This window comes from Emys orbicularis, chromosome 9 (assembly GCF_028017835.1).
Source record: "Emys orbicularis isolate rEmyOrb1 chromosome 9, rEmyOrb1.hap1, whole genome shotgun sequence".
NCBI classification, from domain to species: Eukaryota; Metazoa; Chordata; order Testudines; family Emydidae; genus Emys; species Emys orbicularis.
In genome coordinates this window covers 65,009,149-65,585,864 of record NC_088691.1, presented here as the reverse complement: position 1 = coordinate 65,585,864, position 576,716 = coordinate 65,009,149, and the positions used below count along the sequence as shown (strand labels likewise).

The following is a 576,716-nucleotide window of genomic DNA, read 5'->3' as shown; positions in this document are numbered from 1 at the left end:
GAAGGCATGTTGCTGAGAAAGGCCATCCCATTGGAGTAGGGATGAAATTCGGCAGTGTATGGCAGTGCTGGAGCTGTTCAGAGAAAAGGTCACCAGGTTTTTTTTGTTCACTATATAGGTAAAAATGTGTCTTTTTCCTAGGAATGGCTGAAAACTTCCAAAAAATATTCAGCCTGAGGCAGATACTTGACGCAAAATTTTAGTCCAAAAGGTTCAAGCTTCGCGAAGTTTTTTTTTAAATAAGCAATTGAATTCAGGGCTTATGATGGGAAGTGTCAGGCAATCAGCCCACCTGTGCACTAGCTGCACTTGTATTAATAAATATATTTTAAAATGGCTAGTTTGAACAATTTTTGATTTTTAGTAACCAATTTAAGCTATTTGCCAAATTCATGAAGTAGTTTTTGGATATTAGTTATCATGTCCCATGGGAAACTCTTGTATTTTACCCCATGCTATGTTTACTTAGAAGCATCCTGCAATGCAATTCTAATAGAAATAAATTGTGGGCTCTGCAATAAAAGTCAATTAAGAAGATTTTTTACAATAATAAAATATATAACAAATAAATCACATGCACATAAATGCAGACCTACAGTATGTTTGCTCTTACATAGGAAAATACAATTCAAGTAGCATCAACTTTACCTGGAATACTGCGTCTAAGTCTGAGCATCATACTTCCTGAAAGATAACAATAAATTTCAGGGAGCTGAGATGTACAGAAATTACATGGCAGGTGGAGGGATTTATTTTTAAGTGAAGATTAGAATAACCATGGGACTGTTTCTGTGTGATTCTGAGCACCTGCAACTCCCATTGTTTATTTTTACTTGGTGCTGATATCAAGATGAAACTGTGTATAATTTTAGTTAAGAAACAAAAAGGGAGTACATAACATCCTACAAGCACTGGAGGGATGTAAACTCCAAAGAGGGAAAGGAATTATTTATTGTCACTTAACATTTATATTGTGGGCATGCCTACAAGCCACAATTAGGTTGAGCCCCATTGTGCTAGGTGCTGTACAAACATATAAGTAATGACGGTCCCTGCCCCCAAAGAGCTTGTGATCTTGTGTGAAAACAGGGAAATAGTTAGAAGCAATGGGATAAAAATGAGAGAGGAATTTAGATTGAATATCAGGAAACACTGGCTGATAGTGTTGCAGTGGGAGTTTCCCAAAGAAGTGCTGGCACTCTTAAAACTAAACTGGTCAAAACAGTAGACAATGTACTGTAAAGAATAATGCTGCACAGGCAGGGAAATGAACCTGCTTCTCCAATGGGTCTTTCACATGAACATAGGAACTGCCATACTGGTCCATCAAGGCCAGTATCCTGTCTCCAACAGTGGTTGCTACAATTTGATGTAAGATAATTAGAGACCCTTTACATTATATTTCCTGTTTGGTTTGGGTAGATATCCCAGTCCTGTCCTCACTGTTAACTGGAATGGAGCAACACACTCACTAAATATCCTTACGAACCAAATTCTACCATCTGTGACAAGCCCAAGCAACCAGACTTGGTGAATGGATTGGAGGGTGGGGGTCCTGTTGTGGTCCAGATGGAGGAAAAGGGAGGACCTCTTCTCTTCAAGCCATGGAGGTAGGCTTCAACATGTGCATCTGTGTATCTATTGATCCGGCAGCCCACTCCTTCCCCTGAGTCTGACCTTTGCTGTAATAATACTTAGCTCCTATATAGCACTCTTCAACAGTAGATCTCAAAGCACTTTACAAAAGTGTCGTGTGACTATCTCCATTTTACAGATGTGGAACCTGAGGGACTCAGCTGAGAAGTGAGTTGTCTAAGGTCACCCGGTGGCAGAATTAGGAATGAAACCAAGGTCTCCTAAGTCCCAGTCCAGTGCTCTGTCCACTGTCTACATAGAGTGGAAGAGTCTCTGCTGTGTAGTGCACAGTTCCTAGGTAGTGTGGACCCTCTGCTTGGGATCCTCACAGAAGACCTGTACTACTTCTGCCATCAATTCATTCTTCCACCTCAGAGGGAATGGTGAAGTTTGATTTGACCCTGAATGCATAGCCATACACCTTACCTATAGTTTTAATTCCATATATATATTTCTGACTTTATTCCCCTAGATAATTTCTAGTTTCTTTAAAGTTGGAAATTGCATGTTCTCAGTTACATAGAATTTGTGCTTCAATCATCTTGTTATTTTACTAGTTTCAAAATTCATAGGAAAATTTGCATCCTTCCCTACCATCTTTTTGCTATATATATGTTAAGCAACCCTTCAGAAGAACAGCTTGAATGTCAGCAACTCTCCCAGCAATGCATCAATCTTTTTAATAGAGTTCAGAGTTTTTTCCCCCTCCTCCAAACTAGTAACTAACACAGACTCTATAAATTCTTGGGGATTTCAGGCTGCAAATAACAATCTTCTGGATGTGCATTTGCATTTATAAAGGTGTTAGTTGCCCAGGGAGTTTCCTGCTATTCAGCATCACCAGCTCATGGCAGGAAGAACACCTCTTAACAATTCAAAATCAAGTTACTATCTCTGCTGGGGCACATTAATGGCTCTTCAAATACTTCACACAGTGTAAGGACCAAGGTTTTAAAATTGCCCTCAAAAGTATGAATACCCATAATCACATACCACAAACACGGGCAGCCAGTTTGTTGCCAACATATCAAGTGGGGTTGGCTGAAAAATGGTATATTTTGCTGTGGAAAATTTTTGACAAAAACAATTTTTGTTGTCATCATCAACATTTTCCTTGGAAACTTTTCAGGTGGTGTGACTGGAAATTTTCAGCCAGCTCTGCTGTCAACTCAGTTTTGCATGTGAACAATGTAGGGTGACCAGATGTCCCGATTTTATAGGGACAGTCCCGATTTTTGGGTATTTTTCTTATATAGGCTCCTATTACCCCCCACCACCTGTCCTGATTTTTCACACTTGCTGGTCACCCTAGAACAATGTCACTGATTTGTGTGGGCAAATCTTATTTTGGAGGCAAAGAAAAACATATTCATGCAAAGGTACCTGCTTAAATTCTAGGTGGGCTCTTCTATAGTTTTAGGAGTAGGATGTGGGCATTTGGAAAATCAAACCATCCAGACAGGAATTTTACCTTTAAACACTTTTTGAAGCTTGGAAGAAGATGTAAGCTATTGAGGCAGTACTTCTAAATATACAGTAGCTGCTCAGAGAACTGTTTGTAAGAAAAAACAGAGTAAGCAAAGACTTGCGTGCTTCTATTTTGGGGGGGTCTGGCAGAGACTTGTAATTCACTTGCTGATATAATATAATATAATTATAATAATAATAATTTGAAGTACCTCTGTGATAGGATACACTAACTGATCTTTCTTTGGGAGCAGGGGCAGAGTCTGGTTGGTCCCTGCCCAATCACATTAGTTCTTGATGCCTCGATCAACTGCTTAATCAACTACACATATACTCATACATTTCTGACGTTGCACTCCTTATGTTTATGGAAATATGCTTATCAATGTAAATATGACATAACTGGAATATGCTTTGTGCTAAATATGACATGTAATATATCTTTGCAAAGGTTATGATCTACTGAATATATTCATCCTATTTGTAGGCATGTATCATTTTTATATCTGAATTTATGAGCGTTGGAACTATGCTTGTATCTGAAGTGTTTGCTGTAGGAAACACATAAGGGAGGTTTGGCCAACATATTGTGAAGGGTCTGTTCAAGTAATAGGGAGTACTTAACTAACAATGGACTTTGGGAAATGCCAATCCACATCTGAGCTTTCCTGGGAACGTTCAAACTAACATGTAACCAATGGCGTCGGCCTGCAAAAAGCTGAATCATTCATGGACATGTGACTTGCCCAGGTGGCTACAAACTCCACAGAAGAACAAAGGGGTTTTTGCTCACAAGAGGGAGAATGTAAAAGGCCCTGGAAGCCTTTCCATTTTGTCTTCAGTTGGCTCAAGAGATGGCCTCTCCACCCCAAAGAAATGCCTGAAAGAAACTGGAACAAAGTACTGTAACTACAGGGGCGTGAGTGATTGCTGGACCCAGGCTATAAACTAAAGGATTGTACCTGAGATAACACCTAAGGTGAGAAATTAGTATTTGTAACTAGATCCTTAGTGTATTAAGTTAGCCTTGCGTGTTTTGTTTTATTTTGCTTGGTAACTTACTTTGTTCTGTCTGTTATTACTTGAAACCACTTAAACTCTACTTTTTAGACTTAATAAAATCACTTTTGTTTATTAATTAACGCAGAGTAAGTAATTAATACCTGGGGATGCAAACAGCTGTGCATATCTCTCTATCAGTGTTATAGAGGGTGGACAATTTGAGTTTACCCTGTATAAGCTTTATACAGAGTAAAACGGATTTATTTGGGGTTTGGATCCCACTGGGAGCTGGGTGTCCAGGTGCTGGAGACAGGAGCACTTCTTACGCTGTTTTCAGTTAAGTCCACAGCTTTGGGGGCATGGTTCAGACCCTGGGTCTGTGTTGCAGGCTTGTGTGTCTAGCTCGAAAAGGCAGGGTTCTGAAGGCCCAAACTGGCAGAGAAAACGGGCTCAGAGGTAGTCTCAGCACATCAGGTGACAGTCCTAAGGGGGTCTCTGTGACCAAACCCGTCACAACGTTGTTTCTGACTGAACATATATTCTCCTTCCAAAAAAAGCCTTCAACCAGGTAAAAAGAGTATTTCTAAACTCCAGCAAAAAATCATGAATTAATTAATATAAACCACTCACAGTGCCTAATAGGAGTACCAAGCGAATCTAGGCATTTCCATTGTTAAAAACCTGATAAGCCTGAATTTGTTCTGTTATATTAAAATCTGTGTCTTCTTGAGAGAAGAAATAATGATAATAAAAATACGTAAACGCCAAGAACCATGTCTGCTGCTGGCAGTTTCTTCAGCATACTCAGTACTGTTTCATTTCTAGTGTCCTGCACTATGGATTCTGTGACTTCAATAGAACTATTCATATGCTTATAGTTAAGCATGCTATGTAGTGCTTTGCTGAACTGGTGGTAGGAATCTCAACTCACTGCAAGACTGCTCCCAAACAAGACTGTTTGTGCTGCAGTAATGTATGCTGTTCTTGGTATTTGTTGATTTACTCTAGTGTAACTAACAGCAGAATTTGACTTGTATACCATTTTAATGGGGGGAAATTTGGAAATTAAAAAAAAAGCTTACTTTGTTTATTGATAGAATTCTGTATCAGTATTCCATCATTATTCCTGGGATTGATATCAAGCTAAATGGCCTATCATTGTCTTGGTGAGCCAGTTTACTCTTTAAATATTCACACCCCTTTTTCTTTCTTTCAGTCTGCTGGAACCTTCCCAATTTTCCAAGATTTACTAAAAATTAACATCAATGGTGCAGAGCACTCCTCAGCCAAGTCTCTGAAATAATTTAACACATACTATTATCAACCTCCATAGTTACTATTGAAAAAAGTATTTTGTCCTCATCGTGTTATATGGACACATTGTTCAGATTGGTTCCATTTACAGAAAAGAAATATTTGTTTGACACTTCTGCCATTCTGTTAAATGACAATTTTACCATCTCCAGCTATTAATGGACCTATGCCATGATTAGGTTTCCTTTTCCTGATGTATTAAAAAAATCCTTATTAACCTTAAAGCTATTGGCCATCTATATTTCATTGATATCTGCAGCTTCTTAACTGTTTATGTTTATATATTACAATGTACCACATCACTTCCATTTGTAGTGTAATAATTTTACTTTTACCGAGACTTTCACATCCCCTATATCCCTGGATGATTTTTTAACCAAAGTCAAATTTTTTGCAAAGTAATTTTGGCTTTTCAAGCATCTAGCAAATATTCTTAACCAATTCCCATTTTTCACTTTTTCTCTCAATCAATTTTGATAATAATTCCAGTTCTGGGATGTTTCCCTTGAACTGTGCTGTGTGCCTGAGTGTGTCCTTCTTTGTTGGGACTGTATTCTGTTTGCATAAACAATGATGTAATCACTTGAGTTTAGGCAACTTTTTAATTTTAGTTCAGTAATCAAGTCATCTTTATTTACTAGCATGATCGCTAATATGAACTCCCCATATATTGGGTGCTATATCAGTATTAGAAAATTATTGGAGATGTTCAAAGGCACAAGTGGCAGTTAGTTACTTAACATCATTGACTTTTATCGCAATTGGTCTCATTGAGAGGTATGAAAAATCCACACCCCTAAGCCAACCTAACCCTCAGTGTAGACAGCACTAGTTCGATGGAAGAATTCTTCCATTGATCTAGCTACCGCCTCTCAGGGACGTACTGGCCGCTGCTTCCAGCAGCTCCCATTGGCCTGGAGCAGTGAACCGCGGCCACTGGGAGCTGTGATCGGCCGAACCTGCAGACTTGGCAGGTAAACAAACCAGCCCGGCCCGCCAGGGGCTTTCCCTGCACAAGAGGCGGAACAAGTTTGGGAACCACTGACCTACGCTGATGGGTGAACTCTCCCATAGGCACAGGTATTCTTTACACTGAAGTGCAAGAGTGGGGCTGCTGAAGCATTTCAACTGTAGACAAGCCCTTAGTTGTGCCTAGAAGAGTTATGCAGCAGTTGTGATAATAGAATCCTTTCCTACTCTTGGCTGTAATGGGGCAGCAGATATACCCTACTGTATTCTTGAGTTGCAGTAGCATCCACGGGAATTTTGGTTTCGCCAGTGGATATGGGTAGTCACAGATTAGTCAGCCATATGCTCTCCATCCCACCCTATCTTCCAGAGGCCTTGTAGAGTAGGAGAGATGGCGATCCCATTAAGAGTAGCTCTGTGTATAAACTGCGGCTTATCTCACCTACAAAGTAGAGGTGGGTGCGGAGACTTTGTGAATAGACAAATCTTAAAACTATAAACACAGAACTGAACTCAGATTTATTTTCTTTCAAACTGGTGTTAATTGATTCAGGCCAGCTGTATCCTCTGGTAAGCTCTTGGCTGTGAAGAAGGTGATTTGACAGCCACCTTTATTACCTGATGTCTTGTTCAGCGTGGTTGGTTACAGATATTTCAAATAACAAATGGTTAGGAAATGAAATGATGGCTCATCTAATATTTAATTACATATATGTCTTTCATTTTTTCACCTTGGCAACTCACCTAACACAAATGGATGCTCATTATTCCCTAAAAAAATATGTGGTCCTAAACTGCAATGCAATTTGATACTTACAGGACCTCTGTGTTTATTTACCGGCACAGACTGCTTTAAAGATATTCAGCTTCTGTGTTTCGGCTTCTGTCACACTCATTACCTTGAGAAGTAATTATGTAAATATTGTACTGCATTAAACTCAAATGGGGTTTTATTTATTTATAAATAATCTCAAAATTTCAATTTCAGGGCATGCAGCTGAAAAACCTGTGCATGGGATAAGAGAGTGAGCCACTCTCCCCCACCCCCACTGTAACTGAGCAGTACGCATTATATAAGCAAAATTGTCCCATTCTTTGCCTTGCCTGTTTATAGAGGGAAGAAATGCAATAAATTGGGCTGTAGACATCCAATCACTATGGGATTTGGCTGTACTTGCAGAAGGCAGGCACTGAATGATGTGTAAGGAATTTAACACATTTTTCTTTTTAAAAAGAGGCAACCCCGGAAAAAAAGAAAGAAAATGGACCAAGATAGAATAAGTGAAAGGTGTTCGTTTTTAAAGAAACGAATGCCTCCACCAGCCCCACAAAATTAATCAAAAACATTAAAGCCTGCAGGGTGCCTGATCCCAGTCTCACATGGGTATAAATCATATGTGGCTGCTATAAAATCAGTGGAGTTGCTCAGGTATAAAACTGGTTTTAGATCAGAATTGGGCCTCTGTTTGGGTGTGCTGTTGCATATTATGTGAGGCCCGATGCTGCAAGGTGCATCTCTTGTGAACTGCTAAGCACGTGAGCCTCAATGGGAGCCAAGGGCTTCCAGGAGCTCAAAGAAGATTTTCAGCATCTTCCAGGCTTGTCAGGTCTTTTTGGTGTAATTTATACACTTGAGTCTCCTAATAAATGATCTCTTACTCTCCTGTAATGAAATCTGCTCACCTCATTATGTGTCCTAGGGCTACAGAAGCTATACAGTGAGTACCACTGATAAACAGAAGGGATGGAGGGAAAATAGTTGAAAATGAACCTGTCCTGTGCATCTAACTGCCCTTCAATTACCATGTTGTGCCCATGCATCTTGGGAAAACAGACTCCCTTCAGTGTTGTTTGCAGGCTAAAAATGAGGGGGCTATAGCTCCATTGACTTAAAACCATTGAAAATCTGGTGCAAAAAAGTGTGCTACTGAATCAGCTTCAAGCTCTGATGGAATGGTTATATATTGTCCTTGCACTTCATGTCCAGCTCTTATCTGTACAAATAAATGTAGTGCACAGATTGAGAAAAACATGGAACCTGTGGAGCTGATTCCCCTGTTTCCATCCAGCAGTAACTTATAAAATAAAACCCATGTCAAGGAAACACTATGGCTGCAAAGTGAAGCACTCAAGTCAAGAAATAACAAAGTTACGGTTGCATGCCCGATTGTAGCTGTGCCCTATGGTGCAGAGGTATTATAATACAATCTCTAATTATCTGACCGTATATTATTTCCACAGGATCCTAGCCTCATTCATTGCACATAAATGGTGCATAGTCAGTTTTGCCACCTCCTTGGGAAAATGTATTATCCATCAAACTTCATAAAAAGAAAAAGCAAACTCTTTCATTCTTAGTTGTAATTAATGTATAAGTTAGGCTGAATATATGCACTGAATTACAGGGACATCAAAAGAAATTACGAATGTCTAATTGCAGTACAAAAAAGTCAATCTACTTCTGACATTGAATTAGTATGATCTTTACTTTTTCCCCTCCCCTTACAAAAATCACTTTTGAAATTTTTTTTCGGGACCTTTCTTCTGTGAATCCTAAGAGAGTATGTGGTCTATGCCTTTCACAACATATTATGCACACACAGCAGAAGCAAAATAATGTTACAGGACTAAAACAAGTATTTTTTGTTAAATATCCATTGGCTTTCAACCCTCTGTAATGGGAACATGCATGTTATTACCAAATTGTTATATTTCAATTCAGTTGTTCAGTACACCCTGGGTTCTGCTACGTGGACTTGAAAAGGGAGTGAAGCTTTGTATGTAAAATTTACTACTTCTTCTTCTTTTTTTTTATAAAGACATTTTAAAAATATAAGGAGGAGTGTCCAAGAAGTTTGGTGCTGGAGAAGAATAGATGCAGATAATCACTAGGGTGGCAGGAACCCAGGAAGTCATATGCCAGTGGAGAAGGTAACAAGTAATATCAGTACTGCAGGTGATGGGTGCTTAAAGGGTTGTAACTAAAGGAAGGATAGTTATGTTTTAGTATCCGGGGGGGGGGGGAGGAGAGGGGAGAATGAATAATAGTCTTCAGTGGTCCAGTGAGGGACCATATTTAACACCTCAACTACTCCCTTTGACTTCAAATCCTGCTTCAAGGAGGGCTGTATGAATAAGAAAAACCTGTTTTGGCACCTTGTCTTAATATATGTTACAGAATATAATGACCTAATTTATATAGGCCAAAAGTGATAAAGAATACATTCTTATTTTTAGAGTAATTAGTGATTTTAGAGGCCTCGATTTTTTGGATGTACATCCTGAAACATCTCTGAGGGCGGGTTCTCAGCACTCCTGAAAATCAGGCCCCAGTAAGATGTTTTGTGGTGAGCACCCAAAACCAGAGGCACTCAAAATTACTAGTCTCTTTTGAAAATGTAAATGTTTGCAAGTAGTATCTCTAGACGTTGTCCACATTGAAATGATCTGTCAGAAAGGGGATGAGCCCAGATCATGTACATTATATTAAGTATCACTAATGGTTTAGTGACTGGCAAAAAAGGATGAGAAGTTGGACCACCTGAGGTCAATTTTTGGCTTTGCCACTGACCATATGTGACCTTTGCAGATACTTGCCCATGGTCTGCAGCTCAGGCTAGGTCTACACTACAGCGGGGGTCCGACCTAAGATACACAACTTCAGCTACGTGAATACCGTAGCTGAAGTTGCGTATTTTAGGTCGGCTTACCTGGCGGTGAGGACGCGGGAAAGTCGACCGCTGCCGCGCTGCCGCCGACTCCGCTGCCGCCTCTTGCCGAGGTGGATTTCCGGAGTCGACGGCAGAGCGATCAGGGATCGATTTTACCGCGTCTTCACTAGACGCGGTAAGTCGATCCCCGATAGACCGATTGCTACCCGCCGGATCGGCGGGTAGTGAAGACATAGCCTCAGTTTATACATCTGTAAAGTGGGTATAGTATTAGTATTACTATCTTACTGTAATGAAGTGAAGCTAGTGAAAGCTTCACTGTACTTGACTCTAATGAAAGGTGCAATAGAAATACAAAATATTAACCACACATACAAATAAGTTATTGTTTGCCTTAAAGTAAGCCAGACAGTTGCATGGAATGAAATAGACATAGTAGATACCTAGGAGCTGTGTGCCTGTGTGGTGAATGACATTTTTTACTCCAGCGCTGTAACTTGCTGTTAATTGGTGTCGTTTCTCTTCCTGCTGGTATTTACCAGGAGTTACTATTTTTTTCAGCAATATACAAGATGCCTGTCTTTTGTGACCTTCATGTAAAGGACCTTCAGGTAAAGTGAGCATGATCCTCAGCATGTGACTGAAGTGCAGAAGGACATAAGGGAGGAGGGATAGCTCAGTAATTTGAGCATTAGCCTGCTAAACCCAGGGTTGTGAGTTCAATCCTTGTGGGGGGCCATTTAAGGAACTGGGGTAAGAATCTGTCTGGGGATTGGTCTTGCTTTGAGCAGCGGGTTGGACTAAATGACCTCCTGAGGTCCCTTCCAACCATGATATTCTATGAAAAAATTCCCCTCTTTGTCCCAGCTTTTGTTACTAGGGATGAGTACCTTTGTGGTCATGCGCTCCTACATTCATTAATACCAACCCTGTGCAACCTATCACCTTGCACCTAACACTCTCACTCTGCACTGTGCAGGATTAAGGTTCAGGAATGACATCAGCAGGGTGAGATATGAACTCCTGGCACAAATCACAGATATTTGTAGAGTGGGCTTTATGAGGTGCATTAATACCATGTAAAGTGTGTTGCTGTATAAACAAGTTCAGAATTGGCCTCTTAGGAAGTAATAATCAAAGTATTAACTTAGCAGATTCCTGCAATGAAAATGAAGACATCAGTCTGTATTACTTTTTCTTTAAAGGTGCTAAGCACCACAGAGCTGGCTTCTGAGATTTGCACTTTATATTTTCATGTAGAGCACAACATTTTCCTCATGTTTTGGTGATATTTCTAGACTAAAGAAGGCAAAAGACAATGTTGAGATATTTATTTATTGGATGGATCTGTTATTTTGAAGAGTTTACTTTCAGATCTTAGGCTGCAGGTTAGCTTCAGTCAAAAATATAATCGATTTTTTCAGACCTTTTCTTTAAAAACAAAACAAAACATACTGTCTTGTTTCTTTGAAGCTTAGAGCTATTTATAGAAAGCAGACTGAATACTCCGCAGCAAGCCCCATCTGCCTCTGGCTTTCCCATGCCCATCCGGAGTAACTACCTGGAATTGGAAAAAATTAGACAAATTCAGAATTAGGAATATTTTAAAATACATACAATTTTCAGTGACTTGGTATCTCAGATGTTAAATGATAGGGTAATAGAGTTTCTCAAAATGTGGTCTACATTTTCAATGGAGCTCAGGGTCAGATTTTCAAGTACTCAGCTTCCACAATAGAGGGTAGATTTTCTGAACAGCCCAGCTACCACTTATGGCCAGATTTTCAAAAGAACCCATTTTGAGCTCTTTTGAAAAATCTAGTCACTTACTTTGCTGCCTAAATGGAAGCTGAGCTCTTTTGAAAATCTGGCCCTTAGGGCAAGTAGAAAGTAAGCAAAAGACATCATCACCAGATGGCTGCTGTTTGGTATTCTGTGTACAATGTAATGATTTTTGAAATGTACCTAGCACCAGCCTTTAAGTGCTAGGAGCAGGTCAGCGAGGGAGAGATTTTTAAAAGCCCTTGGGCCCAGTTCCCCAAAGGTATTTAGGCACCTATTGCCTATTGAAGTCAATGGGAGTTAGGTACCCAAATGCCTTTGAGGATCTGGGCCCTATGGCATTTAGGAGCACAAATCCCATTGAAAGTCATTGAGACTTGTGATCCTAAATTCCTGAGTGCTTTTGAAAAGCTCCTCCCTAGTTTTTCGTGGACAAGTCACAAAAAACGCTATCAGAACTCAAACAAATTAGTTTCCAAGTTGGCTGTCTCATCAGACAGGTTTAAAAATGGGCATGGCAATTGAACTTCATCCCTAGAAGCAGTCTTGCCAGAACGGGGTGGAATCATATCTGCAGCCTTTCTTACACTACCACTGGCTGCATTGCAGTTGTTCTGTTCACAGAGCAAACTTAATTTTCATCGTTAACCTAGGAACTTTCTCAAGGACTAAAATAACTTAAACAAGCCACATTTCTAATTAAGGACTGGACTGGGCAATTAAAGCACAGCTGTGATTGGGGGCAATACAGAGTGATCCCGCCCCATGGTTCCTAATGTGCAAGGGTAGTACGCAGTCTGTGCCATTCTTCAGGACCCCCAGTGTGCCCAACCTGCCCCATAGGCTTGAGGTGTGAGATGAGTGCCTCACCTCTGGGACAATGTGCTTCCCAGAAGAGGTGTCTGAAAGGAGCAGATCCCGTGCTCCTACAGCTTAGACTTAGAAACTGTGATTGTCTGTGACTCTTGTGTGGGCATAGAGCCTGGGATAATCTGGCCCTGATATAATAAGTTTGATCAATTCCTTTTTGGATAATTGGATATGTCAGAAAATATTGTATTGTTTTGTATAAATAAAACATCTTACATTCTCACGGTGCATTTACATTAAATGTAACTCTTCTGAAGTTTCCATGCAGCTGGTAAAGTAAAATATTCTGATTTTATGCAAAAAGAATGGCAGTAAGTTATTTTTAAAAGATCTATAAATGTCTGTCAAACATGCTTTCTCATTTTCATTTGCCATGGAACTCTTTGCTTATGTAAATTACAGCAGATGTTAAGCAAATCTGTGTTTCTCTGGAATATTAATACAACTCTTCTGCCTGTAGAAAGAACTGTTTTCAAAAGAAAAATCAATATAGTACTCCAGTGTGTCAGATAAAAAAGAAAATACTGTGCTGAATATGTTAAGTATGGGAAGTAGAGCTGTCCTGGTGGCCCATAGGTAGTGTTATTATTAGCACTCACCTAGTGAATTATCTGAGTGCCATTTCAAAGCTAGACTCTTACTAAATCCAGGTGACAAGGGACTTGGAGCCTTGGAGGGATAAAACTCAGTGTAAAGTGAAACCGGGAAGAGAGAAGTGAGATTGTTCTGCATGGAACTACAGAGTGAAATCCACCCTTTCACAGAGAACTTATGCAAAGGACTATGTATTGAAGTCCCACATAAACCCTTTATTGGGACTCAAATGGTGCATAGAGCCTTTTACTGGCTCTCTGCACTGGGATGATTTGCTCTTGTATGTATAATGGTTCCAAGTGGGGAAAAAAATGGACTAAATATATGTTTTTGGCCAAGATTTAGAACACAGAGGTGACATCAGTGTGTGGTGCTGGGTGTGCAGCACTTGTGATAATTAGGTGTTTATTTTTGAAAATCTTGCTTTTGTTTAATTTTTTTCTTTAAAACCATAATAAGAGAGGCATTTGACAAGGGTGCTGAGGGACATTCTGAAACTTCCTCTTCCACTCCAGGTCTGTCTAATTCTCTTTGATTGTAAACGCTTTGGGGACAGGGACAATATCTCTCTGTGTGGCCATACAGCATGTAGGACACTGGGCCCTTAGTCACTGTGATAATTTAAATATATTATATACTTGAATGAAGGTTGTAACCATGATGCAGCTCTACTGTTGGGAAAGACAGAAACACTCTAATGATAGCAAATTTGGATGGGAAAAAATAATCTGTGGAGAAACCCAGTACCTCTCAGGATTGTGGGCTAGTATGCTGAATCACTTGCCTGAGACAGCACCAGATGGCATGTATTCTTGTTCATGTGTAGAGACAAAGAAGAATTGGAACTGCATATAGGAGGATGGAAAGGCAAAATAACTACAGAAAGAGGGACAGAGATTCTACTGTACCTTACAAATGTCACTCCATTGACCTGGACCATTTATATTGATGGCACGAACTTTAAAGAGATATTCTGTGTTGGGATCCAGATTATGTATCTCAAGGTTCTGATGCTTTATCCCATGCAATTCTCCAGCTAATTGTGTCTGGACAATGTTATCAGGACTAACAGAAACAACTTCATAGAACTCTACATCAAAGAAATCCACGTCTTCTGTGGGACATGTCCAGTAAATCTGTGGAGAAAAAAGATCTACATTGTCCAACTATATGTTTTTGTTTTATTTTCTTACATTTTCATTTCAATTTTTTTGGAAACAGGCCAGTATGTTTTTTTCTTATTTATTACTGCTGTTTCTGCATCTAAAAATTGAAACATGCCTAACAAAGCATGTAATAAGTGAAAGGCAATGACAATTGGGATCGCATTTTGAAAGATGGTAAGTACCTTCTGGGATGTTCAGAGCACACTCATCTCTCACACTGAAATTGATGTCTGGTGTAAGCATTTAGCACTTTCTATGACTTATTTGGCATCTCATCTAACTGGGCTTCTAATAGGCGCTGAGAGACGATTAATATATCAAACATAAAAAAATAAAATAAAACATTTTTTTTTTTAAAAAACACTCAAATAGGACCCAATTCTGAGATATGCTGAGCAAAAAATTGATTTTGTATGAGCCACAACATACAATGCCCTATTATGCCAGCATTTAATGTTAAAATACATCTACTTCCTTTGTACTGGAACTTTCATATAGTAAGTACCCACAATGGCCCTATTGACTACAATGGGTTCAGTGGTCTTATTTATTATCTCACAATGAACTTTATCAGCATTACTCATTCACAAAATAAATGTTTTAAGCTATATTAAAATGAAAACCAATTTGGCTAAACCAGGACCTAGTCTACATAATTTTTTTATATTTATAAGTCTTACTTTTGCCGCCCTTGGATATACAAGAGTCTGGTAGATGACAACTAGGCCTGGAACCATAGATGATCCATTGTCAAATGGTTCTGGATTGTGACTGATACTGTAACTTTGATGGTTTCTTTCTTTTCTTGGAACTTGAGTAGATGCATCCCAAAATGCAAAGATTTCATTATGCTCTTTACGATGAGGGGGAGGTGTGGAATTTGGTCTTCCACACATTTCTTGCCTCATAACACTCGATTCATACTGTGAATTTAAGGTTGATAAAGATGGACTTCGGAGCACAGTTGGATGTTTTTCTGCATGGGTACTGGACATTTTCCTTGGAACCATTATGTCTGAATTACAGGGATAAGGAGCTTTGTTTGCTTTATCAGCTGATTGCTTCATTCTAACAGGTGATTGGAAAAGGTCATGCAAGTTGGCTGAAAGCTCTTCAAAGTTGAGTTTAAGGTTCTGAATAGGGTCTTCCCTGAGTCGTGCACTGGGCTGATAAATATTAGTAATTGCATCTTCTATTTCATTTACCAAAAAGTTTGCAGACTGCAGAAATGCAATCTGGTTTTCCTCCTTCAAAGCCTCCTTAGAATATTGAATAAGGCTATCCATTTGAGAGATTTTTATGGATGTGTGTGACACATACTCTATAATTCCCTGCTCTTTTTTAAGTTCAATGTTCTCAAGCAATTCCATCATCTCCTTCTCTTGTTCACGGAGAATGTTCCGTAATTTGAGGAATCCATTTCTGATCTCCTTCCTTTTAGTTTCTTTGTAGGTCTTAAAATTGTTCTTTAGCAAAAGGATTTCCATTAGGTCATTATCAACCCCATATCGGACTGTAAAACAAAATCAAGCCAATAATTTCAACATCACATTGAAATGTTGTGTAGCAGTTAGCAGGACTCAAGCTGGCCTAGTATAGCATAGAGGGACTTCAGGATTGGTAGAATATAAGACAAGGAATCAGAATTCTGATGCTCTACTCAGTTGTGCCACTGCTTGCTAAGTGTCCTTGTAGTAATTATTAATTACTTTTCAAATTTGAATGGATAAAGTTAGGAACCTTAATAGACGTGACCTAATTTTGAGAGGTGCCAGAGCTCGGCACTTCTGAAAATTAGGTGGCCACTTCTTTAGATGACAAAGTAGGGATTTAGATGCATAAATTTACATATCCAAATTCAAAAAAATTGGCCTGATCCTCTTAGTGCCTCAATTTGGTCTTCTGTAAAATAGATCAGATAATGCTTATGTACCTCACATGGGATATTTTCAAGCTTAATTTATGAGTGATCATAAAGCCCAGAGTAATCTTTGTGAAATTTACCATGTTAATGCAAAGTATTACTTATTATGAAAACTATACTAGCAAATAGCAGCAATTATTTGAGTTTCTTGTTTTATTTTTTATTCTGTCCCTCTGTCTTTTCAAAGGTTGTTATAGGGATTTAGCCATGCCACTCCTATTTAATTTAGAATCTGGTGCCAGGGTAATATCCTGGTTAAAAAGTTTATACACATAAATTCACTTGTAAGCTGGAGGGAAAAGGGGAGGACAGGATTCTGGGAAGGGTCAGATGAGGGAAACAATAACTAGGAGGAAGAGGCATACAGTATCTGGTCTTGAAGTGGGGAGCATTGGGTAGGCAAAGGAAAGGGAGGAATGTCAGAGATGCAGGGTACCTGATGAGGGGTGCTAAGGATAGTGAGGTGGATGGAGGGTGATGCAAGGAAATGTGGGGAGGTGGGAAATCCATAAATTCTTATTTCTTTTAAACTGTAAGGGTCAATTTCTGGCCCATACTATAAGCCCTTTGTGGTACTTTGGCAGTGTAAAGTGACTGTAAAGATGCCACAACTGTACAGCTGAAGAGTCCTGCCGTGTGAGGGAATATCTGACTTGGCTGTCTCTAGACCACGCCAGGACAGAAGGCACATCTGGGGGAGAGAGCACAGCCATAGTGCTGTGGAACTCCAGTAAATCCTGACTGGTAAAGCACCCAGGCATGACCTGTTAATTACTGCAGCAGTGAAGCCTTGTGTTAATAGACTTCATATCTGGCACAGAACAACCTTGCAGTGGCTGTCATGTGTTAATGTGCTTTAAACCTGTGTATATCTATCTATCTATCTATCTATCTATCTATCTATCTATCTATCTATCTATCAATTAAAATAGTTGTTGTTGAAAGTGTGTTTCAGGGGAGTCCAGCTGAAACAATATTACCCCTTCTATACAAAAATAACACAGCCAGTTGAATTGTGACAAACAGCAGAGTTTTTAAAAACAGCACAAACAAGCAGAAAAACTGAAATAGGAACCTTTTTTAAACTTGGCAATAGCACTGAAGAGTGAAGCAGCCTCATTTGAACATGCCACCGGCAAGGGTAGCGTCTCATGATCGTTGTGCAGTGAGTCACTGCAGAACTCACAAATTAGCTCATGGTCATCTAGACAGTATTTAGAAAGGTTTGAGTTGGGATGGAGTAAACAACAGCATTCTCCTTGATCTTCTCGATAGGCTTTGGTAAATATGTGGTCTTGAGTAGTGATCTCGCTGTGATATAACCTTAGACACTCGTTACAAAAATTCAGCCGGCATGTGAGACATCTCTTGGATGCCTTCTTTGTCTTCTCTTTGCAAACTTGACAATAGATTGGTGCTTGGGTTCTGTCAAATCTCCACCTCAGAAAGCCATGTCTGCGCATGTATCTCCTAGCCAGTTTGGCTCTCAGGTAATTCATCCTCAACTGAGTTTTATTAGTGTAGGGGAGGCAGTGTGCTTTGACACACACTGGGCATACGATGATGAAGAAAGTTTCAGTTACTTCAGCCTGGGCTTTGCTTTTACTTATGCATTTCTCACAAATGCAGTGGTTGCATGGCAGCATAAATGGGTAGAGATACAGTTGTTTACACAATGGACAAATGAGTTGGTCACGAAAAGCATGTCCTGATGCATCCCTCTCCAGAGTAATGATTGATGTGTTACTTTTATTTCCAAAGCTTGTCAAGGCAACTTTTGAACTGAAAACAAAAAAAATTTGGATACTCACTAAGAAACAGATTCTAATGTACACAATTCTTCTGTACAACCGCATCAATTTTTATTCTCCCACCTATTTTTTGTTCCATCTCTTTTTCTTGTTTATATGCTTTGCCTGTTAAAATTACTATAATGAGTTATGATTCATGTTAATAGTAAAATAAACATGTATCTTAACCACTGTATCTAACTATCCCTTGCCTTACAAGGGGAATCAAAATCCGCCTTATAAAGGAACCTTATTGCCATCTCAAGGATCTTTGTGGACAAAAGTTTAAAAAGTGGCTGGTGATTTTGGGTGTCTCAATTTTTGCAGTGCCCAGCTTGGGATGCCTTAAAGGGGCCCGATTTTCAGAAAGTGCTCTGTAAATCTCTCTGCTCTGTAAGTGCTTTTGAAAATCTTGGTCAACTGTCTCTCCATGATAATTCCAATGAAGATGACATAAGCTCAAGTGGTTAACATAGTCACCAGAAACATGAGATAAAATTACTGCTTCCATAATACTGCCTTCACCACTACATTTCTTTGCTCCACTCTTGTTGCTGCTGTTTTCAATCCCATATCTTCCCCCCCCACACACACACTAGGGCCGGCTCCAGGCACCAGCTTAACAAGCAGGTGCTTGGGGCGGCCAAGGGAGAGGGGCGGCACCTGCGGCAATTGGGGGGCGGCAGGTCCCTCACTCCCTCTAGGAGCGAAGGACCTGCCGCTGAACTGCCGCCACCGATCGCGGCTTTTTATTTTATTTTTTTCCCAATTGCCACCGATCGCGATTGCAGCTTTTTTTTTTTTTTTTTGCTTGGGGCAGCAGAAATGCTGGAGCCGGCCCTGCCACACACACACACTCCAAAACTGCTGCTCCTCCCCCCTCAGTTGTTGCCCATCCCCTCCCCTGTATATAAGTTAATGTGTGTAATATCATAAATGAAATAGATTCTTCCCAGCGCTGCCCTTGTTCCACCCACTTGTCTCCCCCACTTTCAGAGCCAGAGTTACATATTTTAAAGGCAAGAATCACTTATGGGTCATGTATCTCTGGAGATCGATTGGTTCTTCTCCACTCACAGTCTAAATCTTTATCATCACTACCATTACTTTGGTCTTAGAGCCCCAGGCATACCATTGCAGTCATTTCTTTTCACTGTCTGCTCTTCAGTTTAATCTATGTTTAGTACTGAAGTTTTTCCATTCCCTCTCCCCGCACACCAAGATCATTATCATCCCATCTTTCCACTCTTTTCAGAACATTTTTTGCAGTTGACTTTCAGTTTTCTCTAGTCCCCTACCCTGACCACCATTTTCCATTAGTCTGAATTTTTCTCTTACATCTCACTTCACATTCCTCTTTATCAAACATGTGTCTCTTCTCATTGTACACTCCTCTTTCTTTCCTTTTCTCAGGCTTTCACTCAATTAGAGCCGGTGGGAATTTTTCAGTTAAACATTTTTTCACTAAAAAAAAATGTAAATTTGTCAAAACCCAAACTGTTCACAAATCAATGAATTTCCTGCCTTGAAAAAATGTCAAGAAAAAAGTTTTGAAATTGTCAAAATATTTCATTTTTATATTTTCTAAATGAAAAATTCCAGTTTCCTGGTTCATAATAACATTGTTTTGAAATTTATGCTTAATGGGGGTTAAAAAAGAAAAGAAAAGAAAAAGTCAACAGTAAAATGGAGCATTTTGAAATTATTGAAACAAAAACATTTCAATTGACCCAAACTGAGATAAATCTTCAGGGTCTGGGTTTTGTTTTGGGATTCCCAAACATTTTTTTAGATTGTTTTTTCTTTTTTAATTTTCCTCTTGATTCAGGCAGAGAAAAATTTTGCTGGACGGGAAAACTGTCCTTCCACTACCTCCGCTCTACTTTCCATGCCCAACTTGGCCATACTGAGAATAAGTGACAATTTTTGATTTGCCAAAAAAAAAAAAGGCAGCATATCCATTGGAATGTAATATTTAAAAGAAGAATCAAAGAATCATTCTTTGAATGCACTTACTGACGTCTCCTTGTGGCTCTGGGAAGGTATGATGCGTAGATGGTATTCCTGCAGCATCTGCTCTCATAATACTGACAGCTGGTGTTCTCATCAGTGGCACAGCAACAGCACTTGCAGTCTGGGTCATTTGAACAGGAGCAGCAGCACCAACGACAATTTGGGTTCTCTGAACATGAGCAGTGACAACATTGGCAAGCTCTGCCTTCTGCATATGGGCAGGGGAAACAGTTGCAATTCCGCTCCTGAGTAAAAAGGAAATGCCAACACGAACAGCATTCTTCATCAGTCCTTTCCAGTGGCGGGCAGCAATGGCAGCCCGGGCAACATGGCCAACTTAGGCATAAAGTATTGGCCATCGCTCCACAAGACACTCGGAAGATGGTTCACTGATCCTTTGAACCTTACACAGTAGCACTTCTAAAACACATGAGACCAGTTTGATGTCTCAGGCTTTGTGTTGGGATAAATGGTTCTCATTCCAGTTAGGAATAATGATGTCACAAGGAGCTATTTAACTAAGGACAATCATATTTGCATATGTAAGTGATGTGCTGATTACATCATGTATATGTCACAATTACTAAGATCTACCTTTGCTGTTACTTGTATTGGCACCCAATACAACTGTCTCTGAGCTTGCAGAAGTTACATCTTTTCCCAACAGCCAATGGCGCTTATGAATTTCCAACAGAAAATTCTCTAGTGTGTTGAAAATTTGGGAGCCGCATGAAATAAATAAGAATACAATATAAAATAAACACAAGTAATATTGCACTGGTTGTATCATTCATGCCCATATTTAGAGTCAGTAAAAGCCTATATTATGAAATAATTTGCCTCAGAATTTTTAAGGTATTTTTTGGGTGTCTTGCTGCACAATGTAGATCCAGCTTGCCACAGCGAACATGAGGATTTTCCACCAACCTTCTGAAAGGTATGAGAGAGAGAGAGAGGCATTTTATGAATGCTTGTCTTTTCCAGGGCAGATAACCAGCCATTCTACCCCCACCCCACTCTCCAGAAATAAGGCAGGGTCTGGTCCTGTTTAACTTCCTTCTCTTCCAGTTTCTTCCCATCACTTTGGATGGTGATATAAAGGCTTTAGAAAGAGCAGAGGGGGATGCCATGTACTTTTCTAGAGGGGATAATTTCAGCATCTGCCCTTTATATCTGCATGATACCCAGTCATTTCAGTGCCTCATATTGACAATTAGCTTTCCTTTGCCATCTATCGAGGAATAATCCCACAAACTTTTGATACCAAAAAGCAAGGGCAATGTGGTCCAGCCTATTAAAAAGTTTGATACAACAAAGCAAGGAGCTCTGGAACCAGCCAGCTTCAGTTATTACAATTTATTGCTTGCATTAAAGGCATCATCTAGAGGCCACATCCGAATATGGGGCCCCATTATGCTGGCTGCTGTACATATACAAAACAAGAGACCCTGAAGACCTTACAGACTAAACATAAAAACAGACAAAGTGTGGGAGAAAGGTAAAATACTGATATCTCCATTTTACAGATGGGGAATAGCAGGATTTTCAGAGTGATTAAGTGTTTTATCCAAGTTCATGCAGGAAGTCTGTGGCAGAGCAATAAATGTACCTAGGTCTCCTAAGTGCTGGCCCTGTGCCCTCACCACAAGGCCATTCTGTTGTAGAAAACTTTTCCTTGCAAACTTTACAAAGCTGACAATTTTTTATCATGGTTCCCATCCTGAAATTTGGTTTCTTCTTTAGCTAGCCTTCCCCAAGCTCCTGGAAGGACTCTGCTACCACAGACAGACCCCCCAGGGAAGGTCTTCAGTTCTGTTCTACAGGATGACCATGAAAGCTGGTGTAACTCATATCCATTGAGGCTGCAGAAATTTTGTGATTTCACACAAATATTTAACAGATTGATCTACATATTTAATGAATATGCATTCTTGTTTACATAACCAGCAAAGGTCCTGATTACCAGACATTAAGACTGACATGACTGTACTGCTCTTAGGAACACAGGAATAGCTTTGCTCTTGAGAGGCTCCAGGTAATTATAGAGGCTCCTGAAGACTCTGCCCCGCCCTACTTTTCCTAAATGGATGGCGACCTATGGCTGGATCAATGAGCTTGGTGAAACATGCTTTTGATAACGTATGATACTTCTGATGCTGATGTCATTCACTGGCATGGGAAGGGAATTGTTGACTTTGCATTGCCAGCATCTCTCAGGAAATACAGAAAAATGTCAACCTCATCCCCTACAAACCCATGCCAGGGATCTTCTACATTCTTCCCAAGATACAAAAACAAGAGAACCCTGGCCAAGGCACTCCTCTGGAAGGAATACCAGGACTCATAAAAACCATCCTCAAACCATTCAACACACAAAGGGACAGTTTACTCCAGGACACATCTGACTTCCTCCAGAAACTCTGCAACATTAACAGCCTCCCTCAGAATACCATCCTTGCTACCATGGATGTCTCCTCCCTATACACCAGCATCCCTCACAATGACGGAATCACTGCCTACCTCAAATATCTACAGGAAAATAGACAACACTCAGATGTCCACTCCAAACACATCCATTCCATCCTCACCCATAACAATTTTACATTCAACAACAAACACTTCCTCCAAACCATGGAAACAGCCATGGAGACTAGGATGGCTCCCCAATATGCCAACCTTTTCATGGATTACCTTCAGAAAGAAAATGCACCACAAAATCAATGATATACCTGAGATACATTTCATCCTCTAGACAGACAACCTAAACTTCATCATAGATTTCCACCACAACTTCAGCAACCATCACCCATCCATTAAACTCTCTTTCTAGAACACTCCCACACTAGCATCACATTTCTGGACACCATGGTCAGCTTCAGCAGTGGAACCCTACAACCATCTCTACACAAGGAACCCACAGATCACCACACCTACCTTCACAGATCCAGTAACCACCCAAAACAGACCAAGAAATCTATCTACAGCCCAGCACTCAGATACCACAGAATATACTTCAAAGAGAATCTGGGATAACACAAAACCACCTTCACCAAACAAGGACACTCCACCAGACAAGTAGATCATATCATGGAACAGGCCATCCAAATACTCAGAATCTGCTTCAATACAGAAATAACCATACACCCCTAATTGGCACCTACCTCCCAACAGTGGAATCCATATTAAACTATTACAATCCATACTAGATGGGGACCACATCCTGAAAATCTTCTTTCCTGAACCCCCTCTTCTGGCCTTCAAACAACCCCCAATCTCATCCTCAGAAGCAAGCTCCCCACAGACCAAGACCTGGCAATTCAAAGCTGCACCAGACCCTGCCAGAATAACAGATGCAAAACCTGTAGATATAGCTCCACTGCTCCAACACCTCTCACAACACATCTTTCAAGATCTGTGGTCCTACACACGCCTATCACAACAAGTGGCGTACTTCATTCAGTGCACTAAATGCCTCAAGAACTATGTGGGCAAAACAGACAATCGTTCCACTCTCGAATGAACTGAAACAGAAAAATGCTAAAAGACAAAAACACCATATCACCTGTGGGTGAACTCTTTTCACAAAGCAATCACTCTATAACTGACTTCTCAGTCCTCCTCCTCAAAGGAAGCCTTCAAAGGATGGCTTTGCTAGACACTAAAAATCATGAACTGAATAGGGACACTGAATTTATGGCTTATTACAACAATCTGTAACCCACTCAACTCCCCTCCTCTAGCCTTCCCCGCCTCTTTTCCCGCTATGACTGAAGTGGTGTTAACTGGCCACTTCACCTTGAATGGTCCCTTGAAATGTAACTACTTGTGCTAAACAATCTGTTCCAACTTGTATTTAGCTGTGGCATGCTGAGTACATTTCCCAGACCTGAAAAAGAGCTCTGTGTAAGCTCGAAAGCTTGTCTGTGTCACCAACAGATTTTGGTCAAATAAAAGACCCACCTTGTCTCTCTAGGTAAATATAACAGTTACCATTAAACAATCAATAGTGTCCAACAATTACCACAGAGAGACATCTGAGATAGTGCAGTCTTTTTCCTTTATTTGAAAGTGAAGACAACAGTAAGAACAGTATAGTATCTGTTGGCGATGTTGATTTTTAATGGCAACCACTCTGCTGTAGATAATTAAGAGTTTCTTTAACATGCAGAATATTCATCAGCTTGGATTAATGGGCTAATGAATAATTTGGGAGTAATTAAGACAGGAGTCTTGACAAAGTTTATTATTATGGCTACTGTGTAGTCATTATAGGCTATTTGCTTAAAGCCTACTCTACTTAGAGATTTTTCTAATTCACTGAACCATAACCCAATAGACCATAATGGTGCATCCTTATGGGAGGCCATTTACATGATGGACCATAATAGGTCCTATGGAATGATTATGGTCTATTGTGTCAATCGATTTTCATGAATAAGCCCTAAGTCAGCTGCTAAAAATAATAATAATTCTAGACTGTGGGGAGGGGTGAGAAGAATGGTGTTATAAATACTTTGAACCCTCAGTAGCTGCTGGTTTTCACATTTTGTTTTCCCAGCTTACTTGAAAGCAATATTTTATATTATTGTGATATTTAATTTTAAAAAAGCCATTTGAGTTACATGGGTTGTGGAAAATAGTTATTACAGTACTAAATTCTGCTTTTTTTTTTTTTGCACTCCTAAAATGAAGATATTCCTAGGTAATTAAAAAAGGCGGCGGGATGCAGCTCCTAGGCTTGTATGCCAAGTTTCAGATCAAAGCAAAATTTTATACCCAAGTTTTGAGTGCCCCAACCACCTCCCTGACACCCATGTCAGCACTTTCCAGTCTGTACATAACAGACTGGACTTTTAAGATCTTCTTCCTTGCACGTCACTCTGACCAAGACTCCCCTTTCTTTGGCCCTCCCCACTACTAGATATTCCTTCCCTAATGCACTTCAAGCTTCTCATCTTTACATTCTTTGCATCTTTGCTGACCATATGGTGAGCCCTGTCTATCTTCCCTTGTCTTTTACTGTTCTACTTTGAATGCCACCCTCTCCAGCACCCTCATTTTGATGCAGCCTCCAAAATCATTTAATTTTCTTCTACCCTAGACCCTGCATTTGGACAATAATTCCTATGATCTTTGTTTGGATATACAGCCAGTTCTGCTAAGACTGGCCCATTTTTGATTAACGTGTTTGTTCACCTCTAGCAGATACTGAATGATCAAATCATTCTGACTGCCAGAGGAACTGAATTAGAGGCAACAACTGCAGCCAGGCTGATAGAATTTTAGCAGTGTTTCCAGCAATGTTTCTTTTTTTCTGTTGTGACTTGGCCCAGCTGCCACTTATATCACACGGCATAGCAGACAGGCTGTAGTTTTGTTGGTTTCAAACACTAATAGGTCCAATCCTGCAAGATGCTGAACACATCACAGAGTAAGGACTTGCAGGGGGGTTTGTGTGTGTGTGTTACTTAGCTATTGCCCCAGTCAAGCAAAAAGAAGAAAGAATAATATAAAGGTTGAGAAAACAGAATAATGCAAGAATAGAATTTCAATTTAATTTAAACTAAATGAATTAGGAAACCATTCAGTCTTCATTAGCTATCAATTGGTTTATTTTAATTTGATGTCTTCCACACACTGATTCATCTTGTTCATTCTCCCCCTCCCCCACACACACACCACCACCACTTTTAAGAGTGTTGTTTTTTTTCTTCCTCCCCAAACATCTCATTGATATTTACAGATGTAGGAAAAGCGGCTGACTGAAATGCACACATTATCCAGGGCTTTTCACATGACCAGTATGTATACTGACATCAGATGAACTCAGATGAATAATATGTTATTCATGGGGATGCCTGCTGTTTCCATGTTTACACAGCTTAGACTAAGCAAAGCACACAAAATAAAGAGGGGAAAAATACTGAAAATAACTCAGAATTGCTTTTGATTTTAGCCTGGATTACTTATCCAGGTGTCTATAATTGGCACCACTCCATTGTCCTTCTCCATGCCTGTGCTGTGCATCAGAGTATGTAAGTGCAGTCACACTGTTGGTACCGTGCACCTAAATTTTGACTTTCTGGTATTTGGTCAATGGATGTTCCACTTATATGTCACAGCAAGGAGGCAACACTAAGCCCACAACCATTCCTACTTCCAATGCCCCACTGTGGGTTTTACATAGTGTAGAAAGACAACCCAGCACTGGTGTTCCACACTTGGGCAAATTTCCCTAATAGGCCCCAGTTTGTTATCCTTTGTCACCACTACCAATTCTCACAGTCCGTGCAGTTCAATAGGGTTAGCTATTTCCATATGACTCTCAGCATTTTTACAGTTAATGAGATGCTTTCCTTGGCTGGTGGTGGTAGGGTGTTAGACGCTTCAGTGTCCTTGGGGTGTGGGACATTTGCCCTTCTTGTTTCAATGTTCATCTTATCACCATTTTAACATGTTTTGTCTAATGTTGTAATATATGTTTTAGCTTAGCAGCAGGGAAAGCTGGGGTGGGGCATGTCTGGAAATGCTGTATATGTGCATGTGACCATCACAAGGCACATGAGTAACTTAGGCGATATGGACAATGGGGGAGGGTGTTCAGAACTTCTCTTTGGGGTGGAGAGGTGACAGACTCTGAACACAGAGAAAGGTTCATCTGCCCGCAACTGGTACATCTCGCTGGTAGCAGGGAGTGAGATTGTTTACTTTACTTGCTGTACTGTAGCCTACAATCATATATTTGGATTCTATTGTAGTTTTCAATAAATGGTTAAAATCCACCTGGTCTCTTGAACCTAACTGAATTGCTGTAGTGGGAAGGGCAGTTCATAACAATTGGTGCCCCCTGTGAGGACCAATGGATCTTGCTAGATTTGAGAGCAATCTGCAGGCTGCTCAAGCCTCCATCTTGATCTCCTTAGTAACAATGGGCATGGTCACTAATGAAAAGGAGGCATTGTCAGAGAAATGCCAACAACCTGGGCAAAAAGCAGGGGAATTAGAGAAAGAATTGGAAGATGCTTTATCTGCCCTTCAAGCTGTAATGCAGGAGAACCAGGAATGGAAAAGGGCAGCCTCCCATGATCACTGCAAGTGAATCATTGCTAAATCACAAGCCTAGTTACAAGTGAGACAGGATAAGATGGGTGCGATTACAGGTTGCTGTGCAACTCAGTACTCACCCTTCTCCTCAGAGGAAGCGCTTGATGAGGGAGATTGCATCGGGCGGAGACCTGCCGAGGGAGGCAATCAAAATGGCAACCACAAAGAAGTGGTAAATGAAACCACAACCACTTCACTTTCCAACAAACAAATTTGAGCCATTGCTCAGTCCATGGGACCTTCAACAGGGGAAACCACCTGCAGCTGGATTCCATATTGGGAAAGGGAAGCTAAAATAAATGGGTGGACAAATCAATATATTTATTTAGTGGTTGCAGCTTCATTGCCACCCAATCTCAAATCACCTATTCCTGCCAAGATTATAGATAAGCACGTAGATGAGGAACCACAATCAAGAGAAGCTAAAAAGAATCTAGCTGCTGCACTCTTAGGGGAAAATCATTTATATCCTAGTGTATGATGCTGTATGATTGAATATGGCCATTTATATCATTGATATTACCACTGTTATACAATTGCAACCATTCTTATACAATGTTTGTCATGTAAGGTATCAATGGAAAAGTTGTAATCTGCTAGGTATGATAATCCTGTTTATATGCATGTATCAGCTTTGCACCTGAAGTTATGAATATGTATTTGTATCTCAAACATGTGTTTTGTTCTTGGATGATACCCACAGGTTAGTTTAACATCCAGTCTAGCCAGCCCCTTGTTGCTGAACCATTAAAATGTTTGATGGGCCATTCAGGTGGTGATGGGCCATTAAGGGAAATCAGCTCAATAACGAGTCTTCCTGTGGATGCCTCAGACAGCGTGGAGCCAATGGCTATCCCTGTGATTCAGCAAAACATGTAAAGACATGTGACGTGGACATCTGACCTAAGACGCCATCTTTGACAGTAACTTTCCATGCACGGGGACTATGGGCCTTGTTTGGGACTGTAACTTCCCATGCACATGGGAGAGGGTATAACGTGCAACTGGACTATCTCCATTTTGCCTCATTCCTGCTCCAGTTCTCTGGACTGTGGATTTACTACTAAAAGGAGTATTTTGAACTAGGGACTGAGGACCTTCCAATCTTTTGGAAGTTACCAAAGAGACTTTTGCAAGCCAGCAGTCTATTCCATCATTGCTACAAACCTGATTTAAGGACCTTTCAATCATTTGTATATATATGCTCTTTTAACCATTTTAACTCTATTCTTTTCTTTTATTAATAAATTATTAGTTTGTTTACTAATGATTGGCTGACAGCATGATATTTGGGTGAGATCTGAAATCTATATTAACCTAGGGGTAAGTGTCTGATTTTTCTGGATCGGTAGAACCTCAGGTATGGTGAATTGGGTTTTCAGTAACCTCTCACTGTACAAGACCAATTTTCTGATGGGAATCATGGGCTGGAATGCCGAAAGGGGACTGTGTTTTGGCTTCTTGTCAAGCAGTGTGGTACTGCAGAAGCTCTTTTGTCACTGGTTTGCTGAATCTAACTGTAGTATAAACCATCAGTTTTCAGGTGTGCCTGCCTTGTTTCTTGCAGTCTGCCCTGAGTGTGGCATTCTTCGTGTGGTCCATTCTAGGCAACCGGTCATACCTAGAATCATGAATATAAAACAAAGGGAGCATGAGACCTCCTCAGGGTTTTGAAACCCACTTTTTTGGAGATTATGATTTAATCTTCCTGGGTGCCTCACTATGTGGAGGCACAGTACATTAAGCTGGAGTAGCTGGGATGGAGGGGTGGGGGGGGAGGGACAGGGAGGGGGCTGAGCTACCCTCAACACAGGGCTATGCCTGACTTTGGGTGCCCAACTTGCAGGATATTAGTGTCTCACATTGCATGCCCAAAAAGTGAGGCACCCCACATTAGTTGTCACTTTTGAAAACTTGGTTGCATGTGGCTCACCCTCAGCACCTGTGACAGAGCCAAGAATAGAACCAATGTCTTTTGCCAATAAAAAGGATATTTTTTTTTTACCCTGTCAATTTCACTAATACTTTACAATAGGCGTAGCAGTGTCTGTTACGTGGCTGCTCCCTGGCAATGAGCCCGCCTGGAAGATAGTTGGTTTTATTTCATTTGTTTTTTGCTTGCTTGCCAGTCCTGCTTGCTTCAGCACCTGATTGGGAGCCAGCCCTTTCCGCCCAATACCTGTGATGTGTCAGCCCCATTCAGCTTAATTCCCACCTGACAAAAATGTTTTGCTGGATCAGCTTCTGTTAAATGAGAGAGATTTGAAGTATTAAACCCTTCCAATTTCTTGCTCTGATAATATAAAATTGAAATTCAAGATGGCTCAGTTGCCAGTGAGGTGCATTGGAAATAGCCAGACCAAAGCTGGGCTCATGAGGAGAGGAAGGCTCCAGCTAAAGATTAGCAGCTGGATAAAGCAAGAGAGCAAAAACCATATTGTGAACTTAAGGCTGCTTCATTGCCCTAAAGCTACAGCAGGAGTTTCCTGCACTGAGCACCATACACCATTGAATAAATAAATAGGAGGAAAAAATAACATGGTTTCCTTTACTACTTTTTCCCTTATGGTTACAAGAGAGTGTAATTTGCCTCATTTAATGTACAACCACCCAGTTGCACTACCACACATATGGCAGTCATTCAGCTTGTCCTTTCCATCAATGTTAATTTCTGAATACTATGTAAATGCTAGAACTGGACGAAGTACCAGGGATAAGTATATGTGGAGTAATTTATTTGACAGTTATTGCAGTTACCTGCAGAATAGATTATACGCAGGCAATGTTCAGCCAGCTTTAAAGGTGGTTGAATGATGCCAAAAATTAATTGTCAAATCATGGCAATATTTATCATGAAATAATATAATTGACAAATGAGTTTTACTTGCGTAATCATATGGTCATGATGCTGTGAAATCAGACTTTCAAAGTAATATACATGTGATTTATAAGTTTAAAAATATCAAACAGAGAAACTGCCATACTGAATTTGATTGGATGGCCACTAAGTCCAATATCCTGTCTCTGACAGTGGTCAGTACCATATGCTTCAGAGGAAGGTGTTGGAAACCCTGTAATAGAGAACCATTTAATAATTTGTCCATAAGGGAAGTTTCTTGCTAAATCCAGGCATTTAGGCCTCAGTCCTGCAACGTACAACATGCTCTGGCCTTGATGCACATACTTAACTTTACACATGAGAGTACACCTATTTGTGCTTAAAATTAAGCACATGCTTAAGTTCTTTGCTGTATTAGGGCTGGGATGCTCAGCACTTTGCAGGATTGCTCCCTTAGTTGGTGACACATGAGCTCATAGAATATCAGGGTTAGAACGGACCTCAGGAGGTCATCTAGTCCAACCCCCTGCTCAAAGCAGGGCTAATCCCCAGACAGATTTTTACCCCAGTTCCCTAAATTGTCCCCTCAAGGATTGAACTCACAACCCTGGGTTTAGCAGGCCAATGCTCAAACCACTGAGCTATCCCTCCCTCCTGAAGCATAGGGTTTATAGACCTCATATTTCTTACCCTATCTTTATATAACTGCAGCTGTTTTCACTATGCACTTGTCCAAACCTTAAAAATCTTGGCCTAATGATTTCATGTGGAGGGGAGCCCTGCATGTTAATTATGCACTGTTTAAAAATGCATTTCCTTTGAGTTTCATTTTGTTGTATTTCAGTTTCACTAGCTGCTCCTTGTATCATGAGAAAGGGTAAATAGGAATACCTGATTTACCTTCTCTATATCAGTCATCTTTTTATATACTACCTTTAGTCCCCACTTATTCCTCTCCTCTCCAAACTAAACAATCCTAATCTTGTCACTCTCCTTACACAGATGATGTTTCATCCTTCTAACCCCTTTTGTCACCCTGTCTATTTCAGCTGTTATTAGGGGTACCATATTTCAGATTCCCCAAAACAGGACACTGCTGGAGGTAGGGGAGGGAGGAGGAGCTGGAGGAGCCCAGGACACAGCATCAGTCAGCACTTCCCAGGGCTTGCAGCTGGTGCCTGGGTGGGCAGGATCCGGCAGCTGTGGATGCAGTGGAGGGACCAATCAGGAAGCGGACCAATTGGGTCTGTTCTGAGCTGCACCGTCTGCTCTGCAAAAATCCCAGACGTTTCCTGTTATTTGAAAAATCCGCCCAGACAGAGGATGGAGCCTCAAAAAAGAGGCAAAGTCTGGGAAAACCCAGATAGATGATAATCCTAACTGTTGTATGACCTAGCTGCTCCCCTGTGTGTAGGAGGCAACCATCCTATGGAAGAGGTCCCTCTCTCTGGTGCTGTTGAGGCAGTAAAATGGTGACATTTTATGCCTTTCCCTTGCTATATGTTGGATTGTTGTGCCTCATTTATACTGTAGATATAAAGAGCTTTAAAAGCTCTTTATTTTTTGTTCAGTGTTGCCAACTCTTGTGATTTTTATCATGAGTCTTGCAATATAGTGTTTTTCTTTAAGCCTCAGCTGCTGGAGTTATGCGATTGTGTAAGAATCTCAGCTTTCATTTAAAAAACCCAGAAGGTAAGTTGCCAGCTCTCATGGTTGCAAAGAAAAGCTTGAGAATATGACAAATGCACCCTAAAGGTACAGAAACCAGAAATCCAATACAAAAATCTAACCTTTTTTTATTAAAAACAAACCCCATGATTTTTAAGCCAATCGCATGATTTTGGGGGCCAGCCTCATGGTGTTTGAACATATGGGCTTCCCATTAATATAATCCTTCATGATGAAAGATGTCATATGCACATAAGTAATTATTATGCATAATAAAATGAGCAGCCTGTCCTTGCTTGCCTTCGTATAGTAACCATTGCTGTGGTGGTCATGTTTAAATTTCAGTTTTAGTTCTACACCTCACTCAGGAGTTGTGACTGTTTCCAGTTTGTTTTGAATCAATTTCTCGTTGCACCTATAGAAACTCATAGGGTTGGCCCATAAAGAATCCCAGCCTACCAGCTACCATAACAAGAGAGGGAAAAGAGACCTAGTGCTAACAGTTTCCTTTCAATTATTTGAGACAGTGTGAGAGATTGCACACTTCTGTCTAAGTGCTTAGGTTGCTATACCAACTACTTAGATTTTTTTTCTGCAGTATTTTTATAGTTAAATTACTGTTGGACCTGACTGCATTAGGGCTGAATTTTTGTTGTCAAGTGAAGCGTGATGCAACATTTACATTCATTAAGTATCAGAGGGGTAGCCGTGTTAGTCTGGACCTGTAAAAAGCAACGAAGAGTCCTGTTGCACCATATAGACTAACAGAAGTAGTCTATAAGGTTCCACAGGATTCATTGAGTTCACATTCAAAACTAATTTTTTTTAAATGGAATTCACAATCTGATTAATGGCCAATAAAAATACCTGGTATTGTAGCCCCCTGATTAGTGGGTGTTCTGTTTCTCATTCTGTATCTGCTCCACAAAGGATGTGAGCCTGTTGCAGCGTTCAGCCTGGCGTAACTATTTGTAGACACTGGACTTCTTTGCCTCAATCTTCAGTGTTGGTCAAAATGGTTGCCGTCACCCTATAACGATAAAGAGCTTGGAATCTTCAAGACAGAAAGAAAATAAGATTTGTTTTCCCACAATTTTTTAAAGACTATTTTATAATACCAACATGATACTAAAGAACATAGTAATGCTGTCCATATATCTAGGCTGAAGACATTGAGGCCAAGTTTCTCAAAAACAGGAGCCCAACTTTTAACTTATTGAAAAATCAAGAGTCCACATAAGAATTTAAGGGCCTAACATTTGACACCCAGTTTTGAAATTCTTGGCCAAAGGCTCCAAATTATTTGGTGTTTTTCTGTTTGAGTCTTTCACAGACTGATCCCTATTCATTAGTTGTATTTTCCAAATAGTTTATACAAACAATTGTCAGCCTATGGTCTGTTTGCAAGCTATTGACTTGCAAGTGCACTATTTATTTATTTATTTATTTATTTAAGTGCTGTGCAATGAGTCGCCTTTGACATATGTTATAGTTTCTGCTCCCTGATTGGATAATTGAAATGTTAAAACAGAAGAATAGTGAATAGCAAATGTCAAAAAAAAAAAGAGTAGCAAATACTCTTGTTTGCATATGAAGCTGCTTATTCTGGTGCAAATGTTGGTATTCATACAAGGAACAGACATTTGTGTGACCACAGACCAGTTTACTCTAATGCTCATTAACAGCAAACAGTAAGGGGTATGAACATGGTCAAACAACCACACAGTCAGAATTCAAATGACCATTCACAAATGCTGTTTTGCAGCTTTTAATCATCTCTATTGACAAGATCTCCTTGATTTAGTGGTATTATCCATCAGCACAGCCGTTTAAGTTACTAAGTTACATTCAGGCAAAAAATAATCATAAGAAAGCAATCTTAAATAATACCAGTCCAAATCTCCCAAACATCTTACAGTAAGATCCATAATCAAGATGTCAGTTAATCATTGTGTTATTGTCCTAGAGATAGGAAAGGTTCTTGGTGGGACAAATGACTTGTAGATTTCAAAAACGGAGTATAAAACACTGACAGTTACCAGATCATGGTACAGCTACAACATTACAGAACAGCATGTAGCACATACATTTATACAAAATGTAATCAGCTATAATATCAATCGGCTAAAGAAAGACTTAGAGAAGTGGAGAAATTAACGGATGTTATATTTTGTGAGTTAGTTTGTGGAGAGGAATAGGGAAGTAAGATTCTGGTTTTATTCATGGCCCTGGGCAAGTTACTTTGTCTTTCTGTGCCTTAGATATAATTCTTACTGTTTTTCTCAGTGATGTTGCTGCTGAGGCTTAATGAATTATTAATAATTGTAAATCACTATTAGATCCACAGATTAAAGAGTCTCTATATGTGCAGTTATACCATGCGTAAGTGTAAATTGTACCATGAAAGTTCCTTATGCTGTTGAATCATCCCCCACCCTCCACCTCCCATATTTAATGATGAATCCAGGCATTAGGCAATTCCATGTAATTAAAATGTTGTGCACTAAAATTGTCCCCTGAGTTGCAGCTCTTGTTTTCATGGGGATTCCCATGGAAGACAATAGTCTTCCAACATTAGCTGAGCACACATGAGAAGAATACAAACAGTGTAATGGAGGATATTGTCTAAAATAGCACCAGGCACTTTAAGCAGCCACAATTTCAGTTAAAATGACAGAGTATTTTCGATACTCAGGACTAACCTGTCTTTGAGCTGGTGTGAATGCTCTTCTTAGCTAACAACCCAGACATTCAAAGGCTGCATCATATTATTTTTTAATATTAGTAGATTGAATTCAGAATTGAATTCAGAATTTTGCATTGTTGCTCCATTTATAGTCTTAGCACGTCACACAAAATTAAGTGGTTTCACATATTCTTAGCCTGTAGCCATTCCATTTTTTGTGACCCCATTAGCACATACAAAAACTGAATAGGTTTGAGCCCAGGGCATAACTAGCTATATATTTGTGGGGGCCGAGAGGAATTCAGTTTAACCATACACATCTAACTATATACACTCCTCACTGGTCTCCTCACTTCACCACAACCCACCAGTCCTTTCTAGACTTTCCAGCAACAAAAGAACTGGATTTCTAAAAGATATGCTCTAGGAATTATTTGTTGTTTGTGTTATACAGGAGGTCAGACTAGATGATCACAACGGTCCTTTTCTGGCCTTGGAATCTATGCATTTCCCTTCCCTCCCAAACCATCATCCCTTACCTGACTTTCCTCCTCATCCAATTCTCAGCCTTAGGCCATACAACACTAATGGCTTCAACGCAGGGTCTGGCTGGTTGACCAGGACTTGTAGCAGCATTGATTGGGATCTGTGATTATTTACTCTTTGCGATAGAAGATTGGCTCCTTACTCCCCTCTGCCATATATCTGTCATATGGGAGACTTTTTTCTTCACTATAGGGGGTCAGGGTTGGGGGTAGGACTAATGATTCCATTAGCAGCAACTCCTCCCTTCCCTGAATACAGCAGTACTAGCAGTGTGGAGATGCTCTTTCCTTTCCTCACCTCAATTCCTGTTCTTGGCTAACTTTCTCTGATGATGACTTTTCCTGAAGTGAGAGCACTGCAGACCAAGCAAAGGAGGATTCATGGTACTGAGAGAGTCCTCACTAACCCCCAGGCAACAGCCAATCTGTAAAAAGGATGCCTGTCATACTACATGCCAGTGACTGAAATTTGAGAGGTTTATGCTCCCCAAACATTTGATCAGTGCCACCCTCATTGGACTCTGGAGGTCAGCATTTGAATGGGAAGCCTCCAGGGGATGCCTACAATGAGATCTCCCAGAAGCATTATTGGTGATCCAGCAGCTTCAGACTTCCCTGACTATAAGAATGGCATCACTGCTGCAACACTCAACTCTGCAGCTGACTCTGAAGTATTTTGGATGAGATGTAAAGACTTTGTATACCCTCCCTTGATTTAGTCATCTACAATTCCATAGCGCTGTTAGTCCTGAAAGCCTGGTCACGATGCCAAGCTGAATAAAATACATTATGCCTATCTAAATTACCCCAGTGTTTTCAGTTGGATTCATCTTCAGTTCATTGTTGTCTAGCATTGATGTATGCCACTGAAAAGCTGCCACATTTCATCCCAGAAATAGCTTCATTTTGATGCAGTTGAAGCAATTGCCTTGTATAAGCTGTATTTTAGCATGTAAAGCTCTTTTGGAGCCTATAGGATGAAAGCTGCTGTGCAAATGGAAAAAATAACATGCTTTCATCAATACCCGCATTATCATGATTAACTTGCCACAAATCATCAAAGGAAATATGGGAATGTCATGGAAGTTCTAAGTAAGTCATGATTCTTATGTCAAATTGAATAAGAAGAGCATGTGAGGAGAGGTCCACTAGCTGTGATAAAATTACAAGAAGAAAAGAATCAATCCTCATGTTTCATGTGGTAAAACTAGTTGTGGTCAGGAAGACATTTCCATCTATTGTATAATAGGGCACAATTAGATACATTACACTTCTGAGGCATTTGATAGTAGCCATTGTGGAAAACAGGATATGGCACCAGTATGGCAATTTCTGTGGTCCTACAGTTACCTATCTGGCCTACGCTAGCTATAAATATAGACCAATATTTTGTCTTATTCCTCTTCTTTCAGTACTTACTTATTTCTTCAACTGCAAACATTTAACACCAACACAGAGGTATCATAAATAACTTATTATTTTAACCAGTTATGTTGGTTACAAGCTACTTTGGTTATATCGTGGACACCTGGTGGAGCAAAAGAATTTGCCAGCAATCCAAGAATGTAAATTCCTCCTAAATATCATCATTGTATGGTTCTTGAAGATGAATGTTAGGACAGAGTACTCATTCGCTGACATAAATAATAGACCTAAAGGCAGGCCAATAGCAGTAACACATGACTGCCTGAGTCCTTCTTTTTTTTTAAAAAAATGGGTATTTTCCCTCCTCCTATTACTCTTACTGTAGTTTAGAGGGCCTTTGAAAATGGGTGTGTCTAGTTACCATGTTCCAGTTGGAAAATCAGATAGGTCCAGCTAAAGAAATAGATTGAAATGACTGTTCAGTCACATCTCAGAATTTGCTAGGTCTAGTTATCTCCTTTTGAATAACATACCTGAGGACAGAGGCTTGGTCTACACTACCAACTTATGTTGATATAACTAGATTGCTCAGGGATGTGGAAAATCCATACTCTTGAGCAACGTAATTATCCCGACCTAATCCCTTGTGTAGACAGCACTATATTGACAGAGGGCTTCTTCCATTGACATAGCTACTGCCTCTTGGGGAAGTGGAGTCTTCACTAAGTGCTAGAGCAGGGCAGCTGAACAGGTGCAGCTGTAAGTTGCCCTCCTAGCCTGCAACTACTTTATGTCTTATCAAGCAAAACACACAAACAAGGTGTAAACCAAGAGGTCTTTTTTATGCAACATGAAATGAGAAGTAAACAGCTGCTCTGCCTCTATAACGCACACCAGCTCTTGGAAACAGGAGTGGACCTGTTTGAATGGCATCTGCCAATGGTGGTGCTTAAACTGTGTTTGTTTTCTTTCAAAAATGCTGTTTTACTACAAATGTTCATTGTTTATGGCTAAATGGCCTGCAGGCTGTTTCAGAAAAAAATGTTGTTCTCTATAGAAATATACATAATAGCAGGAGGGAACATAGACTATCATTCTAAATGAATGACCATATGCCACCCCTCACATGTGGGAAGTAGCTGTCAGTGCAACTGTAGATCTGGTCTCTGGGTTCTTCTCAGAATGTGCTGCCAGTGAGTTAAACCAGCCAGTCTAGAAACATGATAGTGCTGTGTCAGAACAGGAAGGATTGTCTTATTAAGGGACTGGCTGGACATTTGAGTTCAGTTCCCAGCTCTGTCCCAAGCTTTCTCTATAACCTTAGGCAAGTCACTTTATCTCTCTGTGCCTTAGTTCCCCAACTGTAAAATTGGGATGATCATACACCCTCCCTTGTCTGACTTGTCTGTTGAAATAGTAAGCTCTTTGAGTAAGCTCTTTGACTATCTCCTACTATGTGTTTGTACAGGTCCTAGGACATTAGGGTCTCTATCTTTGCTACTGTAATTCAAACAAGATATAGCTCCACACAGAGAAGGTAGTGTCCTACCAAATACTATGTTTATCTAAAAGTCAAATTTATTTATGTTTAGCAGACTGTACATAAAACCCCATGATGAGCTGAGCTGAGGAGGTTTTACAGTGTTTGATTGAACCACAGCTGTTCCTGCATATTGTCCTTTCAGAAATCTAATGATCACTTTAAAAGCAAGATATGAACATGGAAAAATGTAACACCAAGCTGGGTGGCATATGCATCCTGCAATAGGGTGCACCATACTTCTGCAGCCCTGTAATTTTTGTGGAGAATGAGGGCTGAATTGTGCAGCAACTGGAAACTATTTTGCAGTGTGTGTGATACATAGGAAAACAGTCAAAGCCAATCATTTTTAGGATTTAAATATAGATGACAGCATTGATAGCAGAGCTGGGCAAATGTTTTTGACTGGATTTTTTTCCACAGAAGTAATGCAGATTCAGGCCAATCAAAACAATTCATAGATTCATGTCAGTTTAAAAAAAAAATCAAAACTTTTCTTTTTGACATTTTCAAAACTAAATATTTTAATTTTTTATTCAAAATGACTTTTCATTTCAAAATGTGCTTCAAATTTACTAGAAAATAAAAAAAAATAAAAAAGAAGAAATGAAATGTTTTGCTTGACCTAAAGCAAAATTTGTTGCTTTTCAGTTTGCCAAAAAAATTGAAAACTTTTTGTATCAGGTTGACTCAAAATGGGTTTTTTTCTTCTTCTTTTTTTGTTTGTTTGTTTGTTTTTGGAACAGCCACTAAACTGAAAAAAATCAGTTATCCATATAGCTCTGTTTCTGGGATTAGTGGATACAAGATTGAACAGCCCAGGGTAGAAACATGTAGACAGCTCTTGGCAAGTTCAGGTGCCATCTTCTCAGTGTGTGTTTCACAGTAAGTTTCAGTTTATGGTACATAAAACATAAATGTCACTTGTGATCACCGTAAATCTTTTATACAAATTATTCAAAGGTCAGTCTGGATTTTTTATCTCTCAATACAATATAGACATACTATAGTGGTTTGAAAAGGAAAGAGATTTGAGAGTACATAGGCTAATCTTTGCCAAAAAGAAGTGCAAATTCCAGTGCACTGAGCTATTGCAAATTTGTGATAGATTACAACCCTTATACTTCAGTTTTCTATTATGGAAAGCAGAGTAGCTAAATTAGGAAATAAGGTCACCTGTTGCTTGTGGAAAAAAATTTAACTTTTCCATATGCTAGTATTTTAATATGAAAAGACTTTATCTGATCTCCTTAGAAGGTGGGCACCCTTAGGCAATCGTCGGTAAAGCAGTGTTTAAAATCATTGTCTACTTTTGTCATTCTCAGATGAGTATCTTTTTTTGATCTGTGGCCCCAGTTAAAGCTTGCATTACAAGAAAGGAGAATGAACCTAAAGAGCCTAAGGTGTCTTTACAAAACACATGCGACACACTGGCAGACCAGGTGCCATCTCTTGCCAAATGCTTCAGCCGAGCACTGACAAATTCATTGCTGAAAATCAGTCTGTTTCACCTGTCTGTTAAGATTTTTGAATTTATATTGAATTTATAACAATGTGTTTAGTTTTTGTGAAATACTTGTAAATTGCTGCCTACATTAATATCACATTAATATCTTCTCTCAAATCTTTATCTCGTGCTATAAGGTAATGTTTAAGTTTTTGCTTTATGACTGTAAAAAATGTTTGCTCTGAAACTGTGAACTCAGTCAGGAGGGATCATCTCCTAACCACCAAGAAGGCTGGTTTGGGGAGATGAAAACTATACATGCACCTTTGTCAGGCTGACCCCTTGTGAGCTAGTGTGAATTCACCTCAAAGGTGGGCACCTGCCTTTCCTAAGGGGTTCTATAAGGAGGTGGCAACTTCAAAACCTTCCAGCATTTCCATAGCAGCCATTCTGATGGAGGCCTGGTGGGACAATAACAGAGACATTTTTCCACTGCTTTCTGGTGTGTTTAAAAATTCATTAACAGCCATAAGATAATTCTGAGGAATTGGTCCCACCTTCTGAGTATGGCACCCAGGGCCGGCTCCAGGCACCAGCCCACCAAGCTTGTGCTTGGGGCGGCACCTGGAGGGGGGCGGCGCAGCGCTCTGGCTCCCGCCGCCGGGGAGAGCGGGGCCACGGCCGGGGCTCGCCGCCCTCCCCCCGGCGCTCTGGCCGCCGGGGGCTCGCCGCCCTGCTCCCGGCGCTCTGGCCGCCGGGGAGAGCGGAGCCCCGGCCGGGCACTCCGCCCTCTTCCCAGGGCTCCGGCCGCCCTCCCCCCCAGCGCCCTCCCCCCGGCCGCCGGGGAGAGCGGAGCCCCGGCCGGGGCTCACCGCCCTCCCCCCGGGGCTCCGGCCGCCCTCCCCCCCCCTGGGGCGGCAAAAAAGCCAGAGCCGGCCCTGATGGCACCCTCATTAAAAATAGGGCCTTCTGCAGAAAAGTATGTTGTGTGTAAGGACAGGAATAATTGGCATGCCTTAATTTACAGTAAAGAATGCTTAGACACTAGGGCCGACATCTTCAAGTGTACAGTTTTCACCTCCCAAATTAAAAGGAGGTAGGCACCTGTAACAGGGTGCTGGCTAGAAGAAACAAGCCAAGTTCCTGTTAGCCCTGTTCCAGAGGAAAAAGGGTTAGTTGGGCTGGCTGAGGAGCCACGCCCTAATTACCAGAGGGGATCCACCTGCAGGCCTGGATAGCCAGCCTGCCCTATAAAGTTGGCTAAGAGACAGGAAGGGGGGAGAAACAGGAAAGGGAGGAGTGTAGGGTCTAGATTCCTTCTGGCTGGGAAGCTAGTAGTCTCCAGGAGTGTTGGTCTCTGTAAATACTTGTTAATAGTAGGTGGTGGGAAGGGACACAAATAATAAAAGGACATGGGTGCTGCACCTCCATTGGTCTCTGGGTGTTTTTGGGGCCTAGGCCAGCGAGGGCCAGGTTACAGCACCTAATACCTTTTGAGGATCTGGCAAGAGCCAAATTCTACACTCAGCTGCACCGCTGTAACACATTGATATCAATGGTGCTGGCTAAGAGTAATACACAGCAAATAATCAGATATATTCATGACCAGAGTTTAGCTTGTACAATTTATCCCCAAACTGGGGTTATGGTTGCCATTTCCCCTATGCAATCAATTGCTAAGAAAGCTAATAATAATCTTAGAATAACAAATACAAATAATTTTAAAAGACTATTGCAGTGTGCAAAATCATATATCATTTATTTTACCTTAAAATGAAATAAATTTTGTGCTTTAAAATCAATTTCATGTTAAAATGGTCATTCATTGCATATTAGTAATTAGGCCTCAGACCAAAATTTTCATATGTGGGTGCCTAAACTTAGCCATCTAAGTCCATATTTATGCACCTAAATGCCTTAGGCTTTGGTTCAGCAAAGCATTTTAAAATATGTTTAATTCCTGTTGATTTCAGTGGGAATAGACTACTTACATTGAGTATATGTCTAGGAGCTTTTCTGAATCAGGGCCACCTTCCTGATTATGAGAAGTACTGAGCATGCATTGCTTCCATTAATTTAGGTGCCTAAAAGACATCTAACCCTTTATGACAGTCCGACCCCATTTGTGAGCAATAAACTTTTCTTGAAAATGTAACCCTTTGACTACAGTTGGATGTGGGTGTTCAGCATCTGTGAAAATCATTTCACTTACTGAGATACCTCGATGTGGGTTTTGCTGCTCAAATTTAAAATATATTTACCAGTAGGTTTAGTTAAACAAAGTATCACTACAGCCTACTGAAAATGGCTGCCATTCAGACCAGTGTTCAGTTCACTTTTCTGAAATATTTGTACAAATACAAATGGTTAGAAAATAGCACAAATTGAATACAGTAGCACAAATCAAATACTAATTGAATTTTCTTCCCATCCTTACCAAGAAACCAACCATATTTCTTTCCTAAACTGTCAACAATCTGGCAAGGAGACTATAGACTGCACACCAAACAATGGGAAAAGAGCCAGTTCTGATTTTCCTAGGTCAGCGGTTCTCAGACTGTGGGTTGGGACCCCAAAGTGGATCATGACCCCTTTTGAATGGGGTTGCCAAGGCTGGTTTAGACTGGCTGGGGCCCGGAGCTGAAGCCCGAGCCCCACTACCCAGGGCCGAAGCCAAAGCCTGAGGGCTTCAGCCCTGGGCAGCGGAACTCAGGCTGCAGGCCCCCTTCCTGGGGCTGAAGCCCTTGAGCTTCAGTCCCCCCACCCCTCCAAGGCAGTGGGGTTTGGGTGGGCTCAGGCTTCGGTCCCCCCTCCTGAGATTGTGAAGTAATTTCTGTTGTCAGAAGGGGGTTGCGGTGCAATGAAGTTTGAGAACCCCTGTCCTAGGTATTATTATTCAGCCAGTGGAAACATCTCTGAATGCCAGCGGGGATAGTATTGGGACAATGCCCACCAATCATTATTGGCTAGAGAAGGCAGGAAAGATCATATATTCTGTTTATTTTTACCTATCAAATGTCTTTGTTTTGCACTGAAATGTGTGGATTCCATTCCTTTTGGATTCCATCCTGTGCCCTCTATGATAATCAGTTAATCTGTCTTGGATATTGATGACCGTTTACTTTCCACCAGACTTGATTTTAAATATTTGCCATGGAAAAGGGCAAGACCTGGACCACGCTTCACAACAAAACAACATTTTAGCTTCTAGATGAGGAAGTTCCAATGCCCATTTGTGATGGACATGCTTGTCTGAAATATGTATTGGCTACTTCATCCAAGCCTAGTAATTCACAACCACAACTATAGCAGGACTCTCTCAGCATTGGTAGAGAGTTGTAAAATTCAAACAATCTCAAACTGGAATAAATCAGCTGAAATATTAAAGATACCCTTTGGCTTTTTAAGCAGGGTCCAAAATTTAAATTAAACTTGCATCTGACTGAACAGGAGTGAGATCCTGCTTCATTTGCAGATTCAATCCTACTAATTCCTTGTGCCCCAAATGGAACAATATAAGACATAAACTCCCTTTCCCCCCTGAAACTGCAGGAGATTCCTTCATAACAACCTGCATTATGTTTTTAACTTTTGAAAAGTCTTTCCATGTGGCACCACTTAGTATCATAGGGCAGCTAAGGCCTAGATGAATCTTTGATATTATTGGTACTGCAATACTGCCAGGAGGCAACAATTGTATGGTTCTACTGTGCTAGGTGCTGTACAATCACTTAAGAAAAAATCCCTACGCCAAAGATCTTACAACCTTAATAGACAAGACAGACAAAGGGAAGTAGTATTATCCCCACTATATAGTTGGGAAACAGAGAGACCAGGAGATTAAGTGACTCACACAAGGTCACATAGGAAGCCTGTGACAGAGTCCAAAATTGAACCCAGATCGTCTAAGCTTTAGCCCAGTGCCTTAACCACAAGATCATCCTTCCTTTTAAACTTTTTACTCTGTTCTACAGCTACCAGTCTGATGAGCAAACAAGGTATTGTAATATGAGTTTGTTATATTTTTGTTCTAATGTAGGTGGGTGTGTTCTCATGTAGCTGAGAAAATTAAGGACTGGTTTAAAAATAAAATGCCATTGTTTTCACTTGGATCAATACCATTCCCTGAAACTAAAAGAACCACTGAAAGGGTTTCTCACAATAGAAGGCACAATTTATTGTTTTGTACTAAGCCCTCTAATGTTTGACTTTCTGTATATAAAAGACCGTACAACGTAAGCCACTCCTCCACACACTCACACAATGCAGTGGTAAAGAAAACGAGTGGGGAGAGAGTATAAAATGCATATGGAATATAGCTAGCATTCACAATATTAAATACTACATGTAGTTTGGTTAATTATATATACATGTTGCCTGAATATTTTATTTCCGTGCATTATAAAAGTAGGAAGATGTGTACAGTACCTGGACAACCAAGCAATCCAGTGCTAGTTCGCATGAATTTAGCCAGGCTATAATTTAGATAACATATATAATCTGTGTTTTGTCACCATTGCACTGCTTCCATTTCCTTTCTGGGCTCATGCAGCTCAGACATTCGACTTATAGCCACATAGTCACCAGAAAAATAAACTACTAGACATTCAAATCTCCATTCAAATCAAATGCTTCAAAGCTCACTCTAATAAATAATATCAACCAATTTTCAGTTTGATTCCACATGTTCCTCACACAAGAAAAAGTAAAGAAAGAAAGGCAGAGAAGGAAGCAGTTTAACAACATATAGATTCACTAACAGTCAGTGAATAAAACAATGAAGGCCAAATTCTGTTCTCAAGTTTGCATGTGTTAGGAAGACAGACTGACACCCTCTGGGTTTTTACATGATGATAATATGAATTTATAATTTTAGGACCATTTGTATATAAAGTCGTTTTAGATTGAAAATTTTCTAGTTACTGTAAAACCAAATTAACTAGCTTTTAAACACTTTGTTACTCCTACAAATCATGGTAAGCAAAACTCAAAAGATCTAGAGATTTGGCTTAAACCCCTAAGAATCATATTTGTATCCAGCTCCTTGATTGTGATTTCCTATTCTATAGTCAAATAAAAGTGCTACTTTCTCTGGATCATTCACTCTCCCTTCCAGCTTCCCCATGCATAGTTTTGATCTGTTTACCCCAAAGAACTGTTTCAGCTGGAATTCTTTTTTACCTACCCACCTGACTATCCTGTGCCCTGACTATGTCTTTCAGCCTCAACATAATTGTCCACAATCTGATCCATCTTGTTTTCTCTACTATCTACTCTACCTGTCCAGATTTTTCCATGCTTTTAATGAACCCTTCTAAAAATGTATATATTTCTAGTAAAAACAGAACACTGAGTATGCTTCCCCCTTTTATTTTATTGTAGGTAAAGCCAGTTGTTCCTGGATTCATCTGCTGCTCAGGTCACGCATCTTTGCATTTAGCACTAACTGACAACACAATGTACCCTCTAAGGCTATGTATGCAACAGTGAAGCACACACTGTTTGCCTAAGTATTTGTTGTTGTTGTTATTATTATTATTATTATTATTATTATTATTATTTATATATATTTAAGTAGAGCCTAGGAATCCCAATCCCATTTTTCAAAGTGGGGTACAAACGTGTAATAAAATTATAGTCCCTGGAGGAGCTTCAATCTAAGTAGTAATTCATAACTAAACGTGGGCCAAGACACCACAATTCTCCTCTGCTATTTTCTGAAATTGCCATGAGCTTTTTAATCTTTCTTGCATTTGGATAGATACCATAGGCTGTACTGACTATGCCTTAGGAAGCCACTTCCCTGCTACCAATGAGTGATCCAGTAATTTTGAGGGGGAACAGGTAATCAAAAGTTCTAAGAGTTATGGGGGAAGTGTTCCTATAATTAGCTGGACATGCTGCTTTGCTAAGACTATCGTGGAGCAAAGTGATTGAAATAAGGAATGGAGCTTTTGCATAAGAACAGAGATTTGTTCTAGGACTGCAGTGTCCATCAAGCTTGCCATACAGAAATGTTCCTTGCTTATCTAGCATGGGTAGATTACGTTTGTTGTGTGAGTAATCTCAGGTGGCAAACTAAAATTTAGCCAATAAGACACTGAGTACTGTCAGACTGGTGTGGGTGGTTGGAATGTTTTCTCTCTCTCAGACAAGTCTATACATCATCAAAAACTTGTTGTTTTGATAAGATGCACTCCTTTTCCTTTCTAGTTTCTTACCAATATGTTCTAACAGAGATGTTGTCATAGAAGTTGATAATAATGGGAACAAATCAGAAGCTACGGATTGTAGAAAATTGATAAGGGAAGCAAAGAGAGACAAGGAGAAATCTGTGGCCAGCAGAGTTAAGGACAATAAAAAGGCATTTTTAAAGTATATTAGGAACAAAAAGTATTGGTCCATTAATAGATGGAAATGGTAGAATTATCAGTAATAATCCAGAAAAGGCAGAATGTTAATTAAATATTTCTGTTCTGCATATGGAAAAAACAGATTATGTAGTCATATCATATAGTAACACTCTTTCCATTCCACTATTATGTCAGGAAGATGTTAAACAGCAGCTACTAAAGGTAAACATTGTAAAATTAGCAGGTACAGGTCTTGCATCCAAGAGTTTTAAAAGAGCTAGTTGAGGAGTGCACTGGACCATTAATGTTGATTTTCAATCAGCCTTGGAACACTGGGAAAGTTCCAGAACACTGGAAGAATGTTAATGTTGATCCAATATTGTAAAAGGGTAAACAGGATGATCTGGGTGATTATAGGCATCTCAGTCTGAAATGGATTCCTGGCAAGATAAGAGAGGCTGATATGGGACCTGATTAATAAAGATTTAAAAAGGGTAATATAATTAACATCAGTCAAAATAGGTTTATGAAAAAGAGATCCTGTCATACTAACTTGATATTTTTTTGACAAAATTACAAGTTTGGTCAATAGCGATAATAGGGTTGATATAATATACTTAGACTTCTGTAAGGCATTTGACTTGGTACCACCCAACATTTTGATTAAAAAACTAGAACAATATAAAATTAACATGGCACAGGTTACATGGATTAAAAGTTGGCTGGTAGGTCTCAAAACATAATTATAAATGGGGAATTTTCATTGAGCGGGTGTGTTATTAACGGGGACCCATAGGGATCGGTTCTTGGTCCTATGCTATTTAACATTTTTATCAATGACCTGGAAGAAACCATAAAATGATCACTAATAAAGTTTACAGATGACACAAAAATTGGGGAAGTGGTAAATAATTAAGAGAACAGGTCACTGATACAGCACAATGTGGATCGCTTGGTAAGCTGGGCACAAACAAACAATATATGTTTTTTAATACAGCCAAATATAAGGATATATCTACATTATGAGCTAGGATGTGACTCCCCTGCTTTTGTACACATACTTACACTAGCACTCATGCAGCTAGTGCAAGTATAAATAACATAGCTGTAGTAGCATGGATAGTGGCAGTGGACACACAGCTGAGCCATGCTGAGTATATACCTACTGGTTTCCAAATTACATTTCAATACTTTGCTAATAAAAATCACAATAGTTATCCCTTAAATAAAGTCTTTTTGATTTATGAAGAGTAAAGAAACTGTAGACTGAATCTCAGCACCTTGATATTGTGGAGTTCACCACCCTGCATTTAAGCAGGGAGGAGTTTGTCTGGCTGGCCGGGAGAAGAAGGCAATGCTTTCTGGCTTGGGGGAGGAGGGAAGACGTAAAGCTGCTGGAAGAGCAGTCAGTGTGGTGGATGACTCACCACATAGGAATGTGGGGTTTAAAAAGGTCAGCTGGGCCTGGCCCCTCCCTTCTTTACTCAGAACAGGCTGGGCAGCACCCACCCTTCCTCCCTAATTAGGTCACAAATATGCCGGGTGTTTAGCTATATATGCTGTGGGCATTACGCTAGCCGCCCCACTAAGGGGGGCTGGGAAGGAATTTTTCCCTTCCCATCATATTGGCCAGGTGCCGGGGGGTGGGGCGGGGCAGGGTTCGCCTTCCTCGCAGCAGGTTCAGGTAGGCTCAGTTCATGCATAGCATGATGGGTGGTAGGCCATATGTCACTGTTTATTTAAGTGTATAGCGGATGTTCAGTGCAGGTACTCCATAAATTAAGGCACGAAAGAATTAAAAAATGGCTTGGAAAAGGAATTAAGGAGAGGTGCTTGGTAACTGAGCAAGCCGGGGGCAGTTGGGGACTCCTATGACTAATACAGGAGGGAGCCAAGCCCCGCATCATTATAGTTCACCTTAACCCCTCCTACAAGGAGGTGTGGTCAGTAAGGTCCCAGCAAGGGAATTGCTGGAGGGACCTGGTCCCGGCAAGAAAATTGCTGGAGGGACCTGGACGAAGGGGGGTGGGAGGGAGAGCTGGTGAAAGCCCCCCCACCCCCCTGGAATTGACTGGAGTTGGTAAGATCCTGGCAAGGGAATTGCTGGAAGGACATACATTTTGCACCTGCACTGCTCACATTTTATCAGCCGGGTTAGTCCCAGACATCTGTCAATAATAAAGTTGCGGCCTGATTAAACCCATATCTAATGTCTCCTGTCATTCTTTCGGCATAGCCAGACAATGCACATAGAAGTGGTTTGGTTTCACCAGTCTGCTCTTTCTTCTCCCCTCTGATTCATTGTAGCTAATTATGTTTTTCCAAGCTAGGATCACTGGATTCTTTGAATGTTTAGTATTGCTTGCCTGGTAATTTACATGCAATATGTTTGCTCAAGCTGATAACCTAAAGCTAGATACAGTAAATTACTAATTGTCTACAAAATAATATTCCAAAGCTGCACAAGATTTTAACTCACAACATTTAATTGGAAAAAGTACATACATTTCTACTTTATCTTCTGACAGAACTAGTAAAGCAGAGCTAAAAAGCCTTTCCTAAGCTACTTCAAGAGGAATTTAACTTCCCTGAGGTTTATGTTTACTCAAATAAATTAAAAACAAACTCTCACTCACCTCTCACTTGACTGAGGACACTTCTCTAGACCACATATCATATGCCAGCTACTGCAATGGGAAAAGTGATGTGACTGAGACTGCTTCTGTGACTTCTGCCCCTGCCTCATGCAGTTTTGAAGATGTTGCTGAAACACTTTCCTCTCTCCTTTCCCCATTCCTACCTGAACTTTATTCACTTTGGGGCACAGCCATAGCTGAAGTCCTGGAAGTCAATGGACATATGACACTTTACACCAGCTGAAGATATGTCCCTTTCTCACTACATTTGTCTCTATTTTATTCCATACATTCTATAGAGCCAAACCTTCCAGTCTTATCTCAGTCCTTACTGAGGTAAAACTCCCATTGGCTTCAAAGGTGTTAAGTAAGGACTAAGGCCCAGGTCCTCAAAAGGATTTTTCAGTGGTTTCAATGGGAGTTAGACACCTACCTGCCCCTGTGGATCTGGGCCTTAGGCCCCAATCCTGCAAAGAGAGAAATAACTGGACAGAACCTTAAATTTTCCAAGCCTAATGATCACACCACCTCCTGAATATCTAAAGTCTAGCAGATCTGCTGTCAGTAAGACTTCATTGTGTTTATTTGTAAATACAATATTGACTTGGTCGAATTATCTCTTGTTAAGTTTCTAGTTTTTCAGCATATTTTTCTTAATGAATTTCTGTTCGTATGTAATGTTAATGTCCCTTTACATTTATAAACATTAATAATTACATGCTGAATTTCTCATCTTGTCAAACTATTTTAATTAGTTTTACCTTCCAGGCTGGAACAGCTGCTACCCATCTACCAAAGGGTAGAGCCATCTTATAGAAGCAGGTCACATCCTCCAGCTTTTCCTCATCCATCTCACGCAATGTGACATCACCACTAGTACTCAGCCCAGGCTAGGCAGGATCATATCATTGGTATCCAAAGCCTGAGATCTTGTATTAATACTTCTGGATGAAAGAGGGAATCTATATTTCAAAGAGTAGACATCATTCTGAAACTCAGAGTTACCACAGCTACCTCTCTGGCCCCGCAGCGAAGCTGACATTTGCTCTAATTTCCAGACTGACTATTTTTTCATCCATGAACTGTGTGTATCTAGGACACCACTCTGTAGTTCCCACTGGATACACAGCCCATAGACCCATACTGTGAAACCAGACTCCCAATAGGTTATATCTTCATCTGAGGTTGGGTATTTGAAACTAGAAGGCTCTATAGAGTGCTTAACCTCTTGCTCATCAGCATCAATCAAGACCAGTTCTGTAATGATCAAAAGTCCTTTAAAAGTTGTTTTGGGGCCAGTGTGGAATGAATACAACTGGTCACTGGAATTTAAAATGTAGCCCTTCTGCCAGGTGGAGCCGGTAGCAACCAGGGCCAGGTTCAATATCTAGGGGTTCCTTTTCAACAATACAACACAGAACTGGCTCAATCCCCAACCAGGTAATCTGGGAAAATTACACACCATCCCTGGGTGCCTCTGAGAGGTGATACTTCCCCTCTCATAAGCACAGAGTCTGAGTTAGAAAAGAAACTTTTAATGAAAGGAGGGAAGTCACCCAACATTAATTAGGGAAAATGTCACAAGTGGGATTCATAAACCTAAAACTGTGAACAGGACACCCACCCCAGAGTGCGTGGGGCAGTCTTCTGCCTCATGTACTTGAGTTCTACAACCAAAATTTCTTTTACAGTGCCCCCCTCTGCTCCCAAACCATACCCCACTCACAGGGGTTGTCCTTGGTCAATGAGGACCCTGGGTTCAGAAGTGCATTTGTGTGAGTTGACCTCCCACGGGGGAAGAAGGCACCTGGCTTGGTCCACCATCTGAGCACCCATGAGGCAAACTGGAATCTAGTGTAACTCACAAATATTAAAGGAGGGCTACGAATTCAAATATGTAATCAGGACATGGAAACACTTAATAGTGTTTAGTTCATTGTCCTTCACTTTCTTGTTGTCCAGACTCTAGAATGTAATGTGCCTGGTTATCAACTGTGCCTAATCCATGCTAGATACAGCTGGAAGGGCACAATGGAGCTCTTTATAATTCCCTAATCCAATGATCGGTTCCACACAACGCAGCCTCTAGTGCAGGGCCGACTCCAGGCACCAGCTTACCAAGCAGGTGCTTGGGGCAGCCACTTCGGAGAGGGGCGGCGCGTCCAGCTATTCGGCGGCAATTCGGCGGACGGTCCCTCACTCCCGCTCAGAGTGAAGGCCCTCCCGCCAAATTGCCGCCGCAGATCGCGATTGCGATTGCGATCGCGGCTTTTGTTTTGTTTTGTTTGTTCGGCTGCTTGGAGCGGCCAAAACCCTGGAGCCGGCCCTGCTCTTATGGGTGCTTTAAACTGTGCTAGTGTGCCAGGGTTGAACTTTTCTTCTGGCCTCACCCCTTATGCTGAGACTGTTGCCATACATCTGATCATGCCACCCAGGGATTCTCTATACCAGGGAATCTTCAGCTGGCTAGATCAGTTGAGTTTCCAGACCTGTTTATCTGACGACTAGCACAAAGGAGAATCTGTCTCATGGCTTTTATTTTCCATCACAAATTCATAAAGACTTGCTTAAATCTAGACACACAAGAAACAGCCTTTTATTCAATCCATTTTGGACAAGTTATTAATGGCTACGCAGAGGCTGGGCCACTTGCAGTCTTCATTGCTGCCAGCAATTATAAATTGTGAGCAAAGAATTTTTGGACTAGTAGGAATAGAGTCACTCGCTGGGTCAGTGAGAATTTGAAATGATCTGATATATTTACAGCGAGAAGATAAGAGTGCATGAGTTTTGCTCAGAAGTGGAGCAGGCTGTTTTACATAGTGAAGAAGGGTAGCACAGTAGCTAGGGTAGTAGCCTGAAACTTGGGAGAATTAAGCTCAATTCCTTGTCCTGCCAAAGAATGTCTGTGTGGCAAGTCACTTAATTTCTCTGTGCCTCTAAAATGGGGATAATAGAAATTCTTTACCACACAGGGGTTTTGTGAGGATAAATACAATAAATATTGTCAGATGTTTTGCAAACAACAACAATGGGGTTGCATAAGTACCACAGAGTGAAGGATTTACTATGTACTGTATGGCGAAGATGCAAATTGGCAGCTGATGTGTGGCAAAAAGGTATATCTCTGGTGAGGTTTCAGCCAGTTTTGTTTTATCAGATCCTGGGAGTTCAGCCTGTCACTTGAAAGTTGAATCCATACCTTCATGACCTGTGTTGGGCCTATGGTTGGTTGTACATAATTTTGCTTTAAACCAAGGTTAGGATGACCCCTAATGAAGTGTCACTCTGAACTGTTACAGTTGTAAGATCGCTGATAAAACTAAACATTCCTTAACCAGAAATAACTGTAATTTGAGACAGGTCCTTACTAGAGCAGCCTTGGATTGTTTTCCTCTTCCTGTCATTATGAAGCCATCTGTGTGTGGGTTTGCAGTTCAGAACAATCAGCAATTAAATCCTGCTGAGTTGCAGCTGCCTAGGAAGAGGTGACGTGGAAGAGACTGGGGTACAGTGTTTGCAGTTAACAGGGCTGCAGTGGGGAGTATAAGCCTTTGTTTCAGCTGCCAGGGAGTTAGGGGAACAGGCACTAATTATGGCTGATACCTTCACAGTTGTCAAGCCAGTGGGGCAAAGAGAGATGTGTAGACCATTATTTTCAGGTGATGGGCAGAGCATGAAAGTGAAGAGTTTTGTGTGGGGTTGGTCCAGAGCACAGACCAAAGGGGTGGAGGTCTTTATGGTAGAGTGAATAGTTAGGATGAAGAAGGTAGCTTGGGTAACAGGCCCGATGTTGAGGGAAGTGAAAAACAGTCTTGCAGTTACAAGGGCCTTTCCCAAGAACAATGGACCATGGGAGAAGATTAAAGAGGAGGAGAAGTTAACAAGGTAGGCCATTGTAGGAAATCATATAGAATATATAAAAAGTGGGAAGGAGTTATTTAATGAACACATAACCAGTCAAAGATTATTTGTTTTTGGAGAGATGTATATTTGCAACAGACATAGCAGATATTTTGGAACTAAAAACATCAAAATTAGAAGATGAGAAGTGAAGGTTAGAAAAAATGTGGAGAGATAAGTACATGGTTCTATTTTGTGTCTGCTGTGAAAATAAACAATAGTTCTTCCCAGAAAATACATTATCAAGGGACAATCCAGTATTAAACACAGCCGGTATGAAATACAGTTCAGTGTCCAGGTGATCATGGCAGAGGGAAAACTGCTTCTGTTGATCACACGCTTCTAGCCAAGAGAACCTGTTGAAATGGGCAAGCTGAAATTGCCAGAGAGGTTAAATTCCTTCAATGTTAGCAAAGAAGATCAAAGCCTTCCACCAAAGATGATATCAGAAAACCAAACAGGCTGTTTCAAGTGTAGAAAATATGCTTGAATCAACACAGAATTTGGGTGTGAGTTAAATGCCACCAAAGACCAACTGATTTATCAGATAATAATGTGCTGATGATCCAAGCAGCAACAAAGAAATTTAACCACTTTTCCCTTTCCTAATAACAGGCAAATTTACTGACTGAATGTCTATAGATCAAAGTATTTTTTCCCCATGGGATAATGGCAGACCTTGAAGAGTGTCAAGAACTTGCAAGTCTGGTTTCAGTTCAAGGACAAAAAAGGGCTTTGAGCTTCCCAATAGTCTTCGAGGAACATGTGAAATATTGGGGTTTGGATTTAGGAGCTTGCTGGCTTCACAACAGAACTGCATTTCTTCACTGGTCAGAGCAGAGAACTGGATAGTATTCGTATTATCCAAATGGGCACAGAAATTAAGAAGAACAATTCATCCATTACCACTGTTTCCATGAATCCTGCAAAGAAAAGATTTAGGTGTCAACGATTTAATTGTTGTTATGACACTGAACCTCATTAGATCACATGGCCTATATTATTGCTAGTTGTTATTATTCGTATTTCAGTAGCAGCCAGGAGGGTCCAATTGAGATAATGGACTCATTGTGCCAGGTGCTATAAAACACACAGCTCTGCAGCGCTTACAATCTAAATAGATACAACAGACAACAGGTGGGAGGGAAAACAGAGGCACAAAGAGATGAAGTGACTTGCCTATAGTTACATAGCAGGTATGTGGTAGATCCAGAGTCAGAACCTAGATTTCTTGATTGCCAGTCCAGAGCCTTTATGCACAAGCACATGGATTTCCTTGTTGAACTCACATCTGAAAAAAATGATTTGCTGTGCTACTCTGAAATTAGACATTTCAAAGGAAGGAAGATTTTTGTAAAATGTCTTGTATTTCTAGACGAGATCAAAGATTTTTAACTGGGAATGGGAAATATGTTGATATGTCTGAAAATTACAAGTAATAGCTCTTTGATCTTGCAGAGCTCATGGATATTAAATCACATCTATATAAAAATAATGTAAATTTCCCTCTTCAGGGCTAGAATCTGAGGCTGGATTTCAGGTTCAGATCTACCTTCCAAACAAAGCAGACTTATTTCAAGCACACCTTCAGCAGAATAACATTTCTTACTTATGCATAAAGACTCAAAAATATCAGTTGGATCACACATTCCTGTACTGACCATGGATCAACAAGTTTCATGATTCATGTGTTTGGTGGTTCAGGACAGAGATGAGAACATTTTGTTTTTAGTGGAATCGGATGTTGCTGAGACTAAAGCAGAACTCAGTTACATTCAATACTCTGAAATTTATTAAGGAAATTCACAAATACTAATCCTACTGGGAGTTATGAAATTCAGTGGGAGGGGACTGGGACCTTAATGAATTCCTATAAATGCCTGCTGATTCCAGATAACAAGAATTAACATAAGGGAGATGCCACTTGTGCAAGCAACTTTGGAAAGACTTGTAATGGTGAACAGGGCTTTTCCATTACAAATGGGAACAAATAAAATCACTGCAATCCCCTAACAGACTCAAACCTACATTTCAAAAAGTGTATAGGCACCTCAAAGATACAACCACATATCAATAAGTTGGTTTCAAAGGAGCCGTGCCAATCTTCCTTTCTATACTACTTCTCCTATAGCCTCCAGCAGAGCTGAAGCTAGGCATAAGCTGACTAAGCAATTGTTTGGGGCCCCGAGCAGCTCAAGGGGGGGTTCCCCTATTCAGTTTTTATGTTGTGGTGTGGGGCTGAGGGCCCAAATTATTCTTGCTTAGGGCCCCCAATGGACTAGCACCGCCTCTGGCCTCCAGTCAGTATTTTGCCATTTTGTGTGTTTTGAAATCTTTGTATACTCTTCCAGCTCTTTATATTTTGTTTAAATGTGCAATTATTTTTGCTTAAAATCATATGCATGTTTAGTTGTGGCCCTCAGACTCTTAGTAAGTTGCCTATACAGCTCTCAGCACCGCCAAGATTGTGCACTGCTGACATAACATATGGATTATTTTAGGCAATCACATTATGTGACTAAAAATAGGATGAAATCTCAAGCATAACTCTGACCCTTTCATCTTATATTATACTCTCTCAGTTCCAATTGCTTTATTGAAACAACAAGGTTAATATATATAAACATGTTGTTTTGTCCAGTGTATGTGTGTCTTCAAACAGTTCAGTTGTTTTAACAACCCTTCCTCTTCTAGCCTCACTTTAAATGCCTCTGCTGCTAGGTCCTACCTATCTCCATTTGTTACTCAGATTGTGTCCTGAGAATACACAACTCCATACCACTATTGTATGTTTCACCTTTGTAATTATTCCAGCTGGCACACACAAATGAGCCAAAGAGAGTTAGGTACCCACATACCTTTAAGATTCCATAGAAGTTGGGTATCTAGCTACTTTGGGCCACTTTGAAAACCTAAGCCTATAATATTGAATATTACTATTATTTATTAGAGTAGTGCCTAGACATGCCAGCTGAGAACAAGGCTCCACTGCTCTAGGCACTGTACAAACACACAATAAATTCCAGCACTCAGACATATGTAATCTAAACAGACAGCAAAGGGTGGGAAAGAGGAGGAATAATTCCCCATTTCAAAGATGGGGAATTGAGGTTGAGATTTTCAAAGCTATCTAGGGGATTTAGACAAAGATTTTTCAATGGAAATTAATGGAGGATCTGTGCCTAAATACCCTCCTTGTCTTTGAAAATTTCAACGTTAGAGATTATGTGACTTGACTGTGGTCACAGAAGAATCCTGTGGCAGAGCAGGAACAGCACCCCGATCTTCTGGGTCCCTTTACCACGCAACCTTAACAATGCAACCATCTTTGCTCTTAGCAGCAGAGCTTTGAATAAAACAGAGAATGTTTTTCTTCATATTTTTACTCTTTAAAAGGGAAACTAAAAATTCCCAATCAATTCCCTGGTCAGAACTAATAAAGCAAATATAAAAACTGCAGTGAAAACTCATCCCTTTTTAAATATCTGTGCTTTAGCTACAGAAATGAGAACCAAACCTTCCAAGAAAAGGGAGTGCCCCCCCTTTTGTATGTGTGTGTGTGGGAGGGGGAGGCAAGGACCACGTTCCCTTTTAGAAAAAGCAGTCCAAAAGGTAAGTCCCAGCCACGATGATAGCCAATGAAATGGATACTTTCTTAGGCCAACTCTATTTTATTGCAATTGCAATTAATACTGTTATAAAAGTATTATCTTAAAATAATCTCTGAGTGAGGAAATAAATGGTGGCTACAGATGGCATCACTGTCAGTAGAGTGACAAGCATTCCCTCTTCTCTTTTCATGCTAATTGACCAGCTTGTGCCTGTCTCTCTTGTGGCAGCTCAATTGTTTCCCTATTGCTCTCTGACCTTTCTGTCTCTGTGCCTGCTCTCTCTTCCTTGCTTGTCCATTTTTTCCCCTCAATCTTTCCTTCAATTGTAAAGCAAGGACATTTTTCCACTGTCAAACTCAGCATTATCATGCACAAGAGGAGCTGAGCCCAAGGCACACTGCAGGGAAGTGATTGCATGAAGCTGGGCACAAGATAGTGATTTGTTTGCTGCTGGTACTGCAGGAAGCATGAACAAACATCTCAGTGACAGCAGCTGAAAGCATTGCAGCAGCAGGACTGAGAGTGCTCACCTGCATGCAGCTGTGAAGAAACAAAGCATTTCTACTTTGTACTGAGTCCAAAAAATCCCACTCAATTTTCTATGTGGGCCAGACAGGAAAATACTGTCATTTTCATTTCATTTCATTCACACTGACAACTGAGTGGGATGTAGTGTTTTGGTTTTTTTAAAAATTCCTGTCCATTAATGTATTCATTTCTTTCTCAGATGGAAATATTGCTTAATTTAGACACAGACACTGGTTTCTCTTATTTCATCCAGCAGAAACTCTCAATTCTGGGCTGTTTAATACAGGAAGAATTATTACTATACAAAGGAACTTGGCACCTTTTGATTATTTCTATTTTAAGAGAGAAGGAGGCAACAGGATTAAACTGAATTCTTTATTCAAGCAAATCCATATGCTGTAAGAGAAAGAGCTACCAAACCTAGTGTCTGTCTTCTCTTGATTCTATTCTTTAGGAAAACAGGAATTACCAGACTGGAGCAGACCAGTGGTCCATCTAGTTCAGTATTCTTTTTCTGACAGTGACCAGGAAGAGAGAGAACTGGGCAGGAAAAGGTTTTTCCCATCCTGAGAGAGTTTTTGAGATTTCTAATTTTTTCCCCCATTCTGAAGCAAGATGAAAAATTGAAATCTCAAATACTTCCATGAAGCATAAATCAATTAAAAGAAAGAACAACTTAGCCTCAGGTCAATTCAAATGTTTCATGTCAATAATTTCAAAACATTTAATTTTAATTTTGATCTTTTAAATTTGTTTTTCATTTTTTATTATAAATTAACTTAAATTTCAAAATGAGAGGACTTTTCAACAAAAAAATGGAACGGTTTAGTTTAGAAAATGTCAAAATGATATGTCTTGACAGAGCTTAGGGTATGTCTACACTGCAATTAGACACCCAGGGCCGACCCATGCCAGCCGACTCAGGCTCAGGAGCTGATTAATTGCAGTGTAGACATTCAGGCTCGGGCTGCAGCCCAAGCTTTGGGACCCTCCCACCTCGCAGAGTCCTAGAGTCCAGGCTGCAGCCTGAGCCTAAATGTCTATGCTGCAAGTAAGCAGCCTGATCCCCATGAGCCCGAGTAAGCTGGCACAGGCTAACTACAGGTTTTTAATTGCACTGTAGACATTCCCTGAGAACCAATCCTTTCCTGCAAACCATTATGGTTTTTCCATCACAAAAACATTTTGTTGAAAAATGCCCAACCAGCTCCTGTACCTAGCTGCTGCAGAGGGAGGTCCAAGAAGCACTGTAGTAGGAAGGTATTGGAACAATCTGCCTCCAGGTAAAGTTCTCTCCTAATCCCTAATAGGTAGAGGTTGGTTTATACCCTGAGGCAGAAGAAGATATAGCCAAATCTTTTGTTTGTTTCTTTAGGTCCCTACAGCACCTAACGTATGTGTTTCATTTATTCACTCTTGTTCTATACCGGAGGGGGGGGGGGCAAACCCCGGCTTGCAAGCCATGTGCAGCTCTTTTACAGTTACAATGTGGCTCGCAGAGCCCCCCAACTCTTCACCATTCTTGCCTACCAGACTGTGGGGTTGGGGGAAACTCGGGGCTTCTACCCTGCAGTGGGGTGGTGGGTTTAGGGGCTTCTTCTGCCCAGTAAGGAGGGAGGTCTTGGGGCTTCAGCCCCACAGGGGCACCTGCTGGAGCAGGGCTGAAGCCCCGAGTCCGGGCAGGTGCCTCTTGCTGGGCAGAAACCCCAAGACTTCCCATCCCGCAGGGCAGAAGCCCCAAGCCCTGGCAGATGCCTGCCACGGAGCTAAAGCCCCAAGATCCCCACCCACCCCGTGGAGGCTGGGGCCCTGAGCATACCCCAACTCTCTAACTTCTGAAGATTGTCATATGCGGCTCAGAGGGTCAGTAAGTTTGGCCATCCCTGCTTTGTTCAATCAGCATTAGAGTCAACATGTGACAACTAGATAGTGATGAATATCAAACGATTAAATAAATCACAAAAAAGGTGAGTCAAATTTGTTGGAAATGGTGTTAAAAACTGCTTTATGTTTGGTCCCATAGTACAGCACTGACATATTTTGATCTTTATATTAAAAGTAATTAAAAGTAACAAAGCAATTGTTATCACCATCATAACATATAGCAGTGAGACATAGCAACTTACCAAGAAAGGTATTCAAAAGCTGGATGCATTTTATCACAAATGGCTGAGAACAATATTGGGAATAACATATAGAGATAGGAAGATGAACAAAGAAGTCAGAAAAATGACAGGACAAGGCACCCTCTCACAAATCATCTACAAAAGAAGACGTAAGTGTCTGGGACATGTGCTGAGAATGGAAAAAGAACGCTTACCAAATACCGCCCTTGAATGGAAGCCAGAAAGAGAAGAAGACCACGAATAACATGGAAATGAACAGTTCTGAACGACATCAAGCACCTCAACATGAAATGGGAAGATTTGGAGAGAAGGGCAGTTAGACGTGCCTCCCACTTCCAGACCTCTAGGACACAACATCCCTGCTGGCTTATCATGACCCATGACACCACATCTTGCAATATACATTTTAAGTCTGAGCTCCCTAGCAACATCCCAGTGACGAACGTCCCCCAATCCAAACCCTACTGCCTACCAACCATCCCCACACCTACAGTGGCAAACCCACCAATCGCTGTGCCATCAGAAAAAAATCCTCCCTTTTCCCCATGTGGATTAAAGGAGCCCAATTAGGGCCTCTGCAAATCTTACTCCATAATGAGTCCTGAAAACCTAAAGGTCAGAACTGGGTTTATTTATACATACTGTCTCTGATCCTGCAATGACATCAAATTCAAAGTATATACCATTAAAGATGTGTGTAATTTGTTGCAGGACTGAAGCCTATGTCACTAACATCTGTATATGAGATTAATTGGTAGAGGTGGTCCAAAAGGTTCCATAAAAACATTTTTTTCAAAGAAAAATAGCTTTTTTGACAAAATGGACATTTTTGTAAAAAAGCTTCCATTTTCATTCTGTGTGTATGTGCGCGTGTGTGTTTTGCTTTTCAGGAACGGAACCCCTCCTCCCCTCAAATTTAAAGATTTTAAGCAAAGCCAGACATTTTTCAGCTTTTGACTATAAAAACATGAAGTGTTTGTTGTTCTGGTTTTCAGTTCTTTGAAAACCCCAAAAATGTTAACAAAAACTGAAAAAACAAAAGTTTTCATCAAAAATATTTTACAGAGAAAAAAAAATGATTTCCTGGTGAGCTCTGTTAATTTGCTTTATGTTATTTAATATGTCATAAGAAAAAATCACTTTCCCTATTTTATTTATCATCTTTTCCTCCTCTCAGTGCATCTCAGGTCCCATTTGGCCACTTTACATATAAAATAGTAAATACAACAATGTGTCTTGTGATGCAGAGCCAACAAAGAGGAGGACATAAACTTCCTAGTCACAGTTTAGTACTGTTTTCCTGCAGGAATTTGCAAGATATTAAAATAAGAAAAACATGTTGCTATAAAATCATATTTTTCCTCATCCTGAGTATTTATTATATTTTATCCAGTTTCAGAAGTACAATTATTAAGAAAACCTATAGAAGAATCCCCCCCCCCCAATTATTTAAAACAGAAAGTTTGATTTCAAGACAGACAAGAACAGTTTGTTGTCAGGGCAGATGTCTAGTGGGGCAGACTGAAGAGTTTTAGAGAAGGGAAAATGGGGCTAGTGGATCATAATTGTATGATCTTCATGGCAAGGACTGGATCTGCATATGTTTGAAAAGCACTTTGCATGCTGTGGATGTTATCTTAAATAAATAATAGATAATATTGAAGATATGGGAGAGATATGTGGAAACAAGTTGTGAGCTGTTGGGGCCTGTGGGAAAGCTGTGACAAGGGCTGATCAAGCCTGGAAGGGCTATTGGAGGCCTATGCTGAGGGGCTGCCACAGTCTGGGATCTATTGGAGTGTTCTGCAGAAGATAAGGGAAGGGTGACTGGCCTACTGGAGTGTTATGTGGATGGGATAATGAGACTGGTGACATCTATTGAATGCTATTTAGAGGGGTTGGCAGAGAAACTGGTGAAGGACCATAGAGAGAGGAGGACACAGTTAATGAATATTGTGATCATCTAGTCCAGTTGTGGACAAACTTTTTGACCTGAGGGCCACAATGGGGTTCCAAAACTGTATGGAGAGCCGGGTTGGGAAGGCTGTACCTCCCCAAACAGCCTGCCCCCCACCCTCTACCTGCCCCCTCCCACTCTCCACCCCCTGACTGCCCCCCTCAGATCCCCTGACCCATCCAACCCCCCCCCCGCTCCTTGTCCCCTGACCACCCCCCAGGACCTCACCATCCTTTTCAACCTCCCCTGCTCCCTGTCCCCTGAGTGCCCCAACCCCTATCCACACCCCCGCCCCATGACAGACCCCCCTGGGACTCCCACTCCTATCCAACCTCCCCCTGTTACCTGTCCCATGACCACCCTGCCTCCAGGACCCCCTGCCCCTTATCCAACTCCCTGCCCCCTTACCATGCCACTCAGAGTAGCATGTCTTTCAGCTGCGCCACCTGGCTGGAGCCAGCCACGCCACACAGAGCGCTGGCGGCATGGTGAGCTGAGGCTGTGGGGAGGGGGACAGCGGGGGAGGGGATGGGGGATCAAGGGCCGGCCAGGACAGTCCCACAGGTCTGGATGTAGCCCGCGGGCTGTAGTTTGCCCACCTCTGATCTAGTCTGATCTCCTGTATAACACAGGCCATAGGTCTTCCCCAAAATATTGTAATATAATAACAATGACCACATAGAAGCCCTTTCATCTCCTCTTTGAAGAATGCCTCTTTGAACTTTCCCAAACCATGTAAAACATTTAGTCTCAGTTCAGTACGAGGGACAGTTGAGAGTCTGATCTGTTGTTTATCACCATTGGTAAAATAGCGTTTCATATATACAGTACTGAACTGACCGATGTGCATTTTATCAGTGTACCATTGCTGTCTGCTGTATCAGAATCATTCAGCTCTGTGGCATGGGTCCCATATTAATAAAAACTAAGGAATATTCTACTGAAGGTGAAATGGTAGGGATGCCCGGTTTGGGAGCTATCCCCATTACCACTGATATGAATCACCATAGCACACAGTACAGTTTTAACTATGGAGTGCTAGCTGGCCAAGGATTAATGTATATATATGTGTGTGTGTATGAGTGTATATATATATATATATACACTCATATACACACACGAGTGAGAGACATTTCATATAGAAGTAGAGGGACATGATGGAACACTGGAGAGGTTGATTGATTGAATTGGGTGCCAGAGAGACACGGATAGACAACACATCCAGAGAGGGATACAAATGCAGTCAGCTGTGGGGGGGAAATGGCAGAATACATTACAAGAAGAGAATGGAGTAATTCCAAGAAAAGCAGTACCTGATAATGACTTACATTTCTACATCACCTTTCACCCAGGACTCTTTACAAACATTACACAGTGATCTCTTCACTCATCCCAGAAAAGCAGTTACCTCTTGGGTGAAGGTGTTAAAAAACAGGTTAGAGGAATGTCACAAAACAAGGAGAGAAAGAGAGAGAATGATAACATAGCGAAAGAGAGAGAGGCAGAATAGTTAAGGCTGATATTTCACTTAAAATATATCCCATTCAAAACAAAGTCATGCCCTTGGACCAAAGTAAAATACACTTCAATCAAAACAGCATGATAATGAACTTATAATTGTGTGCTGATTAATGTCTATATTGTAACAGACAAAAGCATTATCATTTCAGTTACCCTCTGAACTTTTATTTTTAATTACTATGTTTTATCATTTAAAATGAGAAAAATATTAAATCATCAATACCTTTTGCTTATTGTTTCTCTATCAATAAGAAATAGAACTAATATTTAAGGTTGGAAGGCCTAATTTTAAAACCAAACATCTAGTTTTGCAGTTTTCATCCTTAATTGTAGCCACAACTTTGAAGTTGCAGTGAATTGCCAGGAAGAAGCCTGAGTGAATTGCAGATGCAAAAAACGGTGGCCCAGTTTGAAAAACAGGCATATGTACACACCTACACCCACCCATACCCACACACCCCTTCTAAATCTGTTCATTGAACACAAGCACTAGGACTCTTTTCCTTTTTGAACTATTGTCTTACATTCATTATGCATGTTTGTATTTTGTAACCACAAAGACAATCAGTCTGCCCTACACTAAAAGCAAGAGAGAACATTATATTACAAGAAACAGCACTTTAGCATCTATCAATACAAACAGAACGTAGCTGGAATATTACACATTTAACTGAGAATGGCTGAATATAGCTGCACACTGCCATGATGGCATATGTTGGGGTACACTACTGATCTCCAGCTATATTGATTTTGTATTTGTGGTGTGCAGTGTGCAGGGTTGCAGTAGAAAATTCTCTTTCAGCTGTTGCACAGTCACGTCTGAAAGCTGACTGATTATAGCTTCCACATTTCATTTTCAGACAGGTTCACATTAACTTCCTCCACTACGAAGTGTGGTCCCATTTCACTGTGTATCTGATTATGTTCCTGATTATGTTACCCTCACCAAAAAGTAGAATGAGATGGTATATAACAAGGTGATGCAATGCGATTTGAATCTTCTCCACATGTCCCCTTGTACCCTCCACCCCAAACAGACACCACCACTCCTCCACCATCAAGACATATTCTGGTGAGTACCGCATATACTCATTCATAAGCCAAATTTTTTTAGTAAAAAAGGGAAGCACCAGAGACGGGGGTCGGCTTATGAACGGGTATAGAGAGGGAGAGGTGGGACACAGCCCCTCCCCCCAACAGAGGGAGCAAGGAGAGGCAGCACAGCCAGCAGAGCCAGAAGGGAAGAGGCGGGGCCAGAGTCTCTCCACTTCTGGCCACGCTGCTCTGCCCCCAGCCTCCGAAGCAGCTGCAGCTCCAGGGCTGGCAGGCTGCAGCTGTGCCGCTCAGCCCTGCCCCCCCAGAGCAGGCTGTGGCCGCACCGCCCGGGCATCAGAGCACGCTGCGGCCATGCCGCCTGTCCCAGCCAACTGGAATATGCTGTGGCTGTGGCCGCGCCTCCCGGTCTGGCCCGCCGGAGCAGGCTGCGGCCGTGCTGCCCAGCCTGCCGGAGCAGCTCCAGCCAGGTCAGAGACATCCTCCCCTGGCCCTCCCCAGATAAGGTGGGAAGGGATGGGATGGGGAGAGTGTGGGGATCCCGGGTTAGGAGTGGGGTCATGTGGAGGTGGTCACAGGGGTTACTCCCCTGACTCCCAGCTTCTCCCCCCAAAAAAATTTCCCCACCAGTTGCTGTACCGGCCCGTCAGGGTAAGCAGCTGGCACACTGGGACACTTTGTTTACTTAGGTTTACCTCTGTGCCTGCGGATGCTGGAGGTAAACAAACCATCTCGGCCCACCAGTGGCTTATCCTGATGGCCCAGGAACCAAAGTTTGCTGACCCCTGAATTATAGGGTCAGCTTATGAACGGGTTATAAAAAATTTCCATTTTTACTTATCCATCTTGGGGGGGTCGGCTTATAAACGAACTGGCTTATGATCAAGTATATATGGTAATTCAATTTTTAAAAAGTAGAAGATACGCAGCTCTCAGATATCGTTGGCTACATGAAATAAAGATATATGAGCAACTCAGGAGATGCATGCAAAATCCTTTGCAAACTGCACCAGAGAAAAGCAAACACCGCATACTGACTGAGCCCTAAACTTCCAAATTACATTTCACTCTTAGCAAATTCAGATTAAAATACTCCCCTCCAACTTTATACTTGGCTTCACAATAGGTGTGCTTGATCTTGTCTGCAATGTATCTATTTCAGCCTTGCTTCTTGATTCTGGGATTTATTCCCTTTATCTCATATACTCTTGTTTTTTGGTATTGGTACTCTACATCATTCGAGATGACATCCTATTTCTTTGCTCTGCTGTAGTTCATTTTTGCTGATTTCATTCTTATACCCACATCTGTCTATACGCTTAACTGAGCATTTTCATGCCTGCCAATGTTTCAGAATCTTTTAAAAGTTAAAACCATGACATTAGACTTTCTCAATGTTTGCAAAGTTTAGATGTTTTAAAGCAACACAAATAAATGTCTAAGGCATCAGGTGGGGTAGGAAGTGGCCCAGAAGAAGATGAGTAGGAGGTGGGCTGAGTGTAGGCCATCCCATGCTATCACATTTTCAGGGCCCTGAACCAGGACCCAATGGAGTAGGAAGGCCCAGGTCCCCCTACCCACCCCAGATTCCCCTATGCCTAGCTCTTTAATGGGCAGACAAAGGGGGTTGCTGACAAGGAAGCTGACCCAGCTGAGCCCCATTTGGGGGTTCTTGCTACATGGAAGTAAGAGAGAGACTTGAACTGCAGACCCTGCTGACCAAACAAACCATTCCACATCAGTGAGGAAGCTGTTAACAGTCTTGGTTAGCTCTTCACCCTCTAGAGCAGTTGGCTTATGTTTTATTCTTTCTTTCTTTCCTAATATATATATTCTGTGGGTTCTTCTGAGGAGTCTAAATATGTGTTTATGGGGAGAACAAAAACCTATTTTTTTTTCTTAAACATGCAAATGTTGTTTTGGTTTATTCAGATGCTGAGCCAGAACACCTGAAGGGAGGTCAAGAGTGTGAACCGATGAAGGTCTCTCCGGTCAGAGAAATGACAATACTGATGTAGAATGATGAGAAATCACCTCTGGAAAAATACAACTGAATCTTTTGAAAAATAGCCAGAAATTATACTTGTATCTGAAGTGGGGGCGTTTTATCATTATTCTCGCAATAGCAGGAAAGCTTCATTATGTATTTTTAGATGTCTTGTTATCTTGAATAAATCTGCTTATTATTACATAAAAAGATCACATTCAATTGTTCAGGGATGTGTTTTCTAGTAGACTCATGGTTGTGTAATAAATTGTGATGTGAGATTACTCTTATTCAGACCTATTTTATCTATTGGAAATAGATAATGGATAAAGCGGTAGCCTTTTTAGATGTTACCCCACGTGCAGAGCTTCAGTTCGGTGCAGTGAAAAAGAAGAGTCTTGTATTCACAAACAACTAGATCAGAGCTAGCACACATAAAGTTACCAATATCATCAATGGGGTGTGTTTTATTGCGGGCAAATAATCAACATTTGTCAGAGCACTCAGAAAAAAGCAAATGAGTGTAGATAGACTGGTGGTAATTGTCACATGCAGAGATTACTTCTAGTACAGAATGGAGTATTGCTCAAGTTCTAGGTTAGTGAAGTAAAGAAGTTGAGCTAAAATGAATGAGATAACTGATTTAAAAATCATACATAAATATATATATATTTGTTGTGGCACTAATCAATCTACTGGTCAATGAAGATTACAGGAACTGAAGTGATCAGTTTCTTCTTGGTTAACGGGACTTTTAACTGAGTTCAGAAAAATCTGCAAAAAAGGATGCTAATGAGTCATCAAATGCTGTGTCAGGGTCAGTAAAGCCATCCACAGACTCAGAACTAGACATCAGAACTTGTTTCACTGACTGAAAATCAAACTGTTGTTACAGAATTTATAAAGGGAACAATCATTATCAGCATGACCTACTCAGTGGCCACATTCACCCGCCTGTTAAGTCTGATTTGAATCACTCCAGTAGAGTGGAATAGACAAAGTCAATGCAAGCGATTACCTGGGAAGTGCTGCAGCATAGGGGAATCCACTGTTGTTGTGGTGTTAGCAGATTGATTTCTTTGCCAGTTCACGTACAGGGAATGATTGGAGAGCCACTACTGTTGCCCGATACCTGGCTGCTGCAAGTGACCCTTGGACACATAAGCAGCCTATGTAAGATGCAGCACCCGTGAGGTTGCTCAATTGTTTATACCAATGGCCCAGGTCTTAATCATGTCAGTGCCAGGATCAGGACTTAATGCCAGCTTTGAACTACACAATTTGTACCTAGAGCAGCATGACCAGTGTGGTGAATTTGGCCCTCTGTCACGTGGAATAATCATTACAGGATTACCATTAGTGGCGCTGGAACATTTTTAGTAGTGGAGGTGCTGAAAGCCAGCCCCCTTACCCCTGTGCACTCTCTGAGCATGATCAGGTCCCTCAGGAGACTCATTAGTCTCCTGTCAATGTTCTTGGGGATATGGACATGAATGATGATGCTATTGATGACCCATAAAACTGGAGACTCAAGATTTATATTCTATTCACTAATTCAGCTATTGCCAGTAACTATCCATTACTTAAAATCTGCTAAAATAACAACACTTCAAAAGATCTTCCACTTTTAAACTGGTCTTTAGCTCTTGCTTATACTTCTATTCTTCACCTGCTCCCTAGGTGTTACTATTGCTGACGTAATTATCATTTGTGAATAAGTTAATTTACTGAGGGGAGTGTTGTGTTTACAAACCTACAACGATTTCTCCAAATATATGCATTATTCACAACTTTATGCAAACAAGTCTAAGTGGGTTGGAAAACTATTCATTTGAATTATTTGTGAGCCTTCTTTCATTACATGGCTTGATCACTCAAGTCACATGACATAGTTTCAGGTCGTTGAAGACTGAATGCTTCTGTACATCCAGTAGTCTTGAAAATGACTGACAGCTACAGGCTTGATTTTCAAAATGGTGCAGGAGCAATTATAAATCCAAATATGTGTCTGCAATTGTGTGCCTAAACTGCAGGTGCAATTAATATGACTGCACATGCAATCAGATCACTTCATGTTCAAATGGCCCTGCCCATATAACGCATGAGCTGCACACACACGTACCCATTTATGTGCCCATTAGTTATACAAGTGCATGCACAGTTTGACGTAGGTTGCACTCCAAGACAATGGTCTTTTTTAAATTGGAACATTTTATTAAAGCTTTTGTCAAAATGCAAACAAACACAACATGCACAAGCCTTGCTACTAGAGAGTCTTCAGTGGGGGTACTAAACTCTGCTTGCCACTCTGCTCTGTGGAGCTCTGTGTCTGACTTCTCCAGCATGGGCCCATCCCTCAAAGGGACCATAAGGAAAACTTCCTCATAAGGAAACTTGCCCTGGCTGGCATTTCAGCCTGCTCTCTCTCTCACACACACACATACTGCATTTACATTAACATACTCTAACATTTATATTCTAAAGTGTGAGAGCAACACATACATAAGGTGCCACAAGACCCTCTGTTGCTTTTTACAGATTCAGACTAACACGGCTACCCCTCTGATACTTAATTAATCTAGTTTTGAGACTCATCTGCCCAGCTCTCAGCAGCTGTATTTGCCTGATTGCTCAAGGAACGGGTTTTTTTCCTTGGAACACTGTTCTCATCTAGCCCTCTTTTTTTCATCCAAGTGTCTGGAACAAAGTTGTTCCAAGTGGATCATTTTAGGCTTCTGATAAGGAGACATTGCACTGACCTTTCAGGATAAAAATCAGCTAAGCCTTTTATAACTCAGTTTACAAATAAATTGTATCCTGTACTTTGGCAGTTGGGGGGGCATGTACAGTTCAAAATATCCCTAGGGCATCAAACAAAGAGAAGGTTAAACTAAAGAGCTACTAGAATGGCAGTGGGAATTGCTACCACCATTCTGTCAGCATCCTGTCAGCAGGAAGGGCTAGAATGCAAAGTGCAAAAATGCCTCTTATTGTGTTGCTCAGCAATCTCCGTGACCAAAGAATGAGACAGTTTGTAGGGAATTTACCGTTTTGATAACTCTCATTGCCTAATCAAAAGATTTTAATGCCTTCATCTGTTTGTGTGGCTTTCAACCTCAGCAAACAGAGTAACTATAGGAACTAGGGGAGGGAGAGGAGGAGGAATCCTGAAATAATAAATGCTACTTTCTTTCAGAATCCCAAGAGACTTCTATTTGGTTTGTGTTCTTAGAAAGTCTTTCATGAGCTGCAAAGTATGCTTAGACTAACGTCTTACCAGAAATGACGTTTGTAAGTCTCCTAAGCACTTACAGTGTAGGAAGATTTTTATAAAGTTGGTGTTCTTTGCCCAGCAGATGATTTGAGAGAGAGAAAAGAGAGACTTTAGGGGAGAGTAACAGTCACCAATCTTGCTATTACACTCAGGAAAATATCAATGAATTCCTCTTGCATTAACTATTGATCTACCAACTGGCCATAAGATCCCCTTACAGTCTAAAACCATTCTGACTAATATAGCAGAGCTTGGGTTCTGCTATGTACCTTATCTTTTGCTCACCCTAACAGCCTAAGCATAAAGTTATGCGAATCAGTCAGGAAAAGATCCCCAGCTGCCTCTGTGCACAGAACCTGCAAGGAAAGAGCACTAAAGATGAACTGAATGTGGAGGAATAAATCATGAGTTTAACAGACAGTTGTGCAGACTGAGGTCTCCTATTTCAAAATGAACAAGGAACTCAGATTGTGCTTTTGACAATTTTAGAAAGGTTTCAAATATTTTATTATCCAGTGGTTGTAAAAATCTGTTAGAATAATCAGTTTGTAGAATGATTCCATTTGACTTGGTTGAAGATTCAAGCCATTATTTGTGTTACACTGATGCCTAAATGCCTCAGCCAGGATTGGGGCCCTGTTGTGCTAGGTACTATGTGTACACATATTGAAAGAGAGTCTCTGTCCCATAGATCTTGCATAAATAAAACAGCCAAAAGGAAGGAGAGGAAAATAGAAGCAAAGTGACCTGCAGGTTACTGGTAGGGGAGGGATTAGAACCCAGGTTTCCTTGCTCTCCATATTGTGTTCTATCCATTAGATGAAATTGCCCCCACTTCTTATTTTATCCCAGTCATTTCACTTCTTTCTCTTATAAATCCTGGGCTCAGTTTGGCACTTACCCTAGGGGTACCCTCAGGGTAACAGTTTGTAGCATGCATGTTCTACTCCATCTCTGCACACACATGTTGAGCAGCACCCGGGCAGTTCTTGTTCACAGCCCAGGACCTGGGATAATTTTTCCATTTGATTTGATGTTGCTATGGTCCACTGGATGGCTTCCTCATTACTTGGACAAGTTTTAAACATTTCCAGCTAGACCCCATTTGTGTAGCCCAAGCCTAGAAGGGGGATGTCCCTTTCATAAATCTCACTTACAACTGGATACATTGCTATGGGCCAATGAGTGAAGTGCTTACTTTGGTTTTGCTAGGTCCTTACTGAAGTCAATGGGAGTTTGTCCCAGTAATGTTTCAGTAGCAGTAAATAAAATATTAAAAAAGACATCAGGATATGCCCTATGTAATTACAATACATTGTATAATGTACAATGGATGCCATTCACTATTCAACATTCACCACAACGTGGCATTGGACCTTACTGTGGTATTTTTTATAGTAATTACTATGGTGAAGCCACATAATCAGTATTTTCCATGTCACAGTAAGTAACATACAGAGTATTTCCTTTAAGGCTCTCAAAGCAATTTATAAATGTAAAGAAGTCCCCCTGGAGATAGGTTGTACCAGAAAAGAAAAGCGAGGAACAATCGCAATGGGAATTACTCAACACCACACAATGCAGCAGTAGCAGTGCAGAAAACAGAATGCAGGAATCCTTCCTCCCAGTCCTCTGCCCTAACCAATCTCCATTCTCCGAGAACATTCATTATAGAATCCTGCTTTGCCAGGCCAATGAACTAACAACGTAGTCTGCTAGCACTTCCTTTCTAATATCCCTGATTTTAATGTGAACATGCAAGCGCAGTTGATAATTTTCACTTGGAAACAACTGCAATTGAGGGCTTAGTGAGCCACACAGTTGTGTACACTAGACTCGCCTACTTCCACTTGTACTAGGAGCTTATATTGCTTTTCTGAAAATGCTTCTATTGTTTCGTGTGTGCATCTGCAGCTCACTAGATGCTTTAATGGAGGGTTTGAAACATGTGGATTGAAATTTGTGGCATCATGTTGGTTTGGCCATTTGATTTCTGTTCCTTTCTTACAGGGCCGGCTCTAGGCACCAGCAAAACAAGCTGGTGGCTTGGGGCGGCACATTTTTAGGGGCGGCATGGACGGCGCCAGAATGCCGCCCCTAAAAATGTGCCCCGGCTGCCCTAGCTCACCTCCGCTGCTGCTGCCGCTCACGCACCGTGGCGCGCGAAACAGCTGATTCGCGCACCGCTACTCGCCCTCCCTCCCAGGCTCTCAAACCTGGGAGGGAGGGGGAGATCCCAAGTGGCCGCGGCGCGCGAAACACTGCTCCCCCTCCCTCCCAGGCTTGAGAGCCTGGGAGGGAGGGGGAGACTCCGAGTGGCCGCGGCGCGGGTGCCGCTTCTCCCCCTCCCTCCCTCCTAGGCTTGAGAGCCTGGGGGGAGGAGGCAAGGCTGGGGATTTGGGGAAGGGGCGGAGTTGAGGCGGGGCCGGGGGTGGGGTAATTAAAAAACGGGGGGGCGGCCAAAATTGTTTTTGCTTTGGGCGGCAAAAATCCTAGAGCCAGCCCTGCTTTCTTATGTGTTAACCAGAACGTTAATGAAACTTTGAATCTTTTTCATGCCATAATGAACAACACTATTATGGTACCAACAAGTGAAAAATGTAGCAAACGATACTTGGAGTGTATAAGTCTATGGGCCATATCATGCAAGGTTCCAAGCCCCATTTGACTTCCATGGTATCCAAGCTTTCAGGAGGCCCTAAGCCAGGCCTGAATGCACAAAAGGAGTTAGGTGTCTAAGTCCCAGTTTCAGGAGCACTGCAATGCACACAACTCCCATTGAACCGTATAGGTGCTTAAACTTACTTGGTGCCTAACTTTTTGCAGTAAAAGTTCCCTATGCACCTATGTTTCTGCCTCTTGGCATGCACACTGCTACCTCTTTCTAGGTGTCTGGATGCCTATGTCCTGCCTATGCCCCAGAGCAATTCACAAACTGAGGAAATTAGGCATTTGTCTGCCAAAGTCATGTGCAGGGCCTAACCCAATAGGCACTCTCTGAGCATGCCTATCAGATCAGGTCCCTCAGGTGACTTCACATAAAACAGCCTTGAGTAGTGAAGGGGAGTACGATGGGGGGGCCCCCCCATACTTGCCCGGAAGGGGTTAATGTAGGCTAGAAAGGGGGCCAATTAACCAGACAGGCCACAGTTGAGGGGAATCAGATGGCTTACGTAATTACCTGATTTAATAATGAGGGAGTCCAGCTGATGAGGAATGAGCTGGGCTGAGGTTATACAGACATGAAATGGGCAGAAGAGAAGTAGGCTGCAGTCATTCCTTCTAAGATGGGAGGTGTGTTTAGGGAGCTATGGAGCTAAAGTAGCTTTCAGGTACTCCCTGAAAGGAGGGAGTTTGGGGGCTGGCAAACCCAGAAAAGGGGGGAGAGCCAGAAGATTAGAAAAGTCTCAGGGAAAAGGCAGTAAGGTCTGGGATGGAACAGACCTTGGCTGCTGACTAGAAGATCCCTGCGCTGGTACCCAGAGTGTAGGGAAGGCCTTGGTTCCCCTACCAGCCACTGGGGAAGTAGCATTGGCTGGGCAGTGAACAGGAAGACTGCCTATGCCTGCTTGTAAGAAGAGACTTTCCTATCTTGGATGTAAAGCAGTATAGTTATATTGACTTCAAATTATTTGAAGTTCTGGCCCTATGTATTGACTTGGAGTCCAATTACTAACACTGAGCTTGTCAAGGCTGCTTCCCCACTTTGAACTTTAGGGTACAAATGTGGGGGCCTGCATGAAAACTTCTAAGCTTAATTACCAGCTTAGATCTGGTCCGCTGCCACCATCCCCAAAGCTAATTCCCTTCCCTGGGTAGCCTTGAGAGACCTTCACCAATTCCCTGGTGAATACAGATCCAAACCCCTTGGATCTTAAAACAAGGAGAAATTAACCATCCCCCCTCCTTCCTACCACCAACTCCTGGTGAATACATATCCAACCCCCTTGGATCTAAAAACAAGGGAAAATCAATCAGGTTCTTAAAAAGAAGGCTTTTAATTAAAGAAAAAGGTAAAAATCATCTCCGTAAAATCAGTATGGAAAATAACTTTACAGGGTAATCAAACTTAAAGAGCTCAGAGGACCCCCCCCCCCTCTAGCATCAGGTTCAAAGTACAGCAAACAGAGATAAACACTCTAGTAAAAGGTACATTTACAAGTTGAGAAAACAAAGATAAAAACTAACACGCCTTGCCTGGCTGTTTACTTACAAGTTGGAAATATGAGAGACTTGTTCAGAAAGATTTGGAGAACCTGGATTGATGTCTGGTCCCTCTCAGTCCCAAGAGCGAACAACCCCCAAAACAAAGAGCACAAACATAAGCCTTCCCCCCCCTCCCCCCCCAAGATTTGAAAGTATCTTGTCCCCTTATTGGTCCTTTGGGTCAGGTGTCAGCCAGGTTACCCGAGCTTCTTAACCCTTTACAGGTAAAAGGATTTTGGAGTCTCTGGCCAGGAGGGATTTTATAGTACTGTACACAGGAGAGCTGTTACCCTTCCCTTTATAGTTATGACAGAGCTATATTCCCTACATTTCTTGCACACTCAAAACTCCTGTGTAATTTGGAGGAAAATTTGGGTAAGTAAGGAATGTGGGACTAAGTACACTATGTGTACAGAACCTGATGAAAAATATAGCATATACTAACTTGTCAATGCCAAGGATAAATACTCTTATATACACTTTCAAAGGTTTTATACAGATTTCATCACTATTGCCCTGATGCAGCAAACAACATACACACATGCTTAACTTTAAGCATGTAAATACTCCCATTGTAGTCAAAAAGACATGAAAATGTAAAGCTAAACTTACTCCACATTTTGGTTCAACAATCAAAATGTGGGAAGATGATGAAACTGAAAAATGAGTATTTGGGTAATGGTATAGGTGACAATCCAGCAAAGCAATTAAGCATATGCTTAAATTTTTAAGTACACAAGCAGTCCCATTGACATTTTCTGACCTCTTCATTTTGGCAGAACTGTAAGTGCAGCTATGGCTGTAAGTAGGATTTACTTATCCACGCTTGGGGAACATACCACTGTTCAACCCAGATCTATGGCTTGTCCAGGTCAGGGTCTCCATTTCAGCATTATTTTCCACCATGTGTGTCTCTCACTATCCAGAAGATTTCCTAGTCATTTCTTTACAAGAGCAACTATAGCAACTGTGCATGATGAACCCACTGAAGCATTATGATCCCAGTTCTCCAAGGCCTCTACACATGGATCTTTCATTCTGTGCACAGCAGGTTTATAGTATCCGAAATAAACAATCTTAGCCACAAATGGCGAGCTCCCAACATCTTAACTGACTTAGGATAACTATTAGAATATATATCCTACTTAGCTTTAGTATTATACAATAGAGAACCCAGAGTATTACTTACCTTTTACTGCATTAAGAGGCATGTCACATAGCAAAAATGTTGCAATTGCTTTTCACATTTTGTATAAGTAATTTTCATTTGGTTGTGGTCTCATATATGCTATTCTGAAACAGCTAAAGAAATCGAAGAATATTTTAACTTGAACTTGCTTTATATTGAATTATCTTAGGATTCACCTATCTTAACTTATAATATACCTGTCACAGACTTAGACAAAAAACAAGTAAAGGCTACATAGATGAAAGAGTGTAACCAGTTCATTGGTTTATGGACACTGAAATCCCAAGAGTAATCTATATAATAACCCCAAGTGCTGAATTTTCCATTTGGATCTGAGTTAGCTGAAAATTACAAAGACAGAGACAGCCAAACAGCTCCCTCTTGACTACTCCTCTGAGGAGGCTCATATACACAGTTTATCCCAGCTAGTGTAGAAAATGTGCACATATGAAACATGCTATTGGTAAGCTACTTTCAGAAGTGATTGTATGAATCTCTTATGGACAGGGATAAAACCTCCCACTTTTATTTGCTTCCAATTCCTCGCTTTGGACATTGTCAAACACAGATACAGTACACAGGGAAACATTAACTGAACAGGGCTTTTCGATAGCTGATTCAAAGCAGAGCACTTTGGGGGAGAGGGGGATTTGCAGCGGGGAGAAGAGGCTGCTGGGAGCCATTCATATCTATAGATAATTCTGCTATTTAGTGTTGTGCTATTTACATACTTAAGACAGAGAACAAGCCATGCGTGCTTTCGCTCTGTATTTAGGGTCCAACAGTTTAAGCACAGGGCTGTAATCAGGAAGTCCTGTATTCTAATCCCACTGCTGATGTGGTCTCTCTCTCTGGCCTCAGTCAAGTCACTTCTGTCCCTAAATTTCTCCATCTATAAAATGAGATTGGGAGGCTTTATAAAATTAATACCTAATTCTTCCCTTGGTTATTTCTAGAGGCACTAGGACCAAGGCTGGCTGCTAGCTAGGAAAGGTTTTATGAGCTAGAGCTGACGTCTACTGACAGGGAGGTTGGCTATGAAAACACTGTCTGCTATGCTGTTGGGTTGAATCTCATCTCTTAAGGTGCAGTGGCTGATGGGGACTCAAGGGTACAGTATCAGCAGGGGTGAATTGAGACCACTAAATACCTTGAATGTGAAAAGTGCTATAAAGTACAAGCTATCCATATCCTTTCAACTCTCATTAACAATAAACACTCATAGGTGTCCTCTTAATATGTCCCCCCATCAATGTTCTAAGTCCTGGACACAGGAATCAAAACCAAAGAATAAACTCTTGAAAACACCTCGGAATCAAAATGGCCACATTTAATGCAGATGTAATTAAAATTCTGTAGCACAACATGGGCTTAGATTCAGAGAATCTGAGTTAGTTTGGGGGCTGATTTAACACACTGTTCCAGCTTTGATGCTGGATTAATCATGAATAATGGGTTTTCTGTTTGTTATTTAAATAAACTATTTAATGTTGAAACAATAAATAAAGTTCTTCCAGCTATTCCACCAACAGAGTGCCACACAAACCACACAAGATTCAATGAATTTCCAAACTCTTGGGTATGCAAAAGCAGGGCTGGAGATCTAATCTAATCTTCTACTCCCTGCCAGAACCAGAAAGAAAAAATTACACACCCTTGGGAGAAACACATTTTTCAAACATTTTAAATACCTCAAAAACAAGTTTAGGTCAAGTTTTGTTCTAAGTATGGGGGAGAATTTGGGATTGAGGTGGGTGGTTGATTTCATGATTACCAATTCACTCTTCCTCATCTAAAAATCTTAAATTCAAAAATATTTCATAGTTTACATATGGAGAAATAGGCTTCTCACCACTTGCCATTTCAGATTCATGTGAGCAAAATATCGTTAAAATATCATTTAGATTCACCTACAATGTTTTTCTTTATACAAAGAACAGCTGTATGTGCTCTGTCTGAATGACTTAGACAGAGCTAGCATTAGCATTTTGAGGTGGCCCTGTCCTCTTCACACCAAAGCTAACAAATTCTTGTTCCCTGTTAACGTACCACTGTGCATAGGGCTGATTTAAGGCCTTGTCTATACTACAAAGTTTTGTCGGCAAAAGTTATGTCGCTTTAATTAAAGCGCTTTAATTAAAACCGCTGTTGCATGTCCACATTAGCTCCTTGTGGCAGCAGAGAGCATCCACACTAACAGCTCTTGCATCAACACAGAAAGCAGTGCACTGTGGTACCTATCCCACTGTGCAACTGGCCACAGGGTGCTTTGGGAAGGGTTGCAATGCCACATGGGGCAGGCACAGCATCACATGATGCAGGTTTCTCAATCCCATCGTTTCAGGGGCATCCTAGATTGTCAGCAGCTTTTTCAATTGAAGTGGGTGGGGGGGAGGGAGAGGAGACTGGTGTGCCTGGGGTGGGGGAGACAGCAGGCTGACTGACCTATCCTAAGGCAGGGGGAGGGTGAAACCCCCGCACATGTCAGCCCCCGACTCTGCTCAGCACAGTTGTCTCTCCTGAAGCAGCCCACTCTGCCTGCCTGAGGTTCTGTGATTCCCTCCCAAGTTCTCCCACAGCCTCCTCAGCTGCTGGGGGAGCGGCATCCTGAGCAGCTCTTTGAGCTCTCCGTGCTGGGGAATGTCAAAGCAGCGCAGACCTCCCCCTCCCCCGCTCCTTGCAGCAGCAGTCTGCCTGCAGCAGTGTTCCCAATGCAGGGCAGAACAGGAGCATTCCATGCTAATGATTTGCTCTTTGTTCCCCAAATGGAGCAGCATGCTCGGCTGTCATATATTTCCGGGAGCTTTGAAAGGGGAGGGGCACATACCTGCAGGGCAGCAGAGATCAAAACAGTGAGCAGAACAGTCACCACGGGCATTGTGGGATACTGATGGAAGCCAGTTATGTCAACAAAACAAACAGCAGTGTCTACATTGATGCTTTGTCACTTTAACTTTGCGGAAAAAAGCTTTATGCCTCTCGTTGAGGTGGTTTTATTTGGTTGGAAATACAGCAGAGTTTTGCCACCAAAAATAGCTTTGCAGTGTGTACACCTCCCCTGTTTTGTTCGCAAAAGCTGCCTTTTGCCGACAAAACTTTGTAGTGTAGACAAGGCCTGAGGATTTGGGGGACGCTCACAAGATGAGTCTTTCAGATACACCCCTAACTTAACAAGCATGTCACATAAAGAGCTTCATCCAGAGAGAGTTCTATTTACCTGTTCCTGGATGGCCAATTAATAAATGTCTCCTTTCTGATAAAGTTGCTCTGAAAGTATCAGCCTGATTACATCCATTGGCTCCGTGTTCTTTCTGAGGCATGGCATGGAGGGAAGGAAACTCATAGAAAAGCCATGGTACTGGTGCTGAGGGAGCCACACAGAGGGCAAATTGATTTTCTCCTCACCCTTTCATTGGGGCCACCACTTTCCCTCCCACAGGAAAAAAAAAGCTGTCGAGGGAGCAGTCAGCAAACTGCCACTCATAGGGTAGTTCCACATAATGCCACTCAGCTTCCACAATCAATAAGACAGAGTTAGCTTAATAGCTGGTTAACAGAGCTCTTCCTGTAGGCTGTCTGACGGCTACTACATGAAGATAATCAAGCCAGCTAGGCTGCCTTTACAATGGAGTGTCCACTTTAAACAGACAGCCACAGACTGCAGATTGGGTTCCCCTCTGATCCTTGGCTATTACAACTCCATTCCTTCTATTTCTCAGCTAGGCCGCCCCTGAAGAGGGACAAAGGGGAAGCTGCCCCACAGCCATGGATATTTTGGACAATGAGGTTTTATATAAAACAGGCAGACAGGAGAATATTGTTGGGTTTGTGTAACCCTTTGTTTCAGACTAGACAGATTTTCCAATTTTCCTCAAACCTGCCCTCCCCCCCGTACAAGTATGAAGCTGTTAGTCTGAAATTGTTTTTTAGAGAAGGGATCATCTGTTCTAGTGTGATGCATAAGTGTGTGTATCTGTTTATGACCAGAAAGTGGCATTTTAAAAAATATAAAATTTGAAAAAATAAATTATATGACAGATTATACCATTCACTGCTGCTTTTTTAAAAGTTCCCTAGCGAAGATCCTACCTCTGTTGAAAGCAATGATAGTTTTGCCACTGATGTTAATGGAAGCAGGTTTGAAAATAGAGCCAGATCTTCAGGCTGGTACAAATCAACATATCTCCAATTATTACAGTGATTTAAACCCATAAGGATTTTATGTGATGTTGATTTATATCATGTCTCTATACCAGGGGTCGGCAACGTTCGGCTCGCCAGGGTAAGCACCCTGGCGGGCCGGGCCAGTTTTATTTACCTGCTGACGCGGCAGGTTCGGCCGATCGCGGCCCCCACTGGCCGCGGTTCGCCGTCCCGGGCCAATGGGGGCGGCGAGAAGCCGCAGCCAGTACATCGCTCGCCCGCGCTGCTTCTCGCCGCCCCCATTGGCCCGGGACGGCAAACCGAGGCCAGTGGGGGCTGCGATCGGCCGAACCTGCCGCGTCAGCAGGTAAATAAAACTGGCCCGGCCCGCCAGGGTGCTTACCCTGGCGAGCCGCGTGCTGAACGTTGCCGACCCCTGCTCTATACATTTAATTTCCCCACCCAATTTTTGGCATCTCCCGTGCTGGTTGTTAATTATTATAAAAACTATGGTACTACAGATAAACTTATCTCTGTTTCCCAAATCCCTTACTCTCATACATTAATGTTTTCTTCCAAATTTGCAAGAAAACTGTGTGTTTCCAAATTCTGGACTCTCTGTTCTTGAGTGCCTAGGAAAATAAAAACAGGGAGCCTGGGGAAATGATCATTACTGAACTGATTTGTGCTGGCAGCTTCTTTTAAATACAGCTGCCATGCTGTTAATTGTATGGGGATTTCTTTCTCTCTCTAGGAGAAAGGCAGTTTTCTTTTCCTGCAAGAAAACCCAGAACATGATGCAAAATGTCAGGAGTAATTAATTAATTAGTTGTGTCAACCATCAGCAAAATCTCTCTCTGAGAAGGTCATTGGTTATCTAAAGCAACCACAAAGGAAACCACAAGTGTATTGTAACTAGAGCTGGACTAATTTATAAGATGTATTTAGCCTTATTTTGCTTATGGAATACCTGTGTGTCACCATGAGTTCCTTGAACCTGTTCATTTCCTGAATGTCTTAGACAAATTCGGTTTGTTTTTTTCCTCTGTGGGCTTATCACAAGCAGTCCTCTGTGTATTCAATATATGCTATTTGAGCTGTGTTGCCTAGTTATCATTATTCAGAGACATCACATGATGCTGTTTCTCTTGCTTGACTGGATGAGTTCATTTGTGGTGAAAATACATGCATGTGCAAATTTAAACTTTGGTTTTCATCACCATTCAGACCAATAATATCCCATTCCTTCCAATATTCATGGAAAGCCATTGTGATAATACAAAAGAATGGTGAGCTCATTCCAAAGGGAATTCACTTAAAAAGCTGGAATGAATATTCAAAGGCAAAATTCACTCACTCTCACATTTTTAATAGTGATTCCGCAGTGACTTTTTTTTACCCCTGTCAAGGCTGTATCCCCACTTTGAACTTTAGGGTACAAGTGTGGGGGCCTGCATGAGGACTTCTAAGCTTAATTAACAGCTTAGTTCTGGTCCGCTGCCACCATTCCCTTCCCTGGGAAACTTTGAGAAACTTTTCACCAATTCCCTGGTGAATACAGATCCAAACTCCTTGGATCTTAAAACAAGGAGAAATTGACCCTTCCCCCCTCCTTCCTTTCACCAACTCCTGGTGAATACAGATCCAAACTCCTTGGATCTAAAAACAAGGAAAAATCAACCAGGTTCTTAAAAAGAAGGCTTTTAATTAAAGAAAAAGGTAAAAATCATCTCTGTAAAATCAGTATGGAAAATAACTTTACAGGGTAATCAAACTTAATGAGCTCAGAGGACCCCCCTCTGTCTTAGGTTCAAAGTACAGCAAACAAAGATAAACACTCTAGTAAAAGGTACATTTACAAGTTGAGAAAACAAAGTAAAACTAAGACGCCTTGCCTGGCTTTTTACTTACAAGTTTGAAATATGAGAGACTTGTTTAGAAAGATGGGGAGAACCTGGATTGATGTCTGGTCCCTCTCAGTCCCAAGAGCGAACAACCCCTTAAACAAAGAGCACACCAAAGCCTTTCCCCCCTCCAAGATTTGAAAGTAACTTGTCCCCTTATTGGTCCTTTGGGTCAGGTGTCAGCCAGGTTACCCGAGCTTCTTAACCCTTTACAGGTAAAAGGATTTTGGAGTCTCTGGCCAGGAGGGATTTTATAGTACTGTACACAGGAGAGCTGTTACCCTTCCCTTTATAGTTATGACATGCCCCCCAAATCACAGATAGTGTTGGACGTCCGGTTCCACACTGGCTGTGATTTCTTCCTGGAGCTCTGTGTCAATGGAGTGGTATGCCCGTTCGGTCCGTCCTGGAGTGGCTGAGAAAATCGGTGCAAAGCTTGTGCACAGCTCCTTGATCTGCTGTCGCTGCAGACGTCCAAGGGTCGTGGAGAGGTTCACCTCTTCCACGCCACCATCCTGTTTTCCTTTGTAGTAGACACCTTCAGGCCACTCCGCGTCATCTATTTCCTGGGCTGTAAACTGGCAAACATTTAATTCTCTGGAATAAAAGGGCTTAAGAGAATTAACATGGTATACCTTAGGCTTTATGTTGGAGGTGGGGGAGGCTATGAGATAGTTAACAGCTCCTAGGCGCTCCTGGACCGTGAATGGTCCTTCCCACGATGCTTCCATTTTATGGGCCTGGAGCGCCTTTAAGTCCATGACTTGGTCTCCTACTTTGAAGGACCGTTCTCTGGAATGTTTATCATACCAGGCCTTTTGCTCTTCCTGAGCATCCTTTAGGTTTTCTTTAGCAAGGGCTAAAGAGTGTCGGAGGGTGCTTTGTAGGTTGCTTACAAAGTCTAGAATGTTAGTTCCTGGAGAAGGCGTAAACCCCTCCCATTGCTGCTTCACCAACTGTAATGGCCCCTTAACCTCGCGGCCATACACAAGTTCAAATGGTGAAAACCCTAAACTGGGATGTGGTACAGCCCTGTAGGCAAAAAGCAACTGCTGCAACACTAGGTCCCAATCATTGGAGTGTTCATTTACGAATTTACGTATCATGGCCCCCAAAGTTCCATTAAACCTCTCCACCAGACCATTGGTTTGATGGTGATGAGGGGTGGCAACCAAGTGATTCACCCCATGAGCTTCCCACAGCTTTTTCCTGCCAGGAAATTAGTTCCCGAATCTGTAAGGATGTCGGAGGGCCAACCTACCCTGGCAAAAATGTCTGCTAATGCCTGGCACACACTTTTAGCCCTGGTGTTGCTTAAGGGTACAGCTTCCGGCCATCGGGTAGCAAAATCCATGAAAGTCAGTACGTACTGCTTTCCTCTGGGTGTCTTCTTTGGGAAAGGACCCAGAATATCCACAGCTACTCGCTGAAATGGGACCTCAATTATGGGTAGTGGCTGGAGAGGGGCTTTAACCTGGTCTTGGGGCTTTCCCACTCGTTGGCACACCTCACAAGACCGGACATAATTAGCAACGTCCTTGCCCATTCCCTCCCAGTGGAAGGACTTCCCCAACCAGTCTTTGGTTCTGTTCACCCCAGAATGGCCACTGGGATGATCATGGGCTAAGCTCAAGAGCTTTACCCGATACTTAGTGGGAACTACCAACTGTCTTTGAGGATGCCAGTCTTCCTGGTGCCCACCAGAAAGAGTCTCCTTGTATAAAAGTCCTTGTTCTACAACAAACCGGGATCGGTTAGAAGAGCTGAGAGGCGGTGGGGTGCTCCGTGCCGCCGCCCAAGCTTTCTGAAGGCTGTCATCTGCTTCCTGCTCGGCCTGGAACTGTTCCCTTGATGCTGGAGACATCAGTTTCTCCTTGGACGGTGGACTGGGGCTTGGTTCCTCTGGAAGCGATGCAGGTGCTGGGGCTGTTTCCATTGACTGTGAACCGCTGTCCGCTGGTGCACTATGTGGTATTTCAGGCTCTGGCTGAGCCTCTTGGGTAGGGTTATCTGCTGCTTCCGCCAGTTCAGGCTCGCTGGTGCCCTCTGGCGTTGGAGTTGTAGACGGGTTTGCAAGCGCTGGACTCAGTGCTGGCAATGGTTCTGGTGCTGGCTGCGTTGCCAGTTCCGGTTCTGGGACTGGCTTTGGCTGGGTCTCTGGGATTGGATCCACTACGGCTGTTGCAGTCGTTGGCAGGGGATCCAGTTCCACCACCTTTGTTTGGGTCTCTGGTAACACAGACGGCGCCCTGGTGGACGGCTCAGGAACAGGGATGGGGGTGAAAGCTTGCTTAGCCTGGCTGCGGGTGACTATTCCCACCCTCTTGGCTAGCTTCACATGGTTGGCCAAGTCTTCCCCCAGCAGCATGGGGATGGGATAATTGTCATAGACTGCAAAAGTCCACATTCCTGACCAGCCCTTGTACTGGACATGCAACTTGGCTGTAGGCAAGGTTACAGACTGTGACACGAAGGGTTGAATTGTCACTGTAGCGTCCGGGTTGATGAGTTTGGGGTCCACTAGGGATTGGTGGATAGTTAACACTTGTGCCCCAGTGTCCCTCCAAGCGATAACCTTCTTTCCGCCCACTCTCAAGGTTTCCCTTCGCTCCGAGGGTATGAGAGAGGCATCTGGGTCTGGGGATCTTTGGTGTGATTGTGGTGTAATGAACTGTAATCGGTTGGGGTTCTTGCGCAGTGAGCCTTTATATGTCCCAGTTCATTACATTTAAAACATCGCCCTGCTAAGGTATCACCGGGGCGATGTTGGTTGGTGGAGACTGGTGGGGTGGGGTAAGAAGGCGTCTGGGGTTTCCCTTGGGATGTGGGTGGGGCCTTGGGTTGTCCCCGGTGGTAAGGTTTTGTTTCGGCTTGCCCCTTCTGGTATTCGCTCCAACTGCTACTGGTTTTTTTCTTTTCTGCCACCTCCACCCATTTGGCTCCAATCTCCCCCGCCTCGGTTACAGTTTTTGGCTTCCTATCTAGGATGTACCTTTCTATTTCCTCAGGAACACCCTCTAAAAACTGCTCCATTTTTACTAGGGAAAGCAGATCTTCTAGAGATTTAACATTTGCTCCTGATACCCAGGCTTCACAATTTTTGTCAATGTGGTAGGCATGCCGGGTAAATGACACATCTGGTTTCCACCTTAGGGCTCTGAACCGCCGACGGGCATGCTCGGGTGTTAGCCCCATTCTGAGTCTGGCCTTGTTTTTAAAAAGTTCATAACTGTTCATGTGCTCCTTAGGCATTTCAGCCGCCACCTCTGCTAAGGGTCCACTGAGCTGTGGCCTCAGCTCTACCATGTACTGGGTTGGAGTGATGCTGTATCCAAGGCAGGCCCTTTCAAAATTTTCTAAGAAGGCCTCAGTATCATCGCCTGCCTTGTAGGTGGGGAATTTCCTGGGATGGGAAGTGGTACCTGGAGAGGAGTTGCTAGGATGGTCTGATGCATCCTGCCTAGCCCTTGCTACTTCCAGTTCATGCTTCCTTTCTTTTTCTCTCGCCTCCTCTTTGGCTTTTTCCAGCTCCATCTCTCTCTTGTGGGCCTCCTCTTTGGCTTTCTCTTCTCTTTCTTTCTGCTCTGTCTCAAGGTTTTTAATTTGAAGCAGTCTCTGATGTTTTCTTTCATTTTCTTCTGCTTCTAGTTTGGCCAGTTCTATTTTGTTAGCTACTTCTTTGGTAGTCATTTTCCTGTTTTCTTGTGCTGGGTCACACCCCTCTGCAGTTGACTGAAACTGGGATGCACTTAGCTCAGGCTGCTGCTGAGTGCTGCTGAGGTAACAGAGAGTTTCTAACTAGCTACTTCCGAGGATGTAAAAAGAAAAAAAAAACAATTCAACTTGTAAATTCCTTTTACCAGTCAAAGTTTGCTCATTAATTGAACCCTTCTCTTAACAAAGGCTCTTGTTAAAAAAACTTAACACCTCTGCCTTCAGGCAAGGAGAGATAAGATATGCATCTACCTTCAGCTCTGCTTTCCAAGCAGCTAGAAGGAAAAAAAAAATCTTACTGGCTTTTGGGTTTAAAACGATCTCCACCGCTCTGCCACCATGTCAAGGCTGTATCCCCACTTTGAACTTTAGGGTACAAGTGTGGGGGCCTGCCTGAGGACTTCCAAGCTTAATTACCAGCTTAGTTCTGGTCCACTGCCACCATTCCCTTCCCTGGGAAGCTTTGAGAAACTTTTCACCAATTCCCTGGTGAATACAGATCCAAACTCCTTGGATCTTAAAACAAGGAGAAATTGACCCTTCCCCCCTCCTTCCTTTCACCAACTCCTGGTGAATACAGATCCAAACTCCTTGGATCTAAAAACAAGGAAAAATCAACCAGGTTCTTAAAAAGAAGGCTTTTAATTAAAGAAAAAGGTAAAAATCATCTCTGTAAAATCAGTATGGAAAATAACTTTACAGGGTAATCAAACTTAAAGAGCTCAGAGGACCCCCCTCTGTCTTAGGTTCAAAGTACAGCAAACAAAGATAAACACTCTAGTAAAAGGTACATTTACAAGTTGAGAAAACAAAGTAAAACTAAGACGCCTTGCCTGGCTTTTTACTTACAAGTTTGAAATATGAGAGACTTGTTTAGAAAGATGGGGAGAACCTGGATTGATGTCTGGTCCCTCTCAGTCCCAAGAGCGAACAACCCCTTAAACAAAGAGCACACCAAAGCCTTCCCCCCCCCCCCAAGATTTGAAAGTATCTTGTCCCCTTATTGGTCCTTTGGGTCAGGTGTCAGCCAGGTTACCCGAGCTTCTTAACCCTTTACAGGTAAAAGGATTTTGGAGTCTCTGGCCAGGAGGGATTTTATAGTACTGTACACAGGAGAGCTGTTACCCTTCCCTTTATAGTTATGACAACGCCTTTCATCTTTTACAGGAATAACTGGCAATTTCATTTCTGATTAACATATTTTTAATAGAATCTAGGTGCTAGTTGTTTTTCCATTTTATGTGCCCATGTCTAGAATACTCATCTCACGAATTTAGATAATTTGAATAGAAAAAAAAATTACGGGCTAGGTCCTTAGGTATGAACCACCTCTGAAGGGAGGACAAAAGTGGCTGTATGTCACCTTTATGCCCCCTAATTCTGAGGCCAGCATCCCCAAGCACATCTTAGACCAGCCTCAGGACTACTTTAATTTGCACCTGGCTACAACAGCTTCCAAGGAGCCATTCTGGAAACTGAGAGTCATTGTAGCATAGCAGTGTTCTGGTCATGCCACAAGAGGATTCCGCTTGCTGTGCCAAGGAAATCTTCAGTTTGGCCACTTAAACCAGCACCGGAGAAGCACAAAATACTTATTCTGGCCCAGGATCTGGCCCTCTGGATCCAAACACCTCTTAGAATCTGAAGCATTAGAAATTGTGACAGGATCCAAATTCTGCCACTCACGTCTATCTATAATCCTGGAGTACAGCATTATACAAGCTTAGAAGAACCTAAAGACTTGGCCTCCACTGTTTCTGAATGTGTTATTAGAGGCAAGGGCACATTGGTCCTAGCAACTAGGGCAGACCACCAGAGTAAATCTTCCCTCTCACTGCCCGTAATGCCTACGGTAATACTAGCAGAAGGGATTGGTTGTTGGACATTTCTTTTTGAATGTGACATCACTATCCAGTGTTTCTGTGGATGCTCAAGGGTGGCTTCCACAGCATTATTAGCAGTTCAGTTGGCAGAGAGGGCATCCATTCCCAAACAAGAAGAGGAGAGAGAATGTCCTGTGACTTATCTGACCAATTACAACTCACCAGTGCAGCCCAGATAGTAAATATTGTATACTCAGTGAACTTTTCATAATCTATAGAGTTAACAACATTTGTTCACTTTTTCAAATTAATTTCTAATGACTAGGTTAAAGGAAACTGAAATATTCCATAGGGGATATAAAATGTCAATGACTAAATTCATTGTGAGATTTAATAGATTCGATCTATAAAGGAAAATATAAAAGGAGAAAAGCACGCATTTTGATGCTATTCCAGCTTTACAGTCCAGCACTGTTTGCTTTGAACCAAAACCTTTTTTATTTAGATAGCTGATTTAAAACAGTCAGTTCTAAATCAGCTATTTTATATTTTTACTTTGAGTCTATAATTCAACAATATAAAAGATTGTTGAGTTACAGACTCAGGGTGACAATACAATAATCTTTGATTGGGGTCTTAAAAGCAGTGCTTTTGTTCATACAAAACTTGAATAGAGAATTTTGTATATTCATTCATTCATTCTGAAAATAATAGGTAGCATTATATTTCAGAATAAAAAGGTATTTGATATATTTTTCCAAACATCAGCACAGTTACCCAAACAAGAAGCTTTTTACACAGAATTTTTGTCTCTGGGTTATCAAGCTTCTATATTCTTCGCGAGAAAATGTACACTTTTATAAGTATATGGAATAATTTCATTACAACTTTTCAGGATCCCAAATGGGTAAAGAGGATGATTTGCTTAGTGAATAAGTGAAGAAGCTGGCAATTAGCTTGATGATGATTTATTGACTAGCTGTGCTGCTCGATTATGAATAATTATCCAGTTACTTGCTATACATGTCAGTGACTAAGTTTACTTTTCAACATATAGCTTTATATTTCATAATGCTAAAATGGGTATAATAATCACTAGAGATACTCACCTATTTATTTTCTTTCTTTATCCCATGGTGACTAGCAGATTTTGTGACAAGAATTACAAAGCTCTCTCTTTTCCTTGTGTAAGTAGTTAAAAAAATTAACATAATTATCATTTGTCTGAATCAGTTTTATATGCTAATTTTATTTAAAAGATACATATTTTTTGAAGAGAGAAGTAAAGAGAATGTTGCCATTTTAGAGTGTCCTAATGAACTTTAATACTTGTAAGTGAAGAAATAAAGTTCAAAACAGCTGTTGACATATTAGTCTGAATTCTCATTTACTCTGAGGCCCCTTTACATCACTCCGGCAGTGTAAAGGGGCCTTTAAAATGGGTGATAATTATAGCTATATCTACTTCAAGGTCAGTTTTCACTAGTGTTAAAAGGCCTTACTATAAATGAAAACCTGTTGAACATATTAGTAACTTGTTTAAATACAGAACTTCTATTGCATAAACTTTACCAGTATAGTTAAAGTGGTACCACCCTCCTAGTGCTGATGCAATCGTATTGGTATAAAGATGCTTATGCCAGTATTACTTATTTCTATACGGGAAATGAAATAAATTATACTAGTATAATGCATCTTTATGCCAGGGTAATAGTGTCCACTCTAGAGGTTATACTAGTTTAACTATTTTGGTTAAAAATAAAATACATCCCTATCCAAAATACCTGCACAAAAACTGTGTGTAGTTCAGTCCCAAGGAGTGCAGTGGAAAGGGATTGCAATTACAGTACTCAAAATAACTCTGACCACCTGTCAAAGTCATTAGCTAATAAGGTAGCCTGCTCGATTGAGTAAGATTTTAATAGTGCTATTAACAAAAAAACCCAAGAATTATGCTATTAAATAATTAGCCTCCCAAAATTTCTGATTGTGAGGTAGTTTAGTAGATAAATTAAGACGGTACAAATTGCTTAGGAGTTTTCTTCAAACCAGGATGAAATTAAGCAGTATACTTGAAAGCTGATTGAAACCATAGATTGATTAATGGTTCAGGGTTCTTCATAATGCTACCTTCAGTTTGATTCAGTTCAGGACACTAGATTCAAGGTTAAGCAGACTCTTTGTGAAGAAAATAGTTGTAAAATGAAATTATATTTTATTTTCAGAAGAAATTAATCAAATAGTGGTTGGTCCTAATGGATTCTGCCCCTGCTGCCTCACGCACCCTTATCTGGTCTGCTAATTACAGTACATGTCATGAAGAGATGATCAACTCTGCTTCAGAAGAGAGTCCCCCATGGAGACTGCCTAACTGCCTAAGGTTTTGACGTTTTCAGTGCCAAAAAATGAAAACTGACAATTAAGTCAACCTTTCACTGAACCAAAAGAAAGGATAAAAGGTCCTGTCAGTCATAGTCCAACACATATATGAACGTTTCAAAAACAATTGGGGAGAATGGCGCAAAATAAAAGGAACAGAGATGTGAATTAGCAAATAGGGACATGGATTGTCAAGCAGTTTGTCCTGAAATCTGGGCTTCATAAAATGTTTCACTAAACCTCAAATGAACAGAAATGTTTTCATAAATTCCCTTTTTAAAGATGTGACATTGAAGTCAAAGTTCCAAGATGAGGCTCTAAGGGCCAGATTATTAAAGGTATTTAGATGCCTAAAGATACAGATAGGTGATTATAGGAGTTGGGCACCTAGGCCTCTTGAAAATTCCAGTAGGCACCTATGTACCTAAATATCTTTACAAATCTGACCCTAAATCAATTAAAAGAGTGTTCTTTTTCATTTCCATTTCCCTTGGGTGGGTGAAACCTACCATGACAGGAGTTTAGTGAATCAGTTCTAATAGCTTGGAACCTCAAAATTCTGTTACTACTAAAATAACTAAACTGATGTATGAATAAAGTAAGGAGTTAGTGTACAATTAACCTCATCTGCTTGAGGACAAAGATGAAGCTAGCAGCACAGGCTTCTTCAGACTTTGGCCTGCACCAGACCCAATGGAGACAATAGGGCAAGACCGTGTCCAGTCACTACATGAGTGAAAAGTAGGGACAGGGCGCAAGTATCAGTGCCAGGCTCAGTGGCAGTCCTTGCATTCTTGGGCTGGGATTCTAAAAGCTACTGGAGAACTTATACACCCATTTTCTATTCAAATTAATGGGAATTGGATGTTCAAATCCTCTAGGTGACTTTAAAAATCTTATCCTTGAAGTGCAAAGACTTCGTAGGGCTTGTATCCCTGCTGGCACTGTCCTCTCCAGGGCAGGTAGGGAGAAGAGCCATGGTCCCACACTTGTCAGCAGAGATGGCCACGGAAAGCTGGGAGTGAGTACCATACCTGCTTGAAGGGTGGCACAGCCACCATGTCCTTCTAGTACCCCTTGAAGCCAGGGAAACATTGTGTCTGCTGCAGGTCTATTGCTTTCCAGAGCAACTCGTGGGGTGGTTGCACTTCTGCACCTCCCTCACCAAGAGACTGCTAGAACCCACGCCAGAAACTCTGCCAGCTCATACCACCAGCACTTTAAAAACAGTTGCTGAGAATAGCCACTCTGTAAAAGAAATGCTGGAGCTGATCTCTCTTTGGACAAATTAAATTTAAAGCTTCCTAGAAGGGGAAGATTAACCCCTTTGTGGCTGAACAAGTGAAAGACTCCACCCTGTAATGTTGTAGGGAAAGTAATTACCCAAACACTAGTGAGAAAAATAATCTCAAATGAAAATTCTTACCCAAAAGAACAAAGCTTCTCCCATTGGATAGGAGTCTAAAAGGATAGAAAATAAAGTCCAGTTACAGAATATAGAAGTTCTTGTGCTTATCTACTCTATTCTGGTTCTTATGCCATACCTAGCATTGTGGTATCTTAGCACCTTAGCATCTGTTACATACAATTCTTTCCTTCTTACTCTCTTCCTACCCACAATGGAAATTTCATGTGGATTTTCTTGATTTGCATTTTTTTAAATTTTATTTTTCAAATGTGCTGTTTTATGAGTTATTAGTGAAGGCAAGGGCAAAGTAGCACACTTTGCATTCAGTCTTCAGATCTTTCTGTCTTCATGGAAAAGTCTCTGACTGGTTTACCCGGTCTTGAGTGCTATAGAATTCTTATTGTACACACAGAGATGGAGTACATTACAAAGTTATCTGTGCAGAAAGATCAAAAAAGAAATTAAAAATTATGCTATACGTAATCACATATGGTTGCAATGAACATGCTGGCCACATGTTTTTATTTTGTCTAAACTTCTGTCAGTGTTACACAGTCAAGCTTCTCTTCTCTTACCCCCTTCCTCCCCCACACCCAGAGGAGACAGTTTTTTTATGAGTTAGGGGTTAGTTTAGTCAGACACAGTTTGGATGCACTGGGTCTGATTCTCATACCAGGATGAAACTGGGATGATGGGGTGAACTCCCCGATACAGGCATAGAATGGAGAATAAGGGTCCCTGTTTAAATCTTGGCAGTGCCCCTTTAAGATAACTGCATTAGATTCACATCACTTTACTGAGGCAGAAGTATCATTTTTGGTTTATTATCTGAAAGTTTCTTTGGTCTGCTTGACGACACATACATGTCAAGTGATTAAGAGCATTCCTTAGAGGCAATGATGACTTTTAAATTTGCCTGAAAGCAGTGCCACTTGAATCACCCAATTAATTCTTACCATTCCATTTTACATACTAATGTGGAGTCCCCAGATACTGTATTTTCATTATCAATCAGTTTGTGTACACAATGAATGCAACCTATCCACAAGAATTAAGCAGCATACTTATTTTTCTTTAACAAAGATATTTTCAGAGCTGCAACAAATAGAAGCCTATCTCAGCACTAGCGGGCACCTCTGTAGTTAGGCACCAAGGGCCTGATTTGTAAAGGTACTTAGGCGCATAAAGATGCACATAGTTGCTCTGTGGGATTTTCAGAAGTGGCTGGCTGTGTATCTGTATCTTTAAAAATCTGGCCTGAAACACCAACTACTCTCTTTAAATTGTTTAAATGTTTAAATTGAAAAACAAAATCAGTGCAATGCAGAAACACCCAGGTGTTGGCAGGAGAGGGATTAATTAGAATGTTACTTGTAATGTGGCAGATTAAAATTCTGCATCGTTTTCTGGAAAGTGGATCTCTATATAATGTTGATTCAAACAGTTGTGAAGTGCAGTATATTACAATGCTGTTCCTGCACAAAAGAACCCTCTCTGACTTGACACAACTTCACAAATAAGAGTTGTCCTCAGGTATAAAAGGCAGGGAGTTCAAGAATGCTTAGAGCTTCCCTCATAAAAGACCTGATTTTGATCTCAGCCATGCCCATTTAAAGCTCTTGACCTCAGTGGCATTCACACTAATGTGAGGTAAGAATTGGGTCACAAGCTGGGTTCAGAACAAGGATCTGAAAAAGGACTACGCAAGAAATGGGAATATTTGCTGTGCACAAATATATGAAGAAGTTTGGCAATTTCTCAACTAGTGATCAAAGAGAAGCATGTCCTGGCTGGAGCTATGGTTTTTAGAGTCCCTTTATACCATTGCAGCCCTTTCACCAACTGCAAAGGGGCTAGAGCAGGGATGAGGATGTCACAGGTATTTTCAGAGGCCCAACCTACTTAGGAAAGGCTGCCAGGAGAATTAAACAATATAGCTTAGCTACACTACCATCAGGTAAATGATGACTAAAATGAATATTTGGCCTTCATGACAAAATGGAAAAGAGGTAGGATAAATATTTAATTTTCAGAACAGAGAGAGGTAAGTAGCAGGGGAAAATAGTTATCCTGGTTGTTAGTAATGGAGTGGAGTTGTCTGCAGGGTGCTATTTTCCCCCTTAAAGTAAGTAGTTGCAAGCAACACATAATAAATATGAGCACTTGAGTTGTGAAAGTGATGAGAGCCCATGTGAATTAATAAGTAAAGTCTTTGCCTGTAAAAAAAAAATGTCTCTCACGATTTCACTCTTTCCCACTTATAAATCTTGGGATGTTTGTTCCATCTCCCCTTACTTCCAGCTCAAGTAGCTTATCAAGTACATTATACACTGTTCTTTCAACCTTGTTATGGTCTTTTCGCTTCGGAGGTTTAACATAAGAAATGTCAAAAGAAAAAATGCTACACATTAGACCTGGGTCTAGTACTGTAACTGACTGATGTTTGCATAGCTCTGATCATTCATGATGAAAACAATTGATTAATCAGTTCTAGATTCATGAACTCCAGCCTAATCATGAAGGTACATCTTTAAGAAACACAGTAAATTATTCCTAACTTCTATACCTCAATGTAATGAGTGTGTAGTTAGAGTGGAGTTATTTACCTGTTTTTTAGACATTACCTATTTTTTAGGAGCCACATAGTTTTGGTTATAATGTTGATTCCTTCAAATCCCTCCTCAAAGGTCACTTCTACCTTAACACATGCAGAAAACTGCCATCTGATAACAACCAAGCAGGTGGTGAGTGTGATCAGGGCTACCGATTGGCTAACACAACTAGCCTGTGCTAAAACATCCTATCATTTTTGTTACCCCAAAACCTGTTTCTCACTCACCTGTTCTGTCTGGTCTTAAGCTCTAATCCTCTGTTGACTTCAGTGGGGTTACATGTGGGGGCAGCAGTTAGCCTATATTTTATCAATTGCGGGATCAGAGCTATAGATTGTAAAATGTTTGGGGGTAGGGACTATCATTCACTATAGCTTTATGCAGTGCCTAGCACTCTGGTGCCCAAATCTGTTTGAGACCTCAAGGCAGTGCAAAAATTTAAATGTTAAACAACAAAATATTAATGATGCTCATGATTCCCAGCCTTTTATATATCTCAAATCCAAATACACACAGCAAAGTTTCAGCACGCAAAGGAATTATGCAAGTCACTTGGCTTAAGGCTGGTGAATGTTTCTTTTCTGAGAATTCACTAAATGGAAGCATGCATATTAGGGTATGCCTACTCTGCACTTGAGAGGTGCAATTATGGATATCTTTGATGTAGTTTGATCCCAGTTGCAGTGTTGACACACTCTTAAGCATCTATCTCCTTTTTTTGTCTTCCTTGACATGTTCTTATTTAATAGGCTAGTTTCTCCATCACCACAATCTATCAAACTTTTTTTTTTATGCTAAACAATCCTAATGGGTGGTTCCTTTCTTTTCCATTATTTAGCCCTATTTAATGCTTAAGAACATAAGAACATAAGAAAGGCCGTACTGGGTCAGACCAAAGGTCCATCTAGCCCAGTATCTGTCTACCGACAGTGGCCAATGCCAGGTGCCCCAGAGGGAGTGAACCTAACAGGCAATGATCAAGTGATCTCTCTCCTGCCATCCATCTCCATCCTCTGACGAACAGAGGCTAGGGACACCATTCTTACCCATCCTGGCTAATAGCCATTTATGGACTTAGCCACCATGAATTTATCCAGTCCCCTTTTAAACATTGTTATAGTCCTAGCCTTCACAACCTCCTCAGGTAAGGAGTTCCACAAGTTGACTGTGCGCTGCGTGAAGAAGAACTTCCTTTTATTTGTTTTAAACCTGCTGCCTATTAATTTCTTTTGGTGACCCCTAGTTCTTGTATTATGGGAATAAGTAAATAACTTTTCCTTATCCACTTTCTCAACATCACTCATGATTTTATATACCTCTATCATGTCCCCCCTTAGTCTTCTCTTTTCCAAACTGAAGAGTCCTAGCCTCTTTAATCTTTCCTCATATGGGACCCTCTCTAAACCCTTAATCATTTTAGTTGCTCTTTTCTGAACCTTTTCTAGTGCTAGAATATCTTTTTTGAGGTGAGGAGACCACATCTGTACACAGTATTCGAGATGTGGGCGAACCATGGATTTATATAAGGGCAATAATATATTCTCAGTCTTATTCTCTATCCCCTTTTTAATGATTCCTAACATCCTGTTTGCTTTTTTGACCGCCTCTGCACACTGCGTGGACATCTTTAGAGAACTATCCACGATGACGCCAAGATCTTTTTCCTGACTCGTTGTAGCTAAATTAGCCCCCATCATGCTTATGCTTTCCTAATCCTCTCTGCTGACCATTGATGCTGTTATGGATAATTTCACAGCCTAATGACATAGCTTGTCATCAATAAAGCTTGAGAGTTTGTGGGTAAAGTACAATATTCGGGGACCCTTGGAGCTTAAGAACTTGAGCTCTCTGTCTAATTCTGCAACAGGCTTACCTATATGACCTGGGCAAGTCACTTAATCAGCTTGTATTACAGATTATTCATTTGGAAAGTTGTGATAATTGTGGAGTTAATACCACACAGTTCTCATAGAGGATGTGTTGTATGAGGCTCTTAATAAAGTGATGGCTTTCAGGGTAATACAAAATAAAGTATAAAAAATTAATCATATCGAACTATCTGCCTTGCTATTGTATAATGGGTGATGTGGAGAACTGAGTATTATTAGTGCATTTCCATAGGCAAGGGAGTATGACCAGGATATGCAAGGTGACATTAGTATAACACTATAGATGAGGTATTAGAATGAGAGAACAGGCATTATGACAAATGTATACTATAAGAAAGTCCACATTGGTTTGAAGTGTTTGAATTTAGTGTGTAATGAGTGAGGTTACTTTATAATATAAGGTAGTATTAAACTAGAAAAAGAGAGACAGCACTTTTGTGGGAAAGCTTGTAGGTATTAGTGCAATGAAACAGAGAGATGCAGTATCTGAAAAGATGCACATCAGAAGATATTGGTATTTGGCCCATTTAAGGGTAAAAAATTCTCTTACAGCTATAATAAAATGAATGATTTGATTCAAGTATTCCATTAAAATAGATCATAAATCTTCCTCAGCTCACAAGAGAGAAAGTTAGACATAGCTGAAGGAAGTGTCATCCCACATAAATGGGATCCGACAAACTCGATGTGGATTTGGCACTTTAATGACTAGACAGGAGAGGGGCAAAGTAGAAAATATTCTGATACTTATAAAAGCTTTCCGCAGAAAGTGCCTTGTAAATAAGCAAGGCAGAACCAATTGACATCTCCCCTTGTTTCTAGACTTCATGTGATAAACTGATAAGTTTATCCTGGCAAACACATCTTGACAAACCAGATAAATAGAGATGTGAAATGAAGCTATATGGGAAGGAAGGACTTTCTTTTGCTTAAGGCACAGTACTGGGAACTCAGAGAGCTAGTTTGTGTTCCCACTTCTGCAACAGATTTCTTGTATGTCCTTGGGCAAATCACTTAGCCTCTCTATGCCTAGGTTTTGTCACGTGACTCCTTGAAAACTCAGGGGCACTCCTTGTACACAAATTCAAAGCAGGAGTGCATTCATTCTTAAAGAGAAACCTTCATGATTTGATTAATCAGTTCTAGATTCATGAACTCCAGCCTAATCATGAAGGCACATCTTTAAGAGACAGAGTAAATTATTCCTAACTTCTGTGCCTCAATGCAATGAGCATGTAGTTAGAGTGGAGTTGATTTTCCAGTCCTTTAAATCCTACCTTTTCCTGTGACATCTCTAGAGAACTGTTTTAGAAACAAATTCACCTCTTTTACACCTTGAATATTCATCTTTCTCTCCTCTAGTTTTACTAAAGAAATGTGTTTTTATATCAGAGATCTTCTGACTATTCATATCCATGGGCTAGCAACATTCATTGATCATAACAGCAAAATCTGTTGTGAGGCCTTTCTCCGGTTGACACCATTCTTGCTGTATATGTTATGGAACACAAAGAAAAAAGCTGAGATAAAGATTGTCTTGAGTTTATCTGCTCCACAGGCCATCAGAGGCTGCAGCATTATGATGAAGACTGTCTTGGACTGTAGGTGTCCACATATATACATATGCACATGGGAGAACAGGGCTGCAGGTTACTGAATGTAAGAGATTGAGGCCTCGTGATGTCCCTTGTAGCATGTATGCCCCCTGCAGGTCTCACAAATTACCACTGAAGCCAAAAGGTTACATCAAAAGCCTATTGTTTAACCAGAACTGTGTGGTCAAGTGGATGCTAGGACACTGTATAAAAAGACCCTCGAGTCCTGATCCTATTCATCTCAGATCTGCTTAGGCTCCATCAGGGGAAGTTTGAATTGCAAGACTGAGGTTCCAGTTATGCTGGGATGCCCTGAATATGATATTTGGAGACTGGACTATGAACTATTTCTGAAAGAACTCTTTGCAACTACAAAGCTCACTATCTATGCTGTGAATCTGCACCTCAATGAATTGAACTCATGTCTGTATACATATTGATCTTTTAACCATACTCTCTCTCTTTTGCTTTTTAATAAATTTTAGTTTAGTTAATAAGAATTGGCGGTAGTGTGTATTTGGGTAAGATCAGAAACATTCATTAACCTGGGAGGTAATGTGTCCAATCCTTTGGGATTTATAAAAGAACCTTTTCTTTTATATGCTGAAATAAGATTTACAGAAATTTTCAGCATATTTGATGTGGGTACCTGGATGGGGACCTGAGGCTGGATCACTTTAAGGGATCTGTGTTGTTTGGACTTCTGAGTAACCAGTAAGGTAATAAAGAAGCTGTTTTGTGCTGCTTTTTTGAAAAATCTAAGTATTGGAATATCCACCAGCTTTTTGGGTATTATCTGCCCCATTCTTTGCAGTTCACCCTAACTGAGTGACCACAGCTGGCTCCCCACTAAGACCCTGGTCACAGAGGCGCTTACACAGTCCTTCTCACCCCTGGGTTAAACCAGAGTTCCAAACAATTATAAACCTGCCCTGCCCGGGCTTCTATAGCTCTATGGAAGATTTTGGCAACCCTTTGTGTCTGCCTCTGCATGAGCCTCCTTTCTCCTCCTGCATTCTTCTTTATATGAGGGGTTCCTAGGCCTTCCCCAACTGGGACTGATAGCTCCAATTGACTTAGCCCCTGGTGTACTCAAATGGGCCAAATCGGTCCCCCAGAGAGGCAGTTACCTAGTCACAGGTACTCATCCCAATCCTTCTTAAAGGGAGCATGTACCCTATGACACTCTACACCAGCAATTATTCCCTACCAATTGATCTAAGGAGTAGCTAGGGAGTTGAAGAAGATTTCTATTTACTTCCCTTCTGGGTGAGATTTTTCAAAGGGATTTAGGCATTTAAAGGGATTTAGGCATCTAATTTCCACTGACTTTTGAAGGGCATTGGGTGCCAATCTCCTTTAGGTGCTTTGGAAAATCTCAGCCTTTGTCATTCATAACAGCATGGAGGGGGAAAAAACTTCAGTCTTGAATTACATGAGACCTGGTGCAAAGCTTATGGTGAGTAAAAACTTATGAACCCACTCAGAAGGATCAGAGCATATGTATTATGTTCATGGCATATACACAGAGGAGTTAAAAAACAAACACAAAAATACTCTTTCTGGAAGGTCGCAAAGTAATATTGCTTTATTTCTTAGAATCCAGAACCTTAACATACAACTCAGTCTACCTTGCTGTAGTCCCACTGAAGACCCAGAGCACACGGTGTCCCTCAGACCATGCGATTCTGCAAACAGGACCAGGATACGCCTTACAATTTAAAGTGATCACTTGTAACTTTCACACTGCTTTCAATACACCACAATATGTATTTAGTCACGGTGGTGAGCAAGGGCTAACCCTTGTTCAGGTGCCTTAAAGTGTCTGACCGCATCTGTGTGGACTCACAAAAATCTTAATATGCTACTGCAAAAATAGCTACTGTATGATTTCACATAAGGAGGGTGATGACTTTTCTGTGTGAGCAAGTGAAAGCTGAAGTGCAAAATAAGATTGGAAGGAAGGACGTTCTATGATCGGGACTGGCAAGGAATCATATGTGAGAAAATAGGTTTGTATCTCAATGCCATTTTCATTGCCCTTTGACTGAGCCTGAAAGAAGATAAGTTTATTTAAAAAAAAAAATCAATCCATGAGGATTTTATCATTCTAAAAAGGCCTCCTCAGGCTCAGGTGGATGCACTGTGGAAACCAATGTCCTTTCCCATCCTGCTTACACCTCTAGGAATAAAAATAGTTGTTCTATTTGTCCTTCAGCTCTTTATTGAACCAGGCCTTCAGAGTATGGCTCACTTTGAATTCATGCTTAATGAAGCATAAGTTGTATTAATAGCAGCTATTAAATCTAGATAGCTTAATAGGTTATTTGGACTTAACACACTGAGTCAGACAATGCTAAGAGTGGCAATGTCCAGTTGGTGCTGCACTCCAGAAATTTCAATTCAGTTCCTAATGCCACTGGCTATGAATCATAGCCCACCACGGAAGCCTCGTCCTGTAGAAGTAGTCTCCTTTACAGGGAAGAAAGGATGCTCTTAGAAACAGTTATCAGTGAATTATGAAGCACACAGGTGCTAAAAGAAGCAGGATGGAAAATAGGAAAGAAAAACTCAAACGAATATTGTGACGTTGCACTCCATAATGTTTTATGGAAATATGTTTATGAGTGTGAATGTAATGGAATGGAATATGCTTTATGCAAAAGGTCTCTTGTAAGGTATCATTACAAAGCTTATAATCTACTGAGTGTGTTCATTCTATTTGTATGTATGTATCATTCCTATATCTGAAGCTAGAAATATAAAGTATAACTCTGAGGTTCTACTGTAATTATACAAAGTGTGGGCCGTTGATGGTGATTTAGAATCTTGATAACTCCCATTGACTGGGACAATTGGTTGTAAATAGCTCTGTTGACTTGCAAACCTTCCTGTGTTCGTGTAAACCAGCCCAGGAAGAATGGTGGAATCCATCTTAAGCCTGGTGCTTTTCCATTTAGAAGGGAGGGTGGGGATCCAGAGAGACAAAAGATTCCCACCTTGTGCCAAAGCTATAAAAGGGGGTAGAAGAGAACAAATGAGACTGCCAGTCATGAGAATACCCCTAGTTTCCACCTAAGATTATGTCTGCTGTAACTCACAAGGACTGTACCAGGGGAAAGGATTGGGCCCAGACTAGGAAGGAGTCTAGTCTGTGAAAGAAGCTTATTGGAACATCTCTGAGGGTGAGATATTACCTGTATCAGTTTCTTAATGTATTAGGCTTAGACTTGCGAGTTTTTGCTTTATTTTACTTGGTGACTTACTTTGTTCTGTCTGTTATTACCTGAAACAACTTAAATAGTACTTTTTATTCTTAATAAAAATATTTTTGTTTATTATTGAACCCAGAGTAAGTGATTAATACTTGGGGGATCAAACAGCTGTGCATATCTCTCTATCAGTGTTATAGAGGGTGGACAATTTATGAGTTTACTCTGTATAAGCTTTATACAGAGTAAAACAGATTTATTTGGGGTTTGGATCCCACTGGGATCTGGGTGTCTGAGTACTGGAGACAGGTAATCTGCTGAGCTGTTTTCAGTTAAGCCTGTAGCTTTGGGGGCATGGACCAGACCCTGGGTCTGTGTTGCAGCAGACTAGCATGTCTGGCTCAACAAGGCAGGGTTCTGGAGTCCCAGGCTGGCAGGGAAAATGGGCTCAGAGGTAATTTCAGCATGTCAGGTAACAGTCCCAAGGGGGTCTCTGTGACCGAACCCGTCATAAATCTTATAACATCTTGCCAGCTAAGAAAAGGTAGGATATTATTATTAACTATTCAAAGAATATAATAACTGCCATGACAGAGCAGACTAACAATAACTTATATTTACATTGTGCCTTCTACTCAAAGGATCCAAAAATGCTGCATAGCATTAACAAAATAATATATAAACTGCATTATACAATCTATATGCAAAACTCACTTCCTCCATTACTGAAGTGGTATCACTCTCTGCATGAAACATACCGAATGCTACACTATACTTAGGGCCCTAACAAATTCATGGGCCATTTTGGTCAATTTCATGGTCATTGGATTTTAAAATTCATAAATTTCATGATTTCAGCTATTTAAATCTGAAATTTCAGTGTTGTAATTGTAGGGGTCCTGACCCAAAAAGGAGTTTTGGTGTGGGGATCACAAGGTTATTACAGGGGGGTTGCTGTACTGCTACCCTTAGTTCTGTGCTGCTGCTGGTGGTGGCGCTGCCTCAGAGCTGGGCAGCTGGAGAGCGGCGGCTGCTGGCCAGGATCCCAGCTCTGAAGGCAGAGCTGCCACCAGCAGCAGCGCAGAAGTAAGGGTGGCATAGTATGGTATTACCACCCTTACTTCTGCACTGCTGACTGCAGAACTGGGCCCTGAGTCAGCAGCCACCACTCTCCAGCTGCCCAACTCTGAAGGCAGCACAAAAGTAAGGGTGGCAATACCACAACCCCCCTAAAATAACCTTGCCACCCCCCTGCAACTCCACAATGACTAATTCACCTAACATATTTAGACATTTTTTTCTGCTCCTGAAAAATTATTCTTAGTGAATTTTACCATTATTCACATTTTTTCATTGAAGTTTTTTACTCTGTGAATTGATCAAAGTTACCGTGCTTCCTTGTTTGAAATTTGAGCTTTTGTGTCCAGTTGTGATTGTTTCTGCTTCCTAATTGGATACATATCACTCTTATAACTAGGATAATGGTTTGGAGAGGCCACTGGGACAGGCAGCAAATAAGCATGATAAAGGAATTTTAGAAATATAAACAATTTTCCTTTCTGGGCCTTTGTCTTGGGTATAATTCCTAGATAGAGTAATGTACCACAGAGTTTCTTGGCAGAGTATAAATTTAGCCATGTCACGTTAGCACAAACTGCATGTGATCATAGTTGCTCAGGGGACAGTCAGATGCACGTGGGGTCCCGTTAATTGTCTCATTTCTGCATTCTGGAGTTGGCTTTTGAGAACCCTATCCCCCTCCTGTGTCAAGCAGCATCACATCTCATATGGAGTTGTCAAGGCTGTATCCCTACTTTGAACTTTAGGGTACAAATGTAGGGGCCTGCATGAAGACTTCTAAGCTTAACTACCAGCTTAGTTCTGGTCCGCTGCCACCATCTTAAGAATTCCCTCCCTGGGAAGCCTTGAGAAACCTTTCACCAATTCCCTGGTGAATACAGATCCAAACTCCTTGGATCTTAAACAAGGAGAAATTGACCCTTCCCCCCTCCTTCCTTTCACCAACTCCTGGTGAATACAGATCCAAACCCCCTTTGGATCTTAAAACAAGGAGAAATCAATCCAGGTTCTCCCCATCTTTCTAAACAAGTCTCTCTTATTTCAAAATTGTAAGTAAAAGCCAGGCAAGGCATCTTAGATTTACTTTGTTTTCTTCTCTTTCATGGGCCTCCTGTTTGGCTTTCTCTTCTGTCATGTTTGGCTTTTTCCAGCTCCATCTCTCTCTTGTGGGCCTCCTCTTCAAGTTTTTTAATTTGAAGCAGTCTTTGATGTTTTCTTTCATTTTCTTCTGCTTCTAGTTTGGCCAGTTCTATTTTGTTAGCTGCTTCTTTGGTAGTCATTTTCCTGTTTTCTTGTGTGGGTCACACCCTCTGCAGTTGACTGAAACTGGGATGTATTTAGCTCAGGCTCCTGCTGAGTGCTGCTGAGTTAACAGAGACTTTCTAACTAGCTACTTCCGAGGATGTAAAAAGAAAAAAAAACAATTCAGATTGTAAATTACCTTTACCAGATCAAAGTTTGCTCACTTATTGAACCGTTCTCTTAACAAAGGACCTTGTTAAAAAAACTTAACACCTCTGCCTTCAGGCAAGGAGAGATAAGATATGCATCTACCTTCAGCTCTGCTCTCCAAGCAGCTAGAAGGAAAAAAAAAATCTCTTACTGGCTTTTGGGTTTAAAACGATCCCACCTCTGCCACCATGTCAAGGCTGTATCCCTACTTTGAACTTTAGGGTACAAATGTAGGGGCCTGCATGAAGACTTCTAAGCTTAACTACCAGCTTAGTTCTGGTCCGCTGCCACCATCTTAAGAATTCCCTCCCTGGGAAGCCTTGAGAAACCTTTCACCAATTCCCTGGTGAATACAGATCCAAACTCCTTGGATCTTAAACAAGGAGAAATTGACCCTTCCCCCCTCCTTCCTTTCACCAACTCCTGGTGAATACAGATCCAAACCCCCTTTGGATCTTAAAACAAGGAGAAATCAATCAGGTTCTTAAAAAGAAGGCTTTTAATTAAAGAAAAAGGTAAAAATCATCTCTGTAAAATCAGTATGGAAAATAACTTTACAGGGTAATCAAACTTAAAGAGCTCAGAGGACCCCCCTCTTCTGTCTTAGGTTCAAAGTACAGCAAACAAAAATAAACACTCTGGTAAAAGGTACATTTACAAGTTGAGAAAACAAAGTAAATCTAAGATGCCTTGCCTGGCTTTTACTTACAATTTTGAAATAAGAGAGACTTGTTTAGAAAGATGGGGAGAACCTGGAATGATTTCTGGTCCCTCTCAGTCCCAAGAGCGAACAACCCCTTAAAACAAAGAGCACACACAAAAGCCTTCCCTCCCCCCCCCCCCCCCCCAAGATTTGAAAGTATCTTTCTGGTCCCTCTCAGTCCCAAGAGCGAACAACCCCTTAAAACAAAGAGCACACACAAAAGCCTTTCCCCCCCCCCCAAGATTTGAAAGTATCTTGTCCCCTTATTGGTCCTCTGGGTCAGGTGTCAGCCAGGTTACCCGAGCTTCTTAACCCTTTACAGGTAAAAGGATTTTGGAATCTCTGGCCAGGAGGGATTTTAGTACTGTATACAGGAGAGCTGTTACCCTTCCCTTTATAGTTATGACAGGAGTACATCACTCCAAGTACAAATATATCCAGTGTAAACTTAACAATGCTGTGACGGATTGGATCACAGAAACCCCATAGGGAATTGCCAACTGATTTGCCCCTGCTTTCCCTGCCAGCCTGGGAATCCAGCACCCTGTTTTGTTGAGCCAGACACGCCAGTCTGCTCCAACACAGACCCAGGGTCTGAACCACATGCCCCAGAGCTGCAGACTTAACTGAAAGCAACTTACAGAAGTGTTCCTGTCTTTAACACTCAGATGCCCAACTCCCAATGGGATATGAACCCCAAATAAATCTGTTTTACCCTGTATAAAGCTTATACAGGGTAAACTCATAAATTGTTCGCCCTCTATAACACTGATAGAGAGGTATGCACAGCTGTTTGCCTCCCCCCCCCCCATATTAATACAACTCTGGGTTAATTAATAAGTAAAAAGTGATTTTATTAAATACAGAAAGTAGAATTTAAGTGGTTCCAAGTAGTGACAGACAGAACAAAGTGAATTACCAAGTAAAATAAAATAAAACACGCAAATCTAAGCCTAATGCAGTAATAAAACTGAATACAGATAAAATCTCATCCTCAGAGATGTTTCAATAAGTTTCTTTCATAGACTAGATGCCTTCCTAGTCTGGGCACAATCCTTTCCCCTGGTACAGCCCTTGTTCCAGCTCAGGTGGTAGCTAGGGGATTTCTCATGATGGCTCCCCCCTTTGTTCTGTTCCACCCACTTATATATCTTTTGCATAAGGTGGGAATCCTTTGTCCCTCTCTGGGTTCCCACTCCCTCCTTCTCAATGGAAAAGCACCAGGTTAAAGATGGATTCCAGTTCAGGTGACATGATCACATGTTACTGTAAGACTTCATTACCCACTTGCCAGCACACACGTATACAGGAAGACTTACAAATAAAACAGAGCCATCTGCAGTCAATTGTTCTGGTTGATCGGAGCCATCAAGATTCCAAACCACCATTAATGGCCCACACTTTGCATAATTACAATAGGCCCTCAGAGTTCTATTTTCTATTTCTAGTTTCAGATACAAGAGTGATACATTTATACCAGGGGTAGGCAACCTATGGCACGCGTGCCAAAGGTGGCACGCAAGCTGATTTTCAGTGGCACTCACACTGCCAGGGTCCTGGCCACCGGTCCGGGGGGCTCTGCATTTTAATTTAATTTTAAATGAAGCTTCTTGAACATTTTAAAAACCTTATTTACTTTACATAGAACAATAGTTGAGTTATACATTATAGACTTATAGAAAGAGACCTTCTAAAAATTTTAAAATGTATTACTGGCACGCGAAACCTTAAATTAGAGTGAATAAATGAAGACTCGGCACACCACTTCTGAAAGGTTGCCGATCCCTGATTTATACAAATATGATGATCACACTCAGTAGATTATAAGCTTTGTAATGATACATTACAAGAGACCTTTTGCATGAAGCATATTTCAGTTACATTATATTCAAACTCATTAGCATATTTTCATAAAATTATATAGAATGCAACGTCAGAACTGCTTTCATGTAAGCAAAACTAATTTGCTTGAATTTGCACAAAAGGGATGTGAATGAGATCTGAGCAAAATTCACTTTTCAATCAGATTGAATTGTCATGGAAAATTCTTTGCTATATAAGCCCTACTCTAATAACAATGAATATAAGCTGTAAATATCAGTCCATTTATTTAAAGTCAAGCTGTGCTATCTATGTTGCTAAAGAAGCTTAAGAACGTAAAGGGGAGTCTTCCCTAACACAGAGTTAGATTAGCATGGCCACATGGGCCAGTATCTTATGTCCTGTTGGTATCCAGGAAGTGGGTGGTATTTGCCCGCCCACTGCTAATGGACCTCCCCCCAGCCTAAGGGGTGGATCCACAGGTCCATGATACCAAATAATTGCGAGGGACAACTAATTAAATAACAGGAACGGGAGTGAGGTCACAGGGCTAAATGAAGGCAACAACACTGGGGAGTGGAGGGGAGGGGAAGGGGTCAGTAAGTCTGCTCCCCAGTGCTAGCCCTACTTTCCCCTCCCCAGATCTCCAACTTATTGCCCTAGTACAGATTCTTCGCATCTAAAGAGACACATTCTTTCCTCCTTTAAACCCCCAACCATCCAGCTCCCCAGTAAAGCCAGGCATCCACCTTTATTTCTTCCTAAGTGCTGGTCCTGACTGTCTCTGGATGCTGGTGAGAGGTGATGAGATAAGGTAGTTAGGAGGCAAGCATGAGCTGTCTGTCTCAGTGCTGATCTAGCCTATGGCCCTCTCCTAGAGATGGAGCTCACTAGGGGATAGAGAATGCACTGCAAGTACAGATGCCTATGTCTGCATCTGCCCAGTGTTTAGAGCTGCCCAAAGCACAGACTGTTACTATCTTCCATATTTTATAGTTATAAGATTAAGATTTTTGGGAGGGAGTAGTGATTTTGAGTGCTCAACCTGAGACACCTAAAAGGGACCTGATTTTCAGAGGGTATGTGCTCAGCATTTTCTGAACATCAGCCTCTTTAAAGTGTCTCACTTTGGGCACCTAAAAATCATTACACCCTAAATCACTAGTCACTTCTGAAAATCTTAGCCACCCTCCCATACCATTATTAGCTACCTTTAAAGAAAAGCTGTGCTTAGAATGGATTTGCCTCAACACAAAGATGCTATTCACAGCAGAGATCTTTACTAAATGGTACAATGAACATCTGTCTTTCACTTTACTAAAGCCCAACAGACAACATAACACTAGACTTTTGATATAACAGAAATGAAGTTGATGTTTCTCACTTGAAAAGGCTTTGCCTCAACATTTATTTTGGCTAAATGCCTCCGCTTTGCCTTGGCATTTTACCGAAGCAGCAGAGGAGCAATATTCTATGTCACTGTTCTGATCCACTGACTAACTCTCTTAATTATTATTCCAAATGGAACTGAGACCAGCTAATCAGGGATCTAGAGGATGACTGACCTTTATTTATTGCTGAAAGGAATCCAAAACCATACTGATACCATTAAACAGGGGCAATCTCTAGGATATATACTCAGATATCTGATGGCTTTTCCTAATAGTAATAAAAGCATTTTTATAACACTTCTCATCTTCAGAGCACTTTACCGCCTATAATTCGCTCGGCAGCCATGAGGTTATTACTGTCCCCTAAGCTCGAAATGCATTTGGCTAGTGGACAAAAAAAATGTTAATTTTAGAAGTGAATTCTGCTGCTAACATTTCAGCAAACTCACTATACTGGTGTGCCAAGCACATCCCTTCCTCCTCCTCCTGCCCCCAACCCACCCAGGATTGGCTCTAGGTTACTGTGTCCTAGTCAAAGGCATGAATTTTCCATGTCATAGACTCATAGACTCATAGACTTTAAGGTCAGAAGGGACCATTATGATCATCTAGTCTGACCTCCCGCATGATGCAGGCCACAAAAGCTGACCCACCCACTCTTGGAATAATTCTCTCCCTTGACTCAGCTGTTGAAGCCCCCAAATCATGATTTAAAGACTTCAAGTCACAGAGAATCCTCCAGCAAGCGACCCCTGCCCCATGCTGCGGAGGAAGGCGAAAAACCTCTAGGGCCTCTGCCAATCTACCCTGGAGGAAAATTCCTTCCCGACCCCAAATATGGCGATCAGCTGAACCCCGAGCATGCGAGCAAGATTCTCCAGCCAGACCCTCCGGAAAAAAGTTCTCTGTAGTAACTTTTAATATCCCATCATTGACCATTGTTACTAATTACCAGCGATGGCACATTATTGACCTATTGACTAAAATCACGTTATCCCATCAAACCCATCCCATGTCCTATTGCTCCCCAGAATAATGAGCCCTGTCTGCAGTGGGGAATCTCACTCTCAGATATAAAGAATCATTTGCTATTTAAACTTTGCTTTTTTGTTTTGTTTTGCTATGGGAGGACTGTAAAGAGCAAGTTCATGAGAAGTATCCAGATCTGTCCCTGTCCCCCTGCTGCTCTGCCTATACAAGGAGGAGGGTGATAAATTGTTCTCCTTAACCTCTGAGGATAGGACAAGAAGCAATGGGCTTAAATGGCAGCATGACAAGTTTAGGCAGGACATTAGAAATAGCTTCCTAACAGTCAGGGCACTTAAGCACTGGCACACATTCCCTAGGAAGGTTGAAGATTCTCCATCATTGGAGGTTTTTAAGTACAGGTTAGACAAGCACCTGTCAGGAATGGTGTAGTTATTATGTAATCTTTATGTACAAGTGACTGGACTAGATGACCTATTGAGGTTCCTTTTGGTCCTACACTTCTAGGATTCAGGTCTGGGAAACTTACTAGGAGTGTCATAGCTAAATACAAAGTGGAACAGATTGTTTAGTACAAGTAAACACATATTTTAAAGGACCATTCAAAGTGAAGTGACCAGCGAACACCCCTCCAGTCATGGGGAGAAAAGGAGAGGGGAGCAGAGAGCAGCTTGGAAGGGGAGATTATTATTGAGTTATACATGATTATAATAACCCATAAATCCAGTGTCTGTTTAGTCCATGATTTTTATGACTGTGATAGAGTGCTGGATGTTTACAGGTGAGCCAGCACTCTGATTACTTTGGGCGAGTCTACACTTAAAACGCTGCATTGGTGCAGCTGCACTGATGCATCTTCACTGCTATAGTGCTTTAATGAAGATGCTCTAAGCCAATGGGACAGAGCTCTCCCATCAGCATAGTTAATCCACTTCCCAGAGAGGTGGTACCTACGTCGGCAGGAGAAGCTCTCTTGCCAACACAGTGCTGTCTCCGCGGGAGTTAGGTCAGAATAACTATCTCGCTCGGGGGGTGGATTTTTCACACCCCTGAGTGACGTAGTTATACCGATACAGTGCTGTAGTGTAGGCCAGACCTTAGGCACCAATCAGTTCCCCTGGAGAAGGCAGAGTGAGGGTGTGCAGCTAATTAGCTGATCAGGCAGGATAGGCTGGTGAACCAATCAGCCATCAGCTGAGGGATATAAAGGATGGTTCCAGGGCATCCAAGGACGAGGATAGAGTGTGCCCCATTACAATGACACATTTGGGATGGAGTCAGCTAACCAGTATGGGTAAAACAAGCTCCAGTCTTGAGCTCTCTCACTCTCCGCCATATTGATCTCTTATCTTGTCTTAAACTTAGATTATAAACTCTTTTGGGAATGGCCCTTTGTTATACATTTTCACAGTGCTTTTGGGGCTCTGGCCTCTAGGCACCACTGTTATACAAAACAGTGCCAGTGCTAGCTCATTGGGGGGCCCAAACAGGAATATTTTGCCCCCCCAATACAGACTAATTATTAATAGGGGCCCCCTTGAGCTACTTGGGGTTCTAAACAATTGGTTAGTCTGCCGGCTCTGTGTAAATAAATAAGTAAAAACTTTTAGTTTAAAAAATGCCACCTTTTTTCAGTGATTTTTCTCCTTTCCTTGCTACCATGGCTCAAGTTTGAAGATGGGGCTGGGAAGCACACTCTGGAAACATTGTGAGTCTGTCTTGGGACCTTTCCACCAATTAAACCAGTGGTTCTCAAACTTTTGTACTGGTATCCCCTTTCACATAGAGGCTTGCTATGTACGACTCCCTCCCCCTTATAAATTAAAAACACTTTTTTACATACTTAACACCATTATAAATGCTGGAGGCAAAGCGGTGTTTGGGGTGGAGGCTGACAGCTCGCAACCCCCCCCCCATGTAATAACCTCATGACCCCCTGAGGGGTCCTGACCCCCAGTTTGAGAACCCCTGTGCTAAATGATCAGAGTTCAACATTTTAGCATCTGAATAACTAAGGCTCTTTTTTAACTGAACCAAACCTCTGAATCTGGTGGGAATTGCGCAGAGCCAGGAAGGGTGAACACTGATTGTGTTAACATGGTATATACAGCCATAATAAAAGTATTGAAAATAATTAACAGAAATTGGCTTCTGATTGAGGATGTATGTTGCCTCTTGCAGAGATATCTATAGCTGTATATTAAAAAAATACTTACTAGATCATATTACAGCTGTTTGTTCAGATTCACTAAAATTTTGCACAGAATAGAATTAATACATCTTCATGCAACATGCTATGACATCACCTCTTACCTTTTATTAGGAAACAAAATGAGTTCTGGTAATCACGTCTGAATCGTCAATTAGGATGAGAATTTTACACATATTTCAGTGGGAGCAGTTAGGCTGAGGGCTTTTGACTATCCCACTCTGAAGAACTCATATTCGTTACCCCAAAATTTAAAGTGTTGCCGATAAAATGGGTTCAGGGTTTGAGTGAGGTTCATATCTCCTCTGAGTTCATTGCTCAATGGACTAAATATGTTTTATTAAGCAGGAACAGAAAGTTAATGGTTATTCTGGGGAGCGTTGGGATGCAATTCTGTATTTTTTTAAAAACTAATGAAAAAAGGAATAAAAACCAATTGCTTTCAAGGGATAAAGGAGGAAGGAGTTGCTTTCTAAGGAGGGGAGGATAATTCGTTTTTAAAAGGGGCTTTTTCTATTAGAAAAACATGCTTTGGAGCTATGTCCTTATGCCAGTTTACAAGGCTTTGCTCAGGTGATATTATAGCCTGACAGCACAGCTACTGCTAACTAATATTCCAGGCTCTCATGAAATCATGTGGTGTGCTGAAGGGAATAAGCTTTCAGGAATGCAGAGAAGAGTTATATATGCCACACCTTCATAACTAAAGAGAAAATGGAATCTTAAACCAGCAAGCTTGGCCAAGCCTAGGTTTCATGAATTAGAGTATGAAGGAACCCATCTAGTTCTGGCTACTGTAACACCATGCCCCTATGTAGGTTATCAGCAGCAGGGATTGAAGCTTGGACTTCTGGCTCTTAAAGCATGAGGCTTTACTACCTGAGCTAAAAGACTCACTATGTTAGCCACAGCTGTAGCTGGCCTGTTGACCTCTGTGTGGTCCAGGCACCCCTAGAAAAGGACAGAGCAGCATCCAGAGAAGGTGTGGGGTACAGCCCATAGCAGCCTTCATTAATCTATTACCTGCCTATCACAAACCCGAAGATGTGATGACCCCCTCCCCCACTCACTTTTATGTGAGGCTCAATAACCTCTTCAAGAGACACTGGTGGTTGAAGGCAGCATCTGGAATATCAGTTAGGATTTAGAAGACAGGATTAGAAAATAACCAGTTGAGAGAACAATCCAGAGAAAAAACTATAACATTTGGAGACATTGTGGCTGACAAACCAGGTGTTAATGCATAAAACCCTAGCAAAAGCAGGAACCTGGGTCATCTGACAAAGAACACGGCCCACAGTTGATACTGCTGGTAGTATCATTTTCTTTAAAACGTGAAAAGTGTGGATATCGTGAAAACTGAAGAGCTTTAAAAAGTAAAACAATTGGAGTTTTACAGGTCCTTTATGGTCTCTTCAAAATTGGAAGCAATTGCTCAGATATATTTTTCTCCTCCTTTTACCTACAAAATAGGCTTTATTATGCAGCCTAAATAACAACAAATCAATATAACAATGGAACTAGTATCCCTGAATTGATTATACGAGCGCGTTTTCTCCAAATGAACATTAATTATTTTCACTGTTTACTGTGGGAGCTTGAAGTATGGGGAGGGGGTGGATAAGTGAAGAGTGGTGTGCTCTGGGGTTTTTGTAGATGTTTGTTTATTCTTAAGTGTTGTGGTGGTTTATATGAGTCACACACATGTAACTATAGTTGGTAATTTTAATCTTCTTTGTGTGCCATAATTGTGTAAGCAAATGGACTTTTATATTTTAATCAAATGGTTCTCTCAGTACAGGAATCACCTGGTGTTACTATTTTTTTTTATTTATCTGGGGTTATCAGTCCATCTTTTGCAGTCTTGGCCCCTTTGTCAGATATCTGTTGTGTAGTGTCCCATCTTTCAAAAAAAAAGAAAAAAAATAAGAAAAAAACAATGGATCCAAAATGTTCATCAAAACAATTGTCTTTTGGGATACATAACAGGACAGGACCCTGTTGAAAAGAGTTTGTATAGATTATACTCTATAGTCTGAATGTGAAAAGTTGGCATAAAGGTGTTTTCTCATTCCTGGTGAAGGAAACCAGTAAAGAAATTCTAGTCAACCAATAAAGATGATGAGTAACAATTCCAAAAGTGCGTTATGCACTTAGGACTTTCAATGAGACTTTTGAAAATTTTACCTGATATAAATGGCTTGAATGGACACCTAAATATCCTTGTTTCTTCTTTATTACTAAAAATCAAAGTGTCTATAAATATATATTCAGCTTGACTATAATCTTTCCTCTCTCTTTCTTTTGAAAATGTTAGCACATGTTCTAAGCTCTGGGCACTTTACAGTAATTTGTAAAAAATCAATATTTAATAAAAAATTTAAAATGTACAACACACTTAAGTGAATCTAACTCCCATTAAGTGCCCTAATTTAGCAGAACACTTGAACACGTGCTTAAAGTTGAATAGATGCTTAAATTCTTTGCTGTATCAGGGCCAAGTGAACAGAAACACTCACTGACTTCAAAGGTTGTTAGATTGGTCCTTACTGGACTATCCGACTAAACAACAGTAAAGCCAGCTCCCTCAATCCCAATAACTAGAGCTGGCCAGAAATTTTCCAACAATAGGTTTTGCCAGTTCTCAGGGCTTCTAGGTTCCTCACTCTGTGTGAGAGAGCCTAATAGCTCCAAAAACGGTTAAAGTCCTGTCTCAAGCCTGGGCTTCCTGTCTCCGAGCTGCGCTGCAGGGAGCCTAGAAGCAGAGCTGCCAGATCTCCAGGTTGCTTGAAGAGCCTCATCAATTTTATTTTGAAAAGTCAAAACAAAGTCTTGTTTCGATTATTTCTAAATGAAATTCCCATTCTGTGGAAAATTTCGATGTTTCATTTTTATTTGGATTTTCCCCTCCAGGTTCCAACCCGCCATAGCACTAACCCTTCAATAGACCCTCCACATTACCACCTCATATCCTTACCAAATGCATGAAAAAGTGTTGAAGTATTTTATAACCATACTGAGTCTTTTCATAAAGGTCGCATTACTTCATAATATAGATTAAAAGGTGTAGCCAATTGTTTGACTAGCTACATTCGTGGTTCGTTCTTAAAAGTGTTCAAGAGAATACCCAAACTTAGCCAAATGTATTGTCTAAAGACAAAACAGTACAATATGAAAAGGAGACATGCATACCCCTTCTTCTGAGAAGCAATTCTTATCTCGCAGCATGTTCACCTTATGCAGAAGATGTGCTTCAAAGATATGCATTTGAGTTAGTAGTATTTATAGTAAGATTTTACAAGTTATAAAACTTTACACATCACTGAAAGTTTAACCCACTAATTGTGCCAGTTTTGTCCTTCATATCTCCCCCTATACTTGTCTCATATCTCATTTTGAATATTACATTCAAAGTGTTGACGAGTCATGAAAGTATTCCCTAACTCTACTTGATATCAAGTATTCATGCATCTTTGTTTTGACAAGTTTCCTATTTTCTGATGGCAAAACAAACTTCAGCTTTTCAAAGTATTGTGGGATGCTTGACATGGATGAACAGAATTGTGGGAAGAACATAATACATTCAGTTAGTCAGTTAGCATAAGTTCCCAACACCACACACACATATATATACACACACACACACATATATATATACACACACACACCATGCACATAACACCTATCAATGTGGTGTTTACTATGCCTAATATATAGGCATACAATCTATATGGTTAACATATAACAATATGGCTAAGGACCATAGAGATACAAACCTATTCTTTTTTCTTGCCATAAAGGTCTCTCATGTTCCTCTTGAATGGGGGTTACTGCTCATACAGTGAGACAATCCAAATCTTTATTTGGTGAAATAAAGACTACAGAACATTACCTTTTATGTGAAATTCTAAAATCATATTTATTGGCCAATTCACAGAAAGTGCCATAGTGACCACAAAAATGAATCTGTTTTTAATACATGTACAGGCCAAGTTTTAAAATAACAGGTCTATTTTCAATATGCATTTAACAAATCATGTGGAAAATGCCAGGATTTTAGCAATCTCAGAATCAGAAATGATTGTTCAAAGTGACATGGTTTCCACGGATTATACCCAGGGCCGGCTCCAGGGTTTTGGCTGCCCCAAGCAGCCAAACAAACAAACAAACAAAAAAACCAACAACAAAAAAGCCGCGATCACGATGGCGATCTGCGGTGGCAATTCGGCAGGAAGTCTGTCGCTCCGAGCAGGAGTGAGGGACAGTCCGCTGAATTGCCGCCGAACAGCTGGACGTGCCGCCCCTCTCTGAAGTGGCCGCCCCAAACACCTGCTTGGTAAGCTGGTGCCTGGAGCCGGCCCTGATTATACCACAATGTCAATGGGGGGAAGGGAACACAACTTATTCCCACTACATATAAAGTTAATTTTCAATGCATTTTCCCGTGTATGAATTTTTACTGAACAATTTATTAAAGAAAAGATGAAAAAAATCAGTAAGCAGATTTGAAGTAAATGTTCAAAAAAATCAATAAGAATGAAAACAATAAGGAGTCTAGTGGCACCTTAAAGACTAACAGATTTATTTGGGCATAAGCTTTCGTGGGTAAAAAATCCACTTCTTCAGATGCATGGAAGAAGTGGGTTGTTTTTACCCATGAAAGCTTATGCCTTAATAAACCTGTTAGTCTTTAAGGTGCCATCGGCATCCTCATTGTCTTTGTGGATACAGACTAACATAGCTGCTCCTCTGATATGCTGCTCAATGTCAGTTCATATTCAACTTTTTAATTGCATATAGTTATTTAACTCAACATCCTGCAAAAATTGTATAGATCTTCTCTTCCATACGCATTTAGCACTTGCAACAAGACATTTCTAGGTGTGGTTTTGATCACTTCATCTGTACAATAATATATTTAATATAATGAGCATCTGTCCTATGCCGAAGAGATTGTTTGAGACATAATAAAAGGCTTAGAACAATCATACAATATGCGTCTGACTCATTTGTATCCCATCTGGTATATTCCATATTGCCTACAAATATGGTCATAGTTACACAGAGATTAAATTGTCTAACTGCTAGGAAACCTCCCAAAACTGGAAAAAAATTGCTACTGGCTAGAATTATTGCTTACAAGCAAGAACTAATACACCAATATGGAAGCAAATCTTACAAATTAAAAGTTTTATGCAAAAAAGTGCATTTTCCAACAAGGAAAGGTTATCTTTTCCACTATCCGGTTATTATGAAATATAGTGACTATGGAGAATATGAAATATAGTGAAATGAACTGACCCAGTCAGCCAATTAGAGAATAGGGATATTGAACTCAAAACAGTGTGGTTATCTCCTGGTTATGCAAAATCCTGCACTCTGATTGGCGTATAGGTATGATTTGCATAACTACATTGTTATATCTGAATAAAAAATGCCCACAACAAGCACAGATGCCTGAACTTTTCCTCTCAACCTATCCATGCATCCCAGTTAACCCCATTCTTCGCTGTTCCTCCCCTCTTGTCCACTTACGACCCCTCATCCAATAAAATTAATCCTTTTTAAATTGTATTTAATGTGTGGGGGTCAGATGGGATGAAGAGTCATAAGAAGCTGGAAAATGAAAACAAATACCGTTGAGAATTTTCTTACCATTTTCCAGCCAGCTCTAAAAGTGGCCATGTTTGTTGTAACTTGGGAATTCTGAAGCCAATAGCAGCTGTAGGAAATATAATAGCCGGCGGTGATTTGCACTTTCACTGCAAAAGGACCACCCATGGCTAGATCCTGCCTGTTAGGGACAGACCTGCACTAGGGGAAGAACAGAGCCACTTCACACCCAGATGAGCAGTAGAAGGCCTTCTGCTTCACTGGGCACAATGCCACTCTGACCTCCCAAGCAACCAATGGGGTGTGAATCCACTATTGTAGCCTTTATGGGGTGCTCTCTGCTTCCCCATTTCACACCACAGATCATAATGGGGGAGGCATGGTTCCACCTCCTCCTCTCTGCCTCTATTGGAGCTCCATATGTGCCTGGAGAAGAGGGGATACAGCAATCTCTACTCTCCCCTGAACACAGACTGCAGACCCTTTTCTTCAACTGGGTCACACAAGGTTGGGGTGGGAGGAAACACTCCTTGTGCCCTGCCTTCTCCCTTGAAGACCCAAATAAGAGCCAGGCATAATTTGGCCCATGGTGATTATACACAACACTTGACTCTGATTGGCTAATAACTCCAAACCAGAGAACAGGGAGTTGCATGTTCCATGGTTGAAAAATAACCATACAATTATTATGCCATATGTACAGATTTGGGCCAGTTGTAGTGTCCCAGCGCTCCATTTCACTACAGTACTTACTACATAGGGAGCAACCTCAAGTACTCATCTACATAACCAAGCACATTCAGCCAATCAAATCACATGGATGGATGAAAGTTTTAATGTCTCAAAGAAATAATAACCATGCACCAGTAATGACAACTCTTGACCGTTATTGTTCAGAGGACAGGATATTTCTTTCATCCCTTTTACAAATTAGAGTGTTTAATAACAATCATGTGCACCAACGATGCCTTTCTTTATATTTCACAGTCTAAGTTGTGACAAGCTACAACTGCTTAACCTTGCCTCCTGACTCTTTCAGTCTTGTGTCAAATACACATTGATATGAAGAGAGACTCTGTCAAGTTCATATCTGGCTCTCTAGTTATATATAGTAGTATCAGAGATTATCCCTCTGTTACTGTCTAGCTTGTTAAAAGAGAGTTTCATTATAGGTTTTGTATTTGTTTAATCTCTGAGATGACTACACAGTAGTACACAGCACTTAGAGAGTGAACTGACCATAAGTAATAAAGGGAAATATTGGGGTTTTTTTAGGTTTTGTGGTAAATAGAACTTCATAAAAAAGTCAACAAAAATGCTCTAGGGATTGAAGACCATGAATAAAGAGACATAATTAAAAGAACTGTGAATGACTTGTCTAATAAATGACCAATGGAGGAAATGTGATAACCATCTACAAATATGTGAAGGGTATAAATAATAGTTAGGGAGAAGATTGATTTAGCTTAGGTTAAGAGGGTGTAACTAAGAGTAATGGGGGAAAATTAAGAAAAGAAGAATTTAAACTGAATACCAGGAAAAGCTTCCTAACGATGAATTCTATTAGACTCTGAAACAGTCTCCCATGGGAAGCAGTGGAAGCCCCAGCCTTAGAATCATTTCAAAAACTAAACTCAGGGGAGGGGAAGCATTAGAAAATATATTATAAGGAACAATCCTGCACTGCTAGGATGATAGAAAATGGGAAAAAATAGTCCAGCTAGTCTAATTTCTATATCTAAGATTTGATGAGCTAATATATGTTCTAAAAGTAACCTTTAAACATTTTGGTATTTTTCTTTCTTTCCTACAGTTTGATATCTTTGTACAGGGCCACGTATATCAACAGGAATCACTTGAGTGTCTGTTACTCTCTAAAGCAATGATCCACTTCAAATCCATGCTCTTTTGTCAACGCTGGTCTTATTTTTTGAACTACTGAATTGCCAATTAGGTGCTAACTGATATTACTCAGATTGTGGTGGTGCAGTATATACATTGTAGCAGGGCCATTTCAAACATTTTCAGAAGAGACCACTTATTTTTGATGCCTCCGTTTTTGGGTGCCTAACGTAAGACATTTAGGGGCCTTATTTTGTGAGGTGCAAAGTATCTTCATCTTCCCCTGGAATTGTGGGTAATCAATATCCCTGGGGAAAAAATTACACCTCAGGTTTTCAAAATTGTAGCACCCAAAATGAGTGGATACTTGGACCTCTGTAGCAACTCTAGAACTGTTTAATATAGTAGTTAAGACCTTTGTATGATTGAATGCAATCTTTATACAGTGCCCCCTGTTCTTTATGTAACATGATTTTTTCCCATAGTTCTCTGAAATGTCTTAACACAAATCTGAGTGCTGAAATGTCTCTGCATCTTCCCTTAATTAAATTTTTCAGTGATTGTGTTATTAAAATTATCTGTGAATACCTACAGAATTTGCATTCTCACAAATCAGAACAGACCTACTTTGACCATAAGGCATTCCCCACACAATGCAGGCATAGCACAGTGACATTTGTCATGGTTCTTTTGCCTTCCTGTCTCTGCTGGACGTGTTGTAACTAATGTACCAAACAAGCCACGGGCAGCAGCAACCAACCTAAATCACTCAGTTTTAGTTCATTACCACAATAGCCTCCATGCTGTGAATGGTTAAATATTAAGCAGAAATATATGTATTGTCATCTCAGAACACCTCTCAATTTGACATTCAGCTTCCTTCCTAAAACTACTAATTGCAGATACCTGTCAATCCAGAAAGGATTATAGTAGATGTTTCTATTCTCTCACCATCTGATACTCTGAGGCCTTGAGCCTCCAATTCTCGTCTCTTTCACACCAATCTGATATCCCTCTCTAGCTCTGTGTCCACTATTTACTTTCATCTCTGCTGTGTCACCACTCACTATTCATTTCTTAAATATTAATCCTCTGTTTCCTACATTGCTCACCTAACATTAGACTGAATTCTTTTCACATTCCAAAAGATCATACAGTTAAAGCATCCATATAAATCTTTTCCAGCACCACAGGGCCTCACTCTTTTCAGCCTACTGAGAATTATGTATCACCAGTTTTGTTTCCAGTGTGAAACTTCACTCTAGTGAGTAATATGGTCAAAGTCATCTGAGTAAGCCATTTGTTCAGTCAAGATGGTGTTTAATACTGGAAAGAATGCAAGGGGAAAGACATTGGGGAAAAAAAACCTTAAAAATAATCAAGCCCCGCACAGCTTAGCAAAAGGTCTGATAAAGGATAAGATAGTCAAAGGAGCCTAAAGAAGCTAGGTGCCCAACTCCCATAGACAGGTTAAGTTCTTTTGAAAATCCCACCCAAAACCAATGGGTTAGAAATTTGCTCTATATTCAGACATATTTCGAAGAATGCACCATGTCATTTTACAGACATATAACACACTGCACAGCCTGACAGGTTCTGCTATATGAAAAAGGTCACAGAATTTGCCACCTAAAATGAGATCAGATTTTAGCTGACAAAATTAAAGTCATACTTCTGTGAAAGAAACATGAAAAACTTATGCTTCTTCCCTAAAAATTCTTACCATACTGTACCTATTGGCCCCAATAGAAGTTTTGCTTGAGTTAGGACTGTAGAATTGGGCCCATATTGGGACCAATATTTTCTAGCTCAGGCATCTAAAGTTTATTGTCTAAATCTATATTTAGGCACCGAAGGGCTAGATTATCGCTTGCTTTCAGGGAGCTGCACAAAGGAATTGAGGAGCGCAAGGCTCCCTGTGCTTCTCCATTAGGCTACCCAGATCTTGGGCTGGGGTCCTGTGCAGAGTGTAACACAGTCATTGCTCTCCCTCACAAGCGGGATATGAGTGGAGTCATCTGTCTTCTGGAGCTGGCTGGATGTGTGTAGGGGAAGGAGGGAAAGCAAACTGATTGTCCACTGGGCTGATTGTCCACTACCTCATGCAGCCATTTATACCAGTGCAAAATGAATACAGTGTGGGTATAAAGCACTACCAAGTCAGAACTGTACTGTTTTGCATTCATTTTGTAACAGTGGAAATGACTGCAGCAGGCACAGGGTTAAGAGAATCAGGCCAGATGAGTCATAGAACCTTCGGGGACTCCCCTGGGACCAGCACCCCGTATTCAGAGCTTCATAGGTTGCTAGATTTTCAGTGGTACTCACAAATTTTTATTTTCCACAAAAAGAAAAAAAAAATCCATGAGACATTCCTTTTAAAACAATAAATAACCTCCCCCTCCATCCAATGTTTACCTTTTTCTACAGGATCAGTATAAGCTTTTAGCATTACATACTTTCTCTTTATTTTTATTAGTATTTTAAGTGTATTTTTATTAAATATCCTCTTCAGAAAATCCAATTAAAATGGACAAGAGAATAGCCCAAGGACACACTCTCTCTCTCACACACACACTCACTCTTCCTTGTTTGTGGCAGGATTTGTGCCTACTGTGCCCAGAAAAAAGTTCTCATCACACAGCATACATAATTGCAAATTCATTCTTCTGTCCCTCCTCCCCCACTTAGTAGACACACACACTCCAACATGTATGCAGTTAATAGAGTCCTTATATCTGCAGTTGGTAAATGTAAAACCTCTAAAGAAATTAGGAAAGTTAAAAAAAAAAAGGTCTTTAGTTAACCTTGTTGTAAATGTGCATTTACTACCAAGGTTTCAATAGCCCAAGTTTGTCTGGGTTATGGTTTCTTTTTAGAGAGCATAAAATTACTTCTAAATAATTATTATTTCCCCTACAGTACTTAATATCAATATATAAAAATAAAAATTATAATAACTAAGTTCTCATGAGGCCTGTTCCAACACCTATTGAAGTCAACAGAAAGACTCCCTCCCAATAGACACTGCGTATCAGGTCCACGCACAACCCACTTTTTCAATCCCCAGGACTCTTGGAAACTCTTGTAATCCCTGTGTAAGAATGTTGACAAATCCTTGTGTCATTTTTCTACTTGTTATGTAACAGAAGTTTCAGATAAGATGGTGGTGGGTTTTTAAAAGTATTTTCTGTGGTATCTTTCACCCTTAATTACAGTCAAGAACTTTGTGGAATGAACATGAACTGTTTTTATGCAATTCAGGCTCTATTAATTTCTGTTTAATCATCATGGCTCTTTTCCAGAATAATAAAACACAGCAGCTTGCTAGTCATTCAGAAACAAGGAAGCTTAGTTGACTTGCTAGACATCACTGGTGAAGTTTTGCTGGTACATCAATGTTATTTTAGCAAAAATATTTCTCAGGTTTGATGCAATGTGCTGTAACAATAGTGGTTGTCTCTTGGAAAACTCGGTCCAACAGGATGTCTTTCCGCCACTCTCCAATCAAAAAGGATCATGCCTCCAGCTAGTATGGGCTAAAAGAAGAGTTAAACCAGTCCAGCATGTTCACAGACTTGCATTCAATCCTTCTTTCCCGGATGCCATTTCCGTTATTAAAAATACTATAATATTCTACAGCAATGGTCCTAGCCCACTCTGGCTTATAACTGTGTTCCTGCTGTGTTTACACTGTTAACCGCAGGAAACATAGCAATTCTTAAAGAACATGTTGGCTCCCTATTTGTTTTTAGTGCAATTCAAGGCACTGTTGCTGATTTGGGAAGCTCTATTCAGGTTGGGCCTGGGCATAGAAGTCAAGGTCAGCTGGGGGTTCTTTTGTTGTCAGTCCTTAGACATGGATTTCCGAGGGGTAGTGGTTGAAGGGGTCCTCAGTGGAAAGCAGTTGGATCTGGAACTTTTATGATGTCTGGTGTGCAGAGCCAGAGTCTCTGGTGGACATTCAGGCTTTGGTGTACGCCATATGATTTTATGAAAATATGCTAATGAGTGTGAATATAATGTAATTGGAAAATGCTTCATGCAAAAGGTCTCTTGTAAAGTATCATTACAAAACTGATAATCTACTGAGTGTGTTCATCCTATTTGTATGAATGTATCATTCTTGTATCTTTCCTATCCAAAGTTTAGTTCTCTTGCTGTTGCTTCTGCCACGTTGGCTCGTTCTGGAAGGGGAGTAGAAAGCCACTATACAGAAAACATTAAAGGAAAAACATGACCCACAAAGGTGACACAATTATAGTTGGAGAAACTAAGATGTTAATCATGTGTTAGACATCAAGATTTACAGCACTCGGTTCCTTTCCCTCAAGCTAGATTCCTACAAATTGGGTACATGAAAATTAAATTGTGCTACAAGGTTTATATTGTCATTTTCAATAAACATATGAACAACTGGCACAGGTATGCTTAATCTAATCAGCAATTATGTACTGTAGTAGGGAGGATGGGATTTCTACTGGCTTGTAGATTATCAAGACCTCAAGACCCGTATTTCTCTTCTCTATAAACAATCAAATGCTTTCTAGATGTTTTTTTAATTTCTGTGATCTATGATGTATTTCCCAGATAGCATCATCTGTTTGAATAAATGAATATTCAGAACGAACACTAACATTTTATTTTAGTTAATACTAAGATTTAATGAACCCTTATTTGAACTGGTGTCAGCTGGTGCAGTACATCTTGATATTGATCTCAACAGCCATATGTCTTTAGAATCACTTGTAGAGATCTAATACCTGTGGTACGGGTGGAAATAAAAAAGAAATCTGAGCTATTGACCATGAAAAGGAACATAAGCAGCAATATTAGTTCAGATAACACATTGTACAACTGGATTGAATTTGCATTAGTAAATTTTGCAGCTTTTTCCAACCTGCCTCTATCCTCAAAATGTCGGAAGAGAAAATGTAAGTATCTATCTTAGGGCATTTTTAACACCCCATCCCCACAACAGCCAGATGCCATATGAGGAGGTCTCGCTTTTGCAGTTTTTCAGGGACTTTGGGGGCCCAATCCTGCTGCTTTTAATAAAGTAAAACTCATCTTAATGACATCAGTGTGAGTTTGGCTGAGTAAGGGTCACAAGACTGGGTCCATTTTAACACTTGCTACTGGAAAATGAGGACTTCTGTGTGGCTTGATGGCCCAGATCTGTATCTGGAGTAAGGGGATATGCCTCAGGCAGCCAGATTATTCAGGGGAGTGCCAAAGAGTAAGGATATTATACTGCCCTTTTAAGAGGTTGTACAACACAGTTCCTACAGCAGGGGGTGGGGAGTGGGTACCACACAGCTTCCTGAGGGCGAAGATTGCAGTTTTACCTGTCTTCTAATAGGAGATACATGGATGCTCCTTGTATACACTCTCCTTGTCACGAACCTGTTCAGATCTGGGTACAATCTGGCCTTGAATGAAATATAGTCTCTAGTCCGCCACATGATCAAAGTGATAAGCTTGAGGGTGAGATCTCTTACACATACTTAGAGATCTCTAAGGAAGTGAAACTGAGAGAGCACCTATTAAGAAATATTATATAGTACTTTTCATTAATCAACCAGTACAGTTATGTAAATTTTAGTGTGTTGTAGAACTGGTTGAAATTTTTTAATCTAAGCATATTTTTGACAAAAAATACTTTTTCAATCAAAGTAATTTTGCCCCCCATTTTTGGGTGGGGAAAAATGGCAACTGAAAACAAAACAAAACAAACAATTCAGCAAAAATGCTCTGGCTTTCATAAAGATTTTCTACCTTTGGGGAAAAAAAATCTAGTTTTGGTTTCAGCAAAAGTGAAATATTTTTATTGAAAACACTTTTTGAAAACCAAAACATTTTTGCTTTTTATTAATTAAAAAGAAACTAAAAAAAATTGTAGAAATGTTTGGAAAAAAATGAAATAATGAAAAAAAAAAAAATCTGTAAAAACACACTGTCATTTTACAATCTTTTTCAGTGTTTTGGGCAATTGCTACAGAAAACTGGAGTGATGTTTTGCATGTGTGTGCGTTTTATAAAGGAATATCCAGTTCTCACTTAAATTTTGTAAAAATGACCCTCCTGATCATTTGAATGAAAAATGCTTCATAACCTACTCAGATGATTAACCTAAAATAAGTACATTTTAGTGTATAGACTACAATTTTGTAAAACCAATATAGAGATAACACAGGCTCTGCTTTTACTCATCTTACTTCTATAAATTAGACATATTTACAATATAGAATATAAAATTATTCATGTTTGCTCCTTCTGTAATGTACCAGCATGATCTGAATAGATTTGCATCCAATAAACAAAATATTTAATGAATATTCATATATTATCAAGTCATGAATAAATTATAAAATAATTAGACTATTAACGTTGTAAGTTGCTGTTTTCAAACAACATAAGAATGGTGAAAATCATTGACAAAAAAGTTGATTTTTAATTTTTCTATACAATTTTAATTTTGAGATCGATTTTTAAATCTAATTTTTACTTTCTGTCTGAGCAGAAAGCTTTGTTTAGTTGTGTGCTGAAAATAACCACAAATGAAAGGCCTGCTTCATATTATTATTGGGGGGAAAAAAAGGAATTATGCCTTTTCACCAGATTTCCTTACATCATACTCTGGAAGGAAGAAAACACAATATATATATTTTAATAGTGATTTGTTTGTACATACACCATCTAGAATACAAAACACTGAGTGGCCTAAAGAACATCTTGCTATTAGTGTGAATATAAAAATAAATTAGGGGACCAATCCGGCTGTTCTTACACCCTCAAGTAAATGGGACTGTAACACATGAGAAAAGTTCTGTATTGCCAACACCAAGCATTCAAAAATCATGAGTCAGGCTCCCCCAAATCATGAGGTCAATCTAAAAACCATGATTTAAAAAATAATAATAAATAAATAAATAAATTTGGGACTGTCTTCATTTACCTTCTAATTTTTTAAGCTTGTAGGGCCCACTCGGGTCACATTTTCAACCTGTTTTTGCAAACATAAGAGCTAGAACTTTGATTGTTTAAAAAAATGAAAGCTGAGATTTTCTGTATTCACATTAATGTAAGAGCTGGGGCTTTAAGAAATATACCAAGTAGTGAGAGAGCTGGCAACTCTGAAAGTTATCCATATGAACCCAGGGTCAGTAAGGGTTGCCCCCTGCAGGATTAAGTGCCATGACTGTGCATGGAGTGATGGCACCCTATCAAAGAAAAGATTTACACACATACTTTTTTGCTCAGTTACACTCCATACTGTACTGCTACTGAGCTTCTTGGGGGCACACAGGAAATATAGGAGGAATGGCTCACTCCAAACAGCAAATTACAAAAGCAAAATCCAACAAACAAAATCTAAAGGAAAGAAGAGGGTTGGAAACAGGTGAAAAGTCACAGGGCAGCATTCACTGTCATGCCAATTGGTTTGTCTGTTATACATTAAAATCGTTACCCTAGGAAGTGCTGCCTCATTTGTTATTCATGTCATTTTGAAGATGCAAAGGATATTAAAGGGAGGAGGAAAAAACAAAAACAGACTTACCAGCATATTTTGTGTACTTTTTCTTTGAACAGTGTTTAGGAAAAAATATGCTGCGTTAAACTAATACTTGCTCAAGCTCTAATTGTTCTTTTACTTCTTTTGGTTCCAGGTGGTTTTATCTTTCCTTGTTCCTGTTTTATTTTATAGACCCCTTTTCTCAAAAAATAAAGGGTTCAGGAAGAGGAGAAAAGGGACAATTGTAGGTGCAAAGGAGAGCTGGAAAGTCTAGGTTATGTCAGTTTTTTCCTGTGCCACTGTTTGGTTGGTAAACGTATAGCAAAAATGGGGGACGATATTTTATAGAATAAAGCCTGACATAAATTCCAGCTGGCATCATTTAATCAGTCTTTCTACAGGCAGAAGGGAACATTTCCCCAAGATTAGATTTCATTTTCATGCATACATATAAGTACTTGTCTAAGTCCCAACCAGAGGCAACTTGAGTATACTGGGGTTCATTGATTTTCTGTTACTGCAGTAAGATACTGCATCAAGATAATGATTTACAATGCAGATTACAAAACACTGATTTGCAGCAAATTACTGAATCTGTGGCTAATGATCAGCCCCACAGGTTTCAGCCAAAACCAAGTTAAATTAGAATTTATGTTTCACATAAGATAACATTACTTAATCTGTGGGCAGAAGATCTTTGAAAGCTAACAAAAGAAAAAAGTTTCATTTTCTGGGGGTTTTACATGATAGTAGTCAGGTTTCAATAGGTGGACTGGATAAAGATTTTATCTTCAAGGTCATGACACCTTCGCAGAGAAATGTATTACCCATTCCTATTCTCACATACACCCTACATGTGAAGTCTTAAATATCCTTCTGTAGAATGCAATTAACGTCCAAGAAGGCAAAAAAAGAGGAGGTGGTAAATGGCATTCAGCCTTTGACACCTGTAGCACTAAACCTCTGCTCTTATTGGAAGGCAGATTTTTTTTAGACACACAATAAAGTGAAGCCAAATGGCAACAGAATTATTAGGACCCACAGAAATAATCATCATAACAAGCTGAAATCTCTCCTGTATGAAAAAATAGCAAAGGCAAAATCTCTATGGATTGAGTGACAGGACTTTTATTGGATTATTTGGAACAGAAACTGGAAATTGAGGGAATAAATTGACAGACCAAGCTCCAGACTAGTGTCATTACCATAGAGGACATTAAAGTTGGTACCCTGTATTTCACAAGGCATTGTAAGGAAAGGGACAATTCTATCAATAGCAACTGATACAACTATATCAATTTGGGCAATAGAACTATATCTATTTTAGGCAATAAATTCAAATCCTGTCAGTTAATTCATAGACAGAGATTAACTTGACTCAGAAATAAATTGTATTGGTGTTTACAAAAGGAGCAATGGGACTGGCAGGTTCTAGTAAGGGAGTGTTGAATCATCCCACTCCAACTGCTGTTGCCTAGTGGCATTCTGTTTGACTCCCTCATTTCCAATTTCTTCTTCCTCCTCCTCTTCCTCTTCCTCCTCTTCTTCACTTTCACCTGATTCATCACTGGTCGTATCTTCCTCCTCCTCTTCCACCTCCTCCTCACTTTCCTCTTCTACATGGTGAGGCTCTTCATATTTCTACATTAGGTTAGAAAATACAGAGAAGGAAAAGGACTTGTTCATTAACCTAGCTAGGGGAACATAAAGCAATTGAACCAATAGTTTAATACCTCCTGTAACACCCATGAAAATAGCTATGTAATGGATTGCTCCAGAAACTAATTGCTAATATATTGGGACAGCGCAATTTACATGGCTACCTGGTTATTAGGGGATATATAGAGTAGAGTAAAGTAGCAGGTAAATTCTAAAGCTTGAAGCTATTGTAAAAAAAATGGAATATTGGTAAATGACTCATTGCTTAGCAAAGCTACCTATAGTTAGCTCTTTTAACTTTTGATCATGTGTCAGTTTCTCTAGACAGGTTGCTCTTTTCTGAACCTCTGCCCTGGATTGCCCCTTGCCTTCAGTTTGTCAATATTTGGTATAAGCACATTTTAAAATGGACGAATTGCATTGTTGTGGGTGCTTTAAATTGCAAGTGTCTGTGCTGGGCAGGAAGTGATAGGGCAATGCTCCTTTCCCCCTTAAGCCAATTCTTCACCATCCCATCAAATAACAATCATATACAGGATGACAAATAAAATAAAATAATAATAATTAATAATAAATAATAAGAAGCATAATAATAATTATCATTATTTGTATTAGAGTCATGCCTAGAGGCCTCAACTGAGATCGGGGACCATTTGTGCTAGATGCTGTACATACATATAGTAAGAGACAGACCCTGCCTTGAAGAGTGATCAAACAAACAAAGTAGCAATCTAAATAAATCCATCTTTAAAGTGTTTTTTAAAAACAGTAACTAAGCAAGCTACCACCCAAAATGCTAACTCCTGGAAGTGTCATGGCAATCCAGCTTTTTTGCGTACCTCCATGGGGTTGACAGTAATGGTTAGAGCAGAATCGTCCCAATCCATTTCATTTTCTTTACTTCCTTCATTTTCCGTAGAGCTGTGCTGATGAGAAGTCCGAACTCTGTAGATGCCCAAGGCTATGATGAAGACTAGTATGCTGACACAGATTATTATAACAATAGTAGCCACGCTTGGAACAACTGAAAAAAATAATGGAATAATTTCTCTACAGATTTGCCTACACACCACTAAATACATTCTTTCCTTCTCTGTTCTTTCTTTCTTTATGCTGAGATTCTGCAACCAGCACATCACTCGTAATATTTCCTATAATTACATTCAGTGATGACAAATGGTATGAACAATGCAGAACAACTCAAAGTCAGACCAGCTGTCTGTTGATGCCAGAAGGTTAAATTGTCTTTCATCTATATTGTCCCTTTCTGCTAAGGGACAAATATTCCCAGATATTCCCAGGAACACAATTAGAGAATTAACTCCATTGTGAAAATAATTGATGTCTGGAATTCTGCCATTTGCCAGTTTTAATTTTTCAACTTTCTGGTCTCTATATTTTTTTTAAAAAAACTGGCCACACAATTTCCAATAGTGTATTTTTTAACTAAAGTGCAACTCCTCACGAAGACAGAGGGGGACAAATGTTGCTTTCTCTTACACCTATGCAATGACTTCTTTTGGGTTGCCCAGGGTATAAGTGGGGATTCTATGTCTTCATTGGTTTACTGAACTGAATCACAACAGAAAGACTGACAACACCTTAAGTATTATGAGCAATTTCTGTATAGTTAATACCTGAGCCATGAATGCTGTTTATGCTTTCCTCTGGGTGATGGATAGACTGGAGAAACTGTGGCTGTATTACCATGTGATTTACATGCTCCATAAAATTAGAGTTGGAGTTGTGTAGGATATTAACCTGGAATAACAAAAGAAAAAGAAGTGTGATACTACAAAGTGCTGTAAATTCCAATACCATGCTTTCTGGTGTCTGAAACTGTGCTGCAAAGTTCATCAGATAAGAATATTATATAGATCTCAGTAGAAGATTCAAGTTCATTCTGTAGGAACTGGAGACAAGATCAAGAGTCTCCCAAGCCAGTTAACCTATCCTGGGTTATTGTATGGCTTGGCTGGGCCACTTTGTTATTGGTAGCTCTTGAACAGACTGGAAGAATAAAGACGCTCTCTCTCTTTTTTACCTGTATGAACCAGCTCTCTCTCTCTCTCTCTTTGTTCATCTTTCTATCATAAGTTAGATGCACTATTGAAGTCACTAAGAGTTTTATCATTGTCTTTAACAGGTCTGGACATTTGTAGAGCCCTAATGCCATCTGTTCAGACCAAATAATTCTCTCTTCATCCAATTTCTCTATAAATATTGTCACTTCCTTTTTTATGCTACTATAAGATGCATTTTCTTAGCAAGTTGTGGTTTCAAAACTTCATATGAAATAGAGCTTACCTTGACCTGCAACTCTGAATTTGAACAGCCCCAAACATTATGGTATTTGAAATGCTAATCAGGATCCAAATATGCAATATTTGATATAACTTCTACATTTACAATGGACTGAATAAAAACCCCAGATCCAAACACCTCAAACTTTTGTGATAATAAAATTTTAGATGTTAATCTAGATCTAGTTTTGTGGCTTGAGCCCATATTTAGTAATTGCTTGCTTTTATTCATTTTTCTCTAGGTTTACTTCTTATTTAGCTATCTTTAGGATGTCTGTTTTAAATAAAGTTCACTTTGAAAAGTAACCGTGTAAAAATGGCACCCAGTTATTCAGGCTGTTCCCTGAATGTATTCAGTTTTATATCTGCTGACATTAGTGACTAATACATTTTATTACTCTTGCTTCTGTTAACACACTAGAGCCATGCCAGGTGTGGGAGAGTGGGCTGAATTCTATTTTGGCTCATGCATTAACATAATTGTTAATTAAGTTGCAAAGGCATGGTCAAATCCAGCCTTCATTTACTAAAGTTAGGCATAGAAGAAACTGTAGAGAATCTGGCCTAGAAAATCTTTATGGAGATGATCAATGAGCCAGAAGGAACAAAGCTTGATTTTCAGAACCCAGATTACATTTACAGGGCCAGCAATTAGACTCAACCTTTTTACTTGTAAACCAAGACAAATTGTTCTGAAAATCGTTGAGACCCCAACACAGAACTCTCCAATGACATATTTAAAGTCAATTTTCACAGTACAACTGCACTTGAAAAGTGTCCAAATGAAAACCCAAAGAATCACCAACATGGTGTTCAAGAAAGTGTTTCACAAATGTAAGTATTCATGGCAATCCTGACTATGCAATGTAGCATGTGTGCATGATACTTGTGTTCCTCCTTTTTGCCTGAAAATGAGATATGAGCCCAAGTTAACAATTTTTAAACACTGAGTAAGATAAGCAATATATCCAAATATTGATTATATGTTCCATTTAGCCATGGCAAATAGCATCCTTTGTAATAAGTCCCCAGGTTTTAGAAAGGACAAAGATTTTTCTCACATGACAGCACATGTTGTACATGAAAAATTCTATTTGTTTCCTATCACAGAACGTACTTCTGTAAAGGTTCCTTCAAAGGAAGGAAGGAAAGAATGTAATTCATAGCACAAAGCAACTCTGCTAACCCCTTCTTTTCTCATAGTCCATATAAATACCAATAATAAGCCAGGAGGAGAGCTGAGAAAGGAAAGCAAAAGGCAGAGCAGAGGTGACAGGAATTTGTTTTTTTCAGAGCTCATGCATGCATTTTTTTTAAAATTTAATTCACTAATTTATTTTAAGGGCCTAATTATAGGATCTCTGGGCCTGGTCCTCTACTGATTTGCAGTATGTTCAGTCATTTACACCTATGAAAACTGGATATAAAATGTTATCAATGCCAAAAAAGTCACTCTGCAACAAGGTGCACTCATCCTTTAAGGAAACTACAGGCTCAACACAACATACTTCTACTTTTATCCCCAGAACAAGAGAATTCTGGGAAAGGAAGCACCCAGATGGATTCTGGGAATTGTAAATTGGACAGAATATAAGAGGCAGCCTTTCCTCACTCAGTGTGAGAAAGAGATGTGGAGCGAGGCGGGGAGGGTGGCATGCTGGGGAGATTCAGCAGAAACTGGTGAAGCTAGCAGTTTAGAAGGAGCTATGGAAGCAGTCTAGAAGAGGTGGGTGGATAAAAACATAATGAACCCAAGGGAGATAGGAGTTCTGTGACTTTTGTAAAGAGCCTTGAGGTGGACAGAGGTAGAGGATGGTACCCAAGGGTTGTGAAGTATACACATAGAGGGGTACAATTACAAATAGCCAAGTCCCAGCTGGAAAATCAAGGGATTACCAGAGTGAAAGAAGAGGCTGTGGGCAAAGGGAACATACAAAGAACGGGGCACTAACTGATTGATAAGTTACTGATTTGGGGCCCACCACTGGAGCTTCCAGACAGTGAGAGCACTCCCTGGCTTCAGTTCCCTGCAACATGAGAGGGGAAGAACGATGGACCCTCAAAGAAGGCCTGTGGTTCAAAAGGAGAGGCTGGATGAAGGCTACTATATTCCAGAGAATGGAAAGATGGACAGAAAGGCTCATGACCCAGTAATGGGACCGCATTGAGCTTTTGTGTTGGTTTTTAATTTGGACTCTTGTTTGGGATTTCAGTTACCCCAGGAGATATGGAATCTTTCTGAGTTAGCTGGAGGACTTAATTTAATCATTGTACCAGCTCAGAGAGAAACTGAGGCACAGCTAGGAAAGGGAAACCGATGAGGTTACCACATTATAATAGGACACCTCTGACCACAAACCCCAGTCCTTATTGCATTCCTCCCTCCCCTCAAAAGCCTGAATAAATATGCCTTGTAGAGTGATCTAAAGGGAAACAAATATGGGCTATTTCAGATGAAGGGTGGGTGTTAGTTGCAATTTAAGGCCCCTTGTGAAAAATATCACGCAAGTAGTTCCCTTTCATTTATACTGGGTGCGCTCCAGCTCTTTAATCTCCACTGACCAACTGTAGCTCTATTGTGCAGGAAGAGAGGCAGTCTCTCACGTAGGCAATCCTCATGCCATTCAAGATCAATGCCAATACTTTAATTTCCTTCCAGAAACCAAGAGATATCTATTGCAAATCATGGTGCAGAATTATCCTGTGCACTAGCTTTGTCTCCAGTTTGGCTGTAGGTGTAGCTCCAATGCTGACTGTATTGCAGTAATCTAATCTTGAGGTGGTGTGGCCATGGATAACAATCACAAAGTCTGTCTCCCACCAGTAAGGCCACATTCTCCTGATCAAGCTGAAAAACGGCCTTCCTAGACATGTTGTTATATGGCTGTTTAGTAGCAGCTGGGGATCCAGTAATTGCCCCAAATTCCAAATTCTATTTTAAAAAAGTAGGCATACAACATGAATAAGAAGACCAGGTATAATCCTTGTTCGAACTTCCAACAGCTTCCCCCAACCTACCAACAGCAACTCAGTTAGCTGGCTGTTACCCATGCTCCTTTGCCAGAGGGTGTGACAGTCAAGAGCTGCTGCTGTTCTTAACTGAGAATCTGGATCCATGGAGAGTGGCAATGTTCAGGGAGCGACATAGAAATGCTTAAAGAGAAGTGTTGAATTAGTTCAGTGTCTGTGAGAAAAGCACTTAAGAAACTTTTGAGAAGAGGTGAAGCTGTAAACTCAGCCAGACTTGATAAAAGAAGAAAAACAGAATATAAGCACAGCAGCAGCCTGAATTCGCCACATTTTCTAAATGCAGGATTTCATAAGAGCTTAAAAATTAAAAAGAAACTAAGCCAATTTTGCCATGAGCTGAAAGAAATGAAGTTCTTCATGGCATTAAAACAGCCATACAAAGGAGACACTGGAGAACCATGTATCTCGCTGATTAGATGAACATATTGGAGCATCCTGCGGCATATTCTGCCATAGCAACCCACTGTCAGGCTAAACAGGCATTCAGAATTCCAAGAGAGGACCCATTCCAAAGACATAAGGAAGAGAATGGGACAGTCATTCCATGAAATGGGAGATAAGCGGTGAGCAGAAATGATTTCAAGTATACAGCACTTCTGGAATTACTCCCAGCAGCTGTTGCCCCAGTCAGTTTGGGTGACAGTGGAGCAGACAACCAATCAGTCACCAGCTGAACAGCTCACTTATGTGTGAATTTAGTGCCTCTAGGGGTATGTCTACACTACAGGATTAATTCGAATTTATATAATTCGAATTTAGGAAACCGATTTTATAAATTCGAATGTATTCGGCCACACTAGGCACCATTAATTCGGTGGTTTGCGTCCAAGCTACCATAGTAGCATCGATTTCCAGAGCGTGGCATTGTGGGTAGCTTTTACATAGCTATCCCATAGTTCCCGCAGTCTCCACCCCCCTTGGAATTCTGGGTTGAGACCCCAGTGCATGATGGGGCAAAAAACATTGTCGCAGGTAGTTCTGGGTACAGCCTCCCCCTCCCTCCCTGAAAGCAACGGCAGACAACCATTTCGCGCCTTTTTTCCTGAGTGAACTCTGCAGACTCCATTCTGCATCAAGCATGGATCCCGTTGTGCTCCAGAACGCAGTCTTGAACATTATAAACACCTCACGCTTTCTCGTGGAGTTTATGCTTACACAGGACCAGAAAAAAGAGGCGAGGAGGAGGAGGCGGCGATTGCAGCGCAGCGACCAGCGTGATGAGGACATGGACACGGACACAGAATTCTCTGAGACCGCGGGCCCCGGTGCTTTGGAGATTATGATGTTAATGGGCCAGGTTATAGGCTTGGAACGCCGATTCTGGGCCCGGGAAACAAGCACAGACTGGTGGGACCGCATAGTGTTGCAGGTGTGGGACGATTCCCAGTGGCTGAGAAACTTTCGCATGCGTAAGGGCACTTTCATGGAACTTTGTGACTTGCTTTCCCCTGCCCTGAAGCGCCAGAATACCAAGATGAGAGCAGCCCTCACAGTTGAGAAGCGAGTGGCGATAGCCCTGTGGAAGCTTGCAACGCCAGACAGCTACCGGTCAGTCGGGAATCAATTTGGAGTGGGCAAATCTACTGTGGGGGCTGCTGTGATGCAAGTAGCCAAAGCAATCACGGAGGTGCTGCTACGAAAGGTAGTGACTCTGGGAAATGTGCAGGTCATAGTGGATGGCTTTGCTGCAATGGGATTCCCTAACTGTGGTGGGGCAATAGATGGAACCCATATTCCTATCTTGGCACCGGAGCACCAGGGTACCCAGTACATAAACCGCAAGGGGTACTTCTCAATGGTGCTGCAAGCACTTGTGGATCACAAGGGACGTTTCACCAACATCCATGTGGGCTGGCCGGGAAGGGTTCATGACGCTCGCGTCTTCAGGAACACCAATCTGTTTAAACGGCTGCAGCAAGGGACTTACTTTCCGGACCAGAAAATAACCGTGGGGGATGTTGAAATGCCAATTGTTATTCTTGGGGACCCAGCCTACCCCTTAATGCCATGGCTCATGAAGCCATACACAGGCAGCCTGGACAGGAGTCAGGAGTTGTTCAACTACAGGCTGAGCAAGTGCAGAATGGTGGTAGAATGTGCATTTGGCCGTTTAAAAGGTCGCTGGCGATCCTTATTGACTCGCTCAGACCTCAGCCAAACCAATATCCCCATTGTTATTACTGCTTGCTGTGTGCTTCACAATCTCTGTGAGAGCAAGGGGGAGACCTTTATGGCAGGGTGGGAGGCTGAGGCAAATTGCCTGGCTGCTGATTACTCGCAGCCAGACACCAGGGCGATTAGAAGAGCACACGATGAAGCGCTGCGCATTAGGGAAGCTTTGAAAACCAGTTTCATGACTGGCCAGGCTACAGTGTGAAATTTATGTTTGTTTATCCTTCCTGAAAACCCGCCCCCTTTATTGACTCATTCTCTGTAAGGAACCCACCCTCCCCCTTCCCCCAGCTTGCTTTCAAAGGAAATAAAGTCACCATTGTTTAAAAATCATTTATTCTTTATTAATTGATTATAAAAAGAGGGAGAGAACCTGAGTGGGGTTTGGGAGGAGGATCAGCGGGAAGGAAAAGCCCAGTAAAAAAAGGTTAAGAAAATGGCAGCCTTTTGCTTGGGCTGTCCACTGGGGTGGAATGGGAGGGTGTACGGAGCCTCCCCCCCCGTGTTCTTACACGTCTGGGTGTGGAGGCTATGGAACATGGTGAGGAGGTAGGGGGGTTATACAGGGGCTGTAGCGGCACAGAACCTGAGTGGGGTTTGGGAGGAGGATCTGCGGGAAGGAAAAGCCCAGTAAAAAAAGGTTAAAAAAATGGCAGCCTTTTGCTTGGGCTGTCCACTGGGGTGGAATGGGAGGGTGTACGGAGCCTCCCCCCCCCCGTGTTCTTACACGTCTGGGTGTGGAGGCTATGGAACATGGTGAGGAGGTAGGGGGGTTATACAGGGGCTGTAGCGGCACTCTGTTCTCCAGCAGCCGTTCCTGAAGCTCCACCAGACGCCGGAGCATGTCTGTTTGCTCACGCAGCAGCCCCAGCGTTGCTTCCCGACTCCTCTGATCTTCCTGCCGCCACCTCTCATCTCGAGCGTCTCTCCTCTCCTCACGTTGGTCCCTTCTGTCCTCACGTTGGTCCCTCATGTCCTCACGTTGGTCCCTCCTGTCCTCACGGTCACTGGCTTCTTTCCTATACTTGCAAACCGTCTCCTTCCACTCATTCAGATGAGCTCTTTCATTCCTGGTGGATTGCATGATTTCGGAAAACATCTCTTCTCTCGTCTTTTTTTTACGACGCCTTATCTGGGATAGCCTTCGGGAAGGAGGAGGGAGGCTTGAAACATTTGCACCTGCTGGAGGGAGTGAAAAAAGGAGAGAATTTTTTTAATAGATACATTTTTCAGAACAATGCTTATACTCTTTCACGGTGTATACTATTCACATTACATAGCACATGTGATTTCTGTGCAAGGTCGCATTTTGCCTCTTAATATTGAGTGCCTGTGGCTTTGCTGCTAGAGATCACAGACGCAGGTCGGGGCAACAGAATTCACCTTGCATGCTGCCATGGTAAGCCACTGTCTTTAGGCTTCTGCGCCCTGCTTTCCCACATACCAAGCAAAGCCCGTTGTGCTGCAGTTTTCCTGTTAGCTTGTTTTCTGCTGCTGAAGGTTAACACCCCCCCCCCCCCATCCAATTCTCTGGGATGAGTGCTTTCTCCCTCCCCCCACCGCGTGGCTGGTATCAGGGAAGATCCCTGCAGGAACCAAACTAACACCACCACCCCCCACCCGCCATGAATTCTCTGGGATGAGTGCTTTCTCCCTCCCCCCACCGCGTGGCTGGTATCAGGGAAGATCCCTGCAGGAACCAAACTAACACCCCCCCCCCACCCGCCATGAATTCTCTGGGATGAGTGCTTTCTCCCTCCCCCCACCGCGTGGCTGGTATCAGGGAAGATCCCTGCAGGAACCAAACTAACACCCCCCCGCCCCACCCGCCATGAATTCTCTGGGATGAGTGCTTTCTCCCTCCCCCCACCGCCTGGCTGGTATCAGGGAAGATCCCTGCTAGCAAAACGCGAAAAGCTCTGGGCCAATCCTCCCCCCCCCCCTTTGCACTTGGCTAAATGCAGGGAAGGATTTCTTTTCAGCCACAGGCAAACAGCCCAGTAGGAACGGCCACCTCAGTCCCCTTAATTAAATTCCCTTATTTCAACCAGGTTACCCTAAGCGATATCACTCTCCTGAGGATTACACAGCAAGATAAAGAACGGATGTTGCTTGAATGCCAGCAAACACCGGGACCATACGCTGCCAGGCTCTGTCAGGCAATGATACCAGATTACTTGCTACTAGCATGGCGTGGTCAAGTGTCCTACCATGGAGGACGGAATAAGGCTGCACTGCCCAGAAACCTTGTGGCAAGGCTTTTGGAGTACCTCCAGGAGAGCTTCATGGAGATGTCCCTGGAGGATTTCCGCTCCATCCCCAGACATGTTAACAGACTTTTCCAGTAGCTGTACTGGCTGCGAATGCATCCCAAGTGCTCAGGGCAAATTAATCATTAAAAATGCTTGCTTTTAAATCATGTTTTCTATTTTAAAAGGTAAACTCACCTGAGGTCCCTTCCATGGGGTCATGGTCTTGGGTGCTGGCTTGGGAGGCTTGGGAGGGTACTTCAGTCAGGGTGAGAAACAGTTCCTGGCTGTTGGGGAGAACGGAGAGCTGGGTGCTCTCTGCCAGCTCGTCCTCCTCCTCCTCCTCTTCCCCTTCCACGGAATCATCAGGTGTACCTGATGAGATTATCCCCAGCTCGGAATCCACAGTCAGAGGTGGGGTAGTGGTGGCGGCCCCCCCTAGAAATGCATTTAGCTCAGCGTAGAAGCGGCATGTCCGCGGCTCTGACCCGGAGCGACCGTTTGCCTCCTTTGCTTTTTGATAGGCTTGTCTGAGCTCCTTGACTTTCACGCGGCACTGATCTGTGTCCCTATTGTGGCCTCTCTCCATCATGCCCTTGGAAATTTTTTCATAAGTTTTGGCATTTCGTCTTTTCGAACGCAGTTCAGCTAGCACTGAATCCTCTCCCCATATAGAGATCAAATCCAGTACCTCCTGTACGGTCCATGCTGGTGCTCTTTTTCGATTATCAGCCTGCATGGTTACCTGTGCTGATGAGCTCTCTGTGGTCACCTGTGCTCTCCACGCTGTGCAAACAGGAAATGAAATTCAAATGTTCCCGGGGCTTTTCCTGTCCACCTGGCCAGTGCATGCGAGTTCAGATTGCTGGCCAGAGCGGTCACAATGGTGCACTGTGGGATAGCTCCTGGAGGCCAATAACATCGAATTGCGGCCACACTAACGCTAATTCGAATTGACAAATTCGATTTTGGCGCTACTCCGCTCGTCGGGGTGGAGTACAGAAATCGAATTAAAGGGCCCTTTAATTCGAATTAAATGGCTTCGTTGTGTGGACGGGTCAAGCGTTAATTCGAATTAAGGCAGCTAAATCCGAATTAAAGTCGTAGTGTAGACCAGGCCTAGGTATGGTTTTGGTATGCAGCCTCCAACTCCATAGCTGAAATTTTTGCTAGTAATTTTGACTCCATAATCAGTTGTGGGCACAATTTGTTCCATTTCTACATTTAACAGATTTATGGGTGCAAAAGCAGGAGCAACTGTTTGTAGGTGAAAAAATATGTACTCAAAACTGGAATGAATTATTTTTAAAGTATTGACCTTTCCCATAATACTGTCTATTTAACCTATTTTATAGGTATAATTTGAGATCCTAATGTGGGAAAACAAAAATGGAAATACCCAGCCCTGGAACAGCTATGAATTACATCTGTAACTATCAAATAAAGATGCATCTTTCAAAGTGCATGAAGTCAAAACCCAAAGGTTCAAAAAATTGTAGAAGGGAAAAGGATCAAACAGAGTGACTGGTCCAATGCAACTGCTAGTGTAATTCATATTATCTCTATTAAAACAGATTTTGAGTTATTAAAATGCAATATTTCTGTTGGCAGGATTGGACTTTTTCTGTGAAATTCATATCAAGGACTACTGCCTCCATTTGTAGTAGATAAACCTGGATGTACATGTGAGCAGAACCTATTCTACAATCCTATTAATCCAATTCCAGTTCCTAATGAACAGGTAGCCGTATACGTTACAAGTTGCCATATCAGATTGGACCTGAAGTTCAGCGGGTCTTATATTCGGCAATCTAGCAATCTCTAATACCTGATCATACCATGTAAAAAAGCACCACCACAACTGGCACCTGGGTTTGGACTAAGGAGGATTAAATCAGCACGGAAAATGAGCAAAATTGCCCCTCTCACTTGTGAAGGTCTGGCTTGAGCCCCATTTCTGGGATAAGGTAAGGAGGCTTGCACCACCCCAGCTCATGCTGCGCTTGTTTTGTGCCTCTACAGAGAACTTAAGCCCTGGGATATTAATCTGACATATATACCAGCATGGAGTTCACTTTAAAGAAAAAATTGTAAACTAGAACAGATGCTGGTGGTGTTGAGTGTTAGGATATAGATATTCAGGCCTGTCTGCAAAGGCCTATACTTCAAGAATTTGGGTGTATTCTTATCACTTAACTAGTTATAGAGGTACAGAACAAGAATCAAAATCAGTCTGCATGCTTACAGGCCTTCTCTCCCTATGATAGTCTGAGGCCTTGTTTTTAGGCTAAGGTCTTTGGCTAAGCAGCAGAAGCAGCCAGACTGGGAAGCGAACGGTCACGTCTTCACCAGTCACCCTGAAATAAGGCAGTTTTGAGCTGTTAAAAAGGTGATCCAATCTATCACCTCCAGAGAAAGGGAAGAGCCTAGAAGATTTAAAGAAAACTTAGTTTGACAGCATCCTGTCTGGCAAGAACTCACTTATCAATAGCTGGGGTGTGAAATCCTCATTTCTTTGTTGTTCTATCACTGTAGTCTCCATTTCCCTATTGTTTGTCTGTATAATCTCTGGTTCTGTGATTGTTTCTGTCTGCTGTATAATTAATTTTGTTGGGTGTAAACCAATTAAGGTGGTGGGATATAACTGGTTAGATAATCAAGTTACAATATGTTAGGAATGGTGAGTTAAATTTCAGTAAAATGGTAAAGGTATAGCTAAGCAGAACTCAAGTTTTACTATATAGTCTGCAGTCAATCCGGAAGTGAAGGGGGGAAATGGGAACAGGGAATGGGGGTGGGTGAATTGGAATCATGTTTTGGTAAGGTGGGGGGGGAATGGGAACAAGGAATAGGAACAGGGACACAGGCAAGGCTCTGTGGTGTCAGAGCTGGGAAGAGGGACACTAAGGAAGGAAATTGGAATCATTGCTTGCTGGAAGTTCATCCCAATAAACATCAAATTGTTTGCACCTTTGGACTTGGGGTATTGTTGCTCTCTGTTAATGCGAGAAGGACCAGGGAAGTGAGCGGGTGAAGGAATAAGCCCCCTAACATTGAGTGAGGTCTTTGAAGTAATGCTGCATACAAGAATGAAAAGGGCTTTCTTTTTCATGCTGGAACAGCATGCTGGTTACTAGGCAGAGCTCGCTGGCCTGTGATTTCTGGAGACACCTGCACTATCCACATCGCTGTGCATAGGAAGCGACAGTGTTCTGCCTCATTTCCCTGAGACAAAAATATGTGGACTCTCTGCTTTATATGCAATTATATAATTGTGACTGACTCTGTGTGAGCAGCGAATGCTGTAGAACAGAGTATTGATCCTGAGGTTGAAAGATGCAGTCCATCTGATGTGTTATACTATGATACTGAAGATCCTCTATAAAAAAATTGCATTGAACCCTATCCTCATACTGATTAAGGAGGTGCAAACTAAGCTGGAATGATTTCCTACTGATGAAGAATACATCATTTCACATGGCACAACCCCCCGCCACCCAGCGTTGACAAAAAAGAAACCACAAATGAAGTTGGAAAGCAATGAGCTTGCAACATGGTGCTTTCAAGCAGGACATAATAGTTGGGACATAGGTTGGAGCCTGAATGTGGGAGGCAATTCATGGAAAAGGTAAGGATGACCTACACCTCAACTATGCATGGGAAGGAATGTGGTTTTGTATATTAGTATCAAGTGAGAGTTCATCTTGTCATTACATACCGCTGAGTAGGCTAGACAGAGCAACATCCATTCGGTATTTCCAGCTAGAGAGGTTAGTCTTTCATTTTGTATGGCATAAGACATATGTAGAAGTTTTCCTCTCGTAAGTTATTACTACTCTTTGATTATAGCACCCAAAATGTGCTAGGTACTGTCCAAATACAGGAACACTCAGTCCCTGCTCTGAAGGATGAGGGAAGAAATGTAGCTCATCAATAGCAGAGGGAAAGTTTTGGTAAAAATGCATCTTTTCATTACTCACCTCCAAGTTAAAGTCATTACTGGTGTATCGGCCATTCAGCTCTGAGCACTTGATCCTGAACTTTCTATCAAAGATGTTGAAAGTGTGCCAATTGCGATATCGAACCTGTCGAAGCACCAGTTCATAGTTTCTCATTGTGTCCACACCTGAAGCAGTAACACAACATGAATAAATACCAAAACATGCTTAAGAGGCAAGCATTGTAGAAACCTTTTTGTGTTTACTACAAGAGTACTGAACAGGGAAATCACATGTTCTAAATAATAAAATTAAGTGGATAGAACAATCTGAATTTGTCAAAGATCCCAGTTCATAGCAAGTTAAGTGAGCAATGTTAGGACTTCAGGAACTGTAATAAAAAAACCGCTTATTTTCATACTAGAGAAAAAATATACAGACGTGGAGCTAATAATTTAGTTACTTTAAAAATTACAGTATGGCCGTTAGTGGGTCAGGAACTGATCAGCACTTGTGTGAGAACACTAAGGAACACCCTCACGGACATATGCCATATACGGGCTTGTCAAAGGGAGAATATGTTCTGTGTCCCCATTTGCTCCTGGGGGGTTCACATCACCAATTGGGGTATAAAAAGGTGGGGCTATGGCCATGCTGACTCCTACAGGATGAACCAGCTACCCGGTGGAGCAGGCTTCCATCTGGGAGCTGAGATGGAATTGTGCTTTTTTGAGGCACAATCCCTTATTGAGCTTCCTCCGGATAGCGTGGCTCAGGTCTGCTCTGTCCCTAACACAGAGTGGTACCTTAAAGGCAAAAACCTAGCCCTTTCCTTTTAAGAATGTAATTAAAATGTAAATGGCCCATTAGCATACCATAGATAGAATACCCTGCTGTGGAGTTGGTGGCATCTAGATGTTTTCCTTGAAGCTCCTTACGATCCAGTTCTAAACACTCCTGTCTGGGATCTAGTTCCACACCAATGACCAAAATGTCACAGAAATCCAAGTTGTGAACCATTTCCTCTAACACAACTGGCTTATGGACTGTAAACACAAGGAATAGACCATACAGAAATAAGAAACAAAATCCGAGAAAAAACAGTCACAAAACATATTTATACTCGAACCTGGTTTGCACAGTGTTGTCAGCTTCCAAAGGGAATGGCTGAATAGTTCTAAGCATGTATTAAACATTGACTAAAGCATGCAAGTCAAAAGCAAGAAATCTCCAATACTCAGATGTGATGATCAGGGGCATATAAGTACTTAGATGAATCCAAAATATAGCAAACCATAATATATGTCAGAAATATAACACTGAAACATGATTTTGGAAGTAAATTCACAGCTTAACGGTTTTGCTTTTCAATACTGTATTGACATCAGCCTGGTACTACTTCATTCAGTACATTACTACATGTGGCAAGGAGCTGTGAACATAAAGCTTTTTTTCTGTGATTGCACAATTCTCTCAATTATTCTATGGCCCATAAAGAATTTTGCATTAGAGAGGATGCTATACTAATCTATCCAAGAACTAGCATAGTCATAAACTGGAATATCAAATGATCACGCGTTTCCCAGCTCAAAGTAATTGAGTTGTAAACTGACTGTCTTTCAGTGAGTAGTATAAAATCTATCCTGTCTCACAAGAGAGAGTCAGATGCATATTTAATATTTTAATTCTCTGGTCCACTTGGCACAAAGCGGCTGGAACACTGGCTTAACTGGCTCCCTGTGGATACCCTTTGCATAATATTAATCGCTGGAATCACAGCAACTATCACCCCTCCTCAGGCTCCCAACTTAGGGTACATCTATACTTACCTCCGGGTCCGGCGGTAAGCAATCGATCTTCTGGGATCAATTTATTGCGTCTTGTCTAGACGCGATAAATTGATCCCGGAAGTGCTCGCCGTCGACGCCGGTACTCCTGCTCTGCGAGAGGAGTACGCGGAGTCGACGGGGGAGCCTGCCTGCTGCGTCTGGACCCGCGGTAAGTTCGAACTAAGGTACTTCGACTTCAGCATAACGTAGCTGAAGTTGCGTATCTTAGTTCGAAGTGGGGGGTTAGTGTGGACCAGGCCTTAGAGGGCACTCCCAGAAGGAAGGGATTAAAGTCAGAACCACCCTATTCCCTGGCAATCTTCAGCTGCTGGAATAGCCCATGAGGGCTGTGGATTAGCAAAATAACTAAAAAGTACAAATGCAAAACTAATGACTTAAAACAAGGTTTCCTGCTTGATTTAAATTACCATTCAAACTGGTGATTTAAATTCTTTGATTTAAATCAATCTGTCCTGTTTAGGACTAGATTTTCAATGGTAATTCAGTGCCTAAAGATACAAATACATGTCTAGTGGGATTTTCAAAACCATCTAGGCACTTAACTCCCAATGGGAGTTAGGCACCTAAGTACTTTTGAAAATCCCACTGATCACCTAAATACATTTAAAAATCAGGCCCTTAGACATTTTTACTCATAATGCACAGGGACATGAATGAAATATCATCAGAGTTCCTAACATGCAAAATGAATGATCATCTCTTTTCTGAAGAGGTATCCTTTTATGTATTACATTGCATGCAGTGCACACTATGATCTAGAATACTTTCTGGCCTTTGGAGGGCAGATATAGTTTAAGGCAACTGATAATTAGGATTGTTACAGAAAAAATGCTTTAGAGAACCAGTGCCCCTAAACCAGTATATTATTAACAATTTCAGCTTTTCTGAGAGATGTACAAATAGTTGCCTATTATTCTGGTCGAAGAAATGTACCTGAGGACGATTCCTAAAACAGCTGGTTAATGGCTTTTTAATTAAACTTCATAAGAGCAGCCAAAAGGAAGACTCTTTTTTAAACAATTTTTGGTGATGCCTTATTGAAATTTCCTAATGTTTGCCTACCACTGAAAAAGTCAGGATATTTCATGTTAACTTTGTTGAGCACCTCTAATAAGAAGTAGGCTCTTCAAAAGCACAATGTAAAAAAAAATAATTTATGGTTTAGAGAAACTGTACTTAATGAACATACACACAGTAGCCCTGTAAACTTGTGCCTGAGGATCTGTCCGTTTGTTTAAAAAAATGTTTGAAATACACATTAAAATAGTCTCAATCCTAGATTGTGAGCTCTCTGAGGCAGAGACTGTCTGTGTTATTTCTGTGTACTGTATCTTGTACAATAAGGCCTTAACTCCTGCTTGGGGCAAATGTGGAAAACAAATGCACAAACCTCCATCATTTTCTTTAAAGTCCACAGAATGTTCCACTTTGGTGACTGTGCTGACAATTCTGATATCTGGTAACAGAGTCACTCCCCTTTCACTTTCAAATTGCGTAGCTGGTCTAGCAAAGTGGTCCATTCCATTTATTGTGATCTTGGGCTCATTGGCCTGAAACACCATTACATAGGCATCTATATCTGGGATGTTAATGCAGACATCTTCACCAAAACACCTGAAAAATATATTATTCTTTAATTGCATGGAATAGTTGCCAGGTGAAATTCTTCCCTTGCTAGAGGCATGCAGTATTAAGCAAGCTAGCTTGGCTACCTCACCCACTCTTTCTGTGCATGTTTCTGTCTTCGCTTTCTTTTGCCCAATGTCCAAATAATTATTTTTTGTGCTTATTTCTCCTTGTTATTTAAGCTGCCTTTGCCCCAGATAAGTCCATTTCATACTGTGATCCAGCAGTACATATGCACATCTTTCTGTACTCTTACTGCCATGTGTAAAACTTAGCAATGGTACTAACAGTTCTAGGTTGCAAAGTTCACATGGGCCTACATGCAAATGTTCACAATTACTGGAATTACCTTTGAGTAATTTAACACCTCAGTGGCACGTGCAATCATTAGTAAGGTCAGTATGTAGGTAACATTTCGACACTTAATTAGCATTAACAAAAGAGTCAATGGTTAAAAATTAAAGTTAATTAGATAGAAACTAAACATTGTAAGCTTAACATTAGGGACCTAAATTGATATAACATAGTTATCTTGTTAAATGTGAATCAAGAACCTAACCATCCAATTAAATTGAATGCATCATGGGCTCAGCGCTTCATTTCCTGAACACCAACAACTCCAACTGAAGTCAGTGTGTACAAGGAATGGAAGACTGGTCCTTTACCATGGAGAAATGTTATCATTGTTGCTTAAGCTATACACCTCTACCTCGATATAACACTGTCCTCGGGAGCCAAAAAATCTTACGGCGTTATAGGTGAAACTGCATTATATTGAACTTGCTTTGATCCACCGGAGTGCGCAGCCCCGCCCCTCCGGAGCACTGCTTTACTGCATTATATCCGAATTCGTGTTATATCGGGTCACGTTATATCGAGGTAGAGGTGTACTGTGATAATTGTATGATAATAGTAGGACACAGTAATTTCTACTTTGTCCAAGATGCCACAATTTTACAGTGATTGTGGCCCTATCACAATATAGGCAAAGGCTATTTCTAGCAGAGAGGCATTGCCCCTGTAGATGTACCCTCTATTCATTATAAAAGGCCTGATTTAAAAGTTATGGCTTTTATGTCAGAAGAAACCTTAATCAATTGGACAAATGGGAATAAGTACTCTATTGACCTTCAACTGATGTATAACATACACGCAGACTCTTCAATATAGACCAAATGCTTCACAAACGGTACACAACTAAATTACATTTACAAGAAAGACACCATAAAAGCAAAACATAAGAAACCTACAAAGTAATTAAATATAAAAGCAAATGCAACTCATGCCTTATACTCGATAATTTAAAGGTATAGTTTATCAACATATTTTAATTCAAATTCTATTTTTACATTTCCAAAGAAAAAATAATTAATTTATTTAAAAATATAACTAATTTAATCAGTTTAACTGAATGTAACTTACTGGACTTTAGATGAGACTTTAAGACGCCGTACGCCCGCGGTAGGGAACTGTCTAGAGTTGATATATGAGACCTTTTGGAGAGCTTGATTTATATTCTCAAAATCATCTCCTTCCATGACAAGGACTGACTGGGAAGGGTTGAAGTGATGCTAGGGAAAATGCATATAATTAGTATTTAGGGTAACAGGTAGATAATACACTTCTAAGGAATTATTTAGAGAGACTGGCTAAAATCTAATAATTTAAGAAACAAATGCTGTGAGTAGTCAATATTAATTATGAACATATATAGCTTTTAGGAACAAGTACCCACCAGATGCTCATCTATCACACATTTTAGTAATTGTTATTGCTATAGTTAACCGTATAGTAAATTAGGAGCTAGTCGAACTACTGTGAATCTACACTATTTACTCAGCTGCTCATATTTTTGAAATTCGACTTTTCATAAATGCATCATCTTATTATTATTATTACAGGATATGCTAGGAAAAATTATTGCTGGTAGAAAATAATTGACTTTAATAAGAGTTATGCAAGAAGCACATTTGTCCTGCCTTGTTTTTACTTCCTCTGTGTATTTTTATTCCAGTCCATCTTTGAGATATTTTTCCACGAGTGAACAAAGCAATTAAACTTTCCTTACCACAACCCCAGCAATGGCAGTCACAGCCAAGGGGATTCTCCTCCCTCTGTCTCATGATCACTGGAGGGATCACTATGTAAACTGGGGCTTCCTCCTGCATAAAACCAGCTGCTCATCTGAATGGACAGGTCTTATTAGAGGATCATCGGTTGTCTTTGTAGCTGTGCTAACCTTTCCAAAGCTCATAAGACTGAAAACAAAAACTTAACAGCCTGCTGACAGAGGCCAGCCTATTTATGTGAATTGTAAATGCTGATTGGTTTTATCACCATCAAGACCATGAGGCTAGTCTACACGATGGGGTAGTGCACACTGCAGGGGTGTGATTTCTAAAGCACACTAATGCATTACATATCAATTGGTTCATGTAGCTCCCACCCACGTGCACTAAATCTTCCTGACTGTGCTTTAAATGTCATGCTGTGTGAAACAGTACAATAGTAAAGCACATTAGGCAACCTGTGATGTGCAGCAGCAGGGTCTACACGGACCAATTAAGGTGTAACACATCAGTGCACTGTGGAAATCACACCCCTGGAGTGTGTACTACCCCACTGTCTAGACAAGCCCTAATTCTGAGCTTCATTTAGACACAAATAAGTTTGTTTTCTACCTTTTTTGTTTGTTTGGTGTATGTGTGTGAGAGAGTGAGAGTTTGTTGTTAATTTCCTTCTGAAAGATGTCTGTTAATCAGGTCAATGAGCCATTTGTGTTGCACAGAAAACCAGATCAACCTTCTGAGTTTACATCCTCCCACTTAGGCTCTATAAAACATAAGGAAACTAATACCAAATGCACTTTCATTCCATGCAGTAGTTTCCTGAGGCTGACTGTTGATTATGGGAACATTTTATATGATATTTTATAGTTTATGTCACACAAACATCTACATTTTAAAAGAAACAGGTTTCGAAAAAGATGAAGATTAAATAGTATGTGCACATGAGCGAGACAGGGCAAGCTTTGAGCTGAGTAGGACAGGGAGACTTAGGTTCAAACCTTGTGAATAACATCATGAACAGTTTAAGAGGTTTTCTGCAGAAGAATGTAATAACACTACACGTGATCATGCATATCACTCTTTTTACCTGTAAACTAGCAACAGCAAAGAATGACTTTAGCAAGGGAAGACTCAAGCTAGCTAGTTAACTTAATGACTCAGATGCAAGAACTCTGGAATGCTGCCGAAGGGAGTGGAAGAAAATCCTAGCCCTAGTCTACACTACAGAGTTAGGTCGACATAAGGCAGCGTATGTTGACTTAACTATGGAGGTGTCTACACTACAATTTTCCTCCCGCCTCTTTAACTTGCCTAATAAATCCAATCTAATAAATCCATGATGTGGCCTCCACGAGCTGTCCCACAACGCCCTACCATGACTGCTCTAGTCACCGTTTTGAACTCCGCTGCTCTGCAGACAGATACACAGGTGCACGCCCCTCCCCTTTTAAAGCCCTGGGAATTTTTGAAATTGCTCTATTTACTTGGCATGGAGAGCTAACATAACAACTGCTGAGCTGACCATGCTGGCTCCATGCAGCACTGGAGGTGCTGGATCTACTGGGTACAGGCATAGCTCCGATCCAGTCATAGGAACTTTGACATCTATGGCCAGATTCTCCTCGGGGCATGGAGGAGAAGAGCTACAATAGGGATACACAGCAGTGCCATGTAAAAATCAAGGAGTTACACCGGGCATACCAGAAGGCAAACGAAGGCAAATAGTCGTCTGGTGTGGAGATGCAGACATGCCACTTCTACAGGTAGCTGCATGCCATCCTCGGTGCCTACCCCACCTCCACCACCAAGTGCCCAGTGGATACTTTGGAGGACCTAGAGTCACAGGCCACCAGAGTGAACCCGGAAGATGAGGTGCTGAACAAGGAAGAGGAGGAGGAGGAGGGAGGACGGGCAATACGGGGATCCGGTGGAGTGGCAAGCCAGGATCTCGTTTTGACTCCTGAGCAGTTAAGCCACTCCCAGAAGTCCAGCACTGGAGAGCCTGATGCAAGGGAAGGAACCTCTGGTAAGTACTCAGTTTGCTTCAATATTGCAGGGCAACATCTGCTCATGTACTATTTTTTAAAATCAGGCTAGAAGAGGTAGTGAAATAACCAATAGAGGTAGAGTCGCTATCTGCTTCTTATTCCCCTGTACAGCTAGGCAGGGGGCCCTACCGAACAGTTTGTATATTCACTGGGATATCCTGTGAATCCTCCATAGAGATCTTTAGGAAACTTTCCTGGAGGTAGTCTGCAATCCTCTGCCAAAGGTTTCTTGGGAGGGCTGCCTTGTTTCTTCCCCTGCAGTAGAACAGTTTGCAGCTTTCTGTACAGGTCTGTGCTCCTAAAGATGCGCGCATCATGCACCTTCCCTGACCAGTTCATATTGATGTCAGTGAAACAAACCTGGTGATCCACCAGCGCTTGCAATACTGTAGAAAAGTAGCCCTTTCTGTTGATGTATTCCGTCACAAGGTGGTCTGGTATCAAAATAGGGGTGTGTGCGCCATCTATTGCCGCACCGCAGTTCAGCAATCCCATTGCTGCAAAATCATCCACTATTTCCTGTACATTACCCTGAGTCACAGTCCTTTGTAGCAGGATACGATTAATGGCCCTGTATACTTGCATCACAGCAACCTCCACGGTGGATTTCCCAACTCCAAACTGATTCCCCACTGACCGGTAGCAGTCTGGCATTGCAAGCTTCCACACAGCAATCGCCACTCACTTCTCCACTGAGAGTTCAGCTCCCATTCTGGTGTCGCTGCACCAGAGGGCTGGGGTGAGCTCTACACACAGTTCCAGGAAGGTTGCCTTGCACATCCAAAAGTTCTGCAGCCACTGCTTTTCATCCCACCACTGCATAACGATGCATAACGATGCAATCCCACCACTCAGTGCTTGTTTCTCGGGCCCAGAACAGACAGTCCACCGTGTGCAGCTGCTCCGTGAATGGCAACAGCAATCTTGAATTGTTTCTTTCCCTGGCACACAGCAAGGCAGACACCAAGGCATCGTTATCAGACTCACAGCTCAGGAAATACTGCTGGATCAGGCATGTTGTGTTTGTGACGCTCAGCACAATACTGAAGAGCAGTGCAGGATCCATGATTTCTGACAGAGATGGTGGGCACGCAGGTTACCACAGCTGTTGAAAAGTGGTTGAAAAGTGGTACAAACCACTAGAATACCCATGGAATGGAGAAAACCTAATCATGAGATGCTGAACCTGCCCCCATGAGGCATTACAGTGGGCTGGCTACCCATGGTGCACTGCTCTCTGTGTCAATGCAAGAGCTACTACTGTGGATGCACTCCACCAACACAAGGAGGTAGTGTGGACAGGCAACAGTGGTTTAATTATAGCGGCAGCTGTACATTGACATAACTTAAGTTGACTTAACTTTGTAGTGTAGACAAGCCCCTAGTCTGGGCTGTTTACGTCTCGCTCTTGGAGAGTGTGGAGAGGGGAGAGATAAGTTAAAAATAGCATAGACAGTGTCTGCAAGATTTGTTGTGTATATATGAAAATTAGACGGTGGAAGAAGCAAGAAGATAAAAATTGCAACATAAGAAATCTTGCAACAGTATTAAACTGTTCTTTCCTAGATACATATAAAGAGACCAAAGAGACCAACTGACAATCCTACTGACTTTTAACATTAGCTAATGTCCTTTTCCTTCAGGCAGTGGTACCACTCAAATATCCATATTGTACATATCCATGGGCAGTCACATACAATATCTGATGTCATCAGGTGTGTTTATTTTGGGACAATGGACACTATCTTCCTTTATTAATTTTCAACCCAAAGTCAGGTGCCAACTGTGCCTCTTTTATCTATTCCTCTCCCTCTTGGCCCAACCAGGAAACCCTGCCTGGAGTATCTCCGACTGCTTTTTTCCATTTTTGCCTTCTGCTGTCAACTCTGACTGCCAGACTGGCTGGGGAGGTAAAAATGAAAGAAGCACCTTTAAAGAAACACCATGCCACTGTTGTAATTCTGAAATTGAAAACGCTTTGAAGTTCAGTGTGGGAAGGAGAAAAAAATTCCCTCGGCTTCATTTTTCCTCCACCCACTGCTGGTTCATAGAGAGAACCATTCACCCATGCTGGAGCAGCAGTGGGAGGCAAAACCGAAGAGAGTATTTTTTCACCCACACCTGAAACCAGAGGCTACTATAATAATGTCAATTTCAAAATGACAACAGGGGTGCAACAACTAAGTATGTTTTTAATCAGTATGAGCCAAATATAAGCTGACTTATGACATACAAATTCCAACATACATTCACTGGTATATATTTGCGAGGAAACAGGATTTTCTAGTAAACAGCCTTACGTTACATTCAGAATCTTAATTTGTAAAGGGCATTGCTAAGAAGCATGTCATTATAATTTACTGAATTGCTGGGATGGAAGTCCTATGAAATCATTAACATTCTCACTATAATAAATAAAACATGAAAATAGAGTAATTTTGGGGCTCTTTGTTCAGTATTTAAAGGCTAGTACCACAAACAAAGAAGGTTTCATGCAATATGTTTTACCCAGGAAAGAATGAGGTGGTGAAATAGAGCCATCCAATACTGACATTTATGAGGGTTAAATTAGAACAAGGTGAATAACTGGGGTTTTTTTAGGTCTCTGGAAGTTCCAGAAAAAAAATTGATTTGACCCAAACTGAAGCCAAATTTTTCAGTATTTTCAGCAAATCAAAAAAGTTGACAAATTTCATTTTGGGTTAAATGAAACAAAATATTTCATATCTGGGTATTTTTAATAAAAGCAAAGGAAAATGAAGGGCTAGATTTAGAAAAACTACTGGAGAAAGTGGTGGTGGTGGTGGTGGAGGTAGTGGTGTTCCACTTTAAAATGCTTGAATGTTTTTGGTCCAAAGAAAGTCAGAATGAGGACACTCACCTGGAATGTGGGAGACCCAAATTCAAGTCCCTGATCCTGTGCCTACTTAATTATGTATACAACAGGAAAGACAGAGAATGCCACCCCAGAATAGCCAGTAGCCTAGTGGGTAGGGGCACTCACCTAAGAGGTGGGAGTCCAGCGTTCAAGGTTACTGGATAGAAGGGGCTGCTATGACTACCTTCTCTTCTGGTAATTTTGTGATTGGCATCTAAATTCCCTTGTCAATCTAGGGTCCCCCTCCAAAAAAATGTGTTTTGTTGGAAACTATTCAGCAAATTTGTATCAAATTTGTGAATAGCTTCGGGCAACCTGAAACTTCATTTTTCAGCGAATAAATTATTTGTCCAAAAACTTTAATCAAACTCAAGTTTAGACAGTGAAACAATCTTACCTTTACCACATAAAGCTAACTCCTGTTGCTGTTACTCATATTGAGTATTACCTACTCTCACAAGTAAAGGTTGAAGAATCTGATCCTAAACTTGCACATGCAACTTAAATTTTGCCCTCTTGTCTGCAGATACCATAAATCAAGAGTACAACATAACCTCTTGTCTAGATTTACATGTGTATCCTCTTGCAGCTCTGTGTATTACTTAGTATATGCCAGATTTGGCATATGCCAGAGCCCACACAAGTAATTTCCCTGAAAAATACACAGTAAATAGTACCTTCACAACATTCTCTAGATTAAAATATAACACCACAGAGTAAAAATGACAATTTATTACCAGGTGGAGGCCACATAAATTTGCAGCTAAATTACCTCCCTAGTTAATTGTTTAATTCTCTGTTCTATTCCAAAGGAAGGTTGTACTGTGATGATCTATACTGCCAGAATAGCTCAATATTAGTGAACTGGCTGAACCCCAAAAATATGCCAAAGCAAGATTGTGCTGCTGATTAAAAAGAAAATTTATAGTACTTGGGAACTGACAAATTTGTTAAAATATGCAGTTTAGAGAGCAGTATTTGTTATCTAATAAATCTCTCAGTAACTTAGAACTGTTCTGGAATATTCTGACAAATTTGTGTAAGCATAAAAGGATGAAAATTACATTCAAGATGCTACATATGCTGTCATAACTATAAAGGGAAGGGTAACAGCCCTCCTGTGTACAATACTATAAAAGCCCTCCTGTCCAGAGACTCCAAAATCCTTTTACCTGTAAAGGGTTAAGAAGCTCAGGTAACCTGGCTGACACCTGACCCAAAGGACCAATAAGGGGGACAAGATACTTTCAAATCTTGGTGGGGGGAAGGCTTTTGTTTGTGCTCTTTGTTTGGGGGGTTGTTCGCTCTTGGGACTAAGAGGGACCAGACATCAATCCATGCTCTCCAAATCTTCTGAACAAGTCTCTCATATTTCAAACTTGTAAGTAACAGCCAGGCAAGATGTGCTAGGTTTATCTTTGTTTTCTCAGCTTGTAAATGTACCTTTTGCTAGAGTGTTTATCTCTGTTTACTGTACTTTGAACTTAAGGCTAGAGGGGGTTCCTCTGGGCTCTTTGAATCTGATTACCCTGTAAAGTTATTTTCCATCCTGATTTTACAGAGATGATTTTTACCTTTTATTTAATTAAAAGCCTTCTTTTTAAGAACCTGATTGATTTTTCCTTGTGTTAAGATCCAAGGGGTTGGATCTGGACTCACCAGGAACTGGTGGGGGAAAAGAGGGGGAATGGTTAAATTCTCCTTGTGTTAAGATCCAAGGGTTTGGATCGGTGTTCACCAGGAAATTGGTGGAAGAGTCTCTCAAGGCTACCCAGGGAAGGGAGTTAGCACTTGGGAGTGGTGGCAGCAAAACCAGATCTAAGCTGGTAATTCAGTTTAGAGGTTCTCATGCAGGTCACCCACATCTGTACCCTAAAGTTCAGAGTGGGGAAGGAGCCTTGACATATGCATACCCAAGAAAGTAGAGAAAACTATGAGTGAAGTCGGGCCAGGAGTTTGCCCTATATTGTATTACTTTAATAACATGATTATATCATTAAAGACCATAAGATAATTCATATGTACAAACACAGTTAAAGTTGCACATGCAAATTTAATCTTTGCATTTTCTGACTTTTGCATGTTTAATTGTCCCATCTTAATGTCCTATTAATGTTGTTTGCCTTGTGAAATACATGTTGAATCTAATGGCACTAACACACACAGCCCAGTTTGCTGAGTTGAATTGATATTTCACTTATGTTTTCTGTTGCTTTAAAGCTATTTCAGATCAAAATTCAATAAAATTCAACAGTCTGTAGAAGCATGCCTATTTTTGTAAAGAGTACCAAAACAGGGCTTTGACAGCATGACCTGGAAATTCTTAGGGACTGTGAAATACCTGCGGCACCTTACTTTCTAAGTGTGTTTTGTTGAAATAATGGAAATATTTTTCTTTGCAGTATCATGGCTCCTCTCCTGTTATGCTTTTTCTTTGCATGACTTTATAGGAAATTATATTGCTTCTAGGAGTACATTTGTACTGTGTGTACTCTACCTCGGGCTCTCCACTTCATAAATCAGTTCTAAATTTTATCAAAGATGATGTCAGTTCATCCCTCACCTTTATTCCTTGGCCAAGACTCTCAAGAGAATTAATATCCAGACCTTCCTTGCAGGCCTGCAAACAGGAAATCACTTTCTGACTCTCAATTTTCCCTGGCCGGATAGTGAGGCTGGCAAGGCTGCCATGGAAATACTGAGCAAATCTGGGCTTAGCGACTTCCCCTCCTAGAAGAAACAGAATGCAAAATTATTCTGTTGATAATACCCAAATACAGATATTCTAATAAATCATCTTACAATATTGTAACATACAAATATAGGTTTGATATCCAATTTAGTCAAATGCTGTTAAACTCCTGCAATCCCAGTTACTACGATCAAGTGAATGGAATCCCAACTAGAATATGCTTTATGCATTGTTGTGATGGCATCCAGGAACACCACTATATTTAAGGTTTTGTCAGTATTTCAATTATTGTAAACTACTATTTTCAGTGGTTTCAAAAATGTACTTGTTGTTGAAACATAGCACACAAAATCCCTGCCCAGGAATGTATTGTTATTTCAGAATATGGGAATAAAAAACTATTTGACCATTTTTTAATTTAAACAGAATGCAAACAAGCTAAACTAAATAAAACATTTTAATGAGATTTTGTACACCATTTTATGCTTGCATAGACTAAACATGGGTTTCAGTGTATTTGTACATATATTTATTTGTCCTTTTTCTAAACACTTGTCCATCACAACATTCTCTGGCAGCATGTGCATTTAAAAAACAAACAAAAAACAATGCAACTTTATACAATGTTAATTAAAAGTAGACTCCATCCAGAAATTTTGCTTAGCTATAAATTAACATAAGCATTGCCTGACCTCATCCCCTCAGGCAAATCCTAAAGAAAAGGTAGGGCTAGCACTGTATTCCTGGAAATCAACAAGACTTGGCCTCTTGAGAACTAACATGAGAAGTGAATTCCAGAGTTGAGGTCCTTCCTCTGTGTACATCCCGCCTCTAGCCCCCAAACATGCTAACTATCACTAGATTTGATTGAGTTGGCTAACCAACTGTCATGAACGTGAGGAAATGAACAGAGGAAAAAGAGGCATTCTCTCCAAATTCAAATCCTACAGGAATTCAAACATCATGAATTGCCACCAGAAGTGAATAGAAAGTCATAGATGCATTGGCATACTATAGCCAACTCATTAGGCAAACAGGCCACTTCACTCAAATGCAGCATCTGAGAGGTATTCAAGTATAGCATCATTTTTAGTGGTCAACAATAAATGTTAACAGCCACCACTTGCAAGCAATTGGAGTTACTGAGCTACTCCCCACACTTTGTATAGATCTCCTTATTATCTTCTGGGTACACTTATAGACATTGATGACTAAAGCCTGAGAACCCTCCTCCCCACTCTCTCTCAACACTGTACTCACTACAAAAAAAACTAGTTATTTCATATATCTATGTATCTATCTATATCTATATCTCTATATATGAAATAACTAGTTTTATAGATATATGAAAATACACATTGGAGTAATGGGGTGGGGGGAAGGTTTTGTAGACATAGGTTTGGTATTGTTTCATTGCCCAGTCATGGAAGCAGACATCTCACCATGTACTCTTAGATGCTTTCCTCAGCCAAAAGGCATCACCCTTTGTCTTCTCTGATGGCATCACATATAGCATCACTATTTATCTCAAAGAAAACTCCCCACAGTGAGAAAAAAAATCAGTCTTTTTTCTCCAAGCTGCCCATCATGTAGAAAAGTTTCTCCGGATGGATTTTTGCAAAGTACAAGAAAACCTTCATTTTTTTCAACATTTCTAGTTCAGGATTAGTTTCTACTGCACTTAGGCCTTTCAGTATTTACCAAGTTCATAACAACATTTGGAAAATGGTTAGTGTACCAAAAATACATTCAGTTTTCCCCCCAAAAAACCTAGCAATAGCGACATCATTTTTAAGAACACCTACTATTATTTTAGCAGCTAAGTATTTATTTACAGTCAATATTTTTAAAATATAAATTATAGTACATAAGAAAACATTGAATTGAATTAACATTCATTTTCCTTTTGTCAGGAATATCCTCAAACAGAATATAAAAGCAAACAAAATACCCTCCACGCCCTTCCCCCAAAAATCAGATAAGAGCTAAAAAAATAAATAATAAGTGCCTCAGATTGTGCTTTGAAGTTTTGCATGTTCAAACTTTAGCAGACTCCCTAAGAGATCAAGCTTCACAGATGAGGGCCTCTGGCTAAAACCCCGACACTGATCCTGGAGTTTTAAACTTCAGAAACCAATAGCAAGAGTTTGCCAACTGATCTGAATTGTTGTAACGTGATGCAGGATGAGAAGTACACAATTCAAGGATTTAAAGATTACAACCAATTCCTTAAATCGTATCAAGAAACAAACATGAAGTTAGGGCAATGGTTTCAGTGTAAGTGATCTCCGCTCACAGGGGCTCAGTAGGTAGGCATTCATTCTACACTAGATGGAGTTTCTGGGGAGATTTCAAGGAAAGCCATGCCCACTATTTAGGGTGAACCACCGTGGTCTGAAGGTGACAACACTAAAGATGATCATTGTGTGGTCAGTGTTATAGAGGGATGATTCTAGCATCTTGGCCAGGTTGTAGAGAATAGAGTGATGCACAGATTTCTTTGCTTCTTATTAGTCTGGGTTCAGACCATTCACTTTGTAGTTGGTCACTACTGGTTTGCCAGCTTCCCAGAGATCAATCATACAGCTTCATAGTCCTGGCCAACACTGAAATATGGACACTGAAGGGAAACAATAATGAACTTGCAGGACCAAGTTGGGGGGGGGGTTACAGAGAAGGATGAAGAAGGCATGATAGAATAATATTTCCTATCATCTTTTCCCATTAGATTAGCTGGAATGTCTCACTGGGGTCCTTCCTTGATATTCCCTTACCCTGTCTGATACTCCCTAAGCATATATAAGGAAATACAGTAGTAACATCTACAATCCAACTGAAGCTACATATTGTGATTGATTACAATATATCATTTGAAGAAGTCTTTATTGCGTCATTTAAAATTACATAATTGACCATGGACCATACTGAATACACATAAAGAGAATGTGCCAAAAACCCATTTGTAAAATCCATTTAAACTGGTTTACAAGAAAGAGCAGAATGACCATCTGAAGCTGTTATAATCTCTGAGGTATAAAATTCTTGTTTTAAAAATCAGCTGTCATGCTGGGAATCAATGAACTTCCACAAACCTTATATGATTTGCCCATAACTATTAAAATAATTATTGTACTGCAAGTCTACGGTCAGCAAGTGCACGAATCTGACAGCCGGCCAGTGATTAGCTTCTAGAGGTGCAGAAGGGGCAGGAAGGGTGAGAGGAGCATTTCCCCCTTTAACCTCTCCTTTTCCTCTATGCAGGAGCTGCTTGCAATGGCAGTGATTGCATTCACTTGATTGCATGGGGCTATGATTATTAATGGAGCTAATCACCCCAAAAGGGGGACAGGGAAGGCCCAGCAAAAGAGGGGGTCATGCCTCCCCACTATGAACTGGCCACCTGTGAAAGGAAGCTTGTGTTTTCCCTGTGGGATGTAGCAATGGCTGTGCTCTGCCCTGATTGCTGGGGAGTTTCAAGATAGGTTGAGAGTCTGCACAACTCCCTCCTCCCCCCATTTATAAAGGCATAAAACCAAGAAGTTGGTTTTCATGTAAGAAGCCATGACCATTTCCTAGAAATGGCCTATTAGAATGCTTGATGGATGCAGAAATGCCAGAGGCACCAAAAATATTTGAAGCAATATGCTCAGATACTACTCTGGTGCTTACACACAATGATTTTGGTGTCTATACAAATATATAGCTATTTCAGATAGATCATTTCTGGACTAGAACAAGCCGATTCACTGTAAACTATGATGATGATATCAGGTACTAGAACAGAAAACCAGGAACTTTTAGAGTTATGGATAATGAGATTTAAAAATGAGCTAGAAACTTCATGAAACAAAAGTTCAGGCTATGCCTTCTGACATAACTGACACCACCATCTCTGAGTGAAGAAGAGCTCTGTGTAAGCTCAAAAGCTTGTCGCTCACCACCAGAAGTTGGTCCAATAAAAGTTCTCACCCTCCTTGTCTCATCACAGTATAAATCAGCAAATTATGCCCACAAGCCCCTAAGTCAGATAAGATTGTTCATTTAAGCTTTACATTACTGCAAAGGTGGAGAATTGTGTCCTTCCTGTTTGCTTTCATTTACAGAGGCATGGTGTTTTCTTCATAGGGTGGGGTAACTTCCACTAGAATAAACAGGAATGATTGTACACGCATGCTTAGAAAGGAGAATGCATCTCATAGTTTGTTGAAATAGACCAATGAATAAGCCTTCCATATATTATTAAGCACTATTTAGCAGAGATGAAGAGAAAATGATGTTCCTGTCATTCTTGTCCTCTCATGGTAAATACCAGTAATTTTAACTGACCACCATCATGGGTCTCATAGCACATGGACATTTTGTAATATTTATAGCTTGATGTTTCAACAACTCAGACATCTTCTCAGACCAATGAGCCTATATCAACTTATTGTGCACTTCAAAAGCCAGTAAGTGCCACTGCCATGCAAAATGAACAAAATATACAGTAAAACAAGAACCAAAAACCAAAGCTTTCCCCAATTCTGAAGGCAAAATTGATGGGATGGGTGAGTGCTGATCTGTTATAACTCTGTAGTTTTCTGTTTTCCAAAGGTACAAAATAAGAGTTCCCCACTCTGTGAAGAATAAAAAGTGTCCCGCGTTTCTATAAAATATTGCTAACTGGTAACACATAAAAAACTTGTTGCAAATGGAATTTCCAATAGCAGTATAGAATCAGTATGTGATTATGGACAGTAATGGTAATAAGAACAAGCATTTTTATTTGGGAGCAGGATATTCTTCTTCTAAAGACACCTCTAACTCCTCTGGGGCTCATTGTGATCTAGTTTTATCCTTGTGTAACTCCATTTAACTTCGGTGCTTTTGCTCTTGATTATACTGGTACAACTTAGATCAGAATAAGACCTATTTACTTCAACAGAGTTGTATCCAGTTACCTGATGACTGAATTTGACCCATAATACCTAAAACAAACTTACTTCAACAGAGTTGTATCCAGTTACCTGATGACTGAATTTGACCCATAATTCCTAAAATAAACACATGCTAAGAAACATCCTGTCAAAATAAAATTTAAGGGTTAGGAGGGTGAGTTGCTTCCAAGAAAGTTCCCTGTCTATGACCCTTTTAACCAAAACTTGAATTTCTCTTAAAGTGCTGAGTCCAAGCAATAATCTTTTGCATTTGGATGTATGTATGGTACCCAAATGCATTACGCTGGAAATCTCCTGAATGATAATATATATATGAGGCTAGCAGTAACCATGAAGAAAGGGAAAAGCTTTGGTGATAGAGGTCTGGTGATGAACCAGATCACCTTCAATATAAGGAATTTTTAAACTCATATGCCATTGTGTGGCAGAAACGAAGACATTCTTCTTCTCTGGCATAGCATGTGCAAATTCCCATCCTTCAGAGTTGTCCTGGAGTGAGGCTATCTAATTGATCTAGATTACCTCAACCAATTTCAGTGTCAGAGGTTCCTCATAGTCAGATTCTCCCAGCCACTTCACAGTTAAACTCAATCAGATATAGATATTCTCTTCTGAGAGGCTGTAGTAGTATCAAGGACTGAGAGAATAAGGGCACTATCTTCTCTGATAGAGTTTCAGTCAGTGTTCCAGCTGGAAACTCTACAGAGGGAGATGATGAATGAGATTCATGCCCCCATGCACTAATTCACCTAGGGAAATAGTTAAGGTGGGGTGCTGTATGTTGGGTTGCATGACAGAGAATAATAAAGGGAACTCTTGCAATTAGCTTCCATGCTGTCAGCCATGGAGTGCTGTTGATATATCTGCAATCCATGGAGGAGTGGAATAACTTTAGAGTGGCTCTGCTCATTCCCCAGAGAATGGTGATGGGCAACTCTCCAAGTGCTTTTAGTTTCAGAGTGTCACCCCTCTTCTTTAATGTGTATGTTCAGTTCAGTGAGGCAGCAGGGGGGCCACTATCTTTAATATGCTGATGATACAACTGTGCATCACTTTTTTATCAGCCCCAGATGAAGGCAATTACTTGCTTTCCCAACGTCTGGCAAAACAGATAGACGGATGAAGGCTATCTGGCATGAACTCAACTCATATAAAATGGAGGTGAGGACAGTTGGCTATGGGAGACATCTGGAGAAACTGGCAAAGTCTATTATTGCTCCCTGTATTTGAGCATGTCAGCTTGCTCACTGTCAGAGTGGGTTGCAATCTCAATTATGCCAGACACCTCCCAACTCCTGGATTCCCAGATAACCAGAAGCACTTTTTCTATATTGGGATGTGCAAAAAAATCTTACTTTCTCTGCTGTGGTCCAGATCTTGCCACAATCATCCATGCCTTTACTGCCTCAAGCTAGATCAGTGCACTGCAAGAATCTATGCCATCAAAACAGTTGATACATTACTGGTGTGTGTCTGTAATGAGGCCAAAACCACTGACACAAATGATGTCTGATGTTTCAACAACACAACACAATGTGGTGGAGGACCTTCGTATAACAAGCATTTTGGTAATGTGGACCCACCAGTAGGTTTTACCGAAAATGGAATCAGAGGGTCTGGGGAGAACTGAAGGTCCTTGAAGTCATCAAGACGTATGAGCGGTTAAAATGTGGCTCATCATCAATACAGGTAGGTCTCTACACATATTTCAAGGAAGGTTTAATTGCTTTCCCTTGTGAATTAGAATCAAGTGACACACTGTGAAGGTAAGAGCACTGATGTGTCCGGGCAGTTGCTTCAAGACTGTCAAAGTGCCACTTTCTCTATAAAAAGCCAAATTTGCACTAAAGTGCCAGCTTCCAATGCCTAGCCTCAGCCCTCAACCGAAATATTTGATTCAGCTAATCTCAAGGACCTTCTCTTTGGGGCTGCCATGGTAGCTCAGCAACAGACATACTGAAAGTATCAAGGAAGGCCAGACACAATGATAGGTTTTTGCCTGAGTTGATGGCTCAAGACAACATCCAACTGAGTTGTGATTCTTTTGAGGTATTATAACTACTGGTCATGCTGTCAGTGTCAGGCATCTTCCAGGTTCATGGGGGCAGGGGGAAAGTTACAGTCAGACAGCAAATGTAAATAAAAAAGGAACTTGAATTGAAACTTATTTATGGGTCAACAGACAAGACAAAACAACTTGCCTCATTAAAAAAAAATAATGGTGAGTCAAAGAATTGATACACCAGTGGAGCCCAGGCAAACTTTGTAATACTTTTTAGGGGGCTTTTAAACAAAAAGGAAGTTAATAAAGAACAAATAAGACAACTTCAGCAGCTAGCTGATTGTTTGGGATGCTGAAACACCTGATGGGGGAAATGGAACAGTATCAGCTGAGAGGAGCATCCAATCCTGTCCATGAAGAGAAAAGAAATAAGAAGCGGCTATTTGTGGCCCTGACTGGGATGATTCTAGCAAATCTGGGGCCTGCTGCAAAGCTTTCTGATTGTGGATTGGAGTTTGATGTTTAATTCCATAGTGAGAGAACTAGCTGTTGACTATTGTGTCAACAATGGGTGTATTTGTGAAGGGATTTAGGAAACTAATAGTTAGGGTACGTCCAGACTACCCGCCGTATCGGCGGGTAGCGATCAATTTATCGGGGATCGATATATCGCGTCTCGTTAAGACGCGATATATCGATCCCTGAACGCACCCCCCGTCGACTCCGGAACTCCACCGGAACGAGCGGCGGTAGCGGAGTCGATGGGGGAGCCGCGGCCGTTGATCCCGCGCTGTACGGACCCAAGGTAAATCGATCTAAGATACTTTGACTTCAGCTACGCTATTCACGTAGCTGAAGTTGCGTATCTTAGATCGATCTCCTCCCCCCCCAGTGTAGACCAGCCCTTAGAGGCTTCTACTAAACAGGAAGAGGCAGAACCTACAGTGTATCCCAAGAAGGGTCCCAATCTGATTCCCTAGCAGTTTAATTTATCACCCCAGATCTCTGTCAGCACAAACCATTGTATGCCATACCACTCAACACAAGAGCTAATTTAATGAACATTATGCTACCATTTCAACCTGTCCTTGGTGTGATGTTGGGGCCTTCATGACTTGAAGTCTGAAAGCAATATCCGAATTAGCCCTAGGTCCACAGAACACCTAAGGGCTACCTGCCATGAGCTATACAAATTCCAACACTTTATTCTATTTTTGCTGTGTATATAATGCTAACAAAGATTTGGGAAGAGAGGCTGCATTTTCCTGCATCTTGTCTGGTCCTAATGTGATGAAAGTTGAGCAACACAAAAGGAGAGTGTAGAGACTCCCCTGCTACAGTAGCAAATGCACCTGTGTACATATATGCAGGGCCAGACTCTCTGCTGCATCTGAAATCTGCTTGACACAAAAGGAAAAAAGAAGGGTTTATGACTCTTTGATTCTTTTCCAGCTCCATCCCAGCCCCAGTTTGGAGCAACCTAATATCTGTTCTAACATATATCAGCTGGCAATGATCCTCAAGTCATTATCCATCAAGATGGAAATAGAGGTTTTGCACCATTCTCCAACACATGCCTTATGCCGGGGCTGCAGGGATGGGGCTAGAATCATAGAATCATAGAATATCAGGGTTGGAAGGGACCTCAGGAGGTCATCTAGTCCAACCCCCTGCTCAAAGCAGGACCAATTCCCAACTAAATCATCCCAGCCAGGGCTTTGTCAAGCCGGGCCTTAAAAACCTCCAAGGAAGGAGACTCCACCACCTCCCTAGGTAACGCGTTCCAGTGCTTCACCACCCTCCTAGTGAAATAGTGTTTCCTAATATCCAACCTAGACCTCCCCCACTGCAACTTGAGACCATTGCTCCTTGTTCTGTCATCTGCCACCATTGAGAACAGCCGAGTTCCATCCTCTTTGGAACCCCCTTTCAGGTAGTGGTAGGCTGCTATCAAATCCCCCCTCATTCTTCTCTTCTGGAGACTAAACAATCCCAGTTCCCTCAGCCTCTCCTCATAAGTCATGCGCTCCAGACCCCTAATCATTTTTGTTGCCCTCCGCTGGACTCTTTCCAATTTTTCCACATAGAAGCTGACTCTACACCAGGGGTGGGCAAACTTTTTGGCCCGAGGGCCACATTGGGGTTGCAAAACGGTATGGAGGGCCTGGTAGAGAAGGCTGTGCCTCCCCAAACTACCTCCCTCCCGCCCCCTCCCACTTCCCGCCCCCTGACTGCCCCCCTAAGAACTCCCGACCCATCCAACCCCCCCATTCCCTGTCCCCTGACCGCCCCCTCCCAGGACCCCCTGCCCTTAACCGCCCCCCAGGACCCCACCCTCTATCCACCCCCCAGTCCCTTTCAGAATGTGGCCCTGTGAACATGGGCGGAGGACTCAGGAGGAGCTGGGGCAGCTGCAGCTGGAGAGAAGTGGCGGTTTCCCCTTCAAAGCACCGCTTCTCTCTGGCTGGCTGCGCGGCCGCCCGGTGCTCCTCCTGAGTCCTCCGGCCGTGTTCCCTGCGCTCCCGCCACCCACACCACCCGCCTGCTCCCCCGCCCCCACAGTGCAGCCCCTCCCTCTGCGGGGGGTGCACCGGTGCTGAGCTGCCCGAGGGCCCTGCCCTAGGGCCCCCTGCTCTTGGGGGGGCCCCGTGCCAGGGCACCCTGTGTTCACTGTTAAATCTGCCCCGATCCACGCTGCCGGCATGGTAAGCTGAGGCTGTGGGGGAGGAGGGACAGCAGGGGAGGGGCCGGGGCTGGCCAGGGGCCGGGCAGGACGGCCCCACCGGCCGTAGTTTGCCCACCTCTGCTCTACACCCATTGGGGTCACCCTAGACACTTAGGGGCCTGGTCCCCACTAAGCCCCCACTTCGGACTAAGGTACGCAAATTCAGCTACGTTAATAACGTAGCTGAATTCGAAGTACCTTAGTCCGAACTTACCGCGGGTCCAGACGCGGCAGGCAGGCTCCCCCGTCGATGCCGCGTACTCCTCTCGCCGAGCTGGAGTACCGGCGTCGACGGCGAGCACTTCCGGGATCGATCCCAGAACATCGATTGCCTGCCGCCGGACCCTCCGGTAAGTGTAGACATACCCAGGAAATCCTGAGAGATGCAGGCAGTTTCTGCGCCCTTCTCTCAGTGTTCTTAGTCTGCCTTCTATTGCACTGCTCCTAACATACTTTCACTGACCTGTGTAATTAGAAATCAGTTCTCATACTATTGTCGTGGAAAGAATCACCCACGCATTGATTTTAGTTCACAGACTCAAGCCCGAGGCTTTATTTATTGCAATACATACCAAACGCGTTGGGGTGACAGTCCGAAAACTGACACACCTAGGACCGCACGCAGGCGGCTTTTATTCCGTCAAACCGCAAGCAAAGTACAAATTATACGTCATTTGCAAGAAATTAAAGCTGGGGTCAGCCCCCCTATTCCCGGTACCTTCCTTATTATTTATGAGAATTGGGTACATATTAGGCAAGGGGTCACTTGGTGTTTTTCCTTTAGGGGTGTTACTTGGCACCAATTTAGGGGTATTTCTCGTTAGAGTACATATCATTTTTCCAGGGTTTTACGGTTTTGGGCGTAGGGGGTTAACACAGGACGCTTAAAGAAGATACATGATTGGCTGATTTTGCAGATAGCTGGAACTACAGGAGAAGTTGGCCTTTGCAAAAGCAATTTCTTCATACAAGCAGTTATTATATTTCATAAACAGGCGGTTATTATATTGCTAAAGCGGTTATTCTGTGTAGAGGTTTTCTTGCTTTGTTTACTCCCCCCCCCCCGCCTCCTCTGGTCATAACCCTTGACCGAATTTGGCAGAGAACCGTGCAGTTCAGTCTTGTTCAGGCCAGTCTTGTTCAGGCCTTGGCCTGGGCTGCTTTTTGTAAAGGCAGTCAGCATAACAGTCCTCTGTCAAAGGGTCTGAATGTAGGCCTTTAGAATCACTCTGGTCATTAAAAAGAAGGCCCCCTAGTTCTTTTCCCCCACACTATATATACATTTTGGTGATTGTTATGTCAATTGGATTTCTTGGAAAGTGAGATTATTCCACAAAAGGATTCTATGACAACAATTCAGGTATTCATCTGAACTGTGGGAAAAGGAAGAAATAAGAGAACACAAAACAAAAGAACCAGAATTACTTCAGTCGGCGCTTTCTATTGTATTTATGCTTACATAGTTTGCTTGGTGACAGGCTTGTCCTAAAGAATTTGCCCTTCTTAAAATGTACAGTGTAGTCAACCCGAGTTAATTACCTCATCTCTCACCATGGATTCCAAGATACCACAACAAGAATAGGTTGTAGTATTGAAAAGAATGACTTTCAGCTATGATAAACTACAGTATAACCTTGTGACAGTAATTAACTTGTGTCACCACTTTACTGACAAGAGGTGGGGAATGATACATAAAGAAACAATCAATTCCTGAGAAGAGTATGAAAATTGGGACCTGATCTTTTCAAAGAAACCTGGCTGAAGTTCACAGTCTGTGATACAATGGCTGATTAGATTACCAAGTTTTTAACTTGCTCATTTTTCTCACTGGCTTTGCCATAGAATGATTGCTAGTAAAGAGGGGATCAAAGTGAGAACCTATAAACCTTTGTTTAATGGAAGTAATTTCTCACCCTGGAAAAGGGTTCATTTGCAACATCTTCAGATAAACTGAATCACAATATAGTGGGCTCATTCCGAAGAAACTTTTTACCAGGGCAGAATGATAGAAAATGTAACTACAGGACAATCTAACCTCATTTGTTTGGACTGCTTAGGAGCAAGAAACAACAATTGCAGAACCTGAAAGGGGGAAGAAGAATAATCTTGTTGTTAAAGACCAGGACTGGGAGTCAGGCAATCTGGTTCTATTCCCTGTTGTGATGAAGGTTTGCTTTGTGACCTTGGGCAAATCACCTTTTCTCTCTGTGCCTCAACTCTCCCATCTATAAAGTGGGGCAAATTATAATTCTCTGTCATGGAAGGATGTCATGAAGCTTAATTCACTGGTGTTTGTAAAGTGCTTGGAGAGCCTTGGTTGATGAGGCTATATAAGTACAAAGCATTTATTAATTATTATTATTATAGGAGAGGAGACTGGCACTGACATGGCAAGCTCATGAACAGTAAATGATTGGTGGGATGGCTCATCAGCCATAAAACCCACATTCTTTGCTTATAAAGTAACACATCAATAGAAGTAAGACTAAATTTCCAATTTAGAAAACCCCAAACACTTCAGGTCCTCAAGAACCTGCACCACACAAGAAATTACACCCCCAGTCCTAGGAAATAAAGCCATATTAATATCACTAACTGATTTTTTTAAATGAATCTTCCTCCACTCACTGCACCCTCCATTGCTTCTAGGATTTATTTTGAGTTTGAGAGGGCATCATTTTTTACTTGCATTCAGTTAAGTTTGGCTTGCATATTTTATCCTAATAATTATTATAATCAGTCAAACAATTTTTCAGGTGCACAGTATTTTAGATTATTTAAAATGTCTTTTTTGTATGTCTGTTAGTTGAAAGATATTTTTAATCCAGTCTGATTTAAATATGGCTAAATTACAAAACCAGCACTGTGCCCCAAAAATTCCATGGTGTAATTCCCTGAGGGCTCTAGCATGGCTTTATGGTGCCAGCCCTGCAATGTGGAGCTGCACTGCTGAAGGGGCGCTCTCCGTTATGCAGGGGAAGCATGCCTACTGCTACACACCTACAGAGTGGCTGGTGGTGTGTTGGGAGCCGAGCCATAGTCACATCTCCTTCCTGGATGAAGCAGTGGTCCCCACTGAGGTCTCCCTTGTGCCCGTAAATGTCTGTGAGATGTCAATCTCGCCCTCAGTGAGAAAAGTGAAATGGATTTCCTTTAACATTAAAGGCATAACAGCACTTTAGACTTAAAATAACACCACCACTTACATCAAAGTCACAGCTTTGACAAAAAATCATCAAACCACGGCTTCATCCAGGAACAGCCTTTTGAAGAGTTGCAATTGAGTTAAATCCCCTTCCCTAAATGTTCACAGGGAAAGTTATTACAAGTACACAAATGTATCATTTAAGGAACAGGTATAACTTAGAGAATATTTTTTCACTTCAAGATCCCAGAAGCAAAGAGAAGGTTTTCATCTCGAGGCCAAAAGACCAAAAACATCAAGACATTTGATCACGGCCTTGGATAGACCAAGAGACTACCTACACTTGACCAGAGCTCGTATTCACAATTTATCATTAGGGTCCAATTTAGTTACCCTTATATTGAGTAGTAAATTACTTCATGCATATTCTCATTGAAATCAATGATCCTACCTAAGAAGGAAGGTACTACTCATCACTAGGGCCCTACCAAATTCACAGCCCATTTTGGTCAATTTCACAAACAGGAGTTTAAAAATCGTCAATTTCATGATTTCAGCTATTTAAATCTGAGATTTCGCGGTGTTGTAATTGTAGGGGTCCTGACCCCAAAAGGATTTTTTTTGAAGGGGGGGGGGGCTTGCGATACTGCTGCTGGTAGTGGCGCTGCCTTCAGAGCTGAGCAGCCGGATAGGGCAGCTGCTGGCTGGGAGCCCAGCTCTGAAGGCAGAGCCACCACCAGTAGCAGTGCAGAAGTAAGGATAACATGGTATGTTATTGCCACCCTTACTTCTGCGCTGCTGCTGCCCAGCTCTGAAATCAGTGCAGAACTAAGAGTGGCAATACTTTGACCCCCTCCTAAAATAACCTTGTGACTCCCCTGCAACTTCCTTTTGGGTCAGGGCCCCCATGAAATCTGTATAGAATAGGGTAAAAGCACACTGGTCTCCCTGATGAAATCTGTATAGTATAGGGTAAAAGCACACACAAAAACAGATTTTATGATGTAAGACCAGATTTCACGGTCCATGATGCATTTTTCATAGCCGTGAATTTAGTAGGGCTCTACTCATCACCAATAAGAACGTCAGAAGTGGCCCCTTTTCAATTGCAAAACAACAAAAATGGCTGCAAAGAAGTTATTTATTTGCAGATAATTCTGATTATATTTTGGACAGGTGGAAATAAAAGTATAAAGGGAATCTTTATATGTTCTACTCTGTATATGTTCTTATAATGTCCTCATTGCCAAAATATCTGACCACCATCAATACATCATAAAGCAGAATGAGGGACAGAAAGGACAAAACAATGGGTGTTTTTTTTTTGTCCATTTGTCCATTTGTCTGGTTAGTTTTTGCTTTGTAATTCTCTTTAAGATATGGGAAAGATGTATTTGCAACTACACTAATACTTTATGCAGTGGTTCGCGGACCACTTTAAAATTGCTCAAGGTCTCAGTGGATCACTTAATGATCTTTCCAAATGTTGTTTGTACTGTTAGCTAACAATTGTAAAGCGCTTTGGATAAAAGCGCTATATAAAAAAACCCTTAATAATAATTAACTACAAATAAAAGCACACAACTCATATTTTAATATCAGTAATCTTACCTTTCTAATGCAATGGATATGCCCTCTCTCTCCCACCATGGCAGGACCCGAGCTGGGGCTGGGAAGGAGGGGGGGGTCTCTCCCCCGCAACAGCAGCCGCAGAATTGAGGCTGGGAAGGAGGAGGTTCTCTCCCCGGCAGCCACAGCCCTGGAGCTGGGGAAAGTCGCCTCTTTCTCTGGCCGCCACAGCCCTGAATATCCCAAATTCCCCCCACCCCCTCTTCTCATCCCCTCCCACCTACACCCTTGTCATAAACATAGAAATAAGGGTAAAATAAAATCCCTCCTGGGAAGCTGTACTAAATCGTTTTACCTGTAAGGGGTTAAGAAGCTCAAATAACCTAGTTGGCACATGAACAGAAGGGCCAATGGGGAAAGAAGATACTTTCAAATCCGGGCGGGGGGAGAGAGGTTGTTTGTGCTGTCTTTGTTGTTCCCTCTCCAGATGGAAAGAGAGACCAAGCAGGGACAACATCTCCTAAAAACATACCTAAAATGATCCATCTAAGATTACAAAAATTGTAAGTAAGGCAAGGAAATGCGTTAGATTATCTTTTGTTGTAGATTGTGAATTTTCCTTATGCTAAGAGGTAGTTTTATTCCTGGTTTTGTAACTGTGAAGCTGAGTCCGGAGGGGAGTCCTCTGTGTTTTAAATCTTTTTATTACCCTGTAAAGTTACCTTCCATCCTGATTTTGCAGGTGTGATTCTTTTACTCTTTTTCTTTATAATAAAGTTCTTCTTTTAAGAACCTAATTAATTTTAGTGTCCTAAAAATAAAGGGTTTGGTCTGTGCTCACATTGCTAACCGATTGGTTGGTATATTGTTCTCAAGCCTCCCCAGGAAAGGGGGTGAAAGGGTTTGGGGGATATTTTGGGAGGATAGGGCTCCAAGTGATCCTTCCCTGAATTTTTGTTTAAATCATTTGGTGGTGGTGGTGACAATACTGTCCAAGGACAAGGAAAGGCATTTGTGCCTTGGGGAAGTTTTAACCTAAGCTGGTAGGATATAAGCTTAGGGGGTCTTTCATGCAGGTCCCCATATCTGTACCCCATAGTTCAGAGTGGTGGGGGGAAACCCTGACAGCTATTCCCCCCAAGGCCACCACCTCACCTTACATGTGCGTCTTCTCCAGGGTCCAGGCACCTAAATAGGTGGGTGGCCTTTCATTCTCTTGTGTGCGGCCACCCAGACGCTCACCTTAGAGGGAACTATCCATGGACCACCTGAATGGAGTTCGCAGACCACTGGTGGTCTGTGGACCACAGTTTGAGAACCACTGGTCAACAGCATCATCATTTGGAAAATGTAGTGAACTCATCATTTTGCATGAATTCTCACTGCAAATGTTCAGAAGGATTCAGCAAAAATTCTCAGTAGAAACTGGATCAAATCTTGTTAGAAATCCAATTACACTTGTCAGGACTTCATACAGAGCACTTCAGGATTCCACCTGTTTTTAGCTGTTGATATGATTGCACCCATTAAAAGAATCCTGGAAAAAGCATGTGGACATAAACAGATTGGCATAAAAATATCATGGAAGTTTACTTAATTTCTCTGTGCACTTTGGCAATAATAAAAACAAAATTTGGATGGTGTACATTGCAAAAGATTTGTGTATCTGATGAAGAAAGTGAAAAGTGAACATGGAAGTGAACTACTGAGAATAAAAGCCCCTACTTAGGTACTCAGTGAAGAATAAAAAGTGTTCTGCGTTTCTATAAAATATTGCTAAATAGTAACACATAAAAAACTTGTTGCAAATGGAATTTCCAATAGCAGTATAGAATCAGTATGTGATTATGGACAGTAATGGTAATAAGAACAAGCGTTTTTATTTGGGAGCAGGATAATATTCTTCTACTGAGAATAAAAGCCCCTACTTAGGTGCTAATTCTTAAAGCACTACTAAAATTACTCACAATTCTTCCATGATTTTCTCACCGGAATGCAAAATTAAATGAAATTCCTGAAGACTGACAAAAGCAGGGAATATAGTAGTATTCATTTAGACTACGAGGATGCGTTGGAACCAGTTCTCACTTACACTCTAGTAAATCAGGAGTAATTTCTCTGATGTCACTGGAGTTTTGTTAGAGTTAACCTGGTGTAAGATGAGAATCACAGTCAGGCCCATGATGGATGGCTATCCATGTCTTCCATCCCCATGAAGACCTAAAGGAATACAAATTCTGGAAATTTGATCTAAAGTAACCTAGTTGGTGCAGATAGGACACTTGACGTGTCGAAGTCTCAAGCTTAACTTTATCATATCGTTTAAGTCCAAGAGAGCATAAATTTAGAAGATCTACAGCTGCTTTTGAAGCAAGACTCAAGAAGAATCCACAGTGGAACTTTGGCACTTCCTGTATTCCATCAGAACAACTGAAGGGAGAAAGAAGATTCTCTGTGTGTCTGTAAGGACAAATAACTCCCCTAACTCCTCAGAATGGATGTGATAAACAATATCATAAAAACAGGGGGAAAGAATTACTGTGAAACTGAAATGTTATTAGCAGGAAATATTTACGACAAAGAGCAAAATTCTCTCTGTCTGAGTCTCCTACATCAGATCCTAATGTACACCTTTCAGGAATCTGATTTGTCTTGCATACCCCAAGTTTCACCTCACCTAAAATCTACAGACACAAAAATACAAAAGTGTCACAGCACACTATTACTGAAAAATTGCTTACTTTCTTATTACTTACTTTCTTTGCTTACTTTCTTATTTTAAACATATAAATCAACTGGAATATAAATATTGTGCTTATATTTCAGTGTATGTATATAGAGCAGTATAAACAAGTCATTGTTTGCATGAAATTTTAGTTTGTACTGACTTCGCTAGTGCTTTTTCTGTAGCCTGTTGTAAAACTAGGCAAACATCTGGATGAGTTGACATACCCTCTGGAAGACCTCTGCATACCCCTAGTGGTACACGTACCCCTGATTGAGAACCACTGTCCTACATGATGTGCCTCGAGGAAAGACAAGACTAGCAAGCAAGTGGGTGGTTCAATTTTAAGCAAGCTCAACATGGATCCCAAAGTAGATGATGAAAAAAACTGTGGCTGAAAGAGACTCCCCTCTCTTATAACCTGGACCAAGCTTGGAAGAACAGCTCCCATTTTCCAGGCAAGAAATGAAATGCGTCATATCAAAAATGTCAAATCTTCCATATGAGAAACAGATGTTCCAGTTAATGCTAACACATTAAATTAAAAACTTTTGTCCTAGATTTTTATTATGCTCATCAATTGCAATTTTTCTTCTCCTTATCCTCAATTTTTAGATTGCCATTCTTTTACATGACTATGGATACATTTCAGTTATGGCAATCAGCAAACAGCAGCCAATCCGGTAAGAGAAAGGACTAGATTGTTTTTCTTCAGGTTATTCTGACTGTGTTGGCCTGGATACCTTTTAAAAATAGTTTAACTTTGATGAATAGCTACTATGCATACAGAACTATAAGAAGACAGGCGTTACAAAAGGCAAAGCAGAAAAAGATGAGTGACTGATACTTTTTGAGGCAAGAGGTTAAGATTTGAGTTCTGATACTGCTAATTCCTGTTGTTAAAAGGAAGGGGAGGGGAAAAACTGAGTGTAATTTAGTCCACAGAATAAGCTGCTATAATGGCAAATGAAAGAGAAGTACTGTCTGGTGGTCTGAACCCTGGACTAGGGAGTCAGGAATTTCTGATTTATATTCCTTGCCTTGCAACAGATTCTCTTGTGTGGCCTTTAGCAAGGCACCAACCTCTCTGCCTTTTACCATCTGCTCTTAAGTACATCACGCATTGCTATGAGACTATGTTTTGCAAATGCTTTGAAAATGAAAAGCACTACATGAAGGTCAAGCATTTTTTGTTATTGGTATGAATGGATTATTCTTAGCTCAGTCACAGTAGCAATAATGTGGTCTTGAAGTGAACATTAACAAGTGTGGTAGAAGCAGCAGTTGACTTTATAATATTAGCAGGTGCTTCACTGAACAAAAGGATGAACATTGGCAGTGGGAAATGGAGTGCCTCTTTATTCCACTTACAATCCACTGAGCCATCAAGCTCAACAAGTCACTGGATAAAATCCAGTCCAAGCCAGAAATAACTGAAAACTGTTACCACTAGCTGTCTATGTATGTGAAATAACTTTGTGGTCTCAACAGAGCTGTTGGGAGGTTGGACAAATATCTCTATCAAAAATCCATGATGACATTGCACTTTAATTTTCACCCTTGCCAGCAATCTCAGACAAGGGGTCAAGGTGGCCAGGAGACTGACCTATCCTCATTGCTACAGGTGGCCAAACTGGAACTAGGTTGAGGCACATGGATTACTTCTGGAGGAATTCTGCATCCCTGCGAGGGCACAGAATTCATACCTTCTGCAGATTTCTTGGCTCCCCCACAGAAAAATGGGGGAGCCAAGAAATCTGTAGGGAACACACGCCCCTTCCCCGGCAGCCTGGGCATGTCTGCTGGGAGCAGCTGGCAGCAGAGAGCAGATCACCGAGGGGGGAGGAGGGAGGCTGGGTGCCTCCCTCAATCTGCAGAAAGGCCGTTTTCAGCTTGTGCCTCATCTACTGCTCCATCTGCTCGGTGCAGAGGTCGTCATGGTCCTGCATATGCTGGTGCTTGCCCAGGTCTGTGGTGACCTCGCCCACCTCGGTGTAGAACTGCACATCCGTGTGCCGCTTCTTCCCAAATATGATGGCGTTCTTGAGGTGGAAATGCAGCATGATGATCATCTCCCCATCGCAGGGCTGGAACAGCGCGTGTTTGATGCTGTTGTACAGAATGTCGACCTTGTCTCCTCGCATGGAGGTGAAGCGGAAACCATTGACATGGGCCTCCAGCGAGCCTCGCATCCTCTTCTGGGTGATGTTGGGCCAGATGTACAGGTCCTTTAGCTTGGGGTTGCTCTGGTTCAGTTTAATGATGAGCGAGTCTTGCTTGGCGATGCCCTCCTTCTCCTGCACCCCCTGGGTCTTGTAGCGTTTCTGCACTTCCTTGATGATGCGGAAGGCATTCTAATGGGTTGAGGGACGGCACCAACGTTAAGGGGGTGGGGCTGGGCCTGGGCCTGCATGCGAACAAGTGAGAGAGCCTAACTCTGTCTCTCTTGCTCGCTGTTGCTGCATCCCAAGGTTGGAGGCGTAGGGCTGTGTGAAACAGGCTCTGTCCCTAAGGCAGAGCAGAAATGTAACAACTAAGCAGGCAGGCTGATAATGTTCCTATTGTTAGTTAATTGTTCCCATTCTTAGTCAATTAAGGCTCCTTTACCTTGCCAGAGAGGTGTAAAGGAGCCTTATTGTAAATGACAATAATGGAATCCTAAACTAGGAAGGTCTATGTGTTTTCTGGCTTTTTTTCCTGTGCCAGAGAGGCACAATGGGGTTAGATTACAGCTCAAGATCTATTTTACTTATCCATTAAAAAAAAAAATTCAGGACAATGATTAGCAAAACTGTATGACTTTCATGTGTGAAAGTCTGAGCAATTTAAACAACATTCTACTTTACAGAACACCAAACAAAATAAAAGTAATGTAATTTAAATGAAAATCCAGGATTATAACTGGAATGCAGGGTATTGGTTACCAGATATTTGTAATTTAACTTTCATGTATTTAGGAAATGCTGAACAGTTATTGTGATTTTTTTCTGTATAGCAGTTTAAGGAAATTACCAAAATAAGTGAAACTGGTGTGATTATATTGCATTATTTCGACAAATTTAATATGTAGGATTTTGCAGACTTTTGCATTTTTGGTGCAGAATTTTTTTTTTTTTTTGACACAGAATTCCCCCCAGGACCAATGGAAGTTAGAGTGTGAAGATCCCTGCATGCCTGCTACTCATGCAGTATCTCTTCTGTGGATAAACATAGGATTTCATTTTCCAGAACTGTTAACATTTAATATTGTTGATGAGCACAAAGGATGGAATTGTAGGGAAAGAGACAAAGTAATAGTAGAAACTAATGAAAAGAGAGAACTGAAAAAGGATAAATGCAACTAAGGGGATGCACAAAAACATATTAAATAGTTCTGCTAAGAAGGATCCAAGATTACTTGCTGATGAGTGCAAACATCCAAAAGAAGTTTCTTCATCAAGGATTCTGGAAGTATTTGGAAATGCAACATCATTCTTTATTACTGATACCTACTTAAAAACCCTAAATTCACTGGATCTTTGCAGATTCCATACACCCAAGGAAAGAATGGAAGGAAGTTGAGTTGAGTTATGCTCCCAAACTTTACGGAAAACATATAGTAAATGACAACAGACCAAGCTGGTAAGGTGGATATAGGAGGAGGTGGGAGTTATGCCCCTAACTTGACATTACTACAGTCAGCCATTTTGTGTGTTTAACCACTACTAGCTAAAACCCAAATACCAGATAGCTAGAAATAATTTTAGGGCTCTAAAAGGCAAGGCCAAACAGCTACATAAATGCAGTTTTGCTAATTGAAATAAATAAATAAAAAGAAAACAAAAAGTTAATATACACCATAAAAATAAAAGAAAATGTTTAAACAGCTGATCTTGGTTTTAAGTGTCCTTGTCATATACATTTTGTTATTGTTATAACTAAAAATACTAAAAATGCTTTAATAATAAAAAAATAACATGAAATTTCTTAAATTAAAAAAAATGGTAACCCATTGGAGGTGGCTATAATAACCCACTAAAATTATTATAAATTATGTGCTTTATTTAAATTATCTATAAAAAATTAAGAAAAAAAAAACACTTTGGAGCAGTCCAAAAAAGCTTTTCTTTGGGCACGGAGTTAACACCTAAACTCCCCATCAGCTGGACAGAAGGAGGGCCCCCGAAGACGGGCTGGTAATTACTCAAGACCATCTCAAACTGTGGGTAACTATAATGTCTGGGGTGCTCTAAACCTATTGCTATAGCATATATGCATGTTTATTTAAAGCCTAATAAAAAAGTAGTTTTACGTAAAAGCACTCTGGTTTGCATTAATTATTTATTAAACAAAGAAGTTGTGTTCCCATTGATTTATTCCTAACATCACCTTAAAACAAAACAAAACAGTTATGTTACCATTGCTTTGGGTTCAAAAAACCCTGGGTTACAGGAGAGAGAAAACATTTAACAACAGAAAGGGAATACATCCCCTGGGAAAGTATTTTTCCCTATGTTGAGCAAATTGTACACGTTGTTCTATTTCATATTAGCAAGTTGTTATTTTTAAAGTTAGGTTCCTGTGCATGAGTAGACAGCAACAGAGGGAAGGTTAACCATGGAAATCTAACTGAAAGAAGTGAACTTTAGAGGGAATCTGATGGAGGAAGTTCCCAGTGCATGAAAAAGATGTGAAATAAGAGACAGAAGTACAAGTGCCATAAGGACAGGAAGGAGGACTGGGAAGAATTCACGGCATAAGAAGGGGAGAAGGAGGCAAGTAAGGCTAATATATAAGCAGGGCAAGCTGTGTAGGGTTTTGAGGACATGAACAATATTTGGAGGGGCTTGAAGCTGGAGACCAAAAAGAAGGAGGTTAGAGAACTCAAGACAAAAGGTAATGGAGATTAGCCTCATCTCAGTACATGCACAATGCAAGCCAAGTACATTATTGGATAATGGAAATATGGGGCCTGCTTCTGCTCTCAGTTCCACTACTTTTACCACTGTGGAACTTCATTGATTTCAGTGGTGTTTCTTCTGTTTTATACCAGTTTAAGTGAAAGCAGAATCAGCTCCCGTCAGCCCCACAATTCCTTAAAAAAAATTATTCTTGGTGCACTTCACGTGAGAGAGGCAGACAGGGGGGAAAAAACACTCTTTAAATGGGATTTAAATACTTTCTCTCAGTTTATGCACCCTTGATTGTGTTACCTTGCCAGCAAGCACCAACAGTTAGCTGCATGGCTATGTGTGATGGATGAATAGGCCAATCATTTGTCACAAGGTAAGGCTCATATGTCGTGCCGTCCATATATAAGGTAACCACAGGAAACTCAACATTGACGACGTAGTAGTGCCATTCTTTATCACAAATCTGAATAATAAAAGAAATGAAAGAAGATCTTTAGACCCCTTTGTCCTGCTGCTATTTTCATGCAGAATAAATTCTTTTGATCATGTTATTTCCAAGACCTGGAATTCTACTGGTAGAAGGAGATAACAATTACTGCACTTTAGGCTGGAAAAGAGCAATGTTAACATTTTCATGGATAATTTTTTGACACAATGCTATGGTATTTAGCCTGTAACTCTGTGGTTACATCTCTACACACGCTGGTAAAGAGGAGACCTCTCATTGAAATTAACAAAAGTCAAACCAATGCTGACAAATATCACAACTGGCACACATGTGTAACACATTTTAAACAAATTCCTCTTAAAACACATTCTTTAAAGCGATGGAGCAGAGTGAAAATTCAATGAGTTTCGCACTTGTCGTGCATCCTTACATTACTTAAGTCAGATTAATTAGTTAATACATCAGAATAGTTAATGTTTGTACAGACTTTCAAGAATACAAAGCTCTATAAAAGTGCTCAATAGTGGTTTTTGTATCTGACCATGATTATTTTAGACATCCCTTTTTTCTTTAAATTAGGAAAGAATTTATTGCTCAGGGTGTTGATGAATTATTAGCACTTGTTTGACCCAAACATTATTATTTATTACTATAAATTGTATTGCCTTGGTGCCTAAGGACCTCAGTCCATTGCCCTAGGCACTGTACAAATGGAACAAAAAGATAGGCCCTGCCTCAAAGAGCTTTCAATCATGGTTTGGGCAGGTAACATGAACGTTTCCTCATGCAAATCTATCAATGCAACTCAGTCCCAGCCAACATTTTAGCTGCTATTTCAAATGCGAGATCCTATGCTGTTATGCTGTACCTCTGTCTTGAACAGCAGTGCCCTCAGCTAATTCCATACTTCAACTTCTTTTGAGAAGAGAATGCCAGCCATGCCAAAACTTATGTGATCATTTGTGAGATGGACAGGGGTTAAAATGAGACTACCACACCCATTTGCACTTGTAACAAAAATGGAGATTTGAAACAGGCCTCCAGATATGAAGGTCTATGCAAACCCCGTTGCATTCCTAGCTTCCTGATCCCTTCATGAAATCTTTCAGATTTTCAAGTTCAAAGGCATAACTCACAATAAAGTGAGAGTGTAAAAATGTGTTTTTAAACATGAAACAGGTTCAGTCATCACTTGCAACTTTGAAGTCTGTACAGATAATTATTTTCATGTTTTAAGAAAGTGAAACACTTGAATGCAGATATTGTCCCTGTTTCCCTGAGGCGAGCAGAAAGGTAAGCCATGTTAAAGGGTAACAACTTTGTCCTCAGTTGGGTTAAATGTTATCTGTAGCAATATCTGCCCTTTGAAAGAAAAGCTAATGTTTTGTTCCAGAAGACATTTCAACAAGAGCTTAATCACTTCCATTTCAAATGGATACATTTATTATTGTGGACATCGTAGCCAAACAGCAAGAGATAAACGCAGCAACGTGCTGCTGAAGCCTTCCTTTCCTAAGCAATATAGAGCACAAATGTTTTCTGAAGGTTACATGAACTAAAACCAAAACTGAAAGTAAATAAATTGGAAAACTGAAAACTCTTTTGAACAAACAGCAACAACAAATAGGATTATTCAGTCTGCCCCTTCAAGGAAAAGCAGTGTTTCAAGATTCCTGAACTAATTGTGATGCATCATACCTACACGTGTCTATCTCGTTACATAAAAGAAAATGATTGATGTGGCTGGATATGAGATACTGTTAACACATGACACAAGCCGCAGAGGTTATAGTCTACAAATTTCTGAGGGCTCCCCACAGGTGCCTCTTTTTGCTGTTATAAACAATACTCTTTGGGAGATATCAAGTACCACTGCAGATGAGCAATCCTTGCTATATCCAAACAAAGAACAAGGACATTTTAAAATGATAAAGAGAAACACTCTGGGGAACTCTTGTGGTATATTATGACAACCTGTGAACATGCAGCTAGTTGGATTGCTCAATTGATTGAACAATCAGATAATTATACAGAAACACAAGATTAAATCACTGCGCTGAACCAGGAGAGGATTCCACTTAATCTAGTACCCTGGGTCTGATCAGTATTGGATTCTTCAGAGAAATATGTAGGTGTCCGTCATGTACAAAATAACATGTCTATAGGGAAATTTATAGACCATATGATGTGTTATTTTTAATACCTTAGGGGTAAAGGACTAATAGTTCAAAGAAACCACGGCCTAAGTAACAGCATCTGCTTCTTCACTATGCTAACAGGAGTGTAACCAGCTCTGATCCTAAATTTGCACTGGAACACAAAGTATACACTTTGGTAGTCTATGTATTTTGTGTCCTTGATTCCGATCTCACACCATTACAAAGCAGGAGTGACTCCATTGAGAGCAACGAAGTTATGACCGTATAAAATAGCCATGAAATGACAATGGGGCCCAGCATGCTTCACACTCATGCTCTCAACTTAGAATTGTGTCATTCTCACTGCAGTGGGAAATCACAGCGGAGAAGGCCTCCTAAGACTACAGACTTGACAATGTGCTAGACTGGGGTGGACAAGGCAGAAAGGTCAAATGGGCACACAGAAGTGAATGGGCTTGCATAGAATTTGGTCAAAAGAACTTTATAGCAGTTTAGCACAATATGAATGTTTCTTACGTTTCCAAACAAACAAACAAAAAAAGACACCACATTTTGGGGGTTTTTTTTATATATATATTAACACTTTTTAGTCTCTGGACTACATCAGTCACTGATTTTTATGGCTAATTTTATTTCTGCTGCATTCTGTTGTGAACCTAGAACTGACACGTGCCACACTGGCTGTGAGGAACTCAAGAAACACCCACCCACCCTTTTTGAGGGCCATTTAAATGCTCCTAATTTGGCAAGCACCACTATTATGGTCACCACTTTTACAAGACTATGATAAATTTTGTTAAAAGTATGCCTTATGAGATGATATTCGAAAAGCCATAATCTGCTGAATATCATTATCCTATTAAAATGTGTGTATCAACATTGTATGAGAAGTTATTAGATTCTACTATGTATCATTGTTATAACATGCTCCAAGGTCAAGACAAGCAGGCACAAACCAGTTTTTTCAGAGAGTAAGACACACTAGCACCCTCCCAGGAGTTAAAGAGCTATCATTGGCTTAAATAGCCCTTCGTCAGCAACAAGGTTTAAACAAGAAATTTACATTTCAACCCTCACAACCCTCCAACAAGAGACTAGTTGTCACCTGCACCCCAGTTGGTGGTAATCCTCAAAGAGAGGAGGGTGGTCTAAGAGAGAGAGAGAGAGACAGTGCCCTCCATTTCACCTCTCCTCCTCCCAACTCTCTGCTCATCTCTCAAATGCTGAATTAAGGGGGAGTGATCGCAGGCTGGAAGGAGACCCAGCCTGTGAAATTTACAGCAGTGTATGGTGAGACAAAACCTTTGCTTTTAAGTTCACTTAGCTTGTTAAGTTAGGTGTTAGTTTGCATATTACCCTTATTTTCTTTGGTAGCCAATCCTGACTTTTATGTATCATAATTTGTAATTACTTAAAATCTTTCTGTAGTTAATAAACTTTTCTTATTGTTTTATCTTAACTAGTGTGTTTGGATTGAAGTGTGTGGGAAACTCTATTTGGGATAACAAGGTTGGAGCATATATCATTTTCCTTTGATGAAATGATGGACTTTGTATGTGCTTGCATTGTTCTGTAGTGTGCTGGACAATACAAGACACACATTTTGGGGGAACAAGACTGGGACTAAGAATCTGCAGGTGTCTCCCTGTATGTAATTGAGGAATGACTGGTCAGAGTGCTCATGGGTTTAGCTGGGAGTGAATTTGCATGCTGAAGGTTGTGTGAGTAAACCAGCAGTGGATGTTCTGACAGCAAAGCAGTGTAAAAGGCACCCCAGGCTAGAGAGTTAAGGGAACACTGCTGTTCAGTGGTACAGACTGTGCCCTGGGGAATGTCACAACCACCTACCTACATTTCAGAACATTAGATAGCATATTTTATATAGCCTGGACAAATCCCAGCATTATCAGATGCATCCATTTCATTGCACTAACAAATTTAAGAGCCTAGGGCCAGATTTTCACAGGTATTTAGACACATAAAAATGCAGGTTGGTGCTTAGTGGAATTTTCAAAAACATCTGAGCAGGTTAGGTGCCTAACTCCTGTATGATTTCAATGGGAGTTACGTGCCTAGGTGCTTTTGAAAATCCTACTAGGCACTTATTTGCATCTTAAGGCACCTAATAACCTTTGAAAACTTGCTCTGGGTCCTTTATAGAAGTGGGTACGTTAGAAGAAGCTAATGGAATTATCCAAGACAACAGGACTTAATTCCAATCACTCAGAGAGCAGCCGCAGTGGGTATTTCATGCGTGGCCACGTTTCAAGAAATAAAATGATGAAATAAATAATGGCAGCATGTAATTTGTTGTGTAGCCATTTCAGACACCTTTTCTGAACCTGTTGAAGCCAATTTGTTTTCCCACATGCATTCTACTGTGGCAACAGAACATAATGCAACCACTACAATGAAGCCGTTAAAGTAAAATGACAAAATATATTGGTTTGGCAAATCAAGATTTTTTAATCAGATCTGGTAAGAATTTTTTTAATACCCTAATTTATAACACTATCCTAGTGAGATATTACAGATGAGCAAACTTGACCTTAAAAGACTGCTGGGTGGCCAGGGTGGTCTAATCACTTTATCATGTCAGTCTGCCTCTCCAGTTCATTAATCAAATCACAACTAAATAATCAGCTTGGAGGCTCAATGGTATTTATAACCATCAAGATGCATTTTATATAATAGAGAGCTGAGGAAGCTGACCTGGAACAACACTTCCTCAGCTCTTGTCCACTCACGCCCCTTCTCTACCTACGCTACATTGATGACATCTTCATCATCTGGACCCATGGGAAGGAGACTCTGGAAGAATTCCACCACAATTTCAACAGCTTCCACCCCACCATCAAACTCAGCCTGGACCAATCTACACGGGAGGGCCACTTCCTAGACACCATGGTACAAATAAGTGACAGTCACGTTAACACCACCCTATACCGAAAACCCACCAACCGCTATGCCTATCTTCATGCCTCCAGCTTCCATTCCGGACACACCACACGATACATCATCTACAGCCAAGCGCTGAGGTACAACCTCATTTGCTCCAACCCCTCAGACAGAGACCAACACCTACAAGATCTTCACCAAGCATTCTCAAAACTACGATACCCACACGAGGAAATAAGGAAACAAATCAACACAGCCAGAAGTGTACCCAGAAGCCTCCTGCTGCAAGACAAGCCCAAGAAAGAAACCAACAGAACTCCACTGGCCATCACCTACAGTCCTCAGCTAAAGCCTCTCCAACACATCATCAGTGATCTACAACCCATCCTGGACAATGATCCCTCGCTTTCACAGACCTTGGGAGGCAGGCCAGTCCTCGCCCACAGACAACCCGCCAACCTTAAGCATATTCTCACAGCAACCACTCACCGCACCATAGTAACTCTAACTCAGGAACCAATCCATGCAACAAACCTTGATGCCAACTCTGCCCACATATCTACACCAGTGACACCATCACAGGACCTAACCAGAGTAGCCACAACATCACCGGTTCCTTCACCTGCACATCCACCAATGTAATATACGCCATCATGTGCAAGCAATGCCCCTCTGCTATGTACATTGGCCAAACTGGACAGTCCCTACGTAAAAGGATAAATAGACACAAGTCAGATATTAGGAATGGCAATATACAAAACCTGTAGAACACTTCAATCTCCCTGGACACACAATAGCAGATTTAAAGGTAGCCATCCTGCAGCAAAAAAACTTCAGGACCAAACTTCAAAGAGAAACTGCTGAGCTTCAGTTCATTTGCAAATTTGACACCATCAGCTCAGGATTAAACAAAGACTGTGAATGGCTATCCAACTACAAAAGCAGTTTCTCCTCCCTTGGTGTTCACATCTCAACTGCTAGAAGAGGGCCTCATCCTCCCTGATTGAACTAACCTCGTTATCTCTAGACTGATTCTTGCCTGCATATTTATACCTGCCTCTGGAAATTTCCACTACATGCATCTGACGAAGTGAGTATTCACTCACGAAAGCTTATGCTCCAATACGTCTGTTAGTCTATAAGGTGCCACAGGACTCTTTGTCGCTTTTTACAGATCCAGACTAACACGGCTACCCCTCTGTCACTTTAAACTGATATTTTTCTCTTTCATTCAATAAAAGCCATTTATCTCCTCTTCCCTAGTAACTGCTGCATTCATCGTCCTTGAAATGTAACCCACCTCTCCAAACACACACAATGCAGCATCCTTGTGGAAAATCAGTAATGTTTAAGGGACACACACATTGCTTTTTTTTAAAAACCCTACTAGTCCTAGTCCAACTAAAATTACTGCCAAGGAAGTGAGGTGGAGATGGAAAATGATCCCTTTTTGAAAGATGTTTACTTTGTGCATTTGGCAGCACTTTGTATTTGGTTAGTATCACTGTTCCCTTATATGGTCAGTCAGTCATGCCTCCCCCAACAATTTATTTGTATGGGAATTTCCAGGACAGGGAGTCCTGGGATTTACAGCACAATTCGTTCCTTGGAATTGTGTTGTAAGATAAAACGTTGTAAGTTGAAACCACTTTTCCCATAGGAACCAATGGTATAAAGGTGGGATTGGTTCCTGAACCAAGGCTTGATACACTATTTTCACCATAATAACCCAGATTTTTGTACTAAATAAATGACTAATGTAGCAACATCAATGTAGTTATTTGGTAAACTGCATTCAAATAAACATATAAAATCGCATATGCTTTGAGTGTACCCCAAGGGCCAGGGAACCTGACTGCAGAGGCTTCAGCGAACCTGGCCAGAGAGGTGTCTCAGTGGGGGAGGGTGCCTAGGGGACGGACTTATAAGTAAGGCTAAGATTATATCACGGAGGTCATGGAAGTCATGGAATCTGTGACTTCCAGAGATCTCTGTGACATTTTCCGCTTTAGCCCCAGGGCGGTGGGGCTAGAGCTGACAGTCAGCAGAGGCCCTGGAGCTCTCACCTACTATGGGCGGCGGGGTCCCTGCAACTTCCAGCTGCCAGCCCTGGAGCTCTGAGCCACGGCAGGGGGCTCCACACAGCTCCCAGCTGCTGTGGGCGTCGAGGGACCCCAGCATTCTCAGCCACTACCCCGGATCTCTGAGCCACCACAGGTGCCTGGGGGACTCCAGAGCTGCAGCAGTGGTGGGTGCTGGATCCCCCCATACCAATTTTGTCACCGTTATTTTCAGTAAAAGTCAGGGAAAGGTCACAGGCTTCCATGCATTTTTATTGCCTGTGACATGTCCATGACTTTTACTAAAAATAACTGTGACAAAATCTTAACCTTACTTATAAGAGGTGGATTACAATAATCTCGACTTCATCCAAAAATATTGTTCAATCATCATCCACATATGCGGCATGTAAATATTAAACTGAGTTACAATTTTTAAAATAATGTGGTTATTCGGGGCTAGCCTAGCCGTTAAAGCAAAGGACTGGGGAGGTCGGAACATTTGGGTTCTAGTTTCACCTCTGCCATTGACTTGCTGTGTGATCCTGAGCAAGTCATTTAACCTCTTTGACCCACATCCACAAAGGGATTTAGGCATTGCAATGCTCAGCCACTGGAATATAGAGTCATTCTCACTCTGTGTCTGGCCCAATGCACATACATACCAAGTGCACCAGCTTCAACGGGAGAGATAGAGAAAGACCCACTTCAGAATATCCCTTAGTCCAGTGGTGAAGGCACACTCACCTGAGAGGTGGGAAATCCCTGTTTAAATCCCTTCTCCACATCAGGCAGGGAACTGAACAGGGATCTCCCACATCCTCAGTCAGTACCCCAACCACTAGGCTAAAGGTAATAAAGGAGGTCACCTCTATTGTCATGCTGTCCTGCAGTGGCTCAAGAATGTGAGTACCAACCTCAGGGCAGGCTGTTAAGAAACAGGGCACCAACCCCAAATTGACTATGAGTTCTATATTTAGATTTCACCAACCAAGTACCAAGCATAAACTCCTCAGGCACTACAGCAGCCTAACCATGGAGTCACAGACAGTACCCAAGGGGGGTACTTCAATCTATCTTGTCACCTTGGCAAACTTGCCTTTGAGATAGATGCTCCCTTACATCAAGTATCAGAGGGGTAGCCGTGTTAGTCTGAATCTGTAAAAAGCAACAGAGGGTCCTGTGGCACCTTTAAGACTAACAGAAGTATTGGGAGCATAAGCTTTCGTGGGTAAGAACCTCACTTCTTCAGATGCAAGTAATGGAAATCTCCAGAGGCAGGTATAAATCAGTATGGAGATATCTCCAGAGGCAGGTATAAATCAGTATGGAGATATCTCCATACTGATTTATACCTGCCTCTGGAGATTTCCATTACTTGCATCTGAAGAAGTGAGGTTCTTACCCACGAAAGCTTATGCTCCCAATACTTCTGTTAGTCTTAAAGGTGCCACAGGACCCTCTGTTGCCCCTTACATCAAATATCACAATAGTATTCGCGTTATTCCCAGTGCCAAATGACCAGTCACTTACCCCAGGTCAATTGCACCTTAGATTTCACACCAAAGACAATGCTCAAAGCCAATCCTACAATAAACTATCTATGGATTTATTCATTAGGAAAAGGAAATAAGAGTAATTTACAAGGTTAATGCAGGTAAACATACACACACAAGTGAGTTACAGTCTTAAGTTTCAAAAGGCAATAGAAGCTTCTCTAATAAGCAAGCTCTATCCAAACCCAGGCTAAACACAGGATCTCTTGCTTATGCCTAGAAAACCTTGCCTCGAGAGTCCAAGCAGCATAGAGATACAGCTCCTCCTTGTTAAGGCTATTTATTCCTACGCTTTCTGCAATCTTAGCTGATGGGAGGAATTCACTTGCATGTGAATTCATGGGGTGGTGGGAGAGCACTCAACAAAGTCTTTTGTCCTCTGATGTTCCACAATAGTGTCCATGGGCCTTCTCTGTTGGGCAGGACCTAACACCTTCTTTTGGAAGCATTTCACACTAATTCATGTCTCTTTCCTGTCTGGTGAGTTACAGAGGCTTACAATGCAAATGCTCAAGTATTACCCTACAATATGGGATAGAGATGTTCTAAGTGAGATTAATACAGGCAGGAACTTACAAGAATTCATGAAGTCTAAACACTAAGCACATTTTTATAACTCTGATACCTATTTTAACAATACTAACACACAGGTGAGTCAGACTAATTCCAGCTATGTATTTATTGTTCAGTTGAGGTTTTGGCATGATCTGGCACCTGGTTTGCCAGCATCACATCCACTTCCTCCTCTGACACCACCTCCCTCATGCAAGCTGTTTTGTTTAGAGTTCAGTGTGATCAGAGCATACCTACCAGATCAGGGATCCACAGGCAAGACAGGCATTTCCCTGCTTGTTCTTCACCTGGTTTGAGGATCATGCTGGGGTTTAGGAATGAGATAGATATCTGGGTGCCTGCTTGAGGCAGCAGTGCACATGCCCACAGACAGAAATGTAGGTGCCTATGAAACATTTACAGTAAAAAATTAGATGCATCGTGATTTTAAGCACCTACAGGGTTAGGCAGCAGTTGAACAGGGGTTTTATGGATTATAGTAATACCTAAATCTATAGGTCTATTATGGGAGTTGGTGGGTAAGGTTCTGTTTTCTGAGATGTGCAGCAGGTCACACTAGATGGTCCCTTCTGGTCTTAATGTCTATGACTCTAATTTTGGGGTTTAGGTGACCAAGTCCCTTTGTGGATCTGGTCTTATGTGATTTAATTTAGCCATCTGTAAAATGAATATAGCAATAATACCTATTCACATGGGAGAAGTTATGAAGTTTAACTAATGTTCCAAAAGCAGTGCCTTTAAGATGATTGGCTGAAAATGCTACATACAAGAATTATCATTATTAAGGCTATGATTTAATCATGGGTGAGTCATGGGCAGAAAACAAAAAAAATGACAGCCCCTGACCTGTCCATGATTTATGCCATAAATACCCCTGATTGAATCTTGGTGGGGGGGGGGATGGTGTAGGGGAGGAACCCTGGGGAGGGGGGCCACTGCTGCTACAGCCATCACCAGAGGAGAAGCCCCGGGGAGCCCACTGCTGCTCTGGCCCCTGCCGTGGAGGGGGGGAGCCCCGGGTGGCCCGCTGCTGCTCCAGACATCACCAGAGTGCGGGAGCCCCGAGGGGCCCACTGCCACTGCCCCAGCCTCCCCGGGACCGCTGCCAGGGCCAGCCGCATCAGCCACTACTCGGGCGGTCTCCGGTGCCAGCTTCATTGGCTGCTGCTCGGGCGGTCGGCCTGGGGCTGCCAGAGCAGTGGCCAGTGCAGCTAGCCCCGGGGCCAGGGCCGCTCCAGCAGCAGCTGGTGCGGCTGGCTCTGGGGCTGGGGCAGAGCTGCTCCAGCAGCGGCCCACGTGGATCCGTAACTTCCGCAAACTCCATGACAGACACGGAGCCCTAATCATTATTGAACATGACCATTCTTCAATGAAATAGTTTACTTTTACAATCTCATTGACATCAACACAGATGGGCCTGTATAGTTCAGGAAAGTCTGGGTACTTTTAACAGGGTAGTCCCACCTAACCCTACAGAATGTAGATCATGTCTCCCAACTGATGTATACCACCACCTGGAATGTCACTCCAAGATGTATTAGCCTTACAGCAGCATGTCTGTTTGCAAGATCATGCAGGAGTGCTTCACTAGCACTTTTCTTCCATCATTGTCACATTCTTCTTGGTGACCTTTCAAGCTGCTGATTTTCTACTGCTCAGCGGTACTGCAAACTTTTGTATTTTAGGCCACTGTTTACTATCAAGACTATAATGGAGAAGGTTATTATTGTCAATTTACAATAAATCAAGATCATTAATAAAGGAGCAACCAAAACCAGATAGGCATTGGGATGCCTAAACTGCCTGAATAATGAGAGATATCTCTACTTCTCAGTAAGACAGGTATGCTGGGGACTATGATCGTGAATTACATCATTTCCTACAGTAACACATTAGAAAAGGAGTACTGCTGGGAGTAACGTTACCTTGTAACTCTGAAAATGCTGTTCTCCCTGTATCAGTATCATAGGCCCTTTCAATATTTTTGCACATCTCTAGAAGAGCTTGTAAACTGTATTGAAAGGGAGGAAAGTCTTTAATGGCTTTGTTATTAATGAGTTAGAGGTATCAAGCCTCTTCCTCATCAATAGGACAAATATTGATCTTAATAATGTTCTCTTAACTCAGTATATTTACTGTATTTATTATGCAGCAGGTCATACAGTGAATAATATATTTACCTGAATCCCGCTAGATTTCGCTATACGATAAATGTACATGGCTTATACATAAATTTCCACTGTTGTACAGTTTTCCAATTTGTAAGCATGTCTCTATAGAGTTTATAGAGGTCATCATTGTGAAAAGTTGGTAAACATGCAGGGATGGTTCAGGCTCTGCATTTTTATTTGACTTTACTAGAGAAGATAACAAATGCAGCTAGGAGAATTTCCCTTTGATCCTTTGCTTATGGGAATTAGCATTATCCACTCAGCCACAGCACCCAGATCAAACATTTTGCCCTGCTGTGAAAGAGGCGACATGCTTTGTAAATCTACTTCACAGTTTTTCACCCTTATTCTACAGAATATAAACCATAGATGTTAGTTGGGTGGGGGAAGAGATATTAATCTGGGCTTAAAAAGAAATACCACTTTTTTCAATTTATAAAATAATCCTTTTTGAAAGAGCTTTGTTAAAATTTACATATTCTGACACCATCCTTTTATGCAGATGACAGAAGACAGATAGTTAAATGGATCCAATATATTTTAATGAAAAAAGATCTCATTGTTAGAACACTCAGCACCAAGTACATACTATGTGTCATCACTGTACTGCATACAAACTATGGCTCCCAGGGTAATAGAGTCTGAAGGTTCCAAAAGACAGCTTCATCTATATCTTCTATGGGTAGTTTATGCCTAAAGCACAGAACCAGTATTTGAAAAGAAATCCAAAGGAGGAAATACCTGTTATTAATTCAGAAATTCCTGTGTCTCTGGATTTAAATTGAATTTCCCAGCCTGAAAATATTTTTTTCTACATATGCCACCTAAGTCAAATGTGAGAAGAACTGTAGGTATTCTATTTGGGAAATAAGTCATTGTGCATGAGATTGATGAATTTTGCATGAATGTGACCCAAAAGGTGAGCTTTCCCTCCATCCTGCTGTGGATTAAATGTATTGTTCCTTATGAATAGAAAACACTATAGAAGAAATCAAATGAGCTTTTAGATTTTATTTTATAAAATAATTTATTTTTTAATTGTTTTCTTTTCTTATTGTCGAGTCTCATCTATTAGAAAACTATTGTTAAAGCATGTTAATGTAAAACAAGCTGATGAATATCCAAATATCCCTAGCTGATAATCACAAGGGGTTAGTTATATAAATATCTACAAGTCTTCTGTTTATTGCAATCCTTTTGTTATACTTGTGCTACTCTTTCTTCACATAAATCTCTTCTCTGTTAAATCTCCTTAGCAGAGAGGTTCATGGGTAATGCTGACTGATTAATGTGAGCAAATAAATTATTCAAATGATTTCACCTCTATTTCCTTCCCCGTATGGTCAGTAAGCAGCTTATGATTTCCTCTGATTTCTGTTTCAGAAATATTTGCCGAATATTTTTGGCAAATACATCTCAGTCTGTAGATTTCTGTGAGTAATTCACTGCATGCATTCCATATTCAAGCTGACAAGCTGGTTAGTTTTTCATTGGAGATGGGTCACATGGTATATTTCTGTTCTCTAATAGGATGAGCATAGCCATTAGAATCAGGTTCCAGGGATGAATAGACAGGTCTATAAATGCCAAATTCATTTTTCAGAGTATTACCCAATACACACTTACAATTGGCTGGCAAGCATATTAATTTTCTGGAGGAGTCATTGAAACACAAGAAGGGTGCAAACAATCTAATCAAATCCGTCTAACAAATTAATCATTGCAGAATTGTTATTTTTCTTTGTTTCAGTAACTGATCTGTGTCTATTCCCTTTCCGCATTCACATTTAACATCCAGTTATTGGCTGCATATGCCAGCCTTATTTAATCTAAACATTACTGCCCTGAAAAGAATTTTAACTGACTTTTGTGGCAAAGCCTCAGCCCACTGTTCATGATTATGTCGAACTGTTTAGATTGCAAAAAACAAGTCACTAATAGCTCTACAGGCTCTTCATAACATTTATAATAAAACTGTAAAATATATATATTTTTTTGCTTTTTTTATAAATTTCCCTTTGGTTTTCCCTTCACTACATTTATATTTTTGCACCTACCTAACATGCCGCTTTGCTTCTGGAACTGTGAAATGAATATGCTTGCCCCTCAACTGACAATAGATAAAGTATGAAGGCAATTGTTAAGGGAGGATGGAAGAAAAATATACTGTATAGGGGTAAAGAAAGAATCAATATACCCAAACCAGTTAAATTAATGGACTGTGGACTGAAAAGTGGCATCATATTCGGCAAGTTCAATGGTTTTCCATAATAAAGGATACTATCGTGTACTTATCCTCCACATCAAACCTTCAATTTGAATCTTAGCTTTTATAGCCCTGCTTGGATTCATACAATCTCTCTGAGCAAGTTTCTGAATCCTGACAGCTGGTGGCAGGCAGTGAAAGGAAAAGCCAGATTGCTTTGCTCTGGACCAGCGCTTCTGAGCTTATGAGATGGCAATACCAATTCTGTTCCATATGTTAGCAGCAGAGGGGGTTATTAGGTGGTGCAGTTTGTACCCCCCTCTCAGGAGACTGAGTTTCCTATGAAAAACATGTTTCATTTTTGCTTTGTCCATAACTAGTATCTTGGGGCCATACCACAATCTAGATTTCAACAATACTGCAGCAGCACAATAAGCTGATGCTGTACAAGCTTCACATATAGGTAGTCAATGTGGGAAATAAACTTCTTTCTGGGTTCATGGACTGCTTCAAAAATAATTTCTAAATCCTGCTCTTAAAAATTGCAGGTAGCATGATTACCGTTGCCCTTTCTTCTAACAACCTGTATTTTATTGTGATACCAGTGTTGCTCCTCTGCAGTGTCCCCCTCAAGTCCTGGAGCAGAGGCAATCAAACAGCATGCAGGGCGATCTTTCTTAGGAATCTCAGCCCAATACCAATGCCCAGTTCCCAAAGAGAAACTCTAATCAGAGACCAAGGAAGACAGCAAATTCATTCTTTCTACCACTCTCCAAGGACCACAGCCACTACACAGCACTTTGTGTAACAGAACTAATACCACAGTATGTCTCGAAATGTTAAGTTCCTCACCTTATACAGTATTATAATTCCCTGCCACAGTACAGAAATAAGCTAACTGATTTGGAAGTTATGGAAATCAAACAGCATCTAGAACAGCCTCACATTCTGAAGAGGAGGAAACTGAAGATGTGGGGCAGGGGAGGCCTGTGTCATCATCTTGATCTCCCTAATTGAAAAGGGTAGTGCAGCTTTACACTGACATTTCTGAACAGGAATTTGAATAATTATTAGAGTTATTCCATATACATTATAAAAATGTGCAGGATTATATTGTATACACTGCTCAGGTAAGTTTTGTATGCAGACTGTATATTTCTACTTAATCGCAAGGAATATCTGTCCTCTTGAAGTTTTCATTTTTCAATTACAGTTACTTTACTCATACAGGATTAGAGTATGCTCTTTCCTTACTGTTTCATATTTATACTATTTAGGCATTTAGTTTAATTTAAAACTAATCTGCATCCTTGCTCTCATTTTTAAAGTATATTCATTAGTGTTATCTGGAACACCCATCTAAAGTGTCCATGGGCTGTTTAGAAGACAACCATAAGGCTTGTTCAGTATCATTTTGGAAGACATGATTAGAATATATTGAGATGTCTCTAGCTAATGTTTATTGTATTATGTATTAATGATTTCCCTCATCAACCCACAAACTGCATCTTTCAAAAACCGAATTCTCCTCTCCTACCAGCACTACATATTTCTTAGCCGCAGTGTGGATGTCTGATGCATTTTTTGAAAATGCTGTGATGCACTAACATACATGGAAGTTCCGCTTGTTAAATAAGTAAAGATTATACAATAATATAGCACTGAGAAATTTACTGTAAGAATGACCATTGGTCCATAATTGCTCATTTAAACCATATTTATTCTACACATACATCTGTTGATTACACTAGATATTTCTCCTCATATCTACCTGATGTTTTTGCAGGCAATGCATGGTTAATTTTTTTTTAATCAGTTAGTGATCTACCAAAGAAATCATCCTCTCTGTCCTCCCCCTCCTCACCACACATATCCAAGCAACCTTCAAACAGAGATTTCATCACAATTAGCACATTTTGGCTAATAATTTCAGTTTCAGTGAAACAGCATTTACTGATGGAAGAAAGTGTCGTCATTTTTTTTTTTACCAGCTCTAGTAACTACCCAAGTAAGTTGGCTCTAACTTTGATATCACACTCGTACAAAAAAGACATGCTATGCTCTTTGATTTTTCTGTGACAAAGACGTGATTGAATCCAACAGAACTTTCTGTCTAATATATTTTCAAAGCTGAGTGACATAGCAAATGTTTTCTAGAGAAGGAGATGAATAAAAATATTGCAGTCACCCTCTGTCAATTGGGGCAAATATTTTATTACTGTGATTAAGTTTTAATCTGATTTGTGCACTGTTCTCAATTTACAAGTACCAAAAATAGATTAACTCTGAGTTTTCAAGATTTATTTTCTTGCTTTGTCTAAACTGCCTGCCTTACATGCTATAGGAGAGAAGGTTAATTGTAGTATTGACCTCTTTGCTAGATAGATTCGCTTAATCTTCATTCTTCTGATGACATTCAGCCAGACTGATTTGATAACTGTCTTCTAACATAGGGCTCTGTGCCCAACTTTGTTAATTCCTCAGTAGGAATATATGTTTTAGTCTTACTCTGCCATTTAATAAAGAACATTTTACTCCAACCCTAGATCATCTGGAACGCAGAGGTCAGAACCTAAGAACTTCAAGGAATTCAAAGATAAATCCCAGTGCATTATCAACAATAGAAAAAAAGAAAATCAAGCACAACTCATGCCTCCAAAATGGGTCCCCCTTATTATGCCCTAGGTCCCATTACTTCAATGCCAGGCTTCTTTTCTTCCATCAGGGACTGTTCCAGATTGACATATATCTGGTAATTCATATTTTGGAGAGGATTCCCAACTTACCCTGCTCTTAAGGGAATAGACTATCACACCCTACAAACACAGTAGACCTAAGAACTTTTTTTAAAATAGTATCTACACCACTGATAAGAAAAACTATGCTTAATTATTTAAATATATTTTTCTGATACATTTTTATTGTAACATAATGTAAATGGATTTAAAACCAGGTTGTACAGCAGTTTTGGATTTGCAGTACATTCCTGCCTTTAATATTATTTTCTCACAGCCTAAAAAGAATTCAGACAGAAAAATATTTATTTTTTTCCTGATAAAATGAATTAAAACTATTGTCAAAATGCTGCCTTTGTCAGACAATTTTCTTATCATGGTAGGTGTTCCAGATACAGGAGGAATAAGAATAGTGATATAAGAACCTCAAAAGGTTCAGGGTTTGGATCAGATAAGGATCTGTACCATTAAATGGTCCCTTCTTTCCAACAAACATCATTTCCACAGAGGTATGATAGCAGTTTAAGTCCCCTGATATTTTATAATCTCATTCATTAGCCATTTGTAAACTTGTTTTTTTTTTAGGTTCCCACCCATGAAAAATGCTGAATCCATTACACCAAGCATAAGTGATTCAAATCTCGTGTCTCACAGGTTTAAGATGGAGAATGTGGTATTCTAGAACATACAAACAAGTGTTACTGAAACTAAATATTGAGCAACTGAAGTGTTTAATATTGAAACTAAACTATTAAACTGAAATATACTGGACAAGTAGTCATGTTTACTGGTAGTTAATAAAAGTAGTTATTGAAGTTCCTTCTGTTGTCAAATAACACAGACTAGGTAATTGATAGAAGGTTAAATGATTCCCATGAACTGGTAATTAATGTGGAAAAATGACTCTGGGATTACAAATAACACATTGGTCGACTGCTTCTTGCTGTTCTTTTTTTTTTTGAATTATACTCCCTCAAGGGTAAAATAGTAAATCTAATCTATAATTTCTATTAAATACCCTTCGAACTGCATTTGGACACAAGAGCTGAGGCACTCCAATGCTCTTTATACAAATGATCTCTAAAGCAAGAGACCCCTAATCTCCATGCTCTGTCTTTGAATAAAAGGTACATCACTGATGCTTTCACATTGAGACGTGTTCATTCTCTGCTCATAAGACTGTCTGAAATTGTCAGCCCCACTGAGAACACGGGACTGATTTCAGCAAAAGTTGGAAGGCCTTTTGGAAGGTGTGAGGATAAAGCCTGTACTCAGCCACAGGTTTTCAAACAAACAAAAAGGGTGAGATTTTGGCTGAAATCTGTGTTGGTTTTATTTTATCCATAACACTCTACCTATCTTTAACTAGGAGCACTAGTAGATGTTGACTTAGAGTGTGGTTGTGTGTGTCTTTCTGTTAGCACACAGTCTGATCCATACGCTCATGGTCTGTCAGCAAAAGGTAACTGTGACACTGAGGCCTATTGGAGGTTAACTATTCTGTGTCAGCAGCTCTTGTCAGGCTTGACGTATTCATTACACCTCACAGACTACTGTTAATCTGTGTCTAAAATGTGTCATGTAAGATATCACTGAAAACGAATAACTCATTGATCATTAATATTCATGTGTGGTGTTATGTACTGAGTGTGTACAAAGAGTTATGGATGGGTGTTAGAATTATCTTCCAAAAATGTGTTTGGCAAGCAACACATAAACCCAGTCTGTCTGAGACAAAGGAATGTGTTTTTGTTTGTCTGACCAACCTAATTGTCAAAGACAACGAAGATATATTTACATATATACATGTATATACAGACATACAAGGTGAACAAAGCCATAAACCAAGTGAGTGGGGGAAATAGCATCTTGGGAGGGTCATAACCTCAAATGCTAAGTAATTTAAAACTGATTATAGACAATATTATCATATTATAAAAGTTTATATGAAACTTATAAAAGGTCTTTTATGAAAACTAATGATACACTGTTAATTATCATCATTGTTAAATCTATGCATTAACATTATATGAGGAATTATGAATACTCAGTGATATTATGCTTTAATATCTGCGACCAAACAGGAACAAACAGATTTTTCTCCCCAGGCAGGAGTGAAGGTAGCATTATGGAATGTAAACAATGGCAGCCCCATTTACATACAAAACAGCAGGGGAATGGGATGTCCAGAGGAAGGAGAGAACAGCGTGAGGTCATCCTGCCTCTTAAAACAGAGTCAATGAATACTTAGAGATATAAGGGGAAACAGAGAGCCATTTTGGCGTCCTTCACCTAGGAAGACAAGGGAAATCAGCACCTCAGAGTTCGGTGGCAGCTCCTGACTGAGCGAAAGTCAGCCATGGCTGGAAAGAAGAAATTTCTCTTGAACCAAGACTGTAGCCTGTTCAGTTAAGTCCTGGCCACTAGAAAGTATATTCTACATTTGTTTGCTTGTAATTGTTTTTGTCTTTCTCCCTTGAACTTGAATTCACTTAAAACCTCTCTTTTTTGATTGGATAAACTTGTTTTACTTTTAATCTAAACCAACCCTGTGCTGTGTTGGAACTGAAGTAATTGTTGACTCCAGAAAATGGAATAAACTGTGCTTTTGTCTCTTTAAAAGAGCAGCAAACCTTGTTACTTCTCTGAGTATTCCAGGAGAGGGTTGGACACTTCAAAGTACATGGTTTTGGGGAAATTCAGGCCTGGGAATTTGTTGGGGTCAAGCTGCAAGTAGTAACCACAGCTGCTGGAGACCAGGGTGGGGTTGTTGTGTTATAGGCAGGCTGCTGGGGTCACAGTGCTGAACCAAGGCAGCATAGCACAGAGACATTAAGGAACTGCATGTTTGTCTGATGGCTGTTGGTGTCTGGGTTGTGATACACAGCAGCAGAACATTTAAGGCATTCAGAGTTAGAGGGCAGGTAGTGACACAAACTCTCACATTAACATAGAATCCTGAAGCTAGCTGGCAGTATGGTCAAGCAATCTCAAACAGGCCGAGTGTTTGATAGTGCTGATGACCTCTGAGATTTATTGGATAACTTTTCAGCAGCAGCAGCAAAATGCCCACTGAATATTAAAAAATCTGCTGTCATATGGAGAATTGCCACATTGGACTGTCTAGCTTCTCATGATATTATGTAATACTCCTTTTAGTATTTCATAAAAACACTAAACCCACCCAGAAATTCAAATTCATCTTTTCCATACATGTGTGGATTTCCCTGTCTCTCATGGGAAAAGCAGTTCAAAGTCTGTGTTCCAACCCAACTATGAATGATCAGAAAACATAAGTGCAAACCACTCCATATCTTCCAAACATCCAAAAGCCTATGGCCAATAGTGGACTTTATGACTTGTTAGCCATTTAGATAAATAAAACAAGACAAACTGAAAGCTAAAACCAGGCAGATGAGCATTGGATAACAATCCACACCTCCTACAATATTGTCCCATTTGCCCTTAATAAACCAGAATTTTTCAGTCTAGGATTATTCAGAATGATGTTCTTGAATGGCAGGAGATTCAATCATTTACACTGTATATTTCTGTCTATTATGTTAAGGATAAAAATAAATGTTTGGACCACAATTTTTATACTGCATACTTCCTTCTTCTCTTGGAGGAGTACAAAAATGAATCAGAGGTCACAAATTATTTCCCTTTCTTCTTTGAAAAGAAGTAGAGTGTAGAATGAAGAAATTAAATAATCTGTTTACATTCATTACACAGTGAGGAAGCTTCTTGCTATTCAGCTTTAGAATTAAGGCATGCCTGTGAATTCTGAATATGCCACTATCTGCAAAACAAACAGAAGGAGCCTTTTTTCACTTTCACATTGGCATATTTGAACGGAATGGGGAAAAAATTATTACCCTAGTTAAATATAACATGTGCAGTCCTAACAACAACATGGTCTCAACAGGTCATAGAAATACAATATAGCTCAAGTTTTCAAACTAGATTCTTTTCTTTTAAATGCCAACTGAGTGGCATGATGAAGATTTTTAGGTTAGGAAAAGATATAGGGCTTCAAATCCCCACATGAGAATTTAATAAATCCTGCACCACCTCAAAGTTTTCACAAATTAATAAAATCCTAGCAACACATGGTCCCTTTCTTTCCTTAGAGTTGTTCTGATTATCCTGGTAATGTCTGCTCCATTACTTTTACCTACCTTATAAATGCTATCATTAGTACTGATGTTACACTTGGTGACAGATATGGCAATTTCCTGCAATAAACTTAATTCAATGAGATTTTTCAAGGATAAGAATCTTTGGAGTCCATTTCTTAAATGCAAAGGTTATGTAATATTGAAAGCCCCAAGAAGTGTTATGAATTTCAAAGGACTATATTGAACAATGGGTAAAATAAGAAGGGACTTTGGGCCATTCTCAAGTGATTTGCCTGAGGAATCTCCAGGCAGAGGTGAATGCAAATTCCCACCTCCAGTTATGCGAGATCCAGCCTTGGAAGCTACATTCTGAGGAGGGGACCATTGTCTGCTGATTAGCTTCTTCCTGGACTCTAAAGATCAAAGGCCCAAGATGTATTCATGAGGGTGCTTATTCTGAGCTAGAGCTGTTATGAACTTGTAACCACAGAAAATCCCTTCGGTGGGGTTTAAAGGACTGACTCCTGCCAGAGCCTTTGTTGGAGTTGAGGTGATCTCTGGTAAGCTTATTAGCATGTGTTTACATTCCTTCATTGTTTTCAATATTTTTTTTTCTGTAACACTTTCACCTTCAGAATAAATGTGCTTGCTTAGAAAGAGCAGTGTAGTAACTTGTAACTGCCAGCAATTATGTTGTTCATAGCTTCAAAGATTAAGCAAAGTACAGCTGCTGGCTTGTTGGGAATATCACAATGTAGGCGGGGAACTGTGCAGTCTGGAAAGACCTCAGTAAGGAGGGAGAGAGACACATGTCTCCACCCAAGAGAGGTGACAACTGGGAGTCTAAAAGTGGGTGCTCTTCGTGGACCATGAAGGAGAATACAGGTGCCCTGAACTGTGACACACTTTTACAGAAATTATTATAATGGCTTGAGGCTCTGTGAAATTTCATCTTACTCAGTCAATTAAACACAATTCTGGCTAAAATGTTCCAGAGACAATCAACATCAGTATATTTCAGGAAAGGCAAAAAAAGCCAAGTTATGACTACACTGGATTTATGATGTTTAGGAAAAAACAACTGATGCTACACAATTACTAGAATTGGTAAAATCTGAAAGAAAAAAAACATGTTTTATGGTTAATGAATACCAAGTTTTTGATTAAACTCAAATAATTTGTTATTGATTTATTTGTGGAGCTAAGAAGGCAAGAGTATCATGCAAAATGAATATGCATTTTGGAACACACCAATTCTCTTCAGTGCTTCAAAGACACACAGACACTTTTCCTATCCTTAGTTTATATGTTCATGATTTGGAAACACTATACAGGACACAAGTTAAGTATGTATTTAACTTTAATTTTCAAATAAACACATACTTAACTTGTGTCTTGAATAGGAGGCACTTAAGTTCTTTCCTATATCAGGTATCCTATATTTTATATACTGATCCTGGGCCTGATTCACCACATTTCATTGAAGCCTATGCAATTATTCACACTAGTGCAAGTGGGAATCTTAAAAGAGACTTCTTTCCTTTGAACCTCTCCACTGGATTTTTCTGTGGGACAGGGGATGATTTTGGTCCATGGGACTTGGACCATCAATTTCAGATCACAAATGACTGCCAAGTCCACCTGCTTTTTCAAATAACCCATTATTTTTCCTTTTGTTTGATTTTACTATTCTGGGAATATTTTCTAATGTTGAAGACATTCAGTAAAAAGGGTATTGACCTGAGAAGGATTTACCACTGGCCAAAGTAGTTGACAAATACTAATTATTTCTGTCACTAATGCTAGTACTTGGACTGAAATACCAATCTGTATTTCTCTCCCATGGTGCAGACAAACAATAGTATTTGTCAGAATGGTCAGTTGATTTGTCGAATAGTATTTATGGGATAAAATAATCACAGATATCTCAAAGTAATCAAACTAAGTTGTTAAATTATAGCCTTGCCAGTTATACAGTAAAAGAAAAGAAAAAAAAAACCCACAAAAAACCTGTGGCCCTATTTATTCACACATTGTCAAGAGATATACTAAAATTGTTATCCTCTCAAATACAGTCTCTCTATTTGAACTTCAGACCATTTGAAGTCTGCAAATGAATTATTTATGTATGTGGCAAAATTATCGCTCAGTACATAGATAAAAGAGATAATTCAGTCCCCCTCCCTTTGAAATGTAACATGGCAGTCTTTAATGTGGATTCACCTTTTAAAATCTATTTCTTTAGGGGTGGTGGCGAAGAAGAATTCTACCTGCCATTCATATATACTTGCACAGTTTGCTAAGCACAACAGAATATCTCCATGGTCTCGCCTCGATGTTACTCTCTGAATGAAAAGATCAGTCAATATTGTGAAATGAAGGTGTGCTCTGCTTATTAATTAATCTTGATAACATTGTTTTTTTAATCCAATTGAACCACGTCTCCCACTGCATTGGGGGGGGGGGGGGGAAATGACCCTCAGTAAATGCTGCAGGTTTTAATTTTCTGTCTCTGTTTTAAAAGGCTTTTAGCCTTTCAGCATTTTAAAAATTATATTCCAGATGATGGACTACATCATGATTTATTTGTTAAAACAACTTTCCCATCAAATGCCTAAAGGTTTAAATTCTGGAGAGCACTATGGTATATGGTATTATCCTATTGCTTATGTGCGATCTGTATGAGACACAAGATCTTAAGACTCACAATGAAAGCTTTTCTGAAACATAACATCTGAACAGATTATTGGCACTTAAATAATAATAATGTAGAGTAAAGAAAACAACTGCATAATTAGAGCCTCTAAATAGTCCCTATTCCTCCTGTCTAACTCTAATCTACCAAGTATTTGGCCTAGATCACGCAACGAGACTTTACAGTTAACCAATATTACTGAAACATTGCATTTTCCCCTGGATATTTTATTTTATCATCTCTTAAAAAAACATGTTATGGTCAGAAATATGTTGACAACAAATGCTGAGACACTGGAATAATGTATTCATGTAAACTGTACTGAAAAATGTACTAGGCTCTTATATTCTCTTGTTATTAATGCATATACTAAACTTGACGTGCAAGCAAAATGGAACAGCAGTTTGGGCTTTGAGTAAAACATCTCTGAAGATAACTGGAATGAGCCTTTATCTACACATTCATTCTCATTTAATAGTGAGCAAATATGGAATTCCACTTTATTTCATTCATAGGCTATATAATTCATCTTTGAAACTAGCTGGCATTTAAAACACTTTCCATGATGCATGGGATCTGTCTTCTACTCAGCTGCTATCTCTAGGGATTCTTCCTGTAGACACCATTATTAAGGGATTTATGATAACATTATTTTTCACTCTTTAGAGGCCTCAGTAATATGTATAGTCTACAAATTGGTTTTTGGTGGTGAACTAAATAACTACATATTTAAGTAGCTTTCTGAAACATGTATTATTCACTCAATAGGCTGGGAGAGAGACTCTTTCAGGTCTACTCTTTCAGTTACTTAGAATATATAATATGAGTATTAAAACTGTAGATTACCCCCATGCAAAGTAGCCCCTTGCATAGTATGAAAGGGGTGAGTTTTGCAGGCAGATGTCTATGGGATGATCTGGGCTAATGATACAACTTTTAACTCCTGATGCCAGGCCAGAAGTAACCAATAAATAGGCCACAGTAACCAGTACTTTGTTTTGGGGAGAGGTTTTATTTGTTTGTTAAATAAGCATTCATCTTCTTTTTATTAATAACACATCCTTTTAGTTGCTCAGAGTTTGCAGCAAGACAGACAAATGATGCTACATTCTCCAAATTCTCCTGACTTCACAGAGAGTATGCTTATCAATGGAATTTCGTATCTGGGCCTCATCCCACTTGGTTCTATAGAGAACCAAAGTCTTGTCTGTACAACCTGGTCACTCCTAAAGAAAGAGTACTAATGCTATGATTTATTTAAGGAGTCTGTGTAGGTTATTAGCCATATATTAAACAAATAGATTACTCAGATAACATTATATATTTTGTAGATGTATTCTAAGAAATTTTCTATTTAACCTCCCTTGTTATGGAGCCTGGCTATACATAAATATAATTTTAGAAACAATATTACATGAATTGTCTTACTCCTTCTTACAAAAGCAAAGCGTTCCAATTAAATATCTTCTGGGTAATATAATAATAAATTAGTTGGCATATCACAGATCTTTGTACTTATATATAAGCCTCCCATGAATAATTTAAATAATAAATTCTGCCCCTTTGGAAAATAGAACTCATTCCACTGAATTTGTTAAATGTTTTCATTTCCAGAAACATGTGCTTGGAAATAATGCTATAAATTTGAAACCTTGCTATTATCTCTTTGGGTATTAGTTATGCAAATCCTCACAAGCAGGGTTAGCAGAGACATTTCCGATACTTGGCTAATGCATGTGTTTACTTGCTCACTTTCTGGAGAATATTCTGGGGAACAAAATCAGAATTTTATCCTGAGATTTAGCTACTCCTCTTCTGAAACAGAATATACATGCAGCTTCCCATTTAGGGGCTTTGAGAGCAAAATCTTTAAATAAAAGACTGGCTATAGCAAGACAGACGTTATGGGTTATAAGCTCCCCTTTTGCATAAACTGGTGCAGAGGGAGCAGATATCTGCCAAAAAACTCTGATCTCAATGCTGGCTATCAAATACAGGATTAAGTTTAAGACCAGAATGCCTTGATCTCCGGTGCTCTCAGGGCTTAATCCTTAAATTGCTGAGAACTCTGGCCCCAATCCTGCAACGCACTTAAGCAAATGCTTCTCTCCTTGAGCACAGCAGTAGTGCTACTGAAGGGAAGTAAGCTGCACCACGAGGGAAGTAAGTTGCTGTAACTCTAGTGAGAGTTCAGCCTATTCTGCCCCTGATGGTGGTACATGGGTGAAAGATGGCAAATCCAAGGCTTGTTTGTGAGGGGGAAGACCTGGGACATATCTCCTGCTCTCCCCACACCTCTCAGAGCTATGATCCAGGCAGCAATAACATGACTGTGCAGTAGGGCAAGATTTTGCGCTCCCCTACCCCCACCACTTCAGGGTGCAGCTGTGTCAGTCCGGGGCACAGACTTGCCTTCTATTTGTTAAAACCCTATTGGAAGTACAACATGCTCCTTTTCATCTCTTTGATAAGTATGTAGTCTTTATATCTCAGTTCTCACCTGGTAACCTGAAAATATTTGGATTCCCACTTTAGTAACAGGTACATAGAAAAAAAGAGCTCCAGTAATATCCCACGGGGATGATGACCTCTCTCACTGTAAATTATATTTGCTGCTTCTTTGAAGACTTTACATCATTTGGCAGGGCCTTCTGCAAAGGCTTGCTATCTCTTAAGGTGACATTGACTTTGCCTGAGAGGGTTCCTTTGAATACCTCACAGAAGGAATGTGGAGTTCAGACAGGCAATGTACACACACCCTTTTACAATTTTCACATGATTGGGAAGGTGACTTACTTGAAGGATTTTTGCTCTCCTGAAGGGACAGGGTGCATATCAGAGATAAAGGCTTCTCTGATCCTTCAAAACTTTAATGTTATATTGAGAAAAAGTCCCCTGAGAAACCTAATAGTTATTCATGTGGGAGGTCTTATTCTAAATGATACTTTTGTCTAGATGAGATGAAGATACGCAGAGAGAGACATGTACATGATATGTACACCTACCCTCCCAAATTAGTGTTATACATTCCTCTGAAGATTGGGCCCTAGAGCTCCATATTTGCAAAGAGACAGTGAATGCTAGTTTGTTTTGACCAGATTTTGATCTTTAGTGACGGAAGGTGGCAAAGATTCATATTTTGCCACCTTCTTAGTTTCTGTAAAATGAAAAATGATCATATTTTCATCCTTCTGAGTTTATAATAAAAGATAAATGTGTAAGTTACACAACCCCAATATTATGCATTGTCTCTCGACTTAAATGAGAACTGCTGGCCATTTAATTACACAGCTGGCATTATGTAGAGACAGATTATATGTTAGGTACCATACAGAGACAAGTTAATTAAGTACCCGTTATGCCTGAAATACAGTCAGAGAATAGTGTTATTTAGTCAGTAGATGGCATTCTTTCAGTGCTAACTACAACCATGCTAGCTTTGCTTTTGTGAGAAACTGAGTAAGCAGTAAGGGTCACATTCGGTCCTCTTCGGAGCTACTCTGGATTTATATCGGTGTCACTGAAGGTAGAATTGATCTCGAGTGTCTAGATTAGTTTAGTGATAGGCAAAGTTTAGAAGGTTTATAGATTTGGTTAGGCTAAATATCCAAAAGTTCTAATGCTTATCCAGAGAATTGAGCTGGTTGAAGTTTTGCTACTGAAATGTTATTCAACAGATTAAAAAAAAAGCCATTATCAGACATTTTTATGAAAAAAATTCTATTTTTGTCAAACATCTTGGGGCTCTTCTGATAAAAACAACAACAAAACAATTGTTTGGGGGGTTCACTAAAAATTAAAAAAAAATCAGAGTAAAATTTTTAATGAGATTGAAAGAAAACAGTCATCCACATTTTTCATGGGGGAAAAAAACAATTTCCCAACCAACTCTACTAAAGCATATACAAATTTATCTCAAACCTTTCGGTCTGGAAATCTTGCAAAGTGAAAATTCTCCCCTAACTTCTTCCCAGATATATCTTTGTCTCAACAGGGTCCCATTAGAAGCTGATGCCCATCTCTAATGGCAGAGTTTTCAGCTGCTCACCCTGTGAGGGTATGCAGTGATACTAAACCTATTGCTACAGAGAGGCAGGAGGTGCTTGCTCCTCAACACCCTCCTAGTCAGCGGACCGACCCACAATAGCTCAGGGCAATGCTTCTCTCCATATTATAACAGTACTGCCCTGATACCTCTAGCTGATAACCTGCCATTAGCAGCCTCCAGCTCTACCCACTGGCACCATCCCCACTCCTTCCAGCCCCCCCCCAGCTTCACCTCTCTTTTCCATCCCCACTTTTTGATGGTCACCATCTCCCTCCAGTCTGTTCTACCAGCAGTCCCCAGCCCTACCCCACCTTTCTTCCTTCTGTGCCCTCAGCCCTGTCCTTTAAGCCCCCCACCAGCACCACAATCTCCAGCAGCTCTTCTCCCTCCCTAGCTGCCACATACAAGGAACATAAAAGACCCCCCTATATCTATTTTATGTGCAGCCCCTTTCCCTGAGAGCCCCCTGCTCTTTCCCTACCTCTTCCTCACCCACTCAGTCCCACCCCCTCAACACATTCAGTCAGACCCTCGAGTGAACTATTTGTTATGATAGGAATTCAGGCAGCACCAGAGATGAGGACCTTGACACAACAGCATCTCCTTTCATAAAGGACGAGATCTTAGTGAAAAAGCCCTGCTGGTTCAGCAGCTTTGATAATATTTTAGTTTTTGCTATAATGTTTCATTCTTTGTGTACAGCTAGTGAGCCTGATAATACATTTATAAACACCTATCAAGTGCACATAGGGATAAGAAGTTATGAAACTGTGCATGTGTATCACACAACTGAGCATTCATCCCATTAGGTAATAAAGTAATGATGACCATATGTTTATAGGTCAAAATTAACCCTGATCAATAACTTCCCCATACACCATTAAGCATGTACCCATCTTACACATCGAAGTGGCCAAATTACATGCTGATTGAGCCTTTCCCTAGTCATCAAGAACAGGCATCCCATAAAGCATTATGTGTATTAGTCCAAAGGATAATTTTGGGCCCTTGGGTTCCAAATTCTAATCTTAGACAGAGGACTTGCAAGCATAACCCATATACTCTACCTCATAAAATCAGGTACCACACATGCATGAGATAAAGTTTTAGTTAGATGACCTTCTTCCTCTATGCAACTGAGATTAGAATCAGATTTAAGTATTTACAACTTCATGTAAAGGTAGCCCACATGCTACAATTGAAGTATATTTAAAATACCTATGTTTAAAGAACCATCTTGGAATCTTCTGTAATTGCCATAGTGTTATCAGTGCTCTTCAGATTTATTATTAATGTCCAAGCTTTAGATAAACATTCCAAGGAGTAGTTCTGATCAATGGCCTCAAAATCTTTGTATCATCTCACAAGAAATAAATATTTCTTAAATCTAGCTAGGGCCTCATGCCCTTTACTCAGCCCTAGCTTTTATTTTATAAACAGAAGTCATGTAATATTGCTGAGGTCTTTGATAATGATGTAGAAATTAAAAAAAAAAAAATAGAATGTGTTAACTTAAGTACACGAAGCTAAAGTTTGTTACAAATTATTTTCATATATAAAAACATATACTCCCTATGTGTACACAAACACACCCATGTGTATGCACAACCTCAGCATGCACACAAAATGTAGCTGAGCTATTACAAATAAATGCATATTGATGAAAAAACAAAACTTCCTCAATGAAAAATAGAACTTTGCTCTCTTCTTCTTGAAGTTTTCATAGTCCTGCCATTTAAGAAACATGGTAAAAATTGCAATGATTTAAACTACCAGTACATATTTAGACAGGTAGAGTCTATACAATAATGTACTTTAAAGAGACACATATTGTATAGTTTTCTGCCACCAAACTACAATTATATAACTGGCTTTTGGTTTATGGATCTCATATTGATATTTATTTTTCCAAGTAATTACTCTTGAAACATGACAGGGTATATTGTGAACTATTACATTATATTAATATTTTTATTTTATACTTTTTTCCCCTCTTACATAAAAAGCAGACACATTCTGGCTTTATAGAAAAGATTCTGAAGTCCCTGAATGGGTTAGTGTATCAAGTGTTTTCTCAGACACTTTTCACAATGATGACTAAAAGTGTCTGTAGGGTGTGAAGACAGGATGCACACAGTGTGAGCAATCACATTTATGCTACATCTCTCATACCAAAATCACAGTTGAGGACATAGCTAATTTATTATCTGAGAAAAGGCAATTCTCTAGGGCAGACAACTATCAAAGTGAATCTACAATAGCATCAAATAGAGTTGGACGCTTCTATTCCCTCAAGTGCACAGCAGACATAAACCCATTCGTTAGCACATAGGAATTGTTCACTTTCATGTAACATTTCCATCTTCATTTAGGTTACATTAAGAGAATGCCAAAATTGGCAAAGTGAATTAACAATTTATTTTGAATTTAGTCTACACTGCACACACTAACATTTTTTTTAAAATATCACTTGTGCTATCTTGCTGATAAAAAAATTAGTGAATTAGGAATTTCAAATAACTGGCTAGGGGTTAAGATAGCACTAATATGTTATTAAGTGAGCAGATTTGAAATGCTAGGCTACTTTCAAGATAATCTTCATTTTCAGCATGTATGAATCCATTTCATACATTAAAAGACACATTGGGTAATGCAGTGATAAAGCTTACATTAAGTTTTCTAAATTGATAATTAAGATGATCAGATATACTGCAACAGCAAATGATGGGCAATAAAGCAAAAATTGTTCATACTATAACTGATCTGTTACATTTTATACAAAATAGGTTTGTGGAAAATATTCTACAAGGTTCAATATGACTATACATTTCCAAAATTTAATACTTATGCATCCTATGTTCACCGTTCATAGCAACTGCATTTGTATTCCCCCTCCTTGGTCCAGCAAGGGTGCCCATTGCTTCTGGCTCCTTAACCATCACCTCTCTTGGGAAAGACATGTTTCTCTCTCCCTCTTGACCAAGTTTCGAGTTTGCACAGTTCCCCGCTTACACTGTGAAATTCCCAGCAAGCCAGACTGCCTAAACAGGCCAGCATCTGCACTTTTCTTACTCTTCAAAGATATGAACAACATAATTGTCAGCAATTATAAGTTACCATACAGTTGTTTCTAAGCAAGCACATTTATTCTTAAGGTAAAAGCATTCCATAGAAAACATTAAAAACAATAAAAGAACCTACACACATGCTAATAAGCTTGCCAGAGATCATCCCCCAACTCCAGCAGGGGCTCTGGCAGGAGTCAGTCCTTCAAACCCCAGCAAAAAGTTTTCCTGTAGTAATAAGTTCGTAACAGCCTCAGCTCAGAGTAAGCACGCTGACTGTGCAGATCTTTATACAGCTTGGGCTTTTGATCTCCCAAATTTGGGAACAGGTAATCAGCAGGCAATGGTTCTCTTCTCAGGGTATCAAAGGGTAGAGTTTTTGAATAACTGGGGGGAGGAGAAGGGATTTGCATTCCACCTCTCCCCAGATATTTCCCAGGAATCCACTTCATAGGCATTGTCCCAAAAGACGGTTCTTGTCTACCACATTGTTCAATGTAGTCCTCTGATCAACCAGGCCCACAATAATACATAACCTTTAACTTTAATACAACGGACTCCAAAGATACTTAAACTTAATTCAATAAGGATATTGCAGGAAATTGCCACATTGGTCATACTATGTGTGATTTATTTGACTACTATTTCATTTTAAATTAATTTTGTAAGATGCCCTAAACCAAAATTATTTAAATAATTTTGCTGTTCACCAATGTACCTTGACACTGGAAGTTGATGGGTAGGATTTACCAAGGCAAAAAGTCAAGAATTACATTTTTCAATCAAGTGGGATCAATAGGGATCAGACATTCAAAACTCTGATATGAAAAAGTGGCTGTGATTGTAGGGATATAAAAGAAGGTACTAACAGTGATTCCCCCAAGAGACAGTGACCCCCTCATAATTTGTCCCCCACACTTTAAAATCCAACAGTTTCACCAAGTACAAAAATGTCTTGGGTCTTCTGTTAAAACTTGTAAGCTACTGTCTGTAGAAACCATTGATTATATCTATCCTGTGAAAGATATTTTACTACTATGTAAAACTTACAAACAAGTTAACTGACTTTGTTCTTGAAGTAATTGATACAATGTAAACAAATACTATAAGCTGTTAAGTGACTTTCACTTCATTCAACTGCTCCTAGGACAGACCCCCACCCTCTGTGATTAAAGGGCCGGGAGTCTCAAATGAATTAGCACACACCCCGAAAGTGGTGGAGACAGTAAATTAAAATATGGTTAAGATATGGAATGTATGCTGATGAATGCTTGATATACATGAATGGTTAGGGAGGTGCCAGCCTAGAAAGGGAGTATCCATCGGCCAAAGAATGTGTCAAGTGGATGACCAGAAAACCCCCGGAGGGTAAACTGGGATCCACCCCATCACCTGGAAGGATGAGAAACACAAACTTTGGACAGTGTGGAGCCACCAGGAATGTGCCACTTTGGACAGGAATGTGTGCCATCTGCTGATTGAGTCAGCAACAGCAGGATGAAACAGCTCCCATAGACTAACATAGGAATTAAATCCTATAAGAATGGACTCTCAAGACTGAGGACTTGGAGTCTCTGGTTCTGCTGCCAACCTCCAGGAGCACCAGGTGCATCTGACACAGACTCGGCTCCATCCTCATGACCAAGATACCTGGCCAGTAACTTGGCATGAGCAACTTCTAGGCTGGTAACTATAACAACTATACAGAACTTGAATGAATGATTGTGTGAATGAATCTATCTATCTATCTATCTATCTATATATGTGTGTGTATAAGGAATAAGTAGTGATAGGAATAAGTAGTCAAACAACGTTGTTTACTTTTATCTTTTGCTTTATCATTATATTTACAATAAATGTGGCATCTTTGCCTTATCCCTCTTAATAAGATCCTGCTGGTTTTTATTCTATTGGTATAACATGATCGGCCCGTTGTGACTTGGAAACCATGTGTTTTCATGAGAATTTGAATGCCTCTAGTATGTGTTAGCAACTGGGATGTAGGAAGTCTGGCCAACTGGTTAGAGCAGGAAACAGGTCTAGTGGTCAGAGCAGGCATCCACATTGGGGAACGGAAGCAGGGGTCAGAGCCGGAGTCAACAGCCAAGTATCAGAGCCGGGGGTTGAGCCAGAGTCAGGACCAGAGTCAGGACTAGCAATCAAAGCTGAGGATCACAGCTGGGCTCAGATACTTAATGCCACGGCCAAAGGGCTGAGCCAAAGGTCTGGAGGTCAGAGTCAGGATTGGGAGCTGATGGTCGGAGCAAGGGGAAAGGGTAGGAACCAGAGAGAGGCAAGGATCAGGCATGGAGCAAGAGCAAGGTGGGAGCTAGAACTGAGGAGCAGGTCAGTAGCAGAGCAGGGATCAGGAATAGGGTTGGATCAGGACTGGAGGAGGCAGGCAAGTGCAGGGTCCAATGTGGCAGTAGCAGAGGTCTGCACACTTGCTCAGATGGCTGGTCACTTCCTGGCTTAAGTAATGAGTGTGAGCCAATTACATGGTCACAGGCCTTGGGTGCTACAATTGAACTGTCTGTGGAGCCTGACCTACCAGGTATAGTGAGATGCTGCTTCGCCCATCTCCCTTGGTGGTGACAAGGGAGTGTCAGAGATCCAGGGATCCCACAGGTCCAGGCTCCATACAGTTTCATAATATTATAAAACCAGTGACCTAGGTTTCATGAAACCATTAACAGTTACAATAACATATTTCAAAATATTATCCATTAATATAGTATATAGAGGCAACATGTTTTAGTGGTTTGAACCCAGAAATGGGGAGTTAGAAGACCCAAGTTCTATGCTCTGCTCTAACACTGGCAAGTCATTTAACTTACCTGTGCTTCAGTTTCTCAATCTGTGAAACGGGGATGATGGTCATGTATAATAATGTGACAGAGGGAAAATTCCAAGCAGACTAGCAAGCTTTCTGTGTTATATATCCCTTGAACAAGCCATTCAATTGAGCTGTTCCACTGAGTTCATTGGAATTAGGACCAGACCCTTAATATAGTCTGTCACTTGCCTCTTCATTTACAAGAATTTCATTATTAGTAGTACTATGCTCTCTTCCCTCATAGCACCCAGCACTGTCACATCTGTCCTCTTGCTGTGAAAGAGTATGTCTACACTCTGCAATGAAAAACCTGTGGCTGGCCAGTGCCAGCTGAGGTTAGAGGGTCCCAAAGCTTGGGGAACAGCCCAAGCCAGAATATCTGCACCAGAATTAAACAGACCCTGAGCCTGAGTCAGCTGGCACAGGCCAGCCGGGGGCGTCTAACTGCAGTGTAGACATTGTATCCAAAGTGGCCTCCTGATGCCGTTAATTCTGCTTTAGAAATTGGCCAGCAGGAATTATACTACAAGGTTATAATCATCTTCTTACCAACCACCAGTCTCTCTCTGCCATGAATTGAGACTTTACTAACCTGAGAGGAATGCAAGCCCTCTTGAATGCAAGCACTTACATGACAACGTAACTTTCCACGTCCTGAGGCTGAATGGATTTCAATAATTGGACAAACATCATGATATTCATAACTATGGCTCTTATCTAGCACTCCCTCAGCACAATGAGGAAGCCTTAACATGAGACAAAGAGTCAACGGTGGCAAGAAAATAAATGCAAAACTTATAATAACTTATAATTGCTGTGAAGTAGAGAAAAATATATACATATATTCACTGTTGTACATATATTCACTGTCAAATACAAGAGTTTGCAAACTTGTTTCCAGGTGAATTGTGAGTCATTTTTGTAAGACTTAAGAATTGTAATATGCAGATAGCACAGTAAGTTCACATTCCCTTTCAAAAAATATGGATGGTTTAATTACAGCTTTAAATAATTAAACTGCTTTATCATATTGACAGTCACAGCACCTGAAAGCCCTGATTATTATGTACTATAACTGCAGCATGTCTCTATGCTGTCACACTGTAACTTCAATATGTCCTACTAAATTAGGTCCATAGTACACACATGATGAAATAATGTTATAATACACTTTTCTTGTCACTAAATTGCAAAAAGGCCATTAACATTTGATTAATTCATATAGGTAGGGACTTGTGTATTTTGCAATTCTGCAGCTACAAAGATAACCAAGAAATACACCCCTGACACAGAATTTGCACAAGGAGCTACACATTTACATTGCTAGGCCTTATTGTTGCCAAGAAAATCTTCCAGACATTGAATAAGTGGAAAACTGATATAGAATTTTCTTTCTGAGCCTGGAGACATTCAAAAACAATAGCTCTAAGACAGGTGTAAACTGCTCCCCTTCATCTAAATGCAAAACCATACTCTGAAGTGTCCCTAGCTCCTGTTTACCAGAACCTGGGAATGGGTGACAGGGGATGGATCACTTTATGATTACCTGTTCTGTTCCTTCCCTGTGGATCACCTGGCACTGGCCACTGTCAGAGGACAGGCTACTGGGCTGGACAGACCATTGGTCTAACCCTAAATGGCCGTTCTTAGGTTATGATGTAAATGGGTTAACACACACTTATTCATTACAGTTTCAGTGCCAACATTGTTCATTGTTTCAACGTTACAGAAAAATCCATCTCCAGTAAAATATCTAACCATTATATCTAGATAAAATGGCAGATAGTTGTCTGGTTAGAGATGCTGGTTAGTGACTATGGTAAAGAACCACACAATTGCTTTAATCTAACATTGAACAAAGGAGCTTTATGTAGTAGAATTAGGATAACAATATTCTTCCTGAAACTTCTTTGTCTCTGATTTATGGAGGATTTTCTACCTAAAACTTTCCCCATTCTGCTCCTTCCCAATATCCTGCCAGAGTTTTAAAGAAAAATACACATTTTCATACCTTACACCCAAACTACATTTAACGTCACTTTTTTTAAAAATCACAAATGGGAGGGGAAAAAATACATCTATCATTTCCCCCTTGCCAAAAAAAAAAAAAAAAAAAAAAAATTAAAATGCCTCTTGAATCTCCAAAAGCTAAACTGACTTTCTGTGAGCCAAGAGTCACATATGTCCCTACCCAGCTGCCCAAATCTCCAACTTTGCCGATAACTTCCGCAATACAGTCATGCACATTCTATAAAACCTTCAGTGGCATAACTGGAAATCAAGGGACAGCACAAAATAAATGCAATATAAAAATAAAGAAGAATGGACTGATTCTATTATTCACTTTCAGATTTAATTAAACAAAAATCTTAAAAAAAACATTCCTGAAGCTCCAGGAGAATTTCTACATGAATATTTCAGAAAAAAAAACAAGGCAACTTGATGTGATAGGTCCAGCTTATTGCAGTATATACAGGTCCCAACATATACAGCAGAGATCGGCAACCTCTGGCACGCGGCTTGCGAGGGTAAGCAACCTGGCAGGCTGGGCCGGCTTGTTTACCTGCCGCGTCCGCAGGTCCAGCCGATCGCGGCTCCCACTGGCCGCAGTGCGCTGCTCCAGGCCAATGGGGGCTGCGGGAAGGGCGGTCAGCACATCCCTCGGCCCACGCCGCTTCCCGCAGCCCCCATTGGCCTGGAGCGGTGAACCGCGGCCAGTGGGAGCCGCGATTGGCCGAACCTGCGGACACAGCAGGTAAACAAACCGTCTCGGCCCGCCAGTGTGCTTACCCTGGCGAGCTGCGTGCCAAAGGTTGCCGATCCCTGATATAGAGTCTGCTTGTGTACATTCTCCATGTATGGAACTCCCATTGACTTCCATAGAGTTACTAGGAGAGTGTGTACTGTGTTCTTCCTCCATTGTTTCCTGATGCTGTACCTGATTTTAAACAATATTTATTTTCCATGGGAGTTTTACCACTGACTTCAATGGGACCAAAGTTAGACAACACTGATTGCTTTTGAAAATCCTACCCTGTAATAAAATTACAATACAGTTTATATTCCTGGGAGGGGGGGAGAAGGGGGGGGGGAACTGTCGCAAAAGGCAGCACACAAACATCCATAGAAATATCTCCTGATCACTGAAATTAAATGCAAAGGGGTATTTCTGAATGCAGCTCAATGCCTCTTCAAGGGTCATAGCAGGTTTACAAAGGCACAAAGCAATATTATGGAAATCAGTTGGCATAAAAAGAGTTTTCAGGCTCATGTAGCACAATTGGTCTTGCACAGTACAAAATCTAATTCATTTGTCAAGATTGGTGGTTAACTGGGATAGTACAATTACATTAAAAATGCCTTAAATTGGGATCTCAAAGAACATTTGCAGCACTTGCACATTTTTGTGCTGGCAAAGGCTGCTTTGAAGCAAGATGCTACATACAATGGATCAAAATAGCATTCAGAATGAGAAAGAAAAATGGTAAATAAACTGTGTTAGATAAGACATTAGAGGTTAGAATGTAATAGACTAGGGGTGCTTTGGATGCCGCAGAGTCTGTCTGAGGCCTGGGATAATTTCTTCTTAGTCACAGGATTAGCATGATTCATCTATCATTTTTCTCCTGCTGGCTGTGTAGGATGCAAGTTAGGTGTTTTCTAATTTTCTGTCTGTAGGAGGCTTATTAAGGATGTATGCACAGTGCACTACAGGCCTGCATACCAATTGCTGAAGAAATAGTTATGTGCTTAAGAATTGAAACTCTTTTGAGCCTCAAATAAAATGATTAAAGTCACTAACTTTTTTTAAACTGTCAATGAAAGGTGCCAGATTTACACACACACACACACACACACACACACACACACACGTACGTACGTAATGGGCAGTACAAGTTTATGCCACACTGTCCCATCAATACACCCCAGCATTCTAGGGTTCAGAGGATAGTTCAGTCTCAATATCAATTCACTCATTGTCCTCTCTGCGGAGTCTGTCAATAAAGATGCCTTTTATGATTTTCATGTTATGGTCATTTGTCCTCTAGGAAGTAGTCTCAGTCTATTTCCTAATTTCATATAGGCTAAACAGCCATCATATAGTAACAACTTTCAGCTACTACTGACAAAACTAATTCAAACTATTACCCTGGATCTGAAAGGCTATATATCCGATTCCAATCCCTTTAGTTTTGCCCTATGATAACACAGCATGCATAGCTTGGAAAATCAGCTAAAGCACTATCATACACATGCATAGTTGCTTACTTTCCAAGGTAAATAGAAATGCAGTGTATTAAAGGACAAGGGAGTGTACTATCAAGTGTAAGCTCCTATTCTACATTGTAAATGAGTCAGTTACCTGTAAATGGAGGCCTAACCAACACCATGTGCACTGCACGTGTGATAGACAGATAGAACACATTATATTCTGATTCATTTGAATAACCTACTCTCTTACTATGAACAATCACTGTTTTCTGTATGATAAAACTAAACTTGAGGCTGTTTTAGTACAATTTGTGCTTTAGACTCACTTTGGATTATTCAGAGCAGCTTATCTTGACTTTGAAAAAAAACCTTTTCTGCATCTTTATCCATTTTTGCCAATTTAGAATGACTGCATCATGCTCCTAGATCCTGCAGTGCAGCCATTTTTGCAGGGACTCAATGAAGATTTTGCCAGTGGGCTACAGGACCAGATTCAATATGAGCAAAATAGCAAGAGGCAGAAAATAATTAGAGTTTGAATTAAAAATTATTCTGTCCCTGTCTGAAAGATCAAAATAAGATTACTGCTTTAGATGTTGATTTAGGGGGGAAATGTCTTGGCTTTGATTAAGTCTTGCATACTAGCATGAAAAATGCAATATCCATGGTGCACAGAGCGTGAAATATATTGTGCATTGGCCTATTTAATGCTATGTCCTCCACTGTTACCAAAAGGCTTTAAAACTATGGCTCATTATACAAATCATTATTTGGACTCAATCCTGTATGGGTCAGAGGAAATCTGGCAGGAGCAGTAGTATAAAGTAGATTGAGATGGGGGGAACTCTTCCCACACCAGCCACGGCTCAAAAATTATAGCCTATAACTCTAATATTAAGCACCTAACCTCCCCAAAATAACTGCAACTGCATGATACACATTAGGCACATATGGAGTTTCTAAGCCATTTGATGTGATAGTTGCCTGAAATGGCTATATAGGCTAAGTGCCAATTTAGGTGCCATTATATGGACGCTGTGATAAATCAGCTCATAATATATACTAAAGTTTGAAAATTGGGCTCTATAATTAACTCTGAGAAAAGAAAGAATTTAAAAAGCTCTGGAAAATGCCTCACAAGTGTCCTTTTAAACTTCTGTATAAGAAATTTACAAAAATAAACAAACGGTTTGATTTTGCATATTGAAATGAAGGAAACACCTATGCTTCACAATAAGCTAGAGTTGCCAGAAGATAGGGAAGCTGCTACCTACTGAGCATCTGTCGCTCAGTTGTTTAGGAAATGTTGCAGCTATGCTAACAGTGTGTGCATATGAGATTCACACTGATTTTCTTTGTATCGGGGGTAGCCGTGTTAGTCTGTATCTACAAAAACAACAAGGAGTCTGGTGGCACATTAAAGACTAACAGATTTATTTGGGCATAAGCTTTCATGGGTAAAAACCTCACTTCTTCAGATGCACCTGAAGAAGTGAGGTTTTTACCCACGAAAGCTTATGCCCAAATAAATCTGTTAGTCTTTAAGGTGCCACCAGACTCCTTGTTGTTTTTACTGATTTTCTTGAAAGTTATCTGCACCTTATCTTCTGGGTCATTACTAATGGGCTCACTTGCAAACTATACTGACAGCTGCAATAAATTTCAGAGATGATTAAAGTGGGGATTAAAAAAAATCAGTGGTAGTCTGTATTCATTTTTTTTAATGTTTCTTATGAATAACAAGAGTCCCTTCAGTTTAAAGTCCTACAGTCTTGTCTATTCGTGTTTTGGCACATATACAGCTAAGAGGTTAAATGTGCTCTGCAGGTACAGGCCCAAGGTTATGACACTTTCAGGTCCGTGGAGGAGTATAGAGTGAATGTTCATCACCATGTGCAAAAATTTAGCTTTGTGACTCTTCCATTAACTTTAATGGAAGGCATAGGATAAATACATACCATACTGAAAAGAACCCCATCAACCTATGAATAGATTTAGCAGCCTAACCTGCCCACAGCTAACTTTGCAGGTGCTACTGTGTGGAGGTTTCCAAAGCTCCCTGTGTGTTATAACTATGCCGGCTGCATCATATTCCAAAAGGAGGAAACACTACAAGAAGAGTAGCTATGTAATGTCTGACATGGCTACCTGTGCTGTGCCTTTACCCGAGGATGGAGTTTGGGACTCAGTTATGTCTTCCTGCTATAGATATAAATGGAGTATAAGGCCTGGTCTACACTGGGGGCGGGGGTGTCAATGTAAGATACGCAACTTCAGCTACGGGAATACCGTAGCTGAAGTCGACATGTCTTATTCCGACTTACCTCCAGTCCTCACGGCGCAGGATCGACGGCCGCGGCTCCCCCCGTCGACTCCGCTACCGCCGCTCGCTCTGGTGGAGTTCCGGAGTCAACGGGGAGCGCGTTCGGGGATCGATATATTGTGTCTTAACGAGACGCGATATATCGATCCCCGATAAATCGATCGCTACCCGTCTGGACGTACCCTAAGAAATTATATTCTAGATGAAAACGAGCTGCCTTCTGTGATCTTTGCCTCAGAACATCAAACATCTTGTGGGCTAAATAGGGAACACTTAGAATCTGGTATCATGAATTCTATTGCTCCACAGCACTAGTGAAAAATAATCCATGCGCCTCTTGCACCTGAGGTCACTGGCCTCCTCTCAATTCAAATGAGCACCAAATTGTTGTCACCGCCATGTAGTACCTTATGCCCAATAAAGTATCCTCCCACCGTTTACTTTCAATTAACAGATGCTCTGTGCTGGGCCCACTGTATCAACCTCTGGTTTTTCTTCCTGAACTGTGTACAAGCCATGAAGTCTGCAGCTTTCCACATTACACTGTGCTCCAGGTTGTGAGAATCTGGTTAATAATCCAAAACAGCCCAGGTTCCATCACACTAGCACTTAAAGTATTCATTTCAAAGACTGAGAGGTCATGTACTAGATCCTGGCCTAACTGAGCTCAGAGGGCCAGATTTTCAAAGGTATTCAGGTGCCTTAAAAAAAGCAGAAAGTCACCTAGTGGGATTTTCACCTCAGTAGATTAGGCACCATTGAAATTGTCTTTGAAAAGCTTTCCCAGAGTTTCAATCTGGTTGGGTTCTATAAGAATTTGCAGAGAGTGCTGGAAGGCCAGAGGGAATAGCAACAGGGAGTGCATTTACATGAGAAGTGACCTTTCCTAGTTGCCAAAGCCTCCTGAAGTACGATTGGGACAATAGTAAGTAAGGGTCACAGAAACCTAGTCGCCCTAACCATAAAAAACGTTATGTATACTTTACACTTACCCTGTTGTTTCAGCAGGGAAGAGCACTAGAAAATATATTGTGGGTATCATCCTACACTAGGAGAGAAAAGAAAAATGAACTAGTTGATCTAATAAGTCTCTTCTATCATTGAATGGTTTTTAAGTAATAGGGTCCCTGTCCCCTAAATAAAAAATTTCAGTCCATCTTCAATGTTGGTCAATGCCTGATACTATATGATAATATGGAGGGCATATTTTAAGTATAAAAATGGTTCTCTACTGACATTCAGGCTCATAGTATTTCACTGAGCACTAAATATGGAAAGATAATATGCCAATTACTGGTTTGGATTCCCTTCTAATGGTATCTGCTCCTGCAGAGATCCTTCAACTGAGTGAAGCTCTTCAGCTCTCTCCAGAGACATAACTCAGAGCATGGCCATGTTAATCTCAAACTGTCCCTAAGGGCTCATTCAATTGTCTCTAGATGAAATCCTCCAGCACCTTCAAGATACACATCAAAGAACTGTAGCTAAATAGCTGGGATGATGTTTAAACTTCAGTTAAAGATGTGAGGCCAGTCTGCTCCTGTAAACTGTCATAGCTCCATTGACTTCACAGAGAATTTGACTCACAGCCTCAGGCCCTCATTCACCCCTTGTTGGACACTGGATAGCAGTTGTATTTATCCAGTTTTCACACACACACACACACACACACACTCTCTGATTTGGCTCTACGTATTGTTCTGAAACAGCAGCATATAATACCCTAAACTCTAAAAGGAAAGGTGTACCAAAGCAACTGGAAGGTGAACAGCACTCTGCCCTAGGTAGAGGGAGGAAATGTTAGCATCAAAATACGAACCTGGAGAATGTATGTTGCCTGCTAATCATCATCTATGTTAATCACAAGCAAAAATATGACTTGATATGAAAAAAAGAAAAGAATCCAGAGTCCAGTTAAAGATATACATTATTTTTGAATGTAAGAGGGAAATATAATTGTAAAGTCGTTGCCATTTCTATATTTCCAAGTGTGTCTAATTTTTAGCCTAATATCTGAAAAAAGTGTGGAAGTGAGAGAGAAAGTGTGTGAAGCAAAAAAATCACAGACTGTAGTAGAGATGAAAAAGTTCTCTCAGACTATTAGACATCTCCCTATCAATGGAGTATTGTCGCCTACTGCACATTTTCCAGTGCTTTGTCATGGCTAAGTTACTGGAATTTCATGATAGTTTACTTATTCAAAGATACTGTTCCTCCCTCTTCAAAAGACAAAAAAAAAAAAAAAAAAAAAAAAAAAAATCTGCTTCAAAACAAGAAAACAAAGCAGCACACAAGGTGATTTTAATTCAGCTTTCCAGCTCAAAATGGTACACATAAGTTTCGAATAAATATCTCTAAAATCTTTAATGCTTATCAGAACTTATCTTTTACTGTAGCAATTCAGTTCCATGGCATTGACTTATAAATATTTCTATAGCACTCAGCACAATAGTATCAAACTAAACCATTTTTACAAGACCTTTAAGGTTCACCATTCATTAGTGTAAATTCATCCTTTGAGACATGTTAAGGCTTCTTCATTTCAAGTATACCAGAACTAACCCTCATCTGGATACCAGAAGTGAAAAAACAAGTGCTATGTCCATTAAATGGGTTCCTGTTACATATATTTGACAATCAGGATTCAGGGCAACCTTCTGGTCCATTTTAACAGGAACGTAAGGGATTAAACAATTAGCATAATGCTATACCTGTATGTGAACTTTACATTTTGTGCTCAAAAATATGTTACAAAAAACTCAGTTTAAGCAAATATTAGTCTGTAAAAATGTGTGTTTGCATCATCCTTATCTTAACTAGAATTAATAATTATCTGGAAGGCAACTTTCGGCTACTTAATATTTTCTCCATAAAGTGTTCTTCATAATCAAGCAAAATTAAATACAACAGCAACTGAACATAGGAGTCTACAGACTAGGAAAGACAAGTCAACATGCACCATCAGGCACTTGTCTCCGCGTCAGCAAAGTGCTGATTGGAAAGGTCTAAATCAGTTCTGTTGTGCAAATAAAACAGGCTTCTGATGGTGAATGGAGGACTTTTTTAGGAACTACATGTAATGTGATGCCCCTGTGTGGTTGTCAGCAATGGGAATCAAACCCAGGACCTCTGGATCTAAAATTACAAGCCTCTACCACACTGAGATGAAAACAGTTAGCTCAAAGCTTGCAGCAACCTCTTCAACCTCTATGAGGTTCTTCCTTTACAGGGGGACAGAGAACCATCCCTTGTAAGTGCAGGTTACATACAGATAATAAAAGTAGCCCAAGTACCTGATCCAGCTTCCAGTGGAACTCTGCCGGGCGAAACGTATCAGCCTGGTCAAAATCTTTACGCAGCAGAAACACCAGACGACAGTTGTGCACATAAAGTGCGTAATGGTGTCGATTCATTTCTAAAAATATATAACAAATAAAGAGGCTTAAACCACTGAAGTGTCATAATTGCTTTGTCTAGCTGAATTTGCCTCAAATAAAAATTCTGCCTGTATAAGGAGGCAATATACACTTCAAACAAACCAACAGACATAACATTCTACTTTATTTCAGAATTGTACCTCCTCATGAATTTAGTGAAAGCTGCAGGTGCTTAGCACCTTTGAGGATTAGGTCCTATCCATTTAGTTTATGGATGAATTGGGTCAGCAGTTTTCCAATTAATATTTAATCTGATTTCAGTTAACATAACACTAATTTCCCAAATCTAAATCATGAAAAATTAAAACTAATTTTCCCCATTTTGTCAACCGCTCTCTACAAAATCCTTAGATGAGTTTTGAGAAATGCAAAAGTATTGCGGAAACTTTCACTGAGCTCAGTTATCACCCAACTAAGGAATGTGTAAAACTTTCAGAGACACAATACTCAAGATTTATGGCTTCCTTTCAAAATATATTAACTGATAGGAAGAAAAACTCCACCCATGCCACTGTGAGCTCTGCCAAAAAGATTTAAAATAGACTCACCTGTCTTGTCAGAGTTGCAAAAAATGGTTTCTTTTTCAGCTCTCAGTCCTGGACTAGGTCCATGTTTCATCCACATAGTGATAGTGAATTGATCAGTTAAATTCTTTGGTACTATTCCATCAGGAATTTTGGCTCCTTGTTTTCCATCAAATTTAAAAATCATGTCATTGTTGTCTATCAGAAGCCCAGCTGTCCAGTTAGTTGCTGCACTAGGAGTCGGTAATAAGTCAATGGCACCTGAGGATGCTCCTGCAGATGACATATAATGATGAGGTAGTGATGAGAAAGCTATTCTGTTAAATTCATTATAGGCCAGATTCAGATACCCTTGCTCCTGTTCAGCAACATCTTACTCCACAAATGGTTCCATTGACTTCAGAGTCAGAATGCCTTTGTACAGTACCAACACACAGTGTACAGAAAGGTGCGTTTTGTTTTTGATGTTGTGGTTTTTTTAATTGGTGCTATTAATGAAATCCCTCCCCTAGATATATTGGTCATGCTGAGTACAACTTTACAGGCACTGGAGGGAGATGAATGTCTTAGAAAGGTCTCATTGTTATTTTAAATAGCTTTAACATTATCTTATGTTTCACATCTGGCATTTCAGAAACTACAAGAAGCAAGTATTCTGTGTCCCAGTGGAAAGCTCAAAATCTCCCCTTCCTGCTGGTGTGTGTACATAGTTCATGGTGATGTGTTGTGATATAAGATTTTATAGGCATGAGTTTGAGATAACTGCATGGATTTCCTTCCATGGACACATCATAGAAATTCACAATGATGGTAGAATGTTAGTAATGCTATCTCTAGAAAATAGGTAAAGATTCATATCACTGTAGGGTGACCAGACGTCCCATTTTTAAAAGGACAGTCCCATGTTTAAGCCCTCCTGCAGGTGTCCTGACTTTTTCTTAAAAACAGGCAAATTGCCCCATATTTTCTGTCTCCCCCGCATAAGTACTGGTGGGTCCTGCTGCTGGCCGGATCCCTGCTCACCAGCCACCAGGGTGAGTGGGGGGGGTCCAGTGGCCAATGATGGGAGTGGGTGTGTAAGGCTGGTGGCGGGGTGAAGATGCAGCACATGGGGTCAGCCACTCCCCCTGCTGGTCCATCAGCACAGCCCCCGCTGCATGCCAGCTCTTGGCCAGCAGGGCCCCGCTCCCCATCCCCTTTCTGGCTGGCACTGGCTGCGAGCTGCGGTGGTTGGTGAATGTGGTCAGGCCCCAGACGGCGGACAGTTACATGTTGCCTCTGCTGCCCACCCATTGGCCTTTTACGTGCTTCCCCTCTCGCTGTCGACTATCTACTTTGCCTCTCCCCCCACCCCCAACCCCGCTGCTCCTCCATATCCTCCCCCCAGCAGGGCGCATCCCGCACCCAGCACTGTGCGGAGAACCAGCCCCTGGTTGAAGCACTGAGCTCACCAACAGCCTGGCCAGCAGGCTTCTTCCTTCCCCCACTGCCTCTGGCTGGGCCAGTGCCCTGGAAAAGCCCAAGACCCTCCGGCCCAGGGCGCTGACCAAGAGGAGCCGAGCCCTGCATGTGCCAAAGCTCCAGACAGCGCTGGCACGGGGAAACCTCTCCGCCCCTCAGCTAAGCTCTGGAGTGGCGGTGGGGGGAAGGAGGGAAGAGAAGCGATTTCCAGCCTCTTCGCTCCCCAAACCTGCAGGATCCACAGCAGCCCCCGGGCCGGGGCTTAGCACCCTCTTCACCCCTCCCCCCGCCCTGGGTCCTGCCCCCAGGGGGCACAGGGCTGCTCTACACCCTGCTGAGCCACTTCTCTGGCCCGGTTTGCTGAAGCTCCTGCAGTCAGGTTCCCTGGGCCCTGGTGCACAATGCATCCTTAGGGCTTAACCCCTTCCTGCCCGTGCTGTAGCCGGAGGCGGCTAGGTTATGTCAGTGGCCAGCAGCAGACTGGAGGGGTTAGCTGCCTTTTGACACTGTGCGTGCAGGAAGGGACAAGCAGCTTCCAGCCACATGGGAGCGGTGGGGGGTGGGGCCGGGGAGGGCAGGGAAAAGATGAGCTCTGCAAAGACACAGGCCAGGTCATCCCTTTCCCCCCACCCCATCCTCCTCCCCTGCAGCTGGAAGCAGCTCCCATCCTTTCCCTTCTGCACAGTGATGAAAGGCTGCTGCTGGCCACATTCTGGTGTGAACCCTGGCAGAAATCTGGAGGGGGGGCATGTGACCCTGCGTGTCTCTTCCCCCCACCCCCAATGTGTCACCTCAGGAGGGCAGAGAGCATCAGGCAGGGAGGTGTGTGAGAGAGGTGTATGGGAGTATGTGTGCATCACCCCTCCCCGTATGTGTGAGGGGCAGGGGTGTGTGTTACCCCTCCCTGTGTGAACCCTAAAGCCCTAAAGATAAGTAGGTAAATAAAAAGAATCCAGCTGCACAATATTTGTTTCTAACAGGGGCTCAGTCAACTTGATGTTAATTTGAACATTTCTATGACCGATTGCCATTTGACTCGGAAGTAATTTTACCAGGTGTCCTGTATTCAGCATAGGGAAACACAGTCACCCTATATCACTGTAATACTCTTGTAGTCCCATGGTAAAACCCTTAGGCCCCATCTACACCTAAAGTAAATAAGAAAAGTGGTGTGTCCGTTGTGATGTAATTAAGTGGAACTGACCCCCACAATAGTTGCAAGTAGGTTGATGGAAGAATTTTTCCACTGACATAGCTACCAAGTGGATATACTATACCAACAGAAAGCCCCCTTTCATCACTGTATCAAGTATCTACACTACAGTGGCATAGCTGCAGTGCTGCAGCTGCAGCACTTGTAGTATAGACATACCCTCAGTATCATACAATACATCCTTGATAGCTGTTACCATAAGTACCCTAATGATTGCAGAGAGCGTGAAGGGATGCTCATGACTGAGGTCAATCAGTCGCTTTCTAAAAAGTGAATGATTAATGAAGTGGCTATAAGCTACCCAGCATTTTTTTGAGAGACAATTTGAAAAACAAAAATGGAAAATGCTACAGTGTAGAAGACCTTAATAAGTTAGCAAAAATTTTTTGAAATGAAAACTCAGCATCCTTAAGGTTTACCATTCTCAGGCAGCTTTTTGAGATAACTAATGGCCTGTCGTGGTGGAGCCTTTACTTGGTAAGGTTAGCAAAGTCAGTATTTAGCATGGGTTAGGCATCCCTGAAGAATTCGTACATTCCTGATGGTGCCTTTGTCAAGAAAAAGTGTCAAGAAAAAATTCCAGAGTGAGCCAAAACAACTCAAACTAATAAGATACCACCACCTAGAGGAGAAACACCCTAACCTCTAGTGTTGCATTAAGTACTCCTGTTCTTTTAGCTTTATGTGGGGACTGTAACCTAGCCAACAGTTTTGTTATCTAATTACCATACTGTAATAATCAACATGCAGCTTTGTGATGGCATTTGTTGCATTTAATAACTCTGAAGTTCTTGGATATTTCCCCACACTTACGTTATTTCTAACAGCTTTTCTTTTTTAAAAAAATCTCATTTAAAAGTAATTTCCAAGTGGCATCATCATCAAACCTAAAAATATATATGTGGAAGCTGTGCACAAGGACAAAATGTGTTTGTTTTATAAGCACTAATTGTGGATAACACACCAGGTTGCATTGCCTAATACACAGATGTTATCTATTGGAAAACATCAAACTCAATTTATCCAGATGGCACAATCTATAATAAACTTTGTAAATTTGTTTTTTTTATTGCTCAAGCCACTTAAAAAATATTTTACTTGCACACAGCACAAGTAACACTATCTTTTTCTAAAGGAATCAGCCTTTGTTTTATGGATTCTTTTTAAACTTAAAGAGCATAGAAGTAATTTGCAAAGAATTGTGTATTAAAGAAAAATAGGTTTTTAAACTAAAACAGATTTGTACTAAATAATTTATGGGATCATGGAGAAACATTTCTGTTTCTATTAATCCTGCACTATGGTCAGAGGCAGCAATAAACATTTAGTAGGGTAATCATGCTAAGATCTAATTTTTCAGTTAGAGTGAAACTGTGAGAAAGCTCCCAAATGAACAAATACACTTCCTAAATAGCTTACTAAGGCTCCAGTTCAGCAAGGTACTTAAACTGGAGCCTAACTTTTAAGTGTCTGATAGCACTGTGGCTTCTCCAATGCTTAAAGTCAGACTCCTGCTTAAGTACCTTGGTGACTCAGGCCCCAGACTGACAGGTTCCTACTCAATCCCTACATAATTGTGTGGAGATTTACTCCAAAAACAATGTTGGATTTGGATGTTCAATATGCGGCATGTCATGGAGTTTTGGCACAGTTTATACAGGGCCCCTGCTAAGTAACTGTTGGACCCACATTCCTGAGATGTTCCCTTCTTCAGTATGAGATATTTAATTCTCAACAATGACTTTGTCAGTAGCCTGGAATCACCTGATTTTACTGTAACCCTACAGAATATAAAAAACATGACTGGTAATATGACTTTATATGCAAATTAATATGTAATTACCATTTGAAGTGCTCCTTTTTGCGATTAATTTTTGTTTCTGTATTAGAGAAAACAAGCTAAAGTCATAAAACTTTCACTATTCGGGAGTAAATCCCGTCTGTGCTTATGCAACCATGTCAGGGATAGCGTGTCAAATAAGGAGGGCAAAGTCAACATGCAGGCAAGAATATACCTGCTGAAGGGACACAGCTGCAATCCTGTCACATTGTTTTTGAGAGCATTAGCAACTGCTCTCTGCTACAGCAACAGGATGCTCACCATAACTACAGTGTGTGAGGTGGAATAAAAAAAGGGGCTTGGCTGCCCCAAAACAGCATAAAGTATGTTATCATCTATTGCAAGAGCTAGCAGCTTCCAAAAATCACAAAGCACTTTGTTTCACAAGGCAACAGCAGCAGACAGCTGCTCACTGAAGCACCTCAACATTCTGCTCAGGGTATCTTTTGTATCAGATTTACCACACAGAGAGTCCACAATGCACTGCTGCCTAGGGTTTCGCAAGATTTAATATGAACCTTTAAAATACTTTTTGCTGTTTTTCTGTGGGGGGAGACAGCAGTATTTCATTTTATTGATTAAAAATAGATGTAGATGATTTCACACTACGCAAATGTCAAGATATGTCATTCCTCCCTTTATTAATGCTGCTTAGAGGCCTAATTCCCTCCTCTGGTGTCCATAGATCTCGTTGACTTTAGTGGGTGCTGCACAAGTGCCACAGAGTTTAAGGCCAGAAAGGACCAGCAGATCATCAAGTCTGACCTCATGCATATCACAGGCCTCCCACAGCACCCCCACACTAAGCCCAATAACTGAAATTAAACCATAGTGCAGGCCTGCACTCACTGTGCGGCCCGCAGGGGGTGGGGTTGTTTTGGGGGGGCTGGGCGGCGCTGGGGTGGGGGGTTCGGCAGCACTGGGGGTGTTGTTTCCACGGGGCAGGCGGCGCTGGGGGTGTGTGTTGTGTTTCAGGGGGGCTGGGTGGCGCTGGGGGAGGGGGGTTCGGCGGGGCCAGGGTGTTTCGGCCCTCAGCTGTTTTCTTTGGAGTAATATGGCCCTCGCCGCTTTACGAGTTGTGCAGGCCTGCCATAGTGTTACAGCCCACAGGAGATTAGACTATTATGTGCCACAGGCAGAGAATAGAAGGGACCAACGTACACCAGTGCCTGGCAGGGAAATGATTAAGTGAGAAACATCCAGCTAATCTGGGCAAGTCACTCACACTCACACACAGCAGAGGATGGTGAAAAAAAACCCAAGGCCACTGCCAATCTGACCTGGGGGGAAACTCCTTTCTGACTCCACATATGGCGATCAGTTAGCCCCTGAGCACATGTGCAAGAATCAACCAGCCAGGCATTTGAGACAAAGAACGCTTGGTGCCCTGCCCAAAGTCCTATCTTCAGCCGTGGCCATCCCTTATGCTTCAGAGGAAGGAGATTAAAACAAACAGAAACAGAATACATTTGGGGTATGTGTGTGGCAGTGAGGAGTCCTTTCCTGACCCCTGCAGGTGACCAGCTGAAACCCTGAAGCATGGGCTTTTAGGAACTGAAGATATAAACCAGAAGGGAGCCCCAGGGCTGTTGGGCCTTGCCTCTTAGCATCACAAGCAACCTCATCATACTCCTAAATTTGTCCAGCTCTTTCTTAAAACTAATTAAGTTGTTTCCCCTCACAACTCCTTTAGGGGGGTTGTTCCAGTAACTCAACCCTTTGATGGTTAGAAACCTTCTTCTAATTTTCAGCCTGAATTTGTTCACAACCAGTTTATATCAATTTGTTCTTGTGCCAACACTGACCGTTAGCATATAAAGGATATCCTAGTGCTTAGAGCACTAACTGGGACTTGAAAAGCCTGGGTACAACTCCCTGCTCTGCCACAGACTTTTGGGTGGTCTTAGGCAAATCAATTAAACTCTCTGTGTCTCAGCTCCCGATCTGTCAAATGGAGCTGTTAGCAGTTCCCTATGATTTTATTTTTATACCAATATATTGGGGAGAAGGGAAACAGCAGCATGATCATTAATCCCCTGTTGTCCAGCCTTAACTGATTTGTTTAGTCTAAACGTTATTTTAGTAGGGGTGGGGGGATGGGAAGGGGTACTTCACCTTTGCAGAAGACTATAGATTTTTTTTTTTCCAAATTCCCTATATTTTCAAATGAGTCAAGAAGCATAATTTCATCATCGGAGCTGAGGTTTTGCTTTTTTTTTTTTTTTTTTTTTAAAGCTCCTGTTACACCAATCTTTTCTGGAAATTACATTGCATACCTTGATTGTCAAAGTGGGAGTGAATCACTGGCACGTTGAATGGCAAGTATAAATGAACAGAAAGACAAATGACTGCATTTTAATGTCTTGTCCTTCTTCAGCAGTTGAATTCACTGGATGTCCACCAAAAAGCACATGATTTATCAATTGGGGCCTTTAATTACAAAGGCTTGAGAGAGTCTTGTGCTCGATGTGGCACAAGTGATCATTTCTCTGTAATCACTCAACATTGCACTTTCCCTGCAATCGCACAGTGCTTCTCTGACATCAAGATACGCAGGTTGTTCCTTTCCAAGAATTTATTCCTCAAACCATTACACACTATCAGGTCATTTCTGGGAGAAAACAGTTTTCTAAACAAAATTAACCTGCTTTTCTATGAGCTCTCTCTGAAGTAGGGATTGACAGTAAATACTAAATACAGGCATGTAAACCACTCCAGATGCAATTTTGATGCAAAACTCATTTTCTTTTATAACCCTTTCAAGGAAACTCCTGTCATCAGTATCTATCTGTCTCTCACACTTACTCTTCTCTATGAACATAGGAATTCCAGACACAGGAGACTATCCTTGAGTCCATTTGAATTTTTCCCATTTTACAAGGATATTTTGCATTCCATCTATTTTCTCTTCTGGATTTAAAGATTCTATTCCTTTATAGATGCACTGGGAAGAGCTCTCACCTAAGCAATAATACAATATTGTTAGTCGTTGTGTCTGTCCATCTTCCCAAACACTTTCCTCTACTAGATACACTAACCATCATAAGACCTGCTGAAGTGTTTATGCTCATGCCTCTCTCTATCAATTTTAGCCTGCAGATTTTCTTCCTAGGAAAAAAGTTAACCCAGAATTAAGATTGCAAATACTTATCAGTTACTCAAGGAGAAAAAATAGCCCTTTAAAAACATAGTTTACTCAAAAAGCAAACAGAAAGATTGGAATTTTTTTTTCAAGTGTCACCTGAACTAGAAAGCCTAGAAACTCACATCTAACTTTAACTCTACCCCTTGCACCTACCAACCTTCCACCTTGCATCCTTGCTGTACCTTGACTAACATTCTGATAAAATTCTTATCAAAACCTAGTTTAAGTCTAAAGTCTGCCTTGCCGAAGTAGTTTCCTCAGAGTGTTGAGCTGAGAATCTCTGCTTCTGTATACATGTATCTGTGATACTGCATGTATGTATGATCCCCGTCATCCCACATTCCTGGCATATAACTTACCTAGTTTGGGTCCTTCCCTTAAAAGATTCATATCCCCAGATATGGTTGCTACATATCTTTTCTAAATCTTACAGAGTAATCCTTCATCTGAAACCATATGTATTTTGGTGAAATTTGTCCTGAATGATTACGCAAATGAAGTCAATTTTTGTTGAAGAGACATAAAAACCTATGTTTTTGTAATGCCTGCATTGGGTCTTGAAAAAGGCAAGAATATTTTGCTGCAATGTGAAGACATGTTTATTTTTATTAAAAAGCTAAAGTTGTACACGATCCTCTATCAATGTGGTTTTCAACCTTTTTCATTTGCAAAACCCTAAAAAATTTCGAAGGGAGGTGCGGACCCCTTTGGAAATCTCAGGCATGGTGTCCACAGACCACAGGTTGAAAACTACTGTTCTATGTTAATGACAACCTTTCACAGACCCCTGAGACATAGTCTGCAGACCCTCCGGGGTCCATGGACCACAGGTTGAAAACCACTGATCTATCAACAAGAGTAAGGTTGCCCAGTTAGATCAACGTCTCAGTTTTAATATCACTGATTGATGAAGATGAGTGCTGCTTGTAGACAGATTTTCTCCTGCTTTTGTGGTATCTCTGTTAGTTGGATTATGATACAGGAGTAAATTTATGGTTGTTTGTGTTACCTTACCTGTGCAATTTCCAGGGTAATATCTGTAGATTTTATGAGGACAATAATATTCTTTTACTTCTTGTTTACCCCACAAGTAACTGATAGATATTGTGACAAAGCTCTGTCCTTGTTTCCGTGGGTCCTGCGTTTCCTGATGGATTTCGCTAGCCTCAGAGGCTCACTGTGACCCTCCACTTAACTCTTCTCTCTCTAGAGACAAGGGTCACAGTCTACTGAGCCATTTTCATCATAAGCCAGTGAGGTAGGTGAGGAGAAGCTATCCTTCCTTGCACAGTCTCTGTTGTCTCCCAGTCTCAGTGATTAATCAGGGGGACAAAGGGGGGGGAGCCCAGGCCCACCCTCTACTCCGGGCTCCAGCCCAGGGACCCTAATAGTATCAGCTATGGTAGCTGACCTTTTAGGAACAGGACACGTACAATTCCCTGGGCTACTTCCCCACAGCAGCCCCCACTTCCTCAAGCTCCACTTCACCCTTACCTCAGGGCCTCCTTCCTTGTGCCTAATATGGTGTGTACAGCTCAGTCTCTCCAACAGCACAACTTCTCACAGCTCCTGACATGCACACCCACCTGACTAACTGGGAGTCTTTTAACTAGTTTCAGCCAGCCCCTGATTGGCTTAAGGTGTCCCAATCAACCTAGCATCCTCCCTGGCTTCTGGAAAGCTCTTAGTTGGCCCCAGGTGTCTTAATTGACCTGGAGCAGCTGCCATTTACTTATCCTGGTACCAGGGATTTGTTTAACCTGGGGCTAATATATCTATCTCCCATTACTTTTCTATAGCCATCTGGCCTTGCCCAATCACAATATTTATAATCTTAACTCCAAGTAAAAGTTTTTTGGCCTGGGAAATGCTTTAGATTTTTAAAAAATGTTTGGTAAAGTTGCCTGAGACATTTTCAGGCCCAAAATTATTTTCTAAAAGGTTAGTTTATTGATCTGTACATCTGTGCAGTATTGCAGTGGTGTTAGCAAAGCAAATTTAAGCCAATTAATAAAGCACAACAGAAAAGTTATGAATTAAAATGGAAAAGTTGTATTGATTGTGGGCATCCTAGAACACATGTCATAGAAGCTTAGACATGAGTCTTAGGAAAGATGCACTCTGGGGCTGTAGACTGCCTAACTGTACATTGACAGCAGTTCAGACACAAGCCTTAAGAATGACACACTCTGGGGTTGCAGATATCGTAAGGTAAAGTGTACATAGCTCTAAAGTGTGGCTTAGTCTGTGGACATCCTGAAGTGCAAATCTTACACAAGCCTTTAGCTGGAGTGCTGGCCACTCCAATGCTCAGAAACTATACCAGAGTCCACACGTAGAAATAAAAATTTCAGGTCAAAGGAGTATCAAAGTACTTTTTTTCTTAACTAACTAATAGCTAACTAAATAGTCCTCTTGCCTTCCAAGAATAGCAAGACACTTTTCCTGTTGGTGATACCTGCGCAGCAAAACAAATTTGGAGCATCTAGTTCAAGCCTATATTGAGCTACTGAATAAAGGGGCAAAACACATTTGGAAACTCTTCACTGAATCAGAATATCTTTTGTAGAAACTATCCATCTCTCAAATACCTTTTTTCCATAGTATCCCAAACTTTCCATTTTTTAAAAAACTCTGGCAAAGGACTGCATGACATTTCTTAAGTGGATTTGTTTGGTGCAATGAAATTAGAAAGGGTCATTGGAATAGGAGCTACAGTTTCATGTGGGTGAAGTGCTAAGGTCTTCATAATAATCTGTTATTTGTTTATACAGCTCCTGGTATGATAAACATGGATCTGAGCCCTAGGTAACACCACAATGGAAATAATAAATCATCCACATCATAAATGAAGGGAAGGGAGAAGGATGAGAAGAAGAAAAGAAGGAAAGAAGATAAAGAGGAGAAGAGAGGAAGGAGAGGAGAACTGAAAGTAAGAAAGTAATGAAGAAAGAGTGGAAGAGAAAAGCAAGAACTACCTCTGATGTCACATCATGCCATCTTGTTAATTCCTATGGGTACCAGCCAGTTAGCTATAATGGACATTGTGCATATGTAAAACCACATCTACAGTAGCGACTTGGTCTGTGTGTTTATGGAAAAAGTGCTTTAGCTGGACAAAAGGAATTAATAAGTAAACTGAAAACCAAGCACATACCACATAATTTTTGCAGTGATTTCTCAGAGTATGTCTCTCGGTCACAGCCCTTTCCAATATAATTGGTTTGCAGTTCAATAGTGGTCTGGATTGAGGAAACAGGTCCATCACAGGTTTCCAGATGAATGCTGGGAAACAAAGGTATGCTGCCAGAGCCAGGCTTATACTCAATACGCTTGTTCCAGTCTGAAAAATAAAAATAAATACACAGTACAAAGTAATTAAAAAAAAGAGGGCTTTGGTGATGAACATTGGAAGAATTTCCTGAATTGCGCTGGGTAAGAACAGAGAAAATAGAGAGGAGAGGCAGTTGGAGAGCAGTGCTGAAGACATGGTGATAAGACCAAAAACTCAGCTCAGGTGCTATGGAGACAATTTTGTGTCTAAGATACTTGTTTTAGCAGAAAATAAATGCACCAGATTGTGCTGTGGAGATCCAGGAAGAGCTGTTTTTTGGCAGGGTTGTCAGCTCAGGAGAAAAGAACTTCAGATTTGTTTGCTTAACACAGAGTTGTGTTTTAGTTGAGTTATACTGAACCACATGTCACAGGCACCTAACTGGAGACCCGAATGGACAACGAATGAATAGTGTGATGTGCACATTTAAAATAAGCCACATTTTCTAGTATTGATCAGGTAAACTTGATGGGCTTCGAAGACTGAATTCTTATTGATTTGTAAAATGCCACTGCTTTGCCCCGCCAGTTCAATAAGTTCATTGCTGGGAAAGAGACCATAACGTTTGAACCCAGGCATCAATGAGTTAATTGCCCTATTTTTTTTTAAAATATGTTACTCTATTTGTAAAAGTATTTTGTGCACAGTGAAGTGAAGTAATAACATCACTGGCTAGCACCAGGCAAGCACTGTGTAAGTCTCCTGACAAGAATTGTTAATACATCTCAGTCCTGATCTGCAATGGCGTTGCTTATATCATATTCCTTGGAATGAGATTGTCAATGTGGAATGAGATATGTCAATTGTCATATGATTATGAAGTTCTGTGATATGAGCAAATGTCCGCTAAGGACTAGGATATGACCACCGGCCTCATTTGACTCATGATTAAAAGTTTTTCAACTCTAGTCTGCAGATGTGAAAGGCCAGTGTACCCATCCACAGCACCACCTCTCTCTCTCCCCAAATGTTGTTCTGTGAACTACTAATGACAGAAAGCTACAGATGAAGGTGCTCTGCAGGCTTACAGCCAGACCTGGCTAATCCATGCTTTGTTTATCCAGCTGTCTCACAACTGAGAAGATTTGAGCAGTTACCAATCTTACAGCACATGCTGTATGTGCCACTGACCTTTTCAACTGGAATGTTTAGTTTCTAAATCTGAATAAATATGGTGTTTTCAAACTGTTTTAGGGATTAGTGAGTTCTGATTTACTGATCCCACCAAAGCAATGCTGTATTAAAATTAAGAAAAATGAGTGTGTTTCAGCTATATTTCCAATTTATATTTAAGCCAAGTACACATTTTTTAGGTACATAATTTATTACAAAACAAAGCAAAGGTGCCACATTAATGTTGAGATTAAACAGTTAATTCTTTTAAAATCACGGGCCTGCTTAATCTGTGTCTGCCTAATCTGCACATCTGGGTATTTGGAAGATTTTTTAGACAGAGCAATCTTGTAATGTGCATAGCTCCAGCTTCTCGGAAGTATTTTTAGCCACAATAAAAGTGGGTCTTTGCTAGTAGAATAAATTCATTACGTCCGAACATTCAATCAAACCTGATTAAAGGGAACGTACCATCCAAGGAAGTTCTCTTGATTGGGTGGTGGAGACAAAAGTCTCCAATTCAGTAATTAAATAGACTTCTACTTGCTTTATAGTGAATATTCACTCTGCTCATGCTGAGGTTTTACTCCACTGTAAATAGGTTGTACCAAGACAACTCTTTGGCACCAGATCTCACTGCAATTGTTTCCAGAAGGTGAGTAAAGAAGAACTGAGCCTAGAACTGCTCTCCACTATGTACTATTCAGAGAGCTTTTTGCTACTGCTGATTTGGGATGCCCAATCTGAGACACCTTAAAAGGGACTGATTTTCAGAAAGTTCTGAGCATTCACCCTCTGAAAAGCTAACCCTTTTAGGGTGTCTCAAATTGGGCACCCAAAAATCACTGGCCACTTTCGAAAATTTGGCTTAGTCTATCCAATTTTCTGTCAAATACTTGTTTTCTTGCCAGAGAAAGAGATTAATCATGTAATGCTTTGTTATTAACTGCCTGAAGCTGTGACTGTGGGGAAATGAAGGTTTCACATGACGTTCCACACCTACTGTAACAAAAGCTTTTAGGATGTGTTGGTCACTATTCAAAATTATTAGAAGGCAATCATGACTTACTCACTATAGCTATTCTATAGGATGTTTAAAATAACTACATTAGCCTGCAACTCCTCCCTCTAACAGATAACTAATTCCCTAGAATGCCTTAAGACATTGTCAATTGTATATCAGTATATCAACAGATTTGCATTCTCTACTCTTTCCAAAATACTTCAGGTTTACACTCTCAGACTGCTTAGAAAATAATGTAATTTACTTCCTAACATTTCACTTCAAAAATATGAACATTTGCTGTTATGTATGTGCCATGAGGACAGATGAATTATGGCTCCTTCTATTCTCACATTCTCTAGTTACTTACAGACTATTCCCACACCCACAAATCATCAAACAGTGTGAGTTTCAAACTATTTAAAACGTTTCAGACTAGTTCTGCACTTCTCTGATTTTGGCCACTTTTTGGTTTCTTAGCTACCTTAGATTAATTGGCACTCATGCAAAATATTCATCACTGGATGTGTGAAATGTGACTGAACCATTAAGGCTGACACATCTGTCTGCAAATCCACAATCTTTAAACATGTGTGAGGTATTGCTTATAAAATAGCCATAAAAATGTCAATACTCTTATTGTAGAATAATGGAGGGCTTTTTTTCTTCTGTTTTGTTTTGTTTTTAATTGTCACCTTAATGTCCCTTGGGATTTAAAGAGATGCAGCTTCATTTATTCCTGTTACTTTTCCAGTTGGCAAACTAGATCACTTATGGCTAGAACTATACAAACCTTCATAGTTTTAGCTATTCACATTTGTCCAAGCTCCACTGTAAAATCTCAACTAGAATTCAACCACTGCTTTTTCATGCTGTCTAGCATTTGAATCACAGTATGTGTTGCTGCTAGTATTTTCATCAACATGTGTAACACTGGGGCCAGATCCTCAGTCCTGCCTAAGTCCCAACTGCACTGCCTCCGCTGACACAAAAGGGATTTAATGCCGACTTATTAAGGTCAGCATAGCATTCTCCCTCACTGTTCGTGGCATTCTGGGGCAGGAAAGGGGCAGCAATGGAGTGCAATGTAATCCTGAGCACCCAGTCTCTAAGGTGACGGCTATGTTAAAAATAGATCAGGTTGTTTACATAGTCCTCATTCCTATGGTATTTCCATACCCCAGAGATCTTAAAATTGAAGTTAACACTCTTACCCTACCCCCTAGTAAGAGGCAACTTGAAAAGTACATAGAAGTTGTGAAAGTGTGAGAGAATGAGTGAAGTATCTGTGTGAAGAGGTGACTGGGAGAAAGCTAAGTCGAAGAGATGAGTATTGCATTTCATTCTGAATGGTGCAAGACGCATACTTGTTCTGATCTCTTGCAGAAGAAAGCTCCATTGACTAGGTCTGGGTCCCGTAAAAATCCCATCCCTTGTCCTCAATAGGCCTGGTTGGCAGGGTCACAGTTCCATGGAATAGTTACTGCAGGAGGTCATGGGGAAAGAGGGGATCACTTACATAACTTGAACCCAGGGAAGCTTTTGAATTGCAGGACAGACATTTTAAATTGGGACAGACAAAATGCAACTAATTTCTAAGGCTGAATAAACAATTAGACAAATTAAGATATCTGAACCCATCTGAAATGGATGGGTTGGTATCCAATAAGCTAAATCCAAATCTCCTGGGTTCTCCTTTGGTAAACTCTGATCTGTGACAATATATTTCCAAAGTAACTCAGAGCACCACACACTCTGCAAACCCATGCCAGCCATGGAAGAGTCTGGATGAGAATAAGTCTGCCCAGTTCCAGAGAAGGAAGATGCTGTCTGCACCTCCTCATTCAGCTGGCCCTATTCTGCCACTTGTGCTATAAAGCACTGGTAGGTAGTCCTGGGCAGGCCTCACACCTAAACATCACCATGTCATATATTTGGGTGTGAGGTTCCATGGACTATGCAACTAAAATCTGAGCCTAGATCCAAACTCTTGAGTACCTCAAACTAACCCAGTGCGATCCTGTTCAGATCAAATTTCAATAACTAGCCAATCTTTAAAAATAAATAATAATGATCCCCATGCACAAGGATGGAATGATTTTTCCTTTTAAGTGATGGGTAATGTAAATGTTTTAAATAAAATATGGGGCGCTTACATTGACCTTTATAGGGGTATTAGCTAGTTTTTCTTTCCCTTTGGTATATACTGTAATGCAATATATTTCTAATTTCTATTTACTCTATCTGCTAAAAAAGGCAAATTCTGCCTCCACCTTTGTGGCTAGAGAGGGAGCCCTGGTACACTAACCAGTACAGTTCCCCCTGTGCCGGGGAAGATGCACAGAACTCAGCTCCCACTGAAATTGCTTCTGTGCCTATGTGGAAAAAGGCAGTGGGAGCTATGTGCAAGGGTGGGGTGGGGTAGAGCTACCTGGAGGATTTCTCCAATCTCCCCTGTGGAAGGGATGTCCCTGCAGGCAAGCGGGGCCTATTGCAGCCTCAAGGGTTTGGAGCTGCATTTGGCAGAGTAGAAGGGGTTGATTGATTCTCTCTGTGCATAATCCCAGCACCCTTCTCAGCTACTGGCCCCTAACTGATTTGTTTGACAAGTATCATCTGTATTCAAATATTTTACTTTGTATGCACTGAAAACCAATATCATGTTAGAACAAATAAAAAAAGCCAGTACACCCAGAGTTACAAATTGAACAACTGTGAACAGCTCAACATCCTCACTAAGTGCCCTAGAAATCTCATGATTGATATACTGCACGATACTTAGATGAAAAGAAGCCCAAGGGCAGAGGTGAAAGTAAGCCGGTACGGTGCGGCCGGACTGGACTGGCTTCTCTGGCGGGGATTGAAAGGGCCCAGGGCTCACCGCAGCTGCCGGAGTCCCGGGCCCTTTAATTCGTCCCTGAGCCCTGGGGCTCCCAGCTGCCTCTGCAGCTGGGAGCTCCAGGGTCATTTAAAGGCCCTGGGGCTCCCAGCCACAGCCGGAATCCAAGGGCCTTTAAATATTGAAAGGCCCCACTTCTTCCGGTTGAGGCCACACCTCTTCCGGTTGAGGCTATGCCCCCCTCAGGACTGCAGCGTACCGGTAAGTCCTTTAAGTTACTTTCACCCCTGCCCAAGGGCTAAATAAATGACATCTCTGGATACCTACCATATGGAATCTGGGACGCACAGTGCAGTGACATTTGGGATGTTCAGTGCAGTACAGTCAGGCAAGGCATGGTTTTGTTACAACATCATTTATTTCAATGGAATGTGGAGACATACTACCACGTCACAAGCTGGTGCTGCTTTGCTTAACTTATACACTTAGGGAATGCTTAAAAGGTTAATGTTCAATGAAGATGCAACATTTCTGAGGTGGTCCTACTTTTGATACCTGTGCTGCCCTTAGCATTTGAATACTGTGCTCCATGGAATGCCATTTTAAAGGCATAACATATATTGTCAAAATTATAACATCTCAGTTTACACAAATAAGATACAAGGTTCCTTCCATTGTTTTTCAAACATTGAAGTGAATGCACCAAGCCATTCAAAGGATTAAGAGAGAAAATGGTGATTTTTTTTTTCTCTGCAGTAATTTGTTTTGTTACTGTTACACCTGCTCTGAATTCTCAATATCCGAAATAGTCTCTGAATGCTAGAAAGCCTCACTCATATCTTTATTAGCATTCAAGGTCTTTCCTAGTTCTATTAGTGAATGATACTTTTCCATTAATATTCTGTCTTCAGGTTACACATGCATTTGTGTGACTATAATTCTTTTGTATATATGTTGTGCACGTACACACACACACACACACACGATCACTTCCCCTTCCACAGTTTTCCATTCATTTTATAATCAGTTGGTAATGTAATTCAGTTGTTCTTTATAGTCGAAAGTTAATTTTGAGAGAAATCTTGAACTGCCACATCATAATGATTGGAATAAATAAACTGAAATTTACTTAAAGAACTTGTATATGTATATCTTTATGACTCTGCTCCTGAAATCTGATCTGTATAGGTGGATCCCAGCAAAGCCCCATCGATTTCAATGGCATTCTTCAGGATTTCCCCAGGCAGATCCAACTGCAGGATCAGGGCCTGAGCTGCCAGAATTCAGACTAGTGCAAGCATAGGAGTAAATCATCAGATTTGACCATAGCAAATTTCACTTTTGGCATGGCCTCATTTCATAGAACATTTAAGAACTGGCATTCTGTTGCACTCACACACCAGCAAGAAAGAGTGGTTAGTGGTGTCACTGTTCCCTTCTCCCTTTTCATGTTTTCTTTGTCTATTCCCCCATCCCCCTCCTCCCCGTAACAAATAATTTAGCTTGCTTTTTGTTTTATACTCATCAAATTAGTTTAATGTTTAAAAAAGGGCTTCTCTCATCTGTATTTTATTTCTGCCAGGTAAGTCTTTGAATATCACTGGAGACTGGTTTGAAGAACAGTGATTGATTGGTTATAGTTTAGGCCTTGTCTATACCTAAAACTTGTGTTGACCTAACTACATGGCTCAGGGGTGTGAAAAATTCACATCCTTCAGAGATTTAGTTAAACCAACCTAAGCCTTGGTGTAGAACAGCTCTAGGTCACCAGAAAAATTCTTCAGTCAACCTCGCCATGGCCTCTCAAGGGGGTGGATTTATTACAGCAAAGAAAAAACCTTCCGTCACTGTAGCAAGTATCTACACTAAAGCAGCATACCTGCAGGTTTGCATCTGTGCCACCATAGTGCAAGTAGCATAGATATAACCTTACAAACATATCCTTAGAAATGTATGATCACATCTTTTCCAAAATGCCAATCCAATTTCAGAGGGTCTTGAAGGACTTCACTTCCACGGAGTGTCAACAACTGGCTTAGTATTTTTGACTGCTAACGTTGGCTTTGTGATGTTAATGCTACCAGAACTATGGATATATGAGTCGCATTTTTGAATCTGCAGAGACTTCTGAGAACCAGTTAATCCACCCAAGGACGGAGATTGTGGACACACATTTTGAGGAGGTAGAATCAGTGTAGAAAAGTTAAAAAGATGCCTTTTTAGACTGACTGTATTCCCCTTTTAGTGACCAAGTGAGGCCAATGCCAATGCATTCTGCTGGCGTGAAAACCCTCACTAAGAGCACAAAAGCACTGGCAGAAGACATACTACATTGCAATCTAAACACGTTGACTCAGATGCTCTTATCTCACATCTGCATTGATCCCAACGGATTGTCAAAACGGGGTAAAGTCAGTTCTTTATAATCTGTGAAAGAAAGGACAGACTAGCACTGCACTGAAAACACCACCTCAGCCTAAATAGTGTGCTATTCACACATTCAGTGACCTGCCTCATTCAGCATTGGTTCTGCTACCCAGGGAAGTAAAAACACACTGCATAGTTCTTATCTTCTATTACATACCTTTTATAGGACAAAAGTACCTACAGTTTGGATGTTGACCATAGATGGAACTAGATTAAGGGGGAGGGATAGCTCAGTGGTTTGAGCATTGGCCTGCTAAACCCAGGATAGTGAGTTCAATCCTTGAAAGGGCCATTTAGGGATCTGGGGCAAAAATCTGTCTGGGGATGAGTCCTGCTTTGGACTAGATGACCTCCTGAGGTCCCTTCGAACACTGATATTCTATGATAAACCTCAACATGTCCTGTAAAGGATGCTCAGTATTCTTATAGAAAGCATCATGGTGATACACAATTTATATAAAACCTAACATAAAGTGAAGCCACACAGCATACATGCTCCTGGCCACTGCCTGAAAACCTGCATCCAACTGTTCCATCACAAATATGTTAGCCCTGAGCAGCAGGGTGCTTCAGATACACACAAGTTAAGAATGTTCACAGCAGCTACTCACAACTCCCACAGTCAAGATGCCAAACAGCCAAGACATTCTACCAGGTTAGACGCTGTAATTATTCCAATAGATCACACTAACTTGTTTGTCTTTCACCTGAAATGGTACTTTCAAAGTGGTTTTGTACATTAGTCACATCACACACATCAGGTAGTCATTCTGTACCCCTTTCTTTTGTCTGAGTACATGGTATTTAGCCAGCTGCTGTACAGCCTTGTTTATTTCCACAGAAATATTGTAGAGTCCCTCTAGAGTGGTGCATATATAGACATAGGTTTGCGTATGGCCATTTCCATTTTTGTGAGTTTGCTTTCTCCAGCAGTGGGTGTATTTGTCCCCTCCCCACCTCAAAAGCACATGCAGTGAGAATGAAAGGTTATTCTAATGGCACAACTCTGTATGATGGCCCATGCCCATTCTGCCTGGGCCAGCACTCTCTGCATGGGGTTGCAAACAAATGTAGATAGAGGGCAGCTCAGAGAGAGTTATTTCCAAAGCATTTTCAGCTCCATTTTGGAAACAGATATATGAAAACATGAGCCATTCCACCTGATCATTTCATCTGTTCCTCTTGGCATAAATGCCAAAAACTTTTGAAGGGGAGAACTTTTCTCTTTTACCACTTTCAAAGGCCACGCATGCATTGAAGTGACCTTTCCAGGGAACTCTGGATAGAGCTTCTTACAGGATCCGTCAACAGCATCACTGTGCCCTGGCCAGAGTTTCATTTCTTGAGATCATGCTTTAAACAGATATAAGCCCTTGATGGTGGATGAAAGAACCTTTTTCTTCCTAAGGACCTGAGTGTGCTGCCTGCCAGGGACTCTGAGCAACTTCAACTTCCAGCATCTGATGGACAGCAGGTATTATGCCAAAATGAAGCAAAATTAAAATTGCAGCTGGGCCTCCACAGGAACCCTGCCACTGGTGGTTGCCCCCAGCAGGAAAGGGCCCACGACGCAATGGAGCTGGGGATGAGGGGTTTGGGAGGGGCTCAGGGCTGGGGCAGAGGATTGGGGAGCAGGGGTAAAGGCTGCAGGGTGGGGCCAGGAATGAGGGGTTCAGGGTGTGGGAGGGGGCTCTGGGCTGGGGCAGGGGGTTGGGGTGTGGGAGGGGATCAGGGCTCTGGGCTGGGGCTGGGGATGAGGGGTTTGGGGAGCAGGAGGGGGCTCCAGGTTTGGGGGGAGCTCAGGGCTGGGGATTGGGGTGTGGGGTTGGGGCACCGGCTTACCTCGGGCGGCTCCTGGTCAGCTGCGCAGTGGGGGTGCTAGGGCAGGCTTCCTGCCCGTCCTGGCACCGCAGACCGCGCTGCGCCCCGGAAGTGGCCAGCAGCAGGTCTGGCTCCTAGGCGGAGGCGTGCAAGCAGCTCTGCGTGGGACTCACCCGCAGGCACCGCCCCCCCCCCAGCTCTCATTGGCGGGAACTGGCCAATGGGAGTCCGGAACCGGTGCTCGGGGCGGGAGCAGCGCGCACAGCTCCATTACACCCCCACCTAGGAGCCAGAACTGCTGCTGGCCGCTTCTGGGGCGCAGCACAGTGTCTGAAGAGGTAGGGACTAGTAGCCTGCCTCAGCTGGGCAGCACCGCAGACGGGACTATTAACAGCCCGGTCAGCAGTGCTGACCAGAGCCGCTGTGACCCAGTGCCTTACATTCCGTGACCCAGTACTGGGTCGCGACCCACAGTTTGAAACCACTGGCCTAGGGGAAAAAAGGACCAAAAAAGTGCCACCATGGCTAAACAACAAAGTAAAAGAAGCAGTTAGAGGCAAAAAGGTATCCTTTAAAAAGTCTAAGTTAAAACATGTTAAGGAAAATACAAAGGAGCATAAACTCTGGCAAGTGAAGTGTAAAAATGTAATTAGGCAGGCAAAAAAAGAATTTGAAGAACACCTAGTCAAAGACTCAAAAAGTAACAGCAAAATTTTTGTTTAAGTACATTAGAAGCAGGAAGCCTGCTAAACAACCAGTGGGGTCACTGGATGATCAAGATGCTAAAGGAGCACTCAAGGAAGATAGGACCATTGCCGAGAAACTAAATGAATTCAAATCTGAGGAACTGTCCCAGATTGAGGTGTCTTGAAACAAATTGATAAATTAAACAGTAATCAGTCACCAGGACCAGATGGTATTCACCCAAGAGTTCTGAAGGAACTCAAACCTTTACGAGGTGCGACTCCAGGAGGTGGAGGGGCCTGACCCCGAGAGAGAGTGGACCCCCGAGAAGGGCTGTTGCACTGAAAGGGGCACTCCCCACAGACCGCACAGGGCCAAAAGTGGGCACGATCTGTGAGTCCGTGACACCCTGTATAAACTTTATACAAATAAAATGGATTTATTTGGGGTTTGGATCCCATTGGGAGCTGGATGTCTGGATGCTGGAGATAGGAAACCTGTGGAGCAGTTTTTAGTTAAAGTCTGCAGCTTTGGGGGCGTGGACCAGACCTGGGTCTGTGTTGCAGCAGGCTAGCGTGTCTGGCTCAACAAGGCAGGGTTCTGGAGTCCCAAGCTGGCAGGGAAAACGGGCTCAGAGGTAACTTAAGCATGTCAGGTGACAGTCCCAAGGGGGTCTCTGTGACAGAACCCGTCACACATGACAGGTGTGGAGAAAGTAAATTATGAAGTGTTATTTACTCCTCCCAGTAACACAAGAATTAGGGGTCACCAAATGAAGTTAATAAGCAGCAGGTTTAAAACAAACAAAAGGAAATATTTCTTGACACAACACATAGTCAAGCTGTGGAACTCTTTGCCAGGGGATATTGTGAAGACCAAGACTATAACAGGGTTCAAAAAAGAACTACATAAGTTCATGGAGGATAGGGCCATCAATGGCTATTAGCCAGGATGGGCATGGATGTGAAATTATGCTCTGAAGTGTCCCTAGACTCTGTTTGCCAGAAGCTGGGAATGGGCAACATGGGATGGATCATTTGATGATTACCTGTTCTGTTCATTCCCTCTGAAGCACTTGGCATTGGCCACTGTAGGAAGACAGGATACTGGGCTAGATGGACCTTTGGTATGACCCAGTATGGCCACTCTTATGTTATTACTTGCAACCTTAATTCATTTTTACCTATGTATTTTGGGAAGAGAGAGACTATTCAGATGAGTTCCCTGAATTCTGAGCAGACAGGTTTGTTTACAGCAGCTTAGTAGCCCTGTAACCTTAGTGTTTGTTATCCCTTTGAAATCATTCTGTTCTTATGAAGTAAAATAAAAACCTGATTTGGGGTTTAACTGATCAATAACTGATCAGATCTTTGTCAGCCTGAAGGTGAGATTTAGGAGGTCTTTGTACCTGTGTTTTTCTTTCTTTCTTTTTTGGTAGGCACTCTACTCAAGAATACTAAGTTCTCCTTTCTCTTTTTTTTTCCAGCATGGAACATAATTCACCACAGGCCTCAACATGCCAGTAATGATTTTTTTCTCCCCCCATCCCACTGTTGCCTACGTTGCATCTTTTCTCATTATACTACTGGGTCTGACAAGCAGAAATTAGTTATTTTTATCAGTTTTTGAAAATAACACCTTTCATGTCTTCATTACAATAAGCATTATTAATAATAAAATACATGCTCCTAGTTTTTTTTTTTAATGTGACCTTTGAAATTTACTACTTATCAGATGCATAAATATGTTAAAATACCATATACAATCAATCAAGTTTCTAACCATTATCTGTAAAAAAAAATTATTAGTAAAATTTTAAATGGTAGTCAATTTCAAAGAAAAAGCAATTTACAGCAGAAAATGAAAGAGCAATTCAAAACACTGATAGAAAAACACAAAGAAGGGAACAGAGATGCACTCTGATTTTTAGATTCTTGCACATTCATTTTAAAAGGTGGTCATGGTGCCTTAGTGTCACAAAGACTAGGAGCCTGATCAAAAAGTTGATGGAGTTTTGCTTGAATAAGGAGTGAAGGTCTAGCTCCTCAGTTCCTTTTTTAAAGGTAGGAATTCTAACCTTAACACAAGTCCAGTGCGGTGATTTATTCCAGTGTGAAGCCTGGGTCAGGCACAATCTCTTCAGTATCAAAGGGAGGATAGTAATTTGTAATGACATTCCATAATTTCTAAGAAATCTGTAATGATGTTTGATAATCCTTTGCTATATGTAAAAAGGACATGGGTAATTGAACAAACGACCAAAGCAATCTCATTCAACTGAGTGGAGATTCTGAGAACCAACTATCTGAAGCAAATATACAAAATTCTAGATAAGCTTGTATCATTTTACATTAAAAATCCATGGTACCATAGGTAAGTGAATTATCAGTCTATATAAAATATCGAAGAAACTCAACTTGATTAGAAAAATGTGCTCTCTGTCTGAAACTCAGCTAGTGCCTTCTTTAAATAATGACTTAAGTTTCCTTGATCGCCTGACGAGAAAGGATTTTGAAAATACACATTGTTTTAGAACCAAAAGTCCTGTGGGGCTGACAATGGGTTTAAAAGTTTACATTTCAGTTATAGCTAGTTAGTCAAGGGCATGACAAACAGAAGGGAAGGTCTTCAAGTGATAAAGAAGTTGTCTTTCTAATCTGACCTGGAGGAATGAGTTTCATGGCAGATATTTTCCCTAGATGGGAAAAGATCTTTGCTTTCATGAGTTGTAAGATGTTCTCTGATCTGCAGAGTAGGTCAGCAAATAAGGAAAAAAAAGTTTCCCAATTTCTCTTCTATTTTTGTCAATTTAATTTTAGCATAAATGTTCTGAACGCATCTAATTATCTGTAATAATCTCCATTCTTAAAATAACCTTTACTATGGGTATCTGACTAATTAAGACTGGAACCTAGCATAGCTCCACTGAAGTCACCATCTGTATCAATTTTCACTGATCTATTACTACATCTCTTACCTTTATGGATAAAACTGAACAGGACTTTCACCTTAATAAGGAGTGCAGGATTGGGTTTTACTGTTTCTCTGTTGAATAATAAAACTTTGTTCTTCTATATTGTAGAACAAGTGTTCATATCGGAACTGTTGAGTGTCTATGTCTAAATACATTGTACACCTTACTGGAAATAAAACTACCTAAATTAAAGAATGAGTCTAATTCTCCTTTCAATGATATACGTCAATATTTATATGGCTGAAGAACCAATGGAGTGAGGAGAATCAGGTCAGACATGTGTCTTTCTCAGATGCTGAGCTGACAAAAAAAGTGCACAATGCCATGCTGTGTCCTTAGGGAATCACAGCCTGCAACAAGAATGCCAAAGACAGAACAATCTGAAGTTTCCGGGGAACATAGCTGAACAGAAAAGGCTATTGTAAGCAGAAGAAAAGTAGATGAGATGGTTATTTGTTACATAGCTACAAGAAACTAGAGTTGTGTTACTGTCTTTGTTCCTTTTTTTCTGCTTAAAATCTCCCTTATATCACTAACATAATTTTCCATAGTAGTAATAACTTTGACTTATTATGCAAGCACCCTCATTGCCTGGGAGAAGGTAATCATGACATCTACACTGTTTGAAATAAATGCCGATGAAAACATAAGCAACATGAGGAAAGCTGCAGCATATTTCAAAGTTACTCGGCCAAATTCATGCCTAGACGACTCCAATAACACCAAAGGAGCTAACTAGGAATTAATTTGGTCCATTCATTTCTATTTTCGGTTTGCTGAGGGTACCACCACAATGGGTAAGAACTGTTTGATGTCAGTTAAGTTCAGGTTTAGATGTCTAAGGAGTCTTCCCTGTAAAATATCAGATTTACCTCTTCTGGACAGCTCCTACGTTGTGTGTGACCATTCACCAGTGTCTATTATCAGAGGCAGGGGAAGCAGTCACTAAATTTGATGGAGCCCTTTAACAATACTAGCATTATTTTCTACCTAAGGGGAAATTGTTTTAAGAGTGAGACTTAGGTGTGTTGAATCGTATTTGCTCTGCTACACATATTAGTCATGTGGAGTTAGCCTCTAGGAGCAGGAATCAATTTGTACTTGAATTACACTCTGTATATGCCAATTCTTTGCTGCCTTACCCCAGAGCAATTTGGGTTGTTTGAAGGACGGCTGTGACCTCACTGAAATTTTTAACATTGGGTTCACGTTAGGACAGCTATTGTTTCAGTTACTGCCAATCACAGAAAGAGCTGCACAATAGTTCAGATCACTGGCCAATAGCAACTTTTAGGAAACAACAACAAGAATGGAGTAAATTCAAATTCAGTAGATTTAAAAACAAAAAATCACAGTTTATTAAGGTTAACACTGCAGAATTTTGCAAAGCGCATGTTGTAATTTATTTCTCCAACTTCTGTGTTATAATCAAGAGCTCTGAAGAATGCTGTGTTCTTTGGCAAATATATTAAAATATTTTTAGGTAGGCAAGATTACTCAAATTTATTATTCTTTTCAAAGAACTGAAACTTACATTATTTTAAGAGGAGGGAGTAATTGTCATCCCACCTACCTGCATTTTATATTGCTAAATACCAGGGTTTAGGCTTCCAGTATTGTTGCAGAATTGGAAATAGTCACTAAGTTTTGCCTTATTGATTATTTTACATTGATTATTTCTAGTAGCAGGCAAACAGCTTTACAGACAATCAGCTTAAGTTTGGCTGGGATGGTGAAAACAACGTAATTGAAATATGTGGCCGTCCTTTCTAAAAACACTGGTCTACAATTTTTGAGAAGTCGTCTGCTTCAGAGATAAAATGTGCTATTTATTATGCATTTTGATGTGCTGAATTCAAATACGACAATTAAAACAACTGATTGGCTACTGTTTCTAAGATATTTAAGTTTTTACATTTTATGTCTATGTATATTGTGTAGATAGAGTTTTAATCAAAAATTGTAAACCTAGGTCTTTTCATGTGTTTATGGTTGCTTTACATGATAATATTTCACCTGTCCTGTTTATGTAACACTTTAAAAATCAGCCAAAGGGTTATATAAATAAAATTTATTATGAAACAAAAGGCAAAAAACTATTATGTACATAGTTTAGTCCTATTCAGTGTCTACTCGGCGCTTCTTGGCTTGTCTCTTGTATTCATTAAATGGAGCATCTCTTGTCACTGTCCAGCAATAGTCTGCAAACATTGATGGGCTCCATTTGCCCTGATAGCGTTTCTCCATTGTTGCAATGTCCTGGTGAAATCGCTCACCGTGCTCGTCGCTCACTTCTCCGCAGTTCGGTGGAAAAAAATCTAGATGAGAGTGCAAAAAATGTATCTTTAGTGACATGTTGCAACCAAGGCTGTTGTATGCCTTGAGGAGGTTTTCCACCAACAACCTGTAGTTGTCTGCCTTGTTGTTTCCGAGAAAATTTATTGCCACTAACTGGAAGGCTTTCCATGCCGTCTTTTCCTTGCCACGCAGTGCATGGTCAAATGCATCATCTTGAAGAAGTTCACGAATCTGAGGACCAACAAAGACACCTTCCTTTATCTTAGCTTCACTTAACCTTGGAAATTTTCCACGGAGGTACTTGAAAGCTGCTTGTGTTTTGTCAATGGCCTTGACAAAGTTCTTCATCAGACCCAGCTTGATGTGTAAGGGTGGTAACAAAATCTTCCTTGATTCAACAAGTGGTGGATGCTGTACACTTTTCCTCCCAGGCTCCAATGACTGTCGGAGTGGCCAATCTTTCTTGATGTAGTGGGAATCTCTTGCATGACTATCCCATTCGCAGAGAAAACAGCAGTACTTTGTGTATCCAGTCTGCAGACCAAGCAAGAGAGCAACAACCTTCAAATCGCCACAAAGCTGCCACTGATGTTGGTCATAGTTTATGCACCTCAAAAGTTGTTTCATGTTGTCATAGGTTTCCTTCATATGGACTGCATGACCAACTGGAATTGATGGCAAAACATTGCCATTATGCAGTAAAACAGCTTTAAGACTCATCTTCGATGAATCAATGAACAGTCTCCACTCATCTGGATCGTGAACGATGTTGAGGGCTGCCATCACACCATCGATGTTGTTGCAGGCTACAAGATCACCTTCCATGAAGAAGAATGGGACAAGATCCTTTTGACGGTCACGGAACATGGAAACCCTAACATCACCTGCCAGGAGATTCCACTGCTGTAGTCTGGAGCCCAACAGCTCTGCCTTACTCTTGGGTAGTTCCAAATCCCTGACAAGGTCATTCAGTTCACCTTGTGTTATGAGGTGTGGTTCAGAGGAGGAGGATGGGAGAAAATGTGGGTCCTGTGACATTGATGGTTCAGGACCAGAAGTTTCATCCTCTTCCTCTTCCTCGTCTGACTCAAGTGAGAATGATTCTGGTGCATCAGGAACCGGCAGTCCTTCTCCGTGGGGTACTGGGCGTATAGCTGATGAAATGTTTGGATAATGCACAGTCCACTTTTTCTTCTTTGACACACCTTTCCCAACTGGAGGCACCATGCAGAAGTAACAATTGCTGGTATGATCTGTTGGCTCTCTCCAAATCATTGGCACTGCAAAAGGCATAGATTTCCTTTTCCTGTTCAACCACTGGCGAAGATTTGTTGCACAAGTGTTGCAGCATATGTGTGGGGCCCACCTCTTACTCATAGACTCATAGACTCATAGACTTTAAGGTCAGAAGGGACCATTATGATCATCTAGTCTGACCTCCTGCATGATGCAGGCCACAAAAGCTGACCCCCCACTCCTGGAATAATTCTCTCCCTTGACTCAGCTGTTGAAGTCATGATTTAAAGACTTCAAGTCGCAGAGAATCCTCCAGCAAGCGACCCCTGCCCCATGCTGTGGAGGAAGGCGAAAAAGCTCCAGGGCCTCTGCCAATCTACCCTGGAGGAAAATTCCTTCCCGACCCCAAATATGGCGATCAGCTGAACCCCGAGCATACGGGCAAGATTCTCCAGCCAGACCTTCCGGAAAAAAGTTCTCTGTAGTAACTTTTAATATCCCATCATTGACCATTGTTACTAATTACCAGCGATGGCACGTTATTGACCTATTGACTAAAATCACGTTATCCCATCTAACCATCCCCTCCATAAACTTATCAAGCTTAATCTTAAAGCCAAAGAGGTCTTTCGCCCCCACTGTTTCCCTCGGAAGGCTGTTTCAGAACTTCACCCCTCTGATGGTTAGAAACCTTCGTCTAATTTCAAGCCTAAACTTCCCAATGGCCAGTTTATATCCATTTGTTCTCGTGTCCACATTAGTACTGAGTTGAAATAATTCCTCTCCCTCCCTGGTATTTATCCCTCTGATATATTTAAAGACAGCAATCATATCCCCCCTCAGCCTTCTTTTGGTTAAGGTAAACAAACCGAGCTCCTCTTGTCCTGATCTCCAATTTTGCAGCCAAAATAAAGGTGATAGGCTTTCTTAACCATAGTGGTTATACTGCGCTTTTGTGATGCAAAAGTCACTTCACCACAAACATAGCAGAAGTTATCTGCACTGTTCACACAAGTACGAGGCATCTCTGCTCACTTTGGCTAAACAGAAATGTGTCCCTTTGCAAAATCAAACACTGACAAATAAGAGAGCACGACACTGTATGATTTCTAGAGCTGATATAGGGCAATTTGTTCAGCAGAGTGATGTAAGCTTCGTTACGATTGCATCATCCATGACTTCTAGGAATAACATGATGCAATTCATATCATGTATGACGCAATACCAGCTTCAGATTGCATCATTCATTGTTTTGCCTAAAAAGCAAGTACTGTCCAAACCCAGTCATAGATTTATTCATAGATCCAGTCAAAGATGTATTTTAGTCATTTCTGGTTTAAATTGAGATCCCTTCCCTTTATAACTCACTTATCCTCTGCCATTCCCAAGTCAAGGGTCGTATATACTGACCCTATAGCATATCTTGAAAACTAGAGCCAATCAACAATTTTAAGCATCATTTTCGTTCTCAGTGACCCAGAATTAGTAAAGTTTGACTACATTTATTTCAGAAGCATTTTGGCTGTAGAGCAGTGAAATAAGCAGGATAAAGTATTTCTTATTTTAATAGAAGTACAGGACTTGGTATAAATATCATATATAATCTCATCACCAAATTATTGCTTATTATTTGGTGAGTGCCAAAGATGCACTATACTCATGTAATTCAAGATCCCAAGGATCTTACAATATACAATGTAATCACATACCATTTCAAGTGATCTGAAGAAACGTAGATACAATGAAAGAGAATCTGTTATCCATTTCTCTGATGTAAAAACCAGAGTAACTCCATCAAATGAACTCATTTGGAAGAACCTTGGTATAACGAAGAGCAGAAGCTAGCAAAGTTTACTAATACAGTTTTTCTCCATTGCCTATGCCAAAGACTCATAATAGAATCTTGAACAACCTCAGATCATAACAACAAAGAACACAATTATGCAGCATAGCCTACAAAAACAAAATTCAGAGTTTAAATAAATATTACATACAGGGCTAACAAATGCTATCAGGCCAGGCCACATCATTTCCAACTGCTCATAGATGTCTTAGATGAGCTATTCTCTTCTTATACCACATATTGTACAAATTTTTTAAAAGATGATTTTTGTCTACATACTTTAAATAGGTTCCGCCTCAGTTTAATGCAGTTCCCACCCTCCTCCCCATTTTATTTTCCATTCCAAACATATGGGCCTCTCAATTCTCTCAATGTCACTACATTAAAATAACAAACCAGGGCCTGAGCCCTATTATCAAGGGTTAAACAAAGCATCAGTCACACGCAACTTTGATTTCTAGGAGGAGAATAAATTCTGCATTTGGGAAGAATCAGAACTCATGTCCAGCCTTTTGCTAAGATCATAAATAAATTATATCCATTTTATGTAATATTAAAGGAGGGGAATGTAGGCAAGAAGGGTTGTTTGCATCTTTTATCATCTATCAGTTTTTTTAATTACCTGAAATATGTTGCAATGAGCAACTGCATTGTAATTGATGTCTGAATTGTCAAATAAAATTGCTGTAAGTATGATGTTATTGGGCAATATAATTGTGCTATTAGCATGATTTCTTCACAAAGATTACTCAGTCAATAGAATACCTTTATGGAAATAATGAAATAGTTAACAACCAGCGATTGCATCATTTTAATACTAGTTTCTGAGCTTACATTTTGGTGCATTTAATCCTCCAGCAAATGATCTCACAAAATAGAGTATTTGCACAAGTAAAATCTCTCTAAAGAATGCTCTTTGATCTTATAAAAAGAATAATAAGTTTTTTAGACCAACAAACATAGCTAAGAATATGTAGAACTGTTTCAAATTTGTTTATTTCATACACTTATTTTTATAAAATGTGTCCCTCAAATATTCCGGACACATGCACAATGAAAACTATGTGTGGCCCCTAACAAGTAAAGTGTGGTTTTCTCCTCTGAATAGTGAGTATAAAAATGGAATCCTGGTGCTCCACGTTTATTGCATCTCAGTGACTTCCAGACTCATTGTGCTCAGTTTACAAGTAGTTTCTTCTGTCAGCCAGCCCCACAATCTAGGTGATGACAACGAAGGCAAGATTTTTCCTCCATAAGCATCCACACTAACAATTAAGATTTTGAAGGCCAAATGTAGTCCTGAGTTACACTTGGGTAATCTAGCTATTTTAGGCTCCCATTGTCAGAGTATCTGAGCACCTCACAATCTGACATATTTAACCTTATAACTCCTCTGTGGGTTAGGTGTTATCCCCAATTTACAGACAAGGAACTGTGGCAGATTGTTGCCCGCAGATTGTGCCCTCTTTGATACTGTGCAAATACACTAATGATACTAACAGACTGGCCATGTAGGTGGAACTTGGCAAACAATTTTGTTGATGATACATGAAAAGGAATCCTGCTTGCTCTATCCCAGTGGTTCTCAAACTGTGGGTCAGGACCCCAAAGTGGGTTGCAACCCCATTTTAATGGGGTCACCAGAGCCAGTATTAGACTTGCTGGGGCCCGGGGCTGAAGCCGAAGCCCAAGGGCTCCAGCCTGGGGCCGCAGGGCTCGGGCTCCGCCCCTGCCCTGCCCCCCGCCTGGGGTCATGAAGTAATTTTTGTTGTCAGAAGGGGGTCATGGTGCAATGAAGTTCGAGAACAGTTTACTAAAAAAAGATTAAAAAAAATATTTTTGAACACCTTAGAATGTTTGACCAAGTTTTGGAAAGGTTTTTAAGTGATGCTTTTATTCTGAGTTGATTTGATCAATCCTTCATTCCGACTCATGAAGAATCACTTATTCCTAAGGAACGTGGCTTGATATAAACCAGCTGGGAGTGGTTATCCAGATTTTAAATTGATGCTGGATTAAATACAAGTAAAAAATAGTAATCATTTCACACATAACTGCAAAGAATACCAGACATTATATATTGTGAAAGAAAGGGAAAAAAAACCCAAACAATATCAAATATTAAACCCTACCTTGCCAGCCTGGTTTGCACACTGGTTTGACATCAACTCGTACTAAGACATCTTCTGTTGCACGTTTCTGCCCACAGTCAAAAGCAGTTACCATTATCTCATACTCGTGCTGTTTATCGTAGTTCAGCTTCTCCGTGTTTCTAATATTACCTGCAGATTTAATATAAGACAGCATCCAGCAAATATTTATTGGTCAAGCTTATTTCTTTGACAATTATGTATTGCATCCATGTACCAGCCCACAGTAGTGAGGGCCAGATAAAGCCCTCAGTGGGCAGAATTCCTGTTCAGGAGTTCTACATGCAGAAGATTGTGGGACAGGGCCCAAATGAAAAGAACCCATCAGTGTCATATAAGATTTCATTTTAGGACAATGTAATTGCACAGACTTGATTGCATGTAAATGTATCTTTTTAAGTAAGATTGAACATGTAATTACAGGCAACAATATCCTCATCTTCATACACTCCTCACATAGAGCATTCACATCATCACTCCTTTCCCTTAGACCCTGCAGATGGATAACCATTGGTCCATGTTTGGGAAAGGAGCAGGAGGAGGATAGACTATGGGTCAGGGCTAGGAAAAAAATCACATTGTTTGCCTTCTAGTCCTGTGGAGATCATGAAGGGAAGATAGTTTAACTTTGGCGGTACTATCTTGTCACTCATTCCCTCTGCAGTTAGTTCCTATCTAAATGGTGAATACCTTCTTCCTTTCAGTCCCCTCCTATGGGCCAGGATCATTATCATCATCTACATAACCAAGCTCACCTGCATTTTATATGACACCACTGTGCTACCAGATGGAAAATAAAATTCAACAACAAAACTCATCTGCCAAACCTGACAGATACATAAAGGTGACAAAGTATCCATTCTAGTAACAAAGAAATTACATATTTCACAAGAAAATGGAAAGATCTCTCTCAGTCACCATAATCTGTAGTGTTTTAGGATTGCAGTCATAATTAATGAGTTCAGCATTTTCATTCAGTCCATTTCTGCAGAAATGCAGTTCTCGCTCAACCTGCACCTCAGAACTGTTTAATATATTCTTTGCTCCAACTTATTAATTCATTCTTTAGCCAGGAATATATCTAATCATACTCACATCCTAAAGTTATATTCATTCTAGATGGGAACCCCTGTCTCAAGTCATCATATCATACCAAATGTGGATCTGACATGGCATGCTGCACAATCAAGTAGTTTGACTAAAATTTGCAAACTTGGGCACCAAAATACATATGGTATTTATGCACATAAAAAGTGGCTTATTATCAAAAGGTACAGAGAAGGCAGAGCTGCCTCCTTTAAACATCTTGGCCTTTGCAAACTCTTTTCATTGAGTTTAAACTTGAGAAAAAACAACCCCCAAACTGCTATACATACATGGCCAATTTCCAAACCCGGACTTTAGTTTTTCATTCACAACTGTGCAGGAGACAGACCTTGAACCCACAAATAAGTGTTTTCAGGGAAACTATATGTAAGTGCCATTTTGGTCATTTGGCCATTTTGGTCAGAGATGATCATTTCTGAGCACAAACAAACGTACAGAACGGCACACACTGAATTAGAACTCTAGCACTCTGGGGGAAGTACCCTATACCTGGTGCCTCGTGATTTCCCTTCTTCCCCCCTCATAGCAGGGGGAAACAGGGAAGATGATTGTGACCAAGTCACATTCTGGTTCCTGGTCTGCTTCTGGGGAAGTGCAGTAAGCATTGCACTATACTGATCCTTAGTATTTAGCTAGGACTATATATTTTCCAAATGATGCATCTTAATTAAACCCTCATAAAACTCCTACGAAGTAGGCAAGATCATTATCTAGTCAATAGCCTTCTCTGGTTAATTGTCCCTCACATGGTTAATAACCCATGTAAAAGGTCAAACTGAGCTTTTTCTGACCACTCTCTGACCCAAAAATAGCTTGCTAATTTATTTTCCCACCCTCATCTCAACTTATACTAAAACTATCTTATTGATACTAATCCATTTTTTTCACAGGTTCTGTCCATATGTAAAATACCTGGTTCCTTCCAGATCAACCAACCAATAACACTCAGGAAAGGTATACTCTAGCCACCCTTCACTGTAAATACAGCTTTACGAACCTCATCTAAAGCCCATTGACATCTCCTACTCTCTGCTGGATCTAACACCATCTTCTGGTCCACATCTTTGTGGGTTCCTTCAGTTTGTGCTAAATTGAATCCTGCTGCGCAAGCTCCCAGTGAAATACCTCACCCATTATTAAACCCTTTTCTTATGATTAAACACAAAAGAACACAACACCTTGTTGAATACCTGCAGCTAAAAGTGTGACTTATTTCCTGTTTTGCTTTCATCCTTCCTTAACCCCTTCCCCTCTAATTGAGGGTGAGGGTGTACACGCTTTACAGAAAGGGTAACAGAGCAGTGGAGTGACTTGAAGGTCAAGCAGCAAGCTAGGGACAGGATTAGAATGCAGGAGTTCCTTGATCTAGACCAGTGGTTTTCAAACATTTTTTCTCGTGACCCAGTTGAAAAAAATTGTTGATGCCTGTGACCCAACGGAACTGTGGATGAGGGGTTTGGGGTGTGGGAGGGGCTCAGGGGTGGGGCAGAGGGTTGGGGTATGGGGATGAGGGCTGCGGGTGAGGCCAGGAATGAGGGGTTCAGGGTGTGGGAGGGGGCTCTGGGCTGTGGCGGGGGTTGGGGTGCGAGAGGGGATCAAGGCTCTGGGCTGGGGGTGCAGGCTCTGGGGTGGGGCCAGGGATGAGGGGTTCAGGGTGCAGGAAAGGGCTCCGGTTTTGGGGGGGGTTCAGGGCTGGCTGATGGGACTTTTAATGGTCCAGTTGGCAGTGCTGACCAGAGCCTTATATTCCGCGACCAAGTACTGGGTCGAGACCTGCAGTTTGAAAACCACTGTTCTAGACCAAGAGTCCTGTGGCACCTTATAGACTAACAGACGTATTGGAGCATGAGCTTTCGTGGGTGAATACATCCAACGAAGTGGGTATTCACCCACGAAAGCTCATGCTCCAAAACGTCTGTAAGTCTATAAGGTGCCACAGGACTCTTTGCTGCTTTTACAGATCCAGACTAACCCAGCTACCCCTCTGATACTGTTCTAGACCATTGTCCCATGCTGAAATGTATTCCGATATTCAGAACACTAAATTCTTCTATCCAATAAGAATGAAAACTCAAACATACACTTCTCAGTTGCTTTTTGGCATTACGAGTATCAGAAATGCACTCTTTTTTTTAGAATTCACGTTGCTTAACTAGTGCTTCCTTAATGGGAGTTCGGTGCATTGGGGTGTCATTAAAACAACTAAATGTCAAGGCCCAAAAACACAAGCCCCTCGGAATGGTAACAGGGAAAATTATTAATGAAGTATTCACAAACACAAGGCTTTGGACTTGGGAGTGACAAAAGTCCCCTGAAAACCCCATGTTTGCAGCGGATACAGAAATGTTGATGTTCAAGGGCCATAGTGTGCTCTCCGAACCCAAGTAGATTAATAAATAGAGTTGGATGAACTACATATTCTGACTTATAATACCAAAATATAAAGATGATGAATTGTTAAATGGTAAGACTAAGATGAGCGTTGTTAGTAATATTTTAATAATTTATTATTATGGATAATTTAGATGAGGTAATGGTTAGGCTAAAGGTTTGCCTGGTATGGGATGTTTTGCCATTTCTTCTCCTCTTACATAAAAATTACTGATTTGCTTAAAATAACATTATTGCTGACAGGATAAATGTAACATTGTGCTGGAAATTTTGAGAAAAAAAACCAAATCCACACAAACCTGAAATGACAAGAAACCCTTTTACTTGGAAAAACCAGGGGCAGGATGACATGGAATAGAAAGACAGAAATGGTCTAAACAGCAAAAATTGTGTAAATTGGAGGAAATGTATAAAAAGACTCAAGTGAACAAGGCCCAAATTGGTGAAACACTGGGTCAGAAGCTGAAGGAATGGGACTGAAGGACCAGACCAAGGGATCAGAGGAGATGACAACGGCCATCATAGAGTGCAGGAGAACTTCCCTGTGCCCCGGAATGCAGTAACTTGGGTCCTCTATATAATCTATTTATTGTCTGGCATAAATGTGTTCAGACACTATAAGTGGTAATTCTGTCTTAAATTGTATAAATAAAGCCAAAAATTGATTAAGCCTAAAATTGGGTGGACTCGTAAATCAGTTTCCCACCATTACATCCCTAATAAGTGCAATGTTGCCACTATATACTTACTTGCACATTTGTTATCTGTTCATACTTTGCTTACTGTCTGAATTTTATTATTTCTTTCCTGCATATTCCTTTGTGTATGCTTCTTTTGTTTTCTATCCCATTGCTTTACTCCATGATATGTGGAGATAATTCTCAAGACATTGAAATTGACTAAATCAACATTAGCAGCCTACAGGAATTTGCTTGGGATGATAGCTATAATGAAATACAAATACATTATAATGATTTATAAATCTCAGAACACAGTTATCTTCTATGATTTGTATTTCATTACAGTCTTCTAAGATTTGTACTTCTAACATTCTGAATATTTAGGTTTTTTATTTTAGAGGTCATTTGAATGTCCTACATATTACTGGCTAGTTTACTGGTCTAATTATTCTGTGTATTTCTGTTATATCTGCAGTTTGTAGCTTTATGCTACTTTGTTATTTTACAATTTAATCAATGACACTTTTTTTTAATAAACAAAGGGGGAACAGACAAAATAATGAATGGTTTACAGAAGATAAAGTGGGAATTTCTGTTCTCTGTCTCATCCTACACAAACAAAGGGATAGTCAATTAAACTGAAAGGAAGGAAATTTAAACCTAATAGAAGTAAATAATTTGCCACATCTTCACAGAGAGCTCATGGAACTCACTGCCACAATATACCATTGAAGGCAAGCAGAGAATCCTGGGATACGTACTTGAGATGGTTAGCCCATGCCACCGCTGCTACACTATTATTATTTGTGCACTACCTTGATCAGTGCTAGCACATGTATGTCTACGTGAGCCAGGAATCCCACCACCAAGCTCGTAGTTTAGAAATAGTCTCTGCTTTTGTGAGGCATTTTCAGATTTTTATATGAAAAGTACTATAAGATATGATTTAGAAAGCTCTGCAGCTTGTAGCTGCCTGTTGGCTTATTGTTAACTTGACTCTCCACAATGTAGTCTCCATCAGGTCTCATGTCCTTGGAGAGAACATAGAATATGGGCTGTCAGAAGAAGATGGGAATTTAGTGTTAAGACGTCATGAATTCTGTGTGTGTGTGTGTGTGTGTGTGTGTTTTAAATCACCCCCTCTGTTCACTGCCATTAAAGAGTTTTGCTTCCTCACAAGGCATTATTCTAATACTTAGGGTGACCAGATAGTAAGTGAGAAAAATTGGGACAGGGCGTAGGGGGTCTTAGGTGCCTATTTTAAAAAAGCCCCAAATATTGGGACTGTCCCTATAAAATTGGGACATCTGGGAACCTTATTAATACCCAGGATTCAGGCAGGTTTGTACTCATGGCAATTAACCCGTGTTTCTGCTGCCACTCCCCATGCTACTGCAGCTAAATTACTTTTTTTAGTGTGCTAGCTTGACAAGCACTAGCACAAGTATGTCTACATGAGCTAGGAATCACACCCCATGCTCGTAATGCAGAGAGCTACTTGTTTATGCTAATGACAGATTACAACTCTCTGCACTGGCACACGTCTGCTGGTTGGTGCTTTGGGAGGCTGGAGTGAAGGCTTTTCTTATGCCTAGCCTCACAGACGGTCACATCCTGTCCACTGTAAAAACTTCTTTGTGCCACTCTGGCAATGCAGAGCAGATTTAAAGCTGACATACATGTTTTTGTTTTTGGCGGTGGTGTCGTGCCCCAGTTTCTCTCTATTGGCTGCATAGAACAGAGGTGTTCTCCAATTTGAAAGCAAAACAATGATTTTTCATGGGAACAAAATATTCAGCTGTTTCTTGAATTAGTCAGGTACATGATACTAGGGCTGTTTAAAAAAATGAATCCTCTGCAATAAGTGCGCATGCTGCGGTGTATTGCCTGGCAAAGCTATACAATGGTACAGATCCAAGTGCTACGGAATTTTGTTTATACTTTTGTGAAGATCGGCGGTTGTACTTCCTAGATTGTAAAACAGCATCTTCTCTGCACAAAACCCAAATATTTGGGCTGAGTATAATATATAGGTTTTGTTTCTTAGGGTCTGATCCAAAGCTCATTGTAGTCAATGAAAAAATTTCCATTGGCCACACTGAGCTTTGGATCTGGTCCAAAAAAAAATAGCTTCTTAAAAAAAAAAAAAAATCCCCCCCTCCTTACCATTAAATATGTGAAACACTCATCCCTTTCATATAGGGTGACGAGATGTCCCGATTTTATAGGGACAGTCCTGATTTGGGGGTCTTTTTCTTATATAGGATCCTATTGCCCCCCACCCCCTGTCCCACACTTGCTGTCTGGTCATCCTACTTTAGTAAAGCATGACAACAGGTTTATCCATTAGAACTAAAATACAGTAACTCCTCACTTAAAGTCATTCCAGTTAACGCTGTTTCATTGTTACGTTGCTGATCAATTAGGGAACATGCTCATTTAAAGTTGTGCAATGCTCCACTCTTACGTTGTTTGGCTGCCTGCTTTCTCTGGAGCTGGCAGCCTCCCCACGTTTCCCCCCCGCCCCCCCGTCCCCACAGCGCCTCCCGCCCTCCGACAGATCCCGCGGATCAGCACCTTCCCGCTCCTTCCCCCGCCTCCTGCCCGCGGCAATCAGCGGGCTTGCGGCGTTTAGGAGGCAGGAGGGAGGGGAGAGGAGCGAGAACTCGGCGCGCAGGTTCCCCCTCCCTCCCCTGCCTCCTAAACGCTGCAAGCCAGCTGATTACCCCGGGCAGGAGGCAGGGGGGGAGGAGCGAGGACTCCGGCATTCCTCCCCCCTCCTTCCCCTGCCTCCTGCCCATGGCAATCAGCTGGCTTGCAGCATTCAGAAGGGAGGGGGGAGGAGCGAGGATGCAGCGTGCGAAGTAAAGGGGGAGGAGATGGGGGGGAGAAGAGGCGGGTCAAGGGTGGGGGTTTGGGGGAAGGGGTGGAGTGGATGGGCCGAGGGTTGAGCCCCCTGCCCCCGGCAAAATCAGTGCCTGTGCTTGCAAGAACAGCAAGAGGAGCAGACGGACAATCCACCCTCTTCCACTCTCTGACTCCACCACCTCAACCAAGCTTCATACTCAGCAGTGATGATTGTAGTATTAAATTGTTTCTTTACAATTGTTTAAAACGTATACCTGTATTAAATTGCTTGTTTGAAATTGTTTAAAATGTATATAATGCCTTTTGTCTGGCAAAAAAAAAAAAAAAATCCCTGGAACCTAAGTCCCCCCCATTTACATTAATTCTTATGGGGAAATTGGATTTGCTTAACATCGTTTCACTTAAAGTCGCATTTTTCAGGAACATAACTACAACGACAACGTTAAGTGAGGAGTTACTGTATCTGGACACAGTTTGTACATTAAGCAAACCTATATGTGAACTTTTAATTAGCACAACACACCTGAATGGGCACAGTTGCAGATATTGCCTGGATCTTATTTAAAGCATCCCACAGCTAAATAAATAGTGGGGCATAGATGCTAAAAGTAAGGGGTTCTGGGGGTGATGCTGCACTCCTTGGTTTGAAGTGGTTTCCATCACATACAGGTTTTACAGTTCAGTTCAATGGCTCTCTAGCACCCCCACTATAAAAACTGTTCCAGCACCCCAGAACATGGGCTCTACCCTGAGCCCAAACGCCTACATGGCAATTTTTAGCCCTGCAGCCCAAGCCCCGTGATCCTGAGTCAGCTGACCTGGGCCAGCTGTGGCCATGCCGCTGGTCTTTTTTTTCCAGTTTAGACATACCCTTAATGTCCTGTTCAGTAAGTCAAACTCCCTTAGGGCTTTCAAATCCCAAAGAAGAGGGGAAGGGGAGATCCCAATCCCTGGTGCTAGAGCAGCCTTCACAAAGCCATTACCAGTCCTGGCACAGCTCTCAGCCTTGCTTCCTGGTGCCACATGCTTCTCTTTGCCTACCAGAGTCCTTTAAACTGTTCCTCCACTGGGAACATACCATGAGCCTGTTGAGAAGAAGGGCCCCCAGCCCAGTATTGCTCTACTTTCCACCCTAGTTCAGTGTGGGGCCTGTATACCCTGTCACATGACCCAACAATCCTGACATTCCTCCTTATTCACACCAACCATCCAAGTACCACACAGCTACTTGTTAAACCACTCTCGAAATATAATGGATAAAAACTGAAACCTACAGTATTTCTTAATATTTCAAACTGGGAAAATAGAAATCAGTAAATCTGGCAGAGTTGGAGGGAATTGCATGCACATGCCTATCTCGCTGTCTAAAATCCCCTGTTCTAGCACTCTCTCTGATAAAAGATTATGGCGCCAATTGACTCCCATTTACTTAAACACAATCATAATCATTATGATTACGCCTCCATATGATATCCAAAATGCTTGCTATAATGGTATTATAAGGGGGGGGATTCCCCCCCATGCCATTTACATTTTATTGATGCTAACTGGTTATTATCTTTTGATGCTCAGCTGTGCATTATGTGAAAGCAGCACAAATAAAGACAAATCAGTTTTGAACAGGGGAAAGGTTTTCTCTAAAGCATCCCAGCATGAAAATGGCTGCTAGGAGAAGACAACAGCTTTCAATTTGTAATTTTGCCAAAAATCAGATTAAACTTCAGAAAAAAAAGTGCTCTCCTCCTAAACACAACATGGATTAAATGATTCTGTGGGGAGAGATAAGTTGAAGCTTACACACAACACATTTGTTTGTAGAGTTTCTTCTGAGCACAGACATTAACATTTTTTAAAATTACTTAATGTGAAGAAAGTATTTTTTTCCCAAGATCAATAGCAAAAAGCTGATAAAATGTAAATGGCCAGGCATGGGTGTTTCTTGAAAGATCTCAGCATGATGTCTCTCATGACCTTAGGGTAACACAACTGCTCAGTTTTCCATCATAGTTCTTTCCCCTCAAGAACGCAAGAGGTACCACTTTTGATCCACAAGGAGATATCAGAGTGGATCTGCTGAAATAAGCTACTCGGAGAGCTGCTGGTTTGTATTATATGTGCAGGGGGGAAGTCTTCAAAGTGTTTTAATGTGACCCTGCCACCCCCAACTCTGGTGACAAGTTGCTCCCCAGTGTGAAGTGGACTGGAAGTTGCAAGAAGGTGATAAGCAAGCAGGGCAGCCATAGCTAGGGCTGCGGCATATGGAAAACATACAGTGTTTTTTCCAGCATAAACTAAGATATTTTTTCATAAAACTTGTTTTTATATCAGCAAATATGTATCAGGAAACCAGCTTAAACCTAGATCTAGAGGGTGAATTAGTGCTTGCCCAGAGAAGTCTTTATTCCTTATTACTCTGCAAGGAAGTGGGCTTCAACTCCACTCACCAGGGACCACCACTAGAGAGGTGAATTAGTCATTCTTCCCGCTGATCCACGCCAGGAAAATTTGGGCTATCAGAAACACTGGGAGCAGGTGCTCCAGTCAGCATTTAGACCTTGATTCAGCAAGGTTCTTAAGCATGGGACTAACTTTAAGCAAATGAGTACTCCCCTTGACCTCAGTGGTATTACTCCCATGCTTAAAGTTAGGTGTGTAGTTAAGTAATTTACTGAAGCAGGGCCTTAGACGCCAAGTTGATAGGCACTGTGGGTAATATTTTCAAAGGCACTTAGGTGCCACTTAGGTGTTTTTGAAAATGGGATTTAGGAGCCTAAAGTACTTAGGCACATTAAAAACATATTAGTCTTTGTAAACACCTTGGATTAGAATCCAAATTTAGGGGAATGGAGTTGAATTATTTGATAAATTGTTCCTCCTTCCTGGAACATTCTATTAGGCCTTTAGTAATGTGTAGGTCAAGATTATGGTAGGCAAACCACTGCTTAAAGCAGGGATGCACCACCCTCACTGGAGATCATGGAGGCATTATGCCTGCCTGCTACACTCTTCCAAAGGGTGCACAGTGTCCTCCCCTCTCTTCCCTGCACACGAGGTCATCTCTGCTGGCTGGTGCAGAGAAGAGCGATGGCCATGTCCCCAATTTTGGTTTTTCCACACTTCTTTGGGAGGCCAGCACCAGTAGTGGCATTAGCTTCACACAGTCCTTTTGCCCTCTTTTCCCTTTGTCCCCTTGTTAGTCACAATCTAGCCCTACATTTTTAAAAAAATTATAATAATAATGGCAGGATGAATAATGCAGCATAATTATATATACAGAACACAGATTTTTGTTTATTGCAGCTAGACTGCTCATGGGACAGCATATATCTCAAGGAGACAAAGCTGCATGGGGTCCAAATTGGTTTTATCATGAATATCACCATAGAAGAACTCAGAAAAAAATGGCACATAGTAGGCTCAATCTATCACTGCTACAATGCAAGCCTCAGCAAAGCTATCTTTAAAAAAATGATTAAATCTAAAACTAGAATTTCAGGCCCCTGGTAAACAACCCTTACACTTTCCCCCAAGATCCTTCTCCCACTTGTGCAGCAGAACCAGTGCGGTTCCACTGTATTTGTGGCCCTGCACTTTCATCGAGATGAAGGCTGGATCTGGCCCTTCATGTCTATGTTGTAGAGAGATTTTAAAACTTACCTATAGAACACAAAGTAGTAACAATACATAGCACTGACTGGAAAGATCACTTTTCATCTTCAAAGTGCCTTTTCAGCATTAACTAAAGAATTCCCACTATCCTAGTCAGTTAAGTAAGTATTATTAGCTCAGTTTTATTGAATGGGAAAGTAAAGCAGAGAGGCCAAATCTGGTTTAAAAAAAGCAGAGCACGTAGTTTCGTGTAGCAGCATTTCCGGCATCCCACAATGTTGTACAATGAGTTACCTACTGGTACCGCACTGAGTCTACAGGTGTGGAAGTATTTAATGCAAAGACTCAGGCACACAAGTAATAAATATTATTTCAATTTAAATTTAAATCCTCAGCTGGTGTAAATCAGGGCAGCTCCATTGTCCACAGGAATTATTTAGTTGGGGATTGGTCCTGCTTTGAGCAGAGGGTTGGACTAGATGACCTCCTGAGGTCCCTTCCTGATATTCTATGATTCTATGATTCTAGGACCCACTATTCAGCAGAAATCACTGGAGCTATACTGACATACACCAGCTAAAGGCATGGCCCAGAATTCCTAATTGTATCTTGCCCAGGACTCACCGTTTCTGTCAATGGCAAAAGGAATATCGGTTGTGACAATTTCATAATTGCATATCTGGCTGTACTGCGGAGAACAGTCCTCATCTATGGCTTCCACCTGCAATATACTGTCATAGATCTTTCCCTCTGTCACTGTGGCCTTATACGAGGTCTCCTTGAAGGTAGGTGCGAACTCATTAACATCCTTCACCTGGATATGGACCACTGCCCTAAAAATATAGAAACAAAGAATTTGGAGAGAGATATCCATTCATCTTGACTTCAACTGAGATGTCAATATCTGTTCATTATCCAAACACATGACAGATTAACACCAAAGATGGCATGGAAAATAAAAACCTATGTACTGTGAGTAAAGTGCTCTTGTATCATTTTACTTTGTGTTTCATTTCCATTTTTAATTTGCACTACTTAATACTTTAATATGACATTTCTGTTAAGAAAATGTGCAACAAAGTTATCATGGGGAAAGTCTAATTCTCCTCTTGCTTAACACCAGTCAATGGAATCAGTCAATGGAGTGAATCCTTTGTAAAAAAGAAAAAAAGGGCATAAGAGGAGAATCAGGCTTAAAATGCTCTCTTAGACACTGATTGCCTGAAAATATAGATATCTTGAAAAATCCCTGTTACTAAGTAAGCACCTTCCTTCCTTTCCAGGGCAGAAGTTAATTGTTTATCCACTCTCTAAGTCCCTAAAATACTGCAGATTCCATGTTCATTTCCCCAGTTTCTTACATGACAATTAGAGCTTGTGAAAGGTGCTGCATTGAGAGCAATAATGGCTGAATTCATCTACAGTATTTAAAAAGTCATACATGGGCACTGGCAGGGACATCTTTCTCTTAATGCCATGTGACTGCGCCTGAGCCTTGTTCTGGAAGGCAGTGTGCCTCAACCCTCCTCAGAAGGGCTCAGCTCTAGAGATTGGGAGAGTAGTTCAAGCTCCACGTTGATTCAGTGCTTAGCTGCTCCAGTGACTGACAATTATACAGTGCACTGTCAGCAAGTGTGATGCTGAATTGTTGTGTGATGTGGATATCTGTTATTAGCACCTGAATTGGGAGCACCAACTCATTTCACATATAGCTAGCCACTAATCAACCATCTTCATGATTATTACTTAAATTAGAGTAGACTGTAGCAGGCCCAGCCAAGAGCACACCCCCTTTGTGACAAGCACTTGACAGTTATACGAGACAGTTCCTGCTGAAAGAGCCTACAATCTGAATAGACAAGTGATGGAAAGGATAAAAGAGGGATAGAGAGGTGAAGTGACTTGCCCAAACTTATACAGTAGGTCAATGGCAGAGGCAAGAACAGAACCCCAGCTTCAGTTCAGTGCTCAATCCAGTACACCACACTGCCCTAGTCACAACTAACCAGACCTGGTTTTGATCACAGCCAGACCACAAAGTCCCCAAGTCTAATAACTGCTAGACTGCTACTGAAGTTTGAAAGAGAGACCATAGCATTTCATATGAAACTCCTAAAATTGTTATAGTGAAAAAATTAACTGTGACTTGAAACTTGTTCAATTTGAAGGTTGTGCCTTAAGAAAAACATTATTTAAAAAAACACCCACCCCCTCCCCAAAAACAGATCATGATGCTGCTCACATTATATTGTAAAATAAATTCTTAAATTCCTGTGCATCTGATCTAAACAAAAGGGTGCATTGCAGCTATTGCTGGTTTGTTTAAATGGCTCATACAGTAAATTGGGCAGTTTATATGGCAATTTTATTGTCTGTACCAGGGCAAATTTCATCTTTAGTGACAAGTGGTTTCATGTATCATACAAAAGGCAGCACCATATCTGGGGCATTGGTTCTATATTGTCTCAGTAAGGAGTGCCACCTATTGACCCACCAACAACACTGCTTGCAGCCTCCGAATCTTTGGAAGATTCCCACCAAATGCTGAGCCAGCCAAGTCTGCTGAGCTTCCAGGGGCTAATAAAATCTCAGTGCAAAGGCAATAAAGCTGCAGCATATAAATGAAAATAAAAATGGGTGATTTCCCCCCCCCCCAGTAGCTTTTCTGTACCATTTGAAATTGTCTGAATAAAGTTAGAGAAAAAATAAATTCAGCATAGTTTGGTTACATAAATATCAGTTAATTCTAGTTTCCAAGGCTCTGATTATCTGATTTAGCTGATCTGTTTAATGTGGGAAAATATTTAGTATGGAAAAAATAATTAAAAACCATTATTTTACTGTAGTCCATTTGATCAGTAGTTCTGTTAAAACAGTTCCATTGAAATTACTGAAAATCAGGTCAATTGGAGTGAAATGTTTATATATATATATATATATATATATATATATATATATATATATATATATATAAAAATATAAAGACACCAACAATGAACAATCAATTCCAGTGATAAAGCATTTTGTTTCCATTTGCTTCCCACAGACTATAGCATTAAAAGAATCTCTTTCATCTGAACTGCATCTTGGAGTAAATACATGCCACAGCCAATGCATTTTTTTCCCTTATTGTCACTCACTTGTGAGATTTCTTCCAGTTTGTTCCACTAGGTCCTGCTCCACAGTCGTATGCCTGGATGATGAATGTGTACTCCTTCTGCAGTTCACAGTCAATTGGACTTTTTGCTCGGAGACGACCTTCTCCAGATGTCTTGTTTAGCACGACAGCTTCAAAGGGCATTTCCTGACCATGGATTTTAAAAGCACAGATCTCGCCTGTAAAGAATAAAACACAGGAAAAAATTATTGTTGGTTAGAACTGATTCAGACATGTTTGAGTGACACCTGATGTGCTGGCAACCACCTGTATTTCACAACCTGTGACAGATAAGTGACGTGGACTATTCGCTGAATAACATACCAACACAAACTACCAGCTGAAATAAACAGAACCTTATGTAAATGAGCGAGAGGTAAAGGGACAGACAGAAGGAAAAATAGAGAAAGTCTTTATACTAGGTCTCATCCTCTTTACATTGTTATTCTTTCTTCTGACACCAGCATTGCCTCTGTGCCAAGTGGTAGCATGTTGATTTCACCAAATTGTTTTGGTTGGGGGGGGGGGGGGAATCAAGGAAAACAAAAACCAAAGATTTTGTTTTGAAAATTTTTCCAATTTTATTTAAAAATTTAAAATGTTAAAAAATTCAAAATTGACATGAAATGTTTTGTTTCAGGTCAAACAAAATGTGTTGCTTGACCCAAAGTGATTTTTTTTTAAACTGCCAGTGAACTGAAAAATGTGCACTGCTCTACTCTCAGTACACTCTAAGTGTAACTTGTTCTATTTACACATATATACCAGTTCTGGAACAGAGGCAGTCACCTTTTTCCAAAATCTCAGCACTCACCCAAACACCTTATTCCCAGGAAACTATTCTGTCCCAAGAATTACATCCAAATATAGAGAATAAGAAGAGAACCAACTCTGTGCTATTTGCCACAGCTTCTCTCAAAGAACTACTCTATAACAAAACTGACAAAACAGCAAAGACTGCTTGCTTACTAATAAAAAATTGCAAGAATATATGTAAGAGCGCCATCTAGTGACTCTTCCTATAACATTTTTTAAACACACTTTTAATTAATGGCAAGTAGACCACACTTCTCCCATTTCACAGATGGTCTATAGCTTCAACTTCTGTCTTCACAAACATGCTGCAGCTTTAGAGTGTAATCATTACACTTCACCTCTGTAGGTAGGAAATAAGAAAATGTGGAGGCTATTAAGCATTGTAGGGGAGCGTGTATGGCACTGTGAATTTCTCTACAGGATCAGCACGAGTTATTTAGCATAGGTGTTTCCGTACCTATGGCACAGCAGGAGAATACATACAATCCATGTTTAGTTGGGGTCAGTGGCCCCACCACCTTACACAATAGCATGGAAGGGAGGCAACTTCCATGCTAGTATATAGGCTGGAATGGTGGCTGCGGGTAGCCTGCACATCTCTCATGGCCCTGGGCTGAACATAGGATTTCACCTTCCCAGACTCTGCTTGCTCCGCCTGCAAAAAACCTGAACGTTAGGGGTTTATGCAGGTGGATTTCACTAGAGAGTCAAATCCCCAAAGGGGCTAAATATCTGCATTTCGGTGTATTACTGTGGGTGCTCTGCAATACCCAGGATCAGGCCCATTGCTGTGTATGAACTGTAATGGTATGAATAAAGGGGTGAAATTAATAAGATGCCAAGGATGATGAAGCTTGCTGATCGCTGATCATGGATGTTGATCACTGTGAATATATACTAGACATCAACTGAATGCCATGTTCAGCTCTGAGCAGATAATTTTCACTCAATGCATCTGAAAAAGTGGGGGGTTTTACCCACAAAAAACGTATGCCCAAATAAATCTATTGGTCTTTAAGGTGCTACCAGATTTACATGGCTACCCCTCTGATCTCTGAGCAGAGTGTTCTCCTTATTTCCTTGCAGCAAAAAATTCTGAAATAATACTGTGGGCTTTGATTTTAATTTAATGCCTTTTCTGATACATCTAAGTAATATTGTTATATTACAACTGGAAGTTTAATGGAGAAATATTATTCACTGCATTCTGTAACAATGGCATTCCCACAGTTCTTAATAGTAAAGTTTCCCCACAGATGTACAGTCCATCAATACAAATCATAACTTTAGGTTTTTGTGGTTATTACTATATTGATTTAATTTGATTATGAACAATACAACATTTTTTAGTCATCTTATTCTGGCATTTTAAAAAATAAAATAAAAATAGTTTATTGCAGCAAAGAAGAAAATTAGCTGAATCACACACACACACACACACGTTTGCCAGGGTCAAACCTGAGTGATGCTGTGACCACTTGCACCAGGGTGCAATGCTGCTCGCTCAAATTTGGCCCAGCGGCCCCTTCACCATGATGGAAGGGCAGTCAGGCCAAACCTGAGCAACCCCATGTACCAGAGCATATATTTGCCTAGAGTCCAGGGATGGATTAATCTGGCCGTGTTTGTGATTATCCTGTTTTCCTTTCATTTCCTCATTGCGTTGTACAAGCAATTCTCTACAAAGGGAGAGGTTGACTTTGGTACCTGGGTTGGCCTTACAGAGACCCATGGGAAGGTTGGAAAGACAGGAACAAATCCTTGTACAGAGATTCACATAGGGCATCCACATGGCACATGCTAGTGTAGGCTTAGGAGGAGCTCCTAGTGGGAGCAGGTGTTACTCTTTCTTCCATGCCAGCAATTTGAAGTTCTCCCTCCCCATCCTTCCCTAGGCATGCCTGAAAAGGGGACCTTTGTCCTGGACCCCTAAGTAAAGATATGCTTTAAATTTTGTGGGACAACTGCTTTCACAACTCTGGCATCATTCAGACTTATCCTCACTCATAGGCTTAAGGTGAAACTGATCACCAGAGAAGGGGCTGAGGATATGATTCCCTCATCCCACCCCTACAAGAAATATTAGTCAAGGTAATGAACTTTCATTTTGGTTGGGTTTTTTTGCCTTCCTTCAAACCATCCTGCAATATGATCTAAAGGGCTGCTTTCCACAGTCTTTAGAGAGGGGATGAAGGTGGTGCTATAAAAAAAAAGGCATTTGCCCCATTTAGGGTAAGTTCCTTTTTATGGTGCCTTTCCGCTCCAAAGCTTGGGCATTTGTTGATAGGTGGAAGTAACTTGCTGTAGAAGTTGGTTGTAATGAATGCCCATAACATAGGCATGAGAACAGGTATACTGAGGATGCTGTGTGGAGGAAGTGGTGGTTGAAATAGGGCATGGAGAAGGGTCTTACTATACAAAGGTACAGAGACCCCCTTGGGAAAAAAAACATTCTTCCACAATATTGATATGGCTTGGGAATTCTCTTGGGGACCCTCTTGGGTTTATGAGTACTTGCTACAGCATTAGGTATTGACTACATGGTTACATCTCAGTCTGCATTCCTGTAATTCAATAAAAGTTATAGCCTTTGACATTAATCTATTTATGAGTGTTGTGTTCTCTCTGCACATCATCCAGATTGGATTCAGCAATATACACTTACAAATTTTGAGACCTACATTACTTAAAGTGTAAACTTTGGTAGAGATCTGTGGATTACTACTGTAGGGCAATCAATCATATCATTTCCCATTTAGGTTATACTGAACTGAAAAACAGTATTGGTAACTCTCCATTCTTGGTGTATAATTAACAAATCTCCTCAACACTTTGCAATTCTTATGAAAACAAAATCTGATATTCAGCAACCTCTACATGCAACGCTTAGGATGTCAATTATTGCTGAAAATCAACCAGACTGGGCTAAAAGTGACTCCCATTTCAATGAACTGGCACTGATTTTAGTGGCAGAGGATCAAGCCCCTACCTCATTTAATCTACAAACTCAATTGTTGGACTTGCATTGACAGCTACAGAGAGGAAGCTACTTTAGTTTATAAATACAAAGGAAAACAATTTAATGAATTTCAGAAGGAGCCAACAGATGAAAAGGTGTTTTTCCCCCCTGCTTACAGATGACCCTTTATGCTATCTTTACTTTTTCTTCAATTGACACTAACACCAAAGATGATGTGTCTGTAGCCTCACTCAAAAGGAGTGATATAAAAAGGTCGTTCAGTCCTCATGCCCATTCATCTGTTAGTGCCTGTTCAGGCTTATATATGGGCTCCAACTGGAACAATATTTTTTGCTTACATGGAACTTTTAAGAACTAGATTGAGCAGATGGATTAAGATTAATCATGTCACATAGGGTATTTGAAAGCCTTCAGTATCTACTTTTAGTTATTACCATCCTGGGCTGAACTCAAAAAAGGGTCCTAAAAGTAAAAAAGGTTTGTTATTTTTTATCCCTTTACCCATCACCTGAGCCATTTAGTCCTCCAAGACTTTTAGAAAGGTGCATTCTAAATTGGCTAGTAGATATGATTCTGCTCTCAGCATAAATCAGGGATGGCTCCACTGAAGTTAATTAAAAGTATACCAGTGTAAAAGGGGAATAAATCAGAATCAGGTTCTATATCACTTTTTAACCTATTGCACTCACTCTGTCTATATACATTGATTTAGATACACTGCGTGCACGCGCGCGCACACACACACACACACAAAGTATGCAAGCAAACAACACCGTTAGTACTGTATGATTAACTCAGTACCCACTTTCTCAGTAATCCAGCATGGAGCCACTGTAAATAGATGTTGTTGGTTTTAAAAGTTTTTAAAAATTGAAACCTTCCAGTGTAATAAACTGCAGGAAAGTGTGAGAGCTTGGATTCTGCAAACATCTCCTGCAGTGCACAGTTCTGTGTTCTTGGGAGTTTCTCAGTGGCAGTGGAAAGGCTTATTGCCATGACATGTTTTTCTGCTGTGCTATCGCTTAAACAATTACAAGCTATTTTTTTAAAGCAAAAATAATAATTTGTATTACTGAAGTGAGAGATGTGGAATAATTTTAAGACCTGCAGAAAAGGTTGTTGCTAGCAGTAGTACTTGTACTGTGTATGCCTTTCTAGCTCAGTGAACTCAACATTATTGAAGCTTGGCGAACTACTACAACTTAGCAAGCTATACTGAAATCATAAAGGAAGCAGCGGATTGCTTAATAAAATATAGTAATTATGCTGATTATGTTAATTTTTTGAGCAACAAACTCAGCCAACTGGAGTTCAAAACTACTGCCATGCCGACTGCTGTATTCACTTACTCTTCAAAAGGTGAACATTTGAGAAAGTCATGCAGCTGCAGTACCATAGAGAAGTAGCCCTTTCTGTTGATGTATTCCATTGCAAGATGGTCTAGTGCCAAAATTGGGCTATGCATGCCATCTATCTCCCCACCGTTGTTAGGGAATCCCATTGCTGCAAAGCCATCCACCATTTCCCGCACATTGGCCAGAGTCACCATCCTTCGTAGCACGAGGCAATTAATGGCCCTGCACACTTGCATCACCACAACCCCCACAGTGGACTTCCCAACTCCAAACTGATTCACGGCTGATCGGTAGCAGTCAAGAGTTTCCAGTTTCCACAAAGCGATCACCACTCGCTTTCCCACCATTATGACAGCTCTCATTTTGGTGTCCTTGTGCCACAGGGTAGAGGTGAGCTCTGCACACAGTTCTAGGAATGTGGCTTTGCACATATAAAAGTTATGCAGCCACTGCTTGTCATTTCATATTTTAATCACAATCTGATGTGATTGGGGGGGGGGGGGCAGGAGGGCCATTTGACCTGGGCCTCAAGCTCAAAGGGGGGCCTCAAATTTAGACACTTGTTAATTTTTTGGCATTTGTGAAGTTTTGCAACTTGTTTTTACGCGCATCCCTATCGGACCAAAATGTGACACACACTCTCATCTTAGAGCTGCAAATTTAAGCAAATAAGAGATGTGATTTGGTAAAAGACATTTTTTTTTGTTAACTGATATAGATTTTGTCATATTAAAGAGTTCATAAATATTAATAAAATATATCAGTTCTGATGGCACAAGCTTAAACTGCGATGAACGTGTCCTCTCAGATCAGCTGATTATATAAACAAATCACTACTAGTGGCTGGTGCTGGATCAAATGCATAGAAAGTTAGAGAATTGTTACATTTTAGTGTCTTTATAGTTTTACGTCTAGTTGACTAAGGAATTATTTATATGTGAGAATTCCTCGTTATCATCTTCATATCACCATTAACTTAGGCTTGAATACAGACTGGGAATGGCTGAGTCATTACACAGATTGATTCTGAGCCATCTTGATTATCACTACAAAAGTTTTTTTTCTCCTGCTGATAATTGCTCATTTTAATTAATTAGCCTCTTAGAGTTGATATGGCTACTTCCACCTTTTCATGTTCTGTATATATATATTTATATATCTCCTTACTATATGTTCCATTCTATGCATCTGAAGAAGTGGGCTGTAGCCCATGAAAGCTTATGCTCAAATAAATGTGTTAGTCTCTAAGGTGCCACAAGTACTCCTGTTCTTTTTAAAGAAAACTATGTTGCATGGAAATCAGCCATTGGGGCAGCATTAGCTGAAAGTTCAGTTGAGAATTTACTCTTGACTGAACTCTCTACAGAAACTAATAACTGGAAAAAACTTCATGAGCGCATTCTGAATGTCATCCTTTTTTTTCTGAGTGGGGATTGGTTTTCTTTGGTTCCAGTCAACGTACTGGTGATCATGCAAATGGAAACTTTCTAGGCATAGTTGAGCTCCTCAGCAAATATGACCCACTTTTATCAGAGCATGTTAAACGTGTTCGAGAATCTCAAGAGAGACAAAAGCGCATGCAAGTCCATTATCTCTCTACACGCATACAAAACTAGTTTATTGAGCTATGTTGGTCATTCGTTCAAACAACAATTCTTGATGAGATTCAAAATGCCAAGTATTTTTCAATCACTGTTGATGCCACTCCAGATTGTTCTCACAAGGAACAGACTACTATGGTTATTCGATATGTTAAGATTGTAGACAGCTCAAAATTTTCAATTGAAGAAAGGTTTACTTTGTTTGATAATTTCACGAGAAAAAATGGAAAAGAAATTGCTGCTCGAGTACTAGCAATTCTAGAAGGTTTTAAGTTAGATTTTCAAGTCTGCATTGGTCAAGCCTACAACAACAGATCTAATATGGCTGGAAAGTACAAAGGTGTACAAGCAGTTCTGCTTGAGCAAAATTCAAACTGTATTTTCTCCCGCTGTGGAAACCACACACTAAACCTTGTAGGTGTTGACTGTGCTGAATCATGCAAGGAGGCAATTACTTACTTTGGAACTGTTCAGCAAATGTACAATCTCTTCAGTAGCAGTCCACAAAGGTGGGAAATTCTGAAGCAATATCTTCCTGTTTCACAGCATGGGATGTCCAAAACTAGATGGTCTGCACAGATTGATGGTGTTCAACCAGTTGTGCAGCATTTGAATTCAGTGAGAAAGGTTTTAAATGAGCTTGAATCTCTCAATGTCACTGCACAAGCTCGAACTGAACTTCAGTCTATTCAGAAGCACATGTCCAAATTTGAATGAATTCTGATGTCATCTTTGTGGATGAAGCTACTTACAATGATCCACCAAACTAATCTGGTAATTGAAGCACACAATGCTACACTTGATGTTGAGAGGGATAACATTGAAAGTCTTATCAATGACATTCAACAGATTCGTGAACAATGGGATGCGATCCTCACTGAGTCCAAATTAGTAGCACAGAATATTGGCATTTCATCTGAGCTCTCCACCAATCACAACTTACCTACTGAATCCGATGCCGAGCAGCATTATAGGGTCAATGTCTTCCTTGTCATCATTGACTCTATTCAATCAGGTTTTACAGGTTGATTTGAGTCACTGCAACTAATTTGTACCCTTTTTGGGTTTCTTTGGCAGTTCAACAGACTGAGAAATGAAGATCTACTTTCTGCAGCTGAACAATTTCAGCAACAGTACAACAAAGAAATCTCAAAAGATCTCAGTGATTAGGTCATCTTCCTCGAACGAATATATTCCATGAACTTTAAATTGGATTGCAAGCCAAAGGAATTGCTTCAAGAAATACTCAAACTTGGACTCTCTGGGGTGTTTCCTAATATCACAATTGCATTGCATATTTTTGTCAGTTTACCTGCATCAGTGGCTTCAGGTGAACGCACCTTCAATGTGTTGAAGCAGGTAAAGAACTATCACCATTCAACTATTGGACAAGAGCGTTTGAATGGGCTCGCCATGCTTAATATCAACTGTGACATTGCATGAAAGCTAGATTTTTCCTCAGTAATTAGTGCATTTGCAGAGAAAAAGGCTAGAAAAGCATTTGTTAAATAAAAAACTATTCAAATTATGTCTCACTCTTTTTTTGGTGCCTTATTTTGTTTTCATGTGTTGTCATTTTTTATTTTTATTATGGCTATGGGCCTCAAAAACCCGGGCCTTTCTGGACCTCTGAGAGGGCTGCCGATCCCACCACTCGGTGCTTGTTACCCGAGCCCAATAATGACAGTCCACTATGTGCAGCTGCTCCAGGAATGCCAACATCCATCTTGAATTGTTTCTTTCCATGACACACAGCAGGGCAAGCAGCACAGATTCCTGTTCAGATTCGAAGCTCATAAAATACTACAGGTTCAGCTGCATTAACACTTATCAGAAGACTGGTGAGCAGTGCACGATCCATGCTTTTATGGAGAGATGGCAGTCGCAAAGTTTATAGGGGCAGTTGAAAAACTGTGTGAAATGCAGTCGGAAGCCCTTGGCATTATGGGACAGGGAGAACTGTATCGGGGGCGGTGATCCCCTCTCCCCATGATCCACTGCGATCCATTCCTAGAACTCCTAGTGGTAGAAGGTGGTGATTTGCATAGAGAAATAGCTACCCATGATGCACTGCTCTCTTTGTCAGTGCTAGAGCACCAACTGTGGACACTCTCCGCTGATACAAGGAGTGTTATGTGAACACCCACAAGCAATGTAATTACAGCAGTTTATGATCGTCAGTGTAACTTAAGTCAACTTAACTCTGTAGCATGGACATGGCGAGGAGTGGTGGCTCTTACAGCAAATCAGTGTAAAAGCATCCCAGGTAGGAGAACTGAGGGGATACAGCTGTTCATCAGTGCAGATTGTACCCTGGGTAATGTCACACTAAGATCCTGGGGTGTAAAGCAGCATAGAAATAGAAAATATTGCAGTTCATTTTTCTCAGCAATCAATACTTACCAAATTCAAATTTTTGTTAGTTTATTATGGATAAACTTTAAATAAAAGGAGTGCCAGAACAACCTATAGGTGCTGAAATTGTATTCCTAACCACATTAAGCTTGCTCCAACCACAGTATATTGACTTCCTAACCTTTGTTAGTTTCATGTTTACAATAGTTACATAGCTGTAACAGTGCATATGAGTACTGCATTGACACAGAGAGAGATGAGCAGGAGTTGTGCCACTAAAGCAGGGATGGGGCACATTGGTGAGGTGGCATGTGGAGACCTTGGATTGACATCCCTCTACCTCTGCTCTAACTGTTCCAGCATTGCCAGCTCTTGTGATTTTATCATTTAATCTCATGATATTTGCTGTCTGCCTTAAACCACAACCTCCTAGGTTCATGATTATGTGTAAATCTCAGCTTTCGTTTAAGAAAAAGTGTTTCTACCCCTAGTGGTTGCACTTTTGCATTTCCTGATTTTAACTGTGTAACCTTAACATTACATTAACAGAAGGGTTGTTTTTATGCTATGAATATGTAAAGGACACACAAACAATGTCTTAATTAAGTCATAATGCTTAGGGAAGAAGAAATAGCATAGAATCTATAACAGCCATATAAATTATTAAGGAAATATATGTCACATTCTGCAGGTTTTGAAAATATAATGAAATATTCAGAAAATATTGAAAACTGTATAGTTAAAAAGTGCAGATAGTAACATTAACAAGAAACTGTTTTCCTTTGGGGACTAACTAGGACATAATTATTCTGGTTCCAATGGCATCTCTTTCTGATTCATTTTTTAATGAGTGTCAGTAAAAGTAATAATTGGATGTATAAATCCTTTTGGCTTTTATATACAGCCTACCTTCACTGGATGCCTATTGTTTAGTCTAAGCATGTACTGCAGCCAATCATGATCAATGATTGCATATTTTCTATTTACATATCAGAAATCTGTAGAAGATGAAACATCAATTCATTTCAGCCAGTCATCTTTTAGTAAACACTGGCACCCAGATGCTGCAAATGCCCTAATTCCATGTCTGTCTGAAAGATGGATCATGCAATGATTTCTCCTCTAGATTAGTGAGGTCCACATTGATGAAAGTAGGTGATAATTTGCTCTACAAGGCACTGACCCATTTTAGTGTGTATATCCTCTGAAAAAGGTGAAACTATTATTATAATAGAGACCTAGAGGACTTTATGTGTAAGATTAAAAAGGGTATTACAATGGCTGCAGTAATTTGTAGTCACTTTAAGTATTGCTGAGCTGTTAAAGGACAAATGCTAATAAAATATATAAAAGTAGCTTATCATATTAAGAAGCTAATGATGTATAATGTGACTGGAATTTCAAATTAAACAAAGATCAAGAATTATGAACATTTGCTGACAAACACCTAGTGCTTGCTGAATCGTTACTCCATGATAGTCAATTAAACGCAACAAAAACTACAAAGCAGCAGGATTGCACCAACAGATCTGTTCCACTCAGATTCCTTGTGAGATGTACAAATCAGTCCTGTAGGGCACAGAGACAAATAAGAAAACTAACAGTAACATTTCATCTTTGGAATAGAAAACTAGCAGCTGTTTATCTTTTGAGGACTCAGCAGATTGACAGAAAAAGTTACTTTTTAATTAAACTACTTTCTCCAGGGCCCAGCACCAAGACAGATGAATTTCCTGGAGCAGGAAGCTTGTGATACTGTGCATTTATTTTAGTTATTCTTCTGAGTTTTTAAAAATGCATTATTTTAGGGTACAATTAGCTTATTCAGTGAGGTAAACATGGCAGGTGGTCAAGTTCTGTTTTCTAGTCTATTATTACTTAAAGTTCAGAGGAACTATACAACTTTAATATCACAATTCCACAGGGCCGCCCAGAGGGGGGGCAAGTGGGGCAATTTCCCCCAGGCCCTGGGCCCCGCAGGGGCCCCCACGAGAATATAGTATTCTATAGTATTGCAACTTTTTTTTATGGAAGGGGCCCCTGAAATTGCTTTGCCCCAGGCCCCCTGAATCCTCTGGGTGGCCCTGGAATTCCATATAGGGCATTCTGGGCCAGTTTTGGACCTGATGTAAGCAGGTGACCACTCCATTTAAGTCAACGGAGACGCATCTGCTTGCAGCAAGACTGAATTTGGCCCCCTATTTGTGAGATGTCACTATGGCCCCGGGCAATCAGAGCTGAAGGAATAGACTTCTGCACCTATTTAGGGTTCTAGACTTCTGCATAGGCATAGTGGTGGAGGCTAGAGGATCCAATTCCAGGATCAGGGCTTATTTTTTTTCTTTATTTTAGTATTTAGAGAGTTATCTCCAGAGCCACTGATGCCTATTTACTCTATATTTTTATTAAAACATGACTTACATTAAAATCAATCACTTTAATTCAAAAGGTGCTGAGTATTTCATTGCAGGCTCAATCCCCCAAGGTGCTGAGCACTCTGGCTCCAATCCAGCAAAGCACTTTAGCCTGCATTTAACTTTCAACACTGAATAGTCCCATTGACCTCAACAGCTCTTTGTTGACTTGCGCGGAACCAGTCACATGCTTCAAGGTAAGCACGTATTTAAATGCTTTGCTGGCTCAGGGTCAACATGCTCAACATGTTGCAGCATCAAGCCCTAATAGTGAATAGCCATGCTATGAAAATGAAGACTATATATGCCTATTACCATCTATAAGAATCAGGTTTCTTCTATATTTTCTTGTCTGAGAAAGGCATGTATGCTTCCCAGTTATCCTACACCCTTGTAACAACTACCTGCCTCCACAGAACTCTCCTGCTTGGCGAGCGTTACAGTACAAAAGGTTTCCTCTGAAACCAGATTATATCACTCCATGTATCACAGGTACCCCTTGCTTCTGGACCAAAATATTATAAATGGTGTGTGCCTTGTTTAAGCATCTATTAAAAAGGAACTCCCCCCTCCTCCTTGCTGACTGAACCGCATGAAAAGCACTGAAACTACACAGAGAGCCAAATCCTGCCCAACTTCCCATTTCTTTCCCTCTCCCACCACTCCTGGTAGACACAAAAGGCCCTAAATTTGCAGAAGCAGCAGGATTCCTCTGTGTGTGGAGGAGAATGAGTCTGGGAAGTGTTACAGAGAACTTCTTGCAGACCATGAGGCTGTGATTCATTGGGGCTCCCTCCATCCTAGCACAAAGGGTTAGAACAATGGGTTTCAACTTTTTTCTATACTGGCAACACCTCAAAGCCCCTCTCCCATAAAAACATATTGGAAGGACAGTGTGGTCATAATGCCTGGTCAAAAACCTCCGTGCAAGGGGGGTTCAATAATATTTGAATCCCCGATCAACTGTATCTATCCCCCACTGCAAATGGCGCAAAGACAAAAGCAGAGGTTACTAATTTTCTAATGGTATGAGGACTGTACATGCAAAACTGATCATCAGAGAATCAAAGCATTTTGTCATAAATCATGCTGTGGTAATTCACTTATACTGTATAGTGTACATGATAGATTGTGTTCTGTATAGACAAACAATTTAGTTTTGTAATATTGCTTAGGCAAACATAGGGATATTCTGGATAATCTATAGTCTTTCTTATTTTATCTTTAAACATTCTGAAAATTCTTCAATTTTTGGATAATTAATTTTGAATGTATAGCCCACACTTCCTCTCCACAATCAAAAGTGATATTGTTAATATGCAAAAATGAGAACATTCAAAGTGATGATCCTGAATGGAATGGAATTGCTTCACATTCTGAGCTCTGACAACCTGATTCATGCTTCTGGGACAGACAGCAAGTTTCTGCTCTATGAGTCTCCATTTCAACCACATCCTACAGGTTAAACAGTATTGCTATGATAAGTGACTATCCTTCCAGAAACATCTGCAAGAGCTTTTGAATTTATGAGCTTTTGAACTTCTTCACCAATTATTCTAGCTAAATTTCTTGTTAACATATCTTCTTTTGCATATTTAAACAGCTTGAAGATATATGATACAGTAGAACAGGGGTCGGCAACGTTTGGCATGTGGCTCACCAGGGTAAGCACCCTGGCAGGCCGGGCCAGTTTATTTACCTGTTGACGTGGCAGGTTCGGCCGGTCGCGGCCCCCACTGGCCGCGGTTCGCCATCCCTGGCCAATGGGGGTGGCGGGAAGCCGCGGCCAGCACATCCCTCGCCTGCGCCGCTTCTCGCCGCCCCCATTGGCCCGGGACGGCGAACCGCGGTGAGTGGGGGCCGCGATCGGCCGAACCTGCCACGTCAACAGGTAAATAAACTGGCCCGGCCTGCCAGGGTGCTTACCCTGGTGAGCCGCGTGCCAAACGTTGCCGACCCCTGCAGTAGAACCTCAGACTTACAAACACCAAAGTTACAAACTGACCAGTCAACCACACATGTCATTTGGAACCAGAAGTACGCAATCAGGCAGCACCAGAGACGACAAAAAAAAAGAAGCAAATACAGTACAGTACTGTATTAAACGTAAACTAATAAAAAAAATAAAGGAAAAGTGGCATTTTTTTCTGCATAGTAAAGTTTCAAACCTGTATTAAGTATATGTTCACTTGTAAACTTTGAAAGAACCACCATAACATTTTGTTCAGAGTTATGAACATTTCAGAGTTTCGAACAACCTTCATTCCCGAGGTGTTCGTAACTCTGAGGTTCTACTGTACATAGGTTTATCGGCGGTTCTCTCAGTAGGTTTATCAGGGGCGCTCTCAACTCATGTTCATAAAAATGTAAGAGAGGCAAACAAACAAGAGGGAAGATACAAATACAGATACAAATATAAATGGCTCACCAAGATTGTAATCAACTGGTTTACTCTCATTTGTCATTTCCAAGAGAAGCAGCTTAAAATAAAAGGCTTAGGGACATTAATTTGAATTTAGCATGGAGCCTAAGCCTATGGATTTAATACCTGCATCTAGCAGACATACAGTATATTAAAGCAGAACATTGGTTTTAACTATTCACAGCACCATATGGACCCTCCTGATCATGTTTTTCCCCTCCTTAATTTGCTTTAACTTGTTTGGGTTTTTTAGAGAATTTGAAAATGTTCATTTCCAGGTATAGATTCACATTTCAAACTGGATTGCTAGACATGATGAGTTACTTTGCACTAGAGACTCTTTGAGTCTGAAGTATCACCACCAATTTAAAATAACTAAGCTAAAATGATAGCGGCTAGCTCTACATGAAAAAGAAAATCACACAGTAAAGATAATAAATACATATATCAAAGGGAAAGAAAATATGGATTTCCTAAACTCAGACACTAAAATATTATCTGGACTCTAATTTATGTTTGTGCTATTGCTAGTTTTTTTGTATATTCAAATTAACTTATGCTTCTGAGCCTTTCATTTCCCTTATTAGTTTATTTATGCATTTATTTTTATTTCCTGACTGCTTTTTTCTATAAAGCCTCTGGAAAAGAACAATAAAAGCACCATAAGTACCTGTAATGGCTGGCCCCACCAACCAAATATACAATCTGCCTCTTTCTTCTTTAGATCGAGTGGTAAAGGTATGTCTTTTTGACGCTGAATACCCCAGCTATAATCCTCACTCATAACTGATGTCCGTGTCCATGCAGCCATAGTTCATTAGATTACACTTTTTTTTCAACACAGTGACTTAAGAGCTGCCTGCCATATTTTCAATGAGAGCTGTCTTACAACCAAACCATGCTTAGTGCTTTATTCATTACTGATGTGAGAACCTCAGCCAGACCAGCCAATTTCTATGTTTCTGAGCATATTTTTAAATCAGTAGCAATGTTTTCTATGTCTTCCTTACTTCCTAGTTTTATCTGTGTTATGGGTTTTTTGCTTGTTTGTTCGTCTTTGTGCAGACAAATTTTTAAAGAGGTCAGTATCTCAGTCATTTGAATCATCACTAATTTAATTCTCCTCATCATTTATTATAGAGCCTACTGCTCCCCAGTACAGGAATGTCAAATACCAGGGCCACTTGATGGGTTTTTATCATTTGGATAGCATATTTAAGATTTGTCTTCAATCCAATAACTGCACAAATGCAACCCCCTGGTGTAGATACTATCTACACTGTCATGGAATGATAGGGTGACCAGATGTCCTGATTTTATAGGGACAGTCCCGATTTTTGGGTCTTTTTCTCATTAGGCTCCTATTACCCCCCACCAGTAGCGCAGCCTTTTTAATTTTTACTCACCCGGTGGCGCTCCGGGTCTTCGGCGGCACTTCGGCGGTGAGTCCTTCAGCCGCTCCGGGTCTTCGGCAGCACTTCGGTGGCGGGTCCTTCAGCCGGTCCAGGTCAGTCGGGGTTTTTCTTTTTCTTTTTTTTTTCTTTTTTCTTCACGGTGGGTGGCGCCTTTTTTTATGTGTTCGCTCCCCCTGCTGCTAAAACCTGGCTTCATCACTGCCCCCCCACATCCCCCGGCCCGATTTTTCACATTTGCTGTCTGGTCACCCTATGAAATGACTTGTACCAGTGTGACTCAGCCTGGTTTCAAAATTATGCTGCAGTGGTATAGACAGTGTTGACAATAGGCTATACTTTTGTCTGAAATCTCAATGTAGAATCTAAGATTCTAAGCTTCCATTAAAAACAAAAAAAAAAACAAAAAAAACACCTAAATTTGTAGCACTCGTAGTGATGAAAAAAATTCTAATGTAGACAGAGATAACAAATGTAGACAGAGATAACATTCTGAGACTTCAGAAAGCCTTAAAAAATGACTCTGAAAGATGTGAAACCCACTGCCCCCCATTAATCTCACTGGGATCCTAATTCTAAAGCCAATGATGACTCAATCTATTTCATTGCTGATCCTTTTAGTGGATGGGTTCAGGAAAGTATTGTGACTGAAACCCTCTGGATTGTGGGAACTGAAACTTGCTGTAGGATAGGAAATACGGAAGGAAGATAGAAAAGACAGGGAAGCAGAGAACAGAGAATGGGGAAGGAATGGAAATGCATGGCAGAAATAATGCTGATCCTAGAGAGAAACATATAATTTTTATTAAGAGATACTGAATATAACAATATGGTCTGGAAAAGCTGTACCAATATAACAATACTAGAATGATTAAAGCAATACAACCCCTGAGGGTGAACACAGCTATACCAGTATATAGGTGCTTTATACCACTCTAGGTATTCCCATATAGGAAGGGGAATCTGCTTGTATCAGTTTAGCTTCTTTATACAGTGCAAATGCATCTACACCAGAGGTTGTTCCTGTATTACTATTTTGCTTAAAAAAATTACATCCCTAACTGAAATAATTAAACAAGTACACAAAACTGTATCTTAGGCCTAAGGTAACAAGCAAATAAATAACTAGAAGATTAATTACTAGATAAAGGCCATATTTGATCTTTATTAAAATCTCCCACTGTGATCAGTGGGAGAGCTGCTATATATTGAGGGGAGCATGGAGTCCAAAATGTATTCCTGAGCCCATGGACCATAATTAAAAACAGAATTCAGCTCTCACCATAAAGGGAAGGTGGGAGGAGTCAGAGCAACATAAATAACACACAGTTATCTCACTGTAAAATCCTAGTAGAGACAAGACACTTGGAGTTTATATCGTGAGGTAGCTGGGCAAGGTCAACATCCTGGCCATGGTCAACCTCAACTAGTTTATCACGTGGTAAAACTTCAGATGCCTTGTCTCTGCTAGGCGGTTACAGCAGAACAGGTAACACATTAGTAATCCTGTGCTAAAAAACACACTTGTTTTAAGCAGTAAAGACAAACCTAAAGATTTATCTAACACCCTACTGCAGTGCTTCTTTATCAACTGATATATTTGTATATCCAACCAGCTCTACTGCAAGCCATTAACAACCTTGCGATCTCTTATTTGATTCCCTCTCCTCTTCTTTAGTGCTAGTACAGTTTGGATCATATGTTGAGCCTGAGATTTTTAAGTAGTCAGTCCCTTTCAATGCTATGGTACATTAGCTGCTTCTTGTTCCTCGCTTTCTGCCTTTTAGAAGAATTGTTGACTGTTGTGCCTCCTGTTTTCTGTACATTTCCTAGCTGCCTTCTACACAGTGGATGAAATCCTGGCCCTACTGAAGTCAATGGGAGTGCTGTCACTGATTTCAATGGAGCTAGAATTTCACCCTTGGATGTTAATACTTCCTCTCATTGGACATTATTCACTAGGCTTTTTAAAGCATCAAAACACATATAAGGATCAGGCTGAATGATGTAAATATCTGGGATATGCTTGGACTTCTCTTCCTGCACGCCAACATTCAACATGAGAATAAACCACTTGCTTTCTGTGGCATATAAAGCTTCCGGTCAGTGACCTGTGCAGAGATTAAGAGTGTCATCCAAACTTCATTGAACTCAATGGAAAGACTCCCATTGACTTAAATGGACTCTGAATCAGGCTTAGATTTTTGTCTTCATGTTGAAATACTCTTGGATATATCATCTCTTCCTTTATAACTTTTACAACCTTTGATTCTTTGACACCCTTTGTGTTTTATGATTCCAGGATTTAGAACTTCAAAGGGAGTGCTCAGATAAGTAAGTGTACTCAGGTGCAAAAGTGTTTGGATGATCAAGCCCTTAAAAGTTAACAGGGAAACACATATTGTAAGATTCCTATAATCAAACCTTCAGAAATGAGCTGCTGCAGCAACTTAAAAATAATAACCACTGAAAATAGGGATTTTTAACAAAAATAATAAATGGATTAGGGCCTGTCCTATCCCCACTAAAGTTAAGAGCAAAATTCTTCACTGGCAAAAGGATCAGGACTTTGTTGAGTGTTAGTAAAGTACAGCATTACAGATCACTTAAGATGCAGCATTACAGATCGCTAGTGGCTATATTATTCTTAATAAGTGAACCATATTAAAACTAACTCCTTTAATGCAGGAAATGTACACAGAGCACACAATTACCAGATAATCTTATGCATAATATCAAGGATTTTAAAGACAGAACAGATTTTTTCCCCTCTCTAGTCTGTATTCCATCATCACCTTCGTTTTTGAAAGTGAAGACCAAGGCTTATTTTTTATGCTTTAGAAGCTATGATTGAACTTTCATTGCAATTTAATATTTAATTTGAAATTAATGGAATGAAGGATGAAACTATTAAAACTCAACATGTGCAGTATAAAGCAATAAAAAATGTAGTGCTGTAAAAACATACCATAATAATAAATCGTTTGGGGCAATTTAGAAAGAGAAAATAAATATCTATATAATTTTAATTAACCACTCCTCAATAATGTAAAAAAACAAATTACAGTTGCAGCTTCTGAAGTAAATTACAACTGTAATTTGAATATTTCTCGTAGGAAATTTTATCAAGATGTACAATTAATTCAAAGCCATTTCTATGGTTAACAGAAAAACAATATTGGGTGATCTTTGCATTTATATCCTCAAGACTGGACAAAGAGCATTTGCATTGCAGGGCAATACTGTTTTGTTAAGGTTTAAGTAGCGCAGGCAGCTGTGAGCTAACTTTAAAGAGAACAGATACTTGGAAATCTTTCAAGGTTTGAACTTTGGGGGAAAATGATTTGACACCATGACATTTTTCAAAAATTGCTAGTTCATTACATGTTCAACCACCATGGGAGTGGCAGTTGAACAACAAGGCTGTTGGAATTTACTGTGGCATTTAGCCACAAGTCCTGTGTAGGGGGATGAGGAAGAGTGTGCCCCAAACCTAGCAGAGCACAAGAGATAGTTATGCATTTTGCATCAGCCAATAGGGTAGCACAGAATGCTTCCTCTAGCATGCCAGTCTCTCCCCCGTTAGGGTGCTGTAGGAATCAGTCCTTGCACTTCTGCGAGCAGGGGAAAAGCAAGGATAGCAACTGTGAGCAGCTCTTACACAGCTGAAGAAGTGGGAGGGGTGCATCTTGTATCTCTCTGTGGTCAATCAATGGCCAGAATCAAACTAATTCTTAGCAAATATCTAGTGTCACAGTACATTGGTTATTATTAGAATTAGTAAGAGACGATGGGCAGGAGAAGCTGTAGGAACGTGGGGAGATGGTTGCATCAGCATATGGAAGATTAAGTCAGTCAAGCGATGAGTTTATCTTCACTTTCAGCAAAGGTATGCTCCGAGATGACACATTAGTACTTATCACTGTACAAAAATGCCTGCGCTGTGGTGAGGGAATACTCAGCACCTCGAAAAATCAGGCCTGATCTTAAAATAATTCGAAGTGAAATCATCCAATTGTGTTTGCACAATTAATGGCATTTTAAAGACTTTGCAAAGAATATTAATTAAAATATTTAAATATTCCTTAAAACACCACGGATTTCCTTTTAACAACTATTAACATGTAGCAAAGATTGTAATATTTAAATGATATTAAATGACTGACATCTCAAATGTAGAAGCTAATAGATCTATATGACTTGTCTGCGATTTGAGAACTAGGGACTTCTTCCTGTGCAAAGACAATGTTGTCTACATATATGGTAACATTGTGATTTTTATTTAAAGGTTGAGATTTTCTGTGAACATAGTGCAAACATTTAACGTGTGAAAAGTGACAATCAATGACCCCTTCTTGCTCCGTGTAGATCTTCCTTTTATGTATACCACTTGCTCTTGTGCTCAAAGTAAGTTGTTACTGCTTTTGACTCCTGTGAGCCCTGCAGAGCCAACACAGCTAAGACTGAGCAAACTGGATTTTATTCCTTCTTGTGTACCAACGGAGTTGTTTACTAGGAGCCTGATTTTCAGATGTTCTTGGTGCCTGCTGATCCCATTTACTTCAATTGGAGTTGTGGGAACCTCACAACTCTGAAGATCAAGCACATGTGTGCAAATGTATTGTACAAATGTCTCTGAGGGCATAATTTAAAGGCAGCAAGGTTGTGCCATTACCATTGAAGGCCTCTAGAATCTTTTATTACTGGTGTTGCTAGAAGTAAACCCAGTTTAACTCTCAGAGACTAGGCTGAGTTTGCAGATTTAGCAGTTAGAAAAAAAACTTTTTACTTGTAAACTGAGCACATCAATGAATTGAGAAACCATAAGCAGGTGAAGTTCCCACCTTACTACAACAGAACACATACACATTAAATACACCATTTCAACTTGCCCCTTTCCTAGTGTCCGGCTTTATTTGCAATGCAAACACCATCATTAGCAAAATATAACCTTCAGTCTGTATTGTTCCAGTGAGGCTGTTCTAAAGGTTTCCCTGTATGCCTCCTCTGTATCAGAACCTAGTTTTCTCTGTCCCTTGAGAGAGACTCCTTGATCTACATGCCAACATGAGCCACTGATTATATCTTTATGCAGAGGTCTAGCACCTCAGAGTGGCTCTGCATGCATTCCTCCTCTGCAGGGTCCTAGACACTGCCATGCAGTGACAGAGACTATAACAGGGAGCCCCACTGTGCCTTTAGTAGAAAGTCTCTTTTCAGTATAGAACCACAATTTAATATTTCAAAATGCAGTATCAGCAATCCGTGTAACATCATACACCACGGCAAAGAGATGAAAGCACCTCCATTGCTGCTGTATAACACATACTCTGTCATATTATCTGGACTAGTAGGCTTAAACCATGACAGTTCCTCTGATAGGATTATATCCATGAAACAGTAAGAAAGAACCCAGACATGTATTACTCACAATGTATTCAAACATTATAGATGTGATGATGAAGAGCCATCCAAAAGGAAATATACTGAAGGATTCATGAAAGAAAAAATATTGTCAAAGATGTATCAGTATTTATATTTAAATTTTATTTCCTGTAAGGGGCTTAGATAGAAAAAAACCCAAAGGGTGGGTGTGGTATAGGTCTCCTTCAGATTCTCCTGTCTGTCCGTGTCCTGAATCACCCATAGCACCTTGATGTGTGCCTCAGATTACTATTTAGCCAATCAAAGGTGCTGTCACATCTTAATCAGAATTCCTGGGAACTCTTAAAAGTGTGTGAGAGCATATGGGAGAGAGGGGAAGAGTGTATGCATGTTTGAGTGGGTGAAAGATGGTTGAAAAATAGTACAGAAGAAGTCAAATGGTACTATTGGTGACAACAAAGACGACAATTAAACAGATCAAAACCCCAAAGAAGGTAAACCTTCAAGATCCATGTAACTTTGGCAAGGAGTATCACGCATCCTCCTTGCCCCTCCCTCATATGGAGTGAAATCCACTGTCTCCACTGAAATCAGTGGGAGTCCTGTAAAGGGTGCTTAGAATGTATAAAGAGCCATAGAAGGAAAACATAGATGGGCCCTTTCGATCTGAGATGTTTAATACTAATGTAAGTTAAGATTTGTCTATGCAAGTAGACAGAACCTGGGGGGAGGGGGAAAGAAAGAGAGTATAAGAAAAAAGCAAAAAGAAACGTGTGAAAATAAAACTGAACATAGTCTTCAAAGCTATCCCCCTGCCTGGTGAGCCCTGGTATAGCTTTCAATTGGATATAAGCCATTCTGGGAACTGGAAGGAGATACCATTGTATTAAATTATGTGGCATAATATGGGCCCAACAAGTTAAAGGTGTTAAAACGACCCTGCAACTCTTCAGCATTAAAGAGTTCTAAATACGGTTTGGCCTACAGAGACCTCAACCTGCTTAGTACCATGGCAAACGCACCATTAAACATTTTTAACGGGTTTTTTTTATTAAAGAGGGAAAAACAGCTAAAGCATTTGAAATGTGAAGTATTAAATAAGGCTTTTAATTTAACAACATCCCTTGTTCCCTCTAGCTTTAAAGAGTTTCTAGAACAAACCCCCCAAGTTTGACAGTCTTTTAGATGGTATTAAAGATGGTAATAACTGTACTTTTGGGGGAGGAGAATTTAGTTGAAATGGGTCGGAGCTGTTGTTATTGCTGTCATTGCTTGAAGTCTGATCCCCCCTCCTCTTTTTTTTAAGATGACAAACTTAGACACACACACAAAAGGAGAGAGAAAAAATAGCAAAGATGGGAAATTAAGCTTCTGTCTCTGGTGTTGACTTCTACTTGCAATCACACTGCTGAAAAAACCCAGGCACAGCACATGGTTTTATTAGCCAGTCTGAGATGTGGCAAACTTGTTGCACTGATTAATACATTGCTTTAATTTGCCTTTCTGGTCACAGGCTTACGTCGGTGTTTCAAAATAGACAATCTCGGCTGGCTAAGCCAGACTCTTATTAGACAGAAGAAAAAGGAGATAAGAAAGAGAAGAAATAAGGTCGGGAAGAAAAATGACAAATCTGTGAGGGGGCTAGGGGAGAAGACTAGGGGCTTGTCTACACTGGCAAGTTTCTGTGCAGTAAAGCAGCAAACTGCAGATGTGTACACACTGCCGAGCCACTTTGTGCGCAGAAACTCCTCAGTTGCAGGGCTGCAAAAAAACCACCTTGACGAGAGTCGTAAAGCTATTTGCACAGAGGCTCCAGCGCTCTATTGCCAGTGTAGACACTCGATTGCTTTCTGCGCTGTAATTGGCCTCCGGAGCTGTGCCATAATGCCTCAAGTGACTGCTCTGCTCATTGTTTTGAACTCAGCTGCTCTGGAGACATGCGCCCCTTCCCTCTCAAAGCACCATTTCTGACAGCCCTTGCATGCTGTGCTGATCTGCTCCTGCCACTGTCTGAATTTACAAGACAGCATGCTGACACACTCTCTGTCCCCCAAAACACATTGTCTCTCTCACCCCCTCCATACACACACACTCTCCCTGTCACAAACTCCCCCCCCCCCTAACTTCATTTGAAAAGCAGCTGGCAATGTAGTAGGATGCCCAAGGAACAATGGGATTGGGAAACCTGCATCATGTGACACTTCCCAAAGCACCCTGCATCCAGTTGCACAGTGGGATAACTACCACAACGCACTGCTGTCTTTGCTGTTGCAAGAGCTGCTAATGTGGATATGCGCCAGCATCACAAGGAGCACAGTGTGGACACGCAACAGCGGTTTAATTCCAGCATTTTAATAAAAGTGGTATAACTTGTGGCACAGAAACTTGGCAGTGTAGGCATATGCAAAGTCTCACATCCCAGCTGGTGTTCGGGATTTAGCCAGAGCCGGTGGAGGTGTTATCTCTCTCCCTCTTTGGCCTGGTCTGGTCAGGCAATGATGGGGAAGCTCACTCCTTCTCTCATCTTTTATTCAGCCAGTGTCACTGTAGCCAGCTTTTCCCCCACAAAGTCTCCTCTTGAGGACCTCAAATTGTTTGGAGGCAGAACACCTTTGGGCTTGGGGGGAGCGGGGGAAGCACAGGGTGGAGAAGCACACGGTGGAGCACCCCTTGCCATATCTGTTCAAGAGGTGCAGCCAGCACTATCCCTGCCACAGCTGTCCCAGTACAAGGGGTTGCAGGGAGGGAAACAAGAGAGATGGAACATGGTCTCACCCTTATACTATCCAGAAACAACTCTTCTAGGGCTCATTGCCATTTTCTTTCTTCCTCTCCCCTCCTCTGTCCTGGGAGCCAGATTATAGCTAGGCCCTGTGCAGACGTCCTAGGCATCCTCTGCCCACCCAAAATATATTGCACAGTATGAGGCACAATTTAGTCCTGGGGCTTTTGAACTTGTGTGACAGGCTTAAAGATACAGGAAACTGGTGAAAGAGAGTAGAGGAGATGTGGGAATGTAATTGTAATACAGTCAACTATTGTTTGAGAATCTGTGTGAACAGTGAGACTTAATATGGCTGCAGTGGATGGCTATGGATGCAGAAAGGAGCATGTGTCAGCAGAATGGTCACACCCTTTAATTAGGCAGAGGTGACTTGGAATCTATTATAAATAACACACCCATGCTACAGAATGTTTAAAGACTTCTGTGAATTTTTAGGCCCTGGTTCAGCAAAGCACTGAAACTCATGATTAACTTTAAACATATGAGTAGTTCAATTGAAGTCAATGGGACTCAAGTATGTGCTTGAAGTTCAACGTGTGGTAAACTGCTTTTCTGAATCAGGCCCTTAAACTACAACTTTCAGAATGGAACAAACATGGAAACATGAAGACATTTAGGCACACAGCAATTTAGATGGCTACACATTTGCTCTGTTCCATTTGCATTATTTCAGATATTTCTCTTTGGGAAAGAGCTTATTCCTGGACAGCTCCATTTCTCCTTTTTGCTTGAGCTTGCAGGGTAATTATAATATTTACTTATTTGTGATATAATGGAAAGGAATGATGTCACCTACTCAACACTGGATACTATTGAAAGACAAGGTGGGAAGAGAAATGATAGAAAGAAGCAAGATCCTTTTGAAGCTCAAGTGAGTCCAACTGTCCTCTCATTCACACCAGTTTTACATTATTTTCACTCCACTGACTTCACAGGAGTTACTCTCAATTTGGACTGGTCTAAGTGAAAAGAGAATCGGGTCCCATTATCTTCAACAATAGCCAAAACTGACAAACTTTGAGTGAAACTGATTTATGCTTTAATTTTGATAGAAATTAAAGATTTTATGCAAGAATATACCTCACATATTTTATTCTACTTTTCATATTGGATATGTTTTTAGGTGTTTTAGAAGAAATTTTAAAAGGGGGTTTAATGCAAGAGTGCATGCTGCATATAAAATTGAGTTAAGAGTATAATTTGACCATTAATCACTAGTATTTCACTATGTAGAACCAATGTTATAGCATAAAGTAAGTGATGAATAGAAGTGAAAACACATATTCAAAAGTAAGTGATTCCACTAGGCATGAACTAGGAATAAATCTCTTTATAAAAGTTCCATACTTTTCTGATAGGATTCTATTCTGTCAATCTGAAAATTAAAAGGAAATCCCTTTGCACAGAAGGGAAAATTGAGACAGATCTAAAAAATCACCTCTATTCCTAAGTAGGTCTGGAAATTCCTTTTATGGAATGTTGTTTCCATGAAATCATGGGTGATCAGAGTTTTGTATGACATTGCAGATTCGGTGACACTGAAATATTTCATGAATTTGTGTCCATTTCAGTGAATTGTTTCATTACAAAATAATTTAAAAAAAATCCCCCCAAAATGAATTGTTTCATTATTTAAAAAATATGGAATATTTTGATTTTTCCATTTGAAGTGACTTTTCATTTCAAAATTTCCTTTAATTGTATTAAAAACAATCAAATGTTTAAAAACGGTCAAAATCCAAACAAAACTTTCAACTGTCAAAACAAAATGCATTTTTTTCAACCTTTTGATTGGCTGAAAACTAAAAGTTTTTGGTTCAATACAATACTTTATTGTGATGGAGGGGTGGGGGAGAGGGGATTGCCAGTGAACTGAAATATCCATTATTCACACAGCTATACTTGCAGGTACCAATTACAATTGGGCCCATTATGTTAACATGGTTGGAAACAGGGGTTACCACCTCCAGTCTCAGAATGGCATAACTAAGGGTTCCAGACAGACAGATGAAGGTAGTGAAACCTGTCACCTCAGAGATTGCACTGGTGAGAGATTGCAAAGGGACGTAAGCCACCCCTCACCCTGTAACCATAACAGTACAGTGGGGATAGGAGGTTCAGTAACCTGGTAATCCAGTCTAAGCAGGGTGAACTGCAGAGTTCCACTCTAGAACTAGTGCAGGTAGAGGCCTGTCACTTGGAAAGAGCCCAGAGAAACTGGGGGAGAGCTCAGTATCACTCTATCATGAACAGAAAACTCATTGAAGTAACAGATCACATCTCCCATTTTCTACTCTCTTTATTTTTTTAATTGAAGAGAAGAGATTTGATGGATCAGAACCAGTGCGTTGGTTTTAGTGATCCAACATGAGCACATCTATCTGGTCTGCAAATGTAAGATTTATTATTAAATATGGCGCAATCTTCAAAAGCTCACAATGCTGTTTCCCATAACTAATAGGTAATTTCTCTACTATGAACATTTTCTCTTTTTGCCCTTTGTAGATGATAACTATTACATTCTTTGAAGAGCTCATTTTCTCAAAGCATTTTCTGTGGCCCTTGATCATGCTCAGTAGTATTCAGCCATGTGAATAGTCCCATTGACTCAGGACTACTCGATGTGAATAAGAGTTGCAGAATCTGATTCGGAGTGAGATGCAATTAAGTTCCATAACCTATTCATGCTAGGGAATCCTCCTCAGAGAGCCATGAACCAATTCTATAGAAAGCAAAAATAATAATACACTGAATCAAACTGTCAGGTTAGACCAACATGACCCTCATTCACAGTTCTCACTGTAAGGTTTTATCTATAGAGAGTAGGAAAAAACTCAACAATATAAATTTTTGGAATAAGTTATCAGATTTGTGCTCTATACATTAGAGAAATGAGTGCATATTTGCACAGTTTTGAACTAGGACACTACATCTGAACTTTAGGGGCAGTGACGCAACCTTTAATTATGCCCCACTGGAAATCTATTCAATGGTATTATACACAGAAGACTGGCCTTTGGTTGAAATATATTCAGGAAGGGCTACGCCATTCAAAATACATTTAAAAATCTTCCGAGATGATTCAAAAAATAGTCTCTTGGTTGTTATTCCATCAGCTTTGCTTGATATTCTGATAAATCCAGGAGAGTTCCAGCAAAACTTTGACGTTATGATATGATGTTATGAGAGCCTGGGAAATCCATATTGATATCAATGACTAATTCTGTCTGTACATTATTCCATGCTGATCGATATCCTTTTCTGTGATCCTGTGGCAGGTAAATTAATCTCAGATAATTTTACACCACTGATAAGGTATGGTCAGTGAGGGGACCTCAATTCTCTAGCTCCTTTCTCAAAAAGTGGCAGAGTATTTTGGCCTTCCAGAAACACAGCAATGCCTTTTCCTCTTCCCTCCCCCAGGTTAGGTCTTCAAGGAAGGGGTGAGGGGTAATTTTTTTTCTTTTAGTTAATTTTCTGAATAGCTAATTGGGTAAGTAGCAGCTTATCATGTAAATGTTGCTGATTTGGGGCTGAGGATTTTTTGTTTTAGTTTGAATGCAATTAGAGCAATGGAGAGATTCATTTGATAAAATAAATATAAATCTCAAATCTTCACGTCACAATGATAGATAGTCAAAAGATGCAGAATGGCTACATACTGCACCATCTAAATGCCAGTTCTACTGTCAAGTTCCTTGGAAACACAGAGCTATATTTGGCAACAAAAGAATAATAAAATAATAATGACATTTTTCAAAGGTTTTGACCCTACAAAGTACAATGTGCAAATCTATAGATGTGCCAAAGAGATAAGCGTCTTCAGGGGGAAACCTCAGTGAAGGGAAATTATGCTCTAAAAAGGAAGGAGTTTAGGAATGTGAAAATCTTTTTGAAGATGCCATTCCTACACCGAAAGAAAAATGTTGCAAGGGTAAACACTATTCAGGCAGATGTATACCATCAATAGCATGCTGTTCTTTAAAGAACATATTAGAGTCCATATGCTGTGAAGTCTCTGAAATCATAACAATGATTATCCACTAAAGAAAGAAGCAGTGTACATTATACATAATACAAAGGCAGGATCAAGACTATACAGAAAGACACAGATATAGGTAAGAATAGAAGAAGGCTTCCATTGTCTACAGCAGTACCTATTAACTCAAGCTAGGGTCTAGTTCTCTCCATTTCGTTTTCATACAGGTTTAATTTATATGGAAATGCTTATAAAATAATTAACACTGGATAATGTGCACAAGACCCAATGAGCTCTCTTGCCAGAGAGGAATATTAAAGCTATACAATCAGCACTCCAGCCTTGAAGGGTTACCCTGTTTTTTGTGGAATAAATGGAGCAAACAGCCAGCCACCTCTACCAGCCTATTCCTAACTGCCTTTCCTTCTGCCTCTGCAAACTCTCTCATCTGCCTCTTTTTCACTGCCAAAGCAATCTTTGCCCCTTTTTTGGCTGCCACTGCTCAGCCACCCTACCTATGTCAGTATAGTGCCAGGTGCACTCACTAATACTACCCACCTCTGTCTGCAGGCCCCTTCTCTTTCCCTTTATACTGTCTATCTCACCCACCTCCAGTCACATGTCACTGAGGGCAGATGTTTCAGGGCAGATAGAGAAATGGTCAGAGGAGGACCTTCTACCTACTGTCGTAAGTTACATGTTCACTGCATAACAGGTTACATATACCTTAAGCCAGGGGTCTTAAAGTCCCGGCCCGCGGGCCATCTGCGGCCCGAGAACCTCCCCACTGCGGTCCGCAGAGGAGAGACGCATGCAGCCATGCTGCCGGCAATGTCTGCTGCAGGCTCTGCCCCCCACCGCTCCCATTGGCTGGGGCAGAGGGATGGAGATACCATCACTAGTCGCCAGGCAGAGTCAGCCATAGAGGCAACATTATTAGTTGCTGGGTAAAATCAGCCATGGAGGCAGCATCATTAGTTGTCGGGCAGAGTCAGCCATGGAGGCAGCGTCACTTTTTTCCACAATGAATATAAACAAGTCAAAATACCGAACACAACCATCTGATGCACACCTTGCTGCAATCCTGAAGGTTTCAACTGCTCAGTCACTGAGGCCAAACACCAACAAACTGACAGAACTGAAGTGTTGCCAGGTGTCTGGCAAACACTAAAAACTCTCTGGCAGGTGAAGAATTGTATAAAGTTGTATGACAATTTTATTATTTCTAAGAAATTTGAAATAAAAAATACAATATAAACTTTTTCTTTTCTGAACACCATCTTCAGTGACATTATTGGCCCGCTGGGAGGATTTGAGGACTGGCACTGGCCCTAAGGTAAATTGAGTTTGAGACCCCTGCCTTAAGCCATTCTTCTGCCCACTATCCTTGTGAGATGTGTCCATCCCCTGTACTATTCCAACTCACCCCTGGAAACAACTCTTATTCCTTCTCCACTGCCATATGCCTCATTGTCCCAACACAACCATCACCCACAGCCATTATGCTATGAGCCACAACACACCCACACCCTACCCAAGAGAACCTATCCCATTTACCACTTTCCCACTGCCATTCAATCACAATTTTAAGAGAGGTGCTAGTTTGGGGACTCAAAAAATCTCATCACCCTTTCAAGGTGAAGGGGTGGGAAAAGAGAAGTAAACTTTTGCCTGGTCTCAGAATTATATAATTTTTAGGTGAACAGACTTAATTCCCTCCCACAATAAATATCTTGAAAATGTGGTTCTATTCTGGAAAAAGTGACTGTGCAATAATTATACCAACAACAAATCTGCTCAATCTATATGAAAACATCTTTTCTTTCTGCCAGTCCTGCAAAGTCAGCCTGGGATCTGAAAGTTGAATTGGAGTCATATGCAAGACTCTGCCAGCAAGATTCTGCCTGTAGTTAACAAGCACAACCCCATTGTCAATAGTGAGGTTAGATATAGTTATAACTGGAAACAGAATGTGTCCCTGAAACTGGAAATTAGCTGTTGATAAGGACAAAGTCAGACTTCCCCATAGGTTATACTGGCTGTGTATGTGCTAACAGGGGTCAACAGCAGTAAAAAAAAAACCAAAACAAAAAAACCAACAACTATTTCTTACTCTAAAATAAGCACATGACTGAATATGCACAAGAAACACAAAGTAAGGTGTTGTCACCAAAAAAGAACCCGTGGTTCCCATCAGTTTGTTCCTGTGATATAAATGTGTCACTCATACACCTTTTGCTTTCAGCTTGATGCTAAAAAATCATTTTGTAGCAAGGAAGAGGGTGAGATGAAATGATTGACCTTGCCTTATATCCCAGGCATTTAAACTGCAAATCTGGTCTCTTTAAGAAATGCTGGTATATTTACATATTAATTCAAATTCAGGAAAGGAAGAGCAAAATCCATTTTCTGTACAAAAGGAAGTGAATTCAATCAATAATACAGTTGTATATGGACTCTTTTACTGTTCTTATATAGTAATTTGCTATTTCATGGAATCACTTTACAGCCACCATACATTGGTTCAGAAGATTAAGTAAAAAGAAATCCTGACAAGTTCTCTGCTGTGCTGAAACAGTGGAAAATTCCATTTAACCCACCATTAGCATTTACTGCATTTCCAATTTGTTCCCAAATGGCACAAAGGGACACCTCAGTGCACAGTTTGGAGGTGGAATGAAGGGATGCAAAAAGGTTCTCATGCTCTAATGTAGCCCCAGAATGAATAGGAAGGGAGGAAGTAGGACCCATCTTCTTGTTGCAGCCCATAAAGGGCAGTAAGAATCTCCCCATAAAGGGATATAGTAGCAAGCATATATCTATGCAAACCAGGAAGATCTAACACGCATTCTGCTTCTGATACTTCGTTGGGAGGGGAACTGCAGACCATCCCCATTGCAGGGCTCTGCCTTCATGACACAACTGGCTTCATATATTAAAAGGAGAAAGCACAGATTACTGGTGTCAAAATGGATACATATTTTATATCCCTCTTTATGAGCCTCTCTTTAAAAAATATCAAACAGAAAATGTGGATTTTAATATTAACTCAAACTCAGAACCAAAATTTCAGTATCATCTCTCATCAGCCGAAGAAAAGCAAAAGATCGTTAAGGGTAGTAATTTACAGACTCAGCTGCTGTGCTATCAGTTTTTGTACCAAAAACAGATTAGTACTTCAGCGGATTATTGTGCAATCTATGAACCATACATTTCAAAGAATTATTTTGTGTTCTGTTTCAGCTATTTAAAAAGGCATTTGCTGACACACACACCCTGTTGTGCCAAAATAGTCAACCAATTGGCACTAAATAACTTTTCAATTTACTTTTCATGTTCAATTTCATCTGGCAACACAAAAGCAATGAAAATATACATGGTTTAGTTCTGCGAAGGCTACTGTAAATAACTTGGGAGAGATATAAATTATTATTACCGCATTTCATATCAGGAGCTAATGAATTTTAAACGCAAAAATGTTTCCACTCACACAGAACTGTACGTTAACATTTCTGTTTCAACTATCATATACATTTTTATGATCAGGGCACTGAATGATCTGTAATTTGTCTATTGTTATTAAAACAGCCCAGCAGTATTAGGATAAAGCCTCATTTCCCACACAGTATTATGCAAGATAAATGATCTGTTAATGATGCATTTCAGCATACAGTAAATATATCCCATAATTCATGCTTTAGAAGTAAATTATATTTCAATATGATTCATGATATAAACCTGCTAGGAGGAATATAGCATTTCCATTCTTAGGGATAGATGTTCTGTGTGATAGGGGATTTAGACATGAGATTCCCAACAGAGTTAATAGAAGCATGATTATACCGCCCAAGCAGGTTAAACATGTGGGGCCCAATCTTAATCTCAGTCCCCATTGAAGTCACTGGCAAAGCTCCCCTTGATTTAAATGGGAGCAGAACTGGACTCTTTCCCCTAAGTGACACTACACCGGACAGTTACCATGCAACATTTGTGGGCTTAACTGTGCCATATTGAACCAGTCTGCACTTCACAGTTGTGACATAAAGCAAGACTGGGTCCTTCCCTGTTTTCTGATGGGGGAGGGAGTCAAAGGTGCAAATAAGCAGTTGTGCAGAGGAAGGCAAAAAGTAACATCTCAGCTACAGGTTTCTTCTCATCTCTTTCTTCAGGGCTTGCCTGAAATCAGCTCAGACTACTAGGTAACAGCCACCAGAAGCCAGCTAGGAGAAGTACAGACAAATTTTTCCTCTATTGTAACCTCCTTTGGTACTAGCTTCCCCTTCCATTTCATATCCCACCCAGATCAGCCATGTGATAGGCAGGAACCCAACCATCCTTTGCAAAGTGGCGTTATATTTTGTCTCACCAGGTCTACACTACCGCGGTAGTTCGACGGCTGGCAATCGAAGTTCCGGGTTCGATTTATCGCGTCTGGTCTGGACGCGATAAATCGATCCCGGAAGCGCTCGCCGTCGACTGCGGTACTCCAGCTCGGTGAGAGGAGTACCGCGGAGTCGACGGGGAGCCTGCCTGCCGCGTGTCGACCGCGTCTGAACCGCGGTAAGTTCGAACTAAGGTATGTCGACTTCAGCTACGTTATTCACGTAGCTGAAGTTGCGTACATTAGTTCGAATTTGGGGGTTAGTGTAGACCAGGCCTCAGTGTATAACATGTTCCAAACTTTGTCCCATTTCACACACTAGTCCTTTTTTATACTGACTCATTGCAAGCAGAATAAAATCTGACCGGACAAAGTAATGCTGCTTCCTTTACTGTTTCTGACACCAGCTAGGAGTGGGTTTGAGTGCAAGTGCCAGCTTGTTGCTCTAAGGAACATGTATATCCAATACAAAGCCCACCAAACTAGGTTTTCATTTCTTAGAAAAAGGAAAGCCTTAACCAGTGATGCTCACCAAAACTTTTCCCAAATAAGGGCTCACTGCCAACTTGCCAGTTTGAACGTACTTTGCATAATTCTGAACTGCACTCTGCCTTATTTTTATTACCAAGACACAGCCCAAAAAGAATACATGTAACAGGGAGTGCTCTGATCCATTAAGCTTGCTGCCAAGATCAGGATAAATCATCACAGGCTGTGATCTGTAGTCTTTGCAGGCTGTATATCCATACTGAAAATGAAGGCAGAATAGGCCACTTGAAAAAGTCAATGAACCAAGCCAATGGGCTAGATTCACTTTACCTTCTCTTGGTCTTGTATGAGCAAACATCAGATGCTGCCAAGGCACTTTTGGAGATGGTGGTAATTTCAACTACGTTTGCATATCTGAAAAACTTAAAGACAAAAGCAAAGACTAATATAGGGAAATAAATAATTGATCATCTATGAAACAGCGTGGAATAGTTTGGAAGTATAATTCACAAGAGTATTTTTATTTTTATCCTTTTAAAGTGAAATATTTGATCCTTCTGTCATTTGAATTTCATTTCCTCATACCCTATAAGGAACTGTTTGTATTATGTATCCTAATGAAGCAGGGCCGTATCATTCCTTCTCCCTGATACAAATTGGGGAAGGCATAAATGGCTGGAATGTTGGTTCTGCAGTATCATCTTCCACTCCCTTTTGGAAGCCTCTTCATTAAAATTCTATCAGGACTGGGTTCTGTACTATTGGAAGGATGTCCTAGCAAGGGGCAGAGTTGGGGGTGTGTGTGTTTGTTCTTCGTAGCATTGTCCACCCACAAAGCATAAGTATATGCCAAGTGTTGGCATTAATCCCTGATGTGAAATCCACCCCACCCTCCAATAGAAGGTTCCACAAGTAGTAAGAGGTAGCCCCTCTAAAGCACAGATCCTTCCGGTGTTATTGTGCCAAAGGTCCAGATGTGTGGAAGGAGCCAGGAGCCAGTGCAGAGACATAGGGTTTCTGGAACTCTGCAGAGTCCCTGTGAGCCATGCAGCCTTCACTGTTAATGGAGCCCTATCCCCTTGTTTCTTCCTCAGGGTGGGAAACAAAACTCACCTTCAAATGCAAATGAAACTCTATGAGTACAAATTTATTGCATTTCCTATTCCCTTCATCTGCCCAGGTAGCAGATGAAAGAGCTCTTAAATAGATGGATTGGGCCTTACTCTTTGTTTGCACTCAGAAAAATAGGATGCTAGGAGTCCTGGTCTGCTAGCCACAATTTATACCCCCTCACCAGGGCTAGAAACAATTGGGCCCTCACACTCCTCTGTGCACAAGGATGCTACAAGGTTAGTGATGACAGATGATTCTATTCTCCCCCTATCCTGCAAACCTCATGTTGGCCAGTGAAGCTAGCCTCACCTGAGGGAAATTGCACTTTGCAGCCTTCCATGCGATGACCATTCTTCCTCTGTGCTCTGGGAGAAGGTAGCACTTTGGTGGTATTTCTCTCTACTACCCTTCCCCAAAACTGTGGCTGTGCCTTAAGGGCACAACATAGACCAATAGATAGACTACAGCCACATACCGTACTTTACAATCCAATTAACATTCAGAGCCTCTTAAATACATACATTCCAAGTCAGCATCTTTAATATTATTTCTTTTCAAGTGTAGGATCCTTTCTGTATTTACTCCACAAAAGCATAACTCTAGGAATCTGAATGGTACAGTATTGACAAAAGCAGTAGTCAACAAATATTGACTAAACTTCATGCAACATAACTTGGTTTGAAATATCCTTGAAGGTCTGTGGTTTAACTTTGCCCACCTTACTGAAAAACATATATCAAAATCATTCTCCACACACTAAAGAACAGTCTATCACGTAAATGAACAAATTAATGACAGCTGAAGCAGGGCCTGCCAATTACTGTGAAAATTAATTATTCTGTTAATAACTACATTGATTAAATCTTACTTTAAAGGCATGCTGGACAATGTGATTCATTAATTTCACTTGAGATCTCAGCCATGTATGCTAATTGTGTGTGTGTGTGTGTGTGTGTGTGTGTGTGTGTGTGTGTATTTGTTCAATTAGCGCACACAGCTGAGATAGATAGATGGGAGATATAGATGGATGATGGCAGGACTTCTGAGTATGTTTCCATTCCATCCACTGCTGATCTGTTTCCAAATAGCCTGGTAGTTTGTTTTAAAACAGTATCCTTTGAAATTAACAATGCACACTAAAATACATATCATTGTGCAGACTGTAATGTTCAGAAATGGAGAAAGCAAGTATTTTTAAAATGTTATTTTTGAACTCTGGATATTGTGTTTCTTTATTGCACTGCATATTACATCTCCAGGTTCTTTATGAAGTAGGTAATTGAATTTTTAATTAAAATCGGACCATGTTAATGAGGAAATACACTCCATTCCCCCATATTATGCATTTTCATAACTTGCTCTTTGGACCATGTTCTAAGAGCTATTCTGTGCAGACAAAAATCCCCAGCTTTTGTAAATCAAGAAAAAAAAATTAGCAGCAGCTGAAAACATACTAGCTGAGACCAAATTAATTGAACATATAAATTTTTCCAAAGTCTTCTTTCATCCCTCATAGATCTTAGTCACTGTTTGTCATATGTTCCCATGGGATATTTGCTCCACCAAAGATTTCAAAATTGAACTCTCTGCTCATAAGCCCTGTTAGGAAAGTAAAAACACCTTCTCATTTTTCCACTGTATAGTATATGATGAAAATACATGAATCCATTGTGATTCATAGACAGGTTCAGCAGTCTTTTCATATTTACTTGAGCTATGAATCAAGTTTCAGGCTCACTCTTCAAAAATAAATTATTTATTTGAATAAGTACAGTGCTAGTTGATCCAAACCAGTCGAAGTGTTTCTATCATAACTATGTTTGTTAGGATTGATTTACAGCTTTCTATGTTGTTTATACCAGTTGTTCATATCGATTGCTTTATTTGTTCTGTAATGAGTTAGGGTTTTCCTCCCTATTCAATCTTACTTCTTTCTTTGGACCAACTCTTCCCTCAGCTTTCTGCAGTCATAAAATACCTCATGTGCAAATGAAAGTTGTTAATAGATCAAAGACAGTTTGTGACCAAGTGCTTTCTTATGACAAATTACCTCATGGACATCTCCTCAATCAACATCCTAAAAAGAATATGGTCAGAATTTTGACTAAACAAGTTTGGATCCTCAAATGATGATGTTTGAAGAATGGTGATTAACATTGTCTTTAGGGAATATACAAGTCACTCCTGAGTCTGCTGATATTAAAGGTTTATATCTACCTCTACTTCTTCATTGCCAGATGACTCTCAGATCCTCTCTCTCTCTTCTTATGATGATTTGAAGACATTTCAGGAGATGGTGGCATGTGTGGGTCCAGATTCTTGACAACTCTGTCTTGTCCATTCAAAAAAAAGACGCGTATACTCTTCATCATGTTGACACTGAATTTTCCCAAAGTCAAAGAGTTTTTAGACTTGTCCAAGAAACTGTACTTACAATCTGCTTCTAGTACCATCATGGTGAGAAAACTGTACAAAGTATACCAGCATTATTTCAGTTTATTTTTCTATTACTAGGATCCTTAGTGGTGTCCAATGCCTGCAGCACACCCTACTGGGGCAGGTCTTTTAGAGGAAAAGGGCGATAGTCTGGGACTTGTGTGCACTTAGCCTCAAGTGCAATTGCCTGTGCCACAACAGACTTCCTGTGTGGTCTGGGGTAAATGAATTAGTCTCTCTGTGTTTCAGTCCGTCTGTAAAATGTGGATGATAGCACATCCCTATCTGATAGGGATGTTATGAGGATGAATACATTAAAACCAGGCCAAGTCAATTATTTTTGTCAAGGTCCAAATTTCTTGGTCAAGACATAATCAAGACTCCAGAAAAAAGTAATAATAACGATAATAAATAGATTTTGGGGTCCGTTTCAAAAGCATCTGGTGGTCCAGTTTTGGCCCGTGATCCACCTATTTGCTACCCTGCATTAAAAAGAGTGTGATGTGCTTAGTTACAATGGTAATAGGGATCATATAAATACCTTAGATAGAAAGGGACCTACTCAAAAGAGGCTGTCTAAATCTTAAGAGGATAGAGGAGAGAGGCTTACTCCTGTGTTATCCAGGTACATAGCAAATTATCAAGCCATTATGACATAAGATTTCCCAGCTCCGAGGTAAGATTTTTAATTTATTTGATCCCCTCTTGGATTCTAATGAAGGGAACATTAAATTCACAGTGCAAGAGGGCTACAAATTAGTAAAAATGTGCTTGAGAGAAGTTTATGGTGCCTCTGATAAACTCGGTGAGTCATAAGGTGGATGAAGCACTCACTATAAGCAGAGGAAATACATGCACACAACTTCAGTTACTGTTAGGCCCTATTTTAGGGCCTTTTTATTTTTTAGATATGTGAAATACACTGTTAGGCCAACACTAATTCCTATAAAACAATTTACCTAAGTGCTGAAAAAACACCATGGTAAATATCATCTGGAAAATAAAGAGGGTGGGGGGAGGGAGGAACAGCATCCTCCCAGCCATATTTAAATATACTTATAAGACAAAGAGATTGAGAAACAGCATGAAGCTGATGTGTTTGGACACATTTTATGAATCCCAACAGTGGGATATCAGACAAAAGATGCAAAACTGCACACAGTTTTCACTATGTCACAGCCAGTCTAAGGCAGGTGTTTTCTCCCCCAAGCAAAAAACACCAACCAACTCTCACACTGAAAGGTTTCCATCACTTATCATGGTTGGCAATTTCCTATCCAGGGAAACATGTTTCCTTTAAGTGAGATGCATGTTGGTGTTGTTCCCCCAAACCTCTCTCCCTCTCTCCTCCCCCCCCCCCCCCCCGCTGCACTCACAGGATTATTAATTGGGGGGAAATATATATTTTTTTAAAAGTCTAAATTTTAATGCACGAGTTCTCATTCTGGTCAGTGTAGACTTGATGAAGGAGAAAATGAGTAATCTGTGTCATTCAGCTGTGACTGCTTTATAGTCTGTGTTTGTGTGTACGTGTGTGTGTGCACGTTTAAAAAAATACTTCTTTATTAGAACCTCTCATTCCATCAGCCAGAGCAGATTGAAAACTAATGGCGAGGTCCAAGTACTAAGTTAATGCTGGCAGTGAACAAAATCATTTCAGAGTAGTCAAGTACATTTCTCAGTAATCTGATTCAATGCGCTTGGAAAGAGACACATTGTTTCTATTCAGCCCAAGTAAGAACACAGTGGCATAAATATGAAATGCTGTAAGAAGTCAGGCTCCTAGAAGAAAGAACCAAATCTTCATTTCAGCTACCCAGCCCATTACTAGTATTTACTGTTTTGAAATTTTCTGCCACTAAAATTGTTTTGGGAAAAAGCTTCATAAGGTTATAAAAAGTACAACAGGGACCTAAATAATGTATGCAAGTTGCATTTCATCCAGTTATTTTATGCATTGCTTATGATCAGCCACTCTAATTCAGTTCTTTTCCTCACAGTCATTATTTTGATCCTTTGTCTGACTCCAGACAAAGGAGTGGCAGATCTGGAAAAGTATGTATTGGCAGGAGAGAAGAATGAGCTGACAAGTCAGACACCATGTGGAAAAAAAACAAAACAAAACCAAAACCAACCCAGCATACAGGTGTGACTGTGCAATTTATCAAACAGAATCTGTGAGAGTCAGCAAGTCTAGCGGCATTTTTTGCTACGTTCTTTTTCTGGCCCCCTTTTCTCTATTTTGAACCAGAATTTAAAAAGATGTGCCTCACTTTTGAAAGAGTCACTAATACTTACCAACAGGAAGCAAGACAGGATAGGTCAGTGTGATTGTCCTCTCACCCAGAACAGAGAGTATTATGTCTATGCTATTGAAATGCTCCTTCTCAATGGGAAAGAGAGAGAGTTCCTTACACATTCCTAGATTCAGTTCCCCATGTGACAACATATGCTGTTCTGGCAGAGTATCAAACCAGCACCCATGCATATAGATTTTGGGATTAGTTCTAGTCTTTTAATCTCAGATCCCAGGGAAAGATTTGACAGCTACCATGACACAAACAATGACAAAACATCTCTTTTCTTTAATAAAGGTTGGACTGAGCACGTGTGTTGCAAAATTCAGTAGCAGTGCTGTCTATATATTACACACAAAAAATGCCTTGAACATTAAGGTTACAAGTCAAGCATGCAAAAGGTAGGAAATGCTAATATTAAGGTTGCTCATGAAGGGAGCATTGAGAACACAGGGGAGCCTGTTTCCCCGCTCTCAGTTTTGGCCCCTGGAAGTCAGGAACAGCAATCATACAGGAAGTCTCCGTGCAGCTGTGGGATAAGAACTTGGTCATTAAAAACGGAGTATTCAGAGAATTTAGCTGCCAAACTCTATCAAGTCTCTTGAGCATGTGGTTAATTTTGGATGGATTATCGCAAGGACAGGAAAAGGGACATCGCTTACATGAGAGCAATGCACCACAAAGGCCATAGTACTATTTACTAAAGAGAATGACACTTGTGTTGTGACTATATGGCACACCCTAATGTTGGGGATAGATACCCACGCAGCTTGTATACCAGCCCAACCTAGGAAGTCATACTGGTTCTGGTGTAATGTACACTTCAGACCATAGTACAGTGGTGCCCAAATTTTTCCTGTTGAGCCCAACCCAGGCCAGTAATGGAATCTGTATGAACCCCACTGTCCATTACTGAACGGTTGGCTCAGCAGAGGCGCTTGAGCTGAAGGTGGAGCTGGGGGAGGAGCTGGGGCTAGAGGCAGAGCTGGGCTGGGGGCAGAGTGGAGATGTGGCTGGGGCCAGAGCTGGGCTTGGGGGCAGGGGACGGGCTGTGTGGCACTCCCTCCCCACTACCCCATGGGGGTTGGCCTGGGCCCCGACGTGCACCCACTCCCCAAATGTTCCTCCATGTCCCCCTAGGGGAGCATGCCCTAGAGTTTGGAGATCACTAGCATGTAAGTGATGAAATGCCCTTGGAACATTTGCTTCCAAATCAAAAAAGTTACTTAATAGTTCTCATGTACATTTTAAATGTTAGAGTTAAAAGAAAGCCCAAACACCAGATGTTAATTAACCAGTTTAAACTACATATGTGACAGGGATAAATGGTGCAGGAAAAGCCCCGTCTAGGGAGAAACTTTTTTCCAATTCTTTTGATTTGGAAAGGCTCTGAATCACTAAAGAAATACAGTGGAAACAGAAAAAGAAATATGAGTCCATTGATCTTTAATTTTCTGGTACTTAGAAAGCTTTGACAAAGTTGCTTTACATTTAAATGAAAAATCAAATATTGAAAAAGTAAGGCAGAAAACAGGGTAAGAACAAAAAAAGGCTTCAGGCATACTAAATACAGAAACACAATGAAAACAATTACCAGAATTGTTTGCCTACTTTTTCCCCCTCAAGACCAAAATACAGCACTTATAAAAAATTCAGGGACAGATCCTGAGCTAGGTGTAAATCAGCATAGCTCCCAATTAAGTCAATGAAGCTACACTAAATTACACTAGGTGATGCTCTGTCCTTCTTAGTGGAAACCTTTCACCTTTACAGGATTATTATCTACTAGATGTGCTTGTTTTGCATGCAGGCTGTGTAGTACATTTAAAAAAATACACATTTGATTTTAAAAGCACATAAAAGTAACTGCCCTAATAAAGCAAGGTTTCTTTCTGACTCTTCTCTGAGAGATTGATAAAACAGCTTTAAATTCTAATTCAATAAATATTTGAGCAGGAATAATGGAAATGAGCCACATGTAAATAGTAATGGAACATTGCTGCAAGGCAGCCTGCACTAAAAAGAATGGTTAAGTCAAATCAGATTGGTATTTGTTCATCTTCAGCTGTTTGGCTCCAGAGAACCTGTTATTTAGGCTGCTTATGTTAGCTACACAATAGTTTCCTTCAGCACTGAAAACTGAAAATCAACGTGAAATATCATTTCTGGTCTTTCCCCTCTTCACTCCTAGGCTTTTTCAAGGTTAGACTGTTAGAGCCAGTCTGTAGCATAATTTAACCAGTGAGAGATTCATCAGAGAAACCATACAAGCGAATGCAAAAACATAAATAAAGTGTGTTACGTAAAGATGCAACATTTAATAACAATTCTGTAATCAACAGTGACATGGGGCTTTTCTGAGTGCCATATATGTATTTGATTCACAAAGGAAGTTAGGATGGTTTCTTATAAGTGTGATATTAAGAAGCTTTATAAAGCTGTAATGGTGGCATAAATAATGTTCTCATCCACTTTACATCAGCTGCTCCTAGCCATGAGTTGCTTCAGAATTGCACAAAAAATCTTGAGATTCCACAAGCATCTTTCTTAAAGGATGACATAGAAACTGAAATTTCAGACATTACACCCTAAAAAAACCAAACCAAACCCTCCTCCCAGAAAATCGGGCTACATCCTCAGCTGGTGTAGAGTGTTGCTATGTTCATTTATACTATGGATTTGGTCCCATATTCATAAAGTTCTTGGGCAAATATTTCTTTCCCCCTTCCCCAGTAAATACCCAAGGCATTCAGCTACTTTTAGAGAGTCCTTCCCCTTATGTGTCTCAACAAAAGTGAGAGGTAGTATGATGCAATGGATAAAATATTGGAGTAAAAGTCAGAGACCTGGCATTTATTCCTGGCTCCGCCACTGATCTGCTGAGTTTCCTTAGGCGAGTCTTATCAGTCTCTCTGTGCCTCTGTTTCCCTCTCACCCTTTTTCTGTACAGTACTTAGCACAATGGGACTCAGACCTCATGGGGCACCTTCAGGCACTAAGGGAATATAAAATCATAAATGTATTCAGATAAAATCAGACATACTGAAAAAAGATGGCTTCAGCTGTCCCTTTGGATATAGTTTACAGCTACATATATTTGATAATACAATTTTAATTTTAGCTAAAATATTGTCAGGTTTATAATAGGCCTGATTTAGTATATTTCACTTTGGAATGTAAGCATTCATGAGATTACTTCTTAATTCCCAACTGTGCTGTGCAGAGTGAGGGAGAAATAATCTGTCATTGTGGTTGTAGAGTTCTTTTTGTTTTGTTTTTTAATTGCTCGGGCAGAGTTTATACCTACAGGAAGATAATAATAAAATATATAGTGATATACCTATCTCATAGAACTGGAAGGGACCCTGAAAGGTCATCGAGTCCAGCCCCCTGCCTTTACTAGCAGGAACAAGTACTGATTTTGCCCCAGATCCCTAAGTGGCCCCCTCAAGGATTGAATTTACAACCCTGGGTTTAGGAGGCCAATGCTCAAACCACTGAGCTAGTATATTACTATAGTACTGTATATTCCTGTGACTATTGAAGAGTGCAATTCCCTGTAAAATCATTATTCACAAACTGTATAACATTTCTAAATGAACACAAATACAATAAAATAACAAAGAGCCAGAAGCTGCTGTAAGTTGACATAAAAGTCTATTGACTTCAAAGGACTTTATAATTTCAGTGAAACACCCACAGTAAGAATTCCCTCCACAGGTCAAATTTTCCCTGAAAATGTACACCCTTGAAAAAGTAAATTCAAAATATGTACTCAATACATTCACACACAATGACACCATTCAGAAGGTAGCATAGGGCCATATAGACAATGTGATTTGGGGGGTAAACTCAGGATCTCATTACTCCTTAGGCTAATAGAATTCTTGGGTGCTGGTGGTGCATTTGTTCTCCCAAGGGAGACAGAGAATATATGTAAATAACCTTGTGTTTAGAGACAACCCTTCTCCACACTCTTACCCTGACAATGAAACATGAACTCGTGTAGATTGACCTTGAAGGCTGCCTCTCCTGTTTGCTTATCCAGGCATGGATATACCTAACAATTTGAAATGTGTACATATGCTGAATGTTCCACAGCCATAAGCCAAAATATTCATATCTGCTAGCGTCCTCATTCCATATTTAGGAACCTTAAGAAAAGTGGCCTGATTTTCATAAGTGCTGAGCAACAAATCCCATTAGAGTCAATTGATGTTTCAGGTGCCTATCAGTTTTGGAAAATAGGTCATTTTTATTTAGGTGCTTTGCTAAATATTTAGGAGCCTAACTTTAACCATCCAAATTTAAACATTTTGGCCATAATCTCTCAGTATTTGATATTACTCAACTTTATAATGACTAACATACTAAAAGCAGACAGATACACCCTAGCTATCCAATGAAGAAAGTAAAACCTTAAAGTCAGTATGTACTCAGAAACATCGATGCCACAAAATTAAGAACGATATCCACAAGAAAAGAGGCTGTGCTTGGATGAATTTATTGACAATATGCAGCATTTCCTTAGATATCTGGGATTAAGACTGCTTCTAGAATAGAACTTTTTTTCCCTAAGGAAAGGTTATTTGCAATTTTGGATTTAATGTTTGAGGCCTGTTTGTACAACACTATAATAAAGTTAGATAGTGTAATTGATCAATCTGTTCCCTTGAAACTAATCCTATCTCCTGTCTCACCTGTACAGATGTGGTATTAGTATGTGATAAATAAAGTAATTAAGGTGATTACTCTAGATTTGAGATTCATCCTCCACATACATTTCTGATTGATTTACCACATTACAGAGACAAGCAGCTCAGTATTGGAAAAAGGGTGCACGCTACCTCACTTATTATAGAGCAGTTGATGAGAATTCCTGAATGAGTAGCAGTCTCAGAGATCTTTCACTGTTCACCTAGCCATCTGGACAGATAGAAAATACACAATGGGGGAAAAAGGAGAGGAGACAGAAATTCAAGCTATATGTTCCCATTCAAAAATAAAAATATTGGAGGAAATGATGCAAGTTTTTCTTTCACTGAATGTTAGAAAAACCCTGGGGGATTTTAAACAAAATGTTTCAGTTATGTGATATTGTAGTGCAACATATGAGATAAATGTGTTTTCATGATCACCCATGGTGTGAAAAACTATGTTCAATATCACATATCAAGAATGCAATTGTAAAAAGAATGTTAGCAATAAAAATTAGCATGTTTGGGGCAGGCAGGCCGTGCATGTCTGTCACCGGGTAACCACCTACATCAAGCACCCTTTTCTGGTTGCTGGCCCACACCTTCCCAAAAAAGTACAATCCAGGCCCCTCTCTTCCTGACTTTGCTTTTTTATTTTCTCCATCAGAGTTATTAGATACAGAATTGGTTTTAAAATTGTTTCTTTTTCCAGTTGAAAAACTGTTCATTCCAAGCCAAAATAAAAAATTTGAATTTTGCAATTTTAATGTTTTTGATGTAAAACATTTTAAAAAGCAATTTTATAGAATTACACAGAAAAATGGAATCTGAAGGATTCAAAATTGCATGAAATACACTTTTTTGTGAAAAACTTCAGAAAAAACATTTTCAGCTGTTTTACACAGCTCTTCTGAATAGCATAATTAAAGATAATGAAGCTCTGCAGTATAGAATCAATTGATCAAAAAACAAGTAAAAGAATAAATTTTTTGTAACCTTCTCGCTGAGAAAGGAAACTCTTACTGGTCAAAAGATGACCCAATAAGAGATATGCCGGAAATGGTTTTCCCATCCTGCACAAATTTTTGAGACTAAAAAAAAAAAAAAAAAAAAAAAATAGGTGTGTGTGCACCCACATGTATAATCCAGCGGTTAGGCATTCACCAGGTATATTGAAGACCCAGGTTTAAATTTCTGCTCCAAATCATGCAGTGCAGGGACTTGAACTCTCTCTTTGGCCCAATGAATATTTAACTATTTATACAACATGGACGAGCTCAAACAGGATAAACTGAGATAGAAACTCACTCTTTAGCCTTGTGGTTAAGGTACTCACTTGGGATATGGGAGCCCCAGATTCAAATCTCTTCTCTGCTTGATTCAGGCTAGGGATTTGAACCTGGGTCTCTGAGATCCCACGTGAATACCTAGCTATTAGGCTATTGTGGAGTGGAGTGGGTGTCTCCCTACCATCCATTCCATCCTGGATCTGAGAACCCTTCCTAATAAAAGTTTTGTTGAAACTGGCCCTTTCTGGCAAAAAGTCTTGGTTTTGACAAATCAGCATTTAAAAATGAAAAAATGTTTTGTCAAAAAATAAAATAAGAAAAAATCACCACCTGATCCACACCGAGCAGATACATTCCAGAAATGAGATCAAATTAAGACACAGTTCAGGAGCTGTGGCATGAGGCATTACAAAGCACTGATTTAGTGGGACTGAAGAACTGCCTGCAAGAAAAAAAAATTCCCACAAAAGTTTTCACATTTTCTTTTCTGGATTTTAACATGAAGGCCTAAAGGCAGACTTTATACTTGTTCAAACATGCCTCCCTGGAGAGAAGGCATTGGAACAACCATTGCTTTTCCAGCAAATCTCTCTGTCTGATAGGCTCGTGAGACATTTTCTGACAGTATATTCTTGGAGAAATTATTGGATAACATTAAAGCATTCTGACCTATACAATCAAAACTGTAGTATTGTTAAAAACAAGTGTTTAGTTTTATGCTTAATAATTCTAGGAAAAAATCAAGCAGAATCCATAATACTGTATCAAACACATATTCCTGCCTCTATATGTAGAGTTATGTCATTTTATATATAATTTTAAAATATTAATTGTATATTTTAGAACATTAGGACATGAGAACGGCCATACTGAGTCAGACCAAAGGTCCATCTAGCCCAGGATCTTCCGACAGTGGCCAATGCCAGGTGTTCCAGAGGGAATGAACGGAACAGATAATCATCAAGTGATCCATCACCTGTCGCTCATTCCCAGCTTCTGGCAAACAGAAGCTAGGGATTTTGTACAGTTCTGGCTTTAGTCTTCCAATTTTAAAATCTTTGGCATTTCTTTAACCCAAGACCAGTTCCCTAAATTCATGTTATTACATAAGGAGCACACAAATCATATCTGCTCCACTGACTTACATATACTTTAATAATTCTCCTGCCCTGATTGGCTAGTTACATAACCTTATGTTTTCTATTCACAATATTTGAAGCTGCATGATATATGGAAATAAACTGGCACCTGCAAGATGCTGTTTTCTTATTCGACATCTGCTTTCACCGTGAACTGCAGTATAACAAAGAATCTGGAGTGGTTTTATTCTTATATGCCACAGGGCATACAGTCAACATTGATCGAGTAACACCTTTTGCTTTATGCGCTGTGAACTACTTCACATTGTTTTGCCCTCCTCCTCTTGTCTGAGTCTGCTCATGGTATATTCATCTTTGTGTTTTTCAGGAGGCGGACCAAGTTTTATCAATTGACCAGAGAGCCACTTTTCTGATGATTTTCTGTTGTTACTTCCTCTTTACTTATTCTGCTCACCTCTTCACTCTCCCACCCCAAAGGGAGAGATGACAATTGTGCTATTGAGGAGATGTGAAGTATCGGATTGAGTTAGCAACATGTAAGGGGTACAAAATAAAGGAAGTTTATAAAAGATAGAAAACGTTTCTTTCACCTTCGTGGTATATATTTTTTCTGCTATTTTTATCTTCTGCACCCTGCTGAATGATTCAACATCAATTTGGCAGGTCTATAGATATTTCTGTTCCCTGCTTTTGTGGGCCCTGGACCCTGCCACAGAACTCCAATATCCTGGTTCACAAGTCCATTCCTATTCAGCAAAGCACTTAGGCATATGTTTCACTTTCAGCATGTGCTAAAATCCTAATAACTGATGGAGCTAAATGGTCCATTGTGTTTAAGTGCTGTTGTTAATAGACACCTAAGTGCCAGGCTGAATAAGTTTCAGTGGTAGCCGTGTTAGTCTGTATCAGCAAAAAAAACGAGGAGTCCTTGTGGCACCTTAGAGACTAACAAATTTATTTGGGCATAAGCTTTCATGGGCTAGAACCCACTTCATCAGATGTATGAAGTAAAAAATACAGGAGCAGGTATAAATACATGAATGGATGCGGATGCTTTACCAAGTGTTAGGTCAGTCTAAGAAGATAAATCAATTAACAGCAGGATACCAAGAGAGGAAAAATAACATTTGAAGTGGTAAGAGAGTGGCTCATTACAGACAGTTGAAAAGGTGTGAGTAACAGTAGGGAGAAATTAGTACTCTGTCCACATATCTATTCAAGGGACACCATCATAGGACCTAACCAAATCAGCCACACCATCCGGGGCTCGTTCACCTGCACATCTACCAATGTGATATATGCCATCTTGTGCCAGCAATGCCCCTCTGCCATGTACTTTGGCCAAACCGGACAGTCTCTATGCAAAAGAATAAATGGACACAAATCTCACACCAGGAATCATAACATTCAAAAACCAGTAGGAGAGCACTTCAATCTCTCTAGTCACTCAGTAACAGACCTCAAAGTGGCAATTCTTCAACAAAAAAACCTTCAAAAACAGACTCCAACGTGAAGCTGCAGAACTGGAATTAATTTGCAAACTAGATACCATCAGATTAGGCCTGAATAAAGACTGGGAGTGGTTGGGTCATTACAAAACCTAAACTTAATTTCCCCAATTCTAATTTCTCCCTACTGTTACTCACACTTTCTTGTCAACTGTCTGTAATGAGCCACTCTCTTACCACTTCAAAAGTTATTTTTCCTCTCTTGGTATCCTGCTATTAATTGGTTTATCTCGTTAGACTGCCTAACACTTGGTAAAACACCCCCATCCTTTCATGTATTTATACCTGCTCCTGTATTTTTTACTTCATACATCTGATGAAGTGGGTTCTAGCCCACGAAAGCTTATGCCCAAATAAATATGTTAGTCTCTAAGGTGCCACAAGGACTCCTTGGGGTTTTTTTTGGCTGAATAAGGATGGCCTAAAGTGAAGGTTTAAATGCTTTGGTGAATTGGGGCCCAAATGAAGATAGGTACTTGATGTAAATGATTATCTTCTTCACCAGTAAGTAAAACTCTGCTAAGTATCCAAAGCCTAAGACACTATAGCAGTTTATTTTTATTAAGGTCCAAATTTGTTGGTCAAGATATAGTCAAGGTCCAGACTCCAAAGAAAATAATAATAATAATATAAATAACAATAATGATAATCATAAGTAAATAAAAAGGTTTCAGGGTCTGCTCAAACGTATCTGTCGGTCCAAGTTTGGCCCGTGATCTGCCTATTGAGTATCCCTGTGCTATCAGGTGTGTATCACTCTAATAAAATCAGCACTGACATTTTCTCTTCAACCATGGATAGAAGGTGACCATGAACCAAACACCACTGCAGTGTGCCCCTATTCAGACCTGAAACCAAGGAAAGCTAAGGATTTCAGATAGTCAGACCTGTCTTGTTACAACACTCTTAGCCAGTGTGCCCAAAAAGGAAGATTATGCATAGTTACAACGAGGGGTCTGGTGGCACCTTAAAGACTAACAGATTTATTTGGGCATAAGCTTCCATGAGTAAAAAATCGACTTCTTAAGATGCATGTCCATGCATGTCCAAGAAGTGGGTTTTTTACCCACAAAAGCTTATGCCCAAATAAATCTGTTAGTCTTTAAGCTACCACCGGACTCCTCCTTATTTTTGTGGATACAGACTAACATGGCTACCCCTCTGATACTATGCATAGTTAAATTGACCTGTGATCGAAGAAACATGAAATATATTCCTTTAACTCTTTACATGCTAAAACCATACTGCAGACAAATCAGAAAGAGACTTTCCAGAATGACCTGACAGTAATAAAATCCATTCAAAATCTTCCCAAACCATGGTTGATCTGGGAGGAGTGAAGGGGTCAATTAATCTGGATTACCCAACATCCCAAAAGACTGTCATCACAAATTCCTTTCTGGCCTTATGTTTGAAACTGAATTCAAAATCAACCCCAGTATTTGTTTCTACACATATTTAGTAAAAGGTCCACATTTGTATTTAGAAATGAATAGAAAGAGCAGGCTATACATTTGCACTCCTTTGTTAATGGGCTATCAAAATCCTCAGGATATTAAACACTTTTACAGTGTAATCCAACAGTTTATTGTACTTTAAGGGATCAATAAATCTCTTGAAGAGAGGCAGTTTCTGCCTGCACTGAAACCTCAGAAAAAAGAACAAGGTCATAGCTCAAGTTGGTCTTTTGTCTCCCATGATAGTGAAGCATTTTGTTGCATTAATCTTCAAATCATTTCTTATTTTTAGGGGTGTGAGTGGGGTGCCTGTTGACATAGAGATGCACAGAGAGATGGAGACAGCACCAGTGTTAGTGGCTGTGAGGAGTATGTGTTTGAATAAGTGCTGTGTCCAAGGAACAAATAAAGCCTATGCCCTTAAATCATAAAATGACCAGTGACACTGATCATCCTTTCTATGCATCAGGTGGGTGGCATCGGCATCTCTTAAGAAGCACAATACAGGCTTCAGTAGCTTGGCTCCTACTTATCTTAGAAACCTGTCCTGTGTCTTAACATCCCCTTTGACTATAAAACCAAACTGGTCATGAACACGTTGCCTATGCTTATTTAAAGAGGATGTTTGTGATCAGATTTTGAAGGAGCAGCATCGCTATGCAACATTTGTTCTTAGCAGCAGAGGACCAAGATTACTCTGACTGTTCTCTGAGACCTCAGAGTGTTGTATCCAGGTTAAATAATGGGGGGGGGGAACTCACTAAGGTGCAACAGCATTGCTGTTCTCTTCTCTAGATGCTGAATGCTGAAAACACACAGTAGATAATTTGAAAGGGTAGACTTCTTTATTTTGGTGGGTTGCAGCTATTTTGTGAAGAGGATTTACTTGCCTGTAAGATTGGTTCTAATGGAAAATAATAAGAAAAGGATGCTTTTCCCCACAGGAAAAAAGATGACAGTTATTTCCATGGTACATGCTGTACTTTTGTGCTTCATGCCTACATCTTAGAGAAGCAGGGCACCCTGTAGTGAGCAGATTCATATCTACATAAATAGACATTCTTTCTTGCCCCATTTTTATATATATGGACCCCTGGAGAGTCACAATGCTAAATATCAGGCTGTCAGGCATACTGTACATAGCTGGGGCACTTAGTGTGTCAGTTTGTTGCCATCTGTCTGCTTTTGATTTTCAACCCGGCACCTGGTTTTGATGGGTGCACTTCAGGTCTGTTTATGTCAACAATCTGTTTGTTAGTTGAGATTTGCATGGAACAAGACCCAGACATCCTACTTTCATGTATTCCCCTTTAATCTACATACCCATCAATCTGTTATGCTGCGAGGCTGCTCACACACCGTGCTTTTGCAACTGCCAGTCAGCTTTTTATCCCTCTCTCTCTGTCTTTCTCACATACACACACAGAGACTTAATTTACCAGTCTCTCCCAGAATGAGGAGGTTACTTACCTGTAACTGAAGGTTCTTCGAGATGTGTGATCCCTACCTGTATTCCATTGAGGGTGTATGCATGCACACCATGCAGTGAGAGCCAGAGATTTTCAAGTAGCAGTGTCCGTTGGTCCATGCATGTGCCCTTGGCTTGCCCTGTTGTTTCATCCGAGGTGATAAAGGGTGGGGCGGACCCCTTGGATGGTACATAGTCTCTTTTTTCTGCCCCCTCAAGGATCGCATTGGTAGAGTGGTAGATTGGTACAGTGACTCTGCTTGGCCCCAATGAGTGAAGCATACCTAGCAGCTTATGCTGAATGCCTTGGATCTGCTCCAGGGGAATGTGAAGCTCACCTGACACTCTATGCAGAAGACCATGGAATTGGTACTAGTCATCAGGATATGGGGAGGGGGATGTCGAAGTCACAGCTACATCAGGAGAGGATGACAGGAATCTCTCCTGTTCTGGCAGTACTGTCAGAGCTGAACTAAATGGCTCATCTTCCATTACAGGTTCCGAGTGTCTACTTGAAGTATCACAAGATGGTAAAAAAGGTGAAGCCTCCCTGACAGAATGGACAAGTTCTGAGGGAGGGTATTGGGGGCCAGGATTCCAAACAGGGCCAGTAGGACAGATCCAGAGGGTGCTGAGGAGGGCCCCAGGGTGCAAGAAACCAGGGGCTGTGCGGCGGCTGGAGTGGAGGATACTGCCAAGATGTAGAAGACCTCCATTGGTATTTGTGGTAGTGGGAAGGGATGCATCGTCCCTTACCCTCATCCAAGCCCTCCAAAGACGAATCCTTGGAGACTGGTTCCATCAGCAGTACCACTGGAGCCGGCGGAAGCATATACATTGCCAGAATGGGGGTGAGGAGTGCCTCAGATGTGTCATGTCTGGTGCTGGAGATGATATCTCCCTGGAAATAGAGGACCCCAGAAGACATGGGGACCTTGACTCTCCCAGGGCAAACACTTCCTGAGGCTCTGGTGCTTTTCCCAACTTCCCTAGAGTCAAGGGCACTTTCTCAGTCCCTGGAACTGGAGCAATGGTCTTCCCTGGAATGGATGGCTCTCTGGCTCTGAGGGATGCCGATGTTGACTGTGCATGCAGGTCCGCATTCGGTACCGATGGATCCGTCAGTTTATGTAGCTTCTTTTCATGTCTGTGCACTTTAGGGCGCATTCTGTCCCCATGACTGGAACACATGGAAGGAGTCTCTCCCTTCTTAGACTTATAGGAAGACTTACTGCGACGCCTATGTGCATGCTTCCTTACCTCCCGACTAGGCCCTTGCACGGGATCCATACTGGTGGTACCACCAGTGCTGGCCTCGGACTCCATAGTTGGAAGCACACTCCTGGCAGCCTCAGGCCAATGTATACAGGGGGTTGCCCGGCCAGGGTCTGAATGAGGTGGAGAGCCTGGACTTCCCAGGTATGGCTTAGGAAGGACTGCCAGACACTGCACCTGGCTGAAATGTGCGCTTCTCACAAGCAATAGAGGCAACGATGAAACAAGGAGGAATGTGGACAGAAGGCGCAGATTTTAAAGCCTGGGGTTTTTGATATACCCCAGTAACTGCATGTAAGTACGGGGGTGATATGTTCACAGGGAACAAAACTCCCCAAAAGCGAAGCTCAATCCTACTCCTAAAACTAGCAAACTATTAAAAACTACTATAAAAACAATAAAAACAGTAAAACTAACAATGTGCAATTGTTTATTTTTTAAAGTGTGTCACATGCAAAAGGATGCTAATAGTTCTGACCTGGACCATGCAGAGATGAGAAGAAACTGGAGATGTGGTTGGTCTGCCCTGACCTTTACCACCTCAGATGAAACCATGAGGTGAGCCAAGGACACATGTGCGGCCCAACTTGAAAAATCTCCAACTCTGGACGTGTGGTGTGAACCCTCAGTGAAATATAGATAGGGACCATCATTCGAAGAAGAAATTATGGTTCAAGTTGTCACTACTGAGAAAGGAGTATCCAGTAGAGTAACACAGGGCACTTGAGAACTGTCTTGCTTTGTAGATCCTGAGCACCATACAGGCATTGCAGGTAAAAACATTGCACCAGACTGCGAACTGCTTTTTCATCTTAGTGAGCTGAAGATTAATCTTTTCCAGTCAGTTGGACTTGCGAATAACTGCTCACCACTCTAAGGGTTCACAATCTGGCACTTTGACTTTTCATATTCATTTACTATGTTAAAGCACATTAGGGAACTTTTAGTACTCACCAGCCAATGGGCAACACACTAGTGAACCATGAACCAATTAATGGGCAACACACTAGTGCACTTTAGAAATTGCTCCATGTAGACATGCCCTTACACAAGAACAGGAAGTTTTTGGTCCTGCCCTGCAATATACATTTTCCAGTCTGTCTGTCTCACACTGCCCATTTCATCATGAGTCAACCCTATAATATTTTGCATGTATATGTACAGTTTAATTTGAATTCCCTTTTCATCTACATCTCTTTTGTTTTTTTGGGGGGGGGAGTAAATTGTGTCAAAAAGCAAAACTAAAACCTCTTTGTACATAAAGAAACCAGGTTTTGTGAAGACATATTACACCCTGACTTCATTTAGTGTTAGAGTATTATCCACAATAAATGACATCAATAAAAAAATGTGAAGGTTATGGTTTACCAGTGAGTAAATAAAGCAAACAACTCCCTGATTTAATTTAGAAAAAAAAAATCTAGAGGGAACAATAAATTCCAGATATGAAGCAATGAGCAAAAAGCAGGATGTATTTTCTTACTACTGGGATTCCTTTCAGCAATATAAGGTAGTTTCAAGTTTTTAGGTCCCTTGTCCATAAAGATTAATGTGGCTGAATTCTATCTTCTCTTCAGAATCATAATGGTATGGGGAAAATATTGTTAGATTTTTACTAATCCCAACAAATGTTATAGAGACAGATCTCATAAAATTGGGTGGCAACTTTCCCACTATCACTTCATCAAAGTATGTCTTAAATGTTCCAGGAATAAGATCTCTTTTCACTTACTAAAATATTTCTTTGAACATTTGGACTCCATCTTTACATTTTTAAACACCCAAATTGAACATGTTGAAAGCAAGATTTATCTTGCAAATCTAATCTTTGTCTAAAAAGGCCCATGTTTCTAAGAAATTTCTCTGTGTCTATTTGCTTAATCATGGTAAAGCTGGGATTTATGGAACTTTTTCACATGAACAATTTTGAATTAAAATAAGATTGGCCTTGTTAGGAATAAAAAATTTAACCAAAAGAGACAAGATAAACTATATCAGCAAAGCAGTAGATGCTATTAAGGGCTGTCACTATGGCACTAACAAATAATGAACAAAATTTAGAGACTTCTCCAGTTTGAATGCCCCTGACATCATGTGTTACTTCCTGAACAAATCAGACAGCAATGGAGTAGAGTATTTTACAAGAGTTTCCAATTGTCTTCAAAGAAATAGAAAAATTCTGGCTTTTTTGGGCTAGACAATAATTCTTGCTCTGTGGGAGTAATACAGTATTCCCAACTCATGCCAATAAAATCTTTTTTCCACACCATGTGTTCTCATTCTCGTACGTTACGGTCACGATTCTCCAGTTTTTTGCAACAGTTATATGCAGCTGTAACAATGGAATTATATTGGCCTAAAACTGATGTAACAGAATGGGGAATCAGCCCCTACTTTGAACTCTTCTCCGATCAGAAATTAATTATGAGAACTGTAGCAGGTTAAAAATAGTGGTCTTCGGGTAAAAGCAGTTCCTTTAACATCTACCTTGGCTTTGGGTCCCATACCACAATTTTAACCACTTTCCCCCCTTTGTACAGTATTTTACTACTACTGAACTAGAATATCATCAATATGTAGGACTCTTGACTTCAATAAAGCTCCATGGTGGTACAGGGGGCCCACCTAACCTGAGTCTTTTGCTGGATCAGAGCCTTAGATAATAACACACCATTTCTACACTTTTCACTTTTCCTACTCCAATCCCCCTTCGCTGATATTTTAAGATGCCAGTTCAGATTAAAATAACTCTATGGAGTCCAAACTTGCTCCCAGTGAAGTAAATTGGAGCAGGATTAAACCAAAAGGGAGGAAAATCTTGAAAGTTCCTTGGAAAGTTAAAGGCAGAATTCACTATGTAGTCCTGCATAGATAATATTACATGGAACTTGATTACTATCATCAGAGTTTAGATACTGTAGTGTAGGACATGATAGACAGACAGACCCAATTAATAACCTGAGAAATTGAGTGGGGGAAGCATTTGTCTTCTTCTGGTAAAAACAGTCTAAAAGAGAGGAAAGCTTTTACAATTAATACTTTGAAGATTAAAATAGAGAAGACAGGCATCATACATAAAATATAGCCTGAGCAAGACAAATTATACAGACAAAAAGCACATCAAAAACTATTTCAATACAAAAAAAAAGAAGAAGAAATAATTCTTTTCATGCTTTAAGAGTTTCCATGACACTGGAAATTCTAGCAAAGTAAAAAGGCTGTATACAACTGCAGCATAGCATTTATTTTCTAAATCTAAACAAGTGAGCTGTACTCAGTATTGGTCTGCTGGTGATAAATTAAGGTTAGAAATATAATAAAAGTAATTTTTCATGTTGGAGTGGCAGCACTAGATACATTTAAGGCCAGAAAGTCTGAAATGATTACATTACCTGTAGAATAAGTTTTGTTGTGAATGCTGACTGCTGAGAAAACTTAGAGGATTTAGAGCATATTATGCCATAAAACAGTGGTTCTCAAACCTTTTATTTTCGTGAACCACTTGAAAATTGCTGAGGTTCTCGGCAGACGACTTAATGATCTTTCCAAATGTTGTTTGTATCATTAGCTAACTATTGTAAAGCGCTTTGGATAAAAGCGCTATATAAAAAAACCTCTTAATTATAATTAACGTTTTTCTGTTCTACAAATAAAAGCACACAACTCATATTTTAATACCAGTAGTCTTACCTTTCTAAAGTGATGGATGTGCCCTCTCTCCCCCACCACAGCAGTCCCCGAGCTGGGTCTGGGAAGGGGGGGGGGGGTCTTCCTCTCTTCCCCGCTGCAGCAGCCTCCGAGCTGGGGCTGGGGAGGAGTGGGGTCTCTCCCCTGCCACAGCAGCCATAGAGCTAAGGCTGGGAAGGAGGGCCGTCTCTCCCTGGCAGCTGCAGCCCTGGAGCTGGGGAAAGTTGCCTCTTTCTCTGGCCGCCTCAGCCCTGCATGTTCCAAATTCCCCCCACCCCCTCTTCTCACACCACCGCCCCCTCCCACCTACCCCCTTTCCCCCCAAGGCCACCACCTCACCTTACATGTGCGTCTTCTCCAGGGTCCAGGCACCTAATTAGTGGAGCCACGCCTGCTAATTAGGTGGGTGGCCCTTTATTTTTTCGTGTGCGGTCGCCCAGGCGTGCACCTTAGAGGGAACTATCCGTGGGGTGGGGGGACAAAGGGGGCAATTGCCCAGGCAATTTAAAAGGGCCCAGGGGCCCTCAGCCGCCACTGCTGCTGCATTAGCAGTGGTGGTGGCCAAGAGCCCCAGGGCCCTTTTAAATTGCCCAGTTGGGCAACAGGCTCCTAGGCGTGCTCGGGGTGGTACCGGTGGCGGTGAAGTCAGCCGGGCGGGCATGTGGAAGCCATGGCCACGCTGGAAGTGTGTGCCCAGCAGTGCAGCTGGCAGCTTGCTGGGCACCAGCAGCGCAGCTGGCAGGAGCTCCCTGGACAGTAGCCAACACAGGTGCAGTACCACCCAAAAACCTCAGACATCCCTTTCTAGGGAGCCCATTGACTGTTCTGCCCTGGGGCCTGGAATTGCTGTCGGCAGGCCTGCTAAGAGCTACAGTTTTAGACTCTTAACCAACAAGATGTTTAAGCATGCTCCTACATTTGCATATGTGAATAATCCCATTTAAACTATTTATTTTCAAAGATATAGCATACAGTAACAGGTTTTCCTTCCCTTGAAAATGCACTAGAATATTAAAAAATGAACTTGCTGTATTCGTTTGACTCTTTAAATGGAAGGAATATCATTGTATTCCTCCACACAAAATAATCATGGTTTTATAGTTTACAATGGGTTCTCCTAATGTGCCCAGTGTGGTATCTGATATCAATCCATTAAATTCTAAGGTACATAATCCAACCTACTTAACTGTTATGGATTTGACATCCTACACCCTAGACACTAACACTATACAGTAATCATGGGTCTAAAAGCAGCATCAATATTTCAAACTCAGAATGGGCTAAGAATAAAATTATGGTTTGAAGGGGACACCTGCTAACACATAAGGCACTACTCTGTTTATGTTCACCTGCAGTGTATATACTTCCTCTTTCTTTGACAAGAAGGAGAAATCAAGCTAGTCAGGGCACTGTGACAGTCAATGAATAAAAGTAGTTACTTATTTGTATTTCTCTGGCTCCCACCACATTCAGTACTCTAGACACCTCCCCAGATCCAGAGCTATGTATTTTGGTTCTCTAAATTCCTAATTGCAAAAGTCCAATTTAAAAACTCTCCCAAAAGAAAATTCAAGATACTCTAACCAAATTCAATCTTCCTACCATCACCTTCTGACCTTCCCAAATGTCTGTTAGGAAAAAGATGGGCCTTGCACGCTCCTGAAAGGCTGATAAATCCAAGCTCAAGAGGAAAGCATTCTGAACCCAGAGCCAGAGACCCCTCCAAGAAGAAAGATCGATTTAACCCTGCACCCACCCACACGACGAAGCCATTTTTGTCGACTTACAGGGCTCTTAACATCGATTTCTATACTCCTCCCCGACGACCTGCTGGGTCGAATTTGGGATCAGTGTGGTTGCAATTCGATGGTATTGGCCTCTGGGAGCTATCCCAGAGTGCTCCATTGTGACCGCACTGGACGGCACTCTCAACTCAGATGCACTGGGCAGGTAGACAGGAAGAGCCCCACAAACTTTTGAATTTCATTTCCTGTTTGGCCAGCGTGGTGAGCTGATCAGCACAGGTGACCATAGAGTCCCAGAATCGCAAAAGCGCTCCAGCATGGAGCGAACGGGAGATACTGCATCTGATCGCGGTATGGGGAGACGAATCCATGCTATCCGAACTCCATTCCACAAGACGAAATTCCAGAATATTTGAAAAAATCTTCAAGGGCATGAAGGACAGAGGTTATAACAGGGACCCACAGCAGAGCCATGTGAAACTTAAGGAGCTCAGGCAAGCCTACCAAAGAACCATAGAGGCAAACGACCACTCCAGGTCAGAGCCCCAGACGTGCCGCTTCTATGATGAGCTGCATGACATTCTAGGGGGTGCCCCTACAACTACCCCACCCCTGTGCTTCCCTCCTCCCCACCCCTCCCAGGCTACCTTGGCAGTTATCCCCCCATTTGTGGGATGAATTAATAAAGAATGCATGAATTTGAAACAACAATGACTTTATTGCCTCTGCAAGCAGAGATCAAAGGGGGGAGGGGAGGGCGGTTGGCTTACAGGGAAGTAGAGTGAACCAAGGGGGCGGGTTTTCATCAAGGAGAAACAAACAGAACTTTCACACCGTAGCCTGGCCAGTCATGAAAGTAGTTTTCAAAGCTTCTCTGATGCACAGTGTGCCCTGCTGTGCTCCTCTAACTGCTCTGGTGTCTGGCTGCGTGCAATCAGCAGCCAGGCAATTTGCGTCAACCTCCCACCCCGCCATAAACGTCTCCCCCTTACTCTCACAGATATTGTGGAGCACACAGCAAGCAGTAATAACGATGGGAATATTGGTTTCCCTGAGGTCTAACCGAGTCAGTAAACTGCGCCAGCGAGCTTTTAAACTACCATTATGCACTTGCTCAGCCTATAGTTGAACTGCTCCTTACTACTGTCCAGGCTTTATGAGCCATGGGAACAAGGGGTAGGCTGGGGTAGGTGCGACTGCACGGTGCTGCCAACTGGGAGAGCAGCCTAAGGCAGAAGCCTCCAGTTGGCATGATATTCCAGGCAGGACTGAATCTCCATTAGACGAAAGTTAAAGAAGAGAATGACCTGTAGTCATTCCCATTTTTGTCCAGGCGCCCCTGACCGACCTCACCGAGGCCGGCCAGGAGCACCCATGTCTGCCCAGGCGCCCCTGACCAACCTAACTGAGGTCGGCCAGGAGCACCCACGGGATGACGACGATGGTTAGCAGTCGTATTGCACCATCTGCTGTCCGCAAGGCAAGGCAAGGGGATGCTGCTGTGTAGCACTGCAGTACCGCATCTGCCAGCAGCACCCAGGAGACATATGGTGAAAGTGAGCTGAGCGGGCTCCATGCTTGCTGTGGTATGTCTTCTGCACGGGTAACCCAGGAAAAAAGGCGAGAAATGATTTTTTGCCGTTGCTTTCACGGAGGGAGGGGGGCCTGACTACATGTACCCAGAACCACCCGCGACACTGTTTTTGCCCATCAGGCATTGGGATCTCAACCCAGAATTCCAATGGGTGGCGGAGACTGCGGGAACTGTGGGACAGCTACCACAGTGAAACGCTCTGAAAGTTGACACTAGCCTCGGTACTGTGGACGCACACCGCCGACTTAATGTGCTTAGTGGGGACACACACAAGCGACTGTATTAAATCAATTTCTAAAAAATCGACTTCTATTAAATTGACCTAATTTTTAGTGTAGACATTCCCTCTGAGTAAAATAGCAGTTGCACAATTCCAATATTTGGGACATCCCAGCTAGAAAAGAATAGAACAACCAAAAGAGTAATCCATCCTCTGCTACTATCGACCTCTCACACATCCCAATAAAACCTCAGGCTCCATGGTATCAAAAGCAGGTGAGAGATCTAAAAATTTGCACAGACACTTTATCCTCCTCCATTGCTAATAGCAGATAATGTACATTGATATATAATGTATATTTGTGCACTAGCAAACTATTGGAGAACGAGAGATGAATTGTGCCAACTACGTCTTCCACTTTTCTTGCTTTCGAAACATAAATAAGCTGAGCAAGTAAAATGTTTACTGCAGTTCAACATACATAACAAGGGGTATGGTTCTTGTAAAGACAGAGGCTAGAAATGTAAATTAATATCAACAAATTTATTTAGGCCTGTAGTTCGTCAATAATTAAGCTCCTCAGTTTCTTCTGTCAATCTCTGGGACCACATAAAAACATGCTATTCTGTATAAAGAGCCTGCCACGTGTACGCCAGTGAAGAAATCACTCTTGTGTATGGCCACCAGATAACTCTGAATATGGTTAGGGAATAGAGGCAAATCTCAACTATGTAAAAATACCCACTGTGATAACGTACATTTAGGCAATGTACAATTAATAGTTTCAAGAATATGCTACTAAAATGGCAGGCTAACCTTAGGGGGAAAGTTATAAGAAAAACTGCAAATGAAGCACAGAGTTGAGTGCAAACATGTGCAAGTGTAATCCATTGGTTAGTGTGTGTGAGGTGTCCCCCTCTGTGCCCGACCCACAGAAGTTACATCCCTGGCTATGGAGCCTGACTCTTTAGCTCAAGCTAGAGTGATTCATGCTTTTAACTCTTGAGACCCCCAATTCAATTCCCATGATGTTTCCCAGCATTTCATTAGCATCTGACTTAGAATGCTAACAGACTCCTATTATATGACATACAATACACAATAGTCCTCCATGGAGATAAATCTTCCCTTTTTGGAGGAGAATGTCTCAAGACACACTGTCTTTGAGTGACTTGTTTTTAAACAACACACCTAGAGAACATAATTTTTAGTACATATACATAACTCCACACAATTTTTCTCCATACAAAAATAACAGGAGTACTTGTGGCACCTTAGAGACTAACAAATTTAATTTGTTAGTCTCTAAGGTGCCACAAGTACTCCTGTTATTTTTGCGGATACAGACTAACACGGCTGCTACTCTGAAACCTTTCTCCATACAGATATCTTGCAATGGTTATGATGACCAGTGTTCCACAGGTTTTCATTAGAGACTTTACACGACATTCTTTTGGTGAACCCAAGGGATCCCTGTACCCCTTTGGCCTCTGCCAGTTAGCAACAAGAGGTTTTTGGGTCACAATTCCCAATGGCAGCCAGATCTTCTAATCTCATTACACCTCTATTAATGTTGTTGTAAATATTAATATTGTTCCAGTGGTGGTAATTGAAACTTGTTACCATCTGGTGGCTATTTGGTAGCCTACACAAAATGTCTGTTTTGTAAGGGACAAGTATGTACATTGCAAAACTAACACCATAGTTAATACACATGAACTTAGAACTATGGGAGTTCCACTTTGGAAGGAGTTCTCATACTAAAGCTCTACTACAGCTATATATCTTCAAAGAAAAACAGTTACAGATAAGTAATTCTCTCTCTTTTGGACACACACAAATTACACATAGTGTCTGCAATTATATGAAAATATAGCTGAATGTGTTTATGCATGCTAGATGAATGATAGCCAAGTTTATCAGGAATAATGTGCACATCTCAGGACAAATAGAAGATCCATGGAATAAAAAGGCATACGTGAAAGCACAGACGTTCTGAAGACAGTCCTAGTGTATTAATATAGCAAATTACATTGCAGGTTTGTTATGTCATTCAGTAAATCCTCTCTGAATGTTCTCTCCTTTCTCATTACATATTTATATTTGCAGAGTAAGATAAAAAAATGCACCATGGTATTTTCTACCTCTCTACTCTCTCCACGTTACTGTTACACTATATACTTCATTATAATTATTCTTAAGAGACAATGGATTTTACAGACCAATTCACAGACACCCTGAAACTGTTAAATTATTTACAAAGTCAAAGGGAAGACCTTAAATTGCGTTCCCACTCTGAAATACTTTGGTATTTTAAGCTTCACAATGTGTGAAAGTCAGTGCATGCTCAACAATTCAGGGAAGTCAAGTACCAAAAAAGCCCACCAACCAACCAACATACTCCATTTTAGTAACATTAAGGCTCTGATTGAAATTCCCAAATGCAAGGAAATTCACCGTGAAGGCTGAAAATTCTGGCTGGAACTCCAGTATTAAGACACAATATTGCCTTTCAGATTTCTCTCTCTCTCTCTTTTTTGGGTGCTAGGGAAGGGGGGGAAAACAAAGAAGATAAAACGTAGGTATCAGCCTAGATTTTCAGATCTAGAGTATCTTTGCCTTTTGGGGCTTGAAGTCGGATCTAAAGTTATGACACTCTTGATGAGGTAATGTAAGGCAATTTTTAGCTGCTGCCAAATGTTACCAAAGGGTGAGCTTCTTGGGGAGCCTAGAATACATAAACTTTTTAGATGGCCTGGAAAGCTAATCTGAGCAATTCCTTTGAGTTTTAACTGCTCTAATAAATCAACTATAGGGTCAGATGTTTCTATAAAATCCTATAAAAAATCTCCATAAAAATATTTAGCACAGTGTACTATACTGCTAGCAATGCTCTTTGAACTTATTGCACGTATATATTGTAGATTATAAATTTTCTGGAGCCTTGTAACGGTGCTCTCCCTCCCTCATGTATCTTTTGCTAGTGGGATCCGACAAGAGAGAAGATTTTCAGTAATTAGGCTTGTGAATTTATTTTATGATATTTTTTATTGTGTATCCTAGTCAGACTCTTCAGTATAGACTAACTCTTGCGGCCCCTACATGCCTGAGCAGGCCCCAAAATAGCATAATAGATATGTACTGGTTGTGCTGGGGGATAGCAGGAGCAGAGATCCCAAAAAATAAGACCGTGTATCCTCCCATGTGCTATGAAGATAATCCTGAAGGTTAACCTTCATAGCTTCCCTACAAATAGGTAATGTGTGCAGGCCGGAACATGACCAATGGTACCCTCCATTGGGCCAAACGTTGCATAGGTAGGAAGACCAATCTGCATTCATTACTTCTTTTAGCATGCTCAAGTCTGGCAGTGTAGGCAGCTTATCTGGTTGGGCTAAGAATTCAATCCTCAACCTACCACACGTTTCTGTCTGGTGCTCCTTCCACAGGATTTGACTCTAAAGGCCAAATACACAAAATGTGGAGGTTGCTGACATTGTGCAAGTAATGTAGACATGCATACGCATCCAGTTACAGTGGCATTACTACATTGTGCATGAAATTTCAAAGCAAGTCAAAACATGGATGCTCATGTTTGCATGCATGTTTTGCACAACCAGAGCCGTTCCTAGTGTACAGTGAATCGGGGTGGCCGTCATGGGTCCCGCGCTTTGGGGGGCCCCGCAGCAGCTGCCCTGAATCACTGTACCCTAGGGATGGCTCTGTGCATGTCATGCTGGAGGCGCTAGGCCGGCCCAGGATGGGTGGCGTTAGGGTGCGAGGGGCCAGGATGGCCCGGAGGCTTCATGGGGGGCCTGGCGATGGCAGCAGGAGTTGGGCCCACACTCACTGGCGGGAAGCAGCAGCAGCAAGCCTAGCTCGCCCTGCTCCACCCTGCCGGCTCCTGGCATCACTCGGGGGAGAGGGTGGAAGCTGGAAAGAGGTGGGACAGGGGCGGAAGAGGTGGGGCAGGGGCTTGGGAAAGGGGTGGAGTAGGGGTGGGGCCTGGGGTGGAGGGGGGTTTGTCCCAGGCCCCACATCCCCCTAGTGACGGCCCCTACTGAAAACTGAAGTATTCTACACAGGAGTTTTTTGAACAGATCCAGTGGTACAAAGCAGCCACATATCTGGCTTCATTGGCTACTCAAAAATTCACCTAGTGGAAGGTGAATCCATGGGTTGTGCTGTCCTGTGCCACCCTGATCTGGGATAGGGGACACGTTGGGGGTGTATCTAAGTAAGCAGAGGTATGGCTGGAGTGCTTCTGTGGTCCTCCATTTATCTTCATCTCCTGGAATGTCCCTTTGGCAGTAGTTGCAGTTGGATGAAACTTAGAGGAGCCCTGAAGCCTGAACTACTTAGTGAATTTTGTTTGTCGGTTGTGTTTTTTTCCTTTAACTTTTCACTAATTTTTATTGCAGTAATTTTTCATTTACACAACAATGACCAGAGGAAAAACAAAGTACATACATGAATCATGCAGAAGACAGAAGAGTCAGAATGTATGGAAAAGAGAATTAAACATATATTTCAATATTTTATTAAACTGAGAAGAAAAAACAATGAAAACAGCTTTCGGGGTCATTGATCTATGGCAACAGAGAAATAGCAAGGAAAGCTTAATGTAATAGCCTCAGCTAACTTATCACAAATGACACCAGATTTTATTGTACATTCTTTTAACCCTCCAGATAATGAGAGTTTATCCATCAAACTGATGTTAACTACTTCAGACTTATGGTTTGGACATACAGAGCACAACCTTTTTTAAAAAAAAATCCCTTTGGTCATAGCTCAGGCCATAGAGACAGAAGAGGTGGTATGTAAATTATTCTTCACTAGGCCAAGAATGCCTTTACCTTCAGGCATAAGAACTGAATGTGTGATGTATTCACAGGCTGTGTTTTGGATTGGCAACACCAACCTTTCCTTCTAGAGAGAAACTAGAAACTTGCAAGATTCCCTGGCTGGGGAGATAAACTCATGCTAGTGGGGCTCAAGCTAGCTCACTAAAAATAAGAGTGTGGATGTTGCAGCTTGGGAAGAAACTCCACCTGACACCCCGGCTCTGAGCTTGGGTGGCTAGCCCAAGTCTCTGCCAGAGCCACAACATCCGTACAGTTTTTTAGTGTGCTAGCTCAAGCCTGCTTGCTAGTGTGAGTCTGTCCACTTGGTCTGGGAGGTTCACTCTCAGCGGCAGTGAAGACATAACTAGTTTTACTGAACCCTGAGGGTAAGAATTTTGTTTTGACAGAATATGAAGAACAAGGAGTTAGATATGCTCTTACTGCCAGGACAAATATTTTCTACTCAGTTTCAGATAAACTCATCTTTCAGTCTCCCATTTACATTTCACCTTTGTAAACAAATTGTACAGCAGATGACTTAATTATATGCACATTTTCTCTGTTATGTTTTTCTGATGGTAAACTCTAAAATCTTTCGGAATAACATCTCTACTCTCTTCCAATCTGTACCATAACATCCATTTGATAAGTTGCAAAGTTGTAAACTGCCATAAGCTCTGGTGATGGGAGGAGATCGAGTAAGACCATGCATTGTTCTAGACTAACTTTTGTTGTTTGTTTATCAGTAATGAGATGACTCAAGGAATATCAATATTTTATTATTTCAGAGCAATACTACAATTATTCCAGCTAGAAGTATTCAATAAGCCACATATATTGGGCCCAGAAAAGACAGAACATTTTTACAGAGACAACAAGCAAGTTATTCTCGGGTCAATTTTCATTTCTACTAGGCTGATCAGAGATTCTGATCTACTACAATATGGCAAAACGGTCTCATAATTTGTCCAGTAATATAGACTACTTTAGAGCTGACAAAAACTAGCCTGCATTTTAACAGTAAACTAAACCCTTACCCCTCTTCAAAGCCCAAATAGCTGATCTTATCTCAGAGGAGAAAAGGGTGGGGAAAGGAATCCTCCCTAACCTTTAACAGTAATCACAAGTTAGTGGATAATGCTCTCTGCCATGAGAAAGAGATATTAACTCTTTTACAATCTTCTTGTCAGGTGACTGGGGCCAGGAAATAAAGAGGAGTCTCTTTCCAGCACTTCTGTGTATCAACTTTCACATTTATAACGCCAGGTGTAAATTGAGTGGCTCTGTAGCTGCTACTGCAATCCAGAAACAGCAATAGCTTCTACTAATCTTGTGCCACTTTGCAAGATTCAAGCATTAGAGGGTCATTATAACAGTGGATCTACCAACACTGCCTTCCACTAGACCTGGATCTCTAGAGATATACAGCCCCTTCGCCGCCAACCCCTCCCTACATACAGGAGTGGCACCAGGGTTTTTGCCACCCTAGGCGGCAGCGCTCCTCCTCTGAGCATTCGGCGGCGGGGGTCCTTCCGCTCCGCGTCTTCGGGGCACTTCGGTGGCAGGTCCCAGAGCGAGTGAAGGACCCGCCCCCGAATTTCCGCCGAAGACCCGGAGCGGAAGGACCCCCCGCTGCCAAATTTCCACCGAGGATGGCAAAATGCCGCCCCCCAAATCCTGCCGCCCTAGGCGACCGCCTAGGGTCGCCTAGTGGAAGTGCCAACCCCTCCCTACATACCAGTTCCACTGCCTCTATGCCTTCTGTGACCACAGAAGAGGGGGCAGGATTTGCCCCAGTTCATTTCATTTTAAAAATAAAGAAGTCTTTCGTATACTAACTGGAAATGAGCAGTGATATTCTAAGCAAATCTTTTCGGATGAGAAGGCTTTATTTCCTCTACAGCTTTCTTAGCACTCTGTGCCACACTTGGTGACTGAACATACAATCAGAGTTGTAATTCCCTATCCACCATGTTATGTTATCTGCTGCCGTTCCTTTCCTATAGGCAAAGGTAACAGCCATTGATTTCTGAAATGTTTGCCCTTCAAACTATGGATTTGAGATTCCTTGTGTAAAGAAAAGGGCAAACTAAAATAACAACTTTCCTGGGGAGTCAAACTGGGATTCACCAGCATTTAATGTTTAGGTACATTGTGATAAACAGTGGAGGGTTTTGTAAACCCTCTTTTCAGTAAAAGAAATAACAGACGGCAGAAGTCTTTGCTCACTCATCTGGATTTTTCCCAGAAGGGCCAACAGTTGAGGCACACCCATTGCTGTAAAATGGTGGGAGCTTTGTCAAAGGCAACCCAACCCATCACACTAATTTGAGGGGGGAATGGGTGGTGAGACAAACTATCAATAAATAAATAAATTTGTTAGTCTCTAAGGTGCCACAAGTACTCCTGTTCTTTTATCAACACTGACAGAGTTACTTTGATTGTTTTGTTATTTCACTGTTTAAATACTTGACAAGTATTTAAAAACGTCAAGTGGCTACAATTTCAGAAACAAACATGACTCTAGCTACATTCACCACAGCTCCCAACAAGAACATACTTTTCCTCTTCTTCCCCACACCCCCTCTTATTTTTTAAAAGATCATATGCAGAGATTGTATTTGAAACAGGAGTGTAGGCAAGTAAAGGGGAATTTGCTGATAATTATAATAATGCCTTATTTTGTTTCCTGATTTGAGAAACAGACTAGATCAACTACCTGTTCCTATGAAATCACAGCAGTCAGAGGGCATATCTTACCCACGCTAAATTAGAGAATTTTTATATATTATTCTATATTTCTATACCGATGACGTCTACTAGAAATTAGCACAAAAGCATATGTTGTATACATGGCTATTACTGAATTCTAGACATTATTAACAATTACTGCTTTTATACATTGGGTATTACATGCCATAATATAGTGTATACAACCTTTTACGTATTCTTACAATTATATTGGCACCTCTGTTATTTCCTGGTCTTCATATTTTAAATGTAAGGGGAAAATTAAGATTTTTGGGGGGAAGGGAGGAAGAGGAGGAGGATTTGTGATATTCTACACTCAGTGTTAACCTTTGATGAGGTGCAAGAAAAGATTCACACAAGGGAAAACATGCTACATCATTCCCTCTGAAGTGTGTGCTTCCTACATTATTAGAGGGAGGAGAGGGATGTGCTTTTTTAAAAGCAGTGAAAGGAGGATTTACATGAGAAAGGCAGCATAAGTACGGGAAACAATACCCAATACCTACAGATCTTATATGTGCAGCGGAACAACAGTTCCTCCATGAAACAGAAGATCTCTACTCAACAGCTTCTGCTGTGTTTAAGTCCTCCTGCATGGGAGTTAACGGTGCTTGTAAAAGCATTAATTTTGTTTTCAAGATTTACACTGATTTGGGAGTGTATAATTTGGTGCATTTGCTGCCAGCTTTAACACTTTTGGCACCCCAGTTTAACCATTGTGTGCACACCAATGGAATTTGCATGCTGATGCTTCACTGATGCATCTCGCAGTCCATAAGTATGCCATGTCACTGGATTTTCCTCATGCAGAAGGATTCTGTATTATCCTGTAATAAGTTACTGTAGATTGCTTACCTCTTTGCTGTGTAGTAGTCAGGAGCATATGGGCCTTTGTCTATTAGCAAAGAATGTCTGACATGTTACTACTCTGGAGGGATAGCTCAGTGGTTTGAGCTTTGGCCTGCTAAACCCAGGGTTGTGAGTTCAATCCTTGAGGGGGCCATTTAGGGAACTGGGGTAAAAATCTGGCTGGGGATTGGTCCTGCTTTGAGCAGGGGGTTGGACTAGATGACCTCCTGAGGTCCCTTCCAACCCTGATATTCTATGATTATATCAACGAGATGCTGATTTAAAATTTCAAACTAGAAATGAAAGATTTAAAAAACAAGCAAAAAATATACTGCTTGCCACGTCTTTTTGCTTAATTAATACAGAACATTTAAGTACTTCAAAATGGCTTGAAACAAGACCAAGTTAAAGGTAAGGCCTATAGGACAATAATCCAGGGTCTGTCAATTTGAATAACAGAAATGTAGGACTGGAAGGGACTTCAAAAGGTCATCTGCTCCATCCCCTCATGTAGAGGCAGGACCATATATACCTAGACCAGGGATCGGCAACCTCTGGCACGCGGCTCGCCAGGGTAAGCACCCTGGCGGGCCGGGCCAGTTTGTTTACCTGCCGCATCGACAGGTTCGGCCGATCGTGGCTCCCACTGGCTGCGGTTCGCCGTCCCAGGCCAATGGGGGCTGCGGGAAGTGGCGCGGATGAGGGATGTGCTGGCCGCGGCTTCCCGCCACCCCCATTGGCCTGGGATGGCGAACAGCGGCCAGTGGGAGCAGCGATCGGCCAAACCAGCCGACGCGGCAGGTAAACAAACTGGCCCGGCCCGCCAGGGTGCTTACCCTGGCAAGCTGCGTGCCAGAGGTTGCCGACCCCGATCTAGACCATCCATGACAGGTATCTAACTTGTTCTTCAGTTCCTCCAATAACAGTGATTCCACATGCTTCCAAGGTAACCTGTTCCAGTGCTTAACTATCCTCATAGTTAAAGATTTTCATAACATCTAAACTAACTCTCCCTTACTGAAAACTAAACTGTACAGGTCCTTGCTCCTGCCTAAGGTATTATCCAGTATAGTAGTAGCTCATTAAACATTGAGCACTCCATCAGAATGTACAGAGACCCTGTACTCTCCATAGCCTGTGGTCCCATAATCCAATAAGACCTGATCTTACTGCAATGGAAGTCTTGCCAATCACTGTCACTGTAGCAGGGCCAGTCCTTAAATCATTTCCCTCAAAAAATCCCCTCATACTATATGTACCTTTAACAGTTTAGAAACTTCAGCTCACATTTATTTCAAACCCAAGTAGCTACAGGGGCAGTTCCAGCAAGTGGCATAGTAAACAAGGCATCTACAAATTAAATCATAACTATCATGATTACCAATCAACTCAAGAGAGAAAGCAGAACTCCCAGCAGTCTTTCAAGCTTGCAGGAATATTCAAAAGAATGTTCCGATTAGACCTGAGTCTAAAGTTAGAAGAGTAATAAAGGATTAATTGTCTATTTACAGCATGCTAGCAGCAATTTCAAGGACAAAATCCAGGTCTCAGGAAATTAGAAGTTGCTATATTTCTGGAACCAGCAGAGACAGTGATGGACAGTCAGATGCAGAGGGAGCTGATGGACACACAGCTGTCTGCTGTGTTGATTTTATTGTTCTGGTTGCAAAACTGAAACTAATAGGAAAATGAGGCTTTTCACTGGGGAGGGGGAAATGTTCGAACACTTAAAGGGACAGGACATCACAGAACCTGTGTCCAGCAGCCACTGAGGTCACACAAGAAGATATACAAATGCCCAGCCAACAATCTCAAGACACAGAGAAAGGTGGAATACTAAAATCCATTTCAACTGCATCAAAAACTTGATGCCATGTTAATCCATCTATAAGAAACTGACTTCTGATGCCCAGAAGTCAACCTCATCACCAAGGTGAAATGCAAGCAGTGTCCTTATGACATTTGCTTCTGAAAAAAAAAATCAGAAGGGGCAGAGGGACATACTCTAAATGCTGAGGCTAGTTCAGAAGGGAAGGAAAAAGTGGCAATCACACAAATGAAAACATTTCTATAGAATTGCTCTATTTCAGCAGAAGCATTGGGATAAAGTCAGCTTTGTTCCTCCATGCCCACTGGTTTTGCATGCAGGGTAACCCACACACTTCCTGGGTGTGGTGTTCTGTCCCATCTAGTGGCACTGAGATCACTTAGGCGTGGGCTACACTGGGGGGGCAGGGGAGGGGTCGAACGAAGATACGCAACTTCAGCTACACTATTCACATAGCTGAAATCGAAGTATCTTAGTTCGACTTACCTGGCCGTCCTCACAGCGGCGAGTCAACTGCCGTGGCTCCCCCGTCGACTCCGCTTACTCCTCCTGCCGAGGTGGAGTACAGGCGTTGATTTGGGGATCGATTTATCGCGTCTAGATGAGATGCGATAAATCGATCCCTGATACATCGAACACTACCTGCTGATCTGGCGGGTAGTATAGACGTACCCTTAGCGAGAGAGTTAAATCAGTCTGTTCTACAGCCTTAGCTAAGAGGCCAGTTGGCTTTTAGCTCATGCTGTAGAAGCTCATGCACTAAGCTCCATAGATCCCCGGTTCAATCCTGCCCGGCGACGAGCAGGGTCTGTCGGCGTTACAGCAGCAGAGCACAGCAATCTGGGTGAAGATCTCTAGTGAGATCACTCTCTCCTCTTATAGAGTTCAGTTACTATAATAAAGATAAAAAAATTTCCAGTGCATTTCTGAAGTGCTGTGGATGCCCCTCTACAGAGATCAGGTCTGGGAATAACATAGGGAAGGCACTAAGGAAATGAGGGGTTCTTCTCAAAATGTAAGAAGGAAACTGTCTCAGTTCTTTAGGGAAAAGGATACTTTGCCCCATTGCCTCTGTGATTGGTTTGTATGATTTAAAATTTAGCCTCCTTTCTATATCAAACATCAAGACACAGAGCTAAGGCCAATTACTTTGGCTTCCCATCAAGAAAAATTGCATTATCTCACTCTTGCTACTTCAGATCTCATATGCTATACTTATTTTTTTCACTTAGGGCACAGTTCTGCCACCCTTATCCTTTCTGAGTAGTACTTTACTCCATGAATAGTCTGCATTTCAGTCAGAGGGCTGTTAGCAGAGGAAGGTATGACACAACATGACAATGGATAACAGAACCTGACCCTTAATGTTAGGATTGTACTTTCCTTTAGCTGTCCATCACTCTGTTGCTCCACCAGCATCTGAAGTTCAATCAGATAAGTCCCTTTCATCCACAGTTCCTCATTTCTCTAAGTGTGATATTTAGTTGAAAAAATAACCTGACAAATCAATTGTCTTTATTGAAAGTAGAGTTTCTTGGAGCAAGGTAGATAAGTGTGTGCACATGTATTCCCTAACTTGACTTTAATTATTTTGGCTCACAAGTTTCTGTGTGGAGACTGCAGGAGACCTCTATCTGAAGGGATCTTTTTGGCATTGCCATAAAATAGAAATGGTGGAATTTTCAAAAAAGCTCATCATTGGCCTAACTCTGGTCTCACTGAAGTCACTGGGAATTTTACCCATTGACACTGAATGTTTAAGAAAGTCCTGCTAAAAAAAAAGAATGTTATGACTGATTCATAGATAAGGCCAGAAGGGACCATTCTGATCATCTAGTCTGACGTCCTGTATAACACAGGATTCCTTGAATGAATTCCTGTTTGAACTACAGATGATAATCACACACACACACACACACTCAGCAGAAATCCTAGTGCAGAGGCAAACAGCATGAGGAGAGTTGCCCAGAAGATGACACACATACTAGGTTCATGATGATGTGTGAAAATTATCAGTAATTTAGGAGCAACCTAAAATTGAGTGAAAACAAGCAGCTAGCATACTGTGGGCTTGCTCCTCACAGCACAGGTGTGGAATGTTACACACAAAAACTCAAGGTAAAAAGTGATGAGCCACACAAGGTAACCTGATTTTGCATTAATGAAGTTACCCCTGTCTACCACCAGAAATAAGGCCAAAGATGGGAGCACATCATTTGCCTGCTGAGGCGTTATACTCGGGGAGAAGGCACACAGATGGCATAACACTTCTTTCCATTCAGTGCAGAGAACTGCAGTATTGTCCATTTCCAAGCACAGGGTCTATTCATGCTTGCTTCCAAGGGTACGTCTATGCTTACCTCCGGGTCCGGCGGTAAGCAATCGATCTTCTGGGATCGATTTATCGCGTCTTGTCTAGACACGATAAATCGATCCCGGATCGATCCCGGAAGTGCTCGCTGTCGACGCCGGTACTCCTGCTCTGCGAGAGGAGTACGCGGAGTCGACGGGGGAGCCTGCCTGCCATGTCTGGACCCGCGGTTATTCACGTAGCTGAAGTTGCGTATCTTAGTTCGAAGTGGGGGGTTAGTGTGGACCAGGCCCAAGAGCAACAACCTGTGATTTGTGTTGCATGCCACACAGAGATTCACAGGAACAAGGCCTTTGTGTGGATATGTCTGGAGGCCACAGGAATTTGAGAGCAGGGTTGTTGTTGTTTTTTTCTTCCCCAATTCTCTTTCTCTTAGACTATGGAATTCTGCAAAAAAGACTATATTCAGTGACTTGTGAGTTTACAATATATTTTATTCTGTTCTTATACCCTGCTCATGATTGTGGTTATGAGGACGTAATGTATTTTAATGGTATTTTCTCCTACTGGTTTGGGAAGAAGGGGAGCCTTCATATCCAGTCTGTCTTTCCCCAGGCCCCCAATATTTGTGTAAGAAAAATAAAAATAGATGTAATCCCCTTAGGAGCTTTTCAGTTCCTGGAATGCTGGACTGAGCCTCTAAGGGACCTACACTATGGGCTAAAACAACAGTGACTCCAGAGCCTCTGGATACCATTTCCTAGCATGCTTAGAGTCTGGGGCAGGGAAAAAATAGACTGAAAATACCTACAAAAGCCAATAGGGAAGCTTCTGATGGGGTGATTTATACAGAGTTTGCTGGGCAAATAAGGAGCCAGGGCTACTCTGTCCCTGAGGCTGGGGGGTGGGGGGGTGGGGTGGGGGGTGGGGAGGGAGAAGAGCAGCCTGCCTCAGAGACAAAGGGACTAGTTTTAATTTTACTTGGATCTGTTGAGTTTAGAGCTCAGAGAGAAGCACACCTACAGAGTCTCTGCTTAGCTCCCATCCCCCACAAAGGGAGACTTCGAATTGTTGCAGGATCCTGTGTGTGGTTGGACAGTTCCAGCCACAGGAGCCAACTTTCCTTGGCGCTGGTGGGAGCTCGCGCCCCCCCGACCCCCAGCCCGACTCCGCCCCGTCCCTGCCCCTATTGAACCCCTCCCCAAATCCCCGCCCCGGCCCTGCCTCTTCCCCGAGCGTGCCGCGTTCCTTCTCCTCCCCCTCCCTCCCAGTGCTTGCGCCGTGAAACAGCTGCTTTGCTTGGCAAGCGCTGGGAGGGAGGGGGAAGAAGCAAGATGCAGTGGTGCGCTCAGGGGAGGAGGCGGAGGTGAGCTGGGGTGGGGGGGAGGCGGGTTGAGAAGCTGCCGGTGGGTGCAGAGCACCCACCAATTTTTCCCCGTGGGTGGTCCAGCCCCGGAGCACCCATGGAGTCGGCGCCTATGGTTCCAGCCCTGCAGAAACCAGTGTCCACAGAGGCCGAGAATCAATCTGGAGCAAGCTATCCGGAGCCTGCAAAGACCTCCACAGCACTCTGAATCTGGAAGCCAGGAGAAGACCCTGTCCCAATCAGGATGAAAACCCTTTTGTTTTCTTTAAGCCAGCCAATGTTTGCAGCATTGCTACCTCCATTTCTGGACTCATCCTATACATTCCATCTGGCTGGGAAGGTGCCAGGGAGACTTGGAAGTTGTGGTACATTTGTGAGTGTTGGGAGATGGAGAATGTGTTGTATTACTATTTTAGCACCTACTTAATCTTAACACTTTTCTCCCCTAGAGCCTCTGTTACCTACCCCCAATAAAGTCCCCCTTTGTTCAGTCTTGGCAGAATTTGATTTTCACTTTTTTATCATTTTGATGGATAATGTCAATGTTTATTTTTAAGCATATTTTACTGATTTAAATGCTCCTAGTTGTGCAAAGATATGGTGATCAAACTTTTTTATTTTCTATTTATTTAAATGTTCACAGTTGTGGGAAATTATGGGGGGGGAATTATGATAATTATTTAATGACACTAGGTATTGAGATTCAAAAATTGCAAGCTTTGCACCCATTCTAACAAGTTGTGAATATCACATATCAAAATACACAAAATAAATATGTTTAAATCAAACTCCAATTACTTCTCAAGCAGCATTTTTCTTCCTTTGCCTGTTTATAAAATGATTATTATCAATGGAAATATTTTTTCTGGTGGTGTGTGTGTGAGTGTGAGATGAAATAGACATATAAGACATTTACTGAGAAAAAAACTAATCCTTTCAAGTCTAGCTTTGTAATTTTTGGGTGTGACATTTCAGTTGTTGGGGTTTATATTAGTGCACTTTGTTTCTTGTATACTGGGTCCTACTCCTTGTTAAGAGTAGTAGTACTAGTTATTTTCCCATGGGGCAGCACCCTTTGTGTCCTGGGCATAGAGAGGAGTCACCTTAGGTGGAGGCACCAGGCATGGCAACAAAGACCCGAGGAGCCAACCTATGCAAGGAGGAGGGGGAAGTCACTCCAAGTAGCAAGCATCAGGGAGGATGCTTAAGCCATGCCTTAGGGCAGGGGCAACATAGGATGTCACATGTTCAGGGGCAGTGACACTGATTTCAATAGGAGCAGGTCATACCCCAAAATGAATCACCTTAGATATTCCATAAAATTTACTTACATGAGACACTCATCTTTGTTCATCACTGTTCATCTTTGCACCTTCAGTATAAAGGTGAAAGTTTAAATGCTGTTGTTTGGCTATCCTATTTATGGCCCATTTAACCTATACATCACTGATAATGCACTGTGATAGCCTCTCCTAAACCATTGCAATGTATCATATTAGCATATACTTACAGGATCCTTTATGCACTAGTTCTGATTCTGTACACATTGGTTATTTGGGAGCTAGTGTGATGTATCATATAAATTCCATAGTTGAGATGCCTTTAATCCACTAATGACATCAGAAAATTAAACACATTAGAGTTTTCCTAGTGAAAGAGATACATAATTAAATTAAAGTACTGCACATGCATAGTAAGTCAGGCATATTTATTTTCAGGGGAGGATGAGGGTGAGAGGGCAAAAATCTAAATAGAGAGATTTAAAAATAAGTCTACAGGTCTATCTATCATTATTATCAGAGCTGGCCAAATACTGCAAAAACAGTGTTTGAATTCCAAACAGCAGTTCAGTTCAGCCATACCCATTACAAGGCTTATTCCAAAGACCAATGAAGTCAATGGGAACATTTCTAATGAGAAGTGGCACACCAGTTGTTCTATCAAAAGAAATGTCTTGCAGAACCTGTCTCTGTAGTTAGTGTGAGAAGAGAGATATTCACCTTGGAAGTATTAGACTTTTGTTGTCTGATGAGTTATCTCATTGCTTTTTGTATCTATATTCTGTAGTATGCCATTATATATACAGACAGACAGACACAGAGTTTTCTGATTGTGTTTGCAGGTCAACCCAGAGTGCACTTATAGCCCTAATGGGAACATGTTTTAATGTATTTCATGAATATTAACCTTTCACAATATTTTATGCTCTATATAGGACCAAGTAATCATATTAACAATAACAAATATTAACACCAATTTCTGCTAGTCAAAAAAATCATTAATATGTATATTTTTGCGCAATGGCTTTTCAAAACCATTTGTAGATAATATTTTCATTTTAATCAACATTTTCTGGTTTTTTTTTTTAAATGAAAAATCAAAAGGAAGGGGATTTTGGAGTGAGTTCACCCCAGACTCTTCTCCACATTTGCGAATGAAAAAAGTGTGGGAAAGGGTGTGAAGCCGGGGCAGGATTTTTGATTTGTTTTTTTTTTCCTCCTGAAAAACCAAAAGACATTTATGAAAAACTTAGAAAGAAAGAATTTTTTTTAATTTCATTTGAAATTTCACAGAAAACAACATTTCTTCATCCAGCTCTAACACCAAAGCTTCATATCCTTATTATGAAATAGCCTGCAAATGTTCTTGTAAAACTTGAAACTCAAAATCACTTGTAAGTTACGGAAGTATATAATAAGCAACTGGAAGCAGAAAATGTTTTTTTGTTGTTTGCACCACTCTCACTGCCATTTAATTTATCATACTTTATAAATAAAATCAGAATTAAATACATATTCCCACTTAGCTAGGGATTAGTTGGCATGAAATTCCTCAGCCCATTTGACCTGCTGAAATTACACTTCAAGTAATACTAGTGGAGTAAGCAAGCTGCCTGGAAAGACTTGTTGGCCAATTAGCAATGTCTGATGCTGTGACTAACTTCACTCTCAAAAGTATCACTCCGACGGAAAGTGTTTACTGGAGTGACATTCCCAAACAACTCAAGGTCAGAGATAACTTGAGTTGTTTTGGAATGATGCTAAATATCCAACAAACGCATGGTTCTCTGAAGGTATTTACATTTCCCTTAAAATTCTGTGTTAAAACCTTAAGATTCAAATTAAGGGTCTAAAATATCTATATATGCCATTCAGTTTTAAACCCCAAAAATAGGGGTTTGCAAAGGAAACACTGGCAAGGCAGACCTTGAACAATAGCAGATCAAACGACACCTCCATAATACAATCTGATTGCTATTGATTTAGAGCTGCTATGTATTCTCTCCTTAGCCATGTGTCTTCTTTTGAGTTTCTTGCACTAGCCTCATTAATGAAGCTGTTTTCAGAGTTAGTTCAAAGACAGCCGAGTTGCACCTTATGAATACACAAATATATCACCCACCCTTATTGCTTTGTTTCCATGACTGCTAGCAACCAAGTTTTGAGCTAGTGCTCACTTTTGTATCACTACAACACAATTTGTACTGCTGTCTTTCATAAATCCCTCCATCTTCATTGGCTTTTACACTGAGTTGTCCGTAAGAAGTTGTTCTCAGATGAAATTTAGCACTTTGTTGCTTTGACATTTAAAAACAATTAATTTTAAAGGTTTATAATAGGTCCTTCTCCCCCACTCCCACTAAGCATATCACAAGAATATTACCTATCATTCTAATGTATGGTCATGGCAAATGCACTGACTTAATGGACAGGCATGAAGTCTTTTGTCCTCACTAACATGAAACAGAATCTTCCCAAAGCAGATCTAAGCTAGGACTAGACCATGAAAATCTCTCTTCCCCAACTGAGTAGATCTGGTTTTTTATCCCTTCTTAATCCTCCCCACTGACACGATTTCAGGTGGGAAAATACAGGCTCTTGAGCAAATTTTATTTTTGAGAGTATAACAATGGTGACCCAAGTCACTTTTCCTGCCAAGTATAAACTCTCAGGCTTTAGTTCTATGTATCCTGGTGGTTCTACCCTTGATTAGTACCATTCATTTAACCACTGTCAGTGATTTCTCACATCCTAGTGTTGGCCAGCTGAAAGGATATAGTGGATCACAAGCTAAATACGAATCAACAGTGTAACACTGTTGCAAAAAAAGCAAACATCATTCTGTGATGTATTAGCAGGAGTGTCGTAAACAAGACATGAGAAGTAATTCTTCCACTCTACTCCATGCTGATTAGGCAGGGGTGAAAGTAAGTTAAAGGACTTACCGGTGTGCCGGAGTCCTGAGGCGTGGCCTCAACCGGAAGAGGCGAGGCCTTTAAATCAAGATTTAAAGGGCCCGGGGCTGCGGCTGGGAGCCTCAGGACCTTTAAATCACCTCCGGAGTTACCAGCTTCAGAGGCGGCTGGGAGCCCCGGGGCTCAGGGGCGATTTAAAGGGCCCAGGACTCTGGCTGCCGCTACTGCAGCGGAGCTCCGGGCCCTTTAAATCACCGACGGAGCCATGCCGCTGCTACCCCGGGGCTCCGGCAGCCAGGCTCGGGCGGCGATTTAAAGGGCCCGGAGCTCCGGTAGTGGGGAGCCCCGGGCCCTTTAAACTGCCTCCCAAGCCCACTGCCAAACCCCGGGGTAGTGGCGGCAGGGCTCCGCCGGTGATTTAAAGTGCCAGGGACTTCGGCTGCTGCGGGGAGCCCCGGACCCTTTAAAGCACTGCCCGAGCCCTGCTGCTGGAGCCCCGGGGTAGTGGTGGCAGGGCTCTGGCAGTGATTTAAAGGGCCCAGGGCTCCGGCCACTGTGGGGAGCCCCAGGCCCTTTAAATCACGAGCCTGGGGAAGCCAGTCCGGTCCAGGTGGCTTACTTTCACCTCTGTGATTAGGCCTCAACTGGAGTATTGTGTCCAGTTCTGAGTGCCACTATTCAGGAAAGATGTGGCAAATTGGAGAAAGTCCAGAGAAGAGCAACAAAATTGATTAAACATGACCTATGAGGGAAGATAGAAAAAAATGGGTTTGTTTAGTCTGGAGAAAAGAAGACTGAGGGGGGACATAAAAGAGTTTTCAAGTATGTAAAAGATTGTTACAAGGAGGAGTTGAGAAAAATTTGTCTCTTTAATCTCTAAGGTTAGGGCAAGAAGCAATGGGGCTTAGCAAGGGAGGTTTAGGTTGATATTAGGAAAAACTTCCTAACTGTCAGGGTAGTTAAGCACTGGAATAAATTTCCTAGGGAGGTTGTGGAATCTCGGTCATTGCAGATTTTTAAGAGCAGGTTAAACACCTGTCAGGGATGGTCTACTTAGTCCTGCTTTGAGTGCCGGGGACTGGACTACAAGACCTCTCAAGGTCCTTTCCAGTCCTATAATTCTATGATTTTTAGAGTCGTACAGAATCAGAAGTTAGAGACAGAAAAGATCTGTTAGTGCAGGGGTGGGCAAACTATGGTTCGCGGGCTGGATCCGGCCCGTCAGGGCTTTGGATCTGGCCTGCGGGATTGCCGCCCCGTGGCGCCGTGGGCCCTATGCCGCTCCGGGAAGCAGCCGGCACCATGTCCCTGCGGCCCCTTGAGGAGCAGGGGGAGGGCAGAAGGCTCTGTGCGCTGCCCTCGCCTGCAGGCACCGCCCCCTGCAGCTCCTATTGGCCAGGAACAGGGAACCACAGCCAATGGGAGCTTTGGGGGAGGGACCCGCAGGTGAGCGCAGCGCGCGGAGCCCTCTGCTCCCCTTCCCCCAGGGGCTGCAGGGACATGGTACCGGCTGCTTCCGGGGGCGGCGATGGGGCTAGGGCAGGCAGGGAGCCTGCCCTGGCCTCGGTGTGTGCCTGGCTGCCACCCACGCCAGGTAAGCGGCGCCAGGCCGGAGCCTGTACCCCGAATCCCTCCTGCACCCCAACTCCCTTCTCTGAAGCCTCTACCACACCCCTCCTGCACCCCAACCACCTGCCGCACCCCACACACCTTCTGCACCCCAGCCCCCTGCCCTGAGCCCCCTGCCACACCCCGCACCCTTCCTGCACCCCAACTCCCTGCCCTGAGCCCCCTGCTGCTCCCCTCCTGCACCTCAACCCCCTGCCCTGAGCCCCCACCTGCACTCCACATCCCCTCCTCCGCCCCAACCCCTTCCCCTGAGCCCCTTCCTGCACACTGCACCCCCTCCCACACCCCGCACTTCCTCCCGCACCCCAACCCTCTGCTCCAGCCCTACATTCATGGCCCTGCATGCAATTTCCCCACCCAGATGTGGCCCTCGGGCCAAAAAGTTTGCCCACCCCTGTGTTAGCGCATCAAGTCCAAGCTATCTCTAAGTACAGGAAACTTATTGATTGACTTGTTTTCCAGAATACTGAAATAAAGATTTTAATCTGTTTGCATCCAGCTAATGGACATGTCAGATATTGACTTGATATTACATTTGACCTTTTGGTGTTGGCAGTTTGTGACCCTGTTTCTGCTCTCTGCCATAAAGAAACAGATTACAAGCAGTTTATGCCACAGCAAATCCTTCCCAGACCCCAATCCTACCACCTCCAGAATTTCTACCATAATATCAGCAGTGCAGTAGACTGATGCTACATTATCTTGTCCAGGTTTAGAGATGCTTGTGAATTGATTACTATCTGCAACCTTATATAGTGTTGCCAACTCTCAGGGTTTTATCAAGGGTCTCACAACATTCAATGCTTTTTTTAAATCCCCTGCTTCTGGAGGCAAGTGATGACATGAGAATCTCAGCGTTCATTAAGAAAAAGTAAATTTCTCACCCCAATGGTTTCAGTGAAAAGCTTGAAAACATGACCTGAGGGTTCCCAGAAACCAGAAGGCAATAAAATCCCAGATTGTATTATTTTTAAAATCTCATGATTTTGAGGCCTATCCTATGACTGTTGAGCACTTCAAGTTGGCTGCTTACATTTAAGGATAGCTGATAAAGCATATAATCAGCACACCTGACAGACTCACCATTACTTTTATGCAGGTACAGAAGTCCTTATTAGCCTCTGTGCTGCTCCTGGATTCTCAGGTAGGAGCTATAGTTAAGAGTTATGTTTAGTATAATCTGTGTCTGGTGAGAAGAATGCAGACTTTTCTTTCATGTATGGGTTTCCTGGATACTAGACTACTGTTTATGATCTATATGGGGCTACACTTTAAAATCGTTTGAGAGAGGAGGTTAATGCAGGCTTCAGCTGCTCATTTACTGAGCAGTGCTTCTCAGAGAATCATCTGCATTGGCTTCCAATTAGCTTCGAGGTAGAGGTTAAGATCCTGATTAGGCAGTAAATATTTCGGACCTGAGAGACCATGTCTCTTCTACTGCAGCAGCAATCACTCAAGTTATCAGCATCCTGGATTGCAGGGGAGGAACTGAGAGACAATTTTCTGTGACTGGTCTTAAACCCTGAAACTTGTTCCCTTCCTTAATCCAACAGAGCCTGGATTTGATGACTTTTTGTTGTTGTTGTTATGTTTTGTATGGGGATGGGGAAGAAATCGGTGGGTTAATGATGCAAGTACTGCAATATATAATCCTACATTCCTGCATATGTGATGCACGGTGGTTATATCTGGTGGCTGCAATTAATTATTACCATTACTAGTAGTAGTAGTATCACCCACACTTATGTATATATTATTCTAGTCTGGATGGATTTATACAGGCAATTTGTTATGGGAATTCCCCCCTTCTGGTTTTTGGTATATTTTAAATATTGTACAAGTATCTAGAGCTTTAACTAAAATAAAAAATGCACAAGCTTTTCTTGACACCTTAATTACCAGTTTTGTAGGAAGCTTTTGCCACTGGATATATTAAGAACAGTGAATTATAATTAGTGACATGCTAACACTGTGGTAATAAAAATACTGATGTCCAACATTCCAGAGATATTCATAGTCTAGGCAGCAGGAACACCTATTTAAAATGGAGGCATCTGCAATAAAGCAATCATACTTCAAGGACAAAAGTGAAGGGAGGAACTGGAAGTAATGAGAACTAGGGCACATGATACTAGGTGTTAACTGACAAAAATGTATGTGTGTAACCTGAGAATTAGATGGTGAGGAAAGATTGCTTTCTGGTTCACACCAACAAAGCATTCAGTAAATGATTAATACTTACTGCTTAATACTTGTATGACCTAATCCTTCATGGAGCTGTGCGGGATGTGCAAGGGTTCACCCATTCAGAGCTTACTACAGGATTGGGGACTTGGACTGTAAGCATTTCTAAGAGACTGTTTTCCTTTCATATCTCAAAAGCACCTAGCACTTTGTGGGTGCTGCTGCAGTTAAAAGTAATAACCTTTTGCTGATGCTACAGGAGGGATGATTTCATTTCCACATTCAAGCATCTGGACTGAATATCTGCTTTTCAAAAGTGCCTCAGTACCTAGTAGTTCTCATTGGGACACTTATGGCTGACATCTTTTTGAAAATCTGGCCACATATTTTGGTACCTAAGTGGAAGGTGAGCTTTTCTGGAAATCTAGTCCTTAGTAACTATGAGGATGCATCTAGGCACTAACAACTTCATAGACAAGTTGGAATACTACATGGAAAAGAAGAAAAAACGCCTTCATCTGGAGGAAGATGGCAATTAGGATTTGCTTTTCCAAACTCTTCTCTCATTTTGTGGCAGCTCCTGCAATCACTCTGCACAGAGAGCTCACTATAAAGACTTATTTCCCCCTTCTCCTTTTTGTACAAAGCAAAAGTTTATATCCTAGATATGCCTAGCTAATCATTGTCATCTATAGATAGGTCAATACTTGTCCATGTATACAGGAAATAAAAGTCTATGACTATAATGATTATAGACATATTAATTATGGTCCAGATTCTTCTACCCTTACTTCATGTAGTATTTAACTCCAGAAGCATCCCATTTGATTTCATTGAGACTACTTGTGGAAGAAGGTTCTATTTACAAGTTGAGCAAGGGTGGAAAAATCAGGCCCTTAATTAGAGCCAGATTATGAATCTCCTGTTGAATAGTCCTTCATTCACACTGCTATTGAAGTCAGTGACATTACTCATGGAGTAAGATGATACTAATTGTAAGGCAGGTATTATAATCTGGGCCTTCATTTGTAAATTGCAAGTGCATAGAACCACAGGTGGAAGTGACTGCAGTATCATTTCAGAACGAATGAATGACATATGATGATGCTGATGCGTTCCAATAACTGTTGAGAAGCCAGGAGCTTGGGCATCATATCTGAATTATGAGGTAGAAGACAGCATGCATAAAAACTGGCCAGAATGGAAGACAGCACACAACTATCAGTGTGCTACAGTTTACTAGATAGCTTACAACTACTTTTAAATGAATCAATTATTTGTCCGATGCCACACTTAGCATTCTTAATTCCTTCTTGACTCTACCCAACTTCCAGTTAGTCTCCCTAAAATAAGAGATATGAAGCCAAAAGCATTTATATGAATCACAAAACCCCAGACTGGTATGCTGAGAAACTGTAATTGTGTGAAAAGGCTGGGGAAAAAAAGGAATTTGAAATGCCCTGAAACTATTTTCATAATTAATGTACTCCTAAATAGGACCCTTTAAAAACACCGTATAGAATGGTTCTCTCCCTTCAAAACATCTTATTCTCTTAGCACCAATACAAAATATAACTTACTAAATTAATAGCTACTAATTAAAAAAAAAAACATGAGAAAAAGGATTTAAAAAACCCCACAAGAACAACTTGATGTTGATAATACAGAACTAAATATGTACATAGACCCTTATACTGCCACCAAATATGCAGTTAATGAAGTGTGTGAGAGAGCGAGAGACACTGCAACTTCTCCCCCAAAAAGCCTAAAGCTCCAAAGGGTGTCCAAATGTAAAAAATGTAAACACACGAAGCTATGTAACTCTGCAGCTGTTTTGCATGGTTCTAAAGTAGGATGGCTGAATTTCAAATACCTATCAAGCAAGTAGCCATTAAGATAAACTAATTGGGCAGAGCCATCCATTTCCAGTGATAGCAGCTGAAAGCTGTGAGAGCTTTCTATTTGGCCATTGATGTTAAACTTTTTATTCACTTCCTTTTGTGCCAGAAACGTCAATTGGGACTCTATCTGACATGCAGAAAAAATGTGCTATGAATAGCTTTTTACTACGCATATGCCCAAGAGCAAAAATAGATTTGAAAAAATAAAAAGACTCCCTTACACTGCATGGCTCAGGTGTACAGAATAACTTATAAACATTAAAAAGCAACAGAGGGTCCTGTGGCACCTTTAAGACTAACAGAAGTATTGGGAGCATAAGCTTTCGTGGGTAATGCTCCCAATACTTCTGTTAGTCTTAAAGGTGCCACAGGACCCTCTGTTGCTTTTTACAGATTCAGACTAACACGGCTACCCCTCTGATACTTTACAAACATTACTCAGTCACGATCCTGAAGTGTTGAGTCCTCTTGATAGTCTGAGATGAGACAGCTTAAGGGAGTTAAGAGAGCTCATGGAGTCTCTGTTGAGTAAAACTGACAAATTATTCAATAGGTTTACAGTGTGTGAGGACAGAAAGGAAAAGCTTCCAGCTAGTGTGAACATTATGAAAGAAGTGGTAGAAGGGAAATTAATGGATTTTGAGTCAGACTTTCTAGGAAAGAATATAACGCATCATAAATAACTCAACGGTAATTAAAGTCTAATTTAAAAGTGCATTGATATTATATGAAATACTTAAAATTGCTGAAAAAATTGAAACTACTCCAGAAACAAATATCTTTGTCATTCTGCTGTGTGGGGAAAGTCCTGATGACATCTTGTTTATGAAGAAGTTCTTATCTCAGAGTATCACTGGACTTTAAAGAACCTGCTATATAACACTGAAATATGCCACAGAATTTCTATAAAGAGGTCATACCTGAGTAATAAATCAAGAGGGACTATGCTATTTTACTTTATCAACCACTCAAAAAAGGTAGAATACTTTAGGTACTAGGAAGAAGTCCTGTATGCAGGCTTTTTCCTGAATGAAATAAAGGTACTAAGTTAAAAAGAACTCTCTTGAGTTCCTCTGTGTGTCAGACCTATATTTCCTGAAACAGGATTGCCTAAACTTCTGTCAAAAGTATCAGAAGAAGAGACCAAGGAGGACTCAAAAAAAAAATACAGAGAATGAAAATGTTATGTAGACAGATTCATGTCCCTCTCTATTCTCCCTGGTCTCTGGTTTGAGCTGGAATTCCATATTAACATATTGTTCAAGAAAACAGACAACATGATGACAGTAGATGATTCTTAGGCACATCAGCGTGTTGACTACTAGTTTTGGGCAATGGCCCAAATTTAGCTATAGTATAAAAACAACGGACCTGGTTCTTAGGCCAGGTCTACACCCAGCCGCTAGTTCGGCGGCTGGGAATCGAAGTTCTGGGTTCGATTTATCGCGTCTGGTCTGGACGCGATAAATCGATCCCGGAAGCGCTCGCCGTCGACTGCGGTACTCCAGCTCGGCGAGAGGAGTACCGCGGAGTCGACGGGGAGCCTGCCTGCCGCGTGTGGACCGCGTCTGAACCGCGGTAAGTTCAAACTAAGGTATGTCGACTTCAGCTACGTTATTCACGTAGCTGAAGTTGCGTACCTTAGTTCGAATTTGGGGGGTAGTGTAGACCAGGCCTCAGAAATAACTGTGGTAAATGTGATAGTCATTGGCAAATGTTCACTTTTTAATGGCAACCACCGTAGGTAGAATCATTACAGTATATGGGCCAAATTGTGGCATTTTTACTTGCATTGGTATATACACCTCTTATGCAGGCATAAGTATTTTCTCTCTGAAACAGCCTGGCAAAGAGTTTCAGCTTCAACAAAACAGTACTTCTTAATATAATCTTATAGCTACAACAGACAAATCTTTTTCCTGAGGTGCCCTTTTGAAGCCACCTATTTCTTGTGCTGCTGTAAAGCTGTCATGTTTGCTCTATTTTCTTGTGGCCTACATTTATGTTCAAGGACAGGAATCCCAAAAGCTCCATTTAAAGGCAATAAGCCCATGAGCATATTTGAGCATTTATTCACCAGTTTCAGATTTTTTTTCTTGCCTTGTGTCCAAATTTATATTAAAAAAAATAAATGTACAGATGCGGTCTCTTTCTTTCAAATGCTATCACCAAACCAACCTGCTTTTACAGGGAATTGCCCAGTTCTGAAGACTCAGCTTGCATTTGTCAGAATGTGCATAATCAAAAGGTGGTCAAGACCACCCAGGGAAGAATAAAAAGGGTGCATTACATAAATTTGAGGCAGTTCTCTCTCACACACATTCTGTTATACAGACTCACCCCTCAACCAACATCGTTATACTGTCACAGTCAAACTCTGAAAGGACCATTGCTTCAGTGCAGTGAAGGTCACAAGAAAATAACCTTTACGTGGGTTCAGAAGTTCAGATTCAATCTGAACTCAATCCAACCTGAACTCAAGCATTTTCATATTAACTCCCCTGTCCTAGAGCACTCTTCATACCTGACTAATTAAAGAATGAAATAACTACACTATAGAAAGAAAGAAAGAAAGAAAGAAAGAAAGAAAGAAAGAAAGAAAGAAAGAAAGTTTGTATACTTTATATATTTCCCCGACATAGCAACGTATTATATTTTGTTAGTTAAACCAATCATTAACATCTGTGGTGCCTATACTTCATGGCATGAAGAAAAGGCAAAAAGACATTAATCCAGATCAAAGCTTGCAATCAATTAGATTTGGCTTCAGTGAAGTAGGAGGGTCTTGAATCCAATGTGCAGGATCTCTGCCTCACTACCCCCCCCCCCCCCCCATCCCCCGGAGTGATCATGAGGAGGGGAAAGATTTGTAACTCCCATCATTCCTCTCCGTTTACCCAGCATGGTCAGCAGTCAGGAGGCAGCAGCCAGAGCTTGTGGAGAGCAGTATGGGATAAAGACAATGGGAATGGGCAGAGAAAGTATCAAAAGGAATTTTTAAAATGAGATGCTATATTCCATATTTCACATGGGAAAAATGAACATCTTAATTTGTTTTCTAAAGATTTTTGGATAGAAAGGAAAAACAACCTGAAGACAAGATACGAGCATGGACAGCAGTTTGCACTATGGTAATGACTGCTCTGTTTACAGAATTGTGGGGTCTAGAGGTTCAGTGGAGCTGTGGGGGGAGCTGGAATAAAGGGATAGGATGGCTAGCATCAAGTTGAAGAGGATTTCAGAATTCAGGGAAGAAGACAAGTGTGTAATGCAGGGCGAGAAGTCCTCTCAGGAGTACCAATACATCTTGAACTATCAAATAAAGCCTGTAACACACACTGCAGCTGCTGTTGAAGGAAATAGATTGGATGCACCACCGTTCCCATTAGGGGAGTTGATGCAATAGCAGCTAAAAAGGGACAAAGCAAAAACACAAGGAGAAGATGGAGTTTTACAGTGGTGAGCTGCTCCTGGCATTCACGTTCTGCACATGCTGACTTGCCACAACGTTTGTGATTAAACTTGCTGTTGTATAAAGAAAACTGAAGCTTTTTTTATTTTCCATTTTTTTTGGTGTGGCACTAAATCAATGAAGACTAAGGCAAGGGGTTGGAACATGTCACGGTTAAAAATAAATTTTAGAGATACCAGGCATCCATTATCTCTGTTCATGCATCTGGTTAACTCCAGCATCCTTAGCTCAAAAGAGCTATACATGAATCAACATTCTCCACACACTTCTGCATGAATATTAAACATCTTACTCATCTTTTTGTAAGAAACTGCAACAAAGGCTGGCATTGAACAGATTTGTATAAATAGGAAACTGGGCATATTTACTAAGCATACAATATAAACACTTATTTCTCATCTGCACACTGGTGTGGGTGGGGGGGTGAGGAGGAAGAGCACTGTCATGACTCACAGATGATAAGGAGAGCATAAGAACATACACACAAAAAGAGAATCACATTTGTTGCCCGTCCCTGGAATGGCTTCTATTACTATGGCATTTTTGAGATGAGGTGACCAGAACTGAACACAATACTCCAGGGATGGGGTGCCATCAATTTATGTACTGGAATTAATCACTGCAATTATTCCCTGCCCCTGCACAGAGCAGAAAAAGGAATGGGGTGGTTTACAGAATGATGGAAGTATTGAGTGTAATGGAACCTCCTTTGTAACACATGTAACTTTCACCTCAAAATATATTAGCAATAAAGCAATTAGCAAATATTAGGTTATAACAACCGATTGAGCATTTAAGTTCCCATTGCTTTCATGGACTTGTGGGTGTCATCTCTTGAAGGGGGCACTCAGTGTTATACAAAATTGGGACTTATGTCTCCAGGTAATAGTAATTATGGATGAGAACAGGTATTTTTATCTAAACCTGAGGAGATACACTTCACTCTGGAAACCTTTAATGACTGACTAACTATCATTTGCAGATCCAATAAGCTATGCTTGATTAACATTTGAGCTTCAAGAATGTGCCCATTTTCCACAGTGGGGATTAGATACAGCCTTCTTAAGATTATACATGTTGTTTTGTACATTTCAGATGATATATATATTAAGCAATACAGGCCAAATTTAATATAATCTGAAATGTACAAAACAACATGTATAATCTTAATATATATATATAAAATAAAACCCAGGCAAGCAAAGTCCTTAAATTAGAGCTCCTCAATGTCTTTCACAGACTGATTCCAAAATCTCCTGGGCCAGGAGCCTAATCCTATACAAACTTTACTCCTCTGAGTTGATTTATTGAAGTCAGTGATGCTACTTACATAATATGGATGCAAGATGAAGTCCAATGTAATCAGTATCTTCCCATGGCAATTAAATGCTTATAATAGGCAGATATTTGTTTCCTCCAAAAGCATCCATAAGTGTATTATAGATGTCAAACTCAGTTGTATTTGTAATAGCACTATTACATCTGCAAGTATCAATAGCTATAGATCACATCTAGGACCTGATCCAGCAGACAATGGAATTATTTACTTCGAGCTGGGGCTCTAACATGCAAATCCTCATAAATGCTCAGGCCAATACAATTTCCCTCCTGCCCCTTTCCCGCCCCAGATGTTTTGTTGCAATCTTTATTTGGGAGCTAAAATATATCAACAAAGGAAGTCTCTTTATATACTACATCCACAATATCAAAGAGCTCATACTGTTAAACTATAGACATTGTGATGTGTATGTAGATAAAAAAATTGAGAGATGATCCTGCAAAATATTACTACTTTTCCAGGAGATTTACAAAAGGGAGGTAGGTACCTACCTGACTCCCACAAGTGGGATAGTCCCATTGCTTTCCCTTGGACTACATGTAGCAGTGATTACTTCCATGAGTAAGGTTCAGTATGACACCATTAACGTTACAGTCTCAGGCCATGGGCATTGATAGGAATGATAGAGTTCAGACAACTATCAGAGGTTCAAAATATTTAGAACTTTCCAAACAGTTTCTGGTTGTGTTGAAAAAGAACGTAATGACTTATTTTCTTACCAATGGGATGTTACTTGTTCCCATCTCTAAATTAATTACAAACTGCAAAAAAAAAAAAAAAGTTCTTAAATACTAAATCCAGAAAGTAATCAATAAGTCTGATGTTCTGCCATCTTTCTGTTTTGATATTTGCACAATACAGAAGCCCAACAATATAGAGACAGCGAGATTGTATGCTTTTTCTGGTGATCATTTGACTTCACATACAAAGGGCATGTTTTTCTCTGTGTAGGATCAGCTATACAAAGTATGCAGTAGCACAACTAACTACAAGATACGCAGAAGTGCTATTGCACAGGTATTTATTTGCATAGCTGAAGTGTGCTTATTATGTGACTCTTCTAAGCAGTACTTCCGTGGTTCTGCCCTTCACCAAAACAAAAGTAAATAAACTCTACAAGTGCTTTTACGAGTTATATTTATGTGATTCAATTACTATCCTGCATAGTGTTTAAATACTATTATTTAGTAATAGATTACAAAATAATAAAGGACTAAACTATAGCTTCAAGCTGCCCCCTGCCAAGGCAACTCCCAGAAGCATAGTGCTTACACAGGCACATTTATCTTATTTTAGGTATTTATAAAGTGCCCATTGCTTTAACAAAATTCAGAAGTCCCAGGCTCTGTCCCTCAGGGAGAGAACAGAGATGGAATTGGTCTGACACTTTTACAACATATTCCCTCCCCGTCAGTTCTCCTGGCCCTGCAACAGTCCAGCTTTGACAAACACAGTGGTCCTGTCCCTAGAGGGTTTTTTGCATTGCTGCTGGCGCACAAGTCCTTCACACATTACATGCCAGCAACATGCTCAGCACAACTGAACGTGGTGACTCTTCGTCTGGACAATAGGAAAAAGAGGACTGGCTCTTTTAAGCATCCCTACAGCATTTGGATTATGAGGGAGGGAAAAGAGGGATGGGATTTACCCGAGCGGAGTCAAGGGTGGGGAACACAAAGTGACTGGACCAGGTTGGGGCACTGACTTACACAAGCCTTGCTGGAACCCCAGGCAAGGAGTATGAGCCAAAGTAGGTCTTGTCAGAAGAGTAACATCTAGGTATCAGCTAACCAAGAAAGCACATTCCGGACTGGTGAGGATGGTACAAGAACACACCGACTCCTCGTAAAGATAAGGATGGGATGACAGGATAAGGGATGAGTATGTTTTGTTTGAACTATGAGGTACAAGGGTGGTAACTAACAACATCTGGAGTGTAATATGTAACTTATTGGTATCAATGTATAAAAGGAGAAGTCATAGGAAGGGTAATTTTGTACTGGCCTGGGGGACAGCACAATGTTGATTGAGCCGCTACCTTGTCGTAGGCATACATGTGTAGTGTACCTGTAATTGTTGAGCCCAGCCACTAGGACCTTGCCTTGTTGACAAATCTGGCCAAGTGCCTTCACCACTGAACCAAGACTATGATCTTTCTTTCTGATATTATTTAGCATGTGCATAGTCAACTAGCCAAGCGATGGCATCTTCAGAGGCGTGATGCAGTTCTTCTAGGCCACCGCTGAACCTAGTCAGCAGGCATTCATCGACAATGCGCGTCATCGTCTGTGTTGCGCCACAACTGCACAAAGGGCTGTCATGAAGACCCCAGCAATACTGGTTGCACAGAGACCATGCCCAGTCCGGAACCTGTTCAACAGGGACCATTGGTGATGGGGTAGGTCAAAAGCAGGCGGGCAAATTGTGGGGTCGGCAACAAGGGACTGGTTGGAGATTTCCATTCCTCTCTCCAGAGGGTTTCCGCCCTAACATCCTGGCGTGGTGGATGAAACCATAATGGGTGACATGAGGGCAAACATGCAGCTGGTGGTTTAAAAAGGTCATTGTGCAGCGGCAGGCTTGAGTTGGTGCGTACTTTCTCCAGTAACTTGTCAGTGGCAACCTCTCGTCTGATATGACGAGGAGCAGTATTGCTCAGAACTGGAAAACATGGGAGTGGAGTCGGATGCAGGGTGCCAGAGATGATATGCATAGTGGCATGTAACTGCGTATACACCAGTTTGGTGTGTGACGGTCAACTCCAAACTGGTGCGCAGTACTCCGTCACCGAATACGAGGTGGCAAGAGCTGACATCCAAAAAGTTGGAGCACGAGCACCCCATGACGAACCTGCCAGCTGCGGGCTATGACAACATATTTCCAGAATTCCTGAAAAACCTTGGCCCCCAGTACTTGGCTTTGGCTTGTGAAAATCTTCACCAGGGTCATCAGTGAAGGGAGGCTACCAAAGATATGGTGCACCGCAAGTCACTGGCCTCCTAAAGCCTGGAAAGGACCCACGCCAAGCATCAAGCTATCATCCCATATCATTATTGTCGCTGTGCTTTAGGGGCACTGGAGCGCTTGGTCCTACAGTGCATATTACCCGACGTGGAAAGAATTTTGAGCCCTGATCAAGCTGGCTTTCGTCGAGGCTGTAGCACATGCGACCAAGTACTCACGCTGACCACATTTGTTGAAAATGGCTTCCAGAGAAACTTGAAAACAGTCGCACTGGCCTGCTCGTGAAGGTATCGCAGGTCCTGCTACCTTGGGTCACAGGCGTCATTGAACTGTTCCTCCGTGATAGGCAGTTCAGAGTCCATATGGGGAGAAGACGAGTGCTTGGAGATGACAGAGCAATGGGTTAGCCCAGGGTCTGTACTTTCGCCAACACTGTTAAACCTTTACATCAATGACCTGCCAACAATGGAGTCACAAAAGTTCATTTACGCAGACGACATCTGTTGCAGTACCCAGGCCCAGATGTTTCACGAGCTTGATGCCACCTTAAACTGGGACATGATAAAGTTAGCTGGCTACTGTAAGACTTGGAGCCTCCAACCAAGCATCATAAAAACAGTCTTCAGTTTGTTCTATCTTCATCATGCCAGCACAACCTGAGAACTGAATGTTTATCTGAATGGTCAGAAGGTCAAGCATGAAGTAGAACTGGTCTGTCTATGTGTGACCTCAGACAGCACACTGAGTTACCATGCCCACCTGAAGAAGACAGCAGCTAAAGTTAAGACGCGCAATAATCTTCTTTCTTTCTGATTAACATCGAGGTCGGCTGAATCAACAAGCTGAACTCTCTGCTGGTGTAGCTAACACCGGAGCTCCAGAAACAGCAGCACTAACAACTGACTATGTGCACTGCTGGAAGGGAAGGGCATTGATACTCCATGCATTCTGGAACTCACTCTCTCTCAGTCACCCATCAGCACCACACACCTTCCCACCCATGGTATCAAGTAGAACCAGGTTTTATGATCCACTGTGGGCTTGTGCTAGCCACCATTTTTTCTTTTGGAACCAGGAACGAATTTTTGCCTTACCACCAGATTGGATGATAGCAGGTGGGTTTGTTCATCTTCCCCACAGCAGGTCAGGGAGCTGGTAAAGTAGGTAAGAAGGTTAGGTCAAGATGTCCCTGTGAGAGAGAGGGGCTCATTATTTGTTCACAACTCTGTGTCAGATACTCATCAGGCCTGACATATTCACTACACCTCACACACGGCTGTCATGATATATACCTGAAGATGGCATGTATTACATTACTGGAAAACAAATAACTCACTGATCATTAATGTGCTTGAGTGATGTGTACAGGTGGCATATACAAAGAGTTACGGATATGGGCTAGAATGCTGTTCTTAAAATTTGTTTGGCAAGCAATGCATAAGCACAGCCTGCACTAGAGAAATGAATATGTATTTGTCTGTCTGCCCAACATGGTCATCAGGCAAAGACAATGAAGGTCCATTTACAAATAAGGAAAACCAAGCTATCAAGCTAACAAGCAGGAGAGAAGTCATGGTGTCTACACCCCAGCAGTAGGGAGAAACTATCTGAGTTATAAAGACGGGGTTTGAGCCTCAAATGATAAGCCACTGAATCAATGTTCCTGTATAGTAAAAGAGTATCAAGTAAGGTGTAGTGATTAATACTGGTGATTAATATAATTGTGAAATGAATATATGAACACTATAAGAGGAATTATGAATACTCACTAAAATTCTGTTTTAAGGCCTGTGACTAAAAAGGTGTTTAAACCAGGCAGATCGGGGGAGTTGATAAAATGGGTTCTCTCACAGTCTCCAGTAAAATTAAACACGGTATGACCAAAAACAATAGAAGCCCTATTTATGCAGGGATCCGCAGAGGGATGGGAAGTCCACAGGAAGAGAAGAACAGCATGAAATCACCCTGACTCTGGGGACAAAACAGTAAGTTGGGGAGGTAAGGAAAGAGAAGAAAGCATTTTGGAATCCAGCACTGGATAGACACATGGGGCCAGAACTCTTGTAAGCTGAGAAAGATGGTCCTTCAACCAAGGCAGTTGAAGTCTCTAGGAACAGAAGATTGGTGAGAAAAATGAACAAAGATTGTAAGTTGCTGAAGGTAGGTCTCAGCCATTAGAAAACATACTTCTACTTTGTTTATTTGTAACCCTTTCTAAATGTATTCCTTCTACTTGGTATCACTTAACTCATGTCTTTTTGTTAATACACTTGATTTATTTTTACAATAGATCAACCCAGTGCTGTGCTTGAAGGGAAGGCTGTATTTACCCCAGTTAAATTAATAAGCTGCATTGTGCTTTTCTCTCTTTAAAGGAACAAACAAACCAAATTAATTCTCTGAATGGCCTAGGACAGGGCTGGACATTTCAGGGCAGACAGTTTTGGGGAAATTCGGGACTGGGGTGTGTGTTGGGGGTCACTTGGGCAGTAGTAACTAAGATTGCTGGAGACCAGAATGTGGCTGCGTTATAACAAGCAGGCTGCTGGGGTCAGATTTGCTGACCCAGGGTTGCTTAACATAGACACTCAGTGCATGCTTGCAAGCTGGGTGGGAGAGTCCAAAGAGGGAACTACAGCAGCAGAGCATTTTAAGGTACTAAGGGTTACAGGACAGGCAGTGATACAACCTCTCACTGGACTGGACTGCACCCCAAAATGTGACAGTTGCAATTTAGTAAGTAACAGGTGTAGCAAATATGTGATCCAGATACACATTAGAGAAAGGATAAGGATCCCTGATAAACAGGAGTTGGAAGTGAATTTGTGGGGAGGCATCCACCCAAGGAAGAAGGGCAGTTGAGGCTCCCAGCAGGTAAACAACCTCCCTTCTTTTCCAGTCCTCCTTAGCCCTGATATGGGGGCGGGGGGTGAGGGGAGGTCCCAGCAGATTGGGACCAGATTGGGAAGGACCCATGGCTTCCCACCCACGTTGGAGGAAACTATTGAGCAAAGAAGAATGACCTGCACTGTGTGATTTATTGCAAAGTATTCCCAGATCTGATAAATGAATAAAGTTGAAGCCTAATTAAATCACATCCTTTGCATCTTGTCTTTCTTCCTGCATGAAAATGAAAGGACAGAGATAATCTTTGGACCTTGCACAGGGTTGGGGAATGGTTCCTTGCCCCTTCTACTCCCTCCTTGTTCACCAGGGCAGAACTAAGCACAGTCTAGGGCATAATATAAGATGGAATGGTAAAGCTAGAGAAAATTAATGGAGCTTGCAGTCTTATTGGTTAGTACTGAAGAATGAGAAATAACATTACAAATAATTTAAAAATCGGTTTGCTGTGGAAAAGGAATGATTCATGGTGCTCTGATGTTACCAAAGTATAATATTTAACAGTTGTTAATCCTTCCCATCCATTATGTGCTAGTTACAATGGTATTTAATATTTCAAAAGGAGGATTTGAACTTAAAAATGTAACATTTTCTGTCTTGAGGGCTTGACATTTCTGTGCCGTTTGAGAAAAAGGGTTTTGTTTTTTTTTTCTTAACTAGGCCACTGGCATGACAGTTCTGCAAAGTGAGATAAGTCCAACTGTTTTTTACAAGTGCTGTGGTTTGCCATGCTTCCTCTCTCATGAAAGAGACCTTTGCTTTGTTGTGACAGTTTTACAAATTGGAATTTCCTGCTTACATGCATTCTCAGTGGTGATTATTGGCTTAAGAACCAGCACTGTTTATTTGCACTTTACACATGCTTGGTAATGTTACAATTTTTTTCTGTATACAATAAGGCAACCATATACTTAGGATGAGATTTTCAAAGCAATTAGGGGGATGCAGACACCTGTATTCCATTAGTTTCAATGGAAGGGATACATGTATCTGAATCTCCATTTTCAAAAACTTTACCTTAAATCTAAGGGTTTGATCATACCAGATGCTGAGCATGCTGACCCAGATCCAGCAAGCACTGGAGCACATGCTTAGCTCTAAAAAGATTTAGAAAGCGACTTAATTAAATCAGTGCCATTTCTTTGCACAGGTCATCCCTCAGGTTGTTAGTATACTTTAAGGAAAGAGTGGAATATTTGCTGGGTTTTTTGGCCTTGGTGCAAGGCCTACCCTATCAGATGTAAACTTATATACCATGTAGGATGTGCTTGGATTTAAAAACAGATTTAAAATTAACTCCTTTAAGCAATCAAAAACGCAGACATTACCTTTACAGGCTTATATCCTGAGTGCCAGAGGTTCTGAATTATGTGCAATCTTTTAATTCCTGTCAAGAAGTTATGAGCCCCATGAGTTGCATGCCAGTGGAGCTTGTCATAGCTGTTAGCCCCATAGTCTATAGGGCTTGACTACATGGGCGTTTAATCTGCAGTGAGCCAAGTATGCATGTCACACTAATTGCATGCACATAGAACAGCTGTGCCTCTTTCAGTTCACAGAAAATTACGGCATTGAAAATTTCAGTGATGCCTGACATGTGCTCATGGCTTCTCAAAAGTGGCCAAAGGAAAGCATTCATTGTCCCCTACAACTCCTTCTCAGAATTTGCAGGTAAAGATTAATATAGCCTCATGCTATATTAAACTTTTCCGCTTCCCCACATTCTTTCAGATGCTTTCAAAGCCCTTTCCTGAGCTATCACCTGTAGATTTGGGGGGGAGGGAATATTTTGAATAGTTTATTAATTGAAAAACAGAGTTTGATGGATGACCAAAATTATTTGTGAATTCAGATAAAGTTTGGCAAATAATTTCAGTGGGGAAAAAAAGGGGGTGGGGGAATTAGAAGAAGTCAAAACTCTTTGTTTCAATGTGTTCCAAAGGAGAGATTCTGACTGCTCGTTTTGAAATGATGTTTTATGTAGAAGATAAACTAGATTTTTTTAAAGGATTAAAAAACTGAAACTGAAAAAAAATCAGTTTAGTTCAAATAACCTAAATTGATTCATTTTTGTTTTGGTGAGAAAACCTCCAAAAATTTCAGTTTTAATTTGACCCAAAACAAATTATTTTTCAATTCTTTGGTTGGGTCACCATTCTGAAAAATACCTGCTCACCTCTAGCCACCAGCAAAGGAAGCCTCAGAGGTGCAGATTCACTGGAGAAGCCCTCTCACGAGAATTTAACTGAGCACAAAATACCCAATACTGAAGACCTATTTTTTGTGTGGCAGTGAGACACTGTCTTAGACCTGCAGGTGGGAAAGAGGTGGAAATGTGGACAGCGTTAAGGATGGTGTTTAAAATTGAATTGCTAATTTTCTAAGTTTCTACTGTATAGTGCACAGTGTTGTAGTTTATAAATACACACACAAAGACACAGCAACAGCATATTAGCCATTTAAAGACATATTTTCAACCTTAACTTTCTTAATTATTTATATCTGGGAACATTTGATACACTTTGTATTTATCCCAGCCCACCAACATTTTTATTAGTGCAGACACCCACACTATGATGAGGCTTATGAAAAGAGTAATGATATTTTACTCACCTGAAATATATATAAAATAAATAAGCAAGAAAGCAAATTCATCAGGTAGCATTTTTCCAACCTGTTTTACTCTATGAGGGAAGACCTGGTTTCTATAATATTCTTGAAGCAAAAGAACCTACTGGGTTAGTAAGCCTATAGCCTGGCTAAAGAAAAGAGGTGGGAGGTAATATCTTTTACTGGACCAACTTCTGTTGGTGAAAGAGACAAGCTTTCAAGCTTACTCAGATCCAGGGGTCATCAATAGGCAGACCGCAGGCCAAATCCGGACTGCCAGACACCTTTGAATGGACCGTGAAATCTTTTTATTTACTTATACTTACATTGCCTGTGTAGTAGGAAGAGAGCCTGAGACATAAGCTCTTGTATCAGAGGCCTGGTATGAGGCAGCACCTGCTCACAGAATCTGGCAAGAACAGGGCTGATATTGGAAAAATACACATTCCTAAGAAGTGCTAAGCACAAGAACTCACGGAAACACATCCCGATATCAAGTGGTACCAGAACATCCTGATATTAAGGATGGTACAAAAACATTCCCCAAGGATAACAGAAACACACTGACCCCTCCTAAAAGATAAGGTCAGGATAACAGTATGCAATAAAGATGTTTTAATTGAACCAACATGTACAAGGTGATGGGTGATAACCAGGGCCGGCTCTGGCTTTTTGGCCGCCCCAAGCAAAAAAAAAAAAAAAAAAAAACGGGGCAGCCAGAACGGCAAAAAAAAAAAAAAAAAGTGCGGGTGCAGGGGGACCGGCTGGGGGAGGGGGGAACGGGCGGGAGAGAGAGAGAAGGGGGCGGACAGGGCTACAGCAGGGGCGCTACCACGCGGCCCCTCCCGCTGCGCCGCCTCCAGCCGCCTGCCACGAGGGCTCCGCTCTGGTCGGCGGGGAGGGAAGGAAGAGGACTGCCCTGCAGGGCGCTCTGGTTCTCCGCACCGCCGCCCCATAGAGGGCGGCCGGAGCGGAACAAGAAAAAAAAAAAAAAAGCGGCCGTGCCGCCCTAGGATTGGGCAGAATGCCGCCTCCAACAATCTGCCGCCCCAAGCACCAGCTTGCTCAGTTGGTGCCTGGAGCCGGCCCTGGTGATAACTAGCTATGTCAGGAGGCAGTAACTATGTCAGAGGCAGTACATAACTTGTTTGTATCAGGGTATAAAGATTTATCTCAGAGGGAGTATCTTTGTCCAGCCGAAGGGGGAATGGAAAGTCCCCCCATTCACTAAGCTGCATCCATTGTCATGTCTTAGTATCCTCGAAGAGTCTGCCAGGTGCTATTACCGTGCTTTGTCAACTATAGACCTGGCTTTGTGCCTTCGTACCTTAACGGTTCTTGTGGTCATTGGGCGATTCACTGAAGGTCTGCTGTGCCAGCTGTCTGTGCAGAGCTGGGGCAGCACAGAGGGAGAACACACATGCAGACGAACACCTAACCACAGCCTATTGCTGCCTTTGACAAACCGGGGCTTATGGCTTGGGCTATCAAAGGCAGCAACAGGCGATATAAGTGCAGGACTGCTCTGGGCTGTCAGTGCCCCACAATGCCCCACGCTGTCAGCGGTGGAAGTGCTCCTGGTGAGGACATGCTAACAGAGGGGGCATAGTGTGGACATGAAAAAACGCGGTAATTACTGCAGTGGCTGAACATCGACCTAACTTAGGTCAACTTAATTTTGTAGCATAGACTTGCCCTTATTATCATCATATTGTTAGTGTGGTGTGAAAAATGTTCCTCTGGAGTCTGGACCTTGACTATACCTTGACCAAGAAATTTGGCCCTTGACAAAAAATAATTGACTATGCTGACACAGAGCTCTTCCTCGGGTCTGGGAAAGGTAACCAGAGGGTCACAGCTAAATACAAGATGGAACAGATTGCTTAGCATAAATAGTTAATATATATAGTAAAGAGACCATACAAGTGAAGTGACCTATTAACACCTCTGCAGTTGTAGGACAAAAAAAAGGGTGGGGTGAGGTATTAGTGTGTTACAGATTGTTGTAATAAACCATAAATCCAGTGTCTTTATTAAATCCATGTTTTTTAGTATCCAGCAAAGTTATAAATTTAAGCTCCCAGGGTTGTGTTTTAAAGGTGTTGACTGTCTCACCAACAGAAGTCGATCCAAGGAAAGATATTACCTCACCCATCTTGTCTTTCTAATATCCTGGGACCAACATGGCTACAACAACACTGCATACAATATGTAGCATTACTGACATTTGGACTTACTTTTTCCATAAATACTGGTGCAAGTTATGTTACTATTGATCTCATACATGCTAGGTCTATTCCCACAGGGGGAAGAGAAATAGCTCAGTGGTTTGAGCATGGGTTTGCTAAACCCAGGGTTGTGAATTCAATCCTTGAGGGGGCTATTTAAGGGTCTGGGGCAAAATCAGTACTTGGTCCTGCTAGTGAAGGTAGGAGGCTGGACTTGATGACCTTTCAAGGTCCCTTCCAGTTCTATGAGATAGGTATATCTCCATATATTATTAATTGTTCTGCTTTCTGCTCTCATGCCTTCTAATACTATAACTCTATGCCTCTTTTCAGTGACTTGAATGTGGGAAATTATTTATCTCATATGTTCAATACAACTTTCTTGCTATGCATGATTTATATAGTTTAAGTATTTTGTTGATCTTCTTTCAGTTATTTGTTTCTAATAGCTCATCTTAGGAAATATGCATAACTGTGTTTTTCACTAATGTAATTCTCTAGCCAGGATAATAAAAAAGGCAGAGGCACTAAAGGCATGTGCCCAGGACCACAGCTCCTGGAGTCACATGATTATTTTAGAATCTCAGCTTTCATTTAAAATTAAAGTGTATCCTTCATGGCTGCAGAGAAAAACTTGAAAATATGGTTGAAGTTTTACTGACCCAGTAACATCTGAGCCTGACTGCCTGAGTCTGCAAACAACCCAAAACAAATGCTTGAGAGTTATGAACTGCTTCAGTCATCACAGTGTAGGACTGCTCTGGGGGTACCGCCAGTATAACCTCAGCAGAGGATTAGGTGTGTAGTGTGGAAAAGGCCAGCCTGCACATCTAAGATGAGATACCCTGGCTCCTGAAGTAACTACTGAGAGGCTCACTGCTGCCACCCTGGCTGCTCCAGGTGGAAGAGGCCACTGCTGATATTTCTGGAGAACGGGGCACCATACTACTTCCCTGCCACAAGGGATGGGAGGGGGTTCCCCTTCCAATGCTACTCCAAATCAGTGGGAGAAATGAGGACAGTCATGGGAGACTATTTGTCACAGGGCACCAGACTGTCTTACTGCCTAGAACTGGGAGCACCAATGTGCCACAAACCTGTTTCACTGGGTTTCCAGCCCCGTTTTGCAGAAGAGTTTCAGATAGCTCAAAATCCAAACTTTTGGGTGCTTATGGAAAGAATCTCAGTATTCTGAGGTTTGCCCAAAATCCATTTTTGCTACCACAATGCATATTATAAATAATTAAATACACCAAATGACACATATAGTCGGTTTTAATTCCACCTCTACAGCTTTTATACCATGGTCTGAGCTATCTCAAGGAGTGCTGAGTGGAAATTATACAATCTTACTGTAATTTTACTGTACAAGGCTCTCTATATTTTTAATAGCACACTTCACACTTACTATATTTAGTCATGAGGCTGCCAGTACAGCACATGTTGAGGTCACAATGTCACTGGAAGTTTATAACATGATTTGTATACAGGTTATTTTAATGTGTCTGTTTTTGCCCTCAGACCAAAAGGAAGCTGCGTTTTCTCTATACAGAGACGTCTCACTCCAAAGGCTGTAATGTGGGGTTTCTGCACCTTAATTGTTTGTTTTCATTAGAAACAATTCCTGGTCAAGTTTCACCATACTTGGAAGCCATGTAATTTTGGACACTATTGATTAGTATGTAATATAATGGTATTTAAACCATTTTAACAAAAAATGGAGAAAGTTCCATTATTGGTCATAAAAATGTCCTTTATGAAACACAACATTTTACATTCTGATTTATTTTATTTTATTTTATTTTTGTTTTAAACCCAGTAATGGGGAAGACCAGGAGAAGAGAAGGAGTACTTTAGCAATTATACTGTCCTGGTCATTCCATTACAAATACACCACTAGCTAGGGACAGGCACACACTGTACTTTATTGCTCTTTTCCAATACAGTGAACGTACAAGAGTATTTTAACAGCATTAATGCTTGTTTCATATACTTTGAGCTGGTTAAAAAAAACCTCTAGTGGAAAATGTATACCAGTTTGTCAGAAAATTTTGACATTTCTTGATCTGTTCTACACATCATTCTGGCAAAAAAAGGCCCTAATATATTCAAATAACTTTGGTTTCTACTATTAAGTTCAGGAATACAATTGGCATCGAATACCAGAGCAGAAAGGGTTTTATCCTCTGAGGTGCTGAACACCTTCACCTTCCATAGAAGTCAATGGGAACTTGAGGGTGGATAACACTTGGCAAGATCAAACCCTAATATCCTAAGTATCAGTCATGCTATTCTGAACATTGGAGAAGTTCTCTGAATAGAATGTGTGTCCTGGAAAACAAACAAAATATATATAAACACAGTTTTGTGACCTGGAAGTTTGTAATATGAAGCTGCTCACCAGGATATGGGTTCATACCCAGTACCGTCACCACATTTTAATACCAACAAGTGCTGCTACACTATATAAAGTAGCATCCATTCAACTAGATGCGAAGCCAAACTCCTTCCTGACTATCCATCAGAGATTGGTAGGAAGAAGTTAACCAGCTGTCTAATATTTTTATAAAGTGGAGAGGATTAGGCTGGTGCCCTTGCCAAAATTCCCTTCTCTCAATAGAAACTAGTTTCAAATGTCCAAGGATGCGCATAAGGTATATTCATATTGTTGAACTGCCCCATTTGCTTAAGACTGACACTGCAGTACACACTATGTAACCCACTATTGTAAATTGTGTCAGGAAACCTTGAGGGTGCAAGGATCTGTATTAAAACAAGTTCTATGCAATTCAATATGGTCCATCATAAATTACTCAGTACTCTCCCTTTGCACTTGTTCAACGTTAATTCTCTCATTGTTCTGATTCACTAACAGCTACATAAAACTCCAAGCTATACAGGACAATCCTGTGTCTAGAAACAGACCCACTATTTATTCCATTCCCTCTGCTTTGTGGCGGAGGGTCCTGAACTTCCTCTATTTCCAACCAAGTTGTAGAACAGTAACAGCTCAGCTGACCTCCTTTTTACTCTGTAATCTCAAAGGGTAAGAAACAAAACTGTCATTTAAAGAAGAAGGATCTTCTATTTAAAGCAAGCCATCACTTATTTTTATTACAATCTACTTTTTGTAATTGTATTTATTTATTTGTTTTTAATAAAGGGAACTGACTCGGAATATCCCTGCAAAATAACACTGGTACCGCTACTAATTCATGACATTTCTTAAAATCAGACTAGTGCAAAGGAAAGATTGTTTCAACTGAATGGCAGATGACTCAGCCACTAATCATGAAACATGTTAATTACAATGAGACAGTTTGCTACTAATAGTTTACAGTTCTTATAAACAAGCATAGTAGTAGGTTACACATCATAGATTTTCCCTTCATGCATGCTATACCTTTCATGGAATGGAAACAGGGAAACACAAACCCCTAAATGTCTCCGAAAACACACAGAAAAGAAATGTATGCACAATCAATATCAAGATTCTTTTTGGCACATCTGTGCCAGTAAAATCCACAGGGAAAAAACCTAAATAAGGATTATTAAAACACATGGGCAGCAACACAATTTGCCCTACTTTGTTTTGTCTAGCCCCAAAAAGCAACTGAAATATGGTGTTGTAATTTAAATATTACGAACCATTTGAGGGGGGTGTAAATATTTTGATAGGGAAACTTTAAAAAAAAAAAAAGAGAGATAAAATAATTTGAGCTGCATTCTTTACTCAAGGAAAATTGACAGTGATATCAATCAGGCCCTGATTCAGCAAAGCACATAAGCATGAGTTCAAAGAATGTGTTTACATACTTTGCTGAACCAGGGCCTCAGCTTTTGCACTGGATGGATATTCATAAATATAGGGGAAATGAGAGAGAGGTGGACAGAAGGGGTGAATATACTCACTGGTGTGATCCTTGCACTAGACAAGAGACAGTGTTTCCAACTATCACAATATTTTTGTGGGTCCTGTAATTTTGCAGCATTAATTATTATTATTATTGCATCTCACAAATTCACGAGAAGCTCCTGACCTGGCAGCTCAGGATTACTGGCTGAATTAGTCCTGATACAGCTGTTCTGGCTTCGGCCATTAGATGCTGATGCTGGCAGTCTGAGCTTCTGGCATTGGACTGCAATTCTGGCTGCCAACTCCTGCAGTCTGCTCTTGGCTTCCAGACTGCAGGTGCTGCGCCTGGAGGCAGTACATCATGTGGAGCACCTGTACAGGTACTGTATTTGGTCTCTTCACTCCCTCACATTATAGTGCTGCACTGGGGAGAGAAGCAAAGGTGAGAAATGGAGGAAAGGGAGAGAAATGGACACAGAAACATGTTCACCCTTCCTCGCCAGCGCAACTGCGCTCCCCCTTCCTCCACTATTGCTGCTGGGCTCCTACTATGACGGCAGGGTCAGGGTCCCAATGTGGGGGAGGGAACCTAAGAGAAAGGGAAGGAAGCAGTCATAGGGACATGTTGAATCAACTTCACTCACCACTAGATGCCCCTTTGTGGCCAGGCAGGGCATCGTAGCTCTCTTGCTGGGCTAGTGCCCCCTGTGGATGGTTGCTCTGGTGCTCTCGTGGTGAGTAACTTTACCACCCGGCCGGGTCACAATGTTAAGTCCACCCCTTCTGGCATCACAATTGTCCAAACTAAGACGCAAAAAATGTTTTTAACAGAAAAGAAAATCCTTCCACTCTCTCTGGGGCTCTTCCTCAGCCTGTCACCGGCTCAGGCTGCAGCCCCTTTATTGTGTTCTATAACTCTTTCTATAGGCTTGTACACCTCCTTCTGTGGGGCCAACAGGGTAACCCAGTCCCATCCTTGTCTCTGGGTTCCAGCCCAGGGCCCTGACCAAACAGCTAGGTTTGCTCCTTTACTGTGGTTTTCCCTGGGCCACTTCCTCCCTCTCTTCTCAAGTTCCCCTCTGAGTCTCTTTCCTGGTTAGTCAGGATCTCTCCCAGGACTCCCACCCAGAGAGCTTTCTGTACTCTATCCCTGCTTGGAGCTCCCTCACAGCTTCCACCTGGCTCTCTCTCCAGCCGGGCTTTATCACCACTTAAACCTGGCTCATTACTGCAGCTTTATGGGAAGTTGCCTGATTCTCTTCAGATGAGGCTCATTCTGTAATCAAGCTGGCGGAGGCCCAGGCCCTTCAGCCCACAGGCCAAGCCACCCTGTTACAACATGTCTGGTGGGGAGGAAGCTGGGCAGGAATTTTGTGCAGTGAAGGAGGAGAGGTGGCAAGGGACTGAGCCCAGCAGAGAGGAGCAGAAGGCAAGGCTCAGGGTAGAGAATGGGGCAGGGGCAACATCCTGATGGGGAGGGAGTTGGTCTGAAGACAACATCTGGAGGGAGCGAGCAGGGCAGGCACCAGTGTCCAGTAGAAAGAGCACCTGAAAGTCCCCAGGACAGAAACGGGAGGCTGTGGGGGAGGCTGTTCATCATAATCATAGAAGAATCATAGAATCGTAGAAGATTAGGGTTGGATGAGACCTCAGGAGGTCATCTAGTCCAACCCCCTACTCAAAGCAGGACCAACACCAACTAAGTCATCCCAGTCAGGGCTTTGTCAAGCCGGGCCTTAAAAACCTCTAAGGATGGAGATTCCACCACTTCCCTAGGTAACCGATTCCAGTGCTTCACCACCCTCCTAGTGAAACAGTTTTTCCTAATATCCAACCTAGACCTCCCCCATTGCAACTTGAGACCATTGGTCCTTGTTCTGTCATCTGCCACCACTGAGAACAGCTTAGCTCCATCCTCTCTGGAACCCCCCTTCAGGTAGTTGAAGGCTTCTATAAAATCCCCCCTCACTCTTCTCTTCTGCAGACTAAATAAGCCCAGTTCCCTAAGCCTCTCCTCATAAGTCATGTGCCCGAGCCCCCTCATCATTTTCGTTGCCCTCTGCTGGACTCTCTCCAATTTGTCCACGTTCTTTCTGTAGTGGGGGCCCCAAAACTGCACACAATACTCCAGATGAGGCCTCACTAGTGCCGAATAGAGGGGAATAATCACTTCTCTCGATCTGCTGGCAATGCTCCTACTAATGCAGCCCAATATGCCATTAGCCTTCTTGGCAACAAGGGCACACTGTTGACTCATCCAGCTTCTCATCCACTGTAATCCCAGGTCCTTTTCTGCAGAACTGCCACTTAGCCAGTTAGTCCCCAGCCTGTAGCAGTGCATGGGATTCTTCTGTCCTAAGTGCAGGACTTTGCACTTGTCCTTGTTGAACCTCATCAGATTTCTTTTAGCCCAATCCTCCAATTTGTCTAGGTCACTCTGGACCCTATCCCTACCCTCCAGTGTATCTACCTCTCCCCCCAGCTTAGTGTCATCTGTGAACTTGCTGCGGGTGCAATCCATCATCCAGATCATTAATGAAGATGTTGAACAAAACCAGCCCCAGGACCGACCCCTGGGGCACTCCGCTTGATACCGGCTGCCAACTAGACATCGAGCCATTAATCACTACCTGTTGAGCCCCATGATCTAGCCGGCTTTCTATCCACCTTATAGTCCATTCATCCAATCCTGATGTAAAAAGATCTTGGGGAAGGATCCTTCTAATAAGTCAGAAGTTAAGGGGGCCTCCCCATGTGTTCACATACATGTTTCATACATTACAGGTGTTTTCTGAAATGCATGTGTGCTTCTCCCCGAGAGTTCAAAAATCAAACCAGCCCTCTCTTGCAAAAAGAAAAAAAAAAGATTTGAAAAAATTAAATATCATGATTTTTAAAGCCAATTTCATAACTGGCCATCTGTCTCATGAAGTTGAACTAGTGGGTTTGGAAACACTGGAGGCAGAACTCAAGTGCAGTAGATACAAGAGGATTCTTGATACCGGCTGCCAACTAGACATCGAGCCATTAATCACTACCTGTTGAGCCCCATGATCTAGCCGGCTTTCTATCCACCTTATAGTCCATTCATCCAATCCTGATGTAAAAAGATCTTGGGGAAGGATCCTTCTAATAAGTCAGAAGTTAAGGGGGCCTCCCCATGTGTTCACATACATGTTTCATACATTACAGGTGTTTTCTGAAATGCATGTGTGCTTCTCCCTCTCTTTGGGAGGCTGGGCACAAATCCCTGGCTTACTGAGAATCGCAGCTTGTGGTACACGTTGCCTGGAATAAGCAATCATGGAACAGATTGAACACTACCATGCATATTCAGATTGCCTTAAATCAGCCCTCCATCCATCCAACATAACAACTGGGAAGAAAACTCTGCAATGAGAGGCAGGAAGAGATTACCTGCCATTGAACTCCCTCATGCAGGAGGGACAGTTGTTTTTCAGATTTTTGTATTGCCTGTTTTGGGGGGTGGGTTTTTTTGTTTTAACTGATTTTGGTCCAAATTACATTGTAACCAATTGAAATCAATGTGAGTTTTCCCGAGTAAAGAATGCCAGACTTAGTGCTAACATATCTTGTTCCAAATGTGCTTGCACCAAAGAATGTTCATATTATGCAATAAAAGAAATCATAATGTAGTGCAACTATAAGAGTGAACTCCACATAACACTGTGATGATTCCCTTTATTATAAAAATATTTCTTTTGCTCTGATGTTAGTGATCAAGTTTAGTAGAAACTCAGTCCTAGACTAAGCATACAGATTTTAATTTAACTTGACCAACTCCACTTCAGTGCTTACCAGAGGTATAGGAATATGATTTTTTGAAGAACTGTTTTTGATTGAGGAATTGATTAACCTACAGAAAACACAGAGAGCCTGCTTATGGTTAACACAACTGGCAGACAACATCTGCAGGTACAGGAGCCCTTTCAGGCAAAGAGTGCTATACTGCTAAATTACAAGGAAGCCTACTTTATTTGAGCACACACATGAAAAAGGGTCTTGGATATTATTCTTGGATATTGTTCTTCACAACAATGATCATGCTCAAGTAACAAGTAGCTGAAACTAGCAAAGGTTTTGAAAAGTTATAAGCACCTGAAAATAGGGTGTTCAAATGGAAACCAATATTATATGTAACCTTAACTGTGATAGCATCTGCTGTTCCCACTATGACTTTCCAACACTAACTTACATGTTAAAATAGAGACAAGGTGGGTGAGCCCGGATCTGAGGAAGAGCTATGTGTAAGCTCAAAAACTTGTCTCTTTTACCAGCAGAAGTTGGTTCAATAAAAGATATTACTTCACTGACCTTGTCTTTCTAATATCCTGGGACCAATATGGCTACAACAACAGTGTTAAAATAACTTCATTTAAACGTCAAAAATAATTTTGAAACTGACCAGGAACTCAACATGTGACCTGAAAATCAATCTGTGTTCTTTTCTGCTTCTAACATGATCTCCAGTGCAAAGAATTCTGCAGTTGGAAACTAACGATTGGTTCTGATGGAGATACATGAAGGAGAACAGAAGCCAGCTCACTGCCCATGGTTGTTTTAGCTATGTGCCTCTTTCAATTGTTAATACCTGGAACTCAGTCTTGAAGCTCAGACACATGAGCCTTCTTGGTATAACTCAGACTGCTCAAGTAGTATGAGAGATTTGTTTTGCCAATAAAGTAAGCAGATAGGAATGGATCTGCGGGAAAAGAAGGTGATATTTTAATATAGTATTTTTCTGACTACAACCTCACTGAAAAACAGAAGACTTCCTTTTCTGATTATTAGGATTATTCTATTAGTATGCTGTAGATTTGCACTGACACTTGGCCCCTAAATTTACTCTACTCTAGAGCACATTAAAATACCCCCTTCATCCGAAGCACTGGCCCTTATATGATGGTTCAGAATTCAGCCTACAGTATTTCCCATATGATCTTATGTGACAGAACATGTTAACAATCTAACCAAAGCTGGTAACAATCTACTCTTGGAGAGGGAAGAATGAGGATGGATGACACAAGGATTAAATTTTAAAAAATCACAAGAAAATAAAAATTAAAAAGTGGTAATGGTATGTACTTCACAGTTCCAGCAGAAAAAAAAGTAATTACTATGTATTAGATGAAGCCAAAAAAGGGAATTTAATATCCAGCAGAAGCTTGTACAATCTAGGAGCCAGATCCTCAGCTGGTGTAAATCAGCATAGCTCTATTAAACTCAGTGGCGCTATACTTATTTACACCCATTGAGAATATGGCCCCCAGTGTCTAAGAACAGCTGGTAATAGTGGTAATTAATTAAAAGATAACTATTCCCAACCCACTGCGAAAACAATGAAGATTAGAATATACAACAAAGACTACATAAAGAGATGATTGTTGTGTTCTCTTCAACAGCGTTCTTATTTTGTTTGCAAGAATACAGATTTTGTCATATTGTTTTAAAGTACTACTTCCAATTTAATTAATCAGATATTGTAATAGCGTAGTGATGGGGTGGGGGTTATATTCATTATGTATAGATACAATGCAAAACTTTTTACAGTAAATTGGTGGAGATTTCTTTGGCAATTTCCTGGATAATTGAGGAATCTCTGATTTCTGATGCTTCAGGGTTAATACTACCAGCAGTAATGCCCCAGTTCCAACAGGTTAGTAATTCCATTGCTTTTATCACCATTTTTAGAATTAACATATCACTATCCAGGAGATAGACATCTTAGGAATAGTAATAAAAGTGGTGAAAAAAAACAACAGAACTTTCTCCTCTTCTTAAGTGACCCAGCAAGGGGAAGGAGTATGGCGATTGCCCAGTGGCTTAGTGACTATCCAATGCCCTATTAACTACATGTAAGCATAGGTGCTGGAACTAGGGGTGTGGGGGGTGCTGCAGCATCCCTGGCTTGAAGTGGTTTCCATTATATACAAGGTTTACAGTTTGGTTCAACGGCTCTCAGCACCCCCACTATACAAATTGTTCCAGCACCCCTGCACGTAGGGATGTGGTGGTCAGGCTTCACAACTATGATATATCCTTAATGTGTACCCTTCCGTCAAACCCGCTGCCTCTATCTGTTCTTGAAACCACCTCCAAGTGTGAACTAAACTGGGCCTAGAGGTATCAAGAGCCAGTGTTTGTTCAAATTTAAAATAAGCACTTTTTTTCTTTCTAGAGTAATGTTTGCAAGTAATATAATTGGAAATGAACAGCTGCATCATATGGACATGAACATCTGCATCAGCTGTGAAATCTGAAGGTAAATCTCAAGAAGGAATGTCATGTAAATTAATTGGGAGCTCGTGCTTGCTATGTGAACATGGTGAGAACATGTCTCTGTTTTCTATGCTGAACCCTTGACAGGTGTAAATGAGAAAGCTGTTCTATTTACAGGACATAGACAATGGAAGAGTATTCCTGGTTCCTCCTATATTCCAGTTTCCTTCATTCTATAATAGACTCATATGAAGAAGCAGGGGCGGCTCTACGTATTTTGCCGCCCCAAGCATGGCAGTCATGCCTTTCGGCGGCATGCCTGCGGGAGGTCCGCCGGTCCCGCGGATTCGGCGTACCCGCCGCCGAATTGCCACTGAAACCGTGGGACCGGTGGACCTCCCGCAGGCATGCCGCTGAAGGCTCCCTGACTGCCACCCCCACAGCGACTGGCAGGCTGCCCCCCGCGGCTTGCCGCCCCAGGCACGCACTTGGTGCGCTGGTGCCTGGAGCCGCCCCTGTGAAGAAGTAGATGAGGGGGTGATTAGTAGAAATTTATCAAGAAATCTGAAACAGAAGAGAACAAGCAGGAGTCCTCAGTTCTCATAAGTATCTGACTTTATAAAGTTATCCAGGTGCAAGTTATTTCAAAACTGTACTCCAGCTTCCACTTATCCAACTTCTACATTTGTTGCAAGCAATGAAAGAATCCCTGAAGACTTAAATACTACTACTATATTGCTGAGAGGTGGTCTAGGAAGGACAAAGTTCATCCTAGGCATAGTCCATAGATTCCAGCATTCTGGATTTATAGCTGATGATGAACTTTTTCAAAGCAAGGTGTTTCTCTAGCTACCACACCATTTTATACTTTGCTTACTTTCCCTGCGGTCACAAAAAGTGAATCTGAGTGCTGCTCTCTTCTCTTGCAGGGTAGCCTTAAGCATCCTTTTCTGTGTGATACTGAACATCTATCCCAAGAGGAACCAGCAAGTAAGTGAAGCAAAAGGGGCTAGACTGCATTCTCCCCAGAGAAAATACTAGGGCTTGAAAAACTGCAGTTGATTTCACTGAAGCTATACACTATTCAATGATTTACACTAGCTAAGCATCTGGCCCATTATTTTCATGTTTACAGTATCTGAATGATGCTATTTTCAATTTCTGAAAATCATAGCATTTAATTTGCATTAGTGTGTTTTTGTTTTTTCCCCTTTTTTAGTTTCTCTGTGTGTAATAATTCAGGATACAGGATGTGCGTACTGGTTCATTGTAAACCAACCACATACGTATAAATATTGAGTTACCCATCCTAACTGGACTGCTTGTTTTAAAATTTTATTAGAGGAAAAGAAGGCAAGAGTAAGCAGAGGTGCTAGCCTATTTTACTAGCTTGATATCATTTGGTGATGAAGATCTGATAAAATATCCTGGGGACATAAATCACCTAAAGCTAAGGAGGAGTGGGGGTGGGAACGGTTAAAGGAAAATCCTTTTGAAAAATATGAAAAGTTAAACTCTTTAAACTAGTCACTGTAGGTGACCAGTTCTGAGTGGAAAAGTTATTTAGTCAGTGATGGGAGTGGAATAAAACAGGTGAGGTTGGAAAGATCAAGGGCAACTATAGCAGAACTTCAATGTAGTAGATGACAAATTTACTTTTATTGAGACCTCCTGTCAGACACCTGCAGCAACTGAAAATAACTTGATTCATTTCCTGCTTTTTTATTTGTCTTTTTTGCTGATTTCTACATTGTCTTTTCCCTACATCCCAAAATACCCCTGTGCTGAGACTTTTTACAAATACAATAGATTGAGAAAAACATTACTATTATTTATGGCTGTAATAACATCACACAGAATACAGAAGAATGGCCGAGACGATTAAATAAAGAAAATCAAAACAGCAAGCTGGTGGTTGTTTTATTTTTATTTTCAATTTGTGGTTCAGCCTATATATATTTTTTTCTAGGAGTAAGAGAATATTATTTTGTATCAATGAAGAAGACTGTAGTGTGAGAAATATCGCAGCCAGTGAATTATGTGCAGCTCATCGTATAACTGCTCATTTGCAACCAGGAGATTTATTTGATGTATTTTTTGATTTGCCAATTCCATCAAGGCATTTCAACTCACTCTTTGCTAAGAAATTCCCGTGAGTTTTTAGGACTATTCCTCACAGAGTAAGGGGTAAAATCTCATTTTGGTGCATCAAGGAGGGGGGGGGGGGGAGGGATAGCTCAGTGGTTTGAGCATTGGCCTGCTAAACCCAGGGTTGAGTTCAACCCTTGAGGGGGCCACTTAGGGATCTGGGGCAAAAATCTGTCTGGGGATTGGTCCTGCTTTGAGCAGGGGGTTGGACTAGATGACCTCCTGAGGTCCCTTCCAACCCTGATATTCTAAGAATTAGCCATGTAAATCCCTGAATATCAAGAAACAAACAAAAAACATGTTTTAAAAGAGATTTCAGAGAAAATATATTTTGATATTTTTATTTTGTGAAAATTAGATACAGAATACTACTATTACTATTTAAACTGCAATAGCAGCCCCTGCAATGGTCAGGGCCCCATTGTGGTAGGGGGCAGTATGTACAGACTGGGACAACGTAGTCACGGGCTTAATTGTTGAGACTAAATTCTTTTAGACAAACAGTGGGAGAAAGCAAATATTACTCCTATTTTACCTGGGTAACTGAGGCACAGACAGATTATGTAATTTATGCAAGATCACACTGGAAGTTTGTAGCAAAGCCAGGAATTGATCCCAGTTCTCTTGTGGCCTAGACCAGAATAGTTTCGGGAGAGCTTCAGCAGAGGCCAAGAATCAAATCAGAATAAGTTTTAGCAATCTGCATGGAAAAAATATTTTTTCCAATTGTTGGGAGTTAATAGCATAAATGTCAAAAGCTAAAGAATAGGCCAGAAAACTCTGGATTCTGGGGCCTCACATAAGACACTTCTTCAAATGCTTTTTTCATGCCAGTTTTCAAGATTAGGAGAAGGACAACTTATTATAATAAAATGTTAAACCTCAGATTTACTACCCTGGTCAGCTACTGTAAATACTGTCATCTAATCTGTATTTAAACTGATGTGATCATGTCCCAGGAAAACAATAAGACTATCAAGAGGGATGGACCATTAATAATGTAGTTGCTTAGTAGAAAATCTGCAAAAATAGGAGGAATCAGAGAAGGAATCTGAGGTCAAACTACAGCTGGTGGTTTGATGAAAGTAATTCTACAAGTCAAGCATAAGGAAGCTGCTCTGATGCCTACAGTGTCTAATGGCTGACATAAGGAACTTTGTATTTTACAGATGGTCATGTTGCACGCAGGGGGCTGGTTGGAGTACACTTCAGTTGAACTGAAAGCCATGATACAGTCATTTGGAAGGCAATGTTTATAGAGGGTGCACCTTAATGATCAAACAGTAAATTGTGTATAAAACAGCATGCAGGCTTTTTAATGTGTATTTTTAGAAATGGCCTTCATTGTCAAGGTTCAGTAATGAGCCCATTCATCTTCAGAAAGGGTTGATCCTATCTGAAGAAATACAGAAAACATAGGATGTAAATTTCCTAATTTCATTATCATCTTGTAGCTATTAAGAAATTGAACTATATTATATGAAAAACAAAACCACTGAGATGCCAGGATGGGTATTACTGAAGGAGGAATGTGTTTCCCCTAACCTCCTTTTGGCAACTCTTAGCTTGTCAAATTTATAATAAAAGTTGTCCTTCATTGAAACTGAATGAATGTTTGACTGAAACATTGCTTAAACCTTCCTCTATGAACAATCTACACTATAAGGCATTCCAGCAATAAACTTTAGAGGCTATATTTTTCTGAACTAACAAGATGGCCTAGAGTACATTTCATCTAGGGTAGGTCAGTTTAAAGATGGTTTCCAGCTCTCATTCTCACCTCTCAGTTAATGTTAATGAACAAATAAATCAGTGTTTACAATATTGCAGAATAAAAATTTGATAAAACAGATGCCAAACTTAAACAACGAGAACCCAAATCAATTGTGCATTTGATTTTTGGATTCTCCTATTTTTGTATATAAAGTATCAGCATTCCAAAACATACAATTATGCTTTGAAATGTTCCAAAAAACTGAAAGGGAAAAACAAAGATCATTTAACTTGGAGTAAGGAGTTAAGGCTTTAATTAGACTCCAAGAACTGGGAGAACATACATCACTATTAATATTAATATTTGTTCAACATCTTTCAACAAATTCCCTGCAGACTATACCAGGCACAATGCAGAAGAAATCTGTAACAGTAATATTTGCTGGAAATGTAGGAATGCAAATCTTTTGCATGTTGTTGTGGCATTGTACTAAAGGAGGGGGTAACAAGAAGCGGCTGTGTTTCTAAGCAAGGAGATTTCTGTTGACCCAAGGAACTTTGAGCTGAATGCTTTGAAACTTAACAAGGGCCTGAGTAATCCTCATGAATAGTTTTCGGGAGAGCTTCAGCAGAGGCCAAGAATCTACGAAACTGGACATTGACAAACCAGTTGAATACTGAGTAGTATTATGAGTGAACTGAATTGCCTGAACAAATTCATATTTTAAACAAAGGGAATGGAAAACATTTTAAGATCTGGCTACTGTTTCTAGATCACTAACATTAAGATGCCCAGAAGAGTAATTTTTTCTTGGGTAACTTTTACCACCTTTTTTTGCTGTTTGTATTTGCCACAATAAACCCCATTACTGAGGCCATGACCTACTCCTTTTCTGCCTTTTTAACAGACATTTAAATAGACAGAAAATGTTTTGGTGGGAATAACTGATGTCTTCGGTAACTGCTAGGTTCTTCCTGTATGCAAACCAATATATTTATGCACAATGACCTGCATGTGTATGGTTAAACGTGGCTATCATCTTAGCAGCTCTGACTCTGAAAAAAGACTGAACTGCATATTTTGTGTTTCCAGCCATCTGTCTTTTTTGTTAGACATCATTTAAAGGACGTAAAACTGAGAGATAGGTCAAAAGTAATGGGATGAATTTAACAAATGGAATTAGGCTACAAATCAGAAAGCATTTTTTTTTTAAATCAGTAAAGTTGTTTAGACAATGGAGTATGTTCCAAGCCAAGTAGTGGCTTCAGCACCATCCAGTACTAGACTGCACAAAGCTGACAATATAATGTAGGGAACAACCTTACATTAACTGGAGGATGTATTGGATAATCTTACACAAAATCGCTGTAGAAACAAGATGTCTGGAAATGTTCCATAACTGCTTTGGAAGGCAGAATATTCTTAGTACTTTCCTTGAAAATGGACTACACCTCAACTCCCCCTGCAGACTGGAGACCACAACCAGAGGACAGAAACCTATTGTAAGGATACGTGGAAATAAGTGTGATTGATAAGAGTTCAGATTTTAAACCAAGTCCTGATGAAGAACTATATTCCAGTGCTGTATCTTAATAGATCATAACATATGGTCAGTGTGTTAATGAACCCAAAAAACTTTCAAGAACCTTTAAGAGTAAGGAGGCAGAATGTATTTAGTAACTCATGCTAGATGAATGTTTTGAATGCAAAAATGTAAATTTCTTGCTCTGCACTGAAGGAATTTATATTTGTCAGATAATAACTTCATAATTTCTTAAATTAAGAACTCATTGTATTTGTAATTATCTCTCCCCCCCCATAGTTATCTTTCTCGCACTTTCTACTTAGAAGATCACCTAAAAGCATTTTATTTATTGTCCACTGTGGGTGATCTCAGGAGTCCTTATGACTACTAGTGTAGGTAGCATGAGTCAAGAGGCTGTTCTTTCACAGAAATCTTAAACACACACACACACACACACACCTCATGGGTAAAGCTATGTTACTTAGCTAAGACTAAATTATTCTGGGGGATTTACTTTTCAGTATACTAGAGATAAAGAGCAAATGAATAGTGAATGTATTATGAACAGTAAATCATTATTTGACTTCTGCTGCTCTAGAATATTTGTAATTTCTTTCTAAACTGCATGTCAGTGCAGAGGTAAGGCATATGTCCATGTAAAAGAGGACTGTGATTAAAGATGAAAAATTGCCCTTCACATGAAAGGGAAAAGTATGAAAAAAATCTAATGTAATTTAGATGTACCTTTAAAATCAGTTTCTTCTAATCTGGGAGCACAAACACTCAAATGCCTTGATCACAATCATCTGTTTATTGCACAGCATCACTATTGGGCAGAGTTAAGGGTGTTGGGGTGCCTTAACAGTGCATTTCTTACCTTAGCATGGTTGTATTTCTCTCAAGTGGAGTGATAACTCAGAATTTCCTGGGTTTATAATACTTGGTTTGGGGATGATTACAACATCCCTAACATGTTTTTAATCTTATATTATTCATAGGTACTCAGCCTTAACTCCATATTAACATAGTTATTTGTTTAGGGATATTTTAATAGTGATTCCAATTGATGCCCTTATTTCATCTCTGTCCAGTTCCAAGCAGATAGATGTCCAGATTAAAAAAAAAAAAATCACCACCCACAACTGGAACTCATATATGCAGCCTACAGAAAGGCCAAGGACTGCCTTGCCGCAAAGAATGGTCTTCTCCCTCATCGATACTGGTATTCTGTCCCTCCAGGTTAAGAATGAGGCATACAGGGAGAGGATTGTTGAAAACCTGAAATGCCACTACCCTTCTTAGGTCTGGCTCTATAGATAAAAAAAGAGGACATCATTCTCAAAGACCATCAGTCCAATACTTTTTAGGACCCTGAAGGCCTGAGCCAAACATCACACTGAAGTCAACAGAAAGACTCCCATTGAATTCAATGACTTTTACATCAGGCGCTAAGGCCCAGATCCACAAAGCGACTTAGGTGCTTAACTACTACTATAGGTACCTAAGGTCAAAATTTAGGGGCCACTGACATCCTGCTCAGCTGCCATTTAACTCTGGAGGTGCCTGAAAATCCCTTGGCACCTACATTTTTGATCTAAAAGACCTGTGGGCATGTAGGTGCTATTTTATGCCTAAGCCTCAACAGGATTCTCAAAGCAGGTGAAGGTAGATGTTCCCCTACCTATCCTCCCAAATGGCTGGGTGGAAGGAGAGAAGCAGGAGGGTTCCTCCCATATAACCCTTAGCTCAGGATTTAGGGAACTCCTCTGGGATGTGGAAGACACCAGTTCAAGTTCCCCCCTTCCTGATGTAGACAAGCAATTTGAACTTGGGTTTTCCATATTGCAGCAGTGTCCTCACCACTGGGCTGTGGGATATTCTTATTTGAGTCACTCTCAAACTCTCCTGCTGAAGCTGATCCACTTTGTATACATAAAATAATTAAATATGCACTGGCCCAGAGAAAGAGTGAGACTGATTCTATAGCTCAGTGGTTAGAGCACTCTCCTGAGAGGTGGGAGACTTATGTTCAGATCTCTTCTCCTCATCTAGCAGATGTTGAAAATGAACCTGAGTCTCCTACATCTTGCCACTTTTTTTTTTAATTTTAAGTTATTTTTTTCATTCTGCCACCAAACCAAAACATTGGATATTCATACAACTCCCTGCTCAACTGCTCGTCTTTCTGCAGATGTATAATCTTTTGCAGGATCAGGGCCTGAGTAACAAATAACAGAAATTGGCTCAGTAAATTTCATAGCATTATTTAAAGATTTCAGTCACTGATTTTGATCTTTGTTTTGAAAAAGATAAAAACAAGGGAAACAAAACCCTTGCAGTTAACTTCAGGTTTTCATCTGAACATTTCCAACCAGCTACTACATATTGTGTTTGATTAACTGCCTACAGCTAACTATGGTTCCGTTTACATGATGCTATAATATGTTGATGTTGATTTATAGCAGCATACAATAAAAATGTAATCAACAAGAGGGAGTAATTATGAGCTGCATTTTAATTTCACACAACAAAGCAAGTTCTGCATTAGCACTGGAGGAAAATTAGATACTAGAAAATTACTGTGAATGCCAAAAAAATTAGAGTATAGTATTAATTCACACTATTCCGACCCCAGCTCACAAGAAACTTGTTCTCTACATGTACACAAATATGTAACATATTGCTTAAAAATGCAATTCTGAATTTACAAGCCATATAAAAGTGTATGGTTGTGAGACATTTCAAATAGCAGAAGTCAAATGATGGTTAAAGAAAAAAAAAACACTAAAAATACTAAAATACATACCATGCTGATTGTAACCTTGGTAAAAGTCCAATAAGGCTAAAAGCTAACTTGTTCTTTTAAGTTAGAAAGATCATTGGTTAAATTATTTAATAAATCTGCTGTATACAACTACATTAAGGCCAGGATCCAAAATCCACTGAAGTCAATGACAGTCTTTTCATACATTATAATCTAAGCATGTGATCAGGCCCTACAAGCATTTTAAACCACGAACCCATATCAGTCTCCTAAATATTCTAGTCATAAAAGGTTTGATAACTAAGATTTTATTATGGTAAACCATTGAAAGTAAAACCTGAAGACAGGTTACCACATCAAAGTATTATAGGACATACTAACAAGTAGATGTAGTCAAAGCGACTATATAAAAAATGCTCCTCTTCTTACTAAATAAATCTCCTCCCTGGGTTAAGTCGTGACAGCTAGGGGACTTCTGGTGAGCCCTCACAATTTCCACTGACTTCAATGGGAAATGAGGGAGGCCACCAGGGTGTGGTTTCCTCCATGCTTTTAAAGTTATATCTGTTTGCTACAGCTACAAAAATTCATCTATACTACTGTTTACTCTGCTAGCTCTGCAGAGCCAATTCCATTATGGCTGAGTGAGCTGGATTCCATTCATGAATAACCAATGGAATTGTCAGTTAAGTTCCACTTGCAGAATCACTTTTAGTAGTGATGATGCATGAATCAGAATGAATACAGCTCATCTCACATCCCAAGCTGACTCGGTAGCACTGGCAGTTACAACTCCCTCCCCTTGGGGAAAAAATTGTGTACAATTTTTTTGTACACTAAGAAAATATATTCTGGAAGCCCTTGATGGACACAAACATGGAACCCCGTGATGTTCTTGAGTCAATTTCCAGAATATCTTAAGTATATTAGATAAAAAAAAATATATTTCATATAAGAAATAATTTCTTCTAAGTTGCAGTGATTAATCATGTAGCCTTTCAAAATTAAACCAGCACAGAAAGAGACCAGAACTATAAAACAGAAAATAGCCTGACTCAAACAAAGACAGTAGATAAAATAACCCCTTAAAAAAGTAAAAAGTCTGTTCTGTAATTTTAACTTCTAATTTTTAAGTCTCAAAAGAAAGTACCGTACACTGATAATTCGTTCTGAATGGTGACTCACAGACTAGCATGAGCACATATTAAAAGGTGTAGTTAAGTTACCAATTCTAGCTGAAAGTAGGAAAAGAAAGAATAAAAAAATGGAATTTAGAGAGAGAGGTGAGAATAAAAACTAAACAGATGAACTTTTTGAGCCTGATAAAAAGGTTTAGGTTAGTTTCTGGTTTATCCAAACAGCCCTAAGAAAACACAGCTTTTCAATGGGATCAAGAATAGCGTGTTCAACCTCAGAGTTTATGGACTGGCACAGGTATAGACATGCAACCATGGCTTCTTTTTCAATCTACTCAGCAAGGGAAATACAATGACAATACTCAATAGGATTGACCCTATTTTATTATACACATGTAAGAAGTTCTCAATCCAAGGCCATCCTGAAGAGTTGTTCAGTATACTTCTTTCCATCAGCTACCTTCTAACAAAGGAAACAATTTCAAAGGAATACATTTTATAACAGGTGTTTCCCTGCCCCTAGTTGCTAGCTAATATCAATTGCTTTATATGTGAGCAGCACACTGATCTATTAGCCACCTTGTCTCTCCTTCCTGCAGCAACTTTCCATTTTGTATCTTTGAGCACTCTCCTCCCCTCCTCTCAATCCTTCTTCAGCTAACTTTGCTTTCCCTTCACACTATCCTTATTGTACACTTTTCTGCTTCCTATTAACTTATCCTCTCGGATCTCTCTCTCACACCTTTCAACGGAAGTGCTGCTGCAATCACTATTTTCTTCAGTTTGCAGTTTATCCACAGAGAACTGTCACATTTCTTCCCTATTGTGGGGTTAGGACTGTTAGTGGATTTTGGGGGGAGGGGGAGTTTTGGGTCAAGCAAGTAAATAGATTACTTTGGCTGATGGCACACATCTCCCCGGGGGAAGCTTCAATCAGAAAACACACACATACCCTCTTTATGATTTGACTCTCATTCTAGAGTGAAGCATTCAGCACATGAACTAAGTCTTCGATTTGTCTTAAGAGCATTATGAGGAGGGGATCGTTGCCTATGAGGCAGCCGGCACTTGGCCACTGATAGAGACAATATGATGGATTATTGCCTTGCTCCAGTGCTTAATCTGTAATGAAAGAGGTGCCAGGGCTCAAGCAAATTTTTTACTTTCATAACTGACGCAGCAAGCCCAAAGGTGCCAGGGCTATGAACTGCCAAGCCCAGAGATGCTGGGGCTCAGCCCTGGCACAAATTAAGCACTGTCTTGCTCTGGTTCCAGTGTTCCAAAATGGTTCCTGGTAATAGATAGATTTTTCATATATTTTGGCTGAAACATAATAAAAGTTTTGTGTAGTAGTGGTCTTGCTCTTTTAAAATGATCAAAGTACAAGACAGACAGACAGACAGATAGATACCCTCAGCACATATTAAGAATAAGGGAAAGCTATTTTCTTTCCTTTGGAAAACTTTTTCTGATGTACCTTATGGGACTTTTTTAGTGCATTAATACTTTAAATTGAACCTGGAATCCCCCAGTAGATCTTTCTAGTAATTCTGAGAAGAATCAGCACTCTCAGCTAAACAAATCAGAAGCACTAAGAAGCTGGGGCAAAAGGGAAAAGAAATTGGATGTCTGTGAAAAGACTCTCCAACAAGTCTGCCATGCTGGCATGAGAACCTATAATAAGAGGTTGTTCCCTCTCTCCTGTAGAATGAAAGCTCACCCCCAGCTGATACATGTCAATAGAGAAAGAAAAAGTAAGCTCTCATGATGACCCTACACTGATGTTTCCTATCCTGATACATTTGGGCATTTCAGCAGAGATTAGAGTTGGAAAGTAACTCTAGGTGCTCAGATACTACAATGATACACATTAAAATAAATCTGTAAACAGACAGAGACGAATGCTGGCAATTTAGGATTATGAGATTTTTTTAGTCCCATTCAAACTACTCTCTCTAGAAAAACTTTGAAAAAGAAAACTTTGTTTATTATGTTCACGACTCATTTTTATTATCATCATTTTGACCAACATCCTTGGGAGTGGGTAGAAGGGGGAAATGAAATAAAATTGTAATGACTGGGGGGAAAAAGAAAAAATAAATTTAGTTTTTCTCCAAATTCCTCTTGGTGATTAATATTTTCTTAGTGGAATAAGCTGGAATCAGAATTGACTTAATAAACGAAGAAGAAACTTACTTTTATGCGACAAAGAGTCCTGTGGCACCTTATAGACTAACAGACGTATTGGAGCATAAGCTTTCGTGGGTGAATACCCACTTCGTCAGACGGATGTGGGTATTCACCCACGAAAGCTTATGCTCCAATACGTCTGTTAGTCTATAAGGTACCACAGGACTCTTTGTCGCTTTTTACAGATCCAGACTAACACGGCTACCCCTCTGATACTTTACTTTTATGCGTTAAAGGCTTCACAAAAATGTTTTAAAACCCTACCAAGAAGAACAACATTACTAGCACTTGGTTGGTTTCATTAGGTTTAAAAAAGAAGAACAGTGGCCATGACTAATGTAATAGAAAGTTTGAAACTACATTATGTGATCTATATGAAAACTGCTTCTTTTTGATGTCAGCTGTTGCTGGTTCTGATGGCTTCATTGGTACATGTTTATGAGCTATTTAATTGAATAAAGACTGGTTTATAGGCGCAAAAGAAATGGTGAATAATCATGTTCATTTAATTCACTTGGGATTCAGCTTGTTTTCTGCTTCCTTGATATTAATGAAAAGAAATCCAATTTGTTCTACATGGCAAAACATGTAATTTAGATGCTCATTAATTCAAGGTTCAGGTAGCAACTCCCTGAGAATGTGGTCTTTAAAGTGTTTATTTTCTAAGTCAAGTAATCCTTGGCTGGAACAAAAAAAGGTCTTGCACCAAATACAGTAAAATTGGAGATGTCTTTTCACTTTTTCCATAGCAAGTTTACATATTTTTACATTTTATTTTAATTTTGAAAGCTACAGTATGTCTTTGGCAATGGTACCAGTCTTTTGACAATATGTCTATAAAATATTGTTATAGGACTGATTATGTATCATACATAAGCTTATATCAAGGTATGTATGACAAACAATATGACATGTAATATAAATCAAAACTCTTTACATTTACTAGGGCCTCAAAAACAATCCTTCTTTGATAAAGGGTAAAGCTGCTTTCATGTTTTGGTTCCCAACTATGTTAATTGCATTATGAGCTCCCTTATTAAGGTATTTCTTTATGACACCTCTGTAGTAGGAAGAGGGCCTGAAACATAAGCCCTTGTATCAGAGGCCTGAGGCTTGGGCTAAAGTAGCGGTCAAAACTTTGCTGCTATAAAGCAAAGTTACGGTAAGTTGTGAGTAAGAGGCAGGTCCTGCTCACAGAATCTGGCAAGAACAGGGCTGATATTACAGAACACACATTCCTAAGAAGTGCTAGGCACAAAACACACATGCAAACACATTCCAGAAGGGTGGTACCAGAACACCCCATACCAAGAATGGCACAAACGCATTCCCCAAAGATAACAGGAATACACTGACCCCTCTTAAAGATAAGGTCAGGATGACAGTGTGATGGGTAGAGATGTACAAGGTGATGGGTAGTAACCAGCTACGTCAGAGGGTGTTAACTAACTATGGCAGAGGGGCAATACCTAACTTGTTTGTACTGATGTATAAAATGGAGTCTCAGAGGGAGTGTCTTTGGCCACCCTAGGGGGCAGTGGAAAGTCCCGCCACTGACTGAGCTGCGTCCATTGTTACGGGCATATACATATTAGTGATCCGGTAGAGTCTGCGGGATACTAGTTCCATGCTTCGTCGACAATAAACCTATCTGGGCGCCTTCATACCTTAATGGATCCTGTGGTCATTGGGCAGTTTGCTCAAGGTCTGCTGTGCCAACTGTCTGCACAGAGCTGGGACAGCATGCAGGGAGAACACATACCCACAGCCAAATATCTATCAACAACCTCCTGCGTGCTTAGCACCCAAAGGATACTTCTGTCACCTCTAACGTTTGCCCACTCTGTTTAAACAAGGGATATTGATTAGGCTGTGTTTTTCCAAAAATTAAGCAAATGGGGAGCTATTATCGAACTGCTCCAGACTCTGATCTACACAAAATAACATGGGACCACAAAAGTCCCTATGAGTCGGCACAACTGTTCATTGCCTGCAAACAATATGTATGTATTTTAAATTTTATGAAGAATCAAATGCTCAAGTGCGGATTTAATAAACAATGATTAGTTCACAGGTTTCTCAATTTCTCTAACATTCACAGGTGAGCAAAGGTAGCAGTCCAAAGAGTCTATGCTGGGAAAGAAAAGGAAAGGAAAGGAAAGGACATTCCACTAGATATACTTTCACATAACGCAACTGCAAGAATGAACACACAGATGTTTGGAAATATTGGACATGGGGTGGGATGAAATTCTTCTTTCTCCCTGTTTACCATCTAAAGCAGTTATATATCAAAAGGCTTGGTTCTCCACTACCTTAAGCCCTGTACAAAGTAAGTTCTACCACTTGTACATTCAGAAATCTGACTTGGCAGAGTTCTGCACATGCATAAGTGACCACGCAAAGCAGTGAAGAATCGGGAACTGGTAGTTTTGTGGCATTTCACAGTAAGTTAACAGGAGCCCACCATGTTATTAGGAAATAGTAAATTAGTTTGGATACAGCGAGAACTGACAACCTCCTCAAGAACTCAAACCAAACCTTTTTCTTCCCCAGGAAATTGAGATGACATTCTCACCTCTCCTCTCTTTGATTTCTGCTCACCTCTGCCAACTCACCTTGGTTCCAGACATGTAAAAGATTGTGAGGAAGTCTGGGCTTGTGACATTTCTACTCCTTTCAGAAGCAGGAAGTACCAAAAAAACTCATGAGCAGGGCTGGTTGATAAATTTCTACCAAAACATTTTCCTTTTCAGAAAATGGGGTTTTGTCAAAATTGGAAGTTTCCACAGCAAGGGACAGATTTTGGCAAAAATTTTCTACAGTGAAAATAAAAACTTAATATTTTTGTTTTGGTCAGCATTAGTCTCTGCACCTGCCTGAGCTGCCATTGTGCCTCATCGGAGTTGTAGTTCCAGGACACGTATGACCCCATTCTCCCCTATGTGCAAAGCTCACCGGCTGGACTACATTTCCTATGGGACACTGTGATCTCTCCTTGTGGATGAGCTTCCTATTGCGCCTCATGAGCAGGGTCCATAGGGGCATGAGAGACTCAGAGCTCCTATGAGGCACTGTGGCAGCTAAGGTAGAGTCAGAGATTAATGTTGACTTGACCTGAAATTAAATGTTTCACTGTGGGACAACAAACTGAAACAAAATGTTCTGAAATACGGGAATGTCAAAACATTTGGTTTCAACTGAAAATGTCAAAATGAAATGTTTCAATCTTTCTGAATCAAAAGTTTTGCTATTTTGAATTTCTGGTCCTAATCAGGAGGGAAACAAATGGGGAAAAAAATCAGAATTTCCTGTGTAACGAGAAATGGAATGTCCAATCAGCTCAGCTCAGGAACCTCTCAACCAAGTTTTGCACATCTAAGTGGTTATTTATAATATTTCAGATAAGATTCAGATAACTATGGATTTTTGGAGCCTATATGCTCTGCTGATGCAGAGAAATTGTCAATATTCTACCATTATTACAACCACCTCTTTGGGAGCTTTTCTGAAACACTTTCCTCTCCTCTCTTCTGTAGCCTGCAGTGGTGGGTGGCATGTGGCCTAATGTTCGAGAAAACACAATTTCTAAATTATTGTTTCATTATAGCAGGCTATTGGCGTCTTGTTGGCCTAATTTTCAATGTTCAGTACTTACAAACCTTCTGTGCATCTCAAAGACAGAATGATTTGTCTTCGCAATGTATTTCCAATTTTGCTGCAGAAGAGAATTGCTACATTGAGGTCATTTTCCAGGAATGTGCATTAAGGAAATGAGTCCTGTCTCATCCCAAACATTTTTGCTTGCAAAGTGTCAGCTGTAGGAAGTGAAAGTACAAAGATTATAATGAAGTATCTTTTTCATCATGCTTCCAAGTTCCTATGCTTGTGTCTTAGTTCAGATTCTTGTGTTATCATTGTTCTGCCAGTGCCAGAGTTTCCCCATCATTTTGCCCATAACACTTAGAAATTTTAAAATGAACATAAACTGATATTGGGCCTCTGGCCACATCAAACAGCAAGACTTCAGCATCCCACTGACAAATGTTAAGTCATGCCATCTTCTCTCTATGGCATGATTAAAATCCTATTACAAATCCAAACTTGATTCTCCTGGTCTTCTATAAAATTAAGAAACAATTTAATTTATGTTATTATGATTATAGTAGTGGATTCAATAGCCACAAATTTAGTTTCTAGCTTTTTGATTGAGCTATTTAGGGAGTGCAATTATCTGTTACCCTTGAGTTCTTGAGCCTGAATGCTCGGCTTGTAGTCAGCTTGCCATGCACATTGAAGTCCATTATATGTTGAGATTTCTTTTTAAAGAAAAGCTTTGGAGAAATCTACTGGTTACAAAAGCAAAACTGCACTTAAGAAAGTGAATAGAAATATAGACAAAGTAGAAAGTATGAGGTTCAAAAGTCACAAGAAACTGATTGTGTGGGACACTCCCGCCTGATCCTAACAGCTGTTCACTGATCAAAGCTTAAGAGAAAGGAAAATTAAAAATAAGAAGATCCTGACTACATTATTCTAGAGGGGAAGAAATCCTTCTTGGCTGTAATCTGACAATCAGTTTAATCATGCACAAGAGTTAGCATAGATAACCCCCTTTTCTCTTGCACTTTTATAGAAAGTTACATAAAGCCCCATGTAAAATTGGATTATCACATAGACAGGGGCCCACATTTTCAAAAGGGATGCTTCAATCAAAATCAGCAATATTTACAAATTGATTCATTTGCACAGCGAAAACCATATTTGTTCTTGAAAATCAGGCAATTGCACAAGGAAACCAGTACTTAAGAGTAGTTACACAAGCTGTGCATGGAAGTGGAGGATTTCAGGTGTCAATTTTATTTTATTTTTTGTGTGCACATAAATGTATTACCTCACCAATATTTTGTGTACAGTGCAACGGGGTTGGCGGCTTTCCATGCAAACCTTCATGGACGGGGTGCCTCTGTGGTGCCTCAAATTTGTCCCTCAAAGGGCTCCTTACACAGATTCTACACTCTTTTTTCTGAGGTCAAATTACCTCTCCTTGGGGTCTGAGTCATTCACAGAAAATAACTAAAACTAAAACTCAAAGTCCCGACTTAAAGTCCCACAAACAAACATTTCTCTTCCTGCTCCCAGGCTTCCCTGCCTGCGGAGTTTTGAACTCTTTCCCTTGCCTGCTCCCAGCCCTTCCTTAGGGTACATCTACACTGCAATAAAAAACCCACACCATCATGTCCCAGAGCCCAGGTCAATTGACTCAAGCTTGCTGGGCTAAAAATAGCAGTGGAGACTTCAGGCTTGGGCTGGAGCCTGGGCTTTGAGACCCCCCGCCCCTTCCCATGGGTCCCACTCCAGCCCGAGTGTCTATGCTGTAGTTTTTAGCTACGCAGCCCATGCCCCAAAAGCCTGGGTAATCTGACCCAGGCCAGCCCAACTGTGTCATGGGTCTTTTATTGCTGTGTTGACATATCCTAAATCCCAAACCCCAGGACTTTGCTAGAGACTGCCTGTTCCTAGCAGTCTCTGTTCTCCCTGAGCATTTACCCCCTCACTGCCGCTTCCAGCTGCTCGTTATAGGGGAAAATCACCTCATCCCTCTCAGGTAGGGTGCTGCCTGTAATCGGGGTGGGGTTGCCCCAGGGGCAAGCCACCCTGTTACATACAGTTGAAGGGAATCTTATGAAATGTCGAGCCTTTATATGTCACACTATAGTTTTTATTTGCATGTGGGATTTTTAAAATGGAGGAGTGTCACTGAAGAGATATCAAAGAAAAAAATAGATTTCATTTGTTTCTTTGTTAGTTTTTTCTCTGGTGTCATATGGGATATAGATACCACACTTGTTAATTGTATACACTTGAATAATGTAGCTTGTTTAATAGAGTGCTATTATTGATTTGACCAGATTTTGATTTGTGCTCAGTTTACCTTTTAAAGACAATATTCTCTGGTCATTTGTGCACTGCATTTCACATCACTTACATAAGTCATGTAACTTATAACAGACATTCTGCTATTCAAGCTACAGCTAGATCCACCCCTGCAGTGCAAGGAATTGTAGTTTGCATGAATCCAGTGCCCACAGAAGCAATTGCACCCATGTTGAGATTCACCCTGGGGTACTGCTGTTGGCCACTCGGGAGATTCCACCAGGCAAGGACACTTTTACATTCAGCAACACTCATTCAGAAGCAGTAACTGGAGGAGATTGTCTGAAGCAGGATGTCTCTTGGGTGATCTGGCTGTTCTACTGACTGGCTTGCTGCCCACTAATAGAGTAAAGGCTGCAGGTAGCTTACACCACTGTGCACTCAATCCAGGAAACTTTACAATCATAAGGGGTCCACAGTCAGTGTGGTGCAGCCCAATGTAGAAGTGAATTCAAGACCACTCTTCACATCAATATCTCGCAAGTTATATGAAGCACTGGGGAGACAGCACATACCAGACAGGTCAAGAAGCACAAGGTGGAACTGCACAAAGAGCACAACTCATACAGATCCTCTGCTTTGATCAAATTGGAAAAAATATAAATATAGACTCAGAAAATCAAGTGTTGGGGATTGTGATGGATACACAAACCCCACACTGAGCCCAAAGGGATTAGAAAGCAATACTGGGCCCAGGTAGCCCTGCCCCTCTGGGCCTGCTGAGCATGCTCCAACTGGAGGAGCAGGTTAAAAAGAGCTCAGAAGCCCCAGCAAAGGGTGGTGGACAGGCTGCAGGAGAAAGGAATCCTTCTCTAGGGAGACAGACAGAAGATTTAGCTTGGCAGGTGGGGCCCATAGGCAGTGCCCTGTCCAACCACCACCCCTTTGAGAAATAGCAGTGCCCTTCTCCTTTGGACTCTTTTTGTTAAGTGATTGACTGGCTATAGGGGACATGTACCTAACTGAAGGGACATATGGGTAGGAAGTAGCACAGGGTGCAGACTTAGACTTGCTGAAGGGAGGACCCTGCCACTGCCTCTCAGAGGTTCCTAGGCTGGGGCAGGGTGTAGAGGGAGGGCCCTGGTCTCTCTCTACCACACCCCCTTAAGGACCTCACCCCAAATGTGGGTGGAGAGCCAACGATTCACAGCTTAGGGTCAGCAACAGGCACCTCTACAGCCCTGATACAGGCAAGATGACAGAAGTCAGGTACACTAACCACTAGGCTCCCAGTGACCTATCACACACATCCTTAATTATGAGCCAGAAAGCCACCCATTGTAACACTGCAGAGCTGCAGTCCCATGCTCAAGAGCATATATGTATACAGTATGCAAACAAGGAAACAGTACAATAATATTGCAATCAGTATTATAACCAATTGTTTCAAAGCTGAGGTAATATGAGAACCATGTTAATAAAGTGAAAATATTGCTTTTGGCAAGACATACAATTTTGCCTATTCCTGTGATGTCCTACGGAATCAAATGGAAGTTCTTTCACTCCCCACTGGAGATTGATCAACATAGTCTCCAACTCTTGGTGCAACAGTTATGAAAGATATACCCAGTGCTTATTATTTAATCACCTGCCCCACCCTCATTCATTGTAGTACTTGTAGGTGAAAGTCTGATATATCACCCCTATATTAAATTAATAGTAAAATTTGTCATAGCATAGGCCTTTGTAGAATGCTGTTATGCACTCATCCATCATATACATAATGCCCTGATACTGCAAACACTTAGGCACATAAGTCTAAGACTGATCTGAAGCTTAAAGTCCATGGACTTCAGTTGGCTTTAGATCAGGTCCTATATACACAAGAATGGTTCCACTGCTTTCAGTGGGACTACTCATGCGTACGAAGTTACTTACATGCCATGTTTTCAGAATCAGGCCCAAAGACAAGAGAACACTTTTCATGGTACACGTTGCTATAGGTAGGGTTGCCAATTTTGGTTGAACATAATCCTGGAGGTTTCATTACATGATATAATCTTTAATTAAAGATTAACCTTTAACTCCTGGAGACACCGGGACAATCCTGGAGGATTGGCAACCCTACATAGCCTATAGGGCACTGGACTGTTTGAGAGGATGTCATTTAGATGAGATGTAAAAGCAGGGCAATGGTAGGAAATGGTCATTAAAGATCCCATGGCTCTTTGTGCAAGAATTGGGAGCTGGGACATGCTCCCTACTTCTTCATGGTGAACTCCAGGTGGGGAGAGGGGGAGAAGAAGATAACATTAAAAATTGCAGAAAAAAAACAAAATACAAAAAACACTTGATCCTAGTGTATCTAAGGACCACAGAAAACAAAGCAATAGCCACTGCACTGGAGATGTTCTTTGCACCTTCACTCAAAGGCAGGAAACAAACTGGAGAAGAGGCTTATGGGAGACGGCCTATGCTGTTAGAGGGCATCATAACAGCTGCTGGGCCTGAACTAGGTTGTCTTGCCTCCTGCAAGCATGTGTTACTTTCCTTTTGTAAATCATGAAATAATGAATATAATCTAATATGTTTTAATCAGCATGGTTGCCCCTGCAATGTAAAATAATTTCCATCTTAGAATAAATTCTGAGTTTTATAGTGTAATCACTTAATTTGAACTAATTAGAAACTAAACTATAAATGCTATTATAATATAATTAAGAATAAAAAGATACGTTTTGCATCACAGTTTCTATAACATTCCTGATGTTTTGTTTACCAGCTACTTTATCTTCACCAGAAGTCAGGATCAAGTATGTAGCCTCCTCATGAATAAAATGTGTACTGAATATTTTTAAAATCTGCAGTCTTATCATAGCAACATCATCTTCAGACTGATACAGTCACATTCCAAAATAATGGAGGCAAAAATGAAATCAGATTAAAAAAATATACATCAAGAAGTTATGACAAGCATGTCAAGTACAGTAGAATGGTGTTGAACTTATGAATCAGACACCTGGCATTCTGAAGGAAATAAAAACAGTCTGCAATTTAAAAAAAAGATTTAAGATTCAGATTTTTTCCTCATTATGCTAATATTCTATTTTAACGTATTCATATGGGAAATTAGCAGATTACCATTTCTGATTTTATTTTGCAAACTGACAAGCCTAAAATAATATATCAAACCTACACATATGGAAACATATTGTATCTCTTAGCACATTTTCAATTCTTACTGTCACTGTATTGCAACATTCATCTTGTGAATATAGTCTTTAATGACCTTAGTTTTGGGTTTTCATATTGAGATGGGGGAGAAGAGTTACCATTGCTTGATGGAACAATTATTGCAAAAGATTGTGATTCACTGTTCACACACAAAAAAATACTATCTTAAATCATGAACCAAATAATTCAGAGAAGATCATATTCATGCCGTCAGGGTAGACAGAGTGTAAATATTCAGGGAAGTTCTGCATGCTTGTGGAGAAGGAGTTTAGCTTACACTAAACTGAAGGCCTACAGCTTAGTATTGTTGTGCAGTAAGAGTACAAAATTTAACATGAGAGTGAGAAGAATTTTCCAGATTGCCTTGCTGGGCATTACCCTTTTAATGTTGGACCAAGAGTGACCCTACCGTGATCTCAGATGGAAGCAAGCATCGGACTTGTACTTTTGTAAAATCTTCTATTACTGTATATGGATACACTGTAAAACATGCCCAGAAATGTGAGATTATAACAGCGTTCTATGTGGCGAGGTAAAGCAGGCAGAGAGAGACCAGACTCAGGCAAAAAATAAAAAGGAACTGATTATTGTGTTCTAGTTTCCAAATACAAAAATACACAGATTCCACCTATTAGGAATCGCTTAGTTGCCAGCAAAAAGTTGCTATTATTTGGCAGTTGCTAATATGCGGAAGGCAGCAGTCAGGGAAGGAAGTGCTGGGATGTGCTTTCGCTGGTCGTACCCCTGCAAACCTGCCTGAGGCTAGTGCTCAGTCTGTCCCACGTCTTCCATCTAGCCCGGCAAACCTCCCTGCACAGGGACAACATAGGAGGGGCCTTTCTTTAAAAAAGTTGCTAATAAGTGGCATGTCGTTGCCAATATCTGAAACCCACTAACATTGATGTTAATGGGATGAGTTCCCAGCAATAAGTTTCCATTAACCAGAAGCTGCTAATATCAGGATTGTTACTAAGCAGAATCTATGCTGTTGCTCAAAATGAATCATATTGAACCTGACGAACTGGAAGGAGGTCAGAGAAATGCTGCACAAACAAAAAGACCAAGAGGTTTGAGGGTGTGATTTTAAAAGAAGATTTTTGAGAAGATTTTAAAAAAGCAATAGGTGGGCTAAAATGGGGCAGTCTATCTACAAATGTCTGAAGATTGTAGGGAGAAAAGTAGGAGTTAAGGGATGCATATCCCTGTTATGATATATATGTGCTATGGAATAGTCTCCCATGAGATGTGGTAGGTGCCTTATAGACTGAAGCATTTAAAATGAAGGTGGATGAAACTTTACATAACATACCATAGGGAGGAAAGATGGGCCAATGATTAAGGTTTTTAGCTTGAGACTCAGCAGACCTGGGTTCAATTCCCACCTCCCATGTGACTTGGGGAAAGTCACTTTGAGTCACCCCCCCTCCATAAAATGGGGATAATAATGCCTCCCTACTTCATACGAGGGTTGTAATAAGGATTGGGAGGTCCTCAGATACTTCAGTGATAGGGGAACACCTAAGATACTTTGGTGAATATTCCTGAATCCATTACAACTTTTCCATCTCTAACCTCTATAATTCTATGACATTACAAATATTCTATAACAGTAGGGGGGAAAGCTATCATTTGATTCTTATTGATAAGACAAATTGGAAAAGACATATTGAATCTAAAAGTAAGGAGGAAATGGAGTCTAGAGGAAAAGTCAATGAAAATTTGGAAAATATATATATTGCTGGGTGCTTGGCATAGGATATTAATATTAACTGGAATAAGAGAATACATCCTCTGTATCAGAGGATCAAAGTCCTCTGAATACAAATAAGAAAATATCTTTCTAAAATCAGAATACCTTAGTCTCACGTGCATGAGGAAAAGCAGAGGAAAAGGCCACTAAAAATTGAGAACAGAAGGTCATAGGCTGGCACTACGGGCTTGTCTACATGATGAATTACTTTGTGGCAAGCCAGGGTGTGAATCTACAGCACACCACATTTCTGTGCGGTAATATCCCATGTGGACGTGGCTACAGCGCACTGAGGAGTTTCAGTTCACTATAGCATTGTCCACATGGGATGTTACTGCACAGCGAACAGGTGCGCTGCAGATTCAAAGGCCTGCCATAATTCACTTGGCTCCAAGACTAAGTTCTCTGGGACAGTGACTGTCATGGATCCCTGAACCATGACTGGGGTTCCAGGGTGTGACGCTGCCCCCCAAAAGGCTTTATGGAATATGCTTATGAATATATATGTGACATAACTGGAATATGTTTTAGGGGACATATGCCATGTGACATATCTATGTAAAGGTTATGATCTACTGAATGTACTCATCCTATTTGTATGCATGTATCATTTTTGTATTCGAAGTTATTAATATTGGCTGTGTACTGGCTTGATTTTAACTAGCCTAGTAGAGCATTTGGTCAGCTTCTTGAGAAAAATGCAAATTAAGTGCCCATCAAAAACCACTTAAGCCAGCAATGAACTTGAAGATGCCAATCCACATCTGAGCTTTCACAGGAATGTGGCTTGGCTGGTAAAAACTGAGTCATGCATGGACATGTGGCTTGCCCATGTGACTCCAAAACCCCATCTTGGAGCTGGATTTTGCATAGGAGAGAGGAGGGAGTCTCCACTCAAAAGAGAAAGTCTACTTAAACCCCTGGGAGACCCCTCCATTTTGGTCTTCAGCTGGCTCAAGAGATAGCCTCTCCACCCCCAAGGATACCTGAAAGAAACTGGAACAAAGGACAGTAACTACAGGGGGTGTGAGTGATTCCTGGACCCAGACTAGAAGGAGACTAGTCTGTAAAAGAAGCTTACTGGAACTGGTGAGGTTTTGTCTGTATTCAGTTTTCTTAGACATAGACTTGTGTTTTCTATTTTATTTTGCTTGGTAATTCACTTTGTTCTGTCTGTTATTACTTGGAACCACTTAAATCCTACTTTCTGTATTTAATAAAATCACTTTTAACTTATTAATTAACCCAGAGTATGTATTAATACCTGGGAGGGGGCAAACAGCTGTGCATATCTCTCTATCAGTGTTATAGAGGGCAAACAATTTATGAGTTTACCCCGTATAAACTTTATACAGGGTAAAATGGATTTATTTGGGGTTTGGACCCCATTGGGAGTTGGGCATCTGAGTGTTAAAGTCAGGAACACTTCTGTAAACTGCTTTCAGTTAAGTCTGCAGCTTTGGGGCACGTGGTTCAGACCCTGGGTCTGTGTTGGAGCAGACTGGCAAGTCTAGCTCAACAAGACAGGGTGCTGGAGTCCCGAGCTGGCAGGGAAAGCAGGGGCAGAAGTAATCTTGGCACATCAGTTGGCAGTTCCCAAGGGGGTTTCTGTGATCCAACCCGTCACACAGGGAACTACTGTATAACAAACATCTTACCAACATCAGGGGCATTTTGAAAGCTGCAGATGTTAACTCCAAGAAAGTCTGCCCTGATTAGATAAGAGGTCTGACTGCTGCCCATCACAATAACAATACTTTGTATTTCTATAGCACCCATCAGTTGAGGATCTCAATGTGCTCTGCAAACATTAACTATTTATGCCTCACCATATCCATGTCAGGTAGAAAATCAAGGGATCCTTTCACCTCTAGAGTGGAACATGTGCCATAGGGGTTTGGAACGGGTCACATATGAGGAGAGATTAAAGAGGCTAGGACTCTTCAGCTTGGAAAAGAGGAGACTAAGGGGGGATATGATAGAGGTATATAAAATCATGAATGATGTGGAGAAAGTGGATAAGGAAAAGTTATTTACTTATTCCCATAATACAAGAACTAGGGGTCACCAAATGAAATTAATAGGCAGCAGGTTTAAAACAAATACAAGGAAGTTCTTCTTCACGCAGCGCACAGTCAACTTGTGGAACTCGTTACCTGAGGAGGTTGTGAAGGCTAGGACTATAACAGCATTTAAAAGAGAACTGGATAAATTCATGGTGGTTAAGTCCATTAATGGCTATTAGCCAGGATGGGTAAGGAATGGTGTCCCTAGCCTCTGTTTGTCAAAGGATGGAGATGGATGGCAGGAGAGAGATCACTTGATCATTGCCTGTTAGGTCCACTCACTCTGGGGCACCTGGCATTGGCCACTGTCAGTAGACAGGATACTGGGCTAGATGGACCTTTGGTCTGACCCGGTACGGCCGTTCTTATGTTCTTATTACACAATGCAAAACATGGCAGGACTGGAAGCGGATGAGATACTTTATGTGACTCAGGGGCATTCACAGGAATTTAAATTTAAACATTTACATTTACATTTGAATACTTTTGGAAGGGCACAAATGAAAGGTTCATGTGACTCTCCCACCCATTTCTCTGGATGACTCTGGCGGGGATGCTCAGCAACAGCGAGGAGGCAGCAGCTCCGCCTGCAACGACACTGTCTGTGTCCCTGCAACCTGGAGAGGGAGGAAGCAGCAGGGCAGTGTACTGCCAGTGTACCTTATCTGCTGCTTCTCCTTCTCTGCTGCTGGAGTCCCAGTGCTGCTGCATGCTTTGCAAATGCCCACTGAGGTGAGTCAGGGGCTGGAGGCAGAGGCAACTAGTGGGACTCCAACAGCAGGGAAGGAGAAGTAGCAGGCTGCAGCTGTAGGGGTAGGAGGAGGAGGAGCTCAGCAGCCAGATGCCCTATTACTTCCTCCCTTCCCAGGCTGGTGCCCCTGCTTCCCCCCCTCTTGCATAGGCGCCGACTCCATGGGTGCTCCGGGACTGGAGCACCCATGGGGAAAAATTGGTGGGTGCTCTGCACCCACAGGCAGCCAAGCTCCCCTCCCCGCTCCGCCCCCCATCCCACCTCACCTCTGCCTCCTACCCTTAGCGCGCCGTGTCCCCACTTCTCCTCCCAGCACTTGCCGCTGCAAACAGCGTTTCATGGCGTAACAAGCTCTGGGAGGAAGGGGGAGGAGCGGGAATGTGGCGCGCTCAGGGGAGGAGGCAGGGAAGAGGCGGGGCAAGGATGGGGATTTATTGAAGGGGTTGGAATAGGGGCAGGGAGGGGGTGGAGTTGGGGCAGGGGTTGGAATGGGGGCAGGGATGGAGTCGGGGCTGGGGGCAGAGGAGGGTTAAGCACCCACCAGTGCCAGCAGAAGTCAGTGCCCATGCCCTCTTGTGCACACCCATGATCTGATTGAAATTATAGAAATAATTTAGGTAGCAGAATGTAATTATCTGAGTAAGTACTTGGCCAGTACTTCAGGGTTGTATCTCACTATTCTTGCAAAAAGTGGCATGGGCTTTTTAATAACCTAGAGTGGTCAGGACCCTTGGTTTTAGGTTTCATGTGTGAAAGATAGGAGGCTCTCCACTGCTAGAGATACTAACACCATTCTGTGGCATTGGGTCAGAACCACTTACTGAATCACCATCACCATTTCTTGCAGCATCTATTCATTCCTTGGAAGTCCCTCATCCAGTACTCACCTGGTTCAGTCTTCCTTAGATTCTGAGAGATCATCCAAACACAACAAGGTGGTCTGGCCACATGGAAGGAAAACTGGGCTACGTGGAAGCTCCTGAAGGGCCAGATTTAAGTGCAAAACTCCCATTGAAACCAATGGGAATTAGATGCCTAAATATCTTTAAATATCTGGCCCAAAGTAAACTAACCTCAATGTGAGTAAGTCTCCTACACCCTTAAGTGCACTATTCCTCTTTTGGGGACTTTTAGTTCTCTGCTTATTGCTGAAAGCAAATGAAAATACATGCAGTATATGTCTGGGGCAATTTTTTTGCCTGGATGTTGGTGGAGAAATTAAGAACATAAGAACCGCCATACTGGTTCAGACCAAAGGTCCATCAAGCCCAGTATCCTGTTCTCTGACAGTGGCCAATGGCAGGTGCCCCAAAGGGAATGAACAGACAGGTTATCATCAAGTGATCCATGCCCTGTCACTCAATCCCAGCTTCTGGCAAACAGAGGCTAGGGACACCATCCCTGCCCATCCTGGCTAATAGCCATTGATGGACCTACCTTCCATGAATCTATCTAACTCCCGTTTGAACCCCGTTATAGTATTGACCTTCACAACACCCTCTGGCAAGGAGTTCCAGAGGTTGATAGTGCTTTGCATGAAAAAATACTTTCTTGTGTTTATTTTAAACCTGCTACCTATTAATTTCATTTGGTGGCCCCTTGTTCTTGTATTATGAGAAGGAGTAAATAACACTTCCTTATTTACTTTCGCTATACCACTCATGATTTTATAGACCTCTATCATATCCCCCCTTAGTCGCCTCTTTTCCAAGCTGAAAAGTCCCAGTCTTATTAATCTCTCCTCATATGGAAGCCGTTCTATACCCCTAATCATTTTTGTTGCCCTTTTCTGAACCTTTTCCAATTCCAATATATCTTTTTTGAGATGGGGCGACCACATCTGCATGCAGTATTCAAGGTATGGGCGTACCATGGATTTATATAGGGCAATATGATATTTTCTGTCTTATTATCTATCCCTTTCTTGATGATTCCCAACATTCTGTTCACTTTTTTGACTGCCACTGCACATTGAGTGAATGATTTCAGAGAACTATCCACAATGACTCCAAGATCTCTTTCCTGAGTGGTAACAGCTAATTTAGACCCCATCATTGTATATGTATAATTAGGATTATGTTTTCCAATGTGCATTACTTTGCATTTATCAACATTAAATTTCATCTGCCATTTTGTTGCCCAGTCACCCAGTTTTGTGAGATCCTTTTGTAGCTTTTTGCAGTCTGCCTGGGACTTAACTATCTTGAGTAGTTTTGTATCATCTGCAAATTTTGCCACCTCACTGTTTACCCCTTTTTCCAGATCGTTTATGAATATGTTAAATAGGACTGGGTTCAGTACAGATCCCTGGGGGCACCACTATTTACCTCTCTCCATTCTGAAAACTGACCATTTATTCCTACTCTTTGTTTCTTATCTTTTAACCAGTTACCAATCCATGAGAGAACCTTCCCTCTTATCCCATGACTGCTTATTTTGCTTAAGAGCCCTCGGTGAGGGACATTGTCAAAGACTTTCTGAAAATCTAAATACACTATATCCACTGGATCTCCTTTGTCCGCATGCTTGTTGACCCCCTTGAAGAATTCTAGTAGATTGGTGAGGCATGATTTCCCTTTACAAAAACCATGTTGACTATTTCCCAACAAATTATGTTCAAATTGATGGGCTCAGAGTGACTTCTTTTAAATGACTTCTTTAAATTGACCCTGGAATAAGAGGACCTCCTCTCCTTAACTGCTATTGTGTTTCGAGGGAGTGGTGTTCTCCTTTTCCTCATGAATTATACCAGTCTCCCTTGCTTTCCCCATTGACAACCTCCCTGAAAGCCATTTCTTTTTAAACACAAAAACATTCAGGTCACCGGGCTCCCATCTTGCACTCCGACGCTGACCTCCAAAAGAGGATGTGTTCATTTTCCTATAGAGAAACCGGTCCCCAAGTTGGTGCACTGGAAGACCATATAGTTATGCTGATTGAATTCTCCCGATGTCACTCCCCAAAGTCCAAACAGCACAGTTGTTTAATTCCATACTCTTAGAAGAGGGTAATATTTCTCTGGCCCTATTTTGAGCCTTCAGAAATTCTTGTTGTTAGCACTTCAAGTATGTTGCAGTACATATTGCAACATGCAACCTTAAAACCCAAAATACTACATATCAACTGCTGTTACCATTTCTTTCATCTAAACAGCAGCCTGGCTATCTGAAGATATCATTACATGCAGCTGAAAAAGTTTTAATTTATCTCTGTCATCTTTTAAAGTTAAATCATCAATACGTAAAAGCCCCCTCCTGATCAGTGCCTTTACATTACTTAAAGTTTAGTGACAGAAACAGCATTCTTGGCATTCAAGTTGTTTAAGAAATTGATATTGGCATTTTCTGCATGATTTGCTTTTTCTCTAGTGAATTACTTTCCTGTCTTTGATTGTCCTATAGAAATTCCAACCTTACGGGAGACACAACTAATTTAAAAAAAAAAAAAAAAAAAGCTGGCACATTCAACTTCAGGCAGAGAGTCTGGGTTTTCCAAGAGAATTAATGCACCCATTGATCTGTTAAAATAATAAACTGAACGTAGCAGTCTATTACAGAAAACAGCCAGGTGGTTGAGGTTAAATATTCATTGCCTTGAGGTGAACTTAATCTCTCTCATACATATAGGCTAATGTCACAGTTTTCAAAGAAAAGATGTCTGCAAAGGAGAGAGGATTTTATATAAAAAGATTTGTTAACAGGTAGAATAAAGAATTTACCCATTAAAGCAAGTAGTGGGGCATTCCTATTCACCACATTCTCTTCTGTTTTACTCAGAAGAATGCTGCTATGTTATTGCCTTTATCAACACTGAGCACCTTTCTGGTGGAATTGTTTTTGCAAGACTGACTTGAGCAAAACGTCACCCAAAAGCAACAGAACTGAATAATACTGAGGATAAGACCTGCAGTCATTCAGCAGTTAGGTATCTGTAGTATCAACAAATTCCAAGTGCCAGGTAAAAATTTAAACAGCACATAAAGTCTAAATAATATTTGGATTTCCAAATGAAGGATCTTAATAATCCATGTTAGCCCGATCCAGACAAATAATTTTTCTGATGGGGTTGCTTTTTTCCTATGAATGGTGTGCTTTTACCTGATTCTTCAACCACCACCCCCCTCCAACCCCCTGCCCTTATAATACAGAGTTGGCAAAAACGTCTCTCAGGAGCCATTTTGTGATTATGTATTTGAAGATGAATATCAAAATGAGCCTTGAGGAGATATTTTTGACAATGTTATGTAACAGCATTAACTCTAAAGCAGACTTTATACTCTACAACTTATCAACTAGCTTCTGTTGATATATGTTAGCTAAAAACAGCCTGGCTTCATCTTGTTGTTACCTGAGACAATTGATTCAACAAAACCTGGTCAGTTTAATCATCTCTGATGCTGTGATATGTCTGCCCTTAAGAGTGGCTTCCTTGACATTTTCCCATAACTGCAGGTGCCACCATTGCACAACTCAGAAAGAAAAGGCGCACTCTGGATTTTCACTATCAAAGAGAAAACAAATCAATTTTATTCACCCAAGAGATGAAACTGCTGATGCAGAAGGTTGTTAAAATACTGTCTGCTTCTCTGTGGCTCTGGAGTCTAGAATAATGCATCTTACAAAATGACAGTCGGGGAGGGGGGGACCCTATGTTCTCTACTGACATACAGGGGTTATCAAAGAAGAAGAAGAGGAAGGATCACATATATTGACAGAAAACAAGATTCTCATGTTAACCACAATGCACAGAATTTATTCTGTGAGTGAGCAGGCACTGCTCCGTTGATTTCAGTGGTATTTAAGCCTGGGCAGAATTTGACCAAATAAACTTTGAATTGAAAGAGAAGAAAACAGCAAAATTCATCCTTAGAATTATTATACCCCATCATCCTCATGAGACCAAAACAAAACAAACCCCCCAAAATTAGGTTATCCTTCAAAATAATGTTATCCCAGTAACGTAGACCTCCCTTGAGCACAGGATGACTTTTTTCCAAGTTTGGGGAGTATGAACTGGAAAACTAGCTCATTTGATTTAATTTCCTCAAACTCCTTTTATTCTCCATTTTGGAGATGGGAACTCTGTCATAGTGATTTGGTGTAACTGCTTGCAGTTGGTTCATCAGTCATTATACCCATCCACTTCCAAACATGTTGCATGGAAATTACTGTGTAAATGCCTTGAAAGCTGATGACTTGATCCTAAAATGTGGAACTAATAATAAAAGAGCATTATCCTCACTGCAGTTGTTAACACTGCTCTAATTAGGATTTTAACAATTACAATTACAATTCCAGTATTGTCTTCCTTTTTCAGATACATTAATTAGAAGGAAAAGAAGGGAAGAAGACCATATGCCTTCGCTGAACAATCACTTTAATCAATAAAGATGTCTTGCCTTCAGTACCTTACACGGAATGTACAGAAATAGCTTCTTCAAAAAAATTGCCTGCCAACCCAGTTACAAATTACAAAGACTTTGTGAAATGTTGAGTAGATCACTCTTTAGTACAATTGTTTAAAACAATGGATGTTTTACTACAGGACATCAGAGTAATTTCTATAAACTTATTTGTTTGCTGAATCATTAAGTGGCACAATAATCCTGTATGCACAGTTTAGGATTTCCTTATATAGTCCTTAGCTGAAAAATGCAAATGTGCAACTATTTTAGAGGGCTATCTTCTCCACCCCCCATCACTCCCAACTCACAAAGCAGAAATGCATGTGCAATTTTATATCTTTTTTAAATATGTCATCCACGTCTAAAGCTACATGCAACCACGTTGACATGCAGATGTCAAGAGGATGTACTGCCAGGATCATAACAAGCTAAGAAGTTGTGATGCAGGCCAAGGCTGTAGGGAGCATGCCTGCTCCCCAAGTGACGTTTTTTCAAGCTATGCACTTCCCAATTTCCCTAGTCTCTAGTGCAAATTCATTCCACCTTTAGTGTCTAACTACTCACCGCAACCATGCAGGCAGACATCCCACCCTCATTGATTTCCACTTTGACATTTCTAATTTTTTTTTCAGCTGAAACTATTTGCCAAATTTGACCCAAATTTGCTGATTTTTTTTTGCAAATTTACTATTTGCTGAAAAATTTTCACCTTGCTGTACCTAACCCTTAAACTGAAAGTAATCCAGTTTGCTTCTTTGTAGCTGTTAGGGGGACACCTTCTCTTTTAGGGATCTGAAGCGACCTGTCTGGTACATGGTTTGTATTTTTTTCCCCTGGCTGAGTCTAATTCTGGACTGTGTGCAGTTAAGCAACTTACAGCTCATTTACCAGACAGGTAAGAATGCTTTCAGCATCTCAAACATTTTGGGCCAATCCTTGTTCGTGGGCTTATTTCCTATGATTTAGTTGTAGGGTCAGCACAAACCTTTCAAACTTGAACCAATAACTAGAGAATTCTTTGTTCAAGGCCTTTCATTTTGATCTGCATCACTTTCCCCCTTTTTCTATGTTTCTTTGAATTCCAAGTTCAATTAAACCTAACATCTCAAACTGAAAGTCAACAGCACTGAATGTTTCTAATCAAAATCATGAGAACAAAACACGTGAATTTAACAAAACACTATAACTAGCTAAGGTTCACTTGAAACTGGTTCAGTTATATTGTTTGTATGTCTTACGGTAACCTTTTGAAAAAAGAACATGCACTGAGATTTAAAGTAAATTCAAAACCAGGAAAGTTTCATGTATCTTCACATTTCACTGTCAATATTTCATGCAGCACTACTCATTAATCTAGTTATTGGTCTAACTATTTTTAGATTAATTTAAATACTTTACTACATGGTATTGAGAAGTGAACGTGACTATAGGTCAGTGCATAAGTTAAAGCTGAGCCTGAGCAATTGTAATGTGGTGAGATAGAAGGGTACAGAAAAAGTTAAATGCAGTGAAACTGTTTTAAGTCCTGCCCAAGGGACCAGCAAAAATCAGTTACCTACTAGAGGTTGGGCAATGTGGGAATTTCACACTGTCTGTCTTGGAGAGATGTGACAACCATCAGGAAGATGCAAGACTGTCTGAAGCCTATTCAGCTTGGGATTCCTGGTCAAATGGGAATGGACTAAAGAATATTCTCCTGAAGTACCATGGCCACCACCAGCTTCTATTTCCCCTTCATCGAGGCCCCTTTAAAAACTCAGTTTCCAGTGGCCATCTCAGTCCAAAATTCTTTAATTCACTATGCACCAGACTGGCAACAGAGTAAATTGTCAAAAACACAACTCAGAAGCAAACACCAAGTCTTTCATCAGTTCCAGCTCCACAATCTCCTGTTTCCTGGGGTTCCTTAGCTCAGGGGTTCTCAACCTTTTCTTTCTGAGCCTCCCCCCCCCCCCCAATATGTTATAAAAACTCCACAGCCCGCCTGTGCTACAACAACTTTTTTCTGCATATAAAAGCCAGAGCCAGCATTAGGGGGTAGCAAGCAGGGCTATTGCCCAGGGCCCCACACCACAGGGGGCCCTGCAAAGCTAAGTTGCTCAGGCTTCAACTTCAGCCCCAGGTGGCAGGGTTCAGGGCGTCAGGCTTCAGCCCCGCATGGCAGGTCTTCAGGTTTCTGCCCTGGGCCCCAGCGAGTCTAGCACTGGCCCTGCTTGGTGGACCCCCAAAAACCTGTTCCCAGCCCCCCAGGGGGCCCCGGATCCCTGGTAGAGAACCACTGCTCTAGCTCACGGCCAGGCCTCCTGCCTTTGGCAGTCTTCTACTTTCGGACATATTTTATTCTGTCTAATTCCATTTGAGACTTCTGTTTTCTAGAAATGATTTTCCCTGACGTAGTGGGATGGGGGCAGAGATGCGTATTTTTTATATTAATGTCACCAGTGATTGTCATATCAATGTCATTGCAGTCTGATGGATGAATGGGAAACATCAGGGATGAATACTGAGTGACATTAATATAATTAAGACAATAATGACATTAATATGACAATCACTGGTGACATTAATATAAAAAATACACATCTCTGCCCCCGTCCCACTTTCTCAGGGAAAAATTCTAGAAAAGAAGAGGTCTCAAATCGAATTAGACAGAATAAAATAATATGACTGAAAATAAGCCTTTCGAAAAAGTTATTGACTATAGCCCTGATCTTGCAGTTGCCTGTACACTGAAATACCTATATGCCCACATGCATTCAATTGCAAGATTGGGGCCCATTTCTTCTGGTGTCAAACACTGCAACAATACACCTTGTGTAGTATGATAGATGACAACTCTTTACTGAAGTTGGTTTGCAATTGTAGAACACAGTCATACATGACATCTGATTAAAATAGATGTACTTATGATTATTTTTAAATCAGTGATATTTTAATTTACCACTAGTGATAAACCAATAGAATAATTCTTGTCCTATGAGCTAAGATTGGAGCATTAATATGTGTAATGTGATAACAAGGCACTTATTACCAGAGAAAGGCCTTGAGTAATAGCCTCAGTCTGCCAGGAAACAACTGAATGATGGCTCAGGTTCCTCATATTCCATACGAACCTAGTGGCCGTAACATGGCCAGCCAATGCAGATGAGCAACACATAACTCAGTAGGATTTCCTAATGCACATGATCAAAAGCGATTTCAATAGCATACCTTCATTCAATATTTTGCCCCCAAGCATAACCAGTAACTAGTGCTGACTGAGTATTAGCCACACAGAAAGTATTAAAGACTATTTGTTCAGCTATTTTTGCTTAAAGCTGTTTTAGATTTACTGGTGGTGAGGATATATTTTTTATTAATTTTGAATGGGGAGAAAACTTTCTTTCCTTACCAATAAGCAAAAATAGCTGAAAAGTCAAATTTAGATGGAGATTAAGCAAAATTCCCATCGACTTCAGTGAGGTCAGGATTTCACACAGAATAGTTTTGGAGCAAGCTATAAGCAACTGTGGTTTATTGCCAGTTTGACAACAGCCTTGCTAGTGCAAACACTTTAATTATGCCAAATAAAATGTTAATTGTTTTGTTAGCCTTGTTAAGCAACAAGAGTTTTAAAAAAGAAAAAAAAACCTTCAGCCAATCTGACATTAAGTCAAAGGTTTTTAAAATATACTGTACTATTACAGATTAGCTCATCTCTGATTGGCTAAAGGACAGAAACAATGTGATATCCAAGACAATCAAAACACATTTCTATTATTCTAACCATATATACACACACATTTTGCACATAGACTATATGAAGAGCAATTGTCACTCCACTGCACCAATATCCATCAAATCAAATGACAACATCTTCCCTCATGAATCATTTGGTATAATGGAAATGAAGTCAGTTGAATACAGCACTGTTGTAGGATAAATGACTCCCATTTAGAAAATAAACGTCTCAGCTTCATCTCAACGTTTATTTCCAATAAATGTCTGAGCATCTCCTTGGCATTTATCTAATAGAGGGAGACCATTATCTTGTTGCAACATTCTATTCCACTGACATTATCTCTTAAATCATCCAAAGCCTATTATCAACATCTCCTGATGTAATTTATTGCTTTCTTGCACCCATAGTTTAAAAGGACCTTCCACTGACGTAACATTGTCAGTTAAGGAAACGGGGAAAGAGTTCATGATGAGATCAGAAATGCCATACCTTCTGCACTGCACTAGGAGAGAGACATGACAAAACAAAGGGCCTCATCCTGCAAGGTGCCAAGCATCTGCACATCTCACTGAAACCCCTGGGAATAGAAGATGCTGAACGCCTCCCCAGAAGGAATTTAGCAACTCACAGGACTGGGTTCCTTAGGCGCTGAATCAGGAAAACTTCATCTTAAATAAAGATGCCTTCTTAGGGTCTTGGGGCCTGATCCAAAGACCACTGATATCAATGGAAAGATTCCCACTGACTTCAGTGGGCTTTGGATCAAACCTTTACTAAATAATCAGGGTGTTGGGCTATTTGGTAAACTTGCATTTTAAATACTGCCGAGCCTGTTCAGATTTTAAGCTCATGAACTTCAAAGACAAGTACAGTATTTATTTCAGTGCTGTATTGGTTCACTGTCTAATTTCAGCTCAGAAAGCCATTTTATGACTACAATGGTTCAGCTGGGAGACAGCATTTAGCTTAGTTCTGTCCTATTGCATGTAATGTGCCTACCTGGCAGAATGTTGGAAGCATCCTCAACATTTAAAGTAACATCATCAATCCATTTTCATGTGGGAAAAAGCCAGTGACTTTTCTTTTCCTACCAGCCAGCTTCTTAGAACATAGCCTGTCCCTGACTGGGTACGGGTGAAAATTCCAAGGTCAGGCAGATAGCCACAAAATGAAATATATACATTTATCCTAAAATGTAAAAAAACCAACAGCATAGCAGCCTTCTGCAGCAGAGACCGTGCATGCTGCTGCGCTCGCTGCAGCAGTGCCCCCTGGCATCAGGTCATGGCATTGCAGTGGGCCTCATTTTTAATGTTTTCTGGTGGCCCCTGATGGCTTATTTTACCTGGGTCTTCCCTCCTGCCAGGTCACTTAAAAGTGCAATCCCCTTCCAGGATAATGTCCAGTTGTAAGTCCAAATAAATATCTAATCTAGTATTCTTCTGCCACACTAGGGCTACACTTAAGTCCTCTGTTTCTTGGTCCCTACTCCTGGGCGCTGCAGAGTTTCTCCTAGGCTGCTTCCTCCTAGCAGGTTCCTCCCCTCCCCCGCTCCATTAAGTCCCATCTCTGAGGATTCTGGCAACTTGCCTCAGAGAGCTCCCTGCTCCTCCCAGGTTCCAGCTCAGCACTCCATCCCCCACAGGATCCTAACCTGTTCTTAGTAGGTCTCTTCCAGCCTGACTTCTTCAGGCCCTTCCTGGAGAGGGAACTCCCCCTCGGTCTTCTCTCTCCTGGTCTCCTCCCTCACTGAGTTCACAGTTCTGTTTAAGCAGTCCTCTCTCTGATCCCGCACAGCAGGGGTCAGTCATGATCATTAAGTCTCCATCACACTCATCTGGGGGATAGTTGTCTGGTCACAGGGAAGGCTTATTAAAAACATAGTATATTTTAGCTTATTTTCCATGTTCATTATTCTGTCTATAACAGAAAGTGTGTCAGGTCTGTGTTTTGGGGCTTAATACCAAATGATAATTACAAACACATAATTAAGAATAAATGACACCTATCAGATACTAAGGAGTTGAGGACCATATAGGGATATCCATGATATACATGCATAGCCTTGGGAGATATTCTTTTTTCCCCAGTGGCAAAACACTACATTAATGAAGAGTTAAAGTTGCTTGGTAGTATGTCATCCCCTTGAAGAATGTTGAGTTGAGAAAAAAAAAAAACCTTCTGAAAACCAGGAAATGGCCATTTTACTGTATTGGTACATGTACAGTGAAAAAATTTACATTTTCTAAAATTTTCTTTCTGTGAGTACCCCAAAGATTTAGTGAGTACCATACACTACCTTGCATAAAACTTGATAGATTTGAGATAATATGACCTGCATCACATTGCATCATATCAATAGTTTGATCTCTAGCTCAGACAGGGCAAGATGGTGTGGTGGTGGTGGCCTCAATTTTTTATGACACTTTGGGGGGGGGCTTATATCTACAGAACTTCATGTTCAAATGACTCCAAATTTGGGTCACTGACCGACCCTCCTGAGGCATACCAAATTTAAAAGAAATCTGACTAAGCATGTCAATTTTAGAGGACATAGCAAGGTCAACCTTTAAACAGTGCATGAGCCTCTACCACATGAGCTAAAAGCCAACTGGCTGTTAGCTAAGGCTGTAGAGCAGACTCACTTTATCTCTCTCTTAAGTGGTCTCGGTGCCACTAGATGGAACAGAACACCACACCTATGCCACTATAATGTATAAAAAATCATTAGGATCAATATAGTAAAAATGGTAAATATGCATTGTGTTGGTTAGAGCAAGGAGATGATATAACTGTTTACAAATAGATGAAGGGTATAAACGTCAAGGAGTGAGAGGACAGGATGGATGCCAGAAGCATTCTCCATCTCTCATTTCTATGAATCTATAATCATCATCATCATTATTACATGCACACACCTCACCTTTCCAGGACTGACATATTGAATACCTGCAATTGATGACATTCTCCCATCTGTTTGTGCTTTGATTGATACTCCTCATTTACTGTTTAAACTTTGGTTTGGGGCAAAATCATGGCATCAAAGTGCTGTGTACTATAACTACGTCCCCACTAGTACTGCTAAAATTAAGGTTGAATTAGTATTCACAGCAGTTTCATACAAAAATGAAGTTAAAATTTGATCATAAAATTTTACTCTGAGATAAAACTTAACAAGAAAAAACATCAACCTGGGATTCCTTTTTATTGTCAGTTAAAAACAAAAAAATGAAAACTCCAGAGTCACACTGGAAGATACATGCTAAGAGCCTGATCCTGCTGCTATTCCAGTCAATGGCAAAATCCCCATTGACTTCAGTGGTGCAAGATCAAGTCCTACGCATATGTCTTCAGATTTGAAATGTATGTATTCCCTTTTGTGACAGGAACTAGGGTTGGAAAGTGAATATATGGAACTTTTCTCTAGCACATTGCTTGGGATCACTGTGCTACTGCTGGGGAGAACATCTTTCCACTGGGATGAACCAATCCCTTGCAGTCAATAACGACCCCAGGTCACTTTTCATAAGAGTAAGGGTATTAGCTAGAGCAGTGTGGAAAGTTTTACAATGCTTGCAGTCATATACTACTGATTTTTTTCTGATTGTTATATTAAGTTTTACGTATAGACTGCAACACTTTACAGTACTAATATTCGATTCAGCATAGCATACTAGCATTTGGCAGTCAAGTAAGGTTATGCAGCAGGTTCTACAAGTGGTACTGTAAAGCAAAGTCATACAAATCTTGCTGGTATAAATTACACTATTATGCTTGGAGGTGCCAGAATGAAAACAAAAGTGTACCATTTATAAACCAGCTTTATCCTACTCAAACTTATTCATAGAGTACATCTTATTAGCTATTTCAACATAATTATACTATGAATTAAATATATTACACAAAGCAATTTAAAGTATTATGGCTCCATAGTGTAAAATATGTACATTAATAATGCACATTCAAGCAGTGCACTACAATACTTATAGAAGGAACATAAACATGTAAGATTATAACCCCTCTTGTATATAGATATAGATATTTTACAATTGAACAACAATACAATGTTGAGTTATAGCATTTTTTAGGTTTAACTATGACCCTAAAAATTTAGAATTTAAAATTGTATGTGCAAGATAGATACGGGCAATAGCAGTAAACAATAATATTTTGCACTTTCAGAGTATCTTTAACCATAGACTCTCAAAGAGCCTTAAACAAGTGATTAAGTCTCACAACATTTCTGAGACACAGTTAAGGACCAAATGGGGATCATTTTGCCACTGAAATGCAGTCACCTCAGGAGTGGAAAATGGCAGCTATTTAACAGAACTTAGACACACAGCACAACAGTTAATATTTGAAATGCTAGACGGAAATGGGTTACGCAAACTAACCTGAATTTGGGCCTGAGACTGTATTCTTCAAAATGAGACACCGGTTTATGAAATAAAAGTTCACTTTCTATTTGCATTCACATGAAAGATTACTTCATATGTTTGTCAGTCTAAACCGATATATAAAGGAGGCTTTATTTCTCTGTCATTGTCAATTCTAAGACTGAGATGTATCCAGCAGAAAACTTCGTTCACCTCTGAAAGCATACAATAGGCTGGCCTATATCTAGTGGTTAACAATAACAGTGCCATTGTTACAATGCTTGGATACAGTTATACTCAAGTTACCTCAGGTGAGGAGTGCTGAATAAGCATATCCATGCTCCTTTCATAATCAATGGAACAATAAGAAAAATTGACTAAAAAAGTAACATATCAAGGTCATATTCTCTTTAACTTGCTGAGAATGCTGATAAAAATGATTTCAGTTGCCCTGTTACTGTAATAGAGAAACTAAAGAAATCATGCACCAAACTCTCACTTCCAGGAAGAGATTCACTTTTCCACACCTGTCGGCTTTTCAGAAAGAAAACGGGGGGGGGGGGGGTTCACTTTTCCACACCTGTCGGCTTTTCAGAAAGAAAACGGGGGGGGGGGGGGGGGGGGAAGGGGAATCCAGAAAAAATAGGATCAAATTCTGCTCTCAGTTATGGAGGTGTAAATGTAGTTTTGCTCAAGAAAATGGAGTTGCTTCAGATTTAACACTCATATTAGAGAACAGAATTTGGCCCTGGTTGTGGAGCACAGAAAGTGTCTACTTTTATTTCTTATAAGAAGCAGTGCAACCATTATTAAATTGTGGATTCAGAATACTTCTTTAAAGCAAACTTTCTATAACATAACAATGCAGATTTTTACTTCATTCTTTCCCTTCTCTTGCTATACTTCACTTTTCTTTCTATAGTTTGATGCAATTCATGCAATCTTTTTCATAATTGCCTTCTCTCAAACTAATATTCTATGGCCTCAACAGTAGGTTCTTATCCTCTATGAATATGCCTAAATTGCAATTGGGAGGTGTGGCTGCAGCACATGTAGGCATACCCAAGTGAGCATTGATCAAGCTAGCTTGCTAAAAATAGCAGTGTAGCCATGGTAGCACAGGCGGGGACATGGGCTAGCCACCCGAGGACATTTCGAGGGTCCAGGGCAGGGCTATGATTACACAGCGAGCCCACACTGCCACTAAAGGTACACTACTATTTTTAGTGAGTTAGTTTGATCAAAGCTACGCAGCTGTGGGACATACCTTTGATGGATTAGTCCCTTGTGGGGGGCACAACACACTTCACCACTATGATACACATTCCCATTGTCATCTCAAGAGTTTTAGGTATGCAGGAATTTGGATTCCTGTATGGGCCACTACTTATTGTAATCAGGGACAGAACCCTGCTCCTTCAGATCCAATGTGCATGCTTTAGAAGAATTAAAAGCCAAGACTGACATTCATGCAATGTTTTAGGATTTATGTTTGCTACGCTGGTATAAAAAGAAATAATTGTTTTTGATAACATCTGAGGTACAAGTGTTGTGGTTCTCTGAATGACTGTGGCCCAAAGTGCAGTGGAAACATCACTTTTGTCGTATGCAAGAGGTCCAGGAAGCATCGACTCCAAGGGGCGTCCACAGACCTTTACACACTTTGCAAAAAATGGCAGCTAATGCCATTAGCTGCACTAAAGAGTGCATGTGAGAGAGAAGGGAAGGCTGTGGATGTACTGTTGGAGTAATAGGGGTATTACATAAATGATGTAGCTCCAGTGGACCACAGCTTAAAGTAACCAGCTGGACATGGCCAGTGCTACGTCATGCAGTCCATAGAATCAGCAATGTGCAGGCAACACAGATGCTCCATGTACTATATGCAAGTTGGGGGGTTGATTATATCCCCAATATCTGCTTAGTTTTCCCTGTAAAGCTTTGCTTAGGGACTAGAATTCTGACCCTCCAACATCAGTTAACATGCAATTACTGTCTTGCCAAACTCATATTTGAGACATCTGAAGAATGGCCCAGGGCAGGAAATGTCTAGTTCCCAGGCCTTCCCTTTTATTGTCCTTCCATCGGCATCAGTGAGCTTTGGACGAGGCTTTGGATGAGTGTGTCTTTTCAGTTACGCCAGAAAGTAGCCATTCTGCATGAAAACTCATCAGTATCATGTGATACTGGCAATTCATACGTCATAAATAATTATGGTGGTAATTCTATAAATGCAAATTGTTCCTACAACAGTTTGTAAATGATTTCCCCCCCTAATTTTAAAGCACTGGGTAACTGTACTATGAATTACACTAGTAATTCTGTACTATACCTCCAGGAGTATATACAATATGTTTGTATTACTCAATTCAGATCAATAAGGCTTGAATAATAAGTAGACCTAACAATATAAAGAGCCTTCAGGGAGGCCTGTTTTGACTGTTAAGAATCTGCTTTTTGAGCTGAATTTAAATATACAATTAGCAAACCACTGAATTGCAAGTATTTTTTTGTTACATATTATGATATATAATTTCTACTTTACTGGTGCTCAGAACTGGAAAATTAAGTATGGGTTGCCTGTTTGAAAATGCAGATTAATCATTCTTTGGGAAATAACCTAAAGATGTCTGACTAAGAATTATAACTTGTCCACATATATTTATTTCCCATTTAATGAAGCATTTCCTAATGTACTGTAGAAGTGCCTTAATTTTAACTCCCATTATTTACTCAATGTCTGCAAGGTGAATAATAAGTCATTAAAATCAATATCAATGGATAAAGCCCCTCTAGATAAATAATATTTCGTATATTGTCTGCTGCTATTGCCATTCCACTTTATTAAGTAGAGAAGTGTATTATTTGTTGCAAACAAAATTAAATTAAAATTAATCATCAATGTAATTCAATTATATATTCCATTAGGACTTTGTAAAATTCTATTAATTACAAAGGAACTAAAAAGAACACTCTCTTCTGTGTTAACCGTCCTGTTCTTCAAGGTGAGCTGGAGTTAAACAAGTTCCAGGGTAACCCTTCGTATACTTATAGCGGGGTTCGGAAAATTTACCCAACAACAAGACGTCTACATGAAAACTATGTGCACTGCCCATCCCCTTGCGATTTAAGGGGATAAAACAGTGACTGAGGTTTTTATATGCTATGATTATATTTGTAATCAGGGTCTGAATGAGCCCTCCCCTGACATCTAGTGATGACCGAGGGGAAAATATTTCAGGAGCAGACCATGTTTGCATATCCCCTTGCGATTTAAGGGGATAAAACAGTGACTGAGGTTTTTATATGCTATGATTATATTTGTAATCAGGGTCTGAATGAGCCCTCCCCTGACATCTAGTGATGACCGAGGGGAAAATATTTCAGGAGCAGACCATGTTTGCATAGACACGCCTACTTTGCCTAAGTGCTTAGCAGATGGAACTGCTTTACCAAAATTATCAATTTTGCCTGGTTTTGGGTTACAAATCACTCTAGTATTTGAATGCAGGGTTAATGAAAGGTTACCTTTATGTACAAGTAAAGGGCAGCAGGATTTTGCTTAGTATGCCCTGATTGAGGGGGGTCACCATAAACTGAAACTCACTTGCTAAGCAGGGGATAGGGATGCCAAATCCCACTGAAGATAAGAGTGGGTAGAGATAGATGTTCCTACCTGGCAGTCTGGACTTTGCCCAAAAAGTGCTAGACCCCATTTGATCTATGTCTCTTCAGTGTTTAATGACAGAGTTGATTAGATTCAATTTATAATCCTTGTTTGTGGTTGGTACTTTCTGCTGAGCAGGGCTAGGGCAAAGCCTTGTGTGGGGATAGTGAAAGGCAACACAGAAATTGCACTGGCTGTGAGGTTCCCCACTTAGGCCTGGTCTACACTAACCCCCCCACTTCGGACTAAGGTACGCAAATTCAGCTACGTTAATAACGTAGCTGAATTCGAAGTACCTTAGTCCGAAGTTACCGCGGTCCAGACGCGGCAGGAAGGCTCCCCCGTCGATGCTGCGTACTCCGCTCGCCGAGCTGGAGTACCAGCGATTGATCCGGGGCACTTCCGGGATCGATCCGGGATCGATTTATCGCGTCTTAACCAGACGCGATAAATCGAACTCAGAAAACCGATTGCTTACATCCGGACCCGGATGTAAGTGAAGACGTACCCTAAGAGCTGGGTTAAGTGGTGGAATCTCAGAATGTGATGTCACAGGAGCAAAACACAGTGGTGGCTTGTGGCAGCAGAGAAACAGCAGCACCAGAGAGCAGCTGTTAGCAGTGGCAGAGAAGCAGCAGCAGCTGTGAGCCAGTTGCAGAACCAGGTGGGAGGTGAACTCCTATGAAAACACCTCTGGGTCTTCACTAACCAAGGCCAGCCAACTCTGAGCGGGGTGCAGCAGAAGGAGAGGGGAGTGATGTGTTAAAGGGACATTTGTTTGGCACACTTTCCCACTGCATGGTGGGAAACTGAGGCAAAGGACACTGCATGATGCACTGTGGGGTTAGGTTTGTTTATGGTCACGTGCTTTTGGATGCGGTTGTGGGGTTTTCCCAAATTAATGCTTGGTTCCCTTTCCCTTTTATTAAAAGTTCTCTTTTATTATGCACAGACTCAGTGCTTGCGACTGGGGAAGTACGGTCTCTTAGAGGCACCCAGCGGTGGCGTTACATTTCCCCACATTAATGGGTAGAGGCTTGTGCCAGTTTGATTCTATTATTAAGAAGAACCCCTAAATATTGAAGCCAGCCCTTGTTGCTGCTAGCTCCACCTGGCTGAAGGGTTACATATTCTTCAACAGAAAGGTGTTTGAGAAGCTTTTTATAAACTCTGTAATACTCTACATCTCTCTTGCTTTTATTCTACCTTCTTTTTATTTTATTTTACCTGCCAGGCTTCACACCACCTTCTCTGTTCTTTGCCCTATAATCATAGATTGTGGTGCATATTTTATTGTATTGTCTTCAGTGTTCATTTCATCTCCTTTTTCACTCTCCCCCACATGCTTATGCAGTCTAGCTGTCTCTTTAACTACGTTGTGCTCTTCCTCTATATTTTCTCCTCTTTCTTCTCCTCCTTCTAAACATTTCTCTTTCTCTTCTAACTTATCTCGTTCATCTCTCTCTTGCCCACCCAAATGCATCCACCCACAAATAGGGCTTGGAAATTTTACCAGATACAGAGTCAAATGACTTAACCGCTAGCCAAATGTGGCTCTCCCACTCCAGGGTAAAAGCTACTTTAGAAAGCAGCCTCTCCATCAACCCCATACATGGATATTTTTTCTCAGGGGGCTTGTTCCAGTCCCTGCTGGAGGGCTCCATCATTCATACCAGTGGCTGCCTAGTACTGGAGGTGCCTGATAAATCTGTAGCTCAATTCCCTTTGGTTGCTGGAAGGGACCAAAAGTATTTTCTTTCTCTGTCTACCCCAGAACCTCCTGGCTGCTATGAGGGGAGTCTCCATTACTGTCCTTCAGGATCAATGTTTGTGTCCTTCTCCCCAGTAAATAGCACTAGTGTCTGGCACTGCTGCTGCTCATGGATTTTCCAAGCAATAGCAGAGTAAAACTAACCTAATTCTCATCAGGTTCACTTCTGTCCACAAGCTTCTGAACAGCAGCAATTAAAACTGACAAAACCACAATGATTTTTTAACTTTGCTGCACCTTGGCAAAGCTATGAGCAGCAACAGATGCCCAGGGGCTGACTATCTGCAGGCTCAAGATAGTTCACAATTTGAAGATTATCTGCTCAACTATAAAGGCTATAAATTTAATCTAAGAAAAATTATATTTTACTACTAGATTATGCCAATTTACATCAGCAAAGATTGTGGTCCTTGGATTCTGTAGACATGATATATACTCTCCTCAGAAGTTTTCTACTTACTTTCCACAAACCCCAGTTTATAAATACCTGCTTACATAATTCAGGGAAAAAAATAATTCCAGTATAAACTAGGCTGAAGCTAATGTTTTAGAAGGAAAGGAAATCTGCATAATATCATTTATGGTCTCCCAGTATTTCTAAGATCACCATTATCAAAGTGCGGTATTGAGACATCTATTGAGTAAGCACCAGATGCAGTCATATAAGCCAAGTTATAAAGGACTTCAAACAATAGTGCGGAATACAGTAAGTGGTAATTTTTAGAATGTATTTATTAGTTAGCAATTGGAAAACCTCTAAAGTTTTGTCAGTTCAATTAAGTTTGAACACAGCAGTTCAGTTACATTGGGATAAACACTCCAAAAATCTAGATGTCTTTCTATACCTCTTCAGTCTGCAAAATTGGGCACAAAATACTGGAAAAGCAGCCTTCTCCCTGGGTTTTGGGAGCTTCTAATCTGGTTTTGGCCAGAACCCAGCAGTACCAGGTGTGCACAAAGGAAAACTGTGGGGTGGGAGGAAGAATTGTGCACCAGACCTTCAGACACAAATATATTCAGTCTGGATTTTGGTTGAGTTTTGGGCAAGGGTTGGTGAGGTTTCTTTTTTTACCTACAACTATTCGCCCATCTTTAATTAGAATTATAAGAGGGTAATATGCCACCACTATAACTTTTGAGAGTGGCATCCCATGAATGGAAAATATACACGATACAATATTCAAATGATGTTGTGAATTAAACTTCAGAGTTCTTTCAAAATAAATCATTGCAGCATACAGGGACAGCATACACAGATGTTCCACTATATTCAATGGAGTTACCATGATGACAACTTCTAGAGTATCTTTTGGTCTATTGCAAGATGATTATTTCACTGCTATTATTATTATTATTATTATTATTATTTGTATTACAGGAGCACTCAGAAGTCTCAGTCAGGATTGGGGCCCTATACAAACACAAAGGGAGTGTTCCTACATAGTCAAAGTCAAATATTACAGCCTCAGTGACTGATTTCTGCTTAAAATGCCAATGTGCAAAGTTTAGTCACTTAGCGCCATACATCGCTGAATCTACACTTTTGTAGTTGCCCAAACCAAAGTGCTAAATCTGCTGCAAATTAAATTTAAAAAAAAGGGAAAACAATTTTAAGCTGTTCTCCCTCCTCCTCAGATTAGACATAAAAGCATTTAAACTCCAACACACCAACTCTTCTCCTTAAAGTGTGTTCCACTGTAACCCAGGATTTCAAAGATGTAGAGAAGCTTGCAGAAAGTGCAAAGCGATGACACATTTATCTTTAAAGCAATTCAAAGTTTCAGATACAATTCTTCATGCACTTTAATAACAGCTTCAGGAAACTGGAGGGAAAGTGACTCACAAAACAAGCAAGACTTTTTAAATTAAACTTCTTTATAACTTAAAAATTTTGCCACAATAGTTGCCATTTCTTACTAATCTGAATAAGCAAACTATGGGGATTATTTTTCAAAAACTGACACATACATGAAATTAATGAGAAATCCTATGAATTCCTCTGTAGCTCTATTTTACCCTTTCATTTGATTTCTATTTAGCATATTACTTATCACCCTTCCTTCTCATACAGTGAAGAGATTGACCTGCTCATGTTTTCAAATCTATTTTTTTATTTAAAAACGAACCAACCAAAAAACAAAAACAACCAACACTGAAAAGCAGGTATAGGTGATAGAACTAGCGGTGCTACTGCACCCCCTGGTTTGAAGTGGTTTCCATTACATACAGGGTTTACAGTTTGGTTCAATGGCTCTCAGCATCCCCACTTTAAAAATTGTTTCAGCGCCCCTGAATGCATGGACCACTTTCCCCATTCATTGCTAGTATTGCTTCCATAATATAGTGGGCCTGCTTCTGTGCTGCACCTTGTAGAAAGAGCAGGCCTGGATGGGGCACAAAGGTGGCAGAGTTGTGGAGAAGGTGATTCTGGTTTGGGGAGAAGGTAGTCTCCAAAGTTAGAGCAGCCCTGTTTTTTTTCTACCATATAGAGTCTACCTACAGCTGACAATGGGCTGTTCTGGAGTACAGAGCATTCTGGCCATTCTCCCGCATACATTTGATGCTCCCCACTATGCACCTACACTACTGTGGGCTACTGAGGGAAAAGACGGAAAGTGCATGGCTGCCTACATTGGATTTATGGAATTCCTGTTCTTGAGGTATTCTCCAAGGGCCAGCTGAACCAGTTTTGTGGCACCTGTATGGCAGCTGAGCGACTGTTAACAGGATGAGGAAGAGTCCAGAATTGTTTCCAGTGTCTTCATTCTTCATTTAAATCATCAAGTTTTTGATTGACAGTGGACACCATTAACTGGAAGAGGATGGACAAGGCTATCATGCTGAAGCAACAACACTGTTGATGAGAGCCAAGAGCTCTCCACCTCTTCTCATCTCAGTCTTGAATAAAAGTGACCACACTATGGGGCTTGATTTTGCTCCCACTGACACTAACAGGAGTATGATTGGCATCTATTACATCCCTCTGTACGTGAAAAGTGCAAGATACACTGGTCTACAATTTTTGAGAAGTCGTCTGCTTCAGAGATAAAATGTGCTATTTATTATGTATTTTGATGTGCTGAATTCAAATATGACAATTAAAACAACTGATTGGCTACTGTTTCTAAGATATTTAAGTTTTTACATTTTATGTCTATGTATATTGTGTAGATAGTAGAGTTTTAATCATAAATTGTAAACCTAGGTCTTTTCATGTTTATGGTTGCTTTACATGATAATATTTCACCTGTCCTGTTTATGTAACACTTTAAAAATCAGCAAAAGGGTTATATAAATAAAATTTATTATGAAACAAAAGGCAAAAAACTATTATGTAGTTTAGTCCTATTCAGTGTCTACTCGGCGCTTCTTGGCTTGTCTCTTGTATTCATTAAATGGAGCATCTCTTGTCACTGTCTAGCAATAGTCTGCAAGCATTGATGGGCTCCATTTGCCCTGATAGCGTTTCTCCATTGTTGCAATGTCCTGGTGAAATCGCTCGCCATGCTCGTCACTCACTGCTCCGCAGTTCGGTGGAAAAAAATCTAGATGAGAGTGCAAAAAATGTATCTTTAGTGACATGTTGCAACCAAGGCTTTTGTATGCCTTGAGGAGGTTTTCCACCAACAACCTGTAGTTGTCTGCCTTGTTGTTTCCGAGAAAATTTATTGCCACTAACTGGAAGGCTTTCCATGCCGTCTTTTCCTTGCCACGCAGTGCATGGTCAAATGCATCATCTCGAAGAAGTTCACGAATCTGAGGACCAACAAAGACACCTTCCTTTATCTTAGCTTCACTTAACCTTGGAAATTTTCCAAGGAGGTACTTGAAAACTGCTTGTGTTTTGTCAATGGCCTTGACCAAGTTCTTCATCAGACCCAGCTTGATGTGTAAGGGTGGTAACAAAATCTTCCTTGATTCAACAAGTGGTGGATGCTGAACACTTTTCCTCCCAGGCTCCAATGACTGTCGGAGTGGCCAATCTTTCTTGATGTAGTGGGAATCTCTTGCACGACTATCCCATTCGCAGAGAAAACAGCAGTACTTTGTGTATCCAGTCTGCAGACCAAGCAAGAGAGCAACAACCTTCAAATCGCCACAAAGCTGCCACTGATGTTGGTCATAGTTTATGCACCTCAAAAGTTGTTTCATGTTGTCATAGGTTTCCTTCATATGGACTGCATGACCAACTGGAATTGATGGCAAAACATTGCCATTATGCAGTAAAACAGCTTTAAGACTCGTCTTCGATGAATCAATGAACAGTTTCCACTCATCTGGATCGTGAACGATGTTGAGGGCTGCCATCACACCATCGATGTTGTTGCAGGCTACAAGATCACCTTCCATGAAGAAGAATGGGACAAGATCCTTTTGACGGTCACGGAACATGGAAACCCTAACATCACCTGCCAGGAGATTCCACTGCTGTAGTCTGGAGCCCAACAGCTCTGCCTTACTCTTGGGTAGTTCCAAATCCCTGACAAGGTCATTCAGTTCACCTTGTGTTATGAGGTGTGGTTCAGAGGAGGAGGATGGGAGAAAATGTGGGTCCTGTGATATTGATGGTTCAGGACCAGAAGTTTCATCCTCTTCCTCTTCCTCGTCTGACTCAAGTGAGAATGATTCTGGTGCATCAGGAACCGGCAGTCCTTCTCCGTGGGGTACTGGGCGTATAGCTGATGGAATGTTTGGATAATGCACAGTCCACTTTTTCTTCTTTGACACACCTTTCCCAACTGGAGGCACCATGCAGAAGTAACAATTGCTGGTATGATCTGTTGGCTCTCTCCAAATCATTGGCACTGCAAAAGGCATAGATTTCCTTTTCCTGTTCAACCACTGGTGAAGATTTGTTGCACAAGTGTTGCAGCATATGTGTGGGGCCCACCTCTTGTCCTGATCTCCAATTTTGCAGCCAAAATAAAGGTGATAGGCTTTCTTAACCATAGTGGTTATACTGCGCTTTTGTGATGCAAAAGTCACTTCACCACAAACATAGCAGAAGTTATCTGCACTGTTCACACAAGTACGAGGCATCTCTGCTCACTTTGGCTAAACAGAAATGTGTCCCTTTGCAAAATCAAACACTGACAAATAAGAGAGCACGACACTGTATGATTTCTAGAGCTGATATAGGGCAATTTGTTCAGCAGAGTGATGTAAGCTTCGTTATGATTGCATCATTCATGACTTCTAGGAATAACATGATGCAATTCATATCATGTATGACGCAATACCAGCTTCAGATTGCATCATTCATTGTTTTGCCTAAAAAGCAAGTACTGTCCAAACCCAGTCATAGATTTATTCATAGATCCAGTCAAAGATGTATTTTAGTCATTTCTGGTTTAAATTGAGTTCCCTTCCCTTTATAACTCACTTATCCTCCGCCATTCCCAAGTCAAGTGTCGTATATACCTACCCAATAGCATATCTTGAAAACTAGAGCCAATCAACAATTTTAAGCATCATTTTCGTTCTCAGTGACCCAGAATTAGTAAAGCTTGACTACATTTATTTCAGAAGAATTTTGGCTGTAGAGCAGTGATATTGGAATGTCTTTTCTGTTAACAGCAATGACAGGACATGGATTCAAAGGCCCGTGCATCAAAAGACACAGAAAAAGGGGATGCTACAACCAAAAGCTATCCAACTATTTATACTGCCCACTTCATCTCCTCTGAAATCCAAACAAAAGCAAACATTTTCCCATATGTATTTTTACCTTAATGTCCTCTAATTGAGTTCTAAATGTTTTTTTCAACAACAAACATTAATTTTCTGTGGTACCTACTCATTTCAGCTTAAGTATGTTTCAGTGCCAAAATACTTAATATTAGTCAGCCCCAGAGGAATAGTGAAATGAAACATTAGAGAAGCCCCTAATTTATGGTCAATTTAATTAAAATAAATGCTCTGCTTGGTTCATTTGGTACAACAATACTTTGCAATAAAGCTGCCAGTGACAAACACTTCTTTATTGTTTGCTGGGGGAGGGGCAGAGTAGGGAGGAGACCAGAGGTAATAAAGCAATCTGCTTTTAAGTGGTGCGTCTTCTGATGGCAGGTGGTTTGAACTTAATGCAGTTTGCTCCACTCACATTTTGGAATCTAATTCCTCCCTGCTTTGGAATTCAGGTGTCATACCACAAATAAACTAAGGGAGGGGACAATGAAGAACAGAGATTATCTGCCCTTGCCCCCCTTGTAAATGTCACCAGGTCGCAGATTCAGGCATCATTTTGTAAATGTGTAATCCAGAATTCATGAATACAGTGGGACACACTCTGTTTTATATTCTGATCCCATGTGCCATTCTGCTGTCATATGGGGCTGGAGCTGTGCCTCTACGGGTCAGGTGAGAACTTCCCCAGCATAAGGCCACCCCAAGTGACTCAATGTAACCCCTTTCATAGGGGCATGCAGGGGAGTCTCTACAACACACACTGCTATGGAGATTCTGGCCTGCACTGACCTGCAGAGCAGCCCATAGATAGGCTTTGGGAGGCTGCCATAAACTAGAGTTCTCCCGAGGCTGCTCTTATTCATGCTGGAGGGGGAGAGGGGCATGCGGCAGCTCCTCGAGAACCCCAGAATTCTTTGCGTGAGAAGATAAAATATTTTTCTTAAGAAAAGTATTTTCAAGAACTGTTGCCTCCTTCCTGCTCTTGAGCTGCACCTCCTGGAGGTACAGCACAAAATCTCAGCCAGTAAGTCTTACTTAGCCAATGCTGCTGCTTGGAGCCCAGCACTCCTTGCAAGCGCTCAGCTTCCTTAACTCTTCATTTAAATCAATGGGAGTTTAGAGTCACCGGCAGACTGCAACAGGTGCTCAGCATCTTGCAGTTTCAAGCCTAACATTAAGCAACTCCAAGTTTTAGTGCTGAGATGCCCATGCTGAACATCATATCATAGGCATAGTCTGAAAAGAGCCAAAGATATTTAACAGTTTCCACTAAATGATTTAGACTGGGATTAAGGGATTTGGACACCATTCCTTGGCAGTTGGCCATCTAACTCCCTTAATCTCCTTGGAAAATCTCAGCCTTAGATTTCTGTGTATATGTTTTATCCTCTCTAACCAGTATCAGAGGGGTAGACGTGTTAGTCTGTATCCACAAAAACAACAACGAGGAGGAGTCTGGTGGTACCTTAAAGACTAACAGATTTATTTGGGCATAAACTTTTGTGGGTAAAACCTCCCACTTCAGATGCATGGAGTTTTTCACTCCATGAATCTGAAGAAGTGGGGGTTTTTATCCACGAAAGCTTATGCCCAAATAAATCTGTTAGTCTTTAAGGTTCTCTAACCAGTGGCACTTGCTGCGTGAACACAGGCAAGCAACATGATTGCAGCCAGAATGCAGTGTTTTGCTATCTCTAATTGCAGCAGGTGTATAATTTGGGATTTGTAAAGTGGGTTGGATGGTTGGCTATCTAAATGATCATACGAGTAGTAATGTGTTTTTTTGTTATTTTATTTGTATAGAATGTTGCTGACCTTTTAGTGTACCCGAAGTGCTGTTTTGTTACCTATGTTTATGGCACAATATTCATTCTGCAATAACTAACTTCTACAAAAAATATATCTTAGACCATTTGCCAGCTCATACTATTTGAAACAGGGTTGATAACACAGTCCCCAAGAAGAGGCTGAAAATATTACCCTACTAAACTCTGCCAGCTCATCTTTTTTCAATAGGGACCCTCTGCCAGCGAACTGTTTGACCTCTGCATTTGCCAGAAACTGTTCTCTCAATTTCCAGGATTATTTTTCCCTTTGGGGATATTTCCAGTTTAGCCAAGGATAAAAATCATCGAGTCTTGGGAAGGTCTTTTTGTTTGTTTGTTTCCTGTTCCTTTTGCGTTTTTTGTGACTCACATCCTTGACCGCTTTTGCTACTGATGTACTGTGGGGTTTCACATATGTCCAACCGCCCTGTGGATGTCTGCTCCTCATAGGGTGACCAGATGTCCCGATTTTATAGGGACAGTCCCAATTTTGGGGCCTTTTTTCTTATATAGGCTCCTATTACCCCCCCACCCCCGTCCCGATTTTTCACATTTGCTCTCTGGTCACCCTAGCTCCTCACTACAGCATACCATCCATCGCCTTTGTCAGAGAGCTGGGAATTTAGAGCTACTTTGTACCTGTGCTAAATTTAATGGGAATTGAATCTGAGTAAGGGAGTGCAGAACAGAACTCCCAAATACGGAGATAATTGTGTCCTTCAGAGATTGGGACAAGCAACACAGTGAAGGAGATACATTTGGTCAAGAGTTCACAGAGTGGCCAGTATTAGCATAGAAGAGAATGTGAGGGAGCGTATCCCTGCTTCTGGCAGAGTTCACCCTTCTTTCTGTGCTTGGCTAAGCTGATCTGACTGTTCAAAAGTCTTCTAATGAGGAGCAAGTGTGCCTTTGGGATGCACATAACCGCATGCATTTTCTAAAAATATCCCTATGAGAAGATAGCTTAGGACACACCCTCTCTCCTCCAGACCAATCCCACTGCAAAGGCTTTTTCTCTTTCTGCTGCTTACCCTAGATCGTAGTTCATCCTGTGCCACTGACAAATCAGGTAGTCTACTTCTTTCATTGACTATGGTCACTCGCTAGTTGTGGTACTTCCCCGCTCATGCCAGTGTATTTAATAATCCTCCATTATTGTCTTCTGCCAATTCTTCCTTGGCCTTCCTATTTTTCCTCTTTCTTCTGTTGGGTACTCAACTCAGTGCGTGCTTAGCACATCTCCCATCTCCCATACAGCATGCATGTCCTAACCACTTGACCTCTCTTTCTTTTATGATATTTCTAACATGTCCTGATCTGTCAGTTCCCTTACTCCTATTTCCTTTTTTCTATGAAATCTGTAGTATCTTCCTCAGCTATCTGTGACAGGAAGACTCCAATCTCTTTTTGTTAACTATGGTCATTGGCAAAGTCTCTGCTCCACATAGTAATATGTTCAGTGCAGTCACAGAGTACAATCTGAGCTTTGTTTGGTGCAGAGACCTCTGTTTGACCAGACATTGTTCATCCTTCCAAAAGTGGTGTTTGCTTTTCCTAATCTTGTATGAATATCTTTACTGCAGCCACCTTCAAATGCCATCACACTCCGTAGATAGGAGAACTCTTCTTCCTATTCCATTTATTTTCTAGCTACATACATCTTTGTATTGGTTGTCCAGTTTCCTGCCTTCATAATCTTGGTTTTCTCTGCATTTACTTTCATTCCAATTTTTGCTGATTCCTGATCTACCCCTAGGCAAGGGCAATCATTTCATTCCATGTCATATTTAGTAATGCAATGTCATCAGCAAAGTCAAGATCATGTAACTCAACTCCAGCTAGCCTATTTTGCAATGTCCATAATGCCTTTTGTTGCCTGCTTCATCATCGAGTCTATTGCTAATGCAAAAAAAGGATTGATGATAACACACACCCTTGTCTAAATCCAGTCACAATATCAAACCACTCACCAAAACCTGTATCCGATTTTACTGAGCATCTACTTCCATTATATAGACTCCTCATTATGTTGATCAGCTTGTCTGGCATCCCACAGCTTCTGCAATATTCCACAGTGTCCCTCTGTGAAAACTATCAAACACTGTCTTAAGGACGATAAAGTTGATTAAGATCCTACTCTTTGCAAATGTCTTCTTTCAAACATGGGAGTGACTGTTAATATGACTGGAGTAAAAAGATTATTCACCACATAATTTGTCAGGCAAAACAAGGCACTCAGAGTTTTAGGGAGTATGTGAAGTTTTTGCTGCTGTTAGTGCTCAGCCAGCGGGTGGAGGTGGCTGTTTACAGCAGTAAAGTACCAGGTTAAAAGTTAGCAAGCTTGTAAATGTGTGGATGGTTGTGTGGTGGCATTTTGTTTATTTTCAAGAACAAGAGCACTCACAAATAACTAATTAGCAAACACACATTTTCTATCAGAAGCACACTCAAAACTAACTCATAAAATTCAATTGCTATTTCACCTTGCCATCTGTAACAGGGCATGCTCCATCCCCTTCCTTAGATGCTGCAGATGCTCCATCCCAGTCTTTAGGTGCTCCATCCCCATCCTTAGACTCTGTCCGTTGAGTGGTAATTTCATGTGATTTATTTACATTTCTATTACCAACATCAATACAGTCCCATGAGGGACTATTATATATAGTGCTTTTCTACCTTTAGCCCTTTGCTACAGGGCTGGGGAGGTACAGATGTACCCCTTCCTTGTGATCTCTGCATGCAGTAGGCTCAGCTAGCCCTGGTTACTCTTACTCCCACTCCCTTTCCCCAGTACTTCCTTCCTGTGTCTTTCTTATGCCCCTCAGCTGAAGAACTAATTGGTTCATCCATCCTCCCAGCCTGATCAGCCAATTAGCTTGCACATCCCCAGTCAGCCTTCTCCTGGGAAGCTGATTGATGCCTATGTGATCAGAGTGCTGAGTCACCTGATAGCTCCCAGCACTCTGTCATACCAACTATCATTTAGAATTATATAGCCCTTTGTCTGAATCCATTATTTCAGCACATTTTAGGAGTCACAAAATTTAATGTGTTCCAATTCTTGGGTGAACTAAATAATTGATCTTACGCTTTCTATTTTCATTTCATCATCTGGCAGTGTAAGGGTACCATACTATCGCAGGATGAGATGTTCCCCTGCAGTATAAAAACTTGCAAATATTCGTGAACCATGTTTTTGATTCCCTCAAACTCAACTGCATTAAAAGAATCTGAATCATAGAAATGTAGGACTGAAAAGGACCTCAAGAGGTCATCTAAACCAGTCTCCTGCTCTGAGGCAGGACTAAGTATTTTCTAGACCAGTCGTGGGCAATCTGCGGCCCATCTGGGTAATCTGCTGGTGGGCCACGAGACATTGTTTACATTGACCGTCCGCAGGCACGGCCGTCCACATCTCTCAGTGGCCGCAGTTCACCATTCCCAGCCAATGGGAGCTGCAGGAAGCGGCACGGGCCACAGGTTGCCCCCCACTATTCTAGACCATCCATGACAGGTGTTTGTCTAACCTGTTCTTAAAAACCTCCAGTGTCAGAGATTCCACAGCCTCCCAACATAATCAGTTCCCATGCTTAACATCCTTTATAGTTAGAAAGTTTTCCCTGATGTCCAACTTAAATCTCTCTTGCTGCAATTTAAGCCCATTACTTCTTGTCCTATCCTCAGTGGAAAGGTGAACAATTTTTCTCCCTCCTCCTTATAACAACCTTTTATGTACTTGAAAACTCTTATCATGTCCTTTCTCAGTCTTCCCTTCTCCAGACAAAACAAACCCAGTGTTTTCAATCTTTCCTCTTAGATCATGTTTTCTTGACCTTACATCATTTTTTTTTTTATTCTCCTCTGGACTTTCTCCAAACTGTCCAAAGTGTGATGCACAGAACTAGACACACTACTCCAATTGAAGCCTTATCAGTGCTGAGTAGAGCCACAAGCCTGGGAGGTGAGAGAAGTGGAGCGGCGACAGGGTGCTCGGGGAGGGGGCGGAGCAGAGGTGAGCTGGGGCGGGGAGCTGCTGCACAGCTCCCCGGGCCGGGGGGAGCTGCCGCGGGGGGAGGGGGGTGCCTCAGGGCAGAGGGGGTGTGGGGAGCTGCCGTGGGGGGGCGCCTTAGGGCGGAGGGGGGGCAGAGAGCTGCCACAGGGCTCGAGGAAAGGGTGGACGCAAGGTGGAAGTTTCGCCTGGGGCGCGAAACATCCTTGCACCCGCCCTTATTGTTCCTTCCTAAGTGTAGTACTTTGCATTTGTCCTTATTGAATTTCATCCTGTTTATTTCAGAGTGAGATGGGGCGTGACCTGGAAGCAGAGGTGAAAGTAAGCCAGTATGCCGTGGTACGGTGTACCGGCAAGAGCCGGTGCGCCGTACCGGGGTGGCCCAGCTTCCCCAGGCAGCAATTTAAAGGGCCTGGTGCTCCCAGCAGTGGCTGGAGCCCCAGGCCCTTTAAATTGCCACCAGAGCCCCGCTGCTGGAGCCCTGGGATAGCGGCAGCAGGGCTCCGGCAGCTATTTAAAGGGCCCAGGGCTCGGCCGCCACTACCGCCCCGGGCCCTTTAAACTGCTGCCGGAGCCCCCGGCTGCCGCTGCTACCCCAGGGCTCTGGCAGCAGGGCTGCGGGGGTGGTTTAAAGGGCCCAGGGCAGTAGAGGCAGTGGGAGCCCCGGGCCCTTTAAATAGCTGCCGGAGCCCCCAGCTTCCGCTGCTACCCCAGAGGGGGAGGGCACTTACCGGTGCAGGGTGGGCCGGGGCTGGCTCTGACCCCCCATCCCCACCCCTTCCGCCCGATGCCCCGCCCCTTCCGGGGACCAGAGCCGGCCCCAACCCAGCCCCATACTGGTAAGTCACTATTTCTACTTTCACCCCTGCCTGGAAGGCATCTATAGACTAGGGATTTGCAGATAAGACTTTACCAGACCTATAGATCTTGGCCTGACATATTTAGCAGCTTTGTCATTGGTTTATTCCCATCTCTGTTACCCCTACTACAGAAAATACTGGTAGACAGGATACGTAAACTGCTGCGTGGAAGGTACCCTTGTCTGGGAGTGTGAAAGATGCTTGCACAGACTAGTGCGACGAGGGACAGCTGCCAGGAAGTCTGGTGCCCAGCCTAATGGGCAGGGCTGGGGGCAGTACAGCCATGCCAGAGGAGCTGCCCACATGGGGCACTCGCTCCTGTGAGCCTCAGCCCGACATGCTGCGGCTTTCGCCGCTGAGGTTCCCGGCAGAGTCCTGCAATTCTATGGATATCCGTTTTATATCCATGGATATAGAGCCCTGCATGGATACAAAATTTACCTGTCACCAGAGGGGTGCACACAGAAGGATTATGAGGGGATCCCCTTGTAATTGTGACATAGGGGTTAAAGTAGGTCCTGCATCCCATCCACACTTGAATTATTATGCTCTGTGTGCATACACATGCCATCTTCCTGTTGAGAAGCCTGTGTTGGCTGAATAAGAAGGTTAACATAATATTGTTTCTTCTCCTACCTCAAATTACCACTACTTCCTTCTTATGCAGTTTAACAATCAAGCATTTTTAAGCTTTCTGATACTTCACCAGCACCATATTTTTACAGAATGTCTCTAACCAGTTGTAACCACCAAATGCAACTCCATAATATTTGTTCAATGGGTTGTAGCACCTGCTAATAAGCAGTGAGTAAATCATACTGCAAATCTGTTGCAAATAGGTGATTAAATGACATATCTTCAAGAATGATTGTTTAGTGAACACAAAATGAACTAACTTCTCCAGCAATATTGTCAGTGTGAGCTCTGACAATACATAAAAACAAAGAGAAGATTAGAGTTACTACATTTTCTAATTTATAGCCCCCCTTGAAGAGATTCTACAGTCCTACAAATATAAATATATACACAGAGAGAGAGAGAGAGAGAGAGAGAGAGAGAGAGAGAGAGAGAGAGAGAGGATGAATACCTGTGAAGTGACCTCAGTATCACAGTTTATAAAACATTTTCTCTATTCCTCTTTCCTTTGAATAACTTCCCTCTCGTGAATATGCCAATTTGATCTGCATGAACACAGTGCCGCAGATCTATCTGGCTGAGTTTAAAAGAGGAAATATCCAGTTTTCATGCCATTAAAGAAATTTATCTTGATGCCTTTCACAACTTTAATTGAAATCGTATCAATGTTTTATCTTTTTCCTTTATAATTTTCACTTTGCTATTGTCTTGTGTCGTTCTATTTTCCGCTTGATTTTTTCCCTGCTTACGTTTCTTTGATCTGTTTTATCTTTCTATAAATCTATAATTTACATTCTTAGATTTCAGTAACAGTAATTTTGTATATCTTGGTTCTCTTTTGGCAGGTCTAGTATTAGTAGTCACAGGGAAATGGGTAGAAACATAATTACAGCACTAGGCAGATGATATAGCATGAAGATTATAGGCTGATAGACCAAGTCAACATTAGTAAAAAAAATATTAGTTGTGATCTGTGTGTTAAGCTTTTGGTGCACTCCAGATGTAGCATCAGAATAATTATGAAAGATAATGCCATGACTAAGGCATAGTTTAATGAACCAAAATATTAAAATCCTGTAAAGTAAGTATTTCAAAAAATACCTTGAGTAAACAGAGCTGGGGCAGGTTGTGGGGGAGAGAAGCAACTAATTTTCAGTGTATTGGACTAGTACATTTAAACTTTAAAGGTGGGATTTTCAGAAGTGCTCACATTTGCCTAACTCTGCTCCAAGTCACGTCAATGATAAAACATCCTTTGATTTCAATAGGAGGAGAATTAATCCTATGCTGAGAACTTTTTTGAAAGTTATGTTCTTAATATCCAGAGCTGCCAGCTAGGAACCCATCTGGCTAAACACTCAGGTTTCCATGTACCTGAGGAATCTACAATACGTTCATGAACATATGGCCAAAATCCATCTTTTGTTAACAGGATAAAGGGAAGACTTGCCCTGCTGTGACTGAAGAAGAGGATGTAGGCCCCTATATTTCGTATCCAGTAGAGAGGCAGGTACCAGGTTAACAGCTAACAGGCTTTGCCCTGGACCAGGACTTGGCTCACACTCACAAACAATAGAAAGATGTTCAGATTTAGCTGTGAGTTGCTATTGTAGAATGCACAGTCCTTTCTGACCAAACAAGAGCCCATATCCCATGTCTCCTGAAAAAGTAGCCTGTCTCCTTGGTCTTTGAATCTTGGCTGTTTGTTTATTATTACTAAACTGTTATCCCCTTCCCCTCTTTTCAATACAGAAGATGGGAAGCAAAATACAAGTGTCTAGATCCCATTTTGAAATGTGACATAGGAGGCCTAGATCCTGTTGATTTCAATGAGACTTAGGCTCCTAAGCCCCAGGTTTTCAAAGGAATTTAGCCATTGTGGTACTTAGTGCTGCAACACTTAGCTGATTTAGAAGCTTAAATCTCATAATCAAAAGGGATTTAGCTACGCAGAAGCCTTAATATCATCAACTGTCAATGGATTTATGCTCCTAAGTGCCTAAAACACTTTTGGAAATGAGATTTAGGCTCCTAAATCAGTTAGGCATTACAACACTGAGTGCAGAAATGCCTGAATATCCTTAAAAATCTGGTCTATGTGCTTAAGTCACTTAAAAAATTAATCCTATACCTAAATTTTGTAGTTTTTTTTTTTTAAATAAGAATAATGTGATAAATGGAGATGGGAAGTCAGAATGGAGAGGGGAGGCTCATTTGATAGTTCATATGATATTCCATGATTCTAAATAACAACAGCAACAACATGACAGAACAAAATTGAAAAATATATACCTAAAAACAGAAGTTATACAATTTATTTCTGAACATTTAAAATGCCTCTATTTGATGGCATGATATATATTTCATTGCTCATTAGCTCATACCAGATATCCTTTCTTTCAGCAATAATTCCTATTGCTGATATCTCTTCATTCCATATTCACCAACCTGCTTAACATAACATCATTAATTCAATGGATAAGGCAGTAGTCATCAGTCTGCTTGCTTTTATTATTCTTAGTTTTTGAATTTAAAGTGAGTTAAATAGTAATTATATTAATTTAATAATCTCATAAAACAGAATGTAATTTTTTTCAAGTTAATTAAACTCCACTAAACTCATCTGCTGCCACATCAGCAAGGCTTCCAGAGTTCATAAAGCAGCTGACACTGAGTTCCTTGTAAACAATGGTTGTTCATAATCGGACTGCATTAAGCTCTCCCTCCCACTGAATTAGGAAGCCTGAAATCACTTTAATGACAAAGGTTAAAGTTTGAGCACAATTATTACACTAGCTTTTCCCATCAGTGATCCCTCTAGTCTAGTTTGTGTCTCAGTTCCCATTTCCTGTTTGTTTAATCACAGTGCAGTGTGGTGCTTAAATGAGATGTGCAATATGAAGATGTACAGCTTAGAAATGAATGAAGACATAAGCATTAAAAAATTCATATAAAGGCAGCTGTCTTTAAAAAAGATTACTGCTCAGGAAATTAGCTCTTAATAGCCTCATCACAATCTGGAAGTTTAGTGACAAGGCAAATTATGGAAAACGGGGATATAAAACCAGAATGGATATCGTAGTCTGAGGAATAAAATAAAGAATACAATTTGTATAATGTATTAGTGATTCATTCCATTTGAAGAAAGGAGAGTGGCTGAACTAAAGCTGAGGGATTGATTTGTAATGTTGAAATAATTTAAAATAAGGTATTTTAAACAGAGTTCAAATGTTATTCTAATCAAATGAATGGTGTGGTACACTAATAAGCACATGCCAAAAAGGAAACATTTGTATTAAAGTATCTATTGGCTACAGAGGGCTGGCAGGATATCAGTAAAATCTGGGAGCAACCAATATTCAAGAGACTGTTCCAATAACGGTCTCTGGGTTGCTTGTATAACTAAGGCTAAATGTATTTTCCTCTGCAGCAATGTCTTGCCAGGACAGAACATCATTTTGCCTTAGGCTCCATTCCTGTCATCATTATTTATTTGTTAACCATCAGCAATAAGGACACAAATAAAAAGACAATCCCTGTTCTCAGGAGCTTACAGTCTAAAAGACAGACTCAAAGCCTCACCTCATGGGATGAATAGCTATAAACCACAATTACCTCCATTTTTAAGCACCAAGGAGCTCTTCATTCAAGCGTTTTCTTAATGTGTTGTGAATCTTCCAGCTTTTAATGCCTTGGAAGCACTTATCAGGAGACTAGTAGTCATCAGAATCTCATTATTCAACCAGTCAGACTCATCATTGCTATTATCCAACAATTTAGTAAATCAGATACAAACATTTAGTGAACCACTATCACATAAGTGCAAGCTTTGTGGGAAACATACCCACACCATTTATGATATATTGAAGAAATGGGTTCCCTTTCCCTTAAATAGTCAGTGGCTTCCGAGTCGGGTGTTTCTAATGTTTTATAATCTATGAGCAATTGGGCCAGCTGGCAGATACCAGCAGTTTGATTGTGCCATAACAGCAAGGAAAATTTAATCAACTCTCCAACTTATATCAGTTAATAGCAGGAAGGGAAGAGCTAAAATCTCTGACACGGGTTGCTAAAAGTATGTAAAGAATAGGAGTTCATAAGAACACTAATAGTGATCGAACACTGTATTCCTTAACAGTTAATTCGTAGGAAATTCAGTCAGATTGTTGCAATGAACAGAATAAGCCTGTGCAACAAAAGGGCTAGACTGTGTCTTCCATAAAAAAGGATGGTACAGAGCAACAGCACCCCCGAGAGAGTATTAGAAAGGATTCTGCCTTAGAGAATGTTTTCCGGAGCTTCCTAGTTGCATTGCAACAGACCCTGTTTTTGAAATGCAAGCAAATGTTCTACCATGCCAGAGTGGTGCTTCACCAGTTTTGTACCTTACAATTGCACAGTGCAGTGTTGAGCCTAGCTATCATGCCCTGACCATCAGGTGCATCCTCAGATCTCCCCCAACCACCATCCAACTCTCACACACTTCTCTTCCCTAATCCAAGACTTACCTAGATGAAATACCCCCAATAAACATAACCCATGATGGTAGTCTAGGAAGCTGTTCACTATGGCCAATCAAATACAATCGTACAAGAGCTACTTCCCAGAATCATATAACAGGTGAAGACAAACACCAGTTTAAGTGAGTGATCAGAAAACACCATCATCGACATCATCTCAAAAAAGGTCCTTAGTCTAGCCTGTATCATAAAAACCTGGGTGGATGATTCAACAGGTGTAGTGCTAGTACATCTTGTCCTCCACATCTCACCAGACACCTAGACTGATAGAAGACAAGGATAGAGAAGAAATAGCCATCCTATTTCAGTCCAGCCTCAAACAAGAGAGACTATTCTGAGGCAAAATCCTCCAGGTCATCCAGTTTCTCTGTGAATACTCAGAGAATCACAGCAGGCGCATCTTACTAAACTATAGTATTCCCCAAATTAAAGGTTTCCTAAAGGAGCTGAGATGCTGATTACCTTAAGTCATTTTGTCCTGGAAGAAGATGTTGACATCTATATTGACAACACATCTGATGCAATGATCGAAAGCTTCCTCTCCATGCTTTCTACCCTTATTGTCTGAAATAATAATTTCCAGACCTTCAGACTGGACATGAATGTAGGGATCACAAACACTCGCCTGTGCTGGACTAACTACAATTCCAAAATCAGAATCATCCCAGTCTCCAAGACAGAAGTAGAAAACATACTGGTCCACTCCTGGAAGACAATGGACCTGGTCAAATTTCAAAAGGTGGTTGCAAGCAATTTCACCAAACCACAAAGGTATGGAATAGATCTAATGAGTCATGATGACCACTCCAACTCCAACTATTAACACTGACATGAAAGTATCCACTTTCTCCTATAGATCTCTATAGTTTGATGAAAACTGGCAAAAGAGATAGCTGGAAGGAAGACAACACGACCATCAGTGGTGCAAAAAGGCCTGAAAAAGACAGGGTCTAGCACAAAGAATCTTTGCAGGATTATGCTCTGGTTGTGTAGGAAGCAGAGGAAAAACCTCTCCTGCATCATAATAGCAGCGCAATCATACCTCATGGAACTATTCCTGACTATGAATTGCCTTAGTAACCTGCAATGCCTCCAGTCAGTTCCAGAACCCAGCACCTTCTACTCTAAAGAAATATCAACCTACCTCTCAGAGAAAAGTCACACTCATACTAAATAGCTTAAGGAGCCATAAAAAGGACTTGGTCTGCTAACACAACATCACCTTCCATGTTAGATTCCAGATGCTTGAACATTTTTGACATTTCAGCAGCAACAACAAAACTGTTGCCATTGTTCACCCAATGTACAGAGTGGTCAACATGTTTTGAATGTTCTAAATTTTGACATAACATTTTTGGTAAAAAATATTGAAAATGTTATTTTTTTCTGCATTTTCAACCAGCTCTGGTGTAGCTGATGTGCTCAGTAACACCGGGTGCTGAGAGCACATCACGCCGGTACTCTGTTCCCTCACAAGCTTCCTGCTGAAAACTGACAAATTCAAGGGTTTTATTTTTTGTCTTTAAAGATCTCCATGGTACTGGCCTAATATTCCTGAGGGACCAGCTCCCCTTTCATGATCAAGGTCTCCCAAGACAATTGCATTGTACTGACACAATAGACCCATCAACCACAAGAATGTGATTCATGTTTGCGGGAGACAGATCTTTATTAGTGAATGACCTAGAACCCTGGAAAAGATCAGAATGAACCCCATGGCCTTCACAGAAAAATGAAAAACCTGTTTCTTTGACATAGCCATCTCACACCACCACCTTTAGGAAAAAGCCCTGGCGAATGGTGGAGACAGAGAGAAAGGGGAGAAAAATAGATCTTGTGTGGACCCTTCAAATTTTGGAAACCACTCTGATAGCACGATGATGGACACCATTAAAATAGACCTCTACCCCGATATAACGCTGTCCTCGTGAGCCAAAAAAATCTTACTGCGTTATAGGTGAAACCGCGTTATATTGAACTTGCTTTGATCCTCCGGAGTGCGCAGCCCCTCCCCCCCGGGGCGCTGCTTTACCGCGTTATATCCGAATTCATGTTATATCGGCTCACGTTATATTGGGGTAGAGGTGTATATTTATATATAAATGATTAGATTATTTCATGCACTAGCTTCTCTCAAAGCATGTAAAAGCAAAATTCTAACTTCAAAAAACTGTTTTAAGTACATATGAAAAGCAAGCTTAAAACTGGAAAACTTAGCCAGAACTTGAAGTCTTTCTTTCCTGTTACTGAAGATTATACTGTTTAAAACTGAGATTTTAAACTTTCAGGTTGTAAAGAAAAGAGATTAATTAGTGATGCAGGGTTTTTTGTTTTTGTTTTTCTGTTTGAGTTTACATGTCCATTTGGTTTAACAATTTCTGGCAGTTTGCCCATCAAATCATAAGCTCTTTTTGAAGAAAAGGAAAAACAGCTTGTCTCAACAGAGAACAGGCTACACAAATTAGCAACTACATAAGAAAACTGTATTATACAGCTATGGGAACTGAAGCTCTAAAATTATTCCAGGGACAAGGAACACCACATCAAGAGCTATATTAAATTATTATGTACATTGGAATTCCAGGAAGTAAATGAAATATATTTTCCCGCAGCCCCCATTGGCCTGGAGCGTTGAACCGCGGCCAGTGGGAGCTGCGATCGGCCGAACCTGTGGACGCTGCAGGTAAACAAACCGGCCCAGCCCGGCAGCGGATTTCCCTGATGGGCTGCGTGCTAAATGTTGCCGATCCCTGAATTACATTTTCAATACTGTGTGTATGTGGGAAGCAGGTCACAAAACTCAGAGGGAGTTATTTAAAAAAAAGGGGTTATGTGTGTTTCTCGTGCTATATTGACAATAACGTCTAATGCATACACACAAAAATGACAATGAGTCACACTCCAAACTGCTGCTTTTGGGGTTTCTTTTTACAAGATGCTGAATGCCACACAAGAGTTGCTCTGCCATAATGTTTGATGCTGGTAGTATGATCTTCAAATTTTTCAATACAAGGTCAAGTACGTTTTCTCAAAAGCAGTGAAACCTGAACTGACACTCAATCAATCCAGAGCTGTTGCTTCATGAATGTGGTTTCATACAGGTCTAGGAGAATTATACTCATATCCTTGGGGGTGTTTTCTTAAAATGGAAAATTGCCTGTTGTAATACAAATAAAGATGGCGTCTTATACAATAGTAGTCTTTCATTACATTAATAAGTTATAACTAATAGTACTTATTTGTTGTTCTAACCTTTAAACCACCATTTTAAAATTGGTCTATAGATGTAGATTTAACACTCATTTGAAATTATAATGGTTATGCATTGCTGAATCATTTGCATATATTATGGTTGTAAATTGGCCCTCCTGGGGTAGGGTGGGATAGGGTGGGGTGTGTGGTTGTGTGTGTGTGTGTGTGGGGGGGGGACATAGCAGAGTGTGAATGTGGGGGGGGAGGAACACAGCAGAAACATACAGATTATGCAATTCCAAACTATTGAAATATGCTGTGCTAGAAGATTCTGATGCAGGATTGGGGCTTTTTCTAAAATTGCAGTACTGCTCCATGTAGAGAATCATTTCAATAAAGCAATGCCTTTTTTAAAAAGTAATTATAAAAAAATAAGTTTGACCTTAAAAAAAAAAGGGGGGGGGGATACCCACTTACCCACTTACCCTGAGACTTGAGTTTGGGGGTTAATTTTGGATGTGTTTGTTTGGTAATCATGGCCACAACTTTAAGATGAATCAGTTGTCTTTTTACTGAAAGAAAATATTTTGGTGATAGTTTAATCGTCAGCTCTGCAGTCTATTTCCGAATAATGGGGCATTTGAATTCAATGTTTCCTTAGATTTGATAACCTGTGATATATATCAGTCTGTATACTGAAATTTTGCCTTGCAAAGTGGAATGTAGCACTTGTATAGTCTCCACCGAAACATGTGTCTTACCACTTGAAACTTCTTAAAAGCAAAAAGTGCACAATATGTTTCCAACACCAGAATACTACATCATATGGAGTGTTTTACTGAAGCACCTAATCAAGACTAGTGCATTTTCATATCTGAAAATACTGGAAGAAATTATCTGTCCACTCAAGAATTACTCTTCTACTTACAAAAAACAGCACACACAACAACAAACAGATCTATTGTAGTGTAGGTTTCTCTTTTAGATTAATAGTTAATGCATGTGTTAGATAGTATGGGGAGCAAGAAAGGAATCCAAATTCTAGACTTATTAGAATACCAAGAAAACCCCACGGGGAAAAAACGAGTTTCTCTGTTCATCACCAACAGACCATTACCCCGTAGTCATTTTTCTTCATTGTTGCAGCTACACAGCACATTTTCTTTCTATGTAAAGATTAAAGGGCGAAATCCTCAAGGTGCTGTGATCCTTTCCCCCACACCCCCCTCAGCTGACAAACTACCAACTGCAGTGTATTGCAACAGTGAAAAGGTTAATCATCTCTTCACAGGGCTTGTGACACTAGTGGATGCATCAGAAGATAGACTGTGTCAGAGACTTGCTATTTAAACTAGACCTAACAACCTAGACCTAACAACAAGACCTAATTGTCTTCTGACATTTTGATAAAATATTTTCTTCTCCTGTATGGGGAATCTGAAGAATCTTTTTCATGCTTCCTTATCATTCCTCCCAACTCTGTAGTATCTTGTGGCCAAGACTTTGTATATAAAAGTCATTTAGTGTAGCCACATTCACATCCTCTCTGACCTCCATTCTCAGTTGAATTCTTGCACTTTAGTCCTCTCGTACATTTGAACTAATATATTTTAACAGCCTTTAGTTTATATTACTATATCAGGAACCCAGGTATTTATGCACATGAGGTAGGGTATAATAGCTCTATAAGCCAGATTTAACCTTTTTTGTACTTTATCTTCATTGGAAAAGTTAATGGGTGAAGGTCAAAAGTGTGACCATTTGATTATACAAGCCAAATGACATTTAATACTTTTAAAGACCCTTTGAAAGGTAGCAAATTGATTTTTGCCAAAGATCTTCTAACAGTAGGTATGGCGGGGTGCAACTAAAGTTCAAGCAATCAAGAAGACCTAATACTGGAAGAATTGTGGGCTTATATGAGATAGAAAATAGAGGTTAGGTAATTTATCATCTTGAAATTGGATTTGATTGCTCAGTCATATATACAGGTTGGATAATATTGGTATGACAGATATCAGCCGCAATATCTTCATGATCCGCTTCTAAAGCGGATTTCAACAGACTGTGATATAAAACATTGGACTGATTTTTTTTTTCATTTGAAAGGCATTGTACACATGGCACAGGATGCAGGGCCTAGATTTTTTTCACTTAATGAAAGTATGTAATGAAATTGGTAGAATTGAGGAACATACTGTGGCTGGCTGCATTTAAATGGCAAGTATATAAAAAAAGAAAAACTAATTAACCTGAATTAGTTTGAGCGAGGTAGTGAAATCATATTTGATTTTGGGATGCATCCTGGTGCCTTGGGGATGTAGTTATGAAGAGATGCAATATCATAAGGGAGACTTCACTGATCCTAGTGAGCATTTATAGATATGAGCAGTCCTGTTGAAATCAAAGAGAGGAGTACTCATCCATGTAAGTGTTCCATAATTTAGAGCAATAATCACTAAAGTTTTTGACAGCATTTCCCCAAACATATCAATTCAGGAAAGAAGGAAAAGTTTGGGGGAAGAGAACGGATAGTTCAATATAGAGTCGAAAATGTAATTGGCCACATTTTGTTCTGACTCACGAACTTCAGTGGGGTTTCTCAGAGTAAGGGCTCCAAATTCTGTTTTCAGTTAAATCTGCATGACTCAGGAGTAATTCCACTGATTTCAATGGCATTAGTCCAGATTTAATTCCACTGAATTATTCCTAATTTATAAAGATGTTACTGAGAACAGAATTTAGCATGGAGAGGTTACATGCAGTCATTGCAGAGTTTGGGCCAATGGTTTAATTTTCCAATTACAAGTACATAACATTTATACTGAGGATAAGTCATTTTGCATTTATTCAATGTTATGGGTAGTCTTAGTTTAAGGCTGCTGAACTGGACCTTAATTCACATCAAGAAGTATTTACTCTTGTGACTAGCAATGAGACTGTTCATAATTTTTATTCACACTACTCAATGTGAGTAAGAATTGCAGATTTGGTCCTTAACATTTGTCTTTTTGTTCTAATAAGGCCATATACATTTTGAACAAATAGGTAACTGAGTTTGATTATTTAATGAAAACCTTTCTGAGAGTTTTCACTAGCTAACAGGACCAGGTGAAGAACTAAGGTCCTGGAGAGTGTTCTCTTTCATGAGAATGAATGGATTTATTCTTATATCCATTTGTTTGAAGTGCTTTGCATACTCAACAAATAGTGCCAAAAAGATGAACCAATCAGGTCATTAATACTACAGCGTCAAGTTTACAATAAAAACAAATATACACATTTAAGCAATAACACATTGTGAAAATGTTTTCCTGAACAAATGGACGTATGGAATTCCAACACTGGACATGCTTTACTGCACCATGGTTATGTAAGTATTTGGAATTGAATTAATGGTGTAGGCCTGAAAAAGCCAAGGCAAAATCATTCATAGGTACAATGTTTGTTGTCTGAATGTTGCTTTCCTTTTTTAATGATAGTACCTTGCATTTTCAACAGTTGTCTTTTCTGCAGCATGTTATATGTGGCCACTAAGCCAGAGTTATCGGAATCCTCTACAGATCAAATAGTGTAGAGGATTTACAGTGGGGGGAGGGGGGGAAGGGGAGAAGAATAAAGAGAATAACATTTAATTAGGAAATGAAGAAACTTTTTGTTCTGGCTTAGTTTTTCTTCCCTCCGTCCCTCCCTCCCCCCAGTAAATGGATTCAATTCTGTCTTTACATTTAATTTTCGAGAGAGAGGTTGTACTTTCAGCTATTAAGAGCAGAAGAAATGTTGAAACAAAACTCCAAATTTCAAAATCTACTGCCTTGACTTATGCCTTTCACTGTTTTTACATCTCAACTTATTTTCAGCAACGCCAAATAGCTTGAAGGCATTCAAATTATATTTTTAATTTAAAGGAAGAATTTTTAATCACCCTGAAATGTGATTAACATTTTTGAGCCTGCTGATTATTATTTTCATATTTTGGTGCTTTGCATAGCCTAACAATTTATATTTTTAAAGAAAATAATTAAATGCATTTTCCTCACTTCTGGAGTAATTATGTTTTCACCTGAAAGTTTTGGCTATAAATGGAAACTTTCCACTTATAAAAAAAATTGGAAAGTAGGAATAGTAAATATAATATTTTGATATCTTCTTAGTAAAACTGATTGGCTGTAAGCTGTTTTATCTAATACAAGGAAAGATCTATGGAGAATTTCTTCAACAGTAGAGATATTTTCTCCTGCCCCGCTAGTCTGTATGAGAAGCAAATAGAGTATTACCACAGAGAAAGTTATACATAATTTAGGATTCAGATTGAAATTTCATCTTTTTATACTGTTTGGGAAAATGTTTTATGTTTGTGAAAGCTAAGGGAGTTTCCATGGAGCATTAGAAACAGAACTGATGCTTTGATTCTCAGACAGGTACAGTATAATAGGTGAATCAGCACTTGCTAGAAGTAGGCAAGTAGAGATCAAATATTGTAGAGGATCAGTCAAGTCTACAGTACAGTTCCAGAAAGGAAGACATCATATTTAATGATGGACAGAAAAAGCCTTCATGGAAATGCTTGTGGTGAGTACTCATGAAATTTGTCTCATCATAAAAGGGATTGGAGAACCTCTAATGAATTTCTGAATTTCTGAGGAGGAAGAGCTATTAGAATACAGACCAATTGGTCAAGGCTCCTGAGTTTTTCCTAACTTGTTCTTAGAATCAAACACATTATCATCTTTACTTGCTATTGCAAGTTAGCTCTGAATGCTCCTTTCAGAGGTCAATTTCACCTTCTCACTTTCAGTTGTCACCTGTGTCCCATGCAATCTATGAAACACTTATTTCCCCCTCACTTTTTTTCCTGATAACAAAGATAGCTTGAACCTGAAAGCCACAAAAAAGATGAATAAATCTAAATATGTTGCCTGCAGCATAGGTAGAAGGGTCAAAAATAATAAAATAAAAATAATAATGATAAAAATCAACATCACAGTCAATGTCAATATCCAGGAAAAGAAACCAATCAATCAAAGCAATTATTATTGACAGCTCACATGCACTGTGGAAACAGTGGGCATTTCTTTAGAGCTGTGATAGAGTTTCCTTTCCATACACTTTTTTTTTTATTCTAAAAATTTTAAATTTTAAAGTACTATAAATTTGCCTAAAAACACTGTGCCAATTTAGGCTACCCTGACTCATACACGAATGGCTCCTTGACCCCTCATTAATCTTGTGGGCTAAGGTACTGCTCAGTCTGAATAACTGTATTAGAATCTGATGCACCTCTGGCAGACTTTTATTCCTGTATTGCTGGTGTACGGAACTGTGTGTCAAGGATGCCAGAGAGCATCTTACCAGAGTGTCTTCCTCAACTCCTCATGTCCCTTCAGCTAAAAAGGATGACAAGTCCACTACACTTTGGGGCAGCTGGGGCTGAAGTCTCCCTATAAAATAATGATGCAACAGTTTCTCAAAGGTCCATGTCATTTCGTGCACCAGATGCATAGGCTTACCTGATGGTTCTGGTCATCATTTTCCTTGTTAGGAAGGTTAGGTGCAAGCATCTTGGTGTCTGGAGGAGCATCCACACACTTCAGAAGCAGAGGGAAGGTTCGGTCTCAATCACACAAACACAAACTCTACAGAGACTGAATTAGCTGGTTAGCTGGGTCCCAAATACTAGCATTGGGCTGTAGTGCTAGTAGAAGAAATCTTAAACTCAGCTCCCTTAAAAGCTCATGTCCTACAATGTGCTATGTCACTGCAAGAGGATGTTGGTATATGCAGCACATTACTGTGCTTACAAGATGGGTATCTAGCATGCTTTTAAGAGATAAATAACTTTCATTACAACTGTGTTCTAATGTACTGTTTTTATTTTAAATCAACTGGTTTTTCCCAAGTCAGTCCAAGGATGTGTGAAGTCTGAACCCTGGACACTTCAGTCGTCCAAGGGAACTCCTGATACAAAGGCCCCCTACCTACACCTGTAGTCACTCCCAACCCCCTTAGTACCACTGGAGTCCTTCAAGGAGCTTAGCGTCTCCTCCTTCCTTCCTCTGCATCCTAAATTGTTCCCTCCAAGGGTTCTTTGATGTACTAGCTGGCTGCTCCTCCACTTCTCTCTTTGGAGGGGGATCTGCTAGTAAGGGCCACAGCTTCAACCAATCCCTAGCCTGAAGACCATAATGCTAAGGAGGAGGATTCTGGACTGGTAGCTGTTGCTGAGGATGAAGGGGATGCAGCTACAGAGGAAGATGGACTATCTATTTAAGATAAGAAGTTTCCAGGGTTTCTCTGTTATGTGAATGTCATCCCTCCTTATTCACAAAATGCCACAAACCTCTGTGGTGTACTGAGAACTGTATTGGAATTTACAAGCTATTACTTTAAGAGTGGGAGCATTTCCTGGTCTTGCTTTGTGGCTCGGGGGCTCTGTGCCATTTGGGAGCAGAAGTCAGTCTGGAAAAAGCCAGCCTAGAACAAGGTGGGGCAAGTAGTGTGTCTCTCGATTAAGGGAGTAGTCTGCTTTGCCTGTCTGTTTTGGGGTTCTTGTGTGTTATTGTTCTGACTTAAGAGAAATAAAGTAGCGTTACATTGGAACTTTCCAGCAAGAGAATGTTATGTTTTTTATCTAACTTCTTTGTGTGCATGCCATGAACATATCCCCAAACCCAGGCTTACCTGGAACAGCTGAACAGTTTGCCGAGCTCTACTCACTGTTGTTACTTTAAGCACATTCAGTCATGTGAATTAACTTGGATTTTCACATAGGTCCCTGAGGCAAAAAGACGACTTCTATCTTCCCTCTACCTGCCTAAGGAAGGGAATTTCCTAACCTAAGAAGGGACAGACTAGCACCTGTTTCAAATTTCTTTGGAAAATGGAGAGTTGGTCTATTACAGATTGTTTCCATGTGTAGAATAAATATGATATCTCTCTCTGGAATTCATGTTTTATACAAGTTCATAGTAGAACATTTGTTTAGAAGAAACTCTCTTCGTGGGAGTTCCTGTTACACTAGGGCTGACCGCTGGTTTCAGTGGAACCCTGCAAACCCAGAAGCAGCCGCCATGATATTAACACAGAAGTTAGTATCACAATAACAGCATTAACCTCCCCTTGACCTCTTCATTAGATTGTTCTTGGTTGCAACAGTAGAGAGATATTGCTGTGCTACTGGTGATAAAGATGAGCCTTTTTGCAGCAGCAGCTATTAATTCAACCTGCTCTGTAGGCCATTGACATATATATTAATACATACATATATTAACGCTGTCCAGTGCTATCAGCATCTCCAAGGGAAACAAGTTAGAGTAGTACCCCTCACCCTGGGTCAGCAGAGGGAGTGGGAGGATGGATCTCCTTCCTTTGAGCATACAAGACAGGACTTTTCAATGGGGGCAAGTTATATCTGGGGATGGGATAAGGGGAGTGTGAAGTGGGGTGCAACCTGATCTATTGCTTACCAGCAATATTGATATGTAAGTGCAAGGCTTGAGGCTGTCTCTTTCTCTAGATAGATTAGATTAGATAAAATAAGACAGATGTAACATCTAATGTTCTGTATTTTTACAGAAATTAAATTTTCTCTATCTACAGTGCTAACAGTTATTTATATGGTGCCAAAATACTGTTCTCATCATAGTGTGAGAGTTACAGTGACCCTAGAGTAAGACTAAGTTTTCTGATCATTTTTTTCCCTTGGACTCCAACATTTAGGGCCTCTTCTCAGGAAGCCTACGGACTTCAGCAAACTGTACATCATTTTAGCTCATGTCATATTTTCTAGAAGTGCCTGCAGTAAACATTCACATTTATGTTTGCTATAAAACATTTGAGTCTGCTTTATGTACTTCTGAGACAATTAATTCTCTCAGGAAAACTGGAGGTAGGTCATTTAAACAGGCGAGAGAAGCGGTCTGGCATTTCAAAGAACCAAATGGATTAAAAAGAAAATCCACATAAACTCCCCGACAGTCTTGTCTGAGGCAGAGGTTCACTGAAACCAGAGGTGACCAGGTTATTCTTTACCATCAAATTATATGGCAAATGTAACTTAGTTAAATAAATGCAACTTTTGTAATTAGAAATTTCTTCTCTGGGACTCTCTCAAATCAAGCAACTTCCCTGATGAGAAGGGAAACTCAATATAAATTATTGTGCCAGATCCTTAGCTGGTGTTAGTAGCCTCAATTACATCCATGGAGCTATGCTGATTTACACAAGCTGAAGATCTGGTCCATTTTTTCCTACTTACTATCTGTGCCCCTTTTAGGAAGCTGAGCTTTATACAAAATGGAATATCTAGCTTTCAGAGAAGAGAGAGAATTTTAGGACTCACTGTGGAGGGTGTTCCTGCCTACTTGTGCCGCAAGGAGAGTCTGAGACTGCTCTGTCTTCAGAATATTTCTTTTTACTTCTATTTTTCTCACAGCACCAGCAGTTACTGTACAGTGTATTAGGATGTCAGTAGCAGTCAACAGTCACTGCTTTGATATGAGTGAGCATGCTTCAGATATATGGCTGTAGAAGTCAATGGGTCTTGCAATACTGTCATCAGTTTCATTCCATCATCAGAGAAAGGACAGAAATTCTATGAACATGGTGTTACTGTAATTCGTGAGAAAGGACATCGATGATGGCACATCATCAATACAAGTTAATTTACGTTGGTTAGTTGAGGAAGTTGAAGCTGCTAAGCTAAAATAGCAATGCGTAATTAAAATGCTATTGGTAAGCATTATATTATAATGGAGACAGGATAGTATTATGATTATAATGATGGTGGTTATTCAAATTCAAAAAGATCTCTTGTAATACAATGTCAATAGATGCAATAGTGCATTGAATTACAATGACATTTAGATATGTTTTCTGCAATATAGTCTCATTAAGTATGAGATAGCTTGTTTTGGTATATGAAAGAAAATAATATATTACACTTGTAATTAACCTGGTGAAGTTAGAAGTTTCTGTCTGTGATGGAACTTCACCTTAGTCTAATATATAGGAGCTGATATCCATTGGGGAAGCATAAACAGTCCAAATTCTGACTAGTTCATTAAGGCCCCTGTCATCACAGCACTTAGCATATGCGTAAATCCCATTGACATCAATGCTTTCTTGAATGTGGATTTAAAATGTGCTTAAAGTTAAGAGCCTGCTTAAGTGCTTAGAGAAATTAAGGTCTAAACCCATAGATTGATGCATATATTTTAAGGCCAGAAGGGACCATTTTGATCTAGTTTGACTTGTATAACACAGGCCATTGATTTAAACTGAAATCTGGTACATGCATTAAACATATAGCAGGATAACAAATGATAAAATAATATTACAAAAATTAGGTGAAATAACTACTTTCTGCTAGAGAACAAACTGCAGACAATCGAGCAAACAGAGCTCTTTTCATTACTCTAACACTGACTAATGACTGCAATATTTGCATTTCAATCATTAGTTAAAAGTAATTTAAATATATTATAGGCCAAGTTTTCAGATGTGGTCCCCAAACTTGGGGTTGCCACCTTTCTAGTTGCTAGTAACCAGATGCCTGAGGCCCCGCCCCATCCCACCTCCTCCCACCCAAGGCCCCGCCCTATTGCTCACTCTTCTCCCTGTCGCTCACTGGATTGTCTCAAGGAGCTGCCTGCAGGTAGGAAGTGGCCCTGGCTGAGCAGGGACTGGCATGGGTTAATGACCCAGCGCCTCCTCCCGTCCTGTGGTAACTGGACTTTTGGTTCAGGAGCCATTTAGGGTTACCAGGTCCCCTTGTCGACCAGACTTTCTGGTAAAAAACTGGGCACCTGGTAAGCCTAAATGGCACCTGCACACACAAGCCAAAAACCGGACTGTCCAGGTAAAACCCAGATGGGTGGCAACCCTACCCTTAAGTTGCAACTGCAAAAATGTGCACACAGTGTTGCATGTCCAAACCCTCATTTTCATGCACAAAACAGGGAATTACACACAGACATTATGTCATCGGACACACATTAGGCACCCTCATCTGGATATTTGACCCTAAATTCTGCTTAGAGAGCAATAAAGCCTGAATTATTGGCAAATATAAACTAGTTAGTCATTGATAGTGAAGGAGACAATGGGAATATTTAGCACAACAATCAAAACCACTAAGAAACATGCAACCTTTCAAAAACTCAAGTGTTTCTGCTAAAAGGCCATGTAATGCCTATATTAAAGGACAGCATGGAGCTGCACTCTTTCAGGGGAGCACCAGAAGACAAATGGAGCTCCCTGGTGTGAACTAGGAGCACACCTACTACTGAACCCCTTTGTGGTTTTCAGCCTTCTTCTTCTGTATGCGAATCCTGATCCTTGGGCCAATGCAGAGGAAGGTGGGGCTATGGCCCTGGCTTTTCTCTTCCCCCTTTCGGGCACACAGTATCCTCTGTGGAGAGTAGGAATGATGCAAACCCAGTATTTCTCTGGATGCAGGGACTGTAATTCTGCCTGGCTTTTGCATAGGGCACTCAAGAGCGATAAAGCTCCTTGCATCTTCCCCAGCTCCACCTTCCTCACAGGTAACGGGCCTGTACAATCTGGCCCATGCTGTTTGGCAAGTAAGAAGAATCAGATTCTTAATAAAATAAAATTTTAAAAAATGCTGACCTGAGAAAAGACCCATCTCGTAGGTATTTTTGCATCTTTTGTTTGTTTGGGGAGGATTTTTTTAAATAAAGAACCTAAATACAAATTTTTTTTTTGCAAAGAGCAGACTGTGCTTTAAAAACATTACACAAAGTAACAATGCTAGGGCCTTGAGTCATCAAAACACTTAAGTACGTGCTTAACTTTAAATTTATGGGACACCAACGGGGGGGAAAGGATAGCTCAGTGGTTTGCGCATTGGCCTGCTAAACCCAGCGTTGTGAGTTTAATCTTTGAGAGGGCCATTCAGGGATCTGGGGCAAAAATCTGTCTGGGGATTGGTCCTGCTTTGAGCAGGGGGGTTGGACTAAATGTCCTGAGGTCCTTTCCAACCCTGATATTCTATGATTAAGCACATAGTTAAATGCCTCTTCATTTGGATGGACTTTCACTTTTTAAATCACCATGAAAGCACATGGTTAATTTTAAGCACATGAGCAGTTCCACTAAATTCAAAGGGAATGCTCATGTGCTTAAAGTTAAGCACATACTGAAGTGCTTTGCTGGCTCAGATTCTTAACTGTTTCCTTAGAACATTCCGATTAGGCATTGTTAGGATTTTTCCATTCTGAGATTTAATAATGTGCCACCTTGTTTGTCGTAATCATATTTTAGTTAATTTTGTGAAAGTGCCTTGAGGCCTTTGGGAATGAGGATCTAGTTTTCAATCATTAGTATAGCTCAAAAAGTCCTCTCTAGTTTTGATAATTCTACCAATGTATTGCTTGAAGGAATTTCTCTGCTAAGTTTGAACATGTACCCAGATATCCTTAATTAAAATTTTAGCTCTGCAGAAAAACAGAACTGTATCAGAGTATGCTGTAAATGAATTACTGTAAATCTAATCAGAAATACAAGCAGCTTGGTGTAATCGGAAGGGGGAAATAATCTCTCTGTTACAGTTACATATGTTTCATTTCAGTTGCATGTGGCATAAGGTTATTAGAAAATGAAATGTGTCTGATGTATTGAAAATAGTTTGGTTTGATTGGCAAGATTACATTTAGTGAGTACAGTTAGGGCAAAATTGTTTTGATGGTATAATGAAATGCAGTTGTCTAAATTGAGATGTCAATGAGTATAGCAGCAGTGGAAGTAAAAATAGGTTTGTAAATAAAGAAGGGATTATAAGGATTACGTTCACTTGCACAAACAGTTCGAGTTTTGAAGATTTTTATTTTTATTCTTTGAAGGATTCTTTGTGGATTGGAGTTCTGGTAGCAGGAAACATTGCAAAACATGTTTTCCTTGAAAACGCTAATTATAGAGTAAGATACTACTCAACATGGGTATGAAGGTAAGAACTAGGCCCTTAGAGAATACTTGCGTTGATTATTATTTTCTGGGTATAGAATTATTATTTTTTTCATTACAATAGTTTCCTTAATCACTCGATATTAATCAAAAGACCACTTCTTAGCCCCTTATTTGAACAAGCCCCAACAGTGAAGGAAGAGCAGAATCCACAGGAAAGTACGTTCCCATAGCTTGTGTCCAGCACTGCTTCCCTCCTCTATTTGTTGTTCTAACAGCATGTGCTTAGGTTACAAGAACAACAACAAACAGGATTTAAATAATCTAAAATGCTCTTGTTTGGTAAGTTTTCATTAACCAAAATATCTCCATGTAATATAAAAAAAGGCCCAAATGTTCCCATGTACCCTTAAATGTTGACCACTTCAGAAGATCTTTTACCATTCCTAACACTCTTGTGAAGCATTTTGTCACTCATAACTCAAGACACACTGACAGATTCAAGGCCCAGTCCTGTGAGGTACTGAGCAAATGAAAGTAACAACATATCAATGGGAGATGAGAACCCAGCATTTCACAGGAAGTACTCAGTCCTCTCCTTCACCAAGAGAACTAAGAACTCAAGGCTTTTCACAAGTTCTTAATACAATACATTTCCAGGAGTGTACAATCAAAAGTGGAAAAAGAAAGTATCCAGTCTAAGGGCTTGGCTACACTACAAAATTAGGTTGATTTAAGTTAGGTCGACCTATAGCCACCGCAGCAATTAAATTGGCTGTTGGTGTCCACATTACTCTCCTTCTGCCGATGGTGCATGTCCTCACCAGGAGCACTTGCACTGATGGAAGTGGGGCATTGTGGGGCACTGGCAACCATGAGGGGCTCACAGCTGGAGCTATCCCTCCCCAGGGATGACAGCCCAAGTTGTCAGCCCTATGCAGGGCTCAATTTCACAGCCGGGCTCAATTTCACAGTAGGGAGCCTACCAGCAGTGAAAGTTGACATTCTTGTGAGTTTCATGGCTGCTGCTATTTCATATTTCCTCTCTGGCTCCAGCTGTCAGCCCCATGCAGGGCTCACAACTGGAGCCCCCTGCCCCAGGACTGACAGCTCTAGCCCAAGATGAAATGTGAAAAAATAGCAGTTGTGAAACTGACAAGAATGTCAATTTCACTGCTGGTAGGCTCCCTACTGTGAAACTGAGCACAGCTCAAGGCTGACAATTTGAGCTGTCAGCCCTGGGGCAGGAGTGGGGGAGGGGAGAGAAGGGGAGGCTCCCACTGTGAGCCCCACGCCAGACTGACAGCTCAGGCTGTCAGCATGGGAGCAGGGAGGGGGCTCCAGTTACCTGTCCCTCAGAGGGCTGACAGCCAACAGGCAATGTAAGTAAAGCAGTGTCTTCATGGAAACTGCGTTGCCCTAACTATATCCACCTAAGCTCTACACCTCTTGTGGTGGTGGAGATATTAACTCGATGTAGTGGGTGATTTACATCGGCGGGAGCACCATTGTAGTGAAGACACTAACAGAATTATGTCAACATAAGCTACCTTAGGTTGACCTAACTCTGTAGTGTAGACCAGGCCTCGGTCTCTGGGAACTTTCAGAGGTTCTAAGCTTCCTAAAAGTTCAAATCTAACTGAAAAAGCTTGGGGGAATGAGTTGATACAAAAGGGCTTTCTTTACTTGGTGGTCCTATCAGTATTTTATTGGCACTGAGAACAAAACTAGTTTGGTACCTTAATTGAAAATGCTGCCTCTTTTAGCACAGTCTATGTTCTGGGGATTACCTGTATGGTAAGATAGAAGGGTTTTTTGTTTGTTTGTTTTTTAAACTACTTTCTCACCTTTCTTAGAAGTTAATATTGGGGGGTAGAGGAGAGGTGTTGAAGAGACTTAAAAGGAAGTGCTCCGGAGTAGAATGGGGTGAAGATTTGTTTTTTTGTTTAAAAACAAAAAAAATGTAGATTTGACTTGACAAACATTTCACAAACTGTGTCAATTTCAGCAGAAACGTAAAAAGAAAGAAATGTGGAAGTGTCAAAATGAACTGTTTTGACATTATGAAAACATTTGGACTTTTCTGGATTGATTCACAAGAGGATTTATACACCATTCACAGAAGAATAGGAAGTGGTACCCTACTCACATCTAGTAGCCCACTGGGAGATGACCTGGGCCTGGGTTCAAATCCTTGCTCCAGAGCAGGGATTTGAACCTTAGTTTTCCACATCCTGATGAGTGCTCTTACCACTAGGCTGTTGGGTTGGGGGAGGCAGCCACCTCCTCCTCCTCTGTTTTGCAGAATCTAGCCCTTCATTTTCTTTGCTTTTATTAACAATACCCTAAATAAAATGTTTTGTTTGACCCAAATTGAAATGTTTCTGACTTTTTCATTTTGCCAAAAATTCTGAAATATTTCAGTGTTCATTCAACTTGAACCATTTTTCCCCCCCATTTTTTGAATGGCCAGAAAACTCATAGACTCATAGACTCATAGACTCTAAGGTCAGAAGGGACCAATATGGTCATCTAGTCTGACCTCCCGCATGATGCAGGCCACAAAAGCTAACTCACCCACAACAGAATCTTCCAGCCTGCGACCCCTGCCCTATGCTGCGGAGGAAGGCGAAAAACCTCCAGGGCCTCTGCCAATCTACCCTGGAGGAAAATTCCTTCCCGACCCCAAATATGGCGATCAGCAGAACCCCGAGCATACAGGCAAGATTCTACAGCCGGACCCTCATTTTACCCGCGATGGCCCGTTAATGCCTATTTGATTAAAATCACATTATCCCATCAAACCATTCCCTCCATAAACTTATCAAGCCTAATCTTGAAGCCAGAGAGGTCCTTTGCCCCCACCGTTTCCCTCGGAAGGCTGTTCCAAAATTTTACCCCTCTGACGGTCAGAAACCTTCGTCTAATTTCAAGCCTAAACTTCCCCACGGCCAGTTTATATCCATTCGTTCTCGTATCCACATTACTACTAAGCTGAAATAATTCCTCTCCCTCCTTGGTATTAATCCCTTTGATATATTTAAAGAGAGCAATCATATCCCCCCTCAGCCTTCTTTTGGTTAGGCTAAACAAACCGAGCTCCTCGAGTCTCCTTTCATAGGAAAGGTTTTCCATTCCTCGGATCATCCTAGTGGCCCTTCTCTGTACCCGTTCCAGTTTGAGTTCATCCTTTTTAAACATAGGAGACCAGAACTGCACACAGTACTCCAAATGAGGTCTCACCAGCGCCTTGTATAACGGAAGCAGCACCTCCCTGTCCCTACTAGAAATACCTCGCCTAACGCATCCCAAGATCGCATTAGCTTTTTTCACAGCCACGTCACATTGCCGACTCATAGTCATCCTGCGATCAACCAGGACTCCGAGGTCCTTCTCCTCCTCTGTCACTTCCAACCTATGCGTCCCTAACTTATAACTAAAATTCTTGTTAGTCATCCCTAAATGCATCACCTTACACTTCCCACTATTAAATCTCATCCTATTATTGTTACTCCAATTTACAAGGTCATCCAAGTCTCCCTGCAAAATATCCCGATCCTTCTCCGAATTGGCAATACCTCCCAACTTTGTGTCATCCGCAAACTTTATCAGCCCACTCCTACATTCGGTTCCGAGGTCAGTAACGAATAGATTAAATAAAATCGGACCCAAAACCGAACCTTGAGGAACCCCACTGGTGACCTCCCTCCAACCCGACAGTTCCCCTTTCAGTACTACCCGCTGCAGTCTCCCCTTTAACCAGTTCTTTATCCACCTCTGGATTTTCATATCGATCCCCATCTTTTCTAATTTAACCAGTAATTCCTCGTGCGGCACAGTATCAAACGCTTTACTAAAATCTAGGTAAATTAGATCCACCGCATTTCCTTTATCTAGAAGGTCTGTTACTTTCTCAAAAAAGGAGATCAAGTTGGTTTGGCACGATCTTCCTTTCGTAAACCCATGTTGTAATTTGTCCCAATTGCCATTCACCTCAAGGTCCTTAACTACTTTTTCCTTCAAAATTTTTTCCAAGACCTTGCATACTACAGAAGTTAAACTAACAGGCCTGTAGTTACCCGGGTCACTTTTTATCCCCTTCTTGAAAATAGGAACCACATTAGCTATTTTCCAGTCCATCGGTACCTCCCCCGAGTTTACAGATTTATTAAAAATTATCGCCAAGGGGCTTGCAATTTCTCGCGCCAGCTCCTTCAATATTCTAGGATGAAGATCATCCGGTCCACCCGATTTAGTCCCATTTAGCTGGTCAAGTTTGGCTTCCACCTCTGATACTTTAATGTCAATCGCCCCTCCTTTATTCCCCTCTGTCCCGCTCCCTCTATTCCTAAGCCCTTCATTAGCCTTATTAAACACCGACGCAAAATATTCATTTAGATATTGTGCCATGCTTAGATTGTCCTTAATCTCCACTCCATCTGCAAGCTTCAGGGGCCCCACTTCCTCTTTCTTTGTTTTCTTCCTATTTATATGGCTATAAAACCTCTTACTATTGGATTTAATTCCCCTCGCGAGGTCCAACTCTACACGGCTTTTGGCCTTTCTCACCGCATCCCTACATGCTCTGACCTCAATAAGGTAGGTTTCTTTGCCGATCTCTCCTCTCTTCCATTCTTTGTACGCTTTCTGTTTTTTCTTAATCGCCCCTTTGAGACGCCCGCTCATCCAGCTGGGTCTAATTCCCCTGCCTACTGACCGTTTCCCCTTTCTCGGGATACAGGCCTCGGACAGCTCGTGCAACTTCAGCTTGAAATAATCCCAGGCCTCATCTGCCTTTAGCTCTCTAAGTATGTTAGCCCAATCCACTTCCCTAAGTAGTTGCCTTAATTTATTAAAGTTGGCCTTTTTGAAATCGTAAACCTTAGTCACAGTCATAGTTTTATTTCTGTTAACCCTTCCATTTAGTTTAAACCAAATTAGCTCATGGTCACTCGAGCCAAGGTTGTCCCCTACAACCATTTCCTCAACGAGGTCCTCACTACTCACCAGCACCAAATCTAAAATGGCATCCCCCCTCGTCGGTTCAGCTACTACTTGATGAAGGAATTCATCTGCTAGCACGTCTAGAAACATCTGAGCCCTATTATTGTTACTAGCATTTGTTCCCCAATCTATGTCTGGGAAGTTAAAGTCCCCCATGATCACACAGCTCTTATTAGTTTTTACTTCCTTAAAAACATTAAATAGTTCTCTGTCCGCATCCAGGCTAGATCCCGGCGGTCTATAGCACACCCCAAGCAGTATCTCAGGGGAGGCTCTAGTAGTTCTTTTACCCAGTGTAATTGTTGCCCAGACAGACTCCGTCTTATCCATTCCATCACTTATTATTTCTTTACATTTTAGCTCATTATTGACATACAATGCCACACCCCCACCTTTACCTTTTTTCCGGTCATTCCTAAACAGCACATACCCTTCCATACCTGTACTCCAGTCATGACTACCATTCCACCACGTTTCGGTTATTCCTACGATATCAGGTTTCATTTCTTGGACCAGGAGCTCCAATTCCTCCATTTTGTTACCTAGGCTTCTCGCATTGGTGTATAAACATCTTACCATATGCTGTCTATCCTTTCTCCCATTAGTTATGCACTTTGGTACGGACCCAGTAGTGTCCATCTGCCCCCTCCTTCTTATGTCCAATTCCCTACCCCTACCTATATCTGTGCTTTTCTCCTCGCCCTCTTTTTCAGTGTTGGAATCTGGCGTGGAGATCAACTGGACATCTCCCAACCGTCTCCCCCAAGTTCCTAGTTTAAAGCCCTTCTGATGAGATGAGCCAGCCTCCCTCCCAGAAGTCTATTTCCTTCCCTACTCAGGTGAAGTCCATCCCGCGAGAACAGCTGTCTGTCCCCGAAAGCCTCCCAGTGGCCATACATCCCAAAGCCCTCCTTATAGCACCACTCCCTTAGCCAGCTATTTATCCTCACAATCCTGTCTGCCCTTTGCTGTCCTTCTCTAGGAACAGGCAGAATCCCACTGAAGATAATCTGAGCCTCGACTTCCTTAAGCGTCTTCCCCAGCCTGGCATAATCTCCCTTGATTCTCTCTAGCGAGAACCTAGCCGTGTCATTCGTTCCTACATGAAGGACGATCAAGGGGTTCTTACCCGCTCCTTTTAGGATCCTTTTCAACCGCAGGTCCACATCCCGTATCTTAGCGCCCGGCAGACAGCACACCCTTCTGTTTTCCGGGTCCGCCCTGGTCACAGGCCTGTCTAACCTCCTCAGTAAGGAGTCCCCAATCACATAAACCTGCCTTTGCCTGGGGGCAGCGCAATCTACCAATCTATCCCCTGTTCCCTGCGGCCGTAACTCCTGTCTGTCTCTATTTTCCCTTATAGTCCCCCTATTGCCATCCTGTATCCTCCCAGGGCCAAGTGTTGATGCTACTTCCATCAACTCCTCCCCCCTGTGTATTGGACTAGCTGCCCTTCTTTTCTTCCTCTGCCTCCCACCATCAGGTACCACCTGCTGCGTCCCCTCCTCGTTAGCCAAACACCCAAACCTGTTCCTGAGTTCTATTTCCCCCTCACTAGCCCTCCTTTTCCTTGGCCTGCTTCTCACGGTCACATGCTTCCACTGCTCTTGTTTTCCCCCCGACATTCCCCCCTCACAGACCATAGCCCCCGCTTTCATCTGCACCCCTGAGCATGCCCCTTCAGCCACCCCTTGCCTTTGCTCCATTAGCTGCTCAAACCCCCTTCTAAACTCTACCAGGGTCTCTACTTGCATCTCCAACCCCCGAACCTTTTCCTCTAACAGGGCAAGTAGGCGGCATTTCATACAGACATACCTCTGATCAGGTGCACCTGCTAGGACTATATACATACCGCAGCTGCTACATGCTTTCATCTGCATTGTGTCCCCTGCTGCTTGGCTCATGGCTGCCATGGTCTCTGCCTGCAGCCTCTGAGGGAACAAAGCACACCGGCCACCGCGCCCACCTGCCTCCCCTTCCACCTCCCCCTGTAAACTCCCACTTAAACTCCCCTGTTAGCAGCCCTGTTGGCCGGCTCCTGGGGGCCGCTGCTCGCTGCTAGTTTCAAAATCAAAATCATAATTCACACCATTCCACTCAGGAGGAAATATTAGTTTCCCCACAAACTTATTATTTATTTGCATTCCCATAGCATCTAGAAGCCCTAGTCATGGACCAGGATCCCATTGTGCTAGGCGCATGTCTGTTGAAGACCTTTTGTTATCGGCTTCCTGAGGTTTTTTATTTTTTTATAATATCTTCCTGAATTTAGAATGGAGCATCACAGCATCAGAGACTTCAGCTTTTCACCCCCTTAGACGTGTAGTCTGCAGAAAAATCATTAACAGCTTAAATATGGGGGGAATTATGATCAGGGTCTATGAAGCAGAGAATCGTATATTTCAGCTGAGAGACTGATCCAAAATGATGACTGGGAAAGCCAGCAAAGTACAAGAACTGTGTTGCAATTTTTTTAATGCTTAATAGCATTAATAAAACATAATAAAATAATGCTAAAAACAAATGCTTCCCTAAGATTGAAGAATTGAGATAGTTGTGGTAAGTGCTCCCAAAAGTAAAACTTACTATACTTAAGGTTTACAATGCCTTTGTGGAGCTCCCAGAGCACTGCAATGTTGTAAGATAGTTGGGAACAATCAGGACTTTGTAAACACCTTCATTTAATTGCAAAGTTGTTCTCTATTTGGAGGACAAAATCAAGAACTGCTAGCTTTCCTATACTGCATCTTGTAGACAAAACAAAAAACAAAATAATAATTTGATGATGCACAACCCAAGAGGAAGATTTAAACTTTAGGGATTACCCTGAAACCTACCTTATATGACCACTAAACATTTGGTGTTTGAATAAAGGTGATTTTCTAACACAATTATAATCAGTATGCTTGGGGTGATCCTTCAAGGCAGCAGGTCACTTGATAAGGGTTGACTATTATATAGATTTTCACTCTATTTAGATAGACACAAAATTAATGAATTCCCAATCAAAAAGAGGCAAGTAAAAACTTTCATCATATCTTTTTAATAATAGAAATTCAGAGAGGTCAGAACAAAGTGCATAAGTGGAACAAAAGGAGAAAAGATCTATTAATGGTGAAAGGGATTGAGAAGAAAACCACAGTAGAGCGTTCTGGAGAAGAAAAATGTCACAAAATGGGGTGAACGAAGTTGGGTCAGGAGAGCTGACTTCAGTTTTCATACTCTCCTCAGGGCTAAATTGTATAATGTCATTTGTTTTTCTGGATTTTCAGACTATAACATTAGTGTCTCTGTCATGATGCTATCATGTCGATAGAATTTCCATCCTTTTTTTGCTCATGATTCAATAATAATGGCCCAATGGAATTTTACCAGTCCTATTCAGCTGGATGCTTTCGATTATGATGAAGAAAGTATGCAGGCAGGGCCAGATTTCCATGATTGTTTAGCACCTAAATTGTTTAGTATCTAAATTAAGTGCTCACCACCCAGCTGTTATCAACAGGGGCTGAGTACTTCTCAAAATCAGGCAAGTGGTGAAAGAGAAGAGGGGGAAAGTTAAGACCAAGTTTGTAGCAACTACAGTTCTGCTTGAATGGAGAAACAGAGAGAGAGAGAGAGAGAGGGGAAAAAGAAACTATTGTCTGTCTATGAACATTAGGTCAGATTCTCAAGAATGTAAAGAGGCAAAGTCACATTGACATTAATGTCGTTACATCAGCTAAGAATTTGGCCCTTTTGTTCCAGAAATCTCTCCCATTAGAGACTGGGCAGCCGTCCTCCTACCCAACCTGTAATTTGTGACTGAAGACATAACAGCTGTAAAATGATAAAATGTTAAGAAGTTTAAACAGGTTTTGTGTGTTTTGTCTAGGGACATTTTTGAAAGAACAACTGTACCATTGTAATTGCACTTATACGTTGATTTGTTTTGTGTAAAGTGCCTTGGGATAAATTCATCATGAAAGTTGCTAGACAGACATTTGTGGCTTCCTAGGCAAGAATTCGTAGCTAGTCTCTCAGAGCACGAAGCTGACCACTTCAGACTTGCTCCAAGAGTGAAGTGATTGTGATTCATTTGCTGGAAATGAGTTGGAAATGGCCTTGCAGAAATCATAAGCACATTGGGGAGATATAACAAATTGCAAATGGAGGAAGGGATTATGAAAGATGAAGGATCCTATTCTAAAATGAATTGCCATAGGCAGTAAACATGGTGAGAGAAGACAGTGATAGGAATAATAATGTTCATCTGCTCCCAACAGACTCATTACCTTTACCTATGTGAGCACCTCACAATCTAATGTATTGATCACCACAACACCCCTGTGAGGTAGGTAAGTGCTATTATCCCCAAATGATTGCTGGAAGTCACCCTGGAAATGTGTGGTAGAGCAGTGAATTGAACTGGGGTTTCCCTGAGTCCTAATCTCTTGCCCTAACCACTAATATTCTTCCTTTCCAGTACATTTAGAAAATTGGACACACATACATAAAGGACACCTTCTATGACAACAGAGAGTGAATTTTAACACTAACCGTTCTAAGACGAGTCTACTACATAAAATAAAATGAGTGTTATATAAAACTGGCTAACGGGAAGTGGAAAGAACAGTTATCAGAGCATCTACTTCAATAGTCAGATCAAATTGTTGTAAGTTTGAGTAATGGAAGAAACAAAAATCTCTCCCCTTTTTTCCCCATTCAGAGCTGTGTTTTCATTGTCACTGGCAAAGCAACATGTAATAGCTTAAGTGCAGAATACTAAAATATTAATTCCTGTGCCCTAGTTTCACGTTCTTGTGCACTACCCATAAGTGTGAGTAGTTACTTATTTTGGCTGCTTGATAAAAAATTGATCAATTCTGATCACTGCTAACTTTTTAAAAAGCCTATTTTTACTAAAGTGTAAGAACTTAAAAAAACAAAAAACATCACAGCCTTTTTATGTACAAAAAGCACAAGTGCACTATTAAGTGCGAGAGAGCAAAAGAAATATAGTATTCGTTAAATTGTACTGTTACCAGTCCATTTTTTAAATATAAAGCATTATAAATTGACAATGGCACACCAAGTGAGGATTAACTCAGAATAAATATTATAGCTAATCAGTGCATTTGCTATTCTAAGATATTATCTGAAACATGTAACATTTCCTTTTGTCTGTTCAAGCTTCTGTTTCATGAAGTTTGCCCACTAAATTATGAACTTCAAAAAATTAATTAGAAAGTTAAAATCAATAAAGCTTAGTCTGGCATTTTAAATTACTTTCCAGATTTTTAGCTGGCCTTCATTTCACATTCACAGTTTAACCAGCACCCTTAAATATGCTTTTATTTTACTTGTGACGTTTGGATTTTTTGCATGTTTATTCATAATAGAGACAGACCTCACAATCTCACATTACATTTTTGTATTAAAGAGAAATGATCCTGACAACAGTTTGATAAGACCTTTGTCATATTTTCTATTTTATTTCACTCTCATTTAGCTTTGTTTATCACTCAAAGGGAATGTGGGCAACCAGATCTTCTATTAGTAAGAGTCAGTCTCAATGTTGATTCTTATGCTCAGCCTTATCTTCAATGTAACAGGTTCAAGGAATGGTTGCTGAAATGATAAATGCGATTTAAGCAAAGTAACAGGCCAAAATACAGTTCTTTAGTTTTGGATCAGTCACACTAATACTTGCAGTAATGGCAACATGAGTAAAATATTGGAGAAAATTCACAGGAAATTAGATTATGTTGAAAGCAGGGCTGGCTCCAGGTTTTTTGGGGCTGGAGAGCCACCTCCGAAACAAAAAAAAAAAAAAAGAAGGCCAGAGTGCCGCCCCTTGAAAAGGGCCAGCCCAAGCACATGCTTGGAATGCTGGTGCCTAGAGCCCTGTTGAAAGATTAACTACTGAAGTCTCCTTACCTTTCCCTTTCACCATGCCAGTCACTGTCCTTGCCACCTGTTAGGCTATTGTTAAAAATTCTAAAAAGTACCTACTCTGTGGCTTCAGAGGTTTTACAACGTTCAGCTAGTTACTTGATTCCAGGTTCACTTAGCATTATCTCACAGGCGAGGGAACTTGCATAGCGTGAGTCTGTTTAAAATAAATAAAATGACTCAATACATCACATTCATTTAAAAGGCAGTGTAGGGTTTTTTGTTTTGTTTTGGTTTTACCCAGGAGCAGGGTGTGCTTTTGAGAATTTTCTCCAACCATCCAGGAAAAGAGGGTTCAAAGTTATTGCTTAATTTTGTTGTTCCAAAATGTCCTCTAACTAGTTTGGGAAATCTGGGTAGTTTTGCATAAAAGTTCTAAGGGCTTGTGTAAACATAAGAGTTGTACCATTTTAACAATACCAATATAGTTAAAGTGTTACAACTCCATAGTGTAGACAGAGTTATCAGTATAAAAGTGTTTACACCTGTACAACCCATCCATGAAGGGAAACAGCTATACCGGTTTAAGTGACCTTTATACTAATATAACTGCTTCTGCACTAGGTAGGGTGACCAGATAGCAAGTATGAAAAATTGGAACAGAGTGTGTGTGTGTGTGTGGGGGGGGGGGGGGGGGGTAATAGGCTCCTATATAAGAAAAACCCTGAATATCGGGACTGTCCCTATAAAACCAGGACATCTGGTCACCCTAGTTATAGGGCTTTTATTAGTATAATCATTTCATTTATCTCCCTCAACCCCACTCCAGCCAAGAATTTATACTGGTAACATTTTTAACTGTAGACCAGGCCATAGAAATCACCAGAGATCACACACTGACCAAGAAAATGTCAGTTTGATTTATTTTTGGTTTGTCCTGTTTTGTTTTTTTACATAAAACATCAAAGCACATTTTCCTATAATCAATAGGCAATGTTCTCCTACTTAATTCTTAACATTTAATTTTGACTATAGGACCAGATCCTCTCACTATTACTCATGCGGAGTACTGCTTTACTTCTTGAGTAGACCCATGCATTTTAATGTGACTGCTCGAGGAGAAAGGTAATGCCTCTTTGTGAGAAAGGGTAAGAGAATCTGGCCCAGAGTTATCAATTACCCCACTGTTGCATTCCATGTTATTCTGCTCTCTCATAAATTGACTATACCCATTAACAACAATTCCTGAAAACAGTAGAACCCTTAATGCTGTAAGTAAAATCACAATCCAGGTCTATAATAAAATTGTGCACTCACAGTACATTTTTCTATTGTATTTTTTGCTAACACTTCCAGATGGAAGGCAGGGGCTGTGGTTGCTCCTCCCATGCTACGTGGAGCAAAGTAACACTCAAGGACAGACACAGAATGTCCAGCCTAGGCTGGGAGGGGACACTGATAAGGGGGGAAAAGCGCCCCCCACTCTGCATCTTGTGGCCTACTTCCTACTTCTGTTAAGGTGTAGTGAGGACGGAGCAGTAGGTGAGTATTGGAGGGTTGTGGGACACAAGGCAAAGTAGCAAGCAGTGAGGAAGGACAAAAGGAGCAACAGAGTGAGCAAAACAATCAGGGGGAGGCAGCCAATAGATGGCTGGGTAGCTGCCTCTCCAGCCTTCCCTAGCCTGGGACTACAGCCAGGAGATGCCTCCTTCCCCCAGCTCATTTTCCTGATAGCAGTGTAACCTCCCACACATGCTCCTAATTTACAGACTCAAAACAATAAAAAACTAATGTGTTAAGCACCATTCTTCATTGAGTTGCACAAATTAAAACCCCAATAATGATGAGCTTTTGACAAAACTTCCCATCCAACCTGAAACTGGCAAGTGAAGCAATAGTTCTCTCAAGCCTAGAGTTAGGAATCTCAAGGATAAGTTGTGCAGATGAACTCACACTGGAACAGGATAAAACACCTGGAGATAAAGAGAAAACTTCCAAAAAGGCCAACACTCAAAATGGAAACTGGTACTCATTTGGAAATGGGTTTTGGGCAATTAGTTCCAATTTGTAGTTGGAATCAATTTATTATTGGATTGTTGCTGATGTCAAGTATACAATATGTTAAATGCTGTATAATTGAGAAACCAGAGGGAGTAAGGACCTGGGATTTTTCTGCTAGATAACAAAGTTGCCTTTGTTGCTTCAAATGTACCAGCAGGGCCGGCTCCAGGCACCAGCTTAGCAAGCACGTGCTTGGGGCGGCCACTCCGGAGGGGGGCGGCACGTCCAGCTATTCGGCAGCAATTCGGCGGAGGGTCCCTCACTCCGGCTCGGAGTGAAGGACCTCCCACCGAACTGCCGCAGATCACATTCGCGGCTTTTGGGGGGAAAGGGGGGTTGCTTGGGGCGGCAAAAACCCTGGAGCCAGCCCTGTGTACCAGACACTATTTATCCAATGACAATTTAAACCAGGAAGTTCCAAAATGGTAGTTTTAGGAGATCAGTGTAGTCCTTTACACAGTGTTCTGTTTCTAGATAGAACTTATAACTTATGCCTATTTAATAAGAGCATGTGCTGTCCCTTTTGAAAATAGCTGTGGGTACATTTGACAATTTTATCATTCTTCTTTTGCCTCTGTAAGGACTGAATAGGGATTTCAGGACCAGATGCTAAGTGAATTTAGGGTGAGGTTTTTACAGGAGCTTAAGGGAAGTAGATGCTCTGCTCCTATTGACTTTCCTCCCTACATCCCTTATGCCTCTTTGAAAATCCAAGCCATGACATTTAAGTAAACTGCCATTTTGTCATCTTTGGACTCTCTCTCTGCCCACAAGGAACATATAGCACAGGTAGCAAAAGTGTAGATGTCCACAGTATGTGCCAGCCAAGTGCCTCAACCCTGATGCAGAAGTAATCATCTGCAGAGATGAGTTTATAGTTCAGTCTCCATGCCCATTTAATCTTTGGCTTCTCTGCTGACACTAAGGTGCCAGTTGCTGTGGCATGTGGTGTGGTTATATATCTTAAAGGATTTGGACCAAGAGCACCAACTCATTTCACAATGGCCACAGAACAGGTGACAAATGGCAACAACAGGGGTAGTTTTGAAAAACACTCCTTTTTAAATCAAAGGTTTTATATAAAAGGTATGAGATCTGGTTCTCTCTTCCTTACACTAAATGGAGATCGACATTAGTGGAGTTACTCCTGATTTACATCAGCAAAAGTGAGAGAAGAGAATGAGGTCCATGACATTTAAAAGAATTTCTATAAAATGTTCAGCTTTAAATACACTCGGCCAATTCTGCACTGACATAAGTGGGCAAAGCTCCACTGAGATCAATGCTTTAGTCAATGAAGCAGCAATGAATTTGACTTTGTGGCCTATATACGACAAATAGGATGCCGTGACCAGGAAAAGAGAGGAACAGAGCATCAATTAAAGAAGCTGCAAGAGCAGATTCAGGGGAGCATTCTCAGAGCATAGGTGGAGCTGTGACCTGGACAGTCAGTCCTTCATGGTCCTATAGAATGCTCAGTCCCCAAAGCTCCCAGTAGTCTAATGTTAATTTACTGTCATCTTTTTTATTCTAGTTTGACAATTAACCACAATGTTATACTTCATTTAATTTCTATACCCCAGATCCACATCAAATAAAACGTTAGCCTTTTCTGTCTTTGTTCATAGCTTTCTTCATTAGCACACCTGGAACCTCTCCAAGGCAAGAATCTTAATAAGGAGCTGAAATCTTGTCAGAAAAGTCCATTAGATCTGTCAAGCTTACTAACAAATTAATCATGTACCAGGGGGGCTTTCAAATGTTTTATTAGTGCTTGGTTAAAAAATAATCCATTGTGAATTTTCTACAAAACAAACATCTATGTTTGAAATATTAAGTCTATTTATTTATAAACATTGTAGCAAAGTCATCAAACATTTGGGTTTCTTTTTAGTCTGGTTGGTATACACTACACCAGCCGTTCTCAAACTGTGGGTCACGACCCCATTTTAATGGGGTCGCCAGGGCTGGCTTAGACTTGCTGGGGCGCAGGGCCAAAGCCAGAGCCCCATCATCCGGTGCCCTAGCCCCACCGCCCAGGGCCAAAGCCAAAGCCTGAGGAATTTAGTCTTGGGCGGTGAGACTCAGTTTATAAGCCCTTTCCCTTGGGTTTCAGCTTTGCCCCACCCCACCCCGGGTGGTGGAGCTTGGGTGGGTTCAGGCTTCAATACCCCATCCTGGGGTGGTGTAGTAGTTTTTGTTGTCAGAAGGGGGTCGCGGTGCAATCAAGTTTGAGAACCGCTGCACTACACACATTAATTTTTATGGATATGTATTTTCATAATACACTGATAATCACTCATATATTTTCTCAAGACTTTTCTCTTGTTTTAAAAGTAAAGGAAGTAAATCAAAAAGCAACTGTTTTAAATTGACAAAAATCAATGAGTTAAAACTGAAATTGAGTCTTCAGCACACTCTACTTTTCATGGCTAATATTAAAGCTGTTTGTAATGTTCACATCACCGGGCTATCTGGATGCCAACAAAATCATTAAAGTTAGGTTCAGTTTGAAAGGCTACAGCAGTTGACATTAAAGTCTTCCAAACTGCCGTATAGTCACACTATTTCTGCATTTGCATTCTTTTTATATTTAAAATAGGAAATAATTTTCCTCAGTATTAGCACTAATTTATAATTTCCATCTCCCCTTGTATTTCACCTTAAGATGAACAAAATAGTTTCTAACGTCAAAGATGTTTATTATTTTAACTATATGCAGATTTATTTCTTCATTATTATTGTAGCATATAGAGAATTTTTTAAAATTTCTTTCAGTTACTTATACCATGCACATCTTCTCAGCATAGCACACATACTACGATAAATCAGTTTATAACTATCTACAACTTGCAGGGAAATTACACTATGATAGCACCCAAAAGTCCCAACGGATAAGGACTGCATCACTCTGGGTTTTGTACAAATGCATGGGAAGACACAGTCCCTGCGCTAAAGAGCTTACAATCTAATTTGAAACAAGACACAACAATAGAAAACGTTAGGAAATGGGGCAGGGAGGATGAGGGTAGCAATAACATGATCATGGTTACACGGATTGCACAATCTGAAGGTTTCAAATCATTCCGAAAAATCTTGCCTCTCATAAATACATAGATACCTGCTCTCTCCAACTGAAGCTCATCCTAGTCATCCTTAGTTGGATGGTTTCTAGTCAGCATCACAGGAGAAGTGGATGTTGAGAAGGGATTTGAAATACCACTTTGAAATGGTAGAGCTGAGTGGGGCAATGCAAAGGACAGCAAGTGATACAAGTATGGGATGGTAGAGATGGGAAAGGTCTTGAAAGTGACCATTACCTCAGAGCTAACCTTAGCATTTTCCCACCCTTACTGATAACCAACTCATGTCTACTGTGATCACACTTCTATGAAGAAGGAAGGCAGCCCTTAAAATCTGGGGGGACAGCAAGGGGAGGATTCTTTGGGACATCCCTAAACTAACGCATTTCCTATTAAAACATGCATAGGGGGCTGGGGAGCAGGGAGCTGAGGATTCAGCACTTCCTTCAGCCTTAGCAGGATAAATGGAGCTAAACTGTATGAGATGGGGCACATGTGCAGTAGTCAACATTTTTTAAAAAATGTTTTGCAATGAACAGAAGCCCAAATAAGCTGGAGGTCAGCTGCTATAGTACGATGTCCATTCTGGTGAACTGTAGCACTTAGAGATTACCAACATTTAATAACTGTCACAACACCCTTGTGAAATAAATATCATCTCCAATTTTACAGATGGAAGACTATCTGTATAATTTTATAACAAAGTAGAGTTATTTTTATTTATTTCAACAAGAGTTATACAAGCTGAGTACCCCAGAGTGTCTGCAGATGAGCTCTCAAAAATGGAGGCAGCAAAAATTAGAGATCTCTTCTGAAAAATGTGATTTCACCCATACCACCCATGTCAGAATCCAAGCCAGGATGAGAATATAGGAATATCTTGATTTTAGCCTCATGACGAAACTAGACTGCTTAAACTGGAGGCAGCTGTCTGTGTGGGAACTTGCAGTGGCCTTACTGTGGGTAGCAGCTTTACCAGCACAAACCCCTACAATCACATTTCTTGATTACACTGGTCTACAATTTTTGAGAAGTCGTCTGCTTCAGAGATAAAATGTGCTATTTATTATGTATTTTGATGTGCTGAATTCAAATATGACAATTAAAACAACTGATTGGCTACTGTTTCTAAGATACTTAAGTTTTTACATTTTATGTCTATGTATATTGTGTAGATAGTAGAGTTTTAATCATAAATTGTAAACCTAGGTCTTTTCATGTGTTTATGGTTGCTTTACATGATAATATTTCACCTGTCCTGTTTATGTAACACTTGAAAAATCAGCAAAAGGGTTATAGAAATAAAATTTATTATGAAACAAAAGGCAAAAAACTATTCTGTACATAGTTTAGTCCTATTCAGTGTCTACTCGGCGCTTCTTGGCTTGACTCTTGTATTCATTAAATGGAGCATCTCTTGTCACTGTCCAGCAATAGTCTGCAAGCATTGATGGGCTCCATTTGCCCTGATAGCGTTTCTCCATTGTTGCAATGTCCTGGTGAAATCGCTCGCCATGCTCGTCGCTCACTGCTCCACAGTTCGGTGGAAAAAAATCTAGATGAGAGTGCAAAAAATGTATCTTTAGTGACATGTTGCAACCAAGACTTTTGTATGCCTTGAGGAGGTTTTCCACCAACAACCTGTAGTTGTCTGCCTTGTTGTTTCCGAGAAAATGTATTGCCACTAACTGGAAGGCTTTCCATGCCGTCTTTTCCTTGCCACGCAGTGCATGGTCAAATGCATCATCTCGAAGAAGTTCACGAATCTGAGGACCAACAAAGACACCTTCCTTTATCTTAGCTCACTTAACCTTGGAAATTTTCCACGGAGGTACTTGAAAGCTGCTTGTGTTTTGTCAATGGCCTTGACAAAGTTCTTCATCAGACCCAGCTTGATGTGTAAGGGTGGTAACAAAATCTTCCTTGATTCAACAAGTGGTGGATGCTGAACACTTTTCCTCCCAGGCTCCAATGACTGTCGGAGTGGCCAATCTTTCTTGATGTAGTGGGAATCTCTTGCACGACTATCCCATTCACAGAGAAAACAGCAGTACTTTGTGTATCCAGTCTGCAGACCAAGCAAGAGAGCAACAACCTTCAAATCGCCACAAAGCTGCCACTGATGTTGGTCATAGTTTATGCACCTCAAAAGTTGTTTCATGTTGTCATAGGTTTCCTTCATATGGACTGCATGACCAACTGGAATTGATGGCAAAACATTGCCATTATGCAGTAAAACAGCTTTAAGACTCGTCTTCGATGAATCAATGAACAGTCTCCACTCATCTGGATCGTGAACGATGTTGAGGGCTGCCATCACACCATCGATGTTGTTGCAGGCTACAAGATCACCTTCCATGAAGAAGAGTGGGACAAGATCCTTTTGACGGTCACGGAACATGGAAACCCTAACATCACCTGCCAGGAGATTCCACTGCTGTAGTCTGGAGCCCAACAGCTCTGCCTTACTCTTGGGTAGTTCCAAATCCCTGACAAGGTCATTCAGTTCACCTTGTGTTATGAGGTGTGGTTCAGAGGAGGAGGATGGGAGAAAATGTGGGTCCTGTGCCATTGATGGTTCAGGACCAGAAGTTTCATCCTCTTCCTCTTCCTCGTCTGACTCAAGTGAGAATGATTCTGGTGCATCAGGAACCGGCAGTCCTTCTCTGTGGGGTACTGGGCGTATAGCTGATGGAATGTTTGGATAATGCACAGTCCACTTTTTCTTCTTTGACACACCTTTCCCAACTGGAGGCACCATGCAGAAGTAACAATTGCTGGTATGATCTGTTGGCTCTCTCCAAATCATTGGCACTGCAAAAGGCATAGATTTCCTTTTCCTGTTCAACCACTGGCGAAGATTTGTTGCACAAGTGTTGCAGCATATGTGTGGGGCCCACCTCTTGTCCTGATCTCCAATTTTGCAGCCAAAAGAAAGGTGATAAGAACATAAGAACATAAGAACATAAGAAAGGCCGTACTGGGTCCGACCAAAGGTCCATCTAGCCCAGTATCTGTCTACCGACAGTGGCCAATGCCAGGTGCCCCAGAGGGAGTGAACCTAACAGGCAATGATCAAGTGATCTCTCTCCTGCCATCCATCTCCATCCTCTGACGAACAGAGGCTAGGGACACCATTCTTACCCATCCTGGCTAATAGCCATTTATGGACTTAGCCACCATGAATTTATCCAGTCCCCTTTTAAACATTGTTATAGTCCTAGCCTTCACAACCTCCTCAGGTAAGGAGTTCCACAAGTTGACTGTGCGCTGCGTGAAGAAGAACTTCCTTTTATTTGTTTTAAACCTGCTGCCTATTAATTTCTTTTGGTGACCCCTAGTTCTTGTATTATGGGAATAAGTAAATAACTTTTCCTTATCCACTTTCTCAACATCACTCATGATTTTATATACCTCTATCATGTCCCCCCTTAGTCTTCTCTTTTCCAAACTGAAGAGTCCTAGCCTCTTTAATCTTTCCTCATATGGGACCCTCTCTAAACCCTTAATCATTTTAGTTGCTCTTTTCTGAACCTTTTCTAGTGCTAGAATATCTTTTTTGAGGTGAGGAGACCACATCTGTACACAGTATTCGAGATGTGGGCGAACCATGGATTTATATAAGGGCAATAATATATTCTCAGTCTTATTCTCTATCCCCTTTTTAATGATTCCTAACATCCTGTTTGCTTTTTTGACCGCCTCTGCACACTGCGTGGACATCTTTAGAGAACTAGTTTTTAAACTAGGAGATGGGGGAAAGCCGACTGCTGCAGAGGAGCGTGTGGATCGGACACAGACTTCTCTTAGGGGAGAGTCTGATGATAGAGAATCTCCAGGTTATAGTCAGGAGCAGAGGACTGAAAAGTATAATGTAAGGGCCGGATCAGATGATAAACAGCCACATAAAAAAGAATCTGGCACATCAGAAAAAGGCAGGCTAATAAACAGGGACAAGTTTTTAAAGTGCTTGTACACAAATGCCAGAAGTCTAAATAATAAGATGGGTGAACTAGAGTGCCTTGTGATAAAGGAGGATATAGCTATAATAGGCATCACAGAAACCTGGTGGACTGAGAGCAATCAATGGGACACAATCATTCCGGGGTACAAAATATATCGGAAGGACAGAACAGGCCGTGCAGGGGGAGGAGTGGCACTATATGTTAAAGAAAGTGTAGATTCAAATGAAGTAAAAATCTTAAGCGAATCCACAGGTTCCATAGAGTCTCCATGGATAGAAATTTCATGCTCTAGTAAAAATATAACATTAGGGATCTATTATTGACCACCTGACCAGGACAGTAATAGTGATGATGAAATGCTAAGGGAAATTAGAGAGGCTATCAAAATTAAGAACCCAGTAATAGTGGGGGATTTCAATTATCCCCATATTGACTGGGAACATTTCACTTCAGGACGAAATGCAGAGATAAAATTTCTCGATACTTTAAATGACTGCTTCATGGAGCAGCTAGTACGGGAACCCACAAGGGGAGAGGCGACTCTAGATTTAATCCTTAAATTTAATTTAATGTTACATTACAAATACGGTAACGTCTGTGAATGTAAGTCATCTTTAGATATGATGGTTTTGAGTAAGAATGCTAGACTTATGGAAAACTTCTTGGGAATAGTCTCATAACTTTTATGCTTACCAGCCAAGGTATTTTTGATCTAAACAAAAAGAATGCTTTTGAACATGAATAGCTGCTCAAATGAAGTTTAATTTTTTTGAAATATAGGCAGAAACAAAGCTTAATATTTGTGTCCATCACAACTTCATTAAAAAGACTAGTGCAATTTCTAAAACTCCATTTGACTTTTAAAAAAATCTCATTAAAGTCTAGTTAAATGTTCCATGAATGCTAACTATAGAAGATCTATTTAATGATGAAGCACGGTTATTAGGAATAATCTATTTCATTCTCAAAGAGTCTGGAGTGATACAGATCTTTCTGATGGCATAAACAGATAATTTATTACTGCCTTACAATTATTTCTAAACAACAACATGTTTTTCTTGTTCAGTGTAGAATACAATTCAGAACCATCTGAGATACTGACTGAATAATAGTTACCATATTGTAAATTTCTGGGGTTGCTACTTAAAGACAACAAGGAGGTTACATGTCTCAGGCAGACAATTGCTGGCAATAAGATTCCGTGCACTCTTGGTGCTCATTGGTTTTGCCTATCTAGCTCCAGGTGATATATGCCTTTTTTCTCTTTTGGCAAGGAAAGTAAGTGAACATAGAAGGGGGGGGGGGGATTTCCATCTGTCTTCCTGAAAGGCCAGATATGGACCTCACAAAGCAGAGATGATGGGAACTAGTCACAGAAAAAAAATGAAGTAGGTACTTGTATTCCATTGTTGGGACATCAGTAGCAGTACAGTAACTCCTCGCTTAACGTTGTAGTTATGTTCCTGAAAAATGTGACTTAAGCGAAACAATATTAAACGAATTCAATTTCCCCAGAAGAATTAATGTAAATAGGGGGTGTTAGGTTCCAGGGACCTTTTTTTCACCAGACAAAAGACTATTATAATATGCACACACACACACACACAGGGTATAAGTTTTAAACAAACAATACTGGTACACAGCGATGATGATTGTGAAGCTTGGTTTAGATGGTGAAGTCAGAGGGTGGGATATTTCCCAGGGAATGCCTTACTGCTAAATGATAAACTAGCAATCAGCTGAGCCCTCAAGGGTTAACCCATTGTTGTTAATGTAGCCTCACTCTACAAGGCAGCACGAATGGAGGGAGGGGAGACAGCATGGCAGACAGAGACACACACCTTGTGAGAGAGAGAGATATGCATTGCCCCTTTAAGTATGCTGACCCCACTTTAAGTACACTGCCTTTTTAAGTAGATCAGCAAGTTGAGACAGAAGCTGCTGCCAGGAAGCTCCGTCCATCCTGAGCACTGTTATGTCCCCCCCCCAGCTCTATGAAATTGGGGTAAGTGGGGTGCAGGAGCAGGGGGGAGGGGAACACCCTGATATTAGCCCGCCTCTTCCCTCCCCCCCCCCCGCCCCCGGACAGCAAGCAGGAGGCTCTGGGGAGCAGCTCCAAGGCACAGGGCTGGAGCAGCACATGGCAGTGGGGGAGGGACTGCTGGCAATTGATAGCCTGCTGGGCATCTGCCGCACAGGGAACTTAGGGGAGTGGGGAGGTGATAGGGAGGCTGCCAGTCCACCCTGGTTCCAAGCCCCCACCAGCTAGCTGCAACTTTCTGAAAGCAGTGGACAAAGCAGGCGGCTGCCAAACAACGTTATCAGGGAGCATTGCACATCTTTAAATGAGCATGTTCTCTAATAATTGATCAGCAATGTAACAACGAAACAATGTTAACCGGGATGACTTTAAGTGAGGAGTTACTGTACTGTTAAACTAGATTCCAGCAAGGGGCACTAGGATGATAAATTGCTTAATCTAACGTAGCCAAACTGCTTAACTACTTCTGACTATACCTTTTGCTTCTCCAAGAAACAAGATCTACATCTACATACTTGCTACAGGACTATTCTAAAGTTATAGCACATGGGTGCAATTGAAGACTTTCAACAAATCACCCATATCTCTAGCAGAGAGATTTCTACCAAGGACTTAGCCTGTGATGAACCTCTTGATGTAATAAACCCCTCCATGTATGAAAGTAACAGCTCCTAAAGAATATTTAGTCATTCATTGATATTGGAACAAGGATTCTTCTTTTGAGGACCATCGATTCCAAAACGTTTCGCACATCAATGACAACTGAAATAAAATGTAAAATTTTTGTTATGGAACAATTCAGTACCAATAGACATCAGATATTTCATACTACAAAACAGTGTAACCCTTAGACTGTTCCTCTTTCTGGACTAGTGTAGTTGACTCACCAACCAAAAAGTTGTTGCAATGTCTTCATAAACACATGTGCTGGAGTGAGAAAGGATAAATTTCTTATACTACCATAATAATGGGTATGTAAATGCCCATAGAAAGTGAGTTAAAAAGGACATACTTGGTTTGACCCAAGAGAAACAGACAATCTGCTTGCTAATCAAGTCTGCTAAAGGAGAACAGGGAGAAAGTCAAAAATTCTTTCCCTGATTTTGGGCTTGGCTACACTTGCAAGTTACAGTGCACTAAATCAGTCCAGGGCGCCCTAACTCCTGAGGTGTTCACACTGGCAAGGCACTTAGAGTGCCTGGACTCCGCAGCTGGAGCACCCCTGGTAATCCAACTCCATGAGAAGCATAGAGCTTGCTGCGCCCTGGCTGAAATGCCCGGGTGTCAGTGTGGATGACGTGTTGCATTACTGTGCTGTGATTAGCCTCCGGAAATGTCCCATAATCCCTTGAAGTCAAGTGGCCACTCTGGTCATTGTTTTGAACTCGGCTGCAGGCATGCGGATATCCACTTTCAAAGCTCCATTTCTGACAGCCCTCATGCTTATCTGCTCCGGGACACAAAGCAAACCATTACTGTGGAATGCTGCTGCTGCTGAGGCAGGCCTGTGTGCATGAGAGAGACGGGGGTGGGGGCTGATGTCGGGGTTTCCCCCGCTGCTATCTGAACTTACAAGACAGCATGCTGACACACTCTCTGTCCCCCAAAACACACTGTCTCTCCCCCCACATACACACAACACACTCCCTGTCACACTCCATTCCCCCCATTTGAAAAGCACGCTGAAGCCACTTGCACACTGGGATAGCTACCACAATGCACTGTTCTCTGTGGCGTTGCAAGAGCTGCTAATGCGGCCACACCACTGCGCTTGCAGCTGATAGCGTAAACACACGGCAGCACTTTCCCTGCTGCTGTCTCCGAGGGCTGGTTTAACTCCCATTGCCTTAGTTACATGAAATAGCTCATATGTATGGCTTACCTTATCAGAGGGGGAGCATTAAAACTTCGTTTCCATTTCATTTTCTTGGGAACACTTCCAAGGAAAGAAGCCTTTCCTGACAAGACTAGAATGATAATCATGGGAAGGAGGAAGAATCATTTTGCTTTGGCCTCTAAGTCTGAGCATTAAGGATCATCTAGATAACAGGTTATATGTTTAAAGTAGCACCAAGATTTCATTTATTAAAGCACAGAGATATCAGGCTTAGCTTACATGGGGAGGCTATTTCCAAACTGTGAAGCAATAAGGCCCTGTGCACCTTCCTAGTATAACAGAAAAAGAGCTAGCTCTCAATGAAGCTACCTAGAGCATCTGCAGACATCTTGGAGATTTTTTTAAAATAGAGAATATTCTTTATGAGTTTAGTATCCAATTGATAGTCAGTATAATGGTCAATTATCTCTTCCAGTACTGCTTCGTAAGCAGGAGAAAAAGGCACTATATGTGGTCACACCAGGATGAGACATTGCCAATTTAAGAAATAATTCTTACAACTTTCCTATTCAATAAATCTTGAGGAAAGGCATTTTCCTCCAAGATGATGGCTGAAGAACAGAAGCACATGGTCACTATTATTAGACATATCACATTGCAGCTCTTGAGAAGATTCAGGATTTTTTTCAAATGAGATGGGAAACCAAGTTTCTGACAATTTGTTGAAATTAATGATTCTATGACAAAATCCTGAACAAATTCCAAATACCTAAAACTTTCCCTTTTGGTTTCAATTTGTTCACGTACTCTTCACTTCCTGTCCTATGGCCTTATCCAAAGTCCAACTGTTGTGCAGTGCTGTTGTGGGCTGGAAGTGATAGCAGTTTAGTAAGCGTAACATTATTTAAATACTTTGCATATTTGTTCTTTATATGCAAAGCTCTTTGGGGTCTTTCAGAATAAAGGGTACTACATATAAACATAACATTAACAATAAAAAAATATTAGTTGGGGGAATCCTTACTCAGCTCCAAACAAGAGCTACGTACATTGTAATATCAAAAAAATCGCTATTTCTGCAGTCTGATTTTATTAACCAGATAAACCAGCATTAAGAAGCTAGACTCAGTCAAACCCAGCCTAACCTTCTGCCAAGTCTTGGCTACTCGTTGGATTTTTTTCTTTGGGGCCTCTAATTTGCAGACATTAGCCCCCTCTACTAGAGGCCTCCCTTTAAATTTTCTGTATGATCAGGATGCAGTCTAATGAGCCCCAATGAGTTAGCTCTCTGCAGTGCCCACACACCTGCTAATGTGACATGTCAATATAGAAACCTACCGAACTTCACATTTCACTCTTAAAGATGTACAACTCAGACTTTCCACTCTACATATCTATTTGCAATGCTTTATTCTTGATATCTGTTTGCAAAGCTTATATACATGATATACCCACAGAAATCACTGAGAATGCAAAATGAATGTTAGTGTAACAATGCAAGTGAAATTTTAGATGGCATTTCTGAATTGATAGCCCATAGCAGCCAACAAGGTCCTTGTCCTGACTGAGGTATTTGTGTGCTATTGCAATATAATTATTATTATTAAAATGATAGTTGATATAATTCTCTTCTAAAAGTGCACACAGTATAACTTTGTCATGAAAGCAAGAAAAGGGGGAATATTTCAGCAGTCTTCAAATGCAGTGAAGTTGTCATTACTATTCAGGAGGACAAGGTTTATAATTTTTGCTATAATCACTGTGACACTCTGGCGCCCCAATATTCACCACTTTCATGTAATTAGGATACATTTTGTACAAAGTATGCCTTGTAAGGTATCATTCTAAAAGTCTTGATCTGCTAGACAGTAATATCTTGTTGGATTTTATGTACTATCATAAAGTTTGGCTATGTATGTGTTACTGAAACACCCACAAGCAGCCTTTCAGGTACAACAGTAAAAAGGTCAAACAATGTTAATGGCTTATTGAGGAAATGCTCACAATCACAAGGATTACCCCAAGAACTGTGTAGAATAGAAATCTCTCAGAGATAGCACTACACAATGGGAACTGTTTGACCCAGGTCACAGCAAAAGAGCTTTCCAGCAAGTGGGAAGAAGATATAACATCATGATGGTATCTCACTCTCCCTACAATGCCACACCTGAAAGCACCTGAGGGGCAAGGACTAAACTGTGGGAAGTGATGGTCCACGGCTAGAGGGATTTTAAGCCTGTGTATGAAAGCCTGGGAAAGCCAAGGCAACTTGTGCCTTAAGAATCTGCCAGCCTGTTTATCACTCAGGGTGAGAATTTGCTAATTTATATCCTACCTATCTAGTTTGTTAAGCTCAGTTTGCAGTTTTGTTTATTTACTAAGGTAATCTGCTTTGATCTGTTTGCTATCACTTATAATCATTTAAGATCTGTCCTTTTTTAGTTAATAAACTTGTTTTTGTTCTGTCTAAAACCAGTGTGTCTGGAAATCATAACTGGGGGTGTGGAAGCTATTGCAAATCTCTCTTCACATTAAAGGATGGGGCGAATTTTATGAGCTTACACTGTACAATTCGCTGTGCAGCACAAGACGGTATAATTTTGGCTTTACACTCCAGAGGGAGGTGCATGCCTTAGCAACTGGGTGGTGCCTTAGCTGAGCCTTCCTATGCAGAGCTGATCTCAGCATGTGTGTGTGAAGCTGCATCTGGGTGTGTCCCTGCCTGTATGTGTGCTGGTTAAGTGTGCAGTCTGAAACCTGAGGGAGGGCTTAGCTGGCTTGCCTCAGCAACACAGTTTAAAGGGTCAGGGGGGCTCAGTGATACCCCAGTTCCAAGTGGCACCCCGGTGGGAATCCGTCACAATCGCCAACATTGTTTTATATTCAGGCACTATCTACAATAATAGTACAGTAAAATTCAATCTCAGCTAATCTAATCACATTTATTATTAGAAGTCATTCAGAAAATTAAGTCTTCACATATTACAGGTTTTGGCAAATGAACGGTAACAACAAAAATAGGTTTTAGAGTATTAATGGCAGCAGTCAAACAAATGATACACAACTGTATGCAAGTCCTCATTTTGAATGTTAATTTATTTATACAAAGTAATAGATGATACTCTTGAAAAAGAGCAGTAATACAGCTGATATAAACAACACTAGGCTCTTCTGACTGAAATTGAAGAGCTTATTTTATTTAATTACAAGAGGGGGGGAAAGCAGCAAATCCATAGTCAGAGCTCTAGAAAGGACGCCGACAAGGTGTTTTTTACATTTGTCCTCCTGTCTCTATTTCCCTGTCATCTGTGCAGATCAAATGAATGAAGAAAAGCTAGAGACAGCATATTGCAGTACAGAGATCAAAGCACCGATCACATTTTATTTTTCAGTAAATTCTTTAAGCTTAAAGAGATCACTCAGAATTAAAGGTAAATGTGAACAAATAGCAATTAACCTGAAATACACACGTGCATTCTGTCAAACAATCTAGAAAGTTTGAAATCCAAATCAATTTCCTTCAAAGCCTTTCTTCCAACAGTTTCCTCAGCAAAATTAAACAGGAAAATAAGTTCTGAGATGACAGGAAAAAAAAAAAAAAGCTTCCTCACAAACATCATTAAACTGTTCATTTAAAAATATTGGATTTTAATTAATTTAACTAATTTAATTAATAAGTGTAAAAATTGTGGCTTTCAAGATATTCTATTGAGAAAGACAGCTGGAGTTTTTGTAAACAATAATAAAATATTGTCATACTACTATTTAATACATTCTTTCAAAAATACTGAAAGAACAGCAAATACATTTATATATACTGTCAAGGTTCACAAGGGACATCTGGCCTTTCATGACTATTATGTGATTACAGTCACCACAGAGTAGCTATACAAGATAATAAAATCTGCCTCTGAACTATTGCCAAGGTGTTCACTCAACACAAATCTGGACATCTTGCCAAGAAGAGTTAACTAAAAGAACCAGTTTGCTCCTAACTGTCCAGATTGCATTTTCTCATTTAATGTCTCTGCAGCCATGTAAAAGTAAAATAATTGACCTTAGGAATTGATATTCATAATTAATATTTGTGGTAAATCTCTATTTCTATGTATATTCAATATGGATACTGTTGGAAAACAGAAAAGAATGGTTTGCATAAAAAATATTTAAGTTTTTTTAAATAGCATTAATCTTGAGAGAATATTATTTGCCTAAGCCAGTTCAAAAAGCAATATACTTTTTGGATATTAGACTTATTCTATTTTCCCACATTTCTTTGTTACATGTAATAATAAATAAATACATTTTATACTTTTTTAAAAAAATAAAAGTTGCCCTATTTGCTAATCATCCATCCCCTGATCATTCCCCAAGAAACATTCCTGTGCCTTCTCCCATTAGTGTTTTCTGCTATTTCCATGTGACCATGTTATTTTCACAGCCTCCTGTCCAGGTCCATATATCCCAAGCCAGTTGCATTTTCAGCTAAATCAAGTAAATCACCACAGCTCACTTTTCCTTCCGTAGCTTAGCTGGCAAGTTCCAAAATTCACTGCTGAAACTAGCATCTAAAGGCATCATTCTATACAAAAGAAGTGCTATTAATTTCTATGTAGGGAAAACCCCAACATTTGGGGGAAATAATATCCAACATAGGGACAATCTGATCTCCTTACTTATCCAAGTAGCCCCATTGAGTTAAACTCCCATTTTGACCCAGAGATTCTGCTTTTGTCTGCTTTGATATATTCCACAAAGTATTAAATAATTCTGGCAGGCTTGATCACAAAAGCACATTGAGTCTGGGGCAAGCAGAGTAGCCAGAACTGCCTGCACTGAGGGGGCAAAGTCATTCAAAAAGAGAGAGGTGAATACAATTCAACAGCCTAATTTTCCATGGCTTTGTACCTTGTACCTGTACAATTCTACAAAATGATTGTAAAGTGAGTATAAAACACTATGGAAAGGTAGCATTTTACATCCACTTGTGCATTCACTAGGCAGTGAAATGCAAAAATGCCAGGCAGTAGAAAACTAGGACTCAATAATTTAGGGAAAAAAGGAATCTGACCTTCCCCTTTCTTCCAAGATCTTGAGGGTTTTTTTGTCCTCTGCTGTATCTGAAAGGTTCAGTTCCCCCTCAAGCAGCTAAAACAAGGATCCTGCCATGAAGACTAAGGCCTAGCTTCATCAAACAGAGAAGGAAAAAGAACACAAGAATTTAGAAGAGAATCTACCTTCCCAGTTTCCCCTGAGCAAACAGCAACTTATTGTTGTAAATTCCTGTTTTCACTTCTCTTTTCCCCTTGCTGCTCTCAGTAGTATGAGCTTCAGAGTCAGACCTACTGTTGTAAAACTCCACTCCCAGACATCTCTTTGTGCTCTCACCTGTACCTCAGTGACATCAATAACATCCACACCATTCAGACATCTTTCTGTGCATGATGTGCAAGGAATAGAAAAAACTGGTGGAAAGTTTGAACTTTTTTCCCCACAGGGGTATTATATTTTCCCTGCAAACAGTAAATTTACCTTCTTAGATTAAATCTACAATGACCATGAACCATTGCAGCCTTAACTCAATGACGATGTTACCTACGGCTCTGTGCCATATTTCTAGCAAGAAAACCAAAGCATGTCTGTTTCCTTATACTTGTGATTGAATGCCAAGACCACAGTTACTTCCTGAATTGTAAAGACAAAGAATCAGCAGAATTAAAAGATTAAGGAAGGAAAAAATGGTCATGACATTATTTCTTATGTGTATTATATTAACTACAACCAGATTCCCACACAGCTCCCAAAGAGCTTACAATATAAACAGACAAGACAGACAAAGGATGGGAATCGAAGCAGAGGGACAGAGACAAAATGGCTTAACAAGATCACACAAAAGTTAGTGGCGGAACTGAAAGAGAACCCAGGTTTCTTGACTCCCTGTCCAGTGTCCTAGCTATTCAACCAGGCTGTCTTCCTTACCCCAACCCCTCCCACAGATAGTATATTTATGGGAGATACAGGAGTGTGCATATATTTAAAGTATCATTGTTAGTCTGTAACAAAGGGGGTGATGGCTTTAACAGGTTATTGAAAGAACATATTCCAGCCGAGAAGAATAATGCCTCTGAAGATATGAGGGGTCGGGGAGGAAGAATACAGGGAAGAGGGAGGGATGGGATGAGTTGCTGAGGTTCCTGACTAACGAATGAAATGTTTGCTCATTAACAGGTACAGACTATACCTCTTGCCAAAAATTATCAAAAAAACATAACTCAGTGACCCATTAATGCTTTATCTTAAAAATGGCTTTCATGCTCAGAAACCATTTGAGACAAATTACATTTATCTAAGCTGATTTGTGTTAACCTGAATACTCCTCTTGTCAGTAGAATACATTAAAAATGACATTTTCCTGTCACAATTGTCTTATTAATTTTATTTTTTAAAGCAAACTGAACAGGACTCTGCTGAAAAGTGTCAATTTTGTTGCAATAAACTCATAAGTAGTGAAAATTTTAGATCTCATGCTGTTACTAATACTGCATGTTATTACAAATGATTTTTCAAAGTCATTGTTCCTCACTTAAGAACACAGCTAAAAAGGAGCACAGTCACAGAGAGAAGTCTGTGTGCTGAGGAAATGATCAAGTTATCAATCTTTCAGACATACAGGTGAAAATACAAAGAGATGGTTGGAGTTTTGCATGGACTGGTCTGATCCTGAAGTTCACCACCTATCCACCCATCTCTGAGAACCCACTCCATTTTAGTCAGCTTTCCCACTACATTGCTCAAATGTTGAGAGTAAAACTATGCCTACACTGGCATCTGGGTCTGAGCACCTGCTTAGCCTAGCATATCCCATGGTTCTTTGTGCTAAGATGCTCTAGGATTCTTTTCCAGTCAATGGTGTCAATTGTGGCAGAATATGTCTGCCCTTTGGGGGGGAACCGTAGGAATGCAGTGTAGAACTACAAGTACTTGAGTGATTTAGCTTGCATCTTCACTGCAAAGAGGATGAGTTGGGTTGATGGGTGATTCTTGATCACCACATGCTGGAGAGACCCAAACCTCCTTCCCCATTGCCCCATGCAGCAAGATAGAGAGCATGCAACAATATAACCATGTTCATTTCTCATACATTTTGCTGCTGGCCCTCCTTTGGACTTGCTGTCTTCTATCATCTTTTTATTATTCACTTGAAATCAATGAAATATCAGAACACACCTAGATCATCAACCAGCACAGAGCTACATTTCATTCTGCTTAGATGTACCTACTATGCTCTGAAGCAATCAAGCCACAACTGATATTGGGCTTTTCAATGATCACCAAGAAATCTGACTGCAGAGTTTTTTATTATTTTTATTATTATTTTATTAATTATTTTCACAGGCTCACACACTTTTGGCAAGCACTATTTTAAGCACATCGAAATTCCCTCCATGTGCAAAATTCATACTGACTTCAAAGAGAGTTCCACACACAGAATTGGTCCTCATACTTTTCCATCACAAAGCATAGGGGCTTACTCAGGAAGCTATTTATTATTATTAGTTTGAGTTAGGCTCTAAAATCAAGACATGATTACTACCATTCAATAGTAGCTTGAATCTTATCTAGACCTTGAGTTCGCAGACCTGATTTGTGCATAAAGACCTGATTTGTGCATGCAATTTTGTACATTAACAGTAGGACTTGGAAGTAAAGTTTGATAGTGCTTTAGAAAACCCCATTAAATAATGCTTCTAATCATGTGTTTAAGGCCTGGTCTACACTAGGCTTTTATGTCGAATTTAGCGCCGTTACATCGAATTAACCCTGCACCCGTCCACACCACGAAGCTATTTAGTTCGACATAGAGCTCTCTTAGGCCTGGTCTACACTAGGCTTTTATGTCGAATTTAGCGCCGTTACATCGAATTAACCCTGCACCCGTCCACACCACGAAGCTATTTAGTTCGACATAGAGCTCTCTTAAATTCGACTTCTGTACTCCTCCAAAACGAGAGGAGTAGCGCTAAATTCGAAATGGCCATATCGAATTAGGCTAGGTGTGGATGGAAATCGACGGTAATAGCTCCGGGAGCTATCCCACAGTGCACCACTCTGTTGACGCTCTGGACAGCAGTCCGAGCTCGGATGCTCTGATCAGCCACACAGGAAAAGCCCCGGGAAAATTTGAATTCCTTTTCCTGTCTGGCCAGTTTGAATCTCATTCCCTGTTTGGACAGCGTGGCGAGCTCAGCAGCACTGGCAACGATGCAGAGCTCTCCAGCAGAGATGGTCATGCAATCTAATAGAAGGAGGGCCCCAGCATGGACTGATCGGGAAGTCTTGGATCTCATCGCTGTGTGGGGCGATGAGTCCGTGCTTTCAGAGCTGCGCTCCAAAAGACGGAATGCAAAGATCTACGAGAAGATCTCTAAAGCCATGGCAGAGAGAGGATACAGCCGGGATGCAACGCAGTGCCGCGTGAAAATCAAGGAGCTGAGACAAGGCTACCAAAAAACCAAAGAGGCAAACGGACGCTCCGGATCCCATCCCCACACATCCCGTTTCTACGAGGCACTGCATTCCATCCTAGGTGCGGCCGCCACCACTACCCCACCACTGACCGTGGACTCTGAGGATGGGATATTGTCCGCGGCAGGTTCCTCGTCGGACATGTTAGCGGACGGGGAAGATGAAGAAGGAGATGAGGAGGACGAGGCAGTCGACAGCGCTGGCACCGCTGATTTCCCCGACAGCCAGGAGCTCTTCATCACCCTTACCGAGATCCCCTACCAACCGTCCCCATCCCTTACCCCGGAGACAGAATCAGGGGAAGGATCAAGCAGTGAGTGCTTTAAATATCTAAACATTTATTTTTACAAGAACTAGAATATTTATAATATTAACAATGGCTGTTTATTAAAGTGCTTAAACATGTAAACAATTAACTGCAAAAAAACTGGAATATTTACAATCGTAACAAAGGGTTTTTCATGATTTGTCTGCCTTAGGCTCTTCACAATTTAGTCCCAAGTATTTAAAATTTTTTTTACAATGTCCGGTAAGTCATGATTATGCTGCCCAAGACGCTCCACTCTTTAGTCCCAGTGCACCTACGCGAAAATCCGGTCAATATGGCCGGGGATGGAGGCGAAATCCTCATAGGAGAACTCCTCGTAGGTCTCAAGAAGGTACATTTCCAGCCTGTTCATCAGGTTCCTGGGTAGGGCGATCTTATTGGGCCCTCCGTGGTAGGACACGTTACCGCGCCACGACACCATCAGATAGTCTGGTATCATTGCCCTGCAGAGCATAGCGGCAAACGGCCCTGGTTTCTGAAGGCTTTCTCGAAACATCCTTTCCCTCTGGGACTCCGAGATCCTCAGCAGGGTGATGTCGCTCATTACGCCCTGCTTTGAATTAGGGAGGGGAATGTTAGTATTGGGACTGCTTTACAGCCACGCGGTGGAGGGAGAGGGGCAGCATACAGGGATCTTTCCCTGGAACAGCCGCGAGGGGGTGGGACAGGGGCATAGTTCATGCTGTCCTGATTGCTGGCAGCAGAGACTGGCATTGCTTTCAATGTGAAAGGAGGCCAGTGCTACTAGTACAGTTTTAAGCAGCCAGAAGTCTACGGCTTACCATGATTGCACGCTACAGAAGTTCAGGTGTCCTGCCACGCTTCTCAGATAACTGCAAGACCACTGCAGGACCCCAGGCACTGAAGGCGATGGCCGAAAATTCGACCTTGTCCTGAGTGCGCATGTGAGAGGTGCAGTGCATGGTCTTGTTCACAGAGAAAGACTAGGTTCTTTGTACACAACTTCATTTATCTGTCTCAGGAATTCACTCCATTTTTCCCATTCACACAGACACATCTGCGACTGTCTCCCAACCCAGCCTGTCAGCACACTCCCAGAGGCTAGCGCAGATTAGGAGGAGGAAGAAGAAGACGCGGGAGGACATGTTCTCAGAACTAATGAGCTGTTCCCGAGCCCAGGCAGCCCAGCAGACACAGTGGAGGGAGAACTTGTCCCAAATGCACCGAGCAGTCATGGAACGGGAGGAGAGGTGGCGTCAGGAGGACCAGCAGGCTACTGAAAAGCTGCTTGGACTTCTGAGGGAGCAAACGGACACGCTCCGGCGCCTTGTGGATGTTCTGCAAGACCGGAGGCAGGAGGACAGAGCCCCGCTGCGGTCTATCTCTAACCGCCCTCCCCCGCCACCAAGTCCCACACCCCCCTCACCCAAAGTACAAAGAAGGAGGGGCGGCAAGGGCCGTTAAAACTTTCAGTCAACCCCTGCAGACTGCTCTAGCACTAGAAGGCTCTCATTCCCCAAAATTTTAAAAGTCCTTTCCTACACACCTCACAGAAGCCCCCGTGCAAGTTTCAACCCCCACGTTTCATGTGTGGTTCATAATAAAATATTCGTTTCTGTTAATTACTGTTTCCATGATTTTATTTTGGAGGAGAGTCTGTCTGAACGAGGGGAAGGGGCATGGTAATTGGACAGGACAGTCACCTTTACCAGGGTACAGAGGCGGGGTCAGGTCCAGGATCAGGACACATACCCAGTGCAGTGACTAGTGACCCTGTTCAATCTGGGAGGTGGTTTTCGTGTTCTGGGGGGGGGGGGGTTGCTCTGTGACTTTGTGGCGGGGGAGGGCAGTTACAGATCTAATGCATCACAGAGCCCCGCAGCAGGGGAGCTGTAACCCTCCTCCCCCTGCCAGACAGTCACATAGCCGACACATACACGCTGTCCCGCCCAGGAGGGCTGGCAGGCTCTGTTGAAACAACCAGTCCACCACTGCGGAACCCGTCATTCCTGGAGTTTAGAAGCATCATTTGCATCACAACAGTAAACCCGCACCCCGCCACAGTCTGCGTCCCAGGTTTAAAACATTCCCGCGAAAACAGTAATAAAGACAACGGTGTTCATTAACAAAACAGAACAGATTTTATTTTTTGGGAAGGGGGTGAAGGGGGTATGTAACTGGAGAGGATAGTCAACGGTAACTGGGTAAAGAAACGGTGGCAAGTTCAGGTTCTGAGTCCACAAACTTAAAATTCACTGGTGACCCTGCTCAGTCTGGAAACTGTCTTTCAAAGCCTCCCGGATGCACAGTGCGTCCCGCTGGGCTCTTCTAATCTCCCGGCTGTCTGGCTGGGAGTAATCAGCAGCCAGGCGATTTGCCTCAACCTCCCACCCCACCATAAAGGTCTCCCCCTTGCTCTCACAGAGATTGTGGAGCACACAGCAAGCTGCAATAACAATGGGGATATTGGTTTCGCTGAGATCACAGCGAGTCAGTAAGCTTCTCCATCTCCCCTTGAGACGGCCAAAAGCACACTCCACCACCATTCTGCACTTGCTGAGCCGGTAGTTGAACAGTTCTTTTTCTGTGTCCAGGGCGCCAGTATAGGGCTTCATGAGCCAGGGCATTAGCGGGTATGCTGGGTCCCCGAGGATCACTGTAGGCATCTCCACATCCCCAAGAGTTATTTTGTGGTCCGGGAAGTAAATACCTTCCTGCAGCCTTCTAAACAGACCAGAGTTCCTGAACACGCGAGCGTCATGAACCTTGCCCGGCCATCCAACGTTGATGTTAGTAAAACGTCCCTTATGGTCCACCAGTGCTTGCAGCACCATTGAAAAGTAGCCCTTTCGGTTGATGTACTGGCTGGCCTGGTGGTCCGGTCCCAGGATAGGGATGTGAGTCCCATCTATAGCCCCACCGCAGTTTGGGAATCCCATCGCGGCGAAGCCATCTATGATGGCCTGCGCGTTTCCCAGGGTCACTACCTTTGACAGCAGTACCTTCACGATTGCCTTGGCTACTTGCATGACAACAACCCCCACGGTAGACTTGCCCACGCCAAACTGGTTCGCGACTGACCGGTAGCTGTCCGGCGTTGCGAGCTTCCAGAGGGCTATGGCCACTCGCTTCTGGACAGTCAGGGCTGCTCGCATCCGGGTGTCCTTGCGCTTCAGGGCAGGGGACAGCAACTCACAAAGTTCGAGGAAAGTCCCCTTCCGCATGCGAAAGTTTCGCAGCCACTGGGATTCATCCCAGACCTGAAGCACTATGCGGTCCCACCAGTCCGTGCTTGTTTCACGGGCCCAGAATCGCCGTTCCACAGTATCCACAAGACCCATTGCCACCGTGATGTCCTCGGCACTGGGTGTCGTGGTTTCAGACAGGCGTGTGCTACTCTCGGAGTTCAGGTCCTGACCCCGGTGCCGTAGCCTCCTCGCCTGATTTCTCTCTATCTGCCTCAGTGAAAGGTCGATGATGAGCTGCGATGCGTTGACAACGGCCACAACTGCAGCGATGGTCACAGCGGGATCCATGCTCGCAGTGCTGTGGCGTCCGCGCTGTCACTGACCAGAAAAGTGCGCGAACTGATTTCCCGCCGGCGCTTTCAGGGAGGGAGGGCGGGAGTGACGGTTGGATGACGACAGTTACCCAAAAGCACCCTCGACACATTTTTTTACCCAGAAGGCAATGGCGGCTCGACCCAGAATTCCAATGGGCAGCGGGGACTGCGGGAACTGTGGGATAGCTGCCCACAGTGCACCGCTTCCAATGTCGACGCTTGCCCCGTTAGTGTGGACTGACAAAGTCGAATTACTGTCCTTAGTGTGGACACACACGTTCGACTTTGTAATATCGACTCCACATATTCGATTTAACTAAAATCGAACTACTCTCGTAGTGTAGACATACCCTAAGAGTGTACACATAAAAAATCATAATGTGAGTTTCTGACATTCCCCTCTCAAACTTTTAGAATTTAAATTCTCTTAATGATAGATCATAACCAAAACTATGGGTGATATGCTGGCCCCTTTGACATCAATGAGAGTTTCTCTCATTTATTCAAACTACAACCCACTCAAATTTTGGAGGGCTGGGATAAAATGAGCCAAGAAGCCAAGTATTTTATTCTTACCAATTATCATTTCTATTTTTTACCCATCTCTCTTTGTAGAATCACTATCTAAACCTTACACGAAGAATGCCTTCCAATAGGCCACTACCTATCTTAAACAATTGCTTTAAAATGTCTCCTTGCTTTCCAGGGCAATTTTGTTCTGCCTTTAACGTACACCTCAATTAGGTAAATTATTTTTGTGGACATGGGGCGGACATTTAAGGTGTTTTACTGCAAAGAAATATTGTAATACAGGCAATTCACTGAAATTAATAGTTTGATATTTCAAGTACAAATTCAGATACAGTTACTTTGTTCATAATGAGAAAATTATTTTTCCAACATGAACAGGATATCATAATTGGCTAATCCTGTTGTGTGGTGTCATTTTTTGCATCTATGTCCTTGCAAAAGGACATAACATGCACAGTGCTTGGAAATTACTACAAATTACTATTACTTCCATTGTCTCTGAGAGTTTAACACATTTGAGTCAAGATTTAAAATCTTTTAAAATTGCCTAATTGCCTACTGCCCCATAATAGGTCTTGTGTGTTCATTAGTAGGACCATGTCCAAGCCTAAATTATTTTAACAAGTTTGCTGGAATTTACTGTACAAGATTAGTGTTATCTGAAAATATCCATTTGTTGATGGTTTTCACTTTATTTTCAAAAAATTCCATAAATACTTATAAACTGAGAACAAATGGTTGTGCTTCAAAACTGACCTTGGAAAGTCTGTAGCTTAAGTGTTGACTCATTTAGCAGGAATAGCTTGTTACTGGACTGATTCCCAGTTTTACAAGTCAAAATCAAATTCACCTTCACTCTCAATGAGCACTAAAGGGAACCGCATGGATATCAAACCTAATATCAAATCTCTAAAAAAACAAAAACACAGTAAAATTAAAAATGTTAACCTTCTTCTGTGTGAGCAAGCATACAGCCTTAAAGAAAAAAAAGAACAAGTAACGACTCCTAATTTTTTTAGGTTCATATCTCTATCTCCGGTTATGGGAGTCTTGGTTGTACAAATGCATGATTGCTATAGGATTCTTCTGTTCGAATGACTATAATACACCATTGTTGATTCCCAGCATTCCATTTACCCTCACTGAAGAAATTTAGATTATTGAGCAAATTCAGTAGCATTCACATGGCAAGGTTGACTGCCCTACACCTTTAATGGGGGGGGGGGGGGTGTTTGCCTGGCTGCTCAAATGAAGGGAACAGTGCTTTATGGCTTGGGGGGGGGGGCGGGGGGAGAGATGAAAACTGCTGCAAAAGGGTCAGGGTGGTCACTGACTCATCCCCTAGGAATCCAGGGTTTAAAAGGGGAAGCCCTGGGCCTGAAGCCTTTTACATGGAGCAGTCTGAAGCAGGACCCACCCTCCCTCCCCTCTATGTTGTACAATACCAGGTTTGGTCAAGACCTGCTGTGAGCATTTATGCTAGCCATCCCTTTTTAGGGGGACTGGGAAGGAATTTTTCCCCTACCACCATATTGGCTTGGGTGCAGTTGGTTGGTTTGTTTTTTTTACCTTTCCCATAACGGGTTCAGGAAGGACTCAGTTCATGCATGGCATGATGGGCAGTAGGCCATATGTCGCAACTCATTATTTAAGCGTAGGGCAGATGTCCAGTGCAGGTACTCCATAGGAAAGGCATACAGTGACTGGATAAATGGCTTGGAAAAGGACTTAAAAAGAGGTGTTCGTTAAAGGAACTAATGGGGGGGAGGACGCCTAAGATTGGTACGGGAGGGAGCCAACCCCCCATTCTTTAAGCCCACCTTAACCCTCTTAGGAGGAGGGTGGATGGAAAGGTCCTGGCAATACATTTGCTGGAGGGACCTGGCTGAACAAAGAGGGGGAGCTGGTAAGAGCCCTGGGTAATTATGGAAAAAACATGGGTAACCTGCACTGTACACTTTTATCTGTGGGTAGTCCCAGACATCTAATTATAAAGTTAAACCCATGTCAAATGTCTCCTGTTCTTCTTTTGGTATAGCCAGACAACTCCCCATTTTCAATGAAGCTGCACAAGAGCCAACATAATGCAGAATCTTGAGCCACAAATGGAGCATGACAACAACTCCTAAGTGTGTTACCAACAGAGATGTATGGCTCTGGTCCATGCATGGATCAATTCCCATCTTACTGTCTCATGGCTTCTGAACAGCTTACAAATTTCATGACAAGATTGCCCAGAGATTCCATGATGACAAGATCACAAATGCCGTAGGTCAAAGGCAAAAAAAGCATTGCAAATTAGACCTCCAAATCCTGTTTCGGTCTTAGTTTGTGGCTTAGTACTAGCAAGTATTATTCTATATTAGTTTCCCATATAAAAATTTTATTTGTAAAAAACTAACTCAAATTTCAACTTCACATAGTAACACTTTTGTTTTTAAAAAGTGCAAAAGAATAATGTAGGTGCAAGTGAATACATGAAACAATATTTTACTAGAACGTTTTTTTTAAGCTGAATGTTGTACAACTCACTGAGTATTTTAACCAATTATACACACAGCTGAACCTCACACTAATGAATTTACTCATTCCTTTTTTCTTGTAATACTAAAAGCACACGAACGTTTCATTCCTATTCATTGCACTGCATTATACAAGCAGTTGTATTCATTTAGCAACATTCCCTAAACAGGAGATATCATTACAGATTAAGTTAAAGGGACACACTGTCATACAGCTTAGATCCAACATTTGGGTTTTGCTAAAACAAGTTTTTATGAAAATTGATATTAATAATAACATTATATTTTAAATTTTATGTTTAAATTGAAAAAAGTTTTCATGGGAAATGTTTAATTCCACCATATTTTGCAACCCAAAAACTGTAGCATTATGTTGGTGCACAAGAACCAGAAAGTGACTAACTTATGGCATCTTGTTTTTGTCCAAGATGAGCAAACAGTGAAAAATAAAACAACATTTAAAAATATATATATCTGCAGTTTTAATTATCTAAGCTATTATTAATAACATCAAGACATTTGCTTTTTAATAAATACAATTTCTAACCTGGTATTATTCCTTTGAGTGAAAGTTAATGTACAAGGCTGATTGCATAACATCCAAAAAGTTCCTTCATATCATGAGTAAAGGTAGACAAGAGCCTTTAAATCAATCAATCACCAACCTATTAACTTCCTTACTTCAAATAATTTGGCATTTTAAGGTAAAATACACTGTACTCCACTATTATCATTACTTAGCATTATCCTTTAGAATACAAGAAGCATCTCACACTTATTTTCACAGCACAGGATCTAGGCATATAAGTCTAAATTCCTTCATGACCGCTCAAGTCCTACTCTAGACACAGACTACTGGGCAACAACTAAAAGGCTTGTGAGAACAATCTGAGTGGGTTGAACCTTTTAGACTTAAAGCAAAGTCATTAAAATACCCTATTTTTGACTACTGCCATGGCAACTAAAAAGACAGTTAAACTCAGCAGACAAGGAGAGACTTGTCTGAGATTCATGAGCTAGCCAACAGAGGTCACTATAACAGAGAGATTGATGGATTTCTCTGTATCTGGAGCCTAAGCATCTCCTATCATGCCTAACCTTACTGCATGGAAAACAGTAGCCTTGAGGTCATTCCTAATCCTGTATCTTCTGCAGCCGAGTGTGCTACTGCCAAATTTTTAGGGCACTTTTATTCTCCATGGGCTATGTTCCCCATCAAGAGCATCATTTTTGGTTTTTAAGGGCTACACTGAGACTATGTCACACTTGCAGAGTTTTTGCGCTGTCAGTTTCACTGGTGATAGAGAACCGGTGAAAGAAAAGTGCTGGTTTGTGTTCTCACTTACTTCCACAGGCGTCACATCGTGTTCACATTTGCAGCACTTCCATCACTGATGAGAGCAGCGCACTGAGGGCAGCTATCCCACAGTGCAGCTCTCTCCATTTTGAGGATAGGCCTTGGGGGGAGTGCGGGGGATGATCATGGGGCATCCTGGGTCCCTCCACAGCCTCCTTTCCCCAGGCACTGATCAGCTCCAGTAGCTCAGCATTGCTCCAAGCAGGTGATCGTTTGCTCAGCTGGCCAGAGTGGTCACCTAGGCACTGTGAGATATCCTCCAGAGGCTAAAAGCTGTGTAAACAGGAAGAACATGTCTTCACTTGCACATCACCGTAAAAGTATCACCAGTAAGAACTATACGCCTCTCGTGGAGGTGGTTTTCTGTTTGCGGTGAAACTTCTGAGTGCAAGTGTAGACGCTCCTGCGGTTTTTGTGTGAAAAGGGACTTTTTGCGCTTTAAATGGCAAGTGTAGACATGCCCTAAATGTCTTAAACAATTATGCTATACTAAAAATTTCTAAAATAAAAGCTGTTCAGCAGGTGATTTGTTACAAACACCTTCAATGCTTAATTTAAAGTTCAAACTTTTGGTCATGCTTTACTATAAGGTTAAAATATTTAAAACCAATATATTCTGAGCACCATAAATCTGACAGCGTGTTTTATGCCTTACTGCCAGTGAAAGGTAAAAGAGATTATTCAGAGTCTCAATTTGAAGAATAACATCCACGTTTTTTATGTTAAGAAGTAACAAAATAAAAATTGTGCTCTGTTACTGCTGAGCTCTGTTTACCAGTTGATAAACCATCACTACCAGGAATGCTACACTTTTTGAAAGTCTGTAAACCGCTCAGGAGAGTCCTACAGAAAAATGGGGTTTTGTGTTCAAGCCATGGATCAAGTGGGCTACTACAGCTGGATTTGTCAGGGTACACTTGGGAATAAGAATTTTCCTATTAACTGTGAAAATGTCAATGATTTGCTTGAGAGGGTGAAAGTGTATGTGAATGATCAAACAACCATACATTTTTATTTCATTGTCTACCTTTCCTTTTTAAGGTCCAGGTAAAATGGTAAAGTCAGTCGGAGATTAGGATTTCATTTGCAAAGGAAATCTGATTTGCAAGCAGTGAACTATATAGTACTACTTAGGTGAAGACATACACACATGGAGCACATATGTGTGTGGTGCCAAGAGGGCAAGCATTTGAGAACCAAAATGACCATTTTTAAACAGGTGACCTACAAACCTATTGATAAAGCCAGAGAAATTTCAGAGTTAACGGCCCTGATTCACTACAGCATTCCTCCAATTTTACCTCAGTGTAAGTTCATCATTGAGTTCAGTGGAAGTCCACCAGCAGAAAAACGTAGTTGTGAATCAGACTCTACGTTCTGAATGCTTCAAGGAAAAGAAGAATATTCCTCTCTATCCTGGTCTAAATGTTATCTTTTTTCTTCTTCAGTTCTGCAATAGCTAGAAACACCACAGACAGCCAAGCTCCTACTCAGTACAACACTCCAGCATTCTCTTCGGTGGGGACATGATGCTCAGCAGTAAATTCTGCTGGAAAATGCAGCCAAACTATAAGGATAAAATAAGGCCTCCTCCCCTTACTTCCCAAAGTAACAAACAAAACAAACTACACCCCCTCAAAAATATTGCACAGTTTTGTACATTTAAAAAAAATATATATTTAGATAAGTTACTGTCATATTGATTCAGTTGAGCTCTCCCTATCTGCGGCCAGAGTGACTCTGTGCTATGACTAACCTTACTGTTAGAAAACCTGATTCCTGAGGTCATCCCACATCATGTATCTTGTGTGCAACAGCTGATTGTGTTCTACTGCCAATCTTCAGGCCAATGCAACTCTAATTTAGAACTATGTGGCTTTTTGGGAAGAATCCCTTTTTCAACTCAATGGTTTTCCCTGAAGGCGTGTCATTAAAGTATTTTGGGGGGGGGGTTAAATTTTTTTAAAAAGAAAACATTAACCAAGGTGGGGGGGGGACAGTGGACAATAACCTACCCTGAGATGACAGTTCATGTCTCCATATAGATTCAAAGTTGGTGTGACAACATTAGCGCAATGCATGCTGTGTATCGAAAGAAATCACACCAGGCTGTAACCAGAGAGCCACGGAAGTTAATGTTTAAGAGCTTGGTTGTGCCTGAGACACACACAGTTATTTTAGAAACTTCCAGGCACAGATATGCATTAGGAGCATGCTCAGTGTAAGTTTGTAGGGTACAGTATCACCAGCCACAAGCATGCAAAAAACATGAGTTGGGCTCCAAAAATCATATGACTTGACTTAAAATAATATTGAGATTTTTTAAAAATAATACATTTGGGATTTTTTAATTTTCCTTCTCGCACCTGAGTCTTTAGTAGCCACATTTTCAAGCATTTTTTCCCCACAATCATGAGGGCCAGAAATGTTCATTCTGTAAAAATGAAAAGCCAATATTCTCACATGGGAATTGGGGCTTTAAGAAAACCCCCAAATATTGCAAGACTTGTGATAAAATCATGAGAACTGGCAACTCTGAATAGTACCCATGATCTACCCCAATCCCATCCCATCGGCCCACCTTAGTAACATTACTTCTAGGCACCAGCTTTTACTACCACCCAATGCTGAAAGAAAGGAGAGATTTTCAGAATACTGCAAACATATTTACTTGTGAACACACCATAAGAAAGACTCTGAAATTCATGTGATTTATGCATCAATAGAAGGAGTTAACATCATGAATAAAACATTCGCCTAATTGTTCTCAAAAGAGAAAAAGAAACAGATGCCAGAAACAACATTAAAGTTCCCAAGAAAAGAGGCAGAAATCCTGAAGGAAGTAAAGACTATGCCACTGCTGATGTTTAAGAAGCTAGAAAGTCTGAATATGGACAGAACTCTATAGCCAGATATTTATGACCAACCAATAGAAAGTTATTCTTCATAGCACTAATCCCAAATTAAATAGCCAATGTGTCAATAGCAGCTTAGCTCTACCATTGTGTGCTTTGCTGCAGAGAAGAAGCAGGAGACAAGTTCTTTGCTGTGCCCCACAGAAAGCTTAGCCCGGAGCGGATGGAGGCACAGCAGTGCTTCAAGCCACCTTTGTACCACCCAGCTTTTGGTGCAGGGACCAATGTGTCCCTGTATAAGTCAGAGCTGATCTAATTTACAGCCGCCTGATCCATGCTCCTCTGCATCCTCAAGTAGACCAATAATCCCCATAGTGCTCAGTACTACAGACACGCCTTCCTCCACCCCATCCCCCATTCCAGGAGCTGTGTGACAGCCCTACACTGCACCTGCACTGAAGATTTCTGCCCCAGCTGAATCTGGCATATTTACAGCCAATAAGCACCATTGGACTTGCTCTAATCTCTGAACCTGCTCTCACCCAGTGTAAGTGAGCTCCAGTGTAAGTGAACTCATAAAGGCTGCTCTAACTTACATTGCCTGTGTATGTTTCCCAAAGGATCACACCCTAGTGAAAACTGGCAAAGATCTGTTCCCATCCCACCTTACCATGATCTGCCCCTTGTCCACTGGGGTGTGTCAGAAGTGGGGGATTGGCATAGGACCTGGCTTCACCAACCTGATGCCAACTGAGACCTCCTCCCCCACCAGGGGAATTCTCAGGTGGGCAGTGCAAAGGGTTTGGTGAAAGGAGTGAGAATCTGGCCCATTTACATACATAGAAGAAACTCTGAAAACTGTAGAAAGCAAAAATGGAAAAATTCCCAAAGCAAAAAGGGCTTTGCTTCCTAAACCAGTTTGATGGGATAGGTATGAAACCCTCTGAGGAAACCCAAATACTTAAAAGCAAGAAAGTGAGTAGTGAAGGACACCATAACACTTGCATAGCCCACGTAACAGACAACTAGGTAACTATGTTGTTGTCTCTGATATTTTAACTAGTTCATTGAAACACAATGTTGGGGGGAGGTGTTTTGTTTTGTAAGTATATAAGTTACTAGAGATATATGGGATTTATGCCGGCCAGAATTCTGAAAAGCAAGAAAGATGTACCCATAACTAGCATCCATCCATACATGCACCCTATATATACACACACACATTCATATATAAATACATATCTGCACACACACTTTTAAAAGAATAAATGCTTAGCTCTTAAAAGCTATTTGAAAACTGATGCACTAGAATGAACTATGAGAAAGCTAGTGCAACAGCTATGGCCCCGATTCAGGAAAGCACATGTTTAATTTTAGCAATGCTTCTAGTGCAGCACAGAGTCAATCTCCTCAATAGGGATGCTTTCCTGAATCTGGACTATATTATCTTAGAGCTTTTGAATAAAAGATCCCAAAAAACTATAAAAATCTAAAAGTGGGCTGCAGCAATAGGGAAAGATATGGGAATGGAATGTAGGACCTCAAAAGCTCTGATATGATTGAAGACAGAAGGATAAATTCACAAATGGGAAATTCCATACCTAACACATCTTTTAAAAAAGCCATAAACATAATTTAACTGGACTTCAGGAAATCTTTTGATATACCCACATAAATACAATAAATCGATAAAGGTAATTGTAAGAAATGAGACAAGCTATTTAGGCGGATACAGGCCTGATTTGTGAATGGCAACAGTTTGTTGGTAAGAGAGCAGTGGACTGCCACAAGGATCAATACCAGGATAGATCTGACTCATTTATTTACATCAGTGGAAGAGTTAGAAGTATTTTGCACTCAGATTAGCACACAGTTGACTCACAACTAAATCAATAAAAAAGGAGGAGCTTGATGTAATTGAAAATAGATCTGAGGTATAGCAACTGTAGGTAAGTGGCTTCTCCAAATAACTGTAGAAAAAGGCAAGGGCAAATGAACAAATATATACAATTAAAACTTAGTATTAATATCTGTACAGTGCAAAACACTGGATAGGAGGAGTATATAAGGATAGTGATGGATAATACTCTAAAACTTCAGTATAGTGCTCAGTAGTATTTGCTTACTGTATACTTTCAATTTGCACCTTCCAAAACTCACTCTACACTCTTGTACAAAATGCAAATTATAAAATAAAATTCAAAATGATATAACGTCAAACTCCCCATTCATCTTCCTCTCACAGGTGAGCCAACAGGCTGTGTAACACGCTATGAAGATCAGATGATTTAAACTCTGTTTAGCCAATGTTTTGAGGAAAAAGTTTTGGATGACGGTAACTCTAGAATCAATTCCATTAACTATTGGAAATGCCCTGCCACCAGCCTACAGTCTCACAAAATGGGCAAATAAATCAAACAAACTTCTGGGATATTAAAGCAGAAATTTTCTAGATAAGTGTAAGGAAATTTCTCTGTCATGATAAACAGAACCAGTGAAACTGGATTCAGAATACCACAAAGTTAGTTGTTTCGGTTTGCTTTTTGTTATGGAATTGTAGACAAAGTGAATGCTAGGCAACCAATACAGGGAATTAAATATTTTGGTTATTCAAACTTCAATGGAATCTAGGCTCTTATTCTTTGAAAATAAAAGGAAATTAAGAGTACAGCTCAATAAGGAATGTAGAATTTTGGATAGACTAGAAAGCATATCTGTTACAAGGCTATTTGAACTAGTGCCAAATATTATACAATATTAACTGGGCATGAACTTAAAAGTGAAACTGGCAAGGTACTGGCGCAAAAACCTGCATATTGTTTTCCTCGTGTTCACCTCTTACATAACACATCAAATATAGTACATGCAAGGGATACAAAATGAAATAAGACAAAATAAATTAAATGAATGAATACATTAAATACATTTTTAAAAAATCAATGTAAACACCCAGGACTCATGAGCAACTTTATCAAAATAAATAAATCTGTCTGTGTGAGAGAGAAAGATCTCAAATCCAATCTTCCAGAGGACTGTCATAAATGGCAAGGGAAAAATATTATAATTAAGACACGCACATTGATTGATCCCTTATAAAACCAAACAAACCATGAGCATTATGGAGTTTTGAGCAAGGAATTAAACTAAATATCAGTCAGCAAGGCGTTAATAACATATAAATGAGAACAGTATGTGTACCTAATATTTCTACCTTGTTTCAAATAACTGTACAAGTAGATGGTGAAAGATGTGTTTTTTAATTAATGCAACTGCACATTAGACCGTATTATCACTTTTAATGTATGACTAGAAGAATTAATTGCACATCTGTGAAAAGATATCTAATTTTGAAGAGGAAGGTAATACCATACAAAACGAGTGATGCTCAAACACACCACACATAAAGTAACTGTTAATCACATAGGGTATATTTTTCTGGTTTTTAAGGAGTCGTTGACAAATACTTAAAATACAAGTTGCTTGTTTAGAACAAAACATTCTTGTGATCAAAAAATTGGCACTTCAATCACAGGCAATTAGTCCTAAAAGCATCTTTGTAGGACAAATTCCCTGAGCCTTATGACAGTGAGTATCTCCTAAGGAGAGGCAGCCTCAAAGAAGCAAACTAATTTCCTAATTCTGCAAAGAGATCCATGTTAGCATAAGAGTCCATCCACATGAATCACTTTGCAAGCACTGGTTCTCAATCTGTGTCCCAGGGACCACATGCTGGCAGTCTATGGAGGTCTGGCTGGTCAGGTGGTACTGGATCTCTCTAATATCATGTAGCAGCTGAAAATAAAGATGGCTCAGATGGACTACATTTATATACTTCTGTTCCTGTAATTGCCAATTGCTATCTGGTTGCTTAAGGGACAGGAGGTAATATCTGCATTTGTGGATGAGAAGGGTGCTGGTCCACAAGACAATCTCTCTATTAAAATGAGGTTCACACTGTGAAAATATTTGAGAATCCCCATTTTGCAGGAGCAGAGCATAAAGTAGCATAACAGCACAATCATGGGGGGGAAATGGTTTATCGTGACTTAAGTACTGTCATATTGGAAGTCAAGGATTGAGAGTTGTTATTTAAGTGAACATGGACCTATACTTCAGGATAATTCTTGCCCATGTGCACCCAGGCTAACACACTGGAAAACAGCTCAATCTCATATACAATACATGCATTCTTTTCATGATCGCTACATCACCATTATTTTTTATTATTCTTCCATCTTTTTGCAAGTTTTTTATTTTTTTAAATGCAACAACCACTTTAGCTCTTTTGCACTTCAAGGAGCTTATCTGTTATTTTTCTGCTCAAGTAGCTCAAAATGTGACAGACTAAGTGTACGGGGAAAAAAGACTTTATATGGGAAAAATCCTCAATATCGCATACATCTATCATAAAGTAATCTTATCAGAAATCTCCATTAAATTTCCTCTCTTGGTTCTGACTGTTATGAAGTACTAGCATCATTACATAGTATGCAAGTGTCTTTGAATACTACTTACATAGTTTACTCCACAGCTGTTTTTTAACTACCTACCAGTAAAATAGTTTAGTTATATAGGATTTGTTTAGGCAAATAGAATGGTAATTAATATTATCAAATCAGGTTTCCTTACATATCTCCCCATGTTTTCATTAAAAAAAATAAACGTTGGCAGTACAAGCTTACTGCAATGCACCATGTATAATGTCTCCTGCCTCCACAACAAATTAGCAGACATTCATTCTGAAACATCTCAATTCAAGGTCTATGGGCCCAATATCCAAATCCGACAGACAGACAATCGAACCTTTGATGGTATTAGTATCACTTAGATGATACTATCATTGTGCTGCACACAAACTGCTTGCAGCTGTTCTCTAGTAAGTTATCATGCATTCAGCAATCACAAATTACATTGTTTGTGTATTTTCCTACCTGCAAAGGGAACAGGAGCATCCTTATCCAAAGCAACAAGAGGAGGATCCAAAATGACAGTATCATTGTTTTCAGTAATGACTCCGTGATAGGAAGTTTCTATCCATGGCTTGTGTTTGTTCACTAGAAAACAAAATAAAGAATGTATTTAACTCATTTGATACATTTCTCAGCCAGCTCATTTAGTATATTTTTAAAAGGAAACAGTACTGTAGTATGTCACTCATTATGATATTAACATTATTAATACATAACCACTTTATGTCATACAACCCATGTACTGTAGATATCATATCCAGTTTACTGGTGAGGAAACAAACAACTAGGAACATTATGGTCCAGGTTTTCAGTTGGGCACAGCTCCAATTTAGGTATGAAGAAAAATTGCCAGATTTTCAATACAGGACAACCCTGGCTGTACCTGACACAATGAGAGCTCCTGGATGCTAAGTACATCCAGTCAAAGATTTTCTGATGGAACAGATTTTCCAGTTGGAAAATGCTGATTTGATAGAATCTAAACATTCCATGGGAACGTGTCAATTTGTTAAACCTTCCAATGGAAACTAGGCAGGCAGCAACCCACAACTAGCCTGGGTGTCTAGATTTTTTTAGGTTTCAGAGTAGCAGCCGTGTTAGTCTGTATCCTCAAAAAATAACAGGAGTACTTGTGGCACCTTAGAGACTAACAAATTTATTAGAGCATAAGCTTTCGTGGGCTACAACCGCATCCGAAGAAGTGGGTTGTAGCCCACGAAAGCTTATGCTCTAATAAATTTGTTAGTCTCTAAGGTGCCACAAGTACTCCTGTTATTTTTGTAGATTTTTTTAGAAAATTCCTTTTTGTGGGCAATTTTAAAGATTTTTGAGGCTTCACTCACACTCAGACCAAAACACAAATGTTGAAGTTTTTCATTATGACAAATTTTCTTTTTTCAAACCAGTTCTAGAACTTTTGAAAATCTGGCCCTCATTTAGATGGCTATATGGGTGCAGAGGTCTTTCTGAACATCTGGGCCCCAACTGTTATTAAGCATTTCACATTCTGATCCCACTGGAAGCTTATGACTAAGGTGGGAAGACAACATGAAGTATCTGACTGGGAGTCAGGAGGTTTACCACCACACACTTTCTTCTCCACTATTTGGTATAAAGAAGATAATGGTCATTCACTTTTGCTTTTTAATAGCTAAAAGAAATGTTACTAATAACTTTTGTCTACAAACAGTATTTAGCCTCCTAAACCAAAATCTGAATGTTCTGTTTTGGGAGCTTCTACAGCAGACTTACAGTGGAACTCAAATAAATTAATAACTATTAGAAGATATTTCCCAAGCAACAAGGAACAACATATTTTCATCATTGGACTTTGCAAGTTCTGATACAAGTTACTTTTCAAACATATTATTTATTTGTGTACCAGATATTGGTGAGAACATCTGGTGGGCTAACAGAAATGCCTTCAATCAAAATCTAGGGTTGACTTGTAAAGCAAACACAAATAGGACCAAATGGAATCATTTACAATAAATCTACCACCAAAATAATAATAATAAATAAATAATAATAATAAAATCCCTAATTTTACAAATAACACAGGTCCTAAATGCCTTGTCCTATGGTAAAACACACAGGAAGGAACGAGTGTCTGGGGAGGTTGCCCTAATATATTTCCTTCAAATCAAGAGAGTCAGTTTTAGATACCTGCACTGTTACATAGAATAGGTGCTGGTCCACAAAACGTGTAGGGTACACAGGAGGCCGGGGCACCCATGCCTCCACACCAGCTTTGGGGTCTGGCTGGCACAACGAACCACATCCCCATAAAAGATTATCTCAAAATATGAAGGGGCGGGGGGCGGGGTGATGATATGCAATTAGATTATGATCACCTAACCCCCTGGACCTGTCTACTTTTCACCCACCACTTGTCACCTCCCTCCACATGGATCCACATTCTAACAGATAAATCCAGAGGGGTGCTGGAAACAGTGCCAAAAAGGGTACATTCTTCCAAGCGGGGGTACAGTCAAGCTCTATGGATGATCTGAGCAGGTCAGCAATCCTTATAATATTAAAAATAAGCTGTCAACAGTCCACTTCTTGAAAACATTATGGTCTGCTAACGATTGTTCCTGCTGACACATTCATTAGAAAGGCTTCATAGTTACAATCTCATTTTTCATTGTTTTTAATGTATTAACTTAAAATTTTGTTTTGTTCAGTTAGAAAAATTATATGCCTTGCTGCTTTAAAGTCAGCAACATCACACAAAATTGAATGAGTTCATGAGCACTGCTTCTTAGTTAATGTATCATCAAAGTTTTAAAAATATTAGCACTATAAGTACAATAAAGAAGGCCTGAGGCACATCACCACCATAAGCCTTTCCACTAGAATTGTGCAAATAATGGATTTTTTTGATCACTAACAATTTGGAAGAGTCAAAAAAAAAAAAAAAAAAAAAAAACCTTCAACATTTGTTCAACCCAAGACAAAACATTTTGACTGAGTTTTAGATATAGAATTAAGGTAGTTTTAAAACATAGTCATTTTGAATCAAAGAATCAAAACTTTTGAAAATGCTAAAACAAAAAACATTATAATTTTTTTGAGATTTTTTTTTACTTAAACAATTTGAATTCACAAGATGTTCTGGTGTCACTGAATCTGCTTTTTTCAATCAAAAAATGTTTTTCACCAAAAAGTTTTTTGCCCATCTCTACTTTCCAGCTTGGTTGGGTACAAGACTGCAAATAGCCTTGCAGGTACAAAGACCATAATCATTCACAATGTGCCAATTTGTAGAGTAGTATGTTTTCCTTTACAGTGTTTGATTACACAGTTTGAAACTGGAGCACCAATTGATTCAGATCCCTTTCTATCTCAATGTCTGCAACCCAGACGCAACTCATAAAATGCAGAATTAATTGTGTGGGTAGCTTGGCTCTTTGGAATTAAACTGGTTAGTTGACGTGACCAAAAATGGGATGAAGGCCAATGGGCCTGTAGGGGTTGCAATGTGAGAGGTGAGAGCTTTATTATCTGTGTACTACACATTTGGACTCCAATATGTAGGATACTGGAATTATACTGTATTTTTATCTGAATTTGTGAAAATCCTGAACACATACATCCATACATATTAATTATTATGATAGCATCCAAAGGTCTTGATTGGCATTGGGGGCACCTCTCTGTAGGCACTATACAAAAAAAAAGGAGATGCTTTTTGATTGACAGCAGATAAAATCTATCAATAACCAACCACTAAGTGGGAGTTCACATGAAAAATGAAATCTCTGTACAGTACACTTTTCTGAGAATGTGTGTACCCAAGCCAGCTCATAATTTTGTTGTTGTTAAATTGCTGTCTGAGTTCCCATAAAATAAATCTTCTCTTTCAGCTCTTCTAACCATAGGTTTGGGCACATATTGTTGATGGGAGTATTTAACAAATTGTCCTAGAATTAGTTGATTACTCAAGTGATTGGAAATCTATTGCCTTTCACTTTTCCCCTGGTATGTGCCAGTATTGACAGTGGTCAATGGTTGACCATGGTCTTATCACCCACACTTCCCCAAAAAAAGGGTCTTGTACTCTATATAACTTCTACAACACCCTGACTTCCATCAGGAACAATTAGTACAACTTAGCCCAAAAGTTGGGACTGGGTGGGGGAGAGAGAGGGAAAGCCAAGGGACAAAACAAAAATACTACTTCAAAATTATTTGCAGGCAGTTTACAATGTGCATCTTTTTAAAACCATTCTAAAAGCTTCAGATAATATGCCTTTTATGAATCTGAAAATAAATTATTTAATCTAGCTATTTTAGAGCAAAATTATTCTTCAGTAGCAGAAGACCTATACTTCTAAAACAGTTCCCTATAACTAAAAACAGGCAAGCCTTTTCTACTATTTGTGCAATTCTAGTTTTACAATATGGAATACATAATATTGGAATTACAAGTTGGTACCTGAGTGTAGCTTTTTTCTCTTTTGTAGGCAAAGATGTCTCATTCAGTAGTGAACATATACTCCAATACACCTTCATAATACGTGGTATTTAAATAATATATATTTGTGATCAGTGAATACATTTATTCTCTAATATGGAAAAATCAGTTTCAGGATATCAGAATAATACTAGCCCCAACATAATGTACACATTTCAGACATCTTTGAGAGTCTTCCATTCATACACAGCATCCTTGTAGAAATGGGATTTTTTTTTTGAACAATGAACAGATTTTCATTTCAAGCCTTGTGAAATGCATATATTTAATTATACATTTTCTTTTCTTCCAGTTGCCCTTATCTTCCAAGTATACAACGTTTCTCATCTTCATTTCATGCTACATTTTCTTTTACTTTAATAATATTAATATATTTTAGACAAAAATCTCCAAAATAAGTCATCTGCCTACTATTCCCTCTCAGCAATTATAGCATGTGTTCTAAATCATGTTTTTTACGTGTACTTTAAACAATATTTCCTTTTAGCCTCTAGTTTCCCTGTGTCATATTTTCTAGATTGGATCCTTCTTATCTTGGATAAATAATGTGAGTTTAAACTACAAACAAAAGAAGATTTTTTTTTCCAATGTAGGTCTCATCCCATTCACAGATTTACCACAATATCTAGAGTTCTGCGACAGCAAACAGAACAGGGCTTTGAGAGCCTTCCAACAGTGCAAGTTTCTTCTATTAAATGAAATTCTATTAAAAAGTCTTACCATCTAAAACAGCAGAAGAATCCAATATGGTGCAGGAATAAGTAGTAATCTTAGTTAATGCTACTACTTAATTTTCAGAGAAAAACATATGCCTGAAAGAGCCCACTAGTATTACAAGAAAAAAAAATCAATCCACTAAATAAAAAATAAATGTGATGCATTATATAATCCAACAATTAATTTAAATACATCTTTTTATGTTATGAGATTGGGAACCTTTATGTATAAAATAGCTTGAACAAGTTCATTCATGTCAAAACTAATGTGCCTTAGTACTCCTTCCGACATATTTACTGATAAAGTTAATTACAGCACCATTGAAATAAAATGAAAAAAACAAACACAAACAACACTTTCAAAAGCACAGCTACCATATCTTATCTGCCTTTGAGTTGAGTGGATAGTGTGCTTTCAAGATGGCATCTGCAAATTTCAAGTTTAGTGTATATTATAGTATTGCATATATAGTGGATTTTATTGTATCTACTCTGACAAGCAATTAAATCACATTTTCCTCCAGATTTTTTATGAGTTTCTGTAGCCTTGTGCTATCTAGCTAACCTATTAATCAAGGAGACTATAAACTATACATAAATATGAATGGGTGATTGGTCAAGCAGATAGTATCTCGCTGGTAAGGGGCCTTTAAGTACTCTACTAGGAGAGCCTATGTATGACCCAGTACGGTTGTTCTTATGTACTGACAGTATTGCCTCTTAATATGAAAGATACATGGAAATTGCTTCCTCTAAAATGAAGTTAAACTACTAGCAAGATTCAGAAAGAGGCTTTTTAACAGAATTCCTTCTACAACCTGCCCAAAAACCACATTTGGAGGTGAATGACTACTATCAAAAGCATCATCTTAAGAAGACTACAGACAAATTTTTCAGATAACTATAATAAGGAGTCAAAACTCCAGCACTGCACTGTTCCAAAGACAGCAGTAAAATCTGAGGAAAAGTCATTTCCTTGTTGTGCTCCATCCAGGACTCCAGATGTCTGAGGGGTAGGCAATTCTCTACATTATAGAAGAGCAAAAATCATTTACTGGTACTGTGGTTATGTCCCTACTATTGTAGGCAGTACTAGCTGGGGATTGTAAACATTAATGAAAGGTAGGATGTGCTACAAATAGAGAGCAAAAGGGATAAAACTAAAGACGGGGGGAAGAGTACTGCATTATTAAAATATTCATTTATAACTATAGATACTACAATTAACTGTGTAAACTTGCTGGAGATACTCTGAGCACAAGGTGTTTCAGAACCAGATTATGTTTAGGCTTTGGGTGCAGAGATTATGTTTGAGGCTAAGCAGGTTTGACTCCATTGAAGTTTCGTGAGCTGGTCCCAGGAGATTTTGGCAGAAAGTGACAGAAATCCTATGGGATCAGCTGATGTTCCTTGTGAGTCCTGCCATCCTGGCACACATACAAAACACATGCTAAAAGCAGGCCCCTTCAGTGTCTTGAATTTAATCCAGACCCTAAATTGTACAGGAGAGTTCAGAGCCAGAGATTTGAATGTAAACTCTCAGACTTGAGATTTTGGTTTTGACCCATGTCATCTTATGAATGCACTGACTATGTTGATGTAACATTGTCCAGCTATACCGAAACAAGGACAGGAGACATTACAGTTGGGGGGAGATGGAATAGCAGATGGAATTTTGTTCAAATTTGCAAAGAAAAGAATGTTCAGTGCATGAAGAATTCCAGCAAAATAGTGTGATTAGATGGAAGTTTATCAACAGGTAAAAAAAAAGGGTCAGAAAGACAACCATTTTCCAACCTTTAATATACACCTCTACCCCGAAATAACACTGTCCTCGGGAACAAAAAAAATCTTACCGCGTTATAGGTGAAACCGTGTTATATCAAACTTGCTTTGATCTTCCAGAGTGCGCAGCCCTGCTCCCCTGGAACACTGCTTTACCGCGTTATAGTCGAATTCGTGTTATATCGGGTCGCGTTATATCTGGGTAGAGGTGTACTAGGTTCTTCCATGCACCAATTATAATAATTTTTAAAGTCTAGAAAATCAGGCAGTTTATATTTTCAATCCTTTCTTTACAGAAGGCCTCCTATGAAAACATTTCTAAAAAATAACATGCATAGCCATGAAGATTATTCCTTTAATAGGAAAATCTAACTGGGCAGCAGTGAAATCCATAGTAGAATTTCTGAATTCATACCTGTATTCAATTAAGCCACAGAAGAATTATAGCCACACTCAATGTTTTTCTTGCTCTCCCTTCTATTACTTTATTAACCATCAACATAAAAATGCAATGCAAATAATTTGCAGCACCTAGGATAAGAACATTAATCTTTTTCGTTAATTATACTTAGGGGCTGATTCATTAAAAATTGTATGCACCATTAACACTGCACTCTCATACTCTGTACCTGCAATGTTCGTGATTACAAGCCTTTGAATTCCATTAAACCCTCTTCCAAAAATGTTTCACCCTCTGTTGTCCACTGAAAGTGCATTCAACATGCAAAACACCAGAGTAAAAGCAAAAGCATCCACTCTTTCGTAAAGTCTGCAAGAACTGCTATGAGCCTCAGTAGAGTATTCAGCAGGCCAATACTTTCTGCTGTCCTATTAAGGACCACAAAGGGATCTATGGACTTAAAGGTCAGGCTTGGAGCAGGAATAAAAGCATGGAATCAGGGAAACAGAGGAAGACTGGGAGATGCGGTTGGGAGATGCCTTGGAAGCCAGAAGCCATGCAGGGCTCCTACATGCTACACCAGGGGTTCTCAACCTTTTTCTTTCTGAGCCCTCCCCCCGCAACATGCTATAAAAACTCTATGGCCCAGCTGTGCCACAATAACTGGTTTTCTGTATATAAAAGCCAAGGCTGGCGTTAGGGGATAGGAAGCAGGGCAATTGCCTGGGGCCCCATGCCACAGGGCCCCCCGTGAAGCTAAGTTGCTCAGGCTTCGGCTTCAACCCTGGATGGCAGGGTCAGAGCCCTTGGCTTCAGCCCCAGGCAGTGGGGCTTCGGCTTTCTGTCGAGGGCCCCAGTGAGTCTAATGTGGGCCCTGCTTGGTGGACCCCCTGAAACTTGCTCACGGCCCCCTAGGGGGCCTTGGACCCCTGGTTGAGAACCATTGTGCTACAGGATCCCATGAGCCTGTCCTCTGCAGAGCTTCCTGTCCCCCATTTCCTTTGTGCCATATGGTGCTTAGCAGCTTCACATGGCATCTTGCTATCTACCTCCTAATACATGTCAGAAGGTGGGAAATTCCCAGACAAAAAACCCTTTGCTAAAATGGAGTTAATTAAAGGTCAGTCAGCTAAAGATTAAAAAAAAAACCATTGCCATTAAAAAGAAAAGAAATAAAAACTATTAAAATCCTGGGAATTAAGAGTTGAGGTTAAAAACTTAAAAGAAGCAAACATTTTAAACTATGAAAAACAGATGAACACAGACCACCTTAACTCTGACCTGAAAAACAAGTTTTGAGACAACCTTACCCATCTATAACTATTTAATCCCAACAGTTACAGTGCCTTAAACCATGCAGAGATCGTAGAGACTCCATGCAGGCTACACTGTCCCCAGGGCCGGCTCTAGGATTTTTGCCGCCCCAAGCAGAAACAATTTTGCCCCCCCCCCCCCGTTTTTTTCTTACCCCACCCCCGGCCCCGCCTCAGCTCCGCCCCTTCCCCAAATCCCCAGCCCTGCCTCCTCCCCCCAGGCTCTCAAGCCTAGGAAGGAGGGAGGAAGGGGGAGAAGCGGCGTGCGCGCTGCGGCCATTCGGAGTCTCCCCCTCCCTCCCAGGCTCTCAAGCCTGGGAGGGAGGGGGAGCAGGTGCGTGAATCAGCTGTTCCGCGCGCCGCGGCCGCTCGGGATCTCCCCCTCCCTCCCAGGTTTGAGAGCCTGGGAGGGAGGGCGAGCAGCGGTGCGCGAATCAGCTTTTTCGCGCGCCGTGGCGCGCGAGTGGCAGCAGCGGAGGTGAGCTAGGGCGGCTGGGGCACATTTTTAGGGGCAGCATTCTGGCACCGGCCATGCCGCTCCTACAAATGTGCCTCCCCAAGCACCAGCTTGTTTTGCTGGTGCCTAGAGCCGGCCCTGACTGTCCCCATCTTCACTAAAATGTCCTACTTCCAACAATTATCATGAAAGCTAGAGTTTCTATATATAGATGCCTCCTTGTTGCAGATAATGACAATATACACTTGAAAAGAGCAAAAGATAAAAGCTTTCAAACCTCATCATCTAAAGTTTGGCTCCTAAATCCATATTAAAATTACCTGATTTTCAGAGGTACTGAGGATGCACAAGTCCCACTGAAGTCAAAGGAAATTATAGGTGGTAATGCACTTTGAAAACGAGGCCAGTTTTATTTGGGTGTTTAAACATAGAATTAAGAGTCCAACCTTAGGCAAACAAGTTCAGATTTGCAAAAAAGCTCAACAAGTTGGGTGCTTCAGAAGTTGTCACAAAAACAGAGTGTTCTGAATATGTCCATTTTTCAGATCAACACCTGAGCTTTTTTATTCAGGAAGTCAGAATGTGACTGCTCTGGGATAAGGAAGACCCAGATGCAAGTCCCCAACTCTGCCTACTTGAGTGTGGGGTTTTCCAACTCACATAGTTCTGAAATGGGCAGAGGAGTGTCTTGAACCTGGATTTCCCAAATTACTGCCATAAGAACCAGGCTAAACATCTCTTGCAATGCCCCCTCTCTTTATTTCAGCATAATATCTGACCAGCTGTAGTGGTGGGCCTTTGAAAATCTGGCCCCCAGTTCTGAACATTTTGACCAAAAGCTATTGCGGCCACAAAGCATCATACCAAATACTGGAAACATATGTATAAAACAGTCCTCTAGTGATCACTTTCAATATTCCACATGCAAACTATACACGGACAGTATCTCTCTAAACTGAAAATGGATGTAGACATTCTGAAAGCCCTTAATCGGGGGAGGGGGAGAAATGGCAACCAAAGGAAGCTGGGTGAAAGGCAACAGTACAGTATAATGGTATTTCCAAATGTAAGATGACTGCAGATTTCATAAAGCCCTTGGAAAGTGTGCTTGATCTAAAATAGCACCCTACAAGCCAGGCATCAAAGGAACACAGAAGTGAGGATTAAAGGCTGGCACTGATACAGGGGCAGAGTTAATATTGTCTAGGTGACTTAACTGTTAATTTCCATACCTGTGAAAAGTTTAGATTTACTTCAAGTTTTCTGGGTTTTCTACTTTTTTTTTTTTAAGTAGCTGCAACAGGGCATATATTTTTTTCTTTAAAATTACTGACTCAGTATGAAGCAACAGAGGGTCCTGTGGCACCTTTAAGAGTCTTAAAGGTGCCACAGGACCCTCTGTTGCTTTTTACAGATTCAGACTAACACGGCTACCCCTCTGATACTTGACTCAGTATGTTCTCCCAATCTAAGGGTTGTTTTTAATCTGAGACAGTCTAACCCCCGTTATCAGCTCATCTCCCTTAAGGCTGTTTGTGAACTGACTTCAAGGAGCTTCAGATTAGGTCCTTAGAACCCAATGCTAACTGGGCCTTCAACTCCCACTGAATTCAACAGAAACTGAGGCTGTTCAGAACCTTTCAGGACTGGGCCTCTAGGCCCCAATTCAAGAAAGCACTTTAAGCTTGTGCTTGAAGTCCCATTGAACTCAATGAAACTGAAGCTCGTGTTTAGAAGGTTTCCTGAGAACGGAGGCTTTTCTGAATCTAGTCCTTAGAGGGTCTGCGCTCTAGCAAACTGGTTCCTTATCTTGCTACCTTACAGAGCACAAGAAAGAAAGAGGGTCTTTCTAATGCCTTATTAGGCTACTGAATAAGCAATAAGTTATAAATCCCCCAGCAAGCTGATAGTGTACTGGAGCCTGCAATACATGTACATTAGGATACTTTTTACATTGCAGAGCTATATATGAAAGGCTGGCTTGGCAAATTGCAGAAATCAACTTTGAAACAGACAATTGGTTTGAACTTGCAATTGCACATTCCAAGTGAGATGAAGTAAACATAACCAGTGTTAAGTGTTTCTTTAGGGGGAATAAGGGAGAGCCTCAAACAAAGCAATATAAATATATCTGTGACACAGAAAGGACAGGAGTCCAATAGAGGACTGGAATATAATTGGGGTACTCTGTAATAGCTTGCATGCACTCTCACTTTAGTATATATTAGTGGTTTTCAAATACACTAAAATTATATTTAAATTAGAAACAAGGCATGTCCACCCAAATACAAAAACATAAAAGGAGATGAAAATAACACCTGAAAATTGGCATAACTCGGTATTTTGTCCATTGTCATATTAGTCCACTAACCCTTTATGGCTTTTAGATTGAGAGAAAATTAGATTACATTATTGGTGTTTCAAAAACATATGCCTCTTTCGGTATGAGGAAAACAATAATCTGTGACTAAATTAACATCAAGACAGAATGGTGCAATTTCCTGAATTCTAGAAAGAGGCTTATCACACACAAACACATTTTATACGTACTGGCAAAGTGAACAGAAACAATTTCATTCTGCTGGTCACAGTCTCTCACAGCATACTTGCTTTCACGTGTTATACAGTTCACTGAACTATGATGTACTGATACCCAAGTAGGTACTTTTTGTTGCTGTCAGCGATCCCATGTTTTACTTCTAATATGCTACATTAATAGTAACTTATTTTTGTACGTTTACATACGATTATAGGGTGAAATCCAGGCCCCAGTGAAGTCAATGGGAATTATATATATCTCCATATATCCAGTACAGAATAATCCACTAAAAGTTGTGATCACTAAGGACCAAATCTTGTGCCATCTTTATAAGGCACTAAGAGAGCTGATCTACAAAATGATCAGGCCAGGCATAGAGGAAGGTGGCCAGAAACCCACATCTGCTCCAGGAGTGAGGTTCTCAAAATGGGGCCTCTCTTCCTCCCCCCCTCCAACCTTTCTTCTGGATTCCAACCCCTTGTACCCCATTCATCAACTTCTAAGATAGAGTTTCCTCCTGGCTCTATGAAGATTACAGACATGACAAAAGTTACGTTTATTCATAAAACTTTTACAAATTCTCCCTTTCAAGGTTTCAATGTGCATGGCTGTTTCCTCTCCACCTCCCAATTACTCAGATGAGAATTTTACTTCTTCATCTCAATTAAATACTGTCCTCTCTTTGGCTGGTAGCTAAATTTTGCAGCTGCCAATGGAAGAAATTTCTATAGATTGCATCCCTTCAATCAACTACTGAAACAAGAAACCCAAGAGCATTCCACTCATTCACTTCTATTTTAAAATAAATTCACTTTGGCCATAATCACACTCCTCTTACATTCACATTCCAGGATATTAATATGAATATGTTTCAGTGTCACCCGTACTTGCAGAAAGTCAACTTCAAAGTAGCACAGTGTATTTCTGAAAAACAATGATTTAATTTTCGTGTATAATTCATGCTGCACAGTGTGGCTATTTGTCACCTTTAGGTATTGGACCACATTACGTGTCAGGAGTCTGCTGCAGCTTTCAAGCTAATGTTTGTGATCATTCAGCTCATGCAATAGAGACACATGCGTCTAGATTCAGAAATCCAGGGTGTAGTCCCTGAAGATGGATTTATCAAGGTTTGCTGCAAGACTACAAATGTATAAAGCCCAACCTCATTATCTTGGGTTACACATGCCTGAATGTGCACAATCTTCTGGTATGAATAATCAGGAAACTAAAAAAATAATTCCGTGTGATTTATCTGATCCACAACTAACCATTGGAGCTTGAATAGCACAAAACTAATATTGAATACTCACAGAGAACTGTTCACAGTCAATCCATACAGACTGCCCCCAAAATAATTGTCTGATACTCTTTAATTATGAGTAACTATGAGGAAGTCATGATTTACTCACAGTTATCTCTTGAACAGAAAAGGATGGTAATCAGATAAAGTTATCCTTCCTAATTAATTAATTCAGCTCTACTCAAAATCCATTTTGGCCACCTTTCTTTCTACTGCTGACATTTTGTCCAGTGAAATCTGCTCCTCCTCTCTTCATTACCTTGTTTAGTATACTTGTCAGATGTAGACTGTGACGGTCCAGGCTCCTGGGGTCAGGGCAGCGTGGCCTATCAGTCACAGTCCATAAAGCAGCCCTTCAGCGCCGGGCAGCGTGGCCTAGCGGCCAGAGTCTATAGCACTCTGTGAGAGTCCACGCTCCTGGGGTCAGGGCAGCGTGGCCTATCAGTCACAGTCCATAAAGCAGCCCTTCAGCACCGGGCAGCGTGGCCTAGCAGCCAGAGTCTATAGCACGCCCTTTGGTGCAGGGCAGCGTGGCCTAGCGGCCAGAGTCTATAGTGTTGGGGGGTGGCTGCCCCGGTAGGGGGGCCCAGGCCCACCCGACTCCACCAGGCCCCAACCCAGGGCCCTAACAGTGGCGTAGCTGCTTGCCACTGACTCAGCGGGAGGTCCTGCCGAAACACGCTGAGTTTCCCTGGGTGGGAGGTACCACTCCAGCATCCTCCCTGGGTCACTTCCTACCTGAGTCTGTGATGGGGTTTCCCATGAGACATCGATTCCCCCTGTGTTCGGCCTCCCGCCCAGACTGAGCCAGTCTCCCTCCCTTTATACTACTAGAGCACTTGGAGCATGCCCAGCCTTGCCAGGGAGGCGGGACTTCTGCTGTCAACACCTGGGGCTTAACCCTGTCTGGGCTAGTGCGGGGTAAGCCGACCCCGTCACACACACACACACACACACACACACACACACACCCTTAAGAGGACCCCAGGGGCAGTCCGTCTCCCCGTCCTCCTCTCCCTGTCTAGAAAAGAAATCCGTGTTAGCGTGAGCCTTACCCGGACGATGAAACACGCGGAAGTCATATGGTTGGAGTGACAGGTACCAGCGCATGATTCGGGGGTTTGAGTCTTTCATGCTGTTTGTCCACCTGAGGGGGGCATGGTCAGTGATCAATTTGAAGGTGTTCCGCAGTAAATAATAGCGCAGGGCGTCGATAGCCCATTTCACGGCCAGGGCCTCTTTCTCTATCGTTGAGTAGTGTTCTCGAGGAAATAATTTGCGACTCAAATACAGTACTGGGTGTTCCTCCCCCTCCCATTCTTGGGAGAGCATGGCCCCTAAGCCTACTTCCGAAGCGTCCGTTTGGAGTATGAACTCCTTTGTAAAATCGGGGTGCCGCAGGACCGGTTCCTGTGTGAGCCGTTCTTTCAGAATCCTGAAGGCCTTGCCATATGGATCGGACCACTGTACCTGTCGCGGCTGAGAATTCTTCATCAGGTCTGACAGGGGGGCAGTTATGTACGCAAAGTCTGGTACAAAGCGGCGATAGTACCCGGCCAGTCTCAGAAACTGGCGCACCTGCTTCTTTGTTCTGGGCGTGGGTGTATCCATAAGGGCTTGCACCTTATTGATTTGGGGGCGCAATTTACCTCCCCCTATGACGTACCCGAGGTAGGTCACCTCTTCCTGTCCGAGATGGCATTTCACCGGGTTGGCCGTGAGTCCGGCTGCTCTGAGGGCCTGGAGGACTCCGTGAGGTGTCCTTCCACTTGTTACTGTAGACCACAATGTCGTCTATATACGCCACTGCGTATCAGTCGTGAGGTAGCAAGAGCTTATTCATCAGCCGCTGAAAAGTCACTGCGGCCCCATGTAATCCGAATGGCATGGTTACAAAGTGGAAGAGGCCGAATGGTGTTGGGATGGCAGTGTTTTCCCGGGAATTTCGTGTAAGGGGGATTTGCCAGTACCCTTTGGTTAAATCTAGGGTTGATAAATACCTCGCTCCCCCGAGTCATTCTAGGAGTTCTTCCACCCGTGGCATTGGGTATGCATCGAACCGCGAGATAGCGTTCACCTTCCGGAAATCGATACAGAATCGGGGGGTCCCGTCGGGTTTTGGGATCAGAACAATTGGACTGCGCCATTCACTCTTCGACTCCTCGACCACGCCCATCTCCAGCATTGTATCCAATTCCTGTCGTACTGTGGCCCACATCTTCCAGGACAGTGGTCGATGGTTGTCCCTCACCTTCTGGCCGGGCGTCATCGCAATATGATGACTCATAAGGTAGGTTCGTCCCGGGCAGGTTGATAGCACATTGGGGAAATCCTTTATGAGCTGCGATATTTGTTCCCGCTGTGCTGTGGTGAGGCCGGTCCCCAGTGTAGCCGGCCTTGGGTCTAGGGGTTCCCCGGCTAGCAGTCCCAGTTCTGGGTCTGGGGGCGATGGCATGGTGAATAAGGCCTCCCTGGCTTTCCATGCCGTCAAAAGATTCACGTGGTATGTCCGAGTGTCCCTCCATCGTCCGGGTAACCGGACTTCATAATCTACAGGCCCGACCCGTCGGATCACCTCGTAAGGCCCCTGCCACTTGGCCAGGAGCTTTGAGTCGGCCGAGGGCAACAAGAGCAACACCCGGTCCCCAGGGTCAAAACTCCGTACCTTAGCCCCTCTGTTATATACCTGTTCCTGTGTCTCTTGGGCCCGCAGCAGATTCTCCCGGGCGAAAGTTCCCAAGGCTTGGAGCCGTTCTCGGAGGCGTAGCACATACTGAGTGGTCCCAAGTACTCGCGACTCCTGTGCCTCCCAGTCTTAGCTCAGGAGGTCCAGGATTCCTCGGGGCTGCCTGCCATACAACAGTTCGAAGAGTGAGAACCCGGTCGATGCTTGGGGTACCTCCCTTATGGCGAACAGCAGGGCTGGCAATAGTGTATCCCAATGGCTGGGGTCTTCCTCCATGAACTTCTGCAACTAGGGCCGGCTCCAGACACCAACTTGTCAAGCAGGTGCTTGGGGTGGCCACTCCGGAGAGGGGCAGCACATCCAGCGGACGGTCCCTCACTCCGGCTCGGAGCGAAGGACCTCCCGCCGAATTGCCGCCGCAGATCACGACCGTGATCGCAGCTTTTTTTTTTTTAAAGCGGCCAAAACCCTGGAGCCGGCCCTGTCTGCAACAGGGTACCATTAAAACGCTCCACTAGACCGTCTGTTTGTGGATGGTACACCAACGTTCGGAGTGTCCGTATATTCAGGAGGCAGCACAGCTCAGCTATCAGTTTCGAGGATACGTTAGTCCCTGGTCAGTCAGGAGCTCCGCGGGTATCCCAACCCTAGCGAAGACCTTCACGGGTTCGGCGGCAATCACCGGCGCTGGGGCTGCTCGGAGGGGAACAGCCTCGGGGTAACGTGTCGCGTAGTCCACGATTACTAAAATAAATCGGTTCCCTGTCTTGCTTCTTTCTAAGGGTCCAACCAAGTCCATTCCGATGCGTTCAAAGTGTAACCCGACCACAGGTAGGAGTATTAATGGGGCTTGAGGTACACCCTTCGGTCCGGCCCGCTGGCACTCTGGGCAAGACGCACAATACTCCTGGACCTCTTGGTGAATGCCGGGCCAAAAAAATCAGTGGGCCACCCTCTGAAGGGTCTTTTCCCGCCCCAGGTGTCCTGCCCATGGGTTTGCATGTGCTAACTGTAGGAGGCCTTGTTGCAACCTCCGGGGAACCAACAACTGATGAAGCGGCTCCGGTGTCTGTGGTTCCCGAACCACCTGATATATGCGATCCCGCTGGATCTCAAACCGAGGCCCCTGCGGGGGTCTCGGAGAGGTGTCCTCTCCGGGGCCAGGGACAGTGGCCTGCTCCCAGGCCTTACTCAGAGTCGGGTCTTCTCTCTGCTCCCTCATGAAGTCAATATCCCGCTCCAGCTCTGTCTGCGCGTCTTCCACGGAGGGATGTCGGGCGTTAGCGGGCAACTCCCCCGCCGTAGACATCCCTTCCCCGGGGTCTGCCTCTGGTGTTTGTCCGAAGAGTCCCCTTCCTGGAGATGTAGCCCCTTTCATTTGTGGAGCGGGTGGTTGATACTGCTGGAGGATCTCCCTAAATTCTGGCCAGTCTCGTCCCAGGACTACGGGGTAGGACAATCTGGGGGCTACACCCATGTGGAGGACTTCCTCGCGCTGGCCAATCCCGATCCTCACCCAGGCTGTGGGGTAAGGGCAGATGTCCCCATGGACACATTGTAGGTGCATCTTTTCCCCCGAGAATCTAAGATCCGGGACCAACCCCTCCCATAAGAGGGTCTGACTGCATCCCGAGTCCACAAGAGCATTCGTGGCGGTCCCCTCGACCTGCACCGGGATCATTAATTTTCCCGGCTCCCTTTTCCAGGCTCTGTGTCCGGCAACCCACACTTGCCCATAGTTGCAATCCATGAAGGGGCATTCCCGCTGGAAATGTCCCTCTTGTCCGCACTCCCAGCAGCGATTCCAGCCTTCTGCGGGTCCAAGGCTTCCCTTGGCGGGCTCCGCCCCCCTTGTGGGGGCCGTTCCCTTCGAATCGGAGTCCACGGAACTCTGTGCCTGGGTTCGGGGCTGGGAGGCTTAGTGGGCGTGGAGCGGGTGTTGGGCGGAGATTCCCTAGCCTCCGCTCCCCGTGGCCTTGCCTTGTCTGGCCTGACTCTCCTGCTCAGGTTTCTGGACCTCCGTGAGGGTGCCTCGGCTCCTTCGGCCGCCAAGTAGTCCTCCATCAGGCCCACGGCTGCTGACAAGGTTGCCGGCCGGTGACGTTGCACACATGCTTTCCCTCCTGCCGGGAGGATCTAGGTGAACTGTTCGAGCGCCACCATCTCAGCCACCTGAGGCCCAGTCAAGCCTTCTGGCTCCAACCATCTCCAACAGTGGTCCTGTACCTGTTGGGCCACGGACCGAGGTCGAGCCCCAGGAGGATACTGTTCTTTACGTAGGCGCTGGCGGTACGTCTCAGGGCTAATGCCGGTCTGATCTAAAATGGCCGCTTTTACCCGGGGGTACTTCAAGGCCTCTTGGGGATCAAGATTACGGTAGGCCATCTGTGCCTGTCCTGTCAAATAAGGGGCTAGCATGGTGGCCCAGTGTTCAGGGGGCCACCGAGCAGCAGTGGCAACCCGTTCGAACGTGACCAGGAATGCCTCGGGGTCGTTGCCTGGTCCCATCTTAGTGAGGCGAACTGGCAGCCCCACCGGAGCCTCTCCAGATCCCGCTCCTGTAGGCCTGGGGGCTGGAGCTCCCAGCAGGCGCAGTAGAGTTTCCACTTGTTGGACTAGGCGTTCCTGTTGCAATTGTTGCTGGGCAGCCAGCTCTCGAAGGAGTTGCTGCTGTTGTTCCTGGTGCCGGGTCCAGGGCCGGCTCTAGGCACCAGCAAAACAAGCTGGTGCTTGGGGCGGCACATTTTTAGGGGCGGCATGGCCGGCGCCAGAATGCCGCCCCTAAAAATGTGCCCCAGCCGCCCTAGCTCACCTCCGCTGCTGCTGCCGCTCGTGCGCCATGGCGCGCGAAACAGCTGATTCGCGCACCGTTACTCGCCCTCCCTCCCAGGCTCTCAAGCCTGGGAGGGAGGGGGAGCAGCGGCGCGCGAATCAGCTGTTTCGCGCGCCGCGGCCGCTCGGGGTCTCTCCCTCCCTCCCAGGCTCTCAAACCTGGGAGGGAGGGGGAGACCCCGAGCGGCCGCGGCGCGGGAAACAGCTGTTTCGCGCGCCGCTGCTCCCCCTCCCTCCCTCCCTCCCAGACTTGAGAGCCTGGGAGGGACGGGGAGACTCCGAGTGGCTGCGGCGCGGGCGTCGCTTCTCCCCCTCCCTCCCTCCTAGGCTTGAGAGCCTGGGGGGAGGAGGCAGGGCTGGGGAGTTGGGGAAGGGGCGGAGTTGAGGCGGGGCCGGGGGTGGGGTAATTAAAAAACGGGGGGTGGGGCGGCCAAAATTGTTTTTGCTTTGGGCGGCAAAAATCCTAGAGCCGGCCCTGGCCGGGTCATCTGCAACTGCTGCTGGCTGGCCATCTGCTGCATCATGTGTACCTGCTGCTGTCACTGTTGGGCCGCCTGCTCCTGCTGATTCTCCAGCAACCACTTTAGAAGCTTCTCTGTATCCATCGTAGATGGCGGTGGGGCTCCTGCAGTCTAGATTCCTTGCACTGGACCTTTCAGCAGGTCCCAGGACTTGCCCGCATCCTCCACCACATGTGACGGTCCACGCTCCTGGGGTCAGAGCAGCGTGGCCTATCAGTCACAGTCCATAAAGCAGCCCTTCAGTGCTGGGCAGCGTGGCCTAGCAGCCAGAGTCTATAGCACTCCCTTTGGTGCAGGGCAGCGTGGCCTAGTGGCCAGAGTCTATAGCACTCCCTTTGATGCAGGGTAGTGTGGCCTAGCGGCCAGAGTCTATAGCGCCACCCTCTGGTGCAGGGCAGTGTGGCCTAGCGGCCAGAGTCTATAGTGTTGGGGTGTGGCTGCCCTGGTAGAGGGACCCGGGCCCACCCAACTCCACCGGACCCTGACCCAGGGCCCTAACAGTGGCGTAGCTGCTTGCCACTGACTCAGTGGGGGGGTCCTGTTGAAACACGCTGAGTTTCCCTGGGTGGGAGTTACCACTCCAGCACCCTCCCTGGGTCACTTCCTACCTGAGTCTATGATGGGGTTTCCCATGAGTCGTAAATTCCCCTGTGTTCGGCAGGTCCAGTCGTCTCCAGGGTTTCCTCCAGTCGCCAGGGTGCAGGCGGGTCGTGAACGGCTGCAATTCCCGGCATAGTCAGAGGCTGTGGCTGGCCCTCCGCAGGAGCTTCCTAGGCAGGTCCTTCCCTGCAGCCTCCCAACCAGAACGAGCCAGTCTCCCTCCCTTTATACTACTAGAGCACTTGGAGCATGCCCAGTCTTGCCAGGGAGGCGGGACTTCCGCTGTCAACACCTGGGGCTTAACCCTTTCTGGGCTAGTGCTTGGTAAGATGACCCCGTCACACAGACTGTAAGCTCGTAAATGTCAGTATCATATCTGCATAAGTACTTTAAAACAAATTGCAAAGTTAGGACACTATGAATATTTAAAATAAATAATCAGTTATACCACCATATATGGCCACTTATTTATTTTACATTACTGCCTAGAGGCCCCAAATCAGGATCAGGACTCAATTATGGTAAGTACTGTACAAACAGATGTGACAGACCCAGACCAGTTGGGTGCAGGAGTCTGGTAGAAGGAAAACACACTGGGCACTGGATGTATAGTTTTCTGTTTCCTGAGTGACCAGGGCAGGGGCCAGAGCAGTCAGGAAGGTGCTAGAAGCAATTAAGTCAGGCAGACTCCATAAGACACCTGGAACCAATTAAGAGCTGATTAGAAGTAATCAAGGGAAACAGGCTAATCAGATCACCTGGAGCCCATTTAGAACCGGCTGAGAGTAGTTTAAAAGGAAGCTCCTTCAGAAAGCCCAGCTGGTAGGAGCTGGGAGTAAGAAGGTGTGTTGTGGGAAGACTGGGAGAAAGAAGGTGTGCAGTGAAAGAGCTGGGAGGACAAGCATGGTCAGGTACCAACGAGGATGCTAGGAGGGTCCATTCAGGGAAGCAGCCCAGGGAAGAGCTATAGCTCCGGTAGTATAGGAAAACTACCTGTTGCCGTTGCCATTAGGGTCCCTGGGCTGGAACCTGGAGAAGAGGGCAGGCCCGGGTTCCCCCCAACCCTCCCCAGATCTCTACACAAACACTTCCTGAGTAGGAAGACAGGGACTAAAGAGGGCTCTTACACCAAACCTGTTGACTGACCAATGATGAAGGTGGATCAGTAAGCTTTAACCCTTGCCTCTAGGAGGGGAGAGAGGCTACACTGAGGGTCACAGCATACCTCTGAGGCAAGCCCTAACTGCCTTGAAGCGCAGGACCCTCAAGGCAAAGCCGGAGCTCTGCCACACAGAAGAGAAATAAGGTTTCTGTGATCATTTCGTCCATTGGTACTCTTGCCAATGCAGGATAGTTCTCAAGGATGGTGGTGATGTTAAAGCACTGGAATGGAACTCCAGAGATCTGGATTCATTTCCTGGCTCTGCCCTAGACTTTTGGTGTGACTTTGAGAAAGTTGCTTCAACTCTCTGTTTCAATTCCCCATCTATAAAATGGGAATAATACCCCCTTTTCTCCCACCCTTTGTCTTTCCATTTAGATTGTAATCTCTACAGGGCAAAGAATATCCCACACTATGTGCATACATGGTGCCTTACCCAATGAGGCCCTGATTATGACTGGTGCCTCTAGAGGCTAATGTAATAAATATTATTTAATAGGCAGTTTCTGATCTGGAGAGCATACCATCTAATGTTTCTACCAGAGGTTAACTAGACAGTGCCTCAAAACAGTCTATGTCATAGACCACACATTAATGCATTATAAATAGCATAGTCATCTCTACTGTAATGCTGAGGAGCATATAGAGAACAGACAAATATCTCCAAACAGAGAGAGAGTGTGTTGCCAGAGGAAGTGGAATAATATTAATTTTGTACGGAAGAATGTACAGTCCCCAATAGTACCAAAGTTAGAAATCTATAACTCTTCAGTGACAGCTAACGAAAAACATTCATATACATGATGGCTCTTATTGCTTTAAATATTAAAACCATCCTAGGGAATTTTGATTGCTGGTATTGCTTCTGGTAGAGTTTGTATCAATGAGACTGTTACATAATAAACAAAGTAAGTATTCCAGAACACTACACTCTGTCCAACAAATGGCAAACTCTCTAAAGATAACAGAAACAGGTTGTTAAATCAAATTGTTGTTCATGCAACTTCAATTCTACATCGTATGCCTCATGCAAATACTATTTGTAGTCCCTTAGTTAAGGTTGAATTGAGTTGTGCACTTAAAGCAGGGATTCAAAAATTTTGCATAAAGTAAAGTTTATGTTCCCAGAGCTATAATAGCTACGCAGAGTTCAGAATGAGTTTTTGAAAATTTATAAGTAAATTCATCAATTTGTGAGTTAAAATTACATTTAAAAATAGATTTTTTTTTTGGAAGGAGGGAGGTAATTTATATTTTTGACTCAGATGATTAATATCATAGACTCTTCAAACTTTGTATTGTATTCCAATATAATTTAAACACACCACATTCTCAGGACAATTGGTAAAATCCTGTCCGCATTGGAGTCAGGGGCTGGGATTTGACTCTTTTTTATTTTATTTTAAAATGTTCATTTTCTAGCACGTCTCTTTTTGAAAGTTTCTTCTTCACAGGGGCTGAAGAATAATGTACTTCTGTGGGAGAACTTTTCAAAGTGGCTGCCATCTAGTGGGACGGATGCCCCAGACTACCTGCAGGTCCCCTCTTTCAAAATGGCCTCTCAATGTTCCTAGTGGAAGTGAAGCCAAGCTGCCCTCAAAGTGGTAGTAGCCTTTTTGAAAAAGGGGACTCCCATCTTCCCTGAAGACAGTCTGCTGCCTCAATCCTGTTAAGAGAACTAAGAGATGTTTGCCATTTAGATAAAGGACAATTCTTCATAGATATCTCTGTAGAAGAACATTGTTCTACAACACAGGCTAAGTTTTCATTTTAAGAATAACAGCAAAAAGTTTAAATGTTTTATATTACCCCCCCCCCCAAATTAAACATTACATCAGACGTACTCAACAGGCAAGGCAAGAAGAGAAAGCTTGGGGGTAGTACGAGGAAATAACTGAGGTGTGTATGAGCAGGGGTGTGTGAGGGTAGAAGGGGGAGGAAAATGGGGTGGGTGCACATGTGCACACAAGGAAACACGGAGTTGGCAGCTAGGGGCAACTGGCCAGTACAGTCTGGCTGTTTTGTGCTGCTTCAGAATAGGGTAAAACAGGTAAAGCATAACAGTGAATCTGGCCCTAAAAATAATAATAATAAAAATAATAAAATCAATGTGACATTTATTACATATCTTCAAATCACTAGACATACGTGGTAACATTATCCTAGAGTTTCTTGGTTAGTGTTCATGTATACAATTGTTAGTAATAATAAAAGAAGCCCACACAACTCAAGGAAACTCCAAGACAAAAAATTATGTTAAGATTGAGTTTTAAGTTGAGAGCACATGTCAAGAATTTAGGGACAAATGCATCACAGGGAGGGGCAGAATTAAGATTATTTTGATGCCTTCACTTTGTGCATTTCCATACCTTAATATGTTTGGACTGATCTTAAATTTAACTTTAAATCTGAATTTCCTACATCTATGTTTGCTTTTGGGATAATTACAACACCTATATAATGTATTTTACCCTAAATCATTGATATGTACTTTCCACCTTAATCCGGAATATATATTGCAATACCGTATTTTATTATATGATCCCATACTGTATACATACACACACAGGCTCTCTGCTGCATTCAGAGCACCAGATAGATAGTGAATGAGGTTGTTGTCCACTTCAGTCACAGCAGAAGTCGCAATCCACATAGTGAATAAAGCAAGGGGAGACAAGAAGAGAAGGGATGGTCCTGTGGTTAAACCATTCCACTAGGATCCAGGAGAACTGGATTGTATCCATGGCTCTGTCAGAGACTTCATACGTGACGGATAAGTAACTTAAACCAGAATTTTCAGAGGCCGCCTCTTATTATAGGTTCTTAATTTTCTTTTTTAGAGTGTAAGTTCTTTGGGGTAAAGTCTGTCATTTTGTTAGGGGTTTGTACAGTGGAGTCTTACTTGCTACCACAACACAAATAAACAATTCTGCCAATCAAAGTCAATGTGTTCAGTCCCTCTAAACAGTAGGTCCTAGGTATTTCAGCTTTCTATTGCCTAAGACATTGGCTAGAAGAATGTATAAGCTGTATATCTATATGGTGAATAGTTTCATTCTGAGTCATAAAGACATTGTTTTTCATAACAATGCTGCATTTTTCAACCACATTCCATCTAAGATTTAATTTTTCTGTTCATTTATTTCAGATTAAATCATGGTTCAGACATAGCAACTGCTCAAGATAAATATTTTCCCTCAGCTTTAAGAGTGTTTCTGACTATAATAAGCTCTGACTTTTTAATGTGCTGTTTAATACAGCTTTTTTTTCCTTTTATGCTCCTCTTCATCATCAATATAGCTTTTTTTTTTTTAAGGCAAATTCTTGTCTCCCACAGTATATCGCCTACGATTTCAAAACTAAAACTGTCACTTCATGCACCTTAAATGGTTTAGTCTTTCTTCAGTACTATTTCACCCATTTCCTCTGCATTTCTATCTGAAAATGGTCTCTTATCTCCTTTTATGGCTCACATTGAGCTCCTCTCAATTTCTATGTAATTTAAAACATGCTAGTTTATTTACATAGAAATCAGGGTGCCACCAGACTCGTTTGGAAATGTAATGCATAGATTAGGAAATATGCTCTACTCCTTTCTGTAATTTTGTTTTTAAAATTTGAGTGAATTTGGTGCTTGTAAAAATGAGGGATTAACAATATTTGATTACAATGTGGACTGGAATGAGCACACACTAAACAATCTTCCTCAGAGTCATGGCAATGACATTTTGATGCTAACCTAACATGCTCCTGCCCTCACATAATTCCAATCCTAGGTTCCCTTCCCCGACCAGCCTCTCTATGAATTATGCCAAACTGCACCCCTCCAAAATGATGTGAAACGGATTTCATTGTCTCCAAGGGGTACTCCCAATAAAACACTTCTTGCAGCACTGTTCACCTGACGCCAATACAATAATGAACTCTAACACAGGTTGGATGATGGCCCGAGAAGATCTCAGACAACCTCCTTTGTTTTGTCCAAACAGTGGAGGTGAGAGAAGAGACCTACACAGCTAGAAAGCAAGGTTTTCCTTTTTCCTCTGTTACGAAATTAAGAGGTGTCCAGCACACTGGGCTTTGCAAAGTATTCAAATGCAAACAGAGATGTTAGGAAAACAGTTTAATTTATTTTGCTCTCTATTTTTAATAAACCACAATTTTAAAATACAATTATATGACTTGCATGTTGGCGGGGTAACTTCATGCAGATAGCCCTGAAAGAAAGCAAAGACCTTCAGGTTCTAAGGAGAGGTAAAAAAGATAAAAGGTGTTTCTGAAGCCAAACCCTTTGTTCATGGTCTTGGTTAAACAGAGTATGGCAGAGGAGTCTTCTCCTTTAAGGTATCTCACCAAGGGCTGTGACAATGGGACACAGAGAAGAGACTGAAATTCCAAGGAGGAGAAGTGAACTGTGGGGTTTGTGGATGATAGACAATAGCATTACCTGCGTAGCTATGACTGGAGTTACTTGAACAGTTATCAGATCGCATATTATTATGCAATTATAATTATTTCCAATGGAGTTATTTCATTATTACTGAATTAGTACTATGCAATATCATGCATTATTTCACTATTGAATTAGCTTGTGACACCTCTGTAAATCCCTTTTCTTCTAACATTACAAAGCTTAGGCTATTTAAGAAAGCATGTATTGCACAGACACAAGTTTTCATCTGCATTCGTGAGATCACACAGTAGCTCTTATAAAGGCAGAGCTATTATATGATGTAGCGTGATATCTTTAGATATAGCATGAGATAACTCAGTAGTATGGCATTACTGGAGCTGTAAACTACCCTGATCAATGCAGATGACTAGTCATTAATGGGTATAAAGGGTTGTTTCCTGCAAACCTGAAGAAAGAGGGCTTGATTGTCCATTGGCTTGAACCTTACACACTCATCTTTTCCCCATGCAAAATAGAGGCAAATGCTATTAAATTAGAATTCTATACTCTCTGATATTGGTGGCAATGCTTTACACGTATTTTGCACAGATGGCAATAATTACACAAGGCGCAAGGTGATGGAAAATCATGCCCGGAAAGTCTTACACCTTGACATCAAGCAACATAGACATGGAAATCTTGTTTCATAGTTAGCATCCTTATGTCAGCATTATAACACAATAAATGGAAAGGAAGTGACTTAAAGATACCAAACTGTTCATAAGAGCTGCTCATGCATATTTGAGGGTGGAAATTGGCTTGCAGTGCTTTAAAATAAATCCCAATTACTAGCACACGCATCTCATCTATGATTAGGCACATGACTGGGCATGAATTAGAGACAGTGGGCCCATGTTCCCTGGAAGGATTGTTATTGATGGGACACCAGGAAAATGGGGAGTTAGGCTGGAATCAACTCAGTCACCTGCACAGAGTTTAATCAAGTTCCACTTGTTCAACTTAATGTGCTTCCAACTTCAGTCTTTGCAAATAAAATCTGGTGGAAGAGTCTGAGCTGTGAGTTGTCTGAAGTGCAGCAGATGTCAGCGTGAGCCATGGAACTTGGTCTGAGGCCCCTTTGGATTTTGCAGACACAAACCTAGCCCAGTGATGCACCCAGTGGATGCGGGTGTTCAAGCAGTACGTAGACCTGGCCATACAGGAGGACAACAGCAGCAAGAAAGTAAAACTATTATTTTACCTTATTGGGGAACATAGCAGTGAGATCTGCACCACTCTGAAGCTCACCATTGCCTCAAGCCTCACAGCAATCCTAGGAGCTCTGGGGAACTATTGCTCCCCAAAGCACAACAAAACTGTGAAGGAATACACAGTTTTCACTAGAGACCAATCCAAAGGGGAAGGGATAGACCCCTATGTTACTGCCATATGCACACTGGGTGCTACATGCAATTGTGGGGACTTGACAGACCCCCTAATTCAGGAAGAATAGTCTGTAGCACTTGCGGAAGCCTCGAGAGAAAGGATGAAAGTCCTAAGAGGCACAATGCTGCCAGAAGTACATGTAGTGAGAAAACAGTTAAGGAGAGCCAGGTGGCCAGGCTTCCATACCCATAGTGAGATGCATTACTGTGGAAGACAGCATGTGTGGGTAAAGGAGAAGTGCCTTGAAGTAGGACAGCACTGGGAGGAATATGGCAAGTTGAACCATCTTAGCAGTGTGTGCAAGAGCAGAGGAAGCCCTCAAAGACTCAGTCAGACTTGTAAAAGAGTGGGATGGCACGTCAGATAGCAGTGATGATATCATGACACCCTCCTTGAGTCTAAGTGCATCTCAAATTTAGGCTGTCAGGACAGGAGAGCAACAAGGGACAATGCCAACCTCTGTTCATGCAACACTGTTAATAGCCAGTGGGAGAACACTTTAACCTGTCTGGTCATTCAATGACAGACCTGCGGGTGGCTATTTTACAACAGAAAAAGCTTCAAAAACAGACTCCAACGAGAAACTGCTGAACTCGAATTGATATGCAAATTAGACACAATCAATTTAGGTTTGAATAAAGACTGGGAATGGCTGAGCCATTACAAACATTGAATCTATCTCCCCATGTAAGTACTCTCACACTTCTTATCAACCTGTCTGTACTGGGCTATCTTGATTATCACTTCAAAAGTTTTTTTTCTCTTACTTAATTGGCCTCTCAGAGTTGGTAAGACAACTCCCACCTGTTCATGCTCTCTGTATGTGTGTGTATATATATCTCCTCAATATATGTTCCATTCTATGCATCCGAAGAAGTGGGATGTAGCCCACGAAAGCTTATGCTCAAATAAATTTGTTAGTCTCTAAGGTGCCACAAGTACTCCTGTTCTTTTTGTGGATACAGACTAACACGGCTGCTACTCTGAAAACTGTTAATAGGAAATGTTCTGTGCAAATTCAGCTGGATAGCAAGGCCTCCTGCAGTGATATTCCTTGGGGTGATTTGGACTTGAACTCATCCATTGCATGAGGCAGGCACAGTCTAATAATGTACAAAAAGAGCATAATGCAGTCTGTAGGAAAATGTGACCTCATAGTAATTAACCTGAATGGTTCAACTGAAGTTTGTAGTGATGGACAATAGACCCCTCTTGGGAAATACAGCCATACAAGCCATGGATTTAATCAGGGTGCAGCATCAGAATTTTATAGCTGCAGTGCAAGATACAAAAGAAGGAGTCCCATGGACAATGGAGACCATTTTAAAAGCATATAGGGTTGTTTTCAAAGACAACGGGTGCCTTGAATAAAGTTATGGAATCGGACTCCACAGTGGAAGCTATAGGCTTACCATGAAGAAAAATTCCAGTAACACTGCATAATCCATTATGCAAGGAGCTTGAAAGTCTGCAGAGCAGGGATATCATAGCAACTGTAGAGGCCAGTACAGCCTGTGCAAGCAGCATGTGGTGGTAAAGAAGCCATCATGCTAATTATGCATCTGCATTGAATTAAAGCCATTGAACCAAGCATTGAAAAGATATCATCAATTGTGGGCAGTGGATAGTGGTATGTTCCCAGAACTTTTCAAAGCCAGAATCTTCATGGTCTGTGATATGGGAAATGGTTTTTGGCATATAAGGCTGGATAAAGAGAGTCCAGCATGTTGACAACCTTTGAAACACCATTTGGTTGCTGCAGATGGCTGGGCATGCCAATGGGCATTCATCCAGCACCAGAGGTGTTCCAGAGAAGACTCACCCATGCACTGGAAGCACTGCCTGGGGTGAAAATAATTGCTGATATCCTCACTGTAGGTAAAGGGAGCAGTGATACAGAAGCTGAATGAGGCCATGACAGAAAACTACAAGCTTTTCTACATCAATGAAGGGACAAGAACATAAAACTCAACCCCAAAAAGCGTGACTCAGAATGAGATGACATATATTGTACATCTGCTCACAGCAGAAGGATTGAAAGCAGTTCCCAACAAACTCAAGGCAGTCAGAGACATGCCAGCTCGAGTGGACGCGAAAGGGGTACAGTGCTTCATAGGAATGATAAAATTTTCTGTCCAAGTTCTGTCCACTCCTGGATACAGTAGAGGAACCCATATGTCAGCTCACAAGGCATGATGTTGAGTGGGACTGGGTAGGTCTCCAACAGCTAGTGTTTGACACACCAAAACAAATGGTAACAGATGGCCCTGTTCTGAAGTACTACCAACCAGGAGAGCCACTGCCACTCCAGTATAATGCATCAGAGAAAGGAGCAGCTGGTTACTTATGCCAGCAGAGCCCTGCCAGAGACTGAACAGGCATATGCCCAGAATCTCCTTTTCTCTTTGGTTATGGTATTTAGAGTGGAGTGATTGTATTGGTACTCCTATGGCTACCAAGTAATAGTGCAATCAGACAACACACTGCTAGAGAAAATAATGGCACAGCCCCTTTTTTTCTGCTCCAAAGAGACTGAAGCACATATTGATGTGCCTCCATTGCTACCAGGTAGAGATCAGCTATTGTCTAGGATGATTATTGGTGTTAGCTGACACCCTGAACAAGGCAAATGTCAACTTGGGGAGAGAGGACCAGGACACAGTGCAGCATGTTAATGGATTCAATCTCCCAGTTTCAACAATGACAGAACAAGTTGACACAAATCAAAATTGGCTAAAGAAAAGGACAGACAGTGACAGACAGTCAGGACAGCAATACTAGCAGGGTGGCCAGAAGACAAAAGCCAAGTCCATTAGGAGCAGAACTATATTATACATTCAGGATGGAATCGTATCTTCAGGACAGAGAGTGATTGTTCCACCTCAGTACGTAAGGATGTCATGCAAAAAATGTGTGCCTCATACCTGGGAGGACAGCTGTCTTAGATGGGCTTGAGTTTATGTTTACTGTCTGGGAATGAATGCAAAACTCCACTCCTGGATAGAAGGGTGTAACACCTGCCAGTCGTTACCACATGAGCTGCCCACCCAACTATGGGAAAAGGTGGGAGCTGTTGCCAGCTGGGCCATGGGCGGTCAGGCCTAATGGTGAAGGCAAGAGTTCAGCCTACCAGATAGAGCGAGGTCCAGAGTAGGAGGAGTCCAGGAAATGAGCAGAGGGACAGCAGCCAAATGCCAGAGCCAGAGCGGGGATAAACCAGACTCATAAGTCAGAGGCAGAGCCAGGAATCAGTATTGGAAAGACAGAAGCTGAATGCCAGAGCTGAGGGTCAACCAGAGTCATAAGCCAGAGGCAGAGCTGGGGGTCGAAGCCAGAAGTCTGAAGCCAGAGGGGAGCAGGGACTGGAACAAGGGCAAGCCCAGCTGCGGGCATGGTGAGCAGTTCAGTGGCTGCTCAACACAATTGGGGCCAGGTTTATAAGCAAGGCTGCTAAACCAGCAGCCCATAAGGGGCTGTGTCCAAGACAGTGCAGCTGAGCTCATTGAAAGCCTAGCAGTGAAGTTAGTAAGGGAGCAGGCCAGTCGCTGCTCCTAGCTGGCCTGTCCTTGACAGGAGTGGACTTATTTACCTTCAAGGAAAAGCGGTATTTGAATACAGTGGTCTACTACTCATTCTTTGGGCAGTGGCGGCAGGTTTGTATAATTTTTGGTGATGCTCAGAAAAAGGTCCAAGTCCCGCCCCCCCACACACCTGCCTAAGTCTCTGGGAGGGAGTTTGGTGCGGGAGGGAGTTTGGGTGCTTGGTGCAGGCTCTGGGCTGGGACAGGGGGTTGGGGTGCAGGATGGGGTTTGGGGTGCTGGGCGCAGGAGGGGGTTTGGGTGCTCGGTGTGGGGTCTGGGAGGAGGTTTTGACTCTGGTTGCAGACTCTGGACTGGGACAGAGTTGGGGTGCAGGAGGGGGTGCAGAGTGTGGGTTGGGCCAGGGATAAGGAGTTTAGGGTGCAGCAGGCAGGCTGCCTCAGGGCTGGGATGGGGGGGTCAGAGAGGAGGACTCCCCCCAGCCCTCTCCCCGCCAGCAGTAGCGAGCTCCGGGGGAGAGGGAAGGGGACACCCTCCCTGGCCCGACACTCACCTAAGCCCCCCAGGCTGCTGCTCAGGAGGTCCAGCCAGGATAAGTCCCTCCCACCTCCCCAGAGTCACCTTCTGGGGAGGGGGTGGCTGCCATGTGCCTCCTCCCTCCGCAGGCGCAGCAGCTACCTCAGCCTGCCCCAGGAGCCACTCCCTTGTAGACGGCAGCGGCCGGTGAGGGAGCGCAGCGTGGAGCTGCAGGGGGCAGCCGCCCACTGCCCAGGGCAGGCAGGGACGCTCGGGGGAGGTGCGTGGGACCGGCAGGCGGGGCCGGGGGATGCTCCGGAGGAGAAGCGCTAGGGCAGAAGGCAGGGCCAGGGGAGAGACCCGTCCCAGAACATTAGTGGAGCCAGGCCCCCCGGGCCCTGAATTTGCTGGAGCCCAGGCACCACGGGCCCATACAACTCGCCGCCCCTGCTTCTGGGAGGTTGATGCCTTGCCTGATACAAGAAGCTAGTCAGCGTTTGGCCCATTTTGTCAGATATGGCATTCCATCCACTGTATTCACTGAAAACAGACCCCAATTTCCTTTGGAAGCATTCAAGGAATTTGCACACGAAAGGGAGTTTGACCACCACAGCTCCTTCCCAGCATATTTACAGAGTAATGGTAAGATGGAATAAGCTGTGAACACAGCTAAAAGACTGATACACGAGGCTGTTTCATCCAGCTCAGACCCCTTGTTAGTATTCTTGGCTCACAGGAATACCCCAGTACAGGGGTGGCAAAACAGTCCAACACAGGTACTGATGGGATGAAGGACCAAAACCCTGCTACCAATGAGAGGAGACCTGTCAAAGCCATAAGGATAGAAATACTGTTGAGAGGAGATGGGGAACCAACAGAGAAAGCAGGCACTGGAGTATGACAGGTCAGCCAAGGACCAACCAGCCTGAGACAGGCACTCCTGTGAGGATCCAGCCATTAGAGAGACACCAAAAGGAGTAACAGAGAGTCCTGTGGCACCTTTAAGACTAACAGATGTATTGGAGCATAAGCTTTCATGGGTGAATACCCACTTCATCTAACGCATACAAAAGGAGAGTTTCGAAGGAGATGTAAAGGGTGCAATGGCATCCAGGTCTTAAGAGATGACTACACCGAGGGACAAGTGATCTGAAGGAACAGGAAAAATTTACTAGCCAGCAAACACAACAGCCAGAGAAAGCCTACAGAGATCATCATAGATCAGAGAGAGAGAGTGAGAGAGAGAGAGAGAACCATCCAGAGTCCAATTCCCCAGACACAGTTTGCTACACTCAGAGGCAGGTGATAGGGAGACAAAGAGGTCACTTCCAGTATGGTCACCTGTTGAGGAGACAAAACTATCTCAAAGACTACGTAACCAGCCGAGTCTGTGGTAAACACAAGACTCCATTTCGGCTATGTGCTAGCAACCTCTGGCAAAAGGGACAGGGGGTGGGGATCTAGGTGTCAATTATGTGTTTTAATGTTTTAACATTTATATTAAAAGGTTTCTACAATAGGGAAGATGATCAGGGAACTGGAGTCAGAGGGCCCATGTTCCCTGGAGGAACTGTTGTTGATATGTCTCTGGAAAATCAGGGAATGCATGAAGTTAAGTTGAAAGCAACTCACCTTATGGACAGAGCACTGCTTGGGGTTAATGAATTTCATCTTTACCTGCATTCAGCTCACTTTGCAAATGAAACAGGGTGCTTAATTATGTTGAAAATGCAATTACACACCTACAGTAAACAAGTGACCATGTTCCAGATTGACACAGTTGCTTTGGTGCTCTCGCTTAGATGCACACTAATTTCTTGAATCTCAAGTACCACCTTTTGAAAATGTTGAAGCGTGTGCAAGTGCAGGGACACTCAGATAGGCAATTACATTTGATACATAGAACACAGGTGCATGCTTTTGAACATTTTGTGCACTGCACAATAGAGCTCATGTCAAAAATATGCTACCGGGTCTAATTGACAGGACTAAAGTGACAACAGCACTGCAGTCCAACAAGGCAAAACTAATTCACTTTTCAATCATGGTTTTATTCATTATGCAATGTTAGAAAAGTTTTACCAGTCTGATACCAGATGATATCCAAACAGCTGAGTAAACAAGCATGAACTAACATGATGGTATTTAGACACCCTGAAGATCCCAGCGATTAGGGACTGGAAAGTCTAGCATATGCATTATATGTGGGAGCTGAAGACAGCTACATAGCCCTTCAAAGACACAACATGTCTCAAAGAAACATTCAGTCATGGGAAGCAATATTTTTCTAGGAATAATAGCACATTCTATAACATCTGAATAAAATGGGATCAGAGTTGGTTGATATCAGTATTTCCACAGGAATTTTATTAGTTTTTATGGGTTTGGGGTGCATTTCCTTTTTGCCATGTTTCTTGTACTCCATTCTTTGTGAATCTGGAACTTCAGTGCTTCTCAACTCTCTTTACTAAGATTCCTGCATAAGCACAGCAGTCATCTATTAATTAGCCACAGGAGTAAGGGCTAAGAACGCAGCTTTTTGGCCAATGTATGGCCAAGTACTTGCCCATGTCCGACGTGTGACAAAGTGATTAAGGAAGAATGAAATTGGATCTATTAGTTATACATTTCTAATTATTTTAGCTAATTTGTTAGGTCTGATGTCTATCAGATAATATTTTTTCCAGACTACATCACTAAATTCTCCCTCAATTATCAACTAGTCCATGAACAGCTAATAAATAAGATTCAGTAAGACCCACAGCAATCAGCTTTTGTCCTAGAGTGTTGCAAATGGGATACATTTTATTGCAAATTTCATTTCATGCTTTTTATTGCAAAATGTTTGGAACAATGAATGGTAATTATATATTTTATAGTTCATTCACTGCAAACTAATCATTTGGTTTTCATTACTCCAGTAAGAGTTTATGCATATTATCTGTATTTATTCAGATTTTTACTTTGAGTGAGTTGTTAAATTTTGAAACAATATTTCTACTAAATTTCCTTTTGTAAAAGAAAAAAAGGTGAAGAAAATGTCAGTGTATCCTGTTATATTAACTTTAGTGGCTCCTGTCAAAAGAATAATTGACTGAAATCAAACTTCTCATATCTCTTATAACGTGGCTCAGAAATGCAGTCATAAGAGAGATACACTATATAAATCACTCCTACAGAAGTCAGGAAAGGTTAAAACCATCTTGATGTATTTTATAGAAATCAACTTTAACCCCATTTTTTCACAATATTTCTGATCTCGTAGGTGTCACAACACAGAAATAATTATTTCTGGTATTTCAAGAGATCACACTATTGCATATCCAATGATTGCTCTAAAAGATAGGTAAGCATTAAGGGAATCAAAAGTATATTGGTCTTCTCAGAACAACATCTCTAACTACAGATGGATAAGTTCAAAGCAAAGCAATTTGGCTATTCTATTCTGGGTCTGTTGCCCTCAGTAATCATATCTGATGATCACAGTCTGTCACTAGCCAAGACTCTTGTTAATGTATTTAAAGGACACTCTACTCTCACAAAAAAATTGAGTTGTTAATGGAAGAAAGAAATCTTGATCCTGTTCCCTTTGAAGTCAATGGCAGTTTTCCCAAAAAGAACAGGATCAGGCCCAGAGTTTGCCAACTATAGGATAAAACAGAATTATTTACAGTGCCAAAGAATATGCAGTATGAGAGCGCACAGTCCACAAGTCCACTGTTCAAAGGCAAGATAATGGTAGGAAATGGTAACAGAAAATAAGTATGAGTCATTAATGTCCAAGATACAACTGAGCCAAGAATAGCTATCTGCCAGTCACAAATGAACAGCATCAACAATTGAGCACTGCAGGAGGGATTACATAACGGCAAAACTCAAAAAGTAATGATACTAAAGACAAACTGTTAACATGCAAGTTCCTCAGAGAAGCACCTCTGCTTATACCCTTGGTAGGGTCTGTGGTAAGAATAAAATGGCAGGTAGCCCACAGATCACCAAAGTTGTAACTCCTATGATCATTTCTATTGGGATAAGCAAGAGGCACACATTGCCCTTAATGAATTATAAATTAAAGAGATTTGCAACTTTGTTGTAGCCATGTTGGTCCCAGGATATTCGCGAAAGAGATGGTTCAAATATTTTTGCCCCATGTGTCTAACATTACCAATTTATTTTTGCACATTGTACATGGGCCAGTTTCTTTATATGGATATGGGACTGAGAATGGAGTGACTGTATGTCCCATGTTACATTTATGATTGCTATTATTATTAAATATTTACATTACATAGCACCCAAAGGCCCCAATCCTGATTGCACAGATTGCTGTGCAAACATAAAATAGAGACAATCCCTGCTCAAATAATCTAACAGTGTTTCTACAGTCTAAAAAAAGTACAAGTTCCACAGATGTGATATTAAACCTTTGAATCTGAATCACACTGCCTATTGCAGCCAAAACCATTGATCTCTGGGCTTTTGATGGATAGAAACCATTTATTTAAGATCCATGTACATTAATCTGACATCACTTCTAAAACAACAAGCTTGCTACTTGTAAAGGTGCACCTAGAAATAGCAGGGCTAACAGAGAATGTTTGTATCAAGCTTGAGAACCCAGGAAACTGCTTGCAGCTATACAAATGCAGAAATTACATCACATCATTATGTAAACAGGGATATAACAAGACTGATGCAGTGATTTGGCAACTGTCTGTACAAAGCTTAAAGTAGTGCATCCTCAGTGCTGTTCATCAACTTTTAGTGTTATAACAGCTATTTAAAATAGTCAGTATTCCATAATCCAAATAGAATGAGAAATTTTAACTCCATTTCTTCATGAGTAGAGCTGGTCAGGCATTTTTTTGGTCAAAAAATGCTGATTCATTAAAACCAAAATTGTTTGCAAAAGAGGTTCAGATGTCAAATTTCCCAACTCAAAAAAAAGTGTTGGAAACAAGTTATGAAATTATCAAAACAAAGTGTTTTGAATCACTCAAATTGGGGTTGTTGGGGGGTTTTTTGGGGCTCACAAAGATTTTGACTTCTCATCCTGATTTGAGGGGAAAAATTCAAAAGCTCAAAAATATTTAAGGGACAGGAAAAAAGTTTCTCACTCAGTTCAATTCATGACCCCAGGGGAAGTGACCAGGAATGATTGGAGGTTTTCAAGAACAGGTTAGTCAAACACCTGTCAGAGACAAGCTAGGTAATGCTTAGTCCTGCCTCAGTGCAGGGGACTGGTCTAGATGACCTTTTGAGATCCCCTCCAGTGCTACGATTCTATTATTTAATTATTCTGGTGTGTTTACTGGAGCTTGTATCAGTTAAAAATCTACAGGATATATTCCCTCACAGGTTTTGACCAGTAGACGCTAGTGGAACATAGAGCTTAAAACTGCAGCCACACAATCTTTGCCCTGAAGGTCAAAAGGTTGCAGTGATGCAATATAGCAGTGCACTCATATGAGCAGCTAGTGATGGCCACAGCATATAGAAAGGATTGTTATTTGTATTGTGTTAGTTTTCAGATGTGCAAGGTATTTTCCAAACACAATCCCTACTCAGAAGAGCATACAATCCACAGTACATTATCGAGCATATCCCTATATTACCAGCATCATTTGCAAATGAATGCTGCCTTCTGGCAGAAATGTAAATTCAATGCAGACATACTGTAAATGAGCACAGAAAAAGGGGACATTCTTGCTGGATGATGGAAAGCAAGAACTGCATACTTAAACCCTGATCCTAAAAACACTTAAACCCATCCTTAACTTTATAAACACAAGTTGTTCCTTTGAAACCAATGAAACTACTCAAATGCATGAAGTTAAGAACATGCATAAGTGTTTGCGTGGACCTTAGAGCAAAACAATGGCAATCTACATCAACTTTAACAAACCTAGTGCCTCTTCTTCAGCACAGTTTCACACCACCAGTGCTGTGAGCAGGTTTACATGACAGTACATGACACACCTGAGCATGTGGCCCAAAAAGGTGACAAAAGCCTAGGAAAAATATAAACCCCGAAACGTAAATGACCTGAATGCTTTGTAAATAGTCTCCCACAAATTGCTCTCCTAAGCTGTTTTTCTTGACTTTCACCTCCTCTTCTCCCTGCCACCAATACTTGCGGTATGTCATCATTTCATAGTATGGCCATATACATTTTATTTCCTTGGGGCAAAGAACCCTTCTTATCTGTAAAGTACCATTCACAGTAACAGTCTCTTAAAATATCTTAATTTGGTGATTTACAAGTCAAAATAGCTTTCAGCAACCTCACCCTTCGGCCACAGGGAGCCCCAATAATCAAGGTGAGCTGGTGATGTGAAAGTACTGTCCCCACACCTGCAGGGGGAAGCCCTCTGCTTCCTCTTCCACTACATTGTGATGTTCCACTGGCCTGCAGTGATGCAGAAGACAATGTGAGGGTAATACAAATACTTCTTGGTGGAGAGAACCTGGGAACCTCCAAACTAAATTCACACTAGGTGTCCTCAAAATCCTAAATCCCCAGGACAGGGGTGGGAAAAGGCAGTGCTAGTGATCCTAAAGTCATTTCCCCAGAACTGGAAGTGCAGCTTCCAGCCTTGTGTGTCTCTGACTAAAGAACATCATCATAGGCAGATAGGTTAAAAGGAACAAAATGCATGTCACATCAAATCAGTCAAGACCACTGGATTTGTATGAGGGTGGGGGATAGGAAGAGAGAAAAGAAACTATTTGTAGAACTGGCTTCATTTAGGTTGTTTTGCAATTACAATTATATAACACACATTTATTCTTTTGCCAAGAGAATTCAGTGCTTATATAAAAAGGCCCAGAATCGAAAATATGAAGTTCTCGATCCATCCTTATAATAGACAGCTTGGGGGGCAACAGCACTGCAAGCTTTCTCTGCCAAACACCCCGTCAATGCTCTTAAAACCTTGACCTAGAAAGAGGTAGACAAGGATGGTTGTGAGGCTCATTCCAATGACAGGAGTGCTGGCAATTTTTTTTAAAAATGCAAAAATTTACCAATTTAACCTCTAAAATATTAAAAGTTGTTATAAACAATATTAATCTCCTTAGGGCATAGCACAGGGATTTTATTGGCTGCTATTACTAGGGAAATGCAACCTAGATGGAGCTACTATTAGATGGGTGCAAAACTGGTTGAAAAACTGTTCCCAGAGAGAAGTTATCAGTTATTCACAGTCATGCTGGAAGGACATAATGAGTGGGGTCCCGCAGGGATCAGTTCTGGGTCCCATTCTGTTCAATATCTTCATCAATGATTTAGATAATGGCATAGAGAGTACACTTACAAAGTTTGCGGACAATACCAAGCTCGGAAGGGTCGCAAGTGCTTTGGAGGATAGGATTAAAATTCAAAATGATCTGGACAAACTGGAGAAATGGTCTGCAGTAAATAGGATGAAATTCAATAAGGACAAATACAAAGTATTCCATTTAGGAAGGAACAATCAGTTGCACACATACAAAATGGGAAATGACTGCCTAGGAAGGAGTATTGTGGAAAGGGATCTGGGGGTCATAGTGGCCCACAAGCTAAATATGAGTCAACAGTGTAATGCTGTTGCAAAAAAAGCGAACATCCTTCTGGGATGTATGAGCAGGAGTGTTGTAAGCAAGACATGAGAAGTAATTCTTCTGCTTTACTCTGCACTGATTAGGCCTCAACTGGAGTATTGTGTCCAGTTCTGGGTGCCACATTTCAGGAAGGATGTGGACAAATTGGAGAGAGTCCAGAGAAGAGCAACAAAAGTGATTGAAGGGCTAGAAAATATGACCTATGAGGGAAGATTGAAAAAAATTGGGTTTGTTTAGTTTGGAAAAGAGAAGACTGAGAGGGGACATGTTAACAGTTTTCAAGTATGTAAAAGGTTGTTACAAGGAGGAGGGAGAACATTTTTTTTTCTTAACCTCCGAGGCTAGGACAAGAAGAATTGGGCTTAAATTGCAGTAAGGGAGGTTTAGGTTAGACATTAGGAAAAACTTCCTGTCAGGGTAGTTAAACACTGGAATAATTTGCTTAGGGAGGTTGTCGAATCTCCCTCATTGGAGATTTTTAAGAGTAGGTTAGACAAACACCTGTCAGGAATGGTCTGGATAATACTTAGTCCTGCCACGAGTGCAGGGGACTGGATTAGATGACCTCTCAAGGTCCCTTCCAGTTCTATGATTGTATGATTATAATATAGGCTCTTCTTTTTCTGGGCCGATCACTCCTGTGCAGAGGGCCAGCACAAGACATATGCATCATTTAATGGAGGTCACAACTTGAGAGTCTTCCTGTTGTTTTGTAGCTGACCCCTATGCTCTAGGATATGTAGTTTCTTCGGTGTGCTTCAGTCTAAGTGCAATTCTCCCTCTGTTCCTTGGGTACAGATTCAGAATGCACTAATGATGCCAGAGCAAAGATAGTTTTCCTAATGCTGCTGGACTCAGTTCCATGTACTTTTTTGGTTTGTTTTTAATGCTTTATCAATTGTAGGTTTTAAACATTTGCAAATGCAATTCATCTGGTTTTTATTCAGGGAATATAATAGGGCAGGTTCTCTGCTTTTTACTTTTGTTTTAATAAGTTTTTGATAAGGAGCTAAGTAGAGCTGGGTGGAAAATGCAGTTTCAGTACCGCAGGAAAATCTGATATTTGGGGGTGGAAAGTCTTCATCATCAGTTCAAAAGGTTGAAGTCTCAAAGTATTTCATGGAATGGAAGATCTCAAATATTTCAAATTGAAAATAATGAAATGACCTAATTGAAATGTTAAATTTGGGTAACATCAAGACATTAGAATATAAAATATTGTATATAATTATAGAATATTAAACATTTATAGTTATATTTAATATAGGTCATATATATTAAAAAGTTTTTAAAAGTAAAACCAAAAAGGCAAAATGAAAGACTCCATTTTGATTGACTCATTTCAAAATCTTTTCATTGAAAATTTAGATGAAAAATGACACCTTCCCATGAAACGTTTTGATTTCAATGAAACAGCATTTTCTGTCAGAAAACCATTCACTCTAAAATTTTTCACCAGCTCTAGTGCCAACCCTCCTTTCCTCGAAAGCAGGGACAGCAGAGAGACAGGGCAATAGGAGAGGCCTACATTTTCCTGGTTAGGCAGCAGTGGCACCAATTCAGATATTTCTTGTGGGGTGGGAGGAGAAATTTCAGTCCTAGTCCCTGCCCCCGTACCCCTGCCGGACCAGGGTTTTCCCTCAGCTGGGGAAAACTCCCCAGTTTCTTACCCATTCAGTGCATGAGCCAGTGCTGCCAGGAGTAGATTTCTTGGCAGACTCCCCTGCACTCTACCATACAGGAACAGACTCCCTGTACACCAGGTTGCAATGCTATTTGGCCCGACCGCCCTTCCATGAGGACAGAGGAATGGCCGAGCCAAATTTGAGAGACATTGCAACCACATGTGCCAGGTCAGAATACCATTCACTGAAGTTTGGCCTGGCCATCCCTCCTTCTGTACATAGAGGCAGCCAGCTCACATTTGAATGATGTTGTGAGTATGCAAGCTGGAGTAACACTCTGGACAGCAGCTATACTGATTTAGTACGGGACCTCTGCTTAAAAGTGGTTGGGCCTGGCATGACCACTTTTAAGCTGTGGTCATTCATCTCCACCCGTCCCCAATCCCTGCTAATTGGTGCCACTGTTAGGCAGGGAGCGGGGAAGTCAAGCCCCAAAAGAAAGTTGAAGCCCAAACCCTGAAACCCCACATGGTAGAACTAGAGATTCCACAATGAGGTTGTATTCCTATACAAGATGCACAGTATCTGGAGAATTTTGGAGGGACCAGCAAACTTTTTTGCCACAGAAGCAATGTCAACACCAGCTTAAACCCACAGTAACTTCATTGAGTTCAATGAAGTTACTCTAGATTTAGACCTGCAGGTGAGAGAAAATTTTGCACCATGATGTTCTGATGTTGGTTCATACAGTTTTGTGGAGTATGAGTAGGGTGATCAGATGTCCTGATTTTATAGGAACAGTCCCGATATTTGGGGCTTTTTCTTATATAGGATCCTATTTACCCCCCCCCCCCCCCCAACCCCTGTCCCGATTTTTCACACTTGCTATCTGGTCAGCCTAAGTATGAGGTATGAGAGAGAATTAGCAGTGTTGATATAATGTCTTTGTTGCATCAACCTGATAAGATTCCAGTGTTTTATTTCTAAGTTAACTGGCACATTGATTCCTACATTTTTCCAACCCCAGAGAATTGTCTGTAGTTTTATCCTACATTCCTGTCTGCCTGCAAAAGACACATCTATGGGAAAGACAATAAGGATGATTCTTCACCTATAAGCTCCAAGCTCTGCTGTGAGTTTTTGAGATATGTTTGGGGTTTTTGCCGTCGCCCTCCTCCCCGCCCCCCGCTGCCCAGTATATTCACTGAGTGTAATGAGAATATTGCTTCAGAAGTTCTCTTTGCAGAGCATAATATGACAAAGAACTGAATTAGAAATCAGGTGTCTTGCATGCTCCCCCCCCCCTTTTTTTTTTTTAAAAAAAAGCAGAGCTTTTCATTTACCGATGGACAGAAGCTGTTCACTTTTATCACCACGTGGGTAATAAAAATGCACAAGTAAATGTGGTAGTTTAACAATTCTCTCAGAGCTTGGCACTAAATATATTACACTAATTCTTTTAGTCCTTGGACAAGAAATCATTAGTTATGGGCTATTAGTTGCTTTATCATTACATTACTGTATCATTATGAAAAATAAAAGTTCTAATCAGCATGAACATTTATAAAGTACAGTAGTATCAAACCACTAGAATATCCAAAACACTAAGACTAACCAGAATGAATAATAGATTTTGAACCAAACAAGGTTAAAAAAAAGATTCATTATGAGAACTGAGATTATGGATGATTGCACATGGATGGGATAGTATCCAGGGGACTTCAAAAGGACCATCAATGTCATTCAGTGGAACATCTGGATTGTACAGAGAGACAAGTCTACAAGAGTTGCATCAGCAGAAATCTTATCTCCCCACACAAATGGAATAACTCTGCCATCAGCTCAAGATGTCACTGCATCTGAAATATCACTTTCCTCCAATGGCTCTCACAGGACACCACATGTACCTACACTGCATTTAACCATAAATAAACATTTATATGCAGTAGTAATTCAGCAGGTTAAAATCTAGCAAGGTTCGGCATTTTTTGTGTGCATATAACTTTATGGTGGAGCTGTGTAACTTTTTTGTGTGAATATGGCAGTTGTATATATTACACACACACACACACACACACACTTATTTTAGACTAATCTTCATATAATATTGATCAATCACTGTGAAACTGTGTATTTACCTTTTCCTTTTTTATTATTCTTTTATATCAATATTTCCATTAATTTTTATATGAGGGATGGTACAGTGTTATATTAATATCATATAACAGCCACCATATATAACACAGTTTCTCATCCACAGTGGATATTGCACATTCAAAGGCACTTGGCTAGAAATGTATTAAGGGACATACTACAAATAGAATTATGGGGGATGACATTCATTGTAATTTTAGGCTCTCATTACCAGTCTGGATGCTTGGAGCCATAGTTCCTCCTAACAAGCCTATGGGGACAGTACACTATGCTTTTTGATGTCATATCCTCCTATGTAAGGGCCAAGCCATTTTTCAGGCTTCAGCGGTTTCTGTCTGTACCTAGTAGATGGAAGTCATACATCCAGTAGTGCAACAGCTAGAAGAAACAGGCCTAGAGACCTAGAGGACCTTTGCTGCATACGTGTACAGTTGCTACTGCAGCCTGCATGAGTCACCAAGGGCCAGATTTTTAAAGGCATTTAGATACAGATTCCCAAAATATAAGATAAATGTAAAGATGCAGATAGGTGCTTAAATACTATTAAAAATCTATCCCCAACTGTCTTCTAGTCCTTGATCCTATGTTCACTAAAGAGCAACACTTTCAGTGCTTCACATTCAGGTAGCAAGCAGCAAAGCAACTGGTTGTACGTAGGCTCCATGCACTGCCCAGTACAAGCCACACACTCCTCAAAAATATTAGATTTTCTCATAATTAATATGATACATTCAAAGCTGTATCTTTAAGATCACCCCATATGCAAATCTGTGCCCTCAAACTAATTTTTAATCCCTAAAGAAATACATTTCTGATGGGTAAGATTCATTTATGGAAGAAAGTTCATAAAAATAACCACACTATACATTTGACTGCCAAAGAGTTTCCCTTTCAAATTCAAACAATACAAGACACAAAACAGTCCCCTGTAGAAATACCCAGGCATAGATGGAGCCACAAAAAACTAATATTTGCAGGTTCAAAATGGAAAGCTACATAGTTATCCACTTCTCCCCCTCTTAATGCAGGTTTTTGTGGGTTCAAATGTATTTTTCTGGTACATGTGCTGCCCCCACTTTATTGTTACATTAATAAATAATAAGGCCCAAATGTTTAAAGTAGAAAACAACAGGAAATTTATGCAAGAAGGGAAGAAGACCTAAAAATTGGCATTTGGTTAATTCTGCTGTGGAGCCCTGGCCCTTGGTATCTAAAGTAGGAAGGAGATATTGGTGGTGGTCCAAAACATTATTCTAGATTAATTATTACTGGTGATTTATAGTAGCACTTGTACAATGCCTAGAGAAATGGGGTGGGGCTGACAAAAAGGATCCCTCAGTGTTCACATGGCTTGTTTTTCACTAGGTTATGCTTTGCTGCTCTTTGAAATGAGCAAATAATCTTTATTCTAGATGTAAAAGAATTTCATTTAATTTCATCTGCTGCACAGCCCTATCTGAACTCAAGCATATGTTTCCATGTTCTGTTTGATAACAGCTCAAATAGCTTTGTCGCTATTCCCTCAGTATTTTGTGCACATCACTCAGAACTACCTTAATTTCTCTCTCCACCTCCTCCCCACAAGAATACATAACATCTTTCTTTAACCCTTTTGGATTATCTCCCTGTATTATGCTTATTGTCCTTTGCATCTTTTCCTCTTTAGACTAATACAGCCAGAAATGTGGCATCAGTACTCCCATGTGCTATTGTAGAATAATTTCCAACAACACACAATATACTCAGCAACTTTGATTTGTGATAGTAAATATGGTGGGCCCAGTTCTGCTCCCACATAGGTTTTATACCAGTGTAATTCCTTTCACTTCCACGTAATTACACCTATATAAATTCGATCAGGCTCATGCAATCTACTAACTCATGGTCTGATTCTAACATATTGAAGTAGTAGTCCCTCATTAGAATCAGGCCAGCTGCTGAACCAACTAAAACCTTGTTTTTATATGTATTTGTTCTCTTGCTTTCCTATTCTGAATTCTATGCAACTACTAAAAAGATAGAACGAAGCCATGAATCTTGCATCTGAATTCATTTCTGAAGTTCAGAGAGGTTTGTATCAGGCATTTTAGGTCAGATCCATCTTATAGAAATGTATAAAAGCTAGCACAATGGGGCCCTGATCTTTTATTAGTGTTCGTAGGTGTTAGCATCACACAAATAAAAAAGTAGTAGTAATAATAGATTCAGATCCAAATACCCCCAAAATTCAAGAGGGGATTCAGGGTCTGGAATCCTGGTTGAAGCCCAACCCTAAGGCTTGCACCAATGCAAGCAACTTCTTGCAACACAAGAAGAAAATACAGAAAACCAGAACAGTGGAAGAATATGTGATCAAATCTCATGCCAGTGGGGAAAGGACAATACGGCACAATAGACTAAGGCCATTATAAAGATGAGATTTTGGTTTACATTCTATTGAAGCACCATATACAAGCTGTTATTGAAAGTGAGATTTCTGCATTTGATCAATCAGTGGTTTATATCTGTTTTGGCAAATCCTATGGGCCATATGATACTATTCATCATAACTAAGGGTTTGAGACTGCGGACACAAGTTCCCGGAAAAGGTGCCACCAGGCACTGTGGTCAACTTTTCAAAACTAGAACCCTAAAGTTAGCCTCCTAAAATCCATATTTAAATTTGATGGTACCTAAGGGACTTAATTCCATGGGACTTTTCCCCTTAAATCATTCAGGTGCTTTTAAAAATCCCACTCTCCAGCACCTACATGGGGACTTAGCCTCCTGTTTTTGAAAATTTTGATCTCCGCTATTGTCCTCTAAACTTCTCACTGCTCCTTCAGCAAGAATACTTCTTACACTGGCCAATATTTACTGATTTTATGCACCAGATTGTAAACACCTTATTCACACTAGTGAGCAGTTATTCACATGAGTAGTCAACTTAACATCAATGGAACTAACTGTGGGAATAAATGCTTACCAATGTAAGGTGTTCACAGTCTCGTCTTATCCAACAAAACTAGGGGCAACCACAAGCATCAGGTTCTTACCTCCCCACCAAGCTTACTGAAGAAGTGTATAACCCGTAGCTCTATAAAAATATGTAATGTTGGTATAGTCCTACAAAAAAAAAATCCTCTACCCTGGAAGTAAAAAGAAAGCACTTGATGCTGGCCCTAGAAAGAGTTCCAGATTTAGATAGCCAATGTAATAGGTGCCCAATTTGCTGCTGTTGCCTCTTTTTTGCAGGTTCAGTATATCCCAGGCCATTAATGATTCCTCCAGAACAAGTTTCTTTCTCCCTTCACGCCCATAACAGAAGCTGCTTGACTTCTAAAAGGCTCCTTCTGAACAGTAATTTGAAGAGCAAAAGAAACACCCCCATTATTTTATTTCACAAAGCAGAACCTAAAAATATCACTAAACTTGCAGTTGTTACCTGACATTTACTTGAGGTCTTGACATTTTTACCTAATTATAAAATCTCAGGCTGAATATTTTATGTACTTCTGAAGATCACATGCAACCAATAATTGGTAAGAAAAAACTGCAGTTTTTTTTTTTTTTTTTTTTTAAGTTTAGAGGGGTTTTTTTGTTTTTAGAGGACTGGTCAGAATTTTGATTTTTTCCCCCCAGAAGCTTGTGATATGAAATTACAAAGAGCACAAGCTTTGTAGCAGCTGAAGAGGATTTTAAAATTTTAAATTACTATGACACACCTCTATAGAAGTCTTTTTAAAAATCAGGACCCTCTAGACTGTGTATATTGTAGGCACCCACTGTTAGTTCTAGTGATTCCCAAGTGACCTTTCCTCATATTTAATTTTATTTTCTTCCACTTGCAAAGTTGAGCAGCAGCAGAAACACTGCCAAGTTTCCAGTGTTGTGTTTTCAAAGCATTCAAAACAGTAGCCCCCAGAAACAACCTGTAGTTAAATGTCTATGAAATTACAGCACTGCAGGACCTGCTGAAAAACTATAGCCAGAAATCCCCAAATGACACTTGTATAAGCTCTTGATAACTGGTAACTGAACCTTCTCACTTTCCAGGACAAATGACAGGTTAGAGGAAATAGGATTTAAAAACCCTCTCCTTACCACATTACAATTCTAATGACATCCTCAGACATTTTTATCTGATAGCGGCCAGCCTTGTATGAAATGCCCCCAGACATTAATTTCTAGTTTTCAAGATGCTAGAAGCTGACAACAGCCAGGTTATCAGATATTACACAAACAACAGTGCTGCATGATGGAATCTTTCCAAGGAAGCACAGCATTGAGAAAAAGCGTTTGCTTTGCTTGATGCAAACACTGACCCAGAAAGTGCCCCCAGAATCCACACACGAGATCTCCTGCTTGCGAAACGGGGAAATGGTTGGAGTCATTTGCCTCAATGGTACTATTCCCCCACTCTCCTGGGCACACTCAATTACAAGATTTACAGGGAAAACTGTGTCTGAGACAGGAGGGAGCAGAATGAAATGGACAAATGTCCTGCAATCAGCCTGTATAAGTTACTCAGAAAGGCAGTTCAACCCAGGAAAATTTTGCAGAAACTCCTCCAGGCAGAGGGTACCCATTAAGGGAGTCTCAAGAACAGCTGTGGATAGAAGTCAGCATGGCAGTGGAGCTGATTTGGAGCTACGTTGCCAAGGAACCAAGGGAGATAGAGTTAGGGGCAATCTGAGGTGAATGGCCTCACACAGATGACCATGCCCCTTAGGCAGATCCCACAGGATAAACAATCAGGGTGTTCTGTGTCCTGGAGACAGAATCTCGTTTGCTCTGTCCCCAGGTCAGAAGGTCATAGCATTTAAAGCCAGAAGGGACCACCAGAACATCTAGTCTGACCTCCTGTATATCACAGGCCACCAACCCTATTCAGGACCCGCACTCTAAACCCAACAACTGAAATTAGACCAAATTATTGCAGCCTTCAGGAGACTAAACTATTATGTGTCATAGGCAAAGAATGGCGGGGAGGGGGGACTGAGGTGCACCAGTGCTGGAGGACCCCGCAATTGTGGGGAAATGATTAAGTGAGATATGCCCAGACAATCCTGGCAAGTGACCTGAACCCACACACTGGAGAGGAAGGCAAACAACCCTCAAGGTTTCTGCCAATCTGACCTGGGGGAAAATTTCTTCCCAATCTCACATAGGGCAACCAGTTAGACCCTGAGCATGTGAACAGGAACCAGGAAGTCAATCACCTGACAGAGAATGAGTGCTTGGTGCCATCTCATAGCTCTGGTGCTCCCCATCCAATGTCCCATTGCCTGCTGTGGCTGTCCCTGATACTTCAGAGGAAAGATTAAAAAAATCTTCCTAGAATATAAGGGGGTTGGGGGGTGATTCCTTCCTGACCCCTGCTGGTGGCTGGTTGGAACCCTGAAGCGTGGGCTTTAGGAACATAAGATGTAAACCAGAAATGAATGACTTTAATGGGATTTACGCAGATGCTGGTCTGTTTTCCTGAGTTGGAATGCTTTCCTAAATCTGGGCCTCTGAAAGGAAGACAAACTCCATTCCACCCCAGCAGTGTATCTTCCTATGCTTCCCCTCCCACAGGGCTGCCTCCTGTGGGAGGGGATGTTTTGGCCCTCTAGTCTGAGAAAAACAGACTATCTGATTCAGAATGACCTCATTCATCTAAACTAGTCTTGGGTGATCATCCAGTAGTGTTACTAATGGAGCTGAGTGTACAACTTTTTTTTTTAAATATTTTTTTGGTTCAGTCACTGAAGGAAAAAAATCTGGGGGTTTTAAGTTTTTAAATTGTTTCTAAAATAAAATTGAGGGAAATTCTGAAGCAAAACTTCTTTCCAAAACAAGAAATCCAAACTTTTTTTGGGGGGGTGGTGGGGAATCCCCAATTCCACTGTTCTGACATTTCCAGCATTTTTTCTCTTTTTTTCCCCAGCTGAAACAATTTGAAGTCAACCCAAATCTTCGCTTTTCAGCAAGAAAAGGTACCACAAGAAAATTTTCAACCAGCTCTACTTTTAAGCTTCTATGAAATTATCCTGAGAGGAAGACAAATAAGAGCACAGAGAAAAATAGTTTTTAAAAGAGCAAGTCATCCGTTAAAGTGAACTGTTAATTTTGCCATAGTAGTTATGGTAGCTTGAGGTCTAATGTAAAGTCAGCTAATTTTGGGATAAACAGCTTCCATCCTTATTTGATATAGAAGTGGTGACTTTTTTCAGCTGTATAAGATTACAAATTAGGAGACCAGTCAAGTCCACTTGTTTTAATTTTACCAAGATGGAAAAGGAAGAGCTATGTCATTTCTTAGGAAAACATCTATTAAGTTGTCAGTCATGATATCATTTGCCTCAACTGTGTGTAGTAACTGCTAGCTCAAAACTGACAGACAACATAAAAGCATTTCAGAAGTGAAAAACAGAACAGCAATTAGCATGCCATGAAGGACTCTGATGAGGCACTGGAATAAAGAGAGAGAGAGAGAGAGAACGGCTATCCATGTAAGTAACTGATACTAAAAAGCAGCCTGGGACAAATCATGACCTTTGTTGTGCATTTGTGCAGTGGAGACAGGGAATATAAGGAGGCTCCTTCTCATGAGAAGCTGGGCAGGAGCTGTGGCACTGGGGCCTCTGCCTTTAAGGACTGAGCTTCCCATACAGTGTGTGAATGGGTATTATGAAGGTCCTGTTAGGCACAGCTAAATTGGAACCCAAGCTCTTACAAGCACCTTAAGCACTGTGATCACAACATCACAGGGGGTAGTACAGCTGCTATTCTTACATAATCAGTCCCCCCAGTACACACACATACTGGGGGATGGGGTGGAGAGTGGGTCCTGGGCAGGGCCTTGGCTCTACCCCCTCCAACTCACCAGCCAGAAAGGGCTGGTGTGGATTATCTCCCCTATGCTGCAGGAGCCAAAATGCTGCAACTCCAAGTCAGAATTTGGTCCCCTTTCTGCTCCTTTGGGAATCTCAGTTATGTGCCGTTCTGCCAGACAGTGCAAGATTAGGATCTAGTGCTGTGTATTTAATAGTTAGCTATTAGTAGTTTTGGACATATTCTCTACTCTTTTCTCCCAGATTCTGTACATATGTTTCTCTCAACTCCAAACGGGGCTTTGATATGACAAAACTCTTTGGTTTCTTCTTACAAGGTGCAGGAGATCCTGGTCAAGATGAGATTCATATGCATATAACAGAGTGCTAGAAATTCTGGGCAGACTGGTATGTTCTACATCATAGGATTTATTCTTGAATGCAAGAATTTTGCCCTCAAGATCAATTTGGGATATTAAAAAACCTCATGTTATAAGCTTATTATTATAACCATTTAAAACTAGCGAATGCAGTTGAAATTAAAGCTACTAACTTTCCTTGAGGCAGTATTTTTGATCAAAGTTGTGAGAGATAGGTTGCCTGTGTTCTGTTTTATCAACCTTTATCCCAGGTCTTCTTTTCTAAAACATAATTGATGTAGAATGAAATGCTAAGCTGACTAAAAGAGCTGACATGCTTTTTCAAATGAGAAAAGGATTGATCTGAGAGAAAAAGATGACCATACTGTTTGCTTTCTACTGAACCTAATTTAATCATCCCAGTCATTTTTAATTATTTTGTAAATGAGAAAATAATAAACTACAAATGCACACAAGGATACAAAACACATGACATTTATAGTTTTTGAGCTGAAAATTAATATTTAGCAAATATGCTTCATACTAAACTGAAGAACTATGACAATAAAACTTATGTGATTTCCATCTCTATCATGCATTAGAAATTGGGCTGACAAAACTATAGTAGTTTTTGGGTCAGAGGGAGGAAATCCTCAATTTGATTTGGGATTTGTAAGAGATGACTGAATTTGTTAAGTTGAATAGATGTGCTTTGAAACATCAAAGATGGCCAAAAAAAGGGGGGGGGTAGAATAGGCTCAGCTTTTTGATTCTGCCAATCTTAAGGCTTTCATATCAGCTAATTGACTCACGGACACAAGTATTTTTTCACACAGATCATCCACATGCATTAAGACAGATGAATTTGTTGGATTGGTGTCCACATGGATTATCTGCCATGTAATGCTAAATTGCCAACTGCAGAAGATAAAGTAGCCATAGGCAGCACTAGCTGCATAAACAGTAGACCTGAAGAAGAGCTCTCTGTAGTTCTAAAGCTTGTACCTTCCACCAACAGAAGCTCATCCAATGAAAGATATTACTTCACCTACCTTGTCTCTGTCAGATACAGAAGTGCCATGTGTAACTAATAATTATCTTTTCTCCCCATTATCTCTTTGTCCAGATTCTTTTTAGACTCAAAAAGTTCACTCCACTCACACAGTGCATAGGGGGTAACTTGTTAAAGGGAAGAAAGATGGACATAGGGAAAGGTAGAGGATACAGGGAGAGCACATACATCACATTGAAAGAGGTTTCCTCTAGAAGAAGGATTATCAGCAACTGTTATTCTTCTTTGTCTGGTTTTCTATGGCAAATCCCAACATAGCACGTCTGATTTCGTATTTGCTAGCTGCCCAGATGCAAACATCTGAATGCCAACAATTAATTATTGCATATACCTCACTCCAGTCCACTTGTTAGTTTCTTACAATTCTCCTGTCTGGATTGAGGGTTTTTTGCACCACTGATGCAAATCTTTAGTGATGCATAGCTATAAAATGTGACTTTAACCAGTGCAGCTCATACCCCTGTAGCTGCACCACTGCAAAAACACCCAGTACAAACAAAACTAGGGCTGTCAATTAATCACAGTTAACTCACGCGATTAACTCAAAAAAATTAATCACAGTTTTAATCGCATTGTTAAACAATAGAATACCAGTTGAAATTTATTAAATAGTTTGGATGTTTTTCTACATTTTCATATATTTTATGTTCTGTGTTGTAATTGAAATCAAAGTGTATATTATTTTTATTGAAAATATTTGCACTGTAAAAATGATAAAAGAAATAGTATTTTTCAATTCACCTCACACAAGTACTGTAGTGCAATCTCTTTGTCGTGAAAGTGCAATTTACAAATCTAGATTTTTTTTGTTACATAACTGCACTCAAAAACAAAACAATGTAAAATTTCAGAGCCTACAAGTCCACTTAGTCCTACTTCTTGTTCAGCCAATCGCTCAGACAAACAAGTTTGTTTACATTTACAGGAGATAATACTGCCTGCTTCTTATTTAAAATGTCACCAGAAAGTGATACCAGACATTTGCATGGCACTTGTAGCTGGCATTGCAAGGTATTTACGTGCCAGGTATGCTAAACATTCATATGCTCCTTCATGCTTCAGCCACCATTTCAGAGGACATGCTTCCATGCTGATGACTCTTGTCAAAAAAAAAAATACATTAATTAGATTTGTGACTGAACTCCTCGGGGGAGAATTGTATGTCCTCTGCTCTGTTTTATCTGCATTCTGCGATATATTTCATGTTATAGCAGTCTCGGATGATGACCCAGCACATGTTCATTTTAACAACACTTTCACTGCAAATTTGACAAAACACAAAGAAGGTACCAATGTGAGATTTTTAAAGATAGCTACAGCACTGGATCCAAGGTTTAAGACTCTGAAGTGCCTTCAAAAATCTGAGAGGGACGAGGTGTGGCGCATGCTTTCAGAAGTCTTAAAAGAGCACCACTCCGATGCGGAAACTACAGAACCTGAATCACCAAAAAAGAAAATCAATCACACTTCTGCTGGTGGCATCTGACTCCGATAATGAAAATGAACATGCGTCGGTCCGCACTGCTTTGGATTATTATTGAACATAACTCGTCATCAGCATGGACACATGTCCCCTGGAATGGTGGTTGATGCATGAAGGGACATATGAATCTTTAGCACATCTGGCACGTAAATATCGTGCGATGCCGGCTACAACAGTGCCACGAGAATGCCTGTTCTCACTTTCAGGTGATATTGTAAACAGCATTATCTCCTGAAAATGTAAACAAACTTGTTTGTCTGAGCGATTGGCTTATCAAGAAGTAGGACTGAGTGGACTTGCAGGCTCTAAAATTTTATATTGTTTTATTTTTAATACAGTTTTTTGTACATAATTCTACATTTATAAGTTCAACTTTCATGATAAAGAGATTGCACTACAGTACTTGTATTAGGTGAATTGAAAAATACTATTTCTTTTTTTTTTTTTACAGTGCAAATACTTCTAATCAAAAATAATATAAAGTGAGCACTGTACAGTTTGTATTCTGTGCTGTAATTGAAATCAATATATTTGAAGATGTAGAAAACATCCACAAATATTTAAATAAATGGTATTCTATTTTTAATCACGCGATTAATCGCCATTATTTTTTTTAGTCGCTTGACAGCTCTAAACCGTTTACTAGGTTGGACTGAGACTAGCAGGGGATATCCACAGAGACAGAAACGGCAGCCTAAGATTCTTCTCATCAATATATTTGTTTAGTTTCCACTTCATCTCACTTCACTTATACTGAGCAATGAGAAAACAAACTTCACCTATCCTAGCCAATCACCTTTGTAGAATTGATGTGCATACTTACCAAGAAGCCAATTGCTACAGGTAATGGGTTCAGTATTCCCTTAGCAGCAGCTGTTTTGAATGCACCCATTATTAGAGGGAGTCAGGTTGGTGCAAGTGTAACTCACTGAACAGTGTATGCTGTGTCTTTCTCAGGGCCCAATCCATGGATAAGGATGGGTAAGGATAGAAAAGGACAGAGCCTCCATCTTTAGTTCATACTGTAGAGATTCATGTGTTTAGCTATTTAGGTCCCCAGTTCAATCCCCAGTGTATCAGCTAATGTGTGGCAGGTCGCACAAGCAAAGGCCTAGTAGAGCAACCCAAGTTCTAGCCCCTTCACTGCCATTGACTTGCTGTATGGCCAGGGGTAGAGCAACATCCTCTCCATTCCTCTCCCCCGAGACATGAAAGCTTACTCAGTATCTAAAAATGTGTGGCTGGACTCCAGCTCTACCACAAGCCATCAAAGCGTCCCTCCAGCTTCGACAAAAGAAAGCCTCCACCTCCTAAAAGCCTCATTTATTAGTTTTAGATCTCACCAGACAGGGAAATCAGACCCCAGTGGCCAGCTTAATGCCTCTGGGCCAGATACTCAAAACAAAACAACATACCACATAGTGCTTCAGTCATAGGACTGCCCAACTTTCTTAGGATAGGTTCCTGCAAGCTGCCCATCTACTACAAGCTACACTCTCTTTGTAAGTTCCCTGATTAAGAAACCATTACAGCTGCCTTTAGTGAATCACGCTCAAAGTGTTCAAGTGTTCTCTCGACTCCCCTGGGTTCTTGCTTCCACCAGAACTCTTTTCCTAAATATAGGCTGATGTCACCTCCCTTTGTTAGGAATGGGTGTGAATCAAGACCTTTGAGATCCCAAAGTGTCTGCACATCCCCCTTCACAAGTACCCTTCCAAGAACTGATTAACGTTGGCAATTGTGATTTGAAGATACTAAGTGCTATGGGCTAAACTGAGTGCTATGGACACCCGTAAGGGGTGCTGTGCAACTGCACCTGACCCCAAGAGGAGATCCAGGAAGGAACTGGAATTCAGAGGGGCATTTACTCTGGGGGAATAAGTTACTTCACCCCTATTTCCAGGTGCAGTTTACCCACCCGTATGTGCCTAGACAGCTACTCTGGCTCCTCCCCTCCTCTCCTATTAGCATACAGTGAGGAGTCCCAAATGAGCAACCCCTTCCTCCCCTGCACCAGAACTTCAATGTGAGCAGCCCTTACTGTGCTAGGCAGGTGAGCAAGAGAAGCCTTTATTCCCCTGCACAGCTGCAAAAGGACCAAGGGCAATCTAGGGCTATAGAAGCGATAAACAGGGCTGTGCTACATAGAGCAGGCTATTTTATTGGTTCCTCCTAAGAAGAGAACTAATTGGTGTTATAGAGATGAATTTGCTGTGAGAACATGTGTAATTTACAAGAAAGCTGGTTTTCTATGGGGGCTGCCAGTAACGCAATTGTAGCACAGGCCTAAAACAAACACAGGAGGGCACATGGCTCATGGGTTCAGAAGTCGCCCTGGGACATGTCAAAGTCAGATATATGAATAGCATGGTTTTTCTGCCCCACAACTGAAGGAATAAATGAAGCTTGATATTTCCCTCACTCTAACTACTGCACTCAATTAGATTTACCTCATGGATGAGTGAGCTGCAGGTCAGCATCAAACCCCACTGACCTCCCAATCTAGAGGAGCCTCCACAAGAACACTATTTGCTCAAAATCCTAAGCAGTAAATCCTATTGCTGACAAAAGCCTGAGTTATTGCCCACCTGCCTGTGCTCTTGATTAATGGCCCAACCACGATGGTTAAAAACTGACAATGGAAAGAGTTATATTAAAATTGAGAATGATATTAAAAATGTTCCTGGAAGAGGAAGCTGTGTTTGCAAACAGGTAATTGAATTTCCTCACACTGCCTTGTAAACCTAAGTTTGTTAAAATGAGGTCTGTTTTCATGCGACAGTCCACTGGGAGGCTGATTACTCCAAACACTTCAATAAATGTAGGAGGGGCAAAGAGGAATGTGGAGACTACTTCAGTATATGAAAATTGTATGTCTCGTAACTCCCTAATCCTCCTGAAGGAATACATTAAAATGTAAGTTACTTCTTAAAAAGCCAACTGAAATATATATATATGTAAAACGAGCCGTGACTAATTACAGGCCAACATGATGCCAACTCAGTCATCATATTTAATGTTAAATGAACAATGAAGACCTGGAGGAGGATTTCTTCTCTGGAATTTGGGTTTCCTTGACTCTACTCCACCATCGTGGGTGCTGGTTATACAGCTGTGGCTCATGCATGACTCTCCAGTAAATTCTCAGCTTTATTCTTACTATAATTCACAGATTAGTTACTTATTGTCTGTCAATTTCATCTGTAAACATAAACTATCAAATTTAAGATTAAGCGGAGCAGCGGGGATACCAAGAAGGTTCATTTGAGTCAGAGAGATGGAATTTCCAGGTGAGAAATGAGCCCTTCTGTTCTTAGGTACCCACCAGCTGGGACCAAACTAGTAATATTATAAACTGCAGGGTGCAAAACCATTTAAATCTTATTCAAAAGAAATATCTGAACAGATAAGAGAAAAATGGCACATCAAATTTATAATTATTAAGGGCTGGAGATTGCACATGGAGACAGAAGCAAAAAAAAGGCAAGGGATAAGAACAAGGGAGCAGCAACATTACTACATGTTTCTCCAGAGCCAATATGAGCTCCTCTGCAGGGGTTATATGTATGTGGGGTTCAGTGGATGAAGGTACCATTGAACAGTTCCTCTTTGCAGCAGATCTGATAGATTTCCATTAGGAAATCCATACAGAAGTTAGTGCTGCTACAGCGGATGCTATGATAAGACACAGGTGTGAAGATGGTGCCAATTACACTATTTCTGCTAAGGGAGCTAGGCGGCTGGAGAGGGGACGGCCCAGAGTATCATTGTGGAAGGTCTGGCTCTTTGCACTTCTGTCCTGTGGTCTGTCAGGATGTAGCTTTGTTTCCCGCAGAAAGCCTTAGGCTTTGAAGGGTTTTCAGGTCAGGCCTCCCCATTCCATGTGATCTCAGAAACCAACACCCCCTTCCCCCCCCGGTTATAATGAAACTCTAACTGCACAATGAACCTTGCTGATATTCCAGCAGACTATTTCCCCCCTTGTATTTCCTCATTTTCTGAGATCTTTCTCAGGCAGCTGCATAACAGATTTCTTCAAATGAAACTTAATTCCCCCAATAAGCCATGATTAAATGGCATCAGGCCCTTGCTGGTGAACCGACCTCTTGAATTTGTGACTGTCTATTCTGCCGCAACACCTTTAGAAAATCAGCTTTGGGTGTAGATTTGAAGTCAAGACTTCGTCATGAAATATGCTTAGTTTAGGTCAATAAACACGAGGGGCACAAGAGGATACCATTGTCTCTCTTGTCAGACTAAGGGGCAAATGATGCCTGGTCCTTGCACAGGTATGCAAAGACAGATCACTGTGTGCGTGAAAGAAATGTTTTCCCCATTTCTTGCTTCCCTGCACATTAGCTAGCACAAAGACTGTAGACTCCTTCCCCACCCCTCCATCTACTAGGGGGAAGAAGCAGCAGTGCCCTGGCCCCAGAGGAAAGAGCATCTTATAGCCTATAGAGATGGTAGCATGCATGCCAGAGAGCTTCAGGAAGCATAGGGCTCCTCAAATCTTCTCCCCAGGGCAGTGCAGCTTCACACCACCCTCAATGAAAGCTTGTGCTTTAAAGATGAAAAGTAGCAAATTAGGATAGGAAATCCATAGGAAAAACTCCTGGTTGCAAGAGACAGTACCTTAGAAATACTCTGCCACACTCTTCATCATCATTTTCCCTGGCAACAGACTGCAAAGGGGAGATGTCACTGTACAGTAGGGACATCAGCTATGTTAGTATTAATAGTACATAACATGTGTACTGGCTAAGCTTTCGGAAGTTATGTTAACTGCATGTATTATACTCTCACTCATGTCAAGTATCTCATAGCACCTTGCAAAGAGATAAGGACTACACCATGGTACCAGAAAAACAAGATAGAAAGCTGATTGATTCAATCGAATTTCAGATGACCCACACAATAACTTTTTGTTTATAAACAGGATGGGTATAAAAACAATAGCTTTAGAGGTGTAGCTTTGGGAGTACACCTCCTGTGTAAGGTGAATTTAACAATGCAGCATGAAACGGCTTCCCTGAAACTGGTATCATAATGAACTTTTCTTCTTGTATGATACTATGATTGACTTTTAGCAATACATCTGCCATTGGTTATTTGGTCTCTTGAATATATTTCATACTGAACCAAAGTGTGATCCATAGAATTATCAACAGCTCCTTCATTGTCCTAGCTAAAGGACCTACCACTAGTTAAGTTGCTTTCAGAAATATTAAATAGAAATGAGAAGGGGAAAAACGTAAATTCAGGATCTACAGGAAATAATGAACGAGATTTTCAGAAGTATCTAATCGAGTTAGAAGTAGAGCTGGGTGAAATTTTTCAGCTGAAACTTTTTTCAGGGAGGTGAATAGGGGGTCGAAAAAAAGATTTAGCAACACCAAAATATTTCATGAATCCATGTTGGTTTCGCCAATTTGTCTGGGGGGGAGGAGGGGAGTAGAGCTTTTTTGTGTGTGAAAAAGTCAAAATATATGTTTTGTCTTGATATTTTCAAAATGAAACATTTTGATTTTTCTATTTGCAGTGACCATTTGTTTCTAAATGTCCTTTTATTTAAAACACACACACACACACACACACACACACACACACACACACACACACACACACACACACACACACACACACACACACAAATTTGATTTGACCCAAAATGACTTTCCCCCCTTTTTGGTTTGCTGTTTTTTTAAAAAAAATTTCAAAGCTGCCAATAAACCACCAAAAACGTGTTATTCACACAGCTCTACTTAGCAACACAAGTCACCAGGAACTACATCACTTAGGTGCTTCTGAAAATCTCACCCCAGGTGTCTATGAACATTGCTTTTAGGAATGTAATCACAGGCAAACGGACCTCATCCATGTATTACTACTCTTAAGCATATGGCTGTAACTTGAACCCAAAGAGGATCCAGGACAAGCCTTTGTCAAAGCTCCTTGTTAAACAATTCAAAAAATGAATGAGCTAAAGGGGAGAATATCCCAAATCTTTCACTAGTCAAGGAATGTATCCCAAAACACAATCTGGCCCAGTTCCTTTCAGATGTGAGGGATAGGGAAAAAATACTTTCCCCTGCTAGGCTGCAGATGTATTGGACATAGGGAGCGATTTCTTCCTTTTCTGCTACTTTCTTTCCAATGTTTGGCCATCTGTCCGCCAGTAGGCCCCTTTGAATTGGAAAGCAGGTCCAAAAGAATGCAGTGGTTCTCACAAGTATTCTCTTGTGGCAGAGGCTACGATAGATCAGTGATGATGAAAGCTCTTGCTGGTTACCAGTCATGGCGGGTGAAAAGAGATCTGGTTAGTTTTGATTGATTGATAGCCAGGTTCAGACTACTAGCATCCATAATTACTGTATCTGCGGGAACAGAAGTAAACTATTTGCAAAGTATCCAAAGATGTTAAAATTAACAATGATTTGAGGTACAATATGGAGTCACACACTGAATTTCCAGTTGAATGTCCAGTACTAACTAATTTGCTACCCCCAGACGCCGGCCCTGGCTTTTATATGCAGAAAACCAGTTGTTGTGTCACAGGTAGGCTGTGGAGTTTTGATAGCATGTTGGGGGGCCTCAGAAAGAAAAAGGTTGAGAACCCCTGGTCTAGTAGTTAAATGTTGCCATGGGACGCAAGTGATCTGCGTTCTGTCTCTGCTACAACCTTCCTATGTCACCTCAGACAACTCACCTAATCTTTCTGTTCCTTCGATCAGCATCTGCAGATTGGGCTTTTAATATTCACTACTCTCACAATATTCACTGTTCAGGAGGATAAAGTCTGAGTGAACCCAAAGTTTGTGAGGTCCTTAGATACTAAGGCCACAGAAAGGTTTATAGGAAACATTCTGCGTTCATTGCAAGGTTTATGGAGGGAGTAGTAAATGAGACACAGGCCACCCACTGAATGATAACATTCAAGTGAAATACTGAACAGCTGTCTCGTTTGTTGAGCACTGCCACATCCACACACCTAGTGAGGTGGAGTCCTGTTAAAAAAAAAGTTCATTGTCTAATACAAGGCTGCTTCATAATGCATGCAGGCATACTTAATTCAGTCATTTCCTGACTTTCAATTACTTCACTCTGCAACCTTCTTTTAATGTAGGGGTTTGTATATCAAATTATATTTGATAGTCAGCAAGGAGTTTATTGTACCATTTTGATATGATACATCAATTTCAGGAGCTAGCTCATGATGGCTAAAGCAAGGAATTTTCAGGTTAGGATCAAAGGAACGGACACAGCTACATGGGAAACCTTGCATAGCATCCATCTGCACTAGGAATGGCTCTAGTTAGTGTTATTTTTAATAGCAAAAATACACTAATAAATTAAAATTGGTCACCCTTCAATGTATGTATGGTGACCACTGATGATTATACAGTGAGAGATTAACAGTGACAAATGAATTTTAGAACACAGAGTAAGATGAATCACTTTACAAAATATAGTTATTAGAGTTCTAGAGAACACATATAGAGTTATAACTAATTGCCTGCTCCACCATGTATGAATTTAGATATGTACAGTAGTAACAACAATTCTCAGCAACATGTATTTGTTAACTGTTTAGGGAGCGTCATTTTACATACAGACAGGTTTCAGAGTAGCAGCCATGTTAGTCTGTATCCGTAAAAAGAACAGGAGTACTTGTGGCACCTTAGAGACTAACAAAGTTATTAGAGCATAAGCTTTTGTGGGCTACAACCCACTTCTTCGGATGCATAAGTGGGTTGTAGCCCACGAAACCTTATGCTCTAATAAATTTGTTAGTCTCTAAGGTGCCACAAGTACTCCTGTTCATTTTACATACAGTTTATGCTTCTCTCGCTCTCAATTATTTCTCATAAGACAGGGAGCTCCAAGAGGATGCTATTTGTATTATATGCTATAGTACTTAACTAAAATTACTCAAAGGTTGTTTCCATGTCCTCATCCTCTTTGCTGTCAAATCAATTCTAGCTGCAGTACAGGATATGGTAAATGTTACTAACTACTGCAGATCCTAAGGACAAAATACATTAATCATACAAAAAAAAAATCGCTCACTACCCCTTTGTGTCATATCAATTTCAGGTGTAAAGTACCTTCTCAAGGAGTTAATAGAAAAAAGAACCGGAACAGCTTGGAATTCTAAGTAGTTCTCAAAGTCATCCTACAGAATTAAGGTAATGCTGAAACAGTAGTAGGTTTGCAAACCATTCTTCAGGCTTCCAAGTATAGTGTATTTGAGTGAAAACAAGTCATCCGCTATTATTGAAACTCACACTGGCAATTAAGTAGCAAGGGTTTAATAATTTAAGAACAAGTCTTTGTGATGTCCACTGGTGCAAAGGAATGTGGTTCTTATCTATCTGCTGTAGAAGGTAGGACCTAATGTTATTCTCCAAATTTATCAGTCATTTGCAAGCAATGGGCAACACTTTAGACTACTCAACTAAGTATTCTATTTCATTAAAAAAATTGCTGCTAGACCAAGGCAGTTAAACTTTATGTATAATTGTTTCCTCCTGTTAGAGGCTGATCTAAAATCCATTGAAGTCAATGTTAGTCCTTCCATTGACTACAGTGAGCCCTTATTTCTTGCCCCATCATGATACAACACACACAAGAGCAAAGAGCCCTTCCGCAAGAATACTTTAACTGAGGCTTGATCTACACCTAAAAATCTTAGGTCAACCTATCTATGTAGCTCAGGGCTGTGAAAAATTGTGTGCTGAGCAATTTAGTTAGGTCAATCTAATCCCTGGTGTAGACACAGGTAGGTTGGTGGAAGTGTTCTTCAATCACCCTCGTTACCACCTGTCGGAGAGATGGATTAACAAAATTGATGGAAAAACCCCTTCCACTGATGGAAGTGTCTACACTGCAGTGTTATAGCAATATAGCTGCAGCATAGACATAGGCAGAGTCTAGTTACTTTTGATAACTGTGGCAGTGTATTTTGGAGTGGGTGGGAAGTGAGCGTAGAGAAGCTAAGGTACTTTTAAACCCGCCACCGCCTGTATAGTATTACTTAGCCTAAAGGTCACAGACATGGTGCTCAGCAGTTATTTTTAAGGGAGATTTTCAAAGGCACAAGTAGCACCAAGGCACCACACTCCTACTGACTTTCATTGGAAATTAGGTTCCTAACTGTTGTGTGTGTCTTTGAAAATCTCTCCTTACTTTTCTAAAGTGTATCAAATAACACATTGCAGGATGCGTTATTTAAAACCACACCCAGTATTTGGTGTCCTTTGGACCGGAGAAGAGATTTATTTCTGTTACAAGAGAAACTAAGTAGATATCAGAGCCAGGATTGTTGGACTCTGAACACAAAGGTTTTCAACAGCAAAAAGCACCGTAATTCTCATCCTGTCTCTTTGGTCAATTCTCCATTTCTTTCTATCAGCAGAGCTAAGGAGCCCTTCCTTTTCCTCACCAAAGTCTTTTTTTAAGATTGTAATTTCTTAAATTCCATGGGACATATTCACTACATCTAGCACAGTATACTTTGATAAACCAGCTAATTGCCATGCACTGTGAGGGGGATTCACAATGAGGGAAACTGAGGGAAAGCAGGTGATTTCCCACATGGGACATTCACAATCTGTGCATTCCCAAGTCTCTCTGGCTATGGACATTCACTTATCTAGCCTTCTAAGGGCTTCACAGTAGAGGGGATTATTACATCATTGTAGTTTCATACTGGTTGACTTTCCATTTTGAGCCCCTGTGCTTGTCTGTCTGATGGAATACAGCAGAATACCTGTTTCTGAAATCACATTCCAAACCTTCAAGGGGAAAGTTTACAAGAGTTCCTTAAACAATATATGACTGAAAGTCAATGTGCTCTGAACCCCTTACAGTTTCTGAAAATCTCCCCCTAAACTCTTTGATCCTTATGCTCAGGTTACATGCTCTCCAAAACTGTTCAGATATAGAAAACCCACTCTGATGTTTGAAACCATCACCTCTAGAGTTATTTTGCAGATAGGAGATCATTTCTCATTCAGAAAAGTGAATTGATTGAGATATGCAGCAAATAAATTCCTTGCGATTTCAAAATATCATTTTTGTAAATTCATTGGTTTAAACTCAAGGAACCATATTATGAAGTATGTCTCTTTCTGTAAAGCTATGAAACACAGTTAGATTCTATGGGCAGGTCTACACAATGGGGCTAAGTCGACCTAAGTTATGCAACGGAATCGACAGGCGAGCAATCGGTGGTTGAGAAGACCCGCTAAATCAACCCCCCGGTGGATTGATCGCCACATGTTGATTCCCTGGTAAGTGAAGACAAGCAGCAATAGAGGGTTGCCCAGTATTCAGGTCACTGCTGCACTAGAGGCAGGATAAAGAATAGAAATTCAGTACAGACTCATATTCTTGTCTCTAGTGAAAAATGCTAGTGCCACATGGAATTATAGTCATAACCATGAAGTCTAGCATTTTTTATCTGCAGAACTCAAAACACTTTGCAAAAGTGCGTAAGCATTCTTACCCCATTTTGCAAATGGGGTGCAAAGAAGTAAAGTAACTTGCCCAAGATACCACAGTTTGTCAATGACATAACCAAGAATAGAATCTACATCCACCTAAGCTGAGGGCCAGATTCTCAAGAGGTATAAACTCTCATCGCTCCATTGACTTTGATGGAGCTATGAACAAACCCACCTAATCTAAGGTCAAGTCCTAGGCCTTCTGATTCCCATCACATACCCTATCTGCTGGACCAGAATATCTTTCAAGAACACTAGCTTCTCAAAGAAAACTACATCTGCACAGATGGTAAGGCTTTGTCTACACTGGAAAGTGAAAGATGAAACTTTTGTCTTTCAGAGGTGTTAAAAAACACAACTTCCCCTGAAAGACAAAAAAGTTTTGTTGACGACAAGCGCTGGTGTGAACAGCGCTGTCAGCAGAAGCTCTCTCCTGCCAACAACGTTAATACCATTCATTGGGGGTAGAAGTTTTTTTTTGGTCGGCAGGAGAGCTCTCTCCTGCTGACAAACTGCGGCTACACTGTGTGCCTTTTAGCGGTATGGCTGTAGTGGCACAGCCGTGTCACTAAAAGCTGCATAGTGTAGACCAGGGGTCGGCAACCTTTCAGAAGTGGTGTGCCGAGTCTTCATTTATTCACTCTAATTTAAGGTTTGACGTGCCAGTAATACATTTTAACGTTTTTAGAAGGTCTCTTTCTATAAGTCTAGAATATATAACTAAACTATTGTTGTATGTAACGTAAATAAGGTTTTTAAAATGTTTAAGAAGCTTCATTTAAAATTAAACTAAACTGCAGAGCCCCCCGGACTGGTGGCCAGGACCCGGGCAGCGTGAGTGCCACTGAAAATCAGCTCGCGTGCTGCCTTTGGCACGCATGCCATAGGTTGCCTACCCCTGGTGTAGACAAAGCCTTAGCAGAGAAGGGGAAAAGACACCATAGATATTTAAGAATTTATGTAAGTGTGCTGCAAACTGACTTTCTATTTGTTGTTTATTTAATTTTTGTTTGGCACTTACTTTTATGGCAATAATAAAGTTATAGATAAGCTGAGCCCCCAGTTCACACACTGTAGTGAGATCCACAGACCATCTCAACAGAACACAAAATCTATCAGTCATGACTGGTGTACACAGAGTGATATATAGCTATTTCCTTTATCATACTTTGAAACCCACAGTGTCAGTCCCTCATGCAAATGTATTCTGAGCCTCATTTATCAAGAAGCAGCACTGTCCTCTTCTGCTAAACTAAACTGACGAATGTACAGCAAATATCACCTCTCTTCATAGAATACTGAACAACTTTAAGAGAGCACTTTCTAAAAGACTTGATACCCTAATAGATAAAATGTTTACTTCTGACACTATGAAGATAAAACCATTTTACATTACGCCATTATCAGCTCGATAGAGAATTTTGCATAGTTTTTTCTGTACATTTGAATGGATGAGCTATAGATCGAGAGATGAATGTGAACAAAAATGATATAGTACTAAAATAATCATTTTTTTCTACTTTTAAAAAATATCAAATCTAATTTCAAAGTTTGTAGAACAGGATTCCAACCTACAAGGTAAGGTCTTTTTGAAGCAAAGAAGGTAATATTCAATGGTCTTAAAAAGAAGATAAAAACACTGACATTATATTTGAATAGCACAATATTAAAACAATGTCAGTGCATCTTGTCTGAATACATATCTATTCCATATTCAGTATTTGCTTTCTTGGCGTCACTTAGGATATGTTTTTACTTCCCTGGAACAAAACAGAATTGTATTAAAATGCTTCTACTCACATTTCACAGCTTGTTTGTGACCTACTTTTCAGCATTTGGACTAAAACTAATATTTCCAATGAACTTTCCATGCACCAAGATCAACAATGGTGTTTTGGAGAGGGTATAAAATACAGTACTAGGAAGCTGATTGTCCATTATCTGGCACAGATATAAGGCATGATGCAATGTGAATATGAAATGCTACTGCTCTGATATGGTGGTGTTTATACCCACTTTATATACGTGTGTGACTGCACAAATGCCAAGCTATGGTTAATGAGGCAGACACATAGGCACTTTTTGAAAAAATTCCCTAAGGAATGTACCAGTCCAAATCCCATTTCAAAATCAGTGACTTTCAATGAGACTTAGACTCGTATGGGTTTAGGGTTGCCAACCCTCCAGGATTGTCCTGGCGTCTCCAGGAATTAAAGATTAATTAACAGAGTATGTCATGTGATGAAATCTCCAGGAATACATCCAACCAAAATTGGCAACCCTATATGGGATATATTTTCAAAAGCACCTGTTTAGACACCTAAAAATGCTGAAAGGTGCCTAGTGGGATTTTCAAGAACCCCTAGGTGGCCAACGCCCACTGATTTTAAATACCTGGCCTTAAGTGCCTAAATCACTTTTTGAACATTTCTACCCACTAGCGTATTATTTGTCTAATAGAGCTGGTTTAAAAAAAGGTGTCCTCCACCACCTTGGTGGGGAAATATGATTTTTCAGAACTTTGAGTACTGCCTCATTGGAATTTTAGTTCAGGTGCCTTATGGTTCTATTCTCCTCTAAAGGCCAAACTACCTGGTGACACTACATCTCCCATGAAGCACCACAGTCTACCCTCTTGGAAAGGAGAGATGAGAGATCATGAGGGATGTAGTCTATACAGGAAGCATAGCCCATAGAGAAGAATCAGGACATGAGGCAACCAAATTACAACTCCCATGATGCATCATTTCCAAATCAAAATACTCTACTTTGTGGGTATTCAATTTGTAATTTAAAAATTAAAATTAAAAAAAAAATGTCATGGAAATTAGATATTTTGGGAAAAATTTTGTTTAGTCAAAGACCAATATTCTGTGGGGAAACAGTTTCAGTGGAAAATTCAATGAGCCCTATTGTGCAAGCAGCTCAGTGTTAGCTCTCTCAGTAATGCTGCCATAGAGACATAATGCTTTCATAATTTTCTGTATGCTCTCTAATGTTGATACAAGTTTGTTTTAAAACACAACTTTCTACTTGTTTCTCTATATAAAAAATATACAGTGTTTATACCATCAATACCAAAAATTACACTGTAGATGTAGCCTTTGCCAAATTGATATGAAAAATATAGAAGAATTTTTCAGGGGTTCCAAAAGTAATGTTTTGCCATTGATTAGCACAGCCCTGATTTTCCTAGGAGATTTGTAATGATACAGTATGTGAGCTGATTCATACTCCTGTTATCATCAAGTGCAAAAAGTCTTTTGAAGGGTTGCCTATGAGAACTTTGAATTTCATATTATCTCCAAAAACAAAACATATCAAAACATTGACTTTAATCTTCATCTTCTAGATATTCAAAGCTGAAATCCAAAACACTGATCAAAGAGATTGTAGGATCTTAAAAAAGCCTTTTGCTAATGGAAAGTCTGCCTAGCAGCCTTTTAGCACCATGGTGATACAAATTACTATGCACAACCATAGTGGACTGAATGACTTATTAATAACCCAGGCTCTCTCTTTTGTCCTGTATCTAACCATAAGAAAATCTATACAGGACTGCAAATCATAATGACCCTATGACCAAAACCCAAGGACAATCCTGTCACTTTTAAAGATACATAAATGATTAATAGTTGAAAAAAGAAAAATGCAGGTATTATTTACTAAGTTAAATCACATCTCTAAAGAATGTTCTAATATAGCTTGGAACAAGTGAAAGTATAGAGGAATAAAAAAATTAAGTCTAATATTTCTTTAACTGCAATATAGGAGGACAGTTTACAGACCAGACAACTTTGACATGTGAAACAAAACCTGAGAGATATGCAAAATGTAATTAAATATCAATCCACCTGAATTATACTCACTATAAACATATATTTATCTTTTTTCTTTACTACTCATTTCAAGTCTCCTTTCCACTTGTTTTTATTCTTCAAGCAACATATTTTGTACTGGCTTGAGAAAACAGAGTTCTCATAGATAGCTTCTCAAAGATCAGTGGCCACTTCATGTTATGGTCTCTGGTATTAAACTATTCCTGTTTCCACGGGTGCAGAGAGGGAGAAAAATAAAAAAATAAAAGAGCACAATACTCACATTCCTTCTCCTGCCTGTCCCCCCCCGCCAAAGAAAGAAAGAAAGAAAGAAAGAAAGAAAGAAAGAAAGAAAGACAAATTTTCTTTCAAACTCAAGAGCCACTTTATTCTGAATTCAGCAGAAGTTTGTTTAGCGAGATCATATCAAGATCCTGACAAAAAAAGAAACAGACTCACAGACTTGAAGGTCAGAAGAGACCATTGTGATCATCTAGTCTCACTTCCTGCACATTGCAGGTCACAGACCTTCACCTATACAATCCTGTAATAGACCCCTAACTTCTGGCTGAGTTACTGAAGTCCTCAGATCGTGGTTTAAAGACTTCAAGTTACAGAAAATCCACCATTTGCAATAGTTTAAACCTGCAAGTGACCCATGCTGCAGAGGAAAGCAACCCCCCGGCCCCCGTCTCTGCCAATCTGACCCAGTGGAAAATTCTTTCCCAACCCCAAATATAATGATCAGTTAGACCCTGAGCATGTGGGCAAGACCTAACAGCCAGACATCTAGGAAAGATTTTTCTGAGGTAACTCAGAATCCTCCCCATCTAGATGTCCCATCACCAGCTGTTGAGGATGTTTGCTGCTAGCAGTCGGAGATCGGCCACATGCCATTGTAGGCAGTCTCATCATACCATTCCCTCCATAAACTTATCAAGCTCAGTCTTCAAGCCAGTTCGTTTTTTTGCCCCCTCTTCTCCCCTTGGAAGGCTGTCCCAGAACTTCACTCCTCTGATGGTTAGAAACCTTCGCCTAATTTAAAATAAGACACAGCATTAAAAAAATTGAATGGTCCAAACATCTGAGTTAAAGTGTTTCCCTTAAAATCACAGAGTTTCCATAGAAACATGACCTGCACAAAAATAGAGAAAGTCAGAGTTTTTAATCAGTTCTTTTTGGTGCAGATAGTTACCAGTTAGCATCAACTACTGCAACAGATAACATGACACTTGCTGAGCTGCTTCATTATAGTTTTCTCCAGACTCAGCACAGCCTATATCAGGCAATAAAATTGCACAGATCACATCCTACTGCTCACAAGCAGGGGTCGGATGAGCAACATTTACACAGCACATAAGATGCATGAGCTGTCACTCCACTAATCAGTATAGGAACATCATATTAATCAAAAGATCAGCATCATGGTATCCATCAGGCAAGCAGCCAGATGGTAACTTTCCAGAACATTTCCAAAATGCATGGTCCACTTACAGGGTAATATTGCAACATAATAGTCAGGCACATAGTTAAAATGGGTTTAGGATAAAATTTGAAATGTTTTTAAGTGAAAGAGCACAAAGTTAAACACAAGCACACAGTAATTATTCACTAGCAGTTCTGTTTGTAAGTGTCATCTTTTTCTCAAACCCCCAAGGGGAAAACAAAATCAATCAATGTTATCGTGTTATAGGTCTCAGCATACCAAGGAGCAAGAGGTTAAGCCTGTCAAATATCCCTGTTTCATAAAAGAACTGCTCCACCCTTCCCTATCAATCCAAACACCCCAGGTAATAATCTCCAAATAAATAATATAGATTAGAACAGCAGGATGAAGTGATATAGGATGGGAGGAGAGGACTATGGCAAATAGAAACAAAATCACTTATTCGTTCCTCTACTCAATCCATTCTGACTTCCTAAAGGATCGTTGGTATCAAAGGCAAAGGATGACATATGCAAAGCCCTATCTATCCACATGAGAGAAGGCGGTAACTTCTACCAGAAAAACCAGTTAGATTTGGCTGACCTCCTGGTTATAAACGAGATGATGGATGGCAGCTATACAACCAAGTCAGGAGGCTTTAGATAACATCCCTCTACTCCGAACTCTTGCCTGCTAAACCATTTTACGTAGTGGCTGTCCATCCCAGGCAGAATCAAGCCCTTAGTGCCTGAAATGGGAAAAGGAATTAGGGAGCCTGTCCCATATCTGATCTTTCCCATTCTCTCTTTTCCCTCACTTATTCTGTCATTTTCTCTTTTCATCGGGACCCAGACATCACCACACTGGAACATGATGATATTTGATACTCTGAGGCTCGGATGTGGTTTATTTGGAGTTCCCCTTAGAAAAATACACATAGGGCCCAATTCTGCTCCCATTTAGTCCAGGACAAACCCCGCACCAACTTGAATGGGCACAAGAGTATTCCCATACATTGTAGCTACTAGAGAAGAACAATCCTAAGAAGTAGTGAGTTCTTTCTGAAAGGTACTAAAGAAATCTCAGTAACAGAACCTGAAGTGTGCAAGGCCCTTGGGACCCAATGACACCAGCAGTTCCCAACCCACAGAGGCATGCAATGGATCCTGTGTGCTGGGAGATGGAAGGGCACTTAAAGTGCTGATGCAGTAATGGAGCACAGAAATCCTCTAGGTTTAAAGCCATCCATGGGGGTGGAGCAACTCTTTATATACCTTTGAGGTCTTGTTGATTCTAATTTTCTGGCATGTGGAGACAGAAGGCCAGATTCTCCATTCTGGCTGAGATGCACACAGTGTGGGAGAGGAGGGAGAAGAGAGAGCAGGTGAGAAAAGTGAGAAGAGCTGGAGTGCAGTGGTACACTGAACCCACTTGCATCTAGCACACATATGGAACTTTTCTGGTTGGATCAGGGGAAAGTAATGACAAATGACAATAGTACTGAACCTGAAGATTCTTCTAAGACTTTTTTTTCTTTAATTCTGACAGCAATAATAATCTAGTGAGGATCATTTTTACTGACTATTTGAATTTGTAAGTCATAGATGTCTTGGTCAGAGTTTTCAGATGGGCTTAACACTCACAACTAGGATCAGACTTCCAAAGGAGCTCAGTTCCTATTTATGCACCTAACAAATTGCCTGATTTTCCTGTGCATCCAGCACCCCATAGTTCCCCAGGAAAGCTTCTGGGAGTTAAGCGCTTTTGAAAATCTGGCTTCAAATGTGAGTGCTGAAAAATTGGCTGAGCACTTTTGAAAATCTTCTCTTCTTCTTCTTCAACGCTTAGCCAGACAGTCGGCCATAGCGATCGTTCACCATTTGGCCCATTCCTGTGCAACCGCAAAGGCTTGACGGCCTGAGAGTCCCACATTGGAACAGACTTGATGAACCCATGTAATGGGGGTCTGCCACTGGGCCACCTCCCCCCTCAGTTGGTGGAATTTTATCCCAGATGTTACAAGTGACCCGGAGAATGGCATTCGCTGGAACGTCCTGTGGCATCCTTGAGACATGTCCAAAAAGTGTAAGTCGCCGCCTGCAGACAATGGCCCCTGTAGTCAGTAGACCCAAGTGACCATAAATATCTGCATTACAGATTAAGTCATTCCACTTTATGCCCAATACATGATAACATTTTGTGTGGAAAGCCTCCAGCTTTGTCCAGTCTGAGCGGCATAGTGTCCATGTTTCGCAGCCATACAAAAGTATGGGAAAGTTACAGCTTGAATAAATCCTGAACTTGGTTGTCATACTAAGATGATGTTGATTCCTTATCCGTTGTAAATGCCTCATGGCAGATGCTGCGATGCCAATCCGATGGAGAACCTCCATGTGAGAATTGGAGGAGCTGGTAAGTATAGAACCCAGAAAGCAAAAGCTGGAAACTGATTTGACGGTTTTGTTGTTCAAAGAGACTGAGTCACAGGTGTACCTGGTCCTAGATTTTGCAGTTTTGTCTTTGACCATGAAACATGGAGATCAGTCTTAGCTGACTCCTCCTCCATATGCTGGAGTGCCTCTTGAAACCTGTCAGAGCTCTGTACTAAAAGAACAGTGTCATCAGCGTAGTCAAAGTCTATGAGCGAGAGATCAACGATCACAATGCCTATGGACGTGAGGGAATGCTGCATTATGAAATCCATTGCCTGACAAAAGAGTGCAGGGGCCAAAACGCAACCCTCCCTAACACCAGATACTGATTTAAAAGGCGCTGACATCCAGTTCCCCAGACAAACACGGGCAGTGGTTCCATTATGCAGCTCTCTAATCAAGTCCAGCAGAGTGGTAGAGATACCAATGCCCTTTAAGGCCTTTCATAATGCGACACGGTCTACTGAATCAAATGCAGCCTTAAGATCAACATACGCTATGTGCAGGGGCTTCCAGAACTCATGATGTATCTCAGACAACAAGCGAAGGGCCAAAATGGTGTCTAACGTGGACCTGTTCCTCGTAAAGCCTGACTGTTGGCGACAATGCTTCTGATGTAGCAAAGGCTCCAGACGTGCCAGCAAAACCTGTGCAAACACCTTCCCTGGAATGGAGAGCAAGGTGTTTTTGCGCGCTTCCTTGCCCTTATAAAGGGAGATCACAATACTGTCCTTCCAGGTGTTTGGCAGGGTTCCAGTTCTCCACACCAGATGAAAGATGGCCAGAAGTGATTCTGCTACAGGATCAATAGCACATTTTAGCAGCTCTGAGGGGATGCCATCAGCACCGGCTGCACGTCCGTTTTTCAGTTTAGAGATGGCACGCTTCACTTCATCCAATGTTGGTGCATCAGTACAAATGTCTGGATCCAGAACCGCAGTGACTGCCAGATCATCCAGCTCTGAACAAGCAGCAGCTGGAGGATGGTTCAGGACACTGTGATAATGTTCCACCCAGCATGAGAGAATGTAATTATCCAATTTACATTGATGGTCTTGGCAGTTGTTCAGGATGCCGTTTGTAGAGACTACTTTTGACCATTGAAGTTGCAAATGGCGCAGAATGCTGGCTTCAAGTCGCCCATGTCTAAGCCAAATTTGACATCATTCACAACTTGGTTATAATATGCCTCACGATCGTGGAGTGCCAGGGTATTACATTTTCGCTTGAACTGATTACGAGTGCACTGATCACCACGCTGGTGGGCTGTGGCCTTCAATTTAATTATCTGGAAGGCCTCCTCCAATATCCATGGTCGGCTTTCTGGATGCCTATAGCTAATCATCTGCTCAGCAGATTGGTTGAGGGTAGAAGTGAACAGGGACCAGGCAACCTCCACGTCATCTGGCAGATTAGCTAGAGCTGAGAATCTGTTGCTGACGTCAATACAAAACCTGTTGGCTAAACCTGGCACATGGAGTGCGTCAATGTCAAACTTCATCATCGCAGAGTGCTTAGCTGCTCATTGGAGCATCAACACCATACAGGCGACTACTAGATGGTGATCTGTGTTCTCCGCGCATTCCACACCATGATATCCTCTACAGGAGGCTAAAAGATGCCTATCAGATGTAATGATGTGTTCCAACTCCTTCTGAGTGACGCCATCATGAGAGATCCATATCATCTGGTGTATGCGTAACCGCTTGAACCTTGACCCAAGAATGGAAATATTCTGGGAGGCACAGAATGTAAGCAAGTGGTGAGAGTTATTATTGGGTTTGCCTGAACCATAATGACCTATGACTTGTTCAAACCATGACTTGTTCACAGGGAGCCAGTAACTGCATTTAGGTCATCCAGGATCACGAGATTATCATGTGGAGGGACTGTGCATACTACAAGGTCCAATTGATCGTAGAAATTATCTTTAACTGAGTCAACAGATTCCTCTGTTGGCACATAGACCACTATGACAGTGAGTCAAGTATCAGGGGGTAGCCGTGTTAGTCTGTATCTACAAAAACAACAAGGAGTCTGGTGGCATCTTAAAGACTAACAGATTTATTTGGGCATAAGCTTTCGTGGGTAAAAACCTCACTTCTTTGGATGCATCTCTATGCACTCTATGCATCCGAAGAAGTGAGGTTTTTACCCACGAAAGCTTATGCCCAAATAAATCTGTTAGTCTTTAAGGTGCCACCAGACTCCTTGTTGTTTATGACAGTGAGGTAACCATGCCGATGTTCAAGATGTGCAATAAGTAAACTAGGAGACACGGGCATCCAGGTTGTCAGGGAGGACTTGGCCTCGCCTCGCAGTAGTAGTGCTACCCCATATAAATGGTTGGGGCTGGCAGAATACAGAAGTAAAGAATCTTCCACCTCGTGACGTCCCTGACAGCCTTGCTTCTGTTAGTCCTGCAATTGATAAACCAAGACGATCCATTTCGCATGAGACAGCAACCTGATGGACCATGCCTGTGAAGAGTTACAACATTCCAAGTTGCAATTTTGGTGGACTGTCAGAGATCCCAGATACAATTGGATGCATTGTCACAATCTACTGCAGGCATGCCTGCCGACATCAGGATGAGCATCCCCAGGGGGGCTTTGGCACAAACCCGTCATGTTTGCACCGAGAGGAGACAGCACCGACAAGGCATTTACAGCTGAAAGTAAGGCAGGGGCTTTAACCCTGGTGCTGAGTACTAGGTTATTCATGGTCAAAAAACAAGAGCAAATGATTATCCCGGGAAATACCTCATCCTGCTGGCATGAGACGGAGGCGCAGGAATGCAACTCTTTTTCTGGTCTACCAGTACTGGCTTCACACTGTGCGACCCGAGCCGTTGAGTCTTTCTCAGCGACTTCCTTCACCTCGGGTAGCTAAGTGTAGATGTATTAGCCATCATTTTCAGGGTTCACATTGGATCTGTCCATCTCGCATAATGCCCAAGGCGATATTTTGGACAAGCCTTCATTGCTGATGGCATAGCTCCAACGAGCAATCCCCTACTTCAGATGCTACACCCCTCCTCCACGATGGAGGTACAAGTCAGACTTGTACCTTGTATGTAAGCTTAGTCTCTTAGGCATTAGCCATATTAGGATGGCTAATTATTTATCCAATTCAAAGAGGGAAGTTTTATACTATATGATCTTCCTCTTAAATTTGAATAAAGGGGTAACATTAGGTTTTAGGATCTTTTTCATTTTATATTATTGAGCTGTTCTGTCGGATTATGACATTATTAATATTCTGCATCAATTACTCATTCTAATTTACAAAAAGATTTGGATAGATAAAAACGTTATAATAAAATCACTAATATGCTATTAACACTAAAAGAAGGATCTCACAGTTTGAAACAAAATTAGTAATTATTTTAGAATTATAACTATGTGATGTTGGTTGAGGGCACTAGAAGAACGACCTTTGGGTGTGTTTGGCTTGCCACCTGCAATTTCAACAAAGCAAGAGTGATCAAATAAGTCAAACTGGAATTGGTACAAAAATTATAGACATTAGATTTGTACTACTGGGTTAAAAATGATAAAATAATTGCTATTTACTCATGGACCTAGTCAGCATTCCTTACTCAGGCAAAACTCCCAGTGAAGATAGTGGTCACATTTTTGAGAAATGGCCACTAATTTTAGGTTCCTTGTTTTCAGTCCAAACGGAAATAAGTAGGGTTTGATTTTCAGAGGTACTGTGTGCTCATAATTCCAGTAGAAGTCCAGGAGAGCCATGGATGCTCTGCATTCACCTCTGCAAGTCAGGACCTAGATGCCTCAAAATTGGGCAATACAAAAACTCATCTGTAGGATGTTCCCAGTCTGTTGCACTTTGTATTAACAAAGTGAATTGTATTAGCATTTGGAATTTCTGGCTTGCAATACAAACAAAATAGGTTGTAATTTAAAAATCCACTAATGTATCCATGATTTTTTACAAAACAAACTGTAGACACAAAAATTATCTGCCAGTGTTCTTTGAATCCTAAACCCAGTAAGGTTTTGAAAAAAAATCTTTCTGAAAAAGATCCACTTACTTATTGCAGACATATTTTGAAGGCAATGAAACATGTTAAAATTCAGCAGCTCATGTGATTCATTTAACACATTTTCATTTGCACTATCTCCGTTCTTTACTAGTTAGATTCTATTATGTACAATTTTCATTGATTAGATAGATAGCATACTCTTAAACACACACACACACACACAACTTCCACATGGACTTTGCAACTGTATGAATTATTTGTATTAGGCTAATGCCCTGGAGTCCCAGTCATGGACCAGGACCACACTATGCTATCACAGAACAGATGGTCCCTGCCCTTTACACCCTTTCTCACTGAAGACAATCTATAAACCCAATCTTGCAAAGACTTAAGCACATGATTAACTTAAAAGCACACAATTATAGTCAGACTTTTCATGCATTTAACAATATGCTTATTTCTCCACATGATATGGGTCTAAACCGGGGTGGGCAAACTTTTTCGCCTGAAGGCCACATCAAAAAATAGAAATTGTATGGCGGGCCATGAATGCTCACAAAATTGGGGTTGGAGTGTAGGAGGGTGTGCGGGCTCTGGGGTGGGGCTGGGGATGAGAGGTTTGGGGTGCAGGAGAGTACTCCAGGTTGGGATCGAGGGGTTTGGAGAGCAGGAGGGGGATCATGGCTGGGGCAGGGGGTTGGGGTGTGTGGAGAGGCTCAGGAGGTGCAGGCTCCGAGCGGCGCTTACCTCAAGCTGCTCCCAGAAGCAGTGGCATGTCCCTTCTCCGGCTCCTATGTGGTGGCACGGCCAGGTGGCTCTGTGTGCTGCCCCATCCGCAGGCACCGCCCCTGCAGCTCCCATTGGAGCAGGGCCAAGCTGCATGGTTCGGTCCCAACCCAGTGCCCGGGCTGGAGCGGGGCCGAGCCACATGGTGCGGCTCACGGGTCGGCTTAAAACAGCTTGTGGGCCATAGTTTGCCAACCCCTGGTCTAAATTGCTACTTAAACTGAATCAAACAAACATCAGGGAAATATTTAAAGGGAGAGGTTATTTGATTTACACAGATCCATCACATTTAAGGCAGGCTATATTATTGTCATGTGACACAAATGTCATCCCAGTTCAGCATAAAGAAATACAATGTAAGGCAAAATGACAATCAAAAGAATATTTCACATATTTGTGCTTGTAAGAGATCCTGGGGGGAGAGTTTCAAAGGCAGAGATGTAAGTTAGGTGACCAGTTCCTATTGGTTTTTAATAAGAATTGGACTCCCAGTGATCCTTTGCATCTTAGAAAATCTCCCCCTCCAGTATTTAGCAGTATCCAATAAGTGACTGCACATATAGACATCCCAAGCCAGCAGTTCTAGGCACATGGTGGGCATTAAGCTAGATAAAATGGTCACACTTTAAAAGTTCCTACTAGTTTACCAATTCTATCAATATTCTCCACTTACGGCCAGATCCAGAACCACAGAAAGCAATGAGAGTTTTGTCACTGACTTCACTGAGAGTAGGATAAGGTCTTTTTAGGACTAGGAAAACTCTTTCAAACCAGTAAAAACTTTCAGACTGCAAAAACATTAAGTGTGACCACTGCCCTGAAAAACATAATTTAGTACATAAGTATTATAAGCACTTAGAGCAATTCAGGTGATCCTGACCTATAATTGACAGCTTTAAAATAAAGTTATATTCTTCTAGCTTTGTAGCTGAAGCACGGTGAAGCAGGAGTAGCAGTGCCGTTAGTTCTACATTGGCACTTTCCAAAAAAAGAAATCCACTTGCTTGGAGCAAAAACATTCTTTATTATCTAATAAAACAGGTATGTAAGGAATCAGAAGCTCATGATTCAGCCTGCATGGCTCCGTTTATTGTTATCGCCACTGTTTGCCATTTAGTTTCTGTTGTGTACCAAATGTCTTATATTATAAAAAGCTATTACATGCTATCAACTTTGAAGCAAGTAAGAAGTATTGTCTATGCTGGTTCTTAGTAGTCATTTAACAAGCAAACTCTCATTCACTGGACATATACTTCTGAAGTTTCATTCAATAACCTTATCCACACATCTTCATACTGTAGACAAAGAAAAGGGACTTCTTCTCTGTTCTCCAAAGCATTCATAAAATAATGAAACCCTTGAAAGTCCATTATAAAATATAAAACTTCAATTCTATCTGTACGTAAGTCACAAGGCAACAACTAAGTAGAGAAAAGGAAGAGGGTCAGAGGATGACATTTTCTGACACGTTTGAGTAGGCAAAGGCCCGTTTGTACATTTAAAAAAAATCACACACACGCACTTTCAAGTGCAATTCCTGCAACTGCATGTGCAATTGGGTATTTAGGCATCCTTATTAGCCACCACAATTGCAGGCATTTCCACACACAGTTTCTGTGGAGGCCTACACAACTGTAGGCATGCAAAGGCACACGTGTGGCTTTGTGCACAGGCATTGACCTCTTACAAATACATTGTTTGTACTCTCCTGGTTAAACTGCAGGGAGGCAAATCTGAGCTCTGCAGTTGAGCTGCTACTTAACCTTGAGGAAGTCCTCTCTTTTGTGCCTTATTTGCCCTCTCTGCGAAAGTAGGATGAATAATACCCACTTGTGGGCAGGGAGGGGGGAGAGGGCAGAGGTAATGCAACAATTTTTATAATGGAGGTGTGGATGATGGAAACCATGTATTTGGAGTTTGTTATTACTACTTCAAGCCAGGGGATGCAACACTACTGGGGATGGGGGAAGGAAGGATTGTGCAGATAAATTCACTAGCATTTGCCAAGCATTGTGAGAGCCTCAGATGGAAGGAGCAATAGAAGCACAACATAGCTTATTTTTTTTTAGCCAAAACTTCTTTGCAAGTCAATTCTCAATCAAAAATTATAATGCATTATGTCATTTCAGTTCTAGATTATCGGTTGAAAAGAATCAAAAGCATGTATTAGGATACGTAGCACTTGCAAAAAGAGAAAGGGGATAGAAGTGACAGTTATAGAAACTGAGATGTGTATTTTAAACTAAATATTTAGCTACAAAACATATATATTATGACACAAGGGGTAAAATTTTCAAAAGCACCAAATTGATTTAAGAGCATACATCCCCTTTCTGAGGTGATTAATGTAGATTTCCCAAAGCACAAAAGTGTCTGGTAGGCACTAAACTCCTATTGAAAGTCAGTGAGCCACTTCGAAAATGGGACTTGTGCTCTTAAATCAATGTGGTGCTTTCTAACTCTCTGCAGTTTAACCAGGAGATAATACCTTCTCTCTTAAATATAAATATAAGTTGCAATGGTGACAGACCTGGTGCCAGCTCAGGCCAAGGCTCCAGCTATGCCTCACTGAACACTGATAAACACATAGCTGGAAATCCATCCGGTTCAGCTGTGTGCTAGTATTGTTAACATAAGTATTTGATTTATAAAAGTGAATTTAAACTTTATGAAATGCTTGTGAGTTGCTACATGTATTAATCTTAGTTATGATATCTGTACCCCATGTTACAAGGTAATATTTAAGTGTTTGCTCTAAACCTGTAAATCCCCAGTGAGGAGAGAAGCATGACCAAATGTGAAATGCTAGTTTACCACAAGAGATGTCATCTTCTCTCCAACAAAAGAAGGCCCATAGACACCAGACAAGCCATTCTGGAACATAAGTGGACAAAAGACTTTGTTGATTGCTCCCCCCCAATCACCACCACATACACACACCTATGAAGAGGAGGCATGAGCAAACACTCACCCCACAAGTTAGAGCTCTGGGGGAAGGGAATAAAAATCCTTGTCAAGAAGGAATTGTAATCCCTATGATACTTGGGCTTCAGGGAAAGGCCAATATTTCTAAGCACAAGCGAAGGATCCCCAGCTGTTTAGCGTGAGTTAGCCCTAAAGGGCATATAGAGCTTGCACATTACAGCAGCTTATATTACTTTCTGAAACCCAAGACTCTAACTCATTTGTGTGTTTATGTTTACCTGCTTTAACCTTATAAATAACTCTTGTATTTCTTTTCTTAGTTAATAAATCTTTGGGGGGGGGGGTTATTATTATTATTATTGGATTAGCTACAAACATTGTCTTTGGTGAGAAATCTAGGTGCACCTGACCTGGAGTAAGTGACTGGTCTTTTGGGACTGGGAGTAACCTGAATACTGTTGTGATGTTTGGTTGTAAGGGACCATCTATCACATAGCTTTCCTGGGTGGCAAGATAGATCAGAGTACCCAAGGGGCTGACTGTGACTGCATGTTCAGGCTGTTATAGTGCTTAAGGAGTTCACACTTGATACTTGGTTGGTGAAATCTAAACATAGGACACACAACCAGTTTGGGATTTGTGCCCTGATATGTAACAGTCTGCTCTGAGGTTGGCACTCACAGTTGTGAGCCATTCTAGACAGCTTAACACTTACCAACTAACAGAAAGAGATGGAGCAACCTAACTACACATTGGCCTATGTCCTATCTGTAGGGGCAGGTACATGTTTGGAAAGGTTTCTAAAAGAGGCTGACCTTGCACTGGGGAGCATCCATAAAGACTAATTACTAAGGGACAAACTCTAATGGAGTAAGGGTGTCAGAATCTGTTCCAAACAAGTTGGTTCCTAGGGTCAGAAAAGAGTGTCCCTCTGTCAAGGCTGTATCCCCACTTTGAACTTTAGGGTACAAATGTAGGGGCCTGCATGAAAACTACTAAGCTTATCTACCAGCTTAGCTCTGGTCCGCTGCCACCATCTCAAGAATTCCCTCCCTGGGAAGCCTTGAGAAACCTTTCACCAATTCCCTGGTGAATACAGATCCAAACTCCTTGGATCTTAAACAAGGAGAAATTGACCCTTCCCCCCTCCTTCCTTTCACCAACTCCTGGTGAATACAGATCCAACCCCCCTTTGGATCTTAAAACAAGGAGAAATCAATCAGGTTCTTAAAAAGAAGGCTTTTAATTAAAGAAAAAGGTAAAAATCATCTCTGTAAAATCAGTATGGAAAATAACTTTACAGGGTAATCAAACTTAAAGAGCTCAGAGGAACCCCCTCTGTCTTAGGTTCAAAGTATAGCAAACAAAGATAAGCACTCTAGTAAAAGGTACATTTACAAGTTGAGAAAACAAAGTAAATCTAAGACGCCTTGCCTGGCTTTTACTTACAATTTTGAAATAAGAGAGACTTGTTTAGAAAGATGGGGAGAACCTGGATTGATGTCTGGTCCCTCTCAGTCCCAAGAGCGAACAACCCCTTAAACAAAGGACACACACAAAAGCCTTTCCCCCCCCAAGATTTGAAAGTATCTTGTCCCCTTATTGGTCCTTGGGGTCAGGTGTCAGCCAGGTTACCCGAGCTTCTTAACCCTTTACAGGTAAAAGGATTTGGAGTCTCTGGCTAGGAGGGATTTTAGTACTGTACACAGGAGAGCTGTTACCCTTCCCTTTATAGTTATGACACCCTCTCTCAGTGCAGGGGCCTGATGTTTGGGATAGTTAGGCCTTTCTGTTTTCCTTATTACATTTCTCAGGACATAAATTATTCAGGCAAGGCATAGAAAATTTATGCCTTGGAAAATCTATTTTAACTGGCTTTTACAGATACCTTATGCCATAGGCAAGCTAAGCTATACTGAATAACATTTGTACAGATCAATGTTGCCTTACGGAAAAATATCTGATCGGCTCCAAAATCTGCAATGCAATGCAATGCAATATAAGCAGTTTGAACATAGTGTCCTTTATAGAAGTATCCCAGGGCATCAGACAGTGTGTCAAAACAAGCTCTTGTTAATTAAAAGCAAGGTCAAATGGATAATTTTTCCAGCCCCTTTTATAAATATATTTTGTATCAGATTTTCTAACACCAGCGTGTTGAGTATCCAAAGACAGGATGCACAAGCTATAGAATCCACTAAATTTCAAGGAACATTGCCACTTTGGCATCTAGCCAATTTAAAATAATTATTTAAGAGTGTTTCTGGTACTATACTTGCTCCTGAATTGCCCAGCCAATTTTTGTGGTTTCATAACTTCTTTATAAAATGGTTCTCTCACCTCCGTTCCTTTGTCAAAGACCCAAACAAACAGGAGATACTTGCTCTACAAAAGAAACAGTGCTATCAAATGCACAAGGTAAACAAGATGAAAGAAGAGAGGGTTATTTGGTTTCCTCACATCTCTTCAGTTATTTTTGACAATAGTAGAAAGAAAGAAAAAAAGACCCACCAGAAGTCATATTTTAAAGTTGATTGGGTCCCTTTAATTTGATGCATTGCACTTACAGGGGTATATTTACAGTTGGGCTTAGAGCTAGTCTTTGTGTGAGCACACCACCATTCAGTTATCTATCCATGCTACTTATGTGGCCCCCAACACTGTAGAAAAGTAGAACCTCAGAGTTACGAACCCCTAAGGAATAGAGGTTGTTTGTAACTCTGAACAAAATGTTCTGGTTGTTCTTTCAAAAGTTTACAACTAAACATTGACTTAATACAGCTTTGAAAGTTTAGTATGCATAAGAAAAATGCTACTTTAAACCATTTTAATTTAAATGAAACAAGCACAGAAGCAGTTTCCTTATCTTGTCAAATCTTTTCTGTTAAACTTTCCCTTTCTTTTTTTTTTTTAAGTATTTTAGGTTTAACACAGTACTGTCCTGTATTTGCTACTTAAAAAAAAAATTTTTTTTTTTAAAGAGTCTGCTGCTGCCTGATTGTATGCTGACGGTTCCAAATGAGGTGTGTGGTTGACTGATCATTTCATAACTCTGGTGTTCATAACTCTGAGGTTCTACTGTATCTGAGCACTGAATATTTTTAAATATATTTATCCACACAACACCCCACTGAGGGGGGATAATAGTATTTCCCATTTTACAGATGAAGCACAAAGAGACAAAGGCTTGGCCTACACTAGAAAATTAGATTAGCTTAACTACATTGCTCAGGGATGTGAAATATCCGAACGCCGGAGCAGCTGACCTACCCCTGAGCTTTTAAACAGTCCCTTGGAGTAACCCCTTCAGCAGGCCAGATCCCCAAGGAGTCCCACTCTTCCTTAAGGGTAGGCCACAAGACTGAGTCTCTGGGCTCCAGCACTCCTGCTTGACATGTGAGCTCTGCCCAGTGAGTCCAAAGGAGAAAGACTCCTGGTCAGAGATTTTTTACACTGTTCAGGGACCATTGCACGTCAGCAAGTATTTGAAGTAACACCAATCACTCTTTTCAAAACAGAGTAAGGTTTATTAGTCACCTGTGCTAACTAGGGGAAGTCCTTGGGTTAGCACAGAGAAGCAGAGGTTAAGGCATAGTCCATCCAGGCAAAGCCAGCACCCCACCCAGCCAAGCTGCCATGGAATCCATCTTTGGCTCTCTTCCAGACTCTTTGTCAGTCCCGGGTGAGCTGCTGTGTCTCACCCCAAAGCTAACACTTATCCCAACAATCTGGTACCTTTCAGTCTTCAGATCCATGCTGGGTTCCTATGTTC

General features: G+C 41.1%; 2 protein-coding genes across 2 annotated transcripts; both read right to left on the bottom strand.

The window, feature by feature from the left end:
* Window positions 1–11,538: 11,538 nt before the first annotated feature.
* Window positions 11,539–20,483, bottom strand: TRIM42 (tripartite motif containing 42). The gene is made up of 5 exons (XM_065411407.1): window positions 20,201–20,483; window positions 17,470–18,168; window positions 15,151–15,983; window positions 14,213–14,440; window positions 11,539–11,619 (listed from the first exon to the last, which is right to left on the bottom strand). The coding sequence occupies exons 1-5, from the start codon at window positions 20,481–20,483 to the stop codon at window positions 11,539–11,541; spliced, it is 2,124 nt and encodes a 707-aa protein (XP_065267479.1).
* A 103,976-nt stretch (window positions 20,484–124,459) lies between these two features.
* Window positions 124,460–509,864, bottom strand: CLSTN2 (calsyntenin 2). The gene is made up of 17 exons (XM_065411406.1): window positions 509,309–509,864; window positions 495,723–495,845; window positions 262,781–262,976; window positions 260,265–260,473; window positions 248,968–249,117; window positions 228,421–228,606; window positions 217,629–217,877; window positions 216,937–217,058; window positions 173,838–174,000; window positions 151,414–151,580; window positions 143,278–143,426; window positions 141,620–141,843; window positions 139,255–139,425; window positions 138,422–138,567; window positions 126,325–126,448; window positions 125,527–125,711; window positions 124,460–124,669 (listed from the first exon to the last, which is right to left on the bottom strand). The coding sequence occupies exons 1-17, from the start codon at window positions 509,862–509,864 to the stop codon at window positions 124,460–124,462; spliced, it is 3,330 nt and encodes a 1,109-aa protein (XP_065267478.1).
* Window positions 509,865–576,716: the final 66,852 nt, after the last annotated feature.

Bases quoted from the DNA above. Each gene is read 5' to 3' on its own strand.
- TRIM42 (XM_065411407.1), bottom strand. From the start codon at position 20,483: ATGAAGAATGCTGTTCGTGTTGGCATTTCCTTTTTACTCAGGAGCGGA. The intron at 15,984-17,469 runs GTTCCTATTTCA...TTTGTTTTACAG, and splicing joins TATTGCCAAGTTTAAAAAAG to TCCGATATGGGGTTGATAAT. The intron at 11,620-14,212 runs GTACAGTAGAAT...TTCCAATTCCAG, and splicing joins AATGGAGTGACATTTGTAAG to GTAGTTACTCCGGATGGGCA.
- CLSTN2 (XM_065411406.1), bottom strand. From the start codon at position 509,864: ATGGATACACCCACGCCCAGAACAAAGAAGCAGGTGCGCCAGTTTCTG. The intron at 174,001-216,936 runs GTACTTGGGCTA...TTTATTATTCAG, and splicing joins TCCACTGGAAGCTGGATCAG to ATTTGTGATAAAGAATGGCA. The intron at 138,568-139,254 runs GTATGCTAATGG...TTACTGCTTCAG, and splicing joins AGCAGGGTATTCTATCTATG to GTGTGGACACAATGAGAAAC.